We start from the raw sequence: 537,503 nt of genomic DNA on the forward strand, positions 1-537,503 counted from the left end.
CACTTTGCTCTCAGACAGCATTGGAAGAAAATGAATCTTGCATCTTCTCTCGCACCCACTGTTGCCTTTTAAGTCTTCAAATTAAACCATCTGTGCCTTGTGCTTTAAATCTAACCTGTATTTTTAAAGAGTGAATATACTGTTGGTTTTTAATCACTACTGCTTTTGTGCAGTCAGAAAATGTAATTAAAGTTAATTAACAATTTTACAGGATTTTTGCTTCCTCTTTTGTGAAGTCATAGTTTATATTGCACCACTTTACTCCTGGGGGAATTCTGCACGGCTGCGTATGTGCACAATTTATGTCCCCCGCAGATTTCTTTGCTTCACCACAGAAAAATGACTTTCTGACCAGAAATCAAAGGGAAGCCACAAGAGCAGTCATGTGACCCTCCCCAGCAGTATGTTTTGGGGGCCCAGGGCAGCCAGCAGAGAAGTAAATCACTATGGGGCAGGAAGCAGGACTGGGAAAGACCTGGCTGGTGGCTCCTACCCTGCACTGGGCTCAGCTGCTAGTCCCGGCTCAGCGAGACTTCCTACTCCCCTCCAGGTCAGACCCATTCCCATTCCTAGATTTTGCCCCAGCTGCAGGAAGCTCTGCAAACTCCCCTTTCCTCCTCCACATCCCCTTCCTGTACCCATAGCTCCTCAGCTGCAGAAGGAGGGATCCCCTGAACAGGGAGCTGCTCTCCCATCTACCCAACCCCTGTATATGCAGACTCCCTCATACCCAGACCCTCCCATCAAGCCTCACCCCACCACACTCAGAACCCCCCTCTTCCTCTGCACCTAGACCACCCTGATTAGCCACTGTACCCGGCTCCTCCCCGCCCCCCAACCAGCTGCATCTGGATTCCCCACTGAACCCCCCACATCCATACCCCCTTGCCAAGCTCTATCCCCACGACACCCAGACTCCCCCCCACACACACACACACTGAGCCCCAACCACCTTCACCTGGATGCCCCATGCAGAGTCTCATTACCGTTTCATCCAGAACCCCCCCCAGCCCCTGTGCATCCAGATCCCCCCTCCACCCATAACCCCCAATGAGCCACCCAGACTGCTCCACACAGAACCCTCTTAACCCACACTTGGATCCACGACACACTCAGATCCTGCCGTGCTGAGCCTGCCTGTCCCCAGCTGGTGAACCTGGCAGAGAGGGGCAGGCCTGGCACTTGTGCTGTGTCATGGTTAGGGGCAGCCTCACCACTGAGTCTGTGTCCCAGGGGGGAGCTGCACAGGGATCTCCCACCTGTAGTCCCCAATGCCATACTGAAGCCTCCACCTTTAACAAATAAAATTCACAGAATTTTAAAATACTGTGTGCAGAATTTTATTTATTTTTTTTTTTTAATAGTGCAGAATTCCCTCAGGAGTAACCACTTGCACTGTGAAGTGCCCTACTTCTCATAAGACTACTCTCAAAGATAAGATGGTACAGCATGGCAGTCAGGCAGTCTTCGGCGGCATGCCTGCGGGCAGTCCGCTGTCGACACAGATTCGGCGGCATTTCCTGTGGGTGATCTGACAGGCCGTGCCTTCAGCACCCTCCGCCAAATTGCCGCAGAAGCCGCGGGACTGGCAGACCTCCCGCAGAAACGCTGCCAAAGGCTGCTTGACTCCCGCCCTCACGGCGACCGGCACGCCATCCCCTGCAGCTTGCCGCCCCAGGCACGCGCTTGCTGCGCTGATGCCTGGAGCCGCTCCTGGAATACATACTGAAACACAGCGTGCATTTTGTTGATTAGGTGTAGTATCCATCCACAGGATGGAGAGACAGGTTCAATATTGAATCAATCTACTGCTTGAGAAGAGTCGAGTAACAGCATGGATCAAGAGCCCATCATAGCTGTTAGCTAATAGTATGCGATCTCTGCTATATTTATTCTACTCTTAAACCTCTTGCACACCTAGCCCGTTTTACCAATTTTGAAAGTTGTTTGAAATACGTCTTATATTTGAATTTTGAATCTAAGCTATGTCCTAGACAACCATCTCAAGAGCTTTTAAACCAGCACGTGACATCACCATTATTGCTGAGCTTCATTTATAACAGGGAATCAGACAACTATTAGAAAGGATTCAGAGAAGAGGTAAAGAAGATAGCAGGCACCTGAGGGTTAAAAGGGAAATAGTAAACTAGAACTTGACTATTGTTTAAAGAAGCCAAGTTCCTTGCAACTCTTTTGAAGAACAAAGATTATCATCTGTCCATTTCCCATCACAAAGCAGAGCTGCTCAGCAAAAGGAATCAAACTGAGTTAGGTCCTTCCAATGCCTTGGCCTAGGTTTTGTTAAAAACACACATAACCATCTCCATGTTGCAGTTCCAGGGCAGGTGATGATTCTTTGTTCCATTCACCTTTAATATCAAACAAGAGTTAAAGAAAATATGAAGACTAGCACAGAAGCGCCAGTTAGCAGCACCATAGGAGCCAGCAAACAGAGCCAAAAAACAGGAATTTGAGTGTAGAGCTGTTAGAGATGAGAGGGAGGCAAGCCCCTGTTTCTTAAGGGCAGGGATTAAATTCTTGAGAGTCTGTTTGCTTGCTATTTTGCTTTCTGTTTTTCAGTTTGCAGAGGCTGGTAGGGGCAGAGTGCTGTGAGAGAAACAGAGCCTTTGATCATAACAGAGCCCTGATTAGCGGGCCCAGCCAAGCAGCCAGCCAGCAGCAGGAGATAGCAAACAGAGCAGAAAATGGAGTCTGGGAGAGGGAGTGTGGTGTTTTGAGCTTGCAGGGCTTTTTCCCCCTTGACAGGAGTTTAGGCGGGAACGCTATGACAGACACAAAGGCAGCAGTGGTAGTGATCCAAGGAATGGAAGAAACAGTGAAGATGACTGGATGTGGACGCTGCGGGATTTACATTATCCTGGAGTGGGTACCCAAAGAGCCCGAAAACTTCATTTGTATGAAGTGCCGCCTGATAGAGCTGATGGAAGAGAAGATCCAAGGTTTGGAGATGCAGGTGTAAACTATGGTTGAGTTTCAAAGGGTATTCAAGCAGATGAATGGAAGGCGAGAGAAGGCAGAAGGGAAAACTCAAGACTCACAGATGGAAGCTGGACTAAAGAACTGTGAGAGTAGACTGCTGGATGAGGAAAGCGGCCAATGAAAGCATGTGACTATGGTGTTACAAAACATGCGAACATGGTTTTACATGGTTTGCTCTCTAAGATAATCCATTTTATAGACAAAGGAAATGCAGTAGATTGAATCTACCTGGATTTCAGTAAGGCATTTGATACAGTTCCACATGGGAAATTATAAATTAAATTAGAGAAGACTGATTAATATGAGAACTAAAAGGTGGATAATTAACTGATTAAAGGGGAGACTACAATGGGTCATACTAAACGGGGAACTGTCAGGCTGGAGGGAGGTTACTTGTGGAGTTCTTGAGGGATCCATCTTGGGACCAATTTTATTTAACATTTTCATTCATGACCCTGGCATAAAAAGTGGGAGTGATCTAATAAAATTTGCAGATGACAAAGTTGGAAGGAGGACTGGAATATCATAGAAGAAGATCTGAACAACCTTGAAAACTGAAGAAATAGAAATAGGATGAAATTTAATAGTGCAAAGTGCAAGGTCATGCGCTTAGGGACTAACGACAAGAATTTCTGCTGTAAGCGGAGGACTTATCAGTTGGAGGTGAAAAAGACCTGGTTGTAAGAACTGATCGCAGGATGACTATGAGCTACCAATGTGAAGTGGCCGTGAAAAACGCTAATGCAAACCTAGGATGCATCAGGTGAGGTATTTCCAATAGGGACAGGGAAGTGTTACTGCCATTATACAAGGCACTGGTGAGACTTCATCAGGAATACTGTGTGCAATTCTTGTCTCCCATGTTTAAGATTAATTCAGACCAGAACGGGTACAGAGAAGAGCTACCAGGATGATCAGAGGAAGGGAAAACCTACCTTATGAGAAGAGACTCAAAGAGCTTGGCTTGTTTAGCCTAGCCAAAGACTGAAGGGAGATATGATTGCTCTCTATAAATACATCAGAGGGATAAATACCAGGGAGGGAGAGAAGTTATTTAAGTTAAGCACCAATGTTGACAAAAGAGCAAATGGATATAAACTGGCCAACAAGTTTAGGCTTGAAATTAGATGATGGTTTCTAACCTTCAGAGGAGTGAAGTTCTGGAACAGCCTTCCAAGGGGAGCAGTGTGGGCAAAAAAACCTAATTGGCTTCAAAGACTGAGCTTGGTTAAGTTTATGGAGGGGATGGTATGATGGGACTGCCAACAATGGCATGTGGCCCATCTGCAACTACTACTAGCAAATATCTAGGGATGGGAACACTAGATGGGGAGGGCTCTGAGTTACTACAGAGAATTCTTTCCCAGGTGTCTGGCAGGTGGATCTTGCTGACATGCTCAGTGTCCAACTGATTGCCGTATTTGGGGTCAGGAAGGAATTTTCCTCTTGTTCAGATTGGCAAAGACCCTGTAGGTTTTTTGCCTTCCTCTGCAGCATTAGACACGGTTTACTTGCTGATTTAAACTAGAGTAAATGGATGATGCCCTGTAACTTGAAGTCTTTAAATCATTATTTGAGGACTTCAGTAACTCAGACACAGGTTATGGTCTATTACAGGAGTGGATGGGTGAGATTCTGTGGCCTGCAACGTGCAGGAGGTCAGACTAAGGCCAGAAGGGACCATTGTGCTCATCTAAAGTCTATGAGTTTGAGATTTTAGTGCAGTTCTCCTCCACAAAAGCAGCTCTCTCAAGGGCACTTTGAGCGTTACATATTATCTCATCAATTTCTGAATCAAATGTGCTCAATTTAAAAGTAAAAGCCTGCAAACTCCACATGGGATGTAAGTCAAGCTGTTGTTGCCTCCTGTCATTATCAGTAGTAAAGACTCTGCAGGCCAAGTATAGCCTCACTCACACTTGTGCAACTTACAAGTGCAAACCCGTGGCCTACAATGGGCATGCACATGTAAATTATTGCCAAGTGAAACTTCCAGGCTAGAAAGTATGAAAGATGATTAAAAAAACCAAAAGCAAAGACTTTTTTTCCCCGCTTTTAAAAAGTGAGAACAACATTCTGTACAGAACAGAAATCTGCAACTCAGATATCAATCAAATGAACAAAGAGCACCTGTTGGCCACAGGAATGGACTGGATAGGAAAACCGATCACTAAACCACTTATGTTACAAGTGACTTTTTAAACTCCCCCCGCCCTCTCCCCTTAATAGACCCCAGGAGCGGAAATATCCTAGAACATATTAGCATCAAAACCAGCAAAGCTTTTGCCTGCAGGGGAAAGCAGAACTTGCTCCTTCTGGGAGATGGTGCCATCTTCTCATGGATCAGTATGGACGTCTAGGCAGACAGGTCACTTGCACAGAGTAGAGTTCTACTGAAATATCTAGTTAATATTTGCTTAACTTCATAGTCAGACAAACATTAGCAAAGTGTTGCAGGAAGTTTTTATTAGGCCACGCAACACTTTGAAGGTATGGGTAGGTCATTTTTCAGGCATCCACCACATTGCCGGCAATGAGGTGTGCCACAACAAATGCTAAAGTTATGCAACTGTTGCTCCTAGGTCAATGACATTTAAAATAGAAAATCTTTCCTACACAGTGTTAATAAAATTGCACTTGGTTTTGTTAAAAACATCAATATTGTAACTTTTTCAAATATTTCCTTTTTGGTATCTTAACTGATTTCCTGATTTCCTTCAAATACTGGGGCTTCTTACTCAAAAAATTCCTCTCCTTCTAAGCCAGCTGTGCAGTCTCCATCTATTAGCCATTATTTCCAATAAAATGGGAAGCTTGTTCTAAACTAACTCTTCACCAACTTCTACTACCCTCCACCAAAAACAGGTAGTTGACCTGTGGAAGTTAACTGTAACATTGAATTCATAGTCCCTCAGTCAGATGTTAGGACTTTTAGTTTGACAGATTAAATATCTGAAGAAAGTTACAGAAGGTGCTGGAACACACATTTAAATCACTTAAAAATCCAAACTTGCAGCAACACCGTAAATTCAAACATTTTCCAAAGGTTTATCAATGTCCTTGCGAACCTCTTCCACAGTGAACTGTGTAAGATGCCCTCACTCAAATACAGTGTCCAGTTCCAAAGGTGAAGATCGAGAGAGATCAGCAGGATGCACCTGATCCACTGGGCAGCCTACGGGAAACAGAACTTTCAATAAGCTGCTTCTTCACTCCATTTTGGACCTTTCAAAGTGTGTAATCATTCTTTCCTGAAAGATTCAAAAAAAGGTCATTGAAGTTTGTAATTTTTGTCCCTGTGTTTACATCACTCAGAACTAAGAGCCCACTCTACACGTTTATAGATACATACATGCATTTCAGAACAGTGGTTATACACAAAATAAGAGCTATATAAAGAGTGCTCAAATTTTGACAAGATATAAATTTGTTCAGTCAGAAATCTAACTGCACATACGGGGCAAAGTTACCTTTCTGATTATAACTACTACTCAATCTCTGTTTAGGTCAGATCATTACACCATTAACTCTGAATGTGTGAAGATACCTGTCATGTACACATAACAGAACTTCGTATGCTGGTTAGAGAGAAGCACACTCAAATACCGACATAATGCGTTTTTCCCTAACTAGCAGGAGGTTTGTGTTTTGTCACTCCCAAATATGTGAAAAGGGCACTCTTAATCAAACCTTAAAGATTGGAACTCATCTAATACTACAAAAAGCAGAAAGAAAAAAGTGCGCTAAAGACAAGGAAAAAACTATTCGCCAAATAATTTGTGAAGTCCTATAGTAATCCATCATCTCTCTCATTAAGTCCTCTTCAGCAAGAACAATTTTTGCCTAGTGGTTCCAGATATAGTAGAGAGCACACATTTTGTCAAGAATGTAATCAACTCATTAACATTCATAGCATTATTGAGGTGACTGATTTTATTTTAATTCAACACGAGGCATAGATTTCACATATTAACCCTTTATTTACCCAAAAGCAACATGCAAATGAAGGTATTAACCAAACTCAACTTCTAGAACAGTGGTGCACAAACTTTTCCAGATTGCCTACCCCCGCCCCCTTACCATTAATGCAGGGGTTCCCAAACTTAGTTTGCGGCTTGTTCAGGGTAAGCCCCTGGCGGGCCGCAACGCCATGTTTGCCTGAGCGTCCGCAGGTACGGCCGCTTGCAGCTCCCAGCAGCCACAGTTTGCTGTTCCCAGCCAATGGGAGCTGCGGGAAACGGCGGCCCTGGCCGCGGTTCGCCGTTCCCAGCCAATGGGAGCTGTGGGAAACGGCGCGGGCCAGGCCACCACTTTCCGCAGGTACGGCCGCTTGCAGCTCCCAGTGGCCGCGGTTCACCATTCCCGGCCAATGGGAGCTGCGGAAAGCGGTGGCCTGGCCCGCACTACTTCCCACAGCTCCCATTGGCTGGGAACGGTGAACCACGGCCGGGGGCGCCGTTTCCCGCAGCTCCCATTGGCTGGGAACAGCAAACTGCGGCCACTGGGAGCTGCAAGCAGCCGTACCTGCGGACACTCAGGTAAACAAAGTGTCTCACGGCCCACCAGGGGCTTACCCTGAACAAGCCGCGAATCAAGTTTGGGAACCCCTGCATTAATGGAATCTGTCTATGCCTGCCCTCCATTACAGCACCGCCAAGGGTTCCCCAGCACCGGAGCTTGGGCTGAAGGCAGAGCTGGAGGTGGAACTGTGGATGGGGGAGGAGCTGGGGCTAGAGGCAGAGCTTGGCTGGGGGCAAAGAGGGAATCACAGCAGAGTGGAGCTGGAAGCCTGGCACTCCCCCCTACCCCTCCACGGGGGCTGGCCCAGGCCTGGAGGCAGACTAGGACTGAGGCTGAATGAGTCTGGGAGAGAAGTGAAGCTGGAGGTGGAGTGGGGCTGGAAGCATGGTGCTCCCTCCCGACCGGGGCTGGCCGAGGTCCCACCGCCCCTCAATTTGAGGATCACTGTTCTAGAAACAGCTGCTAATTTATGTAATGGCATCTGCAGAGCCAGAAACTGAGCTGTTTTGCTACAACACATTACTGGAATTCACACACAAACGTGGAAGGAGACGAGGAAATGCAGCTTTACTTTGAGTAAACATGCCTGGCACTACTGCATGAAGGGAGTGCCTAGTATTTTAAATCATTTGCATTTAAAACAATTGTTTCATGATAAATTGCAATCTGCTGCACAGGTTCTACCATTCTTGGAAGTCTATTGGCTGAACACTAGTTTATACTGTTCATATTTAGGGCAAATTATTGTATTTCATTCAATTATAACATCAGTACTTCTCCTCTCCCCTTTCCTGCTGCATTTATAGAAACATAGAGCTCAGTTCTAACAGGCCAAGTCAACCTCTTTAATGAAAGACTCATGACACCCTTGGCATGTCATAAGACTTCAATTTGTGCTGAAGGCTTGTTTACTGACCTCATCTGAATCCAGAAGGGCTGGGAGAGCACTGCAGTAAAAAACAAACAAAGATTGTTACACAGACCCAGGGCACCAAACGACTGAAAATATCAATGTCAGTTTTAACATCTCCAGCTTTTTGAGCAGGAGTAGGTTATGATGGAGAAGAGGACCACCTTTTTGCTAAAATTAGAGAACTGGAGGGAGAGAGAGAAAGATATTAACAGAGTGAGATGGGGCCCAAGTAGTATCCTCAAATACCAAAATCAGTTTCTAAGTTCTGCTTTCACTGTTCAGCTCTCAAATTCCCATTATCACTTGAAATCAGCCAGAAGATGTCAACTTTCAAAAACTCTCAAGTAAAATGCAAGTGTCTTTTATAGCCTCTTATTTACTTTATATGGTGGAGAGGAGTATCTTGCCTTTTACTAGCTTTCAGTACCCTCTGATTAGAGTGTTTTAAAAGAGAAAATCCTTACTCATTCTATAAAGACAAACCCGAGGCAAATTATGACAAATTTTCACAAGATACACCTCTTTTCCTCAGTGTAGTATTCTGAAACTTAGTATCCTATCATGTATAAACTGAACTGTATTTTTGTAAACAGAGATGTGTATTTAAATCCAGAGTCTGAGCCTTCTACTGGAATGCCAGTATCAGAATTGTAAGCTATTATCCATCATGGTTTACATATGATTTAACAAAGATAATTTTAGGCATAGAACACCAAAGTTTTTAAATTGTAAAAATCACTTTATTAAGGCAGAAGTGATACCAGTTGTGTACAGTGGGCTTCCATACTGCCAGTGTCAAGTGTCACTAAACAGAAGGCTCGGACATTGTCTTAATTACCAAACTTAATAAAAGTTATCCACAATTTATATTATATTAGGAAAAACACTCAAGTGTACATCCAGAACACACTACTGAGGGAAGCTAATCTGGTTTTAACTTCACAAAAAAAAAAATCAAATAAGTCAGACATGGGATTCAAAACACAGGCAGCTAACACTGACTTCAGTTCATTATTCATAGTCATGAGATCGTATACAGAAGCCAAAACAGGAACAAGTTTCTATCATGCAAGTATCGCTACTCGTCAGAATCACATTGATTTCTCCAACCAGAGAGCACAAGAATGTGTCAGCTCTGCCCTATATCTTTTAAATGTCTTGGTCCTTTAACTAGGATTTTACCTATGTGTGAGATCTCTAACGATAAAAAAAATATTGAATGCTTAAAATCAAACCAAAATACTGAACCAGAGACTTACTTGTTCCATGTAACCTCACTTGTAGTACTGTTGATTTTCAACTTGAGGTCAAATCCTCATAAGGGACTGTTTGTACCTACCATTACCAACTACAGTGAACATTTTAAGAAGTTCCCAGTCTACATTTCAGCAGATGCATTACATTTAAGGATAATTTCACTACAGCAGCAAGAGAAGGACAAACACCAAGATTTAAAGGAGGTGCAGTTTTGGATTTAAAAAAAAAAAAATTATAAACTCTATTAAGTAATTACACATGGCTAAAAATTTATGCTTAGTATGCTGCGTAGATGTACCCTTAAAGTCAGAGGCCAACTCCAGAAAGGGTTCAGCACTTGCCCAGACAGAGCCAGCATCACAACTGCCGACATTCTAACTATACTTCCAGTGCTTTTGACTCCAATGCAGCTACTACTGCTTGTCACAGTACAGATACTCACACATCAGTCACTGAAGAAGGAACATTCTCTTCTACCCACTTCAGATCATCTTCCTGCTAGAAGCACAGAAATAAACCAAAAATGACAAGATTCTTTGAAGGGGTTTGCAAATGAATACATTTCCTCTAGCCTACCTGAAAAGCTCAGCATTAACTACAGTGGTTGCTCACACAAGAAATGCAAACTGTTATTTTTGAATTAAGGAATCAAGTTCAAAGGATCAGGGAAGTTGCAATACATTTTTTAAACATTTTTCAGCAATTTTAAGCAGTGCCTACTCAGCCAAGAATTAACTTAAAATGCTACAATAATTAATAAAACATTGTATTAAAAACAAATATGATTCATAATGTTGGATTTAAAAGATTAAAGAGTATACCATATGTTAATGTAACCTTCCTAATTTTTGTTGAGACTATTAGCATTTTTATAGCACTAGTAGGATTGTTCATTTGTATGAACTGACATTTTGATCTGCGATATGTAATATTATTTAGGATGTTTGAGCACTGAATATATTTCTACTTTGCTTTTTTGCTGAACAGAAAACAATGGGCAGTTTTATCTTTACATTAAGGATATCTGTGAATTAGAAGTCATCTTTATTTGAATGTCCTTGCTGCTGATTCAAGAGTTTGAGGAACTCCTCATTATTGCCAGAGCAAAACAGAGATTTCAGGGGGCATCAGGGTTCTACAATTTATGCATGCTTTAGACAAAAATGAGCTCCACTCTAAAGGCTTTTGAGAAACAACTTTGTAATGCATTTTCTGCCTCCTCATTGTGAATAAATCCTGAGTTTTACAGGGTCACATGTGGAAAATGCAGATGTCTTAAAAGCACTCACAAAAGATATACATGCACCTCAGGAGGTCATGCATCTGACTGAAAAGCATACAGAATTTGGATACATAGGGTAAGTAGTGTAAATTCCCTTTGAATCCAGTTCTGCTTCCATGTATTTTTCTGTTTTGAAGCAATCTCAGAACCTGAGAGACTCGCTACACAAAGGCTAAATTAGCCAGTTTCAGAGAACTTGGTGTAATATGAAACAGTTCTGTCTCTAATGCATTATGTGCAAGTTCTCAAAGCACATACTGAATTCTGATTTACCAGAAAGCCAAGACTCAAGATCTGTTCACAAGCACCACAATTACCATGTTTTCACCCACATCACTCACACTTCTTGGAAAGGACAAACACAGATACTTGGTCTGATCCTGTTACAGAGCTCCTATTTAAGTGGCAACTGAGTGATCTGTCATTACCTTTACCTAGTGATAGGGCCAGGGTGGGAAGAGCATACTCACAGCTTTGTTTGCTTTCATATTTCCATTTGGTTCTTGTTTTGTACTTCTCATTTTCATTCCCTCTGCAAAGGGGAGACAAGATAGAAACGGGATGATTAAACTAGGTCAGCATGTAAACTGTAGCTTGCATATCTATTAGGAATACTTCACTGAAACCAAAGATCATTATTTAGAGGAAAGGGCATGCTACCTATTTAAAAGGAGAGTCCCCTTTCCAGGTACCAAAAGTAACTTCTCGGAAAAATTCATATGTTTTTAACAAACAATACTAAGGATTGGTCTGCATGGTGTGACAATGCTCCCTAGGTGGGTGTGAAAATAGCACTATGTTAAAGCGCTCCAGGGAACTTTAGTGCACACCGCATTCACACACTTTAGAAATCACTCCCCTTACTGTGCATTGCTGCACTGTCAAGGCAAGCTCAAAGTGAAGCTCAGTGAACACCTATGATAAAAGGATCCTTCTTCAGTCTACTTTATGCATTATCCATTTCACTGTTCCTGTAGAACCAGCTCCCCCACCTTTTCTGTGGGCCTTTCCGAAATGCAAAATGATTAGGACTGGAGGGTTCAGGGCTTCAATCATCATTTCAAACCCATCTTAATTTGCTGTCCAGCAGTAGCATCTGGAAGTCCCCACCATCTGAAGGCTAGTTGCCTACATTAAATAAGTTGTTGATCTCAGTCCAGTTCCGAGTGGACAAGATTACACGAGTGCCCCTATTGGCAGTTTCATCTGAGAAGTCAAAGACTGAAGAGGCCATGTAGAGATTGAACATTTAGTGGGCGTGTTCCTCGAAGGCTAGGGTTAAGTCTAGTGGCAGCATGGAGAAGTTTATGCTGCTGGTGACAGTGCTGCTATACCTGTTCTTGATTAATTCAGCACTAAGATTCTGTTCCTACCTTTAGGGATAGTTATGAAATTAAAAGAATTAAAAAGTTAGCTTAAGTTTGGTTGAGAAAATAATATATTTGCTTTCAGGTTTGTGGCCAGTAAGGAAGGGACTCTAATCAGCAAGTAAAAGGCAGCCATGAGAATAATAAGTAGTATTATTTGTAGTGTGTGAAGCAAGTATGGTTCAAAAACTAACTAATAAAATTAAGAGCTGCAGTAACAAGACAAAGAAAAAAATATCTTAAGAGAAACAAACAAACCTTCCCACTGTTCTGCTGGTGAGCAGGGATTGGGGGGAGGGGGGAGGAGATAAAGGAAGGCCTTGGAGGAAGGAAAGAAGCAAGGAGAAACTGCTTCAAACTGGACTTTTGCTAAAACTAGCAAGTTAGCTGAAGAGTATAAAGAAAAGCTATGAATCTGAAGCTTCTTCGTCAGACCCCTACCTGATCATGCTGGAGCACACCAGGATAAGACAGTTTTCTCTAGGTCTGGCCTATTTGTAAGTATACTGATCACATGCTTATGAATACTTTGTTACTGTATTGGGCATAGTGACTGCTTCCTTTTAGGCTGTTAGGTATGTTTAGAGCAATTGTATAAAACACCATTTGGCCTTTGGATTTAATAAAAGAATTTATGGTTAAATTAGTGTCTGGCGGTCTCCCATATTAATAATTCCAACATTACCAAAGCTTTCATTTAACATGGGCTCTTTCTGTTCATCATCATCTTCCTCAGACAACGGTGAGAAAGCAAACCTTTGGAGAAGAGGAAAAGAATGAAGGTACCATGAGACAGATGCACAAAGTCAAAATATCTTACATAAATGTCATTTTGAAGAGACTGATTATCTTGCCATTTTTAGCATTTGACTATTCTGGACAGCTCACTCTAATTGTAAGTTAGATTTCTGATCAACCACAAGCTGAGGTAATTTAAGTACTCATACCATTCTTCTTTTTTAAATAAATGTCACTAAGGAGATCCTATAAATCTACAAATGCTGCTTCCACTTTCTGAGGTCAGGAGAGAGACAACATGAACTATACTTCCTTCTCAATCCCTATATACACACGCATGCGGCTCACAGAGCCTGCAGAAAAGTTTAGCAAGTCACCATGTAGTACACCAGGACTGCTGGAAATGCTTTCTTTGGATAGACTTGACTAAGAATTCAAGATTACTTTAAGAAAGATAAAACGCATTAAACCTTTGGTTGTTGGCAGACGGCCTCCACAGAACCATGATGACAAAAAGGATCATTGAGAACAACAGTCGCCAGATGGCATCATCCACCCACAGCTCCTGCCAGTCCTGTCAAGAAAAGTAAAATATGCCAGGAACACAGAGAGAATCCATGCCCAGAGTCCTTTTTTTTTTTTTTTAAACTGGTGAACTAGAAACACCTGTGACAAGGAGTAAAGTTGCAGTTCTGTACTAAATGGCTTCCCATAGGGTGCAAATTTCCATGTATTAAGACTTCACTATATGCTACTCCGCATGAAGGGGACTCTACAGGAAGAGCATTTGCCAGCTTCTCCAACCTCACTTCCTCTACCTCCAAATCCAGATTTTAAGGAAGGAAGTAGTAATCATGGAAACCACTTAGGTATAAGATGCAAACTCACCAACTGACAATCCACCAGCCTGAACTTCATGGTGGTCCAGATGATAAATACAATAGATGCTGAAGGCAAAAAAAGAACACTTGGTAAAACCGGTAAGTCAGACGTGAATGCATGAAGCTTGTTACCTCTTAGTTTTTCTATCACTAGAGTATCTAAGAACTAAGTAATCACTCCCCTGGGACTTCAAAGGCAAAAGTCTTTTTAAACCATCAACAATTTACTGTAACTTTTCCTGTTACATCCTTTTCTTCCAATCACAAAGGGACAAAGATTCTCCGGAAGTCATCTCACATCAGTTAATTCAGCCACTGAAATTAAGAGCTGAATTCAGTGTTCTTGTTTTCCCCCAAGGCATGCTTTCAACACCTTGTCCAAGACATGGCAAGGAATGATCCCCCACTACTTCCTTCTTCCCCATGGGACTATTTTTTGAAGAATTACATAACTTCCTTCTAGCAGCATTCTAGACAATGTAACAGTTTAACATTTATGAAATCTAAAGTTCTTTACAAGCTACATCTACAGCAATAGTGAATAGTCACCTCAAGTATCAGAGGGGTAGCTGTGTTAGTCTGGATCTGTAAAAGCAGCAAAGAGTCCTGTGGCACCTTATAGACTAACAGATGGATTGGAGCACGAGCTCCGACAAAGTGGGTAAAGTCGGAGCTCATGCTCCAATACATCTGTTAATCTATAAAGATGCCACAGGACTCTTTGCTGCTTTTAGTCACCTCAAGCAAGCATACTTGCAATCAATTAGAACACAATACATTGCATGACAGATCGGTGACTTACACAAAGAAAACCCCTCAATCTTATGAAAAAGGCCAAGGAATCGAATGATCATACAGTATCAGCAGAACCTTGTTTTTAAAAGGTTTCATTCCAAAGACCTTCAGAGTGAACTGCACGTAACTCAATTTATCAGCCTTTGGAAAAAAATTAAAAGTTAGGTTAACCCAGTCGGCAACTGACCTTATGACAAGTCAAGATATTTCAGTTCAGAGGCTTCAAATACTATATGCTATCTCTTCAAGAATGAAAAAAATATACCTCACGTAAAAAAGTCTGAGCTAAACCTCAAATCTTCATTTCCCATTTTCATGTTACTTTCCTTCTTCTAGAGACACAGATTAGGATACTGACATTCAAAGACATCAGGTCTCTTTATGATCAATTACAAGTACAAAATATTTTAAAGTAACCAAGCCTCCCACCCACCATTCTTGGAATTTAGATCTTATTACCCTGGACCAAAAGCAAGTTTTAATGCAGAAGCTAAGCGTTCCCCATAGTGGGCTTTAAAGAATGGGTTGGGTTTTTTTATACTGGTCGTATTTTGGAGAGACTTAGTTTCAGATGCTGCCAAGAATGTCAGCCAAACACATCTATTTAATGGTCACATTTTGTAAAACAGGTTTCAAACATCTCAGTCCCTTATGACAGTTGAGTTAAAAGCAATCTGCTGACTGCCTGAATAGGGTTTGTGGGTGGGTGAGAAAAACTGGGAGTCTGGTAGCATTATTAGGTATGTTCTTGATATTAGTTGGATTTTATTTGATGCAAATAGGTAGAAACTTTAAATTGCAATTTCCCATCCCCTCTCCTTTCTAAAATGAGCAGACAACGTTCTTTTTCACGAAACCACTCTGCTCAAAGATTAAGCTGTCAGCATGGTGGAGCCATAACACATCTTAAAATCCCCTATTAACCAGTACACAAAGTGGTACTGCAGTTTTGGAGGAAGCCACTACCCATCTCAGCAGCAGATTTCAGCATGGGATGCAGCTGCTATGAAGCATGAAGATGTCTGGGGAGAGAAGGTGGGAGAGGAAAGGGAACCATAATGAAAAACTCCAAAAAACTATTAAGCTTATTCAGAGAAATGCTAATTTGAAGCTACTGTTTATGGGTAGAGAGAAAAATTAGGCAAAAGCCCACCACTATGAAAGGCTGAGTGTTCAAGAGTAAACACTGAAATGCCAAAGACCAATAAACAGATCCAAAGAAGAGCTTTAGTAAACTAAACCAGCCCTATAATACCTGGAAAGTGGACTATTTAGTGAGGAATGGAATCCACAGCTCACCTGCTACTGCCAAGATAAGAGTGTTGGTGAAGTGCCGGTAAAGAGAGAGTTTCACAATGTTCCTCCGAAGTTTTAGCAGCTTCATCGTTTGAGTCAGGCTGATGAATATGTATGGCAAGTCAAGGAAAGCAAGCTTAAGAATCAAGTTCTTGATAACAAGTAGGATACAGCTTTTATACACATCTCAAGCAACACTGTCATGCCATGCAGACATAGCGCCCCGGCAACCCTTTCTAACAGCACAACCACAGTGACCCAGCCCTCCCGCACAGCAGCAGTAGGTGGTCATCCAGAGGCAGCCAGGCCTAGTACTCTGATATCACCACATCAGTAAGCTAGCCTGATGCAAAATTTCACAACTACACTCCAACTACACTACAGTAGCTCATACTTGCGGGAAAACTTTACATGCATTTTGAGAAGAGAAAAATAGATTTAAAACCTGTTCATGAGATTAATATAAATGGACAGCACATCCATTTTTATCTTTACCTACCTTGCCTGCAATCTTAATTGTACAATAATTGAACAGGTATTTAGACAAAAAACTGACAATTGTAAGAGGAACAAGGGGGTTGCCCTGGCCTGGAAAGAGAAAGGTGAACTTTGGCATATCCTAATTTTTCAGGTTTGGTAGTTTCGGGAGCTTATACTAAACCTAGCCAAGTCCTAAACTCAAAGGGGTCTCAGCACAGCAGAAGACAAATGGCAAACGTGGAAGAGGAGGCTGGGAAGAGGTTTAGAAAAATGATTCAGAAAACTGCTTAAAAAGTTAACTCAACTCTTTCTTGTCCCCAAACTACTGTACGAGACCTGCAAGTTCTGAGAAGAAATTTTAGCACTAGTGTTGTCAAAATAAAGGCGTTTTCTACCAGTTTAAAACAAAACTAAAAACCCAAAACCAAACCACCCCCAAAAAAAACCAAAAAACACCTACATTGTAAGGTCAGGACAGACCATAGTCCCAAAAACTGCTGTTCTGACTACTGCTTCAATACAACTTTAGAGTAAATTCACATCAATAATCAGAGAACACCATAACACAAAAACTACATGTTCACTATGGTAAGGGCTAGGACCTGTTTCAAATCCAATTCACAAACCTCTGTTGGCAATTTAAATTTTGTTACACGAGTTATGGAAATAGAGCTTACCTGAACCTTCAGGCCACAGGGCCTATGGTAGCTGTTCGACAAAAAGGATGGCAAAAATGTTTACTGCAGAAAGACTCTCTGAAGACCAAACTCCAAAGAAAAAACACTGCACCAAATTAAACAGTGAAGAAGGATATCCACCAGCAGAGGGCAGTATCTAGGAAAGCCAGGGGAATAAAAGCCAAGGAGGCAAGATCATTCTGTGCCTAGAGATAAAGAGAAAGACCCAGTGAGAACAAGATGATTGGAAAAGCAAAGCACACACCAAAATCATCAAGCATTCAGTGCCAGGTTATCATTTTACCATCAGAGAACATAAATACAGAACTGGAAAGCTATGAAGCCCCTATATGCTTTGCTGTTGAAGTAGAGGGTTTGAATTAGTGTTCACCACAAGGGACAGAGTATTTTGTAGCAGAGTTAAAAGCAGACAACGCCACACACAGTTCTGATCCCCACAAGCGACTGATATGGCAAGAAGTAAGTTTTTAGAGTCAGGTGAGTAACTTATTGAAAAGGCACCGCTAATGAGCAGACAGCCTTGATGGTGCTGCGCTGCAATAACAGTTCTTACAGATAGTTTGTTATAGATCTTTGCAGGTACTGTGTTGGTGCCAAAGACTACATGTTCCACTGTTGAGCACTAAATTTAAACAAAAGGGCACAAGTTGATGGAACCCTAGGAGACAACATACAAGATGTGATCAACAATCCTCTCGCACATACACAAATTCATTCAGTATGTTATTTTGTTAAGAAATTCACTTGTACTGGTCTCTGCACCAGGCACTGAACATTTCCTAGAAAAATTAGTCATACTGGGCAACTTCTGAAAGGATATCCATAAAATAATACAGGCATCAATCACTGATAGACCCAAGTTAGCTATCAGAGCCATAGCGCCATAGAAAAGCTGAAAGGGTACCAAATGAGAGACAAAGTCAAAATAAGCTGTCCCAAGAATTCAATCACGTCAGGTGCAAAACCAAAGCCAGAGACTCTTCTGATAGGCAAGTTTTAGATTGTGAAAAGCAGCAGTGCCACTGCAGGACTGATATTGTCCTTCTGAAGCTGAACTCCATCGACCTAAAAAATGACTACGTACAATAAAATCTTTAAGAATTAAAATAGTCTTCATCGGGCTATTAAAATATGCACCTTGAAAAATCTGCAAGGAGCACCCATTTCTATTTGCCAGCGTGGTTTTTTTCCCCTGCACAAGACCCAGTGAAACCTCCCTTGACTACTAGGCACAAATTCAAAACTTTGTCAATTCTGGACCCAAAAAAACCCGCTTATCTTCAAGTATTCCTATTTCAAAGCACCAAAATTATTTTCCATCGCAGAGAATTAAATTTTGGGGAGTAGACATGGCAAGTGGGGGGGAGAGATAGCTCAGTGGTTTGAGCATTGGCCTGCTAAACCCAGGGTTGTGAGTTCAATCCTTGAGGAGGCCATTTGGGGATTGGTCCTGCTTTGAGCAGGGGGTTGGACTAGATGATCTCCTGAGGTCCCTTCCAACCCTAATAATCTATGATTCTAAGAAAATAGCTGGAAAAATAAAGCCTTCTCAACAACATTCCACAACTGTCCTCTCTCCCCCCTTAGGCGCTGGGAATTTCATTCTCCAAATTTCCCTATTATAGCACAGCCGAAGGATCCTTCACTACATTACAGTATATGTAATCACACAAGACCAACAATTGCTACATGTATGGCACATATGAAAACACAGGTAAGAGTCTACTGACCCCTGTGACTCTAAGGACACCTTCCATGCCAGAAAATAATAAATAGAGCACTCCAGCCGTAACTACTTTGTGAAGAGTGACTCCAAGACGAGGCCTGCAGGGAAATATAAAAAAAGTGAAAAAAAGATAAAACACACACAATTCACACACGCAAAAAAGGCACACAATTCAAGGTTTCTCATCACAAGTTATAGATCTAGGAAGTTATTTTGTCACGGTGCTCTAAGTTCATGGCTTTGTCCAGGCTTGAATTTAAAGGTGTGATTTTAAGAGTACAGTACAATGAAAGTTTCACACACTATGTGTAAGGTAAAAACCACTTCAAGACAGACTTAATTTCAGACAGAAAAAGTTTGTCTCACACTTCATGAGAATTTATAATATACATACACAAGTGGTCTTCTCTAACCGCTTTTTGAACATTCAAAAGAGTTTTAGACTCTTTCACTGTGAGAGATAATGGATTAATTTCAGTCTAGTCTAAGAACCATAACATCCCCAAAATCTAGCTTAACGTTTTCCTTTCTTGGCTTTCTTTAATCCTGGTTCTACCATCTTCTGAAATACTTTTATTAATGTATAGAGTTATTCTGATCTCTATGCCAAGCTTTGTCTCACATGTTCTCTCCCCTCTAGATTACACTCATTTTAGCAGGGCTTTGGAGCAAAGCCTGGAGCTGGAGCAGCTCTAGAGCAGTGGAGCTGCAGGTTTTTGCCCGGAGCTGGAGCAGAGCTGCAGCACAGCTCTAAAGCCCTGCATTTTAGTGCCTTTGGTCCTGCATCATAGGTCTTATTTAATCCTTTTGCATTTGTTGCATCCTTTCTAGTTTTTCCACATCTTTCTTAAAAAAGATCAGAACCAGAACTGCATATTCCCCCAAGTGGGTATCTAAAGTTGTCCCCACCCACTCATCTCCATACTTCCTCCCATCTCAAGAAAATTCAGCAAATGCACTCGGTTATCTCCACCTGTTTTAGTCCCGTTACTATCCACCTTTGAAGCGTTTAAAGAAAATATTTTGAATGATCACACTTCTACCATTCCCCATAACTCACCCACTTACCGATATTCTCCCTCTCCTGGACACTGAGCACTTGGTACTCAATTATATTCACTGCATACTAGTACCTGATCACGCATGCACACAGCCTTCGCACACACCTGACTACAGCACGGAGCGTAACAGTGTTAACAGAATCCGTTACTTAGTGCTGTCAGCAGCTACTTTTTTTTTTTTTAAAAAGGGTTAATTTTTAACATTAATATTTAATTAAGCTCATATGCATTACAAAATGTCATTTTTCAGTAGATAGGTCAGCTTCCTCACTGAGGGGGTCTCTAATTTGCCTATTTTAAAGAGAGAAGAGTGTTGAACTACAGAAAGATTTTTGCCTTCTCTCTAAAATTCTCTTTCCATTCCAATAGTTTTTTTACTTAACATTTTACTTCATTTTGTCTCACTGCAGCATCCATTTTCAAAGTTTGCTAATAACATTCAAATGTCATTTAACCACTTTAAAGAAACATGTTCAGCCTGTAACATGAGATGAGGTTGTTACTCACTTAACTATCCCGTATCCCAGGCTGACGATGATGACCAGAGTTCGAGCCAGTGAACGTTTCACTGCAGAAAGCAGCTCTGCAAGTATCAGTGCACCTTGGACTACCAACCACAAAGCACAAGAAACTTGGTTACTAAACATATAATTCAGGTTCTGAATAAGTGCTGCAGGTAAGAGCAACAATACAGTGGTCAAGACTATTCCTAGAAACGCAGGTTAATTAAAATGCATCAGTGTTCTTAATCTTTTTGTTATCTACTGTTGGAGCAAGCTTCCAGGAAGAGCTGAATACTTCATTCAGCACCAAAGGAGTTACTGAGAAACTTTTTTTCCCCTCAGAAAATGCTTGTATGCATATGGTCTACATAAGATAGATAAGACAGAACCTACTTTAAGTATTTTCTAGCAGAGAGATGAACTGAAGAATGTTATTTCAGTCCCATACCTCACCAGAGGGTATACACAAGTCATTAAATCAGACTGAATACCTAACGATCTTAATTCATGCGGAAACCCTGAATATGGTAATGCCCTTTCCCATTCCTTCTTGCAATACTTTGGATATAGCCCTTAAGCATCTCCTAGGCATTAATAGCATCCCAAGTAGCCAACCAACAAGATCCTCTACGTCAGGGGTCCCAAACACGCAGCCCGCGGGCCGCATTTGGCCCACAAGGTTATTTTCTGCAGCCCGCGAAATCCTCGTGCCCCTTCCCCCCCCCCAGCATTTACCTAGAGCAGGCTCTGGCTCCCTGCCCTGCCCCCTTGTCGCTCCGGGAAGCGGAAAGAACGTGGGGGGGGGAGAAGAGGCGCAGGGGTGTGTGTTGATGTTGCCTCAGGCACCGCCCCCGGCAGCTCCCACTGACCGCGGTCCCCATTCCCGGCCAATGGGAGCTGCTGGGGGCGGTGCCTGAAGCAACAGCAACACACACCCCTGTGCCCCTACTCCCCCACATTCCAGCCGTTTCCCCCTCCTGCAGTCGAACCCCCTGCCCTGAGCCCCTTGCCACACCCCGACCCCTGCCACACTCCTCCTGCACCCCAACCCACTGCCCTGAGCCCCCTGCCACACCCCAACCCCACCATACCCTGCACCCCTGCCCTGAGCCCCCTGCTGCACCCCAACCCCCTTCCCTGAGTCGCCTGCTGCACTCTGCACCCGACCCCCTGCCCTGAACCCCCTGCTTCACCCCAACCCCCTTCCCTGAGCCCCCTGCCGCACCCCTCCTGCACCCTGATCCCCTGCCACACCCCTCACCCCTCCTGCACCCCACCTCTCTGCCCTGAGTCCCCTGCCGCACCCCTCCTGTGCCCCGACCCCCTGCTGCACCCCTCATCCCTCCTGCACTCCACACCCCAACTCCCTGCCCTGAGCCCCTGCCACACCCCACACCCCTCCTGTACCCCCTGGGGGAAGGAAGGTAGTGAGTTGGGGTGGGGATTTCGGGGAAGGGGTTGGAAGAGCCACAGCCTCATGGAAGGCGTGGAGTGGGAGCGGGGCCGAGGACAGCGGGGGGAGGTGTCAGTAATGCGGCCCTCGGGCCAATGTACTAGTCTTCATGTGGCCCTCGTGGTCATTTGAGTTTGAGACCCCTGCTCTATGTTGTGGATCAGGACAGCTGCATGTAAAAATTCTGTAAGACCATGTTGTAGTTTCACTCGCTCAGATCCTTCTTTAAGATCTTGGTGGGAAGCCCTGTGCTAGTGCATCCCACCTAGAACCCAACACACTCCAATCAGCTTCAGCTGCAATCTGACAGTGAGTTGGTACAGTAATTAATTTTGGTTGCTACCAGCCTGAGCCAGATTATAATTAGTGATCTAGATAGGTGAAATGTCATATCCCAAAGCAAGTCACACAACCCATTAATTCACAAGCCGGCTCTGTCTATAACTCAACTTGCTGCATCTAGATTTGGCATTTGTGATCTATTACCTTGCGTTTTAAGGCTTTTTGATGTACTATAGCACAAACTTCTCTAACACATAAGGATGTAAGGGCGATCAGAACAGCACAAGTATCAGCTTTAAATTAGTTTAAGTCAGATCCTAAAATGTTTTTGAAGTATTTTCTAAAATACTACATGATAGAGTCATAGAAATGTAGGGCTGGAAGGAACCTCAAAGTTATCTAGTCCTTCTCTCCACACTGGGGCAGGAAGTATACCTAGACCACCCATGACAGATATTTGTCTAATCTGTTTTTAAAAACCTCCAATGACAGGGATCCCACAACCTCCCTAGGCAATCTGCTCCAGTGCTTAACTATCCTTATTGTTAGCAAGATTTTCCTATACAGACATAACCTACATAGCATGTTGAATTTAAGTCTCAGAGAAGATCAAAGCACTTTAGAAACAGGATTCAATTATCCCTATGAAGTGGGTATTATACCCTTTTTACAGATGGGACAATGAAGACTGAAGACTTCAGTTTAACAACTTTCCAGAGGTCATCCAGAGAGCCTGTGGCACAATTGGGAACAGAATCCAAAAACATTGGATACTTATTCCTTGTTCTGAGGTGCCCAACTTATCAAATAGTTATTGAATATACACTACCTAATTAGTTATATATTCAAATGAATCATTACCACCTTACCCTGCCCATGGCAATGGGTATGACTACACTACAATCAGAGGGGTGACTGCAGAATATGTAGAGCTATTGTTTGATCTAGCTAGATCAAACAATAACAGCGAAGCCACAGCAGCACATACTGGTTGAACAAATACATATCTAGGGTCACAGAAGGGCTTGTACAGCTCCACTGCTAGAATTATTCAACTGGCTAAATCAAAGCTGCCTCAGGATGTTGACATATGCTGAGTCACATTTCTGATTGCAATGTAGATATACCCATAATTATAAGTTGTCCTTGGTACATACCAGATTCTCCCGTGTAGCGGATGTTCTGGAATTCTGCATAGAAGACTGCTTTCTCCAGCATTCCCAGGAAGATAACCGCACCAATCCAGAACTGGATCCTCAGGAGATCCCGCCAATAACAGGCTGACCATGCAAGCCACAGAACTCCAAAGAACACATACACGATACACATCACCATGAAAAACTATTATATCAGGAGGGAAACAAGGAAGGGATTAATAGAATGGTTAGACCCAAAACCATTTCCATGGAAGGACAGTGCATGGATTTAATACAGCTATATTTTCTTGGTAAAGCACAGCAGCTTGTGAAGTGTCTATATCCAACTACTGTGGAAAGTTTGGTTTGTTCGTTTGTTTGTTTTTTAAACTTTCCACAGTAGCTGGATATAGACATTTCACATTTCTTTCCTGGGGTTCTGTAGCAGTCTAGAGGCATGATACAAATTTCTCACTGCCAGCAGATGGAATCATTGTAACTGAGTTTGAGTGATTCCATTCTTATACAAGAGGAGCTTCGCAACTTATTCTCGGCTGATTCTGCCAAAGGAGTAAAGCACATATCACTAGCCTAAAAAAACTCCTATTAGAATCTGTGCTTGTACAAATCATCCCCCAAACACCAAGAAATATTACCCCCTTGCACCTGTTTGTTCTTGTAGTTCCAAACTTCTCTGCCACCCTTAAGGGACATTTCAGAAACTTTCCTGGAAAGATTTAATGTAAGAGGTAGGCTTATTTCTCATACCATTCTGTAAAGCACAAGTTATGGGGTGATTATTGGAACCCTTCCCTCCCAGGTAGGAAAGAGACTTGCTTTTCATTACAGATCTGTTTGGTCATTTCCCCCAGTCCCAAAATCACCTTTTGACACATGTGGCCAGCAAATAAACAGTTTTTGACCAAATTTGAGGTCATTCAAAAAGAGGCAAGTAAGACACAGGACCTAGAAAAAGCCTCAGAAATTAATCACAAAAGAATGTTAGTTTGAACACTCTGCTATGTTTCCAAAGTGACTTGTTTAAGAGACTTAAGTAAAGTCATCAAGATCTTTCAGACATGCATTGCATAGAAGCAAACTTGACATGCTGAAAAACAGATTTCATAAGTTATTTGATGGATTAGAAACATCAGAACACCAACCAGATCATGGCAAACTCCCAATAGATCATTGAGGCTCAATGTGCAAGAAAGATGAGGATGAAAACAATAAAGCACATAAAACAAATGGCCACTCAATATGGATCAGCTACATGGCCAGAACAAAGAAGTGGGACAGCATGGGGACAACTGCAGTCTCTCCCTGCAGTGAACTAGTTTTTAAACTAGGCCATTGAGAGACAAACTGCAGAACCTCAACACACTTAATGATCAGGATAGGATTTTCTTCCCTATACACCTCCATGTCCAGGTTAGGCATACAATTCAAAGAGAAGGACCTAGCCACAGCAGCTTCAGTCAAGGCCCTCCATCACAGGTGCACTCTAGACTTAAAGGCCCTTTTCCTGGATCTCTCACATTGGGTCACTCACACAAGTTAAATGAGCCTTAGAAAGTTCTGCTGGATGCTTTCTACTTCTGCAGAAAGTGAAGTGTGCAGCATATCAATCACAACCAGAGACTACTGCTTACCCCCGCCCAGTAGCAGAGATCACTGCAATCAGACTAGAGACATTACTTTTTAATCAGTCTTTTTCCAAGGTCTCTATAAAGGGGGATGAAAATTTTGTTCAAGTCCCTTTACTTCTTCAGCCAGCAGGAAATCACTTCACCTCCTGGAAAGAAACAACTAAGAACTGAGTCAGCTACAAGTTGAGTTATTCTGTCACTGGTGGCAGCGAAAAACAGTAGGGAGTGGCTACCACTAAAGAGCAGAGAAAGCAATGACACACAAAACGGTAACATTAAGCAAAAACAAAGAACAGTGAGTTTCCCCAGACGAGCTAAGACAGGAGAGTATGTACTGAAAGTTGCAATTCATGAGTGGATAACTATACTAATGATACTGTTGCCCTCTGGCATGACTAGTCTACAGCAGCTATGTTATAGCACTCCAATAAGAAAAAAAATACTAGAGCATGCTAATTCCTGAACTTTGCAGAGTAGGGAAAATACATGAAAAACAATGTTCTTTATTCATGCTGAGCCACTAAGTCACCATGAATGACTACACTGCTCAAGAAAAATTTTTGCTGGGATTTATGTCAACTCTGTAGGCGAACTAAAGAAAGCCAGTTTTACTTACAATCATGAGAGGATAGTCTGCAAGAGAGAGGTACTCATATGGACCCTTCAGTTCCACAGTCACTGTCAAAACACAATCCAACTGTTTTGAACAGGAATCAAATAGTGCAGCACGTCTTAAATGTAATTTGTACTTCAATCACAAAAAAGATTAAGCCTTATATAAAACAATGAATTTTACATGCTTGTACACCTCTACCCCGATATAATGCGAATTTGGATATAACGTGGTAAAGCAGTGCTCCCGGGAGAGAGGGGGGGTGTCTGCAAGCTCCAGCGGATCAAAGCAAGTTCGATATAACGCAGTTTCACCTATAACACGGTAAGATTTTTTGGCTCCCGAGGACAGCGTTATATCAGGGTAGAGGTGTATTTAAAATGACATGCCCCATTATACATAGTAGTCTTCGTTAGTGAAAAGTAAATTATATTAATTTGTGCTACAAAGAGCCTGTGCAGACTAGGGCAAGTTCAAGACTACATTTAAGCCTTAATTTTGAATTTCCTTATTTTTCCCAATTGCCTATGCTCTGTAGCCACTTTAAAAACAATTGCCATGCCAATAACATTTTAACGTAAGATATGCTAAAGAGTTTAGCATTTCCTCAAAGGAGTGCACATGGTTCCAAGTCACTGCTAGTAGCAACTGCAAGGTGTTAATTTTGATCTTGCAATGCTCTACATCACTTGAGGCCTAGCTACTTAAGTGTGTTACTATAAACAACTACATTAGTTGGGTGTTCTTCCAAGATCCTTACATGGAGGGACAATACTCAGAACTGAAGTATCAGAGGGGTAGCCATGTTTGCCGCTTTTAGAGATCCAGACTAAGAGTCCTGTGGCACCTTACAGACTAACAGACGTATTGGAGCATGAGCTTTTGTGGGGTGAATACCCACTTCGTCGGATGCATGTGCATGTGCATCCGACGAAGTGGGTATTCACCCCACAAAAGCTCATGCTCCAATATGTCTGTTAGTCTATAAGGTGCCACAGGACTCTTTGCCGCTCAGAACTGAATTACTGACAACTCGATAGTTTCCACCATTAGTTTGACAAAGTCGAAAGCTGTTATCCTCCTGATACCATGCATGGCTCATCTATTGCCTTAGGCTGAGGGGAGCTGTAATGGAGAATGTAATTATGTGCAAGATAGAAGTTGGAAGTCTTCAAACTGACACTGGGCTGCACAGTATATATTACATAAAAGCACCTAAATAATGTCTGATAAGAGCATTCAATAAGTCAAAAATAAATAAGAGAATGAAAGATGACTATATGCAGCTTACTTGTAAAGAGACTCTCTTTTGGATCAGAGGAGGGTGCTGTTATCTCCCTCCTTTTCATGTTGATACTAGACTCCTTCAAGGCTGAAATCCCAATTTGCACAATGAAGATATATGGCCCATCTTTCCGGGTTTGGATCACAGCATTCCTTGCCTGAAAAACAAGCTTCCAGATGTACACACAGATACACAGAGCAAATCAGATCAATTCAAAACTAACATCTTCTGATAAGACTCCTGAAAAGATTTTAAGCAAGCACAGTATTCACAGATGAAGCTACAACCACAATGTTCTCCCCCAAAGCCCTTATGCTGGGAAATATATGAATATGACTACATAACATGATGAGAGATGTCCACCAAGTGGACATATATTAATACTTTTCATTCAATCTCCGACCTGTTCTCACAGTTGTAATACACTACGGCCAGGCTCCTAAAGAAAAATGTGGTTTATAGGCAATGCACTAAAAGTTAGTAAAGCTAATCAGACAGACCACCACAAAAGCTACAGTGATATCAGAAGAGAGTCTCTTTCCTGGGTTCAGCTCCACTAACATTAACACATTCACCAAGACTATTTTGCTTCTTACTCTCTGAAAGCAACAGCAACAACAGAACTATACCGAGTTCTTTGGCTTTGATGGTAGCAATTCAAATTGTATAACATGAAACAGCAAAGGTTATTGAGATGGAATAAGAACTTTCCATATTGATCATTTGCTGTAGAAATTACTATTGGCTGCGGGACATCCCTCATGATTAAAACTCAGATCTGCCAATAAATCAGATATTTGATAAGACAAAATTATCAATGATAAAATCTGTTAAGGCTGATACAGATTATATACCAACATTAGCGTGTTAAAAATTTAAACCTAACTACTGTATTTAATTTTATTTCTGATAAAACCAGTCTGACCTTTAATGGAATCCAGAGAGAACATGAACTTAAAAGAACTAAACATTTCATATGAAAAATGTGAAACACCTAGAACTACTGCCAAATTACCTACGTTCCACATAATTATTACACTATAACAAGGCTAAAACATATCTAGCTTCCATAAAATTCAGTGTAGCAAAATTAATAGCACTACTATTAATACATACTAAAAAGAATTTGTGCAAATATAAAAAAATTTATTTAGAGTTGCTAGATTCCACACCACCCTTATGCCTAAAATCCTCAGATACTTACAGTTTTCTCTGCCACCATTGTGTGGTTTGTTGCATTCTCCTTATCTTTTAAACTCTTAAAGACATAAAAAGCAGCATATTAATCAAGATTCCAAAAGCTTCCCATCCACCCACACCATCATCAACCCCCTTTAAAAATCATGTACACCAAAGAAAAGGAATTACCTCTTGTTTTTCATCTGAGAGGTGTTCTAGGGGAATATACTCTTTATAGAAAATCTTTAGGATAAAAAAAAAACATATATATAAACACTTTCTTAGAAATATAAAGACAAGTTATACCAGCAGTGTTTCTGCTGTTAAAATTAGATTACAAGAAAGCAAGCACATTCTGAAAAACTGCAACAGAGGGTTAACTTACAGGGAGAAGCCCTTCTCTCATTTCCCTAACCTAGACTCTCTCCACAGCTGGGATAAAGTTTTGTGCACTTGCTTAGACTAGCCCTTTTAGGAGACGGAATTACTAAATACAACAGGTTTCATTTTTTAGAAATGGACCGACAGATTTAATTTGGGGAGTAAAGAAGTAAATTCCCATAATAAAGCGTGCACCACTTAGAGAGTTCTAGGCACCTCCCTGTGAGAGGTAACTCACGAAGAAAAAAGGTGGACCCAAGCCCTTTTATTTCTTTATGCATAAAAGAGTCCTGAAAGGGTGGGTTTAGTTGGGTTGTATTTGCAGATTTTTTTTTTGCTGCTTGTTTTTCACATAAGAAATTCCGATCTTGACTACCCAGAAAGACAGTACAGCGACTAGAGAACTAATGAGACTACTACTTTAGAAGACCCTGAAAGCTAAGCAACTGAGTGGGAAAGAGTCTTTGGCCAGACTGTTTACAATCATTTATTAGGTGATACACATTGGGAGAAAGGATGTCTTTGTTCAAGATTTCAGTTGTGATTTCAAAGGCTCCCAAGGAAAAGTCACATAGGGTATATGTCTACACTGCAATAATACATCCATGGCTGGTTGTGTCAGCTGACTTATGCTTGGGGTGCTTGGGCTGCGGGGCTACAAAACTGCAGTGTAGACATTCAAGCTCAGCCTCCAGCCCAAGCCTGAAAATCTACACTGCAATTTTATAAGCCCAGCAGCCTGAGTCAGCTGACACAGACCAGCGATAAAGTGTTTTATTGCAAAGTAGGCATACCCTTATGGTCTTTTGACAATCCCAACCTTACCACCTTGGCCATTCAATTAATATATGGCCTCCTAATACACAGCTGAGATGCACAAGAGCTCTTCCAGTAAAAGCAGAGAAAACAGTTGCCTGCTTTTACATTTAGAAATATCAGAACTGTCAACGTATTTTAAAATGTGTTTCAAGCCATCTTTATACATCAAAGTAGTTAAAAGAGCACAAATATGATTTTTTTAAAATCCTTTTCCAGTCACCTTTAACTATGCCTCATTGCTTACTTAGTATGCCAGATTCAACAGTTAAGAGAAGTTTCCTGGTGTTCACTACAGAATGTCCTTTGTTTCAACTGGGAACAGTCTAATACAGATGCCAAGCTGCACATTTCTCCTTGAAATCTCTACGTACAAACTGTTAAACAAACAGTACATTTACTGACGTTTGGTATTAATAGAGTTGTGCAGATTCCCGTGGCAAGATACAACTGGTGTAGGGCATGTATTTGTACACGCCCCCTTGATTCCTTTCCACAAGCACATACCGCCACGTGTCACTGCCCACTTGGGCCCTCCTCTTTCCCCTCTTGTTTGGTCTTACGCTTTAAGCACTCTTTTGCCCTTTCACTATGTGGACTTCAGTTGCTTGAAGTTTCTAATTTATTGACAATGTGTTATATAATTTACCTATCCACCTACTCTTTAAATTTATGTTCATTTAAATGTTAGTCTTGAACACTCACCTGGCAAAAAAGCTGAGGTATTATTCAGCAACGAATGTAAAGCCCAGTTTGCTGTGTATTTCCCACAGCCCCCCAAAAGCAGCACCCACTCTGACTGTGCATGGACACACCCACAACCTTCCCAGCAGTGAGCTCTATGCCATTCCCCAATATGAAGTAGACACAGTGTTGCCAATATGGAAAACTCCACCATTTAAGTCTGCTTTTGGGGGGCAGACTTTGAACAGTAAACATTAAATAAACCAGAACAAAAATCATGGTTATAATTTGTTTGGTTGTTTGTTATTTGTTATACACACACAAAGATACATCTTCTCCTCTTTAAGGCAGGGGATATGTACTCATCAGCTAAGGCAGCACCTGTAGTTGCAACAAGCCCAACTGTTCCAGTAGGAATCACCTAATGCTTTCCTCTGAATGTGGTATGAGAGAACATGGTGGGATTACAAAGCCTTCACCAACATCATACCTGTGGTTTGAAGAGCTCAGAACAGTTGGGGAAGAAGAGTGAAGCCATGGCGTAGGATCCTGACCAACCTGTATGTGCTTCAGCAGTGGCTCCAAAATAAGATGCTGCTTGATCATCCTGTCAGACATAATATAACTTATGTTTTGGCATTTGATATATCAAATGATTTTTCTCAGCAGCTAGAAAAATTGGAAAGCAAGACAATATCTCTAACGTACAAACATCTGTGAAGAGAATAGGACATCTAAACCAAAAAAAGTATTTCCCATCCTGTCCATACAAAATGAATCCACCCAAATTAATTACAAAGATATTTATAGTAAAAACCCCTTCCACGTAAATTTAGAATGGGGATCACAACACATCTTAGAATTGATCTCTTCGGTCTCTAACCAGAGAGTGGCAACTAGTTGTTCCATGATTTTTTAAACATAATCTTACACAATTATATACGTACAGAACTGAATGCAAGTCAGTCTACAAAGTTATTTTCACGAAAGTTGCACTGTAAACTATAAATATACAGCATATATAATACAATACTAATAGTGACCATTTGTTACCATATAAAAGGAACCTAAGTTCAGAGCTAACTTGCTTAATAATCAACTGCACCTGAAATAAGGTTGTACCACTGATTTAAAAAAAAAAGTCAACATGGCTATTAAGGCCTCAGGCCTGCAAACATTTACACCTGTGGTTAATTTTAAGTACATGAGTAATAGGGATGGAATTAGTGGGATTACTTATATGCTTAAATTTAGAGGAGAAGCATAAATCTGCAACATGGAAGCCTAAATTATTAAAATTGCTAAAACAGAAAAGAGAGTTTAATATAAGTTATATTCAGTACATTTTATGAACCTGAGAATGAAAATTAAGTAAACAAGAAAACTATCACAAAGTGCCACAAGTAAGTATCTAAAGTTGTAGAAAAGTTGTATATTCTACTGTATTTGAGAAACAGTCTGCATTTATATAATGTACAGACTTGTAAGTAGCGTACGCAATAGGGGGAAGAATTAAGGCTGAATACAACCTCAGTTTAGGTATTTGCTGACCTTGGCGTGCTAAATTCTCTAATAATTTTTTTGTACTGAATATTAAGTGTTTGAGTTTTTAATCAGAGTTGATGGGTTTGTTTGGGTTTTTCTAGTTGCTTTTTTATCCTCTGCATCTAGATGAAGAAAATTAGTGTAAGCACTCAAGAGCTACTGGCCTGATCCAAAATCCACTGAAGTCAATAGAAAGGCTCCCCTTGAATTCAATAAGCTTTAGATCATGCCCTCTGCATTTCCCAGTTACCGAGGAGTCTGTTACCACCAGAGTACAGATGCCTTCCTCAGAACAGCAGACTGACAGGAATGAGATATAAATGATGTATCCAAGCTCAAATCCACTAAGCCGGGGTGGCCAACCTGAGCCTGAGGAGCCAGAATTTACCAATGTACATTGGCAAAGAGCCACAGTAATACATCAGCAGCCCCACATCAGCTCCACCCTGCTCTCCCCCGCTCCCAGTGCCTCCCACCCAGCGGCTGCCCTGCTGATCAGCACCTCCTTCCTCCCTCCCCACACCTCCTGATCAGCTGTTTCTTTGCATGTAGGAGGGGCTGGAAGGGGTAGAGTGGGGACAGGGCCTGTGGCAGAGCCAGGGGTTGAGCAGTGAGCACCCCTCAGCACATTGGAAAGCTGGCGCCTGTAGCTCCAGCCCCGGAGTAGGTGCCTATACAAGGAGCCGCATATTACCTTCTGAAGAGCCGCATGTGGCTCTGAAGCCACACCTTGGCCACCCCTGTACTAAGCAACCATGACTTTAAAAAAAAAAAAATACCATGCAGTTCCAGATGATTCTTACCCCAAAGTTGGAGACTTCATTGTAGCAATCAGAATGTCTAAAGTACCAGGTAACATTGTAACCCTGCAAGGGATCACAAGCCTTCTCGTCTCCTTCAACTACACAGAAAACAAGACAGAAAAAAATGTAACAAGTCCTCATATGCCAGGTTTTCCCCTAGCTATTAATGGACTAGTACCATACATAATGTTACTCCCCTGCCCAACTACAATAAACAATGAAGAATAATATGCTTATTCAAACAAGGGACCAGCAGCAGAAGAGCAGTGTTCTTCTGAGACAGAAACTATTGTTCAAAAGAACACAAAGTGACGCATATGGAGACTAGAATTCCATTCATTCTGATGTTACAGGATTCCATTTGGGTGACTGAAGATGTGTGAAATTATTCAACACAGTGAAGCAGGGTGGTTAAAGCAAATGAGACAATTCTTGTAAAGCTGGGAGCACCAAACTAAGGGTACGTCTACACTACGGGACTATTCCGAATTTGCATAAACCGGTTTTGTAAAACAGATTGTATAAAATTGAGTGTGCGCGGCCACACTAAACACATTAAATCGGTGGTGTGCGTCCACGGTCCGAGGCTAGCATCGACTTCTGGAGCGTTGCACTGTGGGTAGCTATTCCGTAGCTATCCCATAGTTCCCGCAGCCTCCCCCGCCCCTTGGAATTTCCGGGTTGAGATCCCAGTGCCTGAGGGGGCAAAAATCATTGTCGCGGGTGGTTCTGGGTAAATGTCGTCAGTCACTCCTTCCTCTGGGAAAGCAACGGCAGACAAGCATTTCGCGCCTTTTTTCCCTGGATTGCCCTGGCAGATGCCATAGCATGGCAATCATGGAGCCTGTTTTGCCTTTTGTGACTGTCACCGTATGTGTACTAGATGCCGCTGACAGAGGCTATTCAGCAGCGCTACACAGCAGCATGCTTTTGCATGACAGCAGAGATGGTTACCAGCCATATTGCACCATCTACCAATCCATAAATTGGTAAAAAGATGATCATGGCTACCAGTCGTTTTGCACCATTTGCTGCTGTCATAAGTGCCCCTGGCTGCTCTTAGCCAGGGGCGCAAAAGCCAAATTTGGGAATGACTCCCAGAGTCAATCCCTCCTTTTTGGTATCTAAAAATAGAATCAGTCCTGCCTAGAATATGGGCAAGTGTACTAGAGAACCACTGTATCAGAGAGCACAGCTGCTCTGTGTCAGATCCTGCAGAAATTATGAGCTGTATGCTATTCACAGGGGGTGCTCCTGCAACAACCCCACCTGTTGATTCCATTCTTCCCCCAGCCTTCCTGGGCTACCGTAGCATTGTGCCATTCTATGGCTAGCAGATCATCTACCAATGTAACCAGTTTAATATCTCTGGATAAATCACAGTTTTATGAGCACTTTCATCCAAGTATTACTACATTGTGATGACTACTAGGTTGAGTAGAGACTAGCATAACAGACTCATCCACCAAAAGCACTTACACTTCAGGAAAATTGTGGTGTTGCTGAAGAGAACCTTTTCAAAATGAAAAAACTTCTTCCCCTGCAAAGACAAACAAGTAAAGAGACGATGAAGACAATTGGATAGCATTAGATCATTTAATTAAGTAAACACTGCTTTCTTTCACCCAGAATTTCAAGCACAATAGTTAAGAGAACCCAAACTCTTGCAAGAACTTGCCTAACTGATTTAGTATTTATGATTCTTACACCTCCAATTCCAACATATCCAGCCACACCTACAAAGGAGCTCTTGCAAAGGTGTTTTATTTAAATCAGACTTTGCTTCTTTGTGATCTATAAAAAGGGTCTAGGTTTTGTTTTTTCAAAAGGAGTTTTAGCCCTAAAACTAACAGGAGCTGTGATCCTCTCTAATTTTGCGGGAAGACCTCAAGGATTTCTCAGAGGATATGAACTGTTAGTTTTCACAACTTGGCTGACAGTGGAGAAAAGCTGATTCTTTAACAGAGATGTCCTTTCACCAAGAGCTTTTAATCACTAATGTTAAACAGGTATAAAACACAGTTTAGCAGTCTGATAAGAAAACCTTCCTCTTCTCAAATGCAGTTTCCATTTTCTAGACTCTTTTGAGGTCATTTCACTAGCACCAAAGGCATCGGAGTGTCTTCCGGGCTATACAAATGCAAAACAGGAGGGGCCAAAAAATAAATCAATCTAAGTTTTCGGCCCTTCTACACAACTCGAAAGAAAAAGGGGCCCAACAAGCCCAACTCTGTTCCCTTTTGAAGGTCACCTTTAGGTCTAGGAACACGTTACTGAGCAAAGACAATGGCAAGACTCTCACGCCCCAGGAAAAAACCCAACAGTGCAGCGAGCAAACGAGCAGACAGCCCCGCGCAAGCCCACTGCCACCCTGGCGGCGCTTCGCCGGGACACCCCCAGCGACACCTCCGCCCCTCCCTGCGCCGGGGCCCGCAGCCACCTCCCGCCCGCCCGGGGATAGGGCGGGGCAACGTCCCGTCCCTCCCGGGCTCCGCTTCCCGGATCTGCCCTTCCCCCGGGATCCGGGATGGAGCGACCCCCCGGCCCGCTCTCACCATAGGCACCGGCAGCCGCCACCTGGAGAGCTGGGCGGCGCCGGCCGGGCCTGGGCCCGGGAGCAGGAGCAGCAGCAGGGCCGCCACCGGCACCAAGCGGAGTCGCCGCCACCAGCGCGGCGGAGCAGCCATCCTGCAGCAGGGAGCGAGCGCGCGCGCGGAGCTGGGCTGTGTCACTGCCGCCAGCGTCGGGGAGGGGAACGGGGGAGGAGCTTCTCCCCACGTACTATTCATGCGTCATCGCAACCTTGCGGGGCAGAGAGATGACGTCACTCTTGGAGCCGGTTGTGGTGTTGTGCGGAGGTGACATCATCTTGCTGCATCATCCTGGTGATGTCGTGACAGAACTTCACCTCGTTGTATTGTGACATGAGGCCATCACAGTGCTATCCTTACACCAAAACGTCATCAGTTTGTATTGGGCCCGTCCCACCATGATACTGGAGTTACTATATCACAGCAGGTGTCTAAATTGTTACAGACATACATGCTGACAGGTATTTTGAATAAATTATCCAAATAATTGAAAATGGCATGATTATATAGTGTTTTTTGACATAAAACATGCAGACATTTAAAATGATGTGTGTAGAATTTTTACACACAGAAATTCCCTAGAAGTAAATCTTATAATGCTGCATCCAATGCTGATACACACATTTTATCAGGACAATAATGCACAGCAGATTGTGAGTTTTCAACTGATACCCCACAATGTATGTCTTGTACAAAATTTATAGTTTTGTAAAAAGGGTGAACATTGTGCCATAGACAGTCACTTTAATTTAATTGTGGCACATGATGAGGCAATGCAAAAGTTAGTCTAACTACATAAACTAAAAATAGGTTGTGCAGGTTTTATCATCATACTTTTCCAGCCATTGAAGCCTTTTTCAGATTGTATGGGGGCATAGCATTGACACATTTATTTACTTTTATTAGATTTCACTAAACAGTGCCTGGCTTCCTACTTTACAAAGAACAAAGCTTAATAATAAGTTAAAATATGAAATCTCCATAGGCAGGTCCATTTACAGAAAATGGTCTCCAAAAGAGTAAGGATTGCAGTTTTAGTTGTCTTACAGTGAGGAGATGAAGTCTAACTTTAGATCCCATTATGAGGCTTTTGACTACATCAGAAACGGTCATAGGAGTCAGTCAAACCATTAAAAGGTGGGAGAAATTTGCTAATCACCACCACATTTTCAAAGTCTAAACCTGATCCAGGGAACTGAGTCCAACCCAGGTCAGTGATGACCAAACTTGTTACACTCTGAAAGAGGTTTTGTGGCTTATATGAAATGAGTTGTTGGTAGGGACACAGTCCATTTCCTAGTGAACAAGTGACCACATTATAAGAACTACCACCAAATATGGGACTCACTGGTAATCACAGTAGAGATACTAATAACTGGATGATCATGTGAACTGAATTCCCATCAGACTGTAAAGGAGGGGCCTCTAGGGCAGGCAGGAAAAGTTTGCCTCTAGTGTAATTGCTCTATAAATAAATTGTGGGTTTGCTCAGAGGATTGTCAGCTGCAAGTCTGGTGATGCTGCCAGCACTTAAATAAAAAAATGCCGTCTTGTAGATGTTTGCCAGCTGTTTGTTTTCCAAATACCTTCTCCATACCCACCCTGATAGCAATTCTCTGGGCACCACACTAATAAACATGTCACGCCATATTGTCATTTGCAGTTAATCTTTACAAGCAAACGGCATTCCGACCAACTGCTGACTAAAGAAGAACTCAATTTCCCAGAATCCTTTCAGAGACGGTGGAGTCAAAGGTTGTCATTGGCTGAAGGCTTCCCTCTGTGATTGGTACTGCAGGATCAGTAGTGAAGGTGAGGAGACATTTACCGACAGACATAGATCAAGTCAAAGCACTGTAGTACAAAAAACACTGAGTTTAATGGAACCAGCTAAGGAAGAAGAAAGCAGGTAAAACACAAATAATTGTGCGATTGCTACCTACACATCTGAGCTAACAGGATAGTGCTTGGCTGGGGAGGAAGGGGAGAGAAAGGAAAGAGTGTGCTAGAAGAAAAAGTGCCTCATTTTCAATTTTACTTTGCAAACTTAATGGCTGTCATCATTTGAGGACATCGTTTCTTTAACATACAATAAGAAAAGTTATGGATCAAATATTTACAAAATAATATTGATAAGGCACTGAAAATAGCAGGCAAACATTAGCAAACAATGTAAGGAGAAATAACTTGACACTCAGATTTGTAAAAGCCTACCTTTTTCCATGTTGATGTCTAAATATATTGAATATGTATAAAGTATGTTTGGTAACTAAATTGGTCCACTTTCATGGAATTGACACACAGAATGGTACAGCCCTTGTCCCAGTAGTTTACAATCCAATTTTATAGGATACCCCATTTCATCACATTACAAAGAATGAGAAGTGGATGGGATGGAAAAGGTCAAGGGTGACAGCAATCAGATTGTGCAGTTATTCAGTTTAGGCATGTGCATCTTTAGGTGCTTAATTTTAAGAGTTGGGTTATTGTCAAACTTTTGAGTGCTTAACTTTGGAACCTAAAGAACGTTCTTTTAACATGGGTATTTTGTATGTAATTTCCTAAGTTTTTTTGTTTTGTTTTGTTTTTTTTAAAAAGGAAAAAGGTAAAAACAAATTTTGTTATGTGCAGCTATGTAGTGAGGCAGACTGGCCTCCCTCTAGTCCCGAGAGGGAGGAACCCTTACATCAGGGGTTCTCAAAGTGGAGGTCAAGGGGTCACAAGGTTACTCTGTGGGGGGTCTCAAGCTATCATCTTCTGCCCCCAAAGCCCGCTTTGCTGCCAGCATTTATAATAGCATTTAATATAAAAATTATATATTTAATTTATATGGGGGAGTCAGATTCAGAGGCTTGCTGTATGAAAGGGGTCACCAATACAAAAGTTTGAGAACCACTACCTTACACTTTTCCTGGTGGGCACAGCTAACCCAACCCAACCCCACCTCCCTTACAGGAAGTGCAGGGGTGAGGCAGGACGTATAAGAGTAGGGCCCTGCAGCTCAGTTACAGGCAGATATCCTTACTAGAGTGCTGAACCCTCAGTAAGGTCCAGGACCAGCCACACAGTAAACCGGCACCCTGCAGTCCCAGGAGATGGAAGGCACTGAGGAGATACCAGAGGAAGGGCTGTGAGCCAGAGTCTGGCGGCGACAGAGCAGCGTTAGCAGAAATGGGTGGGAAGTAGCACAGGGAAACCAGACCTGGGTACAGTTGTGCTGTCAGGACATGATGCAGCAATTTTATGTTCCCTTGCTGACACCATGGTGGGATCATGGGCCATGGCTAGGGCACTGGGCTGAACCTGGTGGAGCAGGATGCACACAGGTCTCCCTACCCCCTGTTGCTGGCCCCCATGTGAGGCTTGCTGCATCCTCACCTTAGACCAGGAGGCCTGTCCCAGACTGTTGTTGATTTCTTCCACCAGGAGACCAAGGACTATAGATTTGCTTACTCATGCCCAGACTCTTGTTGCTTGTCCCAGCCAGGAGGCTGTGGGCCATACTCAGCCTGCACACAGGAGGCCTGAGCCCTATTCCATCCAGGCGCCCGGGCTACCAGCTGTTAGGCTGAGTGCTGGGTCCTCCATTGGAGATTGGAAATACAGAGTGGGCAGTGCTGCAACCACAAGTCAGGCCTCCCCGACAACATGCAGCTGACCTACTGACTCCTCCACACACGGCCCGAAGGGAGCACCCTGACCCGAGAGGAAGGAACCCTTGCAAGCTGGAAGAATCTTTCCCTCATGCATCACCATCAGGGTTTGAACCAGAACAAATTAGTATAGACTTCTACCACTTGAGCTAAAGAAATAAGGGCTAGACTATCAAAGGGGACTTAGATGTTCCAGCTCCTAGGGCTCTGCCTCCCAATGGAATTTACAGGGCCAGGCCCGGCTTAGGTGTCCATGCCTTCTGTGGGGACAGTTAGACACCTAAGAAAGGGATTTACAGAAGCCAGCAAGGAGTCACCGAAGCTATCCAGCAGTAACACACAGAGGAAAGCAGTGGGGCTAAGACCCATGTCCATAAAGGGACTTAAGCATCAACCTCCCACAGATCTAGGCCTTTGGTACCCAACTAACAGGGCAGAGGAAGGAGCCTACTGCCACTGAGGATTCACAGCTGCGAGCCTTCTCCTGGAGATAGGCACAGAAGCCCTTTCTCGGGGCAGGGGAGAGGACGGGGGATGGACAGAGACCAACCCTCACCCAGTTATAGCCAACAGGTCACTCTCCTGAGATATAGGAAACTTGGATTCAAGTCTGTGCTCTAAAACAGGCAGAGGGAGGATTCAAACCTGGGTCTTCTACATCCTAGATGACTGCTCTAACCACAGGGTATACAAACACACCTACTAGCCTGAAAAATTCCTGACCTGCTCATCTCTCATTTGTGGGGTTATGAGTGCTCTGAGCATGCCTACAGGATCTGGCTCCACAGGGAGATAAGTGGGGAAAGTCTAGTTTGAGAAACCTGCTGGGGTTTAGGCATGAGCTAGGGTGCTGAGCAGCTCTGCTGTGTCAGGACACAGACAGTTTTGTGTGTGCCCACCAGCAGAAGTTTAGGCCCCTGCAGGTTTAGGTGGCAGCTGCTTGGTGGTCAATGGTGCCTAAATTTTGGATTTAGGCACCCAAATAAGCAGTTACATCCCTGAATCCCTTTGTGAATCTAGTCCTACAATAGCTGGCAGCAGAAGATGACTTCTTGGCAGGAAGGAAATGACCTGCCAGGCCTGGAAGTGTTTGGAAGGAGAGCAGCTAGGGTGGGGGAAGATGGACTGTTGGGGCCATTTCCTGAGTCTGCAGGGGGTGTGAATGGGGGAATCCCAGGCCAAGCTCTTCCCCCACACCCCTACTACAGCTGCTGTAGCAGCTTCTGGAGATTTAATTCCCAGTACAGTATGTGCAGCCCCCGCTGCTTTGGTGGTGGTATGAGCCTGACACTTCAGAATGTTTGTGTTATTTTGACATACTGCCAGAATTTTCCCTGAGGAATGAGAGCGAGAGAAGAGAAATGGTGATTTTCTAAACTTTATATCTCAGCAAAGCCTGAATATTTAATGGCTGTCATGCCGCATCAGACCATGGGGGGCGGGAGGCCTTGCCCCCTCTCAGAGACTACAGCCCTTCACCTTCTGGGAGGCAAGGCCTAGCAGCTTAAGTCAGTTGTCCAGGGCCATAGTCTCAGATACTAGCACCTTGTATTCATTGTATCTGGCAATAGTGCTTAATCCTTCAAGCAGTCACCACAACCCATAGTATGTGCTGGAAAGAGTACAGGGGGGACCCGGACCCAGGCCCACCCTACTCTGCCTCCTCACAGCCTGCATCCACTCACCTCCTCAGTCAGGCCATACTGAGCTGAGCCGCTTCCTTTTATACCCTACTACCAGCTGGAGCATGCTCAGCAAGGGTGATGAGGTGTGGCCTCTTGAGCCCCCAGTAAGTAGTTAACCCCTGCTGGGCCAGTATGGGGTTAGTACACCCCATCATAATGGGACAAAGAAAAAGCACTTCTCTACCCTGAGGTTTCTCTCCCTCTGGATATCTAAAGACTACTGCAAAAAATGGAAGTGTTCAGACTTCTCAAAGGTCAAAAGAATCTTTTATAATGAAAAATTTTAAGCAGCCTAAATACAGAGGTCACTGCCAACTCTCTCAGATTAATTAATACATTTGCCATTGTATTTGTTTATTTCAACCAGCAGTTAGGACTTGATTCAGGAATCACTTGTCCTTCTCTGGCCTATATTATTATGTAGTAGGTCAGACTTGATCATAATGTCCCCTCTGATTTACAATGTATGCATCCATGAATTAACTATAATATTGTTTATGATCAGGCCATAGTTGCATATATTGCATCTATCTGCAATTTTATATGTTGTATGTATAAGCACGGCCATCCTGAGTCAGACCAATGGTTCATTTAGCCCAGTATCCTGTCTCTAGCAGTGACTATTACTTGAGTTTCCAGGGGAGTGTACAGAACAGGGCGGTTGAAGTGATTCATCCCTGTTTTCCCCTCCCAGCTTTTGGCAGTTAGTGGTTTAGGCTCATCTTAAGTATGTGGTTGCATCCCTGACCATCTTGGCTAATAGCCATTGATGGGCCTATCCTCTTTGAATTAATCTAATTCTTTTTTGAACCCAGTTATACTTTTGGCCATCACAACATCATATGGCAATGAGTTCCACGGGTTAATTGTGCATTGCATGAAAAAATACTTCCTCTTATTTGTATTAAACCTGCTGCCTACTCTTTTTATCAGGTGACCCATGATTTTTATACTGTGGAAAAGGAAAATAACTCTACTTTTTTCCACACTATTCATAGACCTCGGTCATATTCCCCCTTAATTGTCTCTTTTTTAAGCTAAGTAACTCTAATCTTTTAGCTTCTCCTTGTATGGAAGCCATTCCATACCCCTGATTGTCTTTGTTGCCCTTTTCTGAATCTTTTCCTGTTCCACTATATCCTTTTTGAGATGGGGCGACCAAACTGGACACAGTATTCAAGAAGTGGGTGTACCATGTATTCATATACTGGCATTATGATATTTTGTCTTATTTTCTATCCCTTTCCTAATATTTCCTAGGATTCTGTTAGTCCTTTTGACCACTGCTATGCACTGAGCTGACATTTTTCAGAAAACTATCTGAATTTATTGTATGTATGTTTTATAAGTGGCAGTTATTACATATTGACAACAAATGAGATCAAAATCTGTTGGAAGATGTGAGGCACTTCCGTTTTTAGAATGGTCAGAACTACTGGCCTTATTTTCCCCTGGATAACATAGGTATTTAGCTATTAATTAGCCATTAATTAAAGCACAATACTTAATTACTAGCATCTATTTTTCTGAATTCTTTGGGCTCAGCTATGATACTTTAGAGGGCTGACTCACACAACCCAAGTTGTGTTGTCTGGAAACTTTTGGCCTGTTCTTAAAAGGGTTGATCATCTGTGAGTGAGAGTTGCGTATGCTCAGTACCTACTAGGATCAGACCCACTATGTCTTTGGGAAGACTATTTACTTCCAGAGATAATGGGGAAGCACACAATGACTGAGCAGTAGAATTTATTACATCTCTTCAACGGGCATAGCCCACACTCCCCTCACCCTGCCAGCTGTAGGGGAGGCAAGAGAAGGCATTCCTGAGTTTCTCCCTCTCCATTCCCACCTCTAGAAGTGGACCATGAACTGAGTTACTGAGACTGTCCTAGGACAACTCACCTCAAACTGCAGGACTTCCAAGTAGTTATTTGTGCTAATAGTCAGCTCTTCTAGTTACTGATTTAATGATTTTTGTCTAAATATCAAGGTATTAAATGGAAATCATTTAGTACTCAAAACCATAAGAATAATTTATTTCAGTACAAAAGCTCAAAATGGTTCAGTTCCAATACTCTTTGCATTTCAATGCTATGTAAACTGTAAGCATTTTCTTTAACCCCCCCTGCTCTTATGCAGTGGCTGTCATTATGTGATAATTTAGCAGGTGTTCAGAAAACAGACTTCTTAAACATTCTGTTTTCTTTAGTGTTCAAGATGAGGCTGTGGACAAAAGCAACTTTAAGAACTGCAACCACATTGCTTTCTACAGGTAAGGATGTGGCCTCCAACCTAAGTGTATTTTTCACACACAGCATGATTGATTTATTTCATTATATTACATAGACATCTGTAACAAGGTTTCTAAATAAGGGAGGTGTTTTTTTTTTAAAGCCAACAATATTGAAGTTAAAACAAAAAATAAGTTACAGTTCATAATCATACCTTAGTTTAAAGCAACCAAAAAATACACAAAGTTTGAGAATGAATATGACTTTAAAGGAGAACTTTCCACTCAACAGCAATACCATTTTTGGAAATAATTAGTATATTCTAAATAGAATGGGGTCAGACTGAAATCTCAAATGCAGGATCATGTCATCCTCCCCCCAAATTCCAGAAAAGTGTGAATTTGAATCTCTGTATTTTAACAAGCACCTATACTATTTACATTTGGATAAGATTGTAGGGGACTTGTTTTCTGGTTATTGTTCTTCTGTGACCCAAAATGGCAGAAATCTCAGAGAGATCAATTATTCTCCTGAGATTTCTGCCCTTTGGGACCAAAGCTTTATAAGACTAACTCAGAGGATTTCAGTGGTGCTGAACCTGAACTATAGCCATAGTTTAACATCAAACCTGAACTCCATGTCTTATTATTCTGATGAAATTACTCCAGATATAAACATTCCCTTCTTCTGTATCTACCTGGAATACATTTTCCAACTATTATCTGATATGTGATTATCTGATCTGTGAAGAAAAATCTCTCTAGTTGTACTCATTAGCCAATTACATGTCTGACTAAGGTTTTAATCTTACATGTTTGTTTCTCATCTGCAGCAAATTCCATCCTAAAGGCCTAATTATGCACAGCAGGATAGCTTTTCTTGATTAGTAGTTTTTAGTTCCCCTCTTGGTCATGCTTTTAAAGACACCATTTTTAAATGAGTCTATATTTCTCCACAGTATTCTAACCTATACAAAATACAGATAAATCATATATACATACACACAAGGGAATTGCTTCACCCACCAGTGAAATGCAGTAGCTATTTACCAGGGCATCTGAAGCCAGGAATATGACAGGAAGTAAAGTAAACTTTATCCATTTGAAACTGTCTGCAGGAGGAAGTTAAGGAGGCAGAATATGATTGCCTAACTTGGAATTTGGCCAGGGCACTTGGGTTAATCCTATTATTGCAAAAACAGTTGTACTGATATTTTTAGTGATTATGAACTCAAAAAAACTCTTTTGCAACTCATACACATGATATATTTATAAACTTTTCAGGACAGGAACCATGTCTTTCTCTATCTTTGTACAGCATCTGACGCAGCAGGAACCTAGTTCTGGTCAGGGCTTCCAGGTGCTATAAATAATTAATAATAATGTCTTAACATAGTGAAAAAATAGCAAGTATATGAAAGATGCAAGAGAGTGTTATCCTCCTCAGTAAACAATTCTTATTTAATGTAGTATTCCCTAACATCATGTAAACCATGACATTTATAGAGGCCAACAACAATTCTCTGTCTTTGCAGGCGTCAGAAACTTCTGCTTCCTGGGAAGTCCTTGTATCAAGCATTGTTGGATTCGGTTACATTATGCAATGATAGTGTCAAACTCCAAATAATTAATGAGAAGAATAAGGTGAGATCTCACACACTAAGGGAGGCAATGGTAAAAGAAGAGTCTGTGAATTGGGACACTGAGTCCTTTCTCTACTGATTCTCTTTAAAATTAGACCAGGGGCGGCTCCAGGCACCAGCACACCAAGCGAGTGCTTGGGGTGGCAAGCCGCGGGGGGCGCTCTGCCAGTCGCCGCGAGGGCGGCAGGCAGGTTGCCTTTGACGGCATGCCTACAGAGGGTCCGCTGGTCCTGTGGCTTCAGGGGAGCTCCCACAGGCTGCCGCCGAAGGCAGCCTGCCTGCAGTGCTTGGTGCGGCAAAATACCTAGAGCCACCCCTGAATGAGACTGATAATAGTTGCCCACATTTATAAAGTCATTTGAGATTCTTGGATGCAGGTAGTTCTGTGATATAATGCAAAATATTATCATCACAAAGATGTCCTTGATTTTACAGATAATTTATATGAATAAAGAGAGGCTCATTTAAAGAAATTAATTTTATTTTTATTTTTTAGCTTCAGTAACAATACAAAAAGCTAAACAGACATCTTTTTACCTGAAAAAGGTTTTTTAGATTTAGGGCCTTCTCCCCCATTCTAAAATAACAAATTTAAGTCTGTCCTAATGGAGTGAGAGCAAGGTGATTTCCTTTGTGTGTTGGAGTGCATACCAGTTGAAAAACTTTAGCTATAATGATAACTCCTGTAGTTTTCAAAATAATAATTTTGCATCCTATAACATTTTGTCTGGAAATTTTCTCTCTCAAGATTTCAGAAATAAGGAAGTTAAATGAGCAAAGACATTTGCTATCTCATGGTCCTAGTGATTTCCTATACAAAAGATCCAGGATCAGCCAAATTCAGCCTCTCACACTAATAGGAGCATAAGTCTAATCTATTAAATTAGCATTGTAAACTCTTAGGGTGAGGAACAGCCTTACAATAATCCCTACAGTCTGACAGAAGGAATGTGTGATGGTGCCACCCATAAGGCTTTATGGAAAATATATATATGTTTTATATATAAAACATAACTAGAATGTGTTTTATGCTACATATGCCATGTAACAGATCTCTGAAAAGGTCATGATCTACTGAATCTATTAATCCTATATGTATGCATGTATAATTTTTGTATTCAAAGTTATGAATATTGGCTGTAGTGAAGCAGTTGGTCAGCTTCCTGAGAAAAGACTATTCTCAGTAAGTGCCCCTTCAAGAAACACTTAATCCAACAATAAACTTGGAGACACCAATCCACATCTTGGCTTTCCCAGGAATGCGGCTTGGCTGGTAAGGAACTCAGTCATACATGGACATGTGACTTGTCCAGGTGACTCCAAACCTCCATTTTGTAGGTGGACTTTGCATAGGAGAGAGGAGGGGGTCTCCACCCACAAGAGAAAGTATATTTAAGCCCAGGGGAGACCCCCCCCCCTCCATTTTGGCTTCAGCTGGCTAAAGAGAGAGCCTCTCCACCCCCAAAAATACCTGAAAGAAACTGGAACAAAGGACAGTGACTGCAAGGGATGTGAGTGATTGCTGGACCCAGACTGAAAGGAGATTAGTCTGTAAAAAGAATCATTCTGGAACTGGTGAGGATTTTGTCTGTATTCAGTTGGATTAGACATAGACTGGTGTGTTTTACTTTATTTTACTTGGTAATTCCCTTTGTTCTGTCTGTCACTACTTGAACCACTTAAATCCTACTTTCTGTATTTAATAAATCACTCTTTACTTATTAGTTAACTCAGTATGTATTAATACCTGGGGGGGGGCAAACAGCTGTGCATATCTGTCTATCAGTGTTACAGAGGGTGAACAATTCATGAGTTTACCCCGTATAAGCTTTATACAGGGTAAATTGATTTATTTGGGTTTTAGACCGCATTGGGAGTTGGGCTGAGTGTTAAAGACAAGAACACTTCTGTAAGCTACTTTCAATTAAGTTTGCAGCTGTGGGGCAAGTAATTTCAGACTCTGGGTCTGTGTTGGAGCAGACAGGCATGTCTAGCTCAGCAAGACAGGGTGCTGGGATCCTGAGCTGGCAAGAAAGCAGGGGCAGAAGTAGTCACTTGGCCGTTCCCAAAGGAGTTTCTGTGGTCTAACCCATCACAGTGGTGTAGTCGAGCAGGGTCTGTGCACAGCTGATTGCTTTGAGTTACTGGTAGTGATTTTAAGTGATTCCAAGTAGTGACAGACAGAACAAAGTGAATTACCAAGTAAAATAAAATAAAACATGCCAGTCTATGTCTAATCCAACTGAAAAGAGACAATTTCCTGAAAAATGCTAAACAAAGCTTGGCTGTTTATAAAAAATTCAGTCCAGTTTCACTTACAAACTAAGAATATTTGTTTCTTAAAAACAGTGAAATAGACCTATCTGGTGAAAATTCAAATGCATAGTGACTGTATGCAGTTTTGGGCCTACTAAACTATGCTGAATCAGAAGGCAGACAGATTTTTTTCAGAAAATAAATGTCTGATGATATGAGATCCAGAATTTCTGAATTAAAATATAAATTGATTCCTTTATCACAGTGTAGTATTAGCTGCTACTGTACCTGTTTGTTTATTCCCAGGTTCCTCTCCTAGTGGAAATTTATGCAATAGACGGCAACATTTTCAGGCTTAAAATTAATGAGGTATCTCCTCTCAAATCAAGGTATGAAGTCCCTGATGTTCTCATAAAAGAACCTACCACGCAGAGGTAAGCTCTGGAAGGTGATATATTCTCTTAATTGCTTATACCCCTTCCCCATCAACCGTGTGTTCTTGTCCGTCTCATTTGAATACAGTTGTATTTACTGTTATGAATATCAGCGACTTATAGGAATAGAAAAAAAGCAATTGGCTTATGAAGGTGAGTTTGTGCCCAAGGATAAATGTTGCATATTGAGGAAGATGATATAGCCTCATATGTGAAACCTGTAACTATATGAGCCAGCAAGAAAGTGGGCTAGACCTTAGAATGCATCATTTTGACCTAATGTGTTGTCTATTTGTATTGAAAAAATAAAAACTATTGAGAATGTTGAAGGAAACTTTGTAGCCAGCTATTGCACTGTTCAGTCTATGGACCAGATCCAGGAGTCCTCAGTGCCTAGAACCCACAGTTATTTAAGAGAATGGAATTTTGTTTCAGGAGCAGTTTCAAGATTTGGCCTTATGTTACACAATTATCCTTAAATTATCTTTTGTCTAATTTGTTGTTTATCTACAATTATCTAAAACCTATGGAAATCCTTTACTTTTTTTTTTAATTTGCCAGGCTCTCTATAGCCCAGAAGGAGGCAGGTATTCTGGTACTGACATGTGCCAATGAGGACTGCAAGATTCACATCACAGCAAATCCATTCCAGATAGAACTAGAGTCCAAGGGTGAGACTGTACTGAGTGTGAACACCAATGGCCTGTTGTACTTCGAGCATCTACAACCGCCACCCCAAAACAGGTGTGATATCTCCATATCCCACAGTGCAGCGTTTGTGATGCTGCTGAAAATAAACCAGCAAGAATTCAGATCAGCAAAAATACGCAGTGCCACCATTCGTAATGCTACTATCTACATGCAATACTCTTGGCTCTGACTTACTCCCTGTGAGACCCCACTGAAGTCAGGACAGAATATGATCCTGTGAGGCCACATCCATCCTATCTCTGATTGAGGGCACCCCAAACATTGAAGCCTGGGTTCTCCCTTTGCTCACTCAATGAGAGCAGTGGTTCTTACCAGGGGTATGTGTACCTTTGGGGGTATGTAGAGGTCTTCCAGGGAGTACATCAGCTGATCTAGATATTTACCTAGTTTTATTATAGGCTACATGAAAAGCACTAGCGAAATCAGTACTAAAATTTCATACAGACAGTGACTTTATACTGTTCTGTATACCAGGGGTGGCCAAACTGTGGCTCTGCGTAAAAGTACGGCTCTCGGAGCCCCCCACAACCTCCCCTGCCCATTCTTCACCTACCAAACTATTTTGGGGGAGCTTGGAGCTTCTGACTTGCGGCGGGGTGGTGGGGCTCAGGGCTTCTGCCCAGCAGGGAGGGGGCTCTCGGGGCTTCAGCCTCTTTATCCTATTTATGGGCCAATTCTATGAGATGTTGAGCACCCTTAATTCCCCTTGACTTTACTGGGGAGTTGAGGTTGCCCACTATCTCATTTGATCAAGTCCTTAATTTTATCTACTCATCCTCATTATAGCTGAACCTGCTCTTTATGAAGGCATCATTTATCATATAGCTGCACTATTTAGCACTCTAGCCCTGTTGCAAAATACTGGAAGAATGAGGGGAAATAAAGCAGGGGAAATGGGAATTGTGGGACCATTCCACAGAGCTGAGAAAGCAACGTGGTAGGTAACTCTACTCTAGGGAAAATAATTAATTGTAATTGACAGAGAGCACTCTGCATGACAGAACACACAAAAATATCTAGTCTGAAAATCTTCTGTGTGGGGATAAAGAGGGGAAAATTCTGACATTATTAGAAGTGACTGTAAAAACCCCAGGAACCAGTTGAACAGAATAACCCAAACTAGCTCTGGTTTGGAAAGATGATCACTGTAAGAAATAAAATACCAAAATCACTTGTCAACTACACAGATCTCCACACACGATTGCTTTTCAGAAAAGGTGAAAGCTAAAAGTTCCAGATATTGTAGGAAGGTTGCAGTTTTTAAAGTTTTCTATCTGAAATCCTCTCAATTAACTGGTTATTTCTGCTTATTTGTTTTCATTAGCAAAACTACAGCACAAAAGAAAGAGGACGCATCAATTGACTCCTCTCAGGTAACCCAAGCTTGGTTTGATTCTGGCATTAGTATCCTGTGGGAAGGATGGATCAGTTGTCATGATTACAAACTCTGTGTTTGTATGGCATGGGCTAGTGTTATGACAGGGGTTTCCAAACAGCCAAACTGAGGTCACACTGGCAACTTGCCAGGAGCCTGAGGCCCACATTTCACCTGTATTAAAATTGTGTTAAATAGGCCAAAGGCATATTCTCAGGCACATACATCCCTGGTACTGTTGCAGGATTCTCTTTGAAGAGAGACCTAGTGCTGGCAGTGGATAAAGACACACATCTTTTTCTGAATAGGCTGTTTTAGTACAATGTGTGCAGATGGCTGTTTGCTCTACCATGTTGTAATAATTGACAAGAGGAGAGGCTAGAGGAAGTTCCACCTGTATCCTAACTTGGAACCCATTCCAGGTCAACCTTAGATGTGGACCAATAAGAGTGCTCCTAGGATGTCATAGGAGGTCAGAATTGGTGTAGGAGGGTGACACATTACCCAGAGTACAAATCTGAACTGATGACCAGCTGTGTCCCCTCAATTCTCCAACTTGGGGTGTCTTTTATACTGCTTTGCTGTGACAGCTACCACTCTTGGCCTGCTCTCACACAGCCTCCAGCATGTAAATCACTCCCACCTATATTGTATGAGTGCTTTGGCCAGCCACTCTTGAATCAAACTGCAGAGCAACACCAGCAAATTTCCAGTCCCAGACTTACCCCAGAAATGTGCATCTTGTACTGCCCAGTATTCCCCTGGACAATACACGCTCATATGAAGTCTGTCATTTATTAATAGAAAATGATATGCCCAAATCTTATTACCCCAAATGGAGTTTCCCAAACACACTGTGTAAGGGTCCATGTGCAGGTCCCCTTGTCAGGTGAGGGGTCGCTCTTTGCCTTCGGGGCGCCTGGGAACCAGGCCGCCTCACTACAGGAGGCTGAGTAGCAGTGCAGTCTTACAGTCAATGCCCTAGATCCGGGCGGGGCAACAGGCAGTAGTCCTGGGCTCAGACCCTCAGGCAGGGGCTGAGCAAACAAACAGTAGTTCAGTGTATCAAGCCCAAACCCTAGCTCAGGGCAGGCAGCAACAGATACAGGGCTCAGACCCTCAGGCAGGGCTGAGCAGCAGTTCAGTTTATAAAGCCCAAGTCCTAACTCAGGGCGGGGCAGCAACAGATACAGGGCTCAGACCCTCAGGCAGGGCTGAGCAGCAGTTCAGTTTATAAAGCCCAAGCCCTAGCTCAGGGCGGGGCAGCAACAGATACAGGGCTCAGACCCTCAGGCCGGGCTGAGCAGCAAACAGGTAAGTCCAGGCTTCTAAGCCTGAGCGTTGGGGGTGAGGGGGAGACTGCCACCCGTGCGGGGGGCAGCAGGGGGGACGCAGGCCCACCCACTCCACTGCATCCCGGTCCAGGGCCCTAGCAGCGGCGGGGATCCGCTGCAGTCAGTGGGGATCCTGGCCGCAACACACTGACATAGGCTCAGGGTCGGCGGCAGCCAGACTGGGGTCAGCTATCCCCGGGCCACTTCCAATCTCCCCCTCCGTTGGTACCTGTATTGTTGTGGATTCGGCAGGGGGGTCCACCAGCATTGGCTCCTCAGGAGACGGGTGCACAGGGGGGCTCAACTCCTCCTCAGGGTACCGGGCTCGGGGCGGGCTCAGCTAGTCCTCCTCAGGGTACCGGGCTCGGGGCGGGCTCGGCCAGTCCTCCTCAGGGTACTGGGCTCGGGGCAGGCTTGGTTCAGCAGGAGTTCAGGCACCAGCATCTGTCCTCTCCAGCAGCCAGGGCGCAACTGAGCGCTGGGCCCAGGCCTTTATACTTCCTGTCCCGCCCCTTGACTTCTGGGGGGCGGGGACAGGCGGCGGTGGCTCCGCCCACTGAGGCGGCTGTTCTGGCTCGTCCCTCTCAGGTGCGGCTGGGAGCCAGGCCGCCTCACTACACACTGGTTTAGGTAAAACAACAAAACAAATTTATTAACTACAGAAAGATAAATTTTAGGTGATTACAAGTAATAAGGAATAAATGTCAGAAATGGTTACAAGGAAATAAAAAGATAAAACGCAACTAACACCTAACTTAACAAGTTAAGTGAATACAAAGCAAAAGTCTCTCACCGCATGTGCCAGCAGCCTTACTGGCTGAACCTCTTTCAGTCAGGATCTCTTCCCCAGTCCAATGACACCTCTTTTGTTTTTCAGGTGTTGATGATGCCCTGGGTAGAGAGCAAGGGAGAGATGATCTCCCCTTATAGCCTTTTCTCTTATGCAACAGTCATCTCCAGTTGAGATTCAGTAGACAGAAAGTCTGTGGGGGCAGGAACCTCAGGATGCTTCTTTGTCAAAATGTAGGGTTTTTTTAGCCCACGTCCCCTCTCCTGCCAAAGAATGGCAACTCAGGTGATGGTCCACTTAATCTCATTGACACCTGACTGAGGCATTGGCTAGCCTTTTGTCTCTGGGGAACTGGTTTGTGACTGTCCTCCAGAACATGCAGTAGAATCTTACAACTGTATATACAACGTTGTCTTGGTAAAATATGCATGGCAATAATCAGCAAAGCATGAGCTTTCAAATGATACCTTACAAAGTATGCTGTGTACAAAATGTATCGTAGTCTTGTAAATGGGGTGAGCATAAGGGAACAGACTGTCACAGAGGGCAAACTCATTTTATGTTGAAGTGATTGTGAAAAAGAAAACCAGAAAGAATATTGCAAAAAGATTAAATTCAAGGAGATTGGATCGTAGGGCACAGGGCTCAAGAACTGAAGGAGGCATTAACAAGCTCAAGACTCCTATAAGGGTTGGAGACTCTCGGAAGCTTATCCATTGCCTGGCTTGTCCTGGGAGCTCAGGATCAAATATGCCAAAATAGTATCTGTAGTGCTTTGTGAGTTTTCAAGATCTTTTTGTGCAGTACCAAGTCAAGTGTTGTCCTTCTATAAGGCATTTGATTTGGTACTGTCATTTTGATTAAAAAACTAGACTGTAAAATTAACTTGGCACACATTAAATGGATTAAAAGCTGTCTGGGAGGTCTCAAAATGTAACTGTAAATGAGGAATCGTGATCAAGCAGCTGTGTTTCCAGTGGGTTCCTGCAAGGCTAGGTTCTTGGCTCTACATTATTTAATGACCTGACCTTCAGTGACCTGGAAGAAAACCTCAGGTCATCACCAATAAAGTTTGCAGATGATGCACAAATTGAGGAAGTGGCAAATAATGAAGAGGGCAGGTCACTAGATCAGCGCAATCTGGATCACTTGATAAATGGGGCATAAGAAAACTATGTGTTTTAATACCGCTAAATGTATATATCTAGGAACAAAGAACATAGGCTATATTTAGAGGATGGGGACTCCATCCTGGGAAGCAGTGACTCTGAAAAAGATTTGGGGTGGGAGTATGGTGGATAATCAGCTGAACATGAGCTCCCAGTGTGATGGTGTGGCCCAAAATGCTAATGCAATCCTGGAGATGCAGAAACAGGAGGATCTTGCATAGGAGCACAGAGGTTATTTTACCCCTATGTCTGGCACTGGCGTGACTACTACTGGAATACTGTGTCCAGTTCTGGTGTCCATAATTTAAGACGAATAAACAGGAGAGGATTCAGAGAGGAGCCACAAGAATGATTAAAGGATTAGAAAACATGTCTTATAGTAGTAATAGACTCAAAGAGGACAATCTAGCTTAACAAGGAACAGGTTAAGGTGGTGACTTGATTAGTCTGTAAATATCTAGACAGGGAACAAATATTTAACAGGCTTTTCAATCTAGCAGAGAAAGATATAACAAGATCCAATGGCTGGAAGCTGAAGCTAGACAAATTCAGACAGGTAATAAGGTGGACATTTTTAACAATGAGAATAATTAACCATTGGAACAACTTACCGAGGGTTGTGGTGGACGTATGTGTTGCGTCAGGAGCTCAGACTAGATGATTACAATTGTCCCTTCTGGCCTTGGAATCTATGCTGCTCTTTTGTGCTGCAGCAGAACACGGTAGTGTTCCACCAGAGCATCCATTCTTCCAGGTTCACAGGCCTGGCCCAAACCTGAAGTGTTTTTTGGTCCACATTCCATCTACGTTCAACAACATATCAAGTAAATAATGCATCTCAAGAGAATACATGTGTATCACTCATAAATAACATGTTCTGTAAACAAGCACAGTTGGCTATGTTAGATTTGCCTATTTTTATACATGTAGGAAAATCAAGAGGATCTGGGTCTCTGGCAGGAGGAATTTGGCAGTTTTTTAGACATCAAAGCTAATGGTAAGATTAAGCCTAGAATTGAAAACAACTTTACCAGTTTGCATAAGTATGTGCTCATCCATATTTCTGTCTGCCTTTTTGTTTAACTACTTAATGGTTATCCATCTCACTCTTTTTCTCCTACTGGAAGGCTCAAAGGGTACATTAATAATAAATATGATAAATGGACTATAGACCTCTCTAGGTCACTAGTTCAATTCCAGCCTAAATTAGTAATGAACAAATTCATAACAACCTGTTGTGTTCTACATTAAATGAGTGGGTTAACGCAATCCATTTCCTAAGGGGCCAGACTCTGCATGACATAAAACATTATCACATAAGCCTTTATCACAGTGGGCACTAAGTTAGCAGACCCAGTAGAGAGGCTGACAATTGTTTGGCCCTGCAATGCAATCCACAAAGGTATTTAGGTGCCTAAGTCCTATTTTTAGGCACCACTGTGATCCACAAAACTCCCACTCAGTTGCCACCTATCCCTGTAGATGCCTAAGTTTTTTACCTGTGGGCATGCATGCTGCAGCCTCATGCTACGTGCCCATATGCCTATCTTCTGCCTGAGCATGCACACTGCTGCCTCATGATAGGTGTCGAGGTGTTTGGCTCCTGTGTAAGCCCCAGAGCAATTTACAAACTGGGAAAGAGAGACATTCAGCTGTCTAAGTCCCATACAGGAGCCCAGATCCAGTAGGCATGCTCAGAAGCTGCAGGATTGGGCCCTGCCGCTTAGTTCACACAAAACAGCTGGCAGGGAGGGGAAGAAGAGGAAGGGTAGCTCCCTTATAACTGTTAGCCTGGTGGATAGGGTACTCATCTCTGGTTAACCGCTGGTTCAAGCTCCCCTTCATCCTGGGGGGGAGAAGGAATTTGAACAGGGATCAGCCCCCTCTGTGGGAAGGGCCCTAGGCAATGGAATATTCTGATATAGGGCTCCTTTGGTCTCGCCTATTTAAATTGTTCCACTTTAATTGAACTATTATGTAAAAATTGGGCCAGAGAAAGAGTTAGAATGACTGTATGGCCTAGTGCTTAGAGCACTCACCTGAACGTGGACAATCCCTGGTCAAATTCCTTCTCTCGCTTAGGAGGAGAGGGAACTCAAACCAGAGATCTTTTACATCCTGAGTGAGCACCCTATCTACTAGGCTAAAGGTTGCAAGGGAGATCCTGCACGCAGCTGTTTTGTTGTGGGCCCCACACATGACTTACGGGGATGAATACCTATCTTCCCTGGTTTGTGGATTACTAGCAGGGCAAGGCACATCCCTGCAGCCCAGACTTAGGTGCCTATCTCCATGAGAGGGGCAAGACTTTGGATAGCCCCCACCTTTGGCCTCATCTCCCATTGGCTAGGTTAGGCAACGCCCCACCTACCACACTGGTTTTGTGGATTGCAGTCTAAGGTGCCTCTCATTCACTGTGTAGGATCCCAGGCTCCTAACTCATGCTTTGTGGATTGCAGTGTTCTTCCTGTGATTTGCCACGCCCCTAAAAGTTAGGAGCCATGATGCTCACCATCACAATGTCTAAGTCTTTTTGTGGATCTGGGCCATGGAAACTAAATTGCTATAACATCCCTTCTATAAAAGTTGTCTAGGTGATGGTTGAGGAGGCACACAGGTGGCACAGTGTGGGGAAGCTCTAGCGCGGCCACACTAAACACATTAAATCGGTGGTGTGCGTCCATGGTCCGTGGCTAGCGTCGATTTCTGGAGCGTTGCACTGTGGGTAGCTATTCCCTAGCTATCCCATAGTTCCCGCAGCCTCCCCCGCCCCTTGGCATTTCCGGGTTGAGATCCCAGTGCCTGATGGGGCAAAAATCATTTTCGCGGGTGGTTCTGGGTACAGCCTCACCCCTCCCTCCCTCCCTGACAGCGGCAGACAACCGTTTCGCGCCTTTTTTGCTTGGTGAACCGTGCAGACGCCATAGCACAGCAAGCATGGACCCTGCTCAGCTCCATACCGCAATCGTGGATGTTTTAAACACCTCGCGCACTCTCGTGCAGTATATGCTGAACCAGGACCTTCGAACCGAGGCGAGTAAGAGGCGGATACGGCAGCGCGGCGATGACAGTGATGAGGACGTGGACACAGAATTATCTCAAACCGCGGGCCCCGGCGCTTTGGAGATCCTGATGGTAATGGGGCAGATTCTATCCATTGAACGCCGATTTTGGGCCCGGGAAACAAGCACTGACTGGTGGGACCACATTGTGTTGCAGGTGTGGGACGATTCCCAGTGGCTGCGAAACTTTCACATGCGTAAGGGCACTTTCATGGAACTTTGTGACTTGCTTGCCCCTGCCCTGAAACGCCATAATACCAAGATGAGAGCAGCCCTCACAGTAGAGAAGCGAGTGGCGATAGCCCTGTGGAAGCTTGCAACGCCAGACAGCTACCGGTCAGTCGGGAATCAATTTGGAGTTGGAAAATCTACTGTGGGGGCTGCTGTGATGCAAGTAGCCAAAGCAATCACTAAGCTGCTGCTACGAAAGGTTGTGACTCTGGGAAACGTGCAGGCCATAGTGGATGGCTTTGCTGCAATGGGATTCCCTAACTGTGGGGGGGCGATAGATGGAACCCATATCCCTATCTTGGCACCGCAGCACCAGGGCACCCAGTACGTAAACCGGAAGGGGTACTTTTCAATGGTGCTGCAAGCACTGGTGGATCACAAGGGACGTTTCACAAACATCCACGCGGGATGGCCAGGGAGGGTTCATGACGCTCGCGTATTCAGAAGCACTACTCTGTTTAAACGGCTGCAGCAAGGGACTTACTTCCCAGACCAGAAAATAACAGTTGGGGATGTTGAAATGCCTGTCATTATCCTGGGGGACCCAGCCTACCCCTTGATGCCATGGCTCATGAAGCCATACACAGGCAGCCTGGACAGTGGTCAGGATCTGTTCAATTACAGGCTGAGCAAGTGCAGAATGGTGGTGGAATGTGCATTTGGCCGTTTAAAGGCGCGCTGGCGCACATTACTGACTCGCTCAGACCTCAGCCAAACCAATGTCCCCTATGTTATTGCTGCTTGCTGTATTCTCCACAATCTCTGTGAGAGTAAGGGGGAGACCTTTATGGCGGGGTGGGAGGCTGAGGCAAATCACCTGGCCGCTGATTACGCGCAGCCAGACACCAGGGAGATTAGAAGAGCACACCAGGAAGCGGTGCGCATCAGAGAAGCTTTGAAAACGAGCTTCATCAATGGCCAGGGTACAGTGTGACTGCTGTGTTTGTTGATGAACACCCAACCCCCTTGATTGACTCAGTCCCTGTAAGCAACTCCCCCTCCCCCTTCGAGTACAGCTTACTTATGCAAATAAAGTCACTCTCATTTAAAAAGCATGAATTCTTTATTGATTCATTATAAAAAGAGGGAGAGAAGTAAGGGTGTGCTTTGGGAGGAGGAAAGGAGGGATGGAGAAGGCCATTAAAAAAAAATTCAGAGTAACGGCATCCTTCTGGTTGGGCTGTCCACGGGGGTGGAGTGGGCGGGTGCACGGAGCCTCCCCCCACGCGTTCTTACACGTCTGGGTGAGGAAGCTAAGGAACATGGTGAGGGGGGAGGGTGGTTATACAGGGGCTGCAGCGGCACTCTGTGATCCTGCTGCCGTTCCTGAAGCTCCACAAGACGCCGGAGCATGTCAGTTTGATCACGCAGCAGCCCCAGAGTTGCATCCCGCCACCGCTGATCTTCCTGCCGCCACCGCTGATTTTCCTGCCGGTCTTCCTGCCGCCACTTCTCATCTCGGTTGTCCCTCCTGTCCTCACGTTCATCCCTCCTGTCCTCACGTTCACTGGCCTCTTTCCTGTAATTTGAAACCACGTCCTTCCACTCATTCAGATGAGCTCTTTCATTGCATGTAACTTCCATAATATCCGAGAACATCTCATCTCGCGTCTTCTTTTTCCTCCGCCTTATCTGTGCTAGCCTTTGGGATGGAGGAGGGACGCTTGAAAAATTTGCAGCTGCATGAGGGAGATAAATATTTAGAAAGATACATTTTACAGAACAATGGTTATACTCTTTCACAGTGAAAAGCACTATTCACGTTACATAGCACATGTGATTTCCCTACAAGGTCGCATTTTTCATCTTAATAGTGACTGCTTGCATCTCTGGGGTTACAGATCTCAGACACAGGTCCAGGCATCAGGATTCAGCTTGCATGCGGCCATGGTAAGCCACTGTCTCAGTGATTTACCCCTCCCCCCCCCTCCCCCCGCTTCGCTACGTGCAGGAAAGTGTTTTTTTTAAGCTGCTGCATTCCACGAACCCAGTAGAAAAATGGCCACCCCCCTTACTTAAATTCCTGATTTTTAACCAGGTTATCCTGAACGATATCACTTTGCTGAGGATAACAGAACAAGATAAAGAGCGGATGCTTCTTGAATGCCAGCAGTCACCGGGACCATACGCTGCTATGCTTTGCCACACAATGATACCTGATTACTTGCTACATGCATGGCATGGTAAAGTGTCCTACCATGGTGGGCGGAACAAGGATGCCTTGCCCAGAAACCTTCTGCAAAGGCTTCTGGAGTACCTACAGGAGCGCTTCATCGAGATGTCCCTGGAGGATTTCCTCTCAATCCCCGGACATGTTAACAAACTTTTCTAAGTAACTATACTGTCTGCGAATGCATCCCAAGTCCTCAGGGCAAATCAATCATTAAAAAAGGCTTGCTTAAAAAACACTGTTTGCTATTTGCAAAGGTACACTCACCAGAGCTCCCTTCTAGGGCGTCATTCTCTGGAATAGTTGCTTGTGAGGGCTGGGAGCAGGGTAATTCCGTCAGGGTGATAAAGCTCCTGGCTCACGGAGTGCTGTGTGCTCTCTGCGAGGTCTTCCTCTTCTTCTTCCTCTTCATCTTCCCCGTCTGCATAATCCTCAGACATGGCAGAGATTACAACCCCCACCTCGGAATCCACGGTCAGGGGTGGGGTACTTGTGGCGCAGCCCCCTAAAATTGCATGCAGCTCAGCATAGAAGCGGCATGTTTTTCGACCTGCCCCGGACCTTCCGTTTGCTTCTTTGGTTTTCTGGTAGGCTTGTCTGAGCTCCTTAACTTTCACTCTGCACTGCACTGAGTCCCGGCTGTGGCCTTTATCCGTCATAGCCTTAGAAATTCTTTCAAATACTTTTTCATTTCGTCTTTTGGAACGCAGTTCTGTTAGCACTGAATCCTCTCCCCATATAGCGATCAGATCCAGTACCTCCCGAGCGGTCCATGCTGGGGCTCTTTTTCGATTCTCAGGAGACTGCATTGTTAACTGTGCTGATGAGCTGTGCGTGGTCACCTGTGATGATGAGCTCTCCACGCTGTCGAAGCAGGAAATGAATTTCAAAAGTTCGCGGGGCTTTTCCTGTCTACCTGGCCAGTGCATCCGAGTTGAGAATGCTGTCCAGAGCGGTCAGTGGTGCACTGTGGGATAGCTCCCGGAGGCCAATACCGTCGATTGCGGCCACACTAACCCTATTCCGATATGTTAATACCGATATTAGCGCTACTCCTCTCGTCGGGCAGGAGTACAGAAACCGATTTAAAGAGCCATTAAAATCGATATAAGGTGCCTCCTAGTGTGGACGGTTGTGGCGTTAAATCGGTTTTACGCTCCTAAAACCGATTTAAACGCCTAGTGTAGACCAGGCCTCTCACTCCTGTTGCCTGTGCTGTAACTGTTCTGTGGACACAAAGAGAATTTCAGTCTCCAGGACTTGCAACCCAAAATCTTTCAAAGGCACAAAGATCAATATACAATGATTTTGTTTGGTTGGCTAAAGCTCTTCTAAGAAGTGATTAAAGTCCCATATCTTATTAGGGTGACCAGACGTCCCAATTTTATTGGGACTGTCCCGATATTTACTTGTTTGTCCCGCATCCTGACCAATGTTCGGTCAAGACACGAATTGTCCCGATATTTTGCACTCCGGCACACAGGCGGAAGGGGCTTGTGCCCCCAACTCAGCCCTGGCCCTGCCCCGACTCCGCCCCCTTCCTGCCCCATTGGATCCCTCCCCAAATCCCTGCCCTGGCCCCGCCTCTTCCCCAAGCACACCACATTCCTCCTCTTCCCCCCTCCCTCCCTCCCTCCCAGGCTTGCACGAATCAGCGGCGCAAGCGCTGGGAGGGAGTGGGGAGAAGCAGGATGCAGCAGCCTGCTCAGGGGAGGCGGAGGTGAGCTGGTGTGGTGGGGGGGCGGGGCGGGGCGGGGAGCTGTTGGTGGGGGCTCAGCCCCCACCAATTTATTTTTTATTTTTTTTTGGGTGCTCCACTGGCAACACACACACACACGTGTCCTGATATTTCATGTCTCTCCTCTGGTCACCCTATATCTTATCCTTGGTGAAATGTAAAACCTGTTCAGATTGAAAGAATGTTGCATGAACTGGTATAAAATACTTAAGGCTGCATTTCTGTAACAGCTGCCACTGAAGTCATGGGTTCTCTAGGGAATAAAGTCCATACTGTCAGATTTTTGTGTGTGTGTCATTCTGAAGTAACCCCATTTACTTCGTTGGGGTTGCTCTGGATTTACACAGATAAAAGAAAATGATTTAGCTGACAGAGTTGATATGGCTTGTTTAAGACGTGTGTGCTCTGTGGCTGCCTTTCCTGAGGCTGAAACTGGAAAGCAGTGCTGGGAAAGAGGCAGCACTGGCTTTCTTCACCTTGTTGCACTGCTTCTGCCACAGGGCAGAGCTTGCAGGAATTGGGATAGAAATTGTAAACTGTTTTATTACATAATAAAGAATAGTTTGATTAAAAATAAAGTAACCAGCAAGTTTTGGCATTTTTTACTATAAATTCATTCTTTTTGCCCTTCATGATTTGATCAAAATTTATAAACAACAAATTTACAAACAAGTACCCCTAGAAAACTTTCCCATATAGTAAGTATATAATAATGGCGGTGAATCTCAAATCAAGTTTGAAGCAATAGGTAAACAGAACATTTTTATAGTTAGTATGTTCTGATCTATTTCTTAAAGTTAGGCCATGATAAGAGCAGAACTCAGGGCTGTTGTATTTTAATACTGTTCCTACAGGTCCGAGTTCCATAGGCTTGGATTTTTCTTTGCATGGATGTGAACATGTCTATGGAATACCAGAGCATGCAGAAACACTTCTCCTCAAAAACACCAGGTAAAAGAGTAGCAGATTTTCATCTAAAGAGGGCTGTAATTGAGACTTTGGGGATAATTAGGCGGGGTAGCACATCTGAAACTTGAAGATCCAATGGGAACAAGTGCCGGTGATCTTTGTCCTGATGTTAACTTTGAACATTTAGATTTGCACTTAACTGAGCACACCAGATTGTTGTTCGGATGGCCATTGCGAGTCATAACAGACATATTAATGGTGTGATGTGAGGAAATCCAAGACTAAGTGAGCACAAGGAGTGGTTACTGCAACTTAGGTGTTAAGTGGATTGGTGAATAACTAAATAAAACTTTTTAAGTCCTGTAATGGAGAAGCCATAAAGTTTTCCAGATGATTTAATTCAAACAAGGCCTGAGATGTGTATGACATATCAGTACAGTACACGATACATCTTGTGTTTTGTTCTAATGGTAGCAACACATAAAATGATGGCATCTGTTCCCAAGGAGTAGGCTGCTCTGCTTCCAACTCCACAGTGCTGCCCCTGACTCTTCCTGTTCTCTATTATGTTTCTGTGCAGCCAATTCTGCATGAGTATTTCTCAGGTTTAAACAGAATATACTTTACTGAAATGCATAAAAGAGCAGCTCCAGACAGCTCTATGGGATTTAAGCAGAAAAATGGGGAAGGTGAGTGTTAATAGTGTAAGGATGAGACCACATCAGAAGCAGTGTCATTGACAGCAAGAGATGTAATTTGATACAGCTAGCTTCGAGCAAAGCGATAGAAATGGTCATCCATGCCACATGTCGTATCTTGCTGATAAATGATAGACCGTAATAAAGAATACACCATATTAATCCCTGCTGTAACACCTTTGAGTTCAGTAGAGTTACAGCAGAGTTTAACTTAGTCCAGTGAGTAATTATTACAAGTAATGTTTGTTTGTTCATTCCAGTGACGATGATGCCTACCGGCTTTTTAACTTGGATGTCTATGGACACAAGATCCATGACAAAATGGGCATTTATGGTTCAGTGCCCTTTCTGTTAGCACATAAACCTAACAGAACTTCTGGGATCTTCTGGCTGAATTCCTCAGAAACTCTAGTGGAGATTAATACAAAAGCTGTAATGGAGGTGAGAGATGCATGATATTGTGCCCAGGAGTTCAATAAGAAATTAAAATACACCTGAACAGGGCAATCTGATAATGTAACTTCATGTTCACCTTTTGCCTCAGTGAATCAGGAATTGTAACTCTCTTTTCTCTCCCTCCTCATTTATTTTAGTGAACTTTAGACATGATCACAAGGGTGCGTTTTTCAGAAAAGATGCAGGAGTCACATAATAAATTTCGTATAAGAAAAGAAAATTTTGAAGTACTTCAAATCCTGCAAGAGAAATCCACATAAATAGATATCCAGCACAATCAAGTGCAGAAAACATATTGAGCATTTTTTAAGGTAGCATTTACCAAACCATGGAAATTAGAAGTTCTTGGTATTTTTCCCCTCCCCAATACTTCATGTGATATATTGTTGATATTCAGGGAACAAGGATCAGAGAGAACTATTGAGGTCTGGACAATCAATGGAGAGATTGTAAAATTAATCTTTGTTAGAGAAAGGGCTTCAGATTCTCCTTTCTGTTTCTTTCGAAGCATGTACCATCCAGATCCCCTCCAGACATAACTAAGCAGAGAGTGGTGCCTCAAACTGATGTGCGCTGGATGTCAGAAAGTGGAATAATTGATGTTTTCCTCCTAATGGGACCCACCCCTTTTGATATCTTCAAGCAATATGCACAATTGACAGGTATTATCTTGTATCAGTGAAGAAATAGCATTGTACATTCATCACTGAGGTTCTCTGTCATCACCTAAATAATGTGGAACAATTACCTGCTGGACATATTGTATCAAAAAGTGGACTAATGTTTACTTATCTCATTGAGTGCAGTAGGACAGCCATTCCCAAAATGTGGTTTACAGAGCACTTATTGGTGTTTTGTGGAGAGATGGCTTTCATCCTTGTTTTCAGCAGCATCTACAGGTGTTCAGGCTTGGCCTCTAAAAGTAACTGGAAATGTGAAGCCAATCTATTTGTTACTACTTGAGGCTGCTCTTTCATGAGGGAAGAGAGGAAACAGGAGACAATCCTAGAGAGTGGTGCTACCAAGCACCAGTGGGAGAAAGGAATGAAGCAACTGGATAGTACCTCTAAGGGAGCAGGAGGAGGAGATGGTAGCTGGCCAGTGTGTCCATGAGAGAAGGTAGCAAAGTGACAGGAAAGAAAGTTCAAGGTGAAAGGAGAAGAAAGAGGCCAGGTGGCAAAGAGTCATTGGCAAGGGGAGACAGAAGAGCAAAAGTGCAGACAGGGTGACTAACTTTTTTATAAAGGAAAAATTACCTACTACACTATAGGCAGTGTTGTTGTAGCCATGTTGGTGCCTGGATATTAGAGAGACAAGATGAGTGAGGTAATATGTTTTATTGGAACAACTTCAGGTGTGGAAAAAGAGCTTTGTGAGGTAAGCTCAAAAGCTTGGTGAAAGAGACAACAGAAGTTGGTCCAATAAAAGGTATAACCTCACCCACCTTGTCTTACTACATTTAAGACAGTTAAGAGCACACAAACTTTCCTAATGTTACTTTTCCACATAAGCAATTGCCACGGGGATATTATTGGATCATGAATAGGAGGGGAAGTGGACCTTTTGGTCATAAATGGGAGGGTAAATAGTTTACAAGACCATCTCTCAAAGCTGAGGCCCACACTATGAAAAAGTTTCAAAAAAATCTGACCCTCTGGTTTCACAGTATTGTTGCACCTAAGGAACTGGTTTTATTTTCTATTACTAAGCAAATATTAATTTCTGCTCAAGTGCCAGAGTTAGGGGAATTACAAATCATTCTTGAGGTGAACTGGTAGGAAGATTACAATGGCCTTCTCCACTAAGCCTGATCTTGTTAGTTATTCATGTCAATGAAAATTAAATTCATCCACAATATTTTTAAAACGTCAAGAAAAATTTTAGCATGGAGAGTAATAATGGTCACTAGAATAGCACTGCATTATTATGCCACCCTGTAACAGTATGTTTTCTCACCTATATGATATAATAATTACAGCAGCTTCTGCTAAAGTTAAGCCTGTCCATAATTTTTGTTATGATCTTAGTTTCTGGTGTTACAAACTCAAAATGTGAAAATTGTGCTCTGGTCTGAACCTTAGGTAAGTATGCTTCAGTTTCAAACAGTTGCATATGATTTCAGCCATTCCACTCCCATTGACTTTTCCAAAGATTCAAGATAACCCTGAAAGGCAATACCATTATTATGCTTATTGGCTTAGTTTCTAACTTCATATCTGTTCCTAGGCACTCAAGCCCTGCCTCCACTCTTCTCCTTGGGCTACCACCAGTGCCGCTGGAACTATGAGGATGAGCAGGATGTAAAGACAGTAGACACTGCCTTTGATGAGCATGACATCCCCTATGATGTTATATGGCTGGATATAGAGCACACAGAAGGCAAGAGGTACTTCACCTGGGACAAGAAAAAATTCCAGCACCCCAAAAGGATGCAGGAACTGCTCAAGAGGAAAAAACGCAAGGTACATTATACAGAGGGAGGATGGAAAATGTCACCGTACAGAATAATCTAGGGAGGCCCTAAATACTTGAGCAAACATGTCTCATTCCATGTCCGCACCAGCTGTTATTAGTGGCTGTGGTGGGTCAGTTCTTACTAATGTTTTGCTTAGTTAGCATAAGGCAGAGGACAAAGCTTTCTTGGTCTAGGCTCCACCTATATGAAACTCCATCTTACAGGAGGTTTCACTGCAGTCCTTGTCAGCTGTGTTTAGGTCATAAAGGAAAGTCTGTTTATTTCAACAGGGTGACCTTTACCCATTATTAAGCCCCTTTCTCTGTTTTTGCTTTTCTTTTTTACATTGATAATCCATTTTCTCCCCTATCTATGTTAATTGAGAATTGTTCCTTCTTGTTTGGTGGGATTGGTTGCCTAAGGGCTACTGAGTTTGCCCTTGTGTCAGATCCTTCGGCTGTAGTTGGCAGTGTTTCACGTTGGTTAATCTTTATTTCTGCTTTTATTGTATAGTCCTTAGATATATATATAATACATTTATAAGTCCATACAAGTGCAGAATCTAGAGAATATGTAACCAACTAATGAACTCATACAATAGTTGATCTCAGCCCAAAACCAATGTTAAAGTAGTGAAGTCATAGTAAGGTACATAGTAGCACTTCTTCTGTCCATGGAATTAATGGCTGCAGAAGGTAACTAAGCAAAATACAATGGTTAAATTTTGTAAAAGGTCAGGAAATTTTTATAACTGATATTTATTATGCATGTTAAGATATGAGTGTGACATCCCCCAAAGTACAATCCAGCTCATAAGATAGCTGTGCCCCTTTAATGCTCCAGTGTGGTATATACTGTGTGTGGCTTTGCTGTATTTGTTGGCACTCTGCCCACTCACCCAGCCTCTAGTATGCAGCTCACCCCCAGACAACTACCAGAGTTTTATGCCCAGAGTTTTATGCCATTCTTACATATAGAATGACACCCATTTATCTCTAGTCCCAGCCTTGCACTCCAGAAATGTGCGTCTTACACTGCTCAAGACCCCCTTGGACAGTGCAAGCTCTTAAGTTAGTCATTTTATCAAAGAAAATAAATATGCGCTGGCCCTTGCTAAGCTGAGTAGATTCCCCAAACTCTTCAGCCAAAAACACACTGGTTTAGATAAAACATTAAAATACGTTTATTAACTACAGAAAGATAGATTTTAAGTGATTACTGGTGGAGTTGGCATTGAAGATCAGAATTGGTTACAAAAAGAAATAAAAGATAAAAACTGGAAGCTGTTTCCTAGACTTTACTAAAGCTAAATTTGAAGCAAACAGTTTCTCTCACCCCTCTGGATGTTGCAGGCAGTTCAGTTCTTAGTACATAGGCTGGTTTCCTTTCCCAGCCTGCGATCAATCTTCCCCAGTTCCAAGTCTTACACTCAATCTTGTTTTAGTAAAGATGGAAGAGAAGAGAAGTGGCCTTTGTTCCCCCTTTTTATATTGTGACCGGGTGCCTGGATGGGCTGCACTGAGAATGTTATACTCAGGGCAGACTGCAAGGAATAGGGCAGACAATCTCCCAAACTGGTGGTTTATTCTATAATTGGATTCACCAAGCCAGTAACAAAACAGTTTCTGCAATATCACACTGGTTACCAAGAAGCCTGAGAGAGCCTGGCTGGGAGTCAGTGGTGACCCGCTCCCTGCCTGGGCTTGGCTGCCAGGAACAGAGGCTGAGCGAGCCAGAAACATGTGGGGGGCGGGAAAAGGGGCTCCAGATTGCTTGGCCTCTGACTTCAGCAGCTGGACTGGCTGTGGGCTTCCCCTCTCCCAGGTCTTGTTGCTGGGGACAGGGGCTGAGCAAGTCGGTCCCCCTCCCTACCCTGGCATGCTCAGCCCTTGTCCCCGGCAGCCAAACCTGAGCAGGAAGTGGGCTGCTGCTGCCTCCCAGCCAGGCTCTCTCAGACAGCTCCATCTTGCCCCCTGCCCAGCTGCCAGAGACAGCTGCTGAACATGGAGATGGGAGACACAGGGAGAGAAGGACAGAACCCCTCTCTGCCCTTGCCCCGCCCCGCTGCCGCAGATAATGTGGGGCAGGGAGAGCATGGTGGCCGCAGGCTGGGCGGTGGATAGGGGGGGTCACTGGGCAGAGGAGACATGTGGGACAGCCATATGCAATGTTCCCTCAAACTTCCCTCAATGTTCCCTTAAAATCCATTCTACATGAATGGGAAAAATTAGTTATGTGCACCAATATGGAGATGATGTGTGGTGGGGGTGGGGCTGAGGGGTTTGGCATGTGGGAGGGAGCTCAGGACTGGGCCAGAGGGTTGGAGTGCAGGGGCTGAGGGCTCTGGCTGGGCGTGTGGGCTCTGGGGTGGGGCCAGAGATGAGGGGTTCCGGGTAATGGAGGGGCTGAGGGCTACGGCAAAGAATTGGGGTGTGGGAGGGGGTGAGGACTCTGACTGGGGGTGCAGGCTTTGGGGTGGGACTGGGAATGAGGGGTTCAGGATGCGGGATGGGGCTCAGGGCTAGGGCAGAGGGTTGGGGTGCGGGGTGGGTGAGGGCTCTGGCTGGGGGTGCAGGCTCTAGGGTGGGGCCAGGGATGAGTGGTGTGAGATGCAGGATGCCCTGGGGCTGCGGCGGGGAGAGAGGATTGCCCCCAGCCCTCTCCCCGCCGCAGCAGCTCTGGGGCCGGGCCGGGGGCCAGGGCCGGGAGAAAGGCACCTCTCCCCGCTGCAGCAGCTCCAGGGCTTGGGGAGTTAAGTGTGTGGCTCTTGGTGGCCTCCTACGTGGCTACACAGGCGCGCACCTTGGAGGGAACTTAGGTCACATGTCCTCCCCTTTAGATTGTGTCTCTCCCCTCCTCCCCAGTATGGGGAGGCAAGAGTCCTCTGTGGTCTCTTGTTAGGTTATGGATCATACCCAACTTGACAGGAAAAGTTCTTGCTGTGTCATGAGGTCAGGCAACTCCATTGCCTATGTGCTGTGCACTCAGATTTCCATATGAACTGCAAATTCTTGCTTGCACCTGCTGTATGCATGCAGGTATCTCTAGGGATGACATGCCAGTCCTTTGTTTATAGTTCTTTTGTTATTTCTAAAGAGCTAGACTGTGGGCATTCCCCAGACTCACAACATGTTTCAGTAGCAAACATATAGCAAAATCTCATATCTCCATATACAGTGTTGATACATACATTTTAACAGGGCAATAATATTCAGCAGACTATAACTTTTCCCAGTGATACCTCCCAAGGCGTACTTTGTACAAGATTTATCATAATAAGTGGTGACCATAATAGTATATGCTGTCACAATGTGTAATGTGGCAGGGCACTTCTTCCATCTCACCAAGCTTAGTGCTTCCCCCGCAGATGATGGTGGGGCCTGAAGTAAATCAGCCCCACTCTGGGTAGCGTTGGGCTTCCCATTCTGGGTTTATTTATCAACATTTTCAAGGCAGGCCCAAGAAGTACTCCTCTACCATACAAAAGAAACAAATTCACAACACAGAATATAGGGGGAATACCTTTTCCTACCCCCTCTTGAAGGGGATCGTGTTGCCTTGTTATTGGCCACCATGGTGTCCATCTTTCTCCTAAACAGGCAGTCAGTTTGGTGGTTTTCCCTGGAGGGAGAAGAGCACCCTCTCACCCTGGAGAAGCCTTTTTCCCTGCTGCCATTAACCTTCAGCAGCTTGTCTCTCCTCCCTCTCTCCCACCAGGAGAGGGGGGGGCTTTAAATGTCCCAGACAGGTCCCAGGTGTCCTTAGTTGACCTGAGATAACCTCTTTTCTGTTTGTAGACAATAGGGCCTTTTTCATTCTAGGGCTAATATCCCTGCCTTCCATCACTCCGATTGCAGTGGTCCAGCCTGACTTTGTCACAGTAATTAAATGTTGTGGTTTAGGGAAGAAACTAGTCACCACAACGGTCAGGGAGGAATTTATTTTCCCACTTCATCAATTGTGTAATGTTGTATTATATTGGTTTTAGGGGAGGTTACTTTCTTCTGAAGCATATGGTATAGTACTGACCCTTATTTCAGGTAGACAAGCATACACTGCCACTTGTCTTGTGAAATCAGCTAGTTTACATATGTATAGTAAGTATGCACAAGGGCCAGTAACTCCTTTTTCAAAAATGTGACTACCCCTGCCTTAACCTGAATCAGGACTGAGCTCTTTCTGTAATATGCTGAACAACTGATGCTAATGGATTCTTCTCATCTCTTATGCTGGCAGCTTGTGGTCATTATAGATCCTCACATTAAGGTTGATCCCATGTACGCCCTATACTCTCAGGCCAAAAAGAAGGGGTATTTTGTGAAGAATAGGAAAGGCCAAGACTTTGAGGGCATTTGTTGGCCAGGTAAGAAACCCACTGCTTATAGTTTATACATTACAAAATAAACAAATTATAATGTGTAGCAGAATAACATGAGTCAAAAGTGGATAGTCGTGTGGATAGAACTAACATCTCAAAAGGAAAAAAAGTGTTGGTATAATTCTTGGATATTCATGATTCCAAGTCTTTTGACAGTTCTAATGCATCTCCTAGTCTTCCCAGCTCTAATTCCTCTACCATTAGTTCTATTATCTCTGCATACATGGACACTGACTCTGTGGGTGCTCCAAAAATAGTGAGTGCTCAGCACCCACTGGCAGCCCCTCCTCAATCAGCTCCATCACCTCCTGCCCACCAGCGGCCCTGCCGATCAGCTCCTCCCCCTCCCTCCCAGTGCCTCCCACCTGCCATGGATCAGCTGTTCAGCAGCATGCAGGAGGCACTGGGGGAAAGGGGGAGGAGCTAGGGTGGGGAATTCTGAGGGGAGGGGGAAGAATGGGGCAGGGCAGGGGCAGAGTGGGGTGGGAAGAGGCAGGGGAGGCTTGGGGAAAGGGTGGAGTGGGGAAAGGGCCTGGGGCAGAGCGGGGGTTAAGTACCCCCCGGCAACTTAGAAAGACAATGCCTCTGTCTGCATATAATCTAGATGCATAGCACCATAAGCAGGGCTGGCTCTACTGTTTTTGCTGCCCCAAGCAGCGTGTCGAATTGCCGCCGTGGACGGCGGGGGCAGTCCGTGTGCCATTAGGGCAGTACGCGCGTTTCCACGGTGGCGGCAATTCGGCGGCAGCTTCTGTCTTCAGCCGGAAGACAGAAGCTGCGCTGCCACAGACAGCTGAACATAGAAGCTGCCGCAGAATTGCTGCCACTGCGGAAACGCGTGTGCCACCCTAACAGCACACGGACTGCCCCCGCCGTCCGCGGTGGCAATTCGTCACACTGCTTGGGGGCAAAAACACACGGACTGCTGCCCCTTGCAGATTGCCGCCCCAAGCACCTGCTTGGAATGCTGGTGCCTGGAGCTGGCCCTGACCATAAGGTTACTGAACTTGTGCAAAGATCAGTACTCTAAGTTGTCCAATGTTACATAACTCCTACTCAGCCTGTTACATGAAATTGTTTATAAAAGTAAGCAAAGGTTGAGTCAAATAGACTGGTACAAACTGGATTGTTAAAAGAACTGTAATAAGAGGTCTTCAAGGTTCCTGCTGAAGTCACTGGTTGGTATAACAACAAGCTTAAAGATTCTAGAAATAGGAGGAATTGTTCATAGTTGAAATCACTGAACTGTGTTAATTTTAATGAGAGGAGATTGCTGTTCCTTCTTGGATTTTTAATGGTGATTGTTACAATGGGAGTAAGCCAGTGATAACATAAAACCCAAGACCACACTTCACTGTTTAATGTTGTAACAGTGAACAAGGGTTTCATTTACACTTTCTCCCTAGTGGGGCCTGAGACACCCCTTTGAAAACACTTCAAACTTCATGGAGTGGGGCTTATATTCTTCACTGTATAGTGTGGCTAGAGAAATCCTTTCCACTTGAAGTTTGTGAGGCCATGCAGGGAGAGACAGTGGCCATGGCGTTGAAACAGTACCATAAAGATCCTTTTCAGCAAAGGTGGGAACAGCAAAATTGGAAAAGGGTTAGATCAGATGGAGGGGGAAAATTCTGAGAAGGGAAAAGGGAAAGTGAGATAAGAGTTAATAGGATTTGGACACCATTAAGATTGACGAGCACCAATTTTATATTTTAAAATATCCATCTAATTCCAGAAAACATGATTTTTGTAGAAGTTGCCAGTCTTAAAATTCTAGCTTCAAGCCTGACAACCTAGCAACAAATAACAGGGAGTCGTGACATGGGTGCGGCTCTGAAATAAGTATATAGATGCATTTTGTTTCATTCCTGACTATACTTGGGAGTGCCTGCACTTCCAAAACTCCACTACACTGTTGGTGAATACTGCATTACTGGTGCATGGAGAGTAGACATCTCTGTAAACAAGGAAATATATAAGGCTCAATGGGGTTCCAGCAGGGGCATAAACTGACAGCAAATTAGCTGTCTGTGTACAATGTTTAAATCACTGTGGCTCTATACTATGTAATGAACGTAGTACAGCCATTGCAGAACACAGTTATCCACCTCCTGAGTGACACTCCCTGTAACATCAAGGCTTCGATTCCATCACTGGCTTTCAGGTTGCCTCTGGGAGCCATTCAAAATGCTGGTCACTATCTTTAAATGGTATGGAACTTAGCCCACCACAACCCAAGCATAGTGGTCTTCAGATCACAGTATAAGGTGTACTACTTTAGTTTAGCACTTGGTTACACTTTGCTTAGGTTTTTGTTCCTGGCATTTTCGGTTATGTATTAAGGTTACAGCAAAGGCAAAAGTCTCGGTGCTACCCATTGTGGAGATCATTGTATCAACATGTCACAGTGCTTGAATGCCAAGGCTATAGATGCTATAAAAGTTAAAATAAATCTGATGGTCCACACCTGCAGGTTCCTCTTCTTACCTGGATTTTACCAATCCTGAAGTCCGAGAATGGTATGCAGATCAGTTTGCCTTCAAATCATATAAGGTTTGTGTTTCTTCTCTTTGGATCCTACAAAGCACATAAAAAACTGGGAAAGGGGAAGAGATAATCGGAGGAGATAAACTACTAGATAAGTAAGGCAGTGGGGCTTTGTATTTGTAGGTGGTCATTAGACTGTAGAGGCAAATATCCGGAGTATAGTGGTAACCATATAGACTGCAGCAGGAACCTCACCGTGGCCTTGTCAACACTAAGAAAAATAGGAGCCTAATTCACCACTGATGCAATTCCCCCCATGATAGCAACAGTGGAGACTTTGGTGTGGACAGGGAATAGGCATTTTACCACCATGTCATCTAATGCAGCTGTCCCATTCCCAGCTTCTCTCAATAGGAGTCCACATAGGAAACGATGTGAGAGTGCTGCCTCTGAGGAGCTCACAGTTACTCTCAAGTCATCCTCCCCCACAATGAGTCCTTTACGCGAGGAGAATAGTGTGGAAGTACTGGCTGTTCATAGCCTATAGTCACATCACTCCTAGCCCCTTCCAGGCTGTACTCAATATTAGACGTGTGTGTCACTGAAACACTGCCCAGCTCCCAATCATTTTTTTGTTGGAACCCCACTTTGCAAGGGGCAGGTAAACTCATGCTACTTATGGGCCCTCACTTCATGTCCCAAGGCAACTTTTCCTCCCCAGTTTCTTTTTCCTGTCCTTTTCTGCAGTTTTCCTCTGAGCTTTTTAATATTTTAAAATTCTCTTATTAACTTTTATGCTCCCCTGCCTCCTTCCCACCATCACTCACAAGAAAACATTCTGCTTGCTGTGAGGCTTGAGGCATCTATTGGTTGCACATGTATGGGCACTCGGCCCACAGGGCCATTTCAGCTGAGTGCTGTGAGAGCTGAAAAGCTCAAATAAGTTTTTGGACTGCAACCCTGTACTCATAAGCTGCTTCTGTGGCCAGACGAATTAGGGGCTGTCAGGAGAGAAGAGAGGGAAGACAGACAGCTTTCCATAAGTCATCCTCAGCTTTACCTGGAGCCATGGGAGCATATTTGCAGTGCCACTGTTCTGTTGCTTCTCTTCCTGTGCATCCCCTACACTAGCACCACCCACCACTGCAGTTCAGGTAACGTTGGATTAACCTAATGACTTAAATGTACCCTAAATGCCACTTTGTATCACAGGGCTCTACTGACATCCTGTTTGTATGGAATGATATGAATGAGCCTTCAGTCTTCAAAGGGGCAGAACTAACCATGCAGAGAGATGCTGTCCACCATGGCAACTGGGAGCACCGGGAGGTTCACAATCTCTATGGCTTTTACCAGGTAGGGCACCTAAAGACAAAAATCTACTGCCAGAGATACTCTGTCCTGGATGATTATGGTTTTTATTATATGTACTGTGGTAGCGCCCAGATGGTCCGATCAAGATTGGGGCCCTGTTGTACTAGGTGCCAGTATTTTGGAATCAGCTTCTCCATGATAAGACCTGTAACAGTGATAGCACTCATGCATATCTTTCTACTGCAACAGTGTAAGGACATCAATCTGTTACATATGCAATGTTAGTATTTCTATATTTTTCCCTGTTCTAGTGTCTTCCAACAAACTGTGAGTACTTAACTAATGATAATTACTATTATTTCTAGACATATATTTCATATTGTTCCTGCCTTTAATTGTCTACAACAGGAGTATGGTATATACTGTTTGTAATTAGGTTATCTCCTTGTCGGTTATTCTTATGCTTTGCAGCAAATGGTAACTGCAGAAGGACTTATCAAACGCTCTGGGGGACAGAAGAGGCCATTTGTCCTCACACGATCTTTCTTTGCTGGATCACAGAAGTATGGTAAGCATGGACAAGCTTCATGAAATCATGTTTTTCTGTAATGGTTTGTTTTATTTATTTATTTATGCATGCATGCATGCTAGGCCTAGTACTAGGGCTGTCAAACAATTAAAAAATAATTGCAATTAATCACAAGATTAAAAAAAAGTTGTGATTAATTGCAGTTTTAATCACACTGTTAAACAATATAGAATACCGATTTAAATTCAGCAGAGTACTTGAAGCAAATTTATTAGCTTGCCGCTTTCTTCTTTCTTTTCCCCCTAATTGCAAGTATAAATTGACCTAGGGACCTGAATTCAGTGTGTAAACTTGAAACCATGCTACTGGTATTTCCAGGTGCAGTATGGACAGGAGACAACGTAGCAGAGTGGAGTTACTTAAAAATCTCCATTCCAATGTTGCTCACAATCAGCATTGCAGGAATTTCATTCTGTGGAGGTAAGGAGTTTAACTGGATTCTTCACTAAATGTAGGCCACCAGACTTACTGAGCTTGACTCTCAAGATTTAAACACACAGCCACCAGAACAACCCACTTCTTTCCTACACTCCAATCTGTTTCAAAACAGATTTAGTCCATTTACAGCTCCCAGTAGCATTCTTCTCTCCTTCCTTTGGCATATGCATCTTTGGTAGCATGTGAGTCCTTTGAACTGACAGCTTGGAGTTGTCTTCCATGAGCATCAGTATAATTTTCCCCTGTGACAAGGAAAACCACTCACTGTGTCTCTAAATGCTATCAACCTGTTTCATCATCAAGTGAGAGTCCGATAATTTTTTTCACTTTGTATAGCCAAGCAGCTGCCTTTCAGCAGGATAGGAGGTACCATATTACATTAATGTATTTGTAATGTTTGTAATAAGAGAAATTCATGTTTTTGCAGAACACTTTCATAAATCAATTAACATATCTCTTTAAATTTTAGCTGATGTGGGCGGGTTTATTGGGGACCCAGAACCAGAGCTACTTGTTCGCTGGTATCAGGCTGGTGCATACCAACCATTCTTCAGAGGCCATGCCAATATCGAAAGCAAACGACGTGAACCATGGCTATTTGGGGATGAGAACACACAGATCATCAGGGAAGCCATTAGAGAGCGCTACACCCTTCTGCCCTACTTGTATTCACTGTTCTACCGGGCACACACCACTGCTGAACCAGTCATGAGGTAAGATCATAAGGGGCTACATTAAAACTACTTGTATTGCTCTTTATATAAAGGCCCCTCTTATGAGCCAGGAAATTTTATACTTGTGTCAAGATGGATGTTTCGGGGGGGAAATTAAATTACTCTTCTTTACTTTTGTGACTTTCAGTTTGAATTTTTAAAAGCAAATAATATATTACATTCATTTTCTAAAAGAGCGCAATTGAGCACATCAGTTAAATAAACCATTACCACATACAGTCTTAGATAAATTTCTAAAAAACAGTAGACCCCCAAGAAGAATGTTATCACTATTCTCATCCATATCTAAATACTGCCAGTGGATCCCTAAGCTGACCTGAAAGTTTCAGAGTCTGCCTTTTCTCTCTCTCCGGTAAATGCTTTTGGTTCATCTGAAGAAACTGGGCCAACTGGGTTACCTTTCCCAGAGTTCATTTCATATAGATAATTCAAGTATGAGGTATATGCCATGCCACATTTCCTATAATCATTTTTCCTTTAGTAATGTAATACAAACATTAAATTAGTAAACTAGCTTCCATTGTGCTACTTTCCAATCTATAATGAGAGGTCTCCGTGGAGCTGGTGCAACAGTCACATCAGTAGAAGATAAATATTACTAATCTCTCTTGTATTTTTGTCTCTTACAAATGGCACTAGAATTGCTGTCCTTTTTTCAAATTTCTCTTCACTAGTTGTAATGCAAAAACATTTAAAGATAAGGCCTAACTTTTAATAGGGCAGAAGCTCTGGGATGCACTCAGTTGTGAACCTGATTTGTGCATGCAGGCACTACAAGAGCCAGTGAGGGCATCTGTCTGGCCCTTTGCATATACAAATGTCCCATTTGTATATACTGTCTAGCACCTAACCATCCCCTAAGCTTCTACCTTTCTAAAAATCAGGCCCATGTTGACTATATACAGTAATAAATACTGCCATGGTTATAGCTAGCATTGTGGCAAATTCAGAAACTAAAAAAGGAAGTGTGGTATTTTCTTCACTGGTTTATGAAGGCAAGCAGAATGTAAAATCTGCAAGTACTCCTCTTCTTTTTGCCAATAAACAGTGGTGTTGCAGCATTCAACAGTATGCCTATTAGTAAGCAGGTCAGGCAGGCATTGTTTGTGAGGGAATGCACAGAATTGCTCCAGTTCTTGTCTCTAACTAGAAAGAGCTATTGTTATCGCAACATTTGGAATTATAAATAAGCAAAAGAAGGCCTATGCAGTGACCTCATGATTAGCGTACCACATTACTATGCAATTCATCTTCTGAGTCAGGTTTTTCAGTCCCTGACCAACAGGACCCAGGATTGCTGTCAAATCAGCACAGTCAGCTGCTGAGAAGAAAATAGACTGTCCCCCAGAAACGAGCCAGTGTAGGAGCAATGCTGATGGTCTCTGAAGGAAAGTCCTATCCATCTCCCCTCTGCTAGAAGAAAGCTCAATGCTATATGAGTTCATCAGGAAAGGGGGGGATTCCCAGGGTTGCCAAGGGCAAAACAGAGACACATACCAAAACCAGAGCAAAAAGAAAAACAAACAGTAGTTAGACTGAGCACACACACTGAGTAGCCCAAATACTGTGATCTGGCTTGCAAGAGCCTGCGGAGGAGGCTGGGTTAGACCAGCTTTTTGCTTGCAGTAGATACACTGGGAATTGCCTTAACTCTCGTTCAGCTGGGAAACAATGATTGTATAAGAAGTGGCATTTAAAGGGACAGATGAGAAATGTGTCCAGTCTTCCTTGGTTGGATGGCGGTAGTCACAAAATGGGCCTTGTAGGAGAGTGGGAATGTAGAAAATGGTGGGGAGCCTGTGGACTCCAGCTGAGTCACAGAGGTGTCCAATGGAAAAGAAGAAACGGACAAGACTCCACCTTGCTTTCTACAGGCCTCTCTGGGTAGAGTTCCCCAAGGAACAAGAAACTTTTGGTGTGGAAGACGAATACATGCTGGGTAAGTAAACCATTTCCTAAATCCAGACATCAGCTGGTGTTTAAGTTTCAAAGTTAAGCACTTCTGCATATTATAGTAGCAAAAAGTATGAAAACCCTGGCCAAGATTTTTAAAAGTGAGAGATATTTTAAAGAGGCCTGATTTTCAGAGGATGAATGCTCAACACTTCTGAAAATCAGATTCCTTTAAAGATGTCTCACATTGAGGTGAAAAAAGAGGCACTCATCATTAGTTGGTTTTGAAAATCTTGGCTCTCATTTCCATATGGCAGAGATGGATCTTAGTTCCAGCATCTAAAACCACAGCCTGCATCAGGTGTGACAGCATCTAATAACTAATTATCCAGAGCTGATGGAGAGGGTGGAGTGATTTCAGTGCCTCTGATGGAATTTACCTTCTCTGTGGATTCTAATAAATCATCCCTGCTAGGTTTGAGTAACCTCTAGAGCTAGAAAAATACATCTTTAAGAGCAAATTTTTAGCCTTTTTGAATGTTCCAAGTGTTAGAACTTCAGAAACTTTTCTCCCACACACCCTTGTCAGTTACACATCTTTGAACACTGCACTATGCAATCAACCTATTCAATATATTTTTCAGAAAAAAGTGTAAACATTTCCAATGAAGTGCATTGAAAAGGAGTTTTCCTTCTTCCTTGCTTCTGGTTGTAAGAAAGTGTTGGTTTTTTTAAATACGAAAATATATTAATAGACTCTCCAGTCCCTCACCAGTCCAGTGTGCAAGCACATTAACCCGTAGGACCCTGGATATTATCGCCTGTGAAGAGGGAACATTTCTGTGGGAGTCCATTGTTAACATATTGGTAACACACCATAGTTTTGGATTCTATGCTGGTGTTTAACATTGCATGGTCATAACTCTTACAGACACTGAGTACGACTTTCAAAAGCACCTAAATGAATTAGGCACTTGCCTAACTCCCATTGCATTTCAAAGAGATGTGAACATCTGATTCCCTTAGGTGCTTTTGAAAATCTTATCCAATAAGTCTGTAGCCTTCAACCTTAAATATTAGCCCCACAATGGAATCTTTAGGTAAAGGCAAAACAATTATACAAGAGCTAGATATTATTAACTTATACAGCACTTTTCATTAGTAGGTCTCACAGTTCTATCTTTACAAAGGAGGTCAGTGTCATCCCCTTTTTACAGATGGGGTAACTGAGGCACAGAGAGGTGAAGTGACTTGCCCAAGGTCACCCAACAGGCCAGTAGCTGAGCCACGAATAGAGCCCAGGTCTCCTTGAGTCTCAGTCCAATGCCCTATTCACAGGCTATGCTGCATCTTCTCATTTCCTTTTGTATCTTTTATTCCAGGAAACGCTTTACTGGTGCATCCAGTCATTGAACAAGAGGCCACTACAGTGAATGTTTTACTGCCTGGGTCAGATGAGGTAAGGGTAACTAAGAACCCACTCTGATGTTTGAATCAAAGAAAGTGCATTAACTCCATTCTCGTGAGTCCTCTTCTATCCCAGCATAATCAATAAGTGATATTGCTACTAGCGGCAACCCAAGTCCCCTTCTCAAGGCCTCTCTTCCCCATTTGTCTGTCTCTTGCGCAGCAATCTCTGTACTTTCTACACATAGACTACCCTCCCTGGGCCAGCACCCCAAGCTATTACTCTCTTCTAATTGAAATCCCTCCTCAAGCCCCACTCCTTCCATGACACCTTGTTGGAATTATTAATATTAATATGGGAAACCACCAAACATGAATTTAATCATAAATTCCTTTATTAAATCCAAAGGCCAAATGATACTTATACAAGTGCTCTAAACATGCCTACAAACCCTAACTAATAAGCAATTTACTATATCCAAACAACAACAAAAAATGTATAAGTATTTGATCAAGATACTTACAAATGGGCTACACCCAGGGGTGTTTAGAGCCATATTGGCTGGCTCCAACATGGTCAGGCAGGTATTAGCAATGAATCCTTTAAGAGTTTACTTTGTATGCCCTTTTAACAAACAAGTGATGTCATTGCCAATTGCTGACTTCAGCTAAAAATCAATTTGAGACAGTTCACCTTATTTCCAGTCTTAATCCAGATAAGATTTAGCACCTCCTTTCTTCCCAAGGCTTTTCCTCCCTTCCCTCTAGCTGTCCAACAGTTTCCCCATTGCACCTAGGTTTACACAGGCTTTAACACTGGTGTGTGAGTTGGGGAAGGGCCATGTTGGCTCATTTTAAGACAGATTCTCTTTGTTTTATTTAAAACCATCTGCAGTCATCCCTTTTGGTCAGAGGCTTTCTTTTTAGAAACTTCCCCTTATCTCATTAGTTATTCTTTGAACCAGACATCCTCCCTACTTCATTCCTTCTGGCCTTATTACTTATTATTTTCAAGGCCTTCCTTCTTCTTGCTAGTCTGGGTTTTTCTTTACAACAAATATATATTTCCTTAACCAAACTTAAGCTAAATGTAGTTCTTTAATTTTATACTTATCCTACACCTCTGCAACATACTAGCTGACTTAAGTTTCATAGGTTGATTCGAGGACTGGAAGGGACCTCAAGAGGTCATCGAGTCCAGTCCCCTGCCCTCAGGGCAGGACCAAATACTGTCTAGACCATCTCTGATAGCCATTTATCTAACCTACTCTTAAATATCTCCAGAGATGGAGATTCCGCAACCTCCCTAGGCAATTTATTCCAGGGTTTAACCACCCTGACAGTTAGGAACTTTTTCCTAATGTCCAACCTAAACCTCCCTTGCTGCAGTTTAAGCCCATTGCTTCTTGTTCTATCCTTAGAGGCTAAGATGAACAAGCTTTCTCCCTCCTCCTTATGACACCCTTTTAGATACCTGAAAACTGCTATCATGTCCCCTCTCAGTCTTCTCTTTTCCAAACTAAACAAACCCAATTCTTTCAGCCTTCCTTCATAGGTCATGTTCTCATTCTTGTTGCTCTTCTCTGGACCCTCTCCAATTTCTCCACATCTTTCTTGAAATGCGCTGCCCAGAACTGGACAAAATATTCCAGCTGAGGCCTGACCAGCGCAGAGTAGAGCGGAAGAATAACTTCTCGTGTCTGGCTCACAACACACCTGTTAATGCATCCCAGATTCATGTTTGCTTTTTTTGCAACAGCATCACATTGTTGACTCATATTTAGCTTGTGGTCCACTATAACCCCTAGATCCCTTTCTGCCATTCTCCTTCCTAGACAGTCTCTTCCCATTCTGTATGTGTGAAATTGATTGTTCCTTCCTAAGTGGAGCACTTTGCATTTGTCTTTATTAAACTTCATCCTGTTTACCTCAGACCATGTCTCCAAGTTGTCCAGATCATTTTGAATTATGACCCTGTCCTCCAAAGCAGTTGCAATCCCTCCCAGTTTGGTATTATCTGCAAACTTAATAAGCGTACTTTCTATGCCAATATCTAAGTCGTTGATGAAGATATTGAACAGAGCCGGTCCCAAAACAGATCCCTGCGGAACCCCACTTGTTATACCTTTCTAGCAGGATTGGGAACCATTAATAACTACTCTCTGAGTACGGTTATCCAGCCAGTTATGTACCCACCTTATAGTAGCCCCATCTAAGTTGTATTTGCCTAGTTTATTGATAAGAATATCACACAATACCGTATCAAATGCCTTACTAAAGTCTAGGTATACCACATCCATCGCTTCTCCCTTATCCACAAGGCTCGTTATCCTATCAAAGAAAGCTATCAGATTGGTTTGACATGATTTGTTCTTTACAAATCCATGCTGTCTATTCCCTATCACCTTCTAAGTGTTTGCAGATGATTTCCTTAATTACTTGCTCCATTATCTTCCCTGGCACAGAGGTTAAACTAACTGGTCTGTAGTTCCCTGGGTAGTTTTTAATTTCCCTTTTTATAGATGGGCACTATATTTGCCCTTTTCCACTCTTCTGGAATCTCTCCTGTCTCCCATGATTTTCCAAAGATAATAGCTAGAGGCTCAGATACCTCTTCTATTAGCTCCTTGGGTATTCTAGGATGCATTTCATCAGGCCCTGGTGACTTGCAGGCATCTAACTTTTCTAAGTGATTTTTAACTTGTTCTTTTTTTATTTTATCTTCCAAACCTACCCCCTTCCCATTAGCATTCACAATGTTAGGTATTCCTTCAGACTTCTCGGTGAAGACCGAAACAAAGAAGTCATTGAGCATCTCTGCCATTTCCACGTTTCCTGTTACTGTTTCTCCCTCCTCACTGAGCAGTGGGCCTACCCTATCCTTGGTCTTTCTCTTGCTTCTAATGTATTGATAAAAAGTCTTCTCATTTCCCTTTATTCCTGTAGCTAGTTTGAGCTCCTTATGTGCCTTTGCCTTTCTAATCTTGCCCCATGTGTTCCTGTGTTGTTTGCCTATATTCATCCTTTGTAATTTGTCCTAGTTTCCATTTTTTATATGACTCCTTTTTATTTTTTAGATCATGCAAGATCTCGTGGTTAAGCCAACCTGGTCTTTTGCCACATTTTCTATCTTTCCTACCCAGCGGAATAGCTTGCTTTTGGGCACTTAATAGTGTCCCTTTGAAATACTGCCAACTCTCCTCAGTTGTTTTTCCTCTCAGTCTAGATTCCCATGGGACCTTACCAATCAACTCTCTGAGCTTACCAAAATCCGCCTTCCTGAAATCCATTGTCTCTATTTTGCTGTACTCCCTTCTACCCTTCCTTAGAATTGTGAACTCGTTGATTTCATGATCACTTTCATCCAAGCTGCCTTCCACTTTCAAATTCTCAACAAGTTCCTCTCTCTTTGTTAAAATCAAATCTAGAACAGCTTCCCCCCTCGTAGCTTTTTCAGCCTTCGGAAGTAAAAAGTTGTCTGCAATGCAGTCCAAGAACTTATTGGATAGTCTGTGCCCTACTGTGTTATTTTCCCACCATATATCTGGATAGTTGAAGTCTCCCATCACCACCAAATCTTGGGCTTTGGATGAACTTGTCTGCTTATTTATTTAATTTTCTTTTCCTAGGGTTAATTTCTCATTTATGTTGCAGGAAGGGGTCAAATGTTGGGATGGAGGATAGGAAGGACATTTGAGTTGAACCTGGGGGAAAAGACATGGGGGATGGATGGTAGAGGAAGTATGCAAGGAAAGGAACTTAAACAATTTTTTCTTATAATCTTGCTGTGTGCCTGTCACTGTGATCACTTGGCTTGTATGTTATATTCTTTTTACCCAAGACTGAATGCTCTTCAGAGCAGGTACTGTAATTTCAGCAACTAACACATTTTGGCCACTACCTCAGTCTAAGTAATAACAATGCAAGTGCTGCAGTGCAGACTGTTGTTCTGTGATTAGGTGCCCCAGTTAAGCACAGCAAACTCTCTCATACACTTATAAAAAGTCAGTGCCTCTCTGAAGAGAAAGTTGTTCATCCACATGATGGCAGTGCAATGTGCTTCTGCATAGAAGACTTCAGAATCAGAGGTTGTGGAGGTGGTACTTTGGGAAGAGAGATTTCTTCAGCTTCCATGGCTTCCATGACTAAAATTTTCTCAGCATCTCAAGTAACTAGATTTCCCACATGTCATGGGAATCCGCTCTGACGAATGCAAATCATTGCACTGAGTAGGAGCTTGAGATCTAATTTTGGAGGCAGATGAATGGGAAGACAGGTAGAAAAGGAGAGGACTGAATAGCCTTGAGTATGAAAGGTCAAGTAAAAGCCTGTGGCTCTCCTCAATATGTCTCAGGAACTAGGAGTTCTTTGATAATTGTGCTTGAGATAAGGCAGAATATAGAAATATGGGAAAGATTGCTTAGGGTCTCTCCCAGGAAGCTCTGACAAACACTTTTTTTTTTTAGTTAAGAGTTGTATAGGAATTCACTGCCTGCCATGGCTGTAACAGCTAATCCTGTCAGGGACTATGGTGCAGAGGCACAGGGTGCTTTGTATGGTCATTTTCAATGAGCTGCTCTTGCAGCATGCTTTGGAATATCCCAATAAATTCAGTCAAGTGTGACGTCTAGGTTGTAGTTATTTTGTTTGCCTTATTTTAGTTCCCAGATAATAGAGAAAAGTCCACATTGACCTGCTTTGTACAGTTTACAGCATTTACTCAGACAACATCCAAAACTGAATAACCTTACACTGGGGGCATGATCTCTCAAGGACAATGTGAAAATCACATGCTGTTGTGGGTGCCTAGAAATGCATTTGGCTTTTCGTGCACGAGAAGGTTTCAGTTGTCAGACCAGCCTAAATTTAACCCTTCACATGTACTAAACACTGAACTGAAAAGCCCTTTTACTTAACATAAAAAGACTGAAAATTCATGAGAAATAGACCATGTGTTCCTGTTGTCTGTTATACTTATTGCAAAGGCCCTAAAGCCAAAATAATCTAGCAGTGTGTACTAAAGAGGTTTGGTCCATAGCACATACCTCACAACACAAGTTGGAGGCCTGTGGAAAACTTAGATTATTTTAAGGTACAAATGTGCTTACACTGGATTTGTTTCTCATTAAGTATTTTTTAAAAGTTTCAACATTTTGTGAATGACACTGTTGCTTAGCACCTGCAGCCTATTAGAGCAAATGCAACTTCTAGAAAAGGTCATTCTCCATTTTGTGTATCTGTGTAATGCACATTTACTAAGTCTCTCGGAAAGGTCTTTGGACTCAGCACACTAAATGCTATTCCTTGTATCACAAGAATGCAGTAAAAGACAGTGACAGCCAGCGATGAATTCACAAAGCAAATGCCCCTGCAGAGATATCTGATCTTTCCATAATATATATCTTATGTTTGTTTCTTCTCCCTTTTCCCCTGATGTAGGTGTGGTATGACTTCAGAAGATTTAGACGACTGGACTATCCAGGAACTTTAAAGATCCCAGTAACACTGGAGAGCGTACGTTTTTGTTCTGTAACATTGCTTTTATTGGCTTGACAGATTAAAATAGATTTTCTCTCAAACACTCATAAATCCGAATAGTGACATTAGGCTGCAGTCCTGCAAGGAGAATTAAAATAGCTTCTGTGGAGAAAAAAAAAGATGCTGTCTTAGCTCTAGGCAACATGGTTCAAACTAAGAAACAGCAAAGTGCTAATATGAGCACGGCAGGCTCAGATAGACAAAGAAGGGGCTAATTATGTCAGAAGAGAACTCCACAGTTAACCCTCTTTCACCTCCAAATCACCTCCCACTTAGAGGGAGTATTTAGTAGAAATGCTGAAAGTGCAGAAAGTATTTCAACAGTGTTTGTAGCGAAGGAGGGGTTCACTTGGACACCCTCACATTTCTAGGTGGAACTTCGTACTGTTCAAGCACTACATGAAGATCAGCACTGGACTCTCAGTGCCCATTATCCATGTAAGTTCTAGCAACTGTTGTACCAGAGGAGGGCAATGGACCGTCTTTGTCAGTATCCCATGTCCTTTATTCAGATGGACCCAGTTACATCATGGCCCCCAATATATGCTATTGTTTGAGAAGACAGACACCGTACAGGGTGGCAGGGGCGGCTCTAGGAATTTGGCCGCCCCAAGCACGGCGGCATGCCGCGGGGGGCGCGCTGGTGGTCGCCGGTCCCGCGGCTCCGGGGGACCTCCTGCAGACGTGCCTGCGGAGGATCCACCGGAGCCGTGGGACCAGCGGACCTTCCGCAGTCATGCCTGTGGAGGGTCTGCTGGTCCCGCGGCTCCGGTGGACCTCCTGCAGGCATGACTGCGGAAGGTCCGCCGGAGCCGCCTGCCGCCCTCCCGGCAAAATGCCGCCCCAAGCGCGCGCTTGGCGCACTGGGGTCTGGAGCCGGCCCTGCAGGGTGGGCAATCTCAGCAAATGTTGTTGGGATGATTTTGAGACAGGAAAAGTATGTGGGAAGATGACTTGTAAGCAGAATAGAGTTTATTCATCAACGTGCTGTCTGCTGAAGTGTCCTATGGGTGATAAGAAACAGCTGCAATTTTTTCCCCAATAAGCTAAAATTAAATGATCAGAGAATAGCACTAAGATTTCCACACTTGAATTCTTCTACCCTGGCTTTGTTATTGGCAGATTCCAGTGTTCCAGCGAGGGGGGAGTGTGGTGCCCCTTAAGACCACAGTAGGAAGATCCACTGAATGGATGACAGATATTTCTTACGAACTCCGTGTTGCTCTGGACTCCAAGGTACTCTGGGATTACATTTAGTTTATACACCTGTCCTGTCTCTCTTGGTCTCATCATGTCCCTGCTCCTCTTTGCCCTCTAGCAGTAGGACCTGTTTTATAGGGGAACAGGAGGTCTCCTTCTGCCTGTTCAACCAGCACAGTACAGTGCTTGCCTACACGCCAGCTAGAAGAAGAGCCAGTCTCCTCCAGATTGCTGTGGAGAAACTTGGCCCTCTTCTCACTTGCCTGGGCTCCACGCTTTGTGCTGGGATTCATGCCAGAGCACACAAACTGTTTGTTCAACATGTGACTAGGATTTCTACATAAGTAGAGCATTTCCTGACCTTCCCCTTGCCCTTCCTCTCCTTGTCAGCCACCCTCCAGCAGCTTGGAGAAAGGAGAGGAGTGGTGGATTGCTTCAGGCCACAAACTTCCTCTTCAGACCCAGAGAGAATGAATTTAGCAATTGTCTTTTTAAATACAAGCCAACAGCGGAAAGTACTGCACAGACACCACAATGAATTTACAAAACCATAACATCCAGAATGTTCTTTTAGTAATGCCGGATTGTTCTTCAAGGGAGTGTTTTAACCTACCAGAGATCATAACGGTTCTAGTGGCTTCTAACTGTTAACTTCAGCATATAGTGATGCTTATTTTCAGTTTCATTGTCCAACACTCAGGCTTCTGTTAACTTTGTTCTACATCTGATGTGTCCCATAGGACTTTGCAGTAGGTGAGCTCTATCTAGATGATGGCCATTCATTTCAGTACCTTCATAAGAAGCAATTCCTGCACAGGAAATTCACTTTCCACAAGAATGTTTTCTCTTCCAGGTAATGGCAGCTGTTGCAGGTAAAATCCATAAAAGGAAATCCCTTTTATAATGCACTTTACTTAGCAACAAATGTGTAAGTGTTATTCTTGTCCATTGCTCAAGAACCCCCAGGGATAGAGTGTTTCACATGCAAAATTGGAGAGGAGGTACTCTACATACACAGTCAGACCTGGAATACTGAGTGCAGCTCTAGTTCACACTGTTTCAGAAGGCTACAGATTTACTAAATTAAATATAACAAAGGGCAGCAACAGGGATCCAAGGATTAGATAAGAAGGTATATGGGAAAGACTGAGGAAGCCAAATTTAGAGTTTTGCAAAGGGAAGACACGTAGGGGATACAATCATTTTATGGATAGCGTTGGGGTAACCATATCAATAAAGACTATGTTCTGAGATTACAAATAATGCGGGGACAAATACTTATTAGCAATGAACCCAAGGAAGGAAATGTTGAAACATAATCAGAAAATGTATGGCAAGAGAATAGTAGCATAGAAAAACAGAGGATAGTCAGGCATGCTAAATCCCAAAAATATCCACAGCTGCTTGTAAGTAGGCAAATGTCTCAAATATGTCACTCCCATACTTCCACCAACTACTGTAACAAAATTTGTTCTCCAGATGGATATGTAGCACCATCATTAACCTACAGGTTTTTTTCTTGCTCCTTCAGCTCTTAAGTGTGTTAGAGATCATCTGTACTACGAAACTTACCTTAAAGCAGGATCATAGAATGGCTTGGGTAACATGACTGAAACACAGATTAGTCCCCTCAGTACAGGCACGACTGAATCACACAGACAGGCCCTTCACCATTTGTATCTATTTAAATCATTTTCAGATGCTATCCAGGTAACCAGGAGCTTGTGAAACCCACTTATGCACCCATTAAGCAGTTGGTGATGGAGGGGAAAAAATATCACACCTCCCTCAAGAAAAAGTATGCTAGGGAAAATAAACTGAGTTTTGGATCCTGAAATAAGCAACTGTAGTAGTGGTTTGTCCCTCCAAGTTTTATGCCTGGGTTGGCTCTCCAACCACAGGTAGAAACTACTGTGTCTGAGACTGTTTGTTTTCTTTTTCAGCTGTGCTGATGAAATTGGGCAGTACCACACAAAATGTGTAGTTGAACGGGTACTAATTCTGGGAGTTCAAAAGCAACCCACATCTGTGACAGTCAGTCTCCAGGATAAGAGAGGCAAGTATTTTATACTTCACTTCCATTTTTTAAAATCTTACTGTAATGGTAGCACTAATTAAAGGTGGCAGATGACAACACTGAAAAGAAAACTATAAGCATGGAGAGCAATAGTACAAGCTTCCCAGTGCTGTCCCTCCAGTATATCCCACCCTGTTCTTGCGGGACCATCACTGTGGATAAGAGGGTAGTTCAGTTTGCAAGCCTAGTTAATCCTTGGCCCCTCTACTGAAGGTGTCGACTAAAACACCAGTTGTTGCAACTAGTGTGTAAATTGGTGGCTTGACTGGGCAGAAACCACAGCAAATGGCTGTAAGGTTCATTCATTAGGAGAAAGTCTTGATAAACACAAAGCAAAACAAGGTAACAAAGCTACCTCAGCCTGGGGATCAACTTAGCTCTCCGAGCCCAGGGAGGGAGACCTGCCTTGCCCCAGACATTCTCCCCCTTCTGCCTCTCCAGCATTCCTTCTACTGAGCATCTGTGCAAGGAAAAGTGAAATGGAGGCTGGAGTTAACTCCTTTTCGTGTGAGGACCAGGTAGTGCCTGTCATGTAGTGGGAGTGATCATTTTTCGTTATACCTGCCCACTAGGGAACTGCACTGAAACTTAGGCGTCAGTGTCTCCATAGGAAGAGGCCTTGCTGCTATTTGAGACCGGGGACAAGGTGGTTGGCTGCTCCCACTGAAGGGCCCATCAGTGTGATAACTTCCAGAGCCCAAAAAACACTTTGGTCAACAGTGACAATTGCCATACTTCAGGATTAACAAATTTAGATAACCTTGTTTTACAGAGCATGCAGTTGGAGATACAGCTTAATAATAACACTCTTAAACCCCCAAATAGGGTGGGTCAGACTGGTCCAAGAAAGGAAATTTGCAGGCAAGAACAAAAGTTTCTATTCTCTCGCTCACGCAGTAGGGTTCACAGATTCTGACAGTGCAGAACCCACTAAACTCTACAAGGACCTGCCTAGGGAAAGCTAGCAAAATTTGCACAGAGGACCTGTCCCTCCAGGCCTCCCTTTCCCCTTTGGGAATCATAATGTCATTGTGCCTGCCTGCACCTGTCTCTACCCCTGCTAAGGCACAAAAAGTGACAGTTAATGCAGAAACAAGCATTCACTTCTGTAATTTCTGCAGGAAAATCCTTGAATATAAGAGAAGATAAGGGTTCAGAATGGTAGCTTCCCCCAAAAAAACATGGAGCCCCAAGCACATGTTTGCAGAGTTGGAGTAAAGGAAGAAGTGATACCATAGACTCTGATGCACCCTTATGAGCATACTGGAGATTTAGCCAGTAATTGCTCTCCTTTTATCACCTCCAGGCCTAACAGAGGAGATAATCTGACCCAATAAGAGGGAGAGAAATAAGGCAATCATGTATAACTTTGTTCAGAAGAGGTTTTCTTAGAGTGCGTCATAAACTCTCTCTTGTCCTATTGCAATTCAGATGGGAAAGACAAAGAAGTGGTTTTCACATATGATGCCAAGACCTCCATGTTGACACTGGAAAAACTATTATTAAATGTTGGTGCTGACTGGGAAATTCACATCAAATGAGAGGAGAAACTGTGTCTTCAAAGAACTGGATGGAAAGTTGAAAGGAAATGGTTTTGAAGGACTTAAATTTCTCTCTTTAATCTGACTAGTTTGAAATAACGTAGGCAGAACTATAGCAGCCCCAGGCTAATCTTTCTTAACATTTTCTTTTAAAAGATTGATTTAATTTAGATTTGACAAGCTCTTCTCTGGTCAGTAGCTGGCAAAAGTAATAGTAATGCGATCATATTCACTGGAAAAGGCTCATCGCTGTCCTGCCAAGGCTGGTTTCATTTTGGCAAACAGGATTCTGCAGGCAGTGAGCTAAATTCTGCCCTCCCTTACACCCATGCAATAAAGTCCTCCATTAGGCTGTGGAAGAGACTTAAACCCAAGAATTTCTAGTTTTTAAATTTCAGGCCGTTTTCTAAGTGTCTGCAAATCACTGCTATTTTGACTGTTCAGCAAATAGGGCATTTCAGAGAGGGAGGAGCCCTGAATCAGCTCGATCAAAGAGCATTGATGAATCTATGCAAAATGAAAAGGACTAAAATGTATGTTTAGGACATTGTGTGCAAACTACCTTGGGCAGAACCAACTTGAATGAGTGTGATTACTTCTGTTACAAGCATTCCCTTTCTGTCCCCACTGCCCTAGCCTACAAGCCAAGGAACAGCCCTACAGTCCGTTAACGGGAAAGTAAATAACGGAGCTGGGTGAACAGTTCAGCAGTTGAATCTGAACTCAGCCCAAAGTTAAGGATTGTGAGGGCAGTATGTACCAGGTGATGTGCGTGAATAAAGGATAATATGGGAATGGGGAAATCATACTGAATATTTATTTCTAGACTTTATAAAAATCTAAATATTATAAAGGATAATATTGGGTTTGGATATTAGCTGGACTCCCATAAACACTTTCTATCACAATACTTTTTCCCACCCTGCCCACCCTCAATGTGTGTTGGTTGGGGCGATTGCCCAAGGTTTTATTTGAATGAGTACCAACTGTTTAAATAGAAGGCCTGCACGAGAGAAGCTCTGCTCTTACAGATCTTATAAGATGTGCTATAGCAGGGCTTTCTTCCTCCAGACTTTAGCCCAGGGGTGGGCAAACTACAGCCCGCGGGCCACATCCAGCCCTCTAGCCAGTTTAATCTGGTCCTCGAGCTCCCCGCTGGGGAGTGGGGCCTGGGGCAGGGGAGTTCGGGGATGGTGCTCAGGGTGTGGGGGTGTGGATAGGGGTCGGCGTGACCGGGGGGAACGGGATTGAATGCCCCCTCCTGGGACCCCTGCCCCCAGTCAGGAAGGAGGGGGGGCTTGGATGGGGGGGCAGAGGTTCTGGAGGCAGTCAGGGGACAGGGAGAAGGGGTGGTTGGATGGGGTAGGAGTCCCAGGGGGGCCATCAGGAATGAAAGGAGGGGTTGGATGGGGCAGCGTGGGTCCAGGGGCGGTCAGGGAACAGGGAGCAAGGGTATGTGGATGGGGCAGGAGTCCGGGGGGTGGCAGATAGGAGGTGGGGGCTGGCCAACGACCCCCTCCCCTAACCAGCCCTCTGTACAATTCACGAAACCTGATGCGGCCCTCAGGCCAAAAAGTTTGCCCCCTTCCTGCTCTAACTCCACACTGGCCAGCAAATACCAACAAGCTTGTACATGTGCCAGCTTTTCCCACTAAGCCTACGCAGTGCTTAGTCAATCAGTTCCACCTGCTGCAGTTTATTCTCTGTAAGGGATTTCTGGGAGTGCCAAGTTTCAACACACAGCATTAGCTGTTACCATTATATTCTAAACGAATGACTGCAACTTATTCAAGCAAGCCCATTCCGCATGGGACCCTGAGGATCTCCCTAACCTTTATTCTGAGGAACTATCTTTACTCTCCTTCCCCTTTAAAATTATATACTCCCTTCAAGCAGAGGTGATCAGTGAGACTTTGAGCCAAGCACTGAACACTGGGGACCTGAAGATTTCTGTTTAAATCACAGTTGAGCTAATCCATTTGTGAAGGAGGTGAATCCTTTGTCTCCTTGAGCCTCAAATAGTCCAGTCTGAAAACAAGAGGATTTCAGTGATCTGAGTTTTCCAAGGGACAGACATGACAAAAACAGTGCCAAATTCTGGCCTCAGTTATGCCAGTGTAACCTTTAAGAGAGGGCAACATTTTGTCCATGCTAAGAAAATTATCTTCCTACCTACCTCAAAAAATGAGGTAAAAAGTACTGGTTCTCCTCTTCAAGGACACAAAGGACCTGACTCTGCTCTCACACTGATTTTACATGGTGTAACTCCACTGATTTCAGTGGCGTCACTCCTGATTTACACCAGAGGAAAATCGGGCCTTAGCTTTCTACCAGTTTGTGAGTTTTACATAAAACCTATCTCTAACAGAGTTCAGTATTGCTTCCTGCTTCTGAGCATGACTTGATTGCTGTTGCTGGTGTGTGGTTAACATTCCATTAGAATGCTACACACATTTTATCTTGATCTTATGAAGTATGAAGGAAGATGTAATAAATGAACAAAGATTGTTTTCATCTTTAAATAAGTCTTACGCCTTATTTCTTCCATCCTTCTTCCCACCATGGAGATCCACAAATAAGCATCCTTTGAAATGCACCATTTTAGTACAAAGTGCAGGCTATAGCTGTCTACTGATAGTTAGACCGTGCCCCTCACTGTGATAGCTGAGCACCTAGGAAATAATTTATTTGCTACATTTACAAGTAGCAAAATCTTTAGGTCTGAGGACTTAGCTAAACTATGGTTCCAGGAGCAACATTCACATTATGTTTTGATAACAGCTATTACTGTTTTCTGTATATTAATACAATAGTGTGGGCAAGGCAAATAATGAACATTTTTACATGTTGACTCATGCTGGTAACAACTGAAGACTGATAAATAATTCAATTAAAAGATATTAAAATAAAACAATTTGAGATCATATGTAATGAAAATTAAATAGAAACATTATAGGTGTATCTGATTTAGTTGGTTCTTTGCTTGAGGTAGGTGTGTGTGTGTGTGTGTGTGTGTGTGTGTGTGTGTGTGTGTGTGTGTGTGTGTGTGTGTGTGTAACATCTATATTTTAACCAAGGTTGGATATTATGGTATTTCTGTTTGCAAAGAAAACCTGTTGCAAAAGTTTTCTTGGTTCCAAATGATGCTAATTCATATTTGTGTGTAAAATTCCCCCCAAACATTTCAAATACCAGAATCCTTTTAGAATATTTGTATTAGCATACATAGAAATCAGCATTCAGCGAAGGACAAACAAAACTTTCATTGGTTCCAGAACACTGACACCAGCACCGCTGTGATAGAGCAGCAATCTTGGCATAACAATGAGCTCATCAAGTATCAGACACTGCTTCTAATATTTCCATTTGTTTTACCGCCAGGACATGGCTCTGTGTGTGTGATGATAATTAAGTGAATTTTTGTACTGGAGGAAAACACAACATGAACACAAACATACCCACAGAAAAGTCAGTGTTTCAAAGCAATAAGAGGTGTCTGCAATCTGATTATTTTGAATCACTCTTGAAAATATCCTGGAAAGAGAGAAAGAGACATCTTCTGTCAGGCTCTCCCACAAAGCCATGTTAGATATGAGACTTATAAGACTCATGATCAGATATAAGGAGGAAATTACCAATGCTGCAGAGGAACAGCCCATCTTGAGACAGCTGCTTTCAGGAGAGTTCCAAAGGCAGCTGATGTTTTCAGATTCCCCTCTCTATTTTGTGAAAGCATCTTAAGTACTTCTTAATTGGGGGGAAAGGAATCACGTGTGCACACAATCTACTGTTAGTAACTTGGGGATTAATACTTAATGATCTGGATGATGGGATGGATTGCATCCTCAGCACGTTCACAGATGACACTAAGCTAGGGGGAGAGGTAGATATGGTGGAAGGTAGGGATAAGGTCCAGAGTGATCTAGACAAACTGGAGGATTGGGCCAAAAGAAATCTGATGAGGTTCAACAAGGACAAGTGCAGAGTCCTGCACTTAGGATGGAAGAATCCCATGCACCGCTACAGGCTGGGGACTGATTGGCTAAGCAGCAGTTCTGCAGAAAGGGACCTGGGTATTACAGTGCACGAGAAGCTAGATATAAGTCAGCAGTGTGCCCTTGTTGCCAAGAAGGCTAATGGCATATTGGACTGCATTAGTAGGAGCATTGCCAGGAGATTGAAGGAAGTGATTATTCCCCTCTATTTAGCACTGGTGAGGTGACAGCTGGAGTATTGTGTACAGTTTTGGGCCCCCCCACTACAGAAAGGATGTGGACAAATTGGAGAGAGTCCAGCAGAGGGCAACGAAAATGATCAGGGAGCTGGGGAACATGACTTATGAGGAGAGGCTGAGGAAACTGGGCTTGTTTAGTCTGCAGAAGAGAAGAGTGAGGGGGGATTTGATAGCAGCCTTCAATTACCTGAAGGAGGGTTCCAAAGAGGATGGAGCTCAGCTGTTCTCAGTGGGGGCAGATGACAGAACAAGGAGCAATGGTCTCAAGTTGCAGTGGGAGAGGTCTAGGTTGGATATTAGGAAACACTATTTCACTAGGAGGATGGTGAAGCACTGGAATGGGTTACCTAGGGAGGTGGTAGAATCTCCATTCTTAAAGGTTTTTTAAGGCCCAGCTTAACAAAGCCCTAGCTGGGATGATTTAGTTGGGTTGGTCCTGGTTTGAGCAGGGGTTTTGACTAGATGACCTCCTGAGGTCTCATCATAGAAGATTAGGGTTGGAAGAGGTTATTCAGACTTACAGACTGCATTAGTTATAGGTCATGCAGCCTGCAAGAGTTGTCCCTTGAGCTTCAAAATTCTTTTGCATCTACATGACTGGATGCAAGTAATCCAAGTGAACTAAGAACCATACCTGAAAAACCACCGTCTTGGCAAATAAACTTTAGTACACATGGGTTGAAGACATATAAATGAGCTACAGTCCAGCCCCTAGTGTCACTGGCCATAAATAAAACATATGCTGTCATATGATTTATGACTTCTTGGTTAAAGAAAATCTTGATGGGTATAGGGCTTATCCACCTACAGATGTACAGGTTGCCATTTAAACAGCTAGAGCTATAGCAAACAGCCAGGAATGAGCAATACATGTTTAAAGATAAAGAGTCTAGTTCTCATTTCACGTAATGCCAGCAATGGAGTGTGCCAAGAAATATGCATGAGCGATTTCTCATTATACACACACAAAGTATTAACTGGCAATTTGGGACAGAGACAAAGACTAGAAATAAACATGATTTTAAAACAATAATAGAACACTTTTCCTCCATAGATCCCAAAGCATTTTCAAAGAGAAGGACAAGAATAGTTTTCCATATGGGGAAATGGAGGCACAGAAGTGAAATGACTTGATCAAATTCCGTGGTAAACCTGGGAACCCAAGTCTGCTGATTCTCAATCCAGTGTCCTATCCATTAGATCACACTGCCTGCCAAAAACATAGCTTGACTTTTTGTTTGAATACAAAAGTTTATCTTGAAAGCTGACATCTTGCAGCACAACTTTCACGTGAACAATTGTGTTTGTCACCAAGCAAGCTGTTCCAATTTCCACATGCATCTGCAAAGGGAAACCCATTTTCCACTCATTCACTGGAAAAGTTGATGTGTGGACTTTTTAAAATTAAAATCAATAATATAAAATATGCTTAAATTGAAAAAATGCCATATCAGCTTTCATTGCCAATTAATCTAATTATATAATTTGGGGAATCTGATCTATCTGGCTGTGCAGACTTCATTAATGGTTGAACACTCATTCCTCCAAGGCATTCAAAGTCCTGCTATATTTAATGTATGTCACTAGGAATATGTTTTTTTCCTAGATTTAGAGTATAGTCTTAGATTTGACTTATGACTTCTCCAATTTTATCTAGGACATTGAATTGTTAAACTTGAACCCCTCCTACATTACTCTTGAAGTTCTGATAGTGTAAGGTGTCCATTCAAAGGGTTATTTTGCCATAAGGTCTTTGGCTAGACATACGGTATGACAGCTGTGCCATGATAATTTTCTAAATATACCCATGTCTCAAGTAGGTACCCAAGAGTTAACTATTAAAAACCTGCAGCTTATTCTCCTATAATCTTAATATTTTAGCCTCTAATCCTGCAAATATTTACATATGTGCTTAACTCTATATACTGTAAATAATCCTATTGAAGCCAAGGGCTGTGCCTTCACTGAAAGAAAAAAAAAGGTGTGTTTTATATCAAGTTAGCTATCTCAATGTAAAATCTAAGTGGAAACAAGGCACTGTAGCTTGACATACCTAGTCAAGATAAGCCTGACAGTTGGGGGGAGGGTATAAGGTTGACCTCAACTAGCTACATCATAGTAAAAATTACCTATGCCTTGTCCCCACTCAGACTTTAAGTCGAGTTGGCTATCTCAGTGTAAAGGCACATGTTTTTTTGCAAAGAAGACAGTGCCAATGAATAAAGTTAAACAGGTACATAAATCTTTGTAACATCGGGACCCATCATAATGATAAGGAACATGCTATAAAATGCTGCTTAAAACCAATATGTAAATGTGACTTGCAGTTTCACTATTTTTTGCAATTGAATATTCCCTATGTGGCACTGGGAATCAGCCTAGCCATGTCAACCCTTCGTTGAGAACAAGCCCTGAATAGGAAGAAACTACACATCAAATTGACACTCTCTCTCTCTCTCTCTCTCCATGTTTATTTTTAGTTTTCCTTGTTGAAATCTCTACCGGACACAGACACACTCTCACACACATGCTGTAGACACACCAACCCTAGACAGAAAAGTTACTCAACAATTTCTCTTGTTTCCTGTCAAGGAACAAATTTTGATTGCTGATAAAAATTACCACAGGAAGAAGATCAGGATGACATACAAATTGCTCTATCCCATGACATTTTATTACTTTTAAAGTGACTTGGACACTTGCAGTCAAAAGAGAGAGCTGTTAAACTGTTTTTTTTTGCAGTGACTTCCTCTTTTCTGTAGTTTTCGTGCAGGTTGCAAGAGCTTCCTTTTTATTTTCCTTTCTTTTTTAATTTTGTTTAAATCTGATTTCCATGCCGTCGGCCATAAATGCTGTGGTGGCTCAACAGACAGAGACTGGGTCAGTTCCCAGCACCAACATTAGCACAACAGCTGAAACGGGAGGAGGTTCAGGGGGTATCTACTCTGCTATCATCAGTCGCAACCAGCCCATTATTGGAGTACGGGAAAAGACCTTTGAAGAACTCCACAAGAAATGCCTGGAAAAGAAGATTCTTTATGTGGATCCTGATTTCCCACCTAATGAGAGCTCCCTCTTCTACAGCCAGAAACTACCCATCAAGTTTGAGTGGAAAAGACCCACAGTGAGTAACTTGTCAGTCTAATTAAAACACTGAATGCCCTTTTCTATTTATAAATATAATGAATGCAGTTATCTGTACTGAGCACATTCCCTTGGTAGAAAATATACACTGGAAACATATTTCTTTAGCTTTTTCTAGGATTTGGAAATTACTGTCTAGGATCTGTGGGGATAGGGAAGGTAGGGAGAATATAAACAATCACCTGAAAATCAATAAGACCTTGGATTGATTACTTGGAACTTTCTTTATTTTTTTGAAATGTATTTTAATTGGCTTTTACTTGCTCTGATTTGTTTGGAATTTTCTCATCTGAAGACACCAAACAAAACAAATTTTAAACCCTCTCCTCTTTCTCCAACACACATACTGGGGCCTGCATAGATTTATTTTTTCAACACTACTTTATTTTACTGGTGGGTTTCTTAATTTTATTTTACTACAAATAGCCCCTTGGGCCCACCTTTTCATTTTCAGAAGTACCTTTGGAAGTACAGCTCTGAGTTATACCCATGTCACTCCAGTTAAGTCAAAAAAGTTGCATGGGTGTAACAGAGCAGAATCTTGACCATTTTCTTTTATTTTATCATCTCGTCATTGACTTCCAGTATCACTTGTTCCTAAATGCAAAGCTGGTTATCCCATTATCTGTCTGCCATGAACTGGGGGGTTATAATAATTACCAACGTGGATTAATGTTTACTGGGTCCCAAATTCACCAATATTTCTGCCCTTTCTGACAGACTTCTCCCTACAGCCTTCCCCTCAGAATGAATTCTCCCTCCAAGGTCCTGAATCCCAATCCTAGATGGACGCTTGTTTTTCCTCTCACTCCTAATATTTCCTTCCAAGTGAGGCAGCCCAGCTCATCCGACAAGCTGTACATTGTGCTGCCGCCTGTTATTGTTTCACTACTTCACCTGGGCCCCTCTAATTGTGAAGGCCAAATTTGGAGGATTTTGCTTTTATCCATCTCTGATTATTATGGGCTTCCTTTTACATATGTGCAGCATTGGCCCATACTTTTGTGCCATAATGAAACATCATAGATTGAGCTGATGACAGCATAAAGCTAGAAGGCCAGTGGCCTTGGAATGTGGGTATTATAGAACCAAACGATGACTGTAAAGGTCCATTACAGTTATTGCTCCACACAGTGAGAAAATGAAGGGCAGGAAGATATTTAGTCCCAGCCTATACTGATATCTTATGCAGGAGTAATCCATACAATCTGGGATAAGAGCTGCATTGAGTTACATCTCATGCAACATCACTGAAGTTCGTCTCTCTATGTATTGACAGAGCATGAGGCAGAACCAATCTTTAAAAAGCAGGACAGTTCAATCAAAACTAGAAGGAGAATTTCTAAGGGAGTGAGTTAAAAACATTTCTGTTTAGCCTATCTACTGCCCCAGCGTTTCTATAGAAATATCTGGGTATCAGTTAAGTGGAGCAGCAATTGAATTGACTGGCAAGGGAGATGCTTTCTCAGACATCCACAGGAGGTAAAGTGATACAGCAGCATGTAGTGGCATAGTCAATGGATATCAGAGGAGAACTGAATAAAGGTATGTGGATCAATGGAAGTGTTAAACTGTAAAGGGTAGCATTTAACACCCACGTTGCACAGGTATAAATGATTGCACAAGGTGGAGGATTAAGCCTTTGGTTTCTAGGACACCTCAGAGTTTTGGGCCCCTATCCCAGTGATCTTTAATCCGCCCTTATAGAATCATCTTTGATGCAATTTGAGAGCTGTATAATAAATATTATGTGCCAACAGTGTGCACAGGGTTGTACAATACACAGAAATGCAACCTAAAAATCTGAGTATCAGATCCTAAATTATTTTCCACACTGTTTCAATGCTAATTTTCATTGATATAAAGGAGACAGCATAGTCTAGAGCAGAGGTAGGCAACCTATGGCACATTTGCCAAAGGTGGCACGCAAGCTACTTTTCAGTGGCACTCACACTACCGGGGTCCTGGCCACCGGTCTGGGGGGCTCTGCATTTTAATTTAATTTTAAATGATGATGCTTAAACATTTTTAAAACCCTATTTACTCTACATACAACAATAGTTTAGTTATATATTATAGACTTATAGAAAGAGACCTTCTAAAAACATTAAAATGTATTACTGGCACTCAAAACCTTAAATTAGAGTGAATAAATGAAGACACGGCACAGCACTTCTGAAAGGTTGCCGACCCCTGGTCTAGAAGTTAGAGCAGGACACTAGAAGTCAGGAGATCTGGATTCTAATCCTGGCTCTGGCACTGTGCTGTGTGATGATGGGCTAGTCAGTAAGGCCCAAATTCTCAAATGTGTCCACTAATTTGGAGTGACAGTGTTTGGATGACCAACTTGAGGCTCATTGGAGCTGTTGAACAGACTCAGCTGTAAATATGCAGATGTGGGTGCTGAGCACCTCTGAAAATCAGGTCGTCATTGTCTCAAATTAGATACCTAAGGATAAGGAACTTTAAATTAGCTCGCACTTTTTGAAAAATTATGCCTTACCCTCTCTCTGCCTGTTTCCTTAGCTGTAAAAGGCAGAACACCCACCTTTGTAATGTGCTTTGAGATCTTGAAAAGTGCATATAAATGCAAAATATTGTAGTATATTATAGTGAGAGGATCCTTTCTCTCTATGTGAACTTTCAGAAGCAGATACATCGGCAGCTTCCCTTATAATCCATTCCTCCTCCTCCTCCCATAAACTGAAGCTAGAGTTTCTTGTATTTGTTGCTGCAGTCTGCAGATTGACCCAAGACTTTGCTTCACTGGTATTTAGAACTACATCTCAAATGTGCTTCCCTGCTAGGAGAAGAACTTGTCTGATAATGTTACAGTCAGGAATAGCAGTAATATGCTAATAATAGGACACCATAAAGACAAATTAATATGATGCAGTAATACTGCCACCAAGGGTATTCTGCTAAAGGATTAAAGCATACATCAAACCACCAGAAGTTCAAGGCTAAACTACAGAAGTACATATCCATTCCATAAAGATACTGACATCTTCCATTCTTACTTAAATGCTGGGGGGGGGAGACTTTGTTAAAATAGAGTTAAGATTGTAAATAGATAAATTTACAACAGTATTCTTAGGACATTGTAGTTATTTTAAAAATAGTTTAAGAATCAGGTAATTCAAAAGCTGTAGTTTAAAACAAAACAAAAAATGCCCGACAGTTTGGAAGTACCGAGAGACCATTCTAATACCACCTTTAACTCTGCTGCCTTTCCCTGACTACCATATGTATGTTGTATACATGGTGTTCTCCCAGAAGGAACAAATGTACATTTTAAATGGAGCAAGGTCTATAGATTAAAGTACAAGACTGGGAGATATGGGGTCTATTCCTCACTGCCACTGACTTGCCGAGTTACTTGATGCAAATCACTTAACCTGTTTGTACCTCAGTTTCCCCCTCTATAGGATGGGAATTAGGGTGACCAGATGTCCAGATTTTATAGGGACAGTCCTGATTTTTGGGCCTTTTTCTTATATAGGCTCCTATTACCTCCCCCTCCCCATCCTGATTTTTCACACTTGCTGTCTGGTCACCTTAATGGGAATTGAATAAATAACATACTTGTAAGTATTATTTTTACTAATTATTATGCTAAGCCCTTTGAGATTCTTGAATGGAAGGTGCTATATAAGTGTTAAGTATTACTATTCTGGCAATAGTGAAGGAATTAAAAAAATTAATATGATAGCGGGTGCTGTGCAGCATGCAAACGTTGTTGCATCTCTAGTATTATTAATAATAATAATAATAATAATCATGCTCTACACCACTGGATCTCAACCTTTCCAGACTACTGTACCCCTTTCAGGAGTCTGATTTGTCTTGCGTAGCCCCAACTTTCACCTCACTTAAAAATTACTTGCTTACAAAATCAGACATAAAAATACAAGTGTCACTGCACACTATGACTGAAAAATTGCTCACTTCCTCATTTTACCATATAATTATAAATCAACTGGAATATAAATATTTTACTTACATTTCAGTGTATAGCATATAGAGCAGTATACACAAGTCATTGTCTGTATGAAATTTTAGTTTGTACTGACTTCGCTAGTGCTTTTTATGTAGCCTGTTGTAAAAGTAGGCAACTAGCTAGATGAGTTGATGTACCCCCTAGAAGACCTCTGCATACCCCCTGGGTACATGCACCCCTGGTTGAGAACCGCTGCTCTACACCTAATTAGCACTTCTCATCTGTAGATATCAAAGTGCTTTACAAAGCACATTATTAGCCTTGTTCTTCGGATGGGTAATCTGAGGTTTAGAGATTAAGTGATTGACCCAAGGTCCCACAGGGAGTCAGTGATAGAAACAGGAATAGAGTCTAGGCTTCCTGACTTCCAGTCCTAAGATCAATCCACTAGATGAATATAGCCCAATATTGCATGTGCAGGATGCTCAGAATTTTGGTAACTCTCCACTTAGGCTGGGAATATAGAACTGCAATTTGAGGAAGGGTTTCTCCGTGACATCTCACTGCATTAAAGTTGCAATGAAATAGTTCTTGTAACTGAGACAGGGATTCACAGCCTAGGAACCAATCCGCTCTCAGATATCTGGCCCTGAAGCCACTGAGGAACCACTAACAACATAAAGAAATCTGATCTCCCACCTTCTACCTCTTAAATAATTGCCTATGCTGTGAAGGAATGGGGACTGGTCTTTGGGTTACTGTCAGAAGGACAGACTGCCATATACAGCAGCAGTGAACTTTGTCAGAGGCACAGGGGAACAGAAGCATGTAATTCTAGTCAGCTAGCGACTGCCATAACATGATCTGAATACACACAGGCTTTACTCAGGCAAAACTTCAGTTAACATCTATGAAAGTTTTGCCCGAGTAAGGATTGCAGGATCCCACCCAGTGTTTATGTTGAAACTATACTTTAAATTGGTTTACATGAATAGTATATAATTAATACCTCACAGTTACTGCATAAGATCAAATCATCTAATTGAGAGTGTAAGACAAGAAAAACTCAAGGACCTGATTCTCTACTGCACCTCTCTCTTCTACTAGCGAAGAACTGGATCAAGACCATTAGGGAGCTGCTTTCAGCTCTTTGATTCTCAAGCTGTCCTGGTCCTAATGCAAATTAGAACATTTAGGAGTTGTTCTAACTTAAAACATCTAGCGCTGCTTCCTAAGTGACAATATGCTCTGCTCCATCCCATCTGCACCCCATCACATCTCCTCACCTCCCCCTCCTGGTCCCCCTCTCCCCCAGTGGCTGGGGTAGACTGATAGAGGAGCTGGCTCCAATGACTTTTCACCAACTGAGTATTCCCTTCTGCTGGCGGATTCTCAACTGGCCAGCTGCAACTACATAAAATACCCTTTGTACTGCTCAGGTGCCACAAAGGGAACAGAACTGGGGCTGAGAATCTGCCCCAAGACCTTGAAGAGACTATACAAAAAACCCCAAAGGAACCTGAGAGCTATCTTCAGAAAATAAACTTTACATCAGAGTGCTCTGAAGTTAATACTTAAATTATCTTGTACATTAGAACACTTATGGAATATTAGGGTTGGAAGGGACATCAGGAGGTCATCTAGTCCAACCCCCTGCTCAAAGCAGGACCAATCCCCAGACAGAATTTTATCCCAGTTCCTTAGATGGCCTCTTCAAGGATTGAGCTCACAACCCTGGGTTTAGCAGGCTAATACTCAAATCACTGAGCTATCCCTCAATAGGCCAGTGAATGTACTTCTTTGTGGGGGCTTACTTATTTTTGGAGTCTTTATGATCGTTAACTAATTAAGTCCCATAACACACTTGTAAGGTAGGTAAGTATTATCCCTATTTTACAGATGGGAAAACTGAGGTACAATGTGGTTAAGTGACTTGCCCAAGGCTATACAACAAGCTAGTGACAGAGCTGGGATTAGACATCAGGAATTCCTGATTTCCAGTCTTCAGCTCAGCCTACTAAACCATGCTGCCTTTCTAAACTTGAAGTGACTCAGCAAAAATACATCTGCATCTCTATATGGGGGTTCAAGCATCTGGAAATAGGGATTTCAACAGAAGAGCCCTGCATTCCTGTGCAGAACCACAGAATGTGCCACCTTCTTACAGATATATTACTTAGATTGTAAGCTCGGAACTGGGGCCTCTCGGCACTACTACAGTACACATAATAAATAATAATTCTACCACAAGGAAGCATAGGTTATCACAGTACAAGATAGTAACTATATCATAGGGTTGCAAAGAAGATCCCATTACGCCATCAGTATACCCAGGGATGTGCCTTGAAGGCACAGTATACCCAGTAAAATATGATGTGCCTTGAAGGCACTAATGGGATTATATTGCTATTCACCATGCCACAAGTGCGCAGAGGGAATTGCACTACAATCTATCATACAAGGAGGATGCTGAAGGGATTGTATTACAATATCTCACATGATGAGGCTGCTATGATGACTACATTATGATACATCACCTGGTGAGGACACTGTGGGGACTTTGCTAAAGTCTCTTTATGGTATGTTGCAATGTGCCATTAGCGAGGGGTAGGCATCTGATTGCAGAATGAGGTTACTAAATGCTCCCCTTTAAATTACCAACAATGTGAAATTACTAAAGAGATTACAATAGCATTCAGACATGAGAAATGGACTTCATTACATTACAATGAAAGACTGAAAAGGGGGCCTGCTACAATCCTGTTTTGATACATTAACACTGACAGATTAATCGGAAGACTCTCTGGCAGTACTTTTACCTACCCATTTATCATACCCTTTGCTCATTGATTCATTAAAGATTATTAAGAAGTCTTTCTAAGGCAGTACTACTATAATGCAAAATGCTCTCTGTGAAGTTTAATGGGCATGTGTGGCAGATATTGCAAACTCAGGCAGGCTCTTTGGGGGTGGGGGGAAGAATATGATATTAACTTTCTGAAGGTTATCTGTATCTTTGTGATCCTACTGTATCACCCTTGTAAAAAGTTATCTATCTGCATAAACCAGGAACTAAAATCAGTGATAACTATGACTCCTGGGATGGATAAGCAACTCCAGAGAAGTAGCACCCCTAGAGAGAATTGGATTAACTGGTTCAGCCTGGGTCCCAGAGGCCTAATGAGACAAAGAAAGGGCTTTTGGTATAAAAGGCTGAGCTTAAACTGACTAAGAGACCCTCATTTTAATCCAACCAATGGATTTGACCCTTTGACCAAGGGGAGCCAAACCCTGCTAATAGATTAGAAGGACTGGAAGCTACCAGGGTCTCCATAGGTTTGAGGGGGAGCCACCAGTACAGTATGTGTTTATACTTTTTATTGTTTGATATGTTTTCTCTAAATTGTTTTTGTCCTAAAACATATGCACTCTGCTTTGGAAGAGTGCTTTGGTTACTTGTAACCACTGGCATATAGTCCTTTGAGAGAAAGCAAAGCACAGGCACTGGACTCCGGTCAGGCCTGCTGGGACATCACAGTGAAGTGCAAGGGAGCACAGCCCCTAAACCACTCAGAAAGGACGGGGATGCGGGTTTCTTCCCACAAAGAGGTGATGGCTAGAGGCCTGAGACCTAACAGGGGAGTGCTTGAGCAGACCATAGAAGGGGGTCAAGAATAGGAGCTGTCTTTATGAGTTGCCGGGGGTGCTTGACCCCCGATATGCCCCAGGTCCCATCCCCACTCCACCCCTTCCCCCAAGCCTCCATCCCTGCCCACCTCTTCCCACCCCCTCCCCCAAGCACGCCCCCCCTCACTCCTACTCCTCCCCCCCAGCACCTCCTGCACGCTGCTGAACAGCTGTTCCACGGTGGGTGGGAGGCACTGGGAGGGAGGGAGGGAGAGGAGCTGATGGACAGGGTCACTGGCGGGCAGGAGGTACTGGGTGGAGTGGGAGGAGCTGATCGGGATGGGGAGGAGGGGCTGTAGTGGGTGCTGATACCCACTATTTTTTTTCTGTGCCACTGGCATTTTACATCCCATGCCAGTGATTTCTGCTCTGATCATCTTTTAGATGGCATGATACTTAAAACACCAGCAGCTGGTCTGCACTAGGGATGGCAGCATTACTATCACCATAGGAGTTGAACTGGTTCAAGCAATGATATGCAATTTTACAAAATTTCCCTATGGGGGATGGGAGGCCTCTGAGAGTAGTAAGGAAAACTGAGATGGTTTGCAGAATATTGCCTTTGTCTTCAGCTCAGAAATATATTTATATTACACCTGCATCTGTCCACATGACCACTGTACGATTCCTGCCTTTTGTTTTGTGTATAATTTGTAATTGAATATGATGCCATGTGAAATTACACAGTGGGTGGTTGTGACACTCTGTACCTTGGGGGAACACCCAGCACCCCCATGTTCATCCTTGTAAAATGACTGTGTGGTATCCAATGCAAATTTTGTCATGTCTAGTGTCTTCGGAAGGCTCATGATGTACTGAGCATTGTTGTTATAGTGATGTTATAGTTATGTTTATGGGTTATAATTTCATGTATATAGTTACAAGTTTGAAAATATATCCTCATGGCTTAAAGCAAGCCCAGACAAAAGCTCTCCAGGAGCAGAGAGGCAGTTCACACCTCATCAGGGCAGGTATGGGACAAACCCAGCCCAGCCCCACAGGAACAAAAGACGCTGGCCTAGGCAGCAACAAAAGCATCTGTTAGACTCTGGAGGGAGTCACCCCCCCTTCCTTTGGTCAGTTTGGAACTGCGATGAGGTAATGCTCACCCGACTCTGAAGGGGGCAGGGGGGCAAAGCCAAAAGGGAAGAAAGGACATGATAAAAGGGAGAGACATTTGCCATGCTCTCTCTCTCTCCCACCTACACACACCACATCAAGCGACTGAAGCGCTGATCAAAGGGGAGAGCCTGGCTGAAGAGCAACCAGCCAACCTGTGGTGAGAAGCATCTAAGGGCTTGGCTACACTTGCAAGTTGCAGCGCTGGTAGTTTGCAGCGCTGGTCGTCCAGCTGTGCAGGGCCAGCGCTGCAGTGTGGCCACACTTGCAGCATTTGCAGCGCTGTATTGAGAGGTGCATTGTGGGCAGCTATCCCACAGAGCACCTCGTCCCATTTTTGCGCTGTGGGTTGTGGGAAGGGACGGAAGGGTGCGGGTCATTCCGCTTCCTGTCCCAACGCCCCGTGGTGCATCGCTTCGCATCCCAGCATTCACAGTTTTTCCGGCCACGTTTGGCACCATTGTGAGTCGCTTGCTGTTTTTTACTCTCTGTCTGTGAATCGCGATTTCTGTGGGAAATGGAGCCCGAGCTGCTGAGGACTGTGATGATGAGTGTCGTCAGCACAACACGTTTGGCAGTTGAGCTATTCCTTCAGCTCCAAAGTGACAGTGAGGAGTCCGACAATGATATCGATGATATCGAGTCGCCTGCCGCGTGTGACACTACAGTGCTTGTGGCATTCACGGAAATGCTCAGCACCGTTGAACGCCGCTTTTGGGCTCGGGAAACAAGCACTGAGTGGTGGGATCACATCGTCATGGAAGTCTGGGATGACGCGCAGTGGCTGCAGAACTTTCGTATGAGAAAAGCCACTTTCATGGGACTGTGTGCTGAGCTCGCCCCCACCCTGCGGCGCAAGGACACAAGATTGAGAGCTGCCCTGACGGTGGAAAAGCGGGTGGCTATTGCAATCTGGAAGCTGGCAACTTCAGACAGCTACCGGTCGGTCGGGAACCAGTTTGGAGTGGGAAAGTCGACCGTTGGAATCGTGTTGATGCAAGTTTGCAGGGCAATTAATCGCATCCTGCTAAGAAGGACCGTGACTCTGGGGAACGTGCAGAACATTGTGGATGGCTTTGCACAAATGGGTTTCGTTTCCCTAACGGTGGAGGGGCGATAGATGGGACGCATATTCCTATTCTGGCACCCCCCCACCTAGCATCAGAGTACGTTAATTGGAAGGGGTATTTCTCTATGGTTCTCCAGGCGCTTGTGGATCACCATGGGTGTTTCATTGACATTTACACAGGCTAGCCTGGAAAGGTGCATGATGCACGCATCTTTCGGAACAGTGGCCTGTTCAGGAAGATGCAGGCAGGGACTTATTTCCCAGACAGGAAGATCACAGTAGGGGACGTCGAAATGCCCATTGTGATCCTTGGAGACCCCGCTGACCCGTTACTGCCTTGGCTCATGAAACCCTATACAGGGAAGCTTGACAGGAGCAAGGACCGGTTCAACTACAGGCTGAGCCAGTGCCAAATGACTGTGGAGTGTGCTTTTGGCCGTTTAAAAGCCCGCTGGCGGTCCCTGTATGGGAAGCTAGACTTGGGGGAAAGCAGCATCCCCGCGGTTATATCCGCATGCTGTACCCTCCATAATATTTGTGAAGGGAAGGGTGAAACATTCAGTCAGGCATGGACCACCGAGGTTCAAGTCCTGGAGGCTGAATTTGCACAGCCAGAGAGCAGGGCTACTAGAGAGGCCCAGCACAGGGCTACAAGGATTAGGGATGCCTTGAGGGAACAATTTGAGGCTGAAAGCCAACAGTAATGTTTGCTGCCTTGCATGGGAGTGAAGTGCAGTGGTTACACTGTTAGGATTCTATTATCCCTAACATGATTCCCAGTGACTGTTTCTTTACTGGGATAAGGTATCTTTCACTATCTGCAATAATAAAGACTGTTTTCAAAGGCAAGATTTATTTTATTGAAAAGAAAAATACTTCATTGACAGACACACAACATTTCAGGAACCTAGGGCAGGGGGGTGGGTTGGTGAACTGTAAAGTCACAAGTTTGCATATGTCCTGTCTGCAGTGCTGTGCAATGGCTGCTGCACTTCAGGGTGCATATACTGCATGGTGATGGGGGTTGAGTGCAGAGGGTAAGGGTCGTAGTTCTCAGGGCTGGTTGATGAACGTACAGGTGTTGGAGGCAGCTGGTGGTGGTAAGAACCTGGATGCTGGGGAAGGGGGTTTGGAGCTAACATTGGGGCAGAAGAGAATAAAATTTGGGACGGGGGGGCTGTGGGGCAGCACGGGACTGCTCTGCCTGCATGGCTACGAGTGCCTGGAGAGAGTCCGCTTGGCACGCCAGGATGCCTAGCAGCTGGTCTGTGCTTTTCCTCTTTGCCACAGCGTTTCTCCGCCAATGTCTCTGGCGGATCCTGCTTTCCCTCTGGCGGATCCTGCTTTCCCTTTCTCTCCACTCCTGCAGCTGTTTACTCTCTCAAGCAGAGTGATCAATAACTGTTTTCAGCATGTCTTCCTTGATTTTTCACGGCTTTTTCCTCAGATTTTGTAGTCTCTGTGCTGTGGTAGTTCTGGGCAGTCCAGCAGTCAAGGTCACTTCTTGAAGGCAAAAATGGCAACATTTAACAGGGTAGCATTGTTAATTATCTCATCCAAGCAGTAATTCCCACACACTGAAGGAGTATTCAGTGTTCACTTTAGCATTCTTTTCCCATACCAAATAAGACCACACATAACACAACAGGAGACACAAAATGGTGAGTAAGGAGTACTGAGATTGCTTCAGGGCTGTGCAGGGGTTTCTGTGAGTTGGGGACAGCAAGCAGCTACAGGGGGGATCTGCACTAAACAGTCTCCCAACATTTTCCACAGGAGTTACTCCTGGAAGATATCTCCCTGCTGCGGGTCTCAAGGGAAGAGCGGGAAGGTCTTCTACAGCAATGCGGATTCCGCCCTGGCCCCTATGCAGCTTGCCTGTGTGCAGCAATGGTCCCCCCACCCCTCGCGGCACAGTGGCGCGGACGTGTTAGCCTGACTGGGACAAGGACCACAGTGGCTCTCCCTATAAACCTGCACAGGCACATTGCCCACGCTCTGGCTGAAACTTTTTGAGGAGATTACTGCAGCCGATTACCGCGACGTGATAGACCACATCAATGGGCTATTCCACATCTAGGCATGCATGTATGCAGCCCTAACCCCCCCTCCTCTCCCGAAACATTTCCACCCTGAAAATAAAAGCCGCTTACCGGTAACTCGCTCCTCTGTTTGTCCTTCAGCAACTGCTGGCTGCTGCGATTGGCTTCCTTCCTCCTGGCTTGAGAGGAGCTCCTGGCTGCATGCCTCCTGGGACTCTGGGGTATCTTCCCCCATCCCAGTAGCTTCACTCGCGATTTCCACACACACCCCACCGCCGCCTCCTCCTCCTCCTCCTCCTGCTGCTGCTCCTGTCCCCCACCCTGCTCAGAAGTGTCCATTGTGGTCCTCGGATTGGCAGTGGGGTCACCCCCAAGTATCGCGTCCATCTCCCTGTAAAAACGGCAGGTCGTGGGGGCAGCGCCGGACCGACGGTTCCCCTCGCGGGCTTTGTAATAGGCACTCCGCAGCTCCTTTACTTTAACCCTGCATTGCAGTGCGTCCCGATCATGGCCCCTATCCAGCATGGACCTTGATACCTGCTCAAAGATATCATAATTCCTACGGCTGGAGCGCAGCTGGGACTGCACAGCTTCCTCCCCCCCAAACACTAATGAGGTCCAGCAACTTGCCATTGCTCCATGCTGGGGCTCGTTTGCCACGTGGAGGCATGGTCACCTGGAAAGATTAACTGATTGCACTCCACACCTGGCTGCAGCAAACAGGAAGGGGATTTTTAAAATTCCCGGGGCACTTAAAGGGCGGGTCACCTGAGGCCAGAGCAGTAGAGTGCAAACTGATGAGCAGAGTGGCTGAACAGGAATTATGGGATATCTCCTTATTCCCTGGAGGCCAATTAAAGCGCTGGTATGTGTCCACACCTGATGAGCAGCGCTGGATCACCAGCGCTGCATTCCTTATACCCCAACCCGAACGGGTGCACAGCCAGCGCTGCAGCCAGGGAGTTGCAGCGCTGGATGTGCCTTGCAAGTGTGGACGGAGAATAATTGCAGCGCTGGAAAGCCTCCACCAGCGCTGCAACTTGCAAGTGTAGCCAAGCCCTAAGTTTGTAAGGGCACTGGAAGTGTTAAGATCAGCTTAGAATGCATTTTGTTTTTATTTCATTTGACCAAATCTGACTTATGTTGTGACTTATAATCACTTAAAATCTAGCTTTATAGTTAATAAATCTGTTTGTTTATTCTATCTGAAGCAGTGCGTTTGGTTTGAAGCATGTCAGAGACTCCCCTTGGGATAACAAGCCTGGTACACATCAATTTCTTTGTTAAATTGATGAACTTATATAAGCTTGCAGTGTCCAGCGGGCATAACTGGACACTGCAAGACAGAGGTTCCTAGGGTTGTGTCTGGGACCAGAGATATTGGCTAGTGTCATTCAGTTGCAAGTAACTGGGAGCAGCTTACATGCCTGAGGCTGTGCATGAACAGCCCAGGAGTGGGGGTTCTCACAACAGAACAGGGAAAAGCTGGCTCACAGAGTCAAGGATTGGAGTGACCTAGCAGATCAGCGGTCCAGATAACACCAGGCGGGAACGTCACAGTGGTGTGTTTGTTTATTTTTTAACTGGCAGGTTTGGAAGTATTTAAATATCCAGCTACATTAAACTAAAAGACAATGTGCCAAATCCTGAAGTTCGTACTCTGAGTCTAGTTTCATTCTTTCTGGTCAATGATAGTTTCACCATTGACTTCAGTGGGAGCAGGAGTCAGTTGAAGTACATTGGCAGGGTTAGAAAATGTACTCCTATAATCTGAAACTTCCCACAGGACTCTATGCCAATTTTCAAGACAAGCATGACAGCAGCGTCGGGAAGAATGTTTCCAACAAATCAAGTGGATGGAGAGAAGTTATAAGATATCTCAAACATCTGACTTTACAGAATTTAATCCCCCAGCCAGCTGACTAAGACACGAAAATAAAGGCCACTTTCTCATTTCCCAGCAGTCGGCAGAATGAGATGACTGTTGTAGAGGGCCGGAAATTTGTCGTTATTGGACACTTGTCTCAATTCTGCGATAGGAATAACCCAGATAGTTACATCAAAATTAGTGCATCCCTGAGCCAACTACTGGGGAGGAGAAAAAATGGTCTCATACCAAAGAAACAATTAGACCAGAAATATGAGCTTCAGAAAGTCCATCACTGTGCTGTTCATACTGAAAAAGCTTCAGGCTGCAGCTACAGTCCCTAAGAACTGTCTCTAGTACTCTTGACATTCTATATAGCTGTACCCACTGTTGCTGGTCTCTCTTCTCCCCTACAGCCAGAAAATGGGGTTCCTGGGAGGAGCTTGTTTTCTCTCCCCACCCTTGCTACTTCCCAGGAAACGGGGTCCTGAGGTGTGGTTTCTTTTTTCCCCCCTCCAGCACAGGAGATGGGGTCATTAAGTAGATCTCTCTCTCTTTATCCCCATCTCAGGAGTTTGGGTACCTGGTTGGAAGTTCCTTCTCTGCCACCATATCTTTGCCTGGGAGATGGGCTCTGCTTGGGGGTCTCTCTTTTTCTTCTAACCTTGCATATGGGTTCCCACGGTTGGCATATGTCCCTTTTCCCCCTAACCTGGGCTATGAAATTCACGGATGACGCCTGCTAAGAAGTAGGGGAGGCTCTTCCCAAATGGGGCTGGCTGTCCTCTCTTCCCTCCTCCTCCAGCCTGGTTCCTTGCCCAGCTTAGGGAACGAACAGTTACCGCATATGAAAATGTTTCTACTTGAATTGCGTTACAGTCTAGGTTCAATTCTGAGGTAAGTTACACTGATTTCTACCTCTGCCAGCATTTATTGAAGCATTTTTAAATGTAGATGCAAGCTGCTTTTCAATCAACCGAAAAGGCACCAATTGGTTTAGCTTCTCGAATGCAGACAAGCCATTAGTAATTTACACCTGTGCAGAGTGGGTGTAAAATATTAATGTTCTGATCTGTGAGCCCTTTACACCCACTTTGCACAGGTGTAAATGACTTTGCTGGGGCAGGCCATAGGAGAATCATGCCTTGAAGGGGCAGATTGTAGCAGCATTACCTTTTTCAAGTGTAATTTTGACAATTCAATATTGCAACTAGGGAAAAAAGTAGAAAATCTTTAACAGAAATGAAGGAAAGCACAGCTCATGAAGCGAGGACTCAAAGAGCAGACTAGTGGGGAGGGGGAGTTAAAGAGGGATCATTACAGGGATCCTTTCTTCCCAAAATGGCATCAGTGCTCTCTCCACCCTGCCAGTTCATCTTCACCTAGTTGTCTCAAGTTGGGCACCTACAAACTGAAACACTCAAAACCTGTGGCCGCTTTTGAAAATGTGAGCCTTATCCCCCACACGTGACCTGCCCCAGAGACGTTTCCAGTTTTCTGGGGAATGCGTCTCCGCCTTTGTCAGTGAGAATCCTAGGGTCTGTAGACCTAAATTTTACTGAACTGCACTGGTTTCCCAGCCCTGGCTTGCCATCCTGCCTTTCCTCATCCCACCCCAATTTTAACTTCCTCCCACACACACACTTTGAACACAATTCTTCTATCCGATCCCCTCAAAATGTTAATGTATTTGTAACTATGCCCTGTGCAGCTGGCCCAGAAGAGGTCTCTCAAATTCCAGATACCAAACCCTTCTGGATGGAGGCTATACTTTTTCCGAAGTTCTGCACATCTGACCTCATAGGGCCCCAAAAAGCACCTCTGAAAGGAAACTGCAATCAAACCCCTGCAGCAGATGGTTTTTCTGTAGGTTCTTTGGCCATCACATTGACATAACTCCCATTTCATTTCTAAATGGACGCAGTGACCCAGGCTCAGATAGGGTATGCCTTCTGTGAGGCTTGGAAGAGGCAAACCAGTTCAATGGAGATAACCTTCCATTTTAAACTTTATAAAGGAAAACCCAGAAATTTGGCAAGAACATAAATAACATGAAGTAACATCAAATACGCGCTTCAGAAAATGATTAAATGTAAATTGCCATCACAGTAAAATAAATTTGTCAGCAACATGCTCTGTCATCCCAAGACGGAATTCTCCTCTCCCTGGCTGAAGTCGAGCTTCACCCCTGCCTATGCCTCTCTCCAGCTTGTGATGCTCCTTTGATTGGCTGCTGCAATGATTGCCCCGCTTTCCAACAGGTTTGCCCAGGATGACAGCTCCTCACCCGGAGAGCCACACCCATTGCCCACACACCCAAACTGCATTCCCTGTCAGTGTCTCAATGGTCAACCTCATCAGTCACATGCTCTGTACCCTTGCAGCTGGGCTCCTGCCACACTGCCCTTCAAGATCCAGCTTCCTCTGGCAAATTCCCTTTTACCTCAGCACCGCCTCTTTTCACCTTCTTCTCTAACCACTTTCCAGCTGCCTCCTCTCCAGTGGATTTCGAGCCCCCTCCCCAGCTGGAGCTGCCCTCTCATGGGCTGTCTCTCACCACAGGACAGCATTCTATGCTGCCACATCACAGTTGCAGGCCCTGACATTACCCTTCTTAGTCGAAACTACAGCAGGTGCTAGTGCAGGGGCCAGGCTTACTATACAGAAAGCACAAAGCACATTTTTCCAGCTCATGTGTTTGTTTGTATCTTACAGGAAATCTGTGAGAATCCACGCTTTATAATTGGTGGAGCCAACCGAACTGATATTTGTCAAGGAGAATTAGGTATGACATTTTGTCTTCTGTACTGTGTTTTGGATTTCTTATATAGTCCCAGATAATTGCATCAGAGATTATCTTTAGCTTTTACTTGCTCGATAGGAGTTTAAAACACCTGTGTTTCTGTGCCATAGCTCTTCTCAACCAAGCCACCCTGTCCTGCAGGGTTGTAGATGACGAGTGTGAGAGAGAAGCTGCTCAGTGTGCATGGACTTTGCTATTCATATGCTGAAGTTTATTGCAGGGCAGCATTTTGCAAGGCCTCTTTTCTCCCAGGCTTTCAAGAACAGAGTGACTTAAAGAGACAGAGTCTAAGAGAGCTAAAGAGGAGGCAATTGTTTGTAGTGAGAGGCTGAGTGGATGAGGAAAAGTCTAATCTAAAATCAGTTTATTCTGTCAGATTTTTAATTGATTTTATTATTTACAGTATAATGGCTCCTAGACACCTCAAGCATGTCACACAGCTCCACTGAGCTAAATACTGTGCAGATGTACACTAAAGGACAGTCTCTGCTCCAAGAACTTATAGTCTGAAAGACAAGAGGTAGCACAAGTAGATTAAAAGGAAAAAGCAAGGATGGTGGAAGGGAGGATAAGGCAACAGCAACAGGAAATTTTAACACAGACTAGCTGTGTGCATGGATCATAATCAACCAGAGGCAGTTATCATATACCTTGAGCAAAGAATAGGTGCATTTTGAAAGCAAGAAAGCTAGTTATGCCCGTTATACTAGATATACGGAAAGCCTACAGCAGGAGTATACAGAAACAATGAAAATGGCAACTGTGCACATTTACATGCTCAGGACTCCACATAAGCTATTCTGATCTGATGATACCCTGTCCCTCTGGTGCACTCACTTTTCCCATTAGTCAGTTCATTTTGGACTAGATGTTTGTGTATGTTACTAAGCACATTTTTCAGCACTATTCAAAAGCCTGTATTTGCAAATACCAAACAAACCCAGAGCACTCAGAGTTAGCACTTTATCTCTGCACTGCTTTTAACCATTTTATAAGACAGTAAAGCCCATCTACATTGAGTTTTCAAACCATGTATGTTAACTCTTCAAATGTAAACAAGTGAGCTAACTACAGTGACTTTAACTGGATCAGAGCAACCATAATAAATCAAGTTAGCACAATGATTGGGTCCTTATTTACAAGATATATGCAGCTCCACTTCATTCTGGGGATCCAGCTTTAGCTGCAACTGCTGCCAGCTGTCGTCTCTGCCAGACCATGCAATCTTAAAGGTGCAGTGACCACACACAGTGGCTGCGGTGCTTAAAACTCCGAACACTGCAGTATAAGCAACGTTTGCTAAAACTGAAAATGAAAACAAACTATTTAAACTTTTTCTAAAAAGGTGCTACTATGGCTTTAAATCCTACTTTAGATGGGCCATGGCTCTGAGTTGGCTGTACTTCAAACCACAGGGCTTGCCCAGAGCTCTGTGTGCAACTACCACAGAGTGGCACAAACAGACAAGCATCAACCTGTGAAAGTAATTTTTAGTGACTTTTAAATACAAACCTACTTCCACACTACAGGCAGGTCTACACTTAAAACACTGCAGCGGCACAGCTGTGCTGCTTCAGTGAAGATGCTACTTCGCTGATGGGAGAGTTTCTCCCATTGTCTCCATGAAAGGCAGTAGGTATGGCAATGGGAGAAGCACTCCCGTCAACATAGCACTGTCTACACCGGAGTTTAGGTCAGTATAACTGCATCACCCAGGGGTGTGGATTTTTCACTCCCCGGAGTAATGCAGCTATACTGATGTAAGTTTATGGTGTAGATCTGGCCTCACACAATTCAATACAGAATAGCCATCAACTCTATTTCCCTTTTAGTTGATGAGGAGACAGGGGGTCCTCAAATACTCATACCCACACTGCAAACCATCATTTGAGTGAAAGAGGAAGTATAAGAACTAGGATGGTTCAGGCAGCATTTCTCTTTGAAATGATTCAGTTTCTGCCTCACCCCTTCATCACTTCATACAACACAGACAAAGGTTAGGCCAAGTGATCCTACCTCTACCCTCCCCATGGCTCCCAACAGGCATTGTTCCAAAGGCGCCATGTTTTCCTTTCACAAGCTCACAGATTTAATTCAGCAAAATCAGAAGCCAATGCTCTGTGAGTTTTCCACAGCCCTGACAACATCAGCTGTGACTCCATAGTTTTGATAAATTTGTAAAATCATTGTTGTTTGCTTGTTTTAAATTGTTGGTGATATAATAATCCACCAGCCCATTATATTAAATAATTCCCTACTATTTTGCAGGACTTCAGGGACAATTGCTCCAGAGAGGATGAAATGAACCTAATGGGTGTTTTATTCCTATGTTTTCTACAATAACAGACAGCTGTTTGTTATTTTTACATGCTGACAGTATGCTCAGTCCTGAACAGGACCAATTTTTAAAAAAATCAAGTCCCTGTCCCCAAGGCCTTACAATTTACATAGACAACACAATATGTATAGAGGTTACAGGATGGTTCTAGCTGTGTGTGTGTATTTTTTTTTACTGTAATGGTCTGATGGGTTAGAGTTTTGGGGCTTGATGGAAGAGTAAGTTTTGAGGAGGAAAAAGAAGGAAGTGAGAGCCTGGTGCCCTGGGACAGAGAACTGAAGAGAGAGAGAGAGAGAGTGTGTGTGTACAGGCAAATTTACCTGGCATTGCAGTTTATATTACAGTAATGCCTAAGGGTTTTAATCAAAGATTAGGGTCCACTGTGCTAGGGGCTGTACACACAAGTAGTTTGAAAATAGTTGCTGCCCCATGGAGGTAGTAAACCTCAGCATAAAGTTTATTATTTTAAAATATAACTTTCAAAAACCATAAGAATGGAATTGTGCAAACATGGACACAGGCTTGAAATGAGAAGAGTATTTTCAGTATGATAAAGCAGCAAATAAATCTCACAATAATAGGATAAGCAGAACTGGAATGTTGCCCTGAGAATGGAAAATGAAAATGTAAAACATAGCCAGAAATGCACCAATGTCAGATTGAGGGACAGATCCTCTGCCCTGCTCTGTCTTAGCACAGAAGGCTGTCTTTAACAGTCAGCTGGGAATTCAATTTGGATTGGTGACTTCCTAGTTGTTGTAAAGCCAACATAGCCAGCTGTATTTCACCTATTCCTGCCCCCCAGCTTGGCCCAGCAGGCATTCTACTGCAATAGTGTATGGCTGGAGCACTTTGTGTTCTGGCAGTTCTGAGTTCAGACATTGCAGCCAGTGTAGGCTAGAACAACCTCACAGAATAAAGGAGTACTAGACGCTAAGGATTTGTGAATTTGTGTAAGTGTAAATTATACCAACTCAGACTCCTCTCAGTCCTTTGGGGCAGGGATCATACCCCCTCTATGTTTGTAGAGTGTTTAGCAAGTGGAGCTCCAATCCTGATTCATGCTAATGGGCACTTCCCTAATACAATAATATGAATGTGCTATACATGTACTAAAATACATCACAATACAGACAAAACACTAGTGGCTGGAGGAGATGGACCACTGGTCTCATAGGACTTTGCCCTAATGCCTTTGACCCTTCCTTTTGTCTGCTGCTTCTGCTTGTTTACAGGTGACTGCTGGTTCCTAGCTGCCATTGCTTGCCTGACGCTGAATGAAAAGCTACTCTGCCGAGTCATACCTCACGATCAGACCTTCATAAAAAACTATGCTGGGATCTTTCACTTCCAGGTGAGTCCTTTCCAAGAGCAGCACGTAGAGTGGCAGTGGTATTATCCAGGGAGGTAGATGGAGCACTTGTTGCTCTGACAGTCCAGGAAGAAAGTGTTCCCTTTGTCTCATCTATCTGATGACAGAGCAAGTGACAAGGGGGGGAGATACAGGAAATAAATTCCGCCATGCCAGATTATTCTAGGAGAATCACAGAACAAGCAACCTGCCACAGTAATTGAGGAGCATTAAGTCACCACTGAAACATTTGCAAATTAATATGCCCCATCAGTAAGAGAGAGCAACAGGTGTTCCCTCTCACTGCTCAGCTGTCCCATGCTGCCCACTACATGGACTATAGATAAACTGTTAGCTGGAAAGGGGACCTATTTTTAGTCCCTCAAATAGCTGGTCTCTATTGGAGACATATTGTAAAAGAATTGATTATTCACTGATTGATTTATTGTTTTCTACATTACCTGTAATCCTACCTCTGAAAAGACTCTATGCAGGGCTGTGTGTGTTGCATGAGTGAACTCAGTCCAGCTACCTCACTTGCAGCTGTCATTGCAGTTTTACAATGTCTTTTCTCAACCTCTCCCCACACCTTCCTGTTTGCAATCTGGATGGATGGGTGATTACTGTGAAAGTGTGAGGGACTACAGGAAACTGAAGTTCTTTATTCTATCACAACACAAGACCAGTGCAGCACAAGGTCCTCAATGCTGCTCCACATGGCCGAAAATCCAACCCAGCAATCTTGGCAGTGTTTGGGGGTCTGCAAGTTACAGGGCCACACATTGCTGCTACTCAGGGAAGACTCAGACTTCCAGGAGAGGAGGAGGTAGACACTTCAGAAACTAGGGTAGGAAGGGTAAAGAGAGGGTGGTGTGGATTAAGATGGACATTTTGGGTGGGTGGCCAAAAGGGCATGGTGCAGGAAGGAGAGACTCACTTTGGGCTAGTCTACACTTACCTGCCGGGTCGACGCGGTGAGTTCGACTTCTCAGAGTTCGAATTAATCTAGATGCGATAGTTCGAACTCCCCGCACGCTCCGGTCGACTCCGGTACTCCACCACTGCAAACGGCAGTGGCGGAGTCGACCTTGGAGCCGCGGACTTCGATCCCGCGGTGTATGGACAGGTAAGTAGTTCGAACTAGGGTACTTCGAGTTCAGCTACGCTATTCACGTAGCTGAACTTGCGTACCCTAGTTCGACCCCCGCCCTTAGTGTAGACCTGCCCTTTGAATTTGCACTTGGTAACCATCTAAATATTATGTCTCTTAGTCTTCTAACACCAAGGTTGAGCTCCCACTGACATAAATTAGGGTTGTAGGGTACTCAGCACTTCTGGAAATCAGGCCTCAAATGCGTAGCAGAGATCTCCAAAAATGTTTAGGAAATGGACCAAATTCATAACAGTACTTAGCTACTGGACTTCCCTTGCCTCATGGCTTTTCTAACTCTTAAGCCAGATTTCACTCCCACCATACTCACTAATACATTTTTCTGTCTGCTTTTATTCAGTTCTGGCGCTATGGAAACTGGGTGGACGTTGTCATTGATGACTGTTTACCAACATATAACAACCAGCTGGTCTTCACCAAATCGTCCCAGCGCAATGAATTCTGGAGTGCTCTGCTGGAAAAAGCCTATGCAAAGTAAAGGAATGCTTTAGAATTGCAATGCACCTCTACTAGCCTTACGTTATATGCTGTGTGTGGGGAGGTGATGATCTGTCTATATACCAGAGTTAACGTAAGTCTCTGCTGGAGACAAGCCATAATGAAGAAATTGTGTTGGATTTTTCTTGAAGAAGCCCCTCTTTCAAAATCTATACATGTAAACAACATTTTCCCGTGGTTTTCATGTAGTTAACTCTAGTGGGTTAGACTTGGGGCAGGATGTAATAAGCTGTAGAGTAGTTTCCAAAGTTTGGCCTACCACTTAACCAGATGTCAGCAATTAGTTCTAAAAAACCAAACAACTTACTTTTGTAGGTATGTGTGGGTGACCCACATTAAAATTATTAAAAATTTTCAACATGACTTTTACCAAACTGATAAAGTAGAACCAGGATTGTTTATAGCATAACTTTTTTTTCTCCTTTCCAAGACTCCACGGGTCCTACGAGGCTTTGAAAGGAGGCAATACCACAGAGGCCATGGAGGATTTCACAGGAGGAGTGACAGAGTTCTATGAGATAAAAGATGCCCCCAAAGATATATACAAGATCATGAAACATGCCAAGGACAGAGGATCACTCATGGCCTGCTCCATTGATGTAAGTCCATGTGAACATTGTGGATAAGGCATACTGGATGGAAAACGAGGGGGGTTTTCTAAATCAGTGGACAATCACAGATGTCTTTGTAAGTGCTTTGCTAAACTGACATAGCACAAGTCTATTTCTAGGACCAGAGGATCTCTGTTAGGTCTGCCCTAGAAACTCCACCAGGAAGGGTGGGAACTTCTTGTATGTTATTGATGGCTGGCTCTTGGGAAAGTTGACAAAAAGTATCCACACCCAAAGAACATGGGATGTTCAGAAGATGTCCTCTTTGCCTCAGGCGTCACAAAAAAACTAAAATGTTATATTGGAAATGTTTAGCTTTATTATAGCTTATAAAGAATAGTGACCTAAATCCTGAGGTCTTTACTCAGTTTTCATTCAGTTCATATGCAGACCAGCTCCCACTGTGGTCTTTGGAAGTTGCCTTAAATATGGACTAAACTAAGGCCTCAAGATTTGTCCCACAAGGAGTAAGGAAAGAAGCCCAGTTTTGCAGTCCGAGCCAGGGACTGTGAGCTAGGAGACATCAACTCTGTTCCCAACTCTGTGACTTCAGGCCCTGATCCTGTGAGTTGCTCTGCACCAGTGGATTCCTACACCCACACGGAACCCCACTGACTTCAGTGGGTTCCACAGGGGCAGAAGAGTCTGCTGTGCACTACGGCTTGCAGGAGAGGCCCCAGCTGTGTGACTTGGGGAAAGTCACTTAATCCCTTGTGCCTCCATTTGCCCATCTGTAAAACAGATGTTAGAATATCTGTGTGGTGGGGGTGTTGTGGGGATAAGCTTATTAATGTAAGTAATACTAACACCTAGCTCTTATATAGCACATCGCATCCCTAGATCTCAAAGTGCTTTACAAAAGATGTCAGTATCATCACCCCCATTTTACAGATGGGAAACCGAGGCACAGAGATGGGGGAGTGAGTTATTCAGGGTCACCCAGCAGGCCAATGGCATAGTTGGAAGTAGAATCTGAGACTCCTGAGTCATGTCTATCCTTTAGAATACACTTCCTTCGTACACTGCTTGTGTGTGTGAGAGAGAGAGAGAGAGCGCGCTAGCTAGCTATAGAAGTTTAAAGCAATATTAATCAGCACAGTATTTCTTAGGCATTAATTTTCTTAAAGCCTAAAAAGATCAAATCCATATTCTGGCCCTGATGCCAGAGGAAATAGATACAATGGGGAAGGGGGCATATTAATGCACTGCCACTGGTATTGATTTATCTTCCAGAAAAGTGATGCTGAAACAAGAACAAAAATAAACAAAACTTATAAGTGAAAGAATTGCAATTGCAAGCTAAGTACATACAAATGGAGGAGGTGGAGAAAGAAAGAGGAGTCAAATTAATTACTTTATATAAGTCCACTTGACTTTTTCTGCAAGGTTCCCGACTAGCTCATGAAGTTCTGATTTTCCAGAACCATTAGTTGCTGAGGTTAAAACAGAAAAGAAAGAGGGAAAAGTACACATTTCAGTGGGCTTGGGTTCTGAAGCATCTTCTGGAGAAGATTCTCGGGACTTTAACCTTTTGTTGCCCCACACTGCCATATTGCCTCATGTAGTCATTTGTGGCCATGACTTCATTGCCTAATGCGACATAATTGCATGGTGACATAGTATCTCCCACACAAAGGAAGGTAAGCAGATGAGGCGCTGCCATGTCTTTTTGGAAGGAGGTGCTCTCACTGAGGTGGAACAGAAGTGGGGGGCAACGTATGGCTTTTGTGAAGTAAGTAGAGCGATGTGCCCTCTAATGACAAGTCTCCCATTTCTCTTTGACCTTTGTGCGGAACTGAGTCTATCACAGTAGTTAGAGGCACAGCTCATTTCAATATGAGTTCAGGACTATGGAGCTACTGTAGTAGCACTAGCGCTCTAGTGTCATTGAGCCCTACAGATAAAAGAGCAGAACCTCTGGTATGTAATGAAGGAGAATGGAAGTTCTCTAATTAAGCTTCTCTTCTTCCATTTCTTTCTCATTTTTCTTTTATTTTCCCTTTTCTCCTACTCTCTTTCTTCACTAATTCACTTCCCATGTATCACTTCTTTCTCCCATTTTCTATACCAGGACAATATGGGCTTCTCGTACGGGACTGCTCCTCAAAGTGATCTTGGGGAATTAATTGCCCGAATGGTGAAGAATGTGAATAGCATGCCAAGGACTGACTCAACTCTAGATTTCCAAGGCACAGAGGAAAGGCCAGCCTGGGTTTGTATGCCTCAAGCAATGACTGTCCCCTGCCTCATAACTCTTCTCCCTGTAACCATACCAATTAGAAAAGCACAGCAACTGTGTTTTGAAATCCCTTACACATTGCATTGAGTTATACCATATCAGCTGAAGAGAACTAAAAAATTGTTCTAAAAAGCATTGAGTGTCTGTGTCTTCTTAGGCACTAAATGATTTCAATCCTCTCAAGATGCAGCGACAGGTATAATTCTCCCAAAAGACTATGTTAGCATCCAGAGAGGCAGCTGTCAGTTAAGAACACAGCTTAGAACTTGTGTGAACATCTTGCTCCTACTAGAGAAGCAGCAACAAAAAGTGTCGGGAAGTATGCACTCAACTTCTCCCTCCTAATAACAGTACTGTGTCCAGGGCCAGCTCCAGGGTTTTTGCTGCCCCAAGCGGCGGAAGAAAAAAAAAAAAAAGCCACGATCGCGATCGGCAACACTTCGGAGGTAGCTCCACCGCTCCGCTTTCTTCTTCGGTGGCACTTCAGCAGCAGGTCCTCCGAGAGGGACTGAGGGACCCACCACCGAAGAGCCTGACGTGCCGCCCCTTCCCCTTGACCGCCCCAAGCACCTGCTTGCTGAGCTGGTGCCTGCAGCCGGCCCTGACTATGTCACTGTTTAACCCTTTGTTAACTACACAACACCTAGGCACAAATTTTCATCAGGCTTCCATTAACGCACCCCCAAAATGTGCAGACGCATTAATTTGCTTTTGCAAAAATCCACATTTTTGCATGAAAAATAGGTAATAGTTCAGTTAATGAAATGTTTTACTTATGGAACTGGATGGCTTATGCCTACAAAATGATAAGTGCACAACATCTACAGAAGTATCAGAGGGGTAGCCGTGTTGGTCTGGATCTGTAAAAGCAGCAAAGAATCCTGTGGCACCTTATAGACTAACAGACGTTTTGCAGCATGAACTTTCGTGGGTGAATACCCACTTCTTCGGATGCAAGATTCATTAATGAAGTCCCTTGCTTGGGAGGGATGGTGGAATAGAAAACGTAAAGAAAGAAAGATTAGAGGGACACAAGATCTCCACCTTTACCAAAGTAAAGGCTCTAGAGATCCCTCAATCCATAAGTAAGAGCTCCTGTATACCTCATTTTAACATGTGGAGTATTAAGGGAGTTCTGTGAACAGATGTGTAAGGTCCTCAGAAACAGCTGGAGCAAGGAAATACCACAGAGACAGACAGAGGGCTGCTTGGAACAATTCAGCCTTATAAAAACCACTGGAGGGCAAGGGAGAAACACATCAAAGACTACACGAGTGATGAAAAAATTCAGAACACGGAAATCCATTTGGGTGATAAAGGTTGGGGGATTTCGAGAAAGATAGAGTGAGGAATGCTAGAAAGATTTAAGATAGAGTCATCCAACTACTAGCTAAAAGAGAGACTTGCTGTCCTTCCCCATTTCACTGTTAAACAGTACCAATACTCACTCCTCAGGCCTACAGATAAAAGCAGAACCTCTGGTATGTAATGAAGGAGAATGGAAGTTCCCTAATTAAGCTTCTCTTCTTCCATCTCCTTCTCATTTTTCTTTCATTTTCTGCCGCCTTTCAGTGATAAAGTAAATGATCCTTGTCCATTTATATAATATTATAGAGCCTAAAACTTTCGTTTGTAATACTTCTGCTGTGAATGCAAAAGAGACAGATTAATTTAGAAGTTAATGGAAGGACAGAAGGAGAAATGAAACTTTTTCTGTTTGACATCAGTTTTTAGTCTTGCAAAATGATGTAATTCCTTGGGGAAGTACACGAATGTATACAAAGTATGCAATTCCTTGCAAGTATTCTTGGCTCCTGTACAAATGACCCTCTTAGTTTCCAAGCACAGGCTGTCGAAACTGCGCCTATTCGTCTGGCACTGTACCAGAGTTCCTCCTCCGGTACCACACACTAGTAGAAGTTCACAAAATTATTCCTGAAGTTGCCATTTCTGTTGCTATATTGTTTGGCTGGGTGCTACACTGCTGAGCCACCACCATCCAAAGCCGTGATACTGGGAAGTCACTGGCTGAAAGCGGTGTCTCCTAAAGAATCAATTTAGCAGAGATGGGGACTAGTGGCAGGAGCAACATGAGAATTTAAAAATTGTAAAAGGTGGGGATTGCCAAGGGGAGGAAAACAAAAAAAAATTAAGGGGCTAGAGAAATGAAAAGAGGAGAGCTGGAGAGGAAGTTAGATGGGAAGAATATTAAAGTTAAAACAGGGAAGAGGGAAAGAGGAAATGGACACAGAAGGGAAATAATGGAAAATAATTTTGACAGCCGGGCTCGTTCTATCTTGTTATTTGTATCAGACACATTATCGTGGTACCTGACTCAACAAATTCTCCATTTCTACCTCTCCATGTCTTATCTATCATCGGAAATTCATGAATGGTTTTTGGCATGTGCATGCAAACCTTATGCATCATATATTGTTATACTATTGTGATTTCCGGTTCCTTTCCAGTGACAAAAATAGTGGAGGAGAAGGGGAAAGTTTCATATTTCATTTCATACATAGGAATTTGATCACCTGGCCTTTCTTTTTGTTGCTTCTATCCACTATAACCCTCTCTTCAATTCTCTCTCTTTCCAATACATGGATATCCTCAGCTTTAGAAATAAAAACATGTCAGGTACCTGAATTGCTGGTTAATGCCTCAGAGTATCTCTCAGGAGACCTAAGCATCTGTAGATTGAGACTCTAACCCTGAGCACATCACTCTTGAAACTCAATTGGTCTGACTTTTTTTAAAGCATGGCTGTTATAAATCATTTTGAAATATAATGTAATCTACAAAGAAAATGAGAATACATGTTAATATATGTAAGTGGGAACAGAGTATAACATAAGACATTTTAATACTGTCAGTATAAGAGCACAGGTCGGTATAAAGTTAAGAGAATTCTAATATGTAGTGTATTGACTCTGATGTTTCTAATGGTTCTGATGTTACTAATGGATATGCAGTAGAAAGCTGCTAATCCAATAAAAAAATTTCCACTTTGTCACCTCTCAGCAAAGACTGAATAGCACAAACTGTAGAGAAACTTCATAATGATTAGATTTAATTATTTTTGAGTAAATATATTGTAGGAAAAATACTAGTGCATTATGAGGTGTTCCCATAAACCAGTAAACTAAGTTAAAAATAAACGAGCAAAGTACATTTTGTGATTTAATTATTAATGGTCCCTATTGTTTTCATTCACTTACTCTTACTAGATGGCAAAATTCACAGTGAGTCTTGCAGTTACCAATGCAAATTAGTGAGGTAACTCTTCGGCCCAGGCAGTGGCTGAGCACAATCAGGTATTGCTTGGCAAGGACATACGTGCTCAATCTCCAGATCCAGAGTGACCGTGCTGCCTTTTGACACTACCAAATGTATATTCAGACTAGTGATGGCCCTGAGCCACAAAGTTCAGATCAGAATATGAGCTTTACCAAAGTTTGTGATGTGGTTAGATCTGGGATTTTGGTTTAGATGCCTCATTAATTCATATATAGTGTTAATGAACAAGAATATGCATATTCAGTCATCTTCAGAGATGGAGAGAAGAGCTTATGCATTAAAATGCATATTCAGTCATCTTCAGAGATGGAGAGAAGAGCTTCCAGATGTGCGCACTCTGCCCAATCACACACTGGACTGTGGGAATTATTAGTCTACATTAACCTTAATTTGGGAAGATTATGTACTATATGTATTTTATGACTTAAAACCAAACTTTGTACTTTTGGATAATTTAAGCATTATACCCAGATATATAGAAACTCTTAACCTGTGTATTAGATCATTTTAACATTAGCTTTGATAAAAAAAATATTAAATCAGTTTATTCTGTTTCAGAAATTCATTGACTTTTGAGTGCAGAAGGGATCACTAGTCTGACCTCCTGTATGACACAGGTCAAAGAATTTTACCCAGTAATTCCTCCATCAAGCTCATATTTTATGATTGAGTTATAACATTTTTTAAGACAACCATCCATTCTTGATTTGAAGATTTCAGGTGATGGATAATCCACCACGTCCTTTGGTACATTGGTCTGTATCTGGTACAGCCTCTCTTAGGGACAGATTATAACCTAACCTGGTAGTTAGATTAACTCTATAATGTATGGGTCTCCTCCCTCTCTTACATCTATGATCCTATGTCATAGAAGCAAACGGTCATTGTCTCAGTTTCAAAGAGACTTATTTGGTGACCTAGTGTGGTGCAGAGGGAGAACATGGCTGCCTTAAGTATAGGAACAGGGCCGGTGCCACCCATTAGGTGACCTAGGCGGTCGCCTAGGGCACTAACATTTGGGGGGCGGTGACCGTGGCGGCTGGATCTTCGGCCGCCCCGGTCGTCGGCAGTATTTTGGGGGCGGGACCTTACGCCGCCTCTGTCGGGGGCGGCATTTCGAGGGTGGGACCTTCCGCCACCTAGGGCGGCAAAAAAGCTGGCGGTGCTTCTGTATAGGAATGGGTCTGTTATGTACTTCTTACAGTTTTTATTCCATATTTTACAGACTATAGTCCCAATGCAGTTTGAGACACGCATGACTTGTGGGCTAGTCAAAGGACATGCCTATTCAGTTACTGCAGTGGAAGAGGTATGTATGGATTCATTCTTTCCTACAGCTAGGAAGAAGCTGTTGTTTAGGACAGCCAAGCAATATGTCAAACAGAAAGAAAATAAGAGTTATGAGTTTTTGTAAACAAAATAAACATTAAAATTATACAAGTTTTCTTGAAGAGTTAGAAACCCATTGGGATCTTGGCTGGGGGGATGGGGGAAGGGAAGTGTAGATAATGCACAGCAAGTTAAATCAAGGGATATTGGCGCAAAGAGAACTCAAGTGTGCCAGCAGCCATGCTGCCTGTGCTGGGAGAGCGTCAGATCACTGGAGGGGTAGGAGACCTCTAAGGAATAATAAGTGCTGCAGGAAGTGACCATGAGTGATTCAACAGGTAGTACATTTCCCTCTGAGCCCATACGAGACTAATTAATTTATTCAACCGTGTTTTCTTTTTCAACAAGACATCATTTAAAGCAGGAAAAATAAAGCTAGTGCGGCTAAGGAACCCCTGGGGACAGGTGGAATGGAAAGGAGCCTGGAGTGACAAGTAGGTGAAAAGCAAACCTAAGAATCTATAGGGTGGGGTTAAAAAAGTCATTCCACTTCAAACACATTGTGCTTGTTCTGTGATTGCATCCTAAGACTAAAATGAGGTATATGCAGTGGCTGTGCTCTAGTACTGGCACCTGTACTTGGAATATGAACGCATCTGTTTTTCTGGAGGCTGCACTGAGTGCTTAGCTGGGGGATTACTTTAGGCAAGACAGGATTTTAAGAAAATACGAAATCTACTAGGGAAGGGGAATCTTGATGACAGGGAGAGAGGAATGAGCATGGCTTAATAGTTCAGCCAAGAGCTTCTCCTGCCTATTGAGTTCTGTTGCAGACATAGACAAGACTGGGACCTGGAATGGGAGGTAATCTTCTAATCCACTCATGGGCAACGGGCATCCCAGGTGAGGAGTGACTAAGCCTCCCCAAACAGCCAGGCATGGCCCCGCCCACACTCCGCCCCAAGGCTGCCTTCTGCTTCCCGCTCTTCCCCCATGGCCCCAGCCCAGGCTGCTCCTCTTCCCCGAAGCGGGCTGTGGCCGGGGCTAGGGTGGTCCAGCCAGCGGCCCGGGACTTGGGGCGGCTGGGGCCGGTGCTTGGGCTGCCCAGTGCTGGGGCCACCTGCCCAGTGCTCTTGGGCTGGGGGCACTGGGGAGGGCAGGTTGGGGCAGCCCGGGGCTGGGGCGGGGAGGCCAGCAGCCGCAGAGGGGGGCTTGGGGTTCTGGCGAGGGGGAGAGGGGCCTCAGGCAGACGGGGCGCGGGTGGGGGCTAGCCTCCCCAAATGGGCGGTTCATGTGCTGCCCATGAATGCACTGAATAGCAGGAGGAAAGGGGATCTGAGAGAGAGAGTGTGTGAAAGAAGGAATGAGATTTCTCACCAAGTTTTACAAATAGGAGCCTCTATAGCTCTTAAAATAGGACTGGAGTTTGCAACACTTTCCATCTCTGACCCAAACAGAATAATGACAGTACAGCAGATTGTTGAGTGCTATACACATGAAATGGAAACTAAAACCTGAAGCGTGTGCGCGCTTGCCTACCTGTGGGGGAGTGGTAAGGTGGTGATTGTGGTAAAGTCAATAGCACAAAATAAGAAAAGTGAATCAAACTTGTCTGTGGTATCAGCATTAATGGGAGCAGGAAGAGGGAAACTGACTAGGATGGTTGCAGATATAGTAGCAAAAAAACCCTGCCATTCATGGCTGTAACATGATTAAGAATTAGGAATTTTTTTGCCAGCTGTTGGCTTTGTACACCATAGGGCTTACAATAAAGTATTCACAATTTCTTAAATAACTGTGTATTACAAAGTGCAAGAGATTCCTGTTTGTTCTTTTGCAGTTCAGATGAATGGAACTTAATTGACAAAGCAGAGAAAATCCGACTACAATACAGAATTGCAGAGGATGGGGAGTTCTGGTGAGGATACACCTTCTTCCATCTCAGAAGTTGTGTTTTCCCTGAAGTTCTTCCATGTCTGTGCTTGACTGATTGGGTACACATAAGAGTTCCTAGAGATGCTAAAAAGAACTGTAGCTCCATGAGTTAAGGTTGCACAGACATTCTTGCTACCAGTGCTCTGATGAGCATGTGCAAACTGAGGTTTTTCAAAGACTTACAATTTGGCCAAATGTGGGTGTTTTTTGCCAAGGCACACCACTGACCCCAGCATGACAAGCCTTTTCCCCTGCTGCCAAATTTCAAGTTCCAAAATAAAGAGGTGCTCAAGTTTCTAACTAAAAGGATGTCAGATTGTTGTTGTTTTTTTAAACGTAGGCAAAACAATTTTTTCCATAATCTCATTCTTGGAAACAGCTGAACCATTTTTGCCAAAATTTTCCAACTAAATTCAGCCTGAGGCATGGAAAACTTCAGCTTGAATGAATATAGTTTGGCAAAGTTATAAGCAACTGAAAACAGGGTCTTATAAATGGGAAGTGACAGGCAACCTTAACAATAGGTGATGCTACCAACTCTGCCCATAATTCAGAGACCACCAAAAAGAGTAAGATCTACTTTTTATGACTTGATTTTTCAGAATAGCTGAGCACCCACAAATCCTACTGAAGTCAATGCAGGCACTGAGCACTTCTGAAAATCAGGACCTTTGGATATGTCTGTGCTTCAGCTGGAAGGTGTGATGCACTGTAGGGTGTGTTTGGGAGATATGTCAGTGTAGGGCACGGGTCGGCAACCTATGGCACGCGTGCCGAAGGCGGCATACAAGCTGATTTTCAGTGGCACTCTCACTGCCTGAGTCCTGGCCACCGGTCCGGGGGGCTCTGCATTTTAATTTAATTTTAAATGAAGCTTCTTAAACATTTTAAAAACCTTATTTACTTTACATACAACAATAGTTTAATTATATATTATAGACTTATAGAAGGAGACCTTCTAAAAACGTTAAAATGTATTACTGGCATCCGAAACCTTAAATTATAGTGAATAAATGAAGACTCGACACACCACTTCTGAAAGGTTGCCGACCCCTGGTGTAGGGTAGGTCTACTCTGTGAATAGGTGTGATTCCCAGCACGGGTAGCCAGACTCACGCCAGCTCAGCTCGAGCTAGTGCACTAAAAATAGCAGTGTGGACATTGCAGCTCCTGAGGGCAAGTCTGCCCAACCTCCTGCCTCTGAGCTCAGGCAGGTAGTCTGAGCCACCACCAGTGCCACAACATCCACACTGCTATTTTGAGCATTCTAGCTTGAGCTGACCTAGCACAAGCCTGGCTACACGCACTGGGAATCACACACACACACACCCAGCTGCTCTGTAGATAGAAACTAAGGAGCAAACCTTCAGCCTAGTACCTTACCTAGGACAGCTATTTGGACACTGGATGGATTTGTGGCGGGAATAAAGGGGAAGGAATCCTCCCCACTAGAACATTAATTGGCTACAGAATCATATTTGGCCACTATTGCTGACTTGATGCTGCAGGTGCCCCTGAATCGTTTCCTTCATTGGGATGTCATGATAGGAAAATCAGAATGGCAAGAGATTCTCTGGCTTCACCACCACCTACACCCTGCATACGGACTGATAGGAACCTTGTGGAGCTGAGCTCTATGCTCCTGTGAGGCTCCCCAAATCTTGCCATCTCTCTCCGTTGCGCAGTGGAACCATGTAGGTTCCACTGGCCATGAATAAAGGGGCAGGAATTGCCCCCACACTAAATTAACCTTAATAGGGAAACAATATTTTAGCTGCTTTTCAGCTTTGTTTTTCTATCCAATAAGCACCACAAACCTTTGACATCAAGCAACAATAAATGTTATTTGCGGTGTGCGAGCACAGATTGAGATACCATGTTGTGACATAGTTTGTGACAAAAGTACATTTGGGTCTTCATATTGTAACAGTGCAATAATGACTCTGCATCTTCATGCTGTGACACATCATTATATATTTATGCACTGCCAGTTAGCCTCCAATTTAATCTCCTTATGACTGCAGTGACTCAGGAAACAAAGTTCTGACTACAGAGAAATGTCAGAGCAGCAGTAAATATCAAACAATAAGATCACAGAATGTTTTAATGCTATTTTATAATTAAGATGCGATCAGTCATTTAAATCTGTTTCTGTAGATAAACAAATTATTACCAAGCTTTATGTACTGAGCAACATTTCCCTATATGAACCTAGTATGTTCTGGCCCAGAAAACAGTATCTGCTGTCCCCTACAATAATAAACTTAATTTCAGGGGGATTATTCTCTGTACTTCTGGATTATTGGCAGAGTTAAAAGATAACTGAAATAATCAGTATAAAATCTCTAGGGCAACCAATATCTCTGTGTCTCCTGCACCTCCTGAAGGCATTCACTCCAAGTCAACCTGGTCATGCCCTTCCAGCAGTGGGACAAGAGGTTGAGGAAATTCAGTTGGATTTTCCATACACACGGCATTTTAGGACACCATAAATCTAATTAGTCTGCCCTTGTCAAACAGTGACCAGGGTGGAACCTGGAAGAAAAAGGACTGCTGAGTTTCCATATTAATAGGAATGACAGAGTGTCTATTATATCGACAATTTCAAAGTGGTGCACAAGGTGGGCACAGAAATTGACGTGATCTTTAATCTTTAAGAACTTAATTCCCTACTTGTGGTTTTGTATAATTGAGATTTTGGGGTAGGGAAATTGGTTTTATGAGATCCAGAATCCAAGTTCTCTTATCTGTCCAGCCCTATTCTTTGGATACCCATTATTTTCTCCTTTCCCCCTCCCTTCTTCTCTAGGATGTCATTTGATGATTTCATGAGGTACTTCACAAAACTGGAGATCTGTAACCTCACACCTGATACTCTGGAGGCTGATAAGCTCCAAACTTGGACTGTTTCAGTCAATGAAGGCCGTTGGGTGAGAGGCTGCTCTGGAGGAGGTTGTCGCAATTACCCAGGTGAATAAAATCTCTTCTAGTAGAACCAAACTCCCTTGGCCTTTGATTGTGTCAGATTTCACAGGCTATGCAGAATCATGCAGCAGCCTAATCAGCACTTGATGTAGGAAAAAATCCAGATTCTGCAAAAATGGTGTTGATTTGGTAGTTGGCACATTCCTGAGGTAATACCACAGTATGGTGTTAAGGAACACTGTACTCCAGGAAGTACCATTTTATCAAAAGAGATGTAAAACCAAAAGGCCCTAACTATTTGTTGTTGTTCAAATATTCCATAGCACCTGTTGTGAGAGAACAGATACTAACTTCTGTATGCTTGCCTAATTTCATTGTAGATATTTACATTCTCCCAACTTCAGTTTCCTCAGAAGTTTCAGTGAGGTATATATTCTTCATCACTTTCTGTCCTCAGTTGTTGTACACATTTGCAATGTTGCTATAAAACAATTGCAGCATTTCACATAGGGGTAGCTGCATTTCAGTGTTGGCTGAAGTTATAGAGATATAACATGCATCCGACAAAGTGGGTATTCACCCATGAAAGCTCATGCTCCAATACGTCTGTTAGTCTATAAGGTGCCACAGGACTCTTTGCTGTTTTTAGAGATATGGTAGGGTTTCTACGTTAATGGTGGTTTCAGTTTTACAATGTGAAGCTTGTAAATCAGCAAGGGCTTAAGGATGCAAAATTCTCTAAATACTATAAATGCAAGACACTCTTATTTGCCTTGCAGATTGTTTGTTGGGAAGGGATGGATGTTCTGGAATAGGGCAGTGCCAATCTGATAAAATCCTATCTTCACTAGAATGTGAAATGAGCCATTAAATCAATTATTTTCTGAACCAGCAAAGGTAGCAACAGGGAGTAGAATGGATACTTTGGCTTATCTGACAGAAGTTCCTCTTTGCATGAAAATGGAGAAAAAACAGAAAAAGTACACCAGATTCTTCTTTTGTTAGCTCATCTTACTGCAAGTCTAGGCTTCCCAACCACAAGTTAAGCAAGACACATATTGGAGAGGTGAGGAGTCTTATCAATTAGGTTTTGGCATTCCAAAAAAAAATGTCTAATGTAAAGCCATAATGTACTAAGATAAATAAGACTTTATGACTGGGGTATCTGTAATACTTCTTACTGGAAACAGGGGTCTTCTTTCAAGCAGGTTGGGAAACCCTGCTGTATGGAATACAGTAGAATGCTACTGCACAAGGTAAACCAAACTGTGCACCATCGGTAACAGCACTAACATCTGTGACTATATAAAATATGAATATAGCCCCATAAAGGAGTCACATGGTGAAGAGTCACTTGTACAGGCCAGCTCCCATCTTTGGTTGCAGAAATTAACTTCTGCACAAGGAATGTGTAAAAAAGGAGATTAACTCAGTTTTTGACCTGTCTACCAAGAGCTTCAAACCAAGAGTGAAAATAGGAGATAAATAGAAGATAAAACAGAAATGAGTATCATCTTAAAGGACTGAAGTTGTATATTAATTTTGGAGGGGGTGGGGCGGTGTCTGGGGTTTTGCAGATACATTTTGGACCAATCCTCAGTATCGCTTGGAGCTCCTGGAGGAGGACGATGATCCTGAAGATAATGAGGTTGTCTGCAGCTTCCTGGTTGCACTGATGCAGAAAAACAGGAGAAAAGAGCGCAAACTTGGAGCCAACCTCCTCACTATTGGCTTTGCCATTTATGAGGTACCATTACTACACAGATGCTGTTCGTTGCACCAGTGCCACATAGTTCAGCTGATCCCAAATTGCAGCCCAACAGTACAAATCCTCCATGGACAGTAGCTAATTTTATAATGTAGCCTAGTTTACATGAACTGTAGATTTTTCCTTTTAACACAAAGATTTTCAAGGGTTCCAGCAAGAAGTTGATTTCCACTACTTTAAAAAAATTATCCCTGTGGTAAGCATGCGTATCCTATCTTATCCTATCAGAAAAGATGCAAGAAAACAGGAATAAAGTATTCTCTAATATTTACTAATAGGTCTGTTATGGCAGGCCTTTCATGGTAAAGACTGGTCTAAAACCAAACCAGAAATTGTATCAGTAATGCCTATCAGTAAATGGGACTAAGCAGTCTCATAATAGTACTGAAAGAATGAGGAGTAGCAGCTTTTACTGTTCAGTGGCTGGAGAGAGAATGTGGTACCTGAAAGAAACTCCTCTAGAGTGGATGGAACTAAGAGTAGGGAAATTCAGGTCTCTGTATTCATTTAATCCATATTAATGTACAGATAAGGATTTGCCCTGTGTCACGTTATCTAGAAAGATCCCTTTCCAATCCCTATTCCCAACTTCCCCACATTGCTCCTCAGTAGCATTCCAAACTTCTCTTTGGTCAGGGGATTTACGCCTATCAGAATCAAATACTGCATTGCCATTGGCAGTACCCTGTAATGGTGATGAGAATCACTGAAAGGATGAGATGAGATAGATAGAAGTACATGAGCTGATTTTTTACGTAAAGGAGTGAGGTTGGTTAGAATGTTTATGTGATTTGAGGAATTTATAATTTGATTGCAGAGCACCTAGAAACTAGAAAAAATACTTTTTATGTGTTCTTATAAAGCTAGATAAAATAAATAAGTGCATTCCCCCTGCATCCCTAACAGTGTCCCTGCTTTGTTTCTCTCTAAGGTGCCGAAAGAGGTATGAGCTGAATGGAAGAGGAATTGACATCTTGGTGTAAAGTTCTCAGATAACATAACTTTTGTGCCAGTCGGCGTAAGCCGGCTGGGCTTGTTTTCAGTGTTTTAGCACAAGTGACAGTCTTACCCTTTGAGTATCAATTAGGTACATTGTGAGTTCACATCTTCTCTTCTTATTTCTCATTTTATATTCTTTCCTTTCCTTTTCCCTTTCCTCAATATTCATCTATTAAGTATGGATCCCATTCATGTATTTTACAGTCTGGTACCATGGACCACAGCTAGCAATGATAGCCATCATCTGGCTAGTGTGTTCCATGCGGCTAAACCCTATAAAACCTGCAGACTGCATTCTTTACCTCCTAAAGATATGCCGTGTTCCTGTGTATTCTGCAGCATGGAGCTTGCTATAGAGTTGCAGAATTCACTCCTTGCTGCAGAATTATCTTCTGGTATCTAGGGCTATGTCTACATTACAGACCTTACAGCAGCACAGCTGTACGGCTGCAGCCGCACCACTGTAAGGTCTCCTGTGTAGCTGCTTTATCCCATCACAAGAGAACTCTCCCCCCGGCTTAATTAAACCACCCCCACAGACACACTCCCGCAGACATAGAATCATAGACTATCAAGGTTGGAAGGGACCTCAGGAGGTCATCTAGTCCCACCCCCTGCCCAAAGCAGGACCAATCCCCAGACAGACCATTGTTACAGTGCCCACAACCCTGGAGGGAGACTCTTTGCAAGCAGACATAGAGCTGTTCACACAAGCGCTTTTGTCAGGGAAAATTGTGTCAGTTGAGGTGTGTTTTTTTCACACCCCTGACTGACAAAAGTTTTGCCGACAAAAGTGCTACTGTACCCAAAGCCTTAGCTTTCATTAAACAAACAAACAAAAAAAACCCAGTATGTTCCCAGCCGTTAGGATTGCAAATAAACCTGAGCCTTCAGATAGCCAGAAACAATAGCACCATGGGAGGTGTGAACTGCTGATTATTTTACAGCTGATCATTTCAGCAGAAAACAGCTAGCAAATGTGCTTAGCTCAGAATCCCAAACCATCTCTCAATCTCTTCCCAAAAGCCTTACTGTCCCTACCAAGCTGCCAAAACCTCCACCTTTCCCCCATCCGTTATGATGCAGTTATACCTTGCCAATAACAAAAAATCTGTAGCACACTGAAAACTGAGAATCTACATAGAGAAAGGTAAACTGGATGTAAAATCAGAATATTTAATATGAGCATACTGTACTTATAGAGTCAGACTTTAAGGCCAGAAAGAACCATCATCTAGTCTGACCTCCTGCACACTGCAGGCCACAGAACCTCATCAACCCACTCCTGTAATAGATCCCTAACCTCAAGCTCAGTTACTGAAGTCCTCAAATCATGTTTTAAAGACTTCATATTACAATATTACAAATCTCTCTATATATAGTTCTCTTGTTAACTGGGCTGTTAAACCTTGCCTCCTCCATTCTAAATCCCATCATGTTTTCTTATTTTGCCATCCTGACACTTGCTGATGAGGGAAGAGTCATTCAGCAGTAGGCTGTTCGGCTCAAAGTACAGGCTATATTAGCCTGCAACCTTGCAGGGATACTGGAAGTAACAGCGCATTGTTACACTGCCCCCAACCCTGGAGGGAGACTCTTAGCAAGCAGCATTAATAAAGAGAAACCGATCTTTCACTTGGAGACCGAAAACAGCAGGGGACAATCACTGACCCTGTAAAACAGCCAGACTCTTTTGGATCTGATCTCTTTATCAGCACAATAGTGTTGCAAAATTAAGCTAGTTGTGGGTAGAATTTAGCAAGAGTTATTGGAAATTGAATTCTCAAAAATGATTTGAGAATTCTCTTTTCATTCAAATTAGATTTTAAATTGAATTTTGTGCTGGTAAAAGACTCCCAGCTGACAGCCCTAGACAATGAAATCTTCAGTTTATCCAGAGAACATACGTGGCAGTGCACCAATGACCCTTATCAACGTTCTTCAACCCTTTCTGGAGGGACAATCTGTAGAGGTTAAGAGGGTAGTTTATTCTCCAGGCTTATTCCATCCTGGCCTCTGTGCTGATAATTCCAAGAAGTTAACAGTAACTTGTGACTGTGGCTTCTGTGATGTGGATACCATCATCTTAGCAACACAAATGAGACCACCAGCTCATTTCAGGTAAGCCATACAGCAGCCATCAAATGCTAACAACTTCCAGTTAGAGGGGACCTAGTTGGTGACTTAAGGTTAAAACCGTCTATATCTATTACCAGCCTCCTGAGCCATCAAGCCTCCTGTACCTTGTATTTTAAAGAAAAGTTTTAATTTCGCAGGCATTTTCTGCCAAGGTGATGTGTTGTATGTGTTGGATCAGCCTGTGAGCTATGTAAGATCTTGCTGAAGATGGGACGTTTGATTCTTTTGTTTATAGATGCATGGTAACAAGCAGCACTTACAAAAGGATTTTTTCCTTTACAACGCCTCCAAAGCTAGAAGTAAGTCATATATAAACATGCGTGAAATCTCTGAACGCTTCCGGCTGCCTCCCAACGAGTATGTCATCATCCCATCAACATATGAACCTCACCAGGAGGGAGAGTTCATCCTGAGGGTCTTCTCAGAAAAAAGAAGTCTTTCAGAGTAAGTTCATGGGCCAGTTATTTGACTCTAAAGAAGAGGATGAACCACACGGCCCCCCTATTCCCCCACAAACACACATACTCCCTTGCACGTGCACACACACACACACACACCCCTTCTCTATTTAGGTTTCTAGGTCTTTTATGAAAAAGAAGCAGTTTCTTATACCTTGGAAGAAGGATAGTTTCTGCCTGCCTGCATTTGTGAGCTGGATCTAACTTTGGCCATCAGGGAAACATCATGGAATTAAGCAATTATTTCTTTTCTACCGTTCATCCCTCACTCCCCAGATAGGTTACATTCCCTGGGTGGTCCTGTCTTCCTCCAAAGATGAGTAAACTTGGTCACTGGTTTCACTTTGCTCAGAGCTAATTAGCTTGTTTTGTTTTCTCAAGCTGACAAAACTCACTGGCAGATTTAGCAGGATGCATGCTAAGCAGTGGCACACTCTCATAGACAGTATTTGGGTACACAGCTCAGTTTGTCACTATAGAAGGAGAAGCCTTCTGTCACTATAGAAGGAGAAGCCAATTTGAATCATAACTCAAGTTCTCTTTTGAAAGTTCAAGTGGCTCTCTCCAAACCAGCTACAGAAACAAACAGTGTAGGAGGATGGCCCTTTTCTTTCTTTTTTTTTTTTTCCAAAACAATTTTTCCTCTTTCTAGGGAAGTTGAAAACAAGATAGAAGCAGAACGTCCTTCTGTGAGTATATTTTGCTTTCAGTTTATTACATGCAATGTCTTACTGTCTGATGTCATACAAACAGTATACTGGATCATTCCCCCAGTTCCTTCTGTGTGTGAAAGTAGGAAAGAGTGTCACATCTAAGAAAATAAGCAACAAGAGGCCAAGGGCAGGCATCTCATGCGCCCATTAACTCTAATTGAGCAGCTATCATTTAGCTCAACAGTCCACCTGTGGAACTCATTGCCACAGGACGCTGTGAAGGCCAAAAAGTACAACTGGGTTCAAAAAAGAACTAGATAAGTTCATGGAGGATAGATCCAACACTGGCTATTAGCTAAGATGGTCAGGGACATAACACCATGCTTGGGTGCCTGTAAACCTCTGGCTGCCAGAAGCTGGGACTGGACAACAGAGCATGGATCACTCAATAACTGCTCTGTTTTTGTTCGTTCCCTATGAAGCATCTGACACTGGTGGGTGTCAGAGACAGGCTACTGGTTTAGATGGACCATTGGTCTGACCCAGTATAGCCATTCTTATGTTTTATGATATGGCCTTATGATATGGACAGACCACATCATATGACATAAGACTTCATACCAGACCTGAAACCTACTTTCAGTAATGGAAGGCTAGTGCTTTAGGCACTAACCAGCCCCGGAAATTTCACCATTACATCTGTCCTCACCAACTTCATTTTGCAGTGTGACTGAATGTACAATAAAGGCCTTGCAGAAAACCTCTTCATCTGTGAATTGAGAATGCTAGTTTACTGTAGAAAGTCTAGATTGTGCTGTAGGGTATTTAGTGTGAAAGTGACTTCTCATCTGATAAAGTCAGAACAATATTTCTTTGTGGCTCCTTTTGAATAGGTGTGTGATAAGTACCAGTATTCTGCAAACATCTCCAAACGGTAGCAGTGATTTTAATGAATATCAATTACACCTACAAACTGTTAACTCTTTTATTTGGGCTAGCTGCAACATGTTCAGAAGGGGGAAGACAAGGACTGATATAATAAAATGGAAGGAATTATGGGTACTCAGTTCAACTCAGGCAGAACATAATTTAATTGACCCTTGCCCACCACTATGTCGCCCTTTCATTTTCTGTAATGTTAAATGAACATTTTCAAGACTGGTAGGCTTAAAACAGACCCACCATCTTGATACTGGAGCGTGGACATGGGTGTATCAATCTCCAGTACCCTGCTTACTGTAAAGAGTGGAACACTTAGAGATGAGGTGGAGGTTTCTCAATTCGGGCAGCGCAGTGGATGAGATGAACCCACTGATCAGATCCAGTATGGCAATTCCTACCTTCCTATATTTGACTCCATGGAGCTCAGATGTGAAAGATGTTTGAATGAAGCTAAATGGCAAAAATAAACAGAGAGCAAGAATGACATTGCACAGTGTAACTTTATACAATTTGTATAAATCTACAACTATGTTTACTAAATATCGCTTTTTTTTTTTTGGTTCAGAAAAAGAAAAAAGGCAAGGTGGGTCTCTGCTTCAATAGACCTGAAAAGTGCTGGGCTTGAGTAGGATAATGAGCATGCAGCTGTATTAAAGTGGTGCTGCTGTAAACAGTACTGTTGTTAAATGCCTGATGATATCACAGAAGCTTGAGTTTTTTGCCAATGTCAGAGTGTTTTTCTGCATATGAGAACTTGATTGGTGTTAGAGCTAGTTTTCTGCAGCTTTCTGCAATTACACTCTACCATAGGCAGTGATGGCTTTGTCTTCCTACTGTATATAGCTAATAAGAGCTTTGCAGGATAGCGTACTCAGCTCACACAGAGAAGCTGGCACCTCTGAAACTTTCCATCCCTATAGGCCTGATCCAGATGCTGATCACCCAGGACTCCCATTGTTTTCAGTGGCAGTTGAAGGTGTCCGGTAGCTCATGGGAATTGGGTCTTGTTTCTGACCTGTTACCCCACCACGCCACGAACCTTCTCCTTCACTCCCAGCTCCAGACCCTTCTCCACCCTATCTCCCTTTCCAGCACAACACAATCCTGCTCCAGACAAATGTCCTAGTATCCACTTTCTACTGTCAAATGCTGCCACTCTTCCTGCCACAAATTCCTGCTCCCCAAACTCCCGCCAGCTGTCTAACCCAGCTGCCACCCCCCTTCTCTAGTAAGCTATGGGTTTCTCCCACCTATCCCTTACAACACACTTAGCTACAAAGTATCCTCTACCTTGAAATTAGGTAGGGGTGTGAGGATTATGCCATTTTTCCATTAGGAGGATGCAAAAATAAACCCCATTTAAACAAGTTATAAGGATTAATTCGGTAAACTCCTATTTGGACTGTTATTTGCGAATTACCATTTACATCCTAGACCATAAAACATCCAAAATCAGGTGAGCACATAAAATATATATGGCATGTCTTGCAAGGGCAGAGCAATCTTTTCTGTCTTTGAAAGCATTAAAGAAAAGTAAAGAAAGCAATTGCACTCTGCGCCGGAATGCCTCACAAGTCAGTACTGGGAAGGGATCAAACACATGCACGGTACAAAGTTAAAATGTTTCTGTACTAACAACTCAGCTCATTTTCTGCATGGGCATTATTGTAATACAGGTGGCCTTTATTGCTATTGCAGTGCTGCCACCCTTTCCATGTGAGGGCTATTAAAGTTAGGGTGACCAGACAGCAAGTGTGAAAAATCAGAATGGGGGAAATGGGGGCCGGGGAGGTAATAGGAGCCTATATAAGACAAAGCCCCAAATATCAGGACTGTCCTTATAAAATAGGGACATCTGGTCACACTAATTAAAAGTACAACAAAGAACCTGGCTGGCCTCTTTTTTGCTCCTAAAACCGGGAAGTGTTTACTGCATAAATGGCTTTCCTGTACAAGGAGAACTAATACCTATTTTTGCACAAGGAGTATTAACAGCATGAGTATCACTTTTTAGCATGATAAGAACAGTAACTTCAGAGCCATCTTTGGTGCAGTCTCAGCTGTTACCACACTTGGTGCCCTTTCTGGGATGGGAGCTGTTGCAGCATGAGCATGGTCACAGAATGGATTTTCTCAAACACTTTGCCCTCCTCTATTATGTAACTTCCACTCCTCTTCTCTTCCCTTTGCCCTCTTCCTCGTCTCTCTAGCCAATCATCTTTGTTTCTGACAGAGCAAACAGCAATAAGGAGTTGAAAGTTGATGAAGCGTCTGACAAGGAGAAGAAAAAAACGAGCAGAGATGAGAAAAAGAAAAGCGATAAGGTTTCTGTACCAGTTGGCATGAAGAAAATGGAGCTTGGTCTGGCTAGCATGGGGAAGTGGCTTGGTGGGGGCAAGGAAACTGAGAATTATGAGATGAGGAAAGCCCTTTTAAAGCTTATAACTGCTTATCCAGACATCATTTTGTCTGATTTAGAAATTTCAGAGCGAAAAGGTGGGTGAGGTCATACCTTTTGTTGGACCTTCTGCTGCGAGAGACAGTTAGGTAAATAAAATCTCTTACCTCATCCACCTGGTCTCTCTAATATCCTGGGACTAGCACAGCTACAACTACACTGCATTAGAACTTTCAGTCAGGTAGGTGGATATATTGAATTTGAGAGGGAAGAGATTGTCCCGTCAATGATTTTATGCCTATGTTGGAGAGAGTGATTAGTTTCATAGGAAACGTTGATCGTTTGTGATGATCTAGACTGGGGTAGTCAACTATTTTTTTGTCAAGGTCTAAATTTCTTGGTCAAGGTATAGTCAAGGTCCAGACTCCAGAGAAACATTTTTCACACTGCAATAACAATAATAATGATAATAAATAAATAAAAAGATGTCATGGTCCATTCAAAAGTGTCTGGTGGTCTGGATTTGGCCCACAGTTTGTCTATTGACTATCCTGATCTAAACTGTGCAAGATGACACCTTTACAATTAGAAAAGTAATTAAATCAATTGCTGATCAATCTCCCTGTAACAGCGCCTGTTGTACAGGCAGTGCGTAGCAAATCAACTCATGTAGACTTCAAGAGGTTCCTGTTGATTATCACAGCCTGTTTACAGTACAATTTCTACTGTGATTGTGTCAGCATTGTATTTTATAATGCAGTAGTGCTCTAACACCATTATAAATTGTGCAGAGGGCATCAAATTGTGTTATAATCATGGTACAGCCCTGTAAAGACCTGACCTTTCTCCAGTATGATTTATATGTAGTTGGTGCTAGCACAGTCTGAACAGAATTGCTGCTAGCAAGGTTTGAGTATAGTTTTCCTGCCCCCTGTGTTCAAGGATTGTTTTCCTGAAAAGTGTGCTAGCCAAACTGTTCTCTAGCATCCCTCTAAGTAGCCTGTACCCTTGATTCTCTTGCATGGTTACATAATATTTTAAAATCCTCTTCACAATGGTCACAAAAACACATGCTAGATGCTGCTACTAATAACCATATTTAAAAAGTTGTTGCAAGGAGAACGTCAATCATAGGCTCTAGGTCCTGTCTACGCTGTAGCAATTACTATGATGGTGGGGACCCAATTACAATACAGTTGTTTTCTGACATATATGAAGTTAGAAGTGAAAACACTGTTTTAAACTGTATCTCCGAATCATCCTACAGCCTTGGACTTGACAGGGTTCCAGTACAGTTCAGGAACATAATACAACACACTTTGGTTCTAGCTATACCGCAGGACTGCACTATCTGTTAGCTAAGTTGGGGGGTTACCAAGTTGCAATCAGGTCACCCAAACCTGCAGTTTTTACAGCGTGGTTGGGTTCTAAATTGGGCTGTTTCTAAAAATAACTCCAGTATAAATATTTATTAAAAAGTTCAAAGAAATATTAAAATAAAATCTATATTTTATTTTCCTCTGACTTATTTTTCCTCTTTCCAGCCCTAATGTATTAGTAGGATTTTGTGTATTGAAAAAGTGAATCCCACCCAGGCTGTCCTGGGGACAGGTGGGAAAAGATTGAGTAGAACCAGTTATACATGTATTTTCTTTTCCTTTCTCTGGCTGTTAGAGAAAGAAACCTTGGAGAATTCAGAGTTTACCCCTAGAGAATTACTCCAATTTCAGTCTCCATAAAGCATTAGAGAAGCACCTAAGCAACAATGCTCAGGCACTGAACCAAAGTCGGGGTTGGTCAGAGTCAGGGTTTTCGTTTCTCTGCATGGAAAATGGGACTGTTTTGCTGTGGGATTTTCAGGGAATGCCTGTTGCTGAAAGGTAGCCATATGCTATCTTTCTTTCATTTTTAACTACCACAAGGAAACTCACATTTTAATATGTAATTAGCATTACTCAGCAGTAAGCAAAATTATATCTAAAATGTGGAGCTTCCTTTTTAAGGACATGTGAGTAATTTTCCCTTAGTAATACTCAGACTTGTTTGCATGTGCAAGAAAAAGAGGTAGGCCGTCAAATAGAGAGGCTGCCTTATAGGCTATTCTGCCTCGGGGGAAAAGGCTGCTGCAGGCAATCCACAATCTATGCATCTGAACCATCGCTGCAATTCCTCTCGTCAGTAGATAGGGGCATTGTCATTACCAGAACTTGTCAAAGTAAAGTGCACTTGACCCAAGAGCAGATCTCCCCACAACATGCATGCTCCATGCCTGCCAATGGATCGGGGGAGGCAGGAGAGGGAGGAGTGTGGGCAGCAGGCTTCAGCAGATGTTACTGAGCATGCTCAGTACAATCCATGCAGCAAATGTGGGGGAAGCATGCGTGTTGCCTCTGCTCCAGATAGCTCCTTTATAGGAAATTAAATCAAATATTTGAAGATAAACAGCAAGGAGTGAGAGTAATTGTTTAAAGAGATAAGAGCAATGGGATAAAGTTAAGCAAGTAAACCTACATGATGTTTATTAAGAAACATTTTTAAATATTTTGAAATCTACTAGTCATTAGAAACATTTCTAACAGCCCTCTTAAACTGTGGAATAGTCTCCTGAGAGGAAGGCCTGTCACTTGACACGCTTCAAACTAGACTGGACAAACTACTACAAAATGTGCTGTAGAAACAAACTACTCCTGGTGAATGGATTGAATGGCTGGTAGATTTTTTTTTTTTAATCTGTAACGTACGTGATATTAGCACAACTTTCTTCAGAAGGCCTTACAGAAAAGTGGTACATCGAGTCAGCTCTGCAAAGGCTACCAGGAAAACGTAACAAGCCCTATAACAGTTCCTGGCAGTAGCATTCTGCTCTCCAGAGCAGTTCCCAAAGGAATGATCCTGAAATAGGAAAAGTTCTACTCTGTTGGGGAGGGAAAAGGGAGTTGAAATGTTATTCCAAATTCATTAAGGATTTTCAGACAGTCACAAGTGAGTGATTGATCCAGCCCTGGAGATCCCCTTCTCTCTCCCAAAGGCCCTCACACCAGCCCATCAACATTTATATTTGTGTCTTTGCAGCCCACTCCAACAAATGCTGACAAAGATAGTGAAGAAGAGAAGCAGTTCAGGAATATATTCCAGCAGATTGCCGGAGATGTGAGTACACAGTCCAAGTCTCTACCTTTCACAACAGACTAACTTTGAGAGCAGTTAAATCAACAGCCATTCCAAAGAGGATGGAGCTCGGCTGTTCTCAGTGGTGACAGATGACAGAACAAGGAGCAATGGTCTCAAGTTGTAGTGGGGGAGGTCTAGATTGGATATTAGGAAACACTATTTCACTAGGAGGGTGGTGAAGCACTGGAATGGGTTACCTAGGGAGGTGGTGGAATCTCCATCCTTAGAGGTTTTTAAGGCCCGGCTTGACAAAGCCCTGACTGGGATGATTTAGTTGTAGATTGGCCCTGCTTTGAGCAGGGGGGTGGACTAGATGACCTCCGGAAGTCTCTTCCAACCCTGATATTCTATGATTCTATGCAGATTTGAAACACACTTGAAACTCTCTCTGGTCTCATGCAAGGCCTCAAGCCAAGCAAATCACAGTACAGTAATACACTGAAGCCCTGAGGCCTAAATTTAGTTTTGGAACCATATCTTGTCAGTGTTTAGTCTTTGTGCAAAATAAGAGGGAGCTTTTATTTAAAGCTGGCTTTGTGCTTCATTGCTAGTATGTGGAGTTTCTTGACCAACTACACTTAACATGTATAAACAGGCTAAAAATAAAATATTCCTCAGTGGGTGCTTAATTGTGGAAATTAAAAATGGAAACGACCAACAACTGCAGTGCTTGGTAGCCTGGTAATAGGATAGAAAACCTTTTACCTTTAGCTCAGGTGTGACCCAATATGTCCTTGACATGAATTTACTGGCTGTTCATCTAATGACTGTTCAATAGCCTGTATGAAATGAGTTGTTGGTTCCCAGAGGACAGGGGACCACTTAATTAGCACTGTTTGTCACCTGATTCCATGTCTCAGCATTGAGGTGACAGTTTGAATGGGCACAGAATAAACTGCACCCTCTTTCACCCCTATAGTCAGGTCTCTCCAGAGCGGGGCTTTGGAAAGAAACTTTCACTGCCACTTCTGATTCTGTATCTGTTCTGTAGCTAGATAATCAGTCTCTGTAAAGAACCAGAAAGAAACGGACTTTAAAAGTTCAGAAAAATTAAATTATATATTTCTGCTTCACAGAAAAATAACATTGGGAAGCCAGAAGTTCTAGAACTTGCAGGGGAAGCTGTTTGTGGCCTGAGTAATTTTAAATAATATTTTTTTTCCATGAGAAGTTTCACACTTATTCCTCTAGTACTGTTTTTTAACTGTTTAAAGAATGACAAGCAGGAATGTAGGAGCAAAAGAAGGAGAGTTAGAGATAAGACAAAAAACAAGAGAGAGAATACCTACATTTGTGTACATGCACACACACACACATACCCACAACCTATCCCAGCATTAAGGCATGTCCCCTGGGTTTTACAAGGTTTGAACTCAGTATGGCTCAAGGATAGAGTGGGTTCTAGATCATTAAAATGACCCCATCTAAAGTAGCTGGCAAAGCATCCTTCCAAGCAAACCACATTTAAATAGTTCTTGTTGGAAGGATGTCAGCAGTTTCCCTGGGCAATGTACAGAGTGCTAATGGCTCTGATGGTTCTTTCATGCACTGATTTACACCAATGTAACTTCACTGACTTCCATGGAGTTACTTTTGATTTTAGACTTGTAAAAGTAAAAAGACAATCAGGCGTGATGAGTTGTTTTCCTCTTAGTTTAACTCTCCATGAATAGCTCAGATCCTTAGAGGACACTAAGGAACATGCTGCACAACTTGGGCAATCCCCTGATCTTGGGCCAGCTGTGGGGCTGATCCAGTCCCCTACTTAAGATAGAAATGCTTTAACTTGGATCCCCAGAGTGCAAGCAAGCCTTGATAGCTGTGCTCTCATGCCTTTCTGCTCCATACTGAATGTTATAATTTGTGGCATTCTCCGCACCTTTCTGTCCAGGACATGGAGATCAGTGCTGACGAACTCAGAAGTGTTCTGAATAACGTTCTAAAAAAACGTGAGTTTGAGCTTTTCTCTACCTCCTCATCAGTCTTCGAATATTATTGAGCAAGGAACTCTCTAGTTTAGTCTAGGACTGAGTTCTCCCATCACTGCTGTGTTCATTCAAGGACTAAAGAAAGTGAGATTCACTGTGTGGGGTAATCTAGCCTATGTGAGATGAAGAAAGTTCAGCCAGGATTGGGAATAGTAATAGCCCTGAGTACCAATCAGTTTCTCTGTCGCACATTTTTTTTTGAAGGTGCCAGAGGTAGATTTAGGGTTTGTACTTTGAATGGAGTCACATCAGATAGGAGGAGATACTTACTGACTTGTACAGTTTCTTCATTTGGGATTATTTTTTTCAGACAAAGACCTGAAGACAGAAGGGTTTGCGCTGGAATCCTGCCGCAGCATGATTGCCTTAATGGACGTATCCTTCTCAAATCATAGATGATTATTTGACATACGAGGTTTCTTGCACAACTTGCTGTAGAACACCTGAAATACAGCTTTGTAAATTAGGGAATATAACCATGCCTTTGTGGGTCACAACTGAGAATACCAAATTCAGGAGAAACTGCTGCAGAAATAGGGCAGATACACTCCCAAACTGGTGATTATTCTCCCTTAAGATATACCAGACCAGCAACAAAAGTAAACTTCTTGTTAGCCAGTGTGGTGAAAAAGAAGTCAGAAAAGCAGTTTCCTTAGGCATTCCAGGCCTTATATCGCCACCGAAAACACTAGACTTAAAGATGAGTGGTTCTTTAAAACCAATTTAATGAAATAAAAGGGTTTTTCTGATCCCAAAGAACCAGCCACATACCCAGGTCAATATATAACTCATATCTGACCCCAAAATCATGCTGTTGCCAATCCTTTAGTATCTAAAGATTAAAGGTTTATTTATGAGAAAGAAAGAAAGAAAGAAAGAAAGAAAGAAAGAAAGGTGAGTTAAAATTGGTTAAAGGAATCAAATACATACAATAATTGCAAAGTTCTTGGTTCAGGCTTGTAGCAGTGATGGAATAAACTTCTGGCTTAAGTCATGTCTCTGGTTGCTTCCAACTCATTGGAAGGTCCCCAGTCCCTTGGTTAGAATGCTCCCATCAGTATAAGTCCATAGTCCAGAGGCTTGAGCAGGAAAGAGGCAAAAATGGAGAGGTTTCCAGTGCTTTTTATAGCTTCTGCCATTTGGACGGAAATTCATTGTTTCAAACAAAGCCCTCAGCACAGTTGGTGAAAAATTACAGGTATCAAGATGGCGTTTGGAGTCACATGGGCAAATCATATGTCCCTGCATAATTTCACTTATTCATAGCAGGAAAGTCCATTATCTGTAGATAGGCATCTCCCATGGTCCATTGTGAGTTAAGTGTTCCTTGAGGAGCCACTTAATTTGAATATTCCCTTCAACATGTACAGGCTAAATACCTTGTGGGCATTACCCCAGGAGCAAACATATTTGAAATACAGGTATAGAGCCAATGCTCATAACTTCAAATACAAAAATGATACATGCACACAAATAGCATAATTATATTCAGCAAATCATAACCTTTCCATAGACACTTTACTTGACAACCTTTGTAGATTTGTTGCAATTATATAATAGTGGTAGCAACAATGATCTACATGGTCATATTTTATCAGATAATGTGCCAGGGAAGCAGAACAATACTTTGTATTCTGTACATTCCTATTTCCTGACAGTGGCCAGTACCACATGCTTCATTTGAAAGCAGAAGAAACTCCAGAGTGGACAATTATGGAACAATCAGCTCATTGCAGATGTTTCTTCCTAACCTGGCAATTAATTAGCTTTTTGTCCTGAAGCATAAAGATTAGATCTTTTCTTTAAAAAATCATATCTAATGTAGCTATAGTTTATGCAGCAAAATTTCCCTATTTCTCTGTTACCCTTAATTTGTAATATGTTAAGTACATCTTACTGTGTACTTTTTATATACAAATATTTTAATAATCTCAGAGCATGCACTATAATATACAGTAGTACAAGATGGTACATTTCATTTTATGTAGAAAAACTGTATAATATGTTGTATTTGGTATATGATGTGTGATCAAGTAATTAAAGAAGATTGTTATGCACATACATAAGAGGACAGTGAAATTTGCAAATGCAACCTGAATGCATAACTATGCAAACTTAATAGAATGTTGTATAGGATTTCTTAGGTTGTTTTGGTGGATTTTTTAAGAGAGATGGAAAATATAAAACAGAAGGAGCTTTATTCTTCAGGATGAAACTTAGCTAGCAAGTTAAACTAGCAACTTCATGTGTAAATTTCCACATTTGAAACTATTTGAAAAGACACCACTAGAACACCTCAATCCTACACGCTTTAAAAGATCTCTAGATCCAAATGCAGGAGCTCTGTACCTAGTGACAACATTTTATGAACATGGAATTAAATGCAATTCAGAATTAACAAAAGGGTTCATAAAGTACTTTTCAGTACTATTCACCCACCTCTAATAATAAGGGAAATCCTGAATAGGATTTATATCCTCTTGAAGTGGACTCTGACCGGAGGTTTGCTAACTTTCCCTTAAAACATTTTTTTTTTGCCTTAACTCTCACATCACAGACAGACGGTTCAGGGAAAATAAACTTCGAGGAGTTTCGACACCTCTGGGATAAGCTGAAAAGCTGGCAGGTATTGTTGAGAACTTCTTGTGTTTTTCTTATGCTGTACTTCTTCCATAGAGGCAATGTTCACATAACTATTCCACCAAAACAGTTCTCTTTCTGAATCCCGCAAAGCATCTACTCACAGTATTATACAGTGGTTCTCAACCTTTCCGGACTATTGTACCCCTTTCAGGAGTATGATTTCTCTTGCACGCACCAAGTTTCACCTCATTTAAAAAACTATTTGATTACAAAATCAGACAAAAAAATATACAGCACACTTACTGAAAAAATTGCTGTGTTTCCCATTTTTCCCATATAATTATAAAATAAATTGATTGGAATATAAATATTTTACTTATATTTCCATGTATAGTATACAGAGCAGTATAAACAAGTAATTGTCTGTATGAAATTTTAGTTTGTGCTGGCTTGGCTAGTGCTTTTTATGTAGTCTGTTGTAAAACTAGGCGAATATCTAGATGAGTTGATGTACCCCCTGGAAGACCTGTGTGTACCCCAGGGTTACACGTACCCCTGGTTGAGAATCATTGGTATAATAAACAAAAGTGCAATGCCAATTATTAAAAAGAAACTGGCCAGCCCCAACACTGTATACAATCTGACAAAGCAAAGAACACAAAGAAATCAAATGGTCCCAAAGACTACCCAACCCATAAATTAAAGGGATTTTTCCCAAATACAGAATGACTGTGTATGAGGTAGGGAGGGAGAAGAAAAGAGGGGAAAAGCCAGGGTTACACCTCAAAAGTATCATAGATAGGACAACCAAGAGAGATGGATCTTTAATTATAATTAAGGCTAAGATTTAGTCATGTGTATTTTTAGTAAAAGTCATGGAAAGGTCACAGGTAATAAACAAAAATTCACATTTTGTGATCTGTATCAGAGGGGTAGCCGTGTTAGTCTGGATCTGTAAAAGCAGCAAAGAATCCTGTGGCACCTTATAGACTAACAGAAGTTTTGGAGCATGATTCTGTGACCTGTCCATGACTTGTACTATGAATACACCTGATCAAATTTTAGGTGCTCAGGGGAAGGAGGGTGGCCTGGGGCCAGGTGTCTGGGGCTGCTTGAGCAGCAGCAGGTGTGGCTGGACCCAGGGCCATCCGAGCAGCAGCAGGTGTAGCTGGACCCAGGGCCCATCCCAGCTGCTTGGGTGGCCCTGGGGTCAGCTACACTGGCAGCTGCAGAAATCACGGAAGTCCTGGAAAGTCACAGAATCTGTGACCTCCGTGACAGACTCGCAGCCTTAATTATAATTAAGGCTACAATTTTGTCATGAAAGTCCCAGAATCCATGACTTCCAGGGTCCTCCATAACATTTTCTGCTTCAGCCCCAGGGCTGTGGGGCTGGAACCATCAGCCAGTGGGGGGCTCTGCATTTTAATTTAATTTTAAATGAAGCTTCTTAAACATTTAAAAACCTTATTTACTTTACATACAACAATAGTTCAGTTATATTATAGACTTATAGAAAGAGGCCTTCTAAAAACATTAAAATGTATTACTGGCACCTGAAACCTTAAATTAGAGTGATTAAATGGTGACTCAGCACACCACTTCTGAAAGGTTGCCCCGACCCCTCATATAGAGAAAGGGTCTATTAGTCAGGACACTGGGATTATTTCCAACTTTTTTCAGTAAAGGGCCCTGGATCTTCAATTTCTAACTGGGCAGCCAACAGACATAAGAAAGAAGGCCCTTAGTACAACATCTCAACAGAGCAATAACCTCTACAATAATGCAGCACCCCTTACAACTGCACTGCAGTGTCACCATTCTTTACATGCCCTTGCCTCAATGTGTGTGGGAGGAAACACACAACTTTCACAGACAGTCATTATTCTTCAACTAACCACCACTCTACTCTGTATGGAACTCGTCTAACCTTTGAAGCCTAGATACCAGAGTACTAGGGTGGAAATCATAGCCCCGCTCAGAGGCCAGCCTTCCCCAATCAGCATTGTTTTTCTACAAAATGACCAAACTTTATTCCTGATATTTATTTTTTTCTTTTCCAGAAAATTTTCAAACATTATGACACAGATCATTCTGGCACCATTAACAGTTACGAGATGCGTAATGCAGTCAAAGATGCAGGTATTGCACAGTACTCAATGCCAGGGATTCATCTGAATCCACTCTCTCTTGCTCTCCTCTTGTTCCTACCCTTCCTGTACCCATGTAGTAAAAATGAGAAGTACAGTGCAGCCTTTAAAGGAATACGCCCTAGAAAAACCTGGATACTGAGCTGTTGCCCTGGACAAATTTTCACATGTCCAAGCTGCAAGGAACACACTTTGGATTTTGAAGACTGACTCTTCTATTCAGCCAGTTCTACGTAAACAATATTTTGCCTTCCCTGTGCACCCTCTATCAAGGATCTCAGGGAGCTTTACAAGCATTACTTAATTGCCTGGCACAGCTACCAAGCTTTGTGCAGCTCCATGTGTGACATTTCTCAAGAGTGGGAAGTCACCTATTTCCCCCTGGGTTCCTGCCAATTAGTGGCCACTGGGGTGAGGGAGGCAGGGACCTGTTCCCAACACACCTCACAAGCATGGGAAGGGAGGAGGCAAGGAGCAGCAGTGGGCATTACTGAGCCAGGTAGGGGGATGTTCCTGGGCCATTGACACAGCAAACCTGGAGTACCCTGGGCGGGTTGTTGTGGGTGGAATCTGGGGCAGCCTCCCTTATTCAGGCCTCTCCGTTCCTGCCTCATTTTGTCCACTTCACCCCCTGCCCCCACATTCTGTCCCCTCTTATCCCCTACCCCGCCCCCCTCCTCCCTTCACCTGCCTACCTGCTCCTGCTGATATTGCTGCCACAGCCCCTTGCCCCTCCTCTGAGTCTGGGCCTGGGGGCTCCCTCCTGGCTGGCCAGATACAGACAGGCAAGAGAGGTCACCTGGCTGCTTGTAGCCACAGTGACCCCTGGTGACCAGGAGGAACTATAGTAGCTCTTTGCCTACAGCTTGCTCCCAGCCCAGCTGAGCACAGGGAATGCCTGCTGAGCTGCAGGCAGGTGGGACTAGGGTTGCCAATTTTAGTTGGATGTATTCCTGGAGGTTTCATCAAGTGACATCATCTTTAATTAAAGATCAATCTTTAATACCTGGAGACCACAGGACAATCCTGGAGGGTTGGCAACCCTAGGTGGGACGGGGTGACAAGATGCATGACACTTGCTAGCCCTGCCCCTGTGAGGTAGGGAAGTGTTACTGGGGAGCTCAGCATCTCCCACCTGCTTTATATCAAGGGAGGAGATGGTTTGCTCTTTAGCCTTTCACTGCTTATATCAGTGCTGTCCAGTCTTAGTAAATGAAGCCTGGCCACTCTCATAACCCTCAACCAGTCAGTGTGGTATTCTGTCTCTCTCAGTGGGGGCTGGGTCACTTAAAGGTTGATGAGCTGGTTGCAGGCTAAGTTCCCTCTAAGCTGTGTGGCCGCACAGCAGGCTTTCAAGGGCCGTGTAGGGGCCTGGACTGGAGAGGAGAGAGGTAGGGGGTATGCAGGGCTGCGGCAGGGAGAGGTGCCTCTCCCCTAGCCCTGGCCCCAGGGGTGCCATGGCGAAAGAGGGCTGGGGGCAGTCCTCTCTCCCTGCCACAGCCCCCGGGGCAGCCTGCACCCCAAACCCCTCATCCCCAGTTCCACCCCAGAGCCTGCACCCCTAGCTGGAGCCCCCTGCACCCCAACTCTGTGCCCCAGCCCTGAGCCCACTCCAAACCCTTTGGCCCCACCCCTGCCACACATCACCTCCATATTGGTGAACATAACAAAGTTCATTCCGCACATAAACTGTCCTTGCCCACCCCCAACGTAATTAAACATGCAACATAATTAAATAGAATTCACCCTGCAGACCAGGTGGCTGCTTTCTCTCTCCCAAACTCATTAGCATACCTGCTTCTAGAGAGACTATACAGGCCCTGACAAATTCCATTACCAGTGACTCCGGCTAAGGGAGGGAGAGTATTTCATCATTCAGAAACTCATGAACCTTGTTATGAACCTTAATGTGAAGACGTTGGTAAATTATCTACATCAACATTTTGTGCGTTGCTCAGGCAGCTATATTTCGGTTTTGGCAAAACCTCAATCATCAAATTTTGTTTTTACAAGGACAAATAAAAAAACTACACCTGGGTTTTGCTGTACATGCTGCAGGAATATGGTACATTTTACAGGTTTCTCATTCTTGCTAGTAAAATTACTAGCCTAAAATAATATTCTTTCTTCTTTAAATAATTCTTGCCTGTCTTCTTAAACTAGGAGAGGAATAAAATGTAAAATAAACTGTAAACCCATGCTTAATATTGAAACCCCACATAGTCTGTGTGAATATGCATTTAGCCAGCCCCCAGTAATGCCTAAATTCATGTAAACACCTCTAATAAGCCAATCTGCAGCGCTGGTTGACTAACTGCACATTCCTATACAGTATATAGATGGGTAATATTGAGGCTGGGGGTTGTATGTTTTAGTCATTTATTTTTTGCCACTGTACAGTTTTATTGTTGTAACACCTACTTTCCTCACTGATCCCTGTCTGAATTTTTGTTACTCCATCCCCTTATTTCATCAGGTCTAAATTAGATTTTAAACTCTTTGGGGCAAGGACCTTCTCTTCACAGCGATAAGGGGGGTTAACGAGCACACTTTTGGCCACTTGAAAACAGCAATTTCAAAATGTTGTTTCCTTTTAAGAGAGTAACCTGACACAATAAAGCTTCTTGCATTTTTATTTTTCTTGGGTCTCTCAGTTTGGACCATTGTTATATGGTTAGGCCCAGAAACTGATGACTCCATACAAAACTTTTTCTCAGTGTCAGTCTGGTACCAGAACCCTGCCAAGAGCTGAAGCACAGCTGTCTTCTGTTTCTCTTCCTTCTCAGGATTCTGCCTGAACAAGCAGCTCTATGACATCATTACAATGCGCTATGCTGACAAAAACATGAACATTGACTTTGACAGCTTTATCTGCTGCTTTGTGCGACTGGAAGGAATGTTCAGTAAGTGCCTGTCCAGTTTTTACTGTCCTTCTTGTGCTATTCCTCTCTCACACAGGAGCACATGGTCCATCCCAAGCAAAAATTACTCTAAAGTGCTACTGAAAGCTTAATATCAGTGACCATTATGAAAAGTGGCTGATTTCAATAATGAATGTCATCTGTTCTGCAGTGCTTCTCTGTTGTTGTAAGCTATGAGTCTTAGGCTCTGTAAGCTCCCTCACAGCAGTGGCTGTTTTATAGTCATTAGTAGGGTGACCAGATGACCTGTTTTTAAAGGCACAGTCCTGTATTTAAACCCTCCTGCAGGTGTCCTGATTTTTTCTTAAAAACAGGCAAATTGTCCTGCATTTTCTGCCTCCCTCCCCACAATCAGTACTGGTGGGTCCTGCTGCTGGCCAGATCCCTGCTTGCCAGCCACTCACCCACCAGCGTTGAGTGGGGGGTGGGGGAGGTCCAGCGGCTGATGATGGGGGTGGGTATGCAAGGCTGGTGGCAGGGCGAAGCTGCAGTGCATGGGGCTGGCTGTTCCCCCTGCTGGTCCATCAGTGCACGCCCCTCCACCCACGTGCCGACTCTTGGCCACCAGAGCCCTGCCCTGTTTCTGGCCGGTGCTTGCTGCATGCTGCGGCAGCTGATAGCTACAGGCAGGCGCCAGGCAGCGTCCAGTTATGTGTTGCCTCTGCTGCCCACTCATCGTCCCTTTACGTATGCCTCCTCTCGCTGTCCTCTCCCCCTCCAGTGGGGCATGTCCCACTCCCAGCGCTGTGTGGAGAACCAGCCCTGAGTCGGAGCGCTCAGCTCACCAGCAGCCTGGTCAGCAGGCTCCTTCCTCCCCCGAGTGCCTCTGGCTGGGCTGGAACCCCAGGAAAGCCCAAGACCCTCTGGCCCAGGGCACTGCCCAGGAGGCGCCAAGCCCTGCATGTGCCAATGCCCTGTGCAGTGCGGCACAGGGCATCCTCCAGTCTCCGCCCCTCAGCTAAGCTCTGGAATGAGGGGAGGGAGCAATTTCCAGCCTGTCCCTGCTCTGAACCTGCTGGCTTCACAGCAGCCCCCGGGCGGGGGCTTAGCATCCTCTTCACCCCCCACCCCCAACCACCTGGGGTCCTGCCCCCAGGGAGTGTGGGGCTGCTCAGTCCCCTAGGCACCCTCCCCTGCGGAGCCACCTCTCTGGCTGGTTCGCTGAAGCCCCTGCAGTCAGGTTCCCTGAGCCCTGATGCACAGTGCATCCTGAGGGCTTAACCCCTTTGTGTCTGTACTGTAGCTGGGGGACAGGAGGTGGCTGGGTTAAGTCAGTGGCCAGCAGCAGCCTGGAGGCGTTAGCTGCCTTTCGACACTGTGTGGGCAGGAAGGGACAAGCTGCTTCCAGCCATGAGGGGCAGGAGAGGGGAGGAAGAGCTGAGCTCTTCAAAGACACAGGCCAGGTCATCGCTTCCTCCTCTCCTGTGGTTGGAAGCAGCTCCCCCGTCCCTTCCATCTCGCACAATGTCAAAAGGCTGCTGCTGTCATGTTCTGGGGTGAACCCTGGCAGAAATTGGGGGGGGGAGCATGTGACCCCATTTGCCCCCCCCCATGTGTTGCCTATGGAAGATGCAGCACCAGATACTGGGAGAGGCGGGTCTGCCCCAGGACCCCAGCCAGGCATAGAGGGCGGAGAGCACCGGGCAGGGAGGGTCGGGTTGGTCGGTTACCCATCCCCCCACCCCCCATGTGAAGAATGGTACATGTGGGGGGGTAGGGGTGTGTGTGTCACCTATTTCCATGTGAACCTTAACGATAAGAAGGTAAATAAAAAGAATCCAACTATGCAGTATTTCTTTTTAATTGGAGTTCAGTCAATGCTGATGTTAATTTGAACATTTGTACCGCATAGTTCTGACTTATTGCCATGAACTCACATGAATACGAGTAATTTTACCAGGTGTCCCGTATTGAGCCTAGGGAAATATGATCACCCTATTCATTAGTACTCCAGTAATGTAAAATATCCCATAAATAAAGCTACTATTGAAGGCTATTTGGTAGCTACAACTGGAGTGAAATGCAGCTGCTTAATATCATTAGCCATAGGGAACAGAGTTTTTCAGCTTCTTCATTTCTCTTTCTTTCCAGCTGCATGTTATTTGGGTACATTATTATTGGGTATTTCCTCTCACTCCTGTGTGCCACAATAGCATGGTCATCCTTGCTCATAACTAACTGGCCCTGTATAAATCCAGCTGCTAAAGGCAGGAGGGGCCTCAACTATGAATTTTGCTTCCCTCACTGCTCTGACCACTTGTATCTGTTGTGCTACAGTATGTGGTGTGAAGCTGATATATTATCTCAGTGTTTCACTTGAAGGATGTGATTATAGGGTTATATGTGAGGTGGCCATATGTGTTGTTTTAATAATTTTACATATGGGCTCAAGGACTATGTGACATGACAGGCACAGTTTATAAATCCAAAAGAAAATAAGTAACTGTTCCTTGTAGCCTACAGCTGAGGAACAACAGAGCAAGGTCACTTAACAAGCCCAGTAACTAGCAGCCCAATTCTATACAACAGATTGGGACTGTAGTTTGGTTTGTTATATACAGGATGAGCTTCACTTTATCCGTAGTAATTATATGTAATTTGTATTGATTTGTCTTTCCTTAGGGGCATTCCACGCCTTTGATAAAGATGGAGATGGTATCATTAAACTCAATGTCTTGGAGGTAAATAATTTTACTCAGGTATTTTTCTTGGATTATGGTCAGGTTGAGCAATTTTGTTCTTACTCTTCGTCACCCTTATGCTTAACAAAGTCTTGTCAGAGTTAAGCTGACATTACTGTCCACGTGGTAAGATAAGAGACTCCAGAACGTCTGCTAGAGAGTTTGCTATTGCTATCAATTTTATGTGGAAGATGCTCAGATACACAGTGACATGTGGCAGTATAAAACCGTTAGATCGATAAGCTAAATTAGACAATCAGAATGCAACCCAAATCTCTTTAAATTTGTCATTTAAAGTGCATCCAAGAACTTTAGAAGTTTACGAAACAATTTAAAACTAAAAACACCATTTAAAATATTTTGGACAATAATCTCCTACCCCAATGATCCTACCCTAAGGTGGTGCCTCTGCCTAGTTCTCAAATAAGACCTCACCATTATGGCATATGTACTTTTAAAAAGTTCAGCTGACAGGGTCAGTGTTCCATAGTTTAACATGCATCAGCTGTCTTAAATGACTTGTAGAGAAAATAAAAATATATCAAAGGAACAAGGAAGGGCGAGAAAGGTGGCTAAACCTGCAATGTTTATCATTTTACATCTCAGGTGAGGCTTATTGTACTATAGATACAAAGCTCTGATAGATCTTTTTACAGTGTATACCCTGGAATGGAGACAAAATAAAAGGTTAGACCCTATCAAGGATTTGACTAGATACAGAAGAAAAAAATTAGCCTTTCACCCATTAACGGTATGTAAAGTGAAGTCCATGCATTCTTACTCCATGCAAGTCATTTCGGTAAGATTTAAAAAAAAAACAAACAACAGAAGGTGCATCTGCCCTGGGTAGACATGGGGATCCCTTGAGACTTTGCATTAAGAGAGGTGTTTGAGCAAGTAACATGGGGCAAAATTCAGACCATTGCCACTGCCCACAATGCTGCATAACATGAGTGTTCCTATTGGGTACCAGGAAGCGGGCAGGTGCAAGCCTGCCCATTGCTAAAGGACCCTCCCCCAGCCTTAGGGGAAGATCCACAAGGTCCAGGAACTCAAATAATTACAGGGGACAACAAAAAATGTAACAGGGGCAGGTGTGAAGGTCAAAGGATCAAACAAAGGGAACCTGAGGGGGACACTGAACAGAGAACCCCAGACAGCGCCCAGTGCTCCTTGAAGGCGTCAAGGGAGCCAGCAAATGCCACCCAGAGGAACTCTGCCCAGATGCGTGAACAGAGGGAGGACCGGAAATAGGCTCCACAGTAGCAAAGAACCTCCTCAGCCAACATCCTCTCCCTGGTGACGTAGTGCATGGTAGCAGGCGGCTATCCTCCAACTCTAGGAATGGCTGCATTTCAGTAGCTCCAGCTGTCTTCTATACTGTTTATGAAGTATTCTGGGGTGAAAGCTGCTAGCTACCTATAAATATATCCCATTTACACTACAACATTTTATAACCCTGTTTTTGATTTAAATTGTGAGGGGAAGGAGGTGGGGGATGCACTCTACTCTGAGGTTTTGGAAGTCACTATTATACCAAGTGCAACTGTAACCTCTCATTCCCAGTCTTGATATCACCATAGAACCACCTAAAATGCATTTGTCTTCATCCCTTTTGGGTTCCTGGGGAGACAGATGGGCCTAGGGGGGATCAGAAACTGCTATGTGATGAGGGCCTAGCCAAATGGGCTAGATATAAACATGATTCTCTATGGCATGGGCCTAAATCTAGTCCCACTATTATTTGGAATTAACGTATTTATGTGGTTGCTATAAAAGGGCATGTTTGGGGAAAGGAGTCAGGCTCCAAAGAATGTTTTCCTCACCTCAGATTGGCATTTTTGGGAGGGGTGTGTGAAGAGAACAGCAGCAGGGGGAGCTACCAAATCCCTGTCCTCACTGGTAGAAGTTCAGCTGTTATCAGGGATCAAGAAAACTAGTTAACTCCTTTGCCTTCCTTTGCATTTACATCACACAATTCTTGGTGCAGTTCCATATAAGCAGCTGGCCCTGGGAACAACATATGGGGGAAAAGCAGCCAGTCCCAAAGGAACAGCAGACATGGATGAAAAGTGAAAGGACGGGGCCACTTCAGCTATGTGTAATGAAGAACTATCTGAACATTATTACATGGTTGGCTCTGGGGGCCATACCCATGAAAGGACAATTGCTGAGAGTGAATCTTGGTGTGGGAGGAACGAGGCTATAAGTCTTGTGTGGCTGTGAATCACCACCAACCACAAGAGGGATTCTACAGACCATGCCGAAGTCATAATCATCTAAATTCTTTATTTTAAAATGTGGGGTCTCTCTAAGCAGTTTCATGTTACAGTTCATAGAAACAAGAACTGGCAGTAACAGAAGGATCATCAGTTCTGAGTTTTGTTGTGTGAATGATGCGAATGACAATGGTCTACTGTTCTCCAGTCATGTTAAAATCACTTCTATTGCTACATAACTTTCACTCTTCTTTCAGTGGCTGCAGCTCACCATGTATGCTTAAATCAACCTGGCCTCCCTCCCCTTGTGCATGAACACTGCCCACGACGCTCAGGATTTCTGTTGGAAGCAACCAGCCTCAGAATACGAAGGACTTCCCAACACAGCTGCTTCCCCTGCCAGGAGCCACTGAGCAAAGAACGATTGTTACCCAAGGCAACTTGCACGTTCCAATGCTGAACTCGAGGAAGGCACAATATAAAAATAGATGGCACTACCCTTTAGGAAAGTGACTAGAGCTCACTACCTAAAAACTAGTCTATTAATGCCTCCCTGGCATTTTACTTTTGCAACAAAGGTTTAACTTATTGATGACAAAACGTAAGCATTTTTGGCATGGTAAGGTTACCATTAGTCACTCCCCACACAATGCACATGCCTTTCCAATACAATGCTGGCATATGGAAAATATTTTCCCTACCTCTCCATGGCTAGTAATTCCAAGTCAACTGTTAGTCCTCATGCAGGACTAGGTCTGTATCTGAACTGTGACTCATAGGTACCACTGCCATCTTCTCACTCTTCAGTTCCTCTATTCTAATTCTGGTTTCAGTATTGCTAGTGCTGCTTCTTCACAACAGCGTACTCAACCATAAATCACACTGATCCTGTGTTTCTTCATGTGATGAACCATCAGTGGGGTAGTGTTGATGTTGTACAAGAACATAAGTGATTAAGACATTAGGGATATGTCTACTATGCAATAGAAGGTGAATAAATAAATGTGTTCTTAACCTGGATTATCTACATGGGTTAAAATGGCAGTGAAGACACTGCAGTGCGGCTTTTAACTTGAGTTAGCAGCTCCAGTTCAAGCCAGTGGAGGCAGCCTGGGTCTGACCTCCAGCTGCTAACCTGAGTTAAAAAGTGCATTGCTGTGTCTTCACTGCTATTTTAACCCCTGTAGATAATCCAGGTTAAGAACACATTTCCCCCCCCCCCTTTTTTTTTAAAGTGTATATGTACCTTGTGTGCTGCCAAAGGCTTGCTGCCTGTTGAAAACAAGACAAATGAGGCACCAACAAAATATGGAGTTAAACTCCCCTTCATTTTCAATGGGAACTGAGTGACTAACTCCCTTAGTCTCTTTGGAAAATCTGACCTGTAAATACCTTGATATTTGGATACTAAGCTGCCTTATGACTATCTAGAAGAGAGACACCCTTCTATACTACACAAACAAGTGATCACTTCCTGTTATTTTATACATTGCCCCATTGTGTACCATTGTATTATTTTAAACCTTTCTTCAACAGACTATCAGTGGAACTGAATCCAACAACTAATTGCAAGTTTGCCTAGCTCCCGTCTCACATGGAAACTGCACCCTTCAGCTTTTAAGCTTACAAAACTGCACTTTAATACAAGCAACTTCTGGTCTTTTAGTCTCAACTTTGTTTTTACAAACGTCACTCTGTGAATGTAAGTTTTATCTGACATACTAGTATTAATCTAGAACAACTCTACTGTATCAAATGTTTGCTCCTCATACCAGCCTAGAGTGTTAGCTTTGGATCTGTACTACAGTTTATAAACCAGCTTTAGTTTCAGCACTGAGTTGTTAGATGGAAAGGAGCTTCCATGATTTGAAGTTATTTTTAAAAAGGGCAATTTGTCAATTACTTAGCATCAACTTACCCTGTTGTCTTGAGCTGCCCCCTCTCCCCCCACTTGCATTGGCTTGTGGGTTTAAGTTAAGCAGAGAGAAAATCAAGCTTATCAGAAACCTCAAACTCCTTTCTCCAAAGAGGCCAAAACATTAGGATTATCTATGTGCATAGCTACTACTGGAATCAATGAAGTGGGAGGCTTCTGTGATTGACAGCATGCCCAAGATGGAGATTTAAAAAGAGAAACTACTACTGTGCAATCCCACAACAAACGGTAAAAGTGGGTTTTATCTTGGAAGGTGACTCCAAGTCCATTTGTAAATTAAGAGGTTCCTAGGCACCTTCACTGAATGTGACTATTTTGGGGAAAAAGAATTTGGTGCAATTCAAATATAATCGTTCTACTTATGCAATCTAATAAATACTTGTGCTTGTGGTTTGATTCGTTGTCATTTGTGCAGGAATGAAGAGGCAAAATGAAAGACTGGAAAGTGCTTAATTATGGTGTACACAGGATGGTGTACACAGGATGCTACTTATATGGCAAAGGTGTTGGGTTTTTATATTGATTTCCCTCTAACTTAAAGGCATCTGTAAACTAACCCTTTAAAATTAACAGTCTCCAGAACACACAGATGGAGCAAATACAGTGAAAAACAAATTCTAAAGACATTAGACATTAGGCTTTGTCATGATTACAGCCTCTTTGTTTATGTGGTGTGGTATCAGTATTCATGGACAAATCATGATCTCTTGGATACAGCAGAACAGAGCCACCAGAACATTTTAATACAATTAGCCCAAAAATTTGGTGTGCGTTCAACCATGGCAGAGGTTCTGGGGGAAGAAATTAAAAAAAAAAAAAGTTTGTTGGCCTTTATGTTCAAAATGCTGTAAGAACATTTACTAATCCTCACCATCCACGAGATACATAAATATTAGAGAGAGGTTAAGTAACTTGCCTAAGGTGACATGACAACTCTAGCAAGGCAGGCCAGAACACAAGGGTCTCTCTATTCCAGTCCAGTGGTAAATCCACAGTCTTTACTTCCCAATTGGAAGCACACACGAATGTTACACTTTCTGGTCATTCCATATAAAAGCTATCACAGCTGATAGATTAAATCATTCTAAATTATCAAGTGAAAGAATTAATTCCATTCAGAATGAATTGAGCTGAGACAGAACATCTTAGTATAAAGAACTTTTATTTTTTCCTTTTTTTTTGTTTTGCTTTATAAAGTTCCATTAATATGTTCACAGCTTTGCACCAAAATGAAAGAGGAAAGGCCAAGTCATTCTGTGCACATGATCCACACAGCTTTACTTAGGAAATACTAAAAAGCCACATTGTTTTATCTCACTTTCATTCTTCCAAAGACTAGGTTTAACATTTGTAACAAAATGAAGTTGGAGAAGCTGGCAGGCACATATTAAAAACACGTTACCTACACAGTTTGCTCTTTATTTTTACTAATAAATAGTTTACAAATAATAACTGAAACCATTTCAATAATCTTGCTTGCATATTCTACAATTTGGGACTATCTAGACTATGTCCAGGCAGTAGTACTATACATACCTGAAAACATCTTAAATTTCATCTTGTATTTGTGTTTAGTCACAAAAGGGAAGTCCATCCTGTCATGAGCACAGATTTATCCACAAGAATCTAATGTTTGCTAGAACTTGATTTGCATTTATATGTTTTGTTGTTTTTCTTTGTTTATTTTGATCCAGCAGTGTGAAGGTCTGCAAATATGCACAGAAAATCTTACGTGTGTGCTGTTTCGCAACAGGCTTTGACAACAAATTCCATTTATCATCGTATATTTTGACCACGCATTTTTGAAGTCTGCATTCTAAACACTTGCCACAAGAAGGCAAACAGAAGCTGGGGTATTTAATGCATTTCTGTATCAATGAATTGAAAAGGTTTTCTTTTGCCATGGGTGGAAAAATCCCCCATCTACCTCGAAAATGGCCCTTACTGACCACAGCTCATTAATTAAGGCATCTTGGGGGGTGAGGGGGAGTGAGAAACACTAAACCATCATCAACTAGCTACCATTTCTTCCATTAAAGCCCTGCAATTGGGAGGGGAAACGATGACTGAAAAGCAATAACACTGATAATGTATCTACCAATTGGATTGCTGTTTTCTGAGAACAAATAAGTTGTAATTCGGGATATAGCTAGAAGATGACATAAAACTTTTTAGAGCTACTCCATTTATTCCCTCCTCCTTGTGACTGGAGGTGGAGTAGGCGAACATCATGTAGAATTCACAGATTCTTCTTTTAAAAAAAAAAAATTACAGTGGAAAGGTTTCCTGAAGATTATCTTCTGTGATACATAACCTATTTCCTATGTTACCACAACATGATCATGTTCTGATCACTTACATCCACTAAACATGATCATGGCATAAGCCAAATATCAGTATTGTTTTGGGGGGGGGGGCAGCAGCAGGGGGGAGTGGTGCTATGCACTCCCAAGACGACCTTCATATTTTAGTTATACACCATACACAGCCCTTATCCAATATATAAGAAAAATAAAATAAAAACAAAGCCCCACTTTTCTCTATTTATTTTTAACTCTTTCCTTTCAAGAAGAGCCAAATAAAAACAGTCTTGAACACTGCTTCAGATGTGTAGTATTGCTTTCCTAGAGACATCTATTCTTTCAACAAATATTCCCCTTTCCCAAGACAATTTCTAGTTCTTCTTTGAGTGGAGGGATGCCAGATGTCAGACTCCTGTGTGGGTTCAGGGATGGGGGACCAAATTTGCCTAATAAACCCCGATTTTAAATTTAAAGCCCTAATGAAAAAAATAATTTATCAACTACTGTCACTGCAATTTTCTTAGTGCCTGGAAGAACTAAGTGGTCATTAATTAAATCCACCCAGATTTCCAGTTGAACAGGTAGGAAAGTGGATAATACAGATGGGCCAAAAACTAAACCCCATATCAAAATGCCCCTCAACTTTGAGGAAGTTCAGATCTTCATGACAGCTTTGTGGCTTAGGACTCTGCTAAAACTTTTTTAAAACTCATCCACCTACATAATTTCCCTGACCACCACTAATTCTAATATTTAATCAACATCTGTTTCTTTGTAAGCTACCAAACATAGGCACCCAGATGGGAATCACAGTTAGTTCTCTCCTTCTGGCATAATAGAAGGCTACATTTCATCAATTTCAACTACACTGGGAGGACAGTTTTAAAAAGTTAACCAAAGAAAAGATTTCAGATGTCTTGAAATGAACTAAAAAGAGTTGGAAATCTTTGTTCGTTCTCATCTAACTAAATAAAAACAAAAACACCCCACAACCCCCCCACCACCACCTCACACACACCCTTATAAAGTAGTCAGGAACACAAATGAAAAGTGTGAGAACGGCATACCTTGCAATACTTAATATAGTGAAAATAACATTCACACATTCTTGCAAACACAGTCATTGACAGTCTCCCAACATATTAAAGAAATGGGGAAACAGTGCAAAAGTACCACAAGGAAAAGTAACAAAATGCACACACACACACACCAGTCCTCAGAATGCACTCCACAAGCTTGTCCTTAATACACATGGCTCTGTACCTTCACTTCAAATCACATTCTGCTAAGAATATCCTAAAAAATTCACAGTTTCTTCCACACCTTTGCATGCCACTTTCCTATTGTGTGAAAGCTCCTGAATGTCAGTGGTTTAGGAGGTGTTTTTGTAAGCCTTCCACAGCCTTCTGTTTTAAGACTGAGTTGCCAAAAAATCCCACCATGCACACACAAAAAATACACTGCTCAGCGAGCTCCTTGAATTAGACTGGCACTTAAAGTACTCCATCCTTAGGCCACAGCAACAACATCAAGGCTCCTGGTGCAATTCTCTGCTTTTCTTTGGAGAAGTCTTTTCACAAAAGAAAAAACTTATCAATATATTAGGAACCTATTTCTTTAGAAGTCTTTCAACCATGAGGACTCCTACAGCTCAGGAAACAAAGTGGGCACTTTATTCCATTGCTAAAGTTAAAGAGATACAAGAAAAATACTGATTTTGTGTAACTACAGAGATTTCTCACCCCTCTGCCAGACAACATAAAAGGATGATGTTCAGAGACTCTTTGATTTAGTATCAGGGCAGAGTACGTGGCAGGCTTTCCTCAATCACTTCAGTTTCTCCATTACCAAAAAGCAAGGCTATAACATTACATTAATCTGAATTAGGAATATTTAAACCTTGACCTCAGTAACTGAAGAGACACCAGATGAAACTCTGAGCATATTCAACCTCTTCAGCAGGTTCTGGACTTGCCTAGGAAAAAAGCAGTTTCTGCCACTAGGTTTCTTTTTGCCTTCTTTGCACATCTAGTGATAACTCTTGCTTTCCTGTACTGAGCTGATGATATTAAAAGGGAGGGAAGATCACACTTTGCTACCTTCACTTAGTCTCATCACCTAGAAGGTGTGTGGGGAAGGGGGAAAGGATGGAGGTGGGGAGGGACCAATCCCACAAACAGCTTTTTCTATTTTTCAGTACCTGCTGGACAAATGAGATTTCAGTCCCCCTCAGGAGTAAGTAAGGAGCAAATCAGACCACTAGAAACAAGCATGGCCTTCCTTTTATGGCAGTTTGCGGTATCTTAAAAGCATTCGTAGAATGAAGTCTTCTACAGATGATATGCACTTTGTACCCTCAGCTTCTGCTTGAGATCCTTGGAATCTAAAATCCTGCTCCACACCCAGCAGCTCTCTGTTGCACACTTCCATGATAAACTCGAGTGATTGCGAAGCTGATACAAATAAAGTCAGTTTATACTGGAAACTGAGCAACACCAAAATGGCTGTGTTCAGACATGTGGTGCCTGTGCATCTGCTCAGTAAACTGACTTTCCATAAAGAGTCAGGATTGCAGTGCCAGTCAACAAAATTCTGTGTGAAATCTCAACTAAAATAAGTTATGAAATCTGCCAAAATAAACTACCAGAAATCAGGAATCCAGCTCTGGTGTTGTATCAAGACAGTAGTGGTTGTCAAAATGCAAAATACAAAGCTGGCATTACTCTCTGTACTGTCTGCCACTAAGGTCCCTAGTCTTTTAATTTGTTAGAGATCACTGAGTGGGTGTATGAAGGAAGAAGTCAGGCTGCTTTGCGGCTGCAACACCTCTCAAAAAAAGTGTCTGCCCTCATCACAAATCTCCTTAGAGAATGTAATGTGCAGGACAGTGAAATCCAGTCAGTCACTGTGCATTTTACCAATCAGAGCAACCTTTAAACAAAGAATAATCAAAATGTCAAAGCATAAATTGCAGTTAACATTAAAAAAAAGGAACCACTTCATTCCAGTTTCCCATTAAAATACTATATAGTTTTATGAGGACAGCCAACATTTGTAATGGAAATTCAGTGCTAACTCTCTGTGGAACTTGTGTCTTTCTAGTTAGAAATATTTTATTAAAATTGGCTAAAAAATGAAAATATGTGTGGGATTTGCATACAACATGAAACAGCTGAACACTACTCGCGCCTTGGTTAAATCCTTGCACATTTGAAGGTGAGTTATTGAATGCTGGCACCTAGTTTTATCTCAGTCAGAATACCCCTCTGAATGCCTGATCTTAGACGCACAGAATGCACTTCTTCAAATGGGCAGACAAGAGGGGATGCTCATAGTGTCTTCTGATGAATAAAAACTCGACAAAAATCTGAACACAGTTTGGTCTGAGTGTTAATGGGCCGCTCCTATTTCTACAGAGTTGCATGTGACATGCAGTCTCTGTAGTATGGCAGTTAGGCCCCACTCCCTTTTTCCACTCCAAGGAGGAAAAGGAGGAGGAAAGAGGACGGGACAAGAGGTGAATGATGCATGGAATAGTTCTGATGTATAAAATTACTTCCCAATATGGGAGGTGAAAAGCTTCATGAGTCGATTCTGCTGTCATCCGTGGCATGTCTTTCAATGTGTCCTGCAGCATCCTGGAGGGAGAGGAACAGAGAACAAGTCATTAAAGAATGAGTGCAAAGGGTTCTAGAAGCCACAGTGCATAGCATTCTGACCACATTAAGAAATCACTGGCTTGCAGAAGATATTAACACCCGGCAATCCATATCAAGGTGCCTAGCAAGCAAGACATGAACTATGGTAGAACAGCATTATAAAACCTATGCTAAAAGCTTCTGAGGGGGGGTGTTTATAGAAAATGTAACTAGCAAGGTTCTCAGGTAATCCCTGTTCATACTATTTAGGGGGAAATTAATAGAATGCTGCTAGCACCTGCTAATTTAAACATAATTGTAATCATCACAATTCTGACTACAGTCGCCAAGGGGAATGGAAGTGTCTAGTGCAGGGGTGGGCAAACTTTTTGGGCCGAGGGTCACATCAGGGTGCGGAAATTGTATGCAGGGCTGGGGCAGGGGATTGGGGTGCGGGAGGGAGTGCAGGGTGTGGGAGAGGGTGCGGTGTACAGGAACGGGCTCAAGGCAAGGGATTGGGGCAGAGGAGGGGTTCGCGGTGTATAAGGGGGCTCAGGGTGCAGGAGGGGTGTGGAGTGCAGGAGGGGGCTCAGGGCAGGGGTGCAGACTGTGGGAGGGGGCTCAGGGCAGGGGGCTGGGGTGCAGGAGGGGTGCGAGGTGCAGGCAGGGGGCTTACGGCAGGGAGTTGGGAGGTGGTGTGCAGGCAGGGTTTGGGCTCCGGCCCGGTGCCACTTACCTAAAGCGGCTCCGGGTTGGCAGCAGCATGCACCAGGGCCAGGGCAGGCTCCCTGCATGCCAGTCCTGACCCCACACTGTGCCAGGAAGCGCTGTGGCCCCTGGGGGGTGCCAGAGGGGGAGGGCTCCACGTGTGCTGCCTTGCCGCACCTCCAGATACCTCCCCTGAAGCTCCCATTGGGGCGGTGCCTGGAGGCAAGGGCAACGCACGAAGCCCTCTGCTACACCCCCCCCCCCGCCCCGGAGCCACAGGGGAGTCATGCTGGCCGCTTCTGAGAGTGGTGCGTGGCCCACGGTGGGCAATCTCGCGGGCCAGATCCAAAGCCCTGAGGGCCCGCATCAGGCCCGCGGGCCGTAGTTTGCCCACCCCTGGCCTAGTGATATACTGTAGGGATCGGCTTTGTCTTATTTATCATCTTCCCTGGGGTGCTATATTGAGGGAGTTGGTCACTTGCTAGGCACTGTATAAATATAACTCCTGGGGGATTCTGTGCCCCTGCGCGGATGCAGAATTTGTATGGCTCACATTTTTCTCTGCCCCCTGCGCAGAAAAATGCAAAAATAAATCTGCCAGGGGACATGCACCTCTTCTCCAGCAGCCCAGGCAGCACGTCTGTTCCAACATACCTGGAGCAGCCTCAGAGACAGGAGCCGGGGCTGGGTGTGCATCACCATTGGGGGGTGGGGCTGGGTGTACAGGCATGCCAACAAGCGAGAGAGACACACACAGTCCCTCTCCCGTGCTACTGCAGCTCACTGGTGTGGAAGGGTAGGGCTTTTTATTATGCATAAGGCTGGCTAGAGGCACAAATGTAGCAGCCGTGCCTGAGTTAATTGATTCATTCTCTGATGCACTAGCAGCCTGACTGTAATTAGTAACATGTTAGTCTCTAAGGTGCCACAAGTACTTCTCTTCTTATAGTTAAAGGTGCTGTTGACGGTTAATTGATCTCATTCTCTGAGGCAGAAATGTAGCAGCCTGACCTTTAATGTTATATGTTGTTAATGTTGCTATTGCTAGTTAACTGTTCCCATTCTCAGTCAATTCCCCTAGGAGCATAAAACCTGTGAAAGTTTTAAGTTCTCTACATTGCCAGCATGATGTAAAGGAGCCTTATTATAAATGACAGTAAGGGAATCAGCTAGGAAGATCTATGTGCTTTCTCACTTTTTTCCTGTGCCAAAGTGGCACAATGGGGTTAGATTACAGCTCAGGATTTATTTTACTTACCCATTAAAAAAAAAAAAAAAAAAAAAAAGAGGACTGAGGGCAAATAAAGCATGTACCGAACAGTCAATAAAAGGTCAGGACAATCAGAACCAAGCACTTCCCAGAGTACCCAGCCAGGTCCAGGACAATGACTAGAAAAACTGTATGACTTTCATGTGTGGAAGTCTGAGCAATTTAAAAAGTATGAAAAAGTTCACAGAATTTTTAATTTTTTGGTGCAGAATCCCCCCAGGAGTGAAATATGCACGAGACATGATTCCAGCCCCAAAGAGCTTATAGTAGAATTAAAGATGCAACAAGGGAACGTAAACAGTAGGTGGGAAGGGAGAACAGTGGAGGGAGAAGGAGAGTAATTAGTAAGATCACATGATTACAAATACTAGTCACATGCACAATTTGGTAGTCATGACTAAGGCTTGGTGTTTGTCATGGAGATCATGGATTCTGTTACTTTCCGTCTGCAGTGGCCTGTGCGGTTGGCCTGGGAGCTGCCCGAGCAGCCCCATGGCCAATCGCGCCAGCCACTGCTGGGACAGTCTTGCCCACCCCCCCCCCCCCGTCCCTCCAGCAGCAGGAGTTTAGGTGGGGGGGCTCAGGGCTGGGGGGTTGGGGTGCAGGGCGGTGCTTATCTGGGGGGGCTCCCCAGAAGGGGGACAGGAACTCCCCTCCCTCAGCTCTTAGCTCTGTGTGCTGCCCCTTCCTGCAGCACTGCCTCCGCATTGGCCACGGTTCCCAGCTAATAGGAGATGCAGAACTGGGGTTTGGGGGCAGAGCAGAGGCAGCACATGGAGTAGGAGCTGGAGCATGCAGCTTCCCAAGAGCTAGGTAGGGCACCTGTCTCAGCCCTGCCAACCCCTCCCCCCCATACACGCAGCATCCCTCCCGAGCATCTGCAGCGCCCCCCGTCCCTTCCCCCTAGCACCTGCACCCCAATCCCAACCCCCCCCCCACACACACACAAACACACCTACTTATTTTAGTCAGGGGTATATAGTAAAAGTCATGGACAGGTCACAGGCTGTGAATTTTTGTTTACTGCCCGTGACCTGTCCATGACTTTTACTAAAAATACCAATGACTAAAACATAGCCTTATCCATGAATACTTTTAGAGGCCAATTCCCTTCCCTTTTCTGAAGTATAAAATATAAAAAGTACATCAGTAATCCCAATGGAGATCCAGCTATTATCAGTTTTCATACAACTAATTTGGGTTACATTCTGCCACCCCGCTCACGTTGAATGGTATGCAGTTCAGTGAATAATCCTATCCTTTAAAAGAGGAAGGAAGGTGGCAAAGCCTGGCCCTATGATTATATATTCCTTCTCATCTCCAAACCACAGTTTAATTTAGAATTTTTGAGATTTGCTCTTGGGCTGTTTTCACTGTATATAGATTTTAGAAGATTGATGAAAGACTTCAGTTCTGATTTTCAGTCCTCAAACAACCCTCTCTTCATTGTGTACTTTGTATAGCATTCAGCAAAAAGAAGGCCTAGAATCAGAATGGTTTCATTGCTAAGCATGGCAGATTTTGCTTTATACTTTAATCCAGGTAACGTCAGGCTCTCGTACCCCCTTTTTGTAGTTCTGGCCAATGAGAACCACAGATCTCCCAGCTTTGCTAACACTGACTCAGAAATCTCTTTGCATCATCTGTATTTAATTTGTTAAACAAAACCAGCCATGTTCATTTTAGGTCTGTTCCAAGAAGGAATGCTTCCCAAAAATGGAGAAAAAGAATTATTATTATTTTCCACTTAAAAGACAGCAAATCATGGAATAAAAACCCAGTTAAAAAGGCAACAGTTACGCTTTTTTTTAAAAGGCAAATTTCCATTCCTCGGCACAAGCACAGTGGTTCTTTAATGTTTGGAAAATGCCAACCACATTGTGGGAACTATCAGCAACAAATTGTGTGTCTTATTTTATACTGTTTTAAAATGACCATGTGTCTCAGAACAGACTAAGGGTGCACTGGGAATTGTATATCGAGGGTCAAGTCCTGCTGAACTTACTTATATAAATACTTTTACTGAATTCAATTAAACTATCTGCATGACTAAGGCTATCAAGATTTGACCATTAGTAGGGTCCTACATGGAAAATAAGCAAGTCTGAATTATGGTAACATGGTCTGTACTTTATATCTAAGATTCTATCATCCTCTATACTTGCTTACTCCGCTTTCCGCCAGACCACCATGCAAATCCAATTTCTTCACCACGTACCTGCTTGGAACCTTTCCTGGAAGTGAAGAAGGCATCACAGTTCTTCCAGCGACATTTTAGGGTCTGAAAATGTGGGTTGGTGTGATCTGTTAGCAAGTGTTGTTTCAGGTGGTCCACAACTCCAAATATCAGTGAACATCCATGCCACTGGTGGGAGAGAGTATCGTAATAAGCCGGGGGGGGGGGGCGAGGTGAGGGAGGAGGGGAAGAGAAAGAGAAGTCAGGTAATGCTTTCATTCCTGCTGCCCAACAATATTCCACCAAAGAGTTTCTTTCACACACTGTCTCCACACTTAATCCTTCCTCATATCAAACTACAGAGTCCACATTTTCAAACTGGTTTGGGAGGTTGTGGGAGCTTCTTAACTGGACGTTTTCAAAAGGAGGGTGAAAGGTTTAGCCACAACAACGACATCTTGGCAGGGGTTTAGACTAGATGACTCTTGCTGTCCCTTCGAACGGTATGATTCCATTAGCATCAGTTTTAGGGAGGAATAAAATTGGTGCAACAGTAGCATAAGGCCCTGTGTTGTCTTTTCTAGTCAAGCTAAGTCTAGAACAAATGGGCTCTCAATGGAGCTTTATAGCTATTAAACTTGCCAGCATGAAAATTCATCAGAAACAAAAGTGCACTTCTTTGGCACTACCACGTTATTGTGCAACTGGAAATATCTAGTGGTCCAGAAAAAGGGGAGGTAAGAGGTTCTTGTTTCTAAAGAAAACAAAACAAGATTTAGATGCAAGACTAATGTTGCTAACATTAGTGCAACTGTTTCTGTGCACAGTGGGTGCAGTAAAGTAAAAGCTTTCTGTTTCATAAGTTGGCACGTGCCACACATTCAGCTTGAAACAGTCAATATAAGAGAAAGATTTTTTAAAACGACCCCTTATCTACCTCAAAACATAGCACCTGCCATCTACTATAGGGTTCCTGGCAAGGCAGCTGCTCCAAGAAGTTAAACTATCTTCACAGTGGAGCTTAAAAGATGTGTGACTGGCTAAACCGAAAGAGTGTTCTAAAATGAATCTGTTCCATCCCTTGATTTCTGTCCAGACACAGGAGATTGGTCTAGAAACTATAATAAAGAAGGATAAAGAACTGAACACTAGAAATGCTTTGTTCTTTACCCAGCAACGGTAATTCTGCATCAGGTTAAGCCGCACCGCTTGGACGCTGCCATCGTAGCAGCCAGTGTAGATCTGTGAAGAAAAAATTATGAAAGAGAAAAAAAAGAAAGATGTGTTTTTAAAGAGATAACAGGCAAAAAGACCAAGTACGAAACATATGAAGTGGAAAGCCTATGCATTTAAGGCTTCCAATTTTGAAACACTTCTTAGATCCAACATTTAAAAATACTGTTTTTCGAACAAAGTCATTGAAAGAGTTTTGATTCCAAAACCGCGCTGCACACCTGAAACATGTAGAGAACCAAAATGAGAAATTAACTCACCTATTTCCATATACAAACTAAATGCAAAACAATTTTTTTTTTTTGCTGTTTATAGTGTAAATTAGATTGTAAAAATCCTTTCAATTTTAGTAGTGTTATTAACAGGCAAGTTAAAAAATTATTCTTCAACCTGACAGACATTTCCAGGTCTGTAAACCATATTTAACTGGTTTACAGACCATCTAGAAGTTTGCTGTTTCTGATCTCTAACAAACAGCAGTAAACTGATGGCTAATAGGTCAATTTTAATTTTGGAGAAATGTGAAGCTAACAGATAGTTGAGAATATGATGTGTTATTTCTTAATTTATATCTTCTGATAGTGGAAATATCTATCTGCTGCAGGGAAGGGACTATACCCTAGTGTTCAAACAGATACAGAAGAGTGAGAGAATGACCACTGTATAGTACACTTCACTGACTGCTAATCTGAAGCTTCTTTTGTGTCTAGATGCCTAAAGCATCTCAGAAATATGGTACAGCATAAATCTTGGACCACAATCACACAGCTGGGCACAGTTAAATCTCAACTTCAGCCCCATGAGAAGCGGGGATAGGAAAAAAAATACACATTTCCCATAGTGCATTGGTTCTCAGTTTTCCTACACTTCACTCTTTTGTTATTACAAATTTGAAAAATCAGAAATATTAAGCACTTCCTATTTTAACTCTCATTTTATCAAAGTTAAAGAACAAGTTTTCAACTGCACATTCACAAGAGTTTTTAAGGGCGTCCAGCTTAAGCAGGCAAGTACTCAGATCTTTGTGTATACTATAAACCCTAACCAGCATGTGCATCAGGGTATTTGTATACCTAAATGAGTTAAAAAATATTTCATGCACTTCAGCATGTGCTAATTTGAAAGCATGGTCCTGAAAGTTGGAAGTGGTTTGACTGTGAGTGAAGTCTTACTAAGTCTAGTCATATAGCTGCTAGAGAAAATGTCTGAAACAGGACAGAGACACTTCAAGAATTACTTAGGGTTTTAATACTTTAACTGTTCTGATTGTAGTAATGATGCACACTATGAAGATGAAATTAATGCCTTATGTCTAGCTCAGGGGTCGGCAACCGGTGGCTCGCGGCTCGCCAGGGTAAGCACCCTGGCGGGCCGGCCCGGTTTGTTTATCTGCCGCATCGGCAAGTTCGGCCGATCGCGGCTCCCACTGGCCGCGGTTCGCGGTCCCAGGCCAATGCGGGAGGCAGGAAGCCACGGCCAGAACATCCCTCGGCTCGCGCCGCTTCCTGCCTCCCGCATTGGCCTGGGACCGCGAACCGCGGCCAGTGGGAGCCGCGATCGGCCGAACTTGCCGACACGGCAGATAAACAAACCGGGCCGGCCCGCCAGGGTGCTTACCCTGGCGAGCCGCGAGCCACCGGTTGCTGACCCCTGGTCTAGCTGATGGAGATATAGTCATGAAATTATGATACAATATTAGCAATCAAACAGAGCTCAATTTTCCTAACACAGTTTAGCATATGAACTATTTTCCAGAATTGCTACATTGCTATATTTAGCTGGTATATAAACAGCTTTTCTTTATTATTTATTATCATTATTATTATTATTCTTTTGACTGCCATTTTAAATGGTCCTCTCTCTAGTCGAGTCAGGAAAGTTAAAATAATTAAATCATCTACCACTGATATCAATAAACTCTGAAATCAACACTATCATCAGCTAACAAACAAGACTTTCTATTTTAGATCAATGAAAGGAGGAGAGTTACCATGCTCTTATGAATAGTCATACACATGATCATATCTGTGTGTCCTCCGTAGACTTGCAAACGGTCATGAGACTTGGGAAGAAAAGAAAACAAAATGTTGGGCATTTAATAGTTTGACATTTTGCAAGCATTTTTTATTGGCTTGCATAATCAACAGTGACTTTTTAAGAGTTAGGAGCACTGATTATTACACGAGGCTTATAAGGGCCTCATGGGTGCCACACTCTGCAATCACATTGTACTATCTACTATGTGCTACTAATTTCTTAATTAATAGCAAGGATCCCACCATTTTTCCTTAGCCTACTCTTTCAGGCCTATTGAAAGGCTAGGTTGGACTCCTTTCAGAACCTGTCAACACCACTAATCAGCTGGAGGGATTGTTCAGCAATAAAAAGCATTTGTTCTTCAGGGGCTGAGAATATTGCCTCCCTGGTCCTCCCAGCTCCTGCCAAGTCAACATGCAAGAAACTATGAGAATCCAACCCCTGTTTTTTGCATGAGAGTACTGACTACTAGGGAGTGTCCATTAAACTAATCCAGTTTACAGGGACCGACTACATGCCACTCAGCCTTTCAAAGAACAGAAAACTAATTGTCCAGAATCATTTGGAAAAAAAAAAAGTTAGTTTCTTCTATAGTTAAAATGAGTGCAACCAGAGAACCAGCCTGGCTGATGCAAGTGATTATCTGTTGAATTATTCTAAAACTCCATAGCTCATTGGTCAAGGAGAAGGTTGAGAATTTTAAGTGGTAGAAGAGGGAGGGGCTGGAAACTAGGAAGTAAAGATAATTAACATGGTATTTTGCTCGGGAGCTTCTGAAATGTACAAAAAATGGAATAGATAAGTTCTGTTCCTGGACATCATTTATTTTCTTACCTGTAGCTCATAAACACGGACAAATTTATCCAAGCAAGCAGTTACCATCACCTTCCCTAGGATGTTCACAACAGTTACTGCATGATTATGGCCTTTATAGATTCGTACCAGCTCTCCTGTCTGTGCCAAGACAAGGAAGAAAGAACACCCATTAAATCATGAAAACAGATGCAAACAGCAAGTCTGCAGGTTTCTCATTGAAATAATAGTTTCATTATTCATAATATTACATAAGTGCCTAGGGGCTAACAAAGAACAAGGCCCCATTGTATATAGCACCATAAAAACATATCATAAGACAAATACCCCATCCCAAAGAGCTTTCAATCTAAATAGATAAGGCAGGAAAAGTGATACAACATACGAGCAGAGTAATACTATGCAACATCACGTTAGTGCCATGATTATTTGTATTTATTGTTTGTTACTTAAATCTTTTTGGTTTTTGTTTTTGTTTTTTTTTTAAATGGAGGGAATTTGCTAAAAGGAAAAACAAAAGAAGGGCAGGAGAGACATGATGAACAGCCAAATCACCACAGGAGAAAGAATGTTCAGTGTGAAAACTGCAGAAAGCAGTGTGATGACCTTAGCAGCATCTGACACTCCCTGGTCAAACTGCTTCTGCAACTGCTTTGCTGGCTTCAGTCTGAGGCCAACTCCTCCCTGCGGTCTCTTTTCCCACAGCCACATGGTTGGGAGGGAAAGAGAGAGAACCCTTACTCCTGGGGCAATTCTGTGCCACTGCGGAATGCAGAATTTCTGGCCACCACTGGACTCTGCAGAGCCCAACTTGCAGTGAGTAGAACGCCCAGCCTGATGGGGCTGGAGGCTGCACGCTCTTTGGTCCTCATTCTTCCGGAAAGGAGAGGGCCTGGGAGACCCAGCCAGCTCTGGCAAGGGGTGAGGAAGAGCAGGGCCACACATCATGGACCCCGGCAAGAAAGTAAAGAAGTTGGGGAGAGGAAAAGCACTGGGGGTGCTGGTTTCTGGGCCGGGAGCTGCCCCACAGCTGGGGTCCATGGGGGAGAAGGAGGGGACTGGTGTCCAGGGGCTGCCCTGCGGCTGGGCTCTCGCAGGAGGGGTCTGTGGGTGTAGGGGCAGAGGGATGCCCTGTGTCTGGACTCTGGGGGGATGCTGGTGTCTGGGCCGGGGGGTGCCCTGCAGCTAGGCTCTGGAGGATGGGAGTGCAGGTGTCTGGGCTCTGTGGTCTCCACCCAGCTCCCTCCAGCAACCCGCAGCTGGAACTGGATTGTTGTAGGGGTTTCTTTAAACTTTCTTTTTTGCTGTTGTCTGTATTGTTGGCATACTTGTTGACGGGTATTTTGAAATAACTTACCAAAATAATTGAAACTGGAGTGATTATATTGTGTTATTTTGACAAATAAAATATGCAGAATTTTAAAATATTGTGTGTAGAATTGTTAATTTTTTTGGTGCAGAATTCCCCGAGGAGTAGGTAGCCATATGCGTCCTACTGCCCCCAGATGAGGGTCTCCCCTTCACTGCTGCGAGTCCAAGGGATTCTGGAGAAAGGGATCGTCCCCATCTTTCTCCTGCCCCTCCCAGCCAAGTACAGCAGTACCTATTTAAACTGCCTTTGTAACTGCTGTGCTAACTTTAGTCTTGGGCAAGCTCCTTTTCAAAGTTTTAAATGCTTACTCATGCCCACCTGATACATTTAATTGAACATTATATATTTCTCAGGTATGTATCTCACTTAAAAAGTAATTGCAGTAGCTTTTACCTTGCTTATAGAAACCCAAAGTCAAACCAAAACACGACCTGAAGTTACCAGCTGCAGTTTCCTAGACGTCCTATAGTTTCCTCATTTCCAGCTTTCTGCTCCATTTGGTAAAGCATAATTTGTGACAAAGTACACTTGCAAACATATTACCACAACCACTCGGAACTGGTACTTGCCCCCACCCCGAAGTTTAAGAGGCAGAACCAGCAGTTGCTAAACAGAATTAACCACATTACCATTGGCACCAAATACATCACCAGACTAATTATTCTGTGTCCACCACTTTGCATCATGGCTTTTGGCATTTTTAATTAATCTATGATACAGTTTCAAAGCAAGGCAGCATTTTCAAAAGAGAGAAGGGAGTAATCCGATTGGTGCGAGTTGGGGATTGGAAGTCAGGATTTCTGATTTCTATTTCTAGCTCTTCAGTTGACCCATCGACATCTAGTCACACCTCCTGAATAATACAGGACATCAGACTTTCCTGAATTAGTTCCTGTTTGAACTAGAGCACATCTTTTAGAAAAACATCTTATCTTGATTAAAGAATTTCTAGTGATAGAAAAACCTACTACAACCCTTGGTAAGCTGTACTAATAGTTAATTACTCACTGTTGAAAATGCATGCCTTACTTTTTAGTCTAAATTAGTCTAGCTTCAACTTTCAGCCACTGGATCTTGTAATACAGTTATTTGCTAAACTGAAGAGCCTTCTGTTCCATATGTAGGTACTTACAGGCTGTGAACAAATCACCCCTTAACCTTCTCTTTGATAAGTTAAATATATTGAACTCCTTGAATCTCTCATTAAAAGGCACATTTTCAAATCCTTTTATCATTCTTGTGGCTCTTTTCTGAACCCTCTCCAATTTTCAATATCCTAGGAATGAAGGATAATGTTTACAAAGTGCTCTGAGTTCCTCAGATAGAAAGGAGCTATACAACATAGTGTAAGAGTCACCATATCCTCTTAAGCATATGGGCTTCCAAAGAAATTCTCATTGCTTTTATTACCTCAACAATAAAAGCTATTTAGGGTTTCAAATATTTGAATGACTTACATGTATATTGTGGGCGTGGACAGATTGGTCACTGGAGCCACTGAACACCAGATCATTCACAACCTTTTAAAGAGGACAACAAAACAGTTAGTTTTGACTTCTCTATAATTTTTAATATATGAGTGAAACACATACACACTACTTGAGTAAGGATTTGCTTTCTTTAAAGTAGCAATATATTTCACCAAGGGGTACTGACTTCACAAATACTTCCTCCTGTATCCTCTACCCACTCCAATCTTTTAATATAGTGTGAAGAACCCTTTAAAAATTAATTATTCAGCGTCTAGCTACAACATTAGGAAACACATTAAGCTGCCCAAATGGTAAACGGTGACTTTATACGCTATACACACACACACGGGATGTCAATTAATCATAGTTAACTTGCAATTAACTCAAAAAAATTAATCATGATTAATCGCACTTACAACAATATAATACCAATTGAAATTTATTAAATATTTTTGGACTTTTTTCTACATTTTCAATATTGATTTTAGTTACAACACAGAATACAAAATGCACAGTGCTCACTTTATATTATTTTTTATTACAAATATGTGCACTGTAAAAATGATAAACAAAAGAAATAGTATTTTTCAATTCACCTCAATTGCAGATTTTTTTTGGTTACATAACTGCACTCAAAAACAAAACAGCGTAAAACTTTAGAGCCTACAAGTCCACTCAGTCCTATGTCTTATTCTTCCAATCGCTAAGACAAACAAGTTTGTTTACTTCTTATTTACAATGTCACCTGAAAGTGAGAACAAGTGTTCATATGGCACTTTTGTAGCTGGCGTTGCAAGGTATTTACATATCAGATATGCTAAACATTCATATGCCTTTTCCATTCTTCGGCCACCATTCCAGAAGACATCTTCCACGCTGATGATGCTCATTAAAAAAATGTGTTAATTAAATCTGTGACTGGACTCCTTTGGGAGAGAATTCAATGTCTCCTGCTCTGTTTTACCTGCATTCTGCATATATTTCATGTTATAGCAGTCTCAGATGATGACCCAGCACGTTTGTTTTAAGAACACTTTCACAGCAGATTTGACAAAACGCAAAGAAGGTACTGATGTGAGATTTCTAAAAATAGCTACAGCACTTGACCCAAGGTTTAAGAATCTGAAGTGCCATCCAAAATCCAAAAGGGACGAGGTGTGGAGAATGCTTTTAGAAGTCTTAAAAGAGCAACACTCTGATGTGGAAACTATAGAACCCAAACCACCCACCCACCCACACAAAAAGTCAACCTTCTGCTGGTGGCATCTGACTCAGATGATGAAAATGAACATGCGTCAGTCTGCACTACTTTGGATCGTTATCAAGCAGAATCCATCATAAGCATGGAAGCATGTTCTCTGGAATGGTGGTTGAAGCATGAAGGGACACATGTAGCTTGCGTTGCCAGATGTGCTAAAGATTCAACAGTGCCATGCGAATGCCTGTTCTCACTTTCAGGTGACATTGTTAACAAGAAGCCGGCAGCATTATCTCCTGCAAATTGTAACCAAACTTGTTTGTCTGAATGACTGGCTGACCAAGAAGTAGGACTGAGTGGATTTGTAGGCTCTAAAATTTGACATTGTTTTATTTTTGAATGCAGTTTTTTTGGTACATAATTCTACATTTGTAAGTTAAAACTTATGATAAAGAGATTGCACTACACTACTTGTATGTGGTGAATTGAAAAATAATTTTTTTTTATTTTTACAGCACAAATATTTGTAATAAAAATGAATATCAAGTGAGCACTGTACACTTTGTATTTTGTGTTGTAATTGAAATTAATGTATTTGAAAATGTAGTAAACATCCAAAAATATTCAAAATAAATGTTTTCTATTGTTTAATCGCAATTAGTTTTTTTAATTGTGCGAATAATCATGATTAATTTTTTTAAGCATTTGACAGCTCTAATATATACAAACATACAAAATGTTGCAATTTTTATTTAAAAAGATTGATCCCACATCCCGGACAAAGATATAAGTGTGTGTGTTTGGGTCAAATAAAATGCTTTTTTATCAGCTTTATTTGTAAAATCATTTGTTTTCTTTAGTTAGGGGACCAGCTAAATTTGTTCTGAACAGGACAATGAAGATTGCCCAGTACAAGTACTTTAAGCATCAGATTGTTTAAGTAGCAGATAGGCTTCTATGACAATCTGTACCCTTATGTTCACCCCTTTTACAATACTTATAATTTTTGTACAAAATATGCCTTGTGAGGTGTATCATTTGAAAACTCAATTTGCTGATCATTACTGTCCTAGTAAAATGTGTCTGGCAACACTGTATGTAATAAGTCTACTGCATATTACTGAGACATAATCCAAGTCTGCAAAAAAAGCCACAAATCAGTTCCTCAGAAACAAAAAGCAAACCCACGCCTCAGCCAGGTGTCAACAAGATCAAATGGACTATAAGCTGGTCAAGTGACCATTCTTTGGCAGGAAAAAGGGTGAGAGCGAGAAATTTACATCTTGGCAAAGAAACAGCTGAGTCTCCATAGACTTTCTGTCCCCTTAAACTCAGCTGGAGATGATTTTCAAAGAAAAAGAAAACTATAAAGGGGAACAGACACCCCAAGAGACTTCTCCCTTTCTGTCTGTCCAGGGCAACACCACCACCTGAAGGACAAGGAAAGTAACACTGAACTGGGGGAGGGGTCCTGGCCAAAAGGAATCCAGCCAGAAAGACTGCTGAAGCATGTGGTGAGTGAGACCTTTGCTTTGAATTCATTTAGCTTATTAAAAAGTAAAACACAACTAATATCTTATTTTTACGCCTCATTACTTGTAAAATCACTTAAAATCCATCTGTCTGTAGTTAATAAACTTGTTTTATTGTTTTATCTAAACCAGTGGGCTTGGACTGAAGTGTTTGGGAAACTCCATTTGAGATAACAGGATTTGTACACATTTTCTATTAATGAAATGATGGACTTTATATAAGCTTGTATTTTCCACGAGAGTGATGGGCAGTATAAGACGCACATTTCTGGGGGAAAGTCTGGGACTGGGAATTTGCTGGTGTTGCTCTGCAGTGCAATTCAGGAGTGCCTGGCTATAGCATTTGTACAATATAACTGGGAGTAATTTACATGCTGGAGGCTGTGTGTAAAAAGACCAGGAGGGGTTGCTCTTACAGCAAAGCAGTGTAAAAGGCACCCCAGGTTGGAGACTTGAGGGGACACAGCTGTTCAACAGTCCAGACTGTACCTGGGTAATGTCACAGCTTCATACCAGACTACCAACCCTAGAACCATCCAGGCTTTCACCTCTCAATAACTAGTTAAAATCCAGCTCCAGCTAGTAGCAAGTGAAATGAGTTAGTAATCTCAGTTCAGTTCTTAGCAAACACATCTCAGTGTTCACAATACCGAAACCATCACACAAATTGACCGGGAATCTCAGAATCCTAGGACTGAATGGGCAGAAAGATTAAACTAGATTTTACCCATTAAAAAAAGTATTCACTTCAGCTCGGGATTAAGACAGTGAGGCTATGTGGAAAAAATGTGCTTTGCATCTGCAACTCTGCTCTGTGGACACAAGACAACACCCTACACTGCTACCTATCTGGCACTTTTTAAGCACACAAAATTAAGCCAAAAAAAGTCTGAAGACCACATAAATGTGTTCCAATATGTGTGTAGATGGCAGAAGCAAGTTAATGTGAAAAAAGAGCAGGTCAGGGACAGAGCTGGCAAGTAATGCAGAAAACATATGCATCACGCTTTATGTTAGAGTGGGCACATTATTAAAATCGATCATTAAAGGTATGTCTACACAAAAGAAGTTGTGCCACTTTAGCTATATACTTAAAGTGATACAGCCCTCCTAGGGTGGATGCAGTTATACCAGTACCGCTATTCCCATACAGGAAAGTTTAAGGCTGCTATTCTCATACACAAGTCTAAGACAACTTTCCACTGGTATATCAGCGTCCACACTAGGAGTGGGATTGAATCAATACAACGATTTCCATCACAAAAATCACATTTCTAACCACAATTAGTTATAACAGTATAAACTGAATACAGAGAAGGCTTTTGGGGGGGGGGGGGGAAGCATGGGGGAAGGGGATATGTCTAAAGGGACATTGTGAGTATTTTCTCCATAGAGTTAATCTTTTCAAAATTTCCAGAGTGAATTACAGGCAAAATAGGCAAGAGTTTCCTTTCTTCCTTCTGGCAAGATGATTGTTCCACCACCCCCTTGGGCTTCTGAAATCAACATCCCTCTTGCATACACTAGTACTACGAAGTGCAATACAGCAGCACTAGAAAAGGCATCAATTGTGGTAGCAAGGCCAGCAGAAGGAGGTCAAAGTTGGGGAATCTTTTCACAAATGAATGGATTTTTATTTTTAGCCAAAATACAGATAAAATTTCCTACGGCAGCAGTTCTCAACCAGGGGTCCAGGGCCGCAAGCAGATTTCAGGGGGTCTGCCAAAATAAATCGGAGAGCAGGGCCAGCGTCAGACATGCTGGGGTCCAGGGCAGAAAGCCCGAGCCCTGCCGCCCAGGGCTGAAGCCCGAACCCCACCACCTGGGGTTGAAGCCAAAGCCCGAGCAGCTTATCTTTGCGGGGCCCCCAGCAATAGCCCTGCTTGCTTCCCTCTAACGCCAGCCCTGGCTTTAATATACTGGATATGCAGAAAAACAGTTGTTGTGGCACACATGGGGTGTGGAATTTTTATAGCATGTTGGGGGGAGGAGGTGGACTCAGAAAGAAAAAGGTTGAGAACCCGTCTGTGGGAGTATCAAAATGTTAAAGTACCTGAAATATCAAGTGGAAGTAAACAGTCTCCTTAACAAATAGTGACTACATCATTTGTCAAAAACTGTTACTTCCCAAGGTACTTGCCTTCATACAGAGTATTGTTTTGCTATGACCTTCAAGAGTTCGGAGAAGCAGTCCATTGCGAGCATCCCGCACACTGATGGTACAGTCATAGGACCCCACTACCAACAACTTGCGTGCTCCTTCCTGAGCCGTGGCTAGACAGCTGACTGCTCTAGGGCCATGGCATTCAAAGGTATCGATTTGCTTGTTGTTCTGCAAAATAAAGAAGTCAAAAGATTGAAATGAATGTAGACCACTGAGTCCATCCTTCTTCAAGGATATGATTCCTCAGACTGAAGGTATATCTGATATTACTCTTGTACATACCTAAAAAGACAAAAAGGTGCAACTACCACTACTGATGGAATACTGTTTAAGATTACATTTTAATCTTAAAAATCTAAAGCTAATTCTTCGTTCCCTCTGAGAACCCCTAAACAAATATTCCTAATTTATCATAACTGAGTTTGTTTTGCATTACAAATTTATTTAGCCTCTTTCCAGTGAGCTGTGCTTACAATTTGACCAGTAAGAAAGAGTCATTATTCTTCAGTGATAGAAGAACAGAACTGCTAGATGAGGGATGTGAGCTTAGATATTTCATTATTCTTTAAGTACCACATGATTATGAAGTATGTTTCTTCAGGTTTAATGTGAAAATTCTGTGAAAATAATTTGAGGTTCACTGGCATGATACTTCTGCTCTTGAGCTCTCAGAACAAGCCCTCTTTTTAGATCTCCTTAAAATATGAGCTTATTTTGCTAGGATAGTTTTGAGCAATGAGCCTGGAGTCAATCTAAGCCAAGAGTGGCCAACCTGAGCCTCAGAAGGAGCCAGAATTTACCAATGTGCATTGCCAAAGAGCCACAGTAATATGTCAACAGCCCCCCATCAGCTCCCCCATCCCGCTCCCAGCGCCTCCTGCCCACTGGCAGCCCCACCAATCAGCACCTTTCCCTCCCTCCCAATTTGCTGTTTTGTGGCACGCAGGAGGCTGGGGGGGGGAGGGGAGGAGCAAGGGCACTGCAGGCTGAGGAGGGGGTGGGAAGGGGTGGAGTAGGGGCAGGGCCCTTGGCAGAGCCAGGGGTTGAGCAGTGAGAACCCCCCGGCACATTAGAAAGTTGGCACCTGTAGCTCCAGTCCCAGTTGGTGCTAATACTAGGAGTCACATACTAACTTCTGAAGAGCTGCATGTGGCTCCGGAGCCACAGGTTGGCCATCCCTGATCTAAGCAAATAATGAGATACATTAGTGTTTTTATTTAAAACATTCTGTGGCCTCAAGGTTAGTTTTCGGTTAAACAAGAGGCCTGTTTGGATACCTCTCTCCTAGGTTTGTATCTCGTACACTCTGCAGTGACCCCATTCATGCCTTTGTGAGGAGTCATAGCACATAGAGAAGCAAGTGCCATTAAGCCTTTATCACCCACAAAAGTTCAGCTCCAGGGAACCTTGCGGTAGGCAGGGGAATTCCTGTGAGGACACAGGGGATAGCTGGAAGGAGGTGAAGGGGAGAAAGTTCATCCAGGGAGATATAAATACTGAAACAGAAAATTACTTAACTGCTATCTTGATATGCAATAGTTATGAATGTTCTTGCTATTCAAGAGACAAAATGGAATTGCAAATGGGAGTGGGAAGAAAAAAGAGAATGATACCTGCTAAAAAACTGTTTCAATGTGGTTTGACACTCCAGTTTTCAAATACACTGACCTTTATGGTGAAAATGACCACACTGCCATTTGCCAGGCCTGCATACAGGATTCGCCATCTACTATGCAGACAGAGCACCCGGTCTTCCAATTTAAATTGCTCCATGCACTCCCTGGTCTGACAACAAACAAACAGGTACAGCTTTTGTCATTAGTGGAAAAATTGGGAGACTATTTTTAGATAACTGGGAAAAATTGAAACAAGTCATTTGTCTTGCCTATGAATTGTGTTGCTTCTCTCCAGTAATGGAGAAGTTCTTCTGCCTGTGTGAAGCTCTTGTTCCAAGAGCTCACTCCCACCCCAACTCAACTGGTATTAGCTTAGCACTTCCCCATGGGGGGAGTGGCATGAATGATAGCCGGCTGGTATTATCTTTCCATATAGATCAGTGACCCAAAACAATCTGTCCATAGGAAGCACGCATCTACTCCACAATCCTTCAAGGTCAAGAACCACCTTGACTCTCAATTTCAGCAGGACAGACCTTCCTTTCATTGATCCCTGACAGAGGCAAGATTAAGCAGCTCTCTTTCAACTTGCTCCTTTGCCTGTGGTATGAGAAGCTCAGTTTCATCCCCTCAGAACACTGTTGACTCCCATGAGAGCTGTATTGCCTATACTCCCAAGTGAAATGCACTTTTCATAGACTACTGAGAGAGTCAGAAAAAAATACAATAAGTTAACTGAGATGAGCACTTCCAAGTGTCTGTCTTCCACCTCTGCTTACCTCATTTAACTTGCCATTTCCCTCTATGCCTGAGCAAAGAGCCTACTGAATTCAAAACCTGACCAGTAGAATGGGGCAGCACAGTGATATTGTTCAGAAACCAGCCACTATTAAGTGATTGTAAAACAGATACAGGAACTTTGAAGAATACGGGGTCAGTCATAGAAACAATATATCAGAATTTATCCAAATGCATGATAAATACAATTTATCCCCTTTGACTAGCTCACCTGCACGTAGCCCATTAATTCATCTTTGGCCAGGACTATTGATATTCCAAACATTTAGAATGCCCTCCAGGGAATGTGCAGCCTTTCCCTCAGTTACAGTAGCCAGAAGCCCACAAAGGGTAATATTTTGTCCTGGACAACCTGACATCTCACAATTTATTTGGGAAATAAACCTGACTTTAAATAGTATACAGCCCTTCCACAATGTAAGATACTGATCTAACTACGGAAAGTCTGTACAGTTAAGACTCACTGCATCAGAGAACTTGACTTTAAAAGGTAAAAGAATATCAAAAACAGTACCTGTTTTTAAACTTAAACATTTCTAAAGTAGTTTCTATAAAATATGTAGCACACAAAATATGATAATGTGGTAATAAGTTTTTATTGGCACTGTTTGGAATAATTTGAATAATTTACCAGTTACTTTGACCATACCAACTCATACTGTTCAAATCTTTGTATCTCAACACATACACTGTTTAAAACACAGAACTGGGAGTCAGAAGATAACTTAGTTATACTTCTGTTTCTGCCGTTGACTTGATCTGTGACTTTGGGCAGGTCACTTTGTTTCATCATGTGTAGAATAGGGATATCATATAGCTCATGGGGATTTGAAAGATTTGGTTCATTTATATTTGAAAAGCCCCTTGAGATTCTCACACAAAGGTGCAAAGTTTAACTCATTAATGCCATGTTTATGAGTACCTTGATATTGTAACAGTTGATTGTGTGGTCACTAGAGCCAGTGTAGAGGGCTGCATTCTTCCCATTTGTTTGAGTAACCAGAAGACAGTTCACTTTGGAAGTGTGTCCTTCAAAGACACCCACACATTTCCTGTTCTAAAAGTAGAGCACAAAGTCTGTTAACATGCAGAATACAATATAGGTTAATTTTTCTCCCGCTACCTAATGTTTACACAAATCTACACATACTCTCAGATCCCAGCAAAGCAACAGAATTCTGTGACCCAAGGAACTCTTGATGCTAGCTGGCAGGGGGCACAGGGGTGCATAAGGGTTACAGAGATTCCCTGGGTGTGGTAGTTCACCAAAGAATGTCATGTGAGATCCCTACTGAAAGCCTGCATCATACTGATCATCATAATCTTTGCAAAATGTATGTGCAGATAATATGTAAGGAGATAAATTCCAATATATATAGGTATGTTCTTAAAGCCTGGAGGTAAAGGCAGGTCACTCAGAGGTGGCATACCTTAAGACAGATTCCACCAGAAAGGAGGTAGCAGATACTTATATCCCTGCCTGAGCATAGTTAATTGTGTGTCTTACACTGGAAGTATATTTGGATACTGAATCAAATGCTAATGAAGACAGTGACGGGACTTCATGAGAAGAAATTAGCAGGAAGAGGTAAACAGTGAGGGAGGGAAACCTGTTTACAGGTAAAAAAACCCAAAAGGACTGGTCCAATATATGTGTGTGTGCAGAAAGATGCCCTGGCATCCTTCATCTGGGAAGACAAGCTGCCAATGGTTTTGATCTCATAAAAGGAGGGTCTCAGCCACCCTAGTTGCAAAATGCGGTGACAACAACTTTGGATAAACAGTACCTTATTTAACAAGAGGCCATCTTGTTAAATATGTTTAGGCTCTAGAGTAAGTGTTATGATTTTATTTGATATGTAACCCTCTGGGTCCATTAACCCTACTTGCTTCTTCTCAAATCTCTATTCTTTGTTAAATAAACTTAATTCTCGTTTTCACTATAAACAAATTAAATGTGAGGTGTTTAGTGGAACTGTGATCCAGGTTGCAACTGGTATACTGGGGTGTACTATTCCTTTGGGAGCAGAGGATCTGGTAATTATGTGAGGGTCCAGTGGTTAATGGGCTGAGGACTGCAGGGCGACACCTAGGGGTTGGAGTATACCTATTGTTAACCTGCAAAGGGATGGCAGAGCCTGTGCCAGCTGAGAGGAGAATGGTTGTGCTGTCTGTGGCTGGAAGAGTTGGGGAGCTGACCTTGACATGAAAACACAAAGTTTCCTCATGCTCAGGGCAGGTGGTAGCAAGGTGCTTCCCCAACCCTAGTACCCCAGGGAGCCTCACAACCCCCCGCCCCATACATTTCCTGCTACAGTGGTGTTTATTTAAGCACAAGAAAGATATAACGAGGGACACCAGATTTTTATCCAGATTTCATAATGAACAAAACACTCTTGTAATTCTAATCCCAAAGAAATCCTAGCACACTTGCACAATCTATATTGTGTAAGTACTGTCAGGCTAAAAAGTCTAGAAAGGCAGCATAGTCCAGAGCAGTGATACTCAACCAGGGATATGCATACCCCTGGGAGAACACAGAAGCCTTCCAGGGGGTACATCAACTCATCTAGATCAGTGTTTCTCAACCTAGAGGTCACAACCCCCAGGGGGGTTGTAGGATGGGTATAGGAGAGGTTGCAAGTGCAGGGCCAGTGTTAGGAGATAGCAAGCAGGGTAATTACCCGAGGCCCCATGAAGCTAAGTTACATGCTTGAGCTCCGGGCAGCAGAGCTCAAGCTTCAGACTCCTGAAAGGGGTATAGTAGTTGGGAAAGGTTGAGAACCACTGGTCCAGAGCACCAGGAATCAGGAAACCAAAGGTCTAGTCCAGTGGTCACCAACCAGTCGACTGCGATCTCCGGCTGTGCAGTGGGGCTGCCGCTAAGACAGGCTCCCCGCCTGCCCCGGCCCCATGCTGCTCCCGGAAGCGGCCAGCATGGCCCAGGAAGGGGCAGAGGTCTCCCGCTGCACACTGCTCCTGCCTGTAAGCACTGCCCCTGCAGCTGCCATTGGCCATGAATGGGGAGCTGCGAGGGCGGTGCTTGCAGAGAGGGGCAGCATGCAGTGCCATGTGCCGCCTGCCCTCCCGCCCCCCTCCCAGGGGCCACAGGGGCACATTGGCCCTTTCCAGGAGTGGCATGGGGCCAAGGCAGGCAGGGAGTCTGCCTTAGTGGCAGCCATGCTGCACCGCCGACCGGGAGCTGCTGAAGCTAAGTGCTGCTCGGCGGGAGGCCACACCACAACTCCCAGCCCTGAGCCCTCTCCTGGAGCCAGCACCCGAACCCCCTCATGCACCCCCAAGCCCCAGCCCTGAGCCCCCTTCCAGAGCCAGCACCCCAAACCAGCCCTGAGCCCCCTCCTGGAGCCAGCACCCTGTACCCCCTCGTGCACCCCAACACTCTGCCCCAGTCCGGAGCCCCCTCCTGCACCCAAACTCCCTCCCAGAGCTTGCACCCCTCACCCTTTCCTGCACCCCAACCCCTGCCCCAGGCTCAGCCCAGAGCCCCCTCCCATACTGCAAACCCCCTCAGCCCCAGCCCAGAGCCCGCACCCCCTCCCGAACCCCAACCCCCTGCCCAGGGAAAATGAGTGGGGGGGTGAGTGACGGAAGTGGAGGGAATGGAGTGAGTGGAGCGGGGCTTTGGGGAAGGGACAGGTAGACCCTAGGTTGCCCTTAAATTCAAAAAGTGATCTTGGGCGTAAAAAGGTTGGAGACCACTGGTCTAGTCCCATTGTTGTAAAGCACTTTGGAGATCTATGAATGAAAAACTTATCAAGTATTATTATTATTAATTCACTGGATTAAAGAACAAGATCTGAAGATCCTTGGTGGCGTTATTTTACTTTAAAATGTTATGCCTTTTTATGTGTCTGAATGCACTACCTATACAGCTTTGCATCTTTGGCAGTTTTCTTGAACTGTGATTGTTCATCATTCGTAAGAATTGTGTAATAGCAATAGGACTATATTAAGCTATGGTCAGTCAGTATTTCAGTAGATCTTTCTACTTAAAATATATCCTACAAGAAATGTAAGAAGGCTTTCTTTGTCGGTTTTGTGGTGGTGGTGGTCACAAACTCAGGCCTCTGCGAAAGGATCAGAGACCAATTCTCATTTGGATAATATACCTTCTCCAATCCCAATTGGAAATAGGGAATGACTAAACTTCCTCTAGTCTAGAATGGTACTTGCGAGCTGACATCCTTAAAAAGGCAGTGGAAACCAAGGTTCTCTTTAAAGATTAAAATATATCAAATTTTCTTCAAGAACATTTTTTATATAAAATCTTTCACCAAGCCTTAATTCTCATGCTGAAAGCAAGCATGCAAAAGCCCTAATGGAGTTAGTTTGGACTATTAGAGTTCCCAAACTTTGTGTACAGTTTAAAAAAAAAAAAAAGCAAGCTATAAAATCATTCCTTAAGAAGATTTCTTCTAAACACGAAAAAGGGCTTTACAAAAATCTAAAGACTGCAAAATATTACTAGTATGTTGTCTCTATGATTAGCCTACTTACAACCAGATTGTAGGCACGGACAGTTTTGTCTGCTGAGCAGGTGTAAAGCACACTCCCAAATATCTGAATAGCATTCACTGCAGCTTGGTGTCCCTCAAAGCTCCCCTCCGTAGGTTCTTCATCCTCACCTGGCTCTGAAGACACTTCTGCAGAATGGAGAGTTATCAAAGCTTGGCTTTAACAATTGGAATGTTTTATTCACACAAACTTTGCATAAGTAATAAGACTATATGTACTATTGACTAGCATCCCCTTTTGCAAAAGTCCACAAGTAAAAACAAACAATAAAAAAAAAATGTAACAGACCTCTAGCCCTTTAAGATCAGGGGTGGTCAGCATGCCTGTTATGGGGCCTCAGTCCCTTTAAAGTCAGGGACTAAGTTGTAGTTCTCAGGTGGAGCACATGAACGACCAAGGGGTCATATGACTGCCTAATGAGCTATAAAAGCAGACAGCCTTCTCTCAGTATGAGGTGATGCCCAGAAAGTGCAAGATGTGCTGAGAAATGTCTCCAAAACAGCCCAGAGAAGAGGTCTGGAAATGAAGCTGGAAACAGGGCTTGACCTGGAAAGGCCACCTGCAGAGAAATCCAGGGCATAGAACAGCTTGCTGGGGAAGCTCATCAGAAGAGAGACAGGCAATAGTTCCCTATGGGAACAGGAAAAAGAGCCTGGGTAGGGAATGGCAAAGGGCTGTTTAGAGAGACCAGGGGAAAGGCTTACACAGACATCTCCAGAAAGACCTTGGAAAGTAGTGGAGCAGAGCAGTCTTGGGCTTAGAGCTGGCCATTCTCCACAATTTAAGGACTGTGGCTGTAGCTCAGGTGAGTGAGCAACATGTGCACCAAAAGGACTAATGGACCCTAAGAAGAAGCTGCAAAGACTACTGAGCTCAGGGGAGGGGCAAAATCTGGTATCTACCCCAGCAATCAGGGACATGAACTGGTGAACTCTTATGACCACCGAGGCAGCTATTTGAACCCTGGGAGGAAGGAGGGCCTTGTATGTATTTTAGCATTTCTACATAGCCAGACAGTTACATTACTCAAGTTACTAAAATTCACCTCACCACCCAAGAGGGACTGTGGATCAAAAGGGAAACAGAAACAGGCACAGTGCACCTTATGAGGATTAGGGTAAGTGACCCATGCTGACAATTGTTATGCAGTGTCTTCCACTCTTATTTTGAGCTTAAGTTCTGAAGATCAAAAAGAACAGCGATATTTTGAAAGCACATTTGGACTGTACTTTAACTCAAATTTCCAGAAGATATCCTATACCCATTTAAAGTAGCAAAGCACACCAATAATATACCTGAGGAGTTCTTTGAACATCTCATTGGTGATATAGAAGGTAGAGTCTCAGCCATACTGTAAAATAAGAAGAATAGAGAGATTTGACTTTGCTTGTTGGTATTCAAGAAAGGTAGTGAAATGTACTTCAGTAAAGAACTTCAGTGATACTCCAGAATAGGATATTTTATCAGAAGTATTGTAGGGAAAGTATAGAAGTCCCCTGTGGCTATAAAAGCCCTCACTGCTAACAGCCCTATGCAATTTTCCTTAAGAAAAAACAAACTCACACACACTCCTCTCTGAAGGGGGCCTTACTTTAGTTACTGCAGAAGTTAGTATGGAACAGTGCATGAGTACTGTTTTTGTATGCACATGGAGAAGAGTTTCAGACGGTTTAACTAGCAGAATGTACAGACATAAATATTCATCTTTTCTCATTTCCGTACTGGAAGCCTTGAGGAATGAGATTTGCTCCCACTTCCCCATGTTTTAAAAGCTTTTCAAGCAAGGAAAAAAGGGCCGTTGAATGAAAGTTTTGGAAGACCTTTTTTACGTGAGAAATCTGTCCTGATCCACTATAAACCCACTTTCCACCTTACCTTCTATTGATGCCATCCCTATAATTTGTGCCAATTTCACTGGTGGAGCTCACTTCATCATAACCAGAGCGAGAAGCCTCCATTAAAGTTTGCTCCGAGGATTTCATGGTGTCCCTCTTAGATGGGCTGTCTGGTTTCTCATCTCCTGACTCTGATGAGTTGATGGCCACCACCTCAAACTGGGGGTTTGCAGTTTCTACTAATTCCAGAGAGGCATCACTCTCATTATCATCTTTATTCCTGTCTACTTCATGAGTGCCCCTATCCTCCTGTCTTGGAAGGGTGGATGTAGTAACCTTTCCCCCAGTGGGCACCTTCCCGCTCTTGACTTTCCTAACAGGTTTAGAGTCAATAACATCCTGTTCGGTGTCGCTGTTCTCAGGCACGTGGGCTGCTCGCAATGTTTTCTTTTTCCTTAGCTTTTTCCTTCTCTTTTTCCCTTTGTTCTCTGCAGAGACCAGAGTGGATTCTGCTGGATGTTCAGGCTGTTCTGCTGGTAGTTTGGGATCTTTGTCCAAAAGTGTTTCTAAAGAGAGAGACTGATTTGCAAGGGAGCTGCTACGCTGTTCTGGTAAGGTGATTTCAGTCAGAGTTTCAATTGCCCCTTTGTGTTTGTTGAGAGTAGACGGCGATTGTGAAGGGGAAGGGTTCCCAGATAGTATGGTCTGCCCCTTATCTGTAGCAGGCTTGTGAACATCTTGATTAGTCTGCTGGAAACAAGTAGTCAGCTCTGACAAGGACATAATTGCGGAGATAACTGGATACACAGAAGTTTTCTGGCTGATATCTACTGAAGAAAAGAGATGAACAATGTGTTCACTCTGCAGTAATTAATAAATATTTAGGCATAAGAATCCCTGGGTTTATTAATAACGAGCTGCAAGAATTATTACAATCTACTTGAAAATTTACATCCATAACATAGCTGTATATTTAAAAGCAACAAAGAGTCCTCTGTCACCTTATAGACTAACAGGTGCCATTATACCTGCCTCTGGAAATTTCCATTACATGCGTCTGAGGAAGTGGGTATTCACCCACGAAAGCTTATGCTCCAATACGTCTGTTAGTCTAGAAGGTGCCACAGGACTCTTTGTTGCTTTTTACAGATCCAGACTTACACAGCTACCTCTCTGATGTTTAAAAGTAGACAGTTTTCTTAATACCGAAAGAAGTGCACATACATCTCGTGTTCGTTATGCAAGCCTTGTCTGTTTCTTAATAGATGATTGGCCTTAATTTGAAATAACACTTTTTTTAAAAGTGTCATTAGCAAGTCAAGTGGAATTCACCTTAAGAACAAACTTACCCGGAAGCAAAGTGCACTTGCAACAGCAAGTGGGCTCTAATATTTTTAGATACCTGGTGGGGTAGGGATGCATAAAACTATATCTTGATCATACTCCCTTAAAGTATCTTTTGTCTGGTAAAATCAAAAATGGTAGTGTCTAGACCTAGACTAGTGGCCCTTGCTGCTGGAAGACCACCAAACTGAAGTCTGTCCTCTCAAACACCGCTCACCCTTACCAACAGGAATGTTAATTGTGGTACTCCACACGATGTCCTGGAGAAATTCTCTCTAAAAAGGGGGCCCTAATCCTTTTATGCGATGTGCAGTACATAATTTAAATTCTGAAGGGCTGTACTCTGAGGATATGGCAATATATTATGGGGTTGCACAACCCACTGACTGCCAACTTCCCATGCACCATCTGCAGCAAAATGTGCACCTCTAGAATTGGCTTGTATAGCCATCAGAGGGCACACTATGAGACCAACAATAGATTTGCTCAGATTTGTCATCATCGGATCGATGGACTACCAAGATGTCCTATCACCAAAAGAGGACTGTAGTCACAGGATTTGCTGTTTGGGCTCCCCACATTCAGGCTGAACCTGTGCAGTACAGGTGTAAAAATGTTATTAAAGCTAATGTTAAAAAATATATATATAATACATAGGTTGGGAAAAGTGTGTCTGTGCATCTGGGTATAGTGCTTAGATTATTCACAATACAAAGTTAGTTTTTTAAAAGTCATATGATACATAGAGTATATAATCAGCAACAACCCAAATTTAGGTGAATAGATATAACGATACAGTTTAGATATTAGAACCCGAATACTCAGGTACATCACTCATGAAAGGTTGTACAGAGATTTGGTTGTGGAAAGCAAAATATATCAATGAGTGTAGGCTGTCCCTCAGTAATTGAGAATTAGGTTGGCTGTCCATTTAGAAAATATAATCCATGAGCAAAGTATTTGTTACTTTCCTGACTGTGCTTCTCATCGAGTACACACTCACTTAGCCAGGTATGCTGAATTGGCTTCTGTGGCAGAGGCATTATCTCCATGTAATAAAGGACAAGTACTGGCTGGTGTAATATGTTCAGACTCTCAAGGGATCTGATGCCTTGACACCATACCTCCCTTGGTGGAATATGAATTCATTTTGTAGTACGCAAATCACAAGCCTGTATGCTATCAAGCCCTTTTGTCCTATGTATATACGGAAATTAGTAGATAAATTGGATAACTCAGTGATAGATGTGGTTAAGATAAAAGTTCATTGCAGACATGGGGAAGTGAGCAATAAAAATAAGAGTAGATGAAGCTGCTAAAGAGGCTGCTGCTAGTGAGGCTCCAGTAGGGGTCCTGTCCCCTGATTATGCAGTCCTTGCTATTACCACCTGAGCATAAGCAAAACACACTGAATATACTGCCTGGTTCAGATGAAACAGAGGCCACTATGGATAGAAACTTTGAGTGTAGTTGCAAAGTTACCTTGTCTTTGGAGAACTGTGTTTAAGGTGGCCCTGCCATCAGAGCCTGCAACTCTCACACCCTCCTTGCATGCATAATGGCTACCAGGAACTCAGTTTTCTGAAACAAGAGGGCCAGTGGACAGGATGCTAGGGGCCCGAATGGAGGGCCAATTAGAGCCACCAAAACAGTGTTTAGGTCCCACAAGGGGACCGGTTCTTGCACCGGAAGGAATAAACAGAGAAGCCCTTTCAGGTATCTCATGACCATAGCATTGCTCAAACCACTGGTTTAGCAGGCTAATGCTCAAACCACTGAGCTATCCCTCCTGCCCTTAACTTGATAAGGCAGCTGGCACCCTTGTTTTAGGCTGACCACCACATTCAGGGTAAAACAATTAAACTAATAATTGCAATACTTTGCCTTGGATATATTTTTTTCTATATATCTTTAGACCTACATGTCCCCTACTAGATGCTACAATTGAAAAAGTAAAAGGAAAATATGATGAATTAAATATATCCACATTAATGCAACATAGTTAAACATAAGAAATGTAATAGCTACAAGAATCCATACTAGGAAAAAATAAATCTGAAAGTGCAAAAAAAAATTAGACCATGAACTCTTTCGTTTTATATACAAAACTGTAAGCTTTACTTTGGACAATGTACGGTTTATGTTTGAGAAATAAATACGGTTATGAAGTACAACATATAGTATGTTTAATTTATCAAAAAAAAAAGTGTTTTTTTTCTCTGTTTCTTTCACTGAGACTGGCCTAGGTTGGGAGAAGAAAGGTCAAACACTGGTTAGGTGTGTGTTTCACCCCGGTCTAGCCCAGGTAGATACCGAGGGAAAGATTTCCAGAAAAGTGCCTGCATTTCATTGGGGGGAAAAAATGAGTGGGATTTAGGTTCCTTGGGCTTAAATCCCTTTCAAAAGTAAACTGGAGCTCAGTAGCTTTTATGTATCTATTTTGTTTTTAAAACGATCTATCACAGTAATTCCAGCTACACTCCAGATTTCAATTTCACAAACGTGACCTTTATCCTGCTAGCACTTAAACACTTGCTTAACTTTACTCATTTTAGTAGTCCCATTCATTTCAATGAGATCACTCACGCAAGTAAAATTAAGCATATATGTTGGCAGGATAAAGGCTATACAGAGAATAATCAAAATAATTTAATACCGCTCATGGTAATTCAGATTTCAAGCAATGGAAAGAGGGTAGTATTAACTATGTGATCTCTGATTCTAGTTATTCAATCCCACTTGCAACTCAAGAGTAATAGAGGATTTTTTGTTTTTTTAATCCCGTTTGGACCCATCCAGAAAGCACAGAAGAGTCTTAATTTAGTTTGGCCAAAAGTGTGCTTAAATCTCTTGCTTAAGCACTTTTTGCCTTGTGTAGGTGGCTACTAGTGCTGTACTGCTTCCAGTTACAATACGGACTAGAAGCACATACAATCTCATTAGCCACCATATTATATATACACACACTATTTTTAAGAGACTGTTGCATGCAAGTCCTGGCCTTTTATTTTTTTCTTTTGAAGCAAAAGTATAAGCCTTTAGTTTTAGAAGCTGTGATATGCATTTAAACCAATCAATAAAATTTAAAAAAAAGGTAACTTAAGTCTGTTACAAATTAAGGCCCCGATTCTGCAAGATGATTACCGTGGCTGAAGTCAATCGGGGTTTACCCATGCAGAGTAGCTTACAAGTTTGAAGCCTAAATAACTTTTACTCTTTCAACAAAGTGGTTTTCCCCATTCTCACAAAACTAGTCTTTAAAAGGAAGATAAACCAACATACCATCCCTCTGCTGCAGTTCTGCTTGTGCAGTACACACAGAGCCATGGAGCACGGTATTCACACTTTCTTCTCCATACTCTGGAGACATAGGTTCTTGTTTAATTTGCATTGATGAATCAGGAACAGTGCTGGCTGTGATAGTACTAGGGGTTTGGAACACAGGAGGGGTGCTCACTCGGAGAGAGGATCCCAAGGGAGTACCAGAAGGGGATGTATGGGAGGAGAGACATGAAGAAGTCTCCAGAAGGGGAAAGAAGTGACCTGAAGGAGGAAGAGCTAGATCAGCTGGTGTCACGGTTCTGCTAATTCTTCTTTCATCTGAGATGCTGCAGGTGAGCTGTTCTGACCTCTCAGGAGGTTCATAGGTTTCTAGAGAAAGAAGGAGCAAATGCCCATATGTTAACTGTTTGGGGAAGTTTGGTTTTAACAGCTCAAGAGGAAATAAATGGAGACAAGGAGGAAAAAAATTCAATCAAGAGTTTACTGAGCTCACTACATGACACTTCTGAAAAGCCATCCAATCTGAATAGTAGAAAGCTTTACAGTGCAACACAGGAATGGCCTAACAAAACTGGACATGGGAAGCTAACTAAGTTGTACCAACCTATCCTGAACTTTCATGAGCAAATTAGAAGTTAAACTGAATACAAGATCAGCACACAAGCTTAAGCTTACAGAATACAGGTCAGAATGCTAGCGCTGCAATTTTGTTAAATCTCAGTACCTTGTAGCCCCTGCAGGATCTGAATTCTCTGACTCCTCAATGCGCTCATCTCCATTGTTATCTGTTGGTGGGGGCAGGAAAGGTGATTTAATCAGCCCTATCAAGCACAACTGAAGGCTGTTAATTTCTAGTTCAGACAGCACAAAAAACCTGCAATTACCTGCTGTTTCAATACAAGGAATCGTTGAACTTCAACATAGGCTGCCTGCAGAGCAGCCCGAGCCTGCAAGAGGCGGTCATCCACACAATGCAGTGACTTGTTCAACTCTTCTTCTCTCAGGGAAATAGACAACAACTGGTCTACCTGAGAACGCTCTGTAAGAGAAATAAGCACAATTTAGAGGGCAGCTCATGTTTTACAATTCATTTTAACAGGTCACTTTTGTGGAAACATCTTCGTAGACTTTTTTGTATCACAGCATTAAGCAATGAACTCAATAAATCTCATATGATGATTTGGAAGTGTCAGTCAGTACTCCAACAGGAGGGGAAGCAGGATTGGAAGAACAGAGAGACTCAAAAGGCTGCAGGAGAATGCCACAGAAGGGGCATTTTTGGCCCTATTTCCCTGGAGTTTTTCTGGGAGGAAGTTTTATTTGTCCTCCAGGCCTCCACAACAGGGAACAAAGCAGCTACTTCACTACACAGGCATCAGCTGCATCTGCTTCTTAGCAAGACGGATGAAGTCTGACTATATAACAGCATGAGGATGATGATTATCTGAATCCAAAAATCCTGTAATCAGAATTGGCTACCACCTCCCTGACATGACCAAAAAAAAAAAAAAGGGGGGGGGGGCAAAAAAAACCACAAAACAAAACAAACAAAAAAACCCCAAAAACCCACCCATTTAGCCATATGGACAGCAGCCATATCATGGAAACTGACTTTATCTTTTGAGGACTGCAGGTCGGTGAGAAGAACAAAATTTCCTGCTGGTAGGCTACGATCACCATCATCCATTTGATGAAATCAACATTCTTTACAATCAATTTGGTCTCAACACTCATGCAAGGAAAGTCTCATCTGCTTCTTAAGGTTGAGAAAATGGTGGCAAAGAAAAATTAAGTGATATGCCCCCAAAATCACACAGAAAATGCACAGGACCAGATATCCTGACTCTAAGTCACATGCCTTAACAAAGGCATCCTTCCTCTCTGTGAGATGGAAAATGTCATTCAGGTGTTGGAACAAGATTCCAAAGGAACAGCAAAATGTTTTACAAAAATACTTCTTAATTTAGCTTTTGCTAGCACTCAGCCCAGTAACACTTTTACTTCATTACACATTATATACAAAAGAAATATCAGAAAAGCTTCAAAAGTAAATTACAGCTCACATTTTAAGGTTGTGTGAGAGCAAGAACAGACTAAGGAAGCCATCTTACACAATGAGGTGGAGTAGAACAAGAATACTCTCACTTTCTTGCTATGCTCCCAACATTACCTACCTGTCAATATCCAGTTACAGCTTGGCTGACATCTTCACAGGCACCCTTTTGTATGCCTTTAGTGAGCACAATGTCCCAGTCAACCACAGGCACAGAACTGCAGTGTTCATGTAGGACAAGTCTACAAGGTATCACAGGCCTTGCAGCGTTCAGCCATGACACTGGGAGAGGGGAGGAGGGGGAAGCGCAAACCGAAAAATCACAATGAAGAGGAGAGATGCCTCAAACAAACTTTTGTTAACCAATTGTTATCAAGGCAGCATTGGCATATACTCATAACCTCTTCATGCTGTGTCCTCCCACACACACCTGGTATCACTTACCTTTTTTGCCCTTAATTTTCCTTCTTTTATTCTTTGTTTCTAGACTCGGGATTTCAGGAGACGATCCCTCCTAAAAGTTATAAATAGAAAAGTTCATTCATTAAAGTTAGAACAATATAATTTAAAAACTTAAGTCTACATCCTACAAATGTCTAGGGCTACAATAAGAATTTAAATATCTACCATGTCTTTCCCAGGCAAGTCTAGATTATAGCCAGAGGAGAGAACATATGCAGATGAATTTTGTTATAACACCATTCACTCATACTTTGTTGCCTCTTCTCTCAAAAGAGAAAGGAGCTAGAAATAAATTTCCTGCTTCCACTGGAGACAATGAAATACTACAGCAGACAGCGCTCTAGGTACTCAGGTGCCAAGTCGATCAAGTAGACTTGGCCAAGATGTTCTCCTTCATGTCTCTCTAATGTCGTTTACTGTGATAAGACCATGAATGGGGAAATAAGACCAGTTATAATCTAGAAAGGGATAAATACCATGCTAAATAAAGTTTCAAATGAAAAAGGGACATACACAGGAAGAGTCATTAGGCCCAAGACAGACAAGATTACTGGAGCACATGGTAAAAATAAATAAATAAATAAATACATTTTCCCAGGTATTTTTTCTTCCATGGCATAATTTTAAAGACAAAATTTTAAAGACAAAAGTGTATTTCTCTTTTTACTGTTCAGCCATAAAACCAGGCATTACCAGAAAACCAATTGTTCCATGGTTGCTTAACATTCCTAGTAGGTCCTGAAACATGATCAGCATTCTATTGAAGACACTCATTTCCAGAGGCAGGAGGCCAAGTCTAGAAGTTCTGGGCAGTGGCAGTATCATGAAGTATCATGAAGGCATCTTTCATCCATCTTGTCTAATTTTTTTTTTTTAAAGTCAGTTAAAAACGCACACAATCTAAGAGGACAAAAAATATTTGCAATTATATTGTACTGGATATCTATCCTGGGTCAAACCACCACAAAGGTCCTGTGAACACAATCCTTTCAGTAGAGATACTGTACAGAAGGGAAACAAGAAATACCAAGAATCAATGTGTTTGTCCTGGCCAATATTAGAGTTTGCCTATAAATATACAGTAACTCCTTACTTAACGTTATAGTTATGTTCCTGAAAAATGCTACTTTAAGTGAAATGATGTTAAGCAAATCCAATTTCCCCATAAGAATTAATGTAAATGGTATGTATGTGTGTGTGTGTGTGTGTGTGTGTGTGTGTGTGTGTGTGTGTGTTAGGTTCCAGGGAAATTTTTTTCGCCAGACAAAATACATACATATACAGCATAAGTTTTAAATAATTTTAAAACAATTTAATACTGTACTCACCAATGATGACTGACGCCTGGTTGAGGGAGGGGCGTAGTGGGGTCAGGGCGCTCCGCCTGACCGGCACTCCTGCCGGAGAGGGGGGGTTGGGGCCATGGAGACTTATCTCATTCCACCATGCCAGCACTCCTGTCGGCTGGAATGCCGAGTAGGTGGAATGGGGTAAGCCCACACACCCCAACCCCGCTCTTGGCAGCAGTCCCAGGGTGGCCGGAGCAACCGCGGGCCCCCCACAGCTCCCCTGCCCCACACCTCCAGCAGCACCCCCTCTTAAGATTCAATCAGAGGTATTTATGGTGCAAGTCATCAACAGGTCATGAGCCATGATTTTTTGTTTCTTGCTTGTGACCTATCCATGACTTTTATTAAAAATACCAGTGATTAAATCCTAATCTTAATGACAACCAACAAGAGAAACATTTCTATTGCTAATATCCTGAAGATATACAGAACTACACTTACTCCAGTTGCTCTTCTTTTCTTTCCAATTCCCTGGCTGTCATTCTGCTCAGTACCAGATGTACAGCTGCTGTCTGTAGCTGCATCTACAGAGTTTGATCCTGCATGCACTGAAGCTCCATTTGAAGCCAAAATGTTTCCTTCCCCTGTGAGCTCGAATGCATTTTTGTTTTCAAGAAGTGGTATTCTACATTCTGGGCTCTCCTGATCTTGTTTTGTGGTAAATACTGTGAGGCTTGTAACATCAGAGGGAGTATGTAGGCTGTGTCTCCTTCCGTTGATAATAGTTTCAGTTATTTCAGACATGAATGGTGATGAGGGGAGAGAGGATGTCTCTTGTTTGAAGTCGGCCACATTATCTGCACTTGTTTTATATACAGGTGCTATAAAATGTGAATGGCAGGCTGGAATGATTTGCTTTTGCCCACTTTCCTTTGTTGTGGCTTGGTCACTGAAGAAGCCATAAACAGAAGCAGTCCTGTCCACAACACTGCTTTCGGAGAGGCTGCGTTTCCTAGCTGATCCAGATACTGCAATGGAAATCCCTTCCCATTGGAATCCTTCTAGGCTGGACAGCTCAGGTTCTTCACCCAAATCAAGACCTTCCTGTTCGTTCTGAACAAGGGGTACCATCTCTATGCCAAATCTAAAAACAAACAAAAAAACATTGTAAATGTATAGAAGCAGAAGACAGGCACTGAAAGAAATCTAGAAAAAAAGAACTATTTTAAATATATAGCCAGGTATACTCTGATGGACTAAAAGATGACAACACTAGTATTGTGCTGCCTTTTGTGTAATCTAAAAAGGAAGGACCCTAGCTGCATAACTTCATTATTGAACTAGTGCTTAGCCATGACATTATTTTCAAACACAAAAGCAGGATTTTCATTAGCTCTAGGGTAAAGCAAAGGTCAATTTGGCCCTCTTAGTTTGATGTCAGAAACCTGTACAGAAGTTCTTGTCAGAGTTGTAATGCAGCATGCTACCCTCTTATACAGGGTAGATCTGAAACAGAATTTTAAAACAGATAAATAAACCTACTATAGTTTTCAGACACTCATTACAGAATTACCTGCTTCTAAGACTGAAGAGACAATAAGATGTTGCATTTACAAGACAGACTGAAAATACTTGTCTTCACATTAAGTTTAAAGGCAGTTGCAATGTATATGACATTGAGAATCACTATCTAGATATTTTTTTAAATGTACAAATTGCTAATAATTAAAAAAAAATAGCATTACTACAGCAAGGGATGCATTCAACTTGCCTGTGATGATGTAAATACTTCTCAGTATTTGATCTCATGCAAATAAAAATCAAGTAATGGTCTTGCAATATATTTAAAGTATTGTTCATATTATACCTATACATGTTTGTAGTAAACAGAACTTTAAAATACAACCTAATGTTACCAGTGTCATATGTATTGAATTGTTAGTCACAAACTATGATCAGAATCAACTTCTTGCTTGAAGTAGCAGGAAAGTGTGTGCATGTGTGTCTTTATAGACAGATAAATATGGTATGGTAGAATTCATCTCTGCAGTTCTTCAAATGCTAGTCTTTAGAGTCTTGTGACTCAGATATAACAAGATCCATGTTTGAAAGTTAAAAGGTTACAAACCTTGGTAAACCCTTGCCAAGCTCCTGTTTCTTCTTTGTTACTTGCTGGATGACCTGTTCCCAGTTTATGTTTCTTCGGGATGCACTAAGAATCTGCCTCAGGGTTGGTTTAAGTCCAGACTCCTTCTCAGTCTCATTCTTTCGATGACCACTAACATTTCGAATACGCCGTGCATTGTTGAGGTTGGGCTCAGGAAGATGTGCCCCAACTTTACTCTTCAAACTGATATGTCGTGTCAGATCTCTTTGGAGGGAAGCAGGGAGGCCAAGTTTACTTAATTCAGGAAGAAGAGGGCCTGAAGGTTGGCCACCACCTCCTTTTTGCAGTTCATGATCTAAACTGTCTTCAAAGCCTTCCATATCAAAATGATGATTTGATTTGATAGGATCTTCACCTTTCCCTTCCTGAGAGGTTTTCAACTCATCACTTAAATTGTTTTGAAGGCTTGATGGGTTCACTGACTCCATTTGAAATTCAGAATCTTTTTGCTTCTCAGTTACAATACTTGAATCGGGAACTTTGCCTGATGCTTCTGTGTCACCTTCCTTTCTGGTAGTAGCATATTCACACTCCTGAGGGTCACACGGTGAACAATTATTAATAAAAGGACGTAGCTTTTCGACCCTTGCTTCACACTCTTCACTTACATCCTCTAATGTATCAACTCTAGGCTCATTAGTCTTTGAAGAACCTTTCCTGGGTTCCTCTATATTCCGACCACCATTTAGATCACTCTCTGTATCTCTGTATGAACTTAAGTAAGGATTTTGCAGAGAAAGATTGGATTGCAACTCTTCTTTGGCTTTTTGTAGTTCTTCACTTAGGCTATCAATAGGCTGTCTCTGATTTCTGTCAAGCATATCTCTGCTACCTCTTAAGCTATAAGCACTGCGCAACTTGGATACATAAGAAGAGGACCGGTTAGTTTCTAAGTTTAGTGCATTCGAATGGTTCTGGAGTTCTCCAGGGGATGATGATAATAGAAGCTTGACATTTTTCAAGAGATTCTTTGGGTCTTGCTTTTGGGAAGATAACTTCGTGTCTGGAATAACCAGGAGTGGGGATTTCAGTGATGGCATCCTGTTACTTCTGCCCTCCTCTTGGTCAGATCTTCCTCCACTGGGGCAGTCCGCATTCACCTTGCAAGATTCAAGTTGGTCAGCAGTGGCCTTGTAACAGGGCTGGTTTAAAAAGGTCTCTTCCCACGTTATCAGTTTTGGGAGGCTTGTTGTATCTATTTCAAGATCCATCCCTTTCATGGGTGTCTTGAGAAAAGGTACAGATACAGAATCTTTTTTCTCTGAAGTTTTAGGAACATTTTCTTCAGACCATGGCTGCTGGTCTGTAGCTTTCTGGGAGGGGTAAGGAGTCCAGCGATGAATTTTATCTTTGGAAGTGCTGCCACTCTTTCCATTCATCTTGGACATTTTACTCTCTGGTTGTTCAGAAATACTGAAATCCAGTGCCCCCACTGGAGGGAGTTTATCACTAGTAAAATCCAATTGGTCATTCGCCTGCCACTGCCGTGTATACCTTTCCTGATTATATTGAATGGGTTTTTTTTTCCATGCAAATTCTGTGTGGGGACTAGAATTTCCAGTCCTATTTCTTCCCAGTGGATGTGCGTCCCCTGTACCACCAACATTCCAGCCATTTGCACCCTGAAGACTGAATTTCCAGTTTCTTGGTGAGTTTTTAGAATTCCAAATAGAAAATTCACCTGTTCCTTCAGAATGCCAGTTGGAATTTCTTCCTTTGACATCTTGATACCATTTTGACATTTCTCCTCCTGCATTTGGATGCCAAACACCTCCAGAATTCCCATGGTTATCATGTTGACCTGAAAGGCCTGCAGAACCATTTTGATGCCATCCTGCGCATCCCCTGGGATCACTGAGGTGCCGGTCTGCATTAGGGTTCTTTATAGAATGTGGGAATTTGCCTTGCCTTGGATTCATAAAGCCCTCATTTTCCCATTTCCAGTCCCTCTGAGATGGGCCATGATGGTGCCACAAGGATGGATCATAAGTTTCTCTGTCTTTATAAACAACTCTTTCTTCTCGCCTTCTCTGTGGTCTCCTATCATCGGGTTCTATTTCTTGGTTTCTACAGCAAGCTTCAACTTGCCTAGAAAACATAAGGAAATATGTCTGTTCAGTGACTGAAAAGTATATCCCAATCTATCCCAGTTTTGTAAAAGAGGTAACAAGCCTCAAACTATTCCAAATGATCTAAAAATCTGCCAGAATAAATATATACACACTAAGCCTTAGATGTAAAGCAGGCTGGTAGGTAACAATACCACGACATAGGATAGCAAGTTCAGGTTGTTTTGGCAGGACACTGGTTTCCCAAACTACTAACATCTGGAAATGGCTATGCACTTTGCCTCCGGGGCAGAAAACCTATAATTCTTACTGCTTTCCTAATCCATTCTAGCAATGATGTCTTCTTCAGACAGCCAACTTCTCTTGTTTTTTCCACAAAGCCTGCATAGAGTGAAATCACTGACAATACCTCTCCAAAAAGCCCTTGCACCTCTATTGGGTACAGTTAAAAAACAAAGCAAACAAGCAAAACAAACAAACAAAAACATTTTAAGTTAATACCAGATGTGAAAAGTGGCGAAATAAATCAGTATTTTAAGTGTCATCAAGTTATACCATGACCAAAAAAAAGTTTCATTCACATAAGGCCCCTCCAAACAGTCAGTTATCATACCGTCATTTGGATCATTTACTTATTTGTATTACAACATCACCTACATGCTCCAACCAAGATTAGGGTCACACTGTACTAGGCACAGTATAAACATGTCAGAGATTTTAAGCACTTCAGGGAAGGGACAAAGGAAGAGGGGGAAAAAAGATGCAGCATGGCCTCTGATTTTGGTTTGGGCCTCTAGGGGCTACTGTAATACAAATACAAGGCATGCAATGGTTAGCAAGTGTCAGGTTACTTTCATTTTTGGGGGGACTGTGAGGTGTATTTTTCCCATATGTAAATGTACACAAATTTGATGTATTGTGGTATAGATATGGGTTGAGGAGGAAATGCAGGAAGTGATGAGTTAACAAGAAGAAAGGAAGCTATAAACGCACTGAGGGGAGGTCAAATGGGACGCTTTCTCCGGCATTTCAAGAGTCACAATTAATAGGCAGAAAACGTTGTAATACGAATTTGGTAGGTTACAAAAATAGCTAACCAATACTTAGCTAAGTTGCTTGCAGAAAAGATGACATAAGATAGACAACTTCTTCCTTTCAAGTCCCATTACATGGCTGTTTCAATCTGTACTGTACAATTTAATCTGTAATTAATTTGATTTGTTATCTTTTGGGGTCAGATTGGGGAAAATGAGATGGCACTCTCCAAATCTTCACCCTTTGGTGGAACCAAAAACGAGATAGCACTCAGATTGCCCAGTTCATAAACACGATTATACCTCTCTCTTATGTACTCTGATCAGCAGTGACATATTTTATAATGCGGCCATTTAAATCATCATCAGGTTTCATGGTCAAAACACCTCTGAAATAAATGGGGCCAACTGATCTGTATCAGGATTATTGTTTCATGATGTTTTCATCATTTAGCTTTCAAAACATGAACAGTGTTTCTTTGTAACCTGAAGAGCTACAAACTTAATTTTCTATTTAAAGCGTAAAGTACTAGATTAAACATCCATGATCTGCACCAATCTGATTCCTAATTCTCTTAAACTGGCATCAAACAGCATCCTAGCATATTATGTTATTTGCAATGAAAAAGCTACTCTAAATACATCAAATGGAAATGATTAATTTAGTTGCTACGTTCCATTTCTCTCTCTACTGGCTCTCTCCAAGCTTGGAGAGCAAACATGCTGTGGAAGGCTGCATAATGTTCTCTTATTCAAAACTCAGCTTCCAGGTTGGTAAAATACATATTTGCTTTTCCATTCCCATGAAACGAAAGCTGATATTTTTAATTTAGCTTTGTAAAACTGTCATGAACATTTGTCAGGTTAAGTGCAAGATCCTCTCCCCACACTTAACATTACATCCCAAAATTGTTTCATCTGTTGGAGGGGTGGTGGTGGTGGTGGGGGGAGGGGGGGCGTTACTTGCCCTTGGCAAGCAGAATTTTACAAAGCTGCTTTAAATTTTTAACCAAAGTATTGTAATTAAGCTTTTTCCTTGCACTTCCAATTACATCATTTCATCGCCCATGGGATGTTTTTACTCCATTCCAGAAGAATGACTAAGCAATGACTTTCACTTTAATTAAGGGAAGTCTACAAAGTGAAAATGAGACAATACTTCTTTCAATTTGCCAGTGATTGGACTGTAAAAAAAGTTAAGACTAAAAGACAAGATATTCCCTATTGTACAAGCTCTTTCCCCAACCCACGTGTCTCAAAGTGGTGACTGAGCAATTTATTTGAGTAGAATATTGGTAAATTAATTCTCTCCCTACCTGGCAATCAAGATCTTTTTAATGAAGATTATATATCCTGTAAGTGCAAGGTATTACTGTTAGGATGAACTGGTAAAGATTAGAAGGAAAGTTAGGCTGAGGAAAGCAGTTATTCAAATTGCTGGAGAAAACAACAACAAGACTGTTTCTTGACTTTTAGAGTTCCTGTAGGACAGTTAGGTATTAAAGACCTAAGCGGGCTTGGTTTCAGACATGAGACAAAAACATTTTGGCTAGTTCTGAAATGAGACCTCAGCCTGTCCTTGAAATATGCAATAAGAGGCCTAGAAAAAGACTTTCTCTTGAGCACACAGCTATTGCCCTTTGGTAGTCTGCTAGCAGGCATATATAAATGAAGATTATATTTGGGCTTGGCAGGATATCAAGAACAAAGTAGATCTATAACACATGCATTCAAAGATAAATGCTGCCTTAATGCTAGTGGTGCAGTTCTCAAGGTCAGCAATCTGAACACTAGGACTATTTATCCTGCAAAAATGGAATTTAAGTGAAAGATCCTTGTTAACTGGCCTAAGAGAGAATAGATCCTTGTAGGTCACAGGAAGGGCAGGACGGGGGAAGTTTCATATCACAACATTTGCCTCTACAACACCTGGCTGTGGATAAATTGAGAACTTTACATTCCATCTTCCTTTTTTAAGCTTTCAGCATGCATTAAAGTGACTTCTGCCTCCTGTGAAATGGATGTGAAATTGTTGTATGGATTACTGCATAAGGAAAAGTGAGCTCTAATATAAGAAGCCAGGACAGGAATGGTGTCTAAATAATAGCATCTTTGAGTCAAATAGCTGATAACTACATTCTGTTTGGAGGGAAATAAGTTAATGATGTACACAACAAAATTACCACTCCCCACCTACCCAGTGCTCCTCTTACTCCCGACCTACTTCCAACAGGGAAATTTTAAAAGATTTTAAGTGGGCTAAGAACACTAAATGCAGAAGACCCCATTCCTGTGGCCAGTGTATCCAAGGAATGTAATAACTCAAAAACAATGCTGAGCATCATAGCACAAAAGTGAGTACCAGGCATCACAGTTACTAGAATGAAGGGACCAGTGGAAAGTCTAAAAACCTTCATAGTCCTGGCTGGTATCCTGTAGCAGGGTGGAACCTCTGCTCCTGCCCTGAGGGGTTTAAAAGCAGCCTGGCAGGGCTTGAGAGCGGCTGCTCTCAAGGCTGGGCTGATTAAGGAAGTGACTGCAGGTGAGGCCACGCCCCAAACTGAGCGACAGCTAGCCCCTATAAAAGGCCAGGGAAGCCAGAAGCTCAGACAGTCTTCCTCTGCAGGGAGATGGGCCTGGCTGCAGGGAGCTAGAGACTGGGTACCTGAGTGAAGCAGGGCTGGGGAAAGGCTGAGGAGCTGGGAAGCTCCAGCCTAGAAAGCCCCAGGCTGCGGCCTAGTGAAGGGCCAACAGGTACTGGGGGTTGCAGAGGGCAGCCCAGGGGTAGGCCAAGGCAGCAGGTCCAAACCCCTTTGCCTGTGATGAGTAGGCTGATACTGCAGTCTGCCCCAGAGTGTGGGGCTAGACAATGACTGGCAGTAGCCAATACTGAGGCAAGATGGGGATAGAGGGTGGGGGTTCCCCAAGGAGGGGAGACCCAGAGAGAAAGGGGTTACTGCTAGGGGGCAGCACCCCATGTAAGAGGGCACCAGGGTCCAGGGAGGGACACGGGGGGCCAGAAGACAGGTGGATCACCGGCCTGCAGAGGGTGCTCCAGCGCTGGACAGAGCTAATTCCCGGAGTCACCAGCAGGAGGCGCCGCAGGGGTGAGTCTGACCCTGTTACATATCCAAAGAGTCGAGATTGGGCAGGCAATGACCTCATTTTTGTGGTCTCTTGGTCAGGTCAAAGGAGAGCTCAAACTTATTGCACATGATGGTTGGGGTCCCCAGCCATAAAATAAAATTAAAAAAGGAAAAACCTATGCCCCCCCCTTTATAGCGTTACAGTAACATGTTCTTACTCTTTAAACTGTATATTATGAAATTAACATGGCACTAGCAACGCACACTCACAAAAGTGTCAGATGCAGGCTAAATGCTGAAACAGAAATCTTATACACTATGTAGCATAACTTTACCCATTCACACCGAGCAGTAATGTTTAGCTAATGCTGAACAAAAAAGCATTTAATTTAAGACTTCAGTGCATTTCAGGATGACTTTTAGATTGTTACCCAAAATAAGAGATTCTAATTCATTTTAGAGATCATAAATAAGAACTGTAAAATAAAAGTATCAAGTTATACCCAACAAAAGTTTGCGAGAGGGTAATTTTGTAGGGCAAGGAAGTGATACTTACTAATACTGCTGCTAGAATTATTGGAACATTTTATTCAACTGTATGCTTATGAGAATATAAAATATTTGCATAGAGATGTTGAATGCTCTTGAATCCATAAGAAGCACACAAGGAATTCCAGTTCAAGGCCTTGTGATGCTACAAGTGAAACTGTTTCATATCTGCTGTGGACTAGGCTGAGCTTTATTTTCCAAGCACTGCAGTAAACCTCACAACTATCAGAACTGAAAATGATAAATGAAATGTTTGTGTTTAGATACACAAGCTGCATCCTACAGGTCGTTACCATAAACTGGTCTTATGATCAGAATACTGGTTGCATGCAGACTGCACTTCAAACATACTTCTATCTTGGCAGCATTTCTCCACATCCAGAACAGCTTTAAAGGAATTCTTAAGAGAAGAAGAATACTTACCGGTTCTGCTCCTTCCTTTGTTTGATTAGTTGAATTAGTTCCTTGTCAAAGTACTCTTCATCAGCCTCTTCTTTCCCTTCGTCTTCCTCTCTGTCGTGGGCATCAATATTGTCTTTGTGCAGCTGGCTGGAGATGTGCTTGGCATATGCTGACAAGCCCACCACTGTCACCCTGCAAACCTGGCACTTGTGGTTGCTGTCCCTGGGGAAAGAGGGAGAGGATGGACATTCAATCCTTCCCACAGGCATGGTAGACAACTCAGATCTTACTCTGTTTCCTCTGAATATGCCAGTTTTCTTAACCAATTGCCGGTGCACTAGGCACTATAATTTTGCTCAATACACTAAAACTGTTCGAATTTTCTGGCTTTTCTTTTTTTCCTATAGCAATTTTCCCCAACTTCTGGGGCTTTTAGAGATTTTTTTCCAACAATCAAGAGGTAAAAAACTTGGGAATAGAGTGGTATAAATTTGTGGGAGGCAGGGAATTCTTCTTGGATTGCTGTACTCAAAACCTTATCAGAGGAAACATAGTGAGAGGAGGCGGAGTGGAGGGCTTACAGAGCTAGCAGGAGCTGCTCTGAAGCACATCCATGGTGCCAGCTGCACTGGAGAAGCCTGGTGACAGCTTCTACATTTAATCTCTGCCTCATGCTTTCCCCCAGTGAAAGCTAGAAGAGGGAGGAGGGGGTATACTGCTACAGCCAATCCTAATACAGTGTAACCTAAACTGGGACAGCTGAGACCTCTGCTTGGAATTCAAAGACTCTATAGCACAGCAAGTGATGGGAGGGGTCTTTAGTTCACTGTACTTTATTTGGTTCAAATGATGCATGAGGTCTGCTTTCTACTTTAGAAGGCTTATCTTAAAAAATAAGAAATTATTTCAGTTGCAGGAAGTTGACAGCTGTGTCAGACAAATGGTTTTACTAAAGTGTCTGAATACTGCAGCAAAACTGCTATTAAAACCAATCAAATCAGTATTTAATGTTTATTAAAAAGCCTACAATACAGTGCTTGACCAATCCTTTAGTTAAGCTAATGGTTAAAAAAGTAAAAGAGAAAATAAGTCCATTGGTAAGTTAAGTAAAACTGAGCAGAAAAAAAGCATGTGTTCTGAGCCAAGCAAATAGTGTGGTGGGACAACATAGGGCCCACTGCCTGCCTCACTGATGCTTTCTTGCACCCCACCGTCTTGTTTACAGAAGCAGCACTGAATGCTCTTATGTCTCAGATATAGAGATTATGTACTAGAATGCCCAAACATATTAATGGAAATAAAGTGGGAAGTGGTGAGGAACCTGGGGTCCATGTGAAGATTAAAAGCAACACTAAAAGCCACATTTAGACTAGTCATTGGGACAGGTGAATTCTCCTGCCTTTTCCTAAAACAGCAATATAAGTGACTGGAGCTCAGGTCATTAGCTCACATCTAATATATTTAGAAAACTCAACTTGTACATCAAAAGGTCAATACCAAATGAACAAAACAAAACAAACTTGCTTTGTATTAAATCTTTTTCCACTTCATATTCTAATTGCCTTTACTGAAGTGATGAAAAAATCCCCATCTCATGGATCGGAAACATCTTCATTATTCAGTTAAATGTTTCCATCAAAGGAACCAGAGGCTCAAGAATCTTGCCTCCACCTCTGCAGTTTCTAACAGTATGAAAGAAATCCAGAAGAAAAAAAATTTACCACCCACAAGATTTTAAGCCAGCATCCTTATCTGAGCCATGCTTAAGGAAGGGTCACCAGCTGGTTGTTAAATAAAGGTCTGCGCCTTTCAAAAAGGCTTTGAAACGAAGGGGTGATTTTAAAAGACATTTTTCTATTTTTTTCCTACTAGTAAAAATGTAATCTATAGTACACAGTAAAGGTATTTAAACAGTCATATCAGTCAAAAAGGCCATATGTTTAGGAAGTTTAAGTGTATAAAGTGGTGTTTCTATTAATTAAATTGAGGGTCTCAGTTTCAAATAATGTGCAGAACAAGTGTGCAGTTATAAGTAAAATACATATTTTTCTTCCCGTCAGCCCTACAAACTCAACCTGGGATTTGTGCACCAGACTGGGTTCTTTCTTTTGCACACATTACCAACAGTAATAAAGATTCTGCAGGTCACATTATGCTGTATGACACCTGTATTACCTCATCTTCAGTGGTTTAGCACAAGCTTAACCAACTGAAAGTTAGTTAACAGTTTTGCTAATGCACAGGCAGGTATAGAATACAGCTCACTCTCTTAACTGTGTTGTTAACTATGAACTGCCAGGAATAAAATATAGTAAAGCTTACTTTTTGCTAAAATTGTCAAAAGAGGGAGAAACAGGGAGAGTGTCTAAATGGATGTCATTTTTACACACTCATTTATCACAGCAGAGCTATACTTTAAATGTAAGGACCTTTTAACTGGACATAAAAGAAAAAAAAGAAAGAAAAACCTAATGGTACCTATTATAATACTTGACATTTCTAGGAAATCTCAAAGTCCTTCACAAATACAGGTTTCAATTCCTCTGAAAGGTAAATATTATTCCATTTTACTGATTGGTAAATTGAAGCAGAGTTAGAGTTACTTTGGGCAAGGTTAAGTAGCAGGGCTGGGGACTGAATCTCCACTCCTTCACCCTCTCCAACTTCCAAATCAGTAGTTCCCAAACAGTGGCTCTTGAACCACTTGATCAGTGGTTCTCAAACTTTTGTTTTGGTGACCCACTTTCACACAGCAAGCTTCCAAGTGTGACCCCCACCCCATATAAATTAAAAACACTTATTTGTTTATATTTAACACTACTATAAATGCTGGAGGTGAAGAGGGGCTGGGGGGGGGGGGGAGGCTGACAGCTCGTGACCCCCTATGTAATAGCCTCATGACTCCGAGGGGTCATGACCGCCAGTTTGAGAACCCCTGCACTTGCTGGTCTGTGGAGAAATGGCTAATCACATGGTTATGACCTTCCTTGTTTTCATTTAATACTTTCCTAACGCTACTTTTCCATGAAATGAAGCTCTAGTAGCCAAAGGAATGTTGTTTGATCAACTTTAACAGGAGAGGTAGTTGACACCATTATGACTAGGACAAAAATGGCCCACACTTAACCGTACTAATTTCTGCTGTGTATTTCAGCATGTACATTGGATAATCTCTGTCCAAACTGAAGTGCTGATGCATATTCAATGTTAGCTGGAAAACAGTCTTTTCATAAGACTTTGGCCTCATTCCAATTGCTGTTATGAAGTCACTCATGGAACTAGACATCATGCGTATCATAATACTTAAGATGACGGCTGAAGTTTCATGCCCATTATAAATCGCTGAGAACACTAAATAGAAATGCAAGTCAAGAGCCATATACCTGAGGACTTAAGTCTCCATGTAAATGTGACTTTTCTCCAGAATTTAAATTTTCACTATCAAGTAAATTAGTGGTTTCAAGGAGAGAGAGAAAGGTAGTGGCAGCTTAATGCTCAGCAGTCCTAAAGAGAGGCAGCACAAGAATAGGATGGAACCATATGCATCTTTTGGCAAGCATAAGATCTTGGGTCCCAGACATGCCGAAGGGAAGAGCTTGTTTAAAGACTGAAAATTTTGCAGAAAATCTGAAGTTAGAAGAATATACGCGATAAGTGACAAAATACTAAAACCACCCACCAACCCAAATGAAGAGACTTAGTTTTCAGAGGCAAGATGTGAAGGCTCAAGCTAAGTCTCTTTGAGTGAGGCAGACACTACTGAGTTTTCTGAATTATTGTCCAAAACAGAATTCTTACAAAATATGATGGTTTCATTGGAAAGTGAAGTTATAACCAGGGTTCCATGTACTCCGTTGGGGCAACATAACTTACAGAATTCACCTCTGGCCACACAACTGTGCCCAAGAATTTAAGTTTTCACTTAAAAATTTTAGCCCTCACGGTTACAAAGTTAACTTTAAAAATGCAAACAAACAAAGTTTAAACCAATGCAGTTATGTCTTCCTCTGCAGACAAACTCAGAAGCGTGAACTGACTCACGCCAATGGGGTGTTAACCCTGAAACTTATAGATAATATAAATGTTAATGTAACTCATGCTAACAATGTAGCTCTTTGTCCCCTCTATTAGCTAGTCCACATACTGAGGTTTATGAGGCGGCTGCTGCTGCTGCTGCAAGTCTCCTTCCTGGAGACTACCCCTTGTCTTTTACATAAATTGTGAAATTCCATGTAGATTTCTAGTACTCCAAATTGAGAAAGCGAAAGAAAGGTTGTAAACTAAACAGTTTATTATCCATTTTGATTCTCAAGTATAAGAACTAGGTCTGCCAGAGCACAGATGCCTTTCTTGTAGGAAGAGATCCGAATCAAAGTGATGGAAACATTTTGACAGCAGAATGAAAGACTGACATTAAAATCAATCCCTTTCATCTCGGATACTAAGAAAATGGAAAACTACAGTTACTAAATCTTTTGAAATTTCACAATATCAGATACAATGGAAATCTGAAATTCTCCTTTTCATCTAAAACCAAGATTTCACAAAGAATACAACAGGATGACAATACAGAGTTAAATACTGAATTCAATAGATGATCTAATCTCTAGATGGTAAAAGTGATGAAAGGCACTTAGTTAAAAACAAACAAACAAAAAAAACGGGGAAAAAACTCCAAACCCAAACCCACACCTCCCCCGGGCTCCACCTGAAGAATGTTGAGATAAGGCTGTTTGATGAGAGTAAAGTTTATTACACAATTTGGATGATCCATTTTGAAGCAGTTCTAGCTCCAGTGTGTGTATGCATATATTATATATATATATTTTAAAGAATTAAACTGATAGCTGGTGAAATGTGGCAGGACTTTAATGTTCAACAGTAGCTGAGAAGAGTTGTCAGCTGGGGGAAACCGTGCCCTAGAAATCCAAACACAAAATGGAAGACTAAGACTTTAAGCTGCCATCTGCACCATCTTTAGCTCTTGAATCTATCCCAGCCTCAGCAATTGTTAAAATATTCAGAATCATTATCATGTGCTGTAAGAAAAGATCCACTAAAGGGGATGCTTTAAAAATTAGCCAGAACATAGACACTTGAGACAAACTGCTAAAGTTAATGTTGATGACACAGGGGTATCTGAGCAACCACTTCTCAGCTGTTCACTAACAGAACAGATGTCCTCTACAGCTAAGAATCAGAACAGATGAGAGGCAGAAATAAGGTGCTTTTGATTCCAGGCACAATTTCAGGCCCTTCCTATTCCCAAAGAGACGTGGGGCAGAGTGGGGAAAGATAACAGAGTGAGGAAGTGCTTTTTAAAAGCAGCACTGATGATTCAGAAGGGTAACAGAATAGAGATTAGAAAAATAAAAAAAAGAATGAACAGAGGAGTGAACAGGGAAGAGAAGGACAAAAAAAAAAAAGAAGAAGAGGGAATGGTGATGAGCAAACACCATTTTCCTCTGCACTACACCTTTTACTGTTAAGTGTCCTTTTCTCATCCAAATGGTGGGCTGAAGAAGTAATCAACCTTCCCCAAAGAGTCATCAAAAGTCCTCCCAGGCACATTTTCCCCAACTGGCAAGATGTCAGTTTTGTCATTGAAAGTCTGGACACCTTACATTTATTCACTACCACACTAGTAATTTACTCCTGAGGGCATTTTGTGCCCAAAAAAAAAAAAAAAAAAAAATTAAAATTCTGCACACAATATTTTAAAATTTTATTTGTCAAATAAATGTGGAGGCTCCAGCATGGCACTGGGGAGCACAGGTCACGGGCTGCACAGAGGTGGAAGATCACTATGCAGCTCCCCCCAGGACACGGACTCAGTGGTGAGACTGCACCAAACCCTGACACTGTGCAAGGACCCATCCTGCCCCAGAAACACCCCAGGGCCCTGCCCCTCTCTGTGGACTGGCAGGCTCAGCAAGGCAGGATCCAGGAGTAGAGGGACTTAGTGTGGGAGGATCCAGGTGTGGGTTAAGAGGGTTCTGTATGGGGTAATCTGGGTGCAGGTGACTCAGTGGGGGATGCAGGTGTGGCTCTGGATGACCAGGGGCTTCTGGGGGGGGCGGGTTTCTGGGTGCAAGAGTAATGGGACTCTGCAGGGGGGTTCAGGTGAAGTGGTTAGGGATCAGCGGGGGGGTCTGAGCGTGCGGGAGTGTGGCTCAGTGCGGTGGGGATCCAGGGGATCTTGGTGGGGTGGGAATCTGGGTGGTTCATCGGGACGGTCCAGGTGCACAGGGAGTGGGGCTTATCAGGGGACTGAGGGGAGGTTCTAAGTGTGGGGAGGGAGGGAGAAGCCTTGGTGGGACGGTCTGGGTATGAGGGGGTCTGGATGCAAAGGAGTTGGGCATATTGGGAAGCAGCAACCTGTACAGGAATCCCTCATCCTGCAGCTGAGGAGCAATGGGTGGTAAGCAGGGGAAGGGGGGAGTTTGCAGAGCTTCCTGCGACTGGGAGAGAAATCTGGGGTGGGTCTGGCCCCGGATGCTGTGCAGAGGAAGAGGAAGTCCCATTTTCCCCAGCCCAGCTGGGACCAGCAGCTGAGTCCGGCGCAGGGAAGGAGCCACCAACCAGGTCTTTCCCAGTCCTGCCTCACAGTCATTTACCTCTCTGTCAGCTGCCCTGGGCACTCAAAACATACTGCAGGGAAAGGTCATTTTTCTGCAGGGAAGCAAAGAAATCTGTGGGAAACAAATTCTGTGCATGTGCAGTGGCACAGAATTCCCTCTTTTTCCACTCAGCTTATCCAGAACACCATTAGCCTTTGAGAATGAAGGATCATTTGGATTTTAGGGGGTTATTTTTTAAATATACTGTAGGCCTGGCTTGACACAAGTAACTCGCCTAATTTCTTTGTGGGCATAATTGGGAAGGTGAATGGAATGTTAAGTTGTAAATAGGGTCTTGACAGGAAGTCTGTGCTAACTAAGATAAGCAGCAATACCTTGATGGAGATTATGGACAAGATAAACCTGGAATGTAAAGATCAGTTTCCATGTGGACAGCACATGGATAGAGAATGATGTACACGGATTGGTTCCCGCAAAGTAAGCAAACCAATCCAAAATATGTGAGATTTCATGTATAGCAAATGCAACATACATCTCTACCTTGATATAACGCTGTCCTCAGGAGCCAAAAAAAATCTTACTTTGTTATAGATGAAACTGCATTATAGAGAACTTGCTTTGCTCCCCCAGAGTGTGCAACCCCCCTTTTCCCCCCCAGAGCACTGCTTTACCACGTTATATCAGGGTAGAGGTGTATTGTGTAAAGGCATATAAAGGAAGAGGTTTGTCTGTGTAACTCTGGATGTGTGGTATGCCCTCTACCCTCTGCGATCAACTCAGCATAGCTTTGCTATATGTCAAATAGAGGAATGTGAGTGACGAAATCCAGAGTCAAACTGAATGTTTTGGATCCCAGGGAATTGGATGAACCGTTCTCCCAGAACTGGACAAGGTGTTCTGGATAAGCTGAGTGGAAGAGGTCTCAGAGGGAATCCCAATATAAACTTTTAAAAAATTCATATGGTATAAATACTTTATTTGAAGGTCAGAGGCTGTATGGTACAGTAAACAGGACACTGGGCTGGGACTCAGGAGAGCTAGGTTCTACTCCCAGCTCTGACAGTAACCTGCTGTGCAACCTTGAGCAAGTCATTTCAACTCGCTCTGCCCATTTCCTCTCCTGTCCATCATTCTAATTTAATCAGCTTGTAAACTCTTCAGGTGGGGAAAGTCTTATTATGTGCTTGTACAGCTCCCATCACAATGGGGCACTATTTAGAGTTGGAGCCTCTATGTACTAAATGTTTGTGCATTTCAGATTAAACGCGGGGTTGGGTACAAATTGGAATGTCTATCTCTAAACTTGCAAAGTCTTAATTATCCAGCACAACAATTTTTTTTCTTTTAAATAAAAAGGATTTTATTTATGATTCTATGATTTAGATTTTCCAGGTGATTTAACCCACCAGCATATTAGGCATTTGAATTTAAACTAACCATAGCAACATATATTTTGTAAGAAAGTAGAAAAATACCAAACTACAGCCCAAGCTAATAGTTGTAGCAAACTGTATAGTTTTAGGGAGAAATCCCATGCTCCTAACAGGGACATGTCCTCACGGCTATTAAGATCTTTAGTGTCTATTAGAAAGGCACAAAGAAATGTGATTTATAAAACAGTTAATTCTTAATCTGTCTTCTCCCTTTAAATTGAATTTAGCTTGCATGGGAAATAAGGCTATTTAGTTCCCCAAAAGTGTGACATGTAAACTGCACTGAAAGGCAGTTTGCATCATCATTCGCATACCTTCCTTTCAGATTTTCAAGTTCTCTGTGGTGAAGCATGCTTCTCATGTGCTCATCCATCTCCTACAAAAGAAAAAAAAAGCATAACTCATGATTCATTTTACTCTGCACGACGATATATTCTTCTCTAATAGGTCTTTTTTATCTCTTTTGAATGTGGTGTCACCCTGAGGAATTACCCGCTAAGCTTCCTTCCATAGGATTGATCTTTGGGATTCATATAGAAGGAGGCAGAGCTCCAGAAGGTGGATATAGAAAAGGGCACATGGAATGAGGCAAGGGCTCTGACTTCAATGTGTTCCACTCCTTTCTAGAAAATAACTGTACAACAATTATTTCTTTAAAAAACATTCCATAACATAAACTGTCTTAGTTTGGCTTTTTTTTAACATCCCTCCAAAAAAATCAGAATATTTACAACATTAGGGCTGCTTAACTCTGCCCTTGTGAGTGTATATGCATTATGATACAGTGTTACTATATATCAACACACACACTGCTTTGTTCTGCAGGACCTGTTTCATTCGGTGCGCATTCTACACAGAACTGAGACATGCATAGTGAATTGGTTTTGGATTTAAAACAGCTTTGACTCATTCACTGCAGTCATTGTATAACATGTTGCAAATGAGGCAGATGTCTGCTAGAAGAGGAAGAACACTCATGTTAAGGAACAGGAATGGGACCGGGAGTTCCATTTTCTTTTCCTGCCTAGAACAGACACACGTGGAAAAACGACCACCCTTCTCTCTCTGCTCTCAGATCCTCATTAATAAAATGGGAATAGCACTTTGTCCTTACTAAAATGTTATGAAAATAAAAGTAATTACTGTTTGTGAGATACTCTGATACTGCATTGATAAGCACTACAGGAAAGTCTAAGGAAAAGAAAAATTCCATCTACAGTGCAGGGTTTGGAAGACATGCCGTAAACAAGCCACAGCATATACTAAACGATGATGAGAAAATGAGCTGCCTCAATTGATAAACAATGTCCTTCTGACATACTGAAAGATGTAGGGACCCATCACAAAAACCAAAATATGATTGTCATAAGACACTCTGAATGCACAAGGGAACAGAATTAAGGCTGAGGAGGCTTCTGAGTGCTTGACTTACAACTTTCATACACTTTTTAATATAATCATACAAAAGATGACATTAAAACTTGAAAGCCATGGATATTTTTAACACTTAATGAGAATGTATATCCAGTACATGGTCACATTGAGGAAGAGGCTATCAGGAAGTACTGAAACAATTCTATTTCATTCAATAGACCTGAAGATCTCTATCCATTTCTGATACAAACAGCTATCTTTCTTAAAACAAAGGACACATTTCTCCTATGCTGCATATAGCCAGATTTCCACATACAAAGATATTAGCCTTGCAAATTTGTTTTTTTTACCTTTTTTGAGCTGTACACGATGTGACATAGTATGCATTTCCGTTCTCGAGCCATGACTACATTGGACAGCTCTTACCCCAAACCTGAAAACAGAAAAAGAGATCCTGGACATTGTTTCTTATCAGTCCAATTGTCTTAAATATATTAAAAATAAGAGCTCCGTCTTACAAGAACCATACTGAAATGTCCCCGTGTCTCCTCCCACACTTTAAAAAGCACCTCTCACACCTATGTATGACTTACATTTTCAACTGGCACATAATTTATTTTACGTAGTCATCTAAAGATTACATAGCCAAAAAAAAAAAAAGGATTGAGAGATCAGATTTTTGTCAAGCGGGGTTTGAAGCATTGAAAGCATTCATCCAATTAGCTTGGCAAAGAAGAAAGTCTATCAGTCTGGATGGTCACAAGAGAGATACTTAAGGAATTATCCTAAAGAGCTAAATGTACATAAACACAGGCAACTACAGATTGAAGAAAAATGCTACTTGCTAAATCTGTGTTTTTAAATATATTAAATGAATTTCCATGATAAAAGAAAATGTCTTTAATAACTAATTCGATCAGACATCATGCTCATAACAATCTAGGTTATAACAGATGGTGATAGATTTATTTATGTAATGGGATAAAACATTGTTCTCTTCTTATTCTCACAAGTCATTAAGTAACACTAAAGCAACAGAAAAAAAAATAGGAAGACAACTACAACTATTGCCCACGTCTAGATCAATGCCTGGCAAAAAGCATCCCTCATCTTAACGTGAAGAGAAATAGACAGGGGAAAGAAAAAATATCATGTAGTGTTGTGCTAATGCTGTCAGAAATACATAAATCTTGCAAACAAGACATTATTCAGCCATCTTCGAAGTATTGCTATTTTACAGATAAGCATTTCTATAAAGGCTAGTTTAGCCAAGGTTGCAAAATTCATAGTCATAAGTGACCCAATTTAACAGGGAATCTCCATCCATTATTCCCCAAACTCTCTTGACAAATACACAGTGCAGTTCAGAAATTATTATTATTTAATCTTACTCGATGACCACATTAAACCCTCATATCTGGTATGGCTTAGAAGTTTCAGGCAGATAGCTGGGTGGGGATAGGATGCACAATGAATCTTGGCTTTTGCAGTTGTGGGACCCAATCAAATGGCTTTGCAGGTGGAGCCCACATATGCCTGAACCAGCCCTGAGCAATAATTGCATTATAATTCAGCATTTCATGAAATTACAGGAAATTCAAAATATGGTTCCTTAACAAACTCCTCCATTCCTCTCAATTTAGTATTTTTCAGTGGATAACTATCCATGTCACTAACAGCTGTTCAGTGTAACCAAAACTTAGAATGGTCTCCCCATCGGTCATTTCAACCCTCAGTCGTCATAATGTAAAACGACTTTCCCTCTAAAAAAGAAAAACTTGGTCTGATCATACTGAAATAAATGCATGCGTGTATTTAAACATGTGAGACTCAATCATGAAGAGTACCAAGTATACCAGCTAGTCAGAGTGCATTACTGGTGTGCCACTCTTGCCTTTACTGAAATGTACATTTGCTTCACAAGTAAAATTAACACACATATGAAAACACTATCAAGTACAAAACCACTTTATTTGAATGATTAATGACTGAAAGACATTTAATATCTGGGATACTTTGTGTTGAAATAGGTACTAAAGCATTATCAGGTCTAGAGTTTAGCACCTCCGTATGGCAAAGTTTAGTGGAAAGTCAAACTGAATATGACTACTAGATGCTTGCATGCCAAATGCACTTGCCTTCATTAGAGGTCAAAGTGAACTTTCAGAACCAAGTATTTGGGCTTATTCTAAGACACTTTTAAAAATCTGTCCAAATTTTGTAAGTAACTAAAACAGCTAAACAAAATGTTACCACGCTTCTCAAAAGAAATTCAAATTTGGGCTGAGAACAATTATGCTTCAGTCCAAAATTTTTAATAATTTTATGGCATGTTAATAAGCACATGAGAACAGGAGCTCAGAATGGAAGTGCCTGATGAGCACACTTTCTACTACAGACGAGGCATTATTCATTGTAAGATCCAAGTGACAAAAATACAAACATCTCTTTAAAATTAAAGAAACTTACTTTAATATGATTATTGAAAAGCAGAGGTGCTAATCCTTATCCTGATTACAGATGGCTTCCTTCTGTCTAAGAATCTGATCTGCTTTCACAATATTCTTTACCAGTGCTACTTTGTAGTTTAATGGAATAATGTCCACTTGTGTTTAGGATATTGCTTCAAATTAGCAGAGCATGTATGGAATTTGTCAGACATTTGGCATGGGACTTTATAGGGACAAAGAGGTCAGTGGAGTATATGTGGCTATTGGCCCCAGGTAAGCATGTAACATTAAAATGACTTTTAACAAGCTTTTTTTTAAATTGCACCTGCTTTGGCTACTTAAAACATATCATGGTAACTATACACGATTACAGGAAGAGTTTAAGTCTCCTTCTAACTGCCCAATCAACTGGGCACTGCTTATTACAGAGTACTAAAAATACTAACTGATTTCAATTGCTATTGACTGTTGCTATGAAAGCACAAACAGTTTTGTCTCTGCAGAGAGAGACAGACTCTTGGAGCTGGAGCATTCAGAGAGGCTCCAGGGTCTAGGAGACATTGTAGGTGATTAGGAGACAGGAGACCCAACTTTTATTTCCAGCTCAGCCACTGACTCACTGTACAAACTGGGGAAAGTCACTTTCTTTCTCTTGCTTAATTTTCAACCATATCCTCCAACAGAACCTTTGCAAGACCCACCTTTCTAAAGTGCTTTGAAGTTGTGAAAAAGGTACAATAAGTTCAAAGTATTATCTACAGTAGTTTCCTTAGGCTTGGTCTACACTTAAATATTAGTGTGACATAGCTATGGCACTCATGGATGTGATACACCCATATGCCTGAGCACCACAGTTATGCCAACTTAACCCCTAGCATAGATACAGCTGAGTCAACGAAAAAATGCTTCCATCGACCTAGCTATCATCACTTGAGGAAGTGGAGTTCCTACAGTGATGGGAAAAATCCCTTCCATCATCGTAGGACACGCTTATACTATGGTGCCACAGACGCACCGATATAGTGCCATAGCGCAAACTTGGCCTTATTGGTTACATAACAGTGCTGAGATCCAGGGAGATCTTGGGTACAAATCTTAGCTGAGACATTTACTCCATGTGTAACTTCAGTCAAGACAGTTGACCTTCTTTGTACCCAAGTCAGCCCAGCTGTAAAGCAGTTAAAATAAAGAATCAAGTGCTCACTACTCCAGCACAAGCAGAACTTTCTATGTAAGTATGCTAATATTTTTTTTTAAAGGGAAAAAGATAACTGATACATTTTAAATACTAGATAACCTCCAGGCGTAGTCAGAGTCAATCATTTTTGCCTTGGACACCAGCAATCAACCGAATGGCTTCAGATATAAGATTATAAGAGTGGAAAAAGTGTTATGATACATCTCTACCCCGATATAACGCTATCCTCGGGAGCCAAAAAATCTTACCGCGTTATAGGTGAAACGTGTTATATCTAACTTGCTTTGATCCACAGAAGTGAGCAGCCCCGCCCTCCCAGAGCGTTGCTTTACTGCGTTATATCCGAACTCGTGTTATATCGGGGTAGAGGTGTACTATAAATAAAAGTCAATCAACCATGACCAAAAAGAAATCAGACATACATTTTTGTGAGTACTACCTGGGAAGGCTGGCTGTTTCAACAGCAGGAGGTAGTGCTCCTTTGCTCCATACACTTGGATTTTAGGGAAATACTGTTACCAAACTGTGGTTTAAAGAGGGAAAACATGCATTTTACCATCATCTGGGGCCATCTTAACTGTGATAAGCTGGCTCTGATGTGCCTGTGGCTTGCAGGTTTAAAAAGTGAGAGTGTGTATGAGTAATACAAACTTACTGAATCTACTAGAGCAAATTGTAGAGAATAAATCTCATAAGTGAAGAGTCTGGAAAACATTTCTGGCAAACAAAAACTGTCTAAATAGAAAATATAAGGCATTAAATTACTTCCTGCCATAATATTCATTAGCCTATAACTACTGCTCAGAGTCCAACCTTGGCAGATAGTATACATTAAAAATGTATGTCAAAGCTAAATTTGCTACAGATCAATGGCTGAGTATTCAGACTATATAAAGACACAGCTGAAGTGGAGTGTGAGGACTGCCTAACATACCAGCTGCTTGGAAATCCTCAGGACTCCTCAAAGAGATCTTTAGTTCAAGCTCCCACATAAGGACATTCATCTTTTAGACAGTCCTAGCAGATAGAACATATGTTCTATTGCTTGAAAAACCTGGGAGGCCTAAAAGTTCATCTCTGCAATGCAGATTGCCTTGGTGCTGTTCGCAGCCTATGGTAGGAAGGCGCAGAGTGCTTTTGCTAAATTAGTGACCCCACTCTCCCCCAGCAACTGATCACACAAGTTCTGTAGTCCAACTAGAGTCCCATTGCCTTCCCATCTCTAAGGCAACTGTAGTATTTGCAGGTACTATAAGAAATAGGAAGGGACAGGATTACAAAGAGGTAATCCACAACAAAGGGCTATGGTAAAAGTCTTAGGGAGAGAAGGGGGGGAAAAAGAGGTCCACTGCTGACCTTAGCAGTACTCTCAGCCTATTTGAGCAAGAGACTGCAAAAGGGCTGAGCTCGCATAAAGCACTGCAAAGAACTACTGCTCTGCTGCATCATATTTAGTTTAAAGATTGCTGCTCATCCGATTTCAGGTCACTCTGCCCATCTGCTCACAGTCACATAGAAGATTCTGTGAAGTAACACTCAGCCTTCAAAAATTTTATACTTCCACCTAAAATAGTATGGCAAAAGGGACATTGCCGGGCACCTTAGGCCCAAAATTCAGGTCCCTATAATTAAGAATTTATTATGCTTAATATTAATAGAGGTAGGCTTTTTTGTTTGTTTGTTTTAACTTAAGGAAGATGTTTGTTTGTATCTAAATATCCCCCTGCAAGGTATGCAGCATCAACACTGAACTACAGAGTTTGCATATTTAAAGTGTTATACAAAACAAATGAGAACCAAAAAGTGAAAACAGCTATACAAAATTGAAACTGATCATTTTATTTTCATTCTCCAAGCTGTCTGAAATGCAAAAAGAAAACAGATAGCATAACAGAATGTAAATTAGAGTTTCAAAGTTTTTTGTTTGTCATCTAAACTGTTACTAGCATAAATTTTCTTGCTTATCTAACAATATTTTAACCAACATGTCTGTTTAATAATATCAATTATTTAAGTATTGTAGATTGTGCTCTTCACCAACTCAGCTCTGAAACTCTGCATAGAGCAGTTTTTCCGTATACAGCAAGGCTCTCTTTCAGAAAATTTTTTTAATTCCTAGGGAGTCAAAATCTGAAACCTACAGCTGGACAACAAAAACTATGCATTCTTTTTTTAACTGAACCTTAAAGAAGTGTCCTCTAAATATACACTTTTGCCCAGGTTGCTGCGGAAATAGAGTACAAATTTAGAGTTTTGAAGCCCTGATGCAAAAGTAATGGACAAAAGAAAAGTGAATATTTTTTGTCAAGGGTGGATGTAGAAGTTTAATAACTTCAGTGTTAAAGAAATTATTTTAAAACATTTCGCCTCTAGCATCCAAGCCTCCATTTATTTTTAATATATTTATACTACAAAACCCCTTGTAGGGAAGAACTATTATACCCATTTTACTACTTGAGAACTGAGGCACACAGATTAAGTGATTTGCCCAAAGTCACAAGGGAAGCCTATTGTGGAGCATGGAAATAAATCCAGGTATCCTGAGTTCTAGGCATTCCAACTTCCAGGCTAGCAACCTAATTACTGAACCATCCCATCCTTCCTCTAGTATATATACACTTGTAACATTTTAATTTCTTTCCACATATCACAACTGTATAACTCATGAAACAATGAGCACCAAAACCCAAGATATTCAAGTTGTTTTGGGTAACTATAGTTTTATAAGATAACTGATATTCACCTATAAGTTAGACTGATTATGCCAGCATGCACTCAACTTGCTGTATGTTGGCATTTGATAATGTGTTTTTCAATATGTGACCAGCTGTGAAAACTAATATTGGGGAGTTTGATGCTTCTGGAAAGAGGTCTGCCAGTCCTTATTGTGAGGATTTCAATTATCCCTTCAGTCACAGATGAAGGCTGCATTATAATGGGCAAAATGGTGTAACAAGCATCCATCCACACCAGCTATTCCAGGCACTCAAGTTAGAGTTAAAAACATGCTTAAGTACCTTGCTGAACTGGGGTTTAAATGCACTATTCCACTGCAAGGAAAAGGGCCAGGTAACCATTTCATGCTATGGGTGCTTCTGCAAGGGCTTCCCTTATTTATTACAGATACACTTCAAGATCCCAGAAGTTTCAACACAAAAGTTAATAGCCATTAGTTACTGGCAATGGGTCCCTATGACCTTCCCTCAGTTGAAACTGAGAACATCTTAACAACTAGAGTGGATGGAATTTTCCAACATCAAAAGAAAACAAAAGCAAGATAAAGTGTGACAGAAGCCTGGTGCAATATGATAGACAACTCATGTCTATCACACTTTCCACTACATCTGAAAAACGTTTCATCTATGAAAGAAGTTAAACCATCTTTCAACACTAGTTTTCAAGAAAACCTTTGAACAGGATTTCTTCTCATCTGTTCCTGGCAATAGCTGTTTAGTGAAGAGGGATCTTGTATTTGGAGCAAAAAATTAGTAAAATTTAATGGAAAAAAATCAGTTACAACATACAAGGGGGGGAACTTCTATTAAACTGAGAAATTCCTTGCAATGTACAATATTTTCTTTTGTAATTTTCCTGTTGCCCTGCTAAAACTGTTTATAAAAACAAGAAAAACCCTGTATCACCACCTGGTGGCAGAATTAATCATAGACACTTCCAACTACTTGATGCAAAGAGACTTTTATGAATTTAAATTTGGCCCAAATATTCAATTTTGCAAAGACAAACTTTAATAAAACATAAGACCAAGGTAAATTGACTCAGTTTACCAATCTGTTAAATGGAGATTACAACATTCCTATAAAGCAGATAAATTAAGATCAACATTTGTACAGCACTTTGAATATGAAAAGCAATACATAAACGCTAAGTATTATTCTCAGTGATGTATATGGGAGTCTTATATAAGTTAAGATAGTTTGGTGGCCGCATAAGAGAAATATGGACTATAAAGTGAAATATATTTTGCTCAGAGTGATTCAGATATTAAGATACCATTAGTTTACAGCCAGCCACTGGTTTGATTCATTCTTGGCCTCTGAACTGGAAGCATGAGAATGGAACACCTCTTATTAATGAAATCTAACATGTGAAGTTAGTCTATATTGAGGGAGGGAGACATGTGGCAATGCTTAAAGAAGTTGTCTTTCACCCTTGTTAGACGTTCCAGCAGAGAGGCCATGGAAACTGAGTTACCCTCTCATAATCCTTCCAGTTCAGAGTTGAGGCATATTTGTGATGTGCCAGCATCCTAGAAATCAATTTGCCATGGAAAAAAAGAGGAATTTGCATTTTTCTGTTTAAAAAAAAAAAGTTTTTAGTTTTTAGATTTTGTGGAAAAATAAAAACATATTAACTAAATTTTACTGAAAGTACCAGTTTGCTTATTCAATGTATGCAACCTCCCACTCCTGGGGTTGATTTTTGAATGTGCTTTAAATTTACATAGCTAACCATACGCTAGTAAATTGCTTCTGGTTACTCAATGGCATATAGGGGTTCATATTTTAATGCATCTCAAATATGTCAGCCTCCAGACATAAGTAATGAAAGTTATGAAAAGATGCTGAAAACTTGAAAAATCGCCCCTCAAGACTTAGTTTGGCAAGGACAAATTTCACATTGATGGTAATGTGCTGTTTTGTACTGTATGCAGCAAGTCTGTAGATTACATTCAAAATCAGACAACTGTAGAACACATGAAAAGCACTAAACATATACTGAATGCAAAGAAATGAAAACAAGAGACTGAAACAGCAGGACCATCGACAACAGTAAACAATACACTGTGACTGGATCATTCTGTTAATTTTATTTTGTAATAATGACTGATGACACTGGTAGGCTTCGAACTTGCTTAAAAATTGTAAATATATCAATAAAACATTGTGTTCAACTGATACCTATATATATTGTGGCTAGGGAAACTAAAGTTCAGCGTTTCATTTTAATCATGGAAAAACGCTGATTCTTCTGTTTTTTTAACTGGAGAATTTGGGGCTTTTTAATAATAGAAAACTAGAATCCCTGGTGATACAGGGAACTACACTGCTGCTGCTCATGAGGCACCTGTTATGTAAACAGAGGTCATACCATATCCAGGGCTGACAAGCCAGAAGCAATCCCTTCAGCAGCACTAAGTTTCGGGGGGGAGGGAGAGTAAATAACAGCAAGACTAAAGGCAAGGTTGTTTAAAATGAAATACAACAGTGACAGCAAATTGCAGGCCCAAACTGACAAACACTTAAGTAAATATTAGGGCTGTCAAGTAATTAAAAATATTAAAACGTGATTAATCACACTGTTAAACAATAAGAATACCATTTATTTAAATAGTTTCGGTGTTTTCTACATTTTCAAATATATTGATTTCAATAACAGAATACGAAGTGTACAGTGCTCACGCTATAGTTATTTTAGATTACAAATATTTGCACTGTAATAAGCAAATACTCCTCTACCTCAATATAACATGACCCAATATAACACGAATTCGGATATAATGTGGTAAAGCAGTGCTCTGGAGGGCGGGGCTGCGCACTCCAGTGGATCAAAGCAAGTTCAATACAACGTGGTTTCACCTATAACGCGGTAAGATTTTTTGGCTCCCAAGGACAGTGTTATATCGAGGTAGAGGCGTAGTATTTTTCAATTCACCTAATACAAGTACTGTAGTGCAATCTCTTTACCATGATGTTGAACTTACAAATGTAAAATTATATAACAAAAAACCGCATTCCAAAACAAAACAATGTAAGACTTTAGAGCCTACAAGTCCACTCAGTCCTACTTCTTGTTCAGCCAATCACTCAAACAAGTTTGTTTACATTTGCAGGAGATAATGCCGCCCTCTTCTTGTTTACAATGTCACCTGAAAAGGAGAACAGGTGTTTGCATGGCACTGTTGTAGCTGGCATTGCAAGATACTTATGTGCCAGATGAGCTAAAGATTTGTATGTCCCTTCATGCTTCAACCACCATTCCAGAGGACATGCATCCATGCTGATGACGGGTTTTGCTTGATCACTATCCAAAGCAGTACGGACCGAAGCACGTTCATTTCAATCATCTCAGTCAGATGTCACCAACAGAAAGTTTATTTTCTTTTTTGTTGGTTCGGGTTCTGTAGCTTCTGCATCAGAGTGTTGCTCTTTTAAGACTTTTGAAAGCATGCTCCACATCTCATCCCTCTCAGATTCTGGAAGGCACTTCAGATTCTTAAACCTTGGTTTGAGTGCTGTAGCTATCTTTACAAATCTCACATTGGTATCTTCTTTGTGTTTTGTCAAATCTGCAGTGAAAGTATTCTTAAAATGAACAACACGTGCTGGGTCATCATCCGAGATGCTATAACATGAAATATATGGCAGAATGCAGGTAAAACAGAGCAGAGGACATACAATTCTCCCCCAAGGAGTTCATGTCCTCTGGAATGGCGGCTGAAGCATGAAGGGGCATATGAATGTTTAGCATATCTGGCACGTAAATACCTTGCAATGTCAGCTACAAAAATGCCATGCGAATGCCTGTTCTCACTTTCAGATGATGTAAATAAGAAGCAGGAAGCATTATCTCCTGTAAATGTAAACAAACTTGTTTGCCTTAGTGATTGGCTGAACAAGAAGTAGGACTGAGTGGACTTGTAGGCTCTAAAGTTTTACATTATTTTGTTTTTGAGTTCAGTTATGTAACAAAAAAAGTCTACATTTGTATGTTGCACTTTCACAATAAAGAGATCACACTACAGTACCTGTATGAGGTGAATTGAAAAAATACTATTTCTTTTGTTTATTTTTACAGTTCAAATATGTGTAATAAAAATATAAAAGTGAGCACTGTACAATTTGTATTCTCTGTTTAATTGAAATCAATATATTTAAAAATGTAGAAAAACATCCAAAAATATTTAATAAATTGCCATTGGTATTCTGTTTAAAATTAAAACTGATTAATTTTTTTAAATCGAGATTAATTTTTGAGTTAATCGCGTGAGTTAACTGTGATTAATCGACAGCCCTAGTAAATATATAACTTCATTCATGCAAGTGGGTCCACATGAATCACTTACAATAATAAAGATACTTAAATGCCTTAGTGTTTACAGGACAGGGATCTAAGGGTACACCTACAGTGCAAGCAAAAAAAAAAATCCCCACAACAGCAAGTCTCAGAGCCCAGGTCAATTGACTTGGGCTTGCATTATGGAGCTAAACATAGCTGTGTAGAGATTCCTGCTGGGGCTAAAGCCTAGAGCCCAAGCTCCAGTGCACGCAAGAATGTCTGCATTGCTACTTTTAGGCCTTGTCTACACTACAAAGTTTTGTCGGCAAAAAACAGGGGCTGCGTACACACTAAAAAGCTACATTTGGCAGCAAAACTCTGCTGTTTTGATGACAAAATAAAACCACCTAACAAGAGACAAACCTTTTTGTGGCCAAGTTAAAGTGACAAAGTGTCAGTGTGGACACTGTTTTGTTGACATAACTGGCTTCCACCAGTATCCCACAATGCCTGCTGTGACAGCTCTGCTCACTGTTTTGATCTCCGTTGCCCTGCAGGCATGTACTCCTCGCCTTTCAAAGCTCCAGGAAGTATCTGACAGATGAGTATTCTGCTTCCATTTGGGGAACAAAGAGCAAATCATTAACGTAGAATGCTCCTGTTCTTACCTGCACTAGGAACACAGTGGCAGGCAGGAAGGGGAGGTGGGGAACTGCTGTGCGACTTTGACATTCCTCAGAGCGGAGAGCTCACAGAGCTGCTCAGGATGCCACTCCTGGTAGCTGAGGAGGCTGTGGGAATCACAGAACCATAGACAGGCAGGCAGAGCAGGCTGCTTCAGGAGAGACTGCTATGCTGACCAGAGTCAAGGCCTGATGTTGGGGGGTATCCCCAACCCCATGCCTCAGGACAGGCCTGTCAGCCTGCTGTCTCCCCCGCCGCAAACACACCATTCTCCTCTCCTTCCGCCCACCCCACACTTCAGTTGAAAAAGCGCTGACAATCTACTAGGATGCCCCAGAAGATGGGACTGAGAAATCTGCCCCATGAGGCGTTACAAACCCTTCCCAAAGCACCCTGCGGTCAGTTGCACAGCGGGATAGCTACCACAGTGCACTGCTCTGTCAATGCAAGAACTGTTAGTGTGGATGCACTCTGCTGACACAAGGAGCCAGTGGTTTTAATTAAAGCAGCATAACTTTTGCCGACAAAACTTTGTAGTGTAGACAAGGCCTTAGACCGGGGTGGGCAAACTTTTAGGCCAGAGGGCCACATCTGGGAATAGATATTGTGTATCGGGCCATGAATGCTCACAGAATTGGGGTTGGATGTGGGAGGGGGTGCGGGCTCTGGGATGGGGCCAGAAATTAGGAGTTCGGGTGCAGGAGGGGGATCAGGGCTGTGGCAGAGGGTTGGGGTGCATGGAAAGGCTCAGGGGTGCAGGCTCTGGGCAGCGCTTACCTCAAGCGGCTCCCAGAAGCAGGGGCATGTCCCTTCTCCGGCCCCTATATGGAGGCGTAGCCAGGCAGTTCTGCACGCTGCCCCGTCCACAGGCACCACCCCTGCAGTTCCCATTGGCTGCAGTTCCTGATCAATGGGAGCTGCAGGGCCAGCGTTTGGGGCAGTGTGCAGAGCGGAGCTCCCTGGCTGCCGCTATCTATAGGAGCCAGAAAGGGACCATGCTGCTGCTTCTGGGAGCCGCAGGGAGCGGCCCCTAACGCTGCTCCCCAGTTGGAGCACTGGAGCAGGGTAAGCCCCAGGCCCTGCTCCCCAGCAGGAGCTCGAGGGCCGGATTAAAACAGCTGGCAGGCCACATCTGGCCTGTGGGACATAGTTTGCCCACCTCTGCCTTAGACCCATAGAGCTCACCCAAGTCAGTTGACCCAGGCTCTAAGACTCACTGCCACAGGGTTTTGGATTTATTTTCTTTTTGCAGTACAGGCATACCATAAGAATTTATCTGTGTTGGTATTTAGAGGAGGGACTCAAAGGAGCAGTGAATGGAGGAATGACAGACATCAGGAAGGTCCAACAACAGGACCGAACATCATATATCACACCTCAATCCCCTTCTCCTTCAAACCATTCTTCAGAACATATCTGGTCCATGAAGACCACAAATCCTAGACCTTCTTTGAAGGAAACAGTATCTCATGTGAAATAAAAAAATTCAAGAAACAAAAGAAGCCAATTAGCCAGAGAATAAATGAAGTCAGTTATAATTTCTTTCAAAACTACACTTAAAGGATTGATTGGCAGAGCAACTCCCACCGTGTGCGTGTGTGTGTGTCTCCTTACTATATGTTCCATTCTATGCATCTGATGAAGTGGGCTGTAGCCCACGAAAGCTTATGCTCAGATAAATTTGTTAGTCTCTAAGGTGCCACAAGTACTCCTGTTCTTTTTATGGATACAGACTAACACAGCTGCTACTCTGAAACTTTTACCCACAGTTCATATGTTTTTGAAGTTGAAATTCAGAAATATGCTGAAGAGTTCATAACAGAAATCAGAAGAGAAAAGTTCATGTGACATTTTAAAAAAAACGGAATTTTTTGTGGGGTAACGTATTCATAAGTGTAAGTGCTTACTTTAAAATGCAAAATCTTCCAAAACGCATCCTGGTGATATTTTGGCATATTACAAGAATAACATTTGCACACTAACGAGCTCACTCACTGAACATATTTAGACGCAAGTTCACACCTGTTTTCAGATGTGTGCCTACTTTAACTTAAAACACCTGTGTGACAGAGTGAGTGAGGATGGTCATAAAGGGGTGCGGCTACTACTGGCAGAGTTTAGCACCCAGCATGGCTCTCAGTGAGGAGTTAAAGATCTGTAAATGGGTGTTTGCTTTAAAACAAGTGAAATTCTACCCAGCCCAATAGCAAAAGATCAAGAGGCTCGGCGTTAGGAAGAACACGCTCTCTCTTTACCGTGCAAGAGCCGGCCCGCCCGGCCGCCCTCCCACAGTCACGGAGCCCACCGCCGCCTCCTATGCCTGTCTCCCCCGGCATCCCCGGCAGCCGACCGGATCTCCATAACCCGCCGCCACACTCCCGAGCCACTACCGATCCCAGCCCCAGCGCCGCGAGCCCCTGCCCGCCACAGCCCCCTACTCACAGGCCGCGTCCTCCTGGTTCCACAACAGCGCAGCAGCCCCGCCGCCCATCACGCGGCCCGGCCCGGCCCGAGCAGGCCCCACCACCTACCCGGGGCCCGCCGCGGCTCCCACGGGAAAACGGTGGAAGCGAGTCGCGCTCGCGACCCGAAAGGGACCCGCGGCGCAGGACAAGAGGAGCGTGCGTTCCCGCAGCCAATCAGCGAGCACAGCAAACGCCTTGCATTCTGGGAAATGGTCCTTTCAGCGGCGCGTGGCTCTAGCCAATCGCCGGCTCTCTCCCTGCTCCGCTGGGTGGCGATTCGCGAGACCGGGTGCGGCCGCCATGCTGGGTGTGGCCAACGGGGTGCCTTTCTCTTCGCCATGTTGAAAGCGCCCCTGGCCCCACCCCCGCTGTGTTGTCAGGTGGGCGGCGCTGGCTTCCGGTTCCGGGGGGGTTGGTGGCTCTGCCTGCCGGGCAGGTGTTGCTGGTGCGGGGAGTCTCGGGATGGGGCATTAAAGCGACGGTTCCGCTCGCGGGCTGGACTCGAGCGTGGTGGCGGCGGCGGCTAGAAGCGCGGCGGCTGCAGGTGGGAGGAGCTGGAAATCTCCGGGTGCGGCGCCCCGTCGCTCTGGGGAGCGGGGCGGCTCTAGGTGGGGTGGGAGGAGGGCGGAGTCCGGGTCAGGTGCGCTGGGCTGGGCTGGGCTAGAGAGCGGGCTGGCTCCCCCAGCCATGGGCTGGCTCCCTTTGCCCATGAGTCTGGCCTTCGTGCGGGCTCCAGGCGTGAGGCCGGGACGGGAGCAGGAGACGGGGCGGTGAGTTACAGGGCGTGGATTTCAGAGTCCAGTGATCGGGCCTGGAGGCTCTCCCCACCCTGCGGAGCTGTGACCGTGCTGCCCTCTCCCGGGGAGGCGCCCTCTGTGCTAAAAGGCTTCACCAATTACTAGCCACAAAGGTAGTGGGGAATTGGCAATATCTCCAGTTCGAATCACTGTGGGGACTTAGCTGTGTGTGTTCACTCATGTGCTTATTATCTCCTGATACATGTGTTTAAAATGTGTTTTTATAATGCACTCAGTGAGTGCTGTTTAGCATGTGTAATAGAGGAGTGCTGAGCTCCAGGAAATGATGTTGGGTGGCAGATATGTACCTAGATGGAGAAGAAAATGTAAGTGTTTAAGCATTAGAAATAAGAATGGCCCATACCATAAGAACGGGCATATTGGGTCAGACCAATGGTCCACCTAGCCCAGTATCCTGTCTTCCAACAGTGGCCAATGCCAGGTGCTTCAGAGGGAATGAACAGAACAGGTAATCATCAAGTGATCCATGCCCTGTTGTCCACTCCAAGCTTCTGGTAAACAGAGACTAGGGACATTTAGAGCATGTTATTGTATCCCTGACAATCCTGGCTAACAACTATTGATGGACCTATCCCGCATGAACGTATAGGGTTCTTTTTTTAAACACTGTTATAGTTTTGGCCTTCACGAGATCCCTTGGCAAGAGAGTTCCACAGGTTAACTGTGCATTGTCAGAAGAAGTACTTCCTTTTGTTTGTTTAAAACCTGCTGCCTATTAATTTCATTGGGTGTCCCTTAGTTATTGTGTTATGTGGAGGAGTAAATACATTTCATTATTCCCTTTGTCCACACCAGTCAAGATTTTATAGACCTCTTTCATATCCCCCCAGTCATCTCTTCCAAACAGAAAAGTCCCAGTCTTTTTAATCTTGCCTCATATGGAAGCTGTTCCATCCCTCTAATCATTTTGTTGCCCTTCTCTGTACCTTTTCCAGTTCTAATATACATATTTTTTTGAGATGGGGCGACCAGATCTGCATGTGGTATTTAAGATGTGGGAGTACCATGGATTTATATGGCGGCATTATGGTATTTTCTGTCCTATTTATCCCTTTCTTAATGGTTCTTAACCATTGGCACATCACACTGAAGAATGTTAGCTGCTGTCTTCAAGATGCTTTTAGAAGAGCAATTTGTTTCTGTATCCTTATAGAGCCCCCCATCTCTGCAGAAAGAGTTTGGGAAAGTCTCTAGATTAGGTGATAGCTGAAAGAGATTATTAGGGACATGGAACCCTTATGCTACTCATTGCCTTTGCAGCACATGCAAACCATGCTTATATTGTTTGTTTATCAAACCTTTGTGCAGATCTAGAACATATGATAAATTGCATGAATCTTGTTCCATGTTGGGTTTTAAACATCTAATTTGATAGTCATCCTGGCCTTTATAAGGGAGAGATCCTGTTATCGGCTTTCTGTGTGAACTCACAGTACCTAAGAAATGGTATCAGGTAGTTTAAAAGAAATAAAATTTCTGTTTTTAGTGATTCAGAACGTAAAACTGGTAGGTCCTGCCACCCTGTCAGCAAACTTTCAAGGCAGCAATCCCTAGTAAGCTTAATAGATATTAAACAACTCTTCCCTAGTTCTTATCCAAATGTCTTGGGGTGCTTTATAAACTTTTAGTTATCTGAGCCTTGTAGCATTGTCTGAGAGGTACATAAAGAATACTGGATCACTTCACCCGTCTGCTATAGCCTCATCTGGGATGGAACACAATTACTGTTTAATGGCACACAACAACAATATAGCCAAATGAATACTCTATTAAGTAGAATTTGCAAGTGAAACTTAGGAAGGTATAATGTATTTACAAGGGGCTGGGAAAGTCTAGTACCCCAGGGTTTAACACCCCTTCTGTCATGAAAAGTAACATTGGCTATTTCATGAATCTGAGTGAGCATATTCCCCAATTTTGCAGATTACACATAATATCATGCCTTCAGCAATATAATGCCCACTGATAATCATATTGGGATATTAGTTCAGTATTCATCTGGAAGAAACGTTGCATCTATTCTGCTCCTCACAAAGCTTCAGGGGTTGGAGCAGCTGCTTAGGAAGGCTCTTCAGGGGACAAAGAAGTGGGCCGTCCCCAGTGCTGATGACGGGGCTGTTTGGCTCATCGGAGGCTGGCAAGTGGATTCTGAGAGGCCCAGTGGTGGTGGTCTGGAAATTCATCCCTTTGAGTACCTCACCCTTTTGTAAGCCTAGGCACAGTTATCAAAGGTGCTTTTCAATGCATTTGGGACAGCAACCAACTGTACAGTAATGCCTCAGGTATCAGAGGGGTAGCCGTGTTAGTCTGGATCTGTAAAAAGCAAGAGAGTCCTGTGGCACCTTATAGACTAACAGACGTTTTGGAGCATAAGCTTTTGTGGGTGAATACCCACTTCATCATGCATCTGACAAAGTGGGTATTCACCCACGAAAGCTTATGCTCCAATACGTCTGTTAGTCTATAAGGTGCCACAGGACTCTTTGTCGCTTTGTACAGTAATGTGTTAAATTTGTGTATAATAGATGGTCTTCCAGCCACTCATGGGAGGGCTCTTATACTCCGGTTATGTGCTTTTCCCAGAGGCAAAAAGCTGGCTTTGCTTGGACAAGTATAAAGCTGAACATTCTACAAGAAGAGACAGCTGGAAGAACAGGCACTGGTAATGTCATCTCATCTTTGCAGTGTGTTCAGGAAGTTGATAAGAGAAGCCAGGAAGGGTGCAGAATGGTATCTGTTCTCCCCTCCCCCCAGTTGCTTTGTTCGTTTGGATATGAGACAGACTGGGGGGGGGGGGGGTGTTCTGGTGCTGACACTTCATAGTATCCTGCAGCAGGAATCTGCTGTGCCTATAACATAAATAGGCTTATTCTCCTTTCAGCCAATGAAGGGGTTTAAAAAAGCACATGTTTCTTCCATGCTCTCTTTTATATAAAAGACTTAGTAGGCCTAAGCCAGCTGTTTTTTGTCTTCTAAATCACCTAATTTCAAATTTATGATAGTACTACTTATCACTTTTAATCTTCTAATCGAAACATCAGTATATTAAATCCCTGCATTCCTTTGGAGATGGCCATCATCTCTCTCTTACAGTTGTGAAAACTGAGGCACAGAATAGTTATGACGTTACTGAGGCCACACAGTCACTGTCAGAGCTGAGATTACAGCTCAGGAATCCCACTTTGTTGCTGAAACAATTAGATCATGTTTCTCTCTTACTTCCTGCCTTTGTTTCTTTGGAAATATCTCATACCTGTAGATGCTCCTGTCAGCTGCCGACAGTTCGGTGTTGCCCTGTTTTTAGTCAAGTGTGGTTGTGCATACTCTACTTGTGTTCTTCACTGGTGCTTGCACAGAATTTCACAATAAATCAATGAGCTAGTGAATGAGTTTCTTTTGAGGGAAGTCTTTTTTAAATCTTATTCACTTCTACTGGTAAACACACCAGATTAAACAAAGGATAAGTCAGTTTAGTTATTTGTATAGTCATCTGACAAGGTTTAGTGCAATAATTCAACACAAACACTTTATTCTGCAACACATGATATCCTTAAACCTGTACTCTGGAAAAACTACTCTTTTCTTTCCCTTGCTTAAGGGACAGGGACACATACGCCTATTTACTATTGTTACCATAGTTCGGCAGTTTTGTGCTCCTTAGAATTTTTCTCTGTCTGGACATAAAATTAAAGTCAACTGAATTATCAACAGAATTTCTTGCCTTAAGTAAGTAATATCTGCCATTAGTCTATTGGAAAGATCACATAGAAAATTTTGACTGGATTTATAGACCTTAAGGCCAGAAGGGTCTATTATGATCTGTTCTGACCTTCGGAAGAACATAAGTAGTAGAACTTCACCCAATGATTCTTGAGTCAAATCCATGATGTCAGTTTTAACTAAGCATATTTTTTAGGTATACACTGTCTTTTAATGTAAAGACATCAAGTGATGGAGAACTAAATGCTTAAGAATCTTGTTCTGCTTGTTAATTACCCTCATTGTCTTAAAGTTCTCATTTATTTCTAGTCTGAATTTGTCTAGCTTTAACTTCCAACCTTGGATCTTGTTATGCCTTTGTATACTAAATTTAAAGAGCTCTCTATTGGAAAATCTTCTTCCCATTCAGGTATTTACAAACCATGATCAAGTCTTATCTTTATCTTCTTTTGGATAAACTAAGCTTCTTTAATCTTTTGCTGTACAGCACATTTTCAAGACCTTGAATATTCTTCTGGCTCTCTGCTGAACCCTTTCCAATTTCACATCTTGAAAGCTGGACATGGTATTATCTGTGTTTAGGGCAACAGAGACACCATTGCTGGAATACTATGTCCCTACTTTTACTTGTGATTCCCCTACTTGATGTCCCAGTATTTCTGGTGCACAGGAGCTTTTCACGAATAATAATGGCTCTTTGGTAACTTTTCTAAAATAATTGGGTGATCACTTGCATAATAGAAGTGGGTATTTGTCACAGCCATGACTGGGCATCCGGTTGCACAGTGGAGTCTAAAAAGACCTCAGGACTTCAGACTGACTTACTAATATCAGTACAGATGTCCTTTATAATGGGGGATGTTATAGAAGAAGCAAATTCTGTGAAGCGTTTCCCACTTCATAACCGCATTCTCTGTCTTGTTGGGGTAAAGCTTTAGCCAACTGCTCTTTATCCAAGTGCTGCTTTTGGCAAAACATTGCAGTAGCTGTGTGGTGGTCATGTTTGTTAGATGACGCCCAGCTCTACATTCATGTGGTGCTGGCACTTCAGCCTGGGTTGCTTCATCAGGCCTCCCAGCAGCTTCTTAGAGATGTTGAATAATATGAGGGACAGGACTGACCATTGTGGTACTCTGCAGATGAGGGTTTGGCAGTGGAGGAATGGTTGCCCTCTGGGTCTGCTCTGAGAGGAAGGATATGAACTATATCAGTGTGTTTTTATTCACCCCACCAGCTTCTTGTGGGGGGACAGGCATATTCAGTGATCAAAGGTATCGACTATTGCACTACATCAGACTTTTGTATAGTCCAGTATTTTTCAACTTCTCTGGCTGGTGACTTTTTTTTTAATTCAGACAAAAAAAATTTGTGGACCCCCTATTATAAAAGTAAAAGAAAAAAAAATCAGTAACAATAAGCCTATATAATACAACTATTACTGCATTTGACCTCACAAACACAGAAGATTTTTGGTTCGCTGCCCTGAAATTATTCTGGAAATCTTGTTTTCATTGCTTGAACTGTAATAAAAATTTCAATGCCTCACTGTGATCACCCCAGTCCCCTTTCTGGAGTAGGGGTGGAGGGTCATAACACACCAGCCAAGAAACACAGGTTTAGTCTAAATGCTTTCCATATTATATGGAATGTACCACCCCACCCTTTTTTTTTTTTTTTCCTTTTGTGGAAGGCATGAGGGTACAACATACAAAAGAGGGGAAATCCTAGTAACTTAGTGAATGAGATGCTTTAACAAATGTCATTTTTAGGAGGAAAAAGGAAGTGCTAGACTGGGGACAATTACTGGAAAAAGGCACTGCCTGTATACTTAAAATGAATTGTGTTGTAATTTTTTTTAACCTAGATAATGAGCCAAGTTATGAGAACTTACAAGGTTGAGACATAAAAGATCTGAAAACTTGCACCATGATTTGTTAATAGTGATGGGCTATTTGCTTTGTATTGTTCAGTCTTGATGTTCAGAAATATTTTATTTCCTCGTTATTTCAGAAATCTTTAAATTGAACTAATTTAAATCTGGCTACATGAGGGGAAATTAGAATGATAAAAGGGGGGGAATCAACTTTAACTGGATGTGATGCTTATTAAATGCACATCACTCTTAAATTGTAAATTGTGCAAATAAATGACTTCTATTAAACTTTGCGTTGTGTGGCTAATGCATTTAAAACTAGTTGACCTTCTAACACATTAGGTTGTTAACACGAGAGAACAGATAATGCTAAATGGCCTTGTGGTTCTTGGGACTCTACCTGCAGTCAAAAAATGAGACTGGTTGGATGGTACTAAGCAGATATCTCCAGCAATCCTGTTGGATTAAAGAATAAGATTTATAGCTAGTACAGTGTTTGGTATCTATTAAAGTCACAATGATTTCTGTGAGTGCCAGTAAAGTAGAGGGAATTGGAGAGAACTTTGGAGATGGGATACTAAAAATAGATAGAGAACAGCAAGAGTGCTTCCCAGAGCTGAGATGGGTCCTGCTGATAACTACAGAAGTACACAAACAAGGAAATTGTCTCATGCTTTTAGAATATACAGGATATGTGTACACTGCAATAAAACATCCGTAGCTGGCCCATGTCAGCTGACTTGGGCTCAGGCTGCTGCAGGGCTATAAAATTGCAGTGTAGATGTCTGGGCTTGGGCTGGAGCCTGGCTCTGGAACCCTCACAGGGTGTCTTAATGCAGTGTAGAGAGATCCACGGGGCTCAAAATGAGTATCTGCCAAACATGGAGTGGAGGAAGAACAAAATTGACAGAGAAATAATCTTAGATTTCCTAACAGTAGAGGAATTAAAACTACTTTATTTTTTTATATATAATTTAAAAAAAAAATCTCCATAGTATTGGTTGTGGCCACAGGTGCCTGAGGGGGAGAAGCAGCAGAGGGGAGAGAGCTGGTACAGAGAGCCATTGGGAAAAGCAAAAAGTCAATAATGGGGACTGGCCAGAGCTGGGGAACCCTTGCTGAGTTAGAGGAGAGCTTGTATAGAGGCCCCCAGGAAGGAGGGGAAGAACCAGCTTAGTTAGGAGAAGCTGATTTCAAAACAAGAGGGTTGATGCTCAAGGGTAGATCCCAGAAGCAGGGGTAGGACTTGCAGGCAAGGACACTTGGTGAATGGAACACTATGGGAAGTCCCCTTGCTGCAGGAAGCTGAGCCCAGAACAAGGGGCAAGTCTGGAGGGATGTTCCCTGAGCAGGGGGAGCACTCAGGTCTGGAGGCCTGTCTTGAGTGGAGTACTATGGGGAGTGCTGTGGCAGGAAACCTGACTGAGGGCAATGAGAGAAGACTTGCAGGAGAGGAGTGAGTCTTAGAGCTCTCAGGCAGCCTGGAAAGTGGGGGCCCTGGAAAGGAGTTAAAGGAACGTTGAGGAGTGGGTGACCTGGGAATGGTGACCTTTGAAAGGGTTTGAAGAGCCACCGTGTTGTAATGTTGTTTGTCTTTGGGGATTTGAGAGGGGCTGTTTTTACTAAACCGATATGTGAACTGTGACACTTCATACAAGTATGGGGTTTGAATTTGCACTGAGATATAATATTCCTTTTGTGCGGGTGGATTTTGTGGAGAAACTGAGACAGGCCTGACTGTTGTGCTATGGTCTGCTGCAGGAGGATGCCCCAGGTGGGGCTCATCAGATCAGTGTTGCATAAAGTCTATTTTAAAAGCAAAATATTACCTTAACACCGAAGTAGCCATGTGATTTGCAGAAAGTATAAAAATTAGTGTGCAGTGTTTTCCTCATGCTGCCCTGTCAATGTTCTTCAAATGTAACCAGTGAGATGAGATGAATCTTCATGTTCATTTAGTCTTTTTCTTACAGTGCCAATTATACTTTTTGTTATTTTCCCCAGGAATGACAATCATCAGCACAGCCCACTGAACAGACATTAGATGCTAACAACTTTTGATTACTAATAACCTGGAAGTATGAAGTGGGAAAACTAGAGCTGAAAGGATTCCATAGCCAAATATTGGGTGTGGAGTTTCTTACTGCTGAATCAGTCTGTAAGATTCTTCCAGTTCACAAATTGGAAATCAATTTTTCTCTTTCTCTTCTCGCCAAAAGTACAGTTATTGTACAAGACAAACATATGCAATGTTGGAATCATAAGATGATGCTGGCTTCATCATCATTCTCTATACCTCAGCAGTAACTAGCCTCCTTGGCTGACAGATAACTTCATTTTCTTTTCTCTCACCCATTTTATTGGTTAAACCCAAGAGAAAAGGGGAAACTCTGCCAGGAAAAGCCTTTTATCTGTTTTTGAGGAACAAGCATCAAGGCATAGCTTGTTCTCTGATACTGGTGAGGAAGGAAGAATTTGTGAAGCCGGATTATTAGCTGAGCAATAGCAGAACAGGAGGGAGGGCAAACAGGTTATGGTGGAGGGGGACATTCCTGGGAGGGAGGGGATATTGTGAGAGGCATGTCTGGGGAGAGAAGGGACTTGGCCAGAGGATGAAGGGGACTCATAAGTTGATTGACCTGTCACCCCATCTGAATCTCTGAACTGTGGAAATCCAAAACTGTTGCATGTCAAGCCAACATGAAAGTACAGACCGAACACTGATTCAGAGTGGGTAGTGTACACACAGGTGGTGGTAGAATAATTGTTGACTATAACACCAGTTGTTCTCTCTGAAACAGACAAATGTTTAATCACTGGTTTCATTACATCCTTGAAAGCTGAGGAGAATGATGTCCTTGTTTCAACTACTGCTTTTGTACAAAACGCACAAACCCTTTCACAGAAATGTCTCATCCTGTTCTATATTGGCTAAGTTTTTTGTAAAACTACTGTAGACAGATTCTTAGTTGCCTTAACGTCCACTCCAGACATGATTGAAATGAATAATTGCAGTTCATAAAACAGCCATTTTATTAGGTTTTCTGTAGCCTGGCACTGAATACAAATTCACAAGTGTATATACTGAGGTAGAATATTCCCAAAATGTTGACATTCCTATTCTGACATATACCACAGGTTTTTTAGGTTTTCTAACATGCCCAACAAAACTGGCACAGAAATGAACCTTGAAACTCCAGCAAGTGTTAGGAATTCTTACATGCCATGGCCATACTGGGCAGTGCAACTTGAGTATACTATATTGAGGCAAGGGGTAGGTGTTCTGGGTTGTTGTTTTTTTGTTGTTTTTGGAAAGAGGAGGCATTCTAAGATGTGCTTACTATATTGTTACTGAACAGGTCCAATTTAAATCTTGTTTGAACACACCTACCCTTAGCAACATTTTTCTTAAGTATAGAAATCTATAATTGAGGTTATTTTTAGTTACATAATCTATAATAATTCAGGAGGAATTATACAAACTCCCTGTTGCAGACCACGGCCCGAAATCCACTACAAAATACTTGTAGGTGATCAGAACTGCTTATGTTAGAGGCTCGAGTGATCATTGTTAGATGTATCCTTGGTGTAAATTTAACTGACAAAACTTACAGTTGACACAAAAATTGAAATGGTTGGAAATATTCGGGAGGATAGGACCAAATGGCAGTGCCCAGAGTAGTGGAAGTTGCAGGCAATGAGGGAAGATGTAATTAAAGATCTACACATGGGAGACTAAAGTACCATATTTATTGCAGTCAAGGAAATTTTCTCATCTTTCTTGCCTTAACTGGTTTAAGATTACTTTGTTGTCTCAGCAAACACTGTTTGCTTCAGGGAAGGCTTGGGACAAGAGCTTGAAGGGGAGGTGTCTACAAGATAATGTCTGTTAGAAAGTGAGAATTGTTTCTGAAATGGTTGAACAGTGTTCTCTGTTTAGTTACATGTTTAGAACTTCTTGTTTTTTTGGATCTCTTGACACTAGAATTCAGTCTTTGTACTTTTTTTTTTTTTGTAGGTCATAAAATTTACCATAGCTGCTGGTAATATTACTTTCCATTCATGTTCTGTTTGCTCTGTGGAGAGTTGGATTTTGTTTTTAGGGAGTTACTTGTCAAATATTGACTTTCTTCTAATTTAAACTGCTATATTCAAGTATCTGTGGCTAATATTTTCCAGTGAGGACAGCTGAAATCTCTCCTTATGGAGGAATAAATAGGGTTTTTTGTTAGAAATGCTTTTCTTTGCATAAAAAATGTACAGAGAAGGGCTACTAGGATGATCCAAGGAATAAGAGGAGACTCAGAGCTTGGCTTGTTTAGCTTAACTGAAAGAAAGCTATGGGGAGATATGATTGCTCTCTATAAATACATCAGAGGGATAAATACCAGGGAGGGAGAGGAGTTATTTAAGCACCAGTGTGGACACAAGAACATTGCATATAAACTGACCAACAAGTTTAGGCTTGAATTAGACGAAGGTTTCTAACCATCAAAGGAGTGAAGTTCCAAAACCGCTTTCCAAGGGGAGCTGTTGGGGCACAAAACCTAACTGGCTTCAAGACTGAGCTTGATAAATTTATGATGAGACTGTCTGTCTATAATGGCATGTAGCTGATCTGTGACTGCTAGTAGCAAATATCTCCAGTGGCTGGTGATGGGACACTGGATGGGGAGGGCTCTGAGTTACTATAGAGACTTATTTCCCAGATGTTTGGCTGGTGAGTCTTGTCCATATGCTCAGGGTCTAACTGATCACCATATTTGGGGTTGGGAAGGAATTTTCCCCCAATGAGATTAGCAGAGACCCTGGGAGGTTTTTTTGTCTTCCTCTGCAGCATGGGGCAGGAGTCACTTGAAGGTGTAAACTAATGTAAATGGTGGATTCTTTGTAACTTGAAGTCCTTAAGTCAAGATTTGAGGACTTTAGTAACTCAGCCAGAGGTTAGGGGTCTATTACAGGAGTGGGTGGATGCAGTTCTGTGGCCTGCAATGTGCAGGAGGTCAGATTAGATTATCATGATGGTCCCTTCTGACTTTAGAGTCTGAGTCTAGGCCAGGGCTTGGAGTTCAATCCATAATCCCTTATGTTGAAACTGCATCATACAGTTGGGTATGTTTTTTAGTAGTCTTGGCTGTAAGATACAGGAATTTATTCAGAAATTAAAAGGGTGCTTTCAGGTAGTCTTGGTGTCAGATCTAGGTTTTATTCCTCTTAAAAAAGAGGATTTGCATACCTTACTGCATGTGTTTTTGCAACTTGGTTAATTTAATTAACATTTTAATATGTCCATTCAGTTTTGCAAACAGTGCTGTGCTAAAGTGAAACACACTACTCTAGTTTAACTCACCAAACTGAATGAAACAAATGTTACTCTAGATCAGGGGTCAGCAACCTTTAAGAAGTGATGTGCCGAGTATTCATTTATTCACTTTAAATTAAGGTTTTGCGTGCCAGTAATGCATTTTAACGTTTTTAGAAGGTCTCTTTCTATAAGTCTATAATATATAACTAAACTATTGTTGTATGTAAAGTAAATAAGGTTTTTAAAAATCTTTAAGAAGCTTCATTTAAAATTAAATTAAAATGCAGAGCCCCCTGGACCAGTGGCCAGGACCCAGGCAGTGTGAGTGCCACTGAAAATCAGCTTGTGTGCCGCCTTTGGCACACGTGCCATAGGTTGCCTACCCCTGCTCTAGATACTGAATTACTTCTATTTACAGGATCAAGACCTAGAAGTGCCAGTGTAGCGTCTCTTGAAGTCAATGATGCTTTGCATTGGTGCGGGGGACCATGCTGCTATTTCTGTTTATGGGATCAGGGACAGTGTCTCTAATTTCCCTTATAGTTTTTCAAGACACAAATGCCTAGGGACTGCCATCTAGATTTGGGATTCAAAATCTTCTGCAAAATCTGCTTTATTCTGTTCTTTCAACTTCTTATTGAACTAGGAAATAGATGTGGGGAAAAAGCACATCCACCTTCTTCACAAGGCTCCAGAAGTTCTGAAAAATCGGCATGCTTGGAATCTAGGGGCATATTGGTGCTGAATCTAGCCTATAGAAAAAGAGGTATTCCAGTTCTAATAACTGAAATCACAAATATTTTTGCAGAGTGACTTGTCTTTACTCAAAGCAATATACTTTTGTTCCAAATGTGAAATGTTAAATTTTATTTTTGAAAAATGTGTGAAAGCCAAACTTTTTTTTTTCCTTCATCACTGCTTAGATGTCCACTTTTTTTAAAGCAAACTGTAGCTAATAAAAAGCTCAGGCCAGATACAGCATCTAGCTTTCAGTGAGGTCTTGCTTTTACCAAGGGTTGTCTGAGGCCTAGAAGCTGTGACTTACCTAAGTTCTGTTTTTAGCTGACTTATAGACCTTAAGATCTTCTTGGCTCCTTGTGCTTTGGCTAACAGCCATATGACCTCTGAACAGCTACATGGAAATATGGTGCTATATATTAACTCCTGTCATTTTGCTGGTGAAATTCACCTATTTCACAAATATGAAACTAGTACTACAGTAGAACCTCAAAGATACAAACACCAGAGTTATGGACTGACTGGTCAACCCGACACCATGTGGAACCAGAAGTAAGCAATCAGGCAGCAGTGGAGACCAAAAAAAAAACAAAATACTGTACTGTGCCTGTATTGCATCTTAAAAGTAGGCACATCGGGGCTGCCTGTCCTCACCCCACCGCCTACTTGCTATGTGGGAGGCAGCCACTTACAGGTAGGAGGTGAAGTTGCTGAGTTTCACAGGCCTGGCTGTGCTGGGATCTGCAGCTTTCCTGTAAGCTACAAGTGCAGTTTCTTTCCGGCCTCCTCCAGAAAAGAAACTTCCTGAGTTCCTACTGAAACCTGGCCTGGAGTGTTTGGTGCTGGAGCCCAGGCTCCTGCCTGCAAGCTGCACTCTGGAGGAGCAGCTCAGTTTTAAAGGGCCACAGCCTGCACCATGTATCCACTGACACTGCGGTGTCCCAGCGTGTCTCATCATCACCCTTGCAGCCAGGGACTAGAACCAGCTGCCTGTGCACACCCCCATTTGCTGGGCAGCCACTTACAGGTAGGAGGTGAAGATGCTGAAGTTCGTGGGCACAGCTGTGAGCACACACTCCAAGCAGTCCGCCCTGAGGAGCATCCCATAACATCTTGTTCAGAGTTACGAAAGTTTTAGAGTTACGAATAACCTGCATTCCCGAGGTGTCCGTAACTCTGCGGTTCTACTGAATGCCAAAAACAACTATTGAATAAAACTTGTGATCAAAATTGGAACCTTCATACTGTAAATAGAACTTGTTTTTCCCTGGCATCCCCAAACTTTGGCCGAGGGGGAAGTTGTGGCCATTATGATTTGCAGGCTATGTGGTTGTGGTGTCTCCTATCAATTTGGCACTGACCCTTTACAAGGGGGCCCTTTTCTTTGCAGGGTAGCAGTAAAGTTGATACCAAGACCTGATGTTACTCTTTCAATTGATGCCATTGCTAATATTTAAAGCAGTGTCCTGCAACTCCCCGCCCTCTAGCTACATCTAGGCTGCACCTCACTGGTGGCAGTGGGTATATGTAGCTACACACAGTAGTCAAAAGCAAGCTGCATGCACACACCGTGGTGTGTAGCTACACACATCAGTGAAAGGCTTCAGCAGAGGGAGGCATCAGGGAAAGGTTCTAGCACAGGGGAGGGCAAACTACAGCTTGCAGGCTGGATCCAGCTCATCAGGGCTTTCAATCCGGACTGCGGGATTGGCAGCCCCGTGGTGCAGCAGGGCTAAGGCAGGCTCCCTGCCTGCCCCTGTGCCGCTCCCGGGAGTGGCTGACACCATGTACCCGGGGGGGGGGCAGCAGAGGGCTCCATGAGCTGCCCTCGCCTGCAGGCACTGCCTGCCCCTCCCACAGCTCCCATTAGCTGGGAACAGGGAACCGCAGCCAATGGGAGCTTCCAGGGTGATACCCACAGGTGAGGGTAGTGTGTGGCAGAGCTGCCTGCCCCACCCCACCCGCAGGCGCCACTGCTGGACATGCTGGCCACTTCCAGGAGCGGCGCAGAGCCAGGGCAGGCAGGGAGCCTACCTTAGCCCTTACTGCATGCTGCTGCCACCCCGGAGCCACTTGCGGTAAGCAGCACTGGGCCGGGGCCCGCACCCTGAACCCCCCTGCTCCCCTCCCTTGAGCCCCTCTCCCCAGCCTTGAGCCCCTGGCCACACCTCTCCTGCACCCCAACCCCCTGCCCAAGCCCAACATTCATGGCCCTGCATACAATTTCCCCACCCAGATGTGGCCCCTGAGCCAAAAGTTTGCCCACCTCTGTTCTAGTAGCTCCCTATGGCTAGGAAACACTTTGACAGCAGGGAGCTGTCAGAGCCTTTGCTTGCTGCCTCCCCCTGCAGGAGCCTTTCCCTGTAGAGGGGAAAGGCTCCAGCAGCAGGGCACTACATTGCTAAAAATAGCAGTGTAGACTGGGAGGCACTGCTTGGATGTGTTGAGAGCCATGTAGGGTACATAGGCCCTGGGTTCAGGCATGTCTTATTCACCTAAGCAGTGCTTCACTGTCTACACTATTTATACCTATGCTGGGGGCATGCAGTAGATGCACTCTGCTTGATGCCATAAGGTGTGTGCAGTGTAGAGGTACCCTTAGTGAAGACTTCAACAGTTACAGGATAAATAGATCAATTAGGACTGATACTGGTAAGTAAAAAGCTTTACTACTTACCTTTTATGATGGATTTAAATGAATTCCTAGGAAAATATTACTTTGTGCTTAACTGTGTACACCTGATCTGCTGATGGGTGTAGGGAAACTTGCCTGGTTTCATAAGGATTAATCATTCCAATTTTCAGAGTAAGTGTTCTGAGAAACAGTGGGTTTGGGTTGGCGGTGAGATACTGTGCAACAAAGGGATGTTTATGTAGTTTGTTTCTGCTTCCCTTTTTTTTAAATGATTATGTTGTGGGGGGGAACTGTAAGATAAGCAGCTCAGAAAATAGATGAATATTGGGCATCAGCATTGCAAGATCAGTTAACTGCTTGGCTAACCAAACAAATTAAGTAAACTGGCATGAACTGTCTGCTTTCATTGTCATGTGTCCCTGAAGAGGTGAACTGTAAACTCTGAGCACCTACAAGGCTGGAGCTCTGGGAAAGCATGTGCTTAGGCTGCTGGGGACTCTGGGTTAGCATTGGTCCGGGGGGAGGGAGGGAGGGCGGGCGAGGGGAGGGTCTAAGTCAGGTGGGTCAGTAGAACCATTTCTGTAAAGGGAGAACAGACAGAACCTGTGACCAGAAGTTTGCCAGAGATGCAAAGGAAAGAGACTATGCTACAGCCTACGCTCAGACCAACAGAAGCTTAAGAGCACACAGGCCCAGTGTGGTAGGACACAAACACAGCAGCCTGATGGGCTGTAGCAGAGGGAACCTTACTAGGGCTGTGTAACAGAAGTTAAGTAAAAGCAAATTCTAACCTATAAGTTAATGTTCTGTTAATGCATTTGTTTGTCCCTTATTCTGAGAGAGCCAAACTTCCCCCTGGGAGTGGTGATCTAGCTTGTGCTAATCGTGATATGTGGTCCTTACACAATAAGGAAAGTACCAGCTACATATTGCCGGCCCTGACGAGATTTGTGGTTGACAAAATGAGCACTGGACACTTTAAATCAGTTGAGATTCTGTATAGTCTCCTATTTCTAATTCTTTTATTTTTGGGGGTGGGGGGGAGTGATTGGGAGTAGAAACATGAATTCCACGAAATGTCATGTATGATGAGGAAACTCTTCCTGTATGGCTTTCTGGGTAATACCCTTTCTCTTCTGTTCCAGTATCTGTCAAAACTGTATTCTCTCCAACGTTACTGTTGGGACATAGTTTTATTCCCCGAATTTGTCAGGGATGATCTTGTACACGAAGTAAAATGATGATAGCTTTGAAGAGATGATGAAAATTATCTAAACTGATTGAATTCATAGACTAGCTTCTTGTGAAGCTTCCCTTAAAATGTACTTCGTTATACGGCTATCCAAGGAACTAACATTTGTGTACTCCTGTTCTAGTTCACTATAATGGTAGTGTTTAGGAACTAGCACATGGCTAGGTTGGCTTCAAGAGGAAAAAGGGGGAAAATCCCTTTCAGCCTTAGAAAAACAAAGTTGTAAAGATCCTTAATTTTGTTTACTGTTTCATTTAGCTTTGACTGGAAAGGACTTGCAGCCAGCAGAACCACTTCCCCTCATAAAGTAATACATGCCTTTTTGGGGTTCTCTCTTGCAGTAAAAATAACATGCCTGGAGTTGTGTGGGTGAAAATTGAAGTGAAAATGAGGCATTGTTACCTTGTGACTTTCTTATGCTTTAAGTGAAACTCCAATGTCTGTGCACTGTAGAAGACTTCTTAACAAAAAAGTCCATTAGTCATAATGTGAAAAAATTGCTATATGGGATTAGTTTTTCTTCTGCTAAAACAATTTTGCTAGCCCTTTGGGAATTCTCTCTGAACAGTTTCATGAGATGATATTCAACATAAGAACACCTCAAATTCTAAGGAATCCTGGAAGCAACTTGGCTGGTAAGGGTATAAAAGCTGAGTGAATAATTTTGATTTTTCAGTTAAGGAACCGAACCAAAAAATCCCCTGGCGAAAAAAGTCAGTTTGAACTAAAACTGACTCTTCAGTTTTTCTTGCCAAAAAGGAAAAGACACTCCTCTTTTTCCCCCGCCTGCCTCAATTTTGGGTAAAACAAAAACGTCTTGATTAATTGAAACTTTGTTCCATTTTTTGTTGGAGTAGTTTTCAAGTGTTCACATTTTTTGTTTTGAAATTATTTTTCTAAATAAAACACCATTTCAAAGTGAAATGCTGAAACGCTTTGTTTCAAAATGGTTGAAATAGAATGTGTTTAATTTTTTTCAAATTTGTTTTGCGAAAACTTAACAGAATTCGACCCAAATTTGTGTATAGTTGTGGTGCCTTGAAAAAAAAAGTATAGCAAATTTACTATTGCTGGAAAAGAAAATTTTCCCTAGTTTTAGTACCATGTCTAATTCTTTTTCAGAGGTCATGGCTGTCTCCCCTACAGAGTAGAAAAACAGTGTCTTCTGCAGATGACTTCAAATTGGGTGTTCTTGGTTTCAAATTTATGCTGGCTCAGTTTTTTAAATTTTGTTCTTACTGTGGAATAATTGTTAGTCATTCCCCCTTCCCTGCACCTAGTGCACATACGTGCATTTTTGCATTCTGTCTAAAACTCCGCATGTAGATACTGTAGGTTAATATTGAGGAACTTGGTGCTTCAGTGTCAAGGCAGTGCTGAGGAAAGCTGTAAACAAAGTCATTTCTCAATTGTTCTGGCTGAAAGAGGAAATGAAGATTGTCAAAAAGGTGCTAGAAGGCTGATGGTTTCAAACCATTGTCTAGTATCCAATGTTTTTCTTGGCTTTTTTCTGGTATTGATACATTATGACTATTTCACACACTTACAAACTGAAACCAGTTTCTTAAGCATGATAAATAGAGAAGTGGATGGAGAGGAATCACTCAGGTTGCTAGTCAGACTAGAACCTTCAATGAAGTTCTGACTGGGGGTTGCCGCATCTTTAAACCCATATAATGGATTGTTTTTCGATCTCCAAATGGTATTGTCTTGTATCACGTATTGCAACACCAAGGCACAAAAGCATAAGATTAGGATGATGCAGCAACCTCAACTCAAGCCTTATTTAATTTTGTGGATCTATGGATCAACTTTAAATTTACCCTTAACCTTTTATATTATATGTGTCCTTAAAGAGCCATTTTATTTGATATATTGAAGTGCTAAGGTTATTGTGCCCACTCTTCCTTCCCTTCTCTCCTCTTTCTTAACCTGTTGCTTTGTGATCTGTCAATCATATATAGAAGACCTCTCTTTAGGCTGGAGTTAAAAGTGCATTAGTGGCAGTATGATCAGGTTCTTAAAAATGGAGTGCCTTGGATTTATTAAAAACACTGACTTTTTCTCCACATAGACAAGCTTCATTGAGTTTAGATGCTGAGGGCTTTGTGGTGGGGGAGGTGGTACCAGAATCTGTTCGTAAACAAAGCTTTCCAAATGCTCAAGATCCTTCTTAACATTAGGCAATTAATGTTCTTCATAAAGTAAATCTAATTCATGCCAACTGTGGAGAATATTGCTCATTGTAGTACATTTAGTTCACAAGCAGAAATCTCGGAAGATATTCACAGTAATTAACATTGGCCATTACCCAACAGCAGTGGTTCTCTGCCAGTGGTATGCATACCTCTGGGGGTATGCAGAGGTCTTCTGGGGGTACATCAACTCATCTAGATATTTGCCTAATTTTACAACATGCTACATAAAAAGCACTAGTGAAGTCAGTACAAACTAAAATTTCGTACTGAGAATGACTTGTTTATACTGCTCTATATACTATATACTGAAATGTAAATATAAAATTTATATTCCAATTGATTTATAATTATATGGCAAAAATGAGAAAGTAAGCAATTTTTCAGTCAGTGTGATATTTCTGTATAATGAAATTGGGGGTTGGGGTGCAAGAGGGGGTAAGGGCTCTGGCTGGGGGTGCGGGCTCTGTGGTGGGGCCAGAAATGAAGAGTTGAGTGTGTGGGAGGGGGGTCTGGGCTGGAGTGCAGGGGGGATGAGAGCTCCAGCTGGGAGTGTGGGCTCGGGGGTGGGGCTGGGGATGAGGGTTTGGGATGTAGGAGAATGCTCCAGGCTGGGACCAAGGGGTTCAGAGGGAAGGAGTGGGGGATCAGGGCTGGGGCAGGGATATGTGGGGGGGCAGGGGGCAGTGTCTGGGTAGTGCTTACCTCAAGCAGCTCCCTGAAGCAGCGGCATGTCACCTCTCCGGCTCCTACGCAGAGGCACAGCCAGGCAGCTCCACACGCCGCCCCGTCCGCAGGCGGCACCCCTGCAGCTCCCATTGGCTATGGTTCCTGGCCAATGGGAGCTGCAGGGGCAGAGTGCAGAGCCCTGTGGTTGCCCTACGTGTAGCGTAGAATAGAATCAGTACATATTTGGATGCTGTGTATATAACTAAACATTATTTTCAAGTACATTACACACTTCATGCTGAAAAGTGATACCTGCAATTTATATTTTCAGACTATTGCGTACAATGGTTAGCGTTTTCCCTGACTCCAAAATCATGAGTCTGATTTCTGTTCTTGTTTGTGAGGTTTTTTACTTTAAGACTTTCTGGTCTAGGAAGAATTCAGGAAATGACCAGTAGCTAGAATTTCCCAATGAAATGTAAATATCCTTTCTAGGACAGGGATTTAATAATAGCAGAAAGAAAACCAACATTAAAATACTTTATTTGCTGGTTAGTTCATGAGGTTTTTTTCACTCCTACCTCAGTTTTGTAACACACAGGTGAATAGCTCTGTTAAATAACCACTAGTACTATACAAGCATTGTACTGTGCAGAAGGAAGTAGGCATGCTTTTATACTCTGAGTTCAGTGTGTTGCCTTCCAATCAGCTTTTCAGTTGAAAAGTGTCATTTGCAGCAGCCTTTACAGACTAATGCACACCGTCTCCAGAACTTATTATGCGTTAATGTTCTGTTTTGATTTTTACAGGAGACTAGACCTTACTTCCTTTTGATCAACTCTTTCTAAAGCAACATCTCATCATGGCTGAAATGTCACCAGAAGAAATTCAATTGAGGGCTCACCAAGTCACTGATGAGGTAAACTTTTTTCCCCAGGGCTCATTCAGGATCCTAATATACAATTATCCTAACCTGTGCAGAATAGGAAGGTAGGGGGAGCCTAGGAAGAAGACTGCCAAGGCAAAGTTGAATATCCTGAACTTCTCTATCTTCACCTGGTTTTCACCTTGTAGCTGCTGGGGCCAAGTTGTTTTTTTAAATAGGAGCTTGAAATTTCACTCCTAAAGTGGCACCTGCCAGATTTTAAAAGTGCTGAGCACCTAAAACTCCCATTGCAACCAATGAAATCTGTGGGGTGCTCACCCTCTTAAAACCAGGCAGGTGCTTAAACACACATTTTAGGATCCTGAAGTTATGCTCCTATTTTTTCTGATCTTTGCCTAGCTATAGTAATTGTCCCTGAGATATATCAGAGCAGTTTTTTCTAGTATCTGAGGAGCACTTGAAGTATCAACTTTATTTTGTTGACCTTAGTGTGTACTGAGAAATATGAATAATGGCAAATGGAAAAGAATCCTAGATCATTGTAGCTCTGATATATAGATGTGGATAGTTGCTTATCCCTTATTTCCAGGTTACTAAAGCTTTGTGCACTAGCTATTTTATTATATTGAACTTTTAGTGTTTGAGGGTCTTATTGATTCTCTTACATGTGCTTCACTATGTTAAATCTTCTCTTTCTAGTCTTTGGAAAGCACAAGGAGGATTCTTGGTCTGGCTGTTGAGGTAAGGGAGCACTTACTAAATCTTTGGAAATGCACCAACCTGGTGAAGCAGTGATATCAAACAATTTCAGAGTAAATTGACTATACAGGGGAGACAGTGAAACTGACTATACTTTGTCAAATGTACAAAGTAAACTGGAAAAAAAAAATAGAAATTTCTCTGATCTTTCAGATATAGGAATAGAGGCCTGGTCTACACTACGCGTTTAAACTGGTTTTAGGAGCGTTAAACCGATTTAACGCCACACCCGTCCACACTGAGAGGCCCTTTATATCGATATAAAGGGCTCTTTAAACCGGTTTCTGTACTCCTCCCTAACGAGAGGAGTAGCGCTAATATCGGAATTACCATATCGGATTAGGGTTAGTGTGGCCGCAGATCGACGGTATTGGCCTCCGGGTGGTATCCCACAGTGCACCACTGACCGCTCTGGACAGCAATCTGAACTCTGATGCAGTGGCCAGGTAGACAGGAAAAGCCCCGCGAACTTTTGAATATTTCCTGTTTGCCCAGCGTGGAGCTCCGATCAGCATGTGTGGCGATGCAGTTAAAAATCAAAATAAAGAAAGAGTTCCAGCATGGACCATGCGGATGTGATTGCTGTAAGGGCAGGCAAATCTGTTCTATCAGCGCTCCGTTACAGAAGACGAAATTCAAAATCATTTTTAAAAAATCTCCAGACAGACGCCATAGCAGGGACTCAGCGCACTGCTGCGTGACAAGTGTAACGGAAAGCCAAAGAATCAAATGGACGCTCATAGACTGGAGGACTCAAGCTATCCCACAGTTCCTGCAGTCTCCGAAAAGCATTTGCATTCTTGGCTGAGCTCTAAATGCTTCTAGGGTCAAACACAGTGTCCGCGGTGGGTCAGGGCATAGCTCGGCAATTTACGCACCCCCCCCCCCACCCCCAGAAGTGAAAGGGAAAACAATCCTCTCTTGACTCTTTTACATATCACTCTATCTTTACTGAATGCTGCAGATAGACACGATGCTGCAGCACTCAACACCAACATCCTTGCTCCCCTCCTGCCATGGGTGGCTGATTGTACAATATGGCTGATATCCATCGTCATCATCAGCCTATTGACACATGGGGCAGTGCAAAAGGACTGGTAACCATGCCGACTAGCATCCATTAGGTCGATCAAGGGCACTTGGCCCTAATTTTTCCTGGTAGATGGTGCAGTATGGCTGGTAACCGTCCTCATCATAGCAACAGGGGGCTGAGCTCCATCAGCCCCCACCCTTCATGTGTAAAGAAAAGATTCAATTGCCCCGGACTAGCAGCGGGATGCTGGGCTCCTCTCCACCACACTGCTTAATGTCCTGTCTGGACTATCATAGCAGCTGGAGGCTGCCTTCCACTCATTTCTCACTAACAAGTCAGTGTGTCTTATTCCTGCATTCTTTATTACTTCATCACATAAGTGGGGGGACAATGCTACGGTAGCCCAGAAAGGTTGGGGGAAGAATGGAATCAACAGGTGGGGTTGTTGCAGGAGCACCCCCTGTGAATAGCATGCAGCTCATAATTTCTGCGGGATCTGACACACAGCAGCTGTGCTCTCTGGTTCTATGATACAGTGGTTCTCTAGTACACTTGCCCATATTCTAGGCAGGACTGATTCTATTTTTAGATACCAAAAAGGAGGGATTGACTCAGGGAGTCATTCCCAATTTTGGCTTTTGCGCCCCCGGCTGATCTCAGCCAGGGGCACTTATGACAGCAGCAAATGGTGCAGTGCAAAAGGACTGGTAACCATGATCATCTTATTATCAATTTATGGTATGGTAGATGGTACAGTATGGCTGGTAACCATCTCTGCTGTCATGCAAAAGCAAAAGCATGCTGCTGTGTAGCGCTGCTGAATCGCCTCTGTCAGCGGCATCTAGTACACATACAGTGACAGTCACAAAAGGCAAAACAGGCTCCATGATTGCCATGCTATGGCATCTGCCAGGGCAATCCAGGGAAAAAAGGCGCGAAATGCTTGTCTGCCGTTGCTTTCCCAGAGGAAGGAGTGACTGACGACATTTACCCAGAACCACCCGCAACAATGATTTTTGCCCCATCAGGCACTGGGATCTCAACCTGGAAATTCCAAGGGGCGGGGGGAGGCTGCGGGAACTATGGGATAGCTACGGAATAGCTACCCACAGTGCAACGCTCCAGAAATCGACGCTAGCCTCGGACCGTGGACGCACACCACCGATTTAATGTGTTTAGTGTGGCTGCGCGCACTCGATTTTATACAATCTGTTTTGCTAAACCGGTTTATTTAAATTCGGAATAATCCCGTAGTGTAGACGTACCCTTTGTAACAATAGTAATTGAAAAAGAAGTTCGGATTTTTTTTTATTTTTTTTGATGCTGTAATAATAACTGGAAACACTAGAACTGTCTACTGGCAGAATATAAGGTGAAATGGCAGACAAATGTACCTTGAGAGATGGGGGAGACTAGGGCTTTAAAAAATAACCCAGTTAAAGGGATACAGAATATGCAGACAAATTATTGGTTATCTAAAGAGAGACTCTTCCACTTCTGACAGCCACAGTTGTGTAGATGGCTTTCCAGATTGCAGCTGAATCTCCTGCACTTCCATGTTGTCTGACAGGTCAGAAATTGTTGGTGTCTTGTGACCAGTGTTAAAAGGTAAAGTAACTTTTGGGATGCAAGACAACATAGAAGCAACACAAAGTGGAATTGGATAACATATCACAGTCTCTCTTAAAATCTGGCAATCCATAGTAATTCCATCTGAAGCCACAAGGAAACTGAACATCCATTCCCAAAGTTGAAACTTGTATCCAGCCATGACTGCTTAGTAACCAGCAACCAACCACAGTACCTGAGGAGTAGGGTGTGTGAGATCTATATCTATATCATCTGTTTCCTTTCCATGCCCAAAGGGAAGGTCTGACCTGCCTTGGGACTTCTCATTCTCATTGACTGCTGTCAGTGAGCCAGGAGTTGGATGGGGATTGGCATTACCAGCAAACTGAGACATCCTTGGCAAAGGCTGTCATGGGAGGCATCTTGTGTGCATTCTTTTTGGATTCATAGTGTGTTTTTAAAAAAATAAATAAAAAAAAATCCCTTCTGAGAAATGCGCCAAGACTTAATAACACTGAAGATTTGAGCTTTTACTTGCTCTTAGAGTTAAGGACAGCTGAAGATGGCAAAGATGCATCCTCAAAATGAAGATTTGATTGAGGCTGTGCTTGACTGCCTGGTGCTGTGGCACATACTATTTTAGGAACGGAGAGAGATCCTGGCACTAATGGGGTACCACATCAGCTAATTCTAATTTAACAAAGCTCTTCAATACTGGTGTGTCTGGTAATAACATACTTAATACTGGTTTCTTCAGTACTTGAGAAATTGCAAGCGCCTTTAAACTCCCCACACTTTAAGATCCTGAAACAAAATCTGCGTTGGAGCAGAAAGTTCTACCCTTGTAGGCTCAATAGTTGGACCCAGGAATCTCTGTACTGATGTGGCCTCATTGCCCATTTGAAAACTTGAGCACTTCAGCCCTCACTAAGCTTTTGGAATGATTTTCCCCAGTGCTAGAGTTGCTGTTGACTTTCGTTGGCCTAAAATTGAACGTAGGCTACTTTGTTCCTTCAAAAGGCAAGTGGCTGATCTGGTGTAGGGTCTAGAGACTGGGCTCATAAGGCTTCCTCCAGGAGGAAGTCAAACCACTTTCCCTGCCTACTCTGGCCATCCTATGTGAAGGTCTTACCCAGTGGGCAGTGACTTAGGTGGTGAGATTGGGAATTGATTTCTCATTGATTTGTCCATGCCAAGTTTGATCTGTGTTTGAATATCTGAGTACAGCAAATCATTTGAAATACCTTTCCCTGTTTAAATAACTCAAAAGGGATTCCTACCAACTTTTAATTGCTTCTGAACTGCGACTAAGCAAAATTGTCAGTCCAGAAAACTCTCAGAACACTAAGTTTTTTAAAAAGAATATTAATAGAAGTGCCATTTCAACCAGAACTGTGGTATTGTCACTATGTAGTAACTTTTTTTTTTACACTATCCTATCACATGTGAAACTAAGGGCTGGTCTAAGCTACCACTTAAGTTGCTGTAACTTACATTGCTCAGGGGTGTGAAAATGACATTCCCCCAAGTGATGTAACTTACATCGACTTAAAACAGTGTCACACCGGTGCTATGTCCGTGGGAGACGCTCTCCCACCGACATAGCTTCCGCCTCTCAGGGAGGTGGAGTAATTATGCCAATGGGAGTGTGCTCTCCCATCGACATAGCACGTCTGGTGAAGACGCGCTACAGTGCAGTAGTGTAGACTTGCCCTTAGTGATGGTCCACAATGCAAGCTTCCTTTATTCCAATATCGTAGTTCAGAGCAGGTGTTATTCTAGCTAGCACCAGAGCCCTTGACTGTGTGCTGGTGTACTGAAAACAGTGTTATTTCTGCAAACCTCCTTTTCTCTTTACAGTCCCAGGATGCGGGAATCAAGACAGTCACCATGCTGGATGAACAAGGAGGTGAATTCTACCTGTGTGGAAAGCAGAGTTGTGAATATAAAGTCTTAATGGTCTGCAGTAATATCTGTACTTATGTTTGGTGTCCTAATTTATTAGGTTTTGGCCTCAGTAACTCATTTTGGTATAGAAATGAGGTTGCTTCACTAGTCAGATGTCCCTGTGTTTGTGCAATTATAGTATTTAAGATTTAGCTCTGGTTCATGTCACCAGAGTTTGCAGGCTGTGCAATTAACTGTGCTATCGAGCCTCCCGCCCTATCCCCCTGACAAAATAATGTTTCTTTACTTTAAAAGCAGCTAGTAACATCTAAACATCCAGACAACATAACTATTACACTATGAGGGGAAAAAAAGCTTTTAATTTAGGATTGCTGGAAACGTATAATCAAAAATTCTATTGCAGCATATGCCATTGTTTGCTTTTGCTACAAAAAGTTCCTTTAGGGGACAAGTGGCTTCAGTATACAGATCTAATTTATAACTTAGATGTTAACATTTCAGATAAAAGCTTCCCCTCTAAGGTCTAATATCTCAAACTTTTTTTTGTATGTTTTGTAACTACTTTTTTTAGAACAACTAACCCGTATAGAAGAAGGCATGGACCAAATAAACAAAGACATGAGAGAAGCTGAAAAGACCTTGACAGAGCTCAACAAGTGTTGTGGCCTCTGTGTCTGTCCTTGCAACAGGTCAGTTAACAAATCCAGACTCAGGTCTGAATTTCTGGGATCCCACAAAAAGAGCACCTCTGAATGTTCCCCAATAGGGTGAAATAACTAAAGAAAATCTTGCTACTTGCTGTTGGAGTAAAAACTACACTGATAATAGTCAACTTGCCCTAAGTGCTTTTTAGGGAAATTGATAACTGCAGCTTGCTGAAGAGTGTACCATTTGATAGGGCTTAGTAGCTAAAACACACTCACAGTAACCACCTTTTAGATTTGTAAATAATGGGATCCCAACCTGAAGCTTATACACAGTAAAGCAATATTAGTGTTTAAAAAAACTTCAGTTTTCAACTTTTTCTTCTCCCTCTTTATAATAAAGATCAATTGGAATCTGAAATTTTCTTCCCAAATGTATTTCTCTATTGCTGGGACACTGGCTTATTAAGACTGGTAATATGTGCTGGGCTACTCTGTTATTTTTCTTGGCATGGGGTGAGAGGAAGGTGAACATATTATGGCATTTATTTTTAGAGAGGACAAATAAGATCTAGTATTGAGTAGAACTTACGGATTAGTATATGTGGGGGTCAGAGTGGGAAAAGAAAAACCAGAATAGGTCTTGGTCTTACCAGCTTTAAAAATCTCACATTACTTATTACATTCTGTTTTTATTTATTTATTTTTTGCAAGCTTTTGTCATAGTTCCTAATTGTAATGTGTCACCACTGGCCTCTCAGAAAATGTCAATTAAAAGGCTTTTAGAGCCTGCTGGATGGCATTTCTGGTGTAGTTTCAAACATTTGTAGCAAAAAGACAGGTAAAGCAGACCGAGCAGAGAGGGATGCTTTGTACTCTCTAGGCAGTTTTACTATTGAGATCTACCACTAGTTGTCGTATCTAAGCTGCTCTAAACTATTAAATGAATTTGTGGGAATCTTACAAAGAAAATGGCTAAACAGGCCTCTCTCCCTTAGGGTGGTAGGAGAAGGAAAGGGGATTCACTGTATGTATACTTGCCAAAGTGAATTGTGTTTGCGAATTTTTATTGTGGGTCCAATCAGTGGGCCAAAGAGAGCCTGGATCTCTTCAATGATTGAAGTGGAAGTGAGGTAGTTAAACTGTACATTCAAGTCCCTTACATGAGGGTCTCATTCAGAACAACATAATGCTATGTGATCATCCTGAATTAAAATGAGCATGAGGTTTTCAGGACTAAAGGTTCAGACTTTTGTTACAACAGTTTGATAAGTAAATAGCTCTGATCTGGCCTGTAGCTCAACACAAAGTTGTTGTACCAGTGTGCGATTTCATTCTTAACATAACTTGCATCTTGTCAGTATCTCAGATTACAATCCTGTCCAGGTTTCTGAATTTGTCACATTGGCCACTTCCAATAAGTGATTCACCTTGGGCAAAAAACCTGATATCTAGTGCCATTGAATCTGAGCAGATCATCTATCAAGACTACACTCTGTATTTGTGATGGAGTTTGTGGCACTTCCAATATGTTAATTCCTGTAGGTGACTTTCACAGTGAGGTGCCTTGGGAAGTTTTGGAGTGTGCGGAGGTCAAGAGCAGGAGAAACTGTACTGAGTGGATCTGAAAAATGCTGACAGTCCTCTCACCCCATTGTCCCACTTATGAGTGGTATAGTGGTATCTTACATAAATGTTGAGCACTAGGATAGCTAGTCTTCCACACACAGGCTGAATTTAAACACCAGAGTGCACACAAGTAAACATTTCTTTTCTTCCCCTACTTTATTCAGATTACTTAAAGCTACTTTGTTTTGAAAGCAAAGGACTTCAGCTGAAAAAAAAACTCACTAACCACTTGCTTGCATGTTTGATGGTTTTTTACTGTTCTTTTTTCTATTCTCTCCTAACATACCCACCTTCCACTTACTTAATAAAAATGAAGACTAAACACTAGAAGCTGGATTCAATTAACTGGTGAAAGCGGACTTTAGGACAAAGTCAATCTTGTGCCACAGCCTATACTGTTAACCATCTGTCTAAGGTGATGTTCTAAATGGGTATGTGTTTGCATGGGCATGATGTTTGCATGCAAGACATGTTGTGACTGTCTGTGGTTTTGTGGTGGTCCAGTGTATCATTCATGTCTATAGATAGCATGTTATAGAATGGATTAGGCATGGGAGCCTATTAACTCTGACCCAGCTCCTTGAGGAGAGGCTGTAAATACCAGGGCTGTACCAGTTGATGTTTAGGATCTTAAACATATTGACTTCCTTATCAGGAAGGTGTCAAACTATTACAAATATGGAGTAATAGTTTGGAAAATTACTTTGGTATTTTTTAATGTGGCAGTCATGTTTGTGTTTCAGTGACTCACTCAAACCTGTAGAAATAAAAAGCTGGTCTGTCTTATTGTCCAGCACCATAAAACTCCACCTGGGGTGTAAAAGTAAAGTTGCATGTTCAGACTTATGCATCATTCCGTATGGCAAATTCTACTTTTACTTACAACTGTGGCACCCCATTGAAGAATAGCAATCTTTATTAATCCTGCACAAACCAGAATAGAATCAGCATGCTCTCCCATAATTGTGTTGCATCAATGCTAACAAGTAAAAAGTAGAAGAAATGAATTTTTCTTACTAAAGCAAGTTCCTTTGAGTGAATAAACAAAAGGGATCAGATCTGAGTAAGCGCCATACCAGAAATGTGACTGAATGCATCAGTTTACGTTGGTATTTGTAGAGCTCTGCTGAGGGTGGTATTACATGGGCTCTGACCAAAGACTGAGGCATTCTTCTAAGCTAGAGTTGTCTGCCCTTTTCCTCATTCCCAGAAAACAAATGTGAAGTTGCCTGTATTTTTGCAGCTAAAACTTGGGCAGAGATTCTAATGAGAGCATCAGTCTTCATCTGATACTATTATCATTTTTCTTAGGACACATTTCTTTTATATCACAACATTTTGAATAGGTGCTGCAAAATTTTAAACTTAGTGTTCTTGAAAGGTGCCACACTGACAGAAGTCCTGTAGTTACAGCATAGGTTTAGTGCCAGTGAAAGCTTCCCCATACTGCCCTGCAAATGTTTGGCCCAATGGAGAATTAGAAGGAAAAGGGTAGTTCAGGCTTAATGGCCAGTTTAATCCTTGATCTCACTTGTGAGACTACCAACAAACAAGCATAGTATATATGGGGTGGTTACAAAACCTCTTTATTAAAATTTTAAAAAATTACACTTGTGTAAAATTTCAGAAACCTCTCTAACTTGTCTATAGATCTACTTGCCTTTTTAAGTCATATTTCATAGCTCCTTGCCACTGCTGCTATGGTTATAATAGGGCTTTTGCCATATCAGGCCATCTTTGCTTTTTCTTGGATAATGCACTAAAATCATAATGGTAAGTATGACTTAAGTTGTCCTGTGTTTAACACATGAATCTATTGCTGGAAAACTACCTGAAGAATCAAGGAGAGATGGCATCAGGAAATCACCTCTTGAATATATCTGAAATGCTAGTTAAGTGCATAAATGTTTCCCAAGGTTGCTTCAACCTCAAGGTACCTCTTGCTCATCCCCTGTTGAGGATTGTGTCCAAATCAAAATAACTATGCTTCCCTGTTCATCTATAGTCTTGTATCTAAGATGTTGCAGAAAATGACGATTAAAATCTGATTTTTAAAAGCATTAAGGCCTGGTCTAAATACAGCTTTTGTACCAGTATAACCCTTTTGGTTAGGGGGTAACTTTTTTTCCTCTCAAAATATTTATAGTGCCACAGCTCCTACTGTGAATGAAGTTATACTGCTACAAAGGTGCTTTATACTGGTATAATTTATTTCCATACTAAAAGGAGAATATAGTTATAGTATTTTGTATTGCTTTAACTATACCGGTATAGTTAAAGCAGCACAGCATTTGTGTGTACACTGCAGAGATTTTTTGCCAAAAGTTATGCTGTTTTAATTGAAGTGCTTTTAATTAAAACCGTTGTTGCATGTCCACACTAGCTCCTTGTGTTGGCTGAGTGCATCCACACTAGCAGCTCTTGCATTAACATAGCTACCACAGTGCACTGCTCTCTATCCCACTGTGCAACTGGCAGCAGAGTGCTTTGGGAAGAGTTTGCAATGCCTCATGGGGGAGGTATAGCATCACATGATGCAGGTTTCTCAATCCCATCCTTCCCTGGGCATCCTACTAGATTGCCAGCTGCTTTTCAACTGAAGTGTGTAGGGAGGGAAGTGGAATGTACACTGCAATGCCACTGGGAGAGAGTGTGATGGGGCATGTGAGAGAGAGTGGGTCGGGGGAGTATGTATGTGAGAGAGTTGTCAGCATGCGGTCTCCAAGTTCAGACAGCCATTGGAAGCAGCCAGTCCTGAGGCAGGGAGTGTGTGGGGGGGGGAACCCCTGACATCAGCCCCCACCTCCCTCCCTGGTTCTGCACAGCAGTGTCTGTGTGTGTCTCTCTCTCTCACACACGCATGCCCCCTACCTCTCTCTGCCTGCCTCTGAGTTCATAGTATGGGAGAGAGCAGCAGTCCACATTAATGATTTGCTTTTTGTTGCGGGAGCTGAGTGGCATGCTTAGCTGTCAGACCTTCATGGAGCTTTAACAGGGAGGAGCACATGTTTGTGTAGCAGGAATGCAGGGCAGTCGAGTTCAAATCAGTGAGCAGAGTGGTCATGGCAGGCATTGTGGGATACTGGGGGAGGTCAGTTATGACAATATAATGAATGACAATGTCACAGTGATGCTTTGTTGCTTTAAGTTTGCCACAAAAAGCCCCGTGCCTCTCGTCAAGGTGGTTTTATTTTGTTGCCAAAAGTGACATTGTACACCTCCACTGTTTTGCTGCCAAAAGCTGCCTTTGGGTGACAAAACTCTGCAGTATAGACAAGGGCTTAGTGATTTAGCAGCACAATTGCTATTGAAAGTCACTGGTCTTTTTACTTTCAATAGGACTTGTGCTCAAGAAGAGGATATGCCCATTACTCAGTTTGGGATTGGGGGGGAGACAATAACAGAAAATGTGGAAGTACTAAATGCCTTCCTTGTTTTCACCAAAAAGGTTGGTTAGCGATCAGATGTTTAATATAATGAATGCCAATGAAAATTCGGTAGGATCTGAGGCTTAAAACAGGGAAAGAACAAATTTTAAAATGACTTAGACAAGTTAGATGTCTTCAAATCGGCAGGGTCTGATGAAATACATCCTGGAATACTCAGAGCTGACTGAAGAGATGAGTTATTAGCAATTACCTTCAAAAACTCATGGAAGACGAGAGATTCCAGAGGGCAAAGAGTGCCAATCCATAAAAAGAGGAATAAGGACAACCCAGGGAATTATTGACCTAGTCCACCTCAGTATCCGGAAAGATAATGGAACAAATAATCAAGCAATCCATATGCAGACACCTAAAAGATTAAGTAATAGTCAACATGGATTTGTCAAGAACAAATAACAAACCAACCTAATAGCTTTCTTTGATAGGATAGCAAGCCTCATGGATGGGGGGAAGCAGTAAACATGGTATATCTTGACTTAAGTAAGGCCTTTGATACTATCCTGCATGACCACCTCATACATAAACTAAAGAAATATAGCCTAGATGGAGCTACTATAAGGTGGTGCAGAACTGGCTGGAAAACCATTCCCAGAGAGTAGTTATCAGTCGTTCATTGTCAAGCTGAAAGGGCAGTTCCAATGGGGTCCTGCAGGGATCAGTCCTGGGTCTGGTTCTGTTCAAGATCTTCATAAATTATTTAGATAATGACAGAGTACATTTATGAAGTTTTTAGATGATACCAAGATGGAAGGAGTTGCAGGTACTTTTGGAGGATAGGATTAAAATTCAAAATGATCTGGACAAACTGGAGAAATAGCCTGAAGTAAAAAGAATGAAATTCAGTAAGGATAAATGCAGAGTACCGCACTTGGGAAGGAACAAACAATTGCATGCATACAAAATAGGAAATAACTTTTTAGGAAGGAATAATGCAGAAAAAGATCTGGGGGTTATAGTGGATCACAAACTAAATAGGAGTCAACAATGTGATACTGTTGCAAAAATAAACCTGAACATCATTCTGGGATGTATTAGCAGGAGCATTATAAGCAAGACACAAGAAGTAATTCTTCCACGCTACTCCATGCTGATAAGGCCTCATCTGGAGTATTGTGTCCAGTTCTGGGAACCACATTTCAGTAAAGATGTGGACAAATTGGAGAGAGTCCAGAGAGAAGCAACAAAAATGGTCTAGAAAATATGTCCTGTGAGGAAAGACTAGAAAAACTGGGTTTGTTTCTTTTGAAGAAGACTGAGGGAGGACATAAGTCTTCAAGTACATAAAACAACATAAAGGGTTGTTAAATGGAGGAGGGTAAAAAATTGTTCTCCTTTGCTTCTTGACCTGTCACCAGAGGTTATGGGCTTAAATTGCAGCAAGGGAGGTTTAGGTTGGACATTAGGAAAAACTTCTCAACTGTCAAGCTAGTTGAGCACTGCAACAAATTGCCTAGGGAGGTTGTAGAATCTCAGTCATTGGAGATGAATTGGAGGTTTTTAAGAATAGGTTAGACAAAACACTAGTTATTCCTTAGTCCTGCCTTGAGTGCTGGGGACTGGACTAGATGTCCTATTGAGGTCCTTCCAGTCCTACACTTCTGTGAAATCACTTGGGTGCCTTTGAAAATCCCACCCTGAAAGAAATAATTCTCTTCCTCCCTTGCCACCTGGGGGAAAAAAATCTGGTGTCCTCTCTTTTCCCTCTATTGATCTAGCATATATTTGGGTTTATCTCTTTTTGTTAGAACAAAGAACTTTGAGTCTGATAAGTCATACAAGTCAGCCTGGGGTGATGGTGTGGAGAACTCAACAGACCGTGTTGTATCCAGCCAGCCAGGACGTGTAACAAATCAGCCACAGACCACTGTAGGAGCAAGTGGGGGATATATTACACGGTATGTTGGTCCATCTTCCCCCCAAAAGTGTATGCCATTAAGATACCTTTTAAGTCAGTTTCTTCCTCCCAGAATGTATTCAACTAGAGTGGCTATATAATAAATCCTTACTGTCAATTGGAAAGGAAGCCCTTTGATGAATTGCTTTCACTTGGGGATTTATATCTGCAGTTTCACTCCTCATAGCATGCAGTGCTGGGAATAATTACTACACTTGACTAGCCCCTGGATGCATATGAGCTCGGTGCTCAAATTATTGTGGTGAATGTTGCATTAGGATTTGCTCTGTCACATAATGAAAGGGCACCTGACACAGAATTTGAATCCCTCTCTAATAGAGTAGAGCATAATCTGCCAGTGGTTCTTTGTTTTGAATTTTGAGGCCATTTTAACAAAACCACTTTGTCCAATTTCTTTCAGCAAAATGAATTTAAGGACAGATAGTAGCAGGCTGCCTGCTGGAATAGGTGGTGGTAAAGTGAAGCATCCCCCCTACTCTGAAAATGTGGGTTGTGATGAGATGTTTTAGTGGAAGTTTATTGAACAACATTTTGGCAGTGGGGAAGCAACTTTCTGGTTCCTGAACACAGGGGTCTCCTGGTACTTTCAACAGGATAACAAACGATGCCAGAGAGGATGAGATGGATGAAAATCTCGCTCAGGTGGGAAATATCCTGGGGAACTTGAAAAACCTGGCTTTGGATATGGGCAGTGAGATTGATTCACAAAACAAGCGAATAGACCGGATAAATGAGAAGGTAAGAGGCAAATAATCCTGTTCTTGCCATCTCCATCTTGGATATAGTGACACAAGAGAAGAATTATAGAATACTCTTAAATTAATGGGTTCACCATGCTGCCTTTATGAGCATTTGCAGTGGTCAAGTGCATCAGGAGTATGCAGTCGTACCATACTAAACTTTTACTACCAGTTCCTGAGCATATTCAGTATCTTGCAATTATTTGAACAATAAAGTATGTCCTTGGTATCCTCTGTCTACACAATTCAGAAGCACAGGACCTGGCATGCTTATGGATTAGTGTTGTAACTGACAAATCACAAGATTGGTCACTGGTGGGAGTCTTCTATAGACCACTAAATCAGACTAGAGAGCAGGATGGCTCTTTCAACATCTAGCTACAATGTGTGTGTATAGAGGGAAGGGGTAACTGTTACCGTAGGGGAGTTCTAACTGGGGGACGTATGAAGGTCTTTGTTGCCACTTAATGACTAGAAAAACTTCTTTGAATTGCTTAAACTTATCTATAGCTCTCTAACAAAGTATTACACCCTGCTAACAGTAATTTTATATTATGTTTCATTCTGACAGATAAAGATTAATTGATCACCTAATTAAAAATTAGTGGTTGCCTATTACAAGTGATAATGACCTAATTACAGTTATGTGCCAACTGAATATAGTCCTGCCCAGTAATATCTATATTTGGTGTGTTTTTTGGCATCTAGAAAAGTTCTCTTAACTCCTAATAACCACTCACATTAGAAGAAAAAAATTAAACAAAAATAATCCATTTTGCTCATAATGGTTTCAGCTTTGGGAAATTGGCCCTTTTTAAAAAAAAACAACAAAAAAACAAAAAAAACCCGCCACAATTCTGCAATAATTAAAAATGTTTTCATTTCTTGAAAAGCTATTCTGGTTAAGAAAGGAAGTGGAAAGCAGTACTAATACTATGTATGTATTACATGTAATCAGAATGGGAGGAATTGAGGGCAAGCACTAAAAAGTAGCAATAGTGAAATGGCTACAATAAGGATATTTGTTAAATATCAGGAACAAGACTGGTTAGTTTGATAGTGACTGAATCCCATATTACCCTTTTTCATGATTTTATCCAGTAAAAATCTAGACAACTGCAGCATAATTAAATGTCAATCAACGTTATTTTATGGACAATTTAATAGATCTTAATCACTTCTTGAAATGATTATAAATCTGTTTGACAAAGGTAACTGTCATAATATACTTAGACTTACTAGTTCAATATGACTGTCTATTTAAAACAAATTAGTGCTATGTATAATCAATGCAGTGCACATAAAGTGCATTAAAAAGTGACTGATTATATCTCAAAATAATTATAAATGGGAAATTATCCTCCAGTGAGGGTGTATCTAGTTATGTTCCCACAAGGATCTGTTCTTGACCCATTGCTATTTGATATCATTATCAATGAGCTGGGAAAAACAAAATTACTGCTGGTGAAATGGAAATGACAGGTCAGCTCTACAGAGTGATCTGTGTTGCACAGTAAACTGGATTTACTTGAACATGCATTTTAATATAGCTAAATACAAGGTCACATCTAAGAATCAAGAACATAGGTCATACTTATGAGATGGGAGACTGTATTTTGGAAGACAGTGACTCAAAAGGACTATAAATCCTACACAACTGAATGTGAGCTATTGGTGTATTGTGATGGCTGAGGGCATGTGTGACCTTTGAATGCAGAAGCTGGGGAATTATAGTAGTGTGGGAGCACCACTATAGTTAATGTTGTGTCATGACATCTGTTTAAAGGTTGATCTTTCTAAATCCTCTAAAATCAACATGCATAATCAAATTTCTTTGAAATGTTGGCATGCCTCGGGAGGATGCAGGTTATGGTTAGTAACCCAAATTTGGAGTAATTTGAGCTAGAGGTTCTGGATATATAATCCCAAGCCTCCAAAATAATTACCATTTAAAAAAAGTTTCGAAGTGGGTTTGTTTGCCCAGAGTTAGATATCAAACTGTTGATGTGATGCAGGTCAAAACAGTCTCAATCTGTCAAGTTTTACCCACGATGATGCATGCCACTTACTGAATGTTTGGAGGACCCAAACTGAGAACAGTATTCAAGACTATACCTCTCCCCCCCACCCCCACCCCCATACACTATGCATGTGCCAATACAAAGAAATGGGTAGAGGGGGTTTCCATCCCTGCCCCCCCATTTTATGTGCTTTAAACTCAACTCTTGTAAGTGCTCTAAAATCCCAATAGTTATTCAGATTGCTCTGACATTTAGTGTGCTTCACGGGGATATTGGGTGGTGTTAATGATCCAAATTTGGGGTCCCTTAGCCATGAGAAATGGGCCCCCAAAAAAGTTTCCTTTTGCTGCTTTGTATTAAGCTGAGAGGTACTAATGACAGGTCTGTGATTCATCCACATTCAGGTTGGAGGGCAAGTTCACAGCCATCAATTAACAGAACTAAGGATAAGTTATCACAACCCTCCATCTAAGACAAAAGGAGTTTTGGACTACGGGGCTGGAGGTTGCTGCAATTTGGAGTCCATGGGTGGTAGTTTTATTTTGGAGGAATGTAATCAAAGCCTTTGGGGGTGAGATTAGACTTGCAAATATTTCCTGGGGAGGCATTAGGGGGCAGAGGAGTAGGGCAATAGAGGGAGAGGTGTTTGGGGCTGCAGCAAGGGAGACAAGGGAAGTTGGGGGCTCATGTAAGGGAGCATATAGGCATATGGCCCCTGCCCTGCACCCCAAAGTGCTGCCAGTGCACTCCAACCTTCTGGGACCCCAACACTTCCATTGTAACCTAGTTCTCCTTCACTCCAGGCACTGTATGTGAGTCAGGTTACAGGAGGGGGCAATTAACTGCAATAAAAACATTTGTATACCTGGGAGTGAAGACTTTGGGGAGATGTGTTCCCTGCTTACGGAGGGGAGGCCTGGGCAAAGTAGTGGGGAAGGGGCCACGGTGGAGCAGGGCGAACACATTGAATGGGTCACAGGCATGGCTTCAGAGAGGTTTCAAAGCAGGGCTGTGGGGAGGTAAGGACAGCTAGCTCAGTATGCAAATTATAGATCATAAGTACAACTGCCTGAATAACTAACTCCTGGTATCTCCTCCTGTTAAAAAAAAACTAGAAAATTCAGTGGCAAAAAACTATGCTAACACAGAGTTACAGTGGTGGTATATCATCCCCTTGCAGAACACTGAGTTGAGCAAAACTCAAACTTCTGAAAACTAGGAAATGCACAGTTCATTGCTCCAATCCGCTGTCCCCTAATGCTCCCCCCCCAAAAAATCTGCATATCTAATTTCCCCCGCAAAGGAAATGTGACCTTAACTCTGCCCTCTTCAGCAATGATCCACTATACCCCATTAACAAACACACCTTTACTCTGCCAAACATGCCGTTGCTAAAACGTACAAATTCTTCACTTCCTTTTTACAACCCCTTCACTCATCCACAGGATTCCATCTAACGCTATTAAAGGACAAAATGGTGCCTGGTGGTGGGGTGGGGATTTGCCCACATAACCTTCCCTCTGCCCTCTTTTGAGTAATGCCTCACTATGCACATACTCACACTGGCCCTTGGCACTATAAGATTCAGGAGGTTCCAGATCCTAGTGTACGTTCACACACTTAGCCAACTCCTCAGAACAAATACCACGTGTTTAAGAATCACTTCACAGGCTTTTACAACTCCCTTATGCTTACTCACAGGATACCATCTCATTTTCATTTAACCATCATTAAAGCATTAGAATCTTTGTCAGCAGTGAGGTGGAATCTGAAATCTCCTTTATAATAAAAGCCCTATGCTCTGCTATTGACAATGTGCACAATTCTGCATAAAAATAATGAAGCATATTGCATCCTGAACACGTACCTCTTCCCTGTCCTCACACACGAGGGTACAAAACCTAGATATCTTATCACAGTCACAGCTCTGTCACGTACCTCAGAGTATTCCACAGATCTTGCAAACACACCTCTATGAAGCAGAGCTAACTACTGCCTCCACAGTTCAGTACAGCTATGCCTGACACTGACCACACTCATTTTACATGGAGTGCATGTAGATAGTAAATACTTAGACTGCTCTCATGTCCAGACTCACTGCTAACACGCTTTGTAATAAAACTCCTGTACCCTGCTAATTATAATGTAGACTATTCCACATTGAAATGATACATGCTGGATCCTGAAGGTACATATGCAGCTCTTCCCTTTACTAAGACATGTCAGAGGGTGCAAAAAGAGATCTCCTCTTATAATCAAGGCTTTGCCACACACCTCAAAGTAAACCACATATAGCCTCGTATCACAAACACACTTTTACCAAGCAGGCCTTCACCATTTAGGGTAGGTACACCGACACACTGACTGCACTTGGAGAATATGCAAATAATTCCCATTGGCTACTGCTAGCTTGAGGGAAGGTGACGTGGGTAACTTTTTTCCTTTTTATTCTTTAATAGTGTTAGATGGGATCTTCTGGGTGAGAGTGAATGGGTTGTAAAAGGAGGTGAAGAGCTTCCACACTTCAGCAGCTGTGGGGTTGGCAGAGTAAAGATGTTTGATAACAGGGCATATTGGGGTATTGCTGACAGAGTAAAGGTTGCATGGCAATTTTAACTGTGCATTTCCTGGTTTTCAGAAGTTTGAGTTTTGCTCAACTCAGTGGTATGTTATCCTATTGCAGAACACGAAGCAACCTTACCTCTGCATTAACATAGGTTTTTTGCTATTGAATATACAGTAGAATGGTGGTGTTGCCAATGTATATGGCTTTATTTAGACTGTTACTAGAACACTGTCCAATTCTTATACCCGCACTTTAAAAAGATTGTAGACAAATTGGAAAATGTGCAGAAAAGAACTAAAAGAATGATTCGAGGTCTGGAAAACCAGCCTTACCAACCTAAAGAAAATCAACCTATTAGTTTAGCAGAGAGGAGGTTAACAGGTGACTTGACCAGTCTATAAGTATCTACAAGGGGACAACGTTCTGACAGTAAAATACTTTTTAATCTGGTGGACAAAGACATAAGATTAAATGGCTGGAAACTCAGCCTAGACAAAATCGGACTAGAAATAAAGTACAAATTTTTAATAGTGAGGATAATTAACCATTGGAATTGCTTATCTAAAGGTGTAGTGCAGTCTCCAGAGTTTGCTTGTTTTTTTTTAAACCAAGATTGGATGTCTGTCTAAAAGACGCCTTGGCTCAACCAGACACTATGGGCTTAATGCTGAAATTACTGGGTCAGGTTCTGTAGCCTGTGTTTTGCAAGTCAGACTAGAGGATCATAATGGTCCATTCTTGCCTCAAAATCTATGGAGCTTTGATCTTAAGAGAGATCTAAGAACACTGCCAATCGCCTGATGGAATTGGCTGATTCTTGGATGCTTTAGTTTAATTATAGGTGTATGCGATCTTACTGTAATTTTTTTGTCAAGGCCATATTGTTATGACAACAGTACATTCAAAAGACTCATGGGAGTCTGTTTTACACAAAATACCTTACCAATTCTTTCCTTAGTGTTTTTAGATTAATCATTTAAAATTGGCAGTGCATCCTTTTGCTCATTTTGCATAAATGATGAATGGATTAATTTCTCCTATATTCTAAGGTCTGAGTACTGTGGTATATTTTTAATGTTGAGAAGTTGTGCCACAGGAGCTTTGAGGATTACTATTTTCTATGGACGAAATTGAGTAGGGGAAAAAAATCCTATTTTTGTTTTGGTGGTGGATTCTCTCCACATTCTCAAATCCCTTCCCTTAATTCCTCCAATTCACTGAAGCCAGTCGTTTTATTTATTGAGTTGCCTTGTGGGGCTTGCTAGAGAGATTTGACTTCTTCCCTCTAATCATTCTGCCTTTGCAAAACTACCAACCCCTGCTGAGCCAATCGGTAAGAGCTCTTGTTTCCCTCCTACCTATCCCAATGGTAGCATCTTGTACTTCTGTAGTCAAGCTCACAAAGAAATTTTGACATAATTTTTTACTTTTTTTTTAAACCAACCTTTTGTACTTTTGGACAATTTAAGCATTATACCCAGATGTATAAAAACTTTCCTTATGATGTGTATTAGATACATTTTAACATTAGACTAAAAATGTTTTTGTTAAAGTTTTCTTAATATCTAGTCTTCAGTCACCTGCAATTCTAACACATGCTTTTCCTTTTTCAGGCGGATACCAACAAAGATCGTATTGATCAAGCCAATGTCCGAGCCAAGAAACTCATTGATAGTTAATGAGCTTTCTGCCATTGTCCAGTGTCTTTCTCCAGCTGCAAGTCATCATTTTCATATCTGTGAAATTTTCTATATTTCAAAACAGGGGTAGCGGAGTCGGGAAGCGAGTGCAGCAGGTTGCTTTTTATAGTACTTCCTTTTCTTATCCTTGTGTGAAGATATTGCTTTGACTCCATCAGAGCAACAACATAGCTCCTAATCATCTGCCCTACCTTTTAAACCTGCTCAGGGCTTAGAAAATTCTCAAAGCTGTAAAACTTTCTCTTATTCTCCCTCACAACACAAAGTATTCTATTAAAATGGAATAAACAGGGTGGTATAATTTTGGGTTTGTAATTGTGGAAAGGTTGGAGGGAGACTTTACAAGTTTTTGGGTTTTTTAATTACTTCACTTAGAGTTGTGCATTCTCACTAAAATAGGAACTTGGTGATGCTTATTACTTGTATTTCTTAGTTCAGCAGGATAACCATGGTTTTATGGACACTTAGTTTAATTTCCAATCCATATGTAAACTACCAAATTTAACAAGTTCTGGCCCACTGGCTACTTGTGGGTTGAGGACTTTAAAACGTACACACTGTAATTTGAAGGAAATGGGAGGGGAACACATGCATTTTCATTCTTTGAATGTGAAATGATGTTGATGTAGAGACCATGGTTAACAGATTATGCTGCATTTTCTGTTAATTCTTTATTGTATATAATTGATTTTAAACACCATGCACCTGTTTTACTGTTGAACAGAAGAAAATAATTCTGCTTCCATATTTATGCAATGGAAAAGATTTTATATCGAGCTTCTAAATATTTCCTTTAAAAGTAGGCTCAACAAAGCTTTAGATAAAAATGTAAGATTAATTGAAAACTTAAGTCTCCAGGAAAACATCAGACAAACTCTGAATCTGACCACCTATAGTAAGCATGCAAATGTCCCATCTGGATTCCATGTCAAATTCACCTCTGTCAGTTCTCCCTGGAATTTGGGTTGTGCCTTTCTCTGCTGCAGTACCACAAATCTCACCAAGTTCTGTTCCCCCACAGTGCGTTAGGGGCAACTTTTTAAACCTCTGAATCGATATTAAAATAATGAATGAGGGAGAACTAATTTCTTTACACTTAAGTACAGTTTTTCTTGGTCTTTTAGTTTTTAAACCATGTATACACCATAATTCACCCTCTATTCTGCATGATACTTCTGAACTATGCATGTGCTACTTTCCCACCTAATTATAATTTAAATTAAGATATATACCTGATAGCTGCTGTCCACTTATTCAAAAAGTTATGTTTCATGAAGTTAAATTTTTGCTTGGCAACATGTCACAATAAGTAGAACATTTTAAAATACTACCTTGCTATAATGAATGCTTCATATGAAGGAACTACTTCTTCTGTTCCTCCCTTCTTACCTTGTTCCGGGAATAAGATGCTTGCTCTATCTTTACTATAATAAATCAGTTTATGGATTGGACTTCAGAATCTGTAATGTAAAATGTTCCAAATCCAAGATATCTGTGGTGGTAGGTTCCTTCTCATAATGGAGAATACAACAATCAGCTAGAGTCAAAAAAACCAAAATCGTTCACAGGGAAAATAGATGTGGATTCATGTTTTGTCTTCCAATAAACGTAGACAGTCTTATTCTCAAGATTCTAATTTGAGAGGTGGAGTGAAGTAGTTATGAGTTTTGTGTAGGTTGAAAGGGAAAGTGATAATTTAAAATAACATAAGCTGTGATATTTGAATGTTAGTTTGGACCCCCTCCCCCTGCCCCCCAATGATTTAGTTGAGGAATGACCAAATTAATCATATTCAAGCTTATTTATTCTTTGCAGGGTAGTTGTCCAACATTCTTTTTTTTTTTTTTGTAGAAAATCCTGGGGCAGAGGGATGGGATTATCACCTGTAAAGATGTAGATGAGTAATTTGGTAATTCCTTAAATGATGGGAGTGCAACACCACTACGCATCGCAGTTATCAGTGCACTCCAGGGGCTACTATAAATGAATTCTGACTATGACAAAGAAAAGAGGACTGCTATATACAATAAGTAGAAAGCCAGGTCAAATTTTATGGAAAATCTAGTATGAATAAGGCTTAAGTGAAACAATCTTTTGTGGGTGATGGAAATTTCTCTGGGGTTGCTTATTGTCCTCTGTGGCTTCCAAAACAGCTGGAAGGAAAATGGATTTTTAATAAACTGTATGTTAATCCTATTAGTAGCTAGGGACACACACATACACACACCCACCATGAGTACCAAAGAAGCATTTGTGGTGCCATTACCTACTGGTACAATAAAACCCCCAGCATGTGAAAGCTTAAGGGATTCCACTACCCAATAAGACTTTCTTATACCAACTTAAGAGGCTTACTTGAAAGAACCTTTGTACAGAGCATGCCTTCTGTTTCTTTTTTTAACTTAAAGGTAGTGATGTACTGCTGGGAATGGAAGACTTAAACTGTTCCACGTATAACAGTGCAGAACTCATCTGCTGTAATTCCTTGGATCACTTTTTTCCCCCCTCCCTTTCATTATTACAACATCTTACCTCATGTCTGATTTTCCCCAAGCTATTACAACAGCTACTAGGTACATTGGCTAAGAGGATGCTGCGTTGAGTACATGGAAGATTAATATCACAGCTTAAAATTGTGCCCTACATGATGCTATTCATGTTTCTGTACCTTATCTGGGATTCACCTACAACTCTTGTGTGCCAATGTGACATAGCACTGGGATATAGCTTGGTTATTAGCTGAATATTAACATTTGTTTTATAATGGACACAGATCTGGGTCCTTGAGGGAGTCAGTGCCTTAATGTTCCAGAGCAAACTGCACAGCAATACTGTCTTTTGGCATTGCCTGTTAGAAGCATTTATCCTATTACACATCATACTTTCTTGTTCATCGTACTTGCTGGACAGAATAAACAATTTATATGCATTTTTCTCACAGCAAATCTGATTCTTAATGGCATTAAAAATGAAGATTATTTCAGTTGCTGCTTTTAGTCACTGTTAAACTTATGTATTGTGTATAAACAAATATAGAATTCTATATTTAACTCAGTGTAGTTTGTTTACTATTAAGTACTTGCCATTAATTAATATTATTTTAACCTATACACAGTCCAATCTCCTGCCCTTGGACAATTTGACAGAACTAAGTAGTTACCACTAAGTTTTCATTTCCTGCAATTTTAACCTTTCATCTTACTTGGAGGTCCCGGTACTGAAAAGTGGAGAACTCAAGTGGTGGGAGCAGGTTCAGAAATTGTTCCTTTTTAAATAGCTCTCCATTCATACCCTGGCATACTCTTTACCTAAAGTGTTGTAGAAAGTTGTAATTAGTAGCAAGCAGTTGCGTACGTGAAGTGTCTCCACCTTTCTTTCCATCCTCTCAAAGTTGATGTTGAAAGATCCAGCTTTCTTTGTCATAGGATGACAAAACAAAAGCAGCAGCGCTGAACCTTTTTGAAAATTTTGCCAAATCAAAGTTCTGGTGATTGAAAAATGTCCACCAACTCACCTCAATCCAGTCTAAGTGATCTCTAAGGATTTACCCTTTTTCCTGTACTCCACCACCTTTGAACACCACTCTGTTATACAAAGCCTGGCCTGTGAGCTGACTGTCTGCATAGCCCGACTTGTGCTATCAGAAGTACTCCAGTTTTTGTTCTGGATCTGCCACAACAAAATTCTAGTTTGTGAAGTGCCTTTATGTAAATAGTATCCGCAAATACAGCTGGGGAGAGAAATTAAGAGGCTTGATAAAGGAGATAAAAGGTGGTAGATAATTGTAGATCAGATTGCAACAGCTTTGAGATGGGAGAAAGACCAACAGTGAGGGTGGATAAGAATAATTTAAGTGTGTAAATTACTCCTATAGAAGAGTAATACACTAAACCAGGGGTCAGCAACCTTTTGAGAAGTGGTGTGCCAAGTCCTCATTAATTTAAGGTTTCACGTGCCAGACCGGCAGCAGGGGCGGCAGCTGGAACCCCAGACCAGCAGTGGGCTGAGCGGCTCATCCTGCTGCTGGACTAGGGTTCTGTAATCCATGCTGGGACCCCACTGGCAGCAGTGTGCTACTAAAAATCAGCCCACATGCCGCAGGTTGCCGACCCCTGCACTATACTAATGTAGTCTCCCTACTTGTCTATAAAATGACTGCTGTTGTTTCATCATTTCATCTTTTGTCTTCTGACACTAGCAGTAAAAGCCAATTGTGGCTTGTGATGTGGACATGTGGCCAGTAGGTACTATACTTTGAAGCTGCCAACCTCATTTTACATATGCAGTTAGTTGCAGTCAATACTAATTTAGGCTGAATTTGAGGGTGCAACATTTAACCACCAGGCTGCTTATGTGGGTACAGGTGAGGGGGGGAAAACAGGTGCACAAGAATTGGAGGGGACTGTAAGGCATTGTACAGACAGGAATACAGAGAAAAGGGGTGAGTGGGAAGAATGCATAAGGAAAATACAAGGTGACGGCTGAGGCCTATACAGATTACATTTTAGTTAGTGTAGTCAAATGTGGTATGTATCCTGTACCTCAGAAATCTTAGTGTTAGTAGAAGCAATGTACATTAATACAAGGATATACATTATAGAATAAGGCTAGCGCTGCTGACCAGTTCAAAGTGACAGACGTGAAATGGCTCCTCTGACTTGCATGCCTTTTTGCTGTTTTGCCTTTGGTCTGACAAGTGGTTGGTTGTCCTGCAGGAGGCAAAAGGAAGCTGTTTCAGTGTCATCTAATGGAACTAATCCCATCTTGATCAGAATTAATGGTGACCCTGAGGATGTGGGATCTGCTCAAAGATGTTTTATTTACCTGATGATCCCTTGCATGCTATTTTCCTTTAAACTGCTTTATAAACCTGATCTAATTCTGTCTAGCTGGTATGTGACAGTGACCCACTGCAAAGGGATAGTTACACTAGAAGTGCTAATTCAGGCTGGAAGGCAAGTCAAATTGTCCACAGCGAAGGCTGAGGTTTTTTCTAATTTCTGAAAAAGGTTCCCTAAAAACACTTTCTGGCCATTCACCTATTGAAGGAGATCACACTTTCTACAAAAGATAACGGGCACAGTTCCGAAGATAAACAAAACACTTTCCTGCCGCATATGCCAGAGAAAAGCACTATTCAGGAAAGAATGTCCTAAACAAATAGAAGTGGGAGTAGCTTGTGGACTTTGCTATAGCTGAGGGAAAAGGAAGAAAGGAATCTACACCCTCCCTTTTTTTTTTCCTGCTTGTCCAGTAAGGCCACCCACAATTTAAAGTGGTGAATAAGTACACCACCAAAAATGTAATAAGCTTGCCCATGTGCAAGCCATAAACAAGGGAGGAATATTACTGCTTTAATATGGACTATTTGTGTGAGAGAAAGTGGAAGATTATGTGTGTCTGTGCTCCATACAGCAGTAGCTAGGGAACAGCTTCATAGGATTGGTGGTCTGCACTACCTGAAGTATAGTGTAGCATAGACCATTCATTGGTGCTTCTGCTGTTCCTCAGCTGTTACTTAAACAAGCTATCAATTTTTTTTTTAGGTTAGAGAGGGCAAGAGCATGTTTTGTTCCTACAGGTCTGGTTTTAAAAGGCAGTACTGTACTTAGTTCACTGGCCCCATTATATTGTCTAGCTTCTGGATGCCAGAATCTGAAATATTGTTGCAGGTACTGTTGCCTTCAACAGGCTACTGTTTGATAGAGGGTGCTGCCACTAGACGAGCTTCAGCCTAGTAGTACATACTGAAGACTCAAACAACATGCATATTTAAACTACCTACTCTTTCAAGGGCTGAACTCCTGTACTAACCTACTTTCCACATGGGAGAATTTACATGTGTGTGCCACTCCCATCAAGCAACATGATGAAGGTGGACTCCTTTTAAAATTACAAGACAGTGGAGTATTTTAGAACTAGATAGATTACTAGGTGGAAGGCATACAATCACTCACTTATATAATATTCCTTATCTACCTGTGCTTTACAAAAAGTAGGCCTGGTCTACACTACAGGGTATGGGCAGCAGGTATCAAAGCAGGGGAGGCTGTGCCTCCCCAAACAGCCAGGTGCAGCCCTGCCCATGCTTTGCCCCCTGACCTCCCCTCCTGCTTAGCCCAGCTCGTCTCCCTGTAGTTGGCACTAGCTTGGGATGTGCCACCCACCTTCCCTGTGCTCTAGGGCTGGAGAGGCTGTAGCTGTGCTGCCTGCCCTCCTGTTTCTCCAGGGATAGGGGGCAGTGGGGGGCTAGAGGCACTAGGCATGGTGGGGACACAGCCTCCCCCAGCTTGTGGTTCATGCACCACACATGCTATGGGGCTAGGTCAACCTAAGTTATACAACTCCAGCTACATTAATAACTCTCCTGTCAACTTACCTTACACTTCTCATTCCAGTGGAGTACTAGAGTTGATGGGAGAGCAAGCTGTGGTTGACTTAGTGGGTCTTCACTAGACCTAAAACAACCCCTGGTGGATTAATTGGCACAGTGTGGCTACCAGTAAGTGTAGATATACTTAGTGTTTAGCTTCTTGAGATATAGGTAAAATTCAGTACTCACTTGAAGGATAGGAAATTAATACATTATCTATGTACTTTCAAACTTCTAGAATGTTTCTTGAATGAACTGAGCTCATGTTTAAGGATGGCTAGTACTTTACCTGTGCTAACGAAGGTACTGCTCTGTCCCTAGAGCCACCACACACATAGAGGCAGGGGATTTCAGTGAAGATTAAAAACCAAATCAAGTCCAACATGGAGGAAGTTCTCTCTCAAAAAGCAACTGTTCCCACATGCTGGGATTTTCCAGAGCAAAGCAGTCCTGAAGAACTGAAGTATGTGCAGAGCTTTTAAAGCTATGGCTGTTATTGTGAGTTCAGCCAGATAGTTCCTTGCCTGTCTGACATTGCTTTAGGCACACATTGTATATACCACTCTAGTATTCTTGTAGAGAAAGTTAAATGCCAGTCTGCTCAACATTTTTCTTTACTTTGCAACTTCAGCTGTTATATCTGACTCTTACTGAACCTTCTGTATAACCACTTCCTCTCCATGATCTACCTTTTGCAATAGCTTTGAAAGGTTTTACATCTTACTCTATATTTACATGTGTACATCCATCCATGGAACTGACTAAGCATTTGATTGCTTTACAGATGATGCATTAGGAACAGCTCTTATTAGAAATCCAAGAGGACTGGTCTTTTACTATGCAAGTTTTTCTAGTAGAATTTGTACATAATCATTTTTGAACAAATAGTAGCATTTAGCTAACTTGTCACTCAAAGGCATCTACCAGCCATTCTCTCTTCTGAAATGGAGTGTCTTTATTCTTTGATTGTCACACGTAGTTTTATACAAAAAAAAATCTAATATAGATTGGTAAAATAAACCCTTTAGGTAAGCTTAATAATACAATCACACTGAAGTGGCAGAAATATGTTTAGAATTGAGACATTTAAACTACAGTTTTAAAGTGTTTTAGTAAAATAAATACACAAGTTAAATCTATTGCAATTAATCTTAGTACCTGTTACATAATTGCATACATTTTTAGCTCTTGCTGGGTGCTTTTGGTAGTAAGGCAGCTGTAACAAGGTGAAAAAGTTGTAGACATGGCTCTGCAGATGTGAGGACTCATCAGTGCAAGGATAACAGTTTTTCCTGCAAACTACATTTTACTGAAGACACAGAGAAAACCTGTCAAGTAGTCCATTAAATAGCAGTATGTTCAAGCAGAAGGGAATAGTGCATTTCTCCATCAACTAGAAGACATCCTGTAAATTGTACTGTGAATTGATACCAGTAAGAGAAAAGATGATAGAAACAAGATTTGATTACAAAAGCACTTAATATAAAATAGACAAGATAAATTAACCATGTGAGCTCTTAACTATTTGTGCTTCATGAAGTGTACACAGTTTTTAGTATTACAACAGATCTATGTGAAAGTTAACCTCCATGCTAGAGGACATTTACAGCAAGTAGTATAACTTAATATTTTGGAATTATTGTGGTAGCAGAACTGCACATTAGATGCAAGTAACCCACTCTAAACAACGGCCAACTTCCCTTTATAAGGATACAGTAGCAACTATTGTGAAAAAAGCTAATGTCCTCTACCTCGTCAACTAGTGAGGATTATATACCCCTTTCTCCCACATAAATCATCCTGAAAAGGGAGAATAAAATGAAGTGAGGGAGCTAGCCAGAAGTATAACCAGCTTCTAGCCATATTTAACAGTTCAATGCCTAGGCTGCAATTTCCCAATGTCAGATTTTTATTTGAAGTGGTAGTAGCAGCAACATAGCAGACTTATAAAACGAATACTGTCAGTTTTCTCATCGCCATCATCAAGCCCAAAACCTTCAGTCTTGGTTTAAGTTGTCATTCCAAGCAGACAGTGCTGCTGATTATGCTGCTTTGGTCACCATCTTTTACGTCCAATGATACAGACTCAGAACAGCAGTCCATCATGTAAACTTCTTCTTGGTGGCTGTGAACCGCTCCATGTACTAAAAAGTGGAAAGCAAAGAGAAAGTTGGTTGTTCTGAAACTAGAAAGTTGGTGATACAAAAGCCATAATGAAACTGGCCATTCCTAACTTCACACAGAAAAGAAGTCATTTGGAGGTTTTATTGCTGGTGAACTGCAACAGCATCCCATTCATGCAGCAAGGAAGTTTTAAAGTCATGAACATCTGTTTAATGAATTTGTAGATTTACATAAATAGGTACTACCTACAGCCTCCAAGCCAATACAGTAATTTGTCTCACAGAGACCAAGCACCCTGTTGTCAGGTTTAGAGGATGCTGTGTGAATTAAAAAGCAAATACTGTAGACAACTCCCTTTCTACTATTCCTAGCCTCTACTCTGTCTCATTCAATGGAGGTGCTTTGGTGCCTTATGATGATCAAATGATGGACCACCATCTTAGCACCAGCTGTCTTCCTCTCTCGTCACCCCAAATAGACAAGATAAACATCCACAAGAATACATTTCTCACTGAAGCATTTTTTAAAGCTTCCCCAGAACAATTTAGGGTGGGGGAGAAAAAGGGATAGATGCTGTCTTAGTCTATTGTGATAAAACAGTTGAGTTAATAATGGCCAATACTTACTTCAAAGTACAAGTGATTTTTCTTGAAAAAATGAATAAAATCCTAGCTATATTCTACACACATATAGGGAGGACCCAGGCCCATATTATTTATTTTGTATCAAACCAACTTAGATTCCTTGCCCTTCTCCCCACTATTAACAGAAAAGGAATATTTCCATCCTCACCTACTATGCAGTGGGGATTATCCAAATAGAGAATGACTATGACAAGGCTACCACATGACCTGGCAGTGCAGGCAAGATCATGAGAGAGCCAATGCAGGCACAACCTACAAGAGTCAGGGTGAAAGTACAAACAGGACAATGACAGGGAAGCTGTCCTATAAAGCATTTTCTCCAGAACAACCATCAAGCTGGAGATCAGCCACTTAAACTCTTCCCCAAGCAAAGGGCCATGAAGTCTACGGCTAATTAAACAGCCATATCACTCCTCTATAATTTTTCCAGTCTTACCCCTTAATTCCAGTTTCTTCTATGCAGAGATAGTTGGGAAATAGAATTCCAACCACTAATAATGCTCAATAAAATAAAGCACTAACTAGGAATATCATTGCTCCAAATGTGATTACGGTCCATCTCTCTCTTTAGGGTACTGCCTAATAGTGCTGTAGCATCAAAAAAAGTTTGCTTATAAGCATGTGCTGCAATCCAGTCTGACGTATGCCAGGGAGAAAAGCATACACATCACTAAGGCAAAAAGGGCAGTTCGAGAGGAAAGCTGCAAGATGTTCATCTTACAAGTAGTTCCTGAACCACAGACAGGTCCTTTGTTGTTATCTAATGGGCAAGGCAGAAGGTCATCCTTGGAAGGTCATCTACTGCCAATGGCTGCAAAGATACTTGTATGCTGTTGCAAGTCTTATCCACCAGCAGAACTCTGATTCTCCTAGTAGTCTGAGATGCATTCATGAGCAGGAAAGCAAAAAACATTCACTGGCAACATTTTTCTACAAACCTTGTCATAGCCCTCCAGTTCTCTGAGTTTCTTGATTTCAAAGAGATTACCCTCCACCGCAAGCAATGAGATCTGGGAATCACTGAGTATGCTCTGAGGAAGCATGCTGAGGTCGAGACAGTTCTCTTCCAAACGCAGGACTTTGAGGCGTGGACAGTGAGAGATCTGCACTGAGATCTGGGAAATCTGACATGGTCCAAAAGGAGAAAGTGAAAAAAAAGTTGAATCAGTACATTTTTACTGATAATTGGTTATTTATAAGTACACCAATCTGTGTGTCACAACTACTACACAATCTGACTTCAGTTTACTAAGCCACTTTAACAACACTGTCGCTCGTTTTGTAGATTAACTGGGTTAGTGACAGGAAATGAGAACTACTTATTTTCCTAGCATGACTGGCATCAAGCAACTTTATATAATTTTAGTTTTGAGGAAACATCATACCTCCTGACTTTAACCATATAGATTTTGAGTATTTCTAAAATGAGACCCTGGAAGTGAAGCTGTCCTTAATTCTAATACTGTACACATGTGATGTGCAGTGGTGACATGAGTTCAAATCCATTTGACATTAGTCAAATTAAAATAGCAAGAGAGATTGAAAAGCTGTGCAGAGTCAATAAACAGTTTAATCCTTTTATTCTAAGCTTCATTCACCATGCAATTTTCCCAACAACTGGCATCTGGATACCTCCCCTCAAAGCAGGGCCCACCTGGGAACTTGAATAAAGGGCTTAGTGCTACAATGCACATGGTGGAGTGGGAGAATAGAACAGAGTGGGCATGTCTTGAGGCATTAATCTCACAACAGGAAAGTTATCATTTAACAAAGCGAGCCTGATCCTATAAAGACTATCCCAGAAAGTCAAATCAGGCAATAGAAGGCATCAAAGTAGATGAAAACTAGCTAGGTATTTATATGGATCCTCTACCACTGTCATACCCAAAAGGCATTCCTCTCACACTGAAGTGATAACTACCTGTCCTGACTTCTGTGGCACAGAGAGAACTAACTCTTTAAGACTCAATCATGCCTTAAGTCCACATGCCTCTAAAGCCTGTTTCCAGACCTGGTTCTGATTCAAATTGAGTTCAATGGCCTGCAGGTCCCCCACGGTGTCTGGCACACTCTGGATCTGGTTTCTTGAGAGATCCACCACATCTAGGTGACGAAGACTGCAGAGTTGGGTTGGCACAGTCCGAAGCTGGTTTCCAGAAAGGCTCAGGGTCTTGAGAGCCAAGAGTTGTCCAAAGGTGGCAGGCAACTGTGTCAGATGGTTGCCATTCAGATGCAAGGTCTCGAGTTTTTTCAGCTTACACAGCTCCTCGGGTAGAGCAGCTAGCAATAAAATTACGAACAAAGAAATTACCTAATCTACTCAGAGGAAACTGCGAGTTTTCATATCCATCAAAAGCCAAGTCTGCTCCTGTGTGGAATATACCACACTATTCTGATAGGATTTTTCCAAGACAACATTTCTTTCTCCCAAACCACTACGCTAAATGCATTTTGCAACATTTGAAGTAAGTTTAGGAGTGAAGTACTAGTTTAAATTTGTTCATCCCATCCTAATGAACACAAAAAGTTATAAAATGCTTATACCAAACAGTTCACCAGTCTCTGAAGTTCAGACATCTGTGGTGAAACGCAGCAGCTTTTCACCACCGCACAAACAACAGAAAAATTTGGAGACAAGAAGAACACTTCCCTAATAAGCCGAAAGGGAAATTTTAGGTAAACAGAATATAGAGTTGGAATTTGGCCAAGACATTAGGCATAATGCTTTACTTCCATAAAGGATGCTATGGCATTGTTAATGACTACAAGTGGAAAATAACTTAATTTTATCACTCACCCAAAAGACAACACCTCTAGTAGCACAGCGCCCCCTAATTCTAGTTGCTAGCTTTGCCGGTCTTTGGGACAGTGGCCCAACAGGAGTGACACCCACTGAATCACCAGCACTGTTTTCTACAGGACACCATCTTCAGAGGTTTTCCATGCAAGTACTAAACTATCTGATTTTCTGCAGCTTTTAGATCAGACGGGTTCACAGCACACAGTTATGTGGTTTTAAGTACTTACACGTTATTGCAAGGGTGAAACAAAATTTCTAAACTAGTTTTGAAGAAATCTAATTTTCTCCTGATCATGAATTCCAAGAGATTTTAGTCTAAGCAACCAGTGTTTCCCTTTGCATTTTGTAAGAGTCAATTTATCACATTTAATGTCAGACCAACAACAAAGAAGTTTGCTTCTTTTTAGAAATCTGTGACAATATTAAAAACTCATACTCAGTTTGTTGTTGTTTAAAGCAAGACTCTTCAGAACAGAAAACTTTCCCATCAGTGGTGGCAGGATCTCAATTTTGTTGTTTGACAAATCTATTGTCCTTAAGTTGCTAGCTAGCTTCTGCAGGTCTTCAGGAAACTGGGTGGGGGAAAAAGTATATACAGCATTAAAACAGCTGGTTTAACTTCATAATAGACAATATAATTTCATGTTATCAGTCTTTCAGTTATTTACACTGCAGTTCAAGTTTATATTAGTGCATACAATGCACAGTGTCTCACCATAGCCAAAAGCAAGATTTACCAAATTCAAGCAAAAACAATATACAAAGTTGAATATATTTTTTTGTGCCATTGAAAAAAAAATTAAGGGACATTTTACAGACTCCTAGGAAAACTAATTCCTAGTCCAGAGTTCAGTCTAAATAAACAGGATAAAAAATAAAGGAAAAAAGGGTGAGGATAGGAGTACAGCACAATACTGTTTACAGAACTTTTCATTTTTATGTTCTCTTTAACGCCTCCTAATAAAACCATTTGATTATCTCCCCTCCTCCCCCCATTTTTAAGCATGATGGAAGCTAAACAAAACCCCGTCTTCCTTCAGTTCTGTTTTATTTTATATAAATTATAAAAAACATTTCCTTCCATCTTATTGTAATACTTGTCTGCTCTTTGGAACTCACACCCTCTCTTATTCACATACCTTGCCATCATAAAGCACATGTAACGTTACATCATTCACTTCTGGATTTTTTTTTTTAAATCATCTACTCTCACGGTCAGCAGCAGCACCAAATATCTGCAAATATCTTCTAGTCCAGGGGTAGTCAGTAGGCAGACCGCGAGCCAAATCCAGACCAGCAGACACTTTTGATCCCAACATTTATTTACTTATTATTATTATTGATTTTTTTTATTATTTTCTCTAGAGTCTGGACCTTGATCAAGAAATTTGGACCTGTTCTAGTCCTTGAGCCAGTAATGGGGGTGGGGCCCTCATGTTTTAGCTTTCCCTGCAAATCATAGCAGCAACTTATCATATCCCCTGCCATCCCACTTGCCAGAAAGGGAGGAGTGAAAAGGAAGATTAAATATTTAAGAGGGGTATTTAACTCCCACTATCCACAACAACAAAGTAGCATGGTGCAGTGTTAAACTTGGACATCATACAAACAGCAGCTAGACCCAACAGCAATTGTTCAAGTCTGATTTGGATTTTTTGGGAATTGATCAAACAAAATCAAGTCAATCTCAGATAATGTGTTAAAACCATAAGCACTTATGGACATGCTTTACTTTTGTCACTTGAGCAGTTCCAATCAAAGGGACAATTCATATGGCTAAGGGTAAGCATGTGAATAAGTGTGTGCAGGATTGGGGCCTTAAAGTATTTCACAAATTTGAGAGTATCTTGCATAAATGTACACACTTATTAAACTTATCTTGTGCTCTCAAGTTAAGATTTTCTATTGAAAGCCACCTTTTTTGTTGCATAAACTTTTAAGAGTCCTGGATTTAATACATTTGTTTTAAATATAAAACCAGAAATTATAAAGAAATACAAGTTTCCAGGTAAGCGGAGCATCACTGATTGCTAGAGCCAAAGGTGCATGCAAGAGTGTTTTCCTTAAAAGGGGGATAGTGAGGTGCCTGAAGCATTATTTATACAGCACTATTAATGCTCATGGCACTTTACAAAACAGAAAGATAGAGTCCCTGCTGAAGACAATTAGTCATGTACATGTGTAGCAAAGAGTTCTACTACCTCAGAGAGACCCTTTCCAGTTAGCTGGAACACGCCTGTTTTCTGGGCTGTCTCCAAGTGAGCTTTTAAGGCACTATTTCCCATCTTGCTGGTCTTGTGTCAAGTATACAGTTTTTGTTTAAGGCACAAACCCAGTCCAGTCTCTCTCAATCACGATGCACTGGATTACATGAATCAAATTTTCCTGTTAAAAAGCAAGTTTACAAAGTCATTTTGTGCATAAGAGTTTTCTTCCATTATGGCTCACCTGGACATGTTGAATGGTATGCTTAATGTGTCAGGTTAGATTTCTTATCCCTAGTTAACCAAATATAGGTCTTAATAAGATTAACCCAATTTATCATACTAAGATGGCTTCATTTAGAGTTGTCTGAATGCTAAATTAATGGCATGGAAGTTGGGAAGCATGCAACAGTGAAAGGCAAGATCAAAGTGTCAGACTAAGGCCATTTGTACACTACAAACTTTAGTCAAGACAAGTTATAGTGGGGTAATGCCATATCACTCGTGCATGTGCATACTTGTCTGCTGGCATTGGTGCTTCATGAACTCAATATGTTAGGCTTGGTCTGCACTTAAAACTTAGGTCGACATGGCTACAGCACTCAAGGACGTGAAAAATCCACATCTATGAATGCTACTGCTATGCCAACCTAACCCCCGGTTTAAAGGTCTATGGGAGAATGCTCCCATCAACCTAGCTACCAGTAGCTCTGGGAGGCGGAGTTCCTACAATGATGGGAAAACCCCTTCTGTCCCTATAGTCTGGCTACAGCAGCATAACTAGGGCGCTATGGCCATGCCACTGTAGTGCCCATAGTGAAGACCTGGCCTTAGAGCCCTCAGTCTTGTAGAGGGGCAAATAATGTGGTTACATAAATGTAGGAATTCGTACAGTTCAGCACCTTATGGGGACAGTGTCAAGTTAAAACCCACAGAACAGCAGCCCCTGGGTTCCAGGGTATCAAGGGGGAAGGAAGGGGACTGATTAGGCTAATGGCCGCCCCACCCCCGGGAGTTCTAGCCGCTCCAACCAGTCCGGGCTCCCAGCACAACGCCCAGTGGCCTGGCCCGGCCCGCCCCCCCGCACGGGCCAGTTCTTCTTGGGGGAGGCCCAAAGGCGGCTCCGCTTCGGGCTGCATAACAGAGTCAGAGACACCTCACGCCGCCGCCCGCAGCCAGAGCCCATCGGCCGCCGCGGCGCTGCCACCCCTCCGGCCCGGCCGGCCGAGCCGCCACTCGGGGCAGGGGCACCCCAGGGCCGCCTCCCCCTTCCCGGGCTGCGGCCCCGGCGACTGACAGGCCGGAGACCTCCCGCACCTACCGCCCTCTCTCCCCATCGCGAGTCTCCACCCACCCGCGGACCAGCTCCGGCTCCAGCGGGCAGTGGGGACTCACCCAGCCGCCGCGAGCCCCGGAACCGGAAACAAGGCCAGCGCCGCTCGACAGGACACATCCAACATGGCGGCGATACAAAGCCACGCCCGCCCGCGCGCGCGGCTGCGGGCATGTCACACACAGCATGGCGAGGGGGCGTGGCCTCGCCCCCCGCGTGAGCGACGCCGGGGCGGAGCTTCTTGCGCGAGGGCGGGCGCGCGGCAGGTTTAGCGGCGAGGGCGGCGATGGCCTGTCTGAACCCTTGGGACCCGGCGCAGCCCACGGCCGCGGGGCTGGTGCTGTCCAAGTGCCTGGCGGCGGGTGTGGTGACCCAGGTAAGGAGCGGCGCGGCCGGGCCATGGCCCCTCCCCCGGGGAACCGCGCGGCCCTTCCGGGAACGCGCCCGTGGGGGACCCTCGCGCCTGGGCGAGCAGCTGCTGTGCCGCCGCCCCCGCCCCGGTTTCCAGCTGCGGGTGCCACTGCCGACCCCCACCGTCAGCGCCCCGAGTAGGAGCCATCTCAGCAGCGGGCATCTCTGCCCTGGCCCGGCCGGCTGGCTGGCAAAGACTGGAGCAGTCCCCCGTCCCCTAAAGAGCATTGCAGTCAGTGCTTAATTTGTGGAAGGACTCAAGTCCTTGCACCTCTAGGCTGGGCAGGTCATAGCCCCAGCACCTCTGGACTTTCACTGTATTAGTTATGAATATAAAAAAAGTTGTTTGAGCTCCCGCACCTCTTGCATTACAAATTAAGCACTGATTACACTCTGCTCTAAAAAACGGATTGCTATTACAGACTTTGGGAGAGCTAACTTTAGTTTGACTTTGTTCTCTAGTTTTTTAATCTTCTTTAGCTCCTTATTTTTTTTTTAAATAAAAATTAATTAATTTTTTTTCAGAGGCCGAGTTAGAACACATTTCTCACTCCGGTTGTCTGCTGTGCCCCTGGGTATTTGCTTCTTCTGGATGGCTTTCTGCTACTAGGGTTTCATTTGCACAATGAGTGTCAACAGAAGGTGCTAGATTTAAATGGGCAGCATTGATTCTGCCCTTGGAACGTAGGGATAAAGTGTAAAAGTTCCGTTTATTCCTGTATCTGCACTGTCAAAATAGTCTAATAGAACTATGCCTCCCCTTTTAAGTACTGTTAAATTTCATCTCCCTATCAATCCTGTACAGAAAGCCATGTGGACAGATGCCTGCACAGAGGTTCATGTTCAGGGTCACTATTTGTAGCTAAGGCCCTTTAGTTTCAGTTTTTACGAAAACATTCCTGGCTTTTACAAAAGCTATTGCATATGTTTTTCTAATTTTCACCTGAATTTTGGACCACTTGAATACATGGTAATATTGATCATTAAAATAAATTACTCTAAGTGTAAATGTGAGGCTGTCTGTTAAAGTAAGACAATGTAGTGGAAGATACACATTGGTGTGTACATACTGTTAATGTACAGTTCATGAAATAAACCACAGCATTAAACTGCTATTACTTTAAATACTCTTACTTTTCTCTTTGTTCCTTTTTTTTGTTCTCTCTTCCCCCAATATTAACCCTGATATTTTTCTAGAAAACTGTGAAGTTAATTTTGCACAGATTTTCACCTGTGTGTTTATTTTTTTGTAATAAACACTGATACATTTTGGGGAAATTTTAAACAAAAAACAAAGGGCCTTGTTTGTAGCATAATCTTGCCTGTTGCATAAGTCCTTTCACAATCACTTTATTGAATTATTTTTATTATTTGAATTAGAGTAGCATCTGGAAACTCCAACCAAATTGGGGGCTCTACTGCACTAAGATCTGTGCAAACAGTAAGAGACCATCCCTAAAGAGCTTAGCCCTTGTCTAAAGAGGGGGCCATTTGGGGAACTGGGGTAAAAATCTGGGGATTGGTCCTGCTTTGAGCAGGGGGTTGGACTAGATGACCTCCTGAGGTCCCTTCCAACCCTAATATTCTATGATTTTATACTACAATCTTATGTTGGTATAACTGTCGCTCAGGAATGTGGAAAATCCACACCCCTGAGTGACAGAGTTATACCAACCTAACCCTTGGTGCAGGCAGCGCTATATCCATGGAAGGGCTTCTCCTCTCCTCGGCCTCTCGGGGAACTGGAGTACCTACGCTGACAGGAGAAGGTCTTCTGTCAGCATAGTAGTGTCTTCGCTAAGCACCACAGCAGTAGAGCTGCACTGGTGCTGCTGCAGCACTGTAAGTGTAGACAAGCCCTTACAATCAGACTGAGTATTCTTGGTGGTTGACCCAAGATGGTGGAATGAACTCCACAGGAACTAAGGACCATCCCAAACCTTACCACCTTTCACACCTTGCAAGAAGCATTTCTCTGACCTTGCCATCTCTATTATAAACACAGAGGTGTGTGTGAATGTGAATATATAAATTCCAAAAGGAACACTGCATACACTTCTTCCCCTGGGAGAGAAAATGAAAAAAACAAACTTGTGACACGTTAGTCACATTACTTAATACACTACTGGAAGTAGCTCAGATGCTATGGTGATGAGCATGGTGTAAGAAATTATATAGAACAGAATCTAAATAGACAAGAAAGACAAAAGGAGGAAGGGGAAACTGAGATATTGAGAGAGAAAGTGCTTTGCCCAAGGTGATGCAGCACATCAATGGCATAGCTGGAATTGAACTCTGGTCTCCTGATTCAGTGCCTTATCTACTAGCCATGCTACTTCCTAGTACATTGGTTTCGAGGAGTTAGTTATTTTTTTCCCCTTAAAGTACTATGTGTGTCTTCAAATAAGATGCCATTTATCATAAATCCATGTTTATGCTGATAGAAACAATGTTAAAATTGAAAGGGGGGAGGAGAGAGAAATCCCTCCTGGCTGTGCATGATGAATTTCTTTCAGTTTTGGATGTTAACTGTCCATGCCAGGGATGACTGTATCCCTTCCTCTTGTTTATACTTCTAAAGAGTAAATTTCTGTCTTTAGGTGCATTCCAATGGCATAGATTTAAACAACAAATCTTTAAGGAGGGTGCTCCCAGACTCTTCTATAAGGACTTTGTCTTTGGAGAAGTTTTATTTTTGTAAGCCCATTTTTGTCCTTCTGAAATGTTTCCTCAGCTGCCTATGCAAGATTTATGTTTCCCAAATCTTTAATGTTAGGAGAAACTTAATGCAACACCTAGAAAGACGCTGCCAGTTGCACTAATGTTCTTGCTAACCTTGAAAATGTTCTAACTGCTTGTGACTTCTTATTGCTACTGACCCGGTACCACCCTCTCTTTTTCCTTAATAGGAGATGCTGGATTTATCTGCTAAACAAGCCCCTTGCTTTGTGCACCTCATGGAGGTGGAGAAAATTGCAGACATTCGAGCTGAAATAAACCAGGTAAATCCATCTGTACCAGGGTGCATATTTCTATATGATGGGTAAGACAACATACTAACTGCTCTTGACCTTTGTACTGCCCCCTCCATGTAGAAAGCATATTTTTATGCTGTGTTTTTACCATTATATAGTAGAAAACATAAAGCAGTCTGGAGAAGAAAAAGAATATGTAAAATATAATGGCAGGTGGTGTTAGTAATTTGTAATTTATTTTTTAACAGTAGGTAGCTTTGTCACAATTTAATGAATTATCACAAAGGAAAGAAAGACCCATATATAAAATTCCTTTCTTTCATAATAACTGCAAAGATGCAATGCGTTGTATCTGGTGAACTTTATCTAAATCTTCTTGAAGAAAGTGGGGAACAGATCTGAACAGCTGATCTCCTTAGATCAGCAAACAACTACTGGTTTTTCATGAGCTGTTGTATTTTTAGGCAACTGGACCACTTCCACTTTAACAAAATAAGGGCTTGTCTACACAGGGAGCTATTCTTGGTTATCTCCATGTGTGGATACTCTTATTCTGGAATAAGAATGCCTTATTCTGAATTACTTTAGTGCTTTTTGGGTGTGGTTTAAAATAATTTGGAATAAGACTCTCTATCCATACATAGAGTTAATCTTAAAATAATCTTCTTTACATTCACATCCTACCTTATTCTGGATTAATTTTCATGTGTATACATCCCCTAACAGTACCTTTCTTACAGTTCCATTCTTTAGGCTCTCACTACTGTTTAAACTGGCTGTTAGATTTAAGTTCTATGAGATGTATTCTGAATTTCTCTGTTATTGCTATTGTCTGGTGGTAATGCTTACCTACTGAATTATCCCATGCATACATTATCAGTGGCAAAGTCCATGCCATCAAACAGCATTGCAGACAGCCAAATGCCCATTGGCTTAGCTGAAGAAGAGGTTAGACCAGTGGTTCTCAACCTATGTACACTTGTGACTGCCTGGCCCACATGCTGCAATTAATATCTAGGAATTAAACTTGAAAAGGTTCCAACTGGTACAATATGCAGCAGTCCATCTGCTTAGCAACACAGGGCATGTGAAAACATTAACCACATTCTGGACTGGCTCCCCACTGAATAAATCAAATTAGAGGTCTGTCCAAGATCACCCCTGTGACACCTGCCACGTTTCCCTGGAGCCAGGGAACTGTTTGCCACTAGGGAGAGACTTGTGAGTGTGAGTGCCTACTTTTGTAGGAACTGGACTTAGACAATGGAACTCATTCCAAGAAGAAATAAACATGATCACAAACTTCACTGCATTAAGAACTAAATGCAAAACTCAGCTCTTCATGTACACATACTCAACACAACTGTACAAACTAATGTTTTTAAAAAGTTTCTTACAGACATGGAAGGATGAATGTGGTATTCTTATTTTGAATACATACATGCTGAGGAGGTGGGGGATATCCACAGATATAAAGGTAAATAGAAAGTAAGCTGTATGAAAATCAAGTGTAGCTATTTTTTATGCCTTTTTGTAGAAGAGCCTGGAAGCTGAAATCATGGGACTGGAAAAGGAAACTGCAGATATTGCTCACCCATACTTCCTGAGTAAGTGGTTTTGTTCAGGGGAACAATTATTAGTTTTAGACTCTTTGATTTGGATGTCATCAAATGTGTTTCACCTCCATTGAGTTCCCTGTTTCTCATCAGCGCCATTGCACTTGTCATCCACTGGTGTGTAGTGGCCCCTGAGGTTATGATGGGTGATCCACCAATAAAGAGTGCTTGCACAGCAATGCAGCTAGAACCCTCCATGTCACTAGTGACCATGTGTATGTTCTTTGTGGTATTCCACTTAATATCTTGGACCCTAGGGGGCAGAAGTTCTGGGAGCATTCATAAGCCATTGTGCCCCAGCAGTGCTGCATATAAATCTGTTGCCTTCCCAATAAGTCAACAGATGTATGTGCTTTTTTCATATGTAATGTCACTCAGAAGGACTTTTGAGATTTTATTTTGGTAGGTTGGGGGGGAATGGGTTAATTCCCTCAGTATTTCTTCACCTCTTTGCTTTGTCTTTAGGGGTCTTTTCTTGTCCACCACGACACAATGCTGAAGGAAATTCTTACTACTAAAATACTGTAGGGTGCAGGTATAAGTCATATAGGGATTTTTAGATGGAGCTACCAGATCCCTTAAGACCATGCTTGTTAGTAAAGTGATACCTTTTTAAGAACTACATGTGCTGAGCCTCTTTGGAGCATATCCTAGTACTACTTCCTAAATCATTCAACAGCGACTAGTCTGGTTACTGCTATCCTCCCAGAGCCTGAGCCCATCACTTGCACAGTGAAAAACTGCTAGAAAACCTGAGTCAACTGCAATGCAGAATGAGTTTCTGCTCTTGCTCCATTGGTCAAACAATTTCCAGTCAGCATCCCTCTGATATTTACCTCTGTTGTGTAGCTCAGAAATGCCACGCTCTGCAAGTTATGAATAAGCACTTGGAAGCAGTGCTGAAAGAAAAAAGGACACTCCGGCAGAGGTTAATGAAACCCTTGTGTCAAGAGAATTTGCCTATTGAAGCCATATTCCACAGGTGAGTTCTTAGAAAATAACTCTTAGCATGTAGCCTGCACATGTATTCATGTCCAAATAAGCTACTTTTGCCTGACAATCACTCCTGGTAGGGGAAGCACAACTGTTGTATCAAAAAGTTGCTAAAGTAAACTCATGCTGCTAGTCCATGTGATGGGTTGCACCCCCCCCCCATCCCCCTGTTTTGCTGAATTAGGCTCTCTGGCATCTGGCAGAGCACACACATAAACACACACACCCCAGCTGTAGAATCACACAGTCTGCAAGCAGCTCTCTTTGGGAAGATTCAGTTAGGAAATTGCCCAGCACTCAATAGATATATGGTACATGTTCTTCGTAACTAGCCATGTCTTTCACTGACATGTATTTAATTTACTGAGTGCCACCAAAGGAGCATTTGCTGACAAGCAAAGATGATGATGATGCTCCTGCAGCCTATGCCCTCATTCAGTTTTATTGTTTCTGCTGAGATTTCCTTTCCAGGCAGGCGGTCAGAAATTCCCACAATTATTGTGGAAGGGGTTTAGAGGAAAAAATCAATGAAAGACAGGAACGAGAGGCGTAAGATTAAATTGTGCATCATTTTGAACAGCCTGTTTCTGGATTTCTTCCCAAATTAAAGGTATGTAGCAGAGTTATTTACATTGGCAGTGGCCTTCATTGAGAAACTGGAAAACCACTTGCAGACCATAAAGAGCATCCCTCAGATACCCCTGACCATGAAAAACATGGTGAGTAGTGAAAGTGGTTCCCTTTCGTATCCTCTGTAATGATCTTCCCCTCAAAATGCAACATTGTTTGATTACTTAACCCACCTTTTAATATCTCCTAACTTCTGAAACTCCCATCTTGTATTCCAGGACAATGCTCTGGCAAAAATTAACTTGCTTGTGACAGAGACTGAAGAGCTGGCAGAGCAGATACTGAGGTGGAGAGAACTGCAAAAAGGAATCCATTATGACAACTCTGAGATCACTAATGAATCAGATTCTAGCTTCAGAAGCTTAGTTCCACCATAAAACATCTTATTTGTGCCGAAGAAAAGATGACCAGTTGAAAGTTCTGTTTTTTTACCAGTTCTGTGTGAGAGTGGCAGTATACTTGTACCTTAGTCTAACTTGAGACTTTATGGTTGGATATCTCCCTGTTCTAGAAGGGATATTTTAGTTGGCAACAAGTGATGATTAAAATTGGACAATGATCTGTAAATGACAGAACTTATTGGTTAGGTGTAATTCCTCTTTGGAGTGTGCTGATATGTTCACACATACCTCCTTGAAGCAAATCCGAGGGAACTGTCATACGTGCATCTAAAGGTAGAAGGCAAATGTCTGTTTCAGTATGGATAAAGCACATGATGTAATGACTAGGCTTGTTTCTGCAAGTATTTTGAGATCATATGCTGTATTTTCTTTAAGTACAGGAATTTTAAAAAAATATAATAGACTATAAAATGGGAGACTTAAGCTCTTGTATGCAATTTTTATTACAAAATAGCCAAAACTACAGTAGCACAATCTGGAGGAATAGTTCAATGCTCACTCATATTCAAAACGACTTCTGTCAAATGCTTTGAAAGTGAAGGAAGGTACCTATAAGTTCCAGCTTTCTCTTGAAGGAGACTGTTCCCAGTGCCTCCCACAAAATACTCAATTAATCCAAAACAAGTTGTTTGTTACTGATTTAATTTCTTGTCTATATAATAAAATTCCAAGAATTTCATTCTGAAGCCTAAATTTTTACTTTGTCAGTGTAAAGCAGTTGAAGCACCTAGAAGTGTGGTTGAGGGCTCGTTCTGTTCAGAATATCACCAGATTTGAATAATCAGTGGGATTTGCTGCCTGTTGCCATCCAGTTTTTAATTTCTCAGCCATTTTGACTTTATGAATTACACCTCTTCTATAGCAAGACATGCTGTAGCTCCTAGGGTTCCCAGTCATGGCCCAAGACCCCTTTGAGAGGTTTGGTTTTTTTTTTTTTGTTCTGGGTTTGTACAGAATGTACAAAGAACTTACAAACTAAGGAAGATCTTACAATCTTTGCAAGAATCAAAGTTACAAACATGTTTGTGCTTCCGGTAACTTAGACTTTCCCATATGTATGCCACTCTTCCCTCCAGTTCTTTAAAGGTGGTGTCAGTGGAGCTCTGTAGCAGATATGTGACTGCTAGGTCTTCAGTTCTTCTGTAGAGCTTACCTTCTGAACAGAATGTAAAACCTAGCCAGCTGTAGCTCAGATGAACATCCAGGTATTCCATTTGATCTGTTACCTGCCACACTGTCCTTTTTTTTTTTTTTGGTTAGAATTCTGTTTGAAAGATTAGAGCAATGCATTTAAAAGTATAATTTCCAACATTTAGATTTCACGTTCAAAAGTTTGAAACTTCTAGACATCTGAAAGGCAGTTAAGCATTCTGCAGGTGGAATTTGCCTTGTCCCTGGTCTTGTCCTCATTAGTAATGAAGGAATATAGTAGATTGGAAAAACAGATTTTTAGCCTTGTAGAGTGAAACCTCCTATTTACCTCTAGAACCAGCCCAATTAATGCTAGCATCCTCTTCTCCACCTACTGGGGGAATTTTGTGCCACTGCACATGTGCAGAAGTCATGCCCCCTGCAAATTTCTTTCCTTCCCTGCAGAAAAACGACTTTCTGGCAGGGAATCTGCAAGAGCAGTCATGCATAACTCCCTCACAGGGCAGGTACATCATTTCAGGCGTCCAGAGCAGCCAGCAAAGAGGTAAATTACCACGGGGCTGGACCTGGCTGAGCTGGAGGCAGGAGAGGATGGGACTTCCTCTTCCCCTGCAAGGAGTGTCTGGGCCTGTGTCAGACCCACCTCCAGCAGCCTCCCCCCAGCAGCAGGAAGCTCACCATCCTCCCCTACTTCCTCCTCAGCTGTGGGGGGAGGGGTCACTGTACAGGGAGCTACTCTCCCATACACCCAACCCCCATGCATCTGGACCTCCCATACCCAGACACCCCTGCCAAGTCTCACCTGGTACATCCAGAACCCCAATAACCCTCCATACCCAAACTCCACCGCACTGATCCTCAGCCCCAGCATCTGGAACCCCTCTACACCCAGACCCTCATCCCCACATCCCAGAACCCTCCCCCACTGAGCTCCCTCCATTCAAACTCCCACCCTCTGCATCACTCTGACCTGCCAGATCCAGACCCCCATGCCACTGACCCCTAACTAGCTGCACCCAGACCCCCACCCCATCAAGCCCCAGCACCCAGACCCCCAGGCTGAGACCCCCATACCCATCAGCTGAGCCCCACCCACCTTCATCTGGAAACCCCTGCACCTGGAACCCCCCCCCCCATGAGCCTCTGTTCATCCAGGGACCCCCCACTCTGAGCTGCTTGCACCCAGATTGTCCCACACAAAATCCTCTCGCCCCACACCTGGATCCCTCCACACTTGAGTTTAGCCTGCCTTGCCCCATCACAAATATATAATGATGGGGTCTAATTTAGCTGTTACCACGCAAGAAAGAGATCTTGGAGTCATTGTGGATAGTTCTCTGAAATCATCCACTCAATGTGCCGCAGCAGTTAAAAAAGCAAACAATGTTGGGAATCATCAAGAAAGGGATAGATAATAAGACAGAAAATATATTGCCTCTATATAAATCCATGGTATATCCACACCTTGAATACTGCATGCAGATGCAGTCGCCCCATCTCAAAAAAGATATATTGGAATGGGAAAAGGTTCAGAAAAGGGCAACGAAAATGATTGGAGTATAGAACGGCTTTTGTATGAGGAGAGATTAATAAGACTTGGACATTTCAGCTTGGAAAAGGTGACTAGGGGGATATGACAGAGGTCTATAAAATCATGAGTGGTATAGAGAAAGTAAATAAGGAAGTGTTATTTACTCCTCATAATACAAGAACAAGGGGCCACCAAATTAAATTAATAGGTAGCAAGTTTAAAACAAGTATTTTTTTCATGCAACACATTGTCAACCTCTGGAACGCCTTGCCAGAGGGTGTTGTGAAGGCCAATACTATAACAGAGTTAAAAAGGGAGCTAGATAGATTCATGGAAGATAGGTCCATCAATGGCTATTAGCCAGGATGGGCAGGAATGGTGTCCCTAGCCTCTGTTTGCCAGAAGCTGGGATTGGGTGACAGGGCATGGATCACTTGATGATAACCTGTCTGTTCATTCCCTTTGGGGCACCTGCCATGGGCCACTGTCAGAGGACAGGATACTGGGCTTGATGAACCTTTGGTCTGACCCAGTATGGCCAATGTTATGTTATTAAATCATAACCTTTTTATAGACACCTCACTTGACAACCTTTGCACAAGATTTGCTACAAATATATAACAGTGGTTGCAACAATGATCTATATGGTCATATTTTAATCAGATGTCACAGGGATGATGTTGGATGGATCACTTAAGTGGAGGCGTTTGGCTGGTCAGAGAGAGGTTCCATCCTCTCCCTGACCTGCCAAACCCCTCCACCTAAGTGTATGGTATTCACCTGGAGAGGCATCTGCAAAGTTGGAGTTAGTAGGTGGGAGAGGGGGAAATAAGGCCCAATTGGGTCAAACTCCCCTCCCCCTGGACAATTGTCTAAAGAAGCAGGCTTTCTTCACCTTTTGCTCCCTTCATGGCAAAAAACAAAGGGCAGGGATTGGCTCTTAAGTTTTAAACTTCTCTCAAAGAGCTAAATATGACCTAGATCATTATTCTTTTGCAATCCTGCCTCAAGGAGAGAGCTTACTTTTGTTTAAAATCCTTCCCCCGTAAGGTGAGATTAGAAATTCAATGTTTTAATAATTACAAATGAAGGAAGAGACAAAGCATGGTAGTAAACAGTAGACTTTTTCTTCAAAATAGGCAATGTCTAACATAACAGATACTATGCAGGGATTATAAATAAACAGTCAAATACATGATCAAGAAATCATGTGCGTATTAAAGGTGTGTCCAATTAAAAACTGTGCATCTTTTCCTCTGTCTCATATGATTGTAAGTGCATGGGTTTGCCTGTAAAAAAAAAAGGAGCGGGGTTACAGCACCTAGAAGGAGTTTGGACTACAATTGGAAACTGTCACCCCCCATTCCTCTTTTGAATATGATGGTGAAAGGCTGAGCTGCTCATATGGGTCCAACTTTGAACAAATAACTGGTTTACAAAAGGCTAGTAGGAATTACTATCCTAAGTCACTTTTATAGTACTGTAGTATGTTTGATTTTAAACTCAAAAACTGCTCTCTCTATGCTTGCAGGATGTGTGGCTTATTTGCTTTTTCCCCCCCTCCCAAATTTTATCATTTGGCCTGGTTTTTTTTGTCTGCAATAAACTGTCGCGACTGTAAGGGAGTTGAGATTGTTCACTATTAAATTATATGGTAAACAAAAATAGCATTTGGCAATGAGGCAGGGAAATTTAGTTAACAAATTCCAGACTATGAAAGGATGATCCTGTATTTACATGTTTCAGAATCTTCAACCAATCAGACTGAGTATTGCATTTAAGCCATTTCTGATATGAGGCAATAAAGGCTAGAGGACTGAGCATATGGTTGGAGGCCAGGACCTTTTCGGTTCTGATTGTATGGCTGAGTTGTGTGGCCTCAGCCAAGTGACTTGAACCTCTGTGCTTCCATTTCTCCTTCTGTAAAATGGTGTGCTATTTATATATTTTCCTCCTGTTGGAATTAATATTTGAAATTATTAATATTGATATGGGAAACCACCAAATACTAATTTAACCATAAATTCCTTTATTAAATCCAAAGGCTAAAACGTACTTATACAATTGCTCTAAAAGTGCCTAAAAAGCCTAAATAATAAGCAATTTACTACACCTAAACAGTAACAAAACTTCTACAAGCATTTGATCAAGATATGTACAATCTGGCTAAACCCAGGGGTGCTTAGATCCGTATTGGCTGGCTCCAATGGTGTCCGGCATGTATTAGCAATGAACCATTTAAGTGTTTACTTTTTTATATCCTTTAACAAATAAGTGATGTTACTGCCAATTACTGACTTCAGCTAAAAAACAATTTGAGACAGGTCACCCTTATCTCCAGTCTTAATCCAGATAAGATTTATAACTTCCTCTCTTCCCAAGGCCTGTCCTTTCCTCCTCCTTGCTGCCCAATAGCTTTCCATTGCACCTAGAGTCACACAGACTTCAACACTAGTGTGTGGGTTGGGAACAGCAGCGGCTCCAGGCACCAGCGCTCCAAGCAATTCGGTGGCGGGTATGCCGAATCCGCGGGACTGGTAGACCTCCTGCAGGCGTGCTGCCAAATCCGCGGGACCGGGGACCTCCCACAGGCGCGCCGCCAAAGGTAGCCTGCCTGCCATGCTTGGGGCGGCAAAAAAGCTAGATTCACCCCCGGTTGGGAAGGGCCATATTGGCTCATTTTATGACATTCCTTTTGTCTTATCTAAACCCATCTGCAATCACCCCTATTGGTCAGAGGTCGTCTTTGTAGAAACTTCCCCTTATCTCACTATTCTTTGAACAAGACATCCTTCCTACTTCATTCCTTCTGGCCTTGTAATTTATAATTTTCAAGGCCTTCCGTCTACTTGCTAGTCAGGACCTTTGTTTACAACTCATATATATTTCCTTACCAAACTAAGATAACTAATTTTTTAATTTCATATTTAATATTTATCCTACACCTCCTGTCCATGTTGTTGTTAGTTTGTACTAGTAAAGTGCTTTGAATGTATAAAGCTCCATGTGGCGTTACCTCACATAGGCTATGAAGTGAGAAATAAACTGGGGATGCACATTAGTAGGAGGGGTGTATAATTGCAATATAATAAATTAGTTTTTAAAGAACAATATCACCAAGTATTTAACCTCTTCTCATATTATAGAGTAACCATTAGAAGTAATCATAGTTTAATGACTATTCATGGATTAACTGAGATGGAAAAAGCATGCTGACTAAGATTCCATAAGGAACAGATGACTTGGAGATAGAACTTTTCCCTTTACAAAATAACTATCATACTGCATTACAATTAGAATAATAAATCCTTTTTTACTCTGTTTTATGACTAGTGTAAATAGAGATTATGTTAACATTGTCCCTGGATATCACTAGTGGGAGATGCCTAACTATGATGAGCTTTATAATATATTCTTTCACCCCTTTTGATGTTGGATAAGTGGATTACATTTTAAGGTGTGATCAACGCATGCAGAAGAACCTAAGGCTAATTGTAGATTATTGTTCCAGAAATTGCCACATTAGAGTAAGAGAAATAGAACTGACCTAATCACCCTAAGATATCACAATGACAAATCTCCATGTTTACAACCTGATCCTGTATTCCACTGTACAGTCACCAGTCTGTTGCGAGTGGACCCAATCACTGGGTCCCATATGCTTTCATGCCAGCTGGGTTTGGGTCTGGTCTAGTCACTGTTGCTAGCTCTGAAACAGTAGGGCACACTCCCAGGCTCAGACATCTTGTATGACACTCTTCTTTAGGATGTGGGGCACTGCCAATTAGTCACACTAGACTCCAAAATTAGTGTCTGAGACCTTCCAAGGTGCTTCCCCTGAGCTCCATTTAGGCTGTGGGCACTCATGGCTTTTAGTTTAACCTCTTTGGAGACAACACGCCAGAAGGCAAAGATTAGTGCCTTAGCAAAGGAATTTCTTAATCACAGTAACAATACTCTTAAAGCACTTGAGAGTCACAGCTCTTTGAAAACAAGAAAAGTCCTGAGATGCATCCTCCCAGTGTCTGATCTCACCCCTTCTGTGAGTTTGAGGTTTGTCACCATTTGAGCCTGGGCAGAGTCCCCTGCCCTTCTCCTGAAAGTCCTTCATTTGGTGATGGTCAGATATCCCTGCGTAAAGCGGAGCCCTACGGTTAAATAGGGTGTCTCCTCCGTGTCATGTGCTTAGATGAGATGCTCCAACCTCCCCATGCCCCCTCTTCCAATATTGCCATGTTTTCCCCATCTGTGGGTCCCGGTGTAGGAAACTGTTGTTTGGCAGAAGTAGGCCAGTGGTTGAGAGGCAGTCAAAGTTGATGGCTCCAGATTGTTGTCTTGATGGCATCTCAGTGATAGTCCTTCAGTGAGGTCAAGCACGTTTCCTGGGCAACAGAGCTGTCTGGTATGCAGTACAATAGGTTGACTGAGGGCTTGTGTTCAACACATAGTACAAACTGGACTTCATAATTAAATACAGATGTATCCCACTATGTCATGTGAAGTTCAGAATCCTTGATGGCAAATCAGATTCTTTCATTTATCCAGCTTGTTTGTGGGTTGTTTTTTAATTATTATTTGTTTTAAACAAGCTGCATGAATTATTAAATCAAACCCCTTAATTTCTTAAAAGTCAGCCACTAGGTGGCTAAAGACCACAGATATTTCATTCTTCCAGAGCTGTTAAATGCCAGTAAATATATTGTATCCTGCAGAAATACACAAACTACATGGAAACATTTATACAATTTAAAAATAAAACCAGAAAAATTTGAGAAGTCAGGTGGTCCATAGGTGAACAATAGTGAATGTGTTCAAATCCAAATCTAAGGAAGTTGCTTGTTATAGCTGGTCCACCACAGAATAAAATGGTTAAAATCCTGAAGCGTCTATGTAGCTGTTGTTCATAGATAATACCAGTGTACTGTAAATGTGATTTTGGCAGGAAGGGCAGCTATAATTAGAATTGTTCAAATTACTCGTTAATAAATTTTCAAATTGGTTGCAAACAGAAGATAATTTCTGCTAATGTATTAATTACTTGTAAGTATTCACCAGCGTTCAACCTATGGGTTATTCCTGAAGTATTAATTTCAACTATTCCCTGTTCATGTGGTGTGAGTTGTCACCGAGCTACATTGTATTTATTGGTCCATGACTAGATGGCAGACATTTAAAACAGAATGACAAACAGTTGGCTCCAAAATGTTCTTGTTAGTGCAGTAATACATTGGTTCACATCCGAACAGGAGTATTAATATTAGCCATCTCCAAGCATTCTCAATTCTCAGCATTAATCAAATGTTTGAACATGCCTGAATTAAACAGCACTTTGGAATTTGAAAACAGTTTTGCAGTACTCAACTAGTTCTAGCTGTGATATAATAATTTGAGAATAGAACACGAGAACGTATGTATTCTGTCTTAACTACTTTCAAAGTAGATGTAAAACCAAGGTCCTGACAACTTATAGCCACTAAAGGGCCCATGGAACTGCTTGCAAAGGTTGGGGGTGATAATGTCTCAATCATGGCCAAATTCCATGTCTATCTGCTACAGTTTCCCCAGCAATTTTAACTGGATACAGTGTTCTTAGTTTTCATTTACAGTTCTAAACTGTTGTATAGTGCATGTTTTGCACTGTTCAATAACTGCATCTCACTCCAGCTGGATTTTGGTGATGGGTAATGTGAGCTCTTTGTCCCTTAACACTATCTCAGAGCAATTTGTGAGGCTTAATATCAGTAATATTTTGCACTTAGCACTTTTTATCCTTACATCTAAAAAAATACCTTCTTCACAAGGGGGGATAATTATTTCCATTTTACAGCTGAGGAAACTGAAGAATAGATAAGAAGAGACTTACCTAAAGTTAAGCACAATGTCAGCTGTAGAGCTGGGAAAGAACCTAGATCTCCTGTCTCCTATGAGCTGGCCGACACTGCCTCCTTGCAATTACATCAGCACAGGTGGAGATCCCCTGTGCTTGTGCAGAATCCCCATTGAAGTCAGTGGTTTTCTATATAGGCTCAGGGGTCCATGTGTCCACCTCTCATTGTATGATTTCAGGTCTGTCCTGGAAACATACTCAGAGCATCACATGTAAACTCAAGGTGGAACAGATTGTTTAGCATAAGTAGTTAACACATATTTCAAGAGACCATTCAAAGTGAAGTGGCCCATTAACACCCCGCCAATCCTAGGTGGAAAGCTAGGGAGGAAAGCAGTTGGAGGGGGTGGGGTTAGTGGGATATGGAACAAATGTTACTTGGAGGTCAATGAAGGAGAATAATTATGAAATACTCAGCTGCCATTGTTATAGTGTCACTTGTCTGATCACCACACTTCAAATTGTTATGCAGCAGTAGCTGCCTCTGTAGTCCACAGATGCTGGGAGATGCAGACATACAATCAGTGCTGGTGCTAACCCACTGGGGACCCTAAGCAAGACCATTCTGACCCACCCCCAACACATGCTAATAGGGGGCACCCTTGAGCTGCTCAGGGCCTAAGCAATTACTTAATCTGCTTATGGCTGGTGCCTGTTCCGCATAGAATTGCCTATGGTAGCAGAGAGGTCTGTACCAATCCGAAATGTGTACACGCAGGGCTGGTGCAACCATTTAGGTGACCTAGGCGGTCACCTAGGGTGCTAGGATTTGAGGGGTGGCATTTTCTTTGGCAGCGACCGCGGCGGCTGGATCTTTGGCTGCCCCGGTCGCCGCCGGCATTTAGGCGGAGGGAGCTGGGGCAGGGGAGTGTGGGGCAGGCCGCCTGCAGCAAGTAACGGGAGAGGGGGGTGGCATGCAGGGGAACTCCCCACCCCAGCTCACCCCGCCCTGCCTCCTTCCCCAGCACCCTGTGGCTGCTTCACTTCTCCTGCCTCCCAGGCTTGTGGCGCCTAAGTTCAGGGCGGGGCAGAGGGCACCTCAGGGCAGAGGGGGGAGCTGCCGTGGGGGGGCCTCAGGGCGGGGGCTCGGAGACAGGGGAGGGCACAAGGTGGAAGTTTCGCCTAGGGCGCGAAACATCATTGCACGGCCCTGTGCTAGCAGCCTTGGTGTCCTGTCCACAATTCACCCCTCACAATACATAAGTGGACCTGTTCTTACACGCAGCGTGATCACTGCCACAGCAGGTACAGGTCGCCAGCCAGAACAGCAGGGGCATAAAAGACCTGCTTGAAAACGAAAGCCGTAGCCTCTGCGATGGAAAGGCTCCTGCCATTGAGGCCTGGCCCGCCTCAACCGCAGCGCCTGGTGTATTTTATACCCACACGCACGGTTCATGCAGTCCCGGGCAGTGGGCCCCGGGGAATCCCCGCTCCGACCTCGGCAAGAGCCCTGGGCGCGGCTGCGCTGGCCAGTGACGGCGGGGACCAGCCCAGCTGCCCTTGTTTTACCATCGCTCTCTGCAGCGGCCACACAACGCACCAGCCTTGTCCCGCTCGGGGCAGGGGAAGCCGAGCCCGCCCCGGGGCGGGACGCGCGAGGTCCCTCCCGCCAGGGGGCTGCGCTGGGCGGCGGGACCGCGCCCGCCAATCCTATGGCGCTGGGGACAGCGGGGAGCCCCGGTAGCCGGGGAGCAGCGAGAGTGCGGGGTGGCCGGGCTGCCGCGGGCAGCGATGTAACGCGGGACGTGGGCGGCGGCGTCTCCGTCTCCCCCCCGGGGCTGAGGCGGGACATGGCGAATGTCAAGGTGGCCGTCCGGGTTCGGCCTCTGAGCAAAAGGTACGGGGGGCTCGGGGGCTGTGCGGCAAGGCCGGGCCGAGCTGGGCTCCGTGTGCACCGCGGGCGCCCCAGGGCGGTGCTGGGGCTGGGCTGCACGCGTGAGCCGCGGCGTTGTGCCTGTCCCACGCAGGTGGGCACTGCGTGGGTGGCCCGTGTGTCTTCTGTGTTCTCTAACCGGCTACGCCTCGGCCGTACTACTTGCACCGGCGGAGTCCGGTTGGTGCCCCAGTACCAAGGCGAGAGATTTGTCGGAGGCACTTCAGCCGTGTAGGTGTGTCGCTATGTCTGTGTATGCACGTGTGTGTGTGTGCTGCTTAAGTGCTTACGAACAGTGGGTGTATATGGTGTGTGTACGTATCTATACACAGTACTGTATAAATAGCAGAGGGAAGCAACCATATAGGTCCAACAAGTTAAGAAGGAATTGAGTGAGGGTCCACGGGAAAGTATGAGAGTGTTTGAGAGAGATGCTGTGCACCTGCATGTCCAAATAATACCGCTTCAGGCTGGTAGGAAGGGGGATGATGAGTGTGAAGGTGGAGACCATTTCTTCCACCACCTCCCACTGTCTCCTTCCCTGGCTGTAAAGCCCTGCTAGCCAGTCCAACTCATGAAATGCGTGTCCCGCCCCTCTCATTTATATGTGCTGTATTGTATTTATTTTCCGTTGTTCTGTTTGCTAATTACCCAGTGACATGGCAGCTCGGTAGCTTTTCTGGTTTTTGGCACTTTGAGGATGTTAACATACATCACTGATATTTTATATTCAGTGTGGGTAGTGGCTGAAGGGGCAGTATTCGACTAGGATTCATTTGCTTGTGTCTGAAGAAAAGAAATCCGGTTTTGAAAGTCTGATGTAAGGCGACAAGGAAGATGACTGAAATAGTCCTGTTCAGATCACCAGGTCCCTGGAAGGTCGTCTTAAACAAACAAACAAACAAACAAAAAGTGGTGCTGTTTATTTGACTTGTTCCCAACAGAAATGGGGCAATTGTCAGTCTCTGTAAGACGCCTCCCTCTTCCATTCCTTCCCCCCTCCTCGCTTTGTTGTTGCTCTTTTTTCCCCCTGGTAGGCTGAAGCCGGATGTTCAGAATGTCACTCATTCCCTAGGGCTTGTTTGCTTCCAGAATAATTCTTATAACCTCACTCAATACTGTGATTGCAAGTTCGTTTCCCACAAACGTGAAGATGCTGTAGTTAGAACAGATTTCTAATGTGACCTATGCGTATAATACACAGTATAATCAAAACCATGTGTACTGTGGAAATTTTGGGAGGAGGGGAAAGAGCAAGAAAGCACTGAAGCTGTGTGAAGTATGGGTGGCTAGTAACTTACTCTGTGTCAGGGGAAGGGGGAAAAGCAATATAGCATAGCAGAAAAATGGAAAAGTGCCATGAGCTCCCTCTCTGAGTCTTTGTTTTGATGATGCCTTTCTTTTTTTTTTTTTAACTTGAGTCTGTCATGTTGTCTCTTGGCTTCATTGACCTGTAATAAATAACCCTTTTATGTTGTAGACAAGATTTTTCTGGAAGAGTTTCCCATCCTGAGAACTAATGCATTCATTTTACCAACAACATAGTAGTACATCTTGCACGCTTACATTCATGGAAGTGTTGCCATGGCCTTGATACATTTAGTTTGAGTTTATAACTTAATTTAAAAACTTGGTCTCAGTTTCAGCTAATGCAAAAGAAAGTCCTTTCTCTACATCAGTGATGTTTGAGGGAGGGAAAAGGTAGGTAAAAATAAGATTTGAATAAAACAAGGTTAGCAGTTTTTGTTGTAGGCTTCTTCCCTCCCCCTTGCACAAACTTACACGTTTTTTGGATGCATTTTTGTCTTTATCTCAAAAGCAACTGTCATGTGAAATCCTTCCTGTTTAAAACCAAATGAAAATAAATGTCCAAATAACATTATAATCCTGACACTAATTCATGCTGTTATACTGTGGGGAAAACTGCTGTAGCAGGAGAAGGCCAACTACGACTTTTTGAATAATTTAGTATTGTTTTAATGTTACTGACGGATTCTTTGTATTTGCTATTTATTTGGTGTTCACATACATTCCAAAAATGAAAAGTAAGGGCCAAGTAACCGTAGGCAGTTGGTAATGACTGAAAGGCTCCAGTCCGTAAGATTTTAATTTAAATCTTGCCCAGAGGGTTTGGAAACTATTTTCACTCTACATCTGACCATATCTGTCATTGTACTTCATTGTGTGATATATCACACATTTGTATCTTGCATAATGAATATTCCAAAAAGACTGCCAAACCTCTGTTATGATTTGGTGTTATCCCAGCTCCTTGTGGATATCAGTGACAATTAGCACCATTGTTGGTAGTTTAGAAAGAGAGACCAAGGAATGGATGGGCAGGGGCTGTGATCTTCCCCTCTTACCAGGGTGTAGCAATGTGAGGAATCTTGCACTTCCCTAGTCTGTGCTGTTTCTGACTTTATGGGTGGAGGATTTAATTTAGTTGTGCTCTTGATCTGGCATCTTTCCCAAACCCTACATTAATTTAGGAAAAAGAATTCTATCGGAGTGTACAAGGATTTTTTTCCCCAAGTATTCCTTAGTGCAGGGGTTTGTGAGGTTATTACATGGGGGGTCGCGAGCTGTCAGCCTCCACTCCAAACCCCGCTTTGCCTCCTCACCTCCTGCATTTATAATGGTATTAAATATATTTAAAAGTGTTTTTAATTAATAAGGGGGGGTCACATTTAGAGGCTTGCTATGTGAAACGAGTCACCAGTACAAAAGTTTGAGAACCACTGCTTTAATGCAAGTTGAGTTGTGGTTTTTACCAGTTCATCCATCATTAGTCTCATCAAATAATTGCAAAGTCTTCCATTGAGAGATCTGTCATAGATTAATTATAGTTCCTTCCCCATCCTCCTAGTTTTTAAGGCAAAGATAGTGGAGGTCAACAAATAATGCATGCTAAAAGTGTGAGGAATTTGGCATTCATATACAATGTAAATGACTTTGTTTGTGTGTTTTAGAGGAACTTTAAAGGTTGGGAAAAGCTCCTAGTGAGGGGAATACATGGAGATATAAAGAAAAAGGAGAAAGTGAGTCTGCAACCCTTAATGGGGAAAGAAAACCATGATAAAAATTCACTTATTTCAAATATCAGAGGGGTAGCTGTGTTAGTCTGGATCTGTAAAAGCAGCAAAGAGTCCTGTGGCACCTTATAGACTAACAGACGTATTGGAGCATGAGCTTTCGTGGGTGAATACATGCATCCAATGAAGTGGGTATTCACCCATGAAAGCTCATGCTCCAATACATCTGTTAGTCTATAAGGTGCCATAGGACTCTTTGCTGCTTTTAGTTATTTCAAAACCACCTGTTTAAACAATATTACTTAGGCTGTGGCTACACTTAGCACTTCAAAGCGCTGCCGCAGCAGCGCTGCCGCAGGAGCGCTTTGAAGCACTAAGTGTAGTCAAAGCGCCAGCGCTGGGAGAGAGCTCTCCCAGCGCTGTCCGTACTCCACCTCCCTGTGGGGAATAACGGACAGCGCTGGGGCTTTGACCACACTGGCGCTTTGCAGCGCTGCAATTTGCAGCGCTGGAGAGGGTGTGTTTTCACACCCTGCTGCAGCGCTGCAAATTTGTAAGTATAGCCAAGCCCTTAGAGTATGTCTACACTGGCAGAGTTTTGGCACTGGGAGTTTTACAACACTGCTCAGAGATCGCTGAAGGGAAACCGCTGTTGTGTGTTCATACTGTCAGCTGCCTGCATAATAGTGTATTCACATTTGCGGCACTTGCAACGGTATTCGGAGCGGTGCACTCTGGGCCACTATCCCACAGAGCATTTCTTCCTCTTCTGCCGCTAAGAGTTGTGGGAAGATCAAAGGGTTCATGGGGCATCCTGGGTCCTGTCACAATGCCCATAATGCATTGCTTTGCATCCCAGGAATCCCCGTGCTTCCATCTGCATTTGGTGCATCTTTCAATGGGTTGTGTACTGCATGCTCTGCCTGTTCGGGCGGCAGGAATAGATCCCGAACTGTTGACCAGTATGCGGCTCGCTGTGACCAACACACCACGAGTGGCAGTGGAGTTATTCCTTAAACTACAAAGGCAAGAGGAGTGCGACATTGATCTCGCCACACGTAGTAGCTACAACATGAGATTGCTGTGGCATTCATGGTGGTGCTGACCACATTGGAATGCCATCTTTGGGCTCGGGAAACAAGCAATGAGTGGTGGGATCACATCAGGATGCACATCTGGGATGACGAGCAGTGGCTGCAGAACTTTCAGATGAGGAAAGCCATATTCATGGGACTGTGTGATGAGCTCGCCTCAGCCCTGTGGTGCAAGAACACGAGAATGAGAGCTGCCCTGCTGTTGAAGCATGTGGCGATTGCATTGTGGAAGTTGGCTAGTCCAGACTGCTCCAAGCGGGAGATTGCCTACTGTGTGGAGCAGGCATGGCCATCTGGAAAGATGCTTTGAGACCACTGCACGCATCACTGAGCAAACAGGAAGGGGACTTTAAAATTCCAAAGGAATTTACGGGGTGGGGATGACGATTAGTCACCTGAGGGCAGAGCAGTAGAGTTCAAACCAATGACCAGAGAGGCGAGAACAGGCATTATGGGACACCTCCCGGAGGCCAATCGCAGTGCTGTAATCGACCACAGTGTCTACACTGACACCACAGCGCTGTAGCCCTGGTGCAGAAAGCTCTGTGCTTCTCGTTGGTTGGGGTTTTTGTTTTGTTTTTGTTTTTGTTTTTTTTTAAGAGCGCTGCAACTGCACTGTTTGTGCATACTAAGTGGCTTGGCAGTGTGTACACCTTGGGAGTTACAGCATAGAAAGCTGCTTTACTGCGCAGAAACTTGCCAATGTAGACAGGGCCTTAATGAATTAATGCAGATCCTGTGGAAGCCTTGTCTGTTGTCCTACTCTATATGCAGGAGATTATGTAGCATGTACAAATCAAACAAATGTATGAGAAGCAATTTATTATTGCCCTCATGAGGTTTTGATTGTACGGTATATGGCCGCATATTCCCACACACCAATATGTAATTTTAAAATATCAGTGTTCAAAGTTTTAATGCTTTTAATTATAATATAGTGAAAGAAAAGAAGCTGCATTACACTTAGAAAACATTTTATTGGCACTTTTGGAAAACTTCAGTGAGACCATAAACTATGTGGAGGAATTATTTTGTACTATGAGATCTGGAGAGACCTAATATGAAATGAGTAGATTCCTTTTACTAGTCTCTGGAATTTTAGGTCTCTGAAGCAGCCGTAGTAGGTGAGTCCTTCATTTTTCTTCAAGCAGCTTCTGCTGCTACAGCTGGCTCAATAGTTGCTAAATAGTAGCTTTTTTGGGCCAGGGACCATCTTTTTGTCATGTTTGTGATGTGCCTAGCTCAATGGGATCCTTGGGACTCCTAAGCACTTCCACAATACTAATAATATTTAAATCGTGAATATACCGTATGTATTCGTTCATAAACTGAATTTTTGTAGTAAAAAAGAGAAGCACCAGAGAAGGGAGTCGGCTTATAAACCGGTATAGAGAGGGAGAGGTGAGACACAGCCCCTCTCCCCAACAAAGGGAACAAGGTGAAGCAGCAGAGCTAGAAAGGAAGAGGCAGGGCCAGAGTCTCCCCGCTTCTGGCCATGCTGTTCTCCCCCCAGCCTCCAAAGCAGCTGCAGCTCTGGGGCTGGCAGGCTGTGGCCGCGCCGCCGGCCCGCTGGAGCACGCTTCAGCCAGGCCAGAGACATCCCCCCCCCCGACCCTCCCCAGATAAGGTGGGAAGGGATGGAATGGGGAGAGTGTGGGGGTCCTGGGCTAGGGGTGGGGTCATGTGGGGGGTGGTCACAGGGGTTACTCCCCTGACCCCCAGCTTCTATCCCCCCAAACATTTCCCCACCAGTTGCTGTCCTGGCCTGTCAGGGTAAGCAGCTGGCACACCGGGACACTTTGTTTACTTAGGTTTACCTCTGTGCCTGCGGATGCTCAAGGTAAACAAACCATCTCGGCCCACCGGCGGCTTATCCTGGTGGCTCGGGAGCCAAAGTTTGCTGAGCCCTGAATTATAGGGTCAGGTTATGAATGGGTCATAATTTCCATTTTTACTTATCCATCGGGGCGGGGGGGTCGGCTTATAAATGAACTGACTTATGATTGAGTATATACTTTAAAATTTCTACGTGCCCTTGCAGAAACCTAAGCCAGTTTATAATCAACACATTTTAGAACAGTAAATGGATTAATCATACTAATTCTGTTAATGAATATAGTCTTTGGTAACAAAATATTATCCTAGGAGAAAACTTAAAGAATGCTGATGTAACTTAATGTGCCCTGGAACTAGGTTTTTGTTTTCAAAATATTTATTACCCATGTAATAAGCTACATAAAAAATGTTTGTAGCAATTATACCTGAGTACACCTCTAACACTGTATTTCCCTTTTTAGAACAAAATTAGGAGGCACACAAGTTGAGTAGGCAGTGTAAGTTGGAATGGTGATAGCTAATGTTGAAGCATTATATGGCTGGAGGGACTGGTGAAATCTCCGTTTATTTCCAGACATTCTGAGGTTGGGATTTTTTTTTTAGCGGTGTAGAACTTTTATAAAGAAAGTGAAATATTATTTTATTTATTATTAGCTGGATACCATTGAAACACGCTTTCAGTCTTAACTAAGTACTGTACTTCTTCTTTTGTGGTTTAACCTTCTGCCAGGTTCTCTGATATCAGAGTAGGGCTTTGTGAACCAGGGCAGTAGCTGGGTTTCCTAAAATAACAGTGGGCACAAGCACCCTGTTGATAAGCATGTTATTTGGAGAGAATAAGGTCCCTTTCTGTCCAAACAAGTAAATGCCAGGTCTCCTCAGCATCGTGATATCATGTACCCTGCTGGTGCATCCAGCGCTGGTGATCGTAAACTTTCCCTTTATGGTCATCTAAGGCCTGCATAATGCTTGAGTGATATCCTTTGCCATTGACATATTCATGTGCTCCCCGTGGTGGGCAAACAATGGGCACGTGGTCACCATCAGTGGTCACAGTGCAGTTTGGTAAACCCATTCTCTCAAATCCTGCTATTATTTCAGACACATAGTAGGTATGTTCAATGCCTGGGGGTAGACCAAAGCAGTCATTGCCTCAAAAACCTCCACTACTACTACAGTACTGACTATTAACTTGCTCCCATCATACTGATTAGATACAGACCTGTAGCAATTGGGTGTAGCCAGTTTCCAGATGGCAGTAGCAAATAGCTTCTGCACTGGTATGCCCTCCCTCATTTGTGTGTCCTGATGCTGAAGGGTTGGGGCTAGCTCTATCTTGGCGTTTACCTTTCTGCCACACATTCTGCTGGAGAAATGGCAAGGTTTAGAGGACAGGGTGGTAGAGCAGCTCTGAAGATGGACAGGACTACTACGGTGCCTCTCCCTCTGAGGGAGGGCACTGGTGTTCAGTCAGGTAGTCTTGTCCATGCTCTGGCATCGGCTCAATGCCCCGGCCCCGGATTTCTGGAGTTCTTTTGGCCAGGACTGCACTGGGTCTCTGCGGGGGTCCTCCACCTACCCCTGGAGGAGGGAGGACAGGGCTTGAAGTGCCTGCGCACTCAGGTCCTCGTCTTCCGCCTCCAGGCCCTGCAGAGGCTCCTTTATGGTGCAGGTAGTCTGGCGTGAAGTGTATTGGCGCACGCCTTCCTCCGCCGCCTCCGTGGGCTCTGATATGTTTCTCCCCGATGAAGCATCCTAACCCATAAAACAAAACAGTCCTGAAATGTAATGTAAATGACCTTTTGGACACAGCTGTCAACTTAGGATTGTATGGTAAAAATAAAACAGCACAATAATTCTCTCAAAATGCAATTGGATCAACTTTTATAAGAACATCTGATTTACAGATACTCTGGCCATAAAACTTTCAATGTATTGATACTTGACTGCATTTTTCAGTGGATCTTTCAGCAGTTATATGAAGTGCCTGCTTATAATTAAAAATATATATATTAAATGTATCAACTTTTTTTTGCTTCTAAAGTAAGGTTCTCCAGTTATGTGAGCTGTGGCTTGTCACTTTTAAAACAAAATGGAAGTGAACTAAATTCCAAACAGTGTAAAATACTTATTTCCTTAGTCGTGGTTTTTAAGATTTATGCTGAAACTTTTTCATGAGTCTGGTGCTCTTTGCTACTTTTTCTGACTGTAAAGACACTACACTACAGAGCTACAAAGATTTCTTGCTGCCATGAGGGAGTTTTTATAAACTGGATTGTCTGTCAGTGTTAGACTTAATTGGCGGGAGGGATAGCTCAGTGGTTTGAGCATTGGCCTGCTAAACCCACGGTTGTGAGCTCAATCTTGAGGGGGCCATTTGGGGATTTAGTTGGGGATTGGTCCTGCTTTGAACAGGGGGTTGGACTAGATGATCTCCTGAGGTCCCTAATAATCTATGATACAAGTTGCTCTTAAGATTTGTATTTAAATATTAGATTTATGGGCTTGCACTACTACAATTTAGTGTTTTTCATATTTTAACTGAATTTTTTTATCTGTTTCCAGAGAGAATGCAGAAGGGGGAAGAATAATTGTTGAAGTTGATGAAAAAGTGGCAAAAGTCAGAAACATAAAGGTAAGTTTGGGTTTTTTTCTTCTGCTTCTCAAACTCTGATGGTTCTAGAACAGGGGTGGGCAAACTTTTTAACCTGAGGGCCACATTGGGGAATAGAAATTGTATGGCGAGCCATGAATGTTCACAAAATTGGGGTTGAGGTGCAGGAGGGGGTGAGAGCTCTGAGGGGGGGGCTGGGATGAGAAGTTTGGAGTGTAGGAGGGTGCTCTGGGCTGGGACTGAGGGTTTCAGAGAGGGATCAGGGCTGGGACAGGGGTGCGGGAAGCAGTGCAGGTTCTGGCTGGGGGTGTGGGCTCTGGGTGGGGCTGGGGATGAGAAGTTTGAGGTGCAGGAGGGTGCTCCGGGCTGGGATCAAGGGGTTTGGAGAGTGGGAGGGAGATCAGGGCTGGGGCAGGGGGTTGGGGCATGGGGAGAGGCTCAGGTGTGCAGGCTCCAAGCAATGCTTACCTCAAGCAGCTCCCAGTAACAGTGGCATGTCCCTTCCCTGGCCCCTATGCATGGAGTGGCCCCAGCCTTTGGAACGGGGCTATGCCGTGTTTTCCGGAAGCCATGTGGTGCGGCCCCCAACCTGGCGACCGGGCTGGAGCACCGGAGCGGGGCCAAGCTGCGTGGTATGGCCCCTGACCTGGTGTCCCGGCTGGAGCTCAGTGTCCGGCTTAAAATGGCCGATCTGGCCCCCGGACCGTAGTTTGCCCACCCCTGTTCTAGAATAATGATGAAATTCTGTGGGACTGTATAGCTGTATTTTTATTTGGCCATTGGATCATCCAAAAAGCAAGTTTACAAATAAAACAGGAAGGAAATATGAAGAAAGAATCTTTAATTGGCACAGATACTGTGTTGTTTTAGAGTTTCCATGAACATCTGTGTTTTTTGTAAGATAAACAAAGAACATGTAGCTGTGCTTCTCTTGCTTTCTGTTTTCTGTATCTATCAAAGCCTCAGTACTGTGGCTGCATGCCATGGTTCAAGGCTGTCAGTAAATTATTAGTAACAGTAAGATAGTCACAAAATCCCAAACATCTGGATAACTTTCTCTCTTTCCTTTTCTCCCTTCTCCCACCATTTGCAGTCAGATGCAATTGCAACTAAGGTGTGAAATTGAGCAAAATTTATTCAGCTACAGTTAAGGCTTTGATGGGTGACTGAGAACACTGAGAATTAACATACTGCACCCTCCTTCCTTTCCCTTTGGGATTCTTGGAGGCTACCTGCATGGGACGTGAACCAGAGCTGTGTTTAAGACACTGAGGCTCTTTAATGCTGCTAAGCTACTCAGTAAATTAGTAAAATGGGACCAAAGTCTGTGTTTCCATGCTCTTTCCGCTTCAAAAGGCAAATGAATGAAATGTAGAATAGTCTAGATAACTGGGGGAATTCTAAAGGACTCATGTTTTCTTTATTTCTTGCTTGCTTTTTTGTTTATATCTGCATGTCAGCCCAATTATTTTAGATGACTTGTTCAAGAGAATTAGTATTTTAAATTTCTTAGGAGGAAGCTTGGCACAGATGAGATGAATAGACTTGTGCCTTTTACCCTCTTGTTCTGGCTGCTAATCTGGGCTTTATCCTGTTAGGATAGCAGTTGATAGTGCTCAGCAATGCCAGAGATGCTTTTTTCTTCTCTCTTGCAGGTGTGAAGGGGGAAGGTACTGCTCACCTGCTGTATAATTCCTTTCTTCTTCATGTATAATATTATGGCCCCAATCCTGTAAATTGTTCCGTATGGGCCAAGCTTGAGTCAGTTTGACTCTGTGCAGGTGCAGGGCTCTTCCCATGTGGAACAGTTTGCATGATTAGGACCTAGGGACCTATGGAAGTATTTCCTTTTGCAACACTTTAAAGCTTTGCACCTAAAACTGACATAGGAGAAGACAGTAGGACTGTAATTCTAATTTAAATATTTGAATAACCATTGCTCCTCTACCCTCTAAAATAAATAAAGTCAGATTAAGATTTCCTGGTCTACTTACCTAGGGACACAGGGACCTAGAACTGAAGCAAATTGAGCTAATGTTAGTAGTTTAACATTTGTTTCAACAATAGAGCTTCTGGTACCTTACAAAGATTTGGTTCCCTTCGTCATGCCCATTTGACAATAAGTGAGAAATTATACTGGTAATTTCATAAGGTAATTAAAGTAAATGTTCGGACAGAGCAAATCTGAGGTCACAATAAGATGACAGAAATGTTGAGGAGTTTGCAGAGACCAGGTGGTTCTTGGTAGTTTTTGCATTTTAATTGTTTTACTAACGGTTATATGCATCAAAGGTGTTCCAGAGTCTCCTTACAGTTCCATCTTCAAGAAGAATCTGAAGTGTGTGTCACAAGTTTAGAGTCTTAGTGAAAGGATTCCTCTGGAATAAGCCTAGAGCATAGATAGATTGTAAAATGGATGAAGAGTTTAGCAGGTTATAATGCTCAGCTAGGCTACAGCATAGTTAACAATCAGTATATTTAATATTAGGTTATTTTAGAGAGGTTTTCTGTGTGTATTTCTGTGTGTCAGAGAAAAGGCAGAAATGGCCTTAAAGCTTAGCATGTGCACTCATAGTAATCCATGTAAACAACTTCTATGGTACAGAATTATCTGGTGATATGAGAGGAATATCTTTTGAAGGCAGAAAATGTGCTACAGATCAGACAGTAAATATCACAGCAGTCAGATTAAGCTACTAGGCCAGGATTTCCAGAAGTGACTACAGAGTTTGTGTGCCCAACTTGAAACAACTGAAAGAGGACGGATGTGCAGCGTGCAGGTGCTCAGCCCTTTCTCAAGCATGCAAGAAAAATGGGAGCTTCCTCACTACGTGCCTCACTTGTGTGGTGGGTTGTTCCAATGGTCCCTTTTCTCCCCAGCCATCATGTCTTTTGCTTTCTTGGGGGAATCTCTGACAATCAGGATAGTGTTGTGGGGATTTGGGGATTAACCTAGTCAAACCCAAGCAGCGAATTTAATCAGGCCCATCTAGGAGTCCCTCCCTGAAATGATAGTAGCTAGGAAGAAGCCATCTGTAGGCTTCAGATGTGCAACTGAACCTAGTTAGACTGACCTTTTGAGAGAGAGCCATGAAAGAAGTACTTTGCTTAGGAACAGAGCGATGGAGGGGCTTGCTTACCAGAAGTCTGGCAGGGAGTTCTGGAGCCATAAGAGCTGACCTATTTATATTTTGTTTGATATTTCAAGACTGTTAAGTTTTATGAAGGGAAAGGGGTTGCCTTGTCTACATACCAGTTTTACTTCTTGTAAATATACCAGTATGTTAAAGTGGTACAACCCCCAATATGGATAGTTATCAGTATAAAAAGTGCTTTATGCCAGCAAGCTATTCCTGTACAGGAAGAGAATAAGCTATAAGTACATAAAGCACCTATACAGCAGCATAACCATTTCTACACTAGGGTTGTACCAGAATAATAATTTAGGTTTGGGAAAAAAAAAACACAACCCAACGTACCCCTAATGAAAATAGTTATACCAGTGCACAAACTGTGTAGCTGAAACCTTTACGTTAATAGGGATTTATTTTGTAGCCTGTCACTTTGATTATAAAACTGAATCTGCAGAGATAAAGTACCGTATTCATTTTATCTTGTTGCAATAGGCAGTCAGGGCTCCTAGTTAGCCACAATCAGCTACTGCAGAAAACAATGGAGAGTTCTCTTTTGGGTTACAGCACTTATAAGGCTTCTGAATAAACCTCATTTATTGAAGATAATCCTTTTGAATTAACTGATCAATAGACTAGCTTACATTTTAACACTAGCCAAAGGAAACATCAGTTGGAGTTAATTCAACATGACCAATTTAGAATCATGTGGGTTTCTCCATACATGAGGTCCTTTTTCATTTAAGGATAAATATACAGCCGCCGTGCCCCCTCCCCCCCCCTCTCTCTCTCACACACACACACACACACACACACACCCAAAAACTGCTGTTAGCAAAGAGGCTCTTTTAGATAGGCTTGCATAACAATTTCCCAGTAATCTCCACAAATTATGATAATACTTACCATTTACAGTGCTTTTCATTCATAGATCTTAAAGGTAGCTAAGTGTTATCATCACCGTTTTTCAGCAATAGTGGCTAAGTGGCTTAATAATGAGATATTTACTGTTCTAATTAATAGTGAATTTAACTATATTTCTTTTCTACTTATGCTATTGCCAGATGTCAAGTTTGCTAATTCTGTTGCTGCTAATGGCAGTGTTACATATGGATCCAGCTATTTCTGGCTCATGTGTGACTCAAGGTTTCCTCCTTTGATTTGGGAAGGAGAAGTGTTTGGGTTTTTGGAAAGTGCCTTTCTCACTTGCTGGGTGCAAACAGATACAGCATCTTGTTTAGAATCAAACAATGACTTGTGTAGGAAGAGCTGTTTGATTTCCTTAACTTCTTGAGTCACCTTTGTAAAAATAATAATCATTTTCATGAAAGCCATAGGCATACATGGCACTTCACAGCTCAAATAAAAAGACAAGCTCCTGCCCTTAAAAGTTTACGATCATAAATATTAGACCTGATTCTGCAGTCCTTATTCACAGGAGTAGTGTCATTGACTCTTTAATGAAACTTTACTAAATCCTTTAAACAGCTTTTTCTAATATCAAGAGACTCACCCCACCTCCAAACCCTCCCCCCGGAAGAGTTTGGAGGTGGGAAGTGTGTTTAAAAACAGATTAAAAAATTCCAGTAGGGTGTTATCCCATTCTTTGCACAGATTAATTTAATGTATGGCATCCGACTTCTTAGAATCAGCAATGAAAGCTGAAATCATAAACAAGGTTAAAATATGTATATATATTTTTAGAAATTATGTACATTATAAAGTAGCTCTGGGAAATTTTGTTTTGATTAACTGATGGCTGTTTAAACTAGAGCTGTATAGACCAATATTGGGTATGTCTTCACTGCAGAGTTAGCCTTGCCCCAACACCCTTCCTGTCTACACACAAACTTCTCACTTGTATTTAGTGGTGCTTTCAACCTGGGCTAATTGGCATGTCTGTGGGTATGGATTAAAACTTTGTAGTGAGGACTGTAAGCTAAACCACTCAGGAGTTGATAGTCCTCCAGTGCCTTCCCAGAATTCCCCATGTGTGCCTGGAAGGGACAGACAAGTTCTTCTACAACTTAATATGAAAGAATAGTAGAGCCATGGGATATGCCCCTACAAATCCTAATGACACATACGGATGAGTGTAGCACTAGTGAGGTTGTAGTAATTCAGGTATGGCTTTGCAGTGTGGCTACTGACACATGGGCTAGGCTAACTTAGGTGCCCAGACCTGAATGCCCGTCACCCAAGCTACATTTTTAGTGAAGACATATATCCTAAGTGAAATACTTGAGTAACAAAAAGAAGTAGCTCCAACCTATGCTATGTCTGGAGGGTTTGGTCATGATTACTGGTTAATCAAAACTCAGGATTTGCTATGGCACTTTGTAATCCATAACACAGAGGGAGGAGAACTGATAAGCTGTTAATACAACAAGGTACAGAAGGAGAGAATATAGACTTGTGGTTAAAGCGTAATACTAGGAGTTGGGAGGTGTGGTTCATATTTCTGGCTCTACCATAAACATAGTCATTTAACCTCTGGGATTCAGTTTCTCCATCTGTAAAATGGGGATAATGCTTTCCCACCTAAAATGGATGCTGAGGATTAACTCAGTAATGCTTGTAAAATGCTTGGAGATCGTTGGATGGAAAACTCTTAAGTGCATTGTACTTTTTTTGAAGTAGGAGAGAAGTGGTGAATGAACTGCTCAGTGAAAGTTTTACCCTAGCAGCTTTGTGATGGATCCATCCATATTTTTTCTTTGACTTTTGTGCAAGAAAATGAAAACAGGATGAACTTGGAGCCATGAATATTTGTGTTGTGAGAAGGGGAAAAGAATATCCTGGACAGACTTTTAAAATGATGCTCTTTGGTAATCCTCAAATTCAGGTGCTCTTTCTATCTTCCCCCCTGTTCAGGTAGACAATAGGCTTGAGGGCCCATGGGACACAAGAGAGAAGATTGTGGCTTTTGGCTTTGATTTCTGCTATTGGTCAGTTGATCCTGAGGATCCTAAATATGCATCTCAGGAAGTGGTGAGTAATGTTTCAATCCTCCGTGTGTGTCCTGTTTTGTCCTTTATTATTGTGTTTGGTGAGAAGGTGGGGAGGATATAAACCCTCAGTAACCAAGTTTGAGATTCTAGTATTTGATTTATTTTTCCTAGGACCATCTTTTTCTTATTCTGTTGATGATATATCAGTACTGTATCCCCACTGTGGTAACATCACAGTCCTTAATTTAAAATAAAAAGTACTGGAGTACTCTTTGTACTAGTTGATATGACACAGTCATAAGTGATGTTTCAGCTTTCTGATAAGCGCTTATGATCTGAAAAGACAAGAAGCCCGAGAGACTCCAGTTAAAGCAATGAAAAATAATTGGGGGTCAAATTCTGGAGGGAGAAAATGATGGTACTCTATATAAGTGCTGACCACAATCCCAAACTTAGTCCACAGAATCAGAGTAGCTCGATGTTTCTACTGAAATGATCAGCATTGAAGTGACATTTTAAATGGCAGCATTAAACTTCAATGTTAACACCACATTGTTCTGAACAATACCAGATTAACTCTGAGCTTTTAATTAGAGAATCAGAAATCTCTTATACCAACCAGCACTCTTCCTAGTTTGATAGTCCAAGATTTGTTTGGTTAAATACAAAGGTCATAGGGATATGTGTATTAAAAAAAAACAAAAAATGATATGGTTCACTTCCTTTTTTTCAGTAACCCAGAGGTTCTTGTAAAACGACAAGTAATTATGGGAAAACAGCCCCTACTGTCTCCAGACATGTGCATTCAGTGCTATCTGCTGACAGTAGTGATTAAAACATGTTTTTACTGCTCTTTACTACTAATAGACTTGAAGAGCCAACACATCTAAGAGGTTGCTGTATCTATTTGATCTTGTCCATCAGTAGAATTGTTTACTAAATTCCAATCATTATACCTGTGCAGGCCTGTTGAAGACAATGGAGTCACACAGGTGTCACTGAGGACCAAATTAGCCCTGCAGAACCTGTTCCATTGGTGATGATGTGCACAGTACCCAGCTTTACTCTGAGTCTATGCTGAATTTGCAAGGTGGCAGTTATAAAAATTATGGATCTGCCAAGGAGAAACCTAGCGCAACAGGGTGGGAGGAGGCTATTGGGTATTTCGTTGCAGCTCCTTGATTCTCTGGGTGGCTCTGTGCTGGCTGCAGCTCTAACTGAAATTGGAGCATCCTGACAGTCGTGCCAACCTTTGTCAGCTTTCATTAGTCTCCAAAGAACAGTCATCCAGCTAAGAATAGCCAGAGCGCCATGCCTCTAACATTCTCCTTATCCACCTACTACAATCATAAAATCGTAGGATGGGAAGGGACCTCGAGAGGTCATCTAGTCCAGTCCCCTGCACTCATGGTAGGACTAAGTATTATCTAGACCAGTGGTTCTCAACCAGGGGTTGGCCGTGAGCTGCTTTCAGGGGGCCACAGGGCCCCATGGCTGAAGCCCGGCGCCCCATGGCTGAAGCCCGGCACCCCAAGCCCTGGCACCCCCATAGGACTGAAACCAGGAGTGGAACTGCAGGGTGTCCTGAGCCCCAGTGATCCCCCACCCGCCCAACTGGGGCTAAAGTTCCGAGCCCGGCACCCCCCATTGTGCTGAAGCCAGAAATGCGGGGCTGAAGCCCTGAGCCCTGGTGCCCTTGTAAGCCTAAAGCCCAGAGCCCCAGCGCCCTGCAGGGCAGAAGCCTTAGCTCCCCCTAGCCCTGGCACCCTGTGAGGCTGGAGCCCTGAGCGCCCCTCCACCCCCAGCACCCTGAGGGACTGAAGCTCTCAGCTCCTCCCCACAGCCCTGTCACCTCCCACCCGGTGGCTGAAGTCTGGAGCTCTGAGGCCTCCCTCCCCCTTTGGCTGAAGCCATGAGTCCTAAGGTCGTCCCCCTCCCTGCCCTGAAATTTTTATAGTGGGGGGGCCCTGGGGCTCAGTAAGAAAGGGTTGAGAACCCCTGATCTAGACCATTGCACAACCTCCTTAGGCAATTTATTCCAGTAGTTAACCACCCTGACAGCTAGGAAGTTTTTCGTAATGTCCAACCAAACTGTCCCTGCTGCAATTTAAGCCCATTGTTTCTTGTCCTCAGAAGTTAAGGAGAACAATTTATCTCCGTCCTCCTTGTAACAACCTTTTATGTGCTTGAAAACTATTATGTCCCCTCTTAGTTTTCTGTTCTCCAGACTAAACAAACCCAATTTTTTCAATATTCCCTCATAGGTCATGTTTTCTAGGCCTTTAATAATTTTTGTTGCTCTTCTCTGGACTTTCTCCAATTTGTCCACATCTTTCCTGAAATGTGAAACCCGGAACTGAACACACTGTTCCAGGTGAGGCCTGAGTAAAGCGGAAGAATTACTTCTTGTGTCTTGCTTACAACACTCCTGCTAATACATCCCAGAATGATGTTTGCTTTTTTTGCCACAGTGTTACACTCTTGACTCATATTTAGCTTGTGATTCACTATGAGCCCCTGATCCCTTTCTGCAGTACTCCTTCCTAGGCAGTCATTTCCCATCTTGTATGTGTGCAACTGAAGGTTCCTTCCTAAGTGGAGTACTTTGCATTTGCCCTTATTGAATTTCATCCTATTAACTTCAGACCATTTCTCCAGTTTGTCCAGATCATTTTTAATATTAATCCTATCTTCCAAAGCACCTGCAATCCCTTCCGGTATCGTCCATAAACTTTATAAGTGTACTCTCTATGCCTTTATTTGGGGTTAAGTGGTGAGGTGGAGCAAGAGCTGGGTCAGCTGGCCGCATGCCATTATTTTTCAGGGTGTTTGCACTATCAGAGCAGTGTCGATGGGGAGGAATGCACCAGAGAATCTGACTCTTAATCTTTTTCTGTTTGAATTGAGCACTTGATATAGATAGACAGCAAACAAAGAATCCAAGATGCCTTTTTACAACGTCACTATTCAGAATAGAGCCGCACTTTAATTATTGTTAGGGGAAAGATTTAAATATGAAGGAATTTAGAACTGATGGGGTGTTGTCTAGGTTATAGACCCCAGATCTGACCCTTGGCAGAGCTGCTGTAATGTAGTGCTCTTAATATATTCTCATATTAGACTCCCAACCCTAATTATATTAGGAACTATCTGTGGGCTCATTGAAACTTTGCCCTTAGTTGCAAATGGAATGGGAGATGGAGTCAGTTCAACATGCCTTCCCACAGATAGGGAAATTAAGCCATTAAGAGTCCACTTACTCTTTCTCCTGAGTGGCTGGGTGTTGAAGGCAGCTACCATTCTGCTTCTAAAGAGGAGAAAGCCCAGTCAAAGGTTTCTACTGAAGATCTGTAAACAAAGTAGGGCATTTTGGCAGCTGAGGAAGTGTGGAGGCAGTACAAGCAAAAGGTCTTCTACATCTGCCCTTTTCTCTAAAATGTGTTTTAAGTGACCTTTGCTTCTACTTTAAAAGTTAAAATTTGATGAGATATGTCTCATTTGTCAATGTTGTTGTTTTTCCCCCCTTAAAATTGACCTTTCCAACAATTACACTGGGCGGGAAGGAGCTTCTTTTCTGTGTGCCTTGCTGTGAACACTGACTTCTGTTTCCTCTCATCTTTATAACAATACAATAAGAAACATTCTCTTGCTTAGAACTGTTATCAGTGTAGTTGGCTTTACAGCTAGGATGCTTTTGCATAAGCATTGATAAATACAACCCACTATGTCCTCTTTATCTCCACTGATGAAAGCTTGCCACATGAATTCAGCATTGGCTAGGGAAATAAAGTACTCTTCATTCTTCTAAAACAATATTACAAATAAAGGAGAGTTTAAAATGTACTATAAAGTGCCCTTGTGTAGTCACTGAATGTACCTGATACCCAGGGTTAAATAGATATTAGCAGGGCCGTCCCTAGCCATTTCGGTGCCCTATGCAGCCCCTCTCCCGCGGGCTAAGGCATAGGGCTGGTCACCGGAGCTGATGCTGCCACGTATGCAGCACGCAGCTGCCTAGGGCACCATGCAATTTGGGGCAATTTGGTTCCCCAAATTTCATGGTGCCCTACGCAGCGGCGTATGCTGCATATGCCTAAAGATGGCTCTGGATATTGGGTGCTGCTCCATGTACCTGTTATATCACTTGCAAGCCAGTGGAATGCCTGGCTTTTAAAAAACACTGTATTCAGCAGCAAGGAAATGCAAAATGAACGGGTTTAAAGATGGGTTGGTGCTCTGAGGGACTTGGGACAGTGAGTGAATTTCTGTCACTAATTTCCCCAACAGTTTTAGGATTTTTATAGCACATGTAATATATAGTTCATAAGCAGGTGCTGGAGAAATGTGCTTGCTTTTGTGAGTTTCAGACCCCTAATATTGTTGAATGAAGTTCTTTGTATTTAATTCCATGTTTTAAATCAATACTCTATCACTGAGTACATACAGATTCAGTTTCCTAGCAGCTTCCTTATTTTAGTGATATTATCAGCTACTAAAGGAATTAAATAACATTGCCATACAGTAAAGCTTTCTTTTATAAGTTTGCTTGCAGTCACTGTATTTCCTTACAGTGAAGTCTTGTTGTGCCAACTGTTATCTCAGGAGCTCGGCTTATTAGCTGAACGATGAAAATACTCTATCTTCAGGCATCTTTCCTGAGAATACTGTCTCTAAAAAAGCAGTGTCCTTTCTTGTCTTCCGGATTAGATGTCAAAACAAGTTCCTAACTGCTTCTAGTCATTATAGAGATCCAATGGCAATGATTAGAGTAGGGGTATACATCCCTGTATCTAGGCCAAATTCCAACTCTTTCCATTTATAATCTACCTCTGTAAATTTCTCCTGCAGTTACCCTTGTATGCAGTATTCATTTCAGGTTCTGTAGTATTAAACAGTTGCTGTGTTGTGCTCCAGAGATGGCTACACTTCATAGTATTATTATATTATCCCTGTATCCCTTACTTACTTCAAAGGTGGTTTTGAGAGACTTAAGATGTGTCTACACTTCCATCTGGGGTGTGTGATTCCTAGCGTGTGGAGACATACTCATGCTAGCTTTCATGGAGCTAGTGTGCTAAAAATAGAATGCAGCTGCAGTAGCGTGAGCTGTGGGAGGGGCTAGCTGCCCCAAGTGCATTCCCATCAGAGATGCTAGGTATGAATTTAAGGTGACTAGCCCCTCTTGCTGCTTGTGCTGCCACAGCCAAAGCCACATTCTATTTTAAGGTGCCAGAATGGTAGCCGTGTTAGCCTGTATCAGCAAAAACAACAAAGAGTCCTTGTGGCAGCTTAGAGACTAACAAATTTATTTGGGCATAAGCTTTCGTGGGCTAGAACCCACTTCATCAGATGCATGGAGTGGAAAATACAGTAGCAGGTATAAATACACAGCACATGAAAAGATGGGAGTTGCCTTACCAAGTGGGAGGTCAGTCTAATGAGACAATTCAATTAACAGTAGGATACCAAGAGAGGAAAAATCACTTTTGTAGTGGGAATGAGAGTGGCCCATTTTAAACAGTTGACAAAAAGATGTGAGTAACTTGCTTACTATTTTTAGCACGCTAGCACAAGGTTGGTCAAACTACGGCCCTCAGCTCACACCAAGGAGTGGGGTCAGGGGCTTGCCCCACTCTGCGCGGCTCCCAGGAAGCAGCCGGCATGACCCCCCTCCGGTTCCTATGTAGTACGCGGAGGTGTGGCCAGGCAGCTCTGTGCACTGCCCTGCCCAGGTGCCGCCCCTGCGGCTCCCAACCAATGGGAGCTATGGGGGCAGTGCCTGCGGACAGGGCAGTGCGCGCAGAGCTGCCTGGCTGCGCCTCTGTGTAGGAGCCAGAGTGGGGACATGCTTCCAGGAGTTGCTTGAGAATATGCGCTGCTGAGAGCCTGCCCCACTGCGACCCAATCCCTTGCCCCAGCCCTGATCCCCCCCCAGCTCTCCAAACCCCTTGATCCCAGTCTGTAGCCCCCTCTTGTACCCCAAACCTCTTATCCCTGGCCCCATCCCAGAACCTGCACCCCCAGGCAAAGCCCTCACCCCCTGCCATACTCCAACAGCCTGCCCCATCCCAATGTCCCTCCTGCCCTCTGAGCCCCTCGATCCTGGCCCAGAGCACCCTTCTGCACCCCAAATCCTTCATCTCCAGCCCCACACCAGAGCCCACACCCCCAGCTGGAACCCTCACACACACACACACACACACACACACACACACACACCAGCTCCCTGCCCCAGCCCTGATCCCCCTCCCACCTTCCGAACCCCTCGGTCCCAGCCTGGAGCACTCTCCTGAACCCCAAAGCCCTCATCCCCAGCCCAGGGCCAGCTCCAGGTTTTTTGCCGCCCCAAGCAAAAAAAAAAAGGGGGGGGCAGAGTGCCACCGCTGAAGCAGGAAAAAAAAAAAAGCCGGAGTGAGTGCTGCCCCTTGAAAAGGGTTGCCTCTTGAAAAGGGCCGCCCCAAGCAGATGCTTGGAACGTTGGTGCCTAGAGCCAGCCCTGCCCCATCCCAGAGCCCGCACCCTCAGCCAGAGCCCTCTTCCATGCCCCAACCCCCTGCCCCAGCCTGCAGCCCCCTTCCTCACCCTGAACTCCTCATTTCTGGCCCCACCCCAGAGCCTGCACCCCCAGCCGGAGCCCTCACCCCCTCCTAAACCCCTACCCCGAATTTCATGAGCATTCATGGCCCACCATACAATTTTCATACCCTGATGTGGCCCTCAGGCCAAAAAGTTTGCCCACCCCTGTGCTAGCTCGATGAAAGCTATCTCGGGTGTCTCCTCAAGCTAGGAATCGCCCCCCCACCCCCAACTCCAAGTGTAGACACACCCTTAATTAGATAATGCTCATGTAAAGTGCTGTAAAAACCTTGGATGACAGTTGCTAAGAAGTGTAAACTTGTTATTTGAAAAACACTCTCAGCTGGGTTCCTTTCCTGACTTGCATTTGTTACCACCTGAGCTGGAACTAACCAGGATTGTACCAGGGGGAAGGATGGGGCCAGACTAAGACGGAGTCTAGTCTGTGAAAGAAGCTTATTGGAACATCTCTGAGGGCGAGATTTACCTGTATTCAGTTTCTTAAATGTATTAGGCTTAGACTTGCATGTTTTTGCTTTATTTTGCTTGGCGACTTACTTTGTTCTGTCAATTATTACTTGAAACCACTTAAATCCTACTTTTTATACTTAATAAAATCACTTTTGTTTATTAATTAACCCAGAGTAAGTGATTAATACCTGGGGGAGCAAATAGCTGTTCATCTCTCTCTATCAGTGTTATAGAGGGTGGACAATTTATGAGTTTACCCCATATAAGCTTTATACAGAGTAAAACAGATTTATTTGGGGTTGGGATCCCATTGGGAACTGGGTGTCTGGGTGCTGGAGATAGGTGACTTGCTGAGCAGTTTTTGGTTAAAGTCTGCAACTTTGTGGACGTGGACCAGACCTGGGTCTGTGTTGCAGCAGACTAGCGTCCTAGCTAGTCCTAAGTCCTAAGATGACAGGGAAAACAGGCTCAGAGGTAGTTTCAGCACATCAGGTAACAATCCCAAGGGGGTCTTTGTGACCGAACCCGTCACAATGGGGAAAGACTAAACTATAATTTCTTCAGTAATTGGGCATCACTTGTGGCTTTGATAGTAATATTTTGAACTCTGTAGCTCGCTCCTCCTTTAGGAGGAAATCAAAGTGCTTTACAAAAAATAAGCTTCACAAAAGTCTTTTGAGGTATATCAATACGGTGTTACCTTTACAGATGGTTTAACAATAAAAAATGATCTGCAATTTTGGTTGCTTCAGTTTTTGGGTGGCCAATTTGAGGCCTGATTTTTTTCAGAGGTGCTGAGTGCCTGCAGCCACCATTGACTTCGGTTTGAGTTGAAGGTTTCCGGCTGCTTTTACAGGTGGTTAAGGCACAGGTTCAATTCTTGTTGCTGCCTTAGACGTTGCGAAGAAGAGTCAGAATGCCTGGAAAAGCAGGAGCCATGGTGACTACTACTTCTAGGGACTGTTCCTGTGTAAGAGGAGGAGAAGACCCAAGAACTATCCTCTGAGATGAGCCATCAGTGGGGAGCAGGAAAGGAGACATCCCTATGCCCATTATGCTGGAGGGTATCTGGAGAAAAGGACCAGGTGTCTGGGCAGCATGTCCAGAGAAGAGTCTGTCAATAGCGTGTCTGGGAGTGAACCTCCCCACCCAGGGCCACAGACTTAGTGGGTCTTGCCCTGGTATGCTAAAAATAGCTGTGTAGATACTGCTTTGATGTTGCAACTAAGGTTGGAGGTCAGGCTCTTAAATCTGGGGGCTGTGTAGCTTGCTCCCACATTTAGTGTAGACATACTCTAAAGGTCAGGGAAGCATGTACAGGGGGAGAGGAGGACCAGAAATGAAAAATAAAGGGAAACCCATTTTTCTTTTTCAAAAAATGTGATAAAAACAGCTAAAATACTGCATACTTTCCTCATCTTACATTGCCATATAAACAACTGCTGTAGCTTTCACAGGGATATTGTGCAGTTGTAAGTGGGAGATGTCTTTTGAGATGTGGTTATACTATGGAAAAAGTTTGAGAACCCCTTTTCTAACCACTATACCACATTCCTTCTCCTTCTACACCTATTCTGATATTGCTTACCTGGGGCAAACCATGTTCTCTCTTCTCTTTGGGCTCAGTAAGCCTTGATAGCTGCAGACCTAGTGTGATTGCATGTGGGAGGAGCCTACACAGAGGCTCGGCACCCCTGGGTAGAGAAGCACAGTTCCACAAGGTCTCCCTACATTCCCATGTGAAGGAGTTCTTTGGGAATAGTCCAAGGATGATGATCCCTGACTATGTGGATCCAACAGCCAAAGCCCATCCCAGCATAGGGGAAAGTAACAGCTGAAACAGCTACTGCCCATTCTTTGTCAACCTCTGTGAACTTCCCAAGCACGCAACTTGAATAAACAGGTTGTGGATTGCATTCAGGCTTTGACTATTGGAGTGAGAGAGGAAATAAGCTAACTGACAGAGAACTCTCTAAAGAGAGATAACCTCTCATCCTTGCACCCCATTCCAAACAAGGAGGGGGTGAGGTTTTTAGGCTCTTCTGTGGTGGATAACACCAAAAATTCAGCCATCATTGGTCACTGTGTAATGATTAGGATTGTCACTTAACAGGAACAAATCATGTACTGTACCTTCCATATTCTAATGAAAACACATGCAACCTTATGTAGTAATAACTTACTGTTTACTTTCTGATGTCTTTGTAACGGAGTCTGACAAGTATTATGGACAAATGCTGATAGTCCCTCTTTGTCTGATACTTTACACAAGCAAGTTCAGGCTTGCTGCTTAATTTGTATTGTTTAGCAATGGGTACTTCCAGACCTAAATTTTAAATATTTGTTTACAAGACACCTTTTTAACTGTGGTATTTAAATTGTAATGGATGTCTATGCTAGTAGAGAGAACAGTGCTTAAGTCTCATGGCTTTCATTTAAAGCTCTAGCAATGAGGAATAATGAATGTTTCCTCAAATGCATCATAGCTCAGTGAGGGCAGGGAAAACACTTAACAGTTGGGTAACTTCTGTAAATGCCTATTTATGCACTGACTGCAGAAAATGACATCCTGCTTGGTCATATGCCAGGCCATTTTTTTTTGGTTTAAAGAAACAACAGGATTATACTAAAGACATGTTGTAGATGTGCAAGGGGATAAGAAGCAGTTCCTGTGAGGTATTCCTGGGAATTGGGAAGCTCTAGATCCTGAGACAGAGGCTGCCTATGGGCAAAGACCAAGTAGGATCCCAACTAGGATGGGATGAAAGTCAGGTTACTATAGTCATTGTTATATCAAAAATTGACGATCAGGGCACCATTATTAACAGTGTTGGGGGGTATGGAGCAATGTGTTCTTCTCTCAAGAGAACAAGATTTAATTTTTTTTTATGGCTCACTGTCCAATTATCTATAACCATAATAGGAGAATAGAGCCACCTTCTTAGAAAGACAAGTAAGAGGAATAAGTTGGAAGCAAGGTGTAGCAGGGTGATTACCCCGCTCCTGCCTTGAAGGGCTTAAAACAGCCCTGGGCGAGGGCTGGGGCAGGGGAAAAGCTGGGCTGATTGGCAGAGCAGCCACAGCTGGGCCATGCCCCAATCAGGCCACAGCTGGCCTGTATAAAAAGGCTGTGAGCCAGAGGCCCAAGAGGAGTCTCTCTCCAGGCTGGGAGAGAGCAGGGCCTGGCTGCCTGCAGAAAGGGTACTGGAAGTGAAGCAGGGCTGGGGAGAGCCAGAGGAGCAAAGGAGCTCCAGGCTGGCAACTCCCCAGGCTGCAGGGCCTGGTCCAAGGCTCATAGAGGTACTGGGAGGCAGAGGAAGGCAGGAGGTCCGAACCCCCTTGCCTGTGATGAGTGGCTTATACTGCAGTCTGCCCAGGGAGCGGGGGCTAGTTGGTGACCGGCAGTAGCCTATGACTGAGGTGAGCTGGGGATAGGGGGTGGGGGTTCCCTGGGGAGGGAAGACCCTAAGAGTGAGGGGATAACAGGGCACTGGAGTCCAGGGAGGGACGTGGAGACCAAGCAGCAGCGGGACACCAGCCTGCAGAGGGCACTCCTGGGTCAAAGAGCTAATTCCCAGGACGACCAACAGGAGGCGCCGCAGCAGTGAGTCCCGCACCTTTACACAAGGATATTGTACCTGCCTAAATTGGAGGTTATTTAAAGACAAAAGGCAGATTTGGGGGTATCATTACCTTATCAATATTCCTGGAGAAGTGAGAGATGGAGCGCTGTTCCTGAAAATCCTAATGCGTAAAGGAATTGAATGACTTGTTTGTTATCAGGCAAGACAAGTTTTGAGTTTCCTGGGTGGTATTTCTTGTATTTTCTTCTAAAACTTGTGTGTCTTACATCTTTTACCATGTTTGAAAGTAGAAAGATACATTTACAATATGTCGCCAATAAATGTAATTCTCTGGGTTAGTCATTGCAAGTAGAGAAATATTTGAACAGATATTTGTGTGTGAATATTTTAAACCATTTTAAAAATGACGAGCTTGCTGTGACCTGATAAAAAAATCTATATTCCCTACTTAAAAATCTTCCAGGGTCGTAGAGCAAAACCAAGATTTTTTTTTTTTTGTTAAAAGGAAGTTGTTTGGATGACTAGCATCAGAGAGGAAGGATGATCTAGAGCAGTGGTTCCCAAACTTTAACATCCTGTGAACCCCTTTAATTAAAATGTCACGTTTGAAGAACCCCCTTCTAAAAATGAATATTTACAGGGATTTTTTCCTTTACCTCAGTATAAATTATAAAAGCAGTGATCTTGGAAATATAAAATTTGTTTTATGATATGCTTATTACACACTATTTATTATTAATTACTATTTATCATTACAGTATTTTTATTACATTATGAAAATGGCAACATTCTTCCAAGATCTCACTTTTGTAGCTTCTATCACTTTGAATAAGCCTGTTATAAGACAAGGCTCCTATGTTTCATCAAGGAGTATTGGATGTGAAACGGCATGAAGGTATTTAAGAAGCCAACTCAAAGAGTTCCTCCTACTCAAGCATTCAGGTCTTGAGCAGTCTAGGCAAACAACGAATGTTAAAGCAAAGCTTAAACTTGTTCTTCATAATAATTTAAAAAACAATACTAGCTGCCTATTTAATTTTAAAAACAGCAAAAAATATCCACCTCCCTTTCCATTTCTTATAAGGAGTCTTGAAGTTTAAATCTTCTCAGTGTGATAGATATGCTTGCTTTGATCTGTTTAGCTTTTGGAAGTCCAGGGGCTGCAGGCTGTTGGCCCCATGCTGCCCGGGGTCCCTAGGGACAGCTGTCCGCCATTAGGCAATTTTTTCCCAAGAACCCCGATAACATTTTGCGAACCCCCAGGGGTTCACAAACCCCAGTTTGGGAACCACTGATCTAGAGAGGAATAGCGGCCTTGTGGTTAAGGTGCAGGTTCAGTTCTTGTCTCTGCCTTGGATTTCCTGTGTGACTTTGAACAAATCCAGTCACTGGGTCTCAGTTCTCTACCTATATAATGGAGATACGTTTTCCCCATCCTTTCTTGTCTTAGTTATATGGATAGGAATGGTCCCTTACTGTGTACTTGTATGGAATCTACCACAGTAGGGCCCTAATTTTGTTTGGGCCTCCAAGGTACTATTGTAATAAGACCTTGGCTGCCTTTGAGTGAAGTGGAGGAGAGGAAATTGACAAAGCACAAATTTAATATGATACTACTACAGTAGAATCTCAGAGTTATGAACGCCTTGGGAATGGAGGTTGTTCCTAACTCTGAACAAAATGTCATGGTGGTTTTTTCAGAAGTTTACAACTGAACATTGATGGATTTAATACAGCTTTGAAACTTTACTATGCAGAAGAAAAATGCTGCTTTCCCTTAATTTTTTTAGTAGTTTAACACAGTACTGTATTTGCTTTTTTTTTTTTTTTTTTTCCATTTTCTTTTGTCTCTGCTGCTGCCTGATTGTGTACTTCCAATTCCAAATGAGGTGTGTGGTTGACTGGTCTGTTCCTAACTCTGAGGTTCTACTGTATAATTTACAAATAATTGAATGATATTGTAGGTTTAAGGATCTTTTTCAAACGGATGATATTCTTTTGTAACTCAGAAGGTGTATGCCTATCTAAAAGACCAGTATTACTGTCAAAGTTCCTGAGATATGGACAGTCTATTATAATGTATCATGGGTGGGGGTGGGGGAGTATAGTCTGATAAGAGGCTATTCTTTTAGCATCTGAGAAATAGCAAGGATATAAAAGTAGTTGGACTACAAGGGCCAGTACTTGCCTCTGGTTTCTTAGCAGCAAAGTGCCTTTTTTCTGAAACCGATTCCTTCACACGAAGGAAAATGATGATGCAATCTCCTTCCCCCCCCTCACCTCCCCCAGGCCGCTGAAAGACGCATGTTGTTATCGTCATGAAAAAGGAGTTCCATTTTGTTCCTGTCCTTTCTTCTGTCCCTCTCTACTCCCTACCCAATTCTTTCCCTCCCTCCCTCCTTCCCCGTGAACCAGTGAGGATTTTACAGAAGGCACCTGTTGGTAGCCCATAGCTCATTTGGGGTATGCCTTCACTGTAGAGTTAACCTGGGTAATAGGCACCTGGTCTGAGCACCCAGGTTGGCCTGTCTTGGGTTTGAGCGGCAACAGTGCCAAGCCACACTCTAGTTACTGCCTCCACATGCTGCACTCCACTCGTGTGGAGTGCTAGGTCTTTGGGGGGTCATATCCCATGGTCCTTTGTGCTGCACTAAACTGAGCTGCTCTGATTCTTTCCCACTGAATAGTGAGAACTTATGTGTGTTTCTGAGCACACATAGAAAATCACGGGAAGGCACTGGAGGACTCCCAGCACTTGTGTGCTTTAGCTTGCATCCTTGTCGCAAAGTGGGTGCATTACCAGCCCAGGAATTAGCAGCATGAAGGTTTTAGCCCAGGAGTGGACAAACTGTTTGGCCTGAGGGCCACATCTGGGTGGGGAAATTGCATGCAGGGGATTGAATGTAGGGCTGGAGCAGAGGGTTGGGGCGCAGGAGGGGGCTATGGGCAGGAGATTGGGGTGTAGGAGGGGGTGTGGAGTGAGGCAGGGGGCTAGGGGGCTCAGGGCAGGGGGTTGGGGTGCAGGAGGGGTGCGGCAGCGAGCTCAGGGCAGGGGGTTGGGGTGTGGGGTGCAGGAGGAGTTTGGCGTGTGGGCTCCAGCTCGGTGCCGCTTGCCTTGAGTGGCTCTGGGGTGGCAGCGGCACAATGTGAGGCTAAGGCAGGCTCTCTGGCTGCCCTGGCCCCACACCATTCTTGGAAGCAGCCGGGACCACGTCCCTGTGGCCCCGGCAGCAGGGTGGGAGGGGAGAGGTCTCCATGCACTGCCCTCGCCTTCGGGTACCTCCTCCAAAGCTCCCATTGGCCACGGTTCCCCATTCCCAGCCAACAGGAGCTGAGGGAGGCGGTGCCTGCCGGTGGGGGCAGCACACAGAGCCCTCTGCCCACCCCTCCCCCAGGGGCTGCAGGGACATGGTGCCAGGGCCAGGCATTTAGCCCCGCTGCGCCACGGGGCTGGCAATCCAGCGGGCCGGATCCAAAGCCCTGACTGGCTGGATCTGACCCACGGGCTGTAGTTTTCCCACCGCTGCTTTATACTGTACCTCAGGATGGACCATCTGGCTCTGGTGTAAAGCAATACCACCCATGGGCGAGATGGTTTTGTATGTGAATGGGAGTCTGATTAGGGGAATATGCAATTAAGGGCCCAAGTTAACTCTGCAGTAAAGACAAGCAGTAAAGACAATCCACAATCCTTGTGGATTCTCAGTTGGTGGTTACCCCAGCATATTTCCAGATAGAATGGTAATCTCTCTCTTTTGGTCAACACTTTTGTGGCCTTCAGAATTTTCTTTATAAGGTGGAATATGCAGCCTTCCACAACAAGAATTTGTTAACCTTTAATATTACATTTCTAAATAATGAACACTCCATCCTCCCTTGAGTTACACTGGGAATGGACTTGGCCCACACAAGATAACTATTAGAAATATTTAAGTGTTATGTTTTTAATGGTTACTGGTGATTATAGGTAAGGCTACGTTTTAGTCACAGGTATTTTTAGTAAAAGTCATGGACAGGTCACAGGCAGTAAACAAAAATTCATGCCCTGTGACCTGTCCATGACTTTTACTATATGCCGCTAACTAAAACGTGGGCTGGGGGGCCGCGGGAGCTCGGGTGGTTGAGGGTTGGCCAGGGGGTGGTGGGCCAAGACCCTCACAGGTGTGGGGGGGAGGCGGGTTGCAGCATGCAGCCCAGGATCCCCGCTGGAACTGGAGCGGTGTGGGTGGTGGCACACAGCCTGGGACCCCTGCTGGTGCTGGGGTTGGGGGAAGGGCCTGGACCCCTACTGTTGCTGGGGAGGGGTTGGTGGGGCTGGCAGATTCCCTACCTGGCTTCGACCAGCATGTCCCTGCAGCTCCTGGGGGGGCAAAGGAGCTCCACACGCTTCTCCCGCCACAAGCGCTAGCCCCGTAGCTCCCAGTGGCTGGGAACCGCGGCCAATGGGAGCTGTGGGGGCGGCGCACAGAGCCCCTCCACCTGGCCCCTCCACCTTGGAGCTGTAGGGATATGCTGGGGGCAGCCAGCACTGGCTGCTGCAGAAGTCACGGCAAGTCATGGAATCCGTGACTTCTGTGACCGACACGCAGCCTTAATTATAGTCCATATTCTTGCCATTGTGATTTAACCGCTCCCCAAACCTGTGTACTACCACACTCCAAAAAGCTGTGCTAATGTGCAGCTATCATCTGTATGGAGGCTAATTGAAGCAAGATTATTCCTGCTAGGAGCTAGAATATCTGCATAGGGTTCTTTGTCCTCATGTGAGATATACTAACAAATGTGGAGTTTGTCATTTGATTGGTAGCCCCTGCTCTTTCAGTTGCAGCTGTACTGGAGTGTTTGAGGTGTCGTCTCTTTTTGGGTTTGAGGGACCCAGAGTTGGGAAGATTAGCTTCCCCCCTGTGCACTTGCAACTACTGGTGAGCATCCCTAAACAGCATGTGCCAAAATATAGTCCTACACTTGTAAAGCAGCTCTGCTAGAATCCTATTAACTAGCTGTCATTAGTAAAATTTACTGTTAGAAAATGTTGCCTCGTGTTCTGGTTTCTACTATTGTCTTACAACTCACAAAAATGTACACATGAAACACCCAGTAGTGACTTGACTTGTGTTGGGACAATAATGAAAATACTACAGTTAAAAGAGGTGGCCTGCATTGTGTAGGAGGTCAGACTTAGATGATCATAATGGTCCCTTCTGACCTTAAAGTCTATGATTCTAAGAGCAAAGGAAGCCATGTTTAATTTTTAATGTGACACTAAACTTCATTTGGCAGTTTATACTATCGGTCCTTTTCTGTGCAAAGTTAGGGGGGTGCGGGAAGGAAAGCACCCACTGATACACAACCATCTATCTAATGGAGTACATTATTTATGTTTGTTTTTAAATTGTCCATTGAGGATTTGTTTTATTTTGCACCCAAAGGACAGCAATGGCCATGACTGAAGACAGGCACATAGTGACTCAACAAAGAAATCATACAAACATTTGTGAAAGTTAGTTTGAGATTTTTATGCTATTCATTCTGTTTTAAAATTATTGTGCTAGTTTTGACCAAACTTCACGTGCCCAAAAAGCACGGCTTGGTTTTGTGTCCTAATTCCAGCTAAGCAAGTGGTGGGAGCAGGAGGGAAGATAATTCTGCCCCCTTCCCTCCAACGCATAATTGAAGCCTGAACAGAAGAGATGCTGTTTGCCTCACAAACCGTCCTATTTGAAGCCATGTACAAGACGTTCATTGATATAGCAGGATCTTAATTTTACACTGCTACAGTTTAGATATAACTTGCATATTGAAAGAATGTAGAAAGTTACAAACAATATCTGGAAAACACACTGATTTGTTTAATATTATTTTCCATCCTTAATAACAGGTCACTAATCAGTTTTTGGTTTTTTTTTTCCATGACACCACACTCATGCTTATATGGAACTCTCATTGAGAAATTTTTCACTTCTAAATAAGTTATGAGTTTTTTTATCCATCCTTTCATTCTGTGTGAAATGCACCTTTGTAGTTCTTGTAAATCTTAAGATTAAAATGCATCTCCTCTCTGATTTGTGCTTTTAAAACTACAAACTGTATCAGAAATCTTGGGGAGCGAGGAGAGGAAGAGAGGAAAGAGCAGACTGTGGGTGTAAATGGCATTTTCACATGAAATATTTGCACAGCACTGAGCATTCTATCCCTGGCATAGTTTTGGTTGGGGGAAACAAACAGAAGTGAAAAGGAGAGCATGATATAAGAAAAGGGCTTTTTGTGGAATAATTGGATCAGTATGTAATGAATTGCATTGGAGGGAGGGAAATCACCACCATGAGAATTTTAGTTGTCTCCTCTGCCAACAACACAGCTGCTGCGTTCAATAGTCATTTTAAATGGCTTGGATTTTAGAGAAATAAGGTCAATCTTCTGGCTATATCAAGCTGACTTCCCTCTCCAGAAAATTTAATTGGGAATTTTAATGAATAATCTTGAAATTCAGAGAAGATTTCATGAAGGACAAAAAAAGCCTTTTTGTAATTTAGTATCAGGGTGACAGTATTTAGGGGTTATGAAAGGAGGGAGAAATACAAATGGAAAAACATGAGTTGCAAACAATTAGTTTCTGAAGCTATTAAAGGAGGAAACAATCACATGCAAGTTTGCATACAAATAGAAATAAAATGCGTGCATTTCAAGATATGAAGTATAAAAAGGGGAAATGGGGGGTTGGAATATAAAAGGGGAACAAATAGAGAATCAAACTGTCACATCATCAGTGATATGAATATTCAGAAAAAAATGGTCCAATACTGCAGTATTTGCATACAAATACAAGTATTTACAGGCACTGACTATTGATTATTGGATGCCTAGATTAAGCCAGATGCATAGATTATGCATAGGAGAAAAAGCCAATAATGGAGTTTTTCCTGCTGCTTCCAGTTCTAGGCAAATCACCTTACCTCCCTATGCCCCAGTTTCTGATCTAGAAAACACTGACACACACTTATATCATGGGTGTTGTGAAGATGAATTAGTTAATATTTACAGAACACTTTGAACCTGTGAAGCACTATAAGTGCTATATGTTATTCGTAACTTTTTTTTTTAGCAGCTGTACATTACAATATTGTCCACAGATGTGAAACAGTTGCTTTTGTCACCAGCCTCCATTTTCTGAAAAGTGTGAGTGGTAGTTGTTTATGTTGCTGTAATATATGAGGGTTGAGGCAAGATTGTACTAGGGCCTGTAAAAGCATACAACAAAATCATGATTCTTGCCCCATAGAGCTTATAGTCTAAGTATCAGCATTCAGCTGACTGGAGAGAGAGAGCGAGCAGAAAAAGAGTATCTAAGAAGGACATCAGGTGAGGAGAAGGCACAGAGAGGTGGAAATAGGTGGAGAAGGGGGGCATCAGTATAATGAAATCTACATCATCTTGTCTGTCCATAACAGGTAGATGCATAATAGAACAATCCTACTGAAACTAATTTCTGCAGCCTGACTAATTTACAGTCTGAATAGGTCAGTGGGGAAAAACTGGAGAAACCTGCTCCCTAAAAGGCACAACATTACAGGGACTAGAACTTGAAGTAATTAGGTATTTGGCTTCCTCACCTAAAGTTGTATTCCAGACAAAGTATATATAAGATTCAAGACAGGTTACAGTGAGTACATTTCTGTAAAACACCAGCAGAGATTCCTCATCCCAGATATCAGTGTCTGATACATTCCCTGTAACAGGGTGGCAGGATTGTTTTGTTGACCCACTCTGTTACCAGGTAGTAGAACCCTGCATAAAGCTGTAGGAGTTCTGCTGACACATTGTGGCCCATATGGTGTATTAAGTCTACCCTGACATAAGGGAGGTGTGAGAGTGGCTGTCTACACAGAGAAAGCAAGCAAGCTAGCATAGGAGGTTGTGGAGGAAAATCCAAGTGCAGCCAAGCTTGCGGAAGGTTGTGTGTGATGAAACTGAGGGTTTTTTTTTTGTTGTGGTGGTGGTGATATTTTGAGTTGCCAGTCAAGCTAAACTCCAGGAAGGCGATGAGCTGGGCATCACAGTGGGGCTGTGCACTCTGTTGAGGATTGGATAGGGACTAGGCTTATTCACAATGACCAGCCTTGATTAGTAATTTCTCTTTAAAATAGCTTCCTGAATTCTACCCTCTTCCTTCCCAGGTAGTTTTCATTTACAAATATAACCCAGGGGCAGGGGGAGGGTGAAGCCAACAGTACCAACTGAAGGTAAGTCTGCTACTGCTTTAAACCTGAGACCCCTGAAGAAGATGAGAGCGGTGGGAGAGTGAGAAGTGGCACCCATTCCCCTTACTAGCCACCTGTTAGCCTACAGGTCAGGAGAAAGCACTGTGACGCTTCCAAAATAAATGGAAAGCTGGGGGAGAGGAATAGGGTAGCAGACAGATAACAAAGGTAGCCAATTGCTGAGCTCTCTCCCAATCCCCTTGCAGAGATTGGAGCAGTTGCCAGGGCTGACTCTGCTTTTCCTGTTCAGCCCTTTGATCTGCTGCCAGTAGGGAACCCTAGCAATCCCTTTCCTCACACAATGCAAAACTGTAAATGGCTTTGGGATATTCAGCCAAGCATATCACCTGCCTACTACTGAAGAGTTCTCTGTCTGCCTGTGGGTACATGAAATGAGAGCGACTAGAGAGAGAATTGTAGGATTTCTTTATTGCAAGTTGTTTTGTATGTTGGAGTGATCTATAAAGTGACAATTGGACATGTTTTGTAGTGACTATGAATATTGCAGTGTCTTGAAAGTAAAAATGAAAACTTTGCATTGGTGACCCTCCTTGTTCAATGGCCCACTTTCTGAAGTTGTTGTGAAGCATAAAACTAATTAAAAGGGTGACCTTGTTAGTTTGCAGTCAGGGTTTTTTTGTTTTGTTTTTTTTGTTCTGCTTTTTGGTGGTCTCAGCGATACAGATTGCACACTCTTCCTTGGGATGATCTTTCACAGTTGGACTTCATTGTCTAGACAGGTAGGATTTTGACTTCTTTCATTCATGCTCCTCAAGTAATGAGGTTCTTGCCTCCCTGAGGTAATGATGATGCTTGTAGGACAGACTAGTTTTGGATGAGAAAATCCTCCAGTTTGTCATTCCTTTCAATCTGCATGGTGTTCCCCATAGTAGTCCTAAATCCCCTATGTTCTCCTTCTACTTCAGTTACCGTATATACTCATTCATAAGCTGAATATTTTTGTTAAAAATTGACGCATCAGAGAGCGGGGGTCGGCTTATAAATGGGTCTACACCAATTATGATTTTAAACTCTATGGAATCATTGAATTGAATATCTAATACATTGTAGTTTTGTTTACCTGGAGCGTCTGCAGGCATGGAGCCCCTCAGCTCCCTGTGGCCGCGTTCCATTCCCAGCCAACGGGAGCTGCGGGAAGTGGTGCCACTTCCTGCAACCCCCATTGGCTGGGAATGGCGAACCGCGGCCACAGGGAGCTGAGGGGCTCCATGCCTGCAGACGCTCCAAGTAAACAGAACGTCCTGACCTGCCAGCGCTTTACCCTGATGTCTGGGAGCCAAAATTTGCCAACCCCTGAAATACAGGGTTGGCTTATGAAAGGTCATACAGTTTTTGCTATTTTTACTTAACCATCTTGGGGGGTCGGCTTATAAATGAATGGGCTAATGAATGAGTATATACGGTAACTATAATCCACTCTTGATCTTCTGCAGGGCGATTCTAGGGGGATACACGTAGGATGGAAAGTCATCTCCACAGTGCTTCCAAATCCTTGTCCAGCCAAGAAGTAGTTGTCCTGAGGTCACATTTAACCCGAAATCGTTCTCTTCCCCCACCCTGTTGTGGTGTATGGCTCTGATAACTGAACCATTAGACTTCCCTTCTGGGAGTAAGATTTGTTGAGACAAATCACATTGAACTTCAGCTATATCACTAAGCCCCATAAATATCTGCCTATGCTAGTTACTGGTTAGTATTTTAAAAGTACCGTATAAAGTACTGGCTTGAATGTAGAGTTAATTGCATGAGCCTTCTAGCCTATTGGGGATGCACTACTGATGGGATTTTACAAGTAAACTGCCAATCTTTTTTTTTCTTTTTGGGCAGCTGGCTTATGAAGGGTCCTGTTGGACAGGGCTATGTTAACATTGAATAATGGAATACATTTATTGTAACAGCTGCAGTCTAGTTCAACACAGCCATTTTGTTCAATTCTGAAAATGTGCTATGTTTCTGGCATGTTGCAGACATGAGATTGGACCTGAATGAATAAGTACTCAAAACTGTAGAAACCCAGATGGTGCTGCAGATATTGTGTGACTGCTTATCAAAGTGTCCGGGTACAAACAGCAAATATTTGAATATATTTTAAAGAATACCAAAAGTCACTTTTATAGTTACCTGAACATATTTTTTTCCCAGTAGCTATTTCCCTACACACCTTATCTTTGCCTAAAATTGTTTTGTCTCTGACTGAAATGTGTGTGTGGCCTTGGAGACTGAGTGAATCATCTTTTTTGTAGGGCCTCACAGCCATTGTGACCCAAGTCCATGGTGTTTCTGATCCAACAAAAGTTTGGTAAAAAGTAAAATTGACTTGTCTCTTTTTAGTGAAAATTGATTCTGTTTGTGATGCCTCTGAATAGCATAGAAAGGAGGAGTGAAGATAAATAATATTCTTTCTTTTAAGTGTCCAGTTACACTAGAGAGGTTAACTGTATGGACTAGCATTTTATAACTTCAAATTTTTGAATGTAGTGTTTCCTGATAAATGGTTTGGGATTTTTTTTTCTTTTTTTTTCTAAATTTGCTTTCTATTATGGAAAGCTCTCACTGTTTAATATTGGAAAAGTGAGGAATTCATTATTTGTGTTAATAAGTTCATAGATTCTAAGACCAGCGAGCACCACAGTGATCATCTAGTTTGATCTCTTGCATAGCATAGGCCATAGAACAAGGATGGGCAAACTTTTTGGCTGAGGGCCGCATCAGGCTATGGAAATTGTATGGCGGGCCATGAATGCTCACGGAATTGGGGGTTGGGATGCGGGAGGGGGTGAAGGCTCCGGTTGGAGGTGCGGGCTCTGGGATGGGGCTAGAAATAAGGAGTTCAGGGTGTGGGAGAGACCTCCGGGCTGGGGCAGGGGGTTGGGATGTGGGAGGAGGTGAGGGCTCTGGGGTGGGGCTAGGGATGAGGGGTGCAGAAGGGGGCTGCAGGTGGAGCAGAGGAGTTCAGAGTATGGGAGGGGTTCCGGGCTGAGGCAGGTGGTTGGGATGTGGGCTCTGGGCTGGGGATGAGGGTTCCAGGGTGGGGCCAGATATGAGGGGTTCAGGGTGGGGGCTCTGGGCTGGGGCAGGGTTTGGGATGCAGGGGAGGGTGAGGACTCTGGCCGGGGGTGCAGGAGGGTGCTCCAGGCAGGGACCGAGGGGTTCAGAGGGCGGGAGGGGGATCAGGGCTGGGGTAGGGTGTTGGGGCACGGGAGGAGGTCAGGGGCACAGGCTCTGGGCGGTGGTTACCTCAAGCAGCTTCCGGAAGCAGCGACATGTCCCCCATCCGGCTCCTACGTGGAGCCTTGGCCAGGCGGCCCTGTGCACTGCCCCGTCCTGATGCGCCACCCCTGCAGCTCATGTTGGCCATGGTTCCCGGCCAATGGGAACTGCAGTGCCAGTGTTTGGTATGGGGGCAGCATGTGGAGCCCCCTGGCTGCTCCTATGCATAGGAGCTGGCAGGGGGAAATGCCACTGCTTCCAGGAGCCATGCGAAGTGGGGCAGGCCCCTGACCCTGCTCCCCGGCAGGAGCTCAAGGGCCGGATTAAAAGGACTGATGGGCTGGACGCAGCTCATGGGCTGTAGTTTGCCCACCCTTGTCGTAGAATGTCCCTGCAATGATTCTTGTTTGAATATAGCATATCTTTTAGAAAAACATCCAACCTTGATTTAAACATTGCCAGTGGTTGAGAATGTGCCATAACCCTTGGTAATTTTTTACAATGGTTAATTACCCTTACTGTTAAAAATGTAGACCATATTTCCAGTCTGAATTTGTATAACTTCAACTGATAGCCATGAGATCTTGCCTGCTGATTGATCAGTCCATTATCAAATGTTTGTTCCTCAAGTAGGTACTTACAGACTGTGATTAAGTCAACCCTTAACCCTTTCTTCATTAAGCTAAATATGTTTCACTATGTGGCTTGTCTGCTAATCCTTTAATTGTTCTCCTGACTTTCTCTGAAACCTCCAAATAAACATCTTTGAATTATATACACAAGAACTGGACACAGTACTCTCGCAGTGGTTGCTCCTGAGACAGACAGACTCAAAAAAATCTTATTCTGTAATGCACTCTATTCACTAGTCTGAAATGTAAAATATACTATTATACTTAAGGTTGTCAAGTCTCTTTGGAGGTTCACACATCTGTTGTATACAGTTCAATAATTTAAGAAAAACCATTATTGTTTAGGAATCCACTTGATAGTCATGCTTTGGTTGATTAGTTTGTATTTCTGAGGTGCTGGACGGTAGCTACCAAAGAAAAGGGAAACTCTTGCTGGCCTCTTTGTGGCCTCCTTTCTTAGGGAAAGGTCTCTGCAGAGAGATGTCTTGCCTTGTAGTCTAAAAGGTGAAATGTGAACTCATTCCGATCTCTGCTCCAAGGGAGTTCTAAGATCAAAGGTTCTCCAATGAAAATGTCTTTCTTCCAAAGTTTGAGAACATAATTAGGTTATGTCAGCAGAAGCACTCTGTGCTCATAGTATTCTTTGTGAGTTTTGTGTGAAGAGGAGTCTCTGAGGTAGCCAGGTCCTAGTCCTTTAGAGGGACCTGAAAATGAAAACTAGGGCCCTGTGACAGCGTGGACTAGGTCCAGAGGCCCACTGCTGGAAGTCTCAGGCCTGGTCTACACTATGATTTTAGGTTGAATTTAGCAGCGTTACCTTGATTTAAGCCTGGACCCGTCCACATGACAAAGCCCTTTTTTTTTTTTTTTTCACCTAAAGGGCTCTTTAAATTGATTTCTTTACTCCACCTCCGACGAGGGGATTAGCACTGAAATTGGCCTTGCCGGGTCGAATTTGGGGTAGTGTTGATGCAATTCGACGGTATTGGCCTCCAGGGGCTATCCCAGAGTGCTCTATTGTGACCGCTCTGGACAGCACTCTCAACTCAGATGCACTGGCCAGGTAAACGGGAAAAGGCCTGCAAACTTTTGAATCTCATTTCCTGTTTGGCCAGCGTGGCAAGGTGCAGGTGAGTGCAGATCTCATCAGCAGAGGTGACCATGATGGAGTCCCAGGATGGCAAAAGACCTCCAGCATGGACCGAACGGGAGGTACAGGATCTACTCGCTATATGGGGAGACAAATCCATGCTAGCTGAACTCTGTTCCAGTAAACGAAATGCCAAAACATTAGAAAAAGTCTCAAAGGGCATGAAGGACAGAGGCCATAACAGGGACGCAAAGCAGTGCCGCATGAAAATTAAGGAGCTAAGGCAAGCTTACGTAAAAACCAGAGAGGCAAACAGCCGCTCTGGATCAGAGCCCCGAACATGCCGCTTCTATGATGAGCTGCATGCCATGCTAGGGGGTGCAGCCACCACTACTCCAACCCTGTGCTTTGACTCTGTCAATAGAGAATCACGCAACATGGAAGCAGGTTTTGGGGAACAAGGAAGATAGCTCACAGCAAGGAAGCGGAGAAACCGGTTTCCCCAACAGCCAAGATATGTTTCTCACCCTGGACCTAGAGCCAGTAATCCCTGAACCCACCCAAGGTGTGCTCCCGGACCCTGAAGGTGGAGAAGGGACCTCTGGTGAGTGTACCTTTTGTAAATATTACACATGGTTTAAAAGCAAGTGTGTTTAATGATTGATTTGCCCTGGCATTCGCGGCCAGTACAGCTACTGGAAAAATCTGTTAACGTGTATGGAGATGGAGTGGAAATCCCCCAGGGACATCTCCATAAAGCTCTCCTGGATGTACTCCCAAAGCCTTCGCAAAAGATTTGTGGGGAGGACGGCCTTATTCCGTCTGCCATGGTGGGACACTTTACCATGCCAGGCCAGTAGCACGTAGTCTGGAATCATTGCATAACAAAGCATGGCAATGTATGGTCCCCTTGTTTGCTGGCATTCAAACAACATCCGTTCTTTATCTCACTGTGTTATCCTCAGGAGAGTGATATTATTCATGGTCACCTGGTTGAAATAGGGTGCTTTTATTAAGGGGACATTCAGAGGTGCCCGTTCCTGCTCGGCTGTTTGGCTGTGGCTGAACAGAAATGTTCCCCGCTATTAGCCACGCGGTGAGGGGAGAAGTGAACCATGAGTGATCTCTCACACCAAACCGGCAAGCCCTCAATACAAGAGGCAAAATGCGACCTTGTAACGAAAGCACATGAGCTGTGTAATGTGAACAGCAAGGTTTAACGTGAAAGAGTGTACCCATTGTTCTCTAAAACATGTCTTTTCAACCACTCTCCCTTTTCCTCCACCAGCTACAAATGTTTCTCCTTCGCAGAGGCTAGTGAAGATTAGAAGGTGAAAAAAATGCACTCGGGATGAAATGTTCTCTGAGTTCCTGCTGTCCTCCCACATTGGCAGAGCACAGCAGAATACGTAGAGGCAGACAGTGTCAGAGTGCAGGAAAGCACAATATAAATGCAAGGAGAGGTGGCGGGCTGAAGAGAGTAAGTGGTGGGCTGAAGATGATAGGTGGCATCAGCTTGCTTACAGAAGGCAAGAGTCGATGCTCAGGCTGCTGGAAGATCAAACTCATATGCTCCAGCATATGGTTGAGCTGCAGGAAAGGCAGCAGGAGCACAGACCGCCGCTATAGCTCCTGTGTAACCAACAGCCCTCCTCCCCAAGTTCCATTGCCTCCTCACCCAGACACCCAAGAACGTGGTGGGGGGGCCTCTGGCCACCCAGCCACTCCACCCCAGAGGATTGCCCAAGCAACAGAAGTCTGGCCTTCAAGAAGTTTTAACTTTTTTAAGTTTTAAAGTGCAATGTGGCCTTGTCCTTCCCTCCTCCCCCACCCCTCCTGGGCTACCTTGGCAGTTATCCCCCTATTTGTGTGATGAATTAATAAAGAATGCGTGAATGTGAAGGAACAATGACTTTATTGCCTCTGCAAGTGGTGATTGAATGGGGGAGGAGAGGGTGGATAGATTACAGGGAAGTAGAGTGAACCAAGGGGCGGGGAGGGGTTCATCAAGGAGAAACAAACAGAACTTTCACACCGTAGCCTGGCCAGTCATGAAACTGGTTTTCAAAGCTTCGCTGATGCACACCGCGCCCTCCTGTACTCTTCTAACTGTCCTGGTGTCTGGCTTCGTGTAATCAGTGGCCAGGCAATTTGCCTCAATCTCTCATCCCGCCATAAATGTCTCCCCTGTTACACTCTCAGATATTGTGGAGCACACAGCAAGCAGTAATAACAATGGGAATATTGGTTTCGCTGAGGTCTATCCGAGTCAGCAAACTGTGCCAGCGCGCTTTTAAATGTCCAAATGCACATTCTACCACCATTCTGCACTTGCTCAGCCTTTAGTTGAACAGCTCCTGACTACTGTCCAGGCTGCCTGTGTATGGCTTCATGATCCATGGTATTAAGGGGTAGGCTGGGTTCCCAAGGATAACTATAGGCATTTGAATATCCCCAGTGGTTATTTTCTGGTCTGGGAAGAAAGTCCCTTCCTGCAGCTTTTGAAACAGACCAGAGTTCCTGAAGATGCAAGTGTCATGTACCTTTCCCGGCCATCCCACGTTGATGTTGGTGAAACATCCCTTGTGATCCACCAGCGCTTGCATCGGCATCGAAAAGTACCCCTTTCGATTTATGTACTCGCTGGCTTGGTGCTTCAGTGCCAAGATAGGTATATGGGTTCCGTCTATCGCCCCACCACAGTTAGGGAATCCCATTGCAGCAAAGCCATCCGTTATGACCTGCACATTTCCCAGAATCACCACCCTTGATATCAGCAGCTCTTTGATTGCGTTGGCTAATTGGATCACAGCAGCCCTCACAGTCAATTTGCCCACTCCAAATTGATGCCCGACTGACCGGTAGCTGTCTGGCGTTGCAAACTTCCACAGGGCTATCGCCACTCGCTTCTCAACTGTGAGGGCTGCTGTCATCTTGGTATTCTGGCGCTTCAAGGCAGGGGAAAGCAAGTTCCATGAAAGCAAGTTCCATGAAAGTGCCCTTATGCAGCAAAAGTTTGGCAGCCACTGGGAATCATCCCAGACCCGCAACACTATGCAGTCCCACCAGTCTGATCTTGTTTCCCGGGCCCAGAATCGGCGTTCCACAGCATGAACCTGCCCCATTAACACCATGATATGCATGTTGCCGGGGCCTGTACTTTGTGAGAAGTCTATGTCTATGTCCTCATCACTCTTGTCACCGCACTGCCATCGCCGCCTCGCCTGGTTTTGCTTTGGCAGGTTCTGGTTCTGCATATACTCCATGATAATGCGGGTGGTGTTTACAGTGCCCATAATTGCCACGGTGATCTGAGTGGGCTCCATGATCCCCATGCTATGGCGTCTGGGCTGAAAAAAGGCATGAAACGATTGTCTGCTCTGATGGAGGGAGGGGCGACTGATGACATGGCTTACAGGGAATAAAAATCCACAAAGGGGGTGGCTTTGCATCAAGGAGAAAACACAAACAACTGTCACACAGAATGGCCCCCTCAAGGATTGAACTCAAAACCCTGGGTTTAGCAGGTCATTGATTTCATGGAGGGAGGGAGGACGCAAATGAATACAAAACAAATCGGGTCTATTTCTTGTTTTGATCCACTCCATCTATCTTTTACATCTTTAGGCTGGCAGCAGACGGTGCAGTTGGACTGCTAGCCATCATCTCCTGGGTGCTTGGCAGAAGATGCTGTATTATGACTGCTAGCCATCAGCATCTCCTGGCTGCTCGCCAGAAGATGGGAATGACCTGGCTGAGTCATTCTCATGTCTGCCCAGTCGTCCCTGACTGACCTCACCAAGGTCAGCTAAAAGAGCACCCAGGAGTACAATGACGATGGCTCCCAGTCGTAACGCATCGTCTGCTGCTAAAAGGCAATGAGCTGCTGCTGTGTAGTAGTGCAGTCCCATGTCTGCCAGCACCCAGGAAAGTTACAGTGACGGTCAGCCGTGCAGGCTCCATGCTTGCCGTGGTATGGCATCTGCACAAGTAACCCAGGAAAAAAGGCGCGAAATGATTGTCTGCCGTTGCTTTCATGGGTGGGGGGAAAATAGGGGGCCAATGACATGTACACGGAGCCACCCGTGACAATGTTTTTGCCCTATCAGGCATTGAGATCTCAACCCAGAATTCCAATGGGCGGTGGAGACTGCAAGAACTATGGGATAGCTACCCACAGTGCAACGCTCTGAAAGTCTATGCTAGCCTTGGTACTGTGGACGCAGTCTGCCGACAATGCACTTAAAGCATTTTTTGTGGGGATCCACACAATCGACTGTATAAAAACGATTTCTGAAAAAACGACTTCTATAAATTTGATCTAATTTCATAGTGTAGACATACCTTCAGTGTCCTGCAACATTCTTCCCAGAGAGGAGCAGAAGAGAAGTTCTCCAAGTGGCTGGGAGTGCAGACTCTGGGGGTGGGGCTGGGGGTTTGGGGTGCAGCAGGGGGCTCAGGGCTGGGGCAGAGGGTTGGGGGGGCTGAGGGTGTGGGTTCTGGGGTGGGGCTGGGGATGAGGGGTTTTGGGTGCAGGCTGCCCCACGGCTGCAGTGGGGAGAGAGGACTCCCTGCAGCCCTCTCTCGCTGCAGCGGGCCGGGGGAGAGGTGCCTCTCCCTGCCTGTGCAGCCCTTGGTAGACTGCTGCACGGCTGTGCGACCACACAGCTTAGAGGGAACTTAGTTGGACAGCAGTAAATTCCCAGAAGGGGACTGAACTGTCAGGAGGCCCAGCTGGAGAACAGACTGAGGGTGAAACCATTGCCTCCAGGGAGGAAATCCTGGGAGTATGACCCGATATCAGCTGGGACTTGTTTAAAGACTGTAGACACCCAACCAGAAGAGGGTGCTCACGGGAGGTGGGTGACACACCACTACAGGACCTAAAGTGAATCTTACGTTTTGTGGGGATGCAGTACAGAGCACTGGTGTGATGTCCTGTTGCTGATCTGTTCCAGTCAGGAGATGAACTTTTTCATATGGACCCTCAGGACAAGAGTATGGACACAACACAGTCAACCTGTGGAGCTCCTTGCCAGAGGATGTTGTGAAGGCCAAAACTATAGCAGGGTTCAAAAAATAATTAGATAAATTAATGGAGGATAGGTCCATCAATGGCTATTAGCCAAGATGGGCAGGGATGGTGTCCCTAGATCTATTTGCCAGAATCTGGGAATGGGCAACAGGGGATGGATCACTTGATGATTACCTGTTCTGTTCATTCCCTCTGGGGCACCTGGCATGGCCACTGGCGGAAGACAGGATACTGAGCTAGATGGACCTTTGGTCTGACCCAGTATGGCTGTTCTTATGTTCTTGAGGTCCCTTCCATCTCTACAGTTCTATAATTCTATATTCAACCAGTAGAAATTTTCATGTTGCCCTATGGTTCCTGTTTTTGATGTAATTGTCATAATTTATCCCTGAGGTAACAACAGTGTCTGTTGTAGCTAAATGGTCATTAGTCCTTTATCACAAAAAGAGGCATAGTTTCTTTAATAGCAGGTGGAAGAACGTATTCCTGGGCAGTGCTGCTATCTGGAAGTCTAGCTGTAGAGATAAGTCAAGGAGGACTCCAGAGCTGTTACTTTTCAATCAAAGGGCATTAGATTGAGGGTGGTGGTGTCATGGTTTCTGCTAATTAATCAAAATGCTTTCCCTTTTCTCTCACCTTTACTCCAGTCTGCCTTAGTTAGGCCTGCTTTTTACCTGTGCATTTATTTATTTATACAGACAGACAGTGGGGTAACTGGGTGACACCATTAGGCAAATAGTATGTTTTGCCAATTGTATTCCTTTTAGGCATATCCTTACTGTGTTTCTGCCTAAGTTTTAGCTTAGCATTTGCATCTCCCAGCCTCAGTTAAGATTAAAGACGTTAAAATCAAGCTAAAATTGGCTAAAATCAAGGATAGTCTCAATTCTGATTCATTCTTTTGGGAGATTATATATACTGCATTTTCATTTCAAATACATATTTGAAAAGGAACTGCTGTCCAGTCTTCCTCAACTTTTAATTATTAGTCGTATGTTTTGTTTTTGGAATATGACTAAAAAGAAAAGGAGCTCAACCTATTACTGCAATGTTTTGGGTTTTGTTAGTTTTTTAATGCCTTTTTGATTAGTAGCTTAAATCTTCTAAAATCATGGATTTCTTGAGGATCCTGACAGATCTGTTAACTTGAACAAAGGACCCTTTACAATGTATTTGGATTGTGTCTCATTGGAACAACATGCAGAAAAGAGATTACTGCTTTGAAAGCTGAACAGCAGGTGGCTTTTCTTGTATTCCGTTGGCTCATGTTATCTTTGGTGCTGGCAATAAATGGACTTTCTGTCAACTTATATTCCTGTCAGTAGTCGACACTTTTTTTTTTCCCTTCAGTGAGTCAAAAGTATGAAAAGAACAAAAGCTTCATAAATTACAGTAATATTCGTTCTCTTCCTCCACCCTGGAAGAGAGATCTTTTCTAGCTGACCGCTTTATCTCCAGAAGCCAAACAGCAAGAGGAAAATCATTATCTCATGCCATTTCTTTTGCATGCACAGGCTCTTGCAAGACTCTATCTATACCACTGAATACACTGCTGGTGTTTAACAATTAAAAATAAGGGCTACAGTAATTTGTGTGTGTGACTTATTCTTCCTTCTGTGTTTTTGTTTTTGTTTTATTGCATGTTGTATCTTGTTTTCTAATATCATACCAGTTCCACTTCTGAGCTGTCGGTTACCTGAATTCACTAACCAGTTGAGTGGTTAAAAGTATTTTCAAACATTTTTCTCTTACCTTTCATATTTTTTCTTTTAGCTCTGGTGGTGGTTTTTAACCAAGAATATTTTTGCAAAGTTACTTTGGAACAAAAACTCTGGTGATCTGATGTCTTTCATCCAGAGTACTAATGAATATGAATATAAGTGGCTGATTTCTCTCTGGTCTGCAGGACAATCCTTTTTTTTAAATTAAATGATAGTGATCACTGGAACCTAGCCAGAATTTTAAAGCCAAAATCCTGTCACTTCTGTAATCGGGAAATCTCCTTTTCATCTGTAGAGTAGAAATAACTGATATTTTACTTTTTTGTTTGCATAGAATTCATGGGCCAATCTTTACCCTTTTAATCGGTGTGTTTCTGTATAAGACATAGCATATAAACAAGAAAATGATAGGTTTCAGAGTGTTAGTCTGTATTAGCAAAAACAACGAGGAGTCCTTGTGGCACCTGAGATTAACAAATGTATTTGGGCATAAGCTTTCGTGGGCTAGAGCCACTTCATCAGATGCATGAAGTGAAAAATACAGGAGCAGTTATAAATACATGAAAGGATGGGGGTTGGTTTACTAAGTGTGAGGTCAGTCTAACGAGATACATCAATTAACAGCAGGATACCAAGGGAGGAAAAATAACTTTTGAAGTGGTAAGAGAGTGGCCATTGCAGACAGTTGACAAGAAGGTGTGAGTAACAGTAGGGAGAAATTAGTAATCGGGAAATTAAGTTTAGGTTTTGCAATGACCCAACCACTCCCAGTCTTTATTCAGGCCTAATCTGATGGTATCCAGTTTGCAAATTAATTCCAGTTCTGCAGCTTCACGTTGGAGTCTGTTTTTGAAGTTTTTTTGTTGAAGAATTGCCACTTTGAGGTCTGTTATTGAGTGACCAGAGAGATTGAAGTGTTCTCCTACTGGTTTTTTAATGTTATGATTCCTGATGTCAGATTTTTGTCCATTTATTCTTTTGCGAAGAGACTGTCTGGTTTGGCCAGTGTACATGGCAGAGTGGCATTGCTGGCACATGATAGCGAGCCTTCAAGTAATACTGTATTTGAGCAACATATGGTATTTCTTCTAAATTTCTTTCAAGTCCTCTGGAATATAGAAATAGAAACTGGGGTGATTTAAGTGGCTTTTATATCTTCAAGTGTAATTAGAGTCTATCAATCCAATAGTAGCTCAAAAGAACTACTAAAAAATGTAGAAGCAGCAAAGAGTCTTGTGGCACCTTATAGTCTAACAGACTATAAGACTCTTTGCTGCTTTTACAGATCCAGACTAACACGGCTACCCCTTTGATACTTAAAAAATGTAGCTGCATTTACTGAACAGCATAAAGATTTCAGACTATAAAACTAGGCTTGTTTCAGTTCTTCCCATTGCCTTCCTTTACTCTTAGCCTTGCCATTTCTGTCTCTCTGACTTTTTTTTTTTTTTTGCTCAGCATAGCACAATGCTGTAATTGTTTCACGTCCTACTGTGTATAATTTGCATAAATTTATTCCCTGATTACAGTATATGGAATGTAATCTTTTCTGTTCCATTGGTTATGAATTTGAAAGGCTTTCTGCAATTGAATGTCATGGGGAAGGAGGGGGTGGGAAATGGAGCAAAAAAGTCAAAAGATCCTTCTTTATCCGTCAGCTCACTAATTTGGAATTAATAGGTGTTTCCTTTCCTCAACTGAAGGATTATTTTTGTAATAATAATAATAATAATAATGGTTCTGTAGCACAGCTCATCATTGATCTCAGAGTATTTTTAAAAACAAGCCTCATAATGCCTCTTTGGAGGTACTTAAGAGGTCTTTAGGCCTGATTTTGCCGACCACTGCAATGCATGCCAATGTAGGGTGGAATACAGTTGCTGTTCAGCAGTGTACAATGCTACGTAATACTTTAGGGACAGGAAGTGCAGAAGAATAGTGTACCCAAATGACACATCAGAGGGAATTTAGATGGACAGAATGTAACTATCCGAATTGGAATGTGGCCTTGAATTAAGGGCTTGTCTACACGAACAATTAGTTTGCAGCAAACTGGGTGTAAATCTACCCCATGCTAGCCTGCCATGTGCTGTCTGTCTGTCCAGCCTACATAGTCTCTGTCATTGTGGACAGAAACTGGAGAAAATCAGCAATGATTGCAGCATCTGTTTTTATTTGTAGAGCCCCTAAGTAGTTGCCTTGTGACTAAGAATTGCAGCCTATAAGAACCATCCATTAATATGTTAGTTTCCCAATTCTTTCGTGTTGGGAATGCAAGAAAGCAGCTGACCTGGCTAAGGAGTAGGATTAGCAGTTTACTAAAACATTGGTTCTGGCAAACTTTGTTGTGCATTAAATTACTGAGAGTAAAAAAACCAAAAGTTATCTTCATGAACTCACAAGTGACCTCGAATTACTTTTTGTTTTGACTCAGATTCTACAAGAAACTGCTGAAATCATATTAGTTAGAAAAGTCCTTATTCTCAAGGAGCCTACAGAGCTTCAAAGCAATTTTTCTTTAAGCATGTGGGAAATATTATGGAATGTTTGCTTTTTTACATAGTAACAACAGTGAATTGCAAAACTGTAATATAACAAAAGTGTTAAACCAGACTGCAAAAGAATATCCTACTCAGCAGCTTGGCTGCTGCTTCTATCGACTAGATCAGGGGTCTCAAACATGCGGCCCGCGGAGCTCTTCCCTGCGGCCCGCGGAGCTCCCCAGGGCCGCCCAGAGGGGGGGGGCAAAGGGGGCAATTTGCCCCGGGCTCCGCAGGGGCCCCCAAGAGAAAAGCGGAGGCTCCCGCCTCTGCCAAAGACCGCCGCCGCCGCCGAACGCAGCCCGGCCTTCTGTTCCTCATGGAAGGGGTGGATTGGGGGTGGGGCCAGGGGCAGCAAGGGGGCGTGTCAGTGATGCGGCCCTCGGGCCAATGCACTAGTCCTCATGCGGCCCTCGGGGTCATTTGAGTTTGAGACCCCTGGACTAGATGTTGGATGTCTCTTTGAACCAGGGGCCATGGATTCTTCCTAAAAGTGTGGGGGGATGAGGCCCTGCCCGCAGCCAAGTTGATGCCTGGCTGGGGAGCACAGGCCCCTCCACCTCCCTGGCTGGGGGGATGAAGAGCAGCCCCTGGCCCGTGTCCCTTCCCTCTGGTCCTCCCATCCTGTGGGAGGAGAGGGTGGGCCGTTCTCTAGAGCTGCCCGGGCAGCTCTTACCAGGCCAGGCTGGAAACTGGAGCCACATCGGGGTAAGAGCGTGTGGGCTGCTGTGGGGATCTGCAGACCCTCCACCTGCCCTGGGTGGGGGGACTGGAGGACAGGGACATGGGCCAGGGGGCTGCTCTCGGGCCCTCCTACCCCAGTCTTCTGGAGGGTCTGCACTCCCCATAGTTGCCTGGGCTCCCCTGGTCACTCTTATCTGGGCCAGGCTCCAACTTCTGGCCTGGCCAGGGGGCAGGACCTTGGGGGAAGAGGTGGGGCAGGGGGTGGGCCCATGGTAAAAAGTGGATGGGCTAGGCTGTTTATCAATTCATGTCCCTCCCCCCATTCCAACCCTCCTTCCCTGTCCCCATTCAGGGACCCTTCTCATGAGAACCTGCTTCATCAGGAAATATATCATTTGTTATGCGTTGGGGTCATTGAACCAGTCCTGGTGCAACTCAGGAGCAAGGAGTGTTACTTTCATTATTTCCTGATCCCCCCTAGGCAAAGTGAGGTTGGAGGCCCATTCTAGATCTAAGGCCATTAAACAAATACAGGAAGACGCAGACATTCAAGATGGTCACACTAGTAGCCATTATTCCAGCTCTAGAGCTAGGAGATTGATTTCCAGCCTGCAACCTAGAAGATGTCTACTTCCATATCTCAATACAGCCATCGTACAGGAGATTTCCTATGGTTTACCTTTGGGGCAGGATCATTATCAGTACAGACTGCTCCACCCAGGGTATTCTCCAAGGTTTTCTTCATTGTAGCGGCGCACTAACCCCAGTACAGCGACTGGAGTTTATCAGCACCAACCTTGATGCAGTACAAGTGAGCATATTCCTCCAGCTACGCAGACTCACCACCCTGGGGCGATGCCTCCCTAATAGGCTGGGGAGCTCACTACACAACCACAAGGTTCAGGGCAAATGGCCTTCCACAGAAGTGACCTTCCATATCACTTTTTTGGAGCTATCTGGAAGGGAGTTGGGGTATGGGAGGAGGCTCAGGGCTTGGGCAGGGGGTTAGGCTGTGGGAGGGGGCTTGGGGTGTGGGCTTCAAGTGGCGCTTACCTCAGGTGGTTCCCGTGAAGCAGCGACATGTCCCTCTTGCTCCTGGGCACAGGGGCGGCCTGGGGGCTTCACGCGCTGACCCTACCTGCATGCGCTGCCCCCCGCAGCTCCCATTGGCTGTGGTTCCCAGCAAATGGAAGCTGTGGAGCTGGTGCTCAGGGCAGTGCCTGCACTGCGGGCGGGGACAGCGCACAGAGTCCCCTTGGCTGCCCCTGTGCATAGGAGCTGGAGGGACATGCCAGCCACTTCTGGGTGTTAGCTACTGCGGCCAACTGGACTTTTAATGGGCCCGGTCAGCAGTACTGACCAGAGCCGCCAGAGTCCAGACGCCTGGTCACTCTAGTTAGCCAACAATTTTTACACAAGGACACTTAATCTTCAACTGTCAGCAACTCTCCTCGAAGGTTCATGTAATAATCACACAGTAAAAGGAATTGCTTACAGGTGATCTGAAATGCTTTTTGAACAAAAAAGCAATAAAAAACTGTTAAGATCCTAAACAGAATACATATCTAGACTTAAATCACGAGAAAGCATATTGCAGAATACAGTTGAAAACCAGTCCTTCCTTTAACTGAGCTGTCAATACGTGAATCAAAGGATATGGCTTTCTCTTGGAAAAAGCTGATGGATGACTAAGTGGAAAGCCGTACATGGCAAACAGCTGACTTGCTAGTGATGTCTTCAACTGTTGCATGAAAAACACATAACAGTGAATCGTAAACTTGGTAAATAAAAAGGTTTTCATTTCACCTTGATGACATAAGTATTTGTATCTTTTTAAAAGGGTCACCAACTTAAATTATGCTGCAAACAAAAACTTTTTTTACATCTCCTGTTAATAATACCTTAAATTATTAAAACTGAAAATTGAAAAGTACTTCTTTATTTTGTATATTTCTTTAAGCTTAAATAATGAAATCCATGAAGTTCAGTTTCATTTTTATTTACAGGCAGGTTAACCTTTAGTCACTTAGTTCTGCACTGTTTGAGTTATTACACTCTGCATAGGAATATTTATTTGGTTATTAACAACTTTTTTACTGGAATTAAAAAAAAATTCTTGAACACTTCTGTTTGTTTTAGCTTGCTATTTTACATTTTGGGCCAAGTTTAGGTTAGGCTGACATTATTCTCCACGTAATGGAAATTTCCAGAGGCAGGTATAAATATGCAGGCAAGAATCAGTCTAGAGATAACAAAAAGTTAGTTCAATCAGGGAGGATGAGGCCCTCTTCTAGCAGTTGAAGTGTGAACACCAAGGGAGGAGAAACTGCTTTTGTAGTTGGCTAGCCATTCACAGTCTTTGTTTAATCCTGAGCTGATGGTGTCAAATTTGCAAATGAACTGAAGCTCAGCAGTTTCTCTTTGAAGTCTGGTCCTGAAGCTTTTTTGCTGCAGGATGGCTACCTTTAAATCTGCTATTGTGTGTCCAGGGAGGTTGAAGTGTTCTCCTACAGGTTTTTGTATATTGCCATTCCTAATATCTGACTTATGTCCATTTATCCTTTTACGTAAGGACTGTCCAGTTCGGCCAATGTACATAGCAGAGGGTCATTGCTGGCACATGATGACGTATATTACATTGGTGGACGTGCAGGTGAATGAACCGGTGATGGTGTGGCTGATCTGGTTAGGTCCTGTGATGGTGTCGCTGGTGTAGATATGTGGGCAGAGTTGGCATCGAGGTTTGTTGCATGGATTGGTTCCTGAGTTAGTTACACTATGGTGCAGTGTGTAGTTGCTGGTGAGAATATGCTTAAGGTTGGCGGGTTGTCTGTGGGCGAGGACTGGCCTGCCACCCAAGGCCTGTGAAAGTGAGGGATCGTTGTCCAGAATGGGTTGTTAGATCACTGATGATGCGTTGGAGAGGTTTTAGCTGAGGACTGTAGGTGATGGCCAGTGGAGTTCTGTTGGTTTCTTTCTTGGGCTTGTCTTGCAGCAGGAGGCTTCTGGGTACACGTCTGGCTTTGTTGATTTGTTTCCTTATTTCCTCGTGCAGGTATCGTAGTTTTGAGAATGCTTGGTGAAGATCTTGTAGTGCCTCATCCTCCCTGATTGAACTAACCTAGTTATCTCTAGACTGATTCTTGCCTGCATATTTATACCTGCCTCTGGAAATTTCCATTACATGCATCTGACGAAGTGAGTGTTCACCCATGAAAGCTCATGCTCCAAAATGTCTGTTAGTCTATAAGGTGCCACAGGACTCTTTGTCACTTTTTACAGATCCAAACGAACACGGCTACCCCTTTGATACTTGATTATTCTCCACATTCATTCTGTTTAATGATTTGAGATTTTAATCAACTGTTTTAATCTTAAAAAGCTTTTCAATTCACTGTTGGTACTGAGGGGAAAGGGAAGGAAAGCAGAAGATGTTGGATTTTTTTAATAGCTCATATTTGAAGGACGTGAATACGCCATCTATGACCCAGAGAAATCAAGTGTCTAGATTTACAGTTGTTTGTATCGGTAAGGGTGTGGTAATTTATGTTGGTTTGTAATATTCAGGCCAGAACTGGAGCATTGGCAGGAAATTACAAAGGACAGTCTCGGGCAGCCTAATCTATAGGCTTGTTCTGCAGACTATAGTGGTTGTATTGATGAAGTTTGCTCAGTTTTTAAGAGATTCCCCTATTTTCTGTATAGGGCATGTTTCTCCAGCTGGCTTCTTTTATATTGGAGTAAATGTTTTAAGTGTGACCACTGTTGATCACTGCGTAATGTGACAGCTTCCCTCTTCTTTCTTTTAAAAATTATATGGAAAACAGGAATCTAAAGCTAGTAATAAAACTCAGACAAGAATCAGAGTAAGTTAATTTTGTTTATCAAAATAGTTACTTTCTATACCTCCCTCAATGTATTGGCACAGTTGGGGTATGCCAAAGAGTAGAACTTGATGTGCATTCGAGTTCTTGTGAAGTATGTTCAGCACCCTCAAGAGGCCCATTCAGACTAAACAATGCCAAACACAGGAAATTCATTTCCAGCAGTGTGAGCTGGAGCAAATTTGTTTCTGCTCCAAATAGACAAGAACTGTGCTACAACAATTATATTTAAAAATGGAAACCCTGTCTCATAGGACTTCCTTACTATTGTTTTTTAAGACTTGTTTACATGACAGTGTTTTTTTGTAATCCTCTCTTCTCCTTTTTCTACATCTTACATATCTCGTTTCTTTTCAGCAGTGCCAGCTGATCTAGTTTGAAGGGGGAGAAGCCAGTTTGTAACTATGAATGTATATTTTATAGGGTTAAGAGGTGTTTTCAGTGCGGTGATCTTGCATCAGCTGAGTAAGGAAAAAAATAACCATTGACAACTGAAGTTAAAAAAAAGCTAAAATGGGGTTATTAGTTCGATGATGATATGCTGAATGGTGCTCTGCTGTTGCTTGAGGATTACAGATTGTTCAGATATTTATCCTTTGTAAATATCTGAACAGTTTGGATTAGTACATTTTTGTAACAAAGTCAAGAAAATGTTAGTTTTTCCAACAAAAGTAGCACAAAGTGATTTAATTATGGTGTTTTATTTTTAGTTAGCTCAGTTATGTTTATTTAGTTTTATATATGCTTGCTTATGTTTATTAATAAAATATATAAAAAGTCCATCAAAATTGCAACAGGGTCGTGAAACTCTTCCCTAAGCTGTGATCTATGGGCTTGTCTCTAGCTGATGGTGAGACTTGTTTTCTTTTTTTCTTTGTTCACTCTGTGAAAATTAACATGAACATTTAAAATGGAATTTGAGGAATTACGAATTTTCTAACTTTTGATTTATGGAGCTGGTCTGGTTTGTCATGTGGTGAAAAGCCAGTTATTGATCCCATAAGCCATTTAAACCCGTTTCCCCCCCTAATAAACACAATTGCTTGAGATGTTTTTGAAAAGTATTCTATTTATGGAGGTGATTACTTACATCATTTTCCTGTTACTTTAACTTGTATAAGGTCATATTGCTCCCCTAATTTCAGCCTAAATTTTTACAGAAGAAGCAGTTTGCTTTCAGCAAGTTACTCACTACTATTATTGTTTACAGAATACATCAGTGGACCAGGAGTGACTTTTTAAAAATTGATCAAAATTTTGACTCTCACCTCTCACTGAGTATGTTACACATAAATTCATTGCCTCTTTGAAATGTCTGCAGTTTGTGAGGCAGATTAATTTAGTGCACCAGAGAAATGTCCTGAAATTCTCATTGTATCAGGTGCTTGAAAATAAGTTAGGGCTGGTCCTGGCAAAATGCCAAGTTGTTGTAGTCTAAGCAAAATAGAAGTATTATTTACCATAGATAACATGGAGTTAAAACAATCCTGATTGCTCATAGTATTCCCCTGGATCTGCAAACTTGGTTTTCAACACTGTCTCTAAAGGTCTACTACATTTTTCTTCCATGATGTTATTCTGAGATTTTTGGCTTATATTTGGGTATGATACTTTCAGATATCCTGACATACAAACCATTTTTTTCCAAGAGACTAGCTATTGTAGTTTAAAGCTCTTGGCTCTTTTCCCTTTTGTAATTCCAATAATCTGCTTTTAAAGATCTAATTGAGTCAGGAAACAAAAGATCAGCTGTCTCATGGTTTTAAAACTCATACTACCAAGACTGGATACACTACTTAGTATCAACCATCCTATTAAATTGGCCAAGAATTACTTCAGTTCATGTTAATACAATGAAAAGTGAGAGGATATAGACTACAGAAGTTATTCATACATTGCTGGCTTACTAGTAACCAAGACCACAGTAAAGATTGAGTGATGCCTCATAATATGGCAGGATAGTGGGAAAATATAATTACCCAGCAAATGTTTACAACACATATTTACAAAGTTAAAGTAAACATTCAAATTTTGTGGGTATTTTAATGAAGAAAAGCAGCCTAAACATCTTAAGGCTAGGCAAAGGCCTCAGTGGAAAAATACAAGTGTCCCACTTGCTCTCAAATCATTAGGGCTGGTCTACACTGGGGGGGGGTATCGATCTAAGATACGCAACTTCAGCTACGAGAATAGCGTAGCTGAAGTCGAAGTATCTTAGATCGATTTACCTTGGGTGCTCACGGTGCGGAATCGATGTCCGCGGCTCCCTGTGTCGACTCCGCTACTGCCGCTCGCTCCGGTGGAGTTCCGGACTCGACAGGAGCGCATTCGGGGATCGAGATATCGCGTCTAGATGAGACGCGATATCTCGATCCCCGAAAAATCGATCGCTACCCGCCGTATCCTTACTCTTACTGGACTCTTACTGGACATACCCTTACTCTTAACATTAAATGTCTATAACTTTTTGATGTCGGATTGGACACTCTCCATCCTAGATTCCATGTCTTCTAGGCACCATTCCAAAAATATATTGATACGCATTGAAGAAGAGAATACAAACATGTTCATCATATAAATACTTAAGTTTTGCATGACAGAGAATGCCATGTTCCAAAGCCAAACACCAGTGTGTTTCTTAGTATCTTGAAAACTTGTTGCTTTTTTTTGTTTGTTTTTTAAAGAAAGTCATAGTATAGTCACTATAAATCTGGATTTTAAATCCACTGCAAGAAATTTTTGAGACCTTGCCTCCTTGGAAGATTTTTAATTCTCTTGTCTAAAGTGGAAAAAGAACAATAAATGAGTTTTGTGCCCCTTTTTGACTATCCATTTTCTAGAAGTAAAGGTGCCTTGTTAATTTTAGCTTCAGATGGTTTGAGAATTTTATAATCCCAGTTTCCAAAAGTGTGTCACATAAGTGTTCTAAATGTAGAGAGCCAAATTAATTCCCTGGTTCCACCAAAAGCAACCTTGGTCTATGGTAAAAGCTTCTGCTGGCATTCACTTGGGAATTATTATTTTTTAGCCAGTTAGAGTGAGTATAAGTAAAGTGTCCTGGATACCAAATTCTGTATCAGTGCTTTTGTGTCCTGCAGCAATAAGAGAGTGCACTTGCAATCAAGAAATTCAATTTGTTCACTTAGGTCCAACTGTGGTAAATTTTGTGAAGCTTTGTTGCTTTTAATATCAGTGGAAGTCAAAAGGCTAAAACTCTTGCCTTTGTTTTGAAAAGGTTCCCAAAACTTTGCTTCAATTTTTGTTCTATTTCTTCAATTTAATTTTTACTTTTCAAGTAGTACTGTTAATGAATCCACATCCTTTTATCGAGACCAGTTTGATGTGAGAAGATCAGTTATGCTCAGACTGTGGTTTGTGTTCCAAGTTTCATTGCATTTTGTAGTCCCTCATTTCAGACTCAGCAGAGATTTAGGCATCCTTTTTATAATGGAGCATCATACAGACTTGCAGTATGTTTGTATTCAGAAGGATGGCTTTCTGCATACAGTACAATGCATTTTTTAGCCTTCCCTTTTAAAGAGGAGTAGCTCAGCAGTGTATCATTAGGCCTCATCGAATTAGTCATGTTTTTAAAATTAATTTGCAGAAAGAACAGCAATGGAAGCCTGTACTGGCCTAATTTTAATTAATTGTTTAAATACAAACAGAAAATTCTATAGTTTTGGGATGATTTATCCTCCGTTCTTTGAATATGAATTATATACATGAATTACGTTCAGCAGTGTGAATAATATGTTTACAGCTCTAATATTCATGTGAACTTCCTTGCATGGTTTTCCTTCATTATTTGGGCAGGTGAATTAAATGTGCCAGGGCAAAATGTATTTACAATGCACTAAAACCAACCAAACAAACAAAGCCCTAGGAAACCCTGGCGTAAAAAGAGTACAAAGAGGAACTGAAAAAAAAAGATGATAACCTAAATTAATAGGCATCAGGAAAGAGGAGGCACATGTGAAATATTTAGGGCCATTTCCTGCAGTCACAGTTCAGGTTAAAATTTCAATGACAACATTAGGCGTTTTGCATGCATAATCTAGTCTCTGTATGGCAATGTATTTAAGATATTTTACAATACTGTTGAGTAATACAAAAGAGTCTTAGTGTCAGGTTACTTATGTATAAAAGGGAGACAAACATATTAAGAGGCAATTTTAAAAGGCGCAAAGAGGAGTTGGGGCCTAACTTTTCTGTCTTCAAGAAAATTCCTTTAGAAGTCTGCTGATGATATTTTGATTAACTGGACCAAGAGGTAGTTACTGCATGCCTGAAAGTAAGAGAGGTTAAAATTGTCCTTTTAGATGTCTCTAAGATTCTCCTGCATATATGTGAAAAGGAGTTTCCAGGCACATTAGCTAGTCAGAATTCAAGATAAACAATGACATAGGATTTGATTTAGCTTTAATGATTGGCTGACATCAGCATCTGTTGTTCTCATTAGTATTTGGGAAATGGCCCCTGGAAGGAGATTTTTGCCTAAAAAATGTGCTTTTAATATGTGCGAAGTAGTATATTCTAGATCGATTATAGATTGGCATTTCTCAAACTGGGGTCTGTGGACCCCTGGGGTTCCCCTAGGGTACTCCAGGGGGTCTGCGGGCCTCGCTGATCAAGTCCTCCCCCTCCCTCAACTTCTCCCACTCCTTCTATCTCTCGGCGGCTACTGAAGCCAAACTGGGAGATTTTAGAGGCTAAAAGTCTGGCAGCGTAGCAGGGCTAAGGCAGGCTCCCTACCTGCCCTGGCCCCATGCCAGTCCTGGAAGCAGCCAGCACGTCCCTATGGCCCCAGGAACTGCAGCCAATGGGAGCTGCAGGGGCAGCATGTTGAGGGACCCTGGACCACCCACCTAGGAGCCACTGCCAGAGAGATGTGCTGGTCACTTTTGGGAGCCGCTTAAAGTAAGTGCCGCCAGGCTGGAGCCTGCACCCCTCCCCCACACCCTTGCCCTAGCCCAGAGCCCGCACCCAAACTTCCTCCCAGAGCCCTCACCCCCTCCTGCACCCCAACCCCCTGACCCAGCCTGGTGAAAGTGAGTGAGGGTGGAGGGAGCGAGTGATGGAGGGAGAGGGGATGGAGTGAGCAGGGGGCAGGAAGGAATGGGGCCTTGGAGGAAGGGGTAGAGTGGGGGCAGGGCCTGGGGCTGAGCAGGGGGCTTTGAGGGTCCCCAAAATTTTTAAAATCAAAATGGGGGTCCTCAGGTTGCTAAAGTTTGAGAACCGCTGTTATAGATGATAAAACTGATTGAAAAAATCGTCCAATTGATGACAGTTTCAAGTAACATTAATTGGGCCAAATTTTTCGTAGTAACATCAGTTCTAATGGAGTTACTATGAATTTACTCAAGACTGGATGTCTTTCTGCAAGCTACGCTCTAGCTCAACCAAAAGTTATGGGCTTCATGTCAGAAATTACTTGGTGAAATTTTGTGGCCTGTGCCATGCATGAGGTCAAGACTAGATGATCATAATGGTCCCTTCTGGTCTTAAAATTAATGGATCTATGAATACCCTGGTGTAACTGAATGCAGAATTAGTTAATTTGTGTCTTGATTTTCCAGTTGCACTGGAGCTGCTTTTTTTTTTTTTCCTAATATGTATGCCAGTATGTTTAACAGTAGACAGCGATAGTTCAACTGTGAGATAAATTTAACGGGAAGGAATGTTCTTGAAAGCAGCAACTACTGTTTATACTTGCTTGTTTAACATCTTGTGAGCATGTGTGAAAATGAGAAGAAAAGAAAAACAAATCTTAACAGAAATATAAGAAAAGGGCAGAAAACAGTTTGAGAAGCTGGAGAGAGACTGGCATGCAAATCAAGGGGGAAGAGGCAACATAAATTAAGAAGGGAGCAAATTCATCTCAGGTGTAACTACTGAAGTAAGTAGTTTCAAGTTATGAATTTGGCCCTGTATTCTGAATGCAAAGTGCTGGATTTCAGCTGCATAAATTCTATTAAGGAATTCTTTGTCTTTAAACCTTGTATGTTGAGTTAAGAATATACTCCTTAAATCGAGTTAAAAGCAAAAGTTATCTTTACTGGTCAGTTTCCCAAAAAATATTGTACAGTTATGACAACTGTTGTGATGTATTCAAACCTCTTTGGTTAGAAGTTTCAACAAATATCAGCCACTGATTTAGGAAATTCTAACACAAACAAGATATATTTTCTATTCAGCAATGTTCCCCCCTCAAAAAATGGTCATTATTTGTAATATGTTATTCACAAAATAGTTATTTTATAATCCTGGATAGCTACTATGATTTTTTTTTTCATGAAAACATAAGATTTAAGTTTGTAAAGAGCCATTTTATTTGGACTATATTTGATGAGAATTAATAGCCAATATATAAATAAATCCACTTGTGAACAGTAAATCTGTTTGAAAAGAGAAACAAGATATTTAACTTATCCTTTCATTGTTGAATAATATTTAGCAACACAGTTACAAACATATATGCCAGGGCTGTTATCACTAACTAAACTTACTGCTTATGAACCACTTGACTTGAACTTATTGTTGCTATCTGATGAACCTTGCCTCTGATACTACAGAATTAGGAGAGATTCTTTGGTCTTGTAGTGGTTGTTTATTGGAACAACTTATCTGAAGAGAAGTGACACTAAAGAGTGGTGTGTATTGTTGTTTTTAATATGTTTCTGTGGTAAATGTGTGAGGGTGGGTTTTTGTCCAGTCAAAGTTAACATGCAAAGTGTTCATAGTCTATGCAAGCTAAGGATAATTTGCTAAATTGGAACTCTGACACATGGCACACTTAATTGAATACCTTTGTTTTCTACATTAACCCCCCTCCCCTTTTTTTAAATTTTGGGTAATGGGTAAAAACTAGCTGTTTGTAGAGGCAAACACAGACTACTTATAGAAAAGAACACTGTTGCGTTCATATTTCACTTGAGAAATTACTAATATTTATTGTTTTTATATAATTTATACAGTATCTAAATGTTGCTGGTCATTTTTTACACAACATTGGAAGGAAATGACCACTGCCGCAAAGTCTATAATCTAAGGACAGACCAAATATTACAAACTAAAGAAGCTTAGAGGAATATGAGGAGAAGAATTGTGACCACAGGCTTATGGGGTGGTATTTCTTAAACTTTAAATTTATTTTTAAAAATAAATATTATGAGTCAGAGCAAGCGGAAAAATGAGGGGTGAGCTCAAAAATGGCAGGGAAAAAAGATGGAAGGACAGAAAGGAATACAATGAATAAGAGTGGGCAGTGATGGATGTGGGTAGGACACTGGGAAGGTATGCATGGTGACTAACATGATGTAGAGTATGCAGGTCCCAGAATATTAGAGAGAGAAGGTGGATGAGGTAATATCTTCTATTGTACCAACTTCTGTTGGTGAGAGAAACAAGCTTTCGAGCTTACTGTAACCTCAAAAGCTTGTCTTTCACCAACAGAAGGTTTGTCCAATGAAAGATATTACCTCATTCACCTTGTCCTATGATATATAGTGTAAGATGAAAAATTCAAAGCATTCATTGGATTCTGCCACAACAGTCAGGTGAGTGCTACTCAAAACACAAATTTTATATTCCCCTCCCCCCCAAAAAAGAATGTTGAATAATATTTTTGTAGTGATCCACGCTTCACCATATTAGTTAACATTTTTATACAGCGGCATAAGCATGCATGTTGCTTTTCATAACAAAGACACAGTCCTTGTGCTGACTTACCTACCATCTTAACAGTATAATTCATATAATCTGCAAAGAAATGTAGTTTTTGCAAGTCAGAAGAATAGTGCCGTAGAAACTTAGGGTACTGAATCACCCCAGTTAACTCTCTAGCATCTTGAGGGCCCATCTGTCTGCAGGTCTAGGTAGAGAGAGAGAGAAAGAGTGGTTCTGGCTTCTGGTAGGTAGGGCTAGCTTTGGACTCTTGGGAGGAACTAGGTCCATCCAGTTTCCATCAATTTCTCCTTCCATCCCAGCTTGTGGCCCTGACATGACCCAACCTCCCAGACCAGGAACTAGCAGAAGGAAGGTATTAGGATCTGAAACTGGGAAGGAACCATGTGGAGGCAGCAGATTCTACAGGCACAAATACAAGCACAGGAGGTTTGTGCGGAATAAGCTCGAGTGTGAATTTAAAGTGCAATAGCTATTCGACCCTAACTCCCCATGTGGACACTTTTATGCTGCACTAGGAGTATCTTTGTGTGCTTTAGCTTAGTTCACTTTCTGACTGCTTGGGAGGCATGATCTGTTGCTCAGTGGGGGAGGTCGTGTAAAGGTTAAGTTGGCGGGAGAGGACTTGTTTAGAAAAGGGGAAAAAACAATGAAGGGTGGAGAAATAGGGGACTTGCTGTGAGGGGAGGAGGGGAGAAAGAGACAAGATTGTTCTTTCTAAATGCGGTGGGAAACAGTGCAAGTTAAAAATTCAATCCACACTCTTGAGTGACATAGTTATACTGACCTAACTCCTATATGATCTAACAGGAGGGCGTCTCCCATCAACATAGCTACTGCCTCTTGGGGAGGTAGAGTATCTACACCCACATGAGACGCTTTCCTGTGGGTGTAGGTAGCATCTTCACTGAAGGGCTATAGTGGTGCAGCTGTGCTGCTGCAGCGTTGTAAGTATAGACAAGCCACTAGTTAAACTGATGCAGACCCCTAATGTAAACACACTTATACTGCTTAAACAAGATGTAAATAGATTTAAGTTTAAAATGGTCTATCTTTCTAGCATAGACAAGGACTATTACTTATAACTGTCTCTCATAGCAGGTGGTTAGTGTGGCCCGGTTTCTGGTTGTATGTTAAGTTAACAGCTAAGAAGACTAGCGGCTGCTTTAAACCTTTCTATGTAATAGAGTTTGTGCAGTCTTACTCCCTGTTTCTTGGGAACAGTACAACTTCAAACATACACTTTCATAGTGTGGATCACAAGATTTACCTGGTATTCAAATATTTAAAAGTTTCATCCTGTTTTGTACACTCAAATAGGGCATGGAGGCTTTTGAGATCTTTAGATAATCAATTCTTATGCCACTCAGTAAAACATCAACAACTCTTACTTCAGCTCTCAACCCTGGGTATCTTCAGATTTTGACAGGGCCTTGACATTGCTGTAGAAGCAGCACACTCAACCCCTAGGAAGGAGAATATCATTTTTGACCAACACTTTGTGGTCAGCATAAAGTGAGCTCTTCCCCAGGCCATGTTCACCATTCCTTGTTTGGAAGGACAAATTTCCCCCAAACTAGACCTCAAAATGGGGGCGGGCAAGAGCAGATACATAAGAAGAAAAAGATGGGGGGAGGGAGGAATCCCAAAAATATCTCTGTTCTTTTACCCGTCAACAAAAAAAATAAACCAGACCCATATTTCCATTAGCAAGGATATGGAGGATTGCTAAATGTGATGGGCAAGAGTGGAAATAGGGTGTGCTTCCCCAGTACTTCAACCCTTGGCCAGTGTATAACTTCAGTACAAAAGGTTGAGCACATTTTGACCTTGTGAGATTGATCTATAGGCCCTGTCACATCAAGGAGCCTGCATTAATTTCCTACCATGATGACTCAGGCCAAAAATCACAAATATTATGGTTTGACTTGTGATCATTAAAACTCAGATGCTTTTCCAAATAATTGTAACGTTTTAGGGAAAAAATGGCCTAATTTGGATTGTGCTGATGTAATGAGTCTACAAACACGGAGCCAAATTCTTCCTTCAGTGCTCAACAGAAATAATGGGATTACAACAGAGCATCTTAGAGAAGAATTTGGTTTACAGACTTTTTTAGTCAGTGTGTTTAATAAATAGCCTGCCTGAGATTGATCACTGTGCTCTAAAGCAGAGGTAGCTAATAGTAAATCAAACATTCTATGCTGCCATGATCCCAGGTCAGTTACTTCCAAGTGCTTCCTTAATTAGAACACTGTTGGAGCTGTTGCTGAGCAATTAGACCTAAATACAGTTCAGAAAACACTTTGGTGAAATCCAGAACTATTTTAGAACACAATAGGGATACATTTCGGATCAACCACTTTCTAAGCTGCAACAGCACTGTGGTTAAAGAAACAAAAACATGTCACAGTTCCAAAGCACAGCAGGACCACCAGTCAGCAACTATTGCTATATCAGAGTTTTGGGAAACTTGAAGTACTTTTCTATTAGTAAACTTTTGTTCTCTGAAGCACGTACAGGGCTCAGTTCTGCACTCATTACTCTTGAGCAGTCCCCTTAAAGTCCATAGAACTCACTGTGCGAGGTAAGAACTGCAGGATCAGGCCCATATTCTGATTTGATATTTATTCAATTATTTTTAGAAGAGCGTTGCCTTTTCCAGAGAAACCACCGAGTTAAATAACAGATGTTGAAACACTACTACAAAGCAACTTCCAAGAATACTCTAACCTCAAACCAAATCCCTCCCGTTATATTTTCCCACAGCTCAAAGAAGGCCTCAAGGGCAAAATACTGCCTGTGATCTTATTTTATATTTCAAGTGTGTGTGATTGATTACAAGGAGCAAATTTTTGAAAAGCCTAGTGGTATCTGGGTTCTTTTAGCAGAGAACAGTGCTACAAGAGAACAGTTTCCCAGTGCCCTGAGAGAATGTGAAGTTGTAACTGCATTCTGCTGGGCAAAAAGAAAATATATTTTTAATAGAGAAAAGGATAATCATTAATAACATTTATACATCCGTGTTTTTACAGACATCAACATAATGCGTTCTCTGCCCTGAATAATTTACAATCTTTATTTAATAAAAAAAATGCGCAGGATAGAAGACAGGACAGCAGTACATGAGTGGGTGAAATCCTGTCAATTAAGTCACTGGGTAAAATGTCCATTGACTTCAGTGGCACCAAGATGTCACCTTCTAAGCAGGAAGAAGACATGGAGCAGAGACGGGAAAGGGAGGCTAAGGGAATGGAATATTAAACAAGAAGGGAAGGAAGAAAAAATTAGAGCAGAGATTACAGAGGGTCTTGTAGGTGAGGATGAGGAGTTTGCATTTGATGTGGCAATGGGTAAAAAAAACATGCAGTTTCAGCCTTCTGGATGACAGCAACCTGTTCAGCATAGCGCTCTTGTCCATCATATTAAAGTGTCTGCCTGTGTTTTCACAGTGCTTGGTTGGTATATGTTGGTAAAGGTGTTATATATTGTTAGGCAGGTCTGTCTTCCTATTTACATTGTACCATGTTTGAACCTTCCAGCGGCTGTCATTCCTGACATAGAATACTTTTGTTAGATATACTGCCATTGATCCACCAACGATGAGCTGACATTTGACTTCTGGCTCAGATGGTTTATTATCAGAGAACACAAATAGCCAAGTTGTCCTTGATTAATGAAATGTGTGCATATAGTCTCAGCCTTCAGTGGAGTTGGAACTATAATGAATTTTCTGCGAAGAATTGGCGTCTGTTGTGATTTGAACTGTAATATGACCTGCAAATTAAGTCTCAAGAGTTTATTTTTGATAGCTCTGAGTGTTACCCTTGCTTGGGATTGGGGTAAATTGATGTTTTCCCTGCAGTATATTTGTCGTCTTTATCCACCATTGCTAAATTTAGTACATTTACCTGTCTGTGAAAGAAACAAAGGTTGACTGAATGTTTGCAGAGTATGGTATGTAACTGTGTATATATACAGGTTAACTTTCTACATGAATAGAAAATATTTTTATACTTACAATATTTTCTTTGAAAGACTTCAGCTGTACTGAGTTCATTTATCCTGTGCTGGAGGGCTTAGCAGTTGACAGCCAGCACAGAGGGGACTCCATACTCCAGCATACCTAGCAGAGGAGATGACTACTCTTTACACTGCTGTGGAGTGGGGGTTTGGTATGTTGGTGATTGGGTCAGTGGGTTTGGGCACAGTCCAGTCCAAACAGGAAAACACAAAGTAGGAACTGAGCAACAGGTAACACCTGTTACTTTCTGCCATGCCTAGCAGTAGCCAGCTTTTGGCCTTGAGGATTGTGATGCCCAGCTCCTTTATTAACTTTATTAATTATTTGTATTGCTGTAGCGCCTTGGAGCCCTAATCGTGATTCAGGACACCATTGTGCCAGGTGCTTCACAAACACAGCACAAAAAGACAGTCCCTGTCCCAACGAGCTTACAATCTAAGTATAAAACAAGAGATGACAGATTGGAGAAACAAGGGGAATTCAACCTTACCCAAATAGCAGTTGGCAATGGTTCACTGTCGCACTGGTTGGGTTCTGCAGGGATCTGTCCTGGGTCTGGTACTATTCAATATTTTTACTAATGACTTTAATAGTGGAGTGGAGAGTATGGTTGTAAAATTTGCGGGTGACACCAAGCTAGGAGCAGTTGCAAGCACTTTGGAGGATAGGATTAGAATTCAAAATGACCATGACAAATTGGTCAGAAATGAGAGACAAAATTCAGTAAAGACAAGTGCAGAGTACTACACTTAGGAAGGAAGACTCAAATGGCCAGTTACAAACTGTCTCTGTTGTAATACTGCAGAAAAGGATCTGAGGTTAGTGGATCACAAGTTGAATGAGTTAATGTGACACAGTTGCATAAAAGGCTAATATTCTGGGGCATATTAACAAGGGTGTTGTATGCAGAACACGGGATGTAATTGTCCCACTCTGTTTGTCACTGGTGAGGCCTCGGCTGGAGTATTGTATCCAGTTTTGGGCAGCACACTTTAAGAAAGATTTGAGCAAATTGGAGAGAATCCAGAGGAGAGCAACAAAAATGTTTTAGAAAATGTTTAGAAAACCTATCCTGTGAGGAAAGGTTAAAATAAGTGGGCATGTTTAGTCTTGAGAAAAGGAGATGGGGGGGGGGGGGCGCTGGTTACAGTCTACCTTTTTTATCTTGTCCACTTTCCACATGTTTGTTAGTCCCATGAAATAAGTCCATACGCAAATGGGATAGAATTTCTTATCATTTTAGACTTATGAAAAAAAGACTAAATGATGTTTGAATGGCAGTGAGTGTTTCCAAGGAGGGAATGACTCACTGAGTGCATTTTTTCTTTCGATCGTTCCAGGTTTTCCAGGACCTCGGCACCTCAGTGCTATCTGGTGCTTTTAAGGGGTACAACATCTGTCTTTTTGCATATGGACAGACGGGTTCAGGAAAAACGTACACGATGATGGGAACTCCAGTGAGTCATAGCCTTGATTACACTATTTTTTTAAAATCTGTTTGTTAAATTGAAGTTCATGATTAAGATCCTAATTAAGCAAAATGTTTAAGCATGTTTTACTAGGGATTACTTGTGCTTAAAATTAAGCACATGCTTAAGTACATAGCTAAATAATGTAGCACAAGCTAAAATCATAAAAATATGGAGGGGGTGTATATATGTATACAAAATAAAATTCCTTTTGTAGACTGTGCTCTTTGGATGTTGCATATGTGTGGTTTACTTTTTAGTCTAAAAAAACCAAGTTTTCCACCATGAACACTAGCCAGTCTGCACCTCTACAAAATATTTTAATGTCACTTTCTTTGACAATCAGAGAGCCATGTTGAAGTTAAATTACTTTTACTAATTAAAATTTGGAATAATTATTTGTGCAATCTTTTCTGCTGCATTTTTGTGAGAAGACTTTGTTGTCCATTAGGGAACAGTCTGAGGTGACCATACTTGCTTCATTTCCAATTACTAAATGAATTTGAATGGAAGCTTTGGGGGTGAAACATTAGCATGTGCTCCTCAAAGCCAGTCAGTTCTAAGATATTTGATTTATGGGGCCCCACTTAGTGTGCCTTTATGTGTTAAAGCACCCAAACCAGTGAGTCCTTTGGAAGGGTTACTGGCTTTGCTGATCCAGAGGGAAAGGTAGATCATCTCTCTGAAAACCTATATAAATCGAAGGGGAGTGAATTCTCTCTAAAGCAGTGGTTCTCAACCTACTTACCATTGTGGGCCACATATGTGTTATGCGGGCTGCATCCAATACTACCTGTATGGCCCTAAGGATGTCACATGGGCCACAGCTCTGTGCTGAGTGGGCTGCAGTCTGAGAATCACTGCAAAAGAGAGAACCATTTTTAAAGGAGACAGCAAGAGCAAGTCACTACCTCCCGCTGCCTGAGAGGACCACTGATTCAGGTAAAGGATGGGGGGAGAGAGACACTTCAAATAAAATTTTTTGAACCTATAAAAATGGTTCAAGGTTGGTCTGAATTTTGATTACAGTTTCTGTTTGGTTCTTATTTTTACTGAACTGGTTCTGCTGTCCATAGAATGACCATATTAGCTTACTAAAGGCACCACCTGACAGGCATCTGCCTGGAGATTTTGCCCATCTGATACCCAAGACTTGATTCTCTTCCGGTTTTGAATCAAGACTAGCGCCATGGAAGTCAGAAGAATTATACTGATGTAAAACTAATGTAAGTGAGAGGAGAATCAGGTCACTAGTGTCTGATTATCTTGGAAGTATAATAGCAGTTTACAATGACCATATCTTAAAAATCATTACTAATTCCTATGGCACTTTCATTGTCGTAATGTTGCTGCTGGATTCTTTGGTGAGAGTGATTTGTGCGTCAGGAAGAGTCCCACTTTGACCCAATATTTAATAATTTGCATTTATTGTACTACATTATTAGCATTGTTAATAGCTAGAATATCAGCCTGCTTGGTCTGTAGAGAACTTTCACATTTACAAAAATGCATTTATTTAGGGAAACCTGTTTTGTTTTTGTTTTCCCCTTAATTTGTTCCATTTCAAATATTCCTTCTAAAAATCTTTGCATCCTACTGCAAAGAGATTCCAAGTGGGAGGGCCTGAGCCTGAAGGTAGCTCCAAGTCTTTACATAAGCCATGTGCTGTAGCAACTGGAGTCATCTTAGCCTTGAACTCTTCAGCATCCCCTGCCTATGAAAAATGCCCTAAGATGACTTCCAGTGAGGGTAAGGTTGACAGTTATGGGTACAGCCACCATTCTAGCCAGAGTATATCATCCCTTTAAATCAGGGGTTCTCAAACTGGGGGTTGGGACCCCTCAGAGGGTCATGAGGTTATTACATGGGGGGGTTGAAAGCTGTCACCCTCCACCACAAACCCTGCTTTGCCTCCAGCATTTATAATGGTGTTAAATATATAAAAAGGTGTTTTTAATGCATAAGGGGGGGTCGCACTCAGAGGCTTGCTAAGTGAAAGGGGTCAACAGTACAAAAGTACAAAACCCCTGCTTTAAGTGATTACTTCTAGAGATGCTGCAACTGGAATAGCTGAGTTGTCACAGATCTGAGGGTATGGCTACACTTACAAATCTGCAGCGCTGGTAGTTGCAGCGCTGGTCATCCAGCTGTGCAGGGCCAGCGCTGGTGTGTGGCCACACTCACAGCTACCAGCGCTGCAGTGTGGCCACATTTGTAGCATTTGCAGCGCTGTTGGGAGTGATGAATTATGGGCAGCTATCCCAGCATTCAAGTGGCAGCAATGTGCTTTTCAAAAGAGGGGGGTGTGGGGCAGTGTGACAGGGACCGGGGGGGAGAGAGAGAGAGTGGATTTTTGGAACCGACACTGTGCAAAATCAGAAAATTTTCCCACCCCCTTACTGTTAACTGCAAACAACCTGCATCCAACATACTCCCCTCTGCCCCCTCCCCCGTTTCTCTCAAGCAAAGCAAACACTCAACCCCTGCAGGGGTTATCTCATTTCATTGTTGACAGTAGTTACAGATTAATGACAGCAAACAGGAGCTATAAGCAGCTCCCGGTGGAGCCCGGAGCTCCGAATTGACAACAAAACAAAGAGAGGCTGCATAACAAAACAAAGGGAATAATTTAGTTAAAAGCATTCTGGGATACTCCTTATACCCTGGAGGCCAATAACAGCGCTGGTGAGTGTCCACACTTGATGACCAGCGCTGCAGAACCAGCGCTGCAACCCTTATACCCCAAGCAGACCTGGGTGTACGGCCAGCGCTGCAGCCAGGGAGTTGCAGCGCTGGTTGTGCCCTGCAAGTGTGGACAGGGTGTAATTGCAGCGCTGGAAAGCCTCTACCAGCGCTGCAACTTGCAAGTGTAGCCAAGCCCTAACACTGAGAATGCTCCAGGACAGATTGTGTTGTGATCTCCACAATCACTGCTTGTGTATCTCTCCATGTTTTCAGTGGGAAGTTGATGCTGGAATAGTTGGGAATTCCCCATAGTTTTGTTTATATTTATTAAAATGACTTCTTACAAGAGAAACTGGGACTGTGATCATATCATGTAATTGTTTTTCTTTTGTTTGTTTTTGTTTTATTTAAAGGCATCCATTGGGTTGACACCTCGTATATGTGAGGTATTTCTTTTATGAACTTGAAATTGTTTAAACTGTTCTTAATTTTCTTTTCTTTTTTATTTTTTAAGAGAAAAATATAAACTTTTGGTTTGTGCAGGGCATTTTCTCAAGGCATGATGATTATTCAGAGCAGCCAACATCTTGCAGAGTAGAAGTCAGGTAGGAGTTTCTCATTGTTTTTGGCCATATGTTTCTAAATACTTTCAAATGTGTATTTCCATAGCGAAAGCACACAAATGTTATTTGATAAGTTTATTTCCCTTTCTCAGGGCTGTCAATCATTTTGTTGGGGTGGGAAAAATCTTGCAGTTCAGTTTTCAATCTAAGTATAGTTCCTTGGGTGCTGTTTGTTCACTGTTAGATCCCAAAGAATATGCATCTAAATAATAGTGGATTAAGAGTCCATGTCTTGCTTGTTTAACTGTTCAAAATTTGGACCCTATACTGCATTCAGTTCTTATTCATAAACAGCATTAATTTTGTGGAATTTTATGCTCTGAACAGTTGAACAGTTGGGAACAACATTAATTAAAAGTGCAGGAAATAACGCTGTGTTGGCAATACAGATGATTTATTGTCAGCACTATTTCGAACCAGCCAGCAGCAGGGGACAGCTATTTTCTTGCCTCATGACAATTGATTGCTTCTCAGCTCCTTTCTAAGTGTCTGTACACACAACATGTAAGAAGAGGTAATTTGAGAGGTAATGAAGATGAACGCTTTAGTTTTTGATGTGGAATGTCTGTGCTAGGCTGCAGGTGCAAATTTTCATTGTCCAAAGAACAACTTTAAATAACTTTTTTTTTGTGAATAGCGGATGCCAGAAAGACAACATTTTATTTGCTTTTCTTCAGTTTCCTTGAAATCTATAACGAGCGTGTCCGAGATTTGTTAAAGCAATCAAACCAGAAGAAACCTTATACGCTTCGTGTCCGAGAGCACCCTGAGACAGGTCCATATGTGCAAGGTGAGAGTGAGTTTCTGCATGGGTTACAGATGAATGCCTATGTGCCTATTCTGAATGTTCACTTGCATTCCTAACATGCTCTTTATTATTTCCACTCTTTCCAGTTATTAAACAGCCAACATGAAATATGTAGTTTGAGGAACTCAAAATCCTCCCAGCAAAAATATATGGCAGAACGTGGAATCTAATTCGTAAGATACGAAGAGGGTGAAATTCTAGAGGAAGGACTCATTTTGTGTGTGTAGTGAATGTGTTAAATAAAAAAATATAGAGTATAAATTTTGCTGTATTGGATCTATCTAGCCTGATAATCTGCCCCCCAATGATGGCTGCAATTAATGTTTCATGAGAATGTAAAACCGTACTGCTAATAACAGAAAGAAATCTCTTTCCTACTAAGCGTAGCAGAAAACAGGAGTAACCCCTTTTCCCCCAACTAACATGGCCTTTTAGTTGATAGCAATTTGCCTGTAAATCCTCAGAAGCTTCAGATTCCTGTCAGAAACTTTTTGTGAAACAATGTACTTGTTTCCACTGGAATTACTAGATTACAGATTTCTAATCTGCTGACTTTCACATGGATGTTTGCTGTAGTTATAAAAACATTCTAATGCAGTTTTACATTGTTTCCAAACTTACATCTTTCTGTAAAATTGTTTCTTCCATTCTGTTTTCCTCTTTTCAGTCCTCATCTTTTCTCTTACCTGTTTTTGCCTTTCCAATTTTTCCTCTCCCTTTTTTCTTTCCCTTCCCCTTTGCCTCTGCCCTTTGTCAGAAGTGTAACATCATTTTAAAGTAAACTCTCTTAGCTGTTGGTGCTTAAGTCATTTGATAGTGCACTATACTGAGTTTGCCTTCTGAAAAGCAATACATTTGATCAGTGATTGACAGAAAGTGGTTTCTACAGAATCAGCGCACTACAGGTGTTAGGTAAAAAGCAAGTCCTACTCACCTCTCCAGCACCCGAGTTTGTGCGGAGTTGGTATAGGGCTCAGAAAACTGTCAGAGACCAGACAATAATTCGTTGATCAACGGGCTCACACCATCCTTAGCTTAAGAGCAAAGCTTCGGAGTAAGTGTGGCAAGTTTATTAGGGGTGAGCATCAATGTTTATACACAGAAGTAAACAAAGTGATTAACAGATCATAATGGTCATGCATAATCAATCAAGATTCTACAGGATAAAACAGGTTAAAATGTAAATTAGAAAAGACAAAGGAGGATATGACTACTTATTGGGAGGGGGGAGGTGTCAGGAGTAGTTCGCAGGTCAGAGCCTTGATTAAAAGTTTCAGACAGAGACATCAAGTCTGGATTAAGTTTAAACTCATGAAAAGTTCAGACTCAACATTCCTCCATTTGTAGCTTTGGGATAATTATTTACCAAACGCTACACCCCATTTTAAGGAGCCAAGGGCCGCTTGGCAATTTCAGCCTGGGCCAACTCAAAGAGAGTAAGGCCTTTGGCTGAAGTAGGAAAAGAATAAACTGACCCACATGAGTTTATGAGGGAGGGGACACACTGGATGCAGCAACACAGTATTATAAGGATTACTATGGCCCCAACAATACCCACCAAGAGTTTTTTAACCCACCCAAATCCAGGCAGCCAATTCCATAAGGTTCCCCACCAATCATAAGGTGGCTGGTGTGTTCCATACATTGCGTTTCGGGTATTCCATTTCTCAAAGTAGGAGGTAACCCACCACCCGTTGGACCACTGTTCCCCTGGTAACGCAGAGGGGTCGTTGTGCGAACCGCAGAGGCACAATTTGGTAGTGGTGTTTTTAAAGTGCAGTGTAGTACTGCTTGAGCAGTTGTAGAAGGCAATTGTATATCCCTTAACAATTAGTTGGACACCCTCGTGATCTGAGCAGGGTTTCTTAAAAGCTGACTCTGAAGGCTTGTGGGGGATTTACATATGGGATAAGTGGGATGCACAAGGCTTGAAGCCAAGGTTTTTACTAAAGGCGGTGCCATTAAAATACATGTTGCATTTACTGGTTCCCACAAAAGTTGACCCTTTTTCTTTAACAAAACACAGTGATCCTGTCTGATTGGTTACCCTGAGATATCTGTTAATTGGCACTCCTGTTTTGTCCCATGTAAGATTGTGTTGGACTGGATCTTTTATTCTAGCCGGTGGCATCCAAGTCATATTAGCAGTGGTCAGGGGAATGGGTGTGAAGGGGAGTCCCTGTTCTGCATTTACTGGAAATTGAGTACATACCCAGCAATTACTTCTATTTCCTAAAATACGAGTTTTAACCTCGTGGGAATATCTAATAAAAGCATTATCTTTATAAGCAGAAAATAAACTAAAAAGGCATAATAAAAAACATACAGTTGTCAGAATAAAAGGTCCTCTCATTTTTTTCGAGTCAATTTAAGTCTGATGTCTGAAAGAGGTAAGCTGGTCCACTGGTCAGAGGCAGTATCCTTAGTGGTGGCAAGAGCTGCTGGTCCGTCACTGTGGTCCACTACGGCTGGCTTGACGTGGGAGTGGTGGATCCAGGATTTGCGTCCTTCCAGGAACACTGCAGTCTGGGTTGTTAAAAGAACCTGGTGGGGTCCAGTAAACCTCGGCTGGAGGGCGTCGCCACGAACGAACTTTTTGGCCCAGACGAAGTCCCCTGGTTGGAACGGGTGGATCTGTTCTTCCAGCGGCACGGTCTGGGAAAACTGTGAGGCTTTCCAAAGGGTATGGAGGCGAGCCTGTAGGGAGAGAAACTGGCACGCGGTCATATGATCCCCTCCCAATAGTGAAACATCAGCACGTGGTAGCGCCCCGCCTTTGAAAGGGGGGTGTCCATAGAGCAGTTCAAAGGGGGATAATCCCAATACACGGGTTGGGCGAGTGCGAAGGTGAAACAGGACCAAGGGAAGTACCTGAGGCCAGTTTAACCCTGTTTCCTGACAGTATTTAGCCAATGTAAGCTTAAGCTCCCTATTCATACGCTCAACTTTCCCGCTAGACTGGGGTTGGTAGGGTGTATGAAAGGAGTGTGAAATGCCCAGTCCTTGTTCTAAATGGCCAAGGACATTACCAGTAAAGTGGGGTCCGCGATCTGAATCAAGTATGAGAGGGATGCCAAAACGGGGTACAATGTCTCTAAGGAGGATCTTCGCCACTGTGGCAGCAGTACAATTAGCAGTAGGAAAAGCTTCGACCCATGAAGTCAGAGGGCAAACCAAAACAAGGAGGTGCTTTTTCCCAAAAGCCTTTGGCATATCTGCAAAGTCAATTTGAAGATGTTGAAATGGAGCAGCAGGTGGCGGTCTTCCACCCTTAATTTTGTTAAGAGGCGGAGCAGGTCCATTTCGCTGACATGTGCTGCATGCTTTCACTATTGACAGGCAGTAGGGTTGAATGCCTGGAGCATACCAAAAGCGAGCGATGGTGTCCACAAGGGCGTGTGTGCCGTAGTGACCCCCCTTATCATGGTGCCAGCGAACTGCCACGGGGTATGTGGAGCGAGGGAGGCAGGCTCGGCCATCCGGCATAAGCCAGGTCCCTTTGACCAGAGTGGCTCCGAGGCTCTCCCACGACTGTAGTTCAGCGGGTACTGGTACGGGGTAAAAGCATACTTGCTATCAGTAAAAATGGTAACGGTCTTACCAGCGGCCAACTGGCAAGCTCGGGCCAGGGCGTAGAGTTCGGCGGCTTGGGCTCCCCAGTTGCCTGGCAGTGAGGCGGCCTCTTGAATGTCCCATTCAGAGGTGACTGCATAACCGGTGAAACGCTTGCCATCAACATAGAAGGAGCTTCCGTCCGAGAAGAGGATGCAATCAGGGTTGTCCAGTGGCACGTCAAACAGGTTGTTCCTTATCTGTAAGATGCTATGAACTACTTCCACACAATCGTGCTGATCCTGGAGGACTGGCAGGTCAGGAAGCAAGGTAGCTGGATTAAGGGGCCCACACCTTTCAAAAATTAGGTTAGTGTCTTCTAGGAGTTTGGCCTCTAGCTGCTGCTGACGATGGGCCGAAAAGACTTGGGTCGTGCCCCTACGCAGAAGGGCTGACAAGGCATGAGAGGTCCAGACCGTGGTAAAATGACCCAGGGTCAGGCTCTTTGCCTTTGTGATCAGCAGGGCAGCTGCTGCCAGAGTCCGGGTGCAGGATGGGGTTCCCTGAGCGACAGGGTCGATCTGCTGGGAGTAAAAAGCAAGCGGGAAATGGTGGGGCCCGCTCAGCTGGGTAAGGACGCCACTAGCAATTCCGCCCCTCTCGTGGACAAAAAGGTGAAAGGGTTTGCTGTAATTGGGGGGGGGCGGAGAGACATGGAGGAGGCCACACTGTCCTTGAGTAACTGAAAGGCTTGAATCGTGTCTGGGGACCACTGCAAAGGGTCAGGAGCAAGGTTAGCAGTCAGTCGGTGGAGCGGTTTGCTCAACTCCCCGCAGGACGGCAACCAAGGTCGACAGAAGCCAATTAATCCTAAGAAACCTCGAAGTTGTTTCTTGGTGTTTGGCAGAGGGCAGTTTTGGATAGTCTTTATGCGGGCTGGGTCCATTTGTCTCCCCTCTGGGGTTAACAGGAAGCCCAGATATCGGACCTTCTGTGAGACCCACTGAATCTTGTTAGGGTCTACCTTGTGGCCTCTGGTGTGTAGGTATAATAAAAGTGCCTTACCATCGATGCGGAGGGCGGCTTCTTCGCGGTTACCTAGTAGGATGTCATCTACGTATAGGACTAACGTGGATCCCTGCGGACTGGTGAAGCCTTCCAAGTCGTGGCGGAGGCATTGGCTGAAAATCGTGGGGCTGTCTCTGTAGCCTTGAGGAAGTCGTTGCCAGACATAACTTTGTCCCTCCCAGGTGAAGGTTGCACAGGAATGCTGAAAAAGGCTGATTTTAAGTCAATAACAGTGAACCACTCAGCATCCCAGGGGATTTGGCTGATGATAGTAGCTGGATCAGGAACTACTGCATGAAGAGGGACCACATACTGATTAATAACCCGTAGATCCTGTACAAAGCGCCAACGAATAGGGTCTCCGTCCTTTTTAGGAGGCTTTTTGACAGGCAGTATAGGGGTATTACAGGGAGTGTGCTGAGGGCGGACTAGCTTTTGTGCAATGAATCCCTCGACAATGGGGCGGATGCCTTCCCGGGCTTCCAGCGACAGGGGGTATTGGGGGACTGACGGGGGGGGGCTAAGGAGGGCTTCACTTGAATCCTTACTGGCTCTGCCGAAAGGAGCAGGCCAACATCAGTGTCAGAAATTCCCCAGAGGGTTGAAGGCAAGTCAGTGAGGTCAGGGGAGAGAGAGGGGGGGGTTTCCCAATTACCCTGAGTTAGGGCCGAATCTCCTAACACTGTCATTAATAATCCTACCCCTTCAGGAGTGCAGGTTAAAGTAGCCTCAAGCTTACAGAGTAAATCCCGGCCCATCAAAGGGATCGGACAAGCTGGGGAAAAAAGAAAACGGTGAGAAAAACATTTATCAGCATAAATAACATTTAGAGGCAAAGTGAGTCCCAGAGACTGTGGATTGCCTTCCACCCCAGTTGCAGTTTTAACCTCAGAGGATAGCCAGGGAGAGGGGGCATGATTTAAAAGAGAGAAAGTAGCTCCAGTATCAATGAGGAAACAGACAGGCAGTCCCTGGACTGAAAGGGTTAGATGAGGCTCTTTGCTGGGAGACCATCACATTGTTTGCCTTCGCCCCCGGGGTACCGTCATTGAGAAGGCTGAGTTCGCTGCAGCTGTTGCTGTTGCCCGTAGTTGATCCAGGCCTGAGGAACGGGCTGGGCTGGTGGTGCAGGAGTGTATTCGTCCCTGGTGTAAGTATCTGCGGATGCGACCGGACCCTCTGGGCGTCCCCAGGGGCATTCACGTTTAAAGTGACTGGGTTGTCCGCACTGAAAACAATTTCCTGGTGGCTGGGGTTGCCTCACGTTTAAAGTGACCGGGCTGTCCGCACTGAAAACAATTTCCTGGTGGCTGGGGTTGCCAGGACCCTCTTCCCCGAGCACCCTGAAATCCCCTGCCACGGCCACGGCTTCTGCCTCGAATACCACCGCGAAAAGCTAAAGCCATTAACTTATATTCTTCCTTTTTCTCTTTCTTTTTACTACTTTCCCTTTTTTTTTTTCCATGCAAAACTCCTCCCGAGGTGTGCCCCTCCATTTCCTCCTTATCCCTCTGCAGAGATTCCAATCTGGAGTCCTGCAGATTCCCCTCTGCGCCCTGGAGAGAGTCCCCTTGCTGAGGAATAGGGGCAGGTGCAGTGGGGACCAACTGACGAGTTAAAACACGCCGTGGTTTACACCCTTCATTGAAATAACATGGAGGGGGTTCACTCTCGGAAGAATACCTGACTGCCATAATTTTTAAAGATTTCCACAGCTCTGCTGCTGTGTCCCAACAAAACCAGTAACATAACTGTCCCGGATGGTCTTTTTCGATCTGGCTCCTTACTCCTCTTAAGGCAGCCTGTTCGAAAGAGCCATACGAAGGCCACCTCATCTCCGGGTCGGCCAATACCGCGGTATACCCAGTCCAATTCCTTACACACAGTGTGTACAACTTCCTCCTAGACATTCCTGTCTGTACTGGGAGTTTCCCTTCATTCCATAACTTATTTACAATCCCCAGCGGACTCTCAAGAGGCACGCTAGTCCCTTGACCCATGGTGTCTGACAGGAGCCCTCCAACTGGCGTTTATCCTGCTGTCCAGTACACGACCCCTCTATATTGAATTGGCTGGGAGAAATCTCCCGTGGCGCCTGCCAATTCGTATATGAATGGTCTGACCACTGGACAGAGGCACCGCACCAGAAGGAATCCCGGACGAGCCCCCAAATTGTTAGGTAAAAAGCAAGTCCTACTCACCTCTCCAGCACCCGAGTTTGTGCGGAGTTGGTATAGGGCTCAGAAAACTGTCAGAGACCAGACAATAATTCGTTGATCAACGGGCTCACACCATCCTTAGCTTAAGAGCAAAGCTTCGGAGTAAGTGTGGCAAGTTTATTAGGGGTGAGCATCAATGTTTATACACAGAAGTAAACAAAGTGATTAACAGATCATAATGGTCATGCATAATCAATCAAGATTCTACAGGATAAAACAGGTTAAAATGTAAATTAGAAAAGACAAAGGAGGATATGACTACTTATTGGGAGGGGGGAGGTGTCAGGAGTAGTTCGCAGGTCAGAGCCTTGATTAAAAGTTTCAGACAGAGACATCAAGTCTGGATTAAGTTTAAACTCATGAAAAGTTCAGACTCAACACAGGCATAGAAGTAACTGAGTAAGTGATTTAAAAAAATATAAAACATATTAATGGTCAGGAATGGAAGAAAAGATCTTTCCAAACTGATGCAAACTTTAAATATGGGTGGGTTTGTCTGGAAAGTAAATACACCCATTTCCTTTTTAATGTGCTGCTAAACACTATGTCTACACAGTGGGCAGAACTCCAAATTGCCTCTGGAATTACTGATAGTGCCAACTCTTGCCTGTTGGCCAAGTGGATTGTAATATGTTTGACACCTACAAAGTATTCCTTTGATGTGTAAAATGCACATAAGACAGAATTGAATTGGTTGTGTCATGTCAGATCAAATACTAGCTTGTTCTGCTTTTAAAACATCTCCATCCCCTTTTGTAAATTTCCTTTGTTCTCCTCTACCCCCTTCCCCACTGTTTGCCATTATCATGCCACCTGGCTTATGCTGGTGTTTTTTTTAGGAGAGGGAGGGAAAGGGAAAATCAAGATAAATACTGTGGCTGGATTTTTGAAAGAGCTGGATAATTTTAGAACTATTAACATTTGTAGTCAATTAACTTGGCTTTACAAGATATAATAATAGTACATAGCATTCTTCATCCAAGAATCTCAAAATGCTTCACAAACATAAGTTAAGTCTCTCAAAAGCTCTGTGAAATATATAAATGGTATTCACAATTTACTGATAGTGAAACTGAAGAGAAGAGAGGTTAAGTGACTTGCCCAGGTTTATCCAGTGACAGAGCCAAGTAAAAGAAACATGAAATCCCGATGCCTAGTTCCCTGCTAATCAATATGTCCTGTAATATTGCATTTAGCACCTGATCATTATCATCAGTTTTCATGTCTCAGAGAATAAACTGATCACCAGCAGAGCCAATAGATTTTACACACAAACTTCCTACTCACGATTGGCCAGGTAGCATTCTGGTTATTTTAACTATCACTTTCTGTACCACCAGCATCCTACTAAATTCAGGATTGGAAAATAAATGAATTGATGGTCTGATCCAGTATGGCAAACCTGTAATCCTTTTAAAAACTAGGAGAAGCATACACATTTGGCCTTCACTCTGGCCCTTTTTGGGTTCCTTCCCTGGCTCCCTCTCAGCTGGGAACCTCATTACAGATCTGACCCAGAGCCTAGTTACTGCAGAGCCCCACAAGGAGCTGCTGCTTTTTCCTGATCATTGCCCAGATTGAGAAGAGTGCTATAAACCAGTGCTTCTCAAGCTATCTGATGTGGGGGACTGGCAATTTTTTTTCCTATGTGCCAGGGACCGGTGCCATATTATTATCCTATTCGATGCTTGTATGAGGAAACTCGCCGCGGACCGGCTGCCGATGGCTCGCAGACCGGCACTGGTCCGCGGACCACCACTTTGAGAAGCACTGCTTTAGACTGTTTCATTCCCTATTTGCTGTGCTGTCAGGCATACATCTCCAGTGGTTCCTAGGCTGCAAATCCCAGAGTTTTCTCAATCTGGGAGGAAACCAGGTCAGATCTGGGATGTGAATCTCTTAATGTCCCAGCTCACCCTGTGATACTGTGGTAGGAAGTTATGCAGTTGTTTCCCAGATAGTTCCTCATGAGATAAATCTATCCTTTGTCTTCTAGTTCTGATATTTTATATTTATTGTTAGTTCTTTAAATAAGAATCCAATACCCAGATGTTACCTAGAATATTGTTTGTAATTAGGATAGTGACTTTATAATGTTGCAGTTCTGTTGTTTCCCTTAAAATTTTCCCTTCCCTGAATTATTGTTACTTTGTACTATGAGAAAAGTATAATATAAATCCGTTAGCAAAATCAGAAAGTGCCATTTCAGGTTCACATGAGAAAATCTAACTTGGACATTCTATTAGCCTTACTCCTGCCATTTTGTCCCATGACAAACACACAAATTCCTATAAAAATCTCTGCAAGGAACTTGCAGCTCTGCTTATAATAAGTAACGTGATTCAAAATTTTAGAAAGAAATGGCTGGATGAGTTAAAAATGAAATAACTTCTTGTTTGAAGTGTCATGTGATAGCATTACACTGCTGTTGTTGTACCACATGAATAGAATTGATACTGATGAATCAGTGTCATGCGGTCTATAGTCAGATGACATAATTCTGTATGTGTATGATACTGTGTGTGTTGTGTGTTTAACAACTATAACCATTTATGCCATATGTATTGCATTTGTGTGTGTGTGGTTTGTTTGTTTTTGGGAGGTGGCATTATTTTGTTTTTTGGGTAGGAGATTGATAGAGGAGCTGATCACATGGATTCCTGCAGAAGTGTGCTTGTTTGTTAGCTCACATGTCAGATGAGGGGTGAGAGAGTTCAAACATTTTTTCACACTGCAGATCAGTACAGGTGGCTTGATTTTAAAGAACTTCTAACTCAGAAAATAAAGTGGTTTACACCTCTGTGGCATATGCCCTTAAGGGCTGCTTACAGTATATTGCTGAAACCAGTAATTGCTGAGTTCAATAATGTACTGTATGATCCTGCAGTCTTTCTATGTGAGCCCTTGCCCTTTGAAATCCACAGAAGTTTTGCATGTGGAGTCTCTGCAGGATCATGCCCTAGGAATCTGTTACTGATAGCCGGATGGCCATGTGTCACAGTGTGAGTGCATGCTCTCCCACTTTTGTGCCTGCACCCTGTGTTTAGGCTGGTTTAATAAAGAGTGTTCACTCCCTCTTTTGTTGAATCACCCCAGTGTCTTTATTTACAGTGCTTGTGCAGTGCCTAGATCCCCCAACAGTTAGTGCCCCACAGACCCTCCCCAGGGTCTCCTGGTCCTTGAGGCTTCCTTATTGGCAAGGAGACAGAGATACTGCCCTCCTGTCTCCTCCCAGGCTAGCCTCCCCACTGAGGTTTGCCCAAGGCTTTTACAGCCTTCTCCTGCCTCAGCCCAGCTGTCACTATTTAGCTCAGCAGGAGGGCCTGCTCCTCTACCCCTGGCCTACTGGCCAGAGAGCAGGCTGTAGCCAGCATTTTGGCAGGGCTTTAAAGGGGTTTTACCCCTGCCCTTCCACACCATGTTTTCTGAATTATAGCCATATAATTATAGCCTGTAGTTGCATAGGAGGATGGTTTACTTTGCACCCCTCTACCAGGCAATTTGCTCCATGGAACAAATGAGTATTGTTAAACTGATGAACATAGGCAAAGTTCAGAGATTTCCCATTATCTCACAGCAGATTGCAGTATATCAATATTTGCATCTGTACTTGTTGCGCATGAGCAGTCACCAGTTTAGGGGTAACAGAAAAATTTTACAGTTGGGGAGGGGCTCTCTTGTACACTGCAGGTGTCACTTACATAGTTTGTTTCAGTAGTCTCTAGTGTATAGAAGCCAATACTTGGATGAAGAATAGACAAGGCGGAGAACCAAAGAGGAAACCCTTTAGGGTTGCCTAGTTACTTTCATATTAGAAGTAATGTATTTTCCATTTGCAAGTCCAGTCAGGAAATCCCAGCACTAAGTATTTTGAATAGTTTCCAGACTATCATTTTTTGGATGTAAAGGCTGCACGTTTCTAGTGTTTAAAATGCTGAAAGTGTTTCAGTGCTTCAGATTGGAATGGTTTCAAACTTCTCTCTTACAGATGGTTGCACTGTTAAGGAATCAGCCTCTTTTAAATCAGGAAATGATGCAATCTATATTGTTACTCTGAGACAGATTGCTGAGGCAGATTCTGTCTTAGTTTGAGATAGATTTCTAGTCCAGACACAGGTTTATTTGTGATCTTTCTGTGATTCTTGAAAACAGACTTTCTTTTTCCAAGTAGCAGAGAGAGCACTTAATGGCATTCCTTTTCCAACAGCATTAATAATTTTTCTTTTGCCTTTTTATAATAAACCTTTGTGTGTTGTGATCAACTAGTTTCTATACTGGAGGCAATAGTATCAGTATTAACATAAATGTAATGGGTAAGAACTGTGGAAACTTTATAATAAATATAACTGTGCCTTCCCATCACATAGCTAGTTTTATATTCACAAGATTACAAACCCTTGAAAGTGAGTTAGAGAAACAATATAAGGCACTTTTTCCATACTCTGTAGATTGGCAGATGCTGGTGCTGTTTGAACAGTAATTGGCTATTGTTTTTCAGACAGGAAAATGTCATTACATCTTTTGGAGTTCACTGTATAGCTAATACAATGTCAAACAGTACAATAAATGCTTTGCTTTGTAAACCATCCTGTAGTTTTGCATGTTTTTAGGCCACAGATGAGATTCTTTTAGTTGTGGGTGAATGTGATGCTGGTGTGAGACTTTGTTTTCTTTGGGTCAGGTATTAAAGGGCTAAAACAAATCACCCATCTTTGGGCCAAATTCTGACCTCATTCACAGTCTGTTTATCTACTAGTATCTAAGGACAGACTCTGTCCCACTATCTCTGAAATAACCCTTTGAGTCTTGCTAAGCTTTTAAATTATTGACTAGGGTAAGCAATTGATATTAACTTGATAGTTGATAGGAAAATCATTTTAATTAGAAAAATTATACCTTTTAGAAGGGTTCTCTTTAGAAAGTGTGGAATTAGGTGTTGATACCTATCACTGAAAGTCTTTGTTTCCTGCAGATAAGATGTTCCAATGGAACTATATACTGTTTGTTTTTCATGGTGCCAACAGGTGTGTATCTGTAAATTTGCTAGCACATTTAAATTAGTCTTAAGAAACGATATTCTTACCATAAATTATTTTCTGGTAACAAAGTATACCTTTTCCTGACTTCTTCTGCCTCTCTTCCCCTCCCCCCCATACACACTCCTGTGGCACATATTAAAAAGAAAACATGTTTCATGGATTGTTGTACTAGTGAAATACAACAAAAAATATGAGGAGCACTTCATTCTACCCCATGATAAACAATTTAGGAAAATATTATTTTCTATAGCGCCTTGTACGGTTGCCAACCATGATACTAGAATTGCCAAAAGTAAGACAGAGTAAGTCCATTGAAGCCAACTAAGGGCTAGTCTACACTGGCAATGCTAAAGCGCTGCCATGGCAGCACTTTAACATGCCTTGTGTGGTCACGGCATGACACTGGGAGAGCTCTCCCAGTGCTCTAAAAAACCTCCACCTCCACGAGGGGTGTAGCTCCCAGCGTGCTCCCAGCGCTGATGCATTGTCTACACTGGCACTTTACAGGACTGAAACTTGCTCCACTTGGGGGTGTTTTTTTACACCCCGAGCCAGAAAGTTGCAGCGCTGTAAATTGCCAGTGTAGACAAGCCCTTAGTGTGTCTGCTACAAATTTACATTTTATAAGAGGCTAGTAATGAAGTTACAGCATAGCAGCATACTGCCCTCTAGTGGGGGCCACATTAGTCACTGCCACTCATTTGCTCCAGTTGTTTCTGCAATGCGGCATCTCTTTCATTCCTGGCTAGTGGACTCCTCCCCCTTTCCCCCCTTTTGTTTTGTTTTGTTTCCTCAGGGCAGCTACATTAATGCTTGATTCTTTCTAGGATCATAATCAGGATGTACTTTGGTGTGGAGTAGGGCACAGAATTTTATACAGGGTTTAGTTTACAGATAAATGTCACAGGTTCACAGTATGGTATTTAGCTAATGAAGTGTGCACCACAGACTCCAGACAGAGGACTTCCTCATTCTCTGATTCATTTGGACTGAACCTTATACTTTACATCTGCAGAATCAATGGCTGAAGGATTGTCTACACACAAAAATTGTATCACTTTAACTATGATTGTGTAGTTAAAGTGACGAAAAAAAATCAACCTCATGGGGATGCAGTTATATTGGTATAAAAATGTTTATGCCTCTCTAAATTATTCGCATATGGGAAGAGGAATAAACTAGACCTAGAGGTATAGGACATTTTTATACCAATATTACTGCATCCACACTAGGGGTTGTACCTGTATAATTAGTTTGGTTTCAAAACAAAACAAAACAAAAAAACCCACTGCTAATCAAAGTAGTTATACTGATACAAAATGTGTGTGTAGACCAGGTCTAAGTCTCAGACAGAATGTACTCCCCAGTTGTAGTAGTAACCCTATTGCATAGTTGAACCAAGAGACTAGAGTGAAACAATATTTCCTGAGTAAAACCTGTTTTTTAATGGTGTCTCTTTCACTTTGCATAGTTGAACCAAGAAACTAGAGTGAAACAATATTTCCTGAGTAAAACCTGTTTTTTAATGGTGTCTCTTTCACTTTTTAAACCTCTGACAGGATTGTCTCAGCATTTAGTTACAGACTACAAACAAGCCATAGGACTTCTGGAAGAAGGAATAGCCAACAGGTATTTTTTTTAATCAACCTTTTTTCTGTCTCTCCTGTTTTTCCCAGTTTTGATAAAACAACGACTGATTTTTCTGACAATGTTACATGTTTGTCATTTAACTTTAAACAGAAATGAAGAATGATCTATGTGATGACATCAGGCTTCCAAATTACTCTCTGAAAAAACACTATATATCATAATTTAGCTCTTAAATGGTTGTTACAAAGGCTCATTAAAAGATTATTTGCATAGATATTACTACAAAACTGATTGTATCTTGACTTACACATAGTATATGCATAATATTACTTTGATATAGGATCAAAAGTGAACCACAGAGAGATGTTTTGCTCTAACCAAGTAAATCTGTATGCTCCATATACTCCATTCTTCAGATGTTATAGTTTTCAATTCAGTTTCAGCATAGCTTAGTTTGTGACTACAGAAATCAAAACACATTTGTGCTTTACTACAAACTGTTTGAGGTATGTTTATCATGTGGTTCAGGCTGACTTCAGGGTAGAACTATTGTAAAAACAGGCCAGAAGCCATTTGTGCCATCCTTTTCTATGGGAAACACCTAATAAAAATAGCAGAAACTTAAAATTATGTTGGGTTAATGTCTTTAATATAAAGGGACACATTTTCAAGGGTCCTTAAACTAGCCTCTAAAATTATGATGCAGTGTTTGTACACAAATCAAGCAGCTAGGTGTAATTACCTGATTTGGGAGCAAACACTGGAACTTTTGTATGCACCAAAAATAGTCATAGCAACATTTTCAAGCAAAACTGTAGGTGCTCAGAATTGTGTCTGCAAAAATCCTAGGTGTATAAAAATGCACCCACAATTTCTTGCTGAAATGTTTCCATAACCGTAGGGTGAATTTCACTTCTGTGCAGAGACCACAGCTAGCCTATACACCACATAAATTGTATTTTGAGGGTTTAGTTGGGATTTAATTGGTGTCTAGGCTAGGAGAAGGTTCTTTGCATGCAGCTGTTTTTCACCCATAGTGCATAAATAAAACAAAGCGACGTGGTTTTTGTTTGTTTGTTTGTTTTTGCACAGGATTTTTATTTATTTATTGGGTGGGGTGCGGGGGATAAGGTGAGGTTTGGTTAATATTCCTACTTCAACTTACTAAAGTCATTGGTTCATTAAAGTTAATTGGGCCTGGATCCAACCACTGGTGGCTGCATTTGAGAATCACCAGGCTAGAACATCAAGGACATTGCACACACTTTAAGCATTGTAAATAAAAAATTAAAAAAGGATATTACTGAGCCAAAGAATGTGCAGTGGAATTTAATTTTGCCGCTCAAGACTTGTAGTAAGCATTAGATATCATTTCATGATCAAAAGGGAGTTTCCCAAATAGATCTTCAATGAAATTCCATTGTATGTATTTATCAATGCAATCAGAGCATAGTCTCACCATTGCAGAAACACAAATAAAACATTGTACTAATAAATATATTTAATAAATTGTGCTAATAAAAATGTAACCTGAATGCAAAAAAGAAAATTTACTGCTAAATTTAAAAAATAAAACAGCTAAAATTGCCTGTCAAAAAAATTAAATGTAACAATAAGCTTACTCTAAAGTCCTAAATATCTAAAATGCAATTTTATAAAATAATCAGCAGTAAAACATAATGTTCTTCTTCGAGTGATTGTTCACGTCCATTTCAGTTGGGTATGCTGTGCCACATGCACATACGTCGGAAACTTTTCCCTTAGCAGCTCCCGTAGGGACAGCAGGGGAACCTCCTAGAGTGGCACCCTTATGGTGGTGTATATATTACCCTGCCGGCCCAACCCCCCTTCAGTTCCTTCTTGTTGTCCGTGGCGGCGTTGGAACGTTCTCTCTCTCTCTCTTGCTTGCGAGTGATCCCTTAGCCTTTCAGTCTTCTAGTTAGAGTTGTTCTTAGATAGTTATCAGTTAGTTAAATACCATTGTATTCAGGTGTCTAGAAGCTAGTTCCAGCACCAGCCTTGGGCTGTGGAGCATGCCGCAAGCCTAGGGTTTCAAAGCTTGCGCCACATGCCGCAAGTCTGTGCCTAACAGCGACCCCCCTAACTCCTGTCTCTGGTGTCTGGGAGAATCTCATCAGGCAGAGCGCTGCAAAATCTGCAAGGCCTTCAAGCCGCGCACTAAGAAAGAAAGAGACTTTCGTCTTAAGCAGTTGCTCATGGAGGCCGCGTTACAACCACCGGCACTTGACCGACTGGCACTGGCACCGGCACCGGCTTCCTCAGAGTGAAGTGCCCCAGCATCTGTGCGCGACCCAGCACCACCCAGGCACCGCAATCACCGGCACCGAGATGGGACGATCAACCTCAGCACCGGTTGGCCTCTCTGGCACTGACTAAGTGTCACAAGAAAGGGGAAAGAGGGCGCTATTCCCAAAGAGCTATTAAGCCGCTCAAAGAAGCCCCCAGCATGTAAAGACAGATTGCAGACCCGAGCCAAGAACTGGCACCGTCGACTCCAGCGCCAGTGGTTTCAGTGCCGACAAGTGTCTGGAGGAGGTCCTTGAACACCCCTCCATGCCCGACACGTTCGAGGCAGCAAAAGACCTCATTGAGCTGTTAATGCCAAACCCCCTCCCATGCAGGGAGAAGCCTCCAGCACCACACAAAAGGGTGCCGTCCAGAGGGAAGCCGGCAATAGTGCGCTGCTCGAGGTCACCGTCTTGGCACCGCTCCCGTTAGAGCTCAGCGTTCTGCTATTCCCCGGAACCCATGACCCAGCGTAAGGTTATGGCACCAGAGGTGAACCCTCCAGTGGCACCCGCAGCAACTGCTTGCCGGTCCATGACACCATTGGTCACCCAGCACCAGAGTATGGCACCAAAAACCTCACCGGCACTGAGTATGAGACACCAGTCCTGGTTCTGAGATTCCTGGTACTGTTCACGGTCCCAGCCAGCCAGGCACCACTCTCCAGCACCCTATGGCCGCTCAACACTCAGCACTGCCCTGGTCCTCTCTGTTGGCATCCTCCGGCTCCGAGGCTGACTCCGGTCACTCTAGCTACAGCAGACATCGAACCGTAGCCAGCAGAGAATCCCAACCAGCATGGCAGCCACAATGGCCTCCTCCAGGCCAGTGGGCCTTCTGGACCCCATGAGCCTACCACCAGCAACAGGTCATCTCCTCCAGAGCTTCTAGGTCCAGGCAATCTATGCAACACCATTCCAGGTCGCCACACAGGCACGCATCAAGGACAAGGGAGGCTACTCTCTCTAGGCTGCCCCCAGACCCCCAAGAGCAACTGGTGCTCTCAGGCCCAATACCTGAGGCGGTGCCAAGCACTGCGACACCCCAAGAGGTGACCCAGGCATATGGGGACACACAGGAGGCTCTAGATGAGGGCAACCTACAGCACCTCACTTCCTCCTCTTCCCCAGACGAGAGTGGCAGGCAGATCAGTTTCAGGACTGCCACCAGTTGACCACAGGGCTCACCAGGAGCTACTCCACAGGATCACCCTCAATATGGGCCTCCAGGTGGAGGAAACGGTTGAGGACAAGGATCCGATGGTGGACATCCTGATGCCCGAGGGTCCCTCCAGGGTCGCGCTCCCTCTCCTAAAGACCATATAGACGAATTACAACACTGTATGGAAGACCCCAGCCTCTGTCACGCCGACGGCCAGGGGGGTAGAAGGGAAATACTTTGCTCCTTCCCAGGGCCACGAGTTCCTGTTCTGCCATCCGAATCCCTATTCCCTAGTTGTTTCAGCAGTCAATGAAAAGGAACGAGAGGGCCAATAAGCCTTGGCCCCAACAGCCAAGGAGGCCAAGCATTCAGACCTCTTCGGTAGGAAGGTCTACTCCTCCGGAGGCCTCCAGCTACGCATAGCCAACCAGGAGGCGATCCGTAATAGACATAACTTCAACTCTTGGATGGCCGTGTCCAAGTTTAAGGATTGCCTGCCCCAGGACTCTCACTCTGAGTTTGCAGCTTTAATTGAGGAAGGAAAGGCGGTGGCTAAGACTTCGCTACAAGCCTCCCTCGATTCAGCTGACTCTGTGGCCAGAACCATTGCCTCGGGGGTAATCATGCAATGCTCAGCATGGCTCCAGGCATTGGGCCTCCCTCCAGAGGTCCAGAATACCCTCCAAGACTTTTCCTTTGAGGGCTCAGGCCTTTTCTTGGAGTAAACAGACTCCAGGCTGCATGGCCTTAAGGATTCTAGGGCCACCCTGAAGTCACTAGGGATGCATATGCTGGCAACCCAGAGAAAGCCCTTCAGGCCTCAGCCTCCGCAGCAGAGGCAGTATCAGCCCCATCCCAGGCAGGAGCTGTATCACAGGCGGGACAGAAATAACAGGTGTAGACAGAAAAACGCGCCTAACAAGGCCAGAATAAACCGCAGCCTGGAAACAAGCAAGGGGTTTGAAGGTGCACCTGAGGAATGCGTACCAACCCAGTTCCCGGATCCATCCCCACGGTTTTTAAACTGGCTATCCCACTTCTACCGTGTGCGGTCCCATATAACATCTGATCGCTGGGTCCTATGCACGGTACAGGTGGGATAGTCTTTCCAGTTCTCCTCCTTCTCTCCCTCCCCTCCACCTTCCCCATCCCTCTTCAGGGACCCCTCTCACGAGCAACTCCTTATGCAGGAGGTTCGTTTGCACCTCGAGAAAGGTGCAGTGGAGGAGGTTCCACAGGAGCTAAGGGGAAAGAGGTTTTACTCTTTGTCATCAAGAGCAAAAGACAGTGCCCTCAGTTCTGCTCATTCCAAAACCACAGTCCAGGCTCCATTGCTGATGCATTCTTAATACTATGGGGCAAGGGTCTGAAGTATGCCTTCCCTCCTATCCCGCTCATCCACCGGGTCCTCCTCAAAATTCACAGAGACAAGGTGACAGTAATCACGATCGCCCCGTCTTGGCCCTGACAGCATTGGTACACAACCCTCCTAGAGCTGTCTGTAGATGCCCCAATTGCCCTGCCCCTCCACCTGGATCTGATCACGCAGGACCAAGGGCGCCTCCATCACCCGAACCTGCAATCTCTGCATCTTATGGCATGGAAACTCCATGGCTAAATCCCATGGAGAGCCAGTGCTCTCAGTCGATGAGACATTCTCCTCGGCAGTAGGAAACCTTCCACTAGGGCTACCTACCTGGCGAAATGGAAAAGGTTTTCCTGTTTGGTGTGAATCCAAGCGCCTTCAACTACTCCAGGCTCCCATCCCAGTTATTTTAGACTAACTCCTACACCTTAAGCATCAGGGTCTATCCCTTTCCTCCATCAGAGTACACCTGGCGGCCATTTCAGCTTTCCATTCAGGGGAGTCTGGGCGCTCGGTGTTTTCTAATCCCATCATGGGGTGATTCCTCAAAGGGCTGGAGAGGGTGTTCCCATATTCTTGCCCACCAGTCCCAACCTGGAACCTGAACTTGGTCCTCTTCAAACTCATGAGCCCACCCTTTGAGCCCCTGGCCACTTGTTCCTCCTCTACCTTTCTTGGAAGGTGGCGTTCGTGGTGCCATTACATTGGCAAGGAGGGTGTCCGAGCTGAGAGCCCTCACCTCCAAACCACCTTACATGGTGTTTCGTAAGGACAAGGTGCAGCTTAGACCACTGCCTAAATTTCTCCCCAAGGTGGTTTCCCAATTCCACATGGGTCAGGACATTTGCTTACTGGTGTTCTTTCCAAAATCCCACACAAGCCCAGGACACCGCAGTGTACATACGCTGGATGTCCGGAGAGCCTTGGCGTTCTACATAGAACGCACGAAATCTTTCTGCAAGTCGACCCAATTTTTCATTGCCATAGCTGAGAGAATGAAGGACCTTCCTCTCTCTCTGCAAGGTATATTGTCCTGGACCACAGACTGCATTCGTACGTGCTATGAGCTGGCCAAGGTCCCAGCTCCAGCGATTATGGCCCATTCAACCAGAACGCTGGCATCTTCAGCAGCCTTTCTGGCTCAGGTCCCTATCCAGGAGATCTGTAAAGCAGCCACCTGGTCTTCAGTGCACACGTTTACAGCCCACTATGCTGTTAACCAACAGGCCAGAGATGATGCAGCGGTTGGCAGAGCTGTTCTTCAATCAATTGTTCCATGACTCCTACCCTCCTCCAATGGTAAGCTTGGAAGTCACCTAATTGGAATGGACGTGAACAATCACTCGAAGAAGGAAGAACGGTTACTTACCTCTTGTAATGGACGTGAACAACACATCTCAAAGAACAGTTACAATACCCACCCCCCTTCCCGTCTGTCGGAGTCAACGGCAAGAAGGAACCGAAGGGGGGACGGGCCAGCAGGGTAATATATACACCGCTATAATGGTGCCACTCTAGGGGGCTCCCCTGCCATCCCGATGGGAGCTGCCAAGGGAAAAGTTTCTGACGTCCGTGCACGCGGCATGCGCACACCTAATTGTAATGGACGTGAACAACACATCTCAAAGAACAACAGTTCCGAGAGGTAAGTAACAGTCTTTTGCTAAAATATAGCAACTGTCAATGCCCAGGTCAAAAAAGTTCTCACCTGTTTAAAAAAAAAAATACACCAAAAAACAAATCACTTCTTCAAGCTTTCATATAAAAATAAATATTGCAGTTTAAAAATGTGAGCAACTTAAGTAATCAGCTGCTCATAACTTGCAATTTAAAAAAATCCTCCAAAAGTATAAAACCGATTAAAAAAAATTCAAAAATCAGAAAGCAAAGCTAAGCCAAGCAACTTTAAAATATTTTAGTCTCTCATAATAAACTATTTACAACATAACAAAAAACCCACAAAATTAAAAACAATAAGAAAATGTATGGATAAAATAAATTAGCTTTTTAAAAAATCCACTAAAAATCCATCTAAATCTTCAATTCAAAACTGCAAAGCTAACACACATACTTTTTGGGCAGCAGCCATCATCTTGTGACAGTCTTAACTTTATGCAGTGTAGTTGTAGCCATGCTGGCCCGAGGACATTAGAGAGACAAGGTGAATGAGGTAATAATATCTTTTATTGGATCAACTTCTGTTGGTGATAGAGACAAGCTTTTGAGGGTCTGAATGTCTGGCTTTTGAAGGTCTGAAGAAGAGCTCTAAGTGTTCAAAAACCTCTCTCTCTCCAACAAATCTGGTCCAATAAAAGATTTTTACCTCACCCATCTTGTCAGTCTTAACTTTATTAGTTAACCTTTTGAGTGTCTCAGTGCTTTTACAAAGTTTAAACATTTAAAAAATTAATTATAAATAATAAATAATAAATAAAAAACCAACATACTAAAAAAACCCATCCCCTTTTCATTAATAAAACAGCTAAAAAAGCTACAAAAATATTAATATATCATTAAGTAAATGTAACTAATGTAATATAATGAAGGCTCTATTTGATCACTTAGTTAAGTGGGCTAAGGCAAATGGGGCTATGAAGGTTGCCTTTCTGGTTGCCATCATTTCAGCTAGAAAAGGAGGTGAACCAGGGACCTTTTAGCTGATCCTCCTTGCACTATCTTCCATAGAGACAAAGTTTCCCTGAAATTATACCCAAAATTCACCCCCCAGAGTAATCTTGGAATTTCATCACAGACAACTCACTTACCTGTGTTCTTCCTGAAGTTACGTGCCACCACTGAGATTAGGAAACTTCACTCTCTGGATGTCTGTCATGCCCAAGCATTCCATCTGCAAAGGACAGAATCCTTTAGGAAACCACCTAGACTATTTGAATCCTTTGTGGGATGTATGAGAGGGGAAGAGCTCTCTTCTCAGAGACTTTTCCAAATGGATTTCAGGGTTCATGTTGCTTTGTTATGAGTTATCAGTGACCCCTCTCCCACAAGGTGTCAGGGCCCACTCAACTAGACCTCAGGATGCAGCAGTAGTCTCACTTCAAGATGTGTCTCTCCTGAAAATCTGTAAGGCAGCATCATAGGGCTCTGTTCACACTTTTGCAAGACTTAATATCCTGGTCCAAACTTCTACAACTGATGCATTCTTTGGAAGAGCATTCCTCCGATCATTGATCCAGCACGGTTCCTTACACCCTCCTTCTCAACTAATATTGCTTGTGAATCACCCACAGCGGAATACAGATAGGGACCATTGCTTAAAGAAGAAAGGAAGATTATTTACCTTGTGCAGTAACTGGAACTCTTTGATATGTGTGGTCCCTATCTGTATTCCACTATCCGGCTGCCTCCTCCTCTGCCGCGGAGCCTATGTTATGGCTATTTGTGGTAGAAAGGTAACTGGAGAGGCAATTGGTCTGCACCTCTCCATATGCCCAGGAGGAGGAGCAGGGTGCAAGTGTGGACCAATGGATACTGCTAGCAAGAATCTTCCAGTCTCAAGCACCTGTAGCACATGCATACCTCACACTGGAATATACATAGGGATCACACATCTTGAAGAACTCCAGTTACAGTACATGGGAGTAACCTTGCTTTATACTTTCAAGCGGTAATCTGCTCTTATTTAACACCATAAAGATGTACTTGAAGGCTGTTCTAATTTATGTCCCTCAACTGCCCCCTGGATCAAAATGCAAAGGTGGATTTAATTCACTTTTGCCCTCCACCTTCTCAGGTGCTGTACTAGGCACAGTCTGGCCAGATCTAAGAATCTGGCCACTGTATTTAAAGCTATAATTCTTTAATCTTAGCCTTCGTTAATCAGTTGAATCTTGTATTTGTACTTCAGAAACATGAACTGTCCCAACTGAACTTTTTTTGTGCACTTTTTTATGTAGAATCACAGCAGCTACGCATGTTCATGATGCCAGCAGCAGATCCCATGCCATCTTCACCATTCAGTACACTCAGGTTAGCTAAAAATTCCAATCTCCTTTTTTTCCCTCTCCCAAAGAACATTGTTTAGCATACTGTACAGAGTTTGTTCTGCTTTCAGTAACCTTGGCAGAAATTATGCTACTTAATTCCTTTGGATCATACTGCAAATTTTGTTTCACTTCTTACATCAACTTGAAGGCTTTGTACTTGTTGAGGTTATCTTGTTTTCTTGTGCTATCATATGGTTAGGAGTGAAGCCAAAGGCTCTTCATGAAAGGAAAAAATAAATAAATTGAAAACTGATCTTTATATTGCAATACCACCCCAACAATGTTGTGAAAATTCATGTGTGGTAATGTTTGCAGTTCCACTACCTTTTGTACTCTGTAGTTACTACTTACTGATTAGGATCTTAATATAAAGAGTAGCATTTTAATGCCTCCTCTGAATTATGGTCTTTCTGGGATTTCTGTATTCACCTCCTAAGCACCTTGGTGCATAGTGTGCTGAATCTGATACAATACATCCTTTTTCTGGGGGATTGTATCCTACACTGTCAGGAAGATGGTCTCAATGATCTAATAGATCTTTTCCATCTCGCTCTTCTAACATCCTGTAATTTTAGAACATTCAAGATATTTTTCAGTAGTTGCACAAAAGAACCTTGGAATACAGTAATAGTGATTTTTGTCAGGTCTAGAAGAAAATCTTTTCATACAGTCACGAGTGAGTGAAATTTGCTCAAGAGAAAATGATCGTAAGAGTGGGCTTTGCATGTAAGTTAAGAGAACTATTGGGTTGATATTTGACTGTACTGTATGGCCCAAGGTCACATAATAAGTAGAAGTGCCAGAAATACAACTCTTCAATAGAACCCGTAGCCTCTTGTATTTTCATAAGTTTGAATTGAAAAATTTTGATTTATTTTTCCCTTCAGGCTATACTGGAGAACAATCTCCCCTCTGAAATTGCAAGCAAGATCAACCTGGTGGACCTTGCAGGCAGGTAATAATGAACTGAGGGGGAAAAGCTCTATTAAAATATTAACTGCTGTGTTCCATAAAATTGATGATACTGATGATTTTAAAAAAGGAAATTACGTTTTAAAAAACTACATTAAGATAATGCAAAGTATGACCTCTGTATAGGAAAACAAGTAGGATATTGAGCAAAAGTTATCACTCTGTCATGTATCGTTTTGTTTTGGGAGTAGGGTTTCGCTGGACCGATATCCATTACGAGCAATGCATTCACCAAAACCTTATGCAATAACGGTGAACTAAGACCAGTATTCTCCCCACTACCACACAGCACAGAAGGGAGTAAAAGAGGAAGTTACTCACCTTGTGCAGTAATGAGGGTTCTTCAAGATGTGTGTCCCCCTGTGGGTGCTCCACGTCAGGTGTTGATGTGTGTCTGCACCGCAGATGGGAGATTTTTGGTAGCAGTGCTCGGTCGTAGTAGTAGTCTCGCAGTGCTGTTGGCACCTCATGTAGCATGCGCACGACCTCAACTGTCCTCGGCTGCAGACAGAGCTCCGTGGCACTGCTGCCTCTTTGTTTTATTCTCTATAGAAATCACTAAATTAGTTGTAGTTTAGTAAGTCTCGTTTTCTTAGATACATACGCTTTCTCCCCCCCAATCCCCAAAATTCTTTAATTGTTCTCTTCCTCCCCCTTTTCCCTGTTGGGAAACTTCTATCGGCCGCGATGTCTGGCTCGCCCGACTTTAAACGCTGTGACTCTTGCTGTGAGGCAGTGCCAGTCTCTGACAGCCACTCGTCATGTGTCTGTTGTTTGGGGGAGACTCCTATCCCTCAGAAGTGTGCTTGCTGTAATAATCTGAAAGCCAGGGCACAGCATGACAGAGATCACTGCCTCAAGATGATTTTAATAGAAAAGTCCTTTCAGCCTACTCCTCAAGGACCAACACCAGCAGATGGTTCCCCAAGCAAAACCTCTGCTAATGGGAGTGCTCAGTCTTCCAAAACTTCCAGGAAGCAAGCCACTACTTCTGTCATAGGGACACTCAGAAAAAGAAGAGGTCCCCGGCGAGGTCGCTATCCTCGGTGACTCAGTGCGAAACAGGGTTGCAGGATGCACTGAGGGAACAAGAAAGTATGTTCTATGTTCCTCCACCACTAGCCACTTGCAGCGCCATTGTTCTGTCTCTATCTCCGCTGAGCTCCGCATTTAAAAAGGGTACATGTGGACGTGGTGAGAGTGGAACTTTGAATTGCTGCCCTTTAAGAAGTAGCACAAGAGGAATGTATTTTCTATAAAATGCTCAAAGCATATACTGTTTATTTCTGAGGGTTTAATTCCTCCGTTCTTGTACCTGAGGAGAACATGTTCTCACTCAGGCCCGCCCTGGCATGTGTTAAATATTAAGTATAGTCACACAGTTTGTATTTTTTTTCCTGATATGTGTCTTAGTGAAAGAGCTGATCCCAGTTATTGCAAAGATCGAATTACAGAAGGTGCCAACATTAACAAGTCATTGGTTACTCTGGGAATTGTCATCTCCACCTTAGGTACGTGTAATAAAATGAATATTTTTTTAATTTTGGAAGATAGTTATGCACAATGACCCCTTGCTGTGTGCTGTATTTGAAAAGTGTGTTAGATTTAGAATACTGAGCTGAGGAGAACAGCTCTGTCGCCCCTTCATGTACTAATTTGACATTATAGAATGAAAATAGCCATCATTAGAAAAAATGTAGTGATATTTAAACTGATTTCTAAAAAAGCGTTTTTGAATAAACAATTGATAATGGTTTAAATACGTTAATATCAGAGGACAGCCAGCAGGATAGTGTAAAATACAATACTAATGATATTTTTATTATCTTAGCCAATTAGGATGCAGAATTGAGAGTAATAAAGACACACCAAATGCAGAAGACAAGAAATTACTATCTGAACCCATTGAAGATAATCCCTCTCAGAAAATGTCTATTGTATTACCTACAGCACAAAACTCTCAGATGTTCAGCAGCTGCCAGAGCATAAACAGCATAACTAGTGAAGGGGACAACCATGTGAGCAGTCACTCTCCAGGCAGTGTCAGCGGGACTAGGCGTCAGGCTTATATCCCGTACCGTGACTCCATCCTCACCTGGCTTCTGAAGGACAGTCTAGGGGGCAACTCCAAGACCATCATGATCGCCAGTGAGTTCAGCTTTCTGTTCACTTTATATGTGGTATGGCATACTGAAAAAGAAGCCACTACTGTGGGGTGAGGTCCATTGCATCATTTGGGCCCTAGTCCTGCAAAGATTTTCACCTATGCTTAATTTCATGCACAGGGAATAATCTCATTGAAGGAAGCCAGTGGAACTAAATTTAATCTTGAACATGTATCTTTCTAAGATTGGGGCTTTGATCAGCACTATTATTAGGATGTGTTTATAAATTAAGGGGTTTTGAAAGTCATTCTCTGTGGACTTGAGATAAGTCCCTAAAGACATTTTAATTTTTTAATAAATTTACTCTTTTTATAAAAACAGTAATCTCTTTAAATCAGTTTTTGTTCTTCATTTAAAGCCATCTCTCCTGCCAGCTCCAGCTACAATGAGACCATGAGTACTTTGAGATATGCCTCAAATGCCAAAAACATTATTAACAAGCCCCGGGTGAATGAGGTGAGACACTAACTTCTGATTTTATTTAATTTTTATATATGTTTTAAATGTATTCAGCATATCCCCCCCAATAGAAAATCTGAATTTTATTTTAACGTCCTTTCTGAAGAGTTGTTTTGGAATAACTATCTGAAGGAAAGTCGTTGTCTTCTTTTACTAGATTATTATTTTTAAGTATGATTAATAATCATCTCTGAATGTTTCAGGATGCAAATGTAAAACTGATTAGAGAACTACGAGAGGAAATAGATAGATTAAAAACTATGCTGATGAGCTTTGAACTGGTATGTATGAATTCTTATCTAAGTGAACCCTCAGTAATGCTTTCGCTAGCTATATAAACATAATTTTATATATTACACCTTTCTTTACATTTGTTGAATGGGACTGGGAGGGAATGAATTATTAATTCTTTGAGTGTCTTTATCACTCAAAATAAATAAAGCTGCACCTCTGCCAGAAAGGCTACATTCTCTGGTATTGTTTCTTAATGACCCTTAAGCATAAGCTGTTAAGCAATTATTAGAAAGGGCTTCCTCTCTATCTCTAGGATGAATAGGCTGACTTGGCTACCCAGGCAGACCCCTACAGTGAAATATACATTCCATTATACAGTACAGGAGCACCAAGCTAGTAACAAAATCAGATACAATATTAATAATTAATAAAGAGCACCCCCACACTTGTCATCGTACTTTTCTAAGAAAGTGACTAATAAGCCTTGAGTAGTTTAGAGTTAGAATGTAGCCTGCACTCCCTGAGAGACCATGGGAATGGACTCTGAGACATAATATACAGCTAGCATTCTTTGTTTTCCTTCATATTTCCTGCTTTATTTGGACCAGCTGTGAGCTTTAGCACATTTGTGTCACTACTCCTCTTGCAAGTAGAGGGCAAGACTACACTAGCCCTGAGCTTCTCCACACAGAGATGTGGTAGTGCAAAAGCAGTATCATACAAGCAGTAAGTAACTAGAAGGTGTTTCCTGAGTAAATTTGGAGGGTAAAATCAAATGTCTACCTAGATTACCTTTACTTCTCTTGCTTCACGTCTCTGAAATCAGAGTGTTTGACAAAACTTGCCTGCCTGAGTTGTGAGTAAGAAAACACAGAGATGTCTGTAATATTTGTTTGTACAGAGGAATTCTAGCCCTTCTTGGAGTGATGACAGAGATGGAAATCTGACAGAATTGGTTCTTCAGAATGAAATGAAGGTGGGTATATTTTATTAGTCTCCCCTCACACACACTTTGATAGGGACACTGACACATTTTTTAAACAACAGTGAAAATGTTCCCATATTAATGCTTTCATGCCTGCTGGTGGAATATTCATATTTTTCAGCAACAGTCTTTCATAAAACTTCCATTCTACTGAATGGCAGGTATAGTGCATTCAATTCACAACAAGCATTTAAAATGTCCTTAATAGTGCATGATATATTTTCCATACCTGTGTAACCTGGCCATTTTAGAGTTTTCTGTAGCACCCATCACTGTAGTAAGAATGTGCTTCTCAGGTAAATTAGATGTATGAGTTGAGGTACCAAGTGGACTTCAAGGAGAGTTTTCTACCCTTCTCTCTGAAGTGGTTAGGAAGACAGAAACAATGAAAACTGAGAATTTTGTTGTCTGGGGCTGGGAAGGAGAGGGGTCACACCCTCTCTCCCCTGCCGTGGCCTCCCCGAACCTGGGGCTGGGAAGGAGGGGGGTCTCAGCTTGGAAGGAGGGCCATCTTTCCCCAGCAGCCCTGGAGTTGGGGAAAGTCACCTCTTTCGCTGGCCACCGCAGCCCTGCACATCCCAAATTCCCTCCCCCACCTCCTATTCTCACCCCATTGCCACCTACCCCCTATTCCTCCCAAGGCGGCCACCTCACCGTACATGTACATCTTCTTCAGGGTCCAAGTGGCTCCACTAATTAGATGGGTGGCCCTTCATTCTCTTGTGTGCACCTGCCCAGGCGCGCACCTTAGAGGGAATTATCCGCGGACCACCTGAATGGAGCTTGCAGACCACTGGTGGTCCACGGACCACAGTTTGAGAACCTCTGAGCTAAGTCCCAACTTCCCCTTGGAGTGGTGCAATGTGCACCTGCATTTTTGCACATGTGAAATACATTGCAGGTGCAATTCTAATTGCGTGTCTAGTTATGTGCTTTTCACCTAGAATTGGAAGTACCCAGGTTTGCACCTACAATTCAGTGGAAGATAGAAATTTTGCAAGAGTAAATTGCATCTGCAAAAGGGAAGCTGTCCTTTTGGGTAAAAAATGATTTTTTGAGATATACCTAACTTGCTGTGTAAATAAAATCTTTAGTGTTAACTTCCTTTTCTGACCTTCCTTAAGATTGAACAGCTGACCAAAGACTGGAGCGATAAGTGGACTGACAGGAAAGTCATAATGGAAGAATACAGTGTGGACATCAACAAAGAAAAAGCTGGAGTGACAATAGATTCCAATTTACCTCATTTAATGGCAGTGAATGATGATATCCTCAGTACTGGAGTTGTGCTTTATCATCTCAGGGTGAGACATAATCACTTGTTTCATTTTGTCTGACTTTCAATAGGTATCTTTCCTTTGGGAATAGAGAACCAGACTGGGTGGCATTACAACGGCAATTATCAAACAGCAAAAAGCTGTATTGCAAGTCACACACCAAAAACTCTACAAAAAGTCAGTCACGTTGGTAACAGGACAACAGTAAAAAAGCAAAGGGGAAACCATCTGTTCTCCACAATCTATACAAAGCAAGATGCATTCAGCTGAATATTAAGATGACCTTTATCAGTGCACATACAAAACTTATTGAAAAGTGTGTGTGCATGCATGCAAAAGCAAACTAGGTGCCCAGCTGCCCAAATATGCATGCAAGCAACTGTTTGCACACACAGAATGGGTGCCTGTCACTTTTTGTGGGCTCAGTCGCAGTTCAGGGCAACTGCTCCAGTATTCCCCCTCCATGGTCCAGCATGGGCACTCTATTCTAGGCTCCAGGCTCCTCAAACTGTCACCTCTCTTGGACAGAGACCCATGCCTCTCTCCCCCCTGACCAGTTTTTTTCCAGGCTGCACAGTTCCCGGCCTACATTGTGATATCCCCAGCAAGTCAGACTGCTTAAACAAGCCAACATCTGTGTTTTAGCATGATTGCCAGTAGTTATAAGCTACCTCACAGCCCTTTTTAAGGAAGCACTTTTATTCTGAAGGTGAAAGCATTATCGAAAAAACATATAGAAAAGAATAAAAGTTCTTGTGTGCATGCTGAAAGCTTTCCAGAGGTTACCCATCAGTTTTATTGGACCTTAGTAGGCCAAAGTCCTTCCCATTTTTCCCAGGGATTGGACCCCCTGGAGTAGAAGGTTCTGTCCGTTTGCTGGATCAGTACAAAGACCCCAAGTCAGTTTGAACTCAGGCTATTTATTCAAAAGTCTCTTCTTTGTCTATGGGTCTCTGCAGAATCAACTTTGAAACACCTGTCCGGGTAGTGGTACTTCTCTGGAGTGAATTTGCCTAATCACCCTCCGCTGTACTTAGTTTCTGGAAGGCAGTGGTCACCCTCCCCCATCGTATTACATACAATCCCTGGCACACAAAGATGCATAAGCTTAATACAATAAGATTTCCCTAAAACATTGCAGGAAATTGCCGTATCTGTCACAGGATTAATTGTTTGTGTCAAAGTATGGATGCAGAAGCTTAACATTTGGCCAGCTGTTCTAATATAAACATGTTATTCCAGCCTTTACATGGAATGAGTGATGGGTAGTAGCCAGGAGCACTGGAACCTGTATAGAAGTGGGGGTGGGTGGTACCAGTGCTAGAACTGTGGTCCACCACTGGTACCTCTTCTCTGGCCAGAGCCAGGCTGTGGTAAGAGCCGCCCAGGGAGCCCAGGACTTTGCTTAGGAGCAGAGTCTCACTGCAAGTCCTCCCCAGTAGAAACCACTTTTTAAAATGGGACGTAGGCTTCTAGATCACTCAGGTCAGATTTTGAAATGTATTTAGGCACCTAAACTGGCAGATAAGCTTCTGGTGGGACTTTCAAAGTGCCTAGCACCCAGCTGCCATTGACTTTTATGATTTCCCATTGTAACCAATGAGAGTTATCTACCTGGCTGCTTTTGAAAATCCCATTAAGCACTTGTCTGCATCTTTAGGTGCTTAAATATCTCTAAAAATCTCATCCTTAGGCACTTCTGAAAATTTTACCCTGTCTTTTAGACACCTGTTTTTTTGGCTGCAGCATGCCACTTTGGCTGTTTGATGCCACAAGCTAGTACTGGCATGCAGTGACATGGCACATCTAGCTTGCCTGCTATAGACAAAAAGCCAGTTTGCAACATGCATTTGTTTTACTGTCATTTATCTTTATGACATAAAATGCTGCAAACCCTCCTCCTTTTTTAGAATCCTAACTCTTTTTTTGTGACAGCAAACATGACTTGGAGATCAGGTCAGCGCAATGATCACAATGATTGACCAGGGCAATGCTTTTTTCCTTTGTGTGACATTGTGGAGAATATTGTCTGGGATAATTCATCCTTAGAACAGCCTGTCAGGTTATCTGTTAACCTGGTTTTCCAGCACAAACAAAAATGTGTTTGAGGGAAGTGTTACTAGCTCTCTTGTCCTTTAGTGTTATCTCTGTAGTCTAAATATTTTGCTCTGTAACACTAGTTTTATGTCTCCCTCTCTTTGATTTCAACCATCTAAAACTGAAATTCAAAACCAATCATTATGGTAACTGCAATCGTTGTTATGGTAAACTGTCATTCAAATTACTTATTTATTATTACATGATTTATTTTCTTATTAAATGTATTAATCTAGTTGTCAAGTCCAGCAACTGTACCTGGGGGCTCCCATAAAAGAGTGCTGTATGCTGGGATTCAGTTCAGGAATGGTGTGCAATATCTGTATTAACAATTCCTATGAGCAATGTATTTTTCTTCTTCCTTTTCTAAACTAACTCCTTCATTGTCTTAAACTAGCTTGTGAGAAGCAGGCCATTTCAAATGGCTAGAACATTTTGTAGAGGCAAGGTGGCTGAGGTAATATCTTTTATTGGACTAACTTCTGCTGGTGAGAAAGACAAGCTTTTGATCCACAAAGAGCCCTTCTGAAGGTCTGAAGTCGTTCTGTGTTGTTCAAAAGCTTGTGTCTCTCACCAGCAGAAGTTGATCCAATAAAAGATATTACCTCACCCACCTTGTCTCTCTGATATCCTAGGACCAACACAGTTACAATTTCACCACATAGAACATTTTGTGTCATTCGCATACTGAGAATGCAATTATGCTGTTCTACTATGTGTGTTAATTGCCATGGAGGAAGAATATATTGCTCCACTGGAGCAAAAACCTGCTTTAGATGCCTATGAAACTTGTTTCAGAAAACAGAAAAGCACTGTTAGTTTAAAATGCGATTTTGACTTAAAAATAGTATAGCTTTTAACTAGGGCTGTCAATTAACTGCCATTAATGCACAGCGCAATTAATGCGTTAATTTTTTTAATGCATGTTAATCTCAGACCCTCTGGGTGGGAAGGCAGCATGAGCTGCTCCGAAGAACCTGTCTGGTCAGGTGCAGTAACACAAGCTGCCACCAGAGGGCGGGAAGAGGCGGCTTGGAAAGTAAGGTAGTTCTCATCCCTGCGTTTTTAAAGTAAAAACAGGACGGCCAGGGGCTTGCTGGAGCGGCCCCCTGCTTTGCAGGGCTCACCTGAAACGCCCTCCCCATGCCTCCTGGGGCTGGAGCACGATTAATTGCGATTAATTTTTTTAATCGCTTGACAGCCCTACTTTTGGCATCATCAGTGCCATAGAAGGCATCAGATCGCACCTCTGGTGGAGTTCCTGAGGAGTTCAAAATTTGTATTAGGTGAGTTTGCAGTTGCTCAAAGTAACTGTAACTTCAGTTACTCTGAGTATAGGACAACTGAAAAAGTGGCCAGAACTGGCTAGAAAGGGAGCCTGGTCAGGGCAGCCAGAGTGCTCTGATTCTGCACCTCCAATCAGCTTTGCATTGATGGAGCGCTGATGGAAATTAAAGCTGCCCCATGCAGAAACCCTACAAAGGCAACAGTATAAACAGTGCCTGCACTCCACATGAGGCACAAAGGGGTATAATTGGTGCAAGGAGGTATAACTTACCCCTTTGTCTGCCAACTTTTTTTATATTTGACCCCTATTGTAGTTGCAAGACGGTTTAGGTCAGTATGTTGTTGTTCAAGGAGTCCTGCATTTAATGGCCATGCCCTCCATGCACAGTGTTCTTTGTGGAACAGATTCAGATAACAAAGACCAAATTTTTAAATTACCTTCTATATGTGAGCCTGCAAATACTGAACACATACATACAGATCAGGAAGTTACATGGAGTTTTGTATTCAATTTGCAGGTGTAGGTTTCGGGCCCTTTTGAAAAATTGGTCTAGGAGATTTCTTTCTTGCAAAGGTACATCTTTCAAGATTTCTTGCTCTTTGCTTTGACATTTTGCTTATTTGGAAATAGTAGCATTTGGAATTTGTGCTTGTAGATCTTTTTAGAAATTCATTCTCACATTTGGTCTGAAGTGCCTGATTTTCTGGCTGAATGCTTTTATTTGAACTAAATATGTAGACATAACCCTCTCTTTCATAGTAAAAAAAAAAATGGTAAATTGCGTATCCACAACTTTGGTGCTGCAGTCCAAAGGCTGAGTTTTATTACTATTATGAAGGTGCATTACCAGTGAGGTGAATGCAACTAAAGGTCCCCTCCACTGAGTGGCATAGAATACATAGATATTGTCACTGGCACGTAGTCTGTGGAATTATTTTTGTTAGCCATTTCAAAATAAATAATTGAAAGTATTAGTGATGCAGCTGTAAATGTCAATGTTAGTAGACATTCATATTGAATTTTGACAAAATTAATCTCAACTGTATATAGAAAGTAGTCACTACTACTTAAAGCACACTTTTTTTAAAGCTAGTCCTTCCATATTATTATATACTGATTTGCAAACAGTAAAGTATTCCACATGCTACTTTTGACAAAAGTTAACAGAACTCCATTTTAATGGAGAAAAGCTAGTCTGAAGGCTCACCGATAGGACTCATATAAGGCCTCTTATTAAGTTTGTTTCACTTACACTAACATCTTTGTCCCCTCTTTCTTTGCTCCTAGATGCTGCCTTTTCTTTTCTTTGTGCTTTGCCTCTTTTAGGCTCTGGTGTCTGTTACTTCCATCTGAACAACAAGAAGGTAAAATTTAGTGTTCCTTATGGTTTTGTGCTACAGCATTGCACTATCATTCTGTACTTTTTGCAGGGAAGGAAAAGGCAGCCAATTTTGAATCATATTGTGCAAACAGTGTGTTATCCATTATTCTCTTCTTGTGTCCTACTTCTTATACTTTTCATATACAGTAGATTTTACAACAGCTCAGCGACATATTGTTAGCAGCCTTTTTTCTGAAGAGTATCTTTCCTCTTGATTTTAATAGCTCATTAGTGTCTGAAGTTTCAGTTGTAGGATCTATTTGTATTGGTGTAAAAAGGATTAGTCCATTTGTGTAGTAAAGTGTTTTGAGAGATGATGTGTTTTCAAAACTGAAGTGCAAAAATATATTCCCGAATACAGTAAAAGCTGTGTTATCCGGTACTTTACCAGCCAGAAAGCTCTATAAACTGGCATTTCTGATCTTCATTCAAAGTCTGGCTTATAGTCTGGTTGGCGTGAGGCCGGCAGGCTCCCTACCTGGTTCCGTTTGGCTCCCCAGAAGTGGCGACATGTCCCTGTTGCTCCTAGGCGGAGGAACGGCCACAAGGGGTTCTGAGTGTGGGAGGGGATATGGGGCATGGGCTCTTGGAGGGAGTTTGGGTGCAGGAGGGGGCTCAGGGCAGGGGGTTGGGGCAGTGTTCCCTCTAATTTTTTCCATCCATATGCGGAATGAATATGCATCATATCGAGGTAATATGCGAATGTGCACCACAAGTAGAAACCAAAAGAATTAAATTTAAGCGTAAGAGAAATAAAAATTATGAAATGCATAGACTAGTAAAAAACTAAAATAACACACTTTGAAAGAAGTATCAAGAAGTAACAACAATACAAGTATGTGTTGGGAAGTGAGTGTGAAAGATAGTGTGTGCGCGCGACGGAGACGTGTTGTGGGCACGCATATTGCCCCTTGAAGTATACTAACCCCACTTTAAGTAGATCAGTTGCCCTTTTAAGTAGATCAGCAAGTAGATCAGATGGTTGAAAAAAGGCTAATATAGTGCCCATATTTTAAAAAGGGAAGAAAGAGAACCTGGGGAGCTACAGACCTGTCAGCCTCACTTCAGTCCCCAGCAAAATCATGGAGCAGGTCCTCAAGGAATCCATTTTGAAGGAGGAGGAGAGGAAGGTGATCAGGAACATTCAACATGGATTCACCAAGAGCAAGTCATGCCTGACCAACCTGATATCTCATCATAGAAGGCAAACTGGCTTTGTGGATATGGGGAATGTGGTGGATGAGATAGATCTTGACTTTAGCAAAGCTTTTGATATGGTCTCCTACAGTATTCTTGCCAGCAAGTTAAAGAAGTATGGATTAGATGAATGGACTATAAGGTGGATAGAAAGCTGGCTAGATTGTTGGGCTCAACAGGTAGTGATCAATGGCTCGATGTCTAGTTGGCAGCCGGTATCAAGTGGAGTGCCCCAGGGGTCGTTCCTGGGACCGGCTTTGTTCAACAGCTTTATTAATGATCTGGATGATGGGATGAATTGCACCCTCAGCAAGTTTGCAGATGACACTAAGCTTGAGGGAGAGGTAGATATGCTTGAGGGTAGGGATAGGGTACCCCCCAACTGCACAGCAAGTAGGAGGCTCCTGGGAGCAGCTCCAAGGCAGAAGGCAAGAGCAACATGCGGCAGTGGGTGGAGGGACACCTGAACTGTGCAACATTTGATAGCCTGCTTGTAGCTTACAGGGAATTTAGGGGTGGGCAGCTGGCCACGGGGGCTGCCCCAGCAGCAGCTGGTGTGGCTGTGGAAGTCATGGAGCTCCTGGAAAGTCACGGAATCCGTGACCTCCGTGACAGACTCTCAGCCTTGCTTATAGCTTCTTCTCACAGAAAACAAGCTAACAGGGTCACTACCCAAGTGGTCTCTTTCTTTAATGAAGGAGAGTGAGGAATGAATTTAGAGTTTTTGACCTCCAATTGTCACACACAATGACCACTTGCTTTGAAATTAGCACTTTTCTGTTAAAGTTCTTCATTTGCATTCCACACGGCTTCTTTCTCGTTTGATGGGTTATTTAGTTACAGGTGTGTACACAATGTAAATGTGTACATTATAATGGGATATAGATACGTGAAAAAAATGAAAGTAACATCCCATTTGTTTTCATGAAGTTTAATCATTGTCATTGCCCTTCTCTGCACTTTTTTCAAATCTAATATATCTTTTTTGAGATGGAGCAACCAGAACTGCACTCAGTATTCAAATACCATGGATTTATATAGTGCCATTTCTGTTTTATTATCTATCCCCTTCTTAATGGTTCTATCACTCTGTTAGCTTTTGTGACTGCTGCTGCATGTTGAGTGGATATTTTCAGAGAATATCCAGGGTGACTCCAAGATCTCTTTCTTGAGTGGTAACAAGTAATTTAGACCCCATCGTTTTATGTGCATAGTTGGAATGATTTTTTCCAATGTGAATTACTTAGTATTTACCAACATTGAATTTCATCTGCCATTTTGTTGCCCAATCACCCAGTTTTATGAGGTCCCTTTGTAAATCTCAGCTGTCAGTGTTGGACATTGTATCATCTATACATTTTGCCACCTTACTGTTCACTCCCTTTTACAGATCATTTATGAATATGTTAAATAGCACTGGTCCCTGTACAGATCCTTGGGGGACCTGGCTATCTGCCTCTTTCCTCTGTGAAAACTGACCATTTATTCCTATCCTTTGTTTCCTGTCTTTTACCCAGTTACTGATCCATGAGGGGTCCTTCCTTCTTATCCCATGACTGCTTACTTTGGTTAAGAACCTTTGGTGAGGGATCTTGTCAAAGACTTTCTGAAAGTCCAAGTACACTACGTCCACTGGATCACCCTTGTCCACATGTTTGTTGACCCCCTCAAAGAATTCTAATAGATTGGTGAGGCATGATTTCCTTTTATAAAAGCTGTGTTGACTCAGCCCCAACATATTATGTTTATCTAGGTGTCTGATAATTCTGTTCTTGACTATAGTTTCAACCAGTTTGCCTGGTTAGGCTTACTGCCTGTAATTGCCAGCATCAACTCTAAAGCCTTTTTAAAAAAAATTGGCATTACGTTAGCTATCCTTCAGTCATCTGGTGCAGAGGCTAGGGTGACCAGATGTCCCGATTTTATAGGGACAAGCCAACCCATCCCAATGACAGGGGCAAAAGGGTAAAATGATGGATAGAGTTGTTTTGATCGAACCAACATGTACAAGGTAGAAGGCGGCACCTTAATACGTAGAGAGGTTGAATCTTGCTGCGTAGAGGGGTTGCACCTCAATACGTCAGGTGTGATGTGTAACTTGTTTGTACCTGTGTATAAGAATGCATCCCTGGGGCGGTGTCTTTGTCCGGCCGAGGGGGCAGTGGAAAGTCCTGCCACTGACTGAGCCGGGTCCATTGCCAAGAGGCACTTTCTCGTAGTATGCCCTGAGTTAGGCTAAGAAACCTACAGGGAACTGCAATTGTGTCCGAGGTCGCAATAAACCTAGTCGACGTGACTTTGCATCTTACTAGACTCTGTGGTTATTGGGGGTTCTCGTCGGGTCTGCTGTGTCAGCTATCTGCGCAGAGCTGGGGCAGCACACAGCAGCCGAGTGATATCAACATTGGAGAAAGCAGAGCACCACACTGGTAGCACTCTGACAACACGGGGTATACTTTTAGTTTGAGCCTTGATTATGGTGTTTTTAAATAGTTTTTATGCAGTTTGCAGGCATTTCACCCTTGCTACTGTTCCTTTTAATTTCCATTTTCCAACCTTCCTCATTTTTCTGTAGTTCCCCTTTTTGAAGTTAAATGCTACTGTGGTAAGTTTATTTGGCATTTTTCCTCCTACAAGGATGTTAAATTTAATTACATTATGGTCGCTATTACCAAGCAATCAGCTGTATTCACCTCCTGGACCAGATCCTGTGCTTCATTTAGGATTAAATTAAGAATTGCCTCTTCCCTTGTGGGTTCCGGGACAAGCTGCTCCAAGAAGCAGTCATTTATGGTGTCTAGAAATTTTGTTTCTGCAGCCCTTTCTGAGGTCAATATGAGAATAGTTGAAATCCACTATGATTATTGTGTTTTTTTGCCTTTGTAGCCTGTCTAATATCACTGAGTGATTTCATAAGCACCGTCACCATACTGGTCAAGCTGTCAATAAATATTCCTACTGCTGTCTTCTTATTCTTCAAGCATGGAATTTCTATCCATAAAGATTCTGTGGTACAGTTTGATTCATTTAAGATTTTTACTTTATTTGATTCTATGCTTTCTTTCACGTATAGTATCACACCCCCACCAGCGCAACCTATTCTGTCATTCCTGTGTATTTTGTACCCTTGTATTACCGTGTCCCGCTGATTATCCTCATTTCACCAGGTTTCTGTGATTCCTATTATATCAATATCCTCATTTAATGCCAAGCATTTTAGTTCACCCATCTTAGTATTTAGACTTCTAGCATTTTTATATAAGCTCTTTTACTAATCATTGGCTCCTACCTGTACATTAACAACTTATTTCCTATCATCTTTACTAGGATATACAGTTCTCCCTTTAATAAACTCATCCCTAAGGGACATCTCTGCCTGGCTGGCTTTCCCCTGTCCCTTAGTTTAAAAAATCCTCTACAATCTTTTAAACTGTACATGCCAGCAATCTGGTTTCATTTTGGTGTAAGTGGAGCTTGTCCTTCCTATATGTGCTCTTTCTTTTCCAAAAGGTTCCCCAGTTCCTAACAAACCTAAAACCGTCTTCTGTATGCCATCGGCTTATCCACGCATTGAGACCCTGCAGTTCTGCTAGTCTTTCTGGCCTGGTGCACATAACTGGAAGCTTTTCAGAGAATGCTACCATGGATGTCCTGGACTTTAGTGTCTTAATTGGCAGCCTAAATTTGGCCTCCATAACCTCTCTCCTACCTTTGCCTATATCATTGGTACCCACATGCACCACCACTGGCTCCTCCACAGCACTGCACATAAGTCTGTTCAGATGTCTTGTGAGAGCCACAATCTTTGCACCCAGCAGGCAATTTACCATGTGGTTCTCCAGGTCATCACAAACCCAACTATCAACATTGCTAATAATCAAATCCTCTGTTACTATTTCCTTGCTGTTCCTAGTAACTGGGGTTCTCTCCCCATGGAGGGGATCCCCTCAGTACAAGAGGAAACCATGACATCATCTGGAAGGAGGGTCCAAAATATTGAATAGTTTTTTTTCTCTGCTCCAGCTTGAGGTTCTCCTTCTGAAGAGAGGCTGTCAGACTGAGGGTGGAACTGCTCTGTTGTGTCCCTGAAAGTGTCCTCTGCATACCTCTCTGTCTCCCTTAGCTCCTGCATTTCAGCTACTCTGGCCTCAAGAACCCAAACACTCTCTCTGAGGGCCATGAGCTACTTGACCCATATGCACACATACACCACCTGCCCTGAGGCAGGTAGTCTCACATGCTGCTTTCAGTGTAATAAACTGGATAGTTCCCACTCTGCAACTGAATTTCTGCCTGCACTATTTTTACTCTTGCATCTTTTTTTTAAAGTTGGTTAATTTTGATTGGTGGGGAGGGGTTGGTTTATTGGCCTAAGTTTAGAGTATGTTTGTTAGATGTATTGGGTTCTCTCCTCCTCATTCTCCCTTTCTTTACTAGGGAGTTTTCTGACGTTCTTCTTAATAGTTAGTTTATAGTCCCTCGGCCTCCTTCCCCTGCTGCTGAACTCTCACTGCAGCCAAACTCTCCTTACCTTGGTTGTTTACTTTGTCTTGTGCTGTCTTTATTTTGTTGCGGGATTTTCTCTGCTTGAGAGCTGGACCTCGAAGCAGGGCCGGCTGTGGCTTTTTTGCCACCCCAAGCGCAAAAAAAACCAAAAAACTGCGGGGGCCGGAGTGGCGAAGCGCGCACACACACAAAAAAAACCACCTGCGGGGCGGCCAGAGCGGCAAAGCACACGCACACACAAAAAAACACCTGCAGGGCGGCCGGAGCGGCAAAGCACACGCACACACAAAAAAACACCTGCGGGGCGGCCAGAGCGGCAAAGCACACGCACACACAAAAAACACCTGCGGGGCGGCCGGAGCGGCAAAGCACACGCACACACAAAAAAACACCTGCGGGGCGGCCGGAGCGGCAAAGCACACGCAAACACAAAAAAACACCTGCGGGGCGGCCGGAGCGGCAAAGCAGGAAGAGGGAAAAAAAAAAACCCCGCAGGGCGGCTGGAGCGGCAAAGCAGAAGAAAAACCAAAAACAAAACAAAACCTGCAGGGCGGCCAGAGCCAGGGTGCAGGGGGACTCCCTGTGCTGCAGATGTGCAGCGGAGTGCGTGCCCGGTCTAGCGGGGGTGAAGGGGAAGGAGCGGGGGGGGGGAGAGAGAGGAGGGTGGCCAGGGCTTCAGCGTGGTGCTCGCCATGCGGCCCCTGCTGACGCACCGCCTGCCGGGAGGGCTCTATACCGCTCCGTTTGGCTGGGAGGAAAGGATGTGGGCTGCCCTGCCGAGTTTGCTGCAGGGTGCTCCCCTCCGCGCCGCTGCCACTCCCTACAGGGCGGCCGGAGCGGCAAACCAAAAAGAAAAAGGAAAAAAAAAAAGGGCGGCCAGAATGCCGCCCCTTGGAATCTGCCGCCCCAAGCACGAGCTTGCTCGGCTGGTGCCTGGAGCCGGCCCTGCCTCAAAGGAATGCCTCTCTCAACTCCCTCGCAAAGCTCTTGTTCGCTGCTCCTCTTCGCTAGCTCCTTTGGTCGCTTAGTAGCTGGCTTTTTAAACCCCTTTTCTCCCTGAGGAGAGAACCTTCAACCTCTCAGCAGAGGGCTTTGTATATGAGCTTCACCCCCTCTCAGCCACCCAAGTATAAGGTTGTGCTGGGTTGGCAGTTTGGAGTTGTTACCCAACCCCTGTGTACAGGGACCCAGTCTAGGGTTGTCATCCCCGAGATATAAAAACTCGGGCATCCAAGATGATCCTGGGCCTATAAAATTGGACAGCCGGCAGTGTGTACTGAGCACCTTTACAGATTTCCTGGGACAGCTACCTCAAAAAAGGGAAGTTCCTAGAAAAACTGGGCAGATGGCAACCCTATCCCAGCTCCATGGGGTGAGAGTGACAATCACCCCTCCCCATCGGATGCTAGGAGACTAGTAAAACATGCTCATGATTATATGTAATTCATTATTACCCCCTAAGTGACCTTGTCATCTTATTATAAACCTCATCCTTCCTTTTTCTGCCCTTATGGATTGTTGCTTTCTCATGTTGCTTCATGTTTAAAATTAAATTGTATGCTATTTGGGGCGAGGACCATATTTTCATTTGTTCTGGTTGGGCCACAGAAAACTTCAGATACTGTACAAATAATAATAATAATTAATTTTTATATAATCTAAACTGCTGATTATCAAGATGTGGTTGTGTTGTAATATATTTTTTAAAATAAACTTGTTAGAGAATGTGTGTATACAAATCAGCTTACTGAACAATTGAAACATAGTGCTAGAAGTAAATAGATATTGTGCCTTGTCAGAACTAAGAAATGTCCTGACTTTGTTTTCCTAAGGACTAATACAAGGAACATAATGGACAATATGTGAGTCCACTGCCTTTATTGCTAGTTTACATATTCAGAATATTGATTGGTGACCTTATGTTTTATTGACATTTCCTTTGTCAAAATATAATAAATATTAGCTCGCTTCCATAACTGCCCCAAAATTTATTTTTTGAACTGGATGGCCCTGAGAATTTCATGTCATCCGACGAAGTGGGTATTCACCCACGAAAGCTCATGCTCCAATACGTCTGTTAGTCTGGATCTGTAAAAGCAGCAAAGAGTCCTGTGGCACCTTATAGACTAACACGGCTACCTCTCTGATACTCAGATACCAGTGTGCATGTTTAAATACAGTAATTGTGCATGAGAGCAGCCATGCAAGCAAAACATCTAACTCAAGCAATTTAAAAAAAATTATCCAGCTGGTTGCAGCATCTGCTTAAGTAACAACAGAGGAAGCACTAAGTGTGATTTGTAGCAATTACAAAGCTGAGGGCAGTCGAGGGTTAATACTCCATACACATTACAACTAATAGCTACAGTCTGTTCTAATCAACCCAGGAAGGGATAACTTGTCTGAAATATTTACCAAGATACTGTAGCAGAATTAATGAGAACTTTTATGCATTTTTAATTTTCAATAGATTACTTTTAATTTACCTCATTTACAATAGTTATTTCCCTCTTTTAGGAAGGAACAACCAAAATTGGAAGATGTGATTCAGACCAGGAGCAGGATATTGGTAAGAGACTGAGATTACAGAGGATTTTATAGTGTGTTCTGTCAACCCAGGTGCTTTTGCTTGTCTAGCATAACAGTCTAATAGTCATTTTTCTTCACCAGCAGTCTCCATGTGAGAAGTTGAGAAGAGAATAACTGCTTGTAGGTTTGCTATATAATAAAGTGTTGCTGCTATTTATTGGGTCAAGAAACACCATGAAAGTAATTGAGAATCTACTTAAGTTTTTCCCCAGTAGGGTAAATTTACATTAGGGATTGAAAATTATTGTGGTTCAAAGCCCAGAACTTGCTCTATTCATTCTGGTTTTAAACCACCCCCACACCCCCAGTAAATAAATAAATTAAAATTAAATTAACATAAAAAAATTATAGAGAAGGAAACTAGCAAACTGGCTTTCCTGTGGTTCAATATATTTCTTTCTAGCTATGCTGGGTCATGGATGTTGGATCTTAAAATTACTTAATTTTCATTATCTCCCCCTCCCCCTTTTCGTTTCTGATGTGATTTTTTTTTAGCAGCCACAATTTCAAGAAGTACCAAAACTAGTAGAAACTGACATTTAATACTGAAATTGGAAACAGGTTGGAATCCCATCTTTGATAAATCATCAGTCTCTAGCTCTAGTATTTAGTGAAATATCAGCTATTAAAATGTCACTGTTAAAATAGAAAATATAGCATGATTACAGGTCCTGATAGCTTACAATTTGCTAGGGATAGAAACCTTTTGGAAGAACAGTACAAATACTTTCAGACCAGTAAACTTTTCCAAAAAAACGATCCTGAACTAGTAATCAGAGGAGAAATTTAGGTTTCTATATGGTGCATAGGATTGTTCTTTGACTATAGTACTGTGTAGTTAGTATACTTACCTGCACTGGAAGCTTTTGTTCTAAAGCAAATGTGGAAAAGAGTTTTTAAAATAAACCTAAAATGATCCAATAAAAATGACCTACAATTTTTAGTTCTGCAGGGTCAGTGGATTGAAAGGAACCATTGTATTATAGACAACAAGTGTGGGCTTGTGACACTGCGGCCAGTCCAGGGAGCATATTGTACTGTAAATGGACAGGAAGTCACTGGTGCTTGTCGTCTGTCACAAGGTGAGTCTTGCGGTTCCTTTTTGTGGCGCTGATGGTAATGATACAGGTATCAGCAGGTGAATACAGTAAAATACTGAGAGAGTAAATACTGTAAATCCATTCCTCAGCATTCCTTAGGGTGGATCAATATAACCTAATAACCCTCTGAGTTCAGAAACTAGGATCTACTGAAGTCATACACCTTTACTAAATGGATGGACATACGTGTTATGTTATAATGAATCAGTTAGGGTAATGTTAAGATTAATTTTAGCTGCAGTAATTCTTAGTTCTCTGAAAACGGAAGGCTTATTCAGGATTGCTCCTGACCGGTAAGGTAATGGGTTAGGTAGAACCCTTGTAACATGTCCACTGCAAAAGCCATAAGGGCTTGGCTTTCTGTGGTCTGTACTAGAATGGTTGAACTACCTTAGACTTCATTTCTCATTGGAATCAGATTTTTGTCAAAATTGTAGATGTTGAGCTACAGAGTACAGGGGAGTGTCTCTGAATTCAAAGTTAGGGTTAGAGATTTAAGGCAGGGTTTACAAAAGCACCTAACAAACTCTGTTGATGTTGCTGGAACAGGCCCTTACTGTGGTTTCAAAAGCAAACACTGGGAAGCCACTTTTCTTGGCTGCACAGAGCTTCTGCTGTTAGGAGATGCTGCTTCTTTCACACACAACCAGCAGACAGTCTTATTCAGCTTACTAGGACAAGTCCTTGTCTTATTACTGTGAAGTGTTACTAGGAGTGGTTTAAATTGTATGTACCATGGATACACATCAAATTCCAGATGTTTGATACATTTTATCTTCATAGTTTCCTTTTTTTTTTTTTTTTTAAACAGGAGGTCTTGTTGTCCTGGGCAAGGCTCATAAATTTAGGTTCAACCACCCAGCAGAGGCTGCCATTTTAAGACAAAGAAGATTGGTAAGTTTTGAGACTTTATATTTTTCTTTCCTAAATTTCTTCATTGGTGACCAACCTTCTTATTTCATTTTAAAAGCAAATATTAAATATATAATGTTTCTTCATATCTACTTATTTACTTGCCTCATTTCCTCCTTCTAATGGTCTGTTGTAACACTAAACCATTGTGGATGGACACCGGTGCCGTTTGCAGAGTTGCTTAGCAAAAGAAAACGCAGATCCTCTTAAATCATTTAACATGTCCTTGTTTTCTAGTCATTACTTCACTGGGTTTGAAACAATATAACTAAAGGCAGAATACTAAAGTGGAAAGACAATTTAAAAACATTCCATGATCAATAATATTCCAAGTTATCCTCTTTATGGTATTAGCTCACCGTTCAGCATTAAATACACTAAAAACAATTTTAGATGGCGAAATTATAGAATTAATATATTGAGTGCCCCAGTATGATTATCCATGTAGATGTTGTTACAAGTATCAGAGTTAGAGATTGAAATTAAAAATTGATAAAAGGAAATACTTTTTATATGGTGTATAAAAAGGGAACTCACTACTGCAGGATATTATTTAGAAAATAGTTTATTCAGATTTCCAAACAGACTTAGACATCTGTAAGGTCATTGGGACAAGGACCATGCCTCTATTCTGCGGCACATATTAACAGCAGCAATAATATGTTGAAACCTGCTAGGTTGTTTTAATATTTCTTCTTCCTGCTCCCATCTTGTTTTTTTAATAGATTAGTGAAGCCTCCCCCGTATTGAGCAGCAAATCTTTGGAATGGCTGGACTTGGATGGAGATTTCACTCCTTCCCCTCCCTATATCTTTTCTACACTTGAAAAAGAAAGGTAAGTTTAAAAGAAGTATTCACTGGAATGGAACTTCCCTGGAGCTCGGGTTCATTTCAAAGAGAAGTGGAATGCATAGGTCCCATCAGATTTTATTTACTTCTTTAGATTTAAATTATAATGATGAGTGGAATAGCTCCATCAGGAGAGATTGAGAGAGAACCACCCCTGATTACCCTATGCCCTGGTGGTCAGGGCACTCACCTGGGCTATAAAAGACCCAAGTTCGAGTCCTTCAAATCAGGCAGAGTAAGGATTTAAAAACAGGTCTCCTGCATTCCAGATGAGTGCCCTAAGCATGGGCTATTGGATATCCTGGGATACACACACCTCAGTCCCCCAAAAATGCTCTATATGGTCACCCCCAACAGTCTTTTGTATGAGGCAAATCTGATATGCATGCTCTGAGAACACCTACTGGACTGAGCCCTGCAGGTGAGATAGCTGGGTAAAGTCCTAAAATCTTGCTGTGGTTTAGGCATGATCTAGGGTGCTGAACTGATTAGTAGCATCAGGACTTCAGTGTTTTTGCACATGCCCAAAGCCAGAAACTTAGGCATATTTTCACCAGAAATTTAGTCTTCTAGGGAATTTAGGTACCTCCAGGGAGAGGTAGCATCTGAGCAGAAATCTTAGTTGCTCCTAAATTCCTTTGTGGGACTAGCCCAAAGAGATTAAGGTCAAAAGATCCCACTGATTTTGGGTGCCCAATCTGAGATGACTAGGATCTGATTTTTCAGAATACTTAGCATAGGTTAGCACATTACATGTTCAAATCACAGCTCCGATTGACTTTAGTTGCTACTGTGAGTTCTCAGCACTTCTGCAAATCAGACCCCTGCAGGGTCTCAACTCAGGTGCCCAGAAAATGAGGAACACACAATTAGTGACAACCAGGGAAGAGTTTGGTTTAAGTGATTTGCTCAGCATTGCATAGGAACTCTGTGGCACAGGCAGGGATTGAATCCAATTTTCAGGGCATTCAACTTCCTTAACCATGAAACCATCCTTTCTTTTCCTCCAATCCCCTTCCTCATTCACCACATGCCTTCCAACTTCTGCAACAAAGGGGTCCTACAGACAGCAGCCTCCTTTACTACACAGCTTCGATTCATCCCCAGAGCAGGTCTATTGTGTGCGCTGAATAAAGCGGTGGAAAATATAGTATGTGATTGTGAAATTAAAGACCATAATGCATTACAAACAAGGGGGCTGAATTAATGCTGCACAGGCAACTTTAATCCTGGCATTTCCTAATTTTTGAGTCCTTAACTTTGCAACCTTAATGTTCTTTTAAGCTAATTTTGGTGTGTAATTTCAGTTATAAAGAGGATGCAATTTGGTGTATTTATAAAATGGAATATAACCATTTACTACTACTACTTGAAGAGCTGTCTTGCGATGGTAATTTGTATTTACTTGTTGGGGAAAGAACAACTGCTTCCATAGTTCACCTCAAGCATCAACCCATTTCTTTGCTAGAGGTATTCTAACGGAATAGCAAAATTTAGCATCTTTTAAATTCTCTTGGAATGTTTTTCCTCCTTATATTTATGAACATGAAGCATTCATCCTTGTACCAGTATTTGTGCACTCTTTCTGTGTTACCGGCTGCAGGTGTGCACTGTGTGCTCTTCTCTCAGGATAACATCCTTAGATCCTCCTAAGCTATTTCTTTTAATTTTATATGGAGATACCTTTCTTTACAAAACAATATTTGGTATTTATTTGTTTTGTTCTATGTATCATACCAGGTCATGTCACTTTTACCTCCCTTCCCCCCAGAATGGAAAAGTTTACAAATAAGATGTTTGCTAATGAACTACATGATGCCAAGAGTCTCACTACACAGTTTTGAATATAAAAGAGGTGGAAACTTTGTTGTAGGCTCTCAGTGATGGGTATCAGATATTGCACACATCTCAAGGCATATAGGATTGTACATCGCTATTTTGGTTGTTTTTTTTTAGCGAGTGTTTGAGTTGCCCTCATAAACCAGACAGGATTGAGGACTATTTCTGATTGATTTCCAGATTATGTATAGATAGTAGATTCCTTTAGGATGGGAATATGCTATATTATAGTGTATAATGTTGTTTTCCATTTTGCCATGATTATCTTAAACCGTTACTCTGAAAATGAAACTTTTTGGTGTCCTGCTCATTTGAATTTTTATTAATGACTGTTACTGAGATGAGATATAATGTGCATGTAGTTTTTATTAGCTGTATTTTACCTGAAGAAATCCAGCAATCTTTTGTTTCTTTTCTGTAGTCTTTCCACAAAGTTAAACCAAATTGTTTTTCTTTTTCTTCCCTTGCACTAAGTGATTAAGTGTGTCTCTTATTCCAGATAAGTGGATTTGCTCATGTGATTGAAATGTTTCCCCCTAAGAGGGTCAGCACAAAGGTCTATAATATAGGGCTAAAATGGGACTGAAGTGGTCTGTAGATGTTTCAGAGGCCCTCTCTACAGAGCAAATCAATGTCACCCAGTAGAAGTGTATCTGAAATACAGTACTGACTGTAATATATTTCATTGTTTTTCCACAGTCAAAAGCATATAGGCCGTGAAGAGTGCAAACATTCAGCTGAAATGATGAGGTAAGAGACTAGCTTGAAGTTAGTATACCTCTACCTTGATATAACGCGACCCGATATAACACGGATTTGGATATAACACAGTAAAGCAGTGCTCTGGGGAGGGGCGGGGCTGCACACTCTGACGGATCAAAGCAAATTCGATATAACGCAGTTTCACCTATAACGCGGTCAGATTTTTTGGCTCCTGAGGACAGCGTTATATCGAGGTGAAGGTGTTTATGATAGTACCTTTCATCATGACATTTCCTGCACAGTTCTCCAATCTTTGCAAATGAGTATGCATCCTCATGCAAACTTTGGGAATTACAGATATGTGAGGCTCGGGGAAATTGATACTGGTGCAAAGATGCAGTCAGTTCCTTCCTCTGTAATCATTAGGTCTTCATCTCCATTCTTTCCTCAGCCTGTTCAGATGTGGGAATTGCACAGACCAATAACGTTGTTTAATTGCTTAATTTTCTAGGCTTTCTTAGCTATGACTATCACAAGTTAGAATTATTAGGATCGTGTCAAAACCATGCTGATTTTCTGGCCTCTCTAGCCCTTCTTTTCCCCATTGGCCGCTGTGGGAGGAGGCCGTCTGGACCATGATAATCCAAGTGCATTTCATCACATTGAAGTGTAAGAATGGCAATTTTCAATCGAAGTACAGATGAGACCCTGTTTCTTGCTGCCATGATGCTATTCTTATTTCACATTTGATGCTTTTTTGCTTTAGTAGCTTGCCAAGCTATTAAATTCAAGTCCCAAGTGAGACAAACCTAACATTCTAATGGATCCAGCCTTAAAGCGGCGCTGACCAATTGTTGTGGGTTTTTTAATATTGTAAGTGCAATTTAACAAATGGATTGCAAATGACCCTGCAAAGCTTTTTTATCTCATCTCAGGGTCTTTTTTCAGTCAAACTGTAAGTGTGAAAATGCTGCTTTTGAGGGGATAGAGTCAAATGCTGTAAGTCAAATGCTGCAGTTGGAAGGAACTGTGGAGCAATTGTTGACTAGCTCCCAACATTATTCCAGCTGACATAGGACTGAATGGTGTCAAAAACGTTCAGGATGGGTGAAATTCACACCTGTGCAAAGAGTCAGCACCCTTGTGCTTTCTAAGTAGGGCTTAAACACGACTCAAGCAGAACTCAAAGTGATGTGTAAGCCGTATGCTGGCTCTCTGCCCAGGGCTGAATTTCGCTCATTTGGAATATATAAACACATAAAGAACATCATGCCATTTTCACTTATAATTGTAATATTTTTATGAGTGTCAATTTGGTAAAGTGTTCTCATAAATTCATTGTAGACTTTTATGTGTAACCAGGTCAAGCCTGTACTTTTTGTTCCCTTGATAAGAATAGAATAAGTACAAACATTCACAGTGAAACAATATTAAGGCTCTAACTCAGTCTGACAAAAGCAGGTAATTAAAATGTAATGCCAGATGTGTTTCTCTTTATGTACTGGGCCCAATTTAGCAAACTTTATTCTTGTAAGTAGTCCTTACTCATGAAAGGTAGTTCCACTGACTTGTATGGGACTAATTGCATGTGCAAGGACTAATCATATGATTAATGTTTTGTAGAATTGGGCCCTATGTCTGGTGGCTCTAGGGATCTCCAAACTGTATAGGGTCTGGTACAATATCTGCTCATACTAGGTGCACACTGTGACGAGTTGGATCACAGAAACCCGTTGGGAACTGCCACCTGATGTTCCAAGACTAATTCTGCTCCTGCTTTCCTGCCCTGGCAGCCTAGGACGCCAGCACCCTGTCTTGTTGAGCCAGACACGCCAGTCTGCTCCAACACAGAACCAGGCTCTGAACCACATGCCCCAAAGCTGCAGACTTAACCTGAAAGCAACTTACAGAAGTGTTCCTGTCTTTAGCACTCACATGCCCAACTCCCAGTGGGGTCTAAACCCCAAATAAATCTGTTTTACCCTGGATAAAGCATACACAGCAGTGGCTCTGAAACTTTTTTACTGGTGACCCCTTTCACATAGCAAGCCTCTGAGTGCGATTTCCCCCCCAATAAATGAAAAACACTTTTTAATATATTTAACACCATTATAAATGCTGGAGGCAAAGCGGAGTTTCGGGTGGAGGTTGAAAGCTCACAACCCCCCATGTAGTAACCTCGCGACCCCCCTGAGGGGTCCCGACCCCCAGTTTGAGAACCCCTGATATACAGGGTAAACTCATAAACTGTTTGCCCTCTATAACACTGATAGAGAGAGATGCACAGCTGTTTGCCTCCCCGGGTATTAATACATCCTCTGGGTTAATTAATAAGTAAAAAGTGATTTTATTAAATACAGAAAGTAGGATTTAAGTGGTTCCAAGTAATAGCAGACAGAACAAAGTGAATTACCAAGTAAAATAAAATAAAACACGCAAGTCTATGTCTAAGAAACTGAATACAAATAAAACCTCACCAGTTCCAGTAAGATTCCTTTTACAGAAGAGTCTCCTGCTAGTCTGGGTCCAGCAATCACTCACACCCTCTGTAGTTACTGTTCTTTTGTTCCAGTTTCTTTTAGGTATCCTTGGGGGTGGAGAGACTATCTCTTTAGCCAGATGAAGACAAAACGAAGGGGTCTCTTGGGTGTTTAAGTAGACTTTCTCTTGTGGGTGGAGACCTCCTCCTTACTCCTATGCAAAGTCCAGCTCCAAGATGGAGTCTTGGAGTCACATGGGCAAGTCACATGTCCATGCATGACTCAGTTTTTACCAGCCATGCCACATTCCTGGGAAGGCTCAGATGTGGATTGGCATCTTCAAGTTCATTGTTGGTTTAAGTGGTTTTTGATTGGGCACTTAATTTGCACTTTTCTCAAGATGCTGACCAAATGCTCTACTAGGCTAGATAAAATCAAGCCAGTACACAGCCAACATTCATAACTTCGAGTACAAAAATGATACATGCATACAAATAGGATGAATATATTCAGTAGATCATAACCTTTACACAGAAATGTTACATGGCATATGTAGCCTAAAACATATTCTAGTTATGTCACATATACAATCATAAGCATATTCCATAAAGCCTTATGGGGGGCACCGTCACAAATACTGGTTGAACTACCAATACAATAGGTACAAAAGTTAAATCCTGGTGCCATTGAAGTTAGAGTTTTACCATTGACTTCAGTAAGGCCAGGATTTCACTGAAAGAGAAAGAAAGCATGTTACTTTTTACTAAGAAAGGGCCATAGGAAAGCAAGTCAGTCTGTTTTTAAAATCCTAATAAAAAGTAGCTTCAGAATAATGCATTACATAAATACTGTGTATCAGAATTAATGGATTTAAAACAAAACCTGTGCTTTATCATTGGGGGCTCAGATATTCAAATAATCACAATATATCTCAAATTTCCTTGATAAATTGTGCTCTGTTTTGATGAGGAGGGGATGGCATTATAGAATAAAGTGTTTAAGAAGTCCAAGTGTTTAAGATCAAAATCAGGCCCATTTAAAAAAAAATACAAAAAACTAGACAGTGAAAGAAGCAGCCTCCCAGAAATATACACTGAAGTTGCATTTTAGTTTCTTGGAGAAATAATCAACTTTTATATAACACCTCCAAGCTTCCTCCTTCCTCTTCCTTCCCCTCCTCTGCCTCCCGCCTCCTTTTTTTTTAATTACAATGGTGGTGTTTTTTCATCCAATTTAAAAGAATAAAAAAAATGGTTTATTTATAGCTATTGGAAGACACTGTAATTCATGTTAACATACTTAATCCGTTGCAATATGGTGAACATGGAGAATTTCCTCTTAATTTTCTCATAATAATATTTTAAAATTCTAATAATGGCTCTCATTTGGAGATCTCAGAGCTTTATAGTTCTGAAGTACGTAATGGATCACTTCACCCACCTGTGAAATACTGTCACATCTAGGGTGGGATACAGCAGCTGAATAACAGTGCACAGCAACATTACATAGCACTTCAGCACACGAACTGAAGAATGCTATATTCAGCTGAAATCGCAGGGGGTAGTTGAGATAGAGTATAATTCCAACTGAGCTGGAATTTTGCAGAGATACCACTGTCTTCTGTGGAGCATATGTTGTGTCTTGACTTACAGGAGTCTTGTTCTGGACTAGGGAAAGGACTGTACATTTGTTCTCCTGAGGCAGTGTGTGTGTCTCGTTGCTGGTCAGAGGGGTAGGGCTGTCTTATAGAGATGCTCAGATGTGTTGTCGGTATGTCACTCCTGGCTGGTGGTGTTGTGTCTGCATATTTAGGCAGTAGGAGGAGTTGGTCATACTCTTAAGAGGAGAACCTAAGACAACTGAACAGTCGCACTAGTGAGCAGATATTTTTTTCTTTAAGCACATCAGCTTGTCAAAGAGCTAAATGCCTGTCTTGCAGGATGATGATTTCCCTTCTCTAACCTTTAGGGATTTCCCTTTGTGTACTTGTTTTCAAAGATCACATATGGCTCTATTACCATTTTTAATTCATTTTTTTTCTGTATATAATTGTGTAACTTGCAGTATCTCAAGAGACTGGGGAAGGAGATAACACAAAATGTTCATAGCCATTTTATCACTTTTCCCTTAAGAACTAGTAAGTTTTAAATTCTGTGATGTGAGCAGATAGATATAGATATATAGATATATATATAGCTAGTTTCCTAGGGTGGTCCTGTGCAGTTGCCGTAATCCTCTACTTGCTGTGTGTTACTCTGAGGCTATGGTATGGTGTGGGAAAGGAGCCTTCTGATTGGACAAATGTGCTGGGGAGGGAATATAGTAGAGAAAAATGCAAATCAGTTGATGGGCTAGAAACCTGGACTTGTAGTTGTTTTTATTGCCAGCCTGTCTTGCTTTGCAAACATGCAGTGAAAAAAAAACTGCTTTGATTTTTTTTTTTTGGTTTAAATAATAAAGAAAAATTTAACTGGAATCTAGATCGGCAGTAAGAAGGGGGGAAACAGTCTGATTTGAGTGATGGTTTTTCTGTTTTTAAATCAGTAAAACTGGTGTTAAGGGACAGTATTTTTTTTCTTTTTCTTTTGTAATACTACTTTGCTCGAGTTTCTTGTTTTGAGCCTTAATGTTATGTTGCAAGAAGCACTCTGCTTCATTACAGGGCTGTCGCTGCCATAGTTACTGAAAACTGCATTATGCTGTAGAAGCCTCCAGCCTCTGCATCAGCCTTGGAAGTGTTTGGGGAAGAGGGGAGGGGAATTACACAATAGGACTCCAGAAAGCTGACGACAAAACAGGCTGGAGAAAATGCGGATCTACAGCAGGTTCATTTAGCATGCCTAATGCAAACTTTGTGGATAGAAAGATGAGATGAAAAACAATCCAGCTTTGTTACAATATGAAGATTTTCTCAGTAATTTATTACATTTAGGTTAAGGTTGGTATTTTTTTTTTGGCTGCTTACTCTAATAGTTTTAAATGTTTACTTGGAGGAGGATGAACTGTTAAATATTTCTATTGTATTTGGTAAATCTGGGGTGTGTCAGTGTGTGTACAATTCTACAGAGGGAAACCGCTGTCCTTTATTCTGAGCTTGCTTTTTGACATGCTGTGCACCACTAAATGCTGGTCTTGTCTATCTGGGTTTCTGTTTCGGAGATAGGTGCTCAGCTCTGCAGAATTTAAACTGCTTACCCCATGCTTGTCCTGATGTTAAATTATTTTATTTCCTAATAGTGCTACGTGAACTGTTTATATATGCATGTGCATTTGGGAGAGAAGTGGGGATGCAAGCAATAGAGGGAACTGATCCCTGCTTGAAATACATAGATTTGGAATGTCTGAAACAAGATGAAATCTTACTGGAGTGTCCAGTTTAGGGTGTGTTTCAGTGGACCAATGAAACAACCACCTGTACTTATCTCCGAATGTGCTAATTTGTTTTTGTAATATAAGATGACCTTCATTTTTAGTTAATCATTCAAATGTATTTTGAACATATTAATTGGACTTGAAATCGTCTGTTTGGAAAATTCAGCTACCAAATATGTTAGCATTTTATTTTCTTGTTTGGCTAATGTCACTCATTTGTAACTTCACTTTACTCTATCATTTTCACAAACCAGCAAGGATAATTCGGGATGACTGTAAAATGTTCAAAAAGTAAATGGGAAACATTTTGGATTCATATCATTGTTTTTAATCACTGAGTGCGAAGTGACAGATCTGAATCCCAAATCCAAGCAAATCATATTATACTCAAGATCACAAGCCTCATTGCCAGTGGAAAAATACTCCATGTTCTGCCATACCTGTATTATGTAAGCAGCAGTCTGTGAATTTTCATTATCTTTTTCCTCCTCCTCCTCCTCCTCAGAGAAACTGTTGTCAAGCTGTAAATGTGTAAAGACTGGTTGGTGCTCAGTCCTAGCCTGTGCATAGGTACTCAGGCCTTTCTTCATTGCCATGTCTGACTTTTATCTTGTACTACTAAAAACAGAGAGAGAAGGCAGAGACACCGATATAGCAACAGAATTGTAACTAGCATGTCTTGCTCTTTTAGCAATAATAGGACAATATTCCCTTCCTATATTACAGAATCAATAACCTCAGAGAGGTAAAGAGCCATAGCTATTTGTCCGCATAATGAAAACATAGGATTATAACAGTATGATAATAATTGTAGTCATGGTGTTTTCTAAGTGTTGCAAAGCATTTTTGAATGGAGTAGGGTATGGGTATACTTCTGTGTACTGTGTCTTTCAGGGACATATTCCTAGTACAAAGCTTTCAATAGCGTAAGTAGGTTTGGCTAGTATTGTCCTGCTGAATGTGCAAACTCAAAATGGTTAACGTTGGGGAGGATCAGTAGCTTCATGCCAATTCAGCAAAAACAAACTCATGTGAGGGGATATGCTAGTGCTGCTGGTACAGCAAAATTATTACTACATAAAACTTTTAAAATGTTTTCATTGGGGGGCATCAAAGGCTCTTTAAAGCTTTACAGTTTCCTTTAAAGAGAGCAAAAATGTCAATCTTAGAAATGGAGTTCTGGCAGGGACCTTTAAAAGTCATCCAGTTCAGCCCCCTGTACTGAGGCAGGACCAAGTAAACCCTAGACAATCCCCGACAGCTGTTTGTCCAACCTGTTCGTACAAACCTTCTGTGATGGGAATTCTACAATCTCCCTTGGAAGCCTGTCCCAGGGCTTAACCACCCTTTATAGTCAGAAAGTTTTTTCTGATATCTAACCTAAATCTCCTTTGATGCTTGTCCTATATTCAGTGGGCCTGGAGAACAATTGATCACAGTTCTTTTTATAACGGTCCTTAATATGTTTGAAGACCTGTTATCAGTCACCCCTGCCCCCCGTCTTCTGTTCTCAAAACTAAACATGCCCAGTTTTTTTAACCTTTTGTCACAGGTCAAGTTTTCTAAACCATTGATCATTTTTCCTGAAGTGTGGTGCCCAGAATTGGACACAGCACTCTAGCTGAGGCCTCATCTGTGCTGAATAGAGCAGGACAATTACCTCCTGTCTTACGTACAAGACTCCTGTTAATGTACTCCAGAATGATATTGACCTGTTTCACAACTGCATCACATTGTTGACTCATTATCAATTTGTCATACACTATAACCTCCAGATCCTTTTTAGCTTTACTACCACCTAACCAATTATTCCTCATTTGTAGCTGTGCATTTGATTTTTCCTTTCTAAGTGTAGCACTTTTCACTTGTCTTTATTGAATTTCATCTTGTTGATTTCAGACCAACTCTCCAATTTGTCAAGATAATTTTGAATTCTAATTCTGTCCTCCAAAGTGCTAACACCTTCCAGTTTCGTGTAATCTACAAATTTTATAAGCATACTCTCCACTTCATTATCTGAGTCATTAGTGAAAATACTGAATAGTACCAGACGCAAGCCTGACCCCTACAGAGTCCCCCTAGATACACCCTCCTAGTTTGACAGCGAGCCATTGATAATTACTCTTTGAGTATGATCTCTCACCTTTATAGTAATTTCATCTAGAGCACAATTCCCTAGTTTGCTTTTAAGAATGTCACATGGGACTGTCTAAAAAGTCTTATTAAAATCAAGATCTATAATATCTACTGTTTCCCCCACCCCGCCAATCCACTAGGCCAGTAACCCTGTCAAAGAAGGAAATTAGGGATGGTTTGTCATGATTTGTTCTTGACAAATACCTGTTGGCTATTCCTTATAATCCTGTTATCCTCTAGGTGCTTACAAATTGACTGTTAAATAATTTGTTCCAGTATCTTTCCAGGTATCAAAATTAGGCTGACTGGTCTATAATTCTCAGCTTCTCCTTTGCACCCCTTATTGAAAATAAGTACTATGTTTGCATTTCTCCAGCTCTCGGCCATCACATCCTCCCAGCACCCTCAACGATAATTGTTAACAGTTCCAAGATTGCTTCAGTTAGTTCCTTAATTGCTCTAGGATGTATTTCATGAGGCCCTGCAGACTTGACTACATCTAACTTATCTAAATATTCTTTAACCTGTTTTTTCCCTATTTTGACTTGTGTTCCTTCACCCTTGTGGCTAATATTAATTGTATTGTATGTGGTCACCATTAACCTTTTTAGTGAAGATTGAAGCAAAATAGGTATTAAACACCTCAACCTTCTTGATGGCATCAGTTATTCGCTCTCCTTCCCCATTAAGTAGAGGACCTACACTTTTCTTCATCTTTCTCTTGTTCCTAGTGTATTTAAACAATTTCATCTTAGTCCGTTTCATGTCCCTTGCTACGTGTAACTCATTTTGTGTCTTAGCCTCTCTGATTTTGTCTCTACATGCTTGTGCTGTTCTTTTGTACTCCTCCTTAGCATTTTGTCCATGTTTCCACTTTTTGTAGGATTCCTTTTTGGTTTTCAGGTCATTAAAGAGCTCCTGATGGAGCCATATTGGGCTCTTACTATTCTTCCTATTGTCCTTCGCATCAGGATAGTTTTCAATTGTGCCTTTAATACTGTCCCCTTTAGAAACTGCCAGCTCTCTTGAACACATTTTTCCCATAGATTTTCTTCCCAGCGGACTTTACCTACCAGTTCTCTGAGTTTGTTTAAAGCAGGGGTAGGCAACCTATGGCACGGGTGCCGAAGGCGGCACGCGAGCTGATTTTCAGTGGCACTCACACTGCTCAGGTCCTGGCCACCAGTCCGGGGGGCTCTGCATTTTAATTTAATTTTAAATGAAGCTTGTTAAACATTTTAAAAACCTTATTTACTTTACATACAACAATAGTTTAGTTATATATTATAGACTTATAGAAAGAGACCTTCTAAAAATGTTAAAATGTATTACTGGCACACGAAACTTTAAATTAGAGTGAATAAATGAAGACTCGGCACACCACTTCTGAAAGTTTGCCGACCCCTGGTTTAAAGTCTGCTTTTTTTGAAGACCATTGTCCTTATTCTGCCACTCTCGCTCCTTCTTTCCTATCTATCTATCGTTTAATGAACACTTTCACCCAAATTGCTGTCCACCTTCCTATTCACTGACAATTCATCCCTTTTGGTCAGAATCGAGTCTAAAATGGTTAAATTAGCTATAATTTTGTAAATAAAAGTTTTATTCTTTCCTAAAATGAATCTGTAAAAATGGCATTTTCCGTATTTATTTTTTCAATGTTTTACACATTTAATTTGCTAAGTTTACAAGTAAAAAATGGGTTTCAAAAGCAAAAATCCAAATGTGGTTCATGTATCATTCCTGTAAATATTCTGCAGTTGAACCTTTATTGTTAATTGTGTTGTTGATGGACAAACCAGAATGAAATCCAGCTCCCTCTTTCATAACTATGAGTGGCTTGACAGTAGTAATGTAAGTGAAAGTAGTAAAAAAATATTTTGGCATTGAAATACATGTATACATATCTTGAAATGCACTCTGGAAGAAGAACTGTTCATGTGTTTTGTTTAACATAGTCACCTTTTTGGCCATAACTGCACTTAAAATATAGAAGAAGCAACCTTATCTAGTGGTTAGAGCAGAGAATTTGGTGACAAGATCTGGGCTCTTATGTTGACTCTATTAGCCACTGATTGTGTAACCTTGGGTTACTCGCTTAACATCCCTAGGCTTCAGGGTTTTTTTGGCCTGTAACGAGAGAATAATAATAACTTGCCACTTTTGCAAAGTACTTTGAAATCTTCAGATGAAAGGCACACAGCATGAAAAGTATTTTTACATATTTAAAAGAAAAGGATCTCCTTAGAGGATGACCTTAAACAAAAATGATCAGTGACAATATTAATAAATTACCTTTGCTATTAACTTTCTAATGATGGAATCTTCTGTTTTACCATGAGAAACCTCATGTGTGGTAGCTTTTACTGATTTATATGGGATTGTGACATACTATGTATGACATCACATATGCAATTACCTTAGCACCATACGATCTTGGCATAATTTTCTAGCTCTTGAACGTGTTTGATTGTACACACAAATAGCTTGAATTTTGTCTGATTAAGGATCTAACAAAGAAACGTGTCTTAACAAAAAATTATTTTTTGTTTCTTGGTTTAAAATCATTGTCTACATTTCTAACAGCAGAGAGATAGATTCTGTGCATGAAGAGTACAAGCAGAAGCTGAGAGATCAGGAAGCTTTCCACAGGGAACGCATTCAACAGCAGCAGCTCTACATTGAGGATTTAAAGCAGCAGATCCTGGCAGGACAGATCAAAGCAGAGCGGGAACTAGAATATGACCAGGCACTAATCAACCAGCAGATCAGAGAAAGTGGGTGTCATTCTCTCTTTCTCTCTCACTTCCCTTCTTTTACTGCATTCCTTCATTGCTGTTTTCATTTTTCTCCCCTTTTTACATTTTTGGACCATTGGTGGAGTCTTTGATAGTTAACTAGTTTTCTCCTATAATTGTCCTCCTTATGAGGACAGTTATCAAATTTTTGCTAACAGAGGGCGAAATGGAGTTCATTAGCACCTTGTCTGCAGCACTGGTTTATTAGCTTTGGGGTTCACTGCTGAGTGGTGGAAGTACTACTATTCCTGGGAGGATTCTGTGCTGCTGTGCACTACAGAATTTGCACAGAAATTACTGTTCTGCGGAGAATTTCTTTCCCCCCCAACAGAAATGGACTGCAGAGCTGCTGGCCACCATTAGGGGCTGCTGGACCCTGCAGAGCCCAGCTTGCAGATACAGTAGAAGACACTGCCTGGGGGAAGGGAAGGGAGCTGCAAGGCCAGGCAGCTGCAGTTCCCAGCATGTCCTGAAGGAAGGAGGCAGCATGCAGGAAACTCCACAGAAGCCCAGCACCCAGCATCAGGCTGTTCTCCCTCTTGATCTCTGGGGAGGGCTTTGGCTGGACTCTGAGGAGTTGAGGGTGTGAGTGTCTGGGTGCGGGGCGGGGCATGGCTGGGCTCGGGGGTGGGGGGGTAGGGGGTGCGAGTGTCTAGGCTGAAGGGGAGCCTGTAGCTGGGTTTGACCCACAGCTGGGCTCTGGGTGTAGGAGATGAGAATGTCTGGGTTGTGATGGTGCCCCACGGCTGGGCTCTGACGGGAGGGGATGTGGGTGTCTGGCCCTGTAGCTGGGCTCGGGGTGGGGGTGGGGCAGAGAAACAGGAACTTGGTTGTCAAGGGGTTTCTTTAGCTCTCTGCTCATGGGTTGGTTTGTTTGGGGGTTTTTTTGGTCTGTATTGCTGGCAGGTATTTTGAAATGAATTACCAAAATAATTGAAACTGGCATGCTTATATAGCAGGGGTGGCCAAACTGTGACTCACGAGCCACATGCGACTCTTTTACCATTAAAGTGTGGCTTGCGGAGCCCCCCACACCTCCCCCATTCTCCAGCTACCAGTCCGGGCGGGAGGGGGGAGCTCGGGACCTCTGCCTTCCAGCGCAGTGGTGGGGTAGGGACTTCTGCCCAGCAGGGAGGAGGGGTCTCAGGACTTCAGCCCTACGGGGTGTACCTGCCAGGGCTCGGGGCTTCAGTAGGAGTGAGGCTGAAACCCCAACCCCTGGCTCCCGGCACATGTGCCCCAACTCTCGAACTTCTAAAGATTGACGTATGTGGCTTGGCAGACCAGTAATACGCAGAATTTTAAAATATTGTGTGCAGATTTTATAATTTTTTGGCACAGAATTCCCCCCAGGAGTAATACTACTTGCTTTATGGCATGGAGTTCAATGCCTCTCCTGATACTTATGGTCACTGCTTGTCTTGCATGGCTCTATTTAAGAATTTAACTCAAGTGCCCCTTATGGCAGTGTGGAGTGACTTGGCTATCTGGGCTTTTTTCTTTTTTTAACCGTCTACCTGTTATCTCTTGAATTTATCCTGGAAGTTGCAACCCAAGAAGGCCTTTCAAGGCTGAGATAATTCCTGATGAAAGGCATGTGGGGAGTTGCCCTTTGGAGATACACACCAACACACACTGATGGAACAACTCATGCTTGCAACTGCAGTAAAGATCTGTGGGTGTTATATCCCTGCTCACTTTGCCAGCGGTATCACCTGTAAAATGGCATAGATCATATTCACCCACTCATAGTCAATTTCACTCTCAAACTGATGTTCACAATAAAATGTTATGTGTATAGGCCCATGGCACTGATTGAAATCTTCTGCGAATTCCATGTGAAACCTAAACAATTAAACCAATTAAATACAGAGAGAATCAAAAATGACAAGAGGGACAAACGTGAAAAAGAAGGGAGACAATTTGTTTAAAATCTAGGTCAACACATAATATATAATATGAAATTTACAAGGGACACTCGAGTTTAGGAGTAAGATCATGGCCCTGCTGAAGTAAAAGTGAGTTTTGCCATTGACTTCAGTGGGACCAGAATTTCACCTCGGTTTCAAAAATTTGCTTGATGGCTGCTCTGTACAATAATTCATTTTGTTGGACTCTAAAATTATTAATTTTGACCTTCTCTAAATGTGATTGATGCCTTCCAGCCAAATGCTTTCATATCTTTGTCAGTACTGAGCAAGAAGTGCCTTGCAGTAATTGAAGCAGAGTCTAATTAATTATAGGTTAAAACTGCAACATTAGTGTTACATCATGGTCTCTTCTCTGTCTGTATATTCAAATGGAAACTACAATGGAAGAACTCAGTTTTTTAGGGTCTTAATTTACATGTCTTCAAAGACGGCATGGTGGTCTGTAATCATAGAATCACAGAATATCAGGGTTGGAAGGGACCTCAGGAGGTCATCTAGTCCAACCCCCTGCTCAAAGCAGGACCAATCCCCACACAGATTTTTACCCCAGTTCCCTAAATGGCCCCCTCAAGGATTGAACTCACAACCCTGGGTTTAAGCAGGCCAATGCTCAAACCACTCCCCCCTCCCTACTGCATACATGGCATATAGGCCAGCCTGGGGGAGAGACTGTTACAGGAATGTCACCATTTCTGTTCTGTTCATCAGGTGAAAGAGATTTGTTGACTGGAGAAGGATATTTTACTGATGAAACTGCTCTGAGCGTATCCACAACTATCCCTAAATGACATGGCAATGATGTGGACTGGGAAGAAGCTGGTTGTCGAAGACAGAGTTAGGTTTTCTGGCCTTGTTGACAAATTAGAATAAGCGGTGGTGAAGACAAAAAAAAAGTTGAAAAAGGGTATCTGAAAAACAAAGAGATGGACAAACATTCCTGAGGGGTTTGTAACTCTGAGGTTCTGCTGTATTATCAGATACAAACCGGGTTGTGGTGATCTACCTATTTGTAAACTCCGGGGTTGATTATTGCAATTCATCATATTAGAAATGATGCCACACACCCTGAAATAGCTTCAACTGATACAGAATGCTAAAATCCTGTCTGCTGAATAACACATCAACTGAGTGCTCTGCTTTGGTTCTCCATTGAATACAAAATTCATGATCTCTGTTCTGATATTCAAAGGCCTCTATTGGATTGTCCTCTAGCCACCTGCAAGATTGCCTCTCCCTTTGCAACCATAGACTCATAGGAGTGGAAGGGAACTTGAGAGGTCTTCTAGTCCAGTCCCCTGCACTCAAGGCAGGGCTAAGTATCATCTAGACCATCCCTGATAGGTATTTCTCTAACATGCTCTTAAACATCTCCAATGATGGACATTCCACAGCCTCTCTAGACAATTTATTCCGGTGCTTAAACTCCCTGACAGGAAGTTTTTCCTAATGTCCAATCTAAACTGTCCTTGCTGCAATTGAAGCCCATTGCTTCTTGTCCCATCCTCAGAAGTTAAAGAACAATTTTTCTCCCTCCTCCTTGTAACAACCTTTTATGTACTTGAAAACTTATGTCCCCTCTGTCTTTTCTTCTCTAGACTAAACAAACCCAATGTTTTCAATCTTCCCTCATAGGTCATGTTTAAGGCTATGATTTAGGCATGAGTATTTTTAGTAAAAGTCACAGACAGGTAACGGGCAATAACCAAAAAGTCACAGACAGTGACCTGTCCATGACTTTTACTAAAAATACCCATGCCTAAATCTTAGGTGCTGGGGGCAGGGAGGTTCTCCGGCGGTCGCTGCTGCTCCTGGGGGTGGGGGGTGGGGAGTAGCCTAGGGCCCCGCCACCGCTGCTGCTCCAGGTGGGGGGTGGCTCATGCTTCACAGCCTTAGTCATGTTTTCTAGATCTTTATTCATTTTTGTTGCTCTTCTCTGGACTTTCTCCTATTTGTCCACATCTTTCCTGAAATGCAATGCCCAGAACTGGACACAGTATTCCAGCTGTGGCCTAATCAGCGGAGAGTAGAATGGAAGAATTACTTGTCTTGCTTACAACATTCCTGCTAATACATCCCAGAATGATGTTTGCTTTTTTTGCAACAATGTTACACTGTTGACTCATATTTATCTTGTGGTCCACTATGACCCCCAGATCCCTCTCTGCCGTACTCCTTCCTAGGCAGTCATTTCCCATCTTGTATGTGTGTGACTGATTGTTCCTTCCTGCATTTGTCCTTATTGAATTTCATCCTATTTACTTCAGACCATTTCTCCAGTTTGTCCAGATCATTTTGAATTTTAATCCTATCCTAAAAGCACTTGCAACCCCTCCCAGCTTCGTATCCTCCACAGACTTTGTAAGTGTATTCTCTGTGCCATTATCTAAATCACTGATGAAGATATTGAACAGAACCGGACCCAGAACTGATCCCTGCGGACGTCTCATGACAGTTACGTTCCACGGGGACAATGCACAGGAGACAGAACTTTCAGATCTGGAACTAGTTTATGGAACTCATAAAAGATAAGAATGACCGTGGAACTAACCACTTTCAGAGCTGAATGCAAAATCCATTTTATTGACTTAGCTTTCCCTCGCTTTAGATGCACATACACATCAGCATAAATGAGCAAAACAATGTAATACATACATTAATTAAGTTGTTTCTGCTACAGGTTGGGAAAGAAGAAAGGGGAATATAGAGAACTATTATTATCTCTATTTTTAAATACTTTCAAAGCACTCAAATATTATGGGGATATGGACTATAGATAGAGGAGCTAGAGATTTAGGTTGTTTAAATGCATATATTTTCAATGGAGTCATTAAAAATCCAGGAAATTACTAGTTAAGACAAGTTAAGACAAGTCAACATGTAAGCAAAACTCAATTCCCATATCTTACTAGCCAAAATGTAACACCCAAATGCTTTGATGGGCACCCTGGCTCCAGAACACACTGCCTTTCAGTTCCATCATAGATCTACCCACAATGCACATTTTCAGTTCCTTAAAATCACACATACAAACCATAATCTGATCTCAGAAATTTTGGTAGAAGTATAGGAAGTTTCTTCCATTTTGAAAGACAGTACTGTTGGAGACATACACATTAAATGAGGAATACCAGTAGAACTTGGTAACACCTCTCAAACCAGCAGGAAACGTTAAGTGTATCCACTGCATTTTAAGGTCGAAGTTTGAATGATTTTTTAGGAATCAGATGTGTAGATGCTTATCCATATAGAAGTTACTTGCCATTGCAACTTCTTGCTAGAGAAACCTTATCCCATCAACTCCCTTAGTTTTAAAACCAACTCCACCACTGATGCAGCATACTTGTACTCAGCTTTCCAGGTCTTATCCCAGATGGAGGTCTCTCCATTACTAATACAGCACAATGCTGCCACTAGAGGGTATGTGACATATCCACTTTCTCTAGATTCATTGGATCATGAGTATCCTCCATTGGTATCCAGCAAGTACAAATCAGAGAATGCCTTTTGTCTGGCTGCCTGTTTCTGCCTTTAATCTGGCTACTTGCTTCTGTCCCATCTGTGTACCATTTAGACTTCACATCCTCTACCTTAGAGAAGGAAGGGATCTTAGAATTAAGAAAAGCAGTGGGGGTAGGCCAACAATATACTGAAGCAGAACAGAAGAGATATCTGATAGCAGCCATTTAAAATATCCTGGTCTGGTTTAAATAATTCATATGAAGTCTTAATGTATAATTGATTACACACTTCAGGTGGGTCTTTGCTGCTGATTGAAATTAGGAACAGGATAATAATGACATTTTCTAATATTTTTCTTTTATGATTTTGCTTATAGACCAACAGTGGCTTATTAATGAGAAGAAACGACTGGCTTCCCTCCAGCCGCAGCAGAGGGAGTTTGCTGTACAGACAGAGTCTAAGTCATATGCAGAAGCTGAAGTGCAGAATACTGTGGATTTGGAGATCTGTCCTTCCCTGGTAGAGCAGAACAGGAAGAGATTGGTACAGCTGGAGCTTTTGCGGAGATACTCTTTAAAGAAAGCAGAAAGAAACATAGGGCGGAAAAAGGTCAAGTTCCAGTTGGAAAGGATTGTCAAGAAGCAAAAATTACTGGAAGCCAAGAGAAACCTAGAGCAGCTAGAGGCCAGCTACTGGCTCAGTGAGGATAACCTGAAACAGTCCCAAGTCCTGAACCAAAATACCACAATTACCTCCTGGGATTACAAGTTGCAAAGGAGAAGGAAGTCATTGGGTTCAAGTTCCTTGCAACACAGAAGGCATTCTTTTTGTAATCTTTATCCACCACATGTACCCATTTACAGGTAAGTAAACTTTTATAGAATTTTCCATATTTGTTCCACGTTTAAGAAATATTTGCTGCCCTAGTATCAGATAATGTACTAAAAACATTTTTATAAGGGTATATTAACCCTAACTTTGTATAAGTCAAAACCCTGTTCCGTCTTATAAAAGCAGTTGCACCACTATCACTTCCCTTTAAGTCTCCAGACTTATTTTATGACACATTTTCAAGCGGTTTGTCCTTGCTTTCAAGGCACTGCACCCCGCCTAAATCTTTGACCTAATTTCCTTGCACATCGCCCCTGCCTCCAGGGCTGCCCAGGGGGGGGGGAAGTCAGGCAATTTGCCCCAGCCCCCCACAAACTATATTCTATAGTATTGCAACTTTTTTTTATGGAAGGGGCCCCCGAAATTGCTTTGCCCCAGGCCCCCTGAGTCCTCTGGGCAGCCCTGCCTGCTTCCTTGATACCCCTTTCACTGGCTCTCACACATGCCTCTGCACCTTTTTCATACGTTTGGAATCCCTTTCCTGGACGCTTGGTCAGAACTCCATTTTTGCCTGATTCAAACCACTCCTAAAAACTCACTTCTGCAGTGTCACCTTAAAAGATAATCAAGGGTACCCTTAACCACTCCCTACACACCCACAACATTTGAACCACCAAAATGTATATATGCTTAAGTTGATTAATCACAGTTAACTAACGCGATTAACTCAAAAAAATTAATCTTGATTTAAATAATTTATCGTGATTAATCACAGTTTTAATTGCACTATTAAACAATAGAATACCAATTGAAATGTATTAAATATTTTGGATGTTTTTCTACATATTCATATATATTATATTCTGTGTTCTAATTGAAATCAGTGTATATTATTTTTTTTACAAATATTTGCACTGTAAAAATGATGAGTATTTTTCAATTCATCTCATACAAGTACTGTAGTGCAATCTCTTTGTCGTGAAAGTGCAATTTACAAATATAGAATTTTTTTGTTGCATAACTGCACTCAAAAACAAAACAATGTAAAACTTCAGGGTCTACAAATCGACTCAGTCCTACTTGTTGTTCAGCCAATCGCTAAGACAAACAAGTTTGTTTACATTTACAGGAGATAATACTGCCCTCTTCTTATTTACAATGTTTCCAGAAAGTGAGAACAGGTATTCAGCATTGCAAGGTATTTATGTGCCAGATATGCTAAACATTGGTATGCCCCTTCATGCTTTGGCCACCATTCCAGGGGACATACTTCATGCTGATGACACTCGTTAAAAAAATGTGTTAATTAAATTTGTGACTGAACTCCTTAGGAGAGAATTTTATGTCGCCTGCTCAGTTTTTACCTGCATTCTGCCATATATTTCATGTTATAGCAGTCTTGGAGGATGACCCAGCACATGTTCATTTTAAGAACACTTTCGCTGTAGATTTGACAAAATGCTAAGAAGGTACCAATGTGAGATTTCCAAAGATAGCTACCGCACTCAACCCAAGGTTTAAGAATCTGAAGTGCCTTCCAAAATCTGAGAGGGATGAGGTGTGGAGCTTTCTTTCAGAAGTCTTAAAAGAGCAACACTCCAATGCGGAAACTACAGAACCCGAACCACCAAAAAGGAAAATCAACCTTCTACCGGTGGCATCTGACTCAGATAATGAAAATGAACATGTGTCGGTCCGCAGTGCTTTGGATTGTTATCGAGCAGAACCTGTCATCAGCATGGACACTTTTCCCTTGGAATGGTGGTTGAAGCATGAAGGGACATATGAATCTTTAGTGCATCTGGCACGTAAATATCTCCCGACGCCAGCATCTATAGAGCCTGAGAATACCTGTTTTCAGTTTCAGATGACACAGTAAACAAGAAGCGGGCAGCATTATCTCCTGCAAATGTAAACAAACTTGTTTGTCTGAGCGATTGGCTGAACAAGAAGTAGGACTGAGTGGACTTGCAGGCTCTAAAGTTTTACATTGTTTTATGTTTGAAAGCAGTTGTTTTCTTGTTTTGTTTTGTTTTTACACATAATTCTACATTTGTAAGTTCAACTTTCATGATAGAGATTGCACTACAGTACTTGTATTAGGTGAATTAAAAAATACTATTTCTTCTGGGGTTTTTTACAGTGCAAGTACTTCTAATCAAAAATATAGAGTGAGCATTATACACTTTGTATTGTGTTGTAATTGAAATCAATATATTTGAAAATGTAGAACACATCAAAAAATATGTAAATAAATGGTATTCTATTGTTTAACAGTGCGATTAATCGCGATTAATTATTTTAATCACTTGACAGCCCTAATATATACATATGCAATCTGATTGTACATATAACCCTGCATCATTCCCTTTTCCTTGATATTTTTAACTTGATTGAGAAGTCTCTCACTAGACTGTATGCTCTAGAGTACAGGGACTTGTCTTCTGTTTGTTTTCCTATGAAGCACCCAGCACTCTTGTGGGCATTCTGAAACAGCATTGCTTTTTGCCTATCACTGACTAAAGTGCTGTATCTGGCTCAGATTTTGAAGCTGGCCATCCATTACTAAATTAGCTGAGAATCTCCTCAGAGAGCTCTCTTAAATTTGGGAACTGCAGGGTAAGGGTAGGGGGCATGACTAGACTTGTATTAAGTGGATTTCAGTGAATCAGGGCTATAGTGTGATTAATAGTGATTACAGCCACTGAGTCTCCATGGGCCAAGGACATTATACTTATATAGTCACGCAGTGTATGAAAGCCTCTGATTTTTTGTCTTGGATTATTTTCACAGCTCTTTCCTGAAGAGGGAGACCACCTCTGAATTATCTACCTCACCAAATACCTATAAATGCCATAAAGGCAATGCACCACGGAAAACGCTGTCTCTAGAATATCTACCCAGAACAATTAAAGACAATTCCAGGAGAGATGACCATAATGATGAGAGGTATAGGTCCTTCGCAACACAGAGACAGCTAACTAAAAAACAAAAGACATCACTGTTTGGAAATGAAAAAGGAGCAGAAAAAGACTGTAGTGATTCAGTTATCACATTACATATCAACAAAGATAATAAAAAAATGGAAAAATTAGATGATAGACTAGTACAAACTGAACCTCAAAGCCAGACCTCTAAGAACCTCTCTCCCGATCAGCTTAAGAAGAAAGGTGAACTTGAAACCTTTATTACAGGGACACAAGTGACCAAAGTGAAAGTATTAGGAGATTCAAGTCAGCCTACTGGGAGACAGCTAGAAGAAAGTGAAGCCCAGGCATCTCATAAAAAGTCTAGAATGGATTTAAGAGGAGACCGCCAAGATTCACTTCCAGAAAGCTTTACTAAGGAAGTGAAAAAATCAATAGTGCGTGGAAAGCCACCATCAGGTTATCTAAGTCAAACAGCAAGGAACTTGAAAAGAGAGCCAAAGTCATCCTTGCCAAGTCATGATAGGCAGTTAGTGGAAAAGCAGGAGTTTCTGATGACAGCTACTTCAGTAGGGAACCTTAATAAGATAAACATCCAGACACCACTCCGTTACATTGAAAAAAAATGGCACAGTGCTGAGGTGTTGAGTGTTGGAATCTCAAAAACAGCCACAGATCTGCTAGGGAACTGGCAAGAGGATGATGAAAATGACTTTTCTGACACTGATAGTTCCTACTCTGTGGATTCTCTCTCCTGTGCTTATGCAAAAGCCTTGACCGAGCAACTGAAACAGGAAGATTCAGACAGGAATAAATGTATCACCAACCCAGAAGATTCCGAAAGTGATGATAGTCAGATGTCTCAAGACTCTCTGATAGAAAAAGAAAATAAAGCCAAAAAACGAAGTAAAAAACGTTTTCACAAATTAGTGGTTCACCAAGAGCCAGTTAAGATTTACAAAGGCAGATATGATCACCATATCTCACCTTTGGTGACCTCATCCACATCACGCAGTGGATTGGCAAAGACTGAAAGAAGCTTTTCTCTGGATAGCTTAGCTGATGGAGAAGAGGTGTTAGCAGAAGATCTGGTAGAAGAATCCAAATCTGATTCATCTGATGAAGTGCCTGCAGAGATATTTTGGAGGCTGCAGAGTCCTAGGTCCCCAGCCATACAGACTGAGGAATACCAGAAGCCTGGAGCCTGTGACAAAGATGTAAAAGGAACAAATTATGATCTAAAACAGAGCAGTTCTTTTTATCTGGATACTCAAACACAGTCCATTTGCAATAACACTTGCAAACAGCCATTGAAAGAGATGAAGGTTTGTTTTCTAGAGCAAGAAGGTTCTGTTGATCAAAGACTTAATTCTACAGGTGGAAACTCTTTGACACTCACTGATGCTTTGTCTTCATATGACTCAAAAAGTGAAATCAGCAGCCCCAGAATAGCTGTACCTTCTTTTCATAAAAATTTACAATTTCGTGGTGCTCATCTGAGCAAGCTGGAATGTTGGCTGAAGAAAGATGACCTAAAGCAGTCTGCTGCTGAAGTATCTTTTGTCTCTGGCTATAAGCAGTTACATAGTATTTCTCATTTATCACATGGCGTAAATGAGATAAACGCAACTTTCTCCTCTGATGGATCAGAAATACCATTACCAGAAACAACACATTTTGAGATAGATGAAAACAAAGTTCCTGAGAGTGGATCTTTATTAAGTAAGATGGTCAAAGAAAATGCAAATTCTGATGAAAATTCTGTCTTAGAATCTCAAGATGTTAGGTCATTGTTTGTCAGTTCAATAGGACCGAGCACTTCATGTGTTCCCATTTCAACATTTTCAGCAAAATGTGGTTATTATGAAGATGTCAAGTCAGTTCATCCTAAACACAAACAGCTTACTGTATCATCTACTTATGGATCCACTGTTGAACACACACAACAGTATAGCTGTTTGAAAAAAACCTCCATGACAGATTGTTTGTTACCAGTATCTGGAAAAGAAGAGGGCTCTCTCCCCATAATTTATCCTGAACTGCCCAAGGATCAGGATTCTAAAAAAATATCATTAATTTCAACACCATCTCCATATGTTTTACAGCAGAGAAATGATCATGGAGATTCTGATTTAGAAGATAACTTCTTTAGAACTATTGAAAAAGCTGACATGGGTAATGAGTGTGATAATTTGATAACGGAATCAAAAACAATAGATTCAAACACTAGAGATGCATCTGTCAATGCAGCTACCAGTGGATTGTCTAAAGGGCTGTCTCCTGATACAGCTTCAATACCCACAGTAGGAACATCTTCAGAAAAACAGGGAATATATGAAAAATATGGCCAGCTCTTTGCAAAAGAGGGAACATCAACATCCCGTGATGAGGGTTTCTTTCTCAGTGACCTGTCAAACAAGAATAGGAATACTGGTATAAAAAAAAGTTATACACTTCAGACTTCTGTTGAACAAGGAGAAAATTCTGCTGGTAAAGTAGGTCTACTCAGTTACAGGGGGAATAATTTTGAATCTCTGCAGAAGATGGATTACCAACAGTTGTCTGCAGGAGAAATAACCATAGACAAAGATTTTTCTTCTGAAAGAAAACCCTGTCACAGTGGTCCTGCAACCTTTCCCCAGGATGCTAGTTATGACCAATTCACAATATCAATAGACACTTTTCAGAAAGAGTTGGTCTGTAATACAAGTAGAGATATCCTAATTGAAACTGCCTTGGAGGCCCCTTCATTCAGAGATACTGAAGAATATGAACAAAAGGAAGAAAATCCGTGTTCACAAAATAATTGTGAAATTCAAAGGAAATTTGTTTTAAAGAATGATTTTCTTGAAAGTTTACAGGCTGACAATCCTGAAAGTTGCTTATCCCTACAGGTTTTGGGAAACACCACATTATGTCCTGAGCCTATAAGAAAAGAAAGCAGAGAAAGTAAAGAAAAACATAATTTGAGTTCTCACCCTGTAGGCCAGGAAAGGTCTTCATCCAAATATAGAAATTTGGTGGTAGATGAATTAAGATACCTTAATGTGAATTTAAATGGAAAAAACACTGCGCTCTCAACTGCAGGTACTTGTGAAATTAGAGATGAATCCACCTCACAGTCCAACTCAAATGAATTTTACTATGACACAGCAAAAACTAATCTTTTCCTACTTGCTTCTGAAACTGAGAAATATAATACACAAATGCAGGATCTTACAGCGATTAATGACATTTGTGATACCAGATCTAATCTCAGTATAGAAAACAATGTTGAAAAAAGTTGTTGTTCTGGAACTAATTCTAATTGCCTCTGCACAATGTGCTGCTTAAAATCTAAAGAGCAGAAAAACAATATGTATAAAAAGGCTGAAGGTCCTGTGGGATATGATGCAGCCGTTCTCTCTGATGATACCCAGACCAAGAACAAATCCTTTCCTGAATCCAGAGAAGAGAGTGAATCTGCTTTTTCTTGTATGGTTCGTAGTGAAAGTGATTTCTCAGGAGAGGTTTTGTTTGTTGGAGGAACCAGTAATTATGTAAAAACAAACTCTGGAAAAGTGCTTGAACACAATACAGTTATATCAGACACTGCTTTCCAAGAAGGGAGTCCAAGTGTGAATAACAAATCTGAATGCACAAAGAAGGCAGCTGATCCTGAAGATGAAATTATCCTGGAAGAGACTCTGGTTCCCTATCAGAGTAAAAAAGTAAACACCACTGAAGAAATTGCTAAACTGGTTAACAGTGTCATCAAGTTGGAAAGCAATATTTTGGAAATTAAAGCTAGACAGACTGAAACGGAACATAACTACTCTGTAGTTGAAGCCCAATGTGATATTGGAGAAAGGAGCAGAAATAATTTGGAAAACAGTAGTCTGGTTCAGAGATCAAAAGAGCCCAGTGATCTTGTGGCTTGCAAAGATCACCATGAGTTTTACAAAAAGCTGCACACAACAGTACTGCGTGAAGAGGCAGAGAAAGAAGAATCAGGTGTATATAGTGGTGGTGGTGTAGGACACACTGATGAATCAAAAACAGAGGAGATTTCTGACAGCTGCATTCAGACAAGTAGCTTTCATGAAAATAAAAGGAAAGCAAACATGAAAATAAATTATTGTTCAACAGAGACTGAAGCTGCTTCTAAAAGCATTCCTTCATCAGTGTGTTCCAGCTCATCAGATTTCTCTGAGAATACTATAGGCTTCCTTGATACTTATGAGGAGTTGAAGCAGACTAACAGAATAATAGAAAATGTGTTGAATACTAAAAGTATAGCCAGAACAATACCAGGTAGTTGTGGAGAAGAGAACTCTTTAGAAAATGGTGAAAAGGAACAAAAAAATGCTTCTAGTGATACAAGTGAAATTTGTATAACAGACTGCTTGGTGATGGCCCATGAGAACTTTTTTCAAGAAAACAGAGTTGATGGAAGCATAACTAACTCCAAAATGATTGGGAGTGAGGAACAAACTAACGTAAAAGACCATGAGATGTTGGTTAGCACAGGGAGAAGTGAACTGCACACAAATTTAAATGTTTCATTTATGCAAGAGATTCCAGCTCTAGATCAGATGTATTCTGACAGAGACAACAGTGAAAAATTTATAATTGAATCTGAGGTCCCAGAAAGATACTTTACAGCTTCCAACCTAGAAGAACAAGATGTTTTGTCAGTTGATACTTCAGGGTTAACAGGAGGTAGCCATGATGCAATTGAAAAGAAGGGCAAGACAGGTATAATGAATAAATTGGTGGAGGACATCAATAACTGTGACAGTTCAGCTGATGATAGTGCAGTAACTGAGAAAAATGTAATCAGAGGAAAATCTGGAAGACTTATTAAAGAGAATAGCCATACAGATAAGAGTTCTTATACCGACTACACCGACTATGGGGTGTCTGAAGATTTGGATGTAAATTTTATTGGAAACAGACCTGATAATTTTGAGTCTGATCCAATGCGCTTCATAGCACAAGAGAAGGAGAAAACACATCAGATAAATCTGGTACAAATGGCTAAAGCAGATGTAATAAATAAAAGTTTGAAAACATATAATACGTCTGTTTTTAGAACAGATAAAGAAAGGAAGGCTTTCAAAGAAAACATTGAGAGTAGAGAACTGACTGCTTCACAAAATCAAAATGAAGTTCCACCTGAAAACAAAGGCAGCCACCAACTGACAAATAATAAATTAAATGAGATCTTAAAAGAAAGTCATTGGGTATCTAAAGATTGTTCTAGAAATGATGCCAAAGTTTCCTCAGTACCTAATAAACAACCGCTTACCCCAGAAACTATAAAGTCTTCTGAAGAAACTCAACAGTGTTTGCTTAAAGTCTTTCCATGTCAGTCTGTAAATCATCCTTTATATTTTGGAATAAATAACAGCACAGAAGTTGTGCAGAATGATCCCACTGTATTAAGAGGACATGTAAAGTCATTTAATAGCAATGCTGGTACGGGAGTTGTTCTTCCTTATTATGAAACATTAATGGAGAACGATGTGCATGTTGGAGCACCCAGTACGCTTAACAAAGAGAGAAGAGATGAATCATTGTCTGATAAAATGCAAAATAAAGACCGTGATTTTCTGCAAACGATGATCATGCAGAATAAGCAGAAGGAAGGACACTTTGTATTAAACAACACATCTAATTATGCTGTATCTGGGCAATTTCCTGATAGGGATGACATAAATTCAACTTCCTCTATTGCAGAGTGTCATGAATCCATAATTGTTACATCTACTCAAGGTGCAAGAAATAATTCAGTTTCCCTGGGAAGGTTAGATTCTCCTGAAGATATAATTCAAAATGTGAGCAATTCTGACGCAGAGCACAGCACAGGCTTAAGTGTGGGAGGAAAATCAAAAGTTCGTTTTAATTCCTTAGATGATATAGTTCAAGAAGGAAGTATGGCTGCATCAATGGCTGTGTCTGGTCCACAGACTTCCGATAATGAAAATCTGCTTTCCTCTTCAATGTTGAAAGATAATGCTATGAGAGAGAAAAGAAAGCAATCACTACCAGAGGTCTGTTCTCAGAAAGCTTTTCAAAATATTAATATAAGTCAGAAAGAATTAGCACAATGCAATCAGACAGAGAAATGTTCAGCTGCAGACTATATTAAAACAGACTGTAGAAGTAATAGTGAAAGGATTCCTGATGTATTTGGATATCAAACTGAACCCAGTGAGATTCAGGCATATGGGGCTTCTAGAGATCTTTGTGTGGGATATCCAGACAACTCTGCAGTTGCTTCTGAGACCCTTTTAGAAAGTATTAATCAACCCTTGTGGAAAAATGCTCATTATGATGAACACTCTGCAAGATATAATATGAATTCTTGTGTTTCTAAATATTCTGCTGGTCTGCTGAAGAATAGCCCTGCTACACTTCCAAATGTGTTGGTAGACAGCAGAGAATGTAAAATTGATGCTGTTTGTTTTGGAAAAACAAAATACTTTGAAAGTGAATCAGTAGATTTGGATGTGCCTATACTTGTTTCTGATGATCTCTCTGTAAATCAGAAAGATGATGAAAGCAAAATTTGTTCTGCAGTTGGAGAGAGAGAGAGAACAGACACACAGCATGATGAAATCACTAAAGAGGTAGTTGGAGTAGATCAAAAGCAAGAACAAAGTCAAGATTCTTTCCAGATTTGCCATGGTATAAAAGAAAAAAATTTGTGTTTATACCCAGAAGACTATATTGGTAGCTCTGGTATGAAACTACCAGAGAAGAGCTTGCTTACATATCAAAGTCTTGAAAAAATTAGCAATAAGGAAACAAAATCTCTTACCTTATGCACTGTGGAAGATGTTCCAGCTTATTCAACATTTAAAAGTTCCAACAATCTTAGTACATTTGAAACCTCTAATTTGCCAGAAGACTCAAAATCTTTGAAATTTAGGCATCTTGATGACTCATTGCAAGACATTTCGTTGATTGACCGGTTGTCATCTACTTTTACAAATCCTCATTCTCTACAAGAAAGACAAGAGAGAGAGTTTCCTCGAGCATTTCCAAAAGTTTCTTACCCATCATTAAAAATGTTTTCAGAATATCCTCTTACTGCTGACCTTGGTTACAATGAAACTAGCAGATATGATGTTTCACATACAACTACTTCAAACTGTTCTGCATTTGATATAGTACAAATGCAAGAGAGTCAATCTGATGATGCTGTGATATTTGACCAGCAGCCATCTGCTTCAACAAGTATTGTACTTTCTCTTACAAATGAAAAGGGACATCTCCCAATAGCTGATACAAAATCTACCTCTCAAGGATATCCTGCTGAAGATGGAAAATCAATACATAAAAGTAACTCTGAACAACTCAACAATGAAACAGAAGTTGATAAACAACCCTGGGATAAAGTTTCGCTACAACAAGCATTTTTAGAAAACTTAAGGAAAGTAGAAGATGGTGTTTCTATGTCGTCATCTTTAGCTGTTGGGGATGCTAGAAGAGCAACTCTTAATAAACAAGAAAATATGAGAGAGAGAATTAGCAGAAATGAGAAGGAATTGCATTCAAACATGGAGAAGGTACTTCCTGCAACAGACAGAAAGCAGAGAAGAACATTTTTAAGAAAAGATCCTGTTGAAAATCAAACCATAGCGCCATCAGTTTTTGCCAATGAGTTAATGGACCCACAAATTACAATATCGCAAAACCCATGTTCAGGAAACATTAGTGTGGATTCCAGGTACATGTACAATTTGTACGGGGGAGTATGTCCCACAGATAACAATGCTGCTGATCCCAAAGAAACATATCACACTGCCTCAAATTTTGAAATAAATTCATGTGCAGATTTACAAGACAATTGGCAGGTTGGGCATGCCACGGAAAAAGATCAAAGTAGAGCAAATGTAAGCAGTGGAAAAGATATGGTACATTGCAAAAATAATGCATGTTCAAATGTTGATAGTCCTGACAATTTTCAGATAGTGGCAGATAATATAATGAAGATTAAGCGAAAGACTTCAAAATCAGAAAAGCAAAATCTTTCTGTCATGAAAAATGAGAATATGTCCTTCAAAATTTTACCAGAAAACAGTTGTTTGCCTCCACAGGAACCCAAGCTGGTATTACTTAGGAATGAAAAATCATACTTTACTGCACAAAATACAAAGCATTGCAAACAAGATGAACAAAGAAATTGTTTACAGAATCACATATTGTCAGCCCCAGCTATATCTGCAATCTCTGATCTTGAATATACTTCAGAAGTTTCGTCTAAGGCACATCTTTCTTTGTATCCTGCCTCTAAATCTTTACAAGAATTGAATATGAGTGTTGAGCCTCCATCTCCAACTGAAGATGATCTTCATGGAATTGAAAGATTTTCAAAATTGGAGTCAGATAATTTCATACTGGCTAAATATAAGCCTAGATTGCAGCAGAGATTGGTACAAACTCAGAGACTTGCTAATTATGATCTAAAAAGCTCACAAAATTATGGGGAAAGAAGCCGAGGCAGCAACTCCTTAGAGCCCTCTGCTATTCACTATTCAACTGCTTTGGCACATAGAGCTGGTCGTTCCATGGATATAGAAGCAAAAAAACATTCAAATAATACTTCTTTACCACAGTGCAATGAAGAGACAATTGAAGAATTGAGAGATCAACCAGAAGAAACAGATTTATTTTTACAGGACAATAAAGATGCAATGCATTTTAGTTCAAGTGATATCAATCCATACATTCATCCATGGCAGCAAGATGGACTCTGCAAGATTGGTTGGAAGCAATATGTTTTTGGTAGTGCAAGTGATGTCTCTTGCAGTCAGCCTCCTCTAAGCCTGGATAATCATAAGGTTATGAGATGCTCCAGTGTGGATAATGGACTGAACTCTCAAAACTCCCCTTTTCACTCTCATCTCAGTTCTTATGCTAATGCAAAAGTACTATCAAGCACTTTAAGCAGCATTGAAGACCCCCAAGGATGGGATGATGCGAGACAGGGCTTTGAATCTACATATTCAAGTGACAACAGCAAGCATTATGTAAATGTATCCAGTGAGATACTTCAAACAAACCCCAAAAGCAGAATTTCAAAATTTGAGAATCCTTCTGAGCAACCTGGAAACACTTCCATGCAAGTTGATGAAATTGTACTCCTCTACCCTTCTGAGTCAGAAACAGCCTCCAAAAAAACACAAGGCATTACTTGTGAGCAGGGAACACAAACAATGGCTACAGGAAGGTATAAAAGACAGAAAAGGCACCGGAGAAGTTATACAGATGTTTCTGCAAGAAAACAAGACGCAAGTAGGAGTTCATTTCAGCGACCTTCTTCTTGGGCGAGCATGCAGAATCTGTCCATGCACCTATCGCAGCTTCTTCATAACACTTCCGAGCTGCTGGGAAACCTCTCCCAACAGAATGTTCTAGATAACGAGCAGAGTGCCAAAATCAATCAAAGAGGAATTGCTGAAGAGATTGCAAGGGCTGCTATGTCAGACAGTTGTACTCAAACTACAGGAGATGTAGGCATTCAAGCTGATATTTCAGAACATCCACAAAGCAAAAACAAAGAAAATCTATTGCAGGCAAAAATTAAAAATGAATTGATGAAAACTCAGGAAGTGAATGTGATTGTGAAAGTGGTAGGTTCAGATACTGTATGTAGGTCTCAGGAAAAGAAAGATGTAGGTCTGACTATTCAAGCGAGAACTCCAGAAAGCATTGAAATGAGAATGCAGAGCATGCCTGACTTCAATGACTCTGCTGCTAATATTTTGGGAGATTCCTTTATGCATCTGCCTTCGTTAGCCAGAGCCTCCACTCCTATCTTAGATTTTCAGAAACCACCATTCAGCGCACAGCAGAATGTTGCTTTTGGCAGTCCCAGAGTTTCTCCTGTTGTATCATCTTCACTGAGTTCAGGACAAGATGAATCTCCATGCACAGTAGTTAGCAGCTCTACTTCTAGTACGTCTCAATCTCCAGCACATTACACTCAGGATAAGAGAACTGTTGATGAATCTGATATTGCAGTAGAAAGGAAGCTATGTTATAAAAACACCTTATTAGTTGACAGAGCCTCTTCTCCTATTCTGACACTTAGTGCAAACCCAAGCAACCAGGTTACCTGTAGCAAGTCCATTTGTTCTATCAAGGGATCTGTGGAACATCCTCTTGATACTTCAAGTTTGCTTAGTAATCAAAAAAAGCAAGGATCACGTTCATGTTCTGGCTTTGGCACCTTGGAGCCTCATGTAGACAATTCTTCACAAACAGAAACAGACAATGAATCTACCACTTCTAGAAATAGCAAGGAAGTGAGCAAGAAATCCGGAAGTTTCTCAGATAAGAACACAGCTAAAGAGTTCTTAGGAATAGGTGTTTCAAAAGAATTGAAGGAAAACCACAGATTCACTGTTGACGCGCACACTACAATTCGTGCAAAAAGACTGTATCATTCAAGTAGTACTTTAGAGGTTTCTGGCCATGGGGAATATTTAGTTGATGATCTCAAAGAGCATGTTCCAATGGAACGTTCACTACATTGTATGTATGTCACCAGAAGAGGAAGAGGCTCTTCAGGAAGAATCAGATATGACAAAACCAGTGGAAGTTCTGATGCCTCTTTGATTAAAAACCACTCTCAGGCTTCTTTTGTTGAGGAATGTAGTCATTCCCCTCCAAATTCTGACTTGCTTTTTAATCAAGAAATTAGCACGTGTTGGTCAAGCAAGACAAATGCTGATGGATCTCCAGAACATCAGATAGAAGCCTCTTCTGCACAGTTCCACCATTCCTTTTGGAAAAATCAAAATAGCTGCCCTTTTCCACTTTCTAAAATGAGTGACATGCATGTACCCCTTCAAGATGACGATGCAGCATCGGCTTCTGCAAGTGAATGTAATACTGAAATTCTACTAAACGAGAATGCCTCCTTAGTGAAGACACACAGGCCACGAAGCTATAGTCTTCGTGACTTGCCCCTACACAATAAATTTATCAACTGGTGTGGAGTGAAGGGCAGTCCTCCATCCTCAGTAATTAGCTTGACTGGCAGTGCTGCTGATTTACAAAATCAAATGGAAAAGAAGCCAGTCAGCAAACAAGGAACTGAAACAGAAGGGAAATCCCAGCCTTGGGAAAGTAGAACAAGAGAAATTGAGAGACTTCGAAGAGAGCGTGCCCAGATTATGTCTGGCATACATCTGGATATGAAGCAGCACCCTCTTACTGTAGAGCTCACTGAAGCAAAGCTGAATTATGGAATTGGGGAAACAGATGCACTGCTGAGAATTCTTCAGAATGGAACAGGGGAGGATCTGAGTTCAGTTCCCATAAAGCAGCAACTTTATGAAAGGTAAATTACTTAAAATAGTTTTGTGTGGAATCTCATGCATTTTAAATACACTTTAATAATAAACATAACAAGTGTTAAATATTCAGTTTATTAAGAGATCTTAACTGGAGAAAATTTGTGTGAACAAGCGTAACATTAAGATTTTCTTACTTGTAGTAAATGATAATTAAGAACAAGGCTTTTGCTGTAATAATGGAAATGGGAAGAAGTACAAGCTACAGATTATTCAGGTCTAACGTCCTCCTTCTACTAAGTTAACCAAAATCATTAGCAGCTGTGAAAATCACACGCACATATCTGTGCACTGTGAGCCATCGGAGTAGGATTCTGTTGAGTTACTGCAATGTAAAAAATTTGACACCTCAGTATTTTTATAACAATATTTCATTCTTGTTTCTGTTAGCAAATACTGCTATGTGAAGGTGGCAAAAACAAATAATAAGATGATGGTGGAGAAACTAGGAAAAATTAAGCCCTTTTTATAGGATTCTTATAATAGGGTAATATTTGTATTGGAAATCAGGAAGTTGTTATTATAATCTATAAATTTAAGACCAGTATTGAGCTTATCTCTTGATTTTCCCCCTCTCCCCCCATTATTAAAAACATGAAAATTAGTTCTAATTCTTTGTACTCATTTCTTACTATTTTAATGGTTTAGCATTTCTGCAGCTCCTGTGATCATGTCACTGAGAGGGGCTGTGCAGGAGTCCTTTTGTTAGATTCTTTTGAATTTCATGTTTTCATTCTACCTGGTTTTCAGAGTTTTTAGCAGTGGAATATATCACTTTGGAAAACTGAGCTTTGTAACTTTACCAGGTGCATATCTTGTAACTCTGACCTTGTACCCTTTAATAGGCACATGAAGACAATCGAAGCCCTGAGAAAGCAGAGGGAGGAAAGGCTGCAGAGCTTTAGGAGAACCCGTAGTCTCAGTCCACAAAAGCATCTGAGCCTGATGCAGACGTTGGACACAAACCAGCGGGATCTGGATCTCCCCAGCAGACGCCGAGAGTACTTGCAGCAACTGAGAAGAAATGTAGTAGAAAATACTAGGTAGGGACACATAAACTTCATCTTTGGGAACCCGTGCTGCTCTCAGGTGTACATGCACAACTCCCATTTTATTCACAGTGATGTGTCTGTGGTCGTATGAGCACATAGATTCTCCTATGGAATGCCAGATGTAGAAGTGGTGAACTTTGGGGCAGGAGAGTTGTTTATTATTTTGTTCTAGAGAAGGCAAAAACTTTCTGTACAAGTTTTGGTCAATTTGATTTCACTTTTCAAACTATTAATTTAGAAAAGATTCTCATGCCTTAGGGAAAACTAAGATTCCCCACTGCAAAGGAAATGCCGCATAGTTCATATCTACCTACTTTTAATTGATAGTCTAAAGTAGTAAACCATGGACTTATTTTTGCACATATACAATGTTTAGCAAAAGACTTTCTTAAAAGCAAAAGCAAGATTGCGCCCCACTTATTATAAATTACTCACCAACCTCTCCTTTCACTCCCCACCCAAAAAGCCAAGGAAGAGCGATGAGATTTGCATTATGCTCTAAGTATCAACAAACTTGGGCTCTGTCAGATGAGTGAGAGAAGTGAATTCCAGGGTCTAAGGGCTCTCTGCTGGGAACCCCAGCCCCAAGTTGTTTGAATTTATAGACTTCCCTAGCTGAACTTTGCTGCCCTGGTGGTAGATGGGGAGAGAGGCAGTCTAATAGATAATTGGGACCATTGTTTTACTGAGCTTAATAGATCAAAATCAGCATCTTAAGTTGCTCCTATATGTTAATAGGATGTCACAGAGGTGTAAGTATTCTCACTGTGGTGAATACCAAACGTTCACCCTGAATCCAATTTTCAAGCTCAGTGCAAAGATGTGAATGTGGTGATTGCACAGATTGGGAACTGGGGACAGCAGGTGGGAAAGGATAAGTGATGCAACTCATGCCAAGGCTTTCCAGGTCCCTGTGAGAAGATCGTGTCAGCAGGGGCGGCTCTAGGCACCAGCTAAACAAGCAGGTGCCTAGGGCGGCGAAATTTAGGGGGCGGCGAAATGACGGGCGTGTATGTGCCCGCTTACCGGAAGAGCGGCGGGAGCTCTTCCCCGGCTGCAGAGGACAGGCCGCTCCTCGGCTTGTCCCCGCGGGTGCACACCAAGAAGCGGCCCCTCCTCTGCAGCCGGGGAAGGGCCGCGCTACCAGCTCCGCCTGGGGAGGGGAGGGGGTTGCTTACCACGAAAAGGCGGGAGCCGGTAGCGCAGCCCTGCCCGGGCTGCAGAGGGGCCGCTTCTCCTCCGCTTGTCCCCGCCGGTGAACTCTGAGAAGCGGCCCCTCCTCTGCAGCCCGGGCCGGGCTGCGCTACCGGCTCCTGCCTTTCCAAGGTAAGCAACCCCCCTCCTCTCCCCCCCCCAGGCGGAGCTGGTAGCGCGGCCCTGCCCCGGCTGCAGAGGAGGGGCCGCTTCTCCTCCGCTTGTCCCCGCCGGTGCACTCCGAGAAGCGGCCCCTCCTCTGCAGCCCGGGCAGGGCTGCGCTACCGGCTCCTGCCTTTCCAAGGTAAGCAACCCCCCCCCAGGCGGAGCCGGTAGCGTGGCCCTGCCCCAGCTGCAGAGGAGGGGCCGCTCCTCAGCTTGTTCGCGCTGCTCTCCTGCGGGTAGCGGCCACCCCCCACCCTCCAGACCAACCGGTAGCCAGCTGCGGGCCGCCTCCCTGGGGGGGGGGCTAGGGCGGCGCTGCGCTGCTCGGGGGGCGGGGGCTCGGGCTGCGGTCGGTGCCGCTTGGGGGGGGGCGGCGCTCTTCTTTTCTGCCTGGGGCGGCAGAAAAGCTAGAGCCGGCCCTGCGTGTCAGAGGTGGTCACTGAGTTGACTCACCATGGGAGTTCCATGCTGCCCATTAAGAGAGAGAATGAGAGAATTAGAGGCATGTGTTTGGGGGAGGGGGGGTGAGAGTGAGGGGTTAACCAAAAAGCAAGAGGGGGCATGGTGGGGTGATGAGATGGGGCTGTTGTTTCAGTAGAACATGTATTGGTGAGTTTTGTTACTGCTGCAGACACAATTCTTCTTCACACATAATCATACATATTGACGTTTTTTATTTAAATAAAGCCTGAGGTGACCATGTGTGCATTTTTCTTTAAATGTTCAGCAGGGCGGAGAGAAGCTAGGTAGCTATTCAGAAGCTCTTCCGTGAAGCAGGGAGAGACCATATTTTTTAGGAATAATCCTGTTTTCCTTATTATGAAGTTCCTTGTTCAGTGTTGGAAGAAAGCAACTCTTTCTGTGATTCTTTACCATTGTCCCATGGCATTGTATCAGACATTTCTTAGTGTGTCTTTTTCCCACCTCCAATCTTTAGAGTCCAAGAACCAAAGAGGAGGATTTCCCAATATCCTTCAGAGATTGAACTACTACTCCGAGACTATCAGAGGGCACGAGAAGAGGCCAAGACTGAAATTGCAAGAGCAAGGGACAAACTTCGGGAGAGAGCTGAGCAAGAAAAGAGACGTATACGAGAGCAAATATTTTCTCATCTACAGAAGGTGAACGTTAAATTACTCTAGTTACTGAACTATTCTGCATGACTCATGTTAATGCAATTTCTTTCTTTCTTTCTTTCTTAAGTAACCGTGATGGTGATTAAGCCCAAGGCAGATCTTTATCTTTAATTTTGTCTATTAAGGAGGTAAAGGTAATAAGGAATAATCTTGTTAACTTATATTTAAAAACAAACAACCCCACACTGATTTACTGGTGGTGGTTCTGGCCTACCTTTGTGCAGTAGTGTCATTTTATTGACAATCAGGATGCCAAGACTCCTAAGCTTCACTCACTGTATGAGAGAATGTCTTTAAGCCACGAGTGCTGGATATGAATGCATGTAGTGACTCTACTGATACAGGCTTAATGTGGTTGAATTCTGTACGTTAAAATGACAAGATAAAAAGAAAATCTTTTGCCATCCTTTTTAGTCTGCTTCTCTCTCTTTCTCCTTAGTCTGGGTGTGTGTGTGTGTGTTTGCCTCTTCCATTTGTTTTGTATTTTGTCACCCTTACTGTACACGTGAGAGTTTTGCTGGGGTTTTTTGTCTGACTTTGGAATGGTACCATGTTACCTTCAGGTCACTCTGCCTAATTTATGACCATATTTTTCCCTATAGCAACTGCTTTGTCACCTCTTCTGAGCAGAAGCTGCAGTAACCCTCTGAGACATTCCCCAGGGTACAATCTGGACCGCTGAGCAGTGGTGTTTCCTTAATTCTCTAACCTGGGGTTCCTTTTACACTGCTTTGGGGTCAGAACAGCCATCCCTGGCCTGCCTACACATCTTTCAGCATGTAAATTCACTCCCAGCTAAATACATGAGCACTCTGACCAGTCACTCATGAATTACATACAAAGCAACACCTGCAAGCTCTCCAATCTCAGTCTTGTTCCCCTAGAAATGTGTATCTTGTACTGTCCAGCACACTACTGACCAATGCACACTCATAGGCCTGGTCTACACTACGGGGGGGGGGGGGGGTGTCGAACTAAGGTACGCGACTTCAGCTACACGAATAGTGTAGCTGAAGTCGAACTACCTTAGTTCGAATTTCCTACCTGTCCAGACGCCGCGGGATCGAACTCCGCGGCTCCCCCGTCGACTCGGCGGTGGCGGAGTTCCGGAGTCGACGGGAGCGCGTTCGGAGTTTGAACTATCGCGTCTAGATTAGACGCGATAGTTCGAACTCCGAGAAGTCGAACTCTCTGCGTCGACCCGGCGGTTAAGTATGTACCTACCCATAGAAAGTCCATCATTTCATCAAAGGAAAATGGTATATGCACCAGCCTTGTTATCCCAAGTGGAGTTTCCCACACACTTGAATTCAAATGCTCTGGTTAAGATAAAACAATAAGATAAATTTATTAACTACAGAAAGATTTTAAGTGATTACAAGTGATGACTCATAAAAGTCAGGATTGGTTACAAAAGAAAATAAGAGTAATATTCAAGCTAATACCTAACTTAACAAGCTAGGTGAACTTAAAAGCAAAGATTTTGTGTCACCATACACTGTTGTAAATTTCATAGGCTAGGTCTCCTTTCAGCCTGGAGCCACTCCCTCCTTAGCTTAGTTCTTTGAGAGTCGCTGATGTCATGAGCAGTGATGAGAGGTGAAGTCAAGTGTTTTTCTCCCCCTTTATAATTCAGTTTCTTGTGCTAGAAGCGTCCTTGCTGAATCATGGTGACACACAGTTCATTGTGGATGTGAGGTTTGAATTGTCCCCATGATGAAATGTAAATTTATTGTTTACACCTTCCCTATCAGTGCGTTATGTCAAGGCAGGGACTCACTTGAAGAGATGCAAAGAGGAACAATTGGAATTTCAAGGAGATTGTTTTTCTCATTCTCCTCTTCCCCCTCCCCCCCCAGCTTGCCACACTCTTGACCTGGCGTGTCCACGTGAATGATTTTTATGGTCATTCAGTCTCCATGATCCATACAGTCTTGGCCTTTCTGCTGAATTTGCCAACTTAAAGAGTAGTTCTCAATGGTATGCTGTCAAACTGGGGAAACTGGGTGCTGCACGGGTTCGTCCTGAGTCCCGTACTAATCAATATTTTCATTAATGACTTGGATAATGGAGTGGAGAGTATGCTTATAAAATCTGCTGGATGACACCAAACTGGGAGGGATTGCTAGCTCTTTGGGGGATAGGATTAGAATCAAAATGACCTTGACAAATTGGAGACACGGTCTGAAATCAACTAGACAAAATTCAGTAAAGACAAGTGCAAAGTACTACATGTAGGCAGGAAAAGTCAAATTCACAGCTATAAAACAGAGAATAACTGGCTAGGTGGTAGTACTGTTGAAAAGGGGGGGCGGGGGGTGTTATAGTGGATCACAAATTGAAAATGGGTCAACGATGTGATGCAGTTGTGAAAAAGGCCAATATTGTTCTGAGGTGTATGAAGAGGAGTATTGTGCATAAGACATGGGAGGTAACTCAACACAGCCCTGGTCAGGCTTGGCTGGAGTACTGTGTCCCATTCTGGGCACCACCCTTTCAGAAAGATGTGAACAAATTGGAGAGAATCAAAATAAAAGCAACAAAAACGATAAAAGGTTTAGAAAACCTGACCTGTGGGGAAAGGTTAACAAAAACTTAGCATGTATAGTCTTGAGAAGAAAGGGGTGTGTGGGGAGACCTGATAGTCTTTAAATAGGTTAAGAGCTGTTTATTAAGAGGACCGTGATCAATTGTTCTCCATGTCCAGTGCAGGTAGAACAAGAAGCAATGGACTTAATCTGCAGCAAGGGAGATTTAGGTTAGATATTAGGAAAAACTTTTGTACTATAAGGATAGTTAAGCACCGCCATTGCACGGGTCTCAAACATTGGTGCACCTCCCCTCCCTCCTGTTCTCTACCTATGGCACATAAGTCTAGTCTCCAGTGGGCTGTAATACTGTGGTCTCATTTCAGCTGTTAAATTTACTGTGTGGGTGGTGCTGGTGGCCTGTGATACACAGGAGGTCCCTTCTGGGCTAAAACTCTGACTGTGACACTGGACTAGGTTTCCAAGGGAGGCTGTGGAATCCCCATCATTGGAGACTAGGCTAGACCAGTGGTGTGCGACCTGTGGGCCACACGCAGCCAGGCCACGAGACAGTTTGTTTACATTGACTGTCCGCAAGCACAGACGCTTGCAGCTCCCAGTGGCTGCGGTTTGCCATTCCTAGCTTCCCATTGGCCAGGAACAGCAAACTGCAGCCAATGGGAGCTGCAGGGACATGCTTCCCATTGGCCGGGAACAGCAAACTGTGGCCACTGGGAGCTGCAGGCGGCCGTGCCTGCAGACGGTCAGTGTAAACAAACTGTCTCATGGCCTGCCTGACGGGCCGCAGGTTTCCCACCACTGGGCTAGACAAACATCTGCTGCACAGGGGGTTGGACTTGATGACCTCTTGAGGTCCCTTCCAGCCTTACATTTCTATGCTTCTAAGAATCAGGGTGCTTGTTAGTGTTAGGAGTAGTGGTATTTTTTGTAATGTGAACAGTCAACCACAGAGAATTGGATTTAAATCACCAAATAAGATCACTCCTATTTCATTTTGCAGAGCTACTGTACACTCATTTATTTGGCTAGATGCTAGTGAAGGTAGACAACTCCTACGTTCTAGTATGTTTATAACACTGTGGCATCCTTCACAGGAAGAAGCAAAGCTGAAGACACTTGTAAGCACAAGCACTTTATGTACAGATTCCAGCCTCAGTCTTTCCTCTGGCCCAACATCTGGTTATAACAGCAGCAATGCTGCTACTTGCGCTGCAGGCAAACTCAGCAAACAGGAAGCACTGGTAAGAGCAGATTGTTGGCAGACTGTCAGTGAAGGTAATGCCTTTTTGGTGGTGAGAGGAGGGATGTAATAGCAGAAGGCTTTGTTTTGGGGAAGGTTAACGGTCAATCAGGGCTCTCAACTTGTCAAGGTCCAAGTGTGTGCCATGCTCCGAAGATGTTAAATGCGGGTCACCACATTATAACTGCAGAGGAAGATGACTGAAATGATGGTTCATATTAAAGAAGTGAAGACTAAGTTTTGTATAACTTCGATTTCAAGACACTGCATTACACTGTTAACAACTCTAACAATTTTACTAGCTAAAAGTTAGGTAACCAGAGCATTCTCAGAGCAAAGTGAAAGGAAAGGGTCTCCCTAAACTAATATGTAGATACCAACTTTGTAAAGAAGATTTCAGGCTATAAGCATAGTACTTGTTTAATTAGGTAGTTTAATTTCTTTCCCTAGTCCTCACTTCAAACTATTTTTGCCCTCTTTTGAATAACAGATTTCTCCTGGAAATGCAGAGCTCCCAAGAGGAGATACAAGAGGTCGCTCAGCTATTAGAAATAGTCAACTTTATGTGTTAGAGCAACTTCAAAAGAATTCAGCATGTGGTAAGTGGAAAAAATATGTGCTTAAATTGGGATTCACATCCTAAATCTGTGTGGATTTATTATCTATACAATCATCCAATTTTGATTTGATTCTAGATTTTTGAAGCTATCTTGCTACTATGCATCTTCAGAAAAATCTTGACTACCAGTGTCCAGAGTCTAAGGTGGAATTTATTGAAAATTACAATAGGATGTATTATTATTACTTTATTTATGTATTTACATTTCTGTAGAAGTTAGGAGCCCCAGTGAGGGACCAGAATCTCATTTTGCTAGGCACTGTACAAACAGAGGTTCATATGAAGCAGTTCTCATGTTAGTACTTGGATATAGGTAACAAAGCAACATATTCAGATAGGAGGACCAGAGTATAAATGCCTTGAAACAAAGAAGTTTAAGGCTAGCTTTTCAAGTGTAGGCTTGCAAATTGCATTAAACACACACTGACTTGTGTGCACAGCTATTTTGCTAGTATATATATATATATATGGATACCCTTTAAACCAAACTGCAACTTACTTATGAGTAGGTGGTCTTATGGGCAGAGATGATAAAAACAAGATGTGCATCAGTAGTTCTTGCAGTCCCTCCCATCTTGCCTTGCTTACATTTATGTGATTGAGTGGTTAGAGGATTAGGAGTTAAATGGGTTCTAGTCTCAGTTCTGTTACTGATTTACCTCTTCTGCTTCAATCTACCTATTTGCACAATGGACCTAATAATTCATTCATTCATTCATGCCCGTCACCCCAACCGGGGTATGGGCCGCCAACCACAGATCTCCAGAGTCTTCTATCCTGGGCCATTCGCTCTAGCTGGTTCCAGGTATAGCCCATTTTTTTGCTATCAACCTGAAGGTCGCGTCGCCAGGTATTTCTTGGGCGGCCTCTTTTCCGCTTGCTTTGGGGGTTCCACCGCAATGCCTGTCTGGTGATGTTGGTTGGCTGCTTGCGTAGTGTATGTCCTATCCAGCCCCACCTTCTCCTTCTAATTTCTTCCTCTGCTGGGAGTTGACGGGTCCTCTCCAAGAGGTGGATGTTACTGATGGTGTCTGGCCAGTGGATCTGGAGAATCCTTCTGAGGCAGCTATTAATGAAGGTCTGGATCTTCCTGGTGGTTGTTTTGGTTGTCCTCCAGGTTTCAGCTCCATATAGTAGGACTGATTTCACATTGGAGTTGAACAGTCGAATCCTTATTGCCAAAGACAGCTCTCTGGAGCTCCAGAAGTTCTTGAGCTGTAAGAAGGCTGCTCTTGCCTTACCAATCCTTACTTTGATGTCTGCGTCTGTGCCACCCTGCTGGTCGATGATGCTACCTAGGTAGGTGAAGGACTGCACTTCTTCCAGGGGGCGTCCATTCAGTGTGACTGGGTCGTTGCTGATGGAATTGATCCTAAGGATCTTGGTCTTGTCCTCGTGGATGTTGAGGCCAACCTGTGATGACGTGGCTGCCACTACGTTGGTCTTCTCTTGCGTCTGCTGTTTACTGTGCGAAAGGAGTGCAAGGTCGTCGGCAAAGTCCAGGTCATCAAGCTGGGTCCACAATGACCACTGGATTCCGTTCCTACGCTCGTAAGTGGATGTCTTCATAATCCAATCGATGACGAGAAGAAAGAGAAGTGGTGACAACAAGCATCCTTGTCTGACTCCGGTTCGCACCTGGAAGCTGTTTGTGAGCTGCCCTCCGTGGATCACTCTACAGTGTATGCCGTCGTATGAATTCTTGATCAGGTTGACCACCTTTGCTGGGATGCCATAGTGCCAAAGGAGCTTCCAGAGGGTCTCTCGATCCACGCTATCGAACGCTTTCTCATAGTCAACAAAGTTGATGTACAACGAGGAGTTCCACTCCATAGACTGCTCGACTATGATGCGGAGCGTTGCTATCTGGTCCGTGCATGATCTGTTCTGCCGGAAACCTGCCTGTTCATCTCGTAGCTGTGGATCGACGGCATCCTTCATTCTCTCTAAGAGGACTCGGTTGAAGACCTTCCCTGGCACCGACAGGAGTGTGATTCCTCTATAGTTGGCACAGTTGCTGAGGTCTACTTTCTTGGGGATTTTGATGAGATATCCCTCTTTCCAGTCAGCCGGAATCACTTCTTCTTCCCATATCTTCTCAAAGAGGGGGTACAGCATTTCCACTGAAGCATCCAGGTCTGCTTTCAGGGCCTCTGCTGGGATATCGTCAGGTCCAGACGCCTTCCTGTTCTTCATCATGGTGATGGCTTTTCTGATCTCGTCTCTGGTTGGTTTATCGCAATTGATTGGGAGGTCCTCGTTGGCTGGGTCGATGTCTGGTGGATTTGGTGGTGCTGGTCTGTTCAGGAGTTCCTCAAAGTGCTCCGCCCATCTGTTCATCTGTTGTTCTATTCCTGTTATAGCCTTTCCCTGCTTGTCTTTAACGGGACGTTCTGGCTTGCTGAACTTTCCAGACAGTCGCTTGGTAGTATCGTACAGCTGTTTCATGTTACCACTGTATGCTGCCTGCTCTACTTCTGCTGCCAGTCCATCCACATAATCTCTCTTATCCTTCCTAATATTCCTCTTCACTGCTCTGTGGGCTTCAGCATACTCTTTTTGAGCTTTGGCCTTTGCTGCTCTAGTCCTGCTGTTGTTGACTGCTGCCTTCTTCTTCTGTCTGTCTTCTATCTTAGTCAAGGACTCTGCTGTGATCCACTCTTTCTGCTGGTGTTTCTTAATTCCAAGCACTTCCTGGCATGCTGACCTAAGTGTGTCTCTCACTTTCTGCCATCTGTTGAGTACACTGTCTTCCTCTTCCTCAGACCGATCCTGTAGTACTGAAAACTTATTCTTCAGCGTCAGTCCAAAATCTTCCTTGGTCTTATGGTCCTTCAGAAGGTTGACGTTGTACTTCGCTCTTCTGTCTGACGCGTCTATCCAGTTCTTCTTCAGCTTCAGCTTCAATCTGGCCACCACTAAGTGATGGTCGGACGCCACGTCTGCTCCTCTTCTAACTCTAACGTCCTGCAAGGATCTTCTGAACTTCTTGCTAATGCAGACATGGTCGATCTGGTTTTCTGTCATGCCTGCTGGCGATACCCAGGTACTCTTGTGGATCCGCTTGTGAGGAAAGATGCTGCCTCCTATGACCAGGTTGTTAAGTGCACACAGATCCACAAATCTCTCTCCATTCTCACTCATCTCTCCCAGAGCGTGGGTCCCCATGACTTGTTCGTAACCTGTGTTATCAGGTCCAATTTTGGCATTAAAGTCTCCCATAAGGATGGTAATGTCTTTGTCTCGGAGAGTCTCTAATATTTTCTGGAGTCTATTGTAAAAGTAGTCTTTGTCCTCCTCTTCACTGTCATTGGTTGGAGCGTAGCACTGAACAACATTCATCTTAATCCTCTTCATTTTAGTTCTGAAGGATGCTGTGATGATCCTGGGACCATGTGCCTCCCAACCAATCAGTGCTCTCTGTGCCTGTTTGGACATCATGAAGCCTACTCCCTGTGTGTGGGGTGCGTCGCTCTCTTCATGTCCTGAATACAGCAACAGCTCTCCTGTCAACAGTCGTCTCTGTCCAGCTTGCGTCCATCTTGTCTCGCTAATGCCTAGTAGGGTCAGGTTGTTGCGCCTCATCTCTGCTGCAACCTGCGCCGTCTTTCCTGACTCGTACATGGTCCTCACGTTCCATGCGCCGATGGTAATCCTCCTGGTTGTAAGAAGGGTGATCGGCTTAGTGGCTTCCTCGCGGTTTTCACCACCCAGCGTCATGCGTCTTCGAGTTGAAGACCCTTCTTTTTCCAGGCTAAAAGTCTCTATTAACTCTATTGTTGGCGTTTCTGTAGCAAGCTGATTTTTACGGGGTGGAGTTGCTAGCCCCACGCCCAACCCTCCTCCTTTACCTTGACTTGGGACAGGCAGGTGGAATTGGACCTAATAATACTTCCCTTAATAATACATACCAGTATCACAAGAAGCTCTATTTAAGTGAAAAGTATTAATAGCCTTTTGGTTATTTCTGAGCTATCAGCCCTTCTTGATTTTAATCTTCAATTACTGATTTTGATTGACATTCTCCAATTTAGATTTAATCCTCTCCTCTTTGAAAAGCTGCAGGGAGTGAAATCTTTTTCCCTAGCCTGCTGTCTTACCTAGTTAGTTTCCAGTATTCAATCGAGATTTGAAAAAATCTGCAACTATGTTCTCCTTTAGTTGTGTAGGCCTAGCAGATGTCAACACAGTACTTCCAGTGAGCTTTTATGACCGAAACAAGTATTTTAAAAGAAGCGAAGTCTAATGTGGGTTAAACTTTTTGTAGTGGCATTCTGCTTCAGGGTATCTGCCAGCTCATGAGTAGCTCTGCCCGCTATTTATTTCTTTTAATATTTTCAGCAGCATTAGGAGTGCATTATGCACACTTAGTGAAACCAGCACAAAATAGGTGAGCTCATCCCAGAAAATCCTGACATATTAGGCCATAGCCTTAGGTTTGGACTAAATTAACAGAGTGCAAATCGAGGTGGTGTGGAGAGGAGCCTTAATTTTTTCCTTGACACTGCCCAGGTCCTGGTGTTGTCTCTGCATGGTGACAGCCCCTGTGCTGTTCTAGAGCATCATGAGGGCTACTCTAATTTACATCTACCTTTAACAGCTGCAGGTGGATCAACATACAACCCAAGATTCTAAGAGTGGTCATTTAAGAATGTCACTGAATATATATGTGGAATGAATCATGTGACGGACGTTTCAGAACTGGATAGATGTCAAGGTAGTCAGTTTTAAGGCCCAATTCCCTTTGCAGTCTCTTTTTTTTTTTAAAGAGTATTTTTGTGTCTTTCATAACTTGTAGCGAAGTGTACATCTTGTTGTTATAGGAAGTGAGATGCTGAAGAACCACCTCCTTCCCCATCCCTTTTGTGTTCCAAGAGTAAGATGCACTTCTTTGCCATTGCTGATATAAACACATTGCACAGCACTCAGATTATTTTGAAATATCTACATTCAATTTTCCCCTTGAGAAAGCTGCACATTGCTGAATGTATTACTGTGAGTTACTTGAGTACCATGGTGATGGAGATGGTATAGTAGCCTGAATAGAATATTTTTTTTCCTCTCCATTTCAAAGACGTCTCCTTTAACTTCTTCACCTTCCACAGAGAGCAGCAGAGTTCAGCCACCACTTCCATCTGCTAGCATCAGCCATAGGTTCAGTCCTGGACTAACTCTTTCAGTCAGCTCCTCTCCTACGAAAGAATACCAGGATTTGTCCAAACACATTTTGGCTAATGCTATCACTGAGGTGAGTAAATGAGCATGGTCATTATCTATTTCTGTATTTCCTAACAGAGTGTGCGGCAGGTTTCCAACAACACACTGTCTGGAACATCTGTCGCACTCCTTGCTCAGCTATCTAGAAAGCTGATCTGACCATGACAGCTCACTGTGGCCTGCCCTTTTTTATTGGTCAATTGTATGCAAGGATGCTCAGAGAAATTTAAATGGCAGAAGTGAAGCAAGCCAGGTTGCAGCAATGGGGTTCTGACTGTTGTGTTTATTTAGAATTTTAAAATAACAACAACCAGATGGCCTACAGTGGTGAGCACCATAATGGTGAAAGTTTGGCGAAGGCAATAGGGTGTAGTCTTACAGATTTTGTAACATGCTCGTTCTCAATCATTCCAGGCAATTGTACAAGTTTACCAGACTTAAACTTCATTGTAGCACTGTAGCTGACCAACATCACTGGGATGGGGATTTTAAACTAACGCTTTTCTCCCCAAATTTCAGTTAAGTTTTAACACTGTGCAAAGGATACATACAGTAATACTAGATCCAAGGAATTTCTGTCTATCCATCTTGGTCTCTTCTCTGAAAACGCTCTGCTTTCTGCCTAATGCTTCCTGGCTTATTGACCAGGCTGTATCCAGCATGACTGGAATGTGTGTACGTGTGTGTGTGTGTGTTTGTGCATGCAGAGGGTGGGAGAGCCAAACTTGACATGCCTCTGTTTGGAATCACACTGGGAGAACATCAGCTGTGCTCCAAGTGGATGGGCAGTTTTATACTGTCCTGTCAACCTTCCCACAATAGGCAATGGGGAGGTGTGGTCTTACACTGTGGCATGACTGGTTGTATACACTTAATTCACACACAAACAGTTAAGGCTTGCTCTTCAGTCTGGCTGAGGCAAACTGCTGTACTGCAAGACAGGTGAACACAATTTATAGATCAGACACTTTCCCTTGATTACATCTCTGAATTTAATTTTTAAGGTTATGGCAGCATGTTCAAAGAACCTGAGGAACTTTTACAACTGCCAGGCAGCAGCTGGTTGGAAGTAAGTATATGCCAGATGTTTTCCTTTTTGGGGTACTTGGACACACTTCTATGTTGTCTTTAGTGCAAATACCTGAAGCGTGTCTTTTTTCTTTAGATACCAGTGTACAGAAAAAGAGGTTCTGGTTTATTACAAAGTCTTCCCATCAGCAACTAAGCATGGGTTTTTGGGAGCTGGAGTGATTGAAAGACCTCTTCCCAATGTATGGTGCATGGTGAAAGACCCTGGCAAAAGGCATCTATATGACAAAACCATTAACACAGCTCAAGTACATAAAGTAATGAGCCATATTCAGCTGGGTGAGTTATCAATTGGGATTGCTGTGTGTTAAGGGAACTTTATGGCAATTGGTTCATAGCTGTCTCTGTCCTCTGAAGAAAGTTATCAATTCACACTGCTAGCCATTTTATCAGAAGAGATAAGGCTGAAAAGTCAAAGAATAAATGTAACCTACTGTGGTGAAAACCACATCATAAACTGAACAACAGACATATGAAGTGAGATGCTTTTGGTAAATACCCACTCTGACACTGTACATGTAGGGCCAGATCCTCAGATGGTGTCAATTTGATGTAGCACCATTGATTCATAGAAACCCAGGATCTTTTGAACCCACCTCTTAGAGACCATAGAAGCTCAAACTATTTGAATAAATAAAGGAGACAGATTCACCCTTATCTCAGACCCTCTGTAATGAAGAATTTCAAAGCCAGAACCTCGGTGTTACTTTAGAATGTTACTTGTATTTTAAAAAATTCATCTTATGCTCAGTGTGCCCAGAATATTCACTATTTTATTGACCCACTGTAACATATTGGCTTCTATAGAAACAATGAGCTGTTTGGAAAACAAATGTTTTGCTACTTTTAAAAATACATATTATTACCTCTTGGAAGATCCTTGGAACTATTATTAAATATTCATCTATAGTACTACTGGTGTGCATGGCTTTTGATAGAAAAAATAAAGACATGGGCTTGAAAGTCATGAGAATAAATATGTAACAAGGGGCTTTTTCAATAGCTGATTTGACTCATTACAGTTTCATGTCACCAACTCCTTAAGGAGCTGTCTTTCCCCTCAGTTCTAATCCATAGATGTGTCTCAACATTTCTGTTGGACAGAGTTCTGAGCTCAGTCAGCAGTGGCAGAAACTGTAGAAATTGGGTGGAATAGGCTGTCTTTTGCACTAGTCTATGTTGCTTTTCAGCTTGGACAAGTTAATATACAGGCATTTATAAGCTTTGAAGGCAGTGGAGAATTGTACAGATGAGGAATAAGTTTCTTCTAAAGAGGAAACATTCAAAAGCAGGTAGCCATGTCTAGTTGCTGTAGTGTGATTTTTTTTTCCCTCTTCTCCCCCACCCCCCTCAATTTCTTACAGTATATTTGGTGAGTGATACTTCATTGTGTTATCTAAAGCAACCACGGGATTTCTGCTGCATCACTGTAGAGGCCAAAGAGGTAAATTTATCAGTACTTTCCAAGATGGAGCCTACCGGTAATCTAAATTGTTTAAGATTACTGTTCAAGAAAAAGATGGAGTATGGGGAAGAGGGTCCACAGTTGTACACCTTTATGAATTAGGTAGGAAGAGAGATTTGCTTGTGCTCCTGGAGTCCTTATTGGTTTGAGAGTTCAAATGCTGATTCTCAAATTCTAACCTGATTCCTTATATTATGAGGTAGATTTATCAGAACATAAGAATAAAATAACTCGGGTTGCATCCTGAACAGCATGTATGGCCAGTGCCTTTGAAAGTTAAGTCTGTAGCCTACAAGAGGGAAGATTTTCCAGACATATTTGCTGATGGACAACGTAAAATGCTTTGGCAACAAACCGCTCTGGTATTCATCTGGAAGGAGTGAGCATGGAGGTGCTGCTTGTTGGCACAGCACAAAGATTTTATACTTCGATTGATATGGGAGCATGGTTTGTGGAATAACCCAGCATAGGGAGAATGCCAGAGCAAAGATGCAAGCAGAAGTATTGCCATTAGGATTGTTAAAGAATTGTAGTTCAAAAAGCTTAAGTATTCACACATGAAAGTAATGCGTCAGTAAAGACAGCAGTGTATAATATCTGGAACTGCAGCAGATTTTATCTTGCACCACATTTGGAGCGAGGAATGCCTGAACAATGACCCTAAGCCATTAGAATAAATAAATATGAAAAAAGTAAACTAAAAACATTTAGTAACATTTCATACATTCCAAGGCCATAAGGGACCATTGTGAGAATAGTTATGTTATTAGCTGCCCATACCATGTCTCTCAGGAATTTCAGGTTTTTTAGTTAAAGCATAGACTTAAGATACCTTAAATTTTATTAGTGAAAATACAATTTAAAAATACAGAAGTTTATATGATGCTGTTTACAAACATAAAATAAATGAAACTTGATACAAGTCCTTTTATTAATTAGTAAATCAAGTGTATATAAAAATAAGTTACTTAAATGCTAGGGCCTCAACCAAATGCAATTTTAAATTTAGGTAATGGCTTAAAATGGAAATGTCAGTTCAAAATGGCTTTCCTGGATTATTCATAGCCATGGCATTAGTGTGAGAGTCTTTAAAGAGGAACCAAGTATGCACTTAAATTTAAGCACCAGAGCAGTCCCATTGACTTCAGTTGGGCTACTCAAATGCTAAACATTAAGCATGTGCTTAGTGAGTTGCTGGACTGAGACACTAATGATTTTAAACTAGCTTTACTTTCTCTGCAGATTCACCAGTAGGTATAAAAACGTAACCTCTAACCTTAACCTACTTCAAGTTTTGTCACTTTGTTATTTAAAAATTTGGTTAAATTGCTCTCAAAGATCTACACCGAGTCTTAGTTTGCCATGCACTGGCTGTGTGGACCTTGCTTCTGTGTGCCAAAAGTTCAGTAGTATACTTTGAAATATGTGGTAGCAGACTCCCTATGGCAACTTTGCTGGGGAAGGCTAGGGCTCTGTACATTCACACCCTGGCTGGCTAAGACCTTTATATGCATGCATTCAGTTTCCTGTTAAAAGTAAGGCTACGCTGATCTATTGTAATAGATTTTCCAACCCAGTGGACTTCACTTGAAGCTGGGAATGGGCTGGATCACTTGATTACCTGTTCTGTTCATTCCCTCTGGGGCACCTGGCATTGGCCACTGTCAGAAGACAGGATACTGGGCTCGGTGGACCTTAGGTCTGACCCAGTATGGCTGTTCTTTTGTACTGTCTGAGTCATATAGAAGACATGACATAACAAATCTTGAGTAAGTTCTAGGTGTTAGCTTGCGTTCATAGTTAAGACATTTATCTCTGTGAGGAGTCCCTTTCATCAGCAATGCCTTTCTCTTTTCTGCTTATCACAAATTATTCCCCACTTCAGAATCTTATTTTCTAGGGTGCACTCTACTCCCATCACCCTAACATATCATTGTTTAAACTGCACCAAGATTAGGAGCAATATGGTGTTTCAAGTGGGGGGGGGAGGAGAAGGGAGGGAGGGTGTTTTTTTAAATCTAGTGTAGACAATGCCCTAGCTTTTATTTTTCTTTGAAGTGTATGAAACTTAGTTTCTTCCCTTCCCTTCCCCCCTCTCATCTGTATAATGAAGTCTAGGATCCACAGCTGCTTGACATTCAGTTTTAGATGACTTGATGTTACACATTTTTGTTTACTACCTGTATTCCCGCTGCAGGAGATTGTGGCATCCACCGGTTGGTTATTATAAGTGTCTTACAGAGGTTGGCATTCTTGTCCAGGTTTCTCCTTCTGCTTTCACATTCTATAAAAAACTAGGTTAAGCTAACACTTAAGTACTACAGTATTTATGTATGAATCGTTGCCTCGAACAAACAGCACATGGTGTCATTTTACCTTTAAAATGCATCACACAATTTATATTGCTTGTGTTAGGACTGTGCCTTAACAGATTGAGCTGTCTGCACTCGGAGGTGAGTGAATTTAGCTAACTTTATTGTAGGTGATTCAAAACAATGGTACCTTATGTTGTAAACAGATTGCCACTTTTCTTGCCTCTAGCCAGAGGGAGGTGGGATTCTTGGAGAGGATCCCCTCACAGGTAACAGGACACACCTAAGAGCATTTTTTGTTTATTAAATGAATGGGTGTGAGCTGGTTGAGGCATTTCCTTTGCTCAGGACTAATAGGTATCAGCATCCCTTTGGACACAGTACACTGAGACAAAGTCTGGTCCAAACTATTTCATCTGTGTAACTTGTACTGTGCCTTCCCTATGCTAAATAAATAACTGTTTCTGGCACTCTATTGTATGCAGGAAAACTTGTCGATTTTAGCTATTCAGTCTATCTACGATGAGTCCATGCCTCGTCCTTGTAAAGAAATGGTACGAGGGGAGATTCTGCCAAGTGCTTGGATATTGGAACCTGATAGAATAAATGGAAAAGACATCACCAGAGTCATTTACATGGCACAGGTGAGAGATTCCCTGCAAATGTTTTGATTCAGTTACACATCCAGTTGAGTCCAAGCATTTTCTGATGTCACCTAACCCATTTCTGCAGTGAGAGTATTATACAACTAACATTAGTCTCAATATACTAGCATGAGCACTTTGCCAGTCTTATGTTGACAGACTTTAACTCATACTAAATTCAGTGAGATTGTTGTGAGCACAGTGGTAGCCTGATTACAAGAGAGACTTAAGTTCCAGCCTATATTACATATTGGAACACTGTTTAAGCTAGTATGGAGACAACCTTGTTACAATCATGTCAGGGCACCTGATTCCATATGTAATGTAGATAGATCCTTTTATTGATATTGCAGCATCTAAAGACTGGTTTACACAAGGTGTTGTCATGTGTTAACTGTAAGATTTTTAGTGAGCAAAATCTATACAGCACATACTTGCAATGTATTGAGCTCCAATAAGTGCCATCTGTCTAGGGTTAGAAAGGTAATGGTGTCTAATAAGTCCCAGAATCCAAGGTTGTAGTTTCCACTCTCCTAATGATTGTGTCTCAGTTTCTCCAGCTGTAAAATGGGTATAATACTTACCTACCTGTCAGAAGGATAATTAACAGGTTTGAGAGCCTTCCATAAAGGTGACTTTATATGCAAACTGTAATTTTTCATTTGTGTGGCTCTGCAACTGAAAGTAAACAATCACCACAATAGTCTATGTATTTTCTTGCAGCTATTATAAACAAAATGCCAGAATGAATAAAGAATGAGATTGAAAATAATACAATTCCATTGTAATACACTGCCATTACGCAAGACCTCCATTGAGCGTATGATGTTCATTTCAGCCCCTATCTAAAGCAGAAAGGGATCAGAGCCAGGTGATGAAAGTGAGTACAGGAGAGATGACAAATTAGAGGGGGTCACAGAAGGTGGTTTACAAATTAGTCTTCACTCTTTGAGACAATACAAAAGCAAGGGGGAAGTCAATGAACCTGAGACAATAAATGTAAAAGTGAAACAGTGAAATGGAAAATTACTATCATAGTCGCATCTTCCATTCTTACAACACAGGACTAGTCTTATGGTGCCATCTACAAGGAAGCAAAGAATTGTAAAACTCAATCCCCTGTTGCCAAGTTGAGTGAACAGACTAGGGAGTATTTAAGAGAGAAAACAGGATCCCCCTCATTTCAATGAACTGTGATACAGGAGTTTGTGTTATGCTCTTAGCAGCCAAACTAATTCTGTTTTTTCACCTGCATGTTAAAAATAAAAAGGAACGGTACTGTGTAGTAATGTTATACCCTGAGAGCTAAAATTTAATGAAGCTTATTTTTTTCCTCAAGGAACTTTTCATCCCCATTTTTCAATGGTCTGTTCTATTGTATAATGCTCTCCCTATATTTTAACGTAAAATCATTGTTTACAGTACTTTCAGTGACTAGGGGCTTTAGTTTGCCTACTTAATTTTCTGCAGTATAGTATACACTGAATTTGCATAGTTTGTCAGAGCAGCTTGTTCTCATGAATTTGAAGCTGACTTCAAGTCACAAGCTATAAATCAAACCACAAATTACATTTGCTCAAATCATACCTAAGCACTGCCGTTGACTCTCTCTCTTATACAACACCAGTATGAAGTAGGCAGACTTAATTTTAACTTCAGATTTCAATCATACTATTAAACACTATTGCCTTTTTCCTGACTCATCGCTATTTGTGGCCTGCTGGCGCATTCTGTGACACAGGGACTTTACTGTGTTCTCTTACACCATTTAGCCATTGGAAACCCACACTGGGAAAACTGTCTTGACTCAAGAGCACTCACAAAAACCCTTCTATTTTAATTTCTGCAGGTCGATCTTGGCGCCCCAGCTATACCTGCACGGCTTCTGAGCTCCATTGTTAAGCGGCAGCCTCTGGTGATTGCTAGGCTAGCACATTTTTTTGCTAGTTAACAATGTTAGTTAACAACAGAACCAGACACAGTTACAGTGGGAGACAGCTGCTAAGTACCAAGGAATAGATCTGAAAGTCTTTATCTTCCAGACAAAGTAACATTTTGGCTTAGAAAAGATGTCCCACTTCAGAACTGGAGATGAGACACCAGAGGCTAACCAGCCATGGACAAAGCTATTACTGAAACAAACAAATGGAAGATCAGCAGCTCCAGGAATCACTGTTCAAAAAGTAAACATTTCTCGGGTACTTGTCCTTACCAGAGGTAGGTCCCTTACTGCACTTGCTGTTCAGTAGTGAGAAAAAGTACTGCCTGTAGAAGTTCTGTCAGCAAGGGCAGAGAGCGCTCACCTTGCAAGCAATCAACATCTATATGCAGAAATCTGCTTGGGTGCAAAAGGCAGGTTACAGCCATTTCAAAGTGCAAGCTTTCCTTCTCCACTGCTTGTGTTTTTCTTCCAAGAAAAAAGAAGTGATGTAAAAGTATATCATGGCCAGAAGCTTTTTACAAGCCTTTATATAGAGAAACAAATCTGTTGTACTGCTCCTTGTAGCATCTGACAAGAACAATGCTTACAGATAGAGGCTTCATAATAAACATTGTAGATAAAGTCAGCTTGCCCACCGGGAGGAGTCACTTCATCTTGGCAGGGTTAAAATGTTAACAGCATGACAAACTAATCATTCTACACCCCGCCTGAATGAAGATCTAAATCCAGTATATCAAACTGTCACTATTCAGCAACAGTGGCAAAAAAAAACATACCTCAGGAGATGCAATTTATTAGTGCGCTACTACACGATCATCGTAATGCAGAATTAGGTGCTTTGAAGTGGAGAAACCAAATTGACAGTTGTAAAGCAAGACTATTTATTTTTTTTAAAATAGAACTGATGATTCAAGTTGTTTCTAGAATTAAAATCCTGCAAACATGAAAAGTTTAGCTTTGTCCTGATGGCTGTTCCATTCTTTTTCTCACCTGTACCAACCAGAGTGTCTAGCCTGTGACATTGGCTGCAATGGGACAGTTGCTAAGGTACAGAGCCTTTCTGTTCACAGTTCCCTTGTAGCATTCCTTATGAGCTCATGGCTGCGAGAAAATCTCCAGCTGAGTTTTGTCTGAAACTCCTGCTTTAAAACTTTATATACAGAAAACCCTCTTCCTATAAAATTCGGTCATGAAATTATTTTAAAAATAATTAAGGGACTAGGTTTCATTGAGCTGTATTATTATTATTTTGGGTAAAGCTCTTCAACATTGCTATAGCAGAGAACCACTTAAGGCATTTTATTGCTTGTAAGGGGTAAAGGTCCCTGCTGTCCAAGGTAGTACTGCACTTTAAATGTGATGAATGGGTACCTATATAAAGCATCTAACTTAGACAACCAGCCTTAGGGGCCATGTTGGGGTGAAAAAATCATGGCTGTTTTTCTTAACTTCAACAAGTCCAGTGCACCTTTAGAATCTGAGGGCTAAAGTCTGCCTTCAGTTTAACTCTGCAATCCACCTACTTCACTGAGGTTGCACATGCTTAACAGGGCAGAATTCAGTTCTTAAGCATAGTAAATTAGACACCCATTTGTGTCAAATGGTCCAGAAAATTAAAGTAAAATATTCAGATCAAATCTTTGTTCTAGTGTGACAGGGATGAGTGATTGCTTAGCACCTACTCAACGACTGTTACGTTTATTTCATTAATCACTCACCTGCCAGAGAAAACAAATTCCAGAAATAGCTTTCAGCAAGTGACAAGCCCCCACGCTGCACTCCCCAATGTTTAAAGGGATAACAACCCATTTCCTTCTTTCCACTAAAAAAAGCCATTGTGTATTGATTTGTTACTTGGGGGTGGACTTTAAGTGCACGAAGCAGAATTCCTCCTCCTGGCTCTAAGTACCCCAGAACCCTTTGATTCAGACTTAGTGGTAGCTACAGCACATTGCAATCCGGGAAAGTGCCAATAAGCTATTTTATTGCAACTAGACAGGGAAAGGTATGAAATCTTCATATAACCCATAAAATATTTGCTGTTTAAGTGAAAGGTTTGCTTGTTTTCCATTATTTTGGACATGGCACTCTGTTAATGACAAAACAATATTTTCAGGAACAACATCTAGGATGACTCAAGGAGGTCAGTGACAGTGCCTATTGAAGGATAATGTCTTATTGTACAGTGCATCAGATGTTTATTTTTATAAATGCATATGATTGTTTTTTCTATGTTTACAAATTAAGTTATTTATATATATGCGCTTATTTTGAAGTTTTTTATATGCTGATGAAGCTAATTTTTATTTTTACTGATATCTAATTAATAAGCTTTTTTTAAATACAATCGTTAATTGATATTAAATAGCCCTATTTATACAAATGTTTTCTTTTGCAAATAACATTTTATGATACTGTTAATGTGTGGGATTGGTTTGTTTAGAAGAAAAGTGGGACAAAAGCTAGCTGATGTATTTATCAAGACTAGGCAAAAACTTCCTGTCAGTATTTTACTATCATAGCAGTAGATTTGAATGATAGTGAATCAAATCAAGCGTACTGTATCTCTTATCCCATCTCGCTCTCAGCAAGGATTGCTATTTTCATATCCATAATAAATGGTATTTTCTACATAGAGAAAATGCTCCAACTGACATTCATGGTCTTGACTCAACATGCTCTATCTACTCAGCTCCTCACAAAATGTGAGAGTTAATGGTCATTAAAGTGATTTAGGAAATAACTAAAAGGCTTACTTGATGATAAAATTCTGTAGGGCTTCGATATAACATCCTCTAATGGGAAATTACTTATTAACTTCTATAAATTATCTAATTCTCTATGAAAAATACAAACAGCACAAGACACTTGCAATTCCTTCAAAGCATTATTATAGCATTTTCCATACAATGCAATGCCTAGCTGTTAATTTGGAGATACTGAAGTCAGGAGTATAGCACTGAGTCTTGTTGAGACTTTTCAAGATGCACTTTAGAGTATCAACCCTAACAACTTCCTAGCTGACCTCCACCTGAGGAGTAGCTAATTTTCACATTTTTTGGATGGCCACTGTTTTCCATAGAAGGGGAGGGAAGGCTTCTAGCTACTGGGATTTGGTAGGAATAAATGCACCCACCCACCTCACATGACCCCTTTCCTCCCCCACACTAGTTCCTAACCTCTCACCATCAGCAGCAGCCACTAAAGAGTAGGCATAGAGCAGGGGTCTCAAAGTCATGGCCCAAAGAGGGGAGATACATGCAGACACCGCCCCCAGCAGCTCCCAGTGGCTGGGGGAGAGGGACAGAGATACCATCATTAGTTGCCAGGCAGTGTCACTTTTTTCCACAATGAATATAAACAAGTCAAAATACTGAACACAACTATCTGATGCAATCCTGAAGGTTTCAACTGCTCAGTCACTGGGGCCAAACATCGACAAACTGACAACTGAAATGTTGCCAAGTGTCTGGCAAACACTGAAAACTCTCTGGCAGGCGAAGAATTGTATAAAGTTATATGACAGTTTCATTATTTCTAAGAAATTTGAAATTAAAAAATACAATATGAATGTTTTCTTTTCTGAACATCATCTTCAGTGACATTATTGGCCTGCTGGGAGGATTTGAGGACTGGCACTGGGCCTAAGGTAAATGGAGTTTGAAACCCCTGGCACTGAGCCTCCAATGCCTGTGTAAGGAAAAGTGGAGAGGAGAGAACAGGACATTCCCATGCTTAGCTAGACTCAAAGGGGGCAGAAAGGCTTCCGCCCAAGAGAAGCACACACTCCCCCCCCCCCCAGTGGTACCTCACTCCAGATGGATTCACTTGAGTAGAACACCAGATTTATGAACCGACCAGTCAACCACACTTCATTGGGAACCAGAAGTACACAATCAGGCTTTAGCAGAGACACCCCCCCCCAAAAAAAATACAGTGCAGTACTGTTAAACGTAAGCTACTAAAAAAATCCCTTTCCCTTTAAAAAAGATTTGACAAGGTAAAGGAACTGTTTCTGTACTTGTTTCATTTCAATTAAGATCGTTAAACTTACCATGTAGAAGAAAAACACCACTTTTAAGTCACTGTTCAGTTGTAAACTTTTGAAAGAACATTTCAGAGTTACAAACAGCCTCCAGTCCCGGGGTGTTTGTAATTGAGGTTCTATTACAACACTGAAGATGAGGGCCCTGCTTTCAACATAATGCTCAATGGGTGATTTATTTAATCTTAAACTACAGAAGAACTAGATGTACCCCACTAGAGAGCAGACTGAACATTGAAAGTCTGTTACCTGATTATTTCTTTTCTAGGCTAGGCCAGTCAGAGACAATTAGGCTGTGCCTGTCTTCCTGCAAATACCGGATGCACTTCAACTTCTTCATAGGGCTTGGCCCCTCCTCATAAGAGCTTCTAACACTGTATAGGAACACAGGGGTTACTACATAAATTCCTGAAAAATATGAAGTATGATAGTGATATACATGGACTCTCAGGAAGCCATGGTCAGATACCCAAAGAGTGTACCTTGGGCAGGGAGGGTGAAATCAGTCCCAGAAAAGAAATAAGGACATTTTGCAGAGGCCATTGGAACATGAAGAATGATGGTGGGGAGGGGAAGATGCAGGGCAGGGCAGGACAGGAGAGAAAATCTGCCCCATCCCTAACCTAAGTAGTAGTCATTGATGGTGGCAGGGATTAAAGGGGACCCTCACATAGAGGAGGGGGTAATGGGCACACAAAAGCCCTGAGAGTGGGGGAGTTGCAGGAAGTTCCTAAAATAGAAGGGGATAAGGTGGTGGCACACAGGGTGCTTGTAGGGATGCAAAGAGTTCCTGGTATGTGGAATAAATTATCTACACAAGCTACAAGTGCAGTCTCTCTCTGTTTGCCAGAAGCTAGGAGTGGGTGACAGGGGATGGATCGCTGGATGATTACCTGTTCTGTTCATTCCCTCTGGGGCACCTGGCACTAGCCACTGTCAGAAAACAGGATACTGGGCTAGATGGACCCTTGGTCTGACCAGTAGGGCCATTCTTATGAGGTATGCAAAGATCATGCTCTGATTAGCATGGAGTCTAAGAACAGGTATAATTAAATTCCTAGACTCCTCACCCAGGCCGGTAGCATTGTCAGTGCCTTGTGGATTAACAGATAAAAGAGGAGCATTTTGTACTGACAGGAGCAATTGCTGTAGGCAAACCAGAGAAACTGCCAATGACAGCATCTGATGGGATTACGCAGAAAAACCTCTTCCTGGTCCAACAGTAGAAAAGGTCTCCTGGAGAGATTACGGAGAAAGAAGCTAGAATGCCCATTTTATGGATCATCCTTGCTGACCATGCTTTTTGAAGTCTAGGATGGCCCAGTCTCCTCCTAACCCTTTTCTCACTAGGAAGAAAGTAGAGCAGTGCCTTGAATCTCTTTCCTGGGACAAGTATCAGAGGGGTAGCCGTGTTAGTCTGGTTCTGTAGAAGCAGCAAAGAATCCTGTGGCACCTTATAGACTAACAGATGTTTTGCAGCATGAGCTTTCGTGGGTGAATACCCACTTCTTCGGATGCAAGAAGAAGTGGGTATTCACCCACAAAAGCTCATGCTGCAAAACGTCTGTTAGTCTATAAGGTGCCACAGGATTCTTTGCTGCTTTCCTGGGACAGGTTTTATTGCCATTAGCTCTAGCAGGTGTAAGATTTCCATCAGAATGGCTTAATGTTTTCTTATTCCTGGAGTCTGGAGAGAGGATGAAGGAAGTTGAGGAGCCTGGCACTCCAGAGAGCATCCATACTGCAATGACACTCATGTCCACCTGTCTAAAGTTGACTGGAATCATCTGTCTGGGAAATGAACCAAGCAGCTCCTTAAGTTTATCTCCATATGAATGCAGGCTCTGTTGCAGTTATACTGACTATAAGATGTCTTGTGGACTTACCCTAGAGAAAACAGATGAGAGGTGGAAAAGATGACGTTGCTTGTTATTGCCCCAAAAGAAACTTTAAAAATCAAGAGGCTAAAGGGCAAGGAAGAAGGCCTGAACTACCACTCTGTTTCCACCATCAGCAGCAGATAATCTGATGCCATGGCACAGACAAACCCTGGAGCCTGGAGGAGAGACCTCCAGCCTTCGCAGGAAGAAAGGTGCACCCCAACCGTTTTGGGCTGGGGAAAGTTCAGAATAAAAAACTTATTACAAGTAATGTGAACAACACAACTCACCAGCCAGCGCAGGGACAACATGTTGGCAAAGTCATTGTTACACCTGAGTTGGCTGAAAGAGACCCAGCAACTTCACTATTGCAACAAAAGCCTTGCAGAGTGTTTACAGGATGAGTGCCGCTCCCCAGCCATGCTTCTTAGAGATGGGCATCCTTGTGTGCTTTAGTTTGCACCAGTTTAAACAATAAACAAAAAACAAAAACGAGTGACTCTGTGCACTTCTAGCTTTATATACTTACAGTTCAGAAACAAAACAGGGCTGCATTTTGGTAATCTGTTTATTATAGCAAATCTGGCAGCTTCACTGAGATATCAACAGTGAAATGGTCCTGTTATACTGAGCCCTGAAGAGCGAGTGTGCTGTAGCATGAAGCACACCTGTTCTTTCAGTTCATACTGCGGCAGCTGTTCCTGTCCACACACTTTGTTCACATGATAATGTTATTACTGAACATCAACCTGAGCATGATGACAACAAACAAAAAACACTGAAAAGGCAGATACCTCGTATCTGCAGTCTCCTTCAATCCAGCACCCAACAGTCAGAGGTGACAAAACTACCCAAAAAAGTTGCAACATGCACATTGTCCTCTTTGGTTTCCCTCATTTTCTCTGTGTCCAGTAGGCTTTAGTAGTAGCCAGATTTATGTAGTTAGTCTGATTTTTAAAAACAATAAACTCCTTGACATTTCATTTTCTACCCCAGGAATTCCTACCCATACCAGCGAGATAGGCTAATTAGCAACAGAAGTGTTCATGCAAACAGCCTAGGATTCACCTTGTCTAGCTGTCTTATGTAACACAATATTTGCTTTTGAATAATCTGTATTTAGTGAGGAAAAGACACTCCATCAACCTGTTAGGCAAAAGAAAAAAAAATCCTTCCTTATACAGGGAGGCAAATCCTATGCAAAACTCTCTGATGGGGACTGGATTTTAGCAATATATTAGTCACTCAACACTTGGAACACTGTATTTAAGATATTGGCAGTTCTCCTTTTAAGGTGGATCCATGAGGATGGACATGCCATGAATAGGACTGCTTCCTTCCAACATCCTAGTGATGCTACTTCATGGAAGTTCAGTTACATTTTTCAATCTAATTACTCTAGTCTGAGCTTATGACACACAAATATTTCTATGGAAGAACCCCAAACTCAAGGCAATAAGGATTTTAAAGACAGTGAGTAACAGATACATGGCATTTATGCTCACACTACAAAAACAATGCCTCTTAAAATACTGTCAGCTCTCCCCAGTAAAAAAGATACCAAATAATCTCCCCCTCAATTCTATAAAAAACATAAAATACAAGTGCTGCTTTTGTTAAGTGAGACACAAACATAAGCATGAATGTCCTTTAAAATAATATCTGATCCAATGCTCCAAAATATTGTTTTTGTGATTTTACTTTTAAAATGAGTCTTAAAAACTTTAAAAAACAAACCTTCAAGCTTGAGCTCATGGTGAAAAATAAATATCCGTTCATCAACTTGGGCTATAGTTTGACCTCTTCCCTCTCCTGGTAGCACAGTGTATTTCCTAAAAGACTCTATAAGAAATCACACTAAGTTAAGATAAGAGATGGCACCTTGGGAAACCACCAGAAATCCCTCCAGCAGCGTAGCAGGTTTTGTGCATGAGAACGGATTCCAGACGCTGTTCAGAGCCTCTTGCTGCAGGAGTACGAGATGTGTTTCCACTACAAGTGTAGCTCATCAGCTGTGAACCATGGTCAGGTTCTTAAGAGTTCCAAACTTAGAGAGCAACTCTTAGAAGCATTTCCATTTGCAGATGTAGGGATGTGTGTTCCTGTCACACCTAGTGACCCTCCTTCGAGGAAAAGTTTAATGCAGTTTTTGCACAAGTGACCTTTCAATGCATTGTGATCCAAGCAAGAGGCTTACTGCATGGACTCAGCAGCATTATCAAATTCCACGTGTCGAGTTCTCCTCAGTTCCTTAATCCATACAGAGATTGTCTGAACTAGCTTTGTGCTGCCACGGTACCTCTTGGTTGTCTCACCAATTCACAAGGCCTAGTCCTGGGTTCTGCAACATGATACTCGGATATAAATATTCTAGAAATAGTTTCCAATTCTTCCAAGAAATCCTGCAACAAACAATGCAAATCAGAGACAATCTTTTAGAAGTGTGAACCAAGGGATGCAAAATTCTTTTGAATAATATAAAGTTGAGATTTCACAGGCAAAAATTGGGTCAAAGTTTTGTGTTGGGATGTTAATACAATGACGCAGGCTAGCGACCGCAGCTGCCGAAGTGATAAGATACACAGATTTGCACGCCAAGCCTTCCCTTTGATCCCTGTGCCCAACTTAGTTTCTATACGAACCTATCAGCAGCTAAAAATCATTGCCTGATTCTTAAAGGTGCTGAGCACCTGCAGTTTCCATTAACTGCAGTGGAATTTATTGGTGCTGAGCACATCAAAAATCAGACCACATTTGTCAGAAAACTAACTTGAGACTCCCACATTTGACACATCTGGCCAGCAGGCTAGATTCTCTGGTGCATTCTGGTGATGGCAAACAGGCTGAAAAGCAGCTAGATCTTGCCAGCTGAGAATTTCCCCTGGCATAGAGAAGTTCTGAGCTGGAGCAGAGCCAACATACCCAGCCCCCTGTTAGCCTGGCCAGGTCAGGGGATGGCCAGAGTGTGCTGCACTTCAGCTGTCCCCAGCTAGTTTATGGTTTCTTGGGGACCACTGTCAGCTGGTACAGTGGCAGGTTTTCTAATCTATGCTGGAGCAGGGCAGGCACAGATCCAGCCTAAGACAACCCTACACACGTTATATTGCACCAAGCTGAAACTCTGCGTAGACAAGAATCTGGGCCTAGGTCTTTGAGAGTAGTACAAAAAACTAAAGCAAAATGCCAAACTGACACAGCATCCTCATAGTCATGCCTGAATATTAAATGAAACATACATAAATACTTACTGAGGACCAGAGAAGTTCTTGGAGGCTATGCAAGCAGCTCTCTATCTCTGCATTTCCCATCAGACCATGGTCAACAAGACCATGAAGCATAAACAGGAACAAATCCCACTGCAGAAGGAACAAGGAGTGTCAAGTTCCTCAAGATGAGCTATGGCCTGCTTCTATTTACTGCTTTGTAAGAACTCTGTACAAGTTATGTTTTGAATTTACTCAAATCTGTATTATGGGGAAAAAACAAAAGGTGAAAGGAGGAAGTAAACTCTGTCCCTGGGTTCTGGGGACAAGCTGCACCTGGCAGATATCGTCTACCATTCTGAATGACGTAAGTTTCCCTTGCAGCTCACGTAGTCTATTCTACAATAAAACAATCACACCATGTCAATGTTGATAAATGCAAAGTAATGCCTACTGGAAAATATAATCCCAATTATACATACAAAATGATGAGATCTAAATTAGCTACTACCTACCACTCAAGATCTTGGAGTCATTGTGAAGCATTTTATGAAAACATCTGCTCAATGTGCAAAAACACTAACAGAATGTTAGGAACCATAAGTAAAGGGATAAAAAGACAGAAAATATAATAATGCCACTATATAAATCTGTGGTATGCCCACATCTCAAATACTGAGTGCAGTTCTGGCTGCCCCATCTCAAACAAGATATATTAGAACTGGAAAAAATACAGAGATATGGAACAGCTTCCATATGAGGAGACATTAAAAAGGCTGGGACTGTTCAGCTTGGAAAAGAGACAACTGCGGCAAGATATGATAGAGATTTATAAAATAATGAATGGTGGGGAGAAAGTGAATAAGGAAATATTATTTATCCCTTCACAACACACAAACTAGGGGTTATCCAAAGAAATTAACAGGGAGAAGGTTTAAAACAAATATGAGGAAGTACTTCTCTTCACACAATGCACAGTCAACCAGTGAAACTCCTACTTCTCACCATCACAACATCACCAGGTAATAACTGAGTTAAATAAAGATTCGTAAGTTCATGGATGATAGGTCCACCTATGGCTATTAGAAAAAATGACAGGGATGCAACCCCATGCTCCCAGTGTCCCTAAACGTCTGACTGCCAGAAGCTGGGACTGGATGACAGAGGATAGATCACTTGATAAATTGCCCTGTTTAGTTCACTCCCTCTGAAGTCCCTGGCTCTGGCCACTGTCTGAAGACAGGATACAGGGCTAGATGACCATTGGTCTGACCCAGTATGGCTGTTCTTACATTCATTTTCAGTTCTGGATTCCCAGTTGGAAGTAGAATAAGTGTTTCCTGCCCAGCTCAAGGAGAGGTTGGGAATGCCCATCTAATTTTCAGCAAAAGCTGATATCCTGGTCTGGAACTAGACAGGAAAATTCTTCAGACCCAAAGTTAACCATGGGGCGATTTATATTTACAGTCCTATAATCTCTCAGGTTGATCAGCAATTTTATCATTTGTTCTGGCATTAAACTGAACAAATTCTAGTGTCACTTGCATCTCCCCAAACATAAGTATTACAGTTTGCCTTCCTGACAACATTACACACTGCTCTTACTTTTCCGCTGTCCCTGAAGAAACTCATTGGCAGCTGAACAGTGAGAGCCAAATCCTGCTGGCCTTACTCACATGATAGTCAGTCACAGAAGTCAACAGAACTCCAGTGTGAGTATGGCGAGCAGGATTGGGCAGCTGGTTCTGGAGAGCTAAGGAAGTCCCACCTCACGTTGCTCGACTTCTGCAATGTAGCCGACATTCTTCCTGCTGAACATCAGCTGAACAGGAACAGGTGTCCAAAAATCTTCCTTCCAAACCAACAGCAGCGATTTCAGAAGGCTGTAGACAGCATTCTTCTTCCCTCGCTGTCTTTCAGGTTTCTTCTGGGTCTGAGGCTTAAGGCCCTGGATAGGAACACGATCTGAAACTATGGGACGGAGGGGATGGACCAATACAGTTTATTACTATTACATTTACAGTCATCTTGGTACATGCAGCACATTGTTAGTGAGCTGACAGGCTTGGTTAGCACCAATACAAACACCAAGGTGAAAACACTCATGAAGAGGCAATGCAGCGCAGCAGTTTCAACTGAGGGGGATAGCTCAGTGGTTTGAGCATTGACCTGCTAAACCCAGCGTTGTGAGTTCAAACCTTGAGGGGGCCATTTAGGGAACTGGGGTAAAAATCTGTTTGGGGATTGGTCCTGCTTTGAGCAGGGAGTTGGACTAGATGACCTCCTGAGGTCCCTTCCAACCATGATATTCTATGAATCTTGGAACATGCAAAATTCTGGGTTCTGCACCAAGGCAGAAGACGCCACAGACAAGAAATAGAAGTCTGTTCTGAAGGTGACTAATGCTACTCTACTGGTCTATTGCCCACAAAGCTGGGAGAAGACAGACTAATAACTAGTAGCTAGTTTTATTGCTAACAGAATGGGATGTAGTTGTCACTCCTACAAAAGGCAGTGGTTACTTTAACTGAATAGAACATTTAAATAAAAAAAAAATTGTACACTTTACATTAATCATTTTACTGGTAGATTAGTAGCTCCCAGATTTATGTGGGGCTGCTGTACTCTCACTTTATAGTGGATGACTGTTTTCTCTAAGGACAACATATTCATTTTTAATTATTCTTATTACAGTACTTCTAAATACAGCTAAACAATGAATCCTAAAAAACTCTCAGACCTTCCTTGTAGTCTCTTGTCATCTCATAGAAAGACAGAACTGCATTTCCAGCCCCAGAAAAGAGTTCAGTTGTAAGCATTTCATCCTTCCAAGGTACAGCAGACTGCTCTCTGAAAGGGGAACATTTCAAGGGGAGCCCTACTCCCTCTGAAGGCTCTAGATAGCGGAGATTAGGAGACTGGCCAGGGGGAAAGCTCTGCACCCACGTCATTAGCTAGAAGCGTGTGAGGTATAGATGCACATCAGGTATCAGAAACCATAATGACATATTTCGAAAGAGGGGAAATCACACACTGTAGTTGGCTGCTGCCAAGAGATCGAGAATATTGCACTGGCTGAACCTGCACAGAGGAGTCACTGGTCCACATGAAATGAGCTACTGACTTTCTCTCACGAGCGAGGCATGAAAACTGGAATCAAACATTACATTTAGGAAAATGTTCAATTCCAAAAATCCAGAGACAGGGATCTCAGAGCTGACTGCATGTCTGAATGAGGGGGCCAAGAACTGGGAGGGGAAGAAAGGCGGAATGAGGTAAATATGTAGTTGAAGATTGATATTTGTGAGGGGTTTTAAGAACGCAATCTCCCAGTAGTCACCCTCTGGGTTTTGCAATGGAACGTCTTTGCAGATCCAGTGACACTTTTGTTACAAGAGATCCAACAAAACTCTGAATGAAAAGCAGGGAGACCTAAGGGGCACTCAGAGGTGAGGGGAAAGCAGTCAGCATTAACAATGCACAGGCGACAACTGGCTTACCTAGGAGAGATGCCAACTCTACAGTGCACCTAGCCAGCTGCTGCTCCGATGTGGGACACATGAACTGAAAACATAAAATTGGCATGTCACCATCAGGGAATCATCCCAGAACCTGCAGTCTCTGGTTCAGACTGATCAGACAGGAGTTTTGCATTAAAAATAATTAGGAAAGACACAAGCAGCAACAGCAGGAGCCACAGAGCTGCTGACTCAGGGTCATTAAAGAAGGCATTGTTGGAAAGTTCCAGGAAATTCTCCACAAAAATAATCAATCTTCACATACCCCGCACATCACATGCAGATATCTAGGGTCAGAGAATGAAACATCTTTGCCCCCTAACACAAGCTGAGACAGGTTCATTACACTAGCAGGTATACAGATGGCTCAGAAAGCACTGTGTACTTTTTTATTTCTACCTTTCTGCACTGAAGCGTTTGGCTCAGTCTTTTCAGCAAGCACTCCAGCTGGACATAGAGAATTCCTTCATCTTCATCCCTGGGTCCCACAGCAATACAGAGCACATCCTAGACGAAAAGGCAACAACAGCTCATCTAACAACTCATACTTTGCATTTATAGAGACCACTGGACTGAAGATTAAGTGATTTACAACCATTCCTTAATTTTCACACACACAAAAAACCAAACCCAACCCACACACAGACCATGAAGGAGGTTAGTATTATCCCTATTTTACAGACTAGGAAAGGGAAATAGAAATATTGCCACCCATTTTTTCAAACTTGGGTGCCTGAAGCTAGGCACCTAAATCTATATTTAGACATGTAATAAGTGGCCTGACTTTTGCCTGTAGCTCTCACTGATGTCAATAAGGGCAACAGCTTCTCACCACCCTTGCAAATCACATCACTTAATTAGCCACCCACATTTCAAAATTTTGGTCTAAGTGATTTGCCAGAAGTCACAGAGAGTCAATGGCACAGCTGGCAACAGAACCCAGGTCTTCTGACCCCTGCCTCCATCCACCATCTTGTATCTCAACCACGACATCATCTTCTGCCTCTCTATGAGACAACACCATTATTACAAGGAGCGCCATATCACACTCAAAACAAATGTGTAGCATTAACTGTCTGGTTCCTTGGATCATATTTTTCCTGATGCTGTGTGTGGTTAACTCCTAGCATCATTAGTGACTTACCAACCAGTACTAGTATCCTTGAATGACAACTAAAGGGTAGAACTTCAATTAGAAGACATGGAAACAACTGCGTTTTAGAATTTCAAAAGGACTATGTCAAATCTAGTCACTCCAAATTTAAGCTGTGTAAAAAGCAAAATTAAAAAAAAAAATTAAGATTTTCATATAACTTTCCATGATTTTTTTTTTTGGGTAATTCCAGTGGAAACCCTTTTTATTTTATTTTTTTGGTAAACAAAAACACATTCTGTTGCAGTTTTTGCAACCAAAACATTGGAGGCAGTGGCCTAGTACATATGAAACTGATAGGAATCTGACTATAGCGACTCTACTTTCACTACCCAGGTAAACAAATTAACTCAGAAAAACAAGCAGAACAAATAGTGAAAAGCAGATGAGATTATTAATATTCTTTCACTTAATAATTTCAGGTGATGGTGAGAGAACTGTTTGGGGGTTTTTAATTATATAATTTCTAGGAGAACAGCATCCATTTAAGTCTGCGACAAGAGAGGTGGGAAGGCATTTTATATCAGTTCTAATAGGAAGGGAATCTGGAGAAATCAAGCCATCCGACCACTCCCTTCTTTCTCTCTAAGTTCAATTCCCCCTAAGTCCAGTTAAATGCAGAGGGAAAGGCAGGCAGGCAGACCCCTTTCCACAGATTTGCACTGATGTAGCTGACTGGAACTCAGCAAACAATTATGTTGGTGAATAAGAAGAAACAGAATCCAACTAGCTCTGCAGGGCTGATTGGGATAAAGACCAGGAAATACTTATTTTAGTCCCTGAAGTCAGCAGAGCTCACTGAAAAAACACACAGGGAGCAGATCTGCAGTGTAAGGAGAAACCATTTTGACATGGTCACTCTTCATAACAGAGTTGCACAAAACTCTCACTGTGGCAGGATGGCTCTTACATCCCTAAAACAGGGACTGTGAACTTATGCAAGTGGAGTCAGATGGACATCTCCCTCTCACCCCACGGCCGTGTCACCATGAACACTGTATTTGACAGGGCTCCTTGAGACCAGAATGCTAAGCAGCTACTGGAAGGGAGTGAGAAGCAACATAGGCGCACCCGCCTCCACTCCCACCCCACCCAGGCTCAGAGCTTGTTCCTTGGAACTGTGACAGCTTAACTGTACCCACGGGAGGAAAGTCAAAAAAGTATCAATGTAACCAAGGAGACAGTGGAAGTTCTGTACTTTAATCTCATTGATGATCTGAGAGGGGAACGGAGCATGGTGCTGGCAGTCGGGGGGACAACCTTTCCTCTCCCCCTGTGCGTCCTCACTGGGCAAGGAAGGACCCTGGACTCTCAACATCCGATTAAAGGTAGTTCTCACTTCTCTTTTGATCAGTGCTGTAAGGAACAAATAACAGGGCTTATTACATTCATATTTTTCTCACAAAGGATATGGAGAAAACGGTTTCCAGAAACCACAATATGGGGTGTTCCCTCAAATCTTTCTCCATTGAGTGGTGTCTCAGGACCAGCATGAGGAATGTGTTAGGTTTCCAACATCCCAGCCCTCTGAGCTCCTATTCCTTCACGTAATCACAGGCTCCTGAACGCAGGCACAGGCAGAGCCAATGCTGCACCCACAGCTCTTCTCAGAAGTGTAGGTTAGTGGTAATACCTAACCCATCTCTTGAGCCTTCTATTAGAGGATCTCAGTGTGTCCTGTGAACATCAATTAAGCAGGAGATAAAGTAGCATCACTCTGAGGTAGTGTTTACACTAGAAAGCTGAACTGGTGGTTGTGCCAGTTTACACATCAATGCTTTAGCATGGCTGCACTAGCCATCACATCAATTCATGTTCTGAGCCCAGCATCCACGCTAATGCTGTTCTAAACCATTTTAGCTGCAACACCTACTGGGTACCTATCCCACAGTTCCTGGCACAACTCCCAGAAGTAATGACTTCTGCGATTTTCTGAAATGCTACCAAGGCACTATGGGACAGTAGCTGGAGAACTATCTTTGAATCATTTCACTGCCATCAATGCTAGCAGGAAACCAGTGCAGTCTGAAATGGTTCTGATTAAACTGGTGTTCTGCTGAAAGCAATTCCAATTTGAGTGGTACCTGTTCTGGAGGCAAGCCCTAAGGAGTAGTTGTTGGTGTGGACACAAGGTATTTTAGAAGCATGCTGAAGGGACCAAGCAGATCTTAGCGCTGCAAATGTCTAGTGCAGACAAGACTTTAGCCCAAGCGACAGATTAGGAGGAAGCTTCCCATATTGTAGAACCCAGCACGCCCCAGACAGACTCCTGACCTCAGATCCTGAAGTGACCTAAAATGCCGAAGTCTGAGAACTCAAAACCTTGGAACGTGCACTTAGGGTTGGAAACCCAGATGGGTGAGGACAGCAACCCCTTCCCCTGCTTCTAAACAGGTATGGATGGGCAGGACAAACCTTTGACAAGAAAACCAGGGACAGCATGTACTTCATTACACTGGAAAGACTTCTCTGATCTTACAAAAGTCCCTGCCTTCAAGTCGGGAGCAGCCACAGTGCAGAGAGCTGAGGCCTACCTGTGATGTTGGTTGACAGCCAAGTGCAGGCCTTCTCAGTAGCCAGTCCCACCGCAATGTCTTCTGCACTGTTCAAAACCTTTGGAATGGATAAGCAGCAGTGTTACAGTTACTGCCATTCACAGGACAGCCCTGCCCTGCTGGGCAGGGAGAGACAAAGGAACAAACTCTCTAGAGAAGAGTCTTCATTTCAACATACATCGTGTTCAGAGTCAACATGTGCGTCTCTAGATAAACTCAAATGGGACGAGGCTGCTGTCATGGAAACTGGGTTCTCAAATGACCAAAAGGGCCCCTTTACACACATTCTCTATGTGAAGCCCATTGACTCAGGCAGTATTTGGGGCCAAGAAAGATGTATTACATTAATGATTAACGAATCACATTAATCGTAACAGGAGTTAACTATGAAGTCAAATGATAATGATGTAAACAACAGTTAACTATTTTGCTGCTGGATCATTTTGACAGAAATGCCCAGTTAACCTGGGCAGGCATGAGGCTCAGAGTGATTTTACATCCATGTGTCAGTAAATTCGACCGTCCTATCACGGAAGGGTTTAAAAGTGGCAGCAATGGCGATACAGGGATACCGATCAGGACTGAAAGGCAAGGCCTGTAATAGACATGGTACATACTGCTGCTGCTGTCTCTTCTGGCAGCAGCACTCTCACAGCCTCAGGCCCTTTCAACCTGCAAAATCTGCAAAGAAAAAATGGCAAAGAAAATAAACTGCTGTGTCAGCCAACGCTCTAGGGCCGGGTTCTCAAACTTGATTGCACTGAGACCCCCACCCTTCTGACAACAAAAATTACTACATGACCCCTGGAGGAGAGACCGAAGCCTGAGCCTGCATGAGCCCTGTTGCCCTGGGTTCGGTGGCCAAAGCCCAAGCCCAAGGGCTTCAGTCTCAGGCAGGGGGGCTGTATCCTGAGTTTCACCACCCAAGGCCGAAGCCCTCTGACTTTGGCCCCAGGCCCCAGCAAGTCTAAGCCAGCCCTGAGGTCCTGACCCACAGTATGGGAGCCACTGCTCTAGGGTGACAGTCAGAAATGTCCCTGCAGGGACTTCCACCTGCTTTGTTACATTTCACCACTTGAACATCATAGTGGGTCCCATAACCAGACAGAACCAGGTAAGCAAAGTTTTAATTACAGGCTCCTGCTATAGGCAGTTGAGCCGTAACATCCAGGATTCCTTCCTTCCTCTCCCAAAAGAGGGGAAAATACAATGACTGGAGCTTAAGTCAGTTTGGAGCTGAAGGCAGCTAGGGTACACAGGACTGTATCCTACTCAATTTCTTTCCAGGAACAGGAGGCATCCAAAGGGAAACTGAGCTCAGGTTACAGGAATCCAGCTAAACACACCAGCATGTCTGAAGCAGAGGTTGGGGGTTTTAAAAATACTGGTGTAATCTCAAACCCTGCACATCATTAAGGACTCTACAATGAAAAGGAAGAGAAATGACTCATTTAAATAACTTCTCCTGCTTACTCTCTGCCTTTGTGGAGAGCCTGCGCCCCTTCCTCGTCCAGCTGAGCACACACCTCGTCCAGCAGTTTGCTATGATTAGCATCCTCTTCCTTTACCTTATCCTGCAGCATGACCTCTGCCCTTTTGACCAGCTCTGCTACCAGTGTTGCCCTGTTACAAGCCAATGGGACAACAGAGAGAACAAGCCAGGAAATCAGTATGTAGCCTTTATATCCTGCTTCAAGAGGGGCAGCATTTTCCTTTAGATCACAGATGAAACAAAACACTGAGATTAAAAATGCCATCACGTTATTTTATTAATCTAACTCCTCCCCCGCACCCCACCATGAGAGAGTCTTATCATCCCAAGATCACTGGACCTCATTGCCACAGGATGTTGTTGAGGCCAAAAACAGTGAGATTCAAAAAGGGAGTGTAGGTTTCTATGGCTAACAGGAATATCCAGAGTTATCAGTTATAGCTAACAAATTTTGGAATGGCCTAAGACAATCTCTAACTATTAGGATTTACAATGAGACCCAACATGAGGGGTAGATTATCCCACATCTGCCTACTGTGACGTGTCTTGGATCTTCCTCTGAAGCATCTGGTGCTAGCCACTATCAGAGATATGACACTAGGCTAGAAGGACTACAGGCCTGATCCAACATGGCAATTTCTATGTTTCCATGTTCATGCCAAGCAGACATAATCCAAAGTGACAAGGGATACACAGCTCTCCCCTGAAGATGCTCACAGAAACACCCTACGACGCTAAGCTCTTTTGAGAGCGCTAGAGCAGACAGGACTTCAGGCAGCCAGTCACCAGCACCCTGCCTAGACTACCACTCAGATTAGTTTCCACCAGGAATTTGCAGTATTGAACTCAACAGGCAACTGGACACCCAAATGCTTGGCCTCAGAGATTAAAGCCCAACAGGCAAGCAGGGATTTTCAGAGGTGCCCAACCCAGCACTTACTTGATGTGCTTAACACAGTTGGATCCCACTCTCTCTGCCACAAATTCCACTGTTCTCCGCAGGGATGGAGGCTGGTTGTGGAAGAAGGCCTGCTCCAGCTCCACCTGCTCGAGAGGAAGAACAAGCGCTACAAACAGACCAGGGCACTCCACACCAATCCTCCCCGCTGCACTACAGGAATAAACAGGCCCAGGGCACATTGGCTTTGTTGTGTACTGTACACAGTAAAGGCACAAAACTTGTCTAAGCTAGAGCATTTTATGACCACAACCCCGGCACACCCTGTAAAATGCTTATGTCCTATCTTCCTCTCACCTTTTAGCCCAAAGCTTATTCATTTTGACTTGTGAGAAACTGCAAAACAATTGACTGATAAAGGGGGAAAAAGAGGAAGGAAAAACATGGATAGCTCTGCCCATTCTGAGAGCAGCACTTTTTCACAGCAGGCTGCAACTGGGAGCACTGTATGACAATGGTGCTGCTTTATCCCCTTTAATTATAGGATGGACAACACTGTACCACACACGGAACCCTCATGTGTCTTACCATGGTTATAGGGGAGTCAGAGCAGTGTAAAAAGAAAGAGGTACATGCCAAAAAGAAGAGCTATTTCATTACATGGAAACAGAGTGGATCCCTAACTTGTGCAAGGAGTCAGTACATAGCTGCTCAGGTTTTCTCTACCTGCAATTTCTGCTGTGTGACAGAAGGCTTAGGTGCCAAGGACTCTGCAGCGGTTGGGGTTATTTTCCTTATAAAGCCACCATTTTTTGCTCCACTGCCAGCCACAAAGGAAGCCAGCAGCTTCCGTAGTTCACCTGTAAAGAGAAAAACAGGTGTAAAGAGTAGTCCCCACATATATAGTCATGATAGTGGGTAACAACGCCAGACGTGCATAGAGAAATTCACTGAACCAGGTTCTGCAATAGCAGAGGAGAATAAGTTTGGGATCCAAGAAGAGGCCAGCGCAATCCCAATATCCCACACAACCAGGGTGGTGAGGAAAGCAGGCCACAAGCCTCTACCCTTGCAGGGTGGCAAGGCACCCCCAGAAGCTGCACTCCCAGCAAGGAACAGAAGGCAGCACACTCTTCCCAACATTCAACAGTGACCCTTCAGAAGGATTATGGAGTAGTGACTTGGACAAGGTTTTCACGACAATCCCACCCAGTCCTCCTCAGACCGCAGGATGGAAAGTGGCAGCTCTGCAAGGGCCACGGGAGTTTTGGGAGAATCAAGGACCCTCAGCACTCCGGTGTCATTACCGAGAGAATGCCGGAAGTGAGCTCAGTGCGGGGGATTTCAACCCTTCAAATTGTGGTGCACATTTCTCATGTAAGAATCATTGCACTGACTGTACAGCCTTCCCTGCAGCCACATACACAGCAGTGTAGCCCCAGGAGGTAAAGCCTCCCCCTTTCATCTTCAAAGCCAGCACTAGCCCTCCACGATGGTCAGGTGGGCGCCTCCATTCTATGAGTGCACAGCCACCAGGAGGCAGTCTCTCAAGGAAACGATGACGGAGGGTCACTAGCAATCCCGACAACACAAGCTTGACAGTATATGATATCAAGATACAAAGGGATCCCTCCCCTCTGCCTTCAGTAAGTGTCAGCCTAGAGACCAGGGTACTGTCACAATCCAAACCCTTCCCATTTAAACACAGCATGGGACAGCCTGGCACTCCCCCATTCGAGTCTGACTTTACATGGAGAGCAAGGCTCCCCCTGCCCCTCTCCTGTGAATCACTAACTCTGCACAGCCAGAACAGTCAATCTGCAGCCTCCCTGTCTCCGAGAGGTACTTCTATCAATTGTGGTTGGAGTATCCATGACTTGGTCTTTTCATCAAGGTCAGAGTTATGATATTCAAGGTTGTGGGAAGGGGTAAGAAAGATGACCTGACTCATGGGACCAAAGAATGCTGGCACTAACATCAATACAATACTCACCAAGGAAGGGACAGCAGGTATAAAGTAACTGCTGATCCACCAAAGGCACAGAATCCTGGTAAAGGAAGAAAAGGAAGCTGAAGGACAGAACAGCAGCAAAAGGGCATCATATTTAGAGGATTAGAAATCCCTTATGTATCAAGCAGATGTCTCAGGGCACCTTACCCCCCCAAAAATGGAGCTAATCACAATCCAGATCAAGTGCTTCTGAAGGGAGACAAACTTTGAACACCCACAGAGCTCATTCCTGCTCTCAAATGTGCAGTGAACAGTGCTGCATTTCAGAAAGATCTGCCATTGCTTGAGCTTTAATCCTGATCTCTGTCAAAACCCCACTGAGAGTGGATGGCTGTAAAAAGGGATTAGGGACCCCAGTGGAGGCCTGCTGCCCTGACTGCCGCTGACTGGGGGAGGAGCCCAAACTAGGAGAAGGGTAGAGAATACACAACTATTAAAAATTAAAGCTCTACCACTGCTTCCATCCAGACACACAGAATCAGTCTACTTGACTTTAGACTCTGACCTATGGAGTTACAGGACCACACACACGCACCACCATATTATCACCTGGCACAGCCAAGCAGGGTGGGGATGAAGGGAGGGCCTAGCATCCCATCATTGCGGGCAGCGTATATTGTACATATTTAGGAGAGGCTGCAATGGAGTTCTGCATCTCCCTTCTGTCACTGGAGGTGCGACTGGCACATATTACACTGTAACAAGATACTCTCATATAGTGATGAGACAGGCTGGAGTCTCCCACACACAGCAAGGGAGGTGAGATCTGAAAACTGCCTATTTGTTGGCTTGAATTATTTTTTACCCTCTGAAGTGGTTTGGTTCAGGTGCTAATTACCCTTTGCCAGGCCAGGTGGATTGTAGGGAATCCCAATAGAGCAGACTTCTTTAAAAAAAGATCTAGTCACCTATTTCTGGTTCTGTCATCACTCCTAGCACCTGGGACAGGCTGTAACTCTCACACAGACACTGCACTGTGGATAGTCTATCAAGAGTAGATCAGAGTCTGTAAATAAACATGCTTGTGTGCCCTAGCAAGGCCTCATCTGCTTGGCAAAGCACCCCCAGTTCATACTGTCCACGCTTTCTCCAGTTTAGAGTCATACTGGCAGTTTACCAAAAGCACTGAGGGGTAATTTGCATAAAACAAGCAGATTGCAGCTGCCTGTGTTTTTAATATTGAAGTCCAGCTCATGGAGACTACCAGTCTCAGCATAAAATGCAATCTGACCAGTCAGACAAGTTGAAGCATTGCATGCTGGAGCCTACAGCGTCAACACATTTGCACTGAAGATAAGCCACTAAACACATTGTTGAAATCCAGAGGCTGCACTTGGCCTGCAGGTCACCCATGCCTGAGTCAATCAGCAGCAAATATTAAAGCAGCTACTGTTACACAAACTTACCAAAGCCTGAGCAGATGTCATAGTGTCTCTCATCAACCCCTCCTGTTTGACTTCACTGGTGAAGAACAACTCCTCTGGGACCGAGGGGACCTGGAACACAAACCCTCAATAGCTGCCATGCACCGGCAGTCGGTGAGTGAAATACAGTCCTAGCTACGGGGTGTGACAGTCTTTCAATGTTCTAAAAAAATATAACCTGCCACTCAATTTTCCATACTCTGCTAGACCCACTACGACACAGGTAGCTTCTTTCTATAAACCAAGAGTTTATTACCCTACATTTCACATATCCCAACCTCCCACCAGGGATCTTTCATATCTCTCACCAAACTTCAGGGGTCTCTCACTCCCATTAAAACAGGTACCATTCTCCCAGCTGAGGACAGAATGGGTCTCCCTTTAGAGTCTCATCAATGCCATTTCTTAATCAGCTGGACAAGTTTTCTGTTGATTAATGCAAAGCACTGCCACCCCCCCACAGCATTCAGCACACTGCCTTTGCAGTGCAAAGCAATTTCCAATTTCAGTGGAAACTGTGTGCACTCGTAACAGACAATGCCCTTTGCTCTTGAAGAAAAGTGCTATATGGTTTAATGAAGATGAGATCTATAGAAATAAACTAGGGAATTATCCAGGAGTGTTAAACTCTCTACAGAAAGGAGCTTGTGTTTATTTTATCTCACTTTATTTATCTCATTTTCAATTGTATTCTATTAACTTCTATCACACTTTTCCTCCAGCCATTTACACTTCCAGCTACTGTACCTGAAAAAGCCAGCCCAGCACTGCAAGTATCAGTAGCTTGTTTAGGAAACTCATCTCCTTATCTTCAGAAAGAACCAGGCACCTGCCATGGAGAAAGGGCAGTAGACGAGACCATTAAACCTTGGCTGCATTAATAAAAAAAAAATATTCTCACTATACTATAACTTGTCTCCATGCTCTCCATTTCCTTGACCTGTTCCCTGCCTTGTCTACCCTAAATCTCAGGCTCTTTTGAGCAGGGAAGAAGTCTTAGCCTGTGCATGAGTGAGTGAGTATGTGTGGGTGGGTGGTGGTATAAAGTGCATTGTACATTTGGTCTGCAGCAGCCACGGTTTGGTGACCTTAAGACATGCTACAAATCCCATCTCTTTGCACTGTTTTTTATGGAGGGAAGAAGAATTGAGAATATTTGGGCAGTGGGGAACTTTGCGGAGGGACTTAAGTTTATATTTTGCAGCTGCACACTGCTTGCAGACACATGGAAAGTTGTATATATTTGGTCAAACTCTGTATTTTAATGAAGAGTCAAAAGTTCCCAAAGCTTGGGATGAACTCCTCTTAATATAGTATAACATCAAAAGAAATACAAGTGATTTGCAACTGTAACAGGGACAGAAGAATTAAGTGATTTTTATAATGGTCCCACCTGAGAGCCAGCATGCAGCCTCACAGCCACCATTTTGGAAGAAGAGTGGGATGTGATTATCATTGCAAAGAAATGTTTTCAAGCAAGTGCAGGCATCCTTGCTCAGTCTCTCACCTGTACAGCTGCAGGAGGAGGGAAAACACCCTCCAGTAGTAGTCAAGGAATGGAGCAAAATGGTCCACAAGGGAGAGGAACTCTACAATCCAAGGAACGGTAAGGATAGTACGTCGATTCAAGATAGATTGTCTCAGGAGCTTCAATACATCCAGTACAGGCAGGGTCTTGATGGGCAACACAGAGTAAGTCAACTTAAAGTAGTGTGAGGCTAACTTTTCACACTTACTTCAAAAAGAAAAATCCACATCTACCTTATGGTTTTTCTTTCCATGATTTAAGTCTTTGTACAATTAAAGTGGTAACAAAATGGCTAGTGTTTATATCTGTAAACTTCCAGTTGCTAGAGATCTATATAAATTAAATATCCAGCTAGTAATAGCTAATGGAGATCCCACTGTAGCTTTGAGAAGATGGTCTTCTGGCTAGAACCCTGACCCGGTATCAGGAGATCTGAGTTCAATTCTTACAGACAATAAAAGGCAATTTTCATCTGGCAACATTCCATATTAGTGGAAGTATTTAGCAGAGACCTGAGACACTCCTGAAAGTGTTTCTGCCAGTAGAACCTGACACAATGCAAAGGAAGTCTTTCCAGTGTATTCAGGTCTTCGATACAATAGCCATGCTTCAACAGCATCATCAAGAAGTTCAGCGCTGCACCACTTACTAACACTTCCCTCTTCCCTATCTCATACGCTCTTCTTCACCCAACAGGACACACACATAGGAGACAGAACATAAACATAAGAACATAAGAAAGGCCGTACCGGGTCAGACCAAAGGTCCATCTAGCCCAGTATCTGTCTACCGACAGTGGCCAATGCCAGGTGCCCCTGAGGGAGTGAACCTAACAGGCAATGATCAAGTGATCTCTCTCCTGCCATCCATCTCCATCCTCTGACGAACAGAGGCTAGGGACACCATTCTTACCCATCCTGGCTAATAGCCATTTATGGACTTAGCCACCATGAATTTATCCAGTCCCCTTTTAAACATTGTTATAGTCCTAGCCTTCACAACCTCCTCAGGTAAGGAGTTCCACAAGTTGACTGTGCGCTGTGTGAAGAAGAACTTCCTTTTATTTGTTTTAAACCTGCTGCCTATTAATTTCATTTGGTGACCCCTAGTTCTTGTATTATGGGAATAAGTAAATAACTTTTCCTTATCCACTTTCTCAACATCACTCATGATTTTATATACCTCTATCATGTCCCCCCTTAGTCTTCTCTTTTCCAAACTGAAGAGTCCTAGCCTCTTTAATCTTTCCTCATATGGGACCCTCTCTAAACCCCTAATCATTTTAGTTGCTCTTTTCTGAACCTTTTCTAGTGCTAGAATATCTTTTTTGAGGTGAGGAGACCACATCTGTACACAGTATTCGAGATGTGGGCGTACCATGGATTTATATAAGGGCAATAATATATTCTCAGTCTTATTCTCTATACCCTTTTTAATGATTCCTAACATCCTGTTTGCTTTTTTGACCGCCTCTGCACACTGCGTGGACATCTTCAGAGAACTATCCACGATAACTCCAAGATCTTTTTCCTGACTCGTTGTAGCTAAATTAGCCCCCATCATGTTGTATGTATAGTTGGGGTTATTTTTTCCAATGTGCATTACTTTACATTTATCCACATTAAATTTCATTTGCCATTTTGTTGCCCAATCACTTAGTTTTGTGAGATCTTTTTGAAGTTCTTCACAATCTGCTTTGGTCTTAACTATCTTGAGTAGTTTAGTATCATCTGCAAACTTTGCCACCTCACTGTTTACCCCTTTCTCCAGATCATTTATGAATAAATTGAATAGGATTGGTCCTAGGACTGACCCTTGGGGAACACCACTAGTTACCCCTCTCCATTCTGAGAATTTACCATTAATTCCTACCCTTTGTTCCCTGTCCTTTAACCAGTTCTCAATCCATGAAAGGACCTATCCTTTTATCCCATGACAGCTTAATTTACGTAAGAGCCTTTGGTGAGGGACCTTGTCAAAGGCTTTCTGGAAATCTAAGTACACTATGTCCACTGGATCCCCCTTGTCCACATGTTTGTTGACCCCTTCAAAGAACTCTAATAGATTAGTAAGACACGATTTCCCTTTACAGAAACCATGTTGACTATTGCTCAAGAGTTTATGTTTTTCTATGTGTCTGACAATTTTATTCTTTACTATTGTTTCAACTAATTTGCCCGGTACCGACGTTAGACTTACCGTTCTGTAATTGCCGGGATCACCCCTAGAGCCCTTTTTAAATATTGGCGTTACATTAGCTAACTTCCAGTCATTGGGTACCGAAGCCGATTTAAAGGACAGGTTACAAACCTTAGTTAATAGTTCCGCAACTTCACATTTGAGTTCCTTCAGAACTCTTGGGTGAATGCCATCTGGTCCCGGTGACTTGTTAATGTTGAGTTTATCAATTAATTCCACAACCTCCTCTAGTGATACTTCAATCTGTGACAGTTCCTCAGATTTGTCACCTACAAAAGCCATCTCAGGTTTGGGAATCTCCCTAACATCCTCAGCCGTGAAGACTGAAGCAAAGAATCCATTTAGTTTCTCCGCAATGACTTTATCATCTTTAAGCGCTCCTTTTGTATTTTGATCATCAAGGGGCCCCACTGGTTGTTTAGCAGGCTTCCTGCTTCTGATGTACTTAAAAAACATTTTGTTATTACCTTTGGAGTTTTTGGCTAGCCGTTCTTCAAACTCCTCTTTGGCTTTTCTTATTACACTCTTGCACTTAAGTTGGCAGTGTTTGTGCTCCTTTCTATTTGCCTCACTAGGATTTGACTTCCACTTTTTAAAGGAAGTCTTTTTCTCTCTCACTGCTTCTTTTACATGGTTGTTAAGCCACGGTGGCTCTTTTTTAGTTCTTTTACTGTTTTTCTTAATTTGGGGTATACATTGAAGTTGGGCCTCTATTATGGTGTCTTTAAAAAGGGCCCACGCAACTTGCAGGGATTTCACTTTAGTCACTGTACCTTTTAACTTTTGTCTAACTAATCCCCTCATTTTTGTATAGTTCCCCCTTTTGAAATTAAAGGCCACAGTGTTGGGCAGTTGAGATGTTCTTCCCACCACAGGGATGTTGAATGCTATTGTATTATGGTCACTATTTCCAAGCGGTCCTGCTATAGTTACCTCTTGGACCAGCTCCTGCGCTCCACTCAGGATTAAATCTAGAGTCGCCTCTCCCCTTGTGGGTTCCCGTACCAGCTGCTCCATGAAGCAGTCATTTAAAGTATCGAGAAATTTTATCTCTGCATTTCGTCCTGAAGTGAAATGTTCCCAGTCAATATGGGGATAATTGAAATCCCCCACTATTATTGGGTTCTTAATTTTGATAGCCTCTCTAATTTCCCTTAGCATTTCATCATCACTATTACTGTCCTGGTCAGGTGGTCGATAATAGATCCCTACTGTTATATTTTTACTAGAGCATGAAATTTCTATCCATAGAGACTCTATGGAACCTGTGGATTCGCTTAAGATTTTTACTTCATTTGAATCTACACTTTCTTTAACATATAGTGCTACTCCTCCCCCTGCACGGCCTGTTCTGTCCTTCCGATATATTTTGTACCCCGGAATGATTGTGTCCCATTGATTGCTCTCAGTCCACCAGGTTTCTGTGATGCCTATTATATCTATATCCTCCTTTATCACAAGGCACTCTAGTTCACCCATCTTATTATTTAGACTTCTGGCATTTGTGTACAAGCACTTTAAAAACTTGTCCCTGTTTATTAGCCTGCCTTTTTCTGATGTGCCAGATTCTTTTTTATGTGACTGTTTATCATCTGATCCGGCCCTTACACTATACTTCTCATTCCTCTGCTCCTGACTATAACCTGGAGATTCTCTATCATCAGACTCTCCCCTAAGAGAAGTCTGTGTCCGATCCACACGCTCCTCTGCAGCAGTCGGCTTTCCCCCATCTCCTAGTTTAAAAACTGCTCTACAACCTTTTTAATGTTTAGTGCCAGCAGTCTGGTTCCACTTTGGTTTAGGTGGAGCCCATCTCTCCTGTATAGGCTCCTCCCATCCCAGAAGTTTCCCCAGTTCCTAATGAACGTGAACCCCTCCTCTCTACACCATCGTCTCATCCACGCATTGAGACTCTGAAGCTCTGCCTGCCTACCTGGCCCTGCGCGTGGAACTGGGAGCATTTCTGAAAATGCCACCATAGAGGTCCTGGATTTCAGTCTCTTCCCTAGCAGCCTAAATTTGGCTTCCAGGACATCTCTCCTACCCTTCCCTATGTCATTGGTACCTACATGTACCACGACCACCGGCTCCACCCCAGCACTACACATAAGTCTATCTAGATGCCTCGAGAGATCCGCAACCTTCGCACCAGGCAGGCAAGTCACCATACGGTTCTCCCGGTCATCACAGACCCAGCTATCTACATTTCTAATAATCGAATCTCCCATTACTAACACCTGCCTTTTCCTAGAAACTGGAGTTCCCTCTCCCGGAGAGGCAACCTCAGTGCGAGAGGCAACCCCAGCACCATCTGGAAGGAGGGTCCCAACTACAGGAAGATTTCCCTCTGCTCCCATTGACTGCTCTACTTCCCTGGGCCCTTCTTCCTCCTCAACAGCACAGGAGCTGTCTAAGCGGAGGTGGGACAATTCTACAGTGTCCCGGAAAGCCTCATCAACATACCTCTCTGCCTCTCTCAGCTCCTCCAGTTCCGCCACCCTGGCCTCCAAAGTCCGTACATGGTCTCTGAAGGCCAGGAGCTCCTTGCACCGACTGCACACATACGCCACCCGCCCACAGGGCAGGTAATCATACATGCGACAATCAGTGCAATAAACTGGATAGCCCCCACTCTGCTGCTGGGCTTCTGCCTGCATTGTCTCCTAGTTAGTGAAAGGGTGGTTTACGGAAAGTAGTTTTGGAATGTGGTTCGGTTAATAGGTTTTAGTGGGGGGCCACGGGGAAGGGGTTAGGGCTGGCGAGGGGCTCCCACTCCCTTCCCACTCCCCTTCTAAACTCCCTTGCGAAACTCCCTGTTAGCAGCCCCTGTTCGCAAAGCTCCCTGGTCACTTGTGCGCGGCTTTATAAAGCCCTGGCCTGAGTGAATGCCCCGCCCACTGATTAAGGCTCAGCCAATTACCAGAGGCTTCGAGCTTTCAAACCTGCCTCCAACTGCCAGCCAGAGCACACGGTCCCTCAAACAACCAAACAAACAAACAGACTGACAAACACAAGCTCAGCACACAGCAAGTAACCCCCAAACACAAACAAACACACACTACAGACAGTCACTTACCCCACAGATGCTGTATTAGCTCCTCCTTCACCTGGAGACAGGGCACAGCACAGTGTGGAATGTCATTCTGAAATCTGTTCCACCTCATAAAATGGTGCTGCCAGAGGCAGCAGAGAAATATCTGCCTCATCTGGGGCAAAGGAAACTTACTTGCCAAGCAAAAGCACAGGATGGTTCTCTAGCAGGTTACTTACTTGGTTCCTTAATGCCACTGCAGACTCCTGCAAGTCTCTGCTTGGTGGTTCCACTGTTTGGTATGGCAGGAAAACAAGAAATCCTAGAAACTTTGCCAGGAGCCGGAGAGTCATAAGGGCCACAGTGAAACGCTTTTTTTCATCCTGAAATGGAGAGAAGGAAAACTGGTCAGGGACACCACCACACCAAACTGGGAAGCAGTTATCTACCAGAGTTGTTCTCTTCCTGCATGGGAAATGCCTCACAGCTTCATCCTCCCCACCACTCTCCAAAAAACTCTTTCCCCTAAAACACAGAGAAGGGCACTCTGCAATATTCAAGTCTCCTTCAAAAGCAGAGTTCAGCAATCAAGTGCACTGGTAAGAGTTCTAAGGGGGGTGTTTACAGGACCTCGCTTCTCTTCAAAGTCCTGCATAGACAGAGACTGAGCTATGTGACCTCATGTCTCTCTACTTTTCTCCATGGCAGCTGGGTTCCACAAAAATGCTTCCACTGACAGAGTCCAGGTTTCAGTTTAAGAGCGTTTTCAGCAGACAACCCTCAATTGTGAAACTCACTGCTACAAGAGATGAACCTGAGCCCACCTCTTCCAGCCTTCAAAGCATCACCTCTTCCAGCAGGCATTCCCTGAATCACATTGCAATACAGCCCCAGAAACATGCTCCAGGGGCATGCCACTTAGACCTACAAAAGCAGCTTAGAATTGAGTGCAAGTAGAGACCTGGCTCCTCCTCCAGAGAGACCAGTGGAGTATATTTCATCAATATAAATGTAACTAGATATTGTGGTGATGGGCACATTTAAATTACATACATAAATGGCTGTACACAGCTCCTGTCTTCACTGTTGCACTGGCTACTCAGGGGATAGTCCCATTATTGCCATAAGCAACAAATGAATCCAAGATCTTTTTCTTAAAAAAAGAAAGAAAACAAGAAGCTGCTCAAACAGTCATACTTCCATATTACTAATCTTAACCTGATATTCCTGCACTCCTCCATCTCTGGCAATGAAGCAAGAGCAATCAGCACATAGCCAACATCAGCTGAGTAGCAGCTGCATATCTCTGAGAATTTAGAGAGCAGTTTCATTCTGAAAAGTGACTTGGTGAAGATGGCAGCCTGGGGTCCTACGTGTGTTCTGTCTCAGTGACTCCAGACTGTTTGCTTGTTTTAGAAGCTGCCGGCACCAGAAACGCACCCTGGGATCTCAGCTAAACTAAATTTGTGGCTTGTGCAACATGATCATCAAAGATCCTGCTGGCCATATTCTGCCCTCTGCTACATCTGTGCAACCCTCAGGATTTTAGTGGAGTTGCACAGGTATAACTAGGCAAAATCTGAGAACAATGGGATTGCACAGTTAGCCTTACAAACATAGGTATGTTAGCTCTACAGGGTTAACATGATTTTTTTTTTAAATGTTAAAAGTTACTTTATTTGTACTGCAGTCAGACCATTAGACTCAACACACAGTGAACAGACCTGCTAAGACGTCTTTTAAAATGCAAAACTTGACCATTTTCAGAGTAGAACCACATTTTAAGAGTTGCTAAACACCGAAAGGCACCATAGTTTGCATAGCTACTGCTGTAACCATAACTGAGCACATGTAAATGGTAGCAGGATACAGAGGCAAAGTTAAAGTGGCTACTGGAACCTTAGTGGAGAATTTCTTAACTTCCAAACATACTGATGTAACTTAAAAAAATATTCTAAAATACTGTTTAAAGAGGATAATAATTGCAACTATAACTGAATTTTAAACAAGTCTTATTATTATTTATATCACTGTAACAACTAGGAAACCCTCGTCATGAACCAGCTCTTGGACTGATCCAATGAACAAGTTCTTAGTAGGTGTCTGGAACATATTACTTACCTGTTCATCCATATCTGCCTCCCCATCACTAGGTTCATGCTCTACCAAAGTAAGGCCATCCAGCTCGAGTATCTTTAGACACAGGCTATCCATCAGGTGCTGGTTGAACTGGTAGCTTCAGCAAAAGATGAAAAGTCATACTGAAAATAGCAGTGGAATCTCAACAAACATTTAAGCCTTAATCACGGAAGTTGGGGATGGCCAATACAAAACATCAACTCGTTTAAGGCAGGAACTCCAAGTGCAAGGTGTGGCCAAGAATAGCACTGTTTAACAGCCAGACAGAGCCTGGGCAGACTCCATGCAAGTCTCGCCACAAAGCTCTGTCAGTGCACTAACCAACCTCAACATTGACTAACGATCTTCTCCATTCTAATCTTGGGCCTCTCTAGAAGAGAGACTTCCCTTATTCTCCAACAGCTGCTGGTTCTAATGCTGCGGGTAAACATTTACAGAGGAGACTGTGAGGTCCCTAAACTCATTTCAGGTGCAGTCTAAGGGAGATCGGAATCTATGCTGTGGAACATGAAAGGCTAACCACAGAACAGCCTCATACTCCACCGCAGGGCACTGACCACCACCCTGTAAGGAACACTTCAGCTGTGCACAGCTACTGCTGTTCGCTGCTGCATCACCTCATGGTATTAAGGGACTATGACCCCCTCTGGCAAGACATTCAGTTTGATTCTGTAGTAAGCTAACTAGGAACTAGCCTGATGTAGCTCTTAGGAGAGGAAGATGGATTGTTCCAGTGGATACAAGAGCAACTTGGTAACTTCACCAGCCAAGAGTACTTAATGGACAGCGCAAATGGCAACCTTCTTCAGAGTTTGAAAACGTCCCCACTTGGGCTCCACTGTCCCAAAGAGCTGGAGTTCCAAGACCAGTTTCTGAGTTGACTCCCCAACTGCAGCACAAGCCAGTAGTATTAGCCAACAACCATCCAAACTTAGCCGAGGCATAAGCAGTGATATGCAGCTAACCTTCCTGCACTGAGAATGAAGTCCCTGAAGAACTGCTGGCACCCTGGGAAGGCAGGGGGCGGGCAGGGCCCTCTGATGCTCTGAGGAACGACAAATCTCTCCTGTAGCCTCTTCAGCCGGCTCAGGTTATCGGAACCCAGCATATTAAGGACATCCTGGTCTGGGGCATCTCCCCAACTTGTGCCACCACCAATAGGACCTTTACACATCTTCAGGAGGGGGAAAAAGGAGGGAGATGGGAAATTTATAAGATTTTCTTTTATCTTGGATATCTTGCCCCACCCACTCTCTGCCCCATAGAAGACTTTTGGTGTAGGAGCTTTCTATCCAATGCAAGGAACTGGATGTGGCTCCCTATAGAGCCTATGAATGCTACCTCCTTCAGCCAATCAAGGGAGGGGAGAACATATGGAAAAGCGTACAAGGCCGACACATGCTACCCTCCCAGCCTAGTGGTCTCAGGAATGGAATCCAGATCCCACACATTAACACTAGGACCCTAGGCTGATGGGCTAGCCTGCCTTCCTATTACACAGAGAATATAAATACCATGGATAACTGTACAACCTGTATGAACCAGAGTTCAGTCTTCCACGGTTTAGCCCACTGCTCAGGGCTATTTAAGACTGTGCTATTTCTCACCGTCATCTACTGCATGTTCCTGGACCAGACTCTGTGGGGCTTCCGGGTGCTTCACAGATTTTAAGTATTATTTGCAGTGACTCATCCACACAGAGAGCTACAGCTCAGCACTCAAAGGAAGAGGTAAATTAATTATTATTATTAAATTATTAATTTTTTTTAAAAAATGTAATAATAATAATTAATTTACCTCTTCCTTTGAGTGCTGAGCTGTAGCTCTCTGTGTGGATGAGTCACTGCAAATAATACTTAAAATCTGTGAAGCACCCAGGAGCCCCACAGAGTCTGGTCCAGGAACATGCAGTAGATGACGGTGAGAAATAGAAGTCTTCAAGCCCTCAGAACTAATCAGGTACCTAGGCACCTCAAGGATGCAACTTTAAATCCTGGCACCACACTGAGAAGTAAACTCCTTACAATATGGTATGGTGAAGTTAACATTTATTGCGTCTCAATAATTCTAAACTGAATATACTCAAGTTTACAAAGGAAAATCATTTTACCACTGCCAACCCTGTAAACTCACCCTGGGCTCTGAGAATCAAGTTAGATTCCTTCCTGCTCAAGTATCACAAATCACACAGGTCCAGCAGGTCAAGTTCTGGTCAGTTACACTCATGCCTCATTGCAGACAAAACATTTTCAACTTAAGTCTTCAGTTACACCTATGAAACCCTATGGTCTTCAATAGGAATGCAAAGATGTAACTGAGGGAGAAATCTGGCCTTGCAATTGGAACTTAGTTAACACCTTTTTTGATGATCCCAGTCTCTTAGCTATGATGGTTCTGCAAGGCTAACAGAAGTAGAGAGCAGTAAAACCATATTTTGCTCACTAAAGTCAGCAGATGACAACTGTGGAGACATACAGGGAGCACATTTTCAGAATAAGATGCCATTTTTACAGTCTCTTTTCAGATTAGAAATACACTTAAAAGGTGGGATTTTCAAAGGTGACTAAGGGAGTTGGGTGCCCAACTTGCAAACTGGGCACCTAATTCCCTTAGTCTCCTTTGAAAATCCCAGCCTAAAGGGACATTGATCTCAAAGTATGCATTGAAAATAGTTTCAAGTACTACACTTGACCAAGCCTCTCTGACAATTTTTTGCGGTTTAGATTTTTTTTTTTTAAATCTCTCTTTCTACAGTGCTGTGTGAAAGGAGACCCCCTACAAACAAGGGAAACTGACCAACTATACAGGATCAGCAATGGAAATGACTACACACAAAGCAAACAAGCAGAAAATTCTCTCTCTCACAGTGATCTCACACATTACTTGGAACAACAGCAGGCAAAAAAATTAGATAGAATAACAATAATGCGTCAAACAGCATTGGGTCTTCTTCCGGGCATAAATAAACCAAAATCAGGGGCCATCATATCCAGACCAGGATCCAGCAGCAACAGTTAATTCCACTGAGAAGCACAACAAACGTAACCGGGCAAGTCTGAATCAGATACACATCAACATCTAACCATTTTTTTTAAATTTCCAAATGTGTGAATTTTTATTGCTAGTAAAACGTGCCAGGTGAACAGCCGTCGAGACCAAAGCCCTCTATAGTCACAACTCCATACACAGCCCTATTAATGTGCCACAAACCTGACAAAGGAATCATCTCTAAAGTAGAAAAGATTAAGTAATCCAATCTCCATCATCAATTAATTCCATGGTATGTCTGTCCATTGTGGTATGGACACATGTCCACTAGGAACTGTACTGGGAACAAACTTATTTTACACACCCCATTCTAAAGTCATTAGATAAGCGTAGCTTTCTACCAATCTGTGCCGGATTTGAACTGATAACCCTGGGAGATATCCATTTTCCCCGCCCCCTCAAATAATTCCATTCACTCAGGAATGGGTTCAATTACAGCAAAAAGTATGTGTACAAATGTATAAATACTAGGTTACATTTTGCTATAGCTTAGCAAAATTGCTCTGTTTATGGAAAATACAATAAATTATTTACCTGGATAAGCTGTTTCTGAAAGAGCCTGGCAAAGTGGCTGTGATTATAGGCTGCTGTGAGGTGATTCATCATAGCCCTGGGAAACAAAACAAACTGCTAAAACCATAAAGAGCCAGTCAAAACAGAGTCTACATACAGCTATAGCAGAAGCACAGTGTGATTTCTTTAAAAACCAATGCCTTCCATCCAATGCCATATAAATAAGAAAACAAGGAAAGAAGAAGTGGGACCGCTAAACACTGAAGATATGGTGGAGATTAAAGATTATCTATGCACGGCCCAACACCTAACAAATATTTGCCTCAGTTTTTAATGAGGTTAATGAAGAGTTTAGAGGTAGTGGCAGGGTGACTAATGGCAACAAGATATGGAGGTAGAAATTACCACATCCGAGGTGGAAGTCAAACTCAAACAACTTAATGAGACTAAATTGAGGGTCCCAGATAATCTCTAGCCAAGAATATTAAAAGTGGTGGCACATGAAATTGCAAACCCAATAGCAAGGATGTTTAATGAATCTGTAAACTCAAGGGTCGTACCCTACGACTGGAGAATTGCTAATATAGTTCCTATTTTTAAGAAAGAAAAAAAAGTGATCCAGGAAACTACAGGTCTCTTAGATTGCCCTCAAATGTATGCAAGGTCTTGGAACAAATTTTGAAAGAGAAAGTAGTTAAGGACATAGAGGTGAACAGTAATCGGGATAAAACACAACATGGTTTTACAAAAGGTGGATCATGCCAGACCAACCTGATCTCCTTCAAGAAGATAACTGATTTTTCAGAGAAAGGAAATGCAGTAGATCTAATCTACTTGGATTTCAGTATAGCATCTGATACAGTTCCAGATGGGAAATATTAGTTAAATCAGAGACAATGGGGCTTAATATGGGAACTGAAACGTGGATATGGAACTGGTTAAAGGGGAGACTACAAAGGGTCATATTGAATGGTGAATCGTAACATCCCTCCAGCCTCACTAGTGGAGTTCCTCAGGGATCAGTCTTGGGACCAATCTTATTTAACAGTTTTATTACTGATGTTGGCACAAAAAATGAGTGTGCACTAATAAAATTTGAGGATGACCCAAAGTTGGGAGGTGTTGCCAATACAGAGGAGGATCAGAATATCATACCAGAAGATCTGGATGACCTTGTAAAATGGAGTAATAGAAATGGAATGAAATTTAATACTGCAACGTCATGCATTTAGGGACTAACAACAATAATTTTTGCTGTAAGATGGGGACTTATCAGTTAGAAGTGACAGAGGAGGAGAAAGACCTGGGTGTATTAGTTGGTCACTGGATGACTATGACAGTGTGATGTGGTGTGAAAAAGGCAAATGCAGTCCTAGGATGAATCAGGAGAGGTATTTCCAGCAGAGGCAGGGAAGTGTCAGTACCATTATACAAGACCTCATTGGAGTACTGTGTGCAGTTCTGTTCTCCCATGTTTAAGAAAGATGAATTCAAACTGGAAGAGGTGCAAAGAAGGGCTACTACGATGATGAGAGGAAGGGAAAACCTACCTTTTGAGAGGAGACTCAAAGAGCTTTGCTTGTTTAGCCTGACAAAAAGAAGGCTGAGGGGAGATATGATTGTTCTCTAAAAATCTGTCAGAGGGATAAATACCAGGGAGGGAGAGGAGTTATTTAAGTTAAGTGCCAGTGCAGACACAAGAACAATGAATATAAACTGGCCATCAACAAGTTTAGGCTCAAAATTAGGCAAAGATTTAATCCCCAATGGCTGGAGATGGAAAATTAGATGGGGAGGACTCTGAGTTATTACAGAGAATTCTTTCCCCGGTGTCTGGTTGGTGGGTCTTGCCTACATGCTCAGGGTCTAACTGATCAATATATTTGGGGCTGGGAAGGAATTTTCCCCTGGGTCAGATTGGCACAGACCCTGGGGTGGGGTGGGGTGGGGTGTTGCCTTCCTCTGCAGCATGGGGTCACTTGAAGGTGTAAATTAATGTAAACGGTGAATTCTCTGTAACTTGAAGTCTTTAAGCCATGATTTGAGGACTTCAGTAACTCAGCTAGAGGTTAGGGGCTATTTCAGAAGTGGGTGGGTGAAGTTCTGTCACCTGCATGTGCAGGAGGTCAGTAAGACTAGTTGATCATAATGGTCTCTTCTGAACTTAAAGTCTATGAGTCTATTCTGCTCCAAAACATGAGACTGTTAAGCAACATCTTCTTTATAATTAGCTCTGTGCCTTCTGTGCATCTACTGGCTTCAGGGACAAAAATAAGTTTTTACTGGATTTCCTATTAGCAAACCAGAGCTGCAGCACCAGTCTCCTACCTGATCCTGTTGCCCAGAACTCTTTCAAAGTCCCAGCCTGGTTTTTCATGGTTATCCTCCCACTCGCGCAGCAATTCATAAAAGATGTCCCTATTGAACAAAAGATGCAAACATGTCAAGTCCTGGGCCTTCAGCATCTGAACCAATAGCAACTGATGCCCAGCCAACAGTTCACAAGATATCCCCTAATTGAATACACTCCCAACTGAATAAAAGTCACATCTCCAAAGCCTCATGTATTCTACCATTTTGCAGCTGTGACCATCACTACTGAGATTATTAGTTTCAATCTGCAGCCCACCACTGACAGGTGCTCTGCTTGAGCTCAGGCATAATGACCAAAACACCCATCCCATTATTAGACAGAGTAAGGGTCAGATAAATAGATGAATCTGTGTGGTGGATCCCTCAATGAAGCAAAGAGAATAGGAACCACATGAAATTACTTCTACATGAAAAAGAGAACAAGTCGAGAGGAGACGCTCCCCTACTCTCCCACCACAAAACAGAAGAGAGACAGAAGGAGTAGCTCCAAAGGCTGAGCTGAACCAGCACTGCGTTGGGCTGTACTTTCACGTCAACAACTTCTGCAGAATCTAGGCTTCCACTGTTTAAAGAGATTAAGTCCTTACTCCCTGTAAATAGTAAAGGCCTGTGTTTTTAGAGCAAAACATCCCTAAGTCTATCCCCACTATGCTGTATATATGCAGTATAGCTGGATGTTATGGCATCCAGTTGTTCACAACCATGGACAGAACATACCCCCCACACACTAAAACTGGAGGACATTTACCTTTGCTTCTTAAATATATGAAAAGCCCTGTCACTTGGAAAGTTAGAACGATTGTCCGTTTCTGGCTGGAAAGAAACGGACTGGACAGATGAAGGCAGCAGGAGGGACACCTATTGAACACATAACAGAGTCCATTAGTATAATGCAATTCTCTGATTTGACACACAGCCTAACAGTTGGAAGGGTAAAAAGAAATAAACGTGAACTTAGGTATTACCAGAGTCAAGCTGTTCAGACACTAACCATTTCCTAGCCACTAATGAGTAACTGCTGGTCAGCACTAGTGCAGAAAAGGCACAGACACAGTCACTCAGTAGGATGGTAAGGGGGCATCTCCTATCACTTTTGAGGAACTCTCCTGAGACCGGGAGAACAGAACTAGCAGGCACATGCCCAGGAGAAAGAGCCCTGTGCAATCATTTAAAGAGCATCAGCTCAAAACAGGGATTCTGAGAAGGTGAGAGTAACAGCTGGCGATTCCTATGTCATCATCTCTCCTCCCCTCATCTGAAAGAGAGAATCCCTTCAATCAGTAAAACAGCTTCATCACAGCTGCTACCTCTATCTATACGGCCCTCATCACATGAGCATTTTACAATCATCAGTTGATTTTATCCTCACAACACTGCTTTCAGGCAGGGAAGTACAACTCCATATTCTAATTTTTTTAGAACAGACTGGGGTCTGAGACACAGAGTAGATTAAGTGTTTTGCCCAAAACAACACAGGAAGTTTGTAGCTGAGCAATGAACCCAAGCCTCCTGAGTCACAGTCCAGTGCCATATCCATTAGGCCATCCTTCCTACCTCCAGACTCACCACAAGGAAAAGGTATCAGAGGGGTAGCTGTGTTAGTCTGGATCTGTAAAAGCAGCAAAGAGTCCTGTGGCACCTTAGAATCGTAGAATATCAGAGTTGGAAGGGACCTCAGGAGGTCATCTAGTCCAACCCCCTGCTCAAAGCAGGACCAATCCCCAGACAGATTTTTGCCCCAATCCCTAAATGGCCTCCTCAAGGATTGAACTCACAACCCTGGGTTTAGCAGGCCAATGCTCAAACCACTGAGCTATCCCTCCCCCCAGAAAGATCTTGGTGAGTAGTTTATCACCTGACCAGGGACTTGAACCCTGGACCCTCAGATTAAAAGTCTGATGCTCTACCAACTGAGCTAGCCAGGCTCACCTTATAGACTAACAGAAGTATTGGAGCATGAGTTTACATGCTTCGTCGGATGCATGTATTCACCCACGAAAGCTCATGCTCCAATACATCTGTTAGTCTATAAGGTGCCACAGGACTCTTTGCTGCTTTTAAAGGGTAAGAGTGAAATCCTGGCCCCACTGAATTCACTGGGAGTTTGGCCACAGACTTCAATGGAGTCAAGATTTCACCCTAATTGGAATACAAGTTAAAGGAATCCGCAGCTACAGGTCATTGGCCCTAGCAATGCACAGGCTCAATCTGGACAGGAAAGGGTGGTTTTAGCATAGTCTCCCAATAAATTGAAAAATGAAGCCCCAGAGCAGGATGAACAGGATTTGATATCAGAACCATCAAACTCACTGTGGCAAGGGAAGAGATAGGCAAGCATATTACTGGCAACCCCTTGGAACTTCATACATTCAACTTTCTAAGGACTATTCATTTTTTACCTTGGCTGTGCTGCTTTCATAAGCTTTCATAAGCCTCGCATGCAAGCCAGGGGAAAAGGATGCAATACGCTCATTCTCAGCCAAAAGTTTCAATGTCCCCCTTTCTAAATGAGAAATAATTCTGCAAAGAGAATACACAAGGAACACAACATGAGAGAGCAAATCTAAATAAAGTGTACATTTATTTTACAAAAAACATGCAGGTTTAACCACTAGCCACCTGGAATCTGGATCCTACTGGCATCAACAGGACACACTGCAAATGCCACAGTAGCACAGAGGTGACATGAAGGAAAAAGTCCACTGAGTTTTTCCTGTTCTAGTGGCATCTGAAGCAAAACACCAGTCCCACCAAATTCCAACTGCATTTTGGATGTGTTACCTCATAACCCACCATTTCCCTGTGGGGACACTTATACTGAAGCATAATGGTGTAGAGGCCACCACAAAGAAAGGTCCTAGTTTTCTAATTCAATTGAGTCATTAACTCAGTGCGTGACTTTGCACAAATTACTCAACACCATGCCCCTAAAAGGACCTCAGTGAAATCCAGATGCATGCTCTCTCGCCCTCTCATACAACCCATCTACACCCAAAGAAAGAGAAAGGTTCAACTTACTCAAACTGACAATCCAAGACCTGCACAGCAAAATAAACACAGTTGTGTACATTTCGAAAATGCTGCCGCTCTATTGCATCTGAAAACAAACAGCATTTAACAATTATTGGTGGAAAATTCAGAAGCTAAATAGAAAAATCTAATGCAATTCAGAGGGATGTAGGAATTACCAAACCCAGTCACATCATTGGTCCATCAAGACCAGCAGCCTCCTTCCATCAGTGCCCATTACCTGACATGTAACATGAAGGCAAAACACCCCATTAAAAAGACCCCACTCTAACATAGTTGGCCAATTGTGCAATGTTGCATGTGAGGGGAGGATTCTTCCTGATCTCTGTGGCAATTATCTGGAGCCTGCCCTGAAGCCTGATATTTGATTGCCATTATTCTGTGCAGATCTTGTGACCTCATCGCAAAAAGATAATTGGAATTGGAAAAGGTACGGAAAAAGGCAACAAAAATTAGGGGTATGAAACGGCTTCCATATGAGGCGAGATTAATAAAACTGACTTTTCAGCTTTGAAAAGAGACAACTAAGGGGGGGATATGATAGAGGTCTATAAAATCATGACTGGTGTGGAGAGAGTAAATAAGGAAGTGTTATTTACTCTTTCACATAACACAAGAATTAGGGGTCACCAAATGAAATCAATAGGCAGCAGATTTAAAACAAACAAAAGGAAGTATTTCTTCATACAACACACAGTCAACCTGTGGAACTCTTTGCCAGAGGATGTTGTGAAGGCCAAGACTATAGCAGGGTTCAAAAAAGAACTAGATATGTTCATGGAGGATATGTCCATCAATGGCTATTAGCCAGGATGGACAGGGATGCAAAACCATATTCTGAAGTGTCCCTAGCCTCTGTTTGCCGGAAGATGGGAATGGGCGACAGGGGATGGATCACCTGAAGCACCTGGCACTGGCCACGGTTGGAAGACAGGACATTGGGCTACATGGACCATGTTCTGACCCAGTTTGGCCGTTCTTATTTTAATCAGTATAACTACCAGCGTTCTTGCTGGACAAAATTATCCACCTTTTCTAGTTAGCAGTGGGCAATCAACTAGATCAGAGGACATGTTAATGCCTTAAATCTCAGCCTTGGACAAGAGGCTGCTTCTCTCTTAAGGGTCAATCCTACAAGTAATGGAATTTCCACTGATGTCAATGGGAGTTAGACATGCACAGGGCTTACAGGAGTGAGCCCTTACAAGACAGATGTGGACTCCTGGGACAGCTTCAATGGGATTCTACCCATCCCCTCCTTGACGAAACAATCAATCCAAACTGATTTGGAACAGGATGAACACATTGGCAGCACTATGTCCACAGACTGCCAACTGTGGGCCAAAACATCGAGCAAATACAACCAATTATTAGACTCCTCCAGACAGTGGCTGGGGTGCGCTGTGCTACTGAAGTCAAGACCAACTGGGGTCCTTCAGATCTGTAGGTGACAGAACAATAAGAGGAGCCAAAAATGGAGCCTTTTCCTAACAGACAACAGGAGCTATTCTCAGCTAGAAGTCACTCTTTGCATACCTTACCCAAAAATCAAGCTGCTGACTAACTTAGCGTAAGGTCCAAATCTGCCAAAAAATGTGTACAATTCCCACTGATGGGAACTGCACACGTGTCCCTAGGCAGAATTAGACCTTAAACTTACAATGAGTTCAACAGTATTTCTGCGTTTGAAGGAAATGATGGGAGGAGGAAATCTAGTGAATCACTCTTCTCTCTGAAAATTCGTTTTAGCAGGTAAATATCGAGTTCTTAGACAACAGCAGTGAGCTACCATAACCTGGTTTTCAATAGTCTACTAGATTATAAAACACCCATTCATTCCAAATGTCAAACTAATTTGGTGGCCTGGTCTATAAGCTGTGGGCTACATACCCCCTTCACTCCATTGTGGAACATCCCCTCATATCAACAGGAGAGTTATACAAGATCAAGGATAGACACTGGTCTTTTTGCAGTAACTAAGCTTTTAGGGGTCTTTATTTGTTCACTACCTGAATGCCATATTCCATACCACTCACTGAGATATGCTAATTCAACTTAATGCAGGCCTCAGAAGTCTTCAGTGTAATGACTTTTGGTCACTAAATCCCTGAAGCTGGATTTGAACCCCTTGAATGAGAGGCGATACGCTCTGTATCCCACTACCAGGCCTGGGAACAATCTAGTCTCCATTCAAGAGCATTGCTGACCTTTACATCCTTGATTGAATTCCAGGTCATTCTCACCATCTTCCAAAGAAGTTGTTCCCTTGGATGTTAGCAGCTGCAGGACAAAGAAGAGCTCCAGGAAAATATTTGGAACCAGGTTTTCTGGAAGAGGAAGTGAGATAAAATGGTTAGATACTCAGCATTAGTCTATGTTAATAAATCAAGATAACAATAAGGATAATCAAATCTCAAGCTTACATTCTCAGCTGATCCATACAGGACTCAACAATGCTGATACACAGCCATGCACATTTGGGTAGGTGCATTATAGAAAGCGTTTTATCTCCTTTCCCCCAAAAGTTAAACCATTGGTAACAGTTTAAAACAGCTTATAAACCACTTCAACCTAATAAGCATGGTCAGGGAAGAGTCCTGGCCTCTGGTATTCACTTTTCCAGTTGGGCCACTACAGTTTGAGTCTCCTGAGGGGTTCAGGGAATTGTGTAGGGCCCATCTCATTTTCTAGGCTTCTGTCCAGTAAGGGGTGGATATACTCTTTTGAGCAGGAGGGAGGTTTCTGTTTACTTTTCCAGGCAGCACTCACTTGTATTAAGTCGTCCGTGCACTCTGGAAATAGTAAGTATTTAAAGAAGAAATTCCACATCATGGTCATCTCACTACTCCCAGTTCTTTACCTGCTATACAAGTTGAATAGAGCTGAGCCAGCTGTTCCAGCTGTTTCTTGCAGGAAACTTTACTGAGATCTGCACAGGTCACTACCTGACTATCAGTAATGAGGCTTCCATTCCAACTGTAATTAGGCTTGGTAGGTGTACTGGGATCCAGAGACAAGCCTGCAGGAGATGATGTTTGGTGCAGCAACTTGCATCTGAAATTCAAAGTAAATGACTTACAGAGGAACTGAAGACGACACACACCACATTCAACACAGGAAGATTTTTTCTTAACTGTATGGTTTTCTGGGATTCCTACAAGAATGGATCACATTTACAGAATCTAATGCTGTTTCCATACAGGAGATGGGTTAAATTACCCAATACATCCATTTGCCGCCTAATGACAAAAGATTGTGGTTAAGGCACAGAACTGGAATTCAAGAGAACTGAGTTCAAATTCTGAATCTGAGGTGGCTCAGAGTGTGATCCTAGGCAAGTCACTCAACCTCTCTGTCCTATAGCTTTCCCTTTCCTAAAATGGGCTGATAGGCACTGCATTACACCTCTGCGCACCCCACTAGCTTTCAGTAGGTTTGCATAGGTAAAACAGAGCATCATCCGAAGACAACGGTGTTACATAGGTATGTTTGAGGGTGCAGTCTGACCCACAGAACTTTGCATTAATGCAATAAGGAGCAACTGAAATACAATAAATTCAGAACCAATATGATTCCAGAGTTACTTTGCAGAGTAGAAGCCCACCTTTAAGTGAAGAGTGAAGGCTGAATTTGAAAACTTGTTAGTCTGATACCAGGTTCATTTTCATCTCATCTGCTTTTAGGTCAATTTTTGAACAAACAACTAGTATCTGGTCTGGATATTTTCTGTTAATTTACAACTTCTTATTGGCAATGTCCTAATAAAGAGAGAGGTATGTATCCCTGCAGATGTGTCCCCACCCCTGTTCATACTGTACCGTTCTTTCTTCAGCATCTCCCTCTCCTCTTGAAGGCTGCTCCCTGTTATGGAGGTAACGTTCCCTTCCTGGATGGCAGCAAAGGTCTCAAGACTGGTCCCAGATGGAAACCGAGCAGCTGAAGACTGGCTGACTGGCGTGGATGTAAAACACATCTTGGGTTTTGAGTGGGAGCGCTCAGCACTCACTGGAGTTGGGTTGATTCGTCTTGATGGCTTGCTTTTGCTGCAACAATTTAAGAGAGGCTGCCTCTTAAATGAAGCATAAACAGATCAAGAGAGAAAACAGCAGTCAAATCCATCAAACTCTTTCAGAGGATTTTGATGCCAGTGTAAAATTGATAAGGAAGGAGAGAATCAAGATACAGCACAACTGTAATCGCATCTGGCAGGGTGGCAGATTTTACCCCAGTCAGGAGACAAAGAGTGGGTACATCCTACAAATATAGACTTCAATGATCCTGATGAAGTACAACCTATTTCCTGCTACTCCACTGCTGTGACTTAAAAGTAACTATGATCACTATGGGGGAAAACGGATGAAAAATGGATACTACTCAACTTATCTACCCACTTGTCCTACATTGTAAGATTGCTAACCTAGGATATACCAAGTTCTGGCTGCTCATCAGTTCATCATATAGTCCCAAAATGTTCATGAAAGCATGACATAGCGGCCAAAGAGGGTCACTGGAAGTCAGGACTCCCAGATTTCTATTTTTGCCTCTGCCACCACCCTGCTTTGTAACCTGGACAAATCCTAATCTGCACCTCAGTTTAACTATCCATATAATATTGCTTACCCACCTCACAAGGGTGATGTGAGGCATAAGATTTGTAAAGTGCTGTGAGATTCTTGGGGAAAAGGCTCCACAGAACAGTAATATGTCATTTTAAATGAAATGTAGAAATTATGATAAAAATCAGTGTTCTACAACTGACATCTCTTTTCCCAATGAATCTGCTGCCTGCTACAATGTTAGCTGCTAGGGACCTCAAAAGACTACTTATACTGTTACTTCCAGACATATTTGACCGGTCTCCTCACACTTTTCACATCAGTCACACTGCACAGCTTGAAACTTACTGCTTGTGATGGAAATGCATCATATCCTGCAGGCCAAAGCCATCTAACAGAGCATCATAAGGATTTCCCACCCTCCATGTGGGACCCTATTTCTCAGGAAACCAAGAGTTCTAACCAGCTCTAAAATCACTTCAATTAACTGACTTTAGAACTGCACAGACCAGGCAGCAGAAGCTTGACTCTCCCTGCAAGATGGTTAATTGGGGGTGGGGGTGGGGGGAAGAAGAATGGCGAGGAGAGAGAGAGAGGTGTAGATGGACCAGGCCTAACAGGAATTGCTAAGTACAGATTCAACTGTAACTATACCTCCTTGAAAGAGAGCAGGTGCTCCCTATCCCACCCCTCACGGAGAAAGAGACCACTGACTCACAGGAAGAGAACTCTGGTAGCCTACACTGTGGTATGGAGAGCTGTGCATCAGCTACTGTAGCAACTGTTCGGAATTCTGAACCTATGTACTTTGAGGTCTACTAAAGGGAAGGAGAGTTAAGGTGGCTAAGATTAGTGGGCCAGACCTACATTACATTCAGTTAAGTCTAGCTAGAGAAGCCCCTGCCTTGATCTGAAAAGGCCTTTCAGAATCACACATCCTTCAGATTCTCACAGATAGCCATGACCTAAATTTTCAAAAGTGATTTTAGGTGGCAAACATGAGAGACCTTAAAGGGGCCTGATTTCTCCTTTATTGAGACCTAGCAGTGAATCTTAGCTTTCATTAAAACTAAAGCGAGAGAGAAAGGACCAACAGCTTGTACCACCAGGAAGAGCTGCACCCCTAGCCAGCCGAGCTAGAAGAGATCATTAGCAATCAGGGGAAACTCATGCACTTCAAGAACCAAACAGAACCCACATGCCATCCATCCACCCAGACCATTACCACAGGGGACCCACTTCCCTCTAACCGCCACCACAGAGCCAGAGACATACGATGCCTCACCTGCCAATGCTGTTGCCACCAGAGGTCTCTCAGAATGCCTGTTTGCCATCCTGGCAGCTGTTCCAGACAGCTGCAGCAAAGTAGAGGAGCCACCTAGAATTTCATACTGAGGATAAGCCCTATCATGTTTACATACAACTGTAAAGAGTCAAGTTAATGCTGACTGACTGTGACTCACTGGTCATGGCAAACAAGGACAAAGGTGTGCTCAGCATCACATCACCACTGTCTCAACTCTTCACAACTGTGTTTAATGGTAAGATTTCCTAATGAAGATGAGCCCCTAGAGGAGCTTCAGAAGGATACTGGGAAGGGGGAAGCATGGTAAGTTGAGAAACATAGGCTGCACAGCATAGCAACAGCCCCCAATCTGCAATCTATTACAAAACATTTATAACTGAGACGGTATAAGACCACCTATATATTATTACCTGTGAGATAACAATGTCAGCTGCTCCCAATAAATAACCTGCAGTACTCAATGCTGCCAGCACGATCAGAAAAATAAGAGTGCAACAAGGAAGACTTGCTCTTACTTTGTCAAGCCAGAAGCAGCACTCATGGGTGGGAACTCCTCCAAGTTGTTGAGGTTCAGCTGATCAGGTGGGGAATTGGCTGAGGTAGGACCCACCTCACTCCGTTTCCTCCTCCCGCCACTCAACGATGTGCTGTCACCCTTCCCATCCTCCTCTTCAGTGAGGCTTCGCCCTATGTCCCGAGCCACTTGCCGGCCAGCGGCATTGGCAGAATTGTTGCCTTTTCTTCTGCCTCGCCGCACTGGCTGGACATCTGGTGTGGGCATAAGGAAGCTGCCCAAATTGGCCTTCTGAGATGAACGTTTCTCGCTGTGGTTGAACACAGGGCTGCAACCAAAGCTTGGGTTGGTGTTGGGGAAATCACTGCCGGGGCCAGACAAGCTTGACCCAGTAAAGGCAGAAGAGCCACTTGATGCAGCAGAGGAGGGAAAACTAGCATCTGGAGTACAGGAGCTAGCAGGGGTCCTCTGGGAAAAGAGTTGCATTCGGCTGCTGCATGACCCTGCTGAGTTGCCTGCCCTCCTTTCTGACCCTGTCTTTTGGCTCCCATGGCTAGCTGAGCTCCTGAGGACCTTAGAATTTGGGGTTTTAGCAGGGGTAGAGGGCCCATTGGTCAAGATCTGACTAGTTTGTTCCCTTAAAAAATTCAACAGAAAAGGCACAAAGTCTTTCTGAAGCAAACTATGAGGTACCAGCTTGTCATGGACATGGTTCTCCTGCAAGGAAAGAGAACAAAACATTAATAAAGATACCCGTGGACTTACTCCAATCTGTTTCTTTCTCTCAAATACTGGGCACAGATTCATCCTCATCATGGATTCTAACACTTTTAAGTTGAGGGAGTGTCTCTAGTAGTTACAGCAAGGAACAGATTCAGGAGTTCTTGGTTTTATGATGCACAAAACTAATATTCAAGAAAGCTAAATAAAAATGCAACATTAATATATTTTAAATCTTCACGGGAACATAATCCTTAAAAGGGTAACATCTGTAAATTATCTGAAAATTCTACCACTGGCTTTTAAAAATTATTATAATACTGTAAAACTTTGTATGCAGTGTAAAACAAAGTCACTCTGCTCTTTCAGTGCATCACATTTCTATTTTCCTCACAACAGAACTAGGCAAAGTTAGACAAACTGCCAGAAGAACTCTCTTGGATACTAATTCTTTTTTGTACTGAGACCTGGCAACCACATTGTCATACTTGTGCTCTCCTCTCTTAGGCCCTATCCAAAGAGGAAAAGCTTTATTTCCCTAAGTGAGACCCTGGTGAAATTGAAAGCAGGAATTTCAGAAGACAGCAAGTACTTTATTTTTATGGAGCCCCTTCAAGAAGCACATACTGGGAGACTTGGCTGAGAATGCAAATGAATTTCAGTTTCCCGCTCAAGTAAGAAAAATCTGTAAAGTCTCTCTCTGCTTTTCCACTGTTCATTGTTTTCCAAAAATGTCTCTACTAATTAGAGCACAAAACAGACCTGGATTTTATCAGCTCTGATGCAGACTTGCTAAATGCCCTTAGACTAAGGCTGTGGCTACACTTAGCGCTTCAAAGCGCTGCCGCGGCAGCGCTTTGAAGCGCTAAGTGTAGTCAAGGCACCAGTGCTGGGAGAAAGCTCTCCCAGCGCTGTCCGTACTCCACCTCCCTGTGGGGAACAACAGACAGCGCTGGGAGCCGCGCTCCCAGCGCTGGGGCTTTGACCACACTGGCGCTTTGCAGCGCCGCAATTTGCAGCGCTGGAGAGGGTGTGTTTTCACACCCTGCTGCAGCGCTGCAAATTTGTAAGTGTAGCCAAGCCCTCAGACATTAAGGCCAGAAGCATCCATCGTGATCATCTAGTATATCTCCCGCACACCATAAGACACAGAACCTCACCACCCACTCCTGTAATAGATCCATAACCTCTGGCTTAGTTACTGATGTTCTCAAGTAATCATTTAAAGACTTCAAGTTATAGAGAATCCACCATTTGCTCTAGTTCAAACCAGCAAGTGGTCATGCCTCATGCTGCAGAGGAAGGTAAAAACCCATCAGGGTCTCTGTCAATCTGAGCTAGGGAAAAATTCCTTCCCAACTCCAAATATGGCGATCAGTTGAACCCTGAGCATATCGGCAAGACCTGCCAGCCAGACACCTGCAAAATAATTCTATGTAGCAACCGAGAGTCCTCCCCATCTAGTGTCCCATCTCTGGATAATGGGGATATTTGTAACTAGCAGTCACAGATGGGCCACATGCCATTGTAGGCAGTCTAATCATCCCATCCCCTCCGCCATAAACTTATGCTCAGTCTTGAAGCCAGTTAGGTTTTTACACCCCCCTCCTCCCCCGGAAGGCTGCTTCAGAACTTCACTCCTCCTTAACTTCATTTCATAGGTGCCAACTCTGTGCGTGCTCTGGGGCTGGAGCATCTACAGAAAAAAATAGCAGGTGCTCAGCATCCACTGGCAGCCGTGCTGATCAGCTCGTCCCCCTCCTCCACAGCGCCTCTCACCCACCAGTGATCAGCTGTTCAGCACCATGCAGGAGGCACTGGGGGGTGGAGGAGCAGGGGTGGGGTGGAACAGGGCGGGAAGAGGCAGGCTGGGGTGGGGTAGAGGAGTGGGGGGAAGGGGTGGAGTGGGGATGGGGTCTGGAGTACAGTAGGGGGCAGAGGGTGTCGAGCACTCCTCAAGGAAATCACAAAGTCCATGCCTGTGCTTCATCTAATTTCAAGCCTAAACTTGTGGATGGCCGGTTTATACCCATTTGTTCTTGGGTCAACATTGGCACTTAACTCCTCAACCTCCCTGATATTTATCCCTCTGATGTATGTATACAGAGCAATCATATCTCCTTTCAGCCTTCACTGGGCAAAAGTCAACATGGTTTCTATAAAGGCAAATCGTGTCTTACCCATCTATTAGAGTTCTTTGAAGGGGTCAACAAACGTGGACAAGGGGGATCCGGTGGACATAGTGTACTTAGATTTCCAGAAAGCCTTTGACAAGGTCCCTCACCAAAGGCTCTTAAGTAAATTAAGTTGTCATGGGATAAAAGGGAAGGTCCTTTCATGGACTGAGACTGGTTAAAAGACAGGGAACAAAGGGTAGGAATAAATGGTAAATTCTCAGAATGGAGAGGGGTAACTAGTGGTGTTCCCCAAAGGCCTGTCCTAGGACCAATCCTATTCAACTTATTCATAAATGATCTGGAGAAAGGGGTAAAAAGTGAGGTGGCAAAGTTTGCAGATGATACTAAACTGCTCAAGATAGTTAGGACCAAAGCAGGCTGTGAAGATCTTCAAAAAGATCTCACAAAACTAAGTGATTGGGCAACAAAATGGCAAATGAAATTTAATGTGGATAAATGTAAAGTAATGCACATTGGAAAAAATAACCCCAACTATACATACAACATGATGGGGGCTAATTTAGCTACAACTAATCAGGAAAAAGATCTTAGAGTCATCATGGATAGTTCTCTGAAGATGTCCACGCAGTGTGCAGAGGCGGTCAAAAAAGCAAACAGGATGTTAGGAATCATTAAAAAGGAGATAGAGAATAAGATGGAGAATATATTATTGCCCTTATATAAATCAATGGTACGCCCACATCTTGAATACTGCATACAGATGTGGTCTCCTCATCTCAAAAAAGATATACTGGCACTAGAAAAAGTTCAGAGAAGGGCAACTAAAATGGATTAGGGGTTTGGAACGGGTCCCATATGAGGAGAGATTAAAGAGGCTAGGACTTTTCAGCTTGGAAAAGAGGAGACTAAGGGGGGATATGATAGAGGTGCATAAAATCATAAGTGATGTGGAGAAAGTAGATAAGGAAAAGTTATTTACTTATTCCCGTAATACAAGAACTAGGGGCCACCAAATGAAATTAATGGGCAGCAGGTTTAAAACAAATAAAAGGACGTTCTTCTTCACACAGTGCACAGTCAACTTGTGGAACTCCTTGCCTGAGGAGATTGTGAAGGCTAAGACTATAACAATATTTAAAAGAGAACTGGATAAATTCATGGAGGTTAAGTCCATTAATGGCTATTAGCCAGGATGGGTAAGGAATGGTGTCCCTAGCCTCTGTTTGTCAGAGGGTGAGGATGGATGGCAGGAGAGAGATCACTTGATCATTACCTGTTAGGTTCACTCCCTCTGGGGCACCTGGCATTGGCCACGGTTGGTAGACAGGATACTGGGCTAGATGGACCATTGGTCTGACCCACTACAGCCATTCTTATGTTCTTATTTAGTTAAGCTAAACAAGCCAAGCTCCTCGAGTCTCTTCTCATAAGGTAGGTTTTCCCTTCCTCTGATCATCCTAGAACCCCTTCTCTGCACCTGTTCTAGTCTGAATTCATCTTTCTTAAATATGGGAGACTAGAATTGCACACAGTATTCCAGATGAGGTGTCACCAGTGCCTTGTATAAAGGATCTCTACTAGAAATACCACACCTGATGTATCCTAGGACTGCACCCTTCACCAAGACAGTTACCCTGTCAGACGATCAGGTTTCCCACCTGTAAAATGGACTCACAATTCAAGAGTAACTGGGTGAAATTCTAAGGTCTGTGTTACACAGGAGATCAGACAAAATGATTGAATACTCTCTTCTGGCCTTAACATTTAAGAAAATGGGAATATTACTTGTCTACCTCATGGGGTAATGTCTTAATGAGTGAGACAGCTGTGAGGGTTAGTTAATATTTGTAAAGCACACTGACGTCCTTAAGCAGAAAATGCTATAAAGTGCAAAGCCTGTTTTCAAATACAATCCCAAAAACACAATCACGCACAACCAACGTTTATTATTTGTATTACAACAGAACTGGGAGGCCCCCACCAAGACTCACTATTAGGCACTCTACAAATACAAGGAGACAAAGAAAGGCAGTGGGAGAACCAGAGATATAATCCAGGTCTCCTGATTCCCAGTCCAGTGCCCTCTCACTAGACCTCTAATCTCCCTTTTAAGCAATATTCTTCTAGCTGGCAAAGCTGCACCAACAATGACTTCACAATATATCTCAATTTTATCTCTTTCCCTTTGCTTTTTTTTATTTTTATTTCAAAACTGCAGTGAGTGTCTTTGGATTTGACTTCTTTTCCACAGGATATAGATTTTTCTTCCATGGTGGCTTTTATTTACAATCACATAATTAAACTACATTTATACAGTACTTTTATTCCCAAAAAGATTCTAAATACATCACAAACGTAAATGTATTTAACAATTACTATCAATTCAGCTCCTTGATTCACAGTAACTGTTGCATTAGAAAGTGGCACCTGCTCAGCAGCAATGCTATACAACAGTTTTAGAAAGGATGCTAAGAGAAATAGTGCAATTACCTGAGGTGGCCTTTGGTAAAGATAGTGTTTACCACCTCTAACTTATGAAAAATGCCAAGGGGTTTTAATGAAGCATTTTACATCTCATGCAAGAGACAGCACTGACAGCAGCACAGTACCAACAAGCACTCCACTGGAGCAATTAGTCAGTACTAACTCAGAGGGATCAGTGCCATCTATTAAATTGCCACTCTCTTTCTGCAGCACCCTGAATTTCTTTGGAAGTCTCCTATTCAAGTAATAACCAGGCTAGATCTCACTTAGCTTATCAGGTTGATGAGAAGATGTTAATAGAATGTGCCTTTAAAATAGCGTTTGATAACAGCTTGCTGCAAAACCAGCAGATGGAGCTCACAAACTACAGGGACAGCCATATTTCAGGAATACCAGAGAAGTGTGTGAGGGTTCTGTAATACACTTGGCTCTGTAGCTCAGGCTGAGTTTATCTGGACTCCTTCCTCAGCTCTCACTCGGCCAAGCCTTCCTCAGCGGCTACAGACCAAAACAATAACCAAGCAATTGTGCGGGTCACACCAGGCCTGGCAAGCTGCCAGAAATAAAAAGCTGTACCTAACTAACGTGAAACGTAACTTTAGCTACCCTTCTCTTAACACAGCTCATGGAAACGGCGGGCAGTGCTGAAAGCGGGGGGATGGGGAGGGCGCAGGGGATCACACCCACCCGGCGCTTTATTTATACAGGCATTAGGGGGGCTGGGCGGCTGAGGAGGGACACGCCCCAAGCGCTTCTTTACCAGCGCCGCTGCTCCTCCCGCCCGCTGTAAGCGCTGGCCACCGCCAGGGCGCAGCACACAGGGTGCCAACTTCATGCGCTGCCCTGCGCCGTGGCGAGCCCCGGTCCCCGCCGTGGCCCCTCGGCTGCCCGGGCTCCCCTCAGATCAGTGCTGAGCAGGACACGAGGTGCCCGCCCCTCCAGTGACGCCGGGCCCGAGTGCGCAGGGAGCCCGGCAGCCCCCGGGAGCAGCCCTCCGTGCTCAGGCGAGCGGCGCCCCGCGGGCTGGGCGCGTGGCCCAGAGGCCGCCCTGGGGCAGCCAGGCTGCAGCCCAAGACGCCGGTCTCCAGCCGCCCCCGCCACAAGGGCTCCTGGCCCGGCCGGGCCGGGGAGTCCGGGCTGCAGCAGGCCCCGGCCCCGCGCTGCCGCGCTGAGGGCGGAGCGGCGTCACACAACGCTGCCGGGCTGCGCGTTACCTCGGCTGGGCGGTGGCTGGGGCCCTGCTCGAGCCACCGCACCACGGCGCCGGGCGCCACCTCCTCCCGCAGCAGCAGCTCCAAAACAGCCGCCATCCCCGGCCCCGGCCGCCCGCCGAGCAGGCGCGCAGCGCACGTCGCGACGAGCGCGGCAGGCAGGGGGTGGGGCAGACCCCGCCAGCCCCCGAGCGCGGGGGACACCAGCTGTGGGCGGGGCTAGAATGCTGTACCACGCGGGCGGGGGCGGCGCCGCCACCAGCCTACTCGGGCCTGGGGGGGGGGGGGGGGGAGACTGAGATCAGATTTGCGCCGTGGGGTGTGGTTGTGACGCTACAAAGGGGGCGGGGCCAGGGCGCTCTGTGCCGGTGGTGGGCGGGGCTAGGTCGGGCGGACGCGGGTCCCAGCGGGGATTCCCATTGGGGAGCGGCGCGCGCCGGCTCCCTGCGCGGGGCGGGGCCGCCCGGACACCGACTCCCGCCCTCTCCCCATGTCAACAAGCGGGGCGCGGGGCGCCTGCGCCGGGGGCTTGCGCGTCCCCCGCTCTCGTGCGCGGCGCTGGTCTCCCGAGCAGGGCCCGGGCTGTGGCCTAGCGGCGGCCGCGCAGCCATCGCCGCGGCCCGCGGGCTCCGCCCGCCGGGGAGGATGATGGCCGAGGACTCGCCCAAGCGGCGCAAGGCCAATTTCAACGAGGCGGAGACCGAGGTGCTGATCGAGCAGGTGCTGAAGCACGAGCAGCTGCTGTTCGCGGCGGGGCCGGGCCGCGCCTCCCCGGGCCAGAAGCGGCGGGTCTGGGAGCTGATCCGGCACAAGGTGAACCCGGTGGCCGCCTGCCCCCGCGACGTGGAGGATCTCAAGAAGCGCTGGAGGGACCTGAAGCGGCGCGACCGCAGCAAGCTCTGCCGCCTCTCGCAGGGCTGCGGCCCCGCCGGCCACCCCGGGGGGCTCGGCCTGCTGCTGTGCACGGAGGAGATGCCCCAGCCCACCCCGCAGCCCGACCACCACCGCGCCTACGGCTCCGCGCTGGGCCCCGCCGAGGCCGTGCCCATCGTGGGCGGCATCGACACGCTGGACCTGCCCGGAGCCTCCGTGGTGGACATCGGTGAGCTCCGGGGCTGGTGAGGGGGGAGCGGGGCCTCATGCACCCTCCGCCGGGTCCTGCCTTCTGCACCCCGCCTGCCATGGCCGGTCTGGGCCTCCGGCGCGCGGGAGTCGGCGTTGCCATGGAGCCGGGGCTTAGCCCCTCCAGGTCATTTGTCTTGAGCAGAAGAGCGGATCGTCCCTCCCGCAGGGGCCAGCTCAGCCTCTGTGCAGCGCCTGGAGGGCTCCGCATTTGCGGGGGCGGGGAGTTTATTTCCCCCCGTTGGACGCGGAGAGGGGGCGCCTGTCATTAGCGGGGACCAGCAGCTTTGGTAAAACGCGGCTTCCAGCCCGCCCGCGACCTGGTTCATTCTTAATGATTTATTAGTTTTTTGCCCTGTCGGTGACTCCGTGTGACTCCTTCCCTCACTTTAAGCACTGGTAGATGTTGGTCTGCAGCCTGTCCCTGAGGTGCATCCTAAGAGACAGATCCAGAGTAGCACTGAGACCCCCCCCAACACACACACTCACTCTTTCTCTCTCTCTCTCCTGTTTACTCACGAGACAGTGGTGTAATGTACAAATGACACAGATATAAGAGGGACTTACCCCAGGCAGCCTTGGGCTTGAAGCGTCATGTGTTTGCTTATGCCAGTCTCTGTTCCAGTGAGCCCCCCCCTTCCCGTGTTTTAGGGGCCAAGATGTATTATCTTGTTTGTGTGAAAATTAATTTACATTATAGGGGTTTTTTATTTGTGTTAAATCTGTTTCTCTGGTGCTCAGCACATCTAGCTGCAAAGTGCATTGTTAGTCTCTCAACTTGCAAATACTTATTTACCTGCTTAACTTTATTCCTGTAAGGTGTCCCATTGATTTCAGTGGGACTACTCGTAATAGTCATGGTAAGCAATGTAAGGATCAGGCTCTTAAGCAGTATCAGTTCACCTTCTCATTCTGTGCCTCCAAGAGGGGGAAAAAACCTCATAGAACACGATCTGGCCTTATGGGTGGACTGTGTAAAGTATCAAGTCATAAGTAATTATAGTTGTCAGAAGAAAAGAACACAGCATGATTTGAGAAGCAGATCCTTGTCTTCAACAATTTAAAAAAAAAAAGTCTTCACTTACTTGCTGATTCGCTAGAGGTCCCAGTTGTGTGCAAATTAGGGATGCTCTACTGTACAACAAACCCATTTTTTCAAAATTATTTCTGCTTATAGTGGTTTTCTCCTCTCACCCAAGTCACATAGATGCTGAACTGTTGGCAGGTTTTGCAGATAGCTTGTGAAAAGTGAACAGACATATTTTGGATGTGGTGCATTAGACCCACCTGCGCAAATTTGGATCATTTCTTCCACTCACTTGCATTTCACCATACAAATTCCAGCCTTTGTAAGCTGCAGCCAACTGGTAAATTACACCCTGTTGGGCATGGGTCTGCAAGGTATGAGCTTTAGTGCAGTGAATCTTACTTCAGGCAAGGAGGAGCAATTCAGATAGCATGTCACTTTGTTTCTGCCTTGCAAATACTGGGTTTCTTGTGCTGAGCTGGGAGAGAGGAAAATAGGAGCTTGGAATGAATTTAATCTCTTCTGTAGCAAATGCTTGGGGAGTAAGTGATTTCAATCTGAGATTTGCATCACCTAGAGCTATGTCATTTACAGTGAGCATGTTTGTTTTTTTCCCTACCAAAGGAGATGATACCTATGCTACAAGTGTAGGCGATAATACAGTACAGGTCATCATTATAGGGTCTTGACAGCAGAAGTATTAACTACCACGTAAATGCCAGTAGTGCTCACTGGGCAGGTAGAGGTTTGATTGACCACAGAGATAATGAAGTCTGATGACTCCTGTTTCTGTTTGTTTTTTTTCCCCCTCCGCCATGCCCTTTTAGGGTTTACAGATGATCCTGGTCCATCCCACCAACCCTGTCTTGAGAAAATGAACTTAAAAGAGGAAATAGTAGTGAAGGTAGTGGAGCCAGAAGAAAGTTCTGAGGACATGGCTGTGGTTCCACCTAGCCAGGAGCAACTGCCCTTTCTGGGAACAGCTGGGGGTGGCTTGTCTGGGAAAGTAAAAGCCAAAACAAAAGGCCGGTCTCAGACAGACCAAAATGAAATTACTGAAGAGGACCTAATGCAGATCCAGCAGAACCAGATGCAGGTGATCCAGTCTGGCTTTGACAGTGTCAACCACAACCTTCGGCTGCTGCAGCAAGGCATGCAAGATCTCAGCAACAGCCTCAGTATTATGGCACACACACTGGTGGCTATCAAAAATGTTTATGTGAAAAACAACACTGGCCCAACCACCTATGCCACCACCTCTACTCAGACCACAGCAGGGTACCTGAGTCCTGGGTCTCCCCAGATCTCCCCAGCTGAGGACAGAGGCAGAGCACAGGTGGCTGGAAGCAGCAGCAGAAGCAGCAGCTGCAGTTCCAGCTCTATGTCTCAAGAACCAGGCCCTTCAGAATTTCCTAGACCACCCCTGAGAACCATTAAGAAAGAACATCCAAATGGCTGCTACTATTTCTGTTTTGCAGATGTTTAAAACTTGAATATGTGTAAAGTGACCGATGTTAGAGGTGCTGCTGTATGCGCTGCTCCACCCGGTGACTATAATGGAGCAAACTGGACTTGCCTCCTGCTTTTTTTTTCCCCAGTGGGGAAAGTTTCACAGTAGGTGGCATTTGACACTAACTACCAATCTCCCATTTGTTAACACTAACTGTTGCAGTTGGTTAATGTCTCTCTTCTGTTTTCTTCACCGTCTTCTTTCAAAAAAAAATCAAATTTATTTTGACTAAGACTCTTGTCTGTATCCTCTTTGGGTTAATGTGACTTTTTGAATATAAAAGGCATGATGGAGTGGGGGTGCAAAGGTAATGTTACAGTTATTGAATAACCGAAGCAGAATCTGTTAGTTATGCAAGTTTATGTATTTTTTTTAAACCCATCTGAAAAAATAGTTGACTTTAAATTTAGTATCTGCTATTTTTATTGTATTTTTAAAAAGACTTTAAACAAAAATCTGAGCTGTGCAAGGTATCGCAAGGGTGTGGCAACTTTACCTCCTGGGGGGACGGGCTAGAACTAGGCCACAGAGCTGCTGATCCATGAATGTGCTGCTCAGATTTCATCCAGCATTGATCCATCTGGTCACTGTTCATTTCTAGCTCTTCAGATGCACTTTCCCTGCAGAAGCATTTTGCTTAACTGCAATGAAAGTGGAGGCTATTTGTCATATAATTTTAAAAAAGAGAAATATAGCAAAAAAAATTCATTTCTGGTGAGTGATGCCTGCTCTCAATATGGAACAATCTTTGCTGGTATAGCTTAGTATCAGGTTCTGTCTTCAACAGAGCTAGCATGCTTTCTGGGGACAAATGTCACACTGTTTGAAAGAGGTAGAAAAGAAACCCATGTCCTATATTGTCCAGAACTGACAGTAGACTTGCTACTCAGAGTATACTAGTTAAGGTTTGGTTTATGCTGGGGAAGAGCAAGTGCTCTCTCCTGGCTCTTGAAAGAGTTCCATCTGCTGGGCCTCTGTTTGGGCGGAAGTGGTAGAAGATCTTCCATTCCCTTATCATTATATCACAGCACTTAGGAACCCCAGTCATGGATCGGGACCACATTGTGCTAGGCACTGTACAAACATAGAAGAAAAAGATAGTTCCATACTACATCCTGCAGGAGGAGAGAGGATGGGAGCAAGGAGAGTCTGAGGAGAAAACAATTCCTAAATGCCAGCCCAGGAGCAAAGAAGAGCCAAGGAGAACCATTACTTCTCCTGATATTCAAACTAAATGCAGATGACAATGCATTTAGTTTGAATATCAAAATAGGGAAAACTATTGCTATTTAACAGCTCTTCTTAAATTAATTGTGACTTGTACATATGCCTGCTCTGTACACATACCCACAGAGTCTAGCTCCCCCCACTCCTAGCTGAGAAAACATGTGGCTCTGTTAAGTAAGAAGACATTTTTACAATCAGTTGTGACAGTAGTACTGCACTTTAAGGAGATACATTTCTGTTAATCTTGAGGAAATGATGAAGCCCTTTGCTTTAAACTATGATAAAGCTGAGAGGATATCAACAGCTTCCAGCAGTTGGGAGTGGTGCAAGGATTTTTCCTCGGGCTCCAAAATAACATCCCCTTATTACAGCCTGTGAAACTGCAACTCCAGATGAGCAAATTGAGCAAATCTCAGTCGCATAGCCTGTACGGAGTTCCCACAACCAGCATTTGGGACTAGCTGTGTAGAAGGGGGCCTGATCATGTTGAGAGCTCTGATTTTAGTTCACAGATCCTCAGGTATTGCTGAAGAACGAATCTCAAAAACTATCCAGACTACTGAAAGGAAATATCTGAAAAATTAAAAATTGGCAAGCGCATACAGTGTCAAAATTAAATACTCCCATGGACATTTTTTCCAGCTAGTATTATACAGAATGGGGGGTGGCACTTAGCTAACCTTCTATCCCCCACAATAGTTACTGTTAGCAGTTACTTCACTTTCTACAGCAGAAGGAAAGAAACCAAAGATTGAGACAAGGATGGACTGTTACCCTTCACCAGCACAAAGATGTGTGCTACCTGCTGGCGCCGTGGTTGAAGTAGTTTAGACTTTGGAGCTTAGGGGTGTTCTATTAGTATTAGATGCTAGGATCACAAATGCAAAAGTAGGGTTCTTTTGTCATCACCTTTGGAAACTATTGCGTTACTTTCTCCAACTCATTAGTTTCCCTTCTGATGAAAAGATTTCCTTTTATTCTCCTTTATATTAACTTCAGCGCATGTATATATATTTTTTAATCTGGCAGCTGCTGCCTAATTAAAAGCAAACCTGCAGTAGTAATATTGCTGGGATGTGTTCTTCCTCATTGCCCTAGTCTGTGTACAGTATGCAAGATTATACTGTAACAAGCATACAGTTCATCTACAATGAAATACAGGCTAGGTGCCTTCTATGAAGGGATAGTCTGGCTTCTGAGAAGTTTTACTTCACAAAAGCAGTTGCTGCAGGTGATTGGTACAACTATTTTACTAATCACTTACCAGGTTTTCTTAAACTGACCCATTCCAAAACTAGTTTCTGAGGCCTGTGATATTAAAAGCTTCCTATTGCTTGGGAATAGCACAGGATTCCTGTTTGCCTGATGTGCACATATTAACATGCTGGGGGTTTGCATATTCAGATTCCACTCATTGAGATGTGGGCTTCATCAAGTTGTTATTTCCTTTAACTGAAAAGCAGCCTTCGCCTCTCATGTTCTTTTAGGACAAGTAGTGATTAATGCTTCTGTAACATTCCAGTTAGATTAGTGAAATGTTGTGCTCTAAAGCTCACCTAATCATTCTGGCAGTGACTGCCAACTTGTCCAGACTACAGCAGCCACTTCTTAACTGTTCAACATTCTTTCGAGGCCATTTCTCCAATTGTTGAATTGCTGCATTTGGTCTGTGGCAACATTGCTTGGTAGAGCCTAGCTTGAGCCTTTATCACCCTGAAGTTTAAGTCCCTGCTATGAGCAATTGGATTTTTCAATTCAGAAGCAGCTAATGTTTGTAGATCAAGTGCTGTGCAATTCCTGAGACTCTAGGAACAGTAGGTGGACAAGTACCTCCAGTGTGATCATGACCAAGGCATACTGAGAGACACTATAGTAGTTATGTCATTTACTTACATTAATCAGGGGTCAGATTAAGACCAAACACCTTTACTTGTGATATGATCCACTTTTAAACCAAGTTTTGAGCAGTAAGATCTGTAAATTGGCTCCAGTACAGAGTGTATAGAATTGCTATTTTGACCCATCATCATATGCCTGAGCGGTCATTCCTTTATGTGCTCATCTGATCTAATATACAACATCCAAGATGTTCCTTTCAGCCGGCCTGCCTGGGAAACCTCTCCCTCCTGAAGCACGCCACTAAATTCCTTCCTGCTTTTAAACCAAGACATCATTTTCTGGGATTATTACTGTGTAATTGAATTCCGGATTTATGCTTCCTATCATGTGAAGGGGCTTGAGATTATTTGCATAAAAGAAAATAGGTGAGGGCCTGTTCCAGCTACCGTGGAAGCCAGTGGAGTATTGCTATTGACTTTAATGGGGTCAGGACTGACCTTTTAATTTCTGTTACCATTACCTAGCATAGCACAGGCATAGCATACATAGGTGGTGCTATAGCTGTAATAGCACTGATGGAATTTTTCCCTGCTGCTGTGGACTTCACAAAAAATATTCCATTTTGCCATGTAACAAACCAGACATATAGCATATAGGGAATGAGAAATGCACGTATGTTACAGGCTTAATCCCCTTCAGTGGTTATATTTACCAATCTGCACCTGTTTTACCAGAGAGATATGAAAGGAGGAAAATCTTCTCTGAATAACAGAAGTAACATTAATCAGACCAACCTGTGACTTAGTAACACTGTTACTGAAAATTGTCTGGATTCTACAACAGCCTTATTTCCTTCACTTCCCTAATTGCTGCAACTCAGATATATTATACACAAATGAGGCTGGTCTCCTCATGGGGCTGCAAGGCCAGTAACAGCCAGGACCATCTTACGAAGCCAGCTATCTTACAGAGAATAATTGCCATCACTCTATGAAGACACTGACTACAGAGATCTTTTTGACTGGACGGAAGGTAACCAAGGGGACTGTTGTGTCTACACAAACTGCTTCAGCCACTGAGCTGCACCACTGCAGCTACGCCACTATAGCGCTTCAATGAAGACACTACCTACAGTGATGGGAGGGGTTCTCCTGATGGCATAGGTAATCCATCTCCCTGAGAGGCAGTAGCTAGGTCAATGGAAGAATTCTATCAACCTAGCACCATCTACACTGGGGGTTAAGTCGGTTTAACTGTGTCACCCAGGGGTGTGGATTTTTCACACCTCTGAATGACAGTTATACTGACCTGACTTCCTAGTGTAGACCAGGCCTCAGAATGTCATATTTGGAATCTGCCATATTTTTACTACACTGAACCTGACCTGTAGCAGAATCATTGCTTGGTTGGATGGAGGGAGTGGGGCAAGAAATAGAGCAAAGCTAAGTGTCTACCCTTTCCACTGTAATACAGAGTATGAGACTGCTGAATCAGTAGGAGCTCTTTGGTTCAACCACTCCAGTTTCCAACATGAACATCTCACTGTTGCTTGCTCTAGTACCAACAAATTTCCACTGTGTACTTTCTATGTAACAAAAAGAAACAAAAAAGTATGTCATAACACAAATGGTGCTGCTTCTCTCCATTTATAAGCTCAGAGTTACAACAGTCACGAAATAGGCTATAAAAATAATTGGTTAGGAGCTTTATAAACAGTAAACTCATCATTCACAGGCAGTCAAGGATTGCAGTTTTGCATGCTGAATGAATATTTTATTTAGAACCAGTTTATAAAAATAAAATATAAAATAATTTGAAAACAGAACATAAAACATTGTACAAAGCCTTGATATGGTACAAATGGGAAAAAAATAAATAATTACACCTTTATATACAAATGACCGTTACAAGGGCATCAGCTCTTCTGCCAAAACGTATGTTCTTGGATGCCTGAGCAAAAAGAAAAAAAATGGCTTACAAGATTTCATGGGTGGGGGGGAAGGGAACAAGTACAGGGCAAGAGAGTCTGGAGGACTCAACAATTGCCTCTCACAATGGTAACTAATAAGCTCTGGGAAAAACGTAAATGAATTATACCATAGACTTAATCTTGAGTTGTTAAATGTCTTCTTATTGGATTCACTGAACATTCTATCTTTAGTCGATTTACAGACTTTCATTTCTTTGTGGTATTGCTCCAAGATTAGCAGCCAACGGTTAACATATTCAGAAGTTCACTACTTGTGCCTAAGCACTGCTGGTGATTTCCTTAATTTATTGGACTTGATACTTGTAGGAAAGCAGTTGAAAATCAGTTGCTGCCAGCACCAGCATAACAGCTTGTGTCTGGGCTAATTCAAGGGGGAAATCAAAAGTCAGAGGAAGACTTTGGAACCTTGCTCTCTGGCCAGGGAAGGTTTCCAAGCAACCTACTTCTGGGATTCTGTCAGGCAGGTGGAGGCACAGGGGGTGTGAAACAGCTTTTTTAAAAAAGGCCAACTTCCCCAGTGTCAAATTATCATGACCTTGCTCTGCCATGCAGTAGATAAGGGTTTGAGACCCAAAATGACTCCCATTCTCCATACATGGGAAGACAAGGCCCATCAACATTGTATCTTTGGGGGAAGATGCAAACTGTCCTGCTGTTAGAGCACCCTATACACTGGACAGTTCACAGATGAACTGATCCTGAAAGGAGACTAACACCTGCAACTCCCATTGGCGGAAGTTAAATTCCTTTTGAGAGTTGTGGGTGGTCAACACCTCTTATGGGCAGCCTTTTTTTGATATTGCTTTTGAGACCATGTGCTCTGCACCCCTGGTCACAGCAGTTGCTATAATAAACTAGGAGGGGGCATAGGTCTGCATGGTGGCCACAACACATTCATTTTCCAAATAAAATAACCAGCAACTGTAAATATCCTCACAGTGGACCCATTCCTTCAGTCCATACACAGGCAAAACCTCCACTGACTTCAATGAGAGTTTCACTTGCATGAAAATGGCTGGATCAGCCCAAGATCTAAGTTACCCATATGCAGGAGGAATGGAAGTAGTAGACAGTAAAACCTATAGATCATATAAGCCAACATTTGCACTGGATAAGGATATTGTTGAAGGCCTAAGAAGCAAAACATTTGAATCATCATATACCCATTTGTATATAAGCAGGGTTTCTTTATTTCAGCATTTCAGTTAAAGCCTTTGTTATATTCAAGCTCAAGTTTTGCACTGCACAGTCTCTAGCAATAATGAGAGATGGACCCTGAACCAAAACAGAGGCTCCAGATACCATGAATCTTTGAGGACGTTCAGGTCAATATCTGAGCCTTGCAGTTCAGAACACTCTCTTGTGCTAGCTTTATGCATCAGCCACATATTAATTTCTGAATATAATTTTCCCCTCGATGAACAACTTTTGCAAAGGGAGAAAGTCATTCCCATGATTCTCTGGCATGCATGCTGAGCATCTTGGAAAGTGACTGGCTAACAAAAAACAGCTATACTATACAGGAAAGATTGCAAGTACTAGAGGTTTGTCATTGTTACTCTTAAGAGACGCTATTAGTGACAATGGATGGAATGAAAGTCAAAATATAAATTAAAACTTGAATGGAGTAGCCACTAAGTTAACATACAGTACCTAGAGATAATAAACTATATATTTTTGTCTTAAAGGGAGATCTGACTCTATTAAAATAAAGACAAATGATTTAAAGCATAAGACTATAGAGCCTGCTGTGATTGTGATTATACAAACTCCTCTGCTTTAGACAGCGTCCTACAGGAAACCCAAGTAGTACGAGTCATTACACAATCCAAGTTCCCCCTTATTTAATTTATTTTTCCCAAAAAGATTTGTGTGTTTGTGTTTCAGGGGAAGGGGAGTTCAGGTGGGAGGCCAGAAAAGTACAGACTGGGTGTTTATGTATATTGTGGTGACTGTTAAGTATTCCTTAAGAGTCATTTGTTCACTGTCTAGTTTCCTTGCATTTGCACCGAAGATTCAATGAAAGGATTAGGCATTATACTAAAAGCTCCAGTAACAGTAAGGGCCATCCATAGCTTTTAACAGTTAAACACAGGGATATGGTTAAGTACTACAGCTTTTATCAATATAGTAACCAGGTCCCCTGACTGTGTTACAGTGGAAGCATAGATGAACCAAAAGACATTTGGAATGATGGTGTGTACTTTATGAGCCTAATCCTGCAAGCTGCTGAGCATCCTCAACTCTAACAGAAGTCAACAGGAGTTGGCATTCAGCAATTTACAGGATAGGGCCCATAAGAAAGCAAATTGTTATTTTATACCTGAGTGACTAGAAATCAATTGGACTGTGATTGCTACTCATTCCTCCCATTCATTTTTGGAAGGTTCATTTTGTCACCAAAATGAAATGTGCAAAAATATTTTAAGTGAAACAAAAAGAAAAAAATCATTATATCAAACAGTAGTGGGAGGCATGAACCAGTTCTTTGCCACTAACTCATTTTTAAGAGATTGAAATAATTACCCTCTGGCAGCTCTTCATTCTCATGTTGATGTTGCTACTAGAATTCATGTCCTTTAGAGTTCTGGGGAAAATGTACAATTCATTATGGAAAAGGTCACTTGCTGGCAGACAGGGAGACTGTAGTATAAGTCAGACATTGCCTAAGTTCTACTTTAGGGAGGGAGAGAAGAATGTGGTTTTATAGCACATTACAGTTCAGTCACTGCCACAAATGCTACTGCAATTATAGGGAGCATGGGCATTTTGCCCAAATTAGGACTAGGATTATGCCTGTGATTTGGAAGGGGGCTGGTGTGGGCAATTAGGCCAGGGATAAGTATGGGTAGTTCCAGGAGGAGGTCAAACTAAATGAAAGTACAGTGGGCCTCACCTAGTTCTGGCAGCTGAATTCTAAGAAAGAGGAGGCAATAGCTAAGGTAGTTCCCACACACTTTTATCCAAAAAATGGAAGGTGAATGGAACTACTTTTAAAGACCAACTTCAGTGTTTCCCTTGCTATAGTTAATTATCACACATGCCCCAGCAATGCATGGAACTAAGGCCTTGAAAGATGAAAAGCCCATCAGCCCACTTTTAAACATATAGGACAAGATAGAGCCCTGTGCTTCATGAGTATTCTGTGAGGTGAGGGCATAGGGAGCTTGTTTCTCACCCATGCAAACATCAAGACAGGATTTTGGTTTGTAGTTCCCAGAGAGGATATGCTTACTGGCTACAGGGAATGCCCTGCTCATATATACTGGTAGCTGGGGCTAAGTATGAATCCTTTTTTAGAGCAGTAGCACAGTTCACCTAGCAGCATGTTACCTATTCCCACCCTAATCCACCCTGCCCTGCTCTAGTGGCAGATGCATGCCTAGCATCCTTCTCTCTGCCAACTCTGGCATGTCGCATAACTCATTAAGTCAGGGGCAGGATTTTGCCTATAGTTAATCAAACAAGTTGTCAGTGTACCCTGAAAAGGTTTTGCCAATACTAAGATACATTTTAAAAAACTACAAACTAAGCTCACTGCAAAATAGCAGCACAAAAATCTGTTATTTAGAAAGTGAAATATCAAATGCTGGATTTTATTTCATTTAACACATTAAGGGATCCACATTGACAGCTGTGAAAAAATGCTCTGGAGGGCTTAGCAGTCATTTAGGCAGGGGGAAATTCTGCCCCTTTCCCAACTTCCCCCACTTGGCCACAAAAGCCCCCCGAAAGCAGTGGAACTGCCACAGTTTCAGAACACACGGAGAATACTGAAGAGGAACTGTGCAGGAGGAATCTGAAAGCCCTGTATGTCTTGGCTGCATGGCAGTTCTCTCCATAGAAATGGAGATTAGGATTGAAGGAGGGTATAGCCAGTGGGCCATGAACTAACCTTAGTGTAAGGGGAAGCTTCTGCAAACCATGAAGAATGGCTGCAGCTTCTCTGGGCCCTGGGGAAGATTCTCCCTTTTCTAAGCATGGCAGAGCTTCCTTGCACAAAGCCATTTACTTAGACTTTACACAGGGCCATTGTCCTTTAGTGCTTTAAACAACTGGAATTAAATGTATAATAATTTATATTTACACATTGCTGGGATTTATTCTTTATAGGGTCACTGATGATTACAGAGGCCCTTCTAGAAATATTACAAGGATGGCAATTACACAGGGCTTGATTACTATATAGCTACATTTGCTGATAGTTTAGTTCATAATACTCAATTTTGTTACCTTCACGGGGGAGGAGTTATATAACCAACAAAGTAAAAGTAGGAAGAAAAGTACAAGAGAGGCTGTAATCTTGACCTAGCCATAAATGTAAAGTTGCTTCTATTAGTAACTCAGTAGTTTTCTAACCAGCTACAAAATCTATGTTTGTCGCCCAAATCTGCAGTGAGCCACCACCAGGGACATAAAGTTCTTTTACCATCATTGCACTGAAAATGCCAAAAGCACCATCCTCTTCTTTGTGCTTCCCCCCATTCTGATGTAGTTCCTCTCTTTGTATTGGCAAGAAGTGCAAATAGTAATATATTTCTACAAGATCAATGTTCTCTCTTTTATTCATTAGTACGTAATATTGAACAATATGGATATATTTTACTCTGGCAGAGAGAAGGAAAATATCTTGAGTTTTATATCTCC

The 537,503-nt window shown here is 42.7% G+C and overlaps 10 protein-coding genes, 2 long non-coding RNA genes and 1 other non-coding gene across 34 annotated transcripts; 6 read left to right on the forward strand and 7 right to left on the reverse strand.

The window, feature by feature from the left end:
• Window positions 1-5,449: 5,449 nt before the first annotated feature.
• Window positions 5,450-35,332, reverse strand: TMEM87A (transmembrane protein 87A). 4 transcript variants are annotated; one of them, XM_045013615.1, is made up of 20 exons: window positions 34,900-35,332; window positions 33,824-33,884; window positions 32,345-32,442; window positions 30,487-30,603; window positions 28,305-28,358; window positions 28,141-28,194; window positions 26,943-27,093; window positions 25,655-25,716; window positions 23,411-23,594; window positions 20,523-20,622; window positions 18,959-19,052; window positions 18,049-18,120; window positions 16,054-16,162; window positions 13,967-14,025; window positions 13,549-13,652; window positions 13,026-13,096; window positions 11,444-11,505; window positions 10,134-10,186; window positions 8,438-8,468; window positions 5,450-6,251 (listed from the first exon to the last, which is right to left on the reverse strand). In XM_045013615.1, exons 1-20 carry the CDS (start codon window positions 35,131-35,133, stop codon window positions 6,210-6,212), a joined length of 1,812 nt encoding a protein of 603 aa, XP_044869550.1. In that variant the 5' UTR covers window positions 35,134-35,332; the 3' UTR covers window positions 5,450-6,209. The 4 variants fall into 4 exon arrangements, with proteins under 4 accessions (XP_044869550.1, XP_044869547.1, XP_044869551.1 ...); XM_045013612.1 differs by having other exon boundaries at window positions 10,134-10,189; window positions 34,900-35,330; XM_045013616.1 differs by lacking the exon at window positions 18,049-18,120 and adding an exon at window positions 17,345-17,413 and having other exon boundaries at window positions 34,900-35,320.
• Window positions 35,333-36,598: 1,266 nt separating this feature from the next.
• GANC (glucosidase alpha, neutral C) lies at window positions 36,599-88,325 on the forward strand. Of its 2 annotated transcripts, XM_045013610.1 has the most exons (24): window positions 36,599-36,844; window positions 42,483-42,545; window positions 44,039-44,147; window positions 46,709-46,836; window positions 47,398-47,580; window positions 48,872-48,920; window positions 53,146-53,212; window positions 60,271-60,367; window positions 61,284-61,464; window positions 61,988-62,141; window positions 63,706-63,941; window positions 68,171-68,297; window positions 70,786-70,865; window positions 72,012-72,155; window positions 72,585-72,681; window positions 73,021-73,122; window positions 73,610-73,853; window positions 75,749-75,813; window positions 77,150-77,226; window positions 82,614-82,688; window positions 83,835-83,948; window positions 84,653-84,765; window positions 85,856-85,968; window positions 87,421-88,325. In XM_045013610.1, the coding sequence occupies exons 1-24, from the start codon at window positions 36,816-36,818 to the stop codon at window positions 87,528-87,530; spliced, it is 2,757 nt and encodes a 918-aa protein (XP_044869545.1). In that variant the 5' UTR covers window positions 36,599-36,815; the 3' UTR covers window positions 87,531-88,325. The 2 variants fall into 2 exon arrangements, with proteins under 2 accessions (XP_044869545.1, XP_044869546.1); XM_045013611.1 differs by lacking the exons at window positions 68,171-68,297; window positions 70,786-70,865.
• A 6,209-nt stretch (window positions 88,326-94,534) lies between these two features.
• CAPN3 (calpain 3) lies at window positions 94,535-158,514 on the forward strand. Of its 5 annotated transcripts, XR_006579175.1 has the most exons (24): window positions 94,537-94,888; window positions 111,348-111,417; window positions 115,009-115,127; window positions 116,636-116,769; window positions 117,224-117,392; window positions 119,476-119,616; window positions 124,166-124,249; window positions 124,678-124,763; window positions 126,110-126,187; window positions 129,014-129,174; window positions 130,707-130,876; window positions 131,829-131,840; window positions 134,271-134,479; window positions 135,146-135,182; window positions 138,299-138,412; window positions 141,559-141,636; window positions 143,549-143,606; window positions 143,956-144,020; window positions 146,203-146,271; window positions 148,292-148,370; window positions 151,165-151,281; window positions 153,922-153,980; window positions 156,457-156,800; window positions 157,736-158,514. XR_006579175.1 is itself a non-coding variant. In XM_045015937.1 (23 exons), exons 1-23 carry the CDS (start codon window positions 94,598-94,600, stop codon window positions 156,481-156,483), a joined length of 2,427 nt encoding a protein of 808 aa, XP_044871872.1. In that variant the 5' UTR covers window positions 94,537-94,597; the 3' UTR covers window positions 156,484-158,514. The 5 variants fall into 5 exon arrangements, 4 of the variants coding, with proteins under 4 accessions (XP_044871874.1, XP_044871872.1, XP_044871875.1 ...); XM_045015937.1 differs by having other exon boundaries at window positions 156,457-158,514; XM_045015939.1 differs by lacking the exon at window positions 119,476-119,616 and having other exon boundaries at window positions 94,535-94,888; window positions 156,457-158,514.
• Window positions 136,418-149,192, reverse strand: LOC123369893. The gene is made up of 3 exons (XR_006579176.1): window positions 149,074-149,192; window positions 143,916-144,088; window positions 136,418-138,359 (listed from the first exon to the last, which is right to left on the reverse strand). It is a non-coding gene; the product is annotated as an uncharacterized LOC123369893 (long non-coding RNA).
• A 766-nt stretch (window positions 158,515-159,280) lies between the features above and the next one.
• Window positions 159,281-229,856, reverse strand: ZNF106 (zinc finger protein 106). 2 transcript variants are annotated; one of them, XM_045014818.1, is made up of 22 exons: window positions 229,753-229,856; window positions 216,312-216,394; window positions 214,902-214,963; window positions 206,595-206,795; window positions 199,395-201,521; window positions 197,768-198,410; window positions 195,960-196,029; window positions 194,347-194,501; window positions 194,187-194,247; window positions 193,463-193,831; window positions 188,877-189,666; window positions 188,297-188,352; window positions 186,984-187,129; window positions 183,388-183,522; window positions 181,720-181,836; window positions 180,028-180,219; window positions 175,143-175,205; window positions 172,335-172,454; window positions 171,454-171,525; window positions 169,401-169,472; window positions 168,273-168,419; window positions 159,281-164,076 (listed from the first exon to the last, which is right to left on the reverse strand). In XM_045014818.1, the coding sequence occupies exons 2-22, from the start codon at window positions 216,363-216,365 to the stop codon at window positions 164,020-164,022; spliced, it is 5,709 nt and encodes a 1,902-aa protein (XP_044870753.1). In that variant the 5' UTR covers window positions 216,366-216,394; window positions 229,753-229,856; the 3' UTR covers window positions 159,281-164,019. The 2 variants fall into 2 exon arrangements, with proteins under 2 accessions (XP_044870753.1, XP_044870754.1); XM_045014819.1 differs by lacking the exons at window positions 206,595-206,795; window positions 214,902-214,963; window positions 216,312-216,394; window positions 229,753-229,856 and having other exon boundaries at window positions 188,877-189,663; window positions 193,724-193,831; window positions 199,395-200,953.
• A 278-nt stretch (window positions 229,857-230,134) lies between these two features.
• On the forward strand, window positions 230,135-272,846 carry SNAP23 (synaptosome associated protein 23). Of its 4 annotated transcripts, none has more exons than XM_045013507.1 (8): window positions 230,135-230,155; window positions 249,790-249,899; window positions 250,566-250,607; window positions 255,088-255,136; window positions 255,707-255,824; window positions 262,600-262,749; window positions 263,363-263,507; window positions 269,710-272,846. In XM_045013507.1, the coding sequence occupies exons 2-8, from the start codon at window positions 249,843-249,845 to the stop codon at window positions 269,773-269,775; spliced, it is 627 nt and encodes a 208-aa protein (XP_044869442.1). In that variant the 5' UTR covers window positions 230,135-230,155; window positions 249,790-249,842; the 3' UTR covers window positions 269,776-272,846. The 4 variants fall into 4 exon arrangements, with proteins under 4 accessions (XP_044869442.1, XP_044869439.1, XP_044869443.1 ...); XM_045013504.1 differs by lacking the exon at window positions 230,135-230,155 and adding an exon at window positions 230,187-230,319; XM_045013508.1 differs by lacking the exon at window positions 230,135-230,155 and adding an exon at window positions 230,451-230,545.
• A 4,260-nt stretch (window positions 272,847-277,106) lies between these two features.
• On the reverse strand, window positions 277,107-292,196 carry LRRC57 (leucine rich repeat containing 57). 6 transcript variants are annotated; one of them, XM_045013501.1, is made up of 6 exons: window positions 292,073-292,196; window positions 283,939-284,122; window positions 282,174-282,309; window positions 280,928-281,217; window positions 279,876-280,061; window positions 277,107-278,313 (listed from the first exon to the last, which is right to left on the reverse strand). In XM_045013501.1, exons 2-6 carry the CDS (start codon window positions 284,020-284,022, stop codon window positions 278,272-278,274), a joined length of 738 nt encoding a protein of 245 aa, XP_044869436.1. In that variant the 5' UTR covers window positions 284,023-284,122; window positions 292,073-292,196; the 3' UTR covers window positions 277,107-278,271. The 6 variants fall into 6 exon arrangements, with proteins under 6 accessions (XP_044869436.1, XP_044869434.1, XP_044869433.1 ...); XM_045013499.1 differs by lacking the exon at window positions 292,073-292,196 and adding an exon at window positions 285,337-285,448; XM_045013498.1 differs by lacking the exon at window positions 292,073-292,196 and adding an exon at window positions 285,296-285,423.
• On the forward strand, window positions 285,505-292,716 carry HAUS2 (HAUS augmin like complex subunit 2). Its single transcript, XM_045013503.1, has 6 exons — window positions 285,505-285,650; window positions 288,595-288,687; window positions 290,198-290,267; window positions 291,126-291,258; window positions 291,880-291,988; window positions 292,118-292,716. The coding sequence occupies exons 1-6, from the start codon at window positions 285,561-285,563 to the stop codon at window positions 292,274-292,276; spliced, it is 654 nt and encodes a 217-aa protein (XP_044869438.1). The 5' UTR covers window positions 285,505-285,560; the 3' UTR covers window positions 292,277-292,716.
• Window positions 292,717-302,540: 9,824 nt separating this feature from the next.
• Window positions 302,541-473,433, forward strand: STARD9 (StAR related lipid transfer domain containing 9). Its single transcript, XM_045014653.1, has 34 exons — window positions 302,541-302,707; window positions 311,274-311,343; window positions 317,328-317,444; window positions 368,161-368,277; window positions 371,388-371,420; window positions 371,518-371,579; window positions 372,275-372,387; window positions 385,843-385,912; window positions 394,622-394,694; window positions 395,599-395,666; window positions 397,097-397,194; window positions 397,634-397,831; window positions 398,207-398,304; window positions 398,511-398,588; window positions 399,443-399,517; window positions 400,651-400,830; window positions 413,790-413,841; window positions 414,806-414,943; window positions 415,773-415,855; window positions 416,599-416,708; window positions 419,261-419,311; window positions 429,841-430,028; window positions 435,816-436,302; window positions 439,064-450,535; window positions 451,394-451,591; window positions 453,897-454,080; window positions 457,739-457,885; window positions 458,375-458,483; window positions 463,609-463,751; window positions 464,725-464,789; window positions 464,886-465,088; window positions 466,174-466,253; window positions 469,072-469,230; window positions 471,080-473,433. The coding sequence occupies exons 1-34, from the start codon at window positions 302,661-302,663 to the stop codon at window positions 471,179-471,181; spliced, it is 15,468 nt and encodes a 5,155-aa protein (XP_044870588.1). The 5' UTR covers window positions 302,541-302,660; the 3' UTR covers window positions 471,182-473,433.
• Window positions 422,275-429,597, reverse strand: LOC123369271. Its single transcript, XR_006578973.1, has 3 exons — window positions 429,547-429,597; window positions 425,556-425,733; window positions 422,275-422,475 (listed from the first exon to the last, which is right to left on the reverse strand). It is a non-coding gene; the product is annotated as an uncharacterized LOC123369271 (long non-coding RNA).
• A 4,165-nt stretch (window positions 473,434-477,598) lies between the features above and the next one.
• Window positions 477,599-524,314, reverse strand: CDAN1 (codanin 1). 5 transcript variants are annotated; one of them, XM_045014752.1, is made up of 28 exons: window positions 524,145-524,314; window positions 517,590-518,305; window positions 515,031-515,255; window positions 514,073-514,266; window positions 513,420-513,539; window positions 511,201-511,279; window positions 510,582-510,702; window positions 508,931-509,040; window positions 508,138-508,227; window positions 505,831-505,906; window positions 503,214-503,422; window positions 502,231-502,345; window positions 500,349-500,492; window positions 494,859-495,025; window positions 494,099-494,180; window positions 493,334-493,423; window positions 491,910-491,964; window positions 490,643-490,776; window positions 489,959-490,062; window positions 489,000-489,149; window positions 488,144-488,207; window positions 487,506-487,584; window positions 486,170-486,327; window positions 484,218-484,325; window positions 483,801-483,864; window positions 482,069-482,271; window positions 480,346-480,453; window positions 477,599-479,499 (listed from the first exon to the last, which is right to left on the reverse strand). In XM_045014752.1, exons 1-28 carry the CDS (start codon window positions 524,238-524,240, stop codon window positions 479,374-479,376), a joined length of 3,987 nt encoding a protein of 1,328 aa, XP_044870687.1. In that variant the 5' UTR covers window positions 524,241-524,314; the 3' UTR covers window positions 477,599-479,373. The 5 variants fall into 5 exon arrangements, with proteins under 5 accessions (XP_044870687.1, XP_044870688.1, XP_044870686.1 ...); XM_045014753.1 differs by lacking the exon at window positions 524,145-524,314 and adding an exon at window positions 523,691-523,809; XM_045014751.1 differs by lacking the exon at window positions 524,145-524,314 and having other exon boundaries at window positions 517,590-518,404.
• Window positions 510,035-510,107, reverse strand: TRNAK-UUU. Its single transcript has one exon. It is a non-coding gene; the product is annotated as a tRNA-Lys (tRNA).
• A 217-nt stretch (window positions 524,315-524,531) lies between the features above and the next one.
• LOC123369313 lies at window positions 524,532-528,318 on the forward strand. The gene is made up of 2 exons (XM_045014757.1): window positions 524,532-525,243; window positions 527,118-528,318. Exons 1-2 carry the CDS (start codon window positions 524,787-524,789, stop codon window positions 527,774-527,776), a joined length of 1,116 nt encoding a protein of 371 aa, XP_044870692.1. The 5' UTR covers window positions 524,532-524,786; the 3' UTR covers window positions 527,777-528,318.
• Window positions 528,319-537,503: the final 9,185 nt, after the last annotated feature.

The sequence above is a fragment of the Mauremys mutica genome, chromosome 4 (assembly GCF_020497125.1).
Source record: "Mauremys mutica isolate MM-2020 ecotype Southern chromosome 4, ASM2049712v1, whole genome shotgun sequence".
Classification (NCBI taxonomy): Eukaryota; Metazoa; Chordata; order Testudines; family Geoemydidae; genus Mauremys; species Mauremys mutica.

Excerpts from the sequence above, each read along its gene's own strand:
- TMEM87A (XM_045013612.1), bottom strand. The coding sequence starts at position 35,133 with ATGAATAGTACGTGGGGAGAAGCTCCTCCCCCGTTCCCCTCCCCGACG. Across the intron at positions 32,443-33,823 it reads CACCACAATTTTCCTGAAGT|TTGAAGGAGACGAGAAGGCT; the intron begins GTAAGTGCTTTT and ends TTTTCTGTGTAG. Across the intron at positions 14,026-16,053 it reads TCTTATCTTGGCAGTAGCAG|CATCTATTGTATTTATCATC; the intron begins GTGAGCTGTGGA and ends TTTTGCCTTCAG.
- GANC (XM_045013610.1), top strand. The coding sequence starts at position 36,816 with ATGGAACCAGCTAAGGAAGAAGAAAGCAG. Across the intron at positions 60,368-61,283 it reads CTTCTCCTCAAAAACACCAG|TGACGATGATGCCTACCGGC; the intron begins GTAAAAGAGTAG and ends TGTTCATTCCAG. Across the intron at positions 75,814-77,149 it reads GGAAGACGAATACATGCTGG|GAAACGCTTTACTGGTGCAT; the intron begins GTAAGTAAACCA and ends CTTTTATTCCAG.
- CAPN3 (XM_045015937.1), top strand. The coding sequence starts at position 94,598 with ATGCCGTCGGCCATAAATGCTGTGGTGGCTCAACAGACAGAGACTGGG. Across the intron at positions 116,770-117,223 it reads CTGGAAAAAGCCTATGCAAA|ACTCCACGGGTCCTACGAGG; the intron begins GTAAAGGAATGC and ends CTCCTTTCCAAG. Across the intron at positions 129,175-130,706 it reads AGGTTGTCGCAATTACCCAG|ATACATTTTGGACCAATCCT; the intron begins GTGAATAAAATC and ends GGGGTTTTGCAG.
- ZNF106 (XM_045014818.1), bottom strand. The coding sequence starts at position 216,365 with ATGGCTCGAGAACGGAAATGCATACTATGTCACATCGTGTACAGCTCA. Across the intron at positions 187,130-188,296 it reads ATGTTCAAAGAACTCCTCAG|AAGTGTCTTCAGAGCCAGGT; the intron begins GTATATTATTGG and ends TCCATTCTGCAG. Across the intron at positions 180,220-181,719 it reads TGGTCATTTTCACCATAAAG|AACAACAAGCAAATCGATAC; the intron begins GTCAGTGTATTT and ends TTTATTTTGCAG.
- SNAP23 (XM_045013507.1), top strand. The coding sequence starts at position 249,843 with ATGGCTGAAATGTCACCAGAAGAAATTCAATTGAGGGCTCACCAAGTC. Across the intron at positions 255,137-255,706 it reads CATGCTGGATGAACAAGGAG|AACAACTAACCCGTATAGAA; the intron begins GTGAATTCTACC and ends TACTTTTTTTAG. Across the intron at positions 262,750-263,362 it reads AGTGGGGGATATATTACACG|GATAACAAACGATGCCAGAG; the intron begins GTATGTTGGTCC and ends TACTTTCAACAG.
- LRRC57 (XM_045013501.1), bottom strand. The coding sequence starts at position 284,022 with ATGGGAAATAGTGCCTTAAAAGCTCACTTGGAGACAGCCCAGAAAACA. Across the intron at positions 282,310-283,938 it reads CTGGAAAGGGTCTCTCTGAG|TTTCCTGAAGACCTGCAGAA; the intron begins GTAGTAGAACTC and ends TCCCCCACCCAG. Across the intron at positions 281,218-282,173 it reads TTTAAACAACAACAAACTGA|CTGCTCTACCCGAGGAGCTG; the intron begins GTATGAGTTTTT and ends TTTTATTGCTAG.
- HAUS2 (XM_045013503.1), top strand. The coding sequence starts at position 285,561 with ATGGCCTGTCTGAACCCTTGGGACCCGGCGCAGCCCACGGCCGCGGGG. Across the intron at positions 288,688-290,197 it reads TTCGAGCTGAAATAAACCAG|AAGAGCCTGGAAGCTGAAAT; the intron begins GTAAATCCATCT and ends GCCTTTTTGTAG. Across the intron at positions 291,259-291,879 it reads ATTGAAGCCATATTCCACAG|GTATGTAGCAGAGTTATTTA; the intron begins GTGAGTTCTTAG and ends CCCAAATTAAAG.
- STARD9 (XM_045014653.1), top strand. The coding sequence starts at position 302,661 with ATGGCGAATGTCAAGGTGGCCGTCCGGGTTCGGCCTCTGAGCAAAAG. Across the intron at positions 457,886-458,374 it reads TCAGCAAACAGGAAGCACTG|ATTTCTCCTGGAAATGCAGA; the intron begins GTAAGAGCAGAT and ends TTTGAATAACAG. Across the intron at positions 463,752-464,724 it reads TGGCTAATGCTATCACTGAG|GTTATGGCAGCATGTTCAAA; the intron begins GTGAGTAAATGA and ends TTAATTTTTAAG.
- CDAN1 (XM_045014751.1), bottom strand. The coding sequence starts at position 518,404 with ATGATGAGGATGAATCTGTGCCCAGTATTTGAGAGAAAGAAACAGATT. Across the intron at positions 515,256-517,589 it reads GCTGCTTCTGGCTTGACAAA|CAAAAGCAAGCCATCAAGAC; the intron begins GTAAGAGCAAGT and ends AAATTGTTGCAG. Across the intron at positions 488,208-488,999 it reads GCTCTCCACAAAGGCAGAGA|ATTTTGCAGGTTGAAAGGGC; the intron begins GTAAGCAGGAGA and ends TTTTCTTTGCAG.
- LOC123369313 (XM_045014757.1), top strand. The coding sequence starts at position 524,787 with ATGATGGCCGAGGACTCGCCCAAGCGGCGCAAGGCCAATTTCAACGAG. Across the intron at positions 525,244-527,117 it reads AGCCTCCGTGGTGGACATCG|GGTTTACAGATGATCCTGGT; the intron begins GTGAGCTCCGGG and ends ATGCCCTTTTAG.